The following is a 444672-nucleotide window of genomic DNA, read 5'->3' on the forward strand; positions in this document are numbered from 1 at the left end:
AATATAAGTAAACAGTGTATCTAAGTAGGCCAAATAAAATGACCTTTAGAGTCCAAAGAGGTGGTGTTTGTATCCCAGATCTGCCAACTCTTCGGTCTTAGGCAAGCAACTTAACCTCTCTATGCTTCAGTTTCTACCTCTGTGAAACAGATATAAGTAGTATCTACTTCAGAGGATTGAGTGGATAGTAAATAAAATAATGTATCTAAAGCACATAACAATCTACCTAGCATACGGAAAATGTTAATTCGTTAATAACAAGTGAAAATATGCTGTAAGTCTGAAAGTTACGTAGGCAAAGAATACGCATATATACACATACACACATAATTATACACACACACACACACTCACACACACACACACATTAAAGCCACACTTCAGCCTGTACTCTGGCACAGACCTGGCTTTTGTCAGATATACCTGGCCATTAAAGGCTACAAAGAGCACTTGAATGGGAATTTGGCAAAATTCCTTCCTTCTGCTTCTGTTATCCAAAGATCTTTCTTCTAAAAGGATCTCACAACACCAGTCCCAGATCATGCAGAGAGACTTCCTCTTTCCTAACACCTGATGTAGGAAGAAGGTGTTGAAAGAAAGTATCAAGGAAAACGGCTGCTACCGAGGAGATCCTTGCTTTGCTTCATGTCCCTCTGGCCCTGTCAAGTTGGCATCCATGCTAATGCTCAAGGTCTATGTCAAGACCCTGACCTTGACCACTTTGAAACTACAGCTACTTCTCAGTCCCCCACTCGCACTGGGATCTAAACCCTTAGAACTTTCCCGGTCCAAATTCTAATAATATGGCATTCTTTTCCTATAAATCTCTAGAAACAGAATTTTAGAGCAGGAAGGGATCTGAGACACCTTCATTTGTGAAACATTTGCTGAATACTTGCTATGTGCAGGCACCATGCTCAGAGCTGGTACATGAGGAGACCGCCCTAAGTGCTATATGGGTCCAGAGGCCCATGTTACCTTGTGAGTAGTTTTCCAGTATAAGTCACCTGCTCTAGTGAAAATAGCCTGCTGAACTGCCTACATTACCATTTTTTTAAGTGTATTTATTTTATTTTGAAAGAGAGAGAGAGTGAGTGTGAGTGGCAGAGGGGCAGAGAGAGAATCCCAAGCAGGCTCCATGCATGACTCCAGTACAGAGTCTGACTCAGGGCTCACTCTCATGTACTGTGAGATAATGACCTGAGCCAAAATCAAGAGTTGGACACTTAACCAACTGAGCCACCCAGGCGCCCCTACATTACCTTTTTGAGAGAAAAATCTCAAAAGTTAGTATAGTTTTACCCTCAAATGAAAAAACAACTGAAGAGCAGAGGCCCCACTGTGAAGATTTGGTAGCTCAATGATGCTAAACGTAAAAAAGTAATAATAAGATTCTAATGCCAGTGGTATTATTTAATTCCCTGTTTCTTTTTAATTTTTTAAAACAGTTATTTATTTTTGAAGACAGAGTGAGACAGAGCACGACTGGGGGAGGGGCAGAGAGAGTGAGGGAGACACAAAATCCGAAGCAGGCTCCAGGCTCCGAGCTGTCCGCACAGAGTCCGATGCGGGGCTCGAACCCCTGGACCACGAGATCATGACCTGAGCCGAAGCTGGACGATCAACTGACTGAGCCACCCAGGCGCCCCATTCCCTGTTTCTTTTTGAAGCAAAAGGGCTCACTTGTTTCTTTTCAAGGACTCCAAAATTCTGATGAGGGGTGAGGATCCCCTAGTTACTGAGCATCTTTGAAGAGGAGGAGATGCAACCCATGTCCCTTGGCCGTCTACAAGGAGGCTGCAGAGCACAGGGGGACCCAGCAGTGAGAGCACCTAAGTGGGCTGGGGGAAGAGACTGGAGGCTGCTCCGAGGAGGTGATGTCTCAGAACGGCTCAGGAGGACAAGAGGGCCATGGCTTCCAGTGCAGAGGGGCAGAGCAGTCAAAGACTTCAGTACACCATACCCTGAAATTCCATGCCTAAGGGCTCATCTCTAGGAAACAATCATAGATGTATTCTCTTAAACAGCTTGAATGATTTAGAGTGGCAAAAATTTTAAAACAATCTGAATGACCAAGATTAAGAGGATTCATTAAATAAACTATAATACACCTGTATTCTGGGTGAAGGTACAGCCATGTGTTCTGATAATATGTGATGATCTAAGGAAAATGTTCAGTGGGGGAAAAAAAAGAGGAAACAAAAGTAAATAGAGTGTAATCCCAAGTTGTGTGTGTATGTTGTAATTTTACTTTAAGAGGAAACAACGGAATGATAACCATAAACATCAGTGTTGGGGAGGCAGAGGGACTGGGTAGAGGAGGCACACATGGGCAGGGGTAAGCATTAGAAATGGCAAGTTCTGGAGCTGGTGATAGATTAATTATATTGTATATTACAAAATAAATGAGGGGCGCCTGGGTGGCTCAGTCAGTTAAGCGTCTGACTTTAGCTCAGGTCATGATCTCATGGTTTGTGAGTTCCAGCCTTGTATTGGGCTCTGTGCTGACAGCTCGGAGCCTGGAGCCTACTTCAGATTCTGTTTCCCTCTCTGTCTGCCCCTACCCCGCTCGCACTCTGTCTCTCTCTCTCCAAAATAAATAAACATTTAAAAAATTATAAAAAAATGCTACATGTATATGTGTATATGTACCTGCATAGAAAAAATTTGGGGGAATTCACCGAAATTTGATAGTGACTGTCTCTGCTGGGTCAGAGTATGTGTGACTTTTAATTTCTTCTTCACACTTTTATGTATTTTCCAAAATTTCTAAAATTTGAAAACATGTTTTTCTGTTAGAAAAGGGAAGGTCACTTTCATAAGGTGGGGAAGTACTTAGGTTTATGAGAAGGCGAGTGCTGTTCCATGGGGAATTTCCACCAAAAATTGAGAAATACCTCTGGAATGGAGTACCTGGAATTTACATTGGGCCTTCCGAGTGATCACTTCACTCTTGACCACAAGAGGGTGCAAGGAATCAAAGTAAATGCAAAGCTAAATGTGCTAGTGGGCACTGGGTTTGGGGTTTGCGTGTCAGGGTGATGAACTCTGTCCTCCTCTTGCTCTCCAGAGCTTTATCCAAATTCTTCACAAGGTTGTGAACACAGTTATGAATCCTATCAGATTGGATGGTGTGTCTGGGGGCTTCCCTACCAAAGTCAAAGCCTATGTTGAAGGTCAAAAGGGCACCATCAAATCTTTGCAAATTGTCTATATGAGGAAACCAGTGTTGCCAATGTACCACATGTAGATTAGGGTACAGCCTGGCTGACACAACCTGCAAGTTATTTCATCTTAACCACTATATCACATTTCCATAAAGGATAATATAGGGAAAAGGTGACATAGTCCTACAGCTGTATATAATCCAAATATGGCAACAGGCAGTGTTCCCTGTGATTTTATTTCTTAGTGAATATACACCTGTGTTTCATGTAATTTGCTATGTCTGGGAATGGACTTCAGCTAGCAAGCTGTGTAGTGTGGTATAGTGGAAAAAATAAACTTTGGAGCCAGAAAACTGATGTTCAAATCCTATATCTGCAACTCACTAGCCATGTGACCTAGGCAAATTACTTGACCTCTGTGAACTTCAGTGTCTTCACCCCCCTACACCCACCCAGTATTAAACTGGTCAAATGGGGCCCAACCAGAGGGCTCCAGCCACACAGACAGCTTACTTTGGCCAAAGTTATGAGGCAGCTTGGACCACATCCAGGGTATATACAGATTAGGAGCCTGGACAGAGAAGGCTAGATCACATTCAGTGACTCAGATACTTCACAACTGGAGATGGAGTAACCAGATGAAGACACCCTGGAAGAGTGACTCTAACGGGGAGGGATACCAGAACTGTGCGGGCCTCCTGGAGAATACCCTGGGGAAATTCACGGCAAGTAGCTTATCCCCTCCAGAAGGGGATTCCAGAGTTCATGTGTGCAGAGCTCATGGGTAGCCATTCTTTTTTACTAGTGTTACTAAGATATAATTGACATATAACATCATGTAACCTTAAGGAGTACAATGTGATTACTTGATTCACATATATGTAGCAAACATTTACCACAATAAGGCTAGTTAACCTATCCTTTATCTTACATAATTATCTTCTTGTTGTTGCTATGGTGGGAACATTAAAGCTCTACTTTCATAGCAACTTCTACATACACAGCACGGTATTGTTAGCTATAGCCACTATAGCCATACATTTTTAAAAATGTGCTTCTTCAGAATTGAGACTCCAGGAAGATTTGGGGTCTCCTAATGCAGTTGGACTGCCCCCTGCCCCCGAACCTTTGAGGGAAAAGAATCAGACCCAGTTTGGTCTAGATCAAAAGATGGCAGAACCCACTTTGTCATGGGAAGAGGCTGCGGGCAACCAAAAGTCTGAAAGGGCCTCAAGAAGTCAGTTGTAGACTCTCTAGAAATGGAAATATCATTCAGTTAAAAAAAAAAAAAAAAACCGACATCAAAATCTGACACACGTGGTCAATAGACCTCAGCTGGGGAACATGGCGGCATGGACAAAAGGACATTCTAGTCACAGAGCCACAGCAGCAGTGACACAGTTCACCCAAACATACACACGTCCTCTTCTCAGTTCGTTGCCTCCTCCACTGACCGATGACGGGAGGTGTTATGCTTTCCAGCTGATAAGTATTATCACAGGGGCAGCTTCTTTTTCATGTTTTCTTGCTTTTTCATAGTAGCATTTGTTGTCACACTCCCCCGCCCCCCACGTTTTGTGCAATGTGATATGTCGGTGACAACCTGGCATGGGGGAGGAAGAGTATTGCCATGGTCTGAATGCTTGCATCCTCTCCAAATTCTTACATAGAAATCTTAATGCCTGATGTGACAGGTTTAGGAGGTGGGGGCTTTTGGGGGAGTGCTTAGGGCATGAGGATGAAGTCTTCATGAGTGGGATTGTGTCCTTATAAGGGAGATCCCAGAGAACTTCCTCTCTCGTTCTACCACGTGAGGAGACAGCTGTTCATAAACCAGGACCCAGGCCTGAACCTGACATTGTGGGCACCCTGACTTTGGACTTCCAGACTCCAGAACTGTGAGAGATGAATTTCTGTTGTTTAGAAGCCCCCAGTCTGTGGTATTTTTGTTGTAGCAGCCTGAACGGACTAAGACAAGTACCTGGGAACAGGGCGGGACAGATAGGCATTATTTGGGTTTATGAAGTCACACACAGCCTCATCTAATTTTTTTAAGTAAAAAACAAATGAAGGCAGAGCATATCCTTGAAGAAGGAAGCTCGTGGATTCTTGGAGCTTCTTCTAGCTGGGTGCCTGGAACGAAGTTGGGAGAGTTCTGAGGCTGTTGCTGCAAGAAAAGGGAGTCCCCAGCACCTCCTTGGGGGTAGACTCCAAAGGGGGTGATTCACACAGACTAGCATCCAAACAATCTCCTGGAGCTGAGCAACATGGTGCCCAGGGACCCCCCCTGTAAACTCCCAGAACACTGGTCTGTAAGAGGCTCTCGGAAAGATGAGGAGGTTAGCTGGGAGATGATGTGACCAAGCCAAGGCCACACAGTCAGTGAAGAGGCCAGGACCCCATCTCCCTGGCTTCTGCCTTAATGCCTCCAGCGCTGCCCCCATGCTTAGCTGCAAGACATCTGACAGATGACTCCTCAGCTGTTACAAGTGTTTTGCTTTACCTTCTGACCTCAGGTAACTAAACCATAACGTTTACACCAACTCTTTGATTATATCCTGCAATCTCTGTCTCCTCTCAACATGCCCTTCTCATCTTTTATTTTATTGAACATTTCCTGTGAGATTCTGCCAAAGACCTGCTTGTTTCAGTTACTTTGATTTTCTTTTAAGGAAAGCAAAATTTATGGAAATCAAACTGGTTTTGACACAGGAGCCATAGCAAATAAAAATTTCCATTCCTAAGTGACTATAAATCACGGGTTCTGACACTCTGCCTTTGACTTGAACTAGAGCAGCTGTCATTCCGGAGGATACAGGTGTCTGCTCCCACACACCAGCCCACAGTGCTTCCCGGACAAACAACGTGAGTCACCCACGGAGCGGCAGGTGACCTACAGAGCCAAAGGGGGTTTCTCTGGGAATTTTCACTTCTTCTAAGCTCAGTCCCTCGTGCTCCATCTGAATGTTCTTTTGGCCCAGATGCTCATTGTGGAAGTAAGAGAATCAGCTTGAGATTTTCAGTGAACCCCTAATCCTTGTCAGAGGGTGTCAAGATGGCAGCATCTCGGCCAAAAGTGTGTGTGAGGGTTTCTTTGTTCTGCGGCTGACAGAGCTCCTGGTGTCTCTCTGAGAGGCAGCCACAGCCTCTGCAAGGTCCTTGCTGCCGCAGTCTGAGTGTGTGTGCTTTGGCACCCTGACCTAAGGGCAGGGAAAATGCCTTTTAAGCAGAAACGTTTGTAAAGCTGTCCCCTCCCTCCTTCCCTCTCCCTGCCATCCTCTTCCCGCTGCCCCATCATCTCTAATCTCCAGATGACTGAGATGAAGCCTTGCAGTAAACGCTGCCACAGGGGCATCTCCTTTCAGTTGCTGGCATCCCAACTGAGGCACGCTGTGATTATGAACGAGCCAGTGGCCTTGGCAGATTTGAAAATATGCCAAAAGCTACTTTCCAGGCAGATGTCACATACTTAATTTCCTCAAAATTGCTCTGGCTTTTTAGGAGACATAGAAATAGTGGCCCTGTTGCCAAATGAGGCCCGAGGTTAGGGGAGATTCTTCCCTGATGAATTGGTGGAACAAAGATCTGTGGAGAGCCTGCCACGGAAGAGCTGTGTGTCATGCTGGGTACTGAAGTTTATGTGACACTGGAAAGTTCTAGCCTGGAAAAGAGGTAAAAGACACGTATTTGGAGTGTTGAGTGCCAGTGACTGCCCCAGGCCCTTACACATGTTTTCACACATCGAACCCTCAAAATGTCATCATTATGGAGGAGGGCAGCCAGCTTCCAGCAGGGGATACTGCAGCCTGGAAAGATGAAGTAACTTGCCCAGCACCACAAAGTTACTCCACATTCATTTAAAAATTTTTTCATGTTTATTTTATTTTTGAGACAGAGAGAGAGAGTGAGTGGGGGAGGGACAGAGAGGGAGACACAGAATCTGAAGCAGCTCCAGGCTCTGAGCTGTCAGCACAGAGCCCGACGCGGGGCTCGAACTTGTGAACCATGAGATCATGGCCTGAGTCGAAGTCAGACACCCAACTGACTGCGCCACCCAGGCGCCCCACTATATATCCATTTATTTGTGCATTCATCTATCACATCAAAATTGTGTGGGGCTTCTCTTGAGTGCCAGGCACTCCAGGCATGAGGATATCAAGATGAATTAGCTGTGGGCCTGCCTTCACAGAGCTTATCATATGGCTGTAGACACAAATAAGTAGACAAAAGAGCTTTGTAAGTGCCATGATAGGTAGAGGGATGCACAGGGGAGGTGGGTGTGGTGGGGACACGGGAGACGCCAGCGTTGTGATTGATTCAGGCCAGTCTGACCCCAAATCTCGTATTCAGTGCAGAGAGACACAGACATGGACATATGTGCTTTTCCATCCTATTCCATGCCTATTTGTAACCCCCTCCCCCCCCCCCCCCCCCGGTGTCTGATGTCTGCATCCTTCCTCCCTCTGTCTGTGGGAGGCAGATGGAGAGCGTCACTCCTGGAAAACACCTCGATATTAGATATCCAGCAAAGACTTGATGACCTGGATAGCTTTTCCCATGACCAACTGTCACCCTGCCGCCCCTAACTTGCTTTTCACCCTGAATTCTCTGCTTTAGTGCTGCCACAGCCCACCCGGGGTGTGAGATTAGAACTGGCCGACTCTCTCAGCTCCTCCCTTCCCACTGGCTCCCTACCCCCCACATCTGATGACAGAGGTTCAACTTCAAAACCCCACCCTTTGCTTGGTCCTCATCACCACTGTGCCACTGCCTTACATTGGACTTCCTCCTCATCATGTGGGAATTGCAACTGAGACCTGAGTGATGGCCCAGTGTCCCCTTTCACCCACTACAACTACTGTTCCACGTGGCCACCACCAATGCCTTCTTAAAAAGGAATTTAGGTCATGCCATTTTCAAGCTTACATATCTCCGATGACTTCGCACATAAGTTAAATCCAGTTTTCTCTGCATGGTGTATCAGGTTCCTCATAGTGTAGCCTCATCGTGTCCTTTACCACCTGCCTCAGGCAGACACAATCTCTCCCTGGAACTGAGACACACCTCCCTGCCCCTCCACACACTTCACCCCCTGAGCCTGGGGTGAGACCATCCTCTGCTTCTCAGCCCAGGAAACTCCTACTCATCCCACAAAACCCAGCTCCACTATTACCTCCTCTGTAGATGCATTTCTTTATTTCTCTAGAGGGTCTAGTCATGCCATCCCCTGATCCTCCAGCCACACATTTATGCCTTTATCTTAGCACTTGTTACAATATATTGGAATCATCCCTAGATATATATGTATCTTCTGACTGGACACTGGTTCCTCAGGGCCAAGGATTGTGTTTTATTTATTCCCAACATCTAACCACAGGGTCTGCTACATACGAAGTGCTCAATGAATATTTCTGCTGTGTTACAAGATTTCCCATCAGCCCTTTTGTCTGTGTTTATTGCCAGAGGCCTTTGGTACCCTGATATTCTCTCTTCAGTTAGGTAACAGGAAGCAGAGATCCCCAGCAGAGAGGGAACCCTGAGGCTCTCTCCTTTATCCTTGGTCATAATTGTCCAACTTCAAAATAAATCCTGTAACACACCTAGTCATCAGGCTTATCATAACTATCAAAGGGTGTTTGATGTTTTCAGTTGAAGCAAAAAAAAAAAAAAAGGCATCCTTGCAGAAGAAGTAGCTCCTTCTTGTACTACATGAGTGGTAGACAAGCAGCCCCAACACAAGGGAGAGAGCTGAGGAAAGGAAGCCTCAGCTCACCTGCTGCTAAATGGTACCAAGCCATTACTCGGGACTGGAAATGTTCCCATTGTACAGCGTGTTGAGATACATTTCAGTGGGCTGGGGTTCTGGAGGAAGACCCAGCAATACCAAGACTGCCATTTATGGCTTAGAAACGATGCATTTTTAGATTTGTCGTTGTTGTTGTTACAGATTTTATTTTTAAGTAATCTCTACACCCAATGTGGGACTCGAACCCACAACCGGAAGATCAAGAGGCCCATGCTCCACTGGCCGAGCCAGCCAGGCATACCTGCATTTTTAGATTTTAAATGGCACCTCTCACCTGAGGTACCAGCATGAGTCTACACTGAGAACAACGAAACAAGGAGTGAGAAAAAAGAATGTTTTGGCCCAGATCTGGATTGTTCCACTGCTAAAATACTTAGGCAGTGATTACAGGTCTAAATGATTTGACTTCTCTAACAGTCTGGCTGAAAAAAGAAAAAATGAGACACCAAGGGATGAAGAAGATGTTTTCAAAAATTCAAACTAGGAAAAATTGAAAATGAATGACATTCCATCTGAAATGTCCTAGAGACCTGGAGACCTGTTCTGCTTGAGTCAATTTTTTTTAACTTAAAAATATATATATATTTATTTTGAGAGAGTGTGCACACATGCATGCATATGCATGGGGGGTGGGGCGGGAGTCAGAGAGAGAGAGAATTCCAAGATGTCAGCGCAGAGCCTGATGTGGGGTTTGATCTCACAAACTGTGAGATCATGATCTGAGCTGAAATCAACAGGCAGACACTTAACTGATCCACACAGGCACCCCGCTCAAGTCAGTTTAACCAATGCAATACAAAGTAAGTAAATACATTGCACATAAAATGCATCCAGAGCTTCCTATTGAATTGTATGAATCTGCATAAAATAGACTTTCTGTGGTTGCCCCCATCATCAAGTAATAGGAGAGGAGGGTTGTTATAAATCTCATTGTTTTCCTAATTAAATAACCGTAGCCTCAAACAGTTCAATTTTCAGTTTAAGGAGGATTATTTTCCAATTGACATTTAATTGGAACAGGTGCCATTATGCTCACAGCTTTTAAGCCATTGGGATTTTTACATCTGGATGCCAGAGCTAATCAGAAGGCATTTTCTCTCTTTTCTATCTGTCTTCACTATCTGAAGCAGAGTTTAAAGCTTCTCAGGATATTTTGTAACTCATTAGTTTTTGGCATCCTTGACGGCATATTGGCCAATATGATTCATTCTTTCTTTGAGCACAATTAGCCGTGAAAACAGATCTTAGAACAGACTCCCTCCACCCCCAAAGGATTATTGAAGGTAGGAAATGCAGGTGATTATCAGAGTTTGCCTTTGATACAGACATCCTGCTCTTCTGCTAACCCTTTGAACTAACTTTGATATGCAATAATTAAGAGGGATTCAACCCCTGGAGGAGAAGCCGCTCCTCTCCCTCTATTGAGTCCTTGTTTTGAACTATTGATCAAACAGATCTGAAGGGATTTGTTGAAGCCTGTGTGGGGTAAGGAGGAAGGAAATGAAGGAGGAGGGAGGGAGGTGGAGAGAGATGAGGGGGGCACATCTGGTATAAATCGTTTCAGAAGGAATCTGCTGGTTAGACCTCACTCATCCTATTTCACACACCTTTCTTAGACAAAGATTTGTTTTTCCTTCAGGAAAAGCAGTTACGGACGACTTGCAGGGTTTCCATTTTGGCAAAAGCTCTATTGTAGGTTTATTGCCGCCCAGTCTGGAGAACGCGGAGAGAGCTGAGAAGGTCAAGGTGATTGAAGGATGGCGGTGGTGTTCTTGCTGGGGCTCAGCTGGTTCTGTGCCCCCCTGAGTGCTCTGGTTTTGGACTTCAACAACATCAAGAGCTCTGCCAACGTGCACAGGGCTCAGAAGGTAAAGTTCAACTAGGGAGCAGGGGGCAGTTTACTTGGGTAAGACTCACCGAGGTGCTAGCTGGCAAATGGGTGCAGTGATTGATGGGACTCACTTGAGAAAAGAAATCAAATAGGAATGGCACAAATACCCACATTATATTTAATTAAACTGTAGCACAGCTTCTAGAGGTAACAGATATAAATCAAAAATCTCATAACCATCTATAAGACACACATGGGAAGACATTTTCTTCCACTTACAGAAAGAGCATAAGAAAATTAAATCCTGAGTTTTAAAAGTAGGACAACTTTTTAGGACAATTTTTCGAACACGAGTAACCTATGCAACACATAGATTTCTTCATTGGAAACTTGGTCTCTCCTTTGTGGGATAAAACCAATTATATTGAAAAATTAAGGTGCCACCTAAGATTTGTCCCTGCATTCAAAGTGCCACTGTGATTTGGCTTCCTCCATCTCCCACTTTGAATTAAAAGTCATCCTACATCTTGTTGGATTGCCCGGCCTGTGACAAATTTTTCCCTACAGGGTTCACAGTGCTTGTCTGACAAGGACTGCAGTTCCAGAAAATTCTGCCTCAAGCCTCAAGATGAGAGGCCATTATGTGCTACATGTCGCGGGTTACGAAGGAGGTGCCAACGTAATGCCATGTGCTGCCCTGGAATACTGTGCATGAATGGTAAGCTGTCATAAGCCCCTGTGGGACTGCTCTGCCCCAGTGAACAGTGGCTTTACACTGAAGACAGCATCTGAATCTCATGCACTAGAATATTCCAAGATAGGCACTCTCTAAAGATTTCCTGGATTTATACTTGAAGTAATTTATGCAGCTGCCTTTTCTTAATGCAACAAAAGTTTATTTCCTGGCAACAATTTTTGCCAACAACCTAGAGATAATGATTTTCAAGGAAAGGTTCAAGTTGGAACCTTACAAATTCTTTCATTTTCACTTGGATTCCACTTATTACTTAACCACTTTCTTTACCATATGCACATGTAAATATTTAGTGCATATGTCCCAGAAATCTTGAAAGTTATATATAAACTGAAGGCAGAGGTACTGCCAAACTATGTAACAGTATGATAATTAGCATGTCTGTGGTTCTAGTTCTTGAAGTTAATAACTCGAACTACATCTGGTTGTTGCTCAGATGTTTGTACTGCAATGGAAGATGCAACCCCAATATTGGAAAGACAGATGGATGACCAAGATGATATAGAAACAAAAGGAACAACTGAGCATCCAATTCAGGAAAACAAACCCAAAAGAAAGCCAAATATTAAGAAACCACAAGATGGGAAGGGTAAGAGAAGCATTCTGAGCACTCTTTTTTTTTTTTTAAATAAAAACATTTCCAGGGCGCCTGGGTGGCTCAGTTGATTAAGCATCCAACTTCAGTTCAAGTCATGATCTCGCAGTTCGTGAGTTTGAGCCCCGCATCTGGCTCTGTGCTGACAGCTCAGAGCCTGGAGCCTGCTTTGGATTCTGTCTCCCTCTCTCTCTGCCCCTCCCCCGCTTGTTCTCTCTCTCTCTCTCTCTCTCTCTCTCTCAAAACTAAATAAACATTAAAGAAAAACATTTACTCCCCCTAGTCCTTTAAGGATAGGCTGAAACTGACTTGATTCCTCTCCACTCCAGAAACACATAGGGAGTATGTCTTGTTTCTCATCTCTTTCTGTAAGCAGCTATGGAGATCATGCAGGGAGTAACATAAGGCAGTCAGCAAGAGGACAGGGGAATAGCCATAATAATGAACTGGTTAGCAAGAAGATTTTTAATTGAATTTTACACACGTATCTTTTTATAGTCTGTAATTTAACAAATGGCAGTTTCCCTTTCTAGATCCTCAGGATAAAAAATGAAGAGAAAAAAGAGAAATGAAAGTAAATGCATTAACTTTTTATTCTCAAACAAAATACAAACCACTAAAATGAAGCTTTTTACAAAATTGTAGTCTCAAATTCCAATCTGTGACAGAAATTAAGTAGAATGTTTGAAAGCAGTGAGTTGGCCATTCTTGTGTCTTCAGGTTAACAGGGCCTTTTATAAGTGATGGTCTTTATGCCAGGATAAATCCATTAAAAAAAAAAACAACAACACTGATAAGGGATGCTTATTTCATTCCTCAAGACTGGAAATCCCATCTTCCTTTGAAAATGTTTTAACTTTATAAAACAAATTCTATTAGGTAGGGCTGAAATTTCCATTTCATATACTTCTAGTAGATCTAGCTCTGGGAGACCTGCATGCTCTTTTTATTCTTCCTTTGTGGCCTTCAGTTCTATATCCTACACCTTTACCCCAGCGACAACCCCCTCACATGCCACTTTCCCCACTTTTGCTGCAGCCCTTACAAATCTTGTTACAGGACAAGAGGGAGAAAGATGCCTTAGAACTTTGGACTGTGGAGCTGGACTCTGCTGTGCTCGTCATTTCTGGACTAAAATTTGTAAGCCAGTTCTATTGGAGGGACAGGTCTGCTCTAGGAGAGGGCATAAAGATACCGCTCAGGCTCCAGAAATCTTCCAGCGCTGTGACTGTGGTCCTGGACTAATATGTCGAAATCAAGTGACCGGCAACCAACAACACACACGGTTAAGAGTATGCCAAAAAATCTAAAAAACTAAATACTTCAAAATAAAGACAACTCCTTATTGTATTCAAACAGAAATCTCAGACGTTAATTTAAAAAATCTTTCCCATACAAGGGTGCCTGGGTGGCTCAGTTGGTTAAGTCTCTGACTCTTGGTTTCGGCTCAGGTTGTGATCTCGCAATTAGCTGGATTGAGTCCCGCCTTGGGCTCTGTGCTGACGCTGCGGAGCTTGCCTGGGATTCTCTCTGCCCCTCTCTGCCCCTCCCCATTTCATGCTCTCTCAAAAGAAATAAACTTAAAATAAAAAACTTTCCATACATATATCCCTGAAAATCAAATCTTGTAGCAACTGAGATAGACTGAGTTAGAGCACTGCGATGTGCTGCCTTGTGATGAATGAAAACCAGCTTTGGCTTTTTGTCTATTTCTGCAGGAAAGAAATGTGATTCCACAACAGAAAAGTTTAATTTGATCTAGTGACTCAATTAGTTCAAATAAATCTTTATTTCATTTCCAGTGAAATTCTGGTACCCGACAGTAGCTTGGGGGACAAAAGTGAAGGTTTCTGCAGTTAATTCTTGTATCTTACTGGCAAAAAACTATCACAGTAAATTAAGGAAAAAAAATTATATTAAAATCCCTCATTTATTTTCTTTCATTTCTTGTCAGGGAAATATCACTTCACTACAAAATAATTTGGTTAATAAATAACTAAGATTCGGGCGCCTGGGTGGATCAGTCAGTTAAGCGTCAGACTTTGGCTCAGGTAATGATCTCGCAGTTCGTGATTCTGAGCCCTGTATCGGGCTCTGTGCTGACAGCTCAGAGCCTGGAACCTGCTTCAAAAGTCTGTGTCTCTCTTTCTCTCTCCCCCTCTCCCATTGATGCTCTGTCTTTCTATCAAAAATAAACATTAAAAAAAAACAGAAATAAGATTCAAAAGGTAATATTTTATGTGAATATAGTCCTTTGCAAGTTACAAAGCATTTGCATGCATTGTTTTCAATAGCTTTACTTAAACACTTGATAACTTTTTACATTTTATATTTATATAACTTTTAATTATATAAACTAATCTAATTTATATTACATTAACTTATATTATTTAATTATATTAATTTACTATATAGATTATATAATTTCAAAGCTAAGGTCTTCAAGGAGTGTTTTTACTTATGTTTGACCATTTGAACTTAAAAAGTTACCTTGAAGGAAAACTAGAGCAAATAAGTGAAATTTTTGTTTGTTTGAAGTTGAAGAGGCCATATTTTATACATACAGGTGCATATTGTGAGTGGTTTTGCTTAGGTAAGTTCTTTCTGATGAATTACAACCGATTTCAGATTTAAGAGATAAACCTATACTTAGGTCTTAAGTATATACGACAAAATTGAATGTGGGGGCCAAGCCAACCAAAGAAAATAATTACATTTATGAAGGTCCCTAATTTCTAAAAAACACTGAACCATCTTCCAGTGACCAGTCTCTGGTGTATCCTGAGTAATTGTAATTAGTAAATAGGAGGGAAAGGTGGTAGGGTAATGTGGCTTATACAGCATAAGGGCAAAAAAAATGGGAAAATAAAAATTCCCATTGAACACTGCTAACATCTTATCTCTTCATTCTTTCCACTAAATCCTTAGTAAAGTGTGATCGCACATGTTAACATGATATGCTATTTCCTAATAAAATCAGAATAAGATTCTCTGATAATAGTAAGAGAGGCTTTATTGACTACAGTGCAAGCTAAAGCATGAAGAAGAAATAATCACTTAAAAACACCAAAGACCCTTACATAGCAAAGGTTAAGAAATAAATTAAGACTCCTGTTGAGTTGAGCTGTGTCTGGGAAGAACAGGCCTCATTCACTTCGATCCTTGGGTTCTCGGTATTTCCACTGGATGTAGTCAAAGATGTCTTTCTCACTATCCACTGGCAGAGGCTCTCCAGCAACTCCTAAAAGTACAGAGAGAAAAGAAACTTACCTACAAGCCAGTTTTGGAATTTGGTTATGAGGGTGCAAGGAAGACAGCTGTATGGGGCTCACTTTCAGAAGAAAAAGAAAATGGTAACCAAGTCACCAAAAAATGATATTGACTGCCCCACCCCTCATCCTCCCACATGGCTTATGTTTGAGCTTTGTCACATATACTAATCGTCCTACAAAAGTAACCTGAGCATCCCAACTGGAGCCACTGAAATCCTAATTCATGATTTCCTTCTCTGCTGGATCTCCACTAGAGCTCCCATGTATCATATGAAATACTCTAGTTTCCTTTGCAGCTTAAAATGTGGTCTCTGGACTAGCAGTACGGGAATCACCTGGAAGCTTACTAGAAATGCAGAATCTTGGGCCCCCCTATTAGAGTCTTCATTTAATGAGGTCCCAATGTGGCTCATACACATGTTTACACGCGAGAAGCACTGCCCTTGTCTACCAGGGAAGAAAGTTCTATTTTATACTTTGAGGACAAAATGACAAAATCTTCATTTTCCTAGAGAGAATAGTAAACCATACAGTGGTGAGATATCAACAAGTACAGATTAAGCAATTCTTACTCTTTAAACTTTTCATTTATTAATTTTGTTTTTGATTACTCTCTATATCCAACATGTAGCTCGAACCCACAACTCTGAGTAAGAATTGCACACTCCACTGACTGAACCAGCCAGATGCACCTAAACTTCTTTTGTTATTTAAAAATCTTTCTTAAAGTAAGCTCTATGCCCAATGTGGGGTATGAACTCACGACCCTGACATCAAGAGTTGCATGCTCTACCGACTGAGCCAGCCAGGCGCCCCAACTCTTTAAACTTTAAAAGCAAGTGGCCAAAGCTACCAAGGTTGGCCTGATACTAAAAGCAATGATACCTGGGTACTTCAGAAGTCTCGGAGATACATTAAAAACAAACAAACCCACTTTAAACCAGTAAGATTTTTTTTTTTGCTGACCATGACATTAATACATTCTAATAGAGCTAGAAATAACTTTGGCCATCATGGGCTTCAAATGAGGGCTTGATAGCACGTATGGATTAAAGACCCTTTTGTTGCCTGAGGGACTCATAATACAAAGAAACTACAATTAACTGGCATAATTACTTAAAGGCTTTTTTGAGGAATCAAAGTTGCTAAACCAAAATATATCTGAAAATAACTTTCTCTCCAGATGACTGGGATTATCTTTAATGCACACACAAATACCCACCAGTGACTCCCAAGGGACGGATTGTGTATTCATTGATGGTGAAGCCCTTTTCTAGGGCATGAGCTCTCATATTCTTATTGAAAATATCACTCCCAGTGAAATAGAGAACACCACAGTAATACTGATCCTTGGGTATCAACCTAAAATAAATAAATAAACAAATCTTTGACCACACATTTCAAATCTAGCAAAAATAGGACTCTTATAATCAATAAAGCACAAAACACCTAAAATAAGTCTATGTGGTTTAATAACCTAAGGAGGAGACTATCATTAGGTAGACTGTTCAAATTCCTCCGACGTTGCAGTTAGTCTAGGTTTCAGTAAACTATGCTCTGGCAAGCGGTGTGGAGAAACGAAAAGCAGTATCACTTATTATAACCAACGTTCCTCCGGCAGGAAACTACTTTTGAGTTGTGGAAGGCATCATGGTGAGATGCAAATCTAGAGAAAATAGATTAGATTCTGTAGACAGTCGTTATTCTTTACATATTTTCAGGCTGCACACTGTCTATAGCAGGAACATACAGCCCTTCAGAATGAAAAGGGGTTCTAGACATTTATATGAATTCCAAGATATACAGAAGACAAAGGAAAGAGAAAAGAAGGGAAAATTTAATAGGTCAGCAATAAATTTTGAGTAATACCTTATATCAATTCTCCTGTGTGGATACTCCTTTTCATCATTTTTACTGGGAAGCTGGCAAACACCCTAAAACGGATATTTCAAAGAATGCTTAAAGACGTTTTCAAACTTCAGGCTTAATTTCAGTATTATGATGTTAAATGTGAGGTTTCTGCTTTAAGTGCAAGCAGTTTTAGAATTCTCAGCACTTTTAGGGATGCCTGGATGGCTCAGTTGGTTAAGCTACCGACTTCAGCTCAGGTCATGATCTCGTGGTCCCTGGGTTCGAGCCTCACGTCGGGCTCTGTGTTGACAGCTCAGAGCCTGGAGCCTGCTTCAGATTCTGTCTCTCTCTTTCTCTCTCTGCCCCTCCCCCACTCACACTCTGTCTCTCTCTCTCAAAAATAAATAAACCTTAAAAAAAAAAAAGAATTTTAAGCACTTTTAGTTGGATTTTCTATGTGCTGTCTATTGCTACTTTCCTATTATACTTTGTGGCAAACAAAGAAGTACATGGAACAGCAGGCAAGGATTCTAGGTATGAGGATTTGGCCTTCATAGGATTCTAAACGAGAAGCTAACCAGGGAAAGCATCAAACATGAAAGACACAGACCAAAACAGATAAAGGCAATTTGGAAGAAACAATCACTATTCGGGGAGAACACAAAGAGCTATGAGTAGTATTCTCAGATTACAGAAAATATTCCATCCATGAAGTAGGGGCAGAATACCATAGAAAACAGAACACTTAAGGAAAAGGTTTCAATAAAATTTAAAATATGATAGCAGAAGTAGAATTTAAAATTGAGGAAACCTCCCAGAAATTAGAAAAGACAGAGAGATGAAAAATAAGAAAAATTTAAAAGAAAGAGAATCATTTTCCTCCTCTACAGGTGAGTTTTCATTATACCTCTACAGTTTTTAGACAAACGTTATCAAAGTCTATTTAGTAATCTTTTCCTTTTCTAGAAAAATGGACCAAAATTCTGGACTGGGGAACAACCCATAAATATGTAAAAAGAGCTACAAACATCAGAAATTTCAAATTAAATGTTTCAAATGTCACATTCTAAGAAAAGTACACATGTGGCAGGCTTCTGGTCCTAAAGAACAGTTGACTAAGTATACATGTCACTAAAAGCTATATACTTTTTCACTCAGTAACACGGACAAATTACAATCTAGAATCTAAAATGGGTATTTTCTTTCGCTGTTCCTATGGCTGAAAGATTAAATGAAACCTGTTTATCTTCAAAATATGAAAGCTACCTTCTTAGACATTAACAAGTTCTAACTGAACCTTCAAATGGATCAGCAATGCTTTCCATCTGGAATTACCATGAGGTATTACCTTGCGGATATGGATGTTTGGGTGCCACAGGCAATGATCTTGCGGTTTGTCACATCAGTAATAGGATTTCATCTAATGGCTTTGTTCCTTTCCTCAAAGGCTCATTTTATTTCCTGCACTTTTTCTGAAGTGCTAATGTTAAAGAATTTCTCTGTATTACTGTAAATTCTTTATTAGATTGAGTGGATTAGTTTTGTTTGCATTTCAGTTGGGTAGCTTCATGCCTAGTCGTCTGAAATAAAGCCTCTTTCATTTCCCCAGGGGACTCAAGGGATCTTCTATTGTCCCTTGAATCCTTATAGTAGGTATTTCACAGGAAATCATCCCAGGCCAAACTTGCACAAAATGCTAAAATCTGAATGGTAGTCATTATATAAAGCAAACAGGCATCTAAATGCAGGAGAAATTGGTTTTTTTTTTTTTCTTCCAAATGTCATTTTATTCACAGGAAGAATAACTCAATTATCTAAAGATCATGGCTTTACAAGAAGATCTGGAATATTAACCCTGGCTTTCCTGAGGCTCGGTGACTATTAGTTTAAAGGAATTCATGCTTTGAAGAGAACTTGAAAAAGACATGAATGGTCATATCTTTAAAATTATTTAGTCAGTTGTTACAGAAACAAGAGATTTTGAAATCAACTGTATATGGAATGAGAATAGTTTATTTCACTTTGCTGTTGTTTTTATTTGTTTTGTTTTTTTTGGTTGTTTATTTATTTTTAATTTAATTTTTTTAAATTTACATCCAAATTAGTTAGCATATAGTACAACAATGATTTTAGGAGTAGATTCCTTAATGCTCCTTACCCATTTAGCCCATCCCCCCTCCCACAACCCCTCCAACAACCCTCAGTTTGTTCTCCATATTTGAGTCTCTTCTGTTTTGTCCCCCTCCCTGTTTTTATATTATTTTTGTTTCCCTTATGTTCATCTGTTTTGTCTCTTAAAGTCCTCATGTAAGTGAAGTCATATAATATTTGTCTTTCTCTGACTAATTTCATTTAGCATAATACCCTCTAGTTCCATCCATGTAGTTGTAAATGGCAAGATTTCATTCTTTTTGATTGCCAAATAATACTTCATTGTATATATATATATATATATACATGTATATATACACAATATATTATTCAATATATATTCATATATTATTGAATATATTATTGAATGTATAATTCATATATTCATGTTATATGAATATATGAATGTATATTCATATATTGAATAATATATTCATATATTATATACAATATATTATTCAATATATATACACATCTTCTTTATCCATTCATCCATCGATTGACATTAACTTTGGCTATTGTTGATAGTGCTGGTATAAACGTTCGACAACAGCACACCTGTATCCCTTGGATAAACACCTAGTAGTGCAATTGCTGGGTCGTAGGGTAGTTCTATTTTTAGTTTTTTTGAGGAACCTCCATACTGTTTTCCAGAGTGGCTGCACCAGCTTGCATTCCCATGTTGTTGTTTTTTTTTTAAAGTAAGCTCTACGCCCAACATAGGGCTTGAACTCATGACCCTGAGATCAAGAGTCACATGCTCTAAAGACTGTGCCAGCCAGGCACCCAGGTTTATTCCATTTTCTAAGGTGACTTTGTTTTTCAGCCAATTTCCTTTCAGAAACTTAAAAGATCTCAGCTTCTTTGACTATCTTTGCTGAAGCTCATGCACTCAGGGTAACTGCTCTGACTCCTGCCGAGCTCTCTGCTTGGCTGACTCCCTTACCTCAAGTCCTCTTTCAAGTCTCCTCTTCTCAAAGGGGCTGCTTCTGACCATCCTATTCAATGCTGTTTCCTACATGCCCATCTCCCCATACCCTCCTTTTCTTTTTTTTAAAATAGTACTTATTATCTTAACCTAACACGTGATTTACCTCTTTATTATGGTCATGGTGTGTTTTTTTTAATTTATTTTTTTAATGTTTATTTAGTTTTGAGAGAGAAAGAGACAGAGTGTGAGTGGTGGCAGGCAGACAGACAGGGAGACACAGAATCTGAAGCAGGCTCCAGCCTCTGAGTTGTCAGTACAGAGCCCGACATGGGGCTTGAATCCATGAACTGTGAGATCATGACCTGATGCTTAACCGAGACACCCAGGTGCCCCTATTATGGTCATGTAAACCATCACTCCCTTCCCACATCGTCCCAACTATAAATTCTCCTGAAATTCAGATACATCCCAGGAGATGTACTGAAAAGTGGTAGATGCTTAATGTGTATTTGTTGAACTGACTGAACACACCTTTCTCATCCTATTGGCACTCATTCTCCCTGTTTTGTTCTCTCATATCACCATCCTCTCTCACTTTCTGTCCCTCTTTTTGTTTCCCAATTTAATCCCTACCAGGTTGCTCTGCTCTACTGATCTGTTTCCAAACAGAGATACTGTATCTATATTATATCACATCATACTATATTAGTGTAACACTTTGTACTACTCTTTTGAAGATTCACTCTATGAAGATAGTTGTACAAACCCTTCAGTGTCCATGTATGTTACTTAATTTGATCTGTATAACTGTCATTTGACACAGCACAAGTGTATCATTTTATAGGTAAAAATATTAAGGCCTTACAGAGGTAAAGCAACTTGCCTAATGTCACACGATCCATTAGTCACGGAGCCAGAATAAGATTTTAGAGCTTCTGTATATTCCTCCACAATGCAACATACCAACACACACCCTTTTCTTTGCAATAAGGTACCAATTACCCCTTATTGCCTCCACAATAAGTTGACTTGAAAGCTAACCTGGATTGCTCCTCATCCTACCACATACCAATTATAAATGTCAAACAGCAGGCTCACACATGGCATTTTTTTTAAGCTTCAGAGAATATATGAGCCACATGTACAGAATCCAAACTTTATACACAACCATCCACTAAGATGGATTCCTATGTCACAACACAAAGACCTCAGTTTCTTGCTCAAACTATAAAAACAAACAAAAAACCCACTTTATTATTATGTTCACCTGTTTTCTTTTGGAAAATAGATTTGGGGAATTCTCTTTTTGACAATAACTATATACATGCTGTTAGGACTATGACTGAGAGAATGGGAAGGCAAGATGGAGTAAAGGTTTCCAGCCTTGTCCTAGGATTGGTGAGTGGCCCTAGTCTTTCAAGCATCACATGTGCAATAAGGTCTGAACCAGCCTGGTTTGTAGCAGTCACTGGAATTTGGCTGACAGACAAAGGTCTTATCTTGTATGACTGAGCACTTACTGGGGTAACCCAATTCCACCACTGCCAGCAATGCTTTATGTTTACATACACGTGGCTACCCACCTTTCCTTTTTAGGTTATACCCAGCCCACCAGTTTGTAATTTTTCTTTGTATTCTTGCTAGCTGGATTACTAGCCTCTGTTGGTGTTGCTTCTGGATGTCTGTTTGAGCACAGCAGAATATTGTTCAGACTGCAAAAAAAATGTTCCTGCTATTGCATTGCATAAACACCTTCCTGGTCGCTAACTCTGAAAAGAGCAGGTGTGCTTCCCCAGTAGAAGTCCTAGGGCCTTTCACAGAGATGACTAGAGGAGGTAGAGAGTTAGGCCAGAAGGGGTCCCCAGAATATCCCCAGGTATACCAGGACACTTTCCTACAATGAAAAAAAAAAAAAATTCAACTTGTCTACCACATGTTATTTTTAGGATTTTATCTGATTGAATGCTCTTTAAATGTAAGATTACTTTACACAGATTTATTTTTTACACAGATTCATTTTGGTGAATATAATCAATTTCAATTTAAAAGGGATGTTCCTAGAGCATATATAAACCCTATTTTTTTTTTTAATTTTTTTTTTCAACGTTTATTTATTTTTGGGACAGAGAGACAGAGCATGAACGGGGGAGGGGCAGAGAGAAAGGGAGACACAGAATCGGAAACAGGCTCCAGGCTCTGAGCCATCAGCCCAGAGCCTGACGCGGGGCTCGAACTCACGGACCGCGAGATCATGACCTGGCTGAAGTCGGACGCTTAACCAACTGCGCCACCCAGGCGCCCCTATAAACCCTATTTTTAATAACATCTCACATGTCTATATTTCTGGGCATAGAGTAAAAGCTCCAAATCAAACAGATTTGGGAGAACAGCTCATAGATTTAATTCCTAAAGATTTGACTAGAATTTTATTTTTACCTTTCCCAAAGTTCTTTTGAAACATTATAAAATGTGACCAACTTTGGCAATAGTTTCATAGCCCAATAAAATCATCCTGTTGAATTTAATGACATGATTTTCTGTGTGTCTGATTAAATATACACAACATAAAGTTTACCATTTTAACCATTTTTAAGTTTGAAGTTCTATAGCATTAAGTATATTCACACTGTTGTATAACTATCACCACCATCCGTCTCCAGAACTTCTTCACGTTCCCCAACTGAAACTCTGGGTCTGTTAAATACTAACTCCATATTCCCCTTCCCCACAGGTCCCTGGCGAGCACTGTTCTACTTTTTGAAGGATACGATGTTTCAATGATCTATCTCAACCATCTTATCCTACTTTTGGCTAAAACCACTGTCAAATTATGCAATGAGACTCTTTCTGGTATTAGCATTTCCGGTCCCCAAAAGCACAATCTCTTTCCATTTCAGGCATATGACTTGGGAAAAGGGGACACGGAAAAAAGGAGTTTCAAAGTATGTATTTAAGTGAGCAGCAGAACAAAGGTAACCCTTTATTACTTTAGTCCTAGATTTCTACTTGCGTTCCTGTCGGTTTTTTACACAGAGATATTTATTAACCTCTTCTTAATTCATTTGCCATTTGTCTTGAATCTTCAAAGTTTAATTGCCTGGAACTCTACAGGATTTTAACAATTCATCATGATGGGTTTCACCGTGAAAATCTCTATTAACTCCTCTGCTTATCATGCTGCATAACATGTTTGTATCACATGCCCTAATTTCTTCTCTTTCTTTGGTGTTGTAATAGATTAATACTCTTCAGACAATTCTAATCTCACTTACTGAAGAATTCCAAGTCTGAGAATATGAGAACATTTGCTATTTTAGAGAAAAACTTATGATGCATTGAAGTCATTATAGAAATTTTAATAAAAGCAGATTATGCCTAATTATGTATTCCAGTAGCTCAGATTAGTTACAAGTGGAGAATTTAAAACAAAAGTCTTTATTAAAATATTCTGAGATTAGCATCTTATTAATTCTTCTCTAAACTCTCATGGATATCCTATTTATTGACTCTAATACTAACAATACTGAGAGTCACACACTCAGAATGGTTACTGAACAGTTTCCAAGATTTTTGTTCAGAAGTGTTAACTCAAACAAGTACTTACCATGAACTTGGTTTCACCCTTTGACAGAGTATCTGTAATAAAATGGACCTTCTGTAACTGCTCCACAACACGATGTAACAGCTTTGGCTATAGAAACATAAATAGGAAAAAAGAAAAATAGTTACTCTTTTATAGCCAGAAAATATTTTTTAAGATGAGTTTTCTAATTATCTATGGAGAAATGCCTAGCTTTCCTTTAAGTACTTTCTTCTTCTAACACAAAACTCATTTATCAAATGAAACATATTTTTAGAAACCATCATTTTTCACCAATATCATTGATACTCCCAAACATCATTTGGGTTCGTCTGTTTCATTAAATCAAAAAGTTAGCTGCTTCGTCTTTAAAAGGTATATATTCCAAGGGCGCCTGGGTGGCTCAGTCAGTTAAGTGTCTGACTTCAACTCAGGTCATGATCTCACACTCTGTGAGTTCAAGCCCTGTGCTGACAGCTCAGAGCCTGGAGCCTGCTTTGGATTCTGTGTCTCCTTCTCTCTCTGCCCCTCTGCCTCTCATGCTCTGTCTTTCTCTCTCAAAAATCAACAAACATTAAATAATTTTTTTTAAAAAAAGAATATATTCCAAAAACAAAAATGTTTTGCCTTCATGGGTTTTTCTAACAGGGATAAAGTTTCTTAATATAACATTTTTTAGTAGAAAAATATTCTCTTAATGAAAACCTGAATATTATAGTGGATATTTCTAAAATATCCATGATAGGCAATAAATAATTCTGGAAATGTTGTACTAAGTTTCTTTTTTGAAAATTAGACTGTCCCCCCCACCCCCAGTTCCTTGCAGAAAAACACTATTGTGTATCCCTTTCAACCACTTACTTTGCCTTTCACAGATGTCAATCAGTACAGAGCACTTCAACTGACTTTTCAAAAAGATTAAAGCAAAAATTCACTCTGAAATATCCAACTATCATTTAGAAAATGATTATTTAGGAGTGCCTGTGGGGCTCAGTCGGTTAAGTGTCCGACTCTTCATTTCAGTTCAGGTCATGATCTCACAGGTGTGAGATCGACACCCATGCTGGGCTCTGCACTGGGTGTGGAGCCTGCTTGAGATTCTCTCTCTCCTCCCTCTGCCCCTCCCCTGCTTGCACACACACACATGCTCTCTCTCTCAAAAAAAAAAAGAAAATGATATTTACTGTTGTGTGAGACAGCATATTTGACTATAAATTCTGCAGTACCTGTTTAGTTGATTCAGAGGTAAAGCTTGGATGGGTGAGAAGGACATCCATGTCACCACTGGACTCTGCACCTACGATAACATAAAATATGTATGGAATTCCCTATGTGAATTTATAAATTAGCATGCAAAAACAAAACCAAAGTGATGTCACACTGAGGAGCTTTACTTCTTGTAGACTAACTATATTTCACTGCACTTCATATTCAGAATTAGTTAAAAGATTTCAATTTTCTGTCCAACTGTTCAGGTATACTAATATAAACTGCAGAATCTGGGATAACAACAGTGATTGGCATTAAATGTGCATTACATACAGCTGGTGAGTTTAATGTACTAAAAATGCACCTAGGGGCACCTGGGTAGCTCAGTCGGTTAAGCGTCTGACTTCAGCTCAGGTCATGATCTCACGGTTCATGAGTTCAAGCCCTGCGTCAGGCTCTGTGCTGACAGCTGGGAGCCTGGAGCCTGCTTCAGATTCTGTGTCTCCCTCCATCTCTGCCTCTCCCCCACCTGTGCTCTGTCTCTCTCTCAAAAATAAATAAATGTTAAAAACAAAAAATTAAAACAAAATGCACCTAAATACTCAATAATGAATAAAAACAATATTGAAAGACTTTTTTCCAAAAAAGATATACAGATGGCCAACAGACACATGAAAAGATGCTCATCATCACTCATCATCAGGGAAATGAAAATCAAAAGAACAATGAGATTATCACCTCACACCTGTCAGAATGGCTAAAATCAAAAACACAAAAAACAGTGTTGGCGAGGATGTGGAGAAAAAGGAACCCTCATGTACTGTTGGTAGGAATGTAAACTGGTGTAGCCACTGTGGAAGACAGTATAGATGTTTCTCAAAAAATTAAAAATCAAATTACCATATGATCCAGTAATTCCACTAATAGGTATTTACCCAAAGAAAATAAAGATACTACTTCAAAAACATACGTGCACCCCTATGTTTACTGCAACATTATTTACAATAGCTAAGACATGGAAGCAATGAAGTGTCCAGCAATAGATGACCCAAGTGTTCACTGATAGATGAATAGATAAAGAAGATGTGGTCTAGGGGCGCCCGGGTGGCTCAGTTGGTTAAGCGTCTGACTTTGGCTCAGGTCATGATCTCGCGGTTTGTGGGTTCGAGCCCCATATCAGGCTCTGTACTGACAGCTTAGAGCCTGGAACCTGCTTCAGATTCTGTGTCTTCCTCTCTCTCTGCCCCTCCTCCACTTGTGATCTGTCTCTCTCTGTCTCTCAAAAATGAATAAATGTAAAAAAAACAAAAAACAATTTAAATTTCTGGGGCACCTGGGTGGCTTAGTTGGTTAGGCGACTGACTTTTGACTCAGGTCATGATCTCACAGTTCGTGAGTTCGAGCCCTGCATCAGGCACTGTGCTGACAGCTCAGAGCCTGGAGCCTACTTCAGATTCTGTGTCTCCCCCTCTCTCTACCCTTCCCCTGCTCACACTCTGTGTCTCTGTCTCTCAATAATAAACGTTAAAAATTTTTTTTTAAAAAGAAGATGTGGTCGGGGCGCTTGGGTGGCTCAGTTGGTTAAGCATCTGACTTTGGCTCAGGTCATGATCTCGCGGTTTGTGGGTTGGAGCCCCGCATCAGGCTCTGTGCTGACAGCTCAGAGCCTGGAGCCTGTTTCGGATTCTGTGTCTCCTCCTCTCTGCCACCCCCTCCCCCATGCTCATGCTCTGTCTCTGTCTCTCAATAATAAATAAACGTTAAAAAAAATTTTATAAAGAAATAAAATAAAATAAAAATAAAAAGAAGATGTGGTCTATATATACAATGGAATATTATTCAGCATAAAAAAAAGAATGAATCTTGCCATTTGCGACAATATGGATGGATGTAGAGTGTATTATGCTAAGTGAAATAAGTCAGTCAGAGAAAGACAAATACCATACAATTTCACTCATGTGTGGAATTTAAGAAACCAAACACATGAACAAAGAAAAAATGAGACAAACCTAAAAACAGACTCTTAAATATAGAGAACAAACTGGTGGTTCCCAGAGGTGAGGTGAGGTGAGGTAGGTGAGGGGATGGGTGAAATAGGTGAAGGGGATTAAGAGTACTTATCATGATGAGCACTGAGTAATGCACAGAATAGTTGAACCATTATATTGTATACCTGATAACAACTATATATTAATTAGTAAATCCTCATTATGAAAAAAGCTTTAAAATACAACTATGAACACTATATATCTAAAAACCTCAAATTAAACAATATGTTCTAACTCTGTAAAGGCTAATCAGAAAATCCATTTCAACTCTTACGACTCAATTCATTTAATGAATATTAGTAAAAATTACTATTATGGTATCATGGATAAGAATATAGCACTTTATAATGACTTAGGTTTTTATTTTGACCCCCACTCTACAACCACATAACTTTAGAAAGGTTACATACAGTTATTTATACTTTCTTTTATTATAAAACTATAAAAGTTTGTGTTCATTTCAATGGATTTTCATTTTAAATGTCTTTTGTTTCAATATTACAAATGTGGACTGTATATTCCTTTAGACCTCAGTTTCTCTGTCTATAAACTACTAAAAACTACTCTATTGGCCATTGTACAACTAAGAATAATATGTAAAAGCATCTAGAATAGTGCCTGCCGCACAGTCGCATAAAATAATACTTTTTATCTCCTTTCTTTGCATTTTTGTAAGTACAATATATGCAAAACATACTTTTGGTCACTGAAGATATGGCAGTGTCTCTGGACCACCACTTTATGCATCAATAATCTTTAACCAGATATTTAAACATAAAGAAGACTAGATTCATTGTGTGCTGTTCCCAGGACATTCAAGGAAGCTATTTTAAGAAAGAAAATTTTGTCTTCTTTTCTTCTCATTTCTCTTAAAAGTTGTGTCTTTTACCATCAACCTACTACCCAAAATGCATTACTCTATCCATTTAAAAAACAAAACAATTACTTTAGCATAAAAAGGGAAATAACCCAAGAGTCTATTAACAAAGGACCAAATAAATAAAGTATGAAACACCGACATAACCAAATGTTATGAAGCTATAAAAAAGAACAGGGGTGCCTGGGTGGCTCAGTCAGTTGGTTAAGCGTCCAACTTCGGCTCAGGTCCTGATCTCGTGGGTTATGAGTTGGAGCCCCGCATCCAGGTCTCTGCTGATAGCTCAGAGCCTAGAGCCTGCTTTGGATTCTGTGTCTTCCCCTCTCTCTGACCCTCCCCCACTCACACACTGTGTCTGTCTCTCAATAATAAATAAATGTTAAAAAAAAAATAAAAAAGAATAAACATGATCTCTATATACTGATGTGGAAAAGATGTCCAAGATATGTTTTATTAAGAAGGTACATACTGTGCATATACTATGTTACTTTTGTGAAAGGGGGAGGAGGACAGCAAGAACGTGTATTCATTAGGTAAAGACAATGTGGTATGAATATACAATGGAATGTTACTCAGTCCTAAAAAAGAATGAGATCTTCTCATTTTTGACAGTATGGATGGACCTAGAGAGTATTATGCTAAGTGAAATAAGTCAGAGAAAGATAAATACCATATGATTCATTTATATGTGGAATCTAAAAACCAAAACAAACTACAAACAAAACAGAAACAGACTTATAAATACAGAGAACTGGTAGCTGCCAGAGGTAGGGCTAAGTGGGGGGATGGATAAAATAGGTGAAAGTGATTAGGAAGTAAAAATTTCCAGTCATAAATAAGTCATGGATATGAAAAGTACAGCATAGTTAACACAGTCAGTATTGTATTAACATTGTATGGTGAGAGATGGTAACTACACTTACTGTGGTGAGCACCGTGTAGTGTACAGAATTGTCACCACTATGTTGTACACCTGAAACTAATATAACATTGTATGTCAACTATACTTCAATAATAAAAAGATTTTAAATAAATAAAAAAAACAAAACGGGAAAAAAGAATATATATTCACATTCATTTATATTTACTTGTAAAACCACTGAAAGAACACACAGGAAAGTGGTCATTAATGGGACAGTGGTGGGAGGAAGTGGAAAGAGTGATCTAGGACAGGGTAGAAGGGAAACTTCTTAGTGTATACCTTTTTTATTTTTATTTTATTTTTATTTTTTTATTTTTGGGACAGAGAGAGACAGAGCATGAACGGGGGAGGGGCAGAGAGAGAGGGAGACAGAGAATTGGAAACAGGCTCCAGGCTCCGAGCCATCAGCCCAGAGCCTGACGCGGGGCTCGAACTCACGGACCGCGAGATCGTGACCTGGCTGAAGTCAGACGCTTAACCGACTGCGCCACCCAGGCGCCCCAGTGTATACCTTTTTTATACTAAAGCATGCAACCATATGATCTACTCAATAAAAGCAAAACTAAAATAGAAATACTGAAATCCAGAAAGGCTGTCATGTTCAACTAAGCATGCATTTGGCCTGCTGTGTATCCAAGTCTGTGTTCTGAAAATACAGATTCTAAGGCCCCACCTAAAAAGATTCTTATTTAGTAGGTTTGTAGCAGGGTACAGCAATGTGTACTTTTCTTTTTAAACTTTCTAGGTATTTCTGATGCACAGAAAAACTCAAACAACTGGTTAACTTTAATCCTCTCATTTTGCAAATATGGAAAAGGGGATGTGAAGAGACAGACTTACTTCAATCATGTAGTGACAGTAGATTTGGCCTCAGGGCCCAAGTCTTTTGGTCCCAGTCCCATGTTCTTTCTACTTATCAACAATTATTGATGTGGCACCTTCCCCTCCCAGCGCCAGATTCTTAAAGCAGCTACCCTGAGAATTTGTGGTAGCTCATTACCTACTGCTTAAGCAATACTCCAAAGGTAGCCAGGGATTCAGTCAGATAACTATTCCAAAAGTTTTAAATCAAGTTTTGGTATTACAATTTTTAAAGTTAATATTTTAAAATTTATATTACCCTTCCATATTCTGAGCCAGTAAGAAACCAGGATTCTCTTGGTTCCCACTTTGCTCACATTCACATAGAATGAGATCATCTGAAGGACCTGGTTGTTGTGAGAACTGGTTCAGAACTAGTGCTTCAGAGACAGTATTTTTAGATTCGTTACAGAAAACTTAGAAAATAAAAAAAGTTAAAAAAAAAAAACAAACACCACCACCTTCCCACAGCTTTACTAGCATGTAGTCAATTGCTCCTAGGCTCTTAATATATATAAAATTATTTTATAAAATTTGTTAAAGCTAGTCATTAAAATATCATCCTATAATAAAATAAGGATGAATTTTCTCTAATTTTTAATACATATTCCTATCTATAAACAAATAAACTTAGATAATACTCTACTGGATCTTAGTATATCTATAAAGTAACACAAATTACATCTCTTTGTTTCTTTTTTTTTTTTGGTATACATTAGGCAATTATAATATCAAGGCATGAATAACCTAAGATCAGGAAGTATGTTACCTCTTCTGAAACTGCCACAGACTGTAGCAATGTATTCAGAATCCACTTTTTTAACTTCATTTAGTACAATATCCTAATAGAAAAAAAATTAAGTCAGTATTCTAAAAATGGCTTTTCAACAAGTGACATTGTCAATTCTAATCAAAGAACACAATTCAGCACACGCTTACTTGCATTTGTAACATCTCTTCACGAGGAATTCTTTTCTCAAAGTCCTCAAAATATCTATAAAGACAGAATAAGTAGACAAATGATTTTTGTGAAATTTAAATCTTCTTAAAAAATAAACTGCCTACCATATCAAGTGTCCTTATCCCAGTACATCATTCAAAAATCAAGACTAGCACTTAGTAAGAAGATAACAATAAAAATGGGGGGTAAGGGTAAGTTTGTTTCTTAACTTAGACTAAAATCTTTAAGTGTCATTCTTTATGCTATTCCAGATACTCCATCTAAACTTCTTTTAAATAAACTTCACATTCCTATACCAAGAGTAAGTAAATATATTTAAATAAACTTCACATTTCCTATACCAAGAGTAAGTTAGTATATTTCCAAAGTGGACTGCTCCCTCCACTTTGTGTGTAAGTCACAGGGTTACAGTTTATTGCTCTTATATCTTGCAAAATTATCATATTTTAAAACATTATCCTATGAATCCAGATAACATTATGCTATGTGAAAGAAGACATTCACAAAAGATCACATATTGTATGATTTCATTTATATGAAATGACCAGAAAAGGCAAATCTATATTGACAGAAAGTATATTAATGGTTGTCAGAAGAGGGGGTGGGGGTGGAGTGGGGGGGGGGTGGAGAGAGAGGCAGGTAGAGAGAAATGGGGAGTAAATGCCAATAGGTATGGGTTCTTTTTGGGATATAACTAAGATGTTCTAAAATCAACTGTCGTTATGGTTGCACAATTCCATGGATATACTAAAAACCACTGAACTGTATACTTATAAAAGGATGAATTGTATGGTATCTGAATTATATTTCAATAAAGCTGTTACAAAAATATCTCAGTATGAAATAACATCTAAAACTGATAAAGCACCTGCTCAAAACCACCTCTCACAACAACCAAGTTCTTCAGAAGATCTCTGTTAAGTAAATGCAAGGAAAGGGAGGACTACACCATCCTGGTTTCTGACCGGCTCAGAGTCTTAGAAAAGCAGTGTGAGTTTAGAGGATTATGGTGAGGCATCAACAGGGCTAACCTGCCAACAACACTACGTAAGACAGGAAGTGATACCTGCTTATGTACTATGCATTACAAAAGGGATTCCAGATTGTATCCAGCACACAAAATAATTACTGATGCTGATATACAACATTCCTACTAGTTATTCCAACACCATTATTTAGGTCTTTGGGTTTTTATCTTTTTCTTTTTTTAATTTAGCATTCCATACTCACATCCTAGCTTCTTGGGCAGACTCTAAACTTCTTAAGAGCTACACTGATCCTGTTTATATCCTTACCCCAGACCTGACACAATGCTTTCTACAATAGTTAAGCACAAAATAAACACCTGCTAACTGACTGATGCATTCAGTCCTATGTATTTTAAGAGGAAGTTCCTCCCTGAAGTCAAGAGCATGAGGGAAATACTCAACACAAGAAAGCAAACTAGAAGGCAATAACAAGAGGTGTGAAAACAGGCATATTCTCTACAAAAGCTGCAACAAATCTTAGTATCCTGAAATAGAAAAATGATTGTGTTTAGCTAAGTGTGAAGAATTATTATGGTGTATGGAAAAAGAATGGCTATAAAAAAATTTTACTTTTACATCTTAAGTGTCAAAATAAAAGAAAATTTGCTATCTTACTTCAGCCCAATTCGCTGATGATGGTTCAACTTATCTTCATGTTTCCTGAGATCTGTATAGAAGACATATAAAGTTGAGGTGCTAATTTAAACATTCTTGGGAAAAAAGTCGCTAAATTTAGTGATCCTTTTTACAAAGAACTACCAGGAAAATACACTGAAATGACTTTGAAAAGATAAAAAAATTCTGATATTAAGAACTAGACAAAAGTTTCTTCAAATCAATGTAGTAAAATCTAACAGTTGATTTCATGACTTTTATTTACTGAATCAAAATTTCAATTATAGTTACACAGAATAATAGATTAAACATGCCAGGATCATACCACACTTCACTGACTATAGCAAAAAGCAGCCTTATAAGAACCTATATTGCTTAATTTATGGTTCATAGCAGCAGTAGTAGCCACAACTTCTGAATGTTTTAGGACTACGTTAGTTTATATTGTCCATTTGTTCATTTACTCCTTCATTCAACTAGTATTTATTGAGTAGTAACTTGTATAGGCACTGTGGTTGAAATCCTGTTGAAAGGAAAAGTGTTATCTTCATTATTTTGATTAAAAAGCTGTCATATCATATCTGAAATCTAGAAGTGATGTTCCTTTACTGGGCATAAGTACAGGAGTAAGCCTTGTTAAAGAAACAGCAAGATAAGTATGCTTCCAAAGCAATTTCTACAGTCACCCTTATATTCACAAACATAGATTCTCTCTGGAGATATAAAATGGAGAAAAATAAAAATCTTTATAATACATGGAGCACTTAATATCTGTCATAGTTCTGTGTACATAGTAAACACTGAAAATGCAATGGAACTAATGAATTTGTAATATGTAAGGATATAGATGTTGACAGTTATATTACATATCTGTGAATTGTGAAATACTGTAAAAACCATTATAGCTGATCTCTGACACTCCCAAGGGATGCAACTTCTGTTTAAAAACAAATTCTTGACCCCTTTAACCAATATTTCACTCAGATAAACCAAATATGCCACAGGCAGAAGAGCCCAAACCCTCTCTGAGATGCAGATATAGTAGAGTTCATTCTCTTGCTATGTGACTCACACAAATTCTTAACTTTGCAGTATTACTAATTAATCATGCCTCTTGAGAGTCAGTTACCACTTTTAAGTACTTACTATGTACCAAGAACTGTGCACTAAGTGCTTTTCATACATTACTGCTTTAAATCATATGAGGTAGAAGTTATGATAGCATTTTGCAGCTAAGAAACCAAAGCACCATGATCATCCATTCTAATAAAGTGGTGGAGAATGGATTCAAACCCAGGTTCATCTCTAGAACCTATCCACCTAACCATTTCGGTTGCTTGAAGATAGTTGAATCCACAAATATTAAACCACCCAAATGCTGTAATAAATCTATCTATACTGTATACTGTACATACATACTATAATAAATATACTGTAATAAATCTATCTATATATAGTATATACCCTTTAAAAAGTATGAAGAAATAAATTATATTCAAAGGATTACTATACTAGGTTTAAGGAATATGTTTATAATTACTTGATTTAGGCTCTATTTTTATCACTTCTTTGAAATCAAAAATTCCTTCAGTAAGTATTGCAAGCCTCTTACAGAATCTTTCTCCATGTATATCACTTTGCTTTTAAGGCTGAATGTGTAGGATTCTGTTGTCTAAAATTTCACTAGAGAAACAAAAGCAATTTAAATTGTTTCAAAATCTACAAATGAAATCACTGCATTTAAATAAAGAAGCCACTTCCTCTTCTTCTGAGTTATAAACCTGAACAAGTTTAATATAGGAATAAAAGCTCTACTTTACATCTACTCTCTGCTATAGAGTTAAAATGAAAGTCTTACCATTCCTATTTACTAGTTGAGAAAAGGTTTTTCAAGTTCTAGTTTGCTAGAGCATTAACCATCCTTCAGGAGCATATGTGACCTGGGACTGGTGACCTATTGTACATACTCACCTTCTAATGTTTTAATCCCTTCATCTACAAACTTCCTTGCAGCAGATGGACTACAAAAAAAGAAAAGCATTATCTAAATATCAAGTGAAACTCAGGACCCCTTAATAACAAATAACCAAGTATGTCTTCTCTTGTCAAACATGAAGAGTTACTGTGGAGCTAAACAAGACCTGTTAAAATGTGGTGTGATTTTATCCAAAGAGAATTCCTGAAGTCTCAATCTAGGAAGACAACCACGAACCTGGATATGAAACAGACATCTAAGCAGCTAGGCGCTATAGTACACATATACCTTATTCATCAGACAGACATACAAACAAGAAAACAGTTCTTTCATTCAAACGATTAACTGAGGGCCTATTATGTGCCAGATACTCTTCTAGGTGCTGAAAATATAGCAAGAATAAGACAAATAAGCACCTTGGTCTTACCTACCTACTTACATTCCAGTGGGGAGAGAGAGAAAATAAATAGGTATATAAACAAATTTTTAAAGTATCAGGTAAATGAATTAAAATACGGAAAAGTGACGAGTGGCTGGGTCCTACTTTAGATTGGGTAGCAAAGGAAGGTCTCTGAAATGGTATTTAAACTAAAATTTTAATGACAAAGAGTATTTGTAGAGACACAGAAACAGATATTCATAGCAGAAAGGCAATATGGCACATAACAAGTAGAACTAAATTGGGAGTCCGGAAACATGGGTTCTAATTCTGACTTTGCCAGTTACCCCACTTGCAATATTCAGTGTTTTTCCCTAGAAAAAGAAGATAATAATAACACAGATGCTCTTTAAAACAACTTCTAATACTTTAGAAAGGCCCGAAGTCCCTGAGGAGTCATGTTCATTTTCAGTACTAAGTTTAAGAATTTAATATATTTTACAATAACTTTCATCAAAATGTGGCTATTTAAAGGAACAATCACATATCTAAAAGAATGCCTCATTCCATAAAGATGCGGCTTAAGCAAAGCAGTATAGCCTTAGTGGTTTTTGTTGTTTTTTTAAATTTTTTTAACATTTATTCATTTTTGAAAGGCAGAGAGAGACAGAGCGCGAACAGGGGAGGGGCAGAGAGAGAGGGAGACACAGAAACAGTAGCAGGCTCCAGGCTCCAAGCTATCAGCACAGAGCCCGATGTGGGGCTTGAACTTACGGACTGTGAGATCATGACCTGAGCCAAAGTCGGCCACTTAACCGATTGAGCCACCCAGACGCCCCTGTTTGTTTGTTTTTAAGATTTTAGTTTTTAGGGGAGCCTGGGTGGCTCAGTTGGGTAAGCATCCAACTTCAGCTCAGGTCATGATCTCCCAGTTTGTGAGTTTGAGCCTTGCATCAGGTTCTGTGCTGACAGCTCAGAGCCTGGAGCCTGCTTTGGATTCTGTGTCTCCCTCTCTCTGCTCCTCCCCTACTCATGCTCTCTCTCTCTCTCAAAAATAAATGTTAAACAAAAATTAAAACAAACAAACAAAAAGATCTTAGATTTTAAAGACTGGCATATCTTGACATTTGCAAAAATGTGGCTGGAACTACAGTGTATTATGCTAAGTGAAATAACTCAGGCAGAGACAGACAAATACCATATGATTTCACTTGTGGAATTCAAGAAACACAATATTAACATAGGGGAAGGGAAGGAAAAGTAAGATAAAAACAAAAAGGGAAGCAAACCATAAGAAACTCTTAAAGACAGAGAACAAACTAAGGGTTGCTGGAGGTGGGTGGGGAATGGGCTAAATGGGTGATGGACATTAAGGAGGGCACTTGGGATGAGTGCTGGGTGTTATATGTACGTGATGAATCACTGAGTTCTACTCCTGAAACCAATACTACACTTTGTTAACTAACTTGGATTTAAATAAATAAATAATTTAAAAAAAATTTTTTTTAACGTTTATTTATTTTTGAGACAGAGAGAGGCAGAGCATGAACAGGGGATGGGCAGAGAGAGAGGGAGACACAGAATCTGAAACGGGCTCCAGGCTCTGAGCTGTCAGCACAGAGCCCGACGCGGGGCTCGAACTCACGGATCATGAGATCATGACCTGAGCTGAAGTCGGACACTTAACCGACTGAGCCACCCAGGCGCCCCAATATTTTATTTTTTAAGTAATCTCTACACCCAATGTGGGGCTCAAACTCACACCTTGAGATGAAGAGTCACATGCTCCACCAACTGAGCCAGCCAAGTGTCCCACAACCTTAATGTTTTAATGTTAATCTTTATGTTGTCAAGAAGTGTTAAAGAAGCCCCCTTTGGTGCTAACTCAAATTTTAAGATAGAGATTCCTTCATTAAAAAATGCTTGGATGCTTGTCCCAAATTTATAAGGTACTATGTTAGGTGCTATGGAAAAAAAGTTTAAATGCTTAAGATAAATATCATGCTCAGAGAGACAAAAGAGGCATAATCTGGAGGGAGTGATAAGATGTACACAGAGCAAGTGTAGGTGGAGGTTAGAAGAAGGAGATTATATCTGACTGGGGAATCAAACTGGTTTTATGAAGGAGGTAACACTTGCCTTGGATGGACTTTGAAAGCAGAAGTAGCACCTGAAGAACCAGCCTCAGACATATAAGATATGGAAGAGTGAACTATATGGACAAAGACACAGAGATGGCAAGGTACAGGCTTTGAAGGGAAACAGAATATGCTTATTCTGTCTCACATAAAAAATAAAACCAACCCTACTACTGTGTCTACTTAAAAAATACTTCTTACCCGATGCCACTAACTCGAGTCAGGAAATTGATAGATGAACTCGTATCATCCTGCCGAATCTTTAAGAAAAAAAAAAAAAAGTCTAATAATGATTTTGGAATGCTCTGAGGACTCAAATGATCTTATTGGAAATATACCAGTCTGCTAAGAGACCTGAGGAGCCATTTACATTTGTTTGTAAAACCATACAAAAGTATTCACAAATAACCTCAGTGGTTATAGATGAATAACAAAGCAAATGAAGATATTTCATCTCTCATTTATCCAATACTTTTAAAAGGCTTATTCATAAAAGACCATAAGTGGTATAGTTACTATCACCAGGGTGAAATAAAATCATAAAAATGCTTTAAAGAGCTTAAGAATAGAATAGAAATTCTAAAATATAACAATCTTTTATCAAAGTTTATAACCTACCTTCTGAATGATACGAGGAGCTAATTGTAATACAGCTGCTAACAGTCTCTTAAAGGACATATAGAAAGGGGCACCTGGGTGGCTCAGTTGGTTAAGTGTCCAACTTCGGCTCAGGTGATGATCTCACGAGTCATGATTTTGAGCCCTGCGTTGGGCTTTGTGCTGACAGCTCAGAGCCTGGAGCTTGCTTTGGATTCTGTGTCTTCCTCTCTCTCTGCCCCTCCCCTGCTTGTGCTCTGTTTCTCTGTCTCTCTCTCAAAAATAAGTAAATATTAAAAATAAAAACATTTTTGTGAGAAAGAGAGAAACAGAACATGAGTGGGGGAGAAGTGGGAGGGAGAAAGGGAGACACAGAATCCAAAGCAAGCTCCAGGCTGAGCTGTCAGCACAGATCCCAACGTGGGGCTCGAACTCACGAACTGCGAGGTCATGACCTGAGCCAAAGTCAGATGCCCAAAGACAGCCACCCAGGTGCCCCAAAAAACATATTTTTTAAAAATAAAGGGCACATAAAATAAGTGAACAATTATTATTTTAGGGGAACAATATTCAAATTAAAAAAATAGAACCCTTAAAGCCATAAACTCCACTCCTCTCTTTTTCTTCTCCATGTCACCAGGTGAATGACATCAGTCACCCTGCAATGATGCTACATGATAGTTGCCCTAAAGACAGACACTAGAGGGGCACCTGGTGGCTCAGTCCATTAAGTGTCCAAATCTTGATTTCAGCTCAGGTCATAATCTCACAAATAGTGAGACTGAGCCCTGCAATCGACTCTAATAGCATGGAGTGCTATTAGCACTAATATAGCACTAAATTAGCACTAATTAGCACTAAATATTAGTGCTAATATGCTAATAGCATGGAGTCTGCTTGGGATTTTCTCTCTCCCTCTCTCTCTGTCCCTCCCCCACTCGTGCTTGCTCTCCTTCTCTCGAAATAAAAAAACACTTAAAAAAAAAAAAAGCAGACTATAATCAAATAAGCAAACAAGTTAAAATTTTACCTTTTCCAGCTTACGCAATTTTCCAGTCGCTAAAAATTCATCAATCTTTTCAGCAATTTTTGTTCCTACACCAGGCTAATAGAAAATTAAAAATATAAAACTCATATAAATATAATGCTTACCAAATCACTCAAAGATAAAGTAAAAAATGGGAAATGAAAAAAATGATCATCACATGACCAGTTTTAAAACCAAGGACACAGAAAATTGAGTCATGGTGAAAATATATTCTCCCAACAAAATCTTTAAATGACTGACAAAAGAGAAGTCCTAATAAAACAATTCTAAATGACTTATTTTTTAAATTAATTTTTGTTGTAGAAAAGAGAAATAGAATTGCAAAAAGAAAAATGCTAAAATCACTTGCTAATTTCATCACCCTGAAAATTAAAATAAATTGTAATCTCATCACCTAACATCTGCTACATAGCTTTCTCTGCTTAATACATAAGCAGAGTTATATGTGCATATATGTATATATGCACTCACAGTTTTCTTACAAAAACAGAATCATACTGCTTTGTATTTTCTTAACTTAAAAACAGATCATGAACAAATCTCCATATCAATATATAAATACAACATCAGTATCTTTAATGGCTGCATAGTATATCACTGTACGAATGTATCATAATTTACTTAACAAATACCCTACAGGTAAACATTTAGATAGTTCAAAAACTTTGATATAACCATGTCATGAATTTCCTCTAGAGCAGAGGTTCTTAAGCTTTTACATACATTATCATCACCTTGGGGATGCGGTAAAACACAGAAAGTCAATCTCACCTTAGAGTTTCTGACTTAAAAGGTTGCATTTCTTTCTTCCCTTCCCTTCTCTCCCCTTCCCTTCTTTCTTTTTCTTTCTTCTTTCTTTTTCTTTCTTCTTCCTTCCTTCCTTCCTCCCTCCCTCCCTTTCTTTCTTTCTTTCTTTCTTTTTCTTTCTTTCTTTCTCTTTCTTTTCCTTCCTGCCTGCCTGCCTTCCTTCCTTCCTTCCTTCCTTCCTTCCTTCCTTCCTTCTTTCCTTCTTTTTAAAGTAAACTCTACATCTAACGTGGGGCTTGAACTCACAACCCTGACATGCTCTACCAACTAAGTCAGCCAGCTCCCCCAGTAGGTTGCATTTCTAACAAGTTCCCAGGTAGTGATGCTGCTGCTGGTCTACGTACCACACTGAGAACCACTGCTCTAGAACTGTATAGTTCAACATGGTAGCCACCAGCCACATGAGACGATCTAAGTTTACATGATTAAAATGAAAAAATGCAATCCCTGAGTCACATTAGCCACACTTCAAGAGCTCACTAGCCAAATGCAGCTCATGGTTATTGTGATGGACAGCACGGCTCTAGAACATAAGCCCCATGAGAGCAGAGATCCTGTCTTTTTACTGCTTCACCTGAAGCACCAGGAGAATACGTGGCATACAGGTGCAGAACGAATGATGCTTATATACATCTATCTCTACTGGTTTCCTCAGGATAAATTCCTCAAAGTAAAATTGTTGGGACAAAGGAGATAGGCATTTTGCCAACATTCTGCCAAATTATCCTTCAGAAAAGCTGTAAATAACCAAGATTTCCATCATTAGTAACTGTATGTCTTTTTCCACATCTTTATCCATACTGTATATTATATTTGATAGTTTGATAACACCATACAGCATCTTGTTTTAATTTGCAACTCTGATTATTGGTCAAGTTGAACACTTTTTTCATGTTTTTTTCCTTTTTTATTTTTTCCCTTTAAATAAGTTTTTACAGTAGCTACAGGTTCATGGCAAAATTGATCACTAAGTACGGAGTTCCCGCATACCCTCAGCCCCCACACACACATAGCCTCCACAACTATCAACATCCCCCACCACAACGCTACATTTATTATAACTGATGAACCTACATTGAAACATCATCATCAAAGCCCACAGTTTTGGGGCGCCTGGGTGGCTCAGTCGGTTAAGCGTCCGACTTCAGCTCAGGTCACGATCTCGCGGTCCGCGAGTTCGAGCCCCGCGTCGGGCTCTGGGCTGATGGCTCAGAGCCTGGAGCCTGCTTCTGATTCTGTGCCTCCCTCTCTCTCTGCCCATCCCCCGTTCATGCTCTGTCTCTCTCTGTCTCAAAAATAAATAAACATTAAAAAAAAAATTTTTTTTTTAAAAAAAGCCCACAGTTTACATTAGTGCTCACTCTTGGTGGTATTGGTCCTTTTAAGTTAAATGTTCAAGTGCACAACAACATGTGTGCCAGTTATTTCCTATTGTCTCTTAGCCCTACGTATACCCTTCCATATTCTTGATTTATTTAATGCTTAATAAGTGTTCCAGGACTACTGAACACATATTCAAGTTCTGAAAACAGCAATTACCAGATAGAAATGAACAAGATTTAGGAAGCAGAACAGACTAGAAAATGGAAACTGCTCAGGTTTCTCATTTTCTTTATCAGAAGACACATACTGACTTGAAGCAATTTAAGCCTAGGCTATTTCCTATACCTAACATTAACGATTAAGAGGCAAACACTCATTCTGGAAATATCAGACTTCTAGAATTATTGAGAAGCACTCATATGTGCCAAAGAGTAGGTTGGTGATTTTTAATATAATAGTGGAAAGGAATAATGATGTGATATTCATATTTTCTATCTAATGTTTATTTTTTTGAGAGAGCACGCATGCACACACGCATGAGTGGGGGAGGGAGAGGGAGACAGAATCTGAAGCAAGCTCCAGGCTCTGAGCTGTCAGCACAGAGCCTGACACAGGGCTTGAACTCACGAACCATGAGATCATGACCTGAGCTGAAGTCAGACACTTAACCAACTGAGCCACCCAGGCGCCCCTAAGTGATTTTCATATTAAGTCCAGTCTCATGTAAAAGGAATTTTGCATATTTTTGTGGGGTTTTTTTTTTTAGAGATATACCATAAGCTCAGATTTGGGATGAAGTGCATTAAAGCTTGTCAAAAGTTTGAATCTAATAAATGAGCAGGTAATTAACATAAAAAAGGAAAGTCAATAGTGATAAAAGGGGAACAGAATGGAAGCAGAAGTGGCTCCTGAGGTTAACACTGGGTCAGTTCACCAGGAAAGAAACTCAGAATTAAAGCCCAATGTATTTATAACTTCCTTGGCTAGTCTATTTGGGGAGGATATACTGAAGTTAAGAACTGTCTATTGGTACAAAAGCTTTAAAACCTATACACCAGGACATCATTAGTATTGAGTAATTAATTCAAGATGAAGATGTGGCACATGATTAATGTGGATAATCTGTCACTCAATCATAAGATGTACAAGATTTATGGTAATTTCACGACTCTGAAAGGTGAAAATACAGGACAATTATGGCTCATATTTTGAAGGCTCTCATGAGAAAATTAAGGACAATCAAATATTGATAACCTAAATTCTAGAGGACTTTTGGGAACACAAATGGGTAAAGAATAACAAAAGAAGGTGATAACTGTCAGGACTTAGACCAATCAAAAGCCACGTCAGTTTGACATCTTTAACAAAAGATGAATTAAGATATGGTCCTCAATTTTCAGGAACTTGGAATCTTTTAGTGAGATTTAGATGAAAGAGAACAACCTATCAGGGGCGCCTGGGTGGCTCAGTCAGTTAAACGGCTGACATCAGCTTAGGTCATGATCTCATGGTTTGTGGGTTCGAGCCCCGCGTCAGCTCTGTGCTGACAGCTCGAAGCCTGGAGCCTGCGTCAGATTCTGTGTGTGTGTCTCTCTCTCTCTGCTCTTCCCCCACTCCTGCTCTGTCACTTTCTCTCAAAAAAACTAAATAAACATTTAAAAAAAAAAAAGAAAGAGAACAACATGTAGACTTTCCTAGTATATTCTTGGCAATACTAATATAAATTAGCAAGAGCCATGACCCTCTAGAAATTGTGATACACACAGTGACAGAGCATATAGGGCTTCAAGAAAATTACAGACAAGAGGGCTAAATGCGGTAACATACTAAGGGGCTCAATTATGTGATTAGTAGGTAAGATCTCTTTGGGAACACCAACTCTCACTAACTCACATAAATTCTTATACCTGTTATCAGAAAAAGAGCTAGGGACCAGACATGCCAATATGTTCTGTCACCACATTCTTGAGGACTAACCCTCAAGCTGAAATTCAGTGTGAATACATATGTATATGGCAGGGTATAGAAAAAAATTATAATTACATATATTTAAAGCAGAATTTCAATTTACTTTGACAATGAAACAGTATGACTGATATAGCATTAATATTATTCCAAGAAATCAGGAGCAGTGAAATCTGCGTATGTGGATCAAGGAAGCTTTGGAGAGGCAAATTTAATTTTCCAGTGGAACCCATCAAATTTGTACATGTGTGAACTCTACAATCAGCTTGCTCACTAAACTTACCAACTTCTTAGCTTCTGCTCCACTCTTTATTTTGTGTGGATACTTTGCAATCACAGATGCTGCTTTTCTATAAGAGGAAAAAAAAAAAAAGAAAAGAAAATCAGTTAGTTACAAATCCAGGGAGGTCTTAATTTTTCTTAAACTGGAACACATATACAAGCAAGTATTTAGCTTAAACTTTATCATAATAACTAATTTTCCACATCTGTGTCAAACTTAAAAAACTCAGATGAAATGACAGACCACCTGCATATCTTTTAGAAGTATTTTGAAAATCCTCACATTTGAGGATAGCATAATTTTAACCGTATATGTGAAACTAGGGAGATTCAGCAGACAAGTAGCCTTTCCTTTTGGGGATAAGCTAGTTTTCAGAAATTGTTTGTAACTCTCATAAAAATGTGCCACCTGGTGGTATTTAGACTACTAGATACCAAAGGGGTTTATGGATGGTTATTTTTAAATTCATGGCCTATAATTCCAACTGCATTCCGCCATGTCCTTATAGTTATATTCTTTTTTTCATTACTCTCATCTCAGTTCTGCATAAAGCACTGACCTGTGATTCTTGCCCATCTCCACACACATCCAGCTCAATAATCTGGTGACACACTGGGCACACCCTGGGAGCTTACCGATGGTATCCTGTCTGTAATTTCAGTGCTAAATATAGTTTAGCAATGATGCTGATAAAAAAGCCAGAGTACATCTAAGTCTAAAGCATAAATACCAGGTAGTCTTTGCATCCTTGGTTTTTCATTCTGTTCTAATACATACAGACCTTTAGATTTGGATTTCAACCTCTATTAGCATGTAACTTATGATGAGTCTGGAAAGGTATGTTGAGGACTGTTGAGGGAACTGTTTCAGTAAAGACAAGTAGTAACAGACAACTGGCATTATGGAGCAAAGCCTGAAGGGAAAAAGAATTAATCCTGAAAGGCCTTCTGTATGCCACAATGCATTTGGGCTTTATCAAGGTGAAGAGAAAATATTAATTATCTGATATGGAAGAATGGCAGGATCAGACAACTATTTTCAAAAGAATATACTGGCCACAATCAAGAGAAATGTATATCTGGGTAGGGAAATACATGCAGGCATCACCTGATTTTCCAGACTGATTTCCTCATTCCGACCATATTCCATAAGCAAACTGAACTACTGACTTCCTGGAAAATGTCATACTCCTCAGTTCTCAATACCTTGACACATTTTGTTTCCTTTCTTAGACTATTCTTCCTTTCACTTATCCCTTGACAGGCTCCTTCAAAACTAAACATCTCTCTGAAGCCTGGTGTGACATAAAATATAGGGTTGAATATCTCTGATTTTTAGATCATCAAATGTGTGGATGATAGAACAATTATTTTTTTTTGATAGAACAATTACTTTAAACAGGAAGTTACAAAAGATAAGGTAAGAAGCATAATCAGTTTTGAATTTTTGAATGGGAAGGGAAGGAGAGAGCTGAGGTTAATTTTGAAAGGGTGGAGATAAAGGTAATAGCAGCCTAAAAATCTGAAGAAAAGTCAATGAGATACAGATTTGGAGTCAATGACATAACCAGTATCCAAAGCCAAGAATGTTAAGACTGCCAGGGAAAGTATGAAAATGAGAAAAAAGGACAAAGGGCAGACCTCTGGGAACTCCTAGCATTGGAATACAGGTGAAAGAACAGACAGGAGTGCCATCGCAGAATTCAAGGCTAAGACTTGAATGCAATGAGCTAATGGTGGATGCCAGTGAGAGTTCAATAAGGTGAGATGTAGGTGACAGCATTTTCAGAGGAATGGCAGGATGACAATTATACCACAATGAGATAAAGAATGACCAGGGCTGAGAAAATCCAGATAAGAAACAGATTATTCAAGAAGCTTAACTGTAAAGTGGAGGAAAGAGACAGGAGCTAGCTAGAGGGTAGAGGGAAGTTAAGAAGGCTGTTTTGTTTTTGCTTGTAAGAGCTGAGGGACTTAGGACATGTTTGTGAGCTAAGGGGCACAAGTAACTGGATGTGGGAATAATGGCTATGATAAGGGTCCTGGTGAGATGGACAGGATAGAATGGATCCAAGGATCGGCCAAACACCAACCAGATGAAGATCTGATTCCATGAATTTCATAGCACAGACCTCATACACTGTTTCATTATGGCTTAAAATCAAACTGCATTTTCAGCAATTCATATTTGATGATGGGAAAAACACACATCAGCTACACCTATTTTGCAATCAGATTGGGAACCGATTAGAAACGATCCTACAGAGCTCTGCCCAAATTATCCCAGAAATATTGTAGTAAGGTACAACCACAGAGTCAATACCCTCAGTTGTTGCTTTTTTCTCCTCTTGCATATGGTCCAAATATCCACTGGCCCCTCAGCCCTGTTAACTGCCACACATCCCAGGATGCATGCTACCAGAGAATGCTGCACCGTCCCACCTGTAAGCATTGTACTTGTGGATTGCCTGGTTCACGTTCTTCTCAAAGTTTGCGAGTTCTGCAAAGGCAACAAGAGGCTCGGGTCAACAAGAACCACGAGTAAACAAACGAAAACGGAGTTTTCCAGAAGGGGATGTGACAACTTCTTAAGGGACAGTGACCCTACGCTTCTACACGGGCCAGGCCCAAGACAGCCCAAACAGTGACACAGGAGTCCCCTGGAGGACTGACATTCAGCCACCAGCAATGGGCGCTGAAGGAAGATCCGTACGGAAGACTACCCGCTGCAAGGGGCCAGACCCATCCACAGGGCTGTGGGAACGGGAGAGAAGGAAGGGAAGGCAGTGAGGTAGGAAGAAAGGAGAAGAAAGCCAGCGGCGCCTGGCGTGGCGCTAACCTGTGAGCATGTCCGTGATTCCCCCGTTGAGCGTCTCCTGTGGTGCCTTCCGTTTGCTCATGGTGGCCTGGACCCGAGGACCGCAGAGTGCTCAAAGCGGCGGACTGGCCCCCTCTCCCAGCTTTAAGGAGGGGCCGGGACTTGGAGAGGGGGGCAGGACCAACCCAGCACTGGCAAGGCCAGCGCGACCTACTGAACAATGGCTGCCTCTGACAGGGGGCGCGGTGCGCGGCGCGCGTGGTGACGTCACGCGCTGGGGGCGGTGCCGGGGGCGGGGCTCTCGCGGCTCTTGCTGGGTGCGAGAGAGACTAGAACCACCCGGCGCAGGAGACCTGAAAGAGAAAGCTGGGCGAGATGGCTGGTTTCGTAACGGGGTTTCCGTAGGAAGACCTGGATTCTTAACAAGACAGTGTCTGTTTTCCCAGTACGTTTCTCTGGAATCCTCTCCCCAGAAGGGGAAAACTAAGGAGTCCGACTTTGTGAAGTCAACTCAGGTAGTCGGGTGGGAGATAGCATACCGAGGATACTTTTGTGCACATATTGTATGTGCAAATAATAGTTACTGAATGCCCGAGGATAAGAGGCAAACACCGGCATCATACTTACTTGTGAAAACTTTCAGTAAGAATATGGTACCAGTGCACTGCAGTGGAGTTCCGTACTAGAGAGCAGGCAGGAACCTAGAATAAAATACGCCGTATTATAGGGAAGCCTCCTATAGGAAACTTTTAACAGATATGCCCGCCAATGTCAGAGTGTTTTATTTCTTATTCCCCTGCCTTTTGCGGTAGGGGCTAAAGAGAAAACAGTAGGATGCGGAGAAGTGCTTAACCTAGATAATGAGCAATGAAAATGTCATTAAAACATAATGACCTGGACACCTGGCTCAGTCGGTGGAGCATGCAACTCTTGATCTTGGGGTTGTGGGTTGCCACTCTTGATCTTGAGATGGTGGGTTGGAGCACCAAGTTGGGTGTAGAGAGTACTTAAAAATAAAATCTTAATGGGAGCCTGGGAGGCTCTTAAGCGCCAGACTTTGGTTCAGGACATAATCTCATGGTTTGTGAGTTAGAGCCCCACATAGGGCTCTCTGCTGTCATCAAGGAGCCCGCTTTGGTTCCTCTGTCCCTTCCCCGCTTGCATTGTCTCTTCCTCTCCCTCTCTCTCTCAAAAATGAACATTAAAAAAAATAAATAAAATCTTAAAAAAAAAAACCAACCATGATGACCCGTATCTGAGAAATTTACAGTTCTGCTTGAAAAACGGATATGTGACATCAATATTTTCACAGGTGTTTCTCTTGGGTTCATACTGAACTGCCAATTCCAGGCAATTGCTTTGTATGTAAATAAAATGAAAAGCTTATTACAAAATAATACATGGGTGCTGTAGAAATATTTGAAAATGTATAAATGGAGAAAAGAAAATTAAACAATTATCTCACCATCCAGCTTAACCATGATTAATTTTTTAGAACATACTTCTAGTATTATAATCTAGTCCTTTAAAAATTACCATTATTGGGGCGCCTGGGTAGCGCAGTCGGTTAAGCGTCCGACTTCAGCCAGGTCACGATCTCGCGGTCCGGGAGTTCGAGCCCCGCGTCAGGCTCTGGGCTGATGGCTCAGAGCCTGGAGCCTGTTTCCAATTCTGTGTCTCCCTCTCTCTCTGCCCCTCCCCCGTTCATGCTCTGTCTTTCTCTGTCCCAAAAATAAATAAACGTTGAAAAAAAATTTTTTTTTAATTACCATTATTTCAGACACTCAGATCAATGGAATAGAATAGAGAACCCAGAAATGGACTCACAAACGTATGGCCAACTAATCTTTGACAAAGCAGGAAAGAATATCCAGTGGAATAAAGACAGTCTCTTCAGCAAGTGGTGCTGGGAAAACTGGACAGCAGCATGCAGAAGAATGAACCTGGACCACTTTCTTACACCATATACAAAAATAAACTCAAAATGGATGAAAGACCTCAATGTAAGACAGGAAGCCATCAAAATCCTGGAGGAGAAAGCAGGCAAAACCCTCTTTGATCTTGCCCCCAGCAACTTCTTACTCACATGTCTCTCTCTGGAGGCAAGGGAAACAAAAGCAAAAATGAACTATTGGGACTTCATCAAAATAAAAAGCTTCTGCACAGTGAAGGAAACAATCAGCAAAACTAAAAGGCAACCGATAGAATGGGAGAAGATATTTGCAAACGATATATCAGATAAAGGGTTAGTATCCAAAATCTATAAAGAACTTATCAAACTCAACACCCAAAAAACAAATAATCCAGTGAAGAAATGGGCAAAAGACATGAATAGACACTTCTCCAAAGAAGACATCCAGATGGCTAACTGACACATGAGAAAATGCTCAACATCACTCATCATCAGGGAAATACAAATTAAAAACACAATGAGGTACCACCTTACACCTGTCAGAATGGCTAACATTAACAACTCAGGCAACAACAGATGTTGGCAAGGATGCGGAGAAAGAGGATCTATTTTGCATTGTTGGTAGGAACGCAAGCTGGTGCAGCCACTCTGGAAAACAGTATGGAGGTTCCTCAAAAAACTAAAAATAGGGGCGCCTGGGTGGCTCAGTCGGTTAAGCATCCGACTTCAGCTCAGGTCACGATCTCACGGACTGTGAGTTTGAGCTCCGTGTCAGGCTCTGGGCTGATGGCTCAGAGCCTGGAGCCTGCTTCTGGTTCTGTGTCTCCCTCTGTCTCTGCCCCTCTCCCGTTCATGCTCTTTCTCTCTCTGTCTCAAAAATAAATAAACGTTAAAAAAAATTAAAAAAAAAACCCTAAAAATAGAACTACCCTACAACCCAGCAATTGCACTACTAGGCATTTATCCAAGGGATACAGGTGTGCTGTTTCAAAGGGACACATGCACCCCCATGTTATAGCAGCACTATCCACAATAGCCAAAGTATGGAAAGAGCCCAAATGTCCATCGATGGATGAGTGGATAAAGAAGATGTGGTATATATATATACAATGAAGTATTACTCAGCAATCAAAAAGAATGAAATCTTGCCATTTGCAACTACGTGGATGGAACTGGAGGGTATTATGCTAAGTGAAAATAGTCAGAGAAAGACAAAAATCATATGACTTCACTCATATGAGGACTTTAAGAGACAAAACAGATGAACATAAGGGAAGGGAAACAAAGATAATATAAAAACAGGGAGGGGGACAAAACAGAAGAGACTCATAAATATGGAGAACAAACTGAGGGTTGTTGGAGGGGTTGTGGGAGGGGGGAATGGGCTAAATGGGTAAGGGGCATTAAGGAATCTACTCCTGAAATCATTGCTTCACTATATGCTAACTAATTTGGATGTAAATTTTAAAAAATAAAAAATAAAGTTAAAAAAATGACCATTATTTTTTAATGTTTATTTTTGAGAGAGAGAGAGAGAGCAAGTGGGGTAGGAACACAGAGAGAGAGGGAGACACAGAATCCGAAGCAGGCTCCAGGCTCTGAGCCATCAGCACAGAGCCTGATATGGGACTCGAAATCACAAACCTCGAGATCATGACCTGAGCTGAAGTCAGAGGCTTACCCAACTGAACCACCCAGGTGCCCCACCATTATTTTTCAGTAATGGAATAATGCTTTAGATACAAGTAATTTCCTTGATTAGCAAGGTTGTGGTTGTTTGTTTCTTCATAATATTAGTGTATATCTTAAATTATCCTTATTGGATATTTGTGTTTCTTTTATGAATTTCCTATCTATATATCCTTTGTTCACTTTTCTATTGGGATAGTTGTCCATTATTAATTTGTTAGCTCTTTTATATATATAAGTATTAATCTTTTTGTATATTATATTTGTATGTTATTTGTAAATGTTTGTATTTTCCCAACTTGTCCCTTGCCTTTTTTTTTTAAGTTTATTTATTTATTTTGAGAGAGAGAGAGAGAGTGCATGAGTAGGGGAGAGGCAGAGAGAGAGGGAGAGAGAATTTCAAGCAGGCTCCACACTGTCAGTGCAGAGCCTGATTCAAGGCTCCAACTCCCAGACCGTGAGATCATGACCTAAGCCAAAATCAAGAGTGGATGCTTAACTGACTGAGCCACCCAGGTGCCCCTCTCTCTTCCCTTTATAACATAACTTCTTAACACCTTGATTACCACCTTCATTTAGATATATGAGTCATCTTAGTATTTTTCTCTGTTCAGCTTTTTTCCCATCCAGTTCCTATTCCAGGCTATATTCATATTATTTTGTTCTGAAAAATGATCATCCCTCATTAAATAAAAAAGTTTTTATTCGACTTTGAATAATGACAGTTGCAACTTTAGGGAACTGTGGGATCATTTTTTATGTAAGTATTATGAGCATTTTACAGGAGTATTATACCATTTTTATATGAGTATAAAATACTCATTTTATACGAGGATTATACTTTTTAAGAATCAATGCCAGAGAATCCAAGGAAAGTGGTCATCTCTGCTCATCTTCTTGGACCATTTGATCTACTTTGTAACATTTGATCTACTTTGACTACTCTCTTCTTGAAATGATTTGTTTTAGATTGGCTTCTGAGACAGCACATGCCTTGGGTGTTCCTTCTTTCCTCATAGCCACTCCTTCTCAAGTTTTTGTTCTGCTTTTTTGTTCTTATTCCCAGTTCCTCCTCCACTCTCCAGCCTTTATAGGAAAGTGCCTCAGGCCTTTCTCCTCTAACCAGCTTTTCCACTTTGTCCAGTCTCACCTTTTAAAATGCCATGCCAGCTCAAAGACTCCTAAATTTATATTTCTAGCCCTGACCTCTCTCTTGAGTTCCAGTCTCATATATCAAACTTCCAGCTGGATGTCTCTAGTTATTCATAATAAACATCTCACAAATACATGTCTTAAAGAACTCTTGAATTTTTGCTCCACTGACTTCTTAACTTTTCCCCAGTTTAGTTAATGACATTTTAATCCACCCTGCCATCAGGCAAAACCCTAGGAACCATTCTTAATGGCTCTTTTCATATCCCACATCCAATCTGTCAAGTCTTGCCTGTTCTGTCTCCAGAATATGTGCTCTGAATTGGATGGCCACTCACCACCTCTACTGCCACTACTCTAATCCAGTCTACCACGATCTGCCTCCCGGATTGCTGCCATAGTCTCCAGAGTGGGCTTCCTTGTTTTGCTCTTATCCCCTGAAGGCCATTCTCCAAATAGGACAAAGGTAGGGGCACCTGGGTGGCTCAGTTGGTTAAGCATCTAACTTCAACTCAGGTCATGATCTCACGGTTCCTGAGTTCAAGCCCTGTGCCAGGCTCTGAGCTGGAGCCTAGTTCAGATTCTGCATCTTGATCTCTCTCTGCCTCTTGCCCACTCGTGCTCTCTCTCTCTCAAAAATAAACATTAAAAAAATTGTTTAAAAAGGACAAAAGTAGTCTTTTGAGAATGTATATCAGTATATGTTATTCATTTGCTTAAATACCCTCTCATTGCACTTAGAATAAATTCCAAATTCCTTCCCAGGGCCTGCAAGGTCTAATGTGATCTACCTCCTTTCAACTCTTTTACTTCAGTTCTTGCCACTTTTCCCTTTGTTAGTGCACACATGTCGTTATGTAGCACACACATGTACCTGCTTCAGGGTTCTTTTCTCATTGTTCAGGGCTTTGCCTGGCTGCCTTCACATCGTTCCAGTCTCAGCCAGGTAGTCACATCGCTGTCACATTCCTGAGCAACAACACCCACGCCCTCTCTATTACTGCGGAATTACTCCACTCCATGAAAATGATTGGAAACTTACACATGTGTTATTTTCCTACTTCCTACTCCCTGCTCTATTTTTTCCTCCCCTAATGTGAATTGTAAGCTCCATCACAGTAGGACTTAATTTTTGTTTGCCGCAGAGTAGGTAATAAGTATGTACTGAATGAATATCCTAAATTGCAATTTTGTTTAAATGTCAAATATTTTAAATTACAGAAGAGATTGACACATCATGATGTAGGGGGACTGAGGGGTTTCCTGGGATGCAGAATTTTCAGGGCTCAAACCGAGAAAGTTCTGAACTAACTGAAACAAGTTGATTACACTGACATGTTACCCTTAGATATGTCACTAACAAAACCTAATTTGGAAAAAACACTGAGCACTGTTTAAGGGCTCCTAACTGGATAACTTTTTTTCTAAGTAAACTTTTATTGAATCAGATTCAGCATAGTAGGGGAAAAGGAGTAAGAGGGATTAAAAGATTAAAAGCCATATAACTTGTGAAAACTGCAAAGATTCACACAATTTCAAAGGAGTGAGCCAAAGTTGGTTGGGGGTGATAGAGTAAATCAAATGATAGAAGTCCTCAAATTTCCACACAGAAATAACGTTTTGGCTTTTACAAAAACAAACAAACAAACAAAAAAAACCAACTCAAAAAACCCCAACATTCTCTACCTTAGAAGTTACAAGCCTGGGAAAATGAGAACTCCCTTGAGTGATGGTATTTTGGAAATATGAACTGTCAGTTTTCTCTTCCCTTCTACCCATCCCAAGCAAATACTTTTACTTGTTTCATTTCCTCAGCATAAGGAAGAGACAGAACTGAAAGCCCCTAGTCTCTCATTTCAGGATTCCAAAAACCTAAACCCTTTAAAGAGATAATGCTAAGCACTTCTGACGAAATATGTATGAGCTAGAAAGTGCTCATTCATGCAACATACCTTTATTGAACACCTGTCAAGCGCCAAGCCCTGCTTTGGGTGCTGTGTATATAGCAATCAACAGACCAAGTCCCATCTTGTGGAGCTTTTTAATGGGGGTGTGGAGGGACAAATAAATACGTTAGGTGGTGATAGTGGCATAAAAACAGATTAAGTCAAGATAACAAAGTTACACAGGGAAGTCCTTGGGTGTTGGGATAGGAGATGGGTACCAGTATAGAGAGGATGTCCTATAAAGGCCTCTGATAAGGCTACATTATGAACAGAAATGTAAAGGAAAAGGAAAGGAGCCATGAGGGTATCTGGGAGAGAAAGTGATCCAGGCAGAGGGAAAAGCAGTTGTAGACTCTAAGGCTGAAACTAAAAAGTTCTAGGCAAGTTGATACAAAGTATGTGACCATTTTAACATATGCTGATACCAACAAAACCTAATTTGAAATGAAACCATTTTCTTTCATTAAGGATAAGCAATGAAGATAGTGTGGGTGGTACAGTGTGAGCAAAGATAAGAGTGACAGATGATGGTACCAGAGGAGCATGCAGCATGTGCAGGGGACAGAGAAGTGGCGAGAGTAGTGGTAGCAAAGTAAAAGTAGAAAGTGAGGTCAGAGTGGCAGCAGGGAGCAGGGGCCAGATCATGAGCCATTGTAAGAAATTTGGATTTTACTCCAAGTGAGGTGGGAAACTTTGGAGTTGGGTTTTAAGCACAGGAGTGATTTGATCTGGCATAGATTTTAAAAGACTTATCCTGGAAGATTAGGAGAGGAAGCACATGACACAAGCAGGGAGACTGATTAGGAAGCTAAGGCAATAATCCAGGCAAGAGGTGATGGCAGATTGGGCCGGAGTAATGCTGAAGGAAATGGTAAGTATTCAGGTTCTGGATATATTCCAAAAGTTGAACCAACAGGATTCATTGGATGAATTGGATGTAGGCTGTGAAAAAACAGAGAGTAGTTGGGGTGAATCCATGGTTATTCAACTGAGTAACTGGAAGAATGGGGCTGTCATTTAAGGAGATTAGGAAGACAGTGAAGAACAAGTCTGGGAGGGAAAAATCAGGAGTTGACTTTTGGAAGTGAGATGTATATCCAGCTGACAGTGCTGAAGAGGCAGTTGGATACATTATCTTGAGGTTCAGGAGAGGGGTCTGAGCTGGAGGTGTAATTTTGAAGCCATCAGCATCTGTATGATATTTAAAACCATGAAGCAGGATTCAATCACTTTGGGAATAAGAGATTAGAGAAGAGAACTGTTAATGTGTGTGTGTTGGTGGGAGGGGGGCGGGTACTAGTTTAGAGGTCAGGAAGATGTCACAGAATCAGTCAAGAAACAGGAGCCACCAGTGAGGATGAATGGGATTCGATTAGGTAAGGCATGTAAAAAACTTTTCCCAAAGGAGAAACAATGTGGTATACATCAGGAAAATAGAGTACTGCACAGAAGTTGGTGGACTGTGAGGTTAGAAATCAAGACAAGTGTCAATGTGTGCCAGCCTGTGGAGACTAGACATTCGTCTTTGGGTGCTGTAGAGTCACAGAAGGTTTCAAGTAGCATTTTCCAATTTTTATTCTAACAGCACTATAGAGGATGAATTTTTGATAAGTGGGAGATGTTAGAAAGCAGGGAGACTATTTAAGAACCTAAGGCAGGAGACAGAGAGGAAAATGTTTTTAAACTTAAGAGGTGAAAAACAGGTGGGTCCTGGATGAGAGGAGTGAGGAATAGTCTAGGACGATCACTAATCTCTGCCTTATAGGACTTAGTAGATGACAGTGTCATTACCTGAAATCAAAAATATACAAGTAACAGGTTTGGGGGTGGGGGGTGGGGGAGAATAAATTCTGTATTTTTGAAGTATTTAGATATGTTTACCACAGGTAAATGTACAAATGTGAAGTTTGGGGATAAAAATGTAGCCATCAACATAAAGATGATAGGTAAGACCATGAACATCAACCATTGAAAAAGTCAAGATTTACCTTCAAGTGCATAGAACACACATTCTGAGTGTCCATGAGAAAAGTATACACCCATTTCAAATATAAAAATAAATATAGAAATCTCAAAATATTAAGTAACTGAATTTAAATACAATTACAGAGCAGTGAAACTATTCTGTATGATACTATAATGGTGGATACATGTCATTATACATTTGTCCAAGCCCATAGAATGTACATCACCAAGGGTGAAGTCTAACGTAAACTATGGACTTTAGATGATAATGAAGTGTCAGTGTAGGTTTATCAATTGTAACAAATGTTATCACTCTGGTAGAGGATGTCCATGGTGGGGGAGGCAGTGCATGTGTGAGTGCAAAGGGTATATGAGACATTTCTGTACCTTCAACTCAATTTTGCTGTAAACCTAAAACTGGTTTAAAAAAATAAAGTCTATTGGGGTGCCTGGGTGGCTCAGTCGGTTGGGCATCCAACTTCGGCTGAGGTCATGATCTCACAGCTTGTGAGTTTGAGCTCTGCATTGGGTCTGTGCTGACAGCTCAGAGCCTGGAGCCTGCTTCGGATTCTGTGTCTCCCTCTCTCTCTGCCCCTTTCCTGCTAGTGATCTGTCTCTCTTTCTCTCAAAAATAAATAAACATTAAAAAAAAAAGTCTATTTAAAAAACTGTGGGCAAATAGAGTTTATCTACCAATGCAAGATCAGTTTAACATCAGAAAAATCGAACAATATTTTTTATTTTAACAGATTCCTCACAGTAACAAGTGAGAGGAAAAAGTACACCACATGATTTTCTCAATATACAGACAAAAAGCATTTGATAAAGTTCAAGCCAATTTGTGATTTTATTTTATTTATTTTGTTAAAGTAGTCTCTACACCCAACATGGGGCTTGAACTCATGACCCAGAGATCAAGAGTCACATGCTCTTCCGACTGACCCAGTCAGGTACCCCTCATTTTGTGATTTTAAAAGGACTCAGAAAACTGGAATAGTAGAAAATATCCTTAACTTGATAAAGATTCTGCCAGAAGCCCACAGTACACATAATTGTTGACAGAGAAACTTTAGTCTCAAAAGAGGGCAAGGATGTCCACTCTCATCACAATTGTGCAAACAGTAAAGGTATTAGTACTAGAAAAAACAAAACCATAATTATGTGCAGCTAAGCATAATTCTTATACAGAATAAAACAATAGAATTAAGATAAACTGTTGAAACTAATAAAAGTTCAGTAAGATTCCCAGATACATGGTTGACTTACAAACATTAATTCTCTGTTGGCAACAACAAAAAAGAAATTGTAGAAATAAAACATATTGAAAAATGACTTAAGTGACAATATATGAAATTCAAGGAGCCAAAACTAATCTATGGTGACAGAGGTCAAAATACTTGTCCTCTTTGATGATAAGGGTAATTGGCTGGGAGAGAAGATCCAAAAGGTATAAGTAAATGACATGAGCTGGTGTCTCAGACCCCTGAACACTGTCTGATGTTGCTTTGTTTCCTCTCTCTAAAGCCATGTCTGTGGCATGTTAAGGATATGCATTATGGCAGGTTGACTAAAGAAGAGAAACTGTCGCCTGGTTTACAGGTGGCTTTACATGACATGCTGGTGCCACCTGAAAGTAAATAGCTGCAGTAACACAGCTCCACTCAGGGGTAGCACTGAAGCACGGTAGTGAAGGAGAGTCCTCTTGGTGTGCAGAATTTTGAACCATACAGTGTTTGTCCACTTTGTCTGGAATAAGAGATGGCCAGATTCATGAACTGTTTCTGATGGATTGGCTGAATGCTCAAGGACTTGCAGAGGACAGTATTCAAAGATTGCTGGTTAGGAAGTCCAGAGAAGAGACATGTGGATAAACCTCTCAGAATGGACATAGACTGAAGATATTTGTGTCTCATGTGAATGCTTACCAAAGGACATCCACTGTACAGGAGGCTCCTGATAATAAGGCTGGCAAAATTACATGGTGAGTGGATGCCAGGCTTTTTGCCCCATCATCCCATTGTTTACTCAATAGGCCATGAACACAGTAGCCATGGTGACAGGGATGGAGGCTATGCATCCATTACAAGTTCAACAATGTATACTTCCTCTACCTGCCAACAGAGACTAACACTATCCCCCAATCTGACACAATTGCCCAGGAAACAAGGCAGCCAAATAAGGGTAGTTTGATTATATTGGAAGGAGCAGATGTTTATCCTTATCATTTCCTGCTGGAATACATACATATTTGGGACATGGATTTGCCTTTTCTGTCTGCTTCTGCTTGCACCACCGTCTGTGGGTTCACAGAACTGCAATCCCTAAAGCATTCTGATCAAAGAACTCATTTCATAGCAAAGGAAGTGCAGCCACATACCCTATCATCCAGAAGGGGCTGGGATAACTAAAATTGGAATAGCTTAATGAAGACATGGTTACAGTATCAGTTGGGACACAACATCCCAAAAAGATGGGGTTCTGTCTTACAGGATGCAGTCTCTACATTGAATCAGAAATCATTATATGATGCTATCTCCCCATAGTGATAATACATAGGTCTGGGATTCAAAGGGTAAAAGTAGGGGGGTGCCTAGGTGGCTCAGTTGGTTAAGCATCTGACTTCAGCTCAGGTCATGATCTTAGACTTCATGGGTTCGAGCCTCGCATCAGGCTCTGTGCTGACAGCTCAGAGTCTGGAGCCTGCTTCAGATTCTGTGTGTGTGTCTCTCTCTCTGCCCCTCCCTTACCCCCCTCCCCTGCTCTCTCTCAAAAAATAAACATTAAAAAAAGGGGGTGACAGTAGGAGTGACTTCTCTCACTACATATACAAACCCCACTTGCAAAATTTTGGCTTCCCACACTGGCAATCTTGAGCTTTGCTTGTCTAGAGGTCTTAGTGATCAAGGGATGCAGGGTGGAGGGTGGATACTTCAACCAGTAGCACCACAATGATTCCATTGAATTGGGACAGGAAGTTGCCACCTGGCCATTTTGGGTTCCTATGCCACTGAGCCAAAAGGCCAAAAAAGAGTTTACTACTGATTAGAAAGATTGACCTTGATTGCCAAGGAGAAACTGAGTTTCTGCTACACAATCAGGGCAATGAGGGCTACGCCTGAAACCAGGGGGTTTTCTGGGGCTTCACTTGGCATATTCATGTGCAATCGTTAAGATTAATGCAAAATTATAGCAAAAACAAAAAAAGTCTGTACAATTTTGGACTTGGATCCTTTAGGGATGAAAATTTATATCACTACACCTGAAAAAGAATCCTGACTAGCTGAGCCTGTGGCTGATGGCAGGGGACATATGAATGGGTAGTGGGAAGATAAACCTGTAGCTATCAGTTACAGGCTCATGGGAGACACAGATCACTTACAGAAACAAGGACGGCAGTGACTTTGTGTATTTTCTTTCCGTTTATTATATATGTGCTTATTTGCATATGCTATCCATTTTCTTCTCTCCCCTCCTTCCCAATGTTATTTCATATGCAGGTTGTTGAAGATAAACTTTACAACTTAGTGTGACTGAATCTAGGGAGTAATTCATATGGCTAGTGATGGATACAGTGGCTGTTGGGCTTGTGCACCTTTTGAGTGGGGGAGAAAAGGGGAGACATTTTCATTTCTATGAAGGGTAGCTGTATCTTGTTGGGTGGAAACAGAGTTGCTTAGTTGCTGCATGGAAGTTTAAATGTATGGAGAAGGATGCATACGGAAGCTGAGTAGTCACAGGGGTGGACTGTGCTGATTACCAATCTATTGCCTCTTAATTCCAAATCCATCCTTCATTGTCTTTTTTTTTTTTTTTTTTTTTTGATACTGGAACATCTCTCCCTTGCCACCTGGCACAATTTTAAACTTTGCCACAGGGAACACTGGAAGGACACTGGTGGGATCCTATGGGCAGCTCCTAAAGCGTGTGGAACCAGCAGGAAGATTCCCCTGGCACCCTACAGGTGCTGTGCCGCTCCCATTGGCAGTTTCTCAGTGAGTTGTGGGGTGCAGTTCCTCCCAATGGACAGCTGCTCCCCACCCTACGCTGTGCCAGAGAGCAGTTTCCTAAGTCTGCCAACTCGGGGCCTCTGGAAACTTCTCCATCATGCAGTGGCAGGCCACGGCCACACCCTCTCTGATGATGTCTGGCTTTCAGCCTCGGGGGTGGGGTGGGACTTCTGTAGCCATTGGGGTAGTGGCTATTCTTTTCTAGCTATTCCTGCATTCTTAGTTTTCTTTACCCTTTAGAAGCCAATTCCCTGTTAAATGAAACTTTCCTTGTTAAAATTGCTGTGTAGTTTCATTCCCTTGACTGGATCCTGAATGAAAGAATTATGAAAGTGGTATTGTAGTTATGTTGAAATCACAACAAGAAAAGGGCTAAGCTTTTAGAGGTACATATTGAAATCCATATGGGTGAAATGTTACGATGGCTGAGATTTTCTTCATTCATAAAACAGCTGGTGAGGAAATAATATGATTGACCATGCATGGACAAATTTGAATCTGGGCGATTAGAATATAGAACTTTACTACATGATTTTGTCTGTATTTGTATATTTGTCAAATCTTTATAATAAATAAGTTTTTAAAAACCTCTGAACATCCTGACGTTAGTGCACAGGAATTTGTGCAGGAGCACAACACCCCATGGGGGCCATCATTCCAACAAACCGGGAGGCAGTGAGACTTCTGCCCACTCCTACAGCCCCTCCAGGATGAAGAGTCACTTTTGGGAGACCTCTTGGCCCTCTCAAGAAGGTCAGATTTAATTTAACCTTATTAAACCGCTCCATGCCTCTGTTTCCTCATGGACGAAATGAGGATAATGATAGCACTTACTTCATTAGGATTGTGAGGACTATAGAAGACTATATATATATTTTTAACAATCTTAAACCCACTAAATTGTAAGAAAGGCCATAATTTTATGTACGGCTAAGAAAAAAATGCTATCAATTAAACTATGGCACAATGTCTTAACTATAATCCTGGATGAGAAATGGATTAGTCACACACAAAGCCTCTTGTTGCTTTGAATTTTTCCAGCTATTCTGAGGGATTTGGCAATTTCTCTTGCGTTCAGTGACATTGCTGGACACGTGATAAGCAGTCCTTTTCCTCGTATTTCAGTGACAAATAGACAGCCTCACCTACCCATAGGTATATTCTTGTCTTAGAACCCCTAAGAATGTGGCTGTCACTTTGAAATGAATTATGGTCATATCTCCTCAAGAAGTATTCATTTGACCATGTCAGATTTATGCTCACTGCTGTTTTTATGCCTTTCTGGGTACACGGTAAATTTCTCAAATCAAACCAAAAGGGAAATCTTTCTGAAGAGATTTTAAAAGGCAATTCAACTCCACATGGGTGATACCAAAGGGATACAGCTCTGCAGAGACAGCTAGGACCAAGTTCCCACAAGTAAATGACAACAGACACAACTGCCACCTGACCCCCTTTATCTGTGACACGCCACACATTCAGAGACATATCCCACTGAGAAAAAATGTGCTTTTTAGAGTTGATGAAACGTGTATTTCAAGTAAAGTTATTTCATTGCCTGGCAGATACTAGCCAATCCATAAATGCTGGTTCTGTTCCAAATGCAGCTTTTAAAGACCATGTTTTTCTTCTAAAACTGCTCTGTCCGATACAGGAGCCACTTGTCACATGTGGCCATGAACATTTAAAATGAAATCCAATAAAAAGTATAAAGTAAAAATTCAGTTCCTTAGTTGTGCTCACCACTCACGTGTCATTAGTAGCTACCTACCTACTGGCCGTTGCAGATGAGAACATTTTCATCATCACACAACGTTCTACTGAACAACACTTTTCTAGGAAATTCTATCAATGGGGACATCAAATTATATGCCATAATAGCTTTGTTTTCAAAATTTTTGAATTTCACGTAAATTGGAGTCAAGATGACATGAAGGGAAAAGGAGTTGCTACCTTATATTTATTAATTAGAATGGGTCCAGAAGCAAAGGATAGAGATAAAACCAACACTCCTCTGACTAGCAAATGGAGTATTGTCAATTTGTACTAAGCACTTATATACATAGAATATGTTACTAAATGTTCATATCACTCACATTCCCCACACTCTTTCCATTTCCACCAGTACCTTCTATTCGTCCTATTTACCTTTAATATAATTATTGATGTGTTAAGGCTTAAATATGCCATTTAATTTTTTGTTTCCTGCTTATTCTTGGTGCTTTGTCTGTTTTCTTTTTCCTGCTTTCCTTAACGTTATGTAAACATTTTTAAAACTTTCACTTTGAGGGGCGCCTGGGTGGCTTAATCAGTTAAGCATCTGACTCTTGATTTTGGTTCACATGATGATCTCAGGGTTCGTGAGTTTGAGTCCTGTGTTGGGCCTGCTTGGGATTTTTCTCTCTCCTTCTCTCTGCCCCTTCCCATCCAGCATGCATGCTCTTCTTCTCAAAACAAATCAACTTTTAAAAAGTTTTCATTTTGATTTATCTATAGTGTTTCCAAGTGTATATCTTTGTGTAGCTTTTTTTAGTGGTTGCTGTAGATATCATATTACATATGCAATCTTATCAGTTTACTTGATGCTTGAGTTTAAAGTGTCACTTTATGAATTCATTTTAAGTATAGAAAACTTGCCTCTCTTTATATCCCTTTACCCTCTTCTATTTATAATAAATTTGTCTTAAATATTTCCTCTCCATAGATTGGGAACCATATCAAATCATGTCATAATATTTGTTTCAACCATCAAACATAGTCTAGAAAACTCCAGAAAAGTAAAGTCTATTGTATTTATCCATATTTTTACTCCTTATTTTATTCTTCCTTCCTTTTTTTTTCCCCCAAAATATTTATTTATTATGAGAAAGAGAGAGAGCACAAGCTGGGGAGGGACAGAAAGACTGGGGGAGAAAGAATTCCAAGCAGGTTCCACACTGTCAGTTAGAGCCTGACACAGGGCTTAAACTCATGAACCATGAGATCATGATCTGAGCCGAAATCAAGAGTCAGATGCTCAACTGACTCAGCCACCCAGGCACCCCTCTTCCTTCTTTTCTGAAATTCCAAGAATCCTTCTTTTATCATGTTTTTTTGTATTTAAAGAACTTCAGTTAGTCATTCTTTCAGGGCATGTCTATTGTCTACAAATTCTCTTTTCTTTCATTTGAGAATTTCATGACTTGTCCTTCATTCAGATGACATTTTTGAGTGTACCTCTAGTATATTTTAGCTGGAAAAGGATTCGGGGTTGACCGTTCTTTTCTTTTAGCACTTGAAAAATATCATGTCATTTTTTCTGGCTTCCTTCGTTTCTGATAAGAAATCCACTGTCATTCAAATAATTTCTACCACCTTATTCCCTCAAAAGTAAAATACATGTCTTGGCGACTTACACATTTTTTCCTTTGTTTTTAATTTTTAGAGGCTTGACTATATGTGCTTGTGTGGATTTCTTTCTTTGTGTCAGTTCATCTTGTTTGGGGTTTGCTCAGCTTGTTGAATATATAAGGTGGTTTATTTTTGTTTTTTGCCAAATTTGGGGAAGTTGCAGCTACTACTTTGACTACTTTTCAACCACACCCTTTCTTCTCTCCTCGTGGGATTTGAATGATATCAATATTAGCTCTTTTAGTACACTCCCACAGGCCTTTGAGGCTCTGTTGTTATGTTTTCCAATTTGTTTTCTCTGTTGTTTTGATCGGGAAATTTCCGTTCTATCTTCAGGCTCACTGGTTTATTACTCTGCATTCTGCTGTTGACCCTACCCATTGACATTTTTACTTGTTACTGTCTTTTTCAGTTCTAAAATTTTCACTTTGTTCTTCCTCGCATCTTCTGTTTCTTTGCCGAGACTTTGTATTTTTTCATTTGTTTCAAGCAAGGTCATAAGTGTTTGAGGCATTTTTTTATGGTGGTTGCTTTAAAATCCTCTTAGATGCTTCTAAATTTTTGCCACCTCAGTGTCTTATCTTTTCTCAGTTGAGGTTTCCTGATTCTTGGTATGATGAGTGATTTTAGATTGAAATCTGGACATCAGAATTTCAGGTGATGAGACTCTGGATTTTATTTAATTCTTTTGTGTTAGCAGGTCTGCTCTGACATTATTCCAGCGGGGAAAGCAGAGTGCTGTCTCATTTCTACCAAGGGCGAGTGGAAGCCCAGGCTTCCCACTTGGCTCCTGCTGACACCTGAGTGGGAAGGGCTCTTCATTACTCCACCAATACCAACTTGGTTGGAAGGGGCAAGGTGCCTCCTTGCTGTTCCCCATTTGGTCTCCATTTAACCCAGCGGGATGTTGGAAATGGGTGGCGGGGGAGACGTTGTTACTGCTTAGCACCAGTGAAAGTCCCAGTTCCTCACCTGGTGAAGTTTAAGCTTCCTATCTGGTCTTTCTAGCAGAGGTAAGACATTTTTTTTCTTTCTGTAGTGTTAACTGAAATTGAGTGGTTATTGTTTAAAAATTTTCTGTGTTCCTAGGCTGCCCCTGTCCTAGCTCTTTGACTAGTGTAATGGGTTGAACAGTGACCTCCCCCCGCCACCAAAGTAGGTTCATGACCTAATTCCCAGAAACTGTATTACCTTATATGGCAAAATATGTGATTAAGGATTTTGAGAAGAGGAGCTATCCCAAAGTATTGGAATGGGTCCTAAATCCAATGGGTCCTGTCTCCAGAGACAGGAGAGATTTGATAAATGGAAAAGGAGGCAATATAACTACTTATGCAGAAACTGGTCAGATGTACCGATAAGCCAAAGATCAGAAGCTGGAAGAGGAAAGGAACATGTCTCCCCTAGAAACCTTGAAGGGAGTGTAGCCACGCCAGCATCTTAATTTCTGACTTCTGGCCTCTAGAACTTTAAGAGAATATATTTTTGTTGTTTAAAGCCACCCAGTTTGTGGTAATTTGCTCCAGTTTGGTACTGGGAAGTAGAATGCTACTATAACAAATACCTAAATATGTGCAAGTGGCTTTGGAATTAGATAATGGATGGAGACTAGAGGAAATCTGAGGTGTTATTATAGAAATAGTCCAGGTTATTTTAAACAGACTACTGGTGATAAAAACAGACATTAAAGACATTGATGAGGGCTCAGAAGGTGAGGTGCATGGTAGAAAATTCTTCTATCACCTTAGAGAACACATATATCATTGACAGAATGTTGGTAGAAATAGGAATGTTACTTGACTGAACTGTGTTCTGCCATTATGTGGAAAGCAAAACTTGTAGGCAATGAACCTGGATGTTTAGCTGCAGAGATTTCCAAGCAAAGTGTTGAGGGTGTAGCCTGATTTTTCCTTGCTGCTCATAGTAAAATGCCAAAGGAAGGAAATAAATTGAAGAAAGGACTGTAGGAAAAAAAAAGAACCAGCACTGGATGAGTTGCAAGGCTCTTAGCCTATCCAGATTGCAAAGGTGCTAAAATGAAGAAATTCACTGTTGGGAAAGCATCCTCTGCAGAGTAGGCCAAGGGTGCAGCTGGACAACTTTTGCTGAAGAGATTATGTGTGTGACTCAGAGACCCACTCAATCATTGCAGCAGAAGCCAGGACCAGAGATGGGGTTGCCCAAGAAAGATCTGTGGACCTTTTTTCTAATGGTATGGACCCACAGGACATACATCGGAGACCCACAAAAGTTTTGAGACTATCACAGAAACCAGCTTGGATGGAAAGGGGCAGAGAGGATGAAGAGAGATGTCTGTTGGACTTCTGAAACTCTGCGGGCAAGGAATGGTTGACAGAGTCACTCAGTTGTAAACATGTGCTAGCCTTCAAGAAAAAGAATGATTCAGAGAGCAGAGCCGTGGATACAAAGGCAGAAGCTGGAGGAATGGGCACAGAAGCAGAGGCTCATGTGTCATTGTGGGCACAAACTCGAGAGGCCTATGGAGCTGGCTTGGGCCCAGTGGGCAGAGTCTCAAGCAAAAGAGAATTACTCTCAAGACTTGAAACCTAATGGAATTTGCCAACTGGATTTCAAGCTAGCTTGAGACTGATAACTCCTTTACTCCTTTCAGTATCTTCCTTTTGGAATGGGAATGTCTATTATATGTGTATCTCACCATTCTATTTTGGAAGGGGCTACCTTGTTTTCTAGTTTCACAGGTCCACAGATAAGAGGACTTTGGAGCCAGGATGGACCATGCAAAGTCTCCTCAAAAGTGATGAAGATGATGAAATTCAGGATTTCTGAGCTGACGACATTTAGATTTTGGTTGTGCAGTTAGTTCTGTAATGGGTTGAGACTGGAGAATGTTGGGATGGGGTAAATGCATTTTACATGTGGGATGAGCATGAATTTTGAGGGGATAGATTGTAGTGGGTTAAATGGTGCCCCCCACTAGAAGAAATGTCCACACCCTAAACCCCTTACATGGTAAAACATATTAAATTAAGGGTCTTGAGAAGACGAGCTTACCCTGGATTATGCAGATCCTAAATTCAATCACAAGGGTTCTAATAAGAGGCACACAGGAGAGAGATGACAGACAGAAGATGAAGTGGCAATGTGACCATGGAGGCAGAAATGCAGCCACAAGTGGACTCACTAGAAGCTAGAGGAAGCAAGGAACAGAATCTCCCCTAGAGCCTTTGGAGGAAGCGCTGTCCTGTCAGCACCTTGATTCCAGACTTCTGGCCTCCAGAACTTTGAGAGAACAAATTTCTGGTGCTTTAAGCCCTGCAGTTTGTGGCCATCTGTTACAGCAGCCCTGGGAATCTAATACCGCTAGAGGGAGCCAGTCTCCTCAGTCGTGCCTCTGGGGTGGCTTCTCCAGCACCCGATTGGGGAGAGATGAGGCAAAAGCAAAGCCCACAGAACTCCCCACCACGTCCTTCCTCAGGTCCAAGGTCCCTAGATGGTCTGCTGGCTTCTACCTTTCAGAGTCTTCCTCTATTTGTTTATAGATAATGTTGACAGGTTTCAGCCATACTTAAAGGGAGGAATAGGGGAAAGTACATTTACCTTATCATTTTGGAAGGACAAGTCCTATCTCCTGGTTTTCACTTTTTTTAATCAATTAGCATATTCCAGTTAGTCTTTCCCTTTAATATTAAAAAAAAATGTTTTAAAGTTTATTTATTTATTTGGGGTGGGGGAAGACAGGTAAAGAGAGAATCCGAAGCAGGTTCTGCACTGTCAGTGTGGAGCTGATGTGGGCCTCGAACTCACGAACCCGTGAGATCATGACCTGAGCCAAAACCAAGAGTTGCTTAACCCACTGAGCCACCCCGGAGCCCCTATGTTAGCCTTTTTAAACCATTGCTTTGGTGATGTCATTTTCTTGCTAAAATTCTTCAGTGAAGCCCATAACCCTTAGTCTCGCATTCATTCCCTCCCCAGTCTGGCTCCATCGCAGCCTCCCGTTCTGGTCTTATTTCCCACTATGTTCCTCACCAGTGTTTCCAAAATCATGCTGTATCAAATGTTACACTCACATGGGGGAAAAACGGCTCTGCTGTCAAAGGCATTTGGCAAACAGTAGATTTACACAGTTAAGCCAGTTTATTATTGTAGGACTCTCAGAAACTTTACTATGCCAGTGTACAATGGGAATCTCCAAGAGGCAATTAAAGCATGAAGCATTTCCTAAATGTACTTGACCCTGAAACCCTTTGTACTGTTTCCATGGAAGCCAGTTTGTAAAATCCTCCTATTCCAACTTTCTTTTCTGACCAAACTCGCCTATTTGTGATCATCTAAACTCGTTTTGTTTTCCTGCTTTTAACATAAAGAACTTTTGTGAAATGTCAAAGAAGCAGTGCTGGTGCTAAGACAACATCAGATCCAGGCACTATTCAATTTTATAACATTTTCCATTAAGCTGGTTTTTGAGTTCCTAAGTCCTGACCATAAATATTGCCAAAAACAGGTTGTGGAACCCAGTATAAATGCTTGAGTCATGTTGCAAAATATGGAAACTATTTTTTAAATAAGTCAATTTAATAATACTGCTAGATGATATGAGAAACAGGCGCTCCCCCATCCCAGCACCACCGCACATAGATGTGTCTGAGCAGGGACACAGGTGTGGGCACAGGGGTCAGCAGACTTATGGTTGACAGATACCCTTTTCTTCTTCCGTTCTTCTGCACAAGAGCTCATTCGCAGGTAGTCTCCGGGACCCGAAGGAAGGAAGCTGCTCTCTGACCTGGTGCTGGCAGGTCACTCTGTGGCTGAAAGGGCTACAGATGGGGAGAGCTGGCATTCACCTACGACCTTGCCAATGGGGGCACGACCACCAAAGTAGTGGGTAAAAGGGAAATTTTAGCAGCAGTGAAATGAAAAGAGGAAGAGAAAGGATGGGGCCATGCCAACTCTACAATTTAAAAGTCTGTTTAGTTCCAAATCCAGATGAAACATTAGCTGTGAGGACAGGCGGATCAGGACCTCTGGAGATCAAGAGGGGTCAGGAGAGGGCAGGCTGACACCAAGCGTCCTCCACAGTTTGTCCTGAAAGAGTCATGTTAGACATTTGTCCAGTGATCTGTGGGGCAAAGTACTTTGAGAACTTTTTCCAGACCAGAGGAAGCAGCTGCAGTGGCTTGGTCTCCCTAAATGCTCATGCTTGGCAGCAGTGTTTGCTGAGCCTCCAAGACGCAGGACTTCCAGTGTGCAGACAAGTTGCTGGCGGTGCCTGCAGAGGACGCCAGCCCTGGCCCACGGTGAATGTCACAACTCCTAGGGAAGTGAGAAGATCTTTGCCTGGGTGCCGAAGACTGCTGGGACATCATGACAGCGGGGGCCACCATGGGAGGGCCTCAGGGCAGGCAGTCCCATCAGGTGGTCAAGGCCACCCACACAGTCAAGAGGCCTGTTCCAGGCCATTCTGCTCTTCTTCTTCCGTCTGTAACCAGCTCCAGTCTAGAGACTGAAAGTCAACAGGCATGTTAAAAATACAGTGGCCACCAATACACCTTGGATTGTTTGTCTTCCTCAGGAGGCGACCAGCACAATTTAGAAGGAAATTTAAATCCTCTCATTAGTAACAGTCTTGTTATTGCAGGGTACTCTCGAGCTAAAGCTACATTTTCACAACCGTAAGGGAACTTTCCTTTGGCCTAGCTTGAAGCCCCTCAGATTCCGGGACTATGGAAACTAGACAGGCAGTTTTAGTACCACCTGTGGCTCATAGCACTTCTGACCGTGGGTAGGTGGTACCAAGAGCTAACCTCAGCTACCAGTTTCCAACCCTACCAGATGAAACGGCCTGATAAGACTTCCTATTTCTCTGGTAGGAGTGCAAATAAGCAGTGAAATGATCAAAATACACGCTGTCAGAAGGAGGATGGGCAGAAATAAAAGATAGCAAAAGCCCTAAACCAGAGACGGACAGTTGAATAAATAAGAAGTGATTACAATTAGTAGTGGTATCCTCTCTGATTCTTCTGGAAACTGAGAAGTTAGGGGGAGGCTAGCAGGTCACCGTATTGGCAGGAAAGGGCCTTTTAAGATCTGAGGAATGGCTTAGCATCTCTGAACCTTTGCCATAAATGTACCTGTATCTTGACCAGTTTTTCATCAGGTTAGTTTCCCTATAAGTAGTACTACCTACTGCTAAGCTCTGAGTCCCTGAGAGGCGGGGCTGTGACAGGTCCTTGTTTTAGCCCCAGACCTCCATGCACACAGATGCTCAGCAGTGCTACAAAAACCACAGGGAGAGAAAGACCTTCTCAGAATGATGCTACCTCCCTTATCAAAATTAAGCGTTACAAGGATTAAATGAGATAATGCACATAGTGTACTCGTACCCATTCAATAATTGTTAGCGTTACTCTGAATAAGAAGTCTGTACTAGAAAAGCATAAGCATATACTGAGATGGAGGAAACGCTGGATTGCCTTTGCATTTTCTTTTTCTGGCTTGCCGTGGGGAGAAAGGACACGGAATATGTCGGATTCACACAGGCCATTACCCTTAAACTCTGGTCCTGCTCTTTGATGGTGTCTTGCATCGCATTTTCTAGTTGGGTGCAGAGCGTGTGTGCTTCAGCCACCAGTTCTTCACTAAGGAAAATGATCAGATTATTAGAAAATGGTCAATGTGAATTTTCAGAGATAATGCTACAGGGATTTTGACAAGATTTTAAAAATGAAGTTACAATTATTTTGATGCTGAGTGTCGTAAAGCACCGTGTCACTGACCAGTAATCTCCTTCATCTAGTTAAGCACTTTTCAGAAGCCCACGCTCAGCCATACGTGTTACCATTCACAATGTGAAAGAGCAAGCAGATCTCTTTTTACTTCAGATAATTGAATTTAATTCTCTCTAAACTGCCAAAATCTAAAGATACCTCACAAATCACCTGTTTTCCAGTTTTTGAAATAGAAAAAAAATATAGACCACGTAATTTCACCATTTCCATAGTTCCTTGAGATCTGTGAAAAAGCAAGTTCTGGGAACTGATTTCATTTAAACTGCTTTCTCTTTTTCCAGGATAAGAAATGTACCTGTCGTGAACGGCCATGGGGAGAAAGGGAAAGGTATAATAAGCCGCTTGTCCTATTTTAGCCTCAGCTCTAGGACATGGACGGACAGCCTGTGCTCCCAGGACGACTTTCCCAGGGCTTCCAGGATATCATTGGAGGGAAAATGCCAAATCCAGGAAGACAGTGCCTTGGAAATCCACTCACCTTACAAAGCATGACACTCTGATGGAAGGAACACAGGCCACATTTTTGCTCAGCCTCTTCCACGTAGCTACCAACTAGGTTGAAGGCTTAGGGCCAGCTCCAAAGGGCAATGTAAGAGGCACAGGACCTGGTTACTATCCTCAAGCTCACAGTAGGTTGGGGAGAGAATTAACAATCTAAGGTCACGTACAATTAAGTACCACAACGTATAGGCTATGAATTCCCCAAGCACAAGAACAGGATTTTTATTTTGTTTTGTTTTTAAAGTTTGTTCGAGAGAGAAAGAGAATGAGCGGAGGAGGGACAGAGAGAGAGATGGGGACAGAGGATCTGTTGAGAGCAGAGAACCTGATGCTGGGCTCAAACCCACGAACTGTGAGAGCCAAAAGTCAGACACTTAACTGACTGAGCCACCCAGGAGCCCCAGAACAGGATTTTTAAAATAGCTTTATTGATCTATCTATAATTTAGATACCATAAAGTTTACCCATTTAAAGTGTGTAATTCGGTAGTTTTAGTATATTTACAGAATTATACAATCTTGACCATAATCTAATTTTAGAACATTTTCATCATGCAAAAAGAAACCTTGTGCCCATTACCAGTCACTTCCCACCCTCCCCCTCACCTGCCCTAGGCAATCATTAATCTATTCTTTGGTCTATAGATTTGCCCACACAGACAATTTTAACCATTGCCAGTGCCTGAGACCCAACACATAGAGGATGTTGAAGAAACTGCATGGGACTAAACTAGAAACAAAAACACCCAAAGGCGGTCCAAGAAGAGAGAGCTGTGTGAGTGGTCAGGGCATTGGAGGAGAGGAAAGCAGATGTGTCCTGTAGGTGGAAGGACCTCCCAGGACCAGCCCACAGAGGTTCTGGAACTTCAGAGTGCATCAGAAACCAGCCAAGGCTTCTGAAAGGCTGACTGCTCTGCCCTGCCCCTGAGCAGCTGATTCAGCAACTGCATTTCTAACAAGTGCCCAGATGCTGCTGATGCTGCTGGTCTGGATCAGACTTTGAGAACCACTGGGCCAGGGCAAGGAGTCTGTATGGGAACTGGGGATCAGCCTAGACGGTGGCTGAGGTGGCTGTAAATGTCTAAAAAGGCTCAGGTTGAATCCTCCAGGGGAGTGGGAAGCCACTACTAGTCACTGGCCAAAAAATAACTTGATCAAGTGGTATTCTGTGAAGACTAATTTGACTAGGGAGGGCTTGGAGGCAGGACTGGATGGGAAGTAGGGAGGCCAAAGGCCTCGCAGAAAAGGCTGAAATGCTCTGTTCACCACCTTGGTGGCAGTGGCCCAGGCGACAGGAGGGGAAAGCAAGGCAGAAGTGGGGGGTGAGGAGAGGCAGTGGGTGGAAAACCCTAATATGGTAACTCAGAGTGGTGGGAGGTGAGAGGGAGGAGGCGAGATGACTGAGGCATGGCCAACAGGGCACTCCCTGCGGGCAGGCTGGTTCTGAATGACAGATGATGGCTGATGGGACTATATAATAGCATGTGACTGACTAGCATGTGACTGACTAGCACGTTCAATCTCCTCATTAAGCAATTAGTAATCCAATCCTTAGACAAGGCAACTACTTAGCAAGTTGCAAGGCACTAGAGAGCAAAATATCACATTTGCTTGGATATTAACAAACACAAACTCAATACATGCACAAAATTGCTAGACACATAAAATGATCAATGATAAACATGCATGTCTATTCCCATGACTTCCCAGTGCACTGGGCCATCACTGGCACCTTACAGTGACCTACCTTTTCTTGACAGACTCAGGCAAGCTGTTAGGGGCAGTGGAAGGCTGAGACATTAGCTGACCAGAGTGACTGAGGCGAGCAGCATTCATGCTATCTGGGCTTCCACTCACAGGACCACGAACTTTGCTCTAAAGGACAAAACCAAAAGAGAGTCAACACAATTTTGGAGCAAAGGGATGATTCCAATTTTGCATTCACACCATAGTATTTTCTCACAAAACAATAGGTCACAATACACTAGCTATTCCTACAAATTTTTAGTCAACATCTCTGCATATGGCCACAGTCTTCATCCAGGCTTAGAAAATCTTTCTGCATCTATAGGTGTGCTTTTAAAAAAATTTTTTAATGCTTATTTACTTTTGAGAGAGAGAGAGAGAGAGAGAGAACGCAAGGGGCAGAGAGAAGAAGACACAGAATCCGAAGCAGGCTGCAGGCTCTGAGTTGTCAGCACAGAGCATGACGAGGGGCTCGAACTCACAAACCGTGGGACCATGACCTCAGCTGAAGTAGGATGCTTAACTGACTAAGCCACCCAGGCATCCCTATAGGTGTACTTTTTGATAGAAGATTGTAAATATAGGGAGATTGGAGTACCTGCATTTGTAAGCTTCGTTCATTAGTCTGATTGCTTCAGAAACTCTCATAAGGAAACTAAGAGGGAGACATCTTTGCTGTCTCAAGTAGAAGCCTGAGACATACCAGAAGGTTGTAAGTGGCCTTCTGTGAATTGCACCATCTGTGGGACAGCCAACAAGAAAACCAAGACGTCCTGACCCCCTGGCTGCTGCAGCTACCCACCTCAGTCAAGAGGTTAAGCCAGTGGCTCCTGCTTCAGGGGCTCGCACCTCCTCACACCTGCAGCCCACAGATGACCTATGCCAACCTTCCCAGCACCTTGTGCTTTGCCCCACTTCAAGTTTCCAGCTGAACTCTCATCTGTTGGCCTCACGTCTTTTTACAGACCCGGCTCCTGCCCTTGCTGCAGCCCGTGGGTCTTCATCCTGCTCAGCCTCACGAGCTATGGGACCCATCCTGGTTCCACATCCTTCCTTCCAGCTGAACGTCAAGGTCTGGCTTCAACCAGTCAGTCAAGCACCCAATTTTGCTCTGCAGATGGTCACCCGTGGAAAGACCCAAACATCCACCTCCTCCACTTAGCCCGGGCCTGCAGGAGAGCAGTCCTTCCACTGTCTTGTCCTGTGCACCCTAAGGGCTGTGCAACTCCAGTCCCCAGAGCGGGCGCCCCCCCCTCAGTGGTGACGTTTGCCAAAGTCTCAAATCCATTCTCCAGCTGCCATGAAGGATTTCTCTGAAACCCAAATGTGATCATACCATTCCCATACTTCCTTCGACATGAGAGAGAAAAACAAATTCCCTAGTGTTTGCTATGCCTGCGAAAGCATGTGTGGCCTGCATGAGCTCGTCCTCGCCTGCCTCTCCAGTTTCATTCCAAACGATACCCTTTTGCCCCACACTACGCCACTCTGCATGTAGCACCTGGAACACACACACTCTTTCAGGCCTCCGTGCCTCTCTGATAGAACAATGTCTTCGTTTTGGAATGTCGTCTCCACCTGTCCACCTCGTTCTTCAGTTGAAACAACCCTTCCTTGTGAATGTTTCCTGTGGTTCCCTCACCTCCAGGCCTGAAGCTCACGTTGCTCCTTCACACTCATGCTATGGCTCATGCTCATGGCACCACAGCTGCTGCTGCTGAACACTTCCTGCCCCACGTTTGAATTCACTTCCCTGTGTGTGCCCCCCTGATTATGAGCTCCTGGGCCGGGTGCCATGCTTCTTTCCCCCTTTACCTCCAGTTTTCATCTCGCTCCTGGGCACGTGGTCGGCGCTCAGTAAACGTCACATGAATGCAGATGGCGTATCAGGCCGTCACTGGAAATACCTCAATTTCCCTCTCCTTCCTAAAGCTTCTCTCCTTGTCATCTCTCCTTTTTTAATTTGCTTCCTTTCTTACAGGAGGAAATGTCACTCATCCCTTCCCCAGGCCAATCCTTTCATGCATGCCCATGAAGCTGACACCCTGCTGTTCTCAGGACCTGGACACTCAACTGTCTCCCACCTCTTTGATACTGTGACTCTCCCAGTGCACTGTCTCCTGCCTGACCTACAAATACGCTCCAGTCCATGATCTTAAAAACACCATCCTTGCACCCTGCCTCCACCTTAAGCAACTATCTTCCCATTTTCCTCTTTGCTCTTAACTACCACCAGTGGCTAAATCACTCTTTCATCATAGTCAACCTCGCTGCAGCTGGCATAGTGTGGGTCTTTCTCCCATCAGCTCTGGTTTCCATGGCTTTTACCTGGTTCTTTTCCTTCTCTGTCCCGGGCTCTTTTTTGTGTCCCGTTTTCTCCCTGAGCAGCATGCAGTGGAATCTCAGCTACATTAAGACAGTGGGCACAGAAAGTGTGGTTGACAATACTAAGCAGCACAGGCTCAGATGAGGATCAACCAGGTCACACAGACATGCACTGTGGTGCGTGAAGGTCCCCCAAAAGATCTGTCCACATCCTAAGTCCAGCAACCTGTGAATGTGACCTTCTTGGAAAAAGGGTCTGCACAGATGAAGTTAAGGATCCTGAGAGAAGATCAACTTGGACTACTGAGGTGGGAACCACATTCAATGGCAAGTGTACTGATCTGAGACACCCAGAAGACAGACACGGAGAAGAAGGCCTTGTGAAGACAGGGACAGACAATAGAGTGATGCAGCCAAGGACTAGCCAAGGACTGCCCAGGGCCACCAGAAGCTGGAAGAAGCACGGAAGCATTCTCCCCTAGAGCTTGCAGTGGGAGCTCAGCCCTGCCAACACCTGGATTTCGGACTCCCGGCCTCCAGGACTGTAAGGGAATAACTCTGCGGTGCCGCTTTGTGACAGCAGCCACAGGAAATGCACACGTGCAGAATGAAACACACCTGGTGCGGCCCTGACTCGGCCCCTCCCTGCTCCCTCTAAGTCATGGAGAAGAGGAAGGAAAACTGAGCCGTGGCAATTGAGTGGTGTCTGTCAGTGGCTTTGTGGTCTCTCTTGGAGGGTGGTGACAGCAGCACGGAGGTGGAAAAGAGGCTGGCGGGCTGGGGGCCGAGGGCCTGGCCATGGGGCTCACTCACACAAGCGATCTTCAGGAGATTCCAGAGCTCCTTCTGCCGCTTCTCCTGAAGCCGGACGACAGTCTTCTCGTCTTCGTTCATTAAACTCACCACCTCTTCCACCTTGGGCAACAGTTCCAGAGCCTTCTGCTTGCAAACCACAGTTTTACTGTAAAGAATAAATGTGACAAATTCCAGTGGCATTTGGGTTGGAGAAAGGAGGAGAACATAATCCCTGGTAATTATGAATCCAACAACAGCTGCGGATAAATCTCCTTCAGGGTAAGCAAGTCAGAGGGCAGTGAGAAAATGGCCTCACATGGGTCCTTGCCGCTTCTCTGAATTCCACCCTGGAGAAGGGAAGTTGGGGCGGATACCTGAGCTGCGTATAAATCACTCGCACTTTCTTCTCAAAGCCTTGGATGGCCTGAAGAAGCAGCCGGACCATTTCAAGACTGTCACCATCAGTTCGTTGGTCTGGAAAGAGGCAAAGAGTCCCACAGTTCCTCCAGTGGCTGGCAGAGTGTCAACGCCATACACATGACAGAACCAGGCACGTGTGGCAGACAGAATGGCCCACTAACCTCTGGGTTTTTCCCGAAGTCTCCTGTAAAGCTCCCTCGCTTGCTCTTCTCTGAAATATACAAAGGAGAAACTCTGTCAAGATGTGAGGTCAAATAAGCACATGTGGGACACTGGTTAGTCAATTCCTGCCAGTAGAATCACTGACTTTTAGAAGCAAGACCAGCACTATGCTTTGACTGGAGGAAATTACTACTCCTGGTGATACTATAGGTGATGCCTATGATGAGGAACTGATGGCTCTCGTTATCAAACCTCGCCCTTCTCTCCAAGAGAATCTCTTTTCTCTTTTTTTTAAAGTTTATTTGTATTTACTTTGAGAGAGAGAGACAGAGAGAGCAAGCAAGGGAGGGGTAGAGAGACAGGGAGAGAGAGACTCATAAGCAGGCTCCATGCTGTCAGTGCAGAGCCCAACTTGGGGCTCAAACTCACAAACTGCGAGATGGTGACCTGAGCCGAAACCAAGAGTCAGATGCTTAAGCAACTAAGCCACCCAGGCATCCCTAATGAGAAAGAATCTTAAGAAAGGGAGGTTCTACTCTGTCCCTTGGAATTTCCTGTCCACGTGGCTTCTGCAATGGTGATTCCAGTGCCATCACTGGACCTAAGCCTGGAGAACACGGGCTCCCCGTGAGAACTCAAGCCCAAGGGTAGACACAAACTTCTATCCCTTTTCCACCTCAACACACTGAAACTACCTGACATTTCAGAGGTGACTCTCATTTGAAAACTAAAAGAGAACTGGGGCGCCTGGGTGGCGCAGTCGGTTAAGCGTCTGACTTCAGCCAGGTCACGATCTCGCGGTCTGTGAGTTCGAGCCCCGCGTCAGGCTCTGGGCTGATGGCTCACAGCCTGGAGCCTGTTTCCGATTCTGTGTCTCCCTCTCTCTCTGCCCCTCCCCCGTTCATGCTCTGTCTCTCTCTGTCCCAAAAATAAATAAAAAATGTTGAAAACTAAAGGAGAATAATGGGTTAAATAACTTGAGAAAATACAGAATACGAATCATCAGATTTCTTCTTTCTTTTTAAATGAATCATCAGATTTCTGATGTTCGAGATTCTGGTCCTGAGAATCCTGGTAAAGGCACTGGAGGACAGTGCTGAGCCCAAGTGGGAGCTCCCAAGAGTTTGAGGCAGCTCGCCTGCTCCCTCTCATCTGGCTTTCCTTCAGGTAGGACTGCTTTGCCTGGGCACCTTATCACCTCCCAGAGCCAAGGCCAGATTCCTGATAAAGACTCAAATGAACAGTTCCCGGGTTCAAAATCTTAAGACCTGCTGGTTTCCTTCTCTGTTCTACTTTCTGCTCTTTGAGCCACACCTGGATCAGGGTGGGCTGCATGAACAGTGACGTCTGGTGCCATGGTTAAAGCTCCTGCATCACAGACTTTAAAGATGATGAACTCCTGCTCTATCTGAATCATCTGAATTGATCTTCACAACTCCGTGAGGTCGGACAATTCTTCTCAACACTTGCTAGATATGGAAATGAAGGCTGACAGTGATGGTGACTGGCCCTTTGCTCATCTCTGCAACTCATCTGGAACATGCCAAGATGCTTTGCCAATGGATCACACTCTATAGAATGGTCTCACAGAGCTTCTGTGATAACCACACTTGAATCCTTAGAAGATCTCAACACATGTATGGAAGTTTGGCTGGGGCGTCTGTGGGTTTGGCCGGACACCGGGTCGGTACTCACAGGTCGTCCAGCGTTCCCCCCTGCTTCCGCCCCATGGGGCTCCTCTGCAGGTCCACAATGTCGGTCTGCAGCGCCATCATCCGCTCCACCAGGTGCTTCACTTCATTCTCCTGATGAAAAAGCTGTGCTAATGTCAACTGATGTAATAAGGGCGTTCTGAGATGCAAGATTTGGGGGGGGGGGGGGGGGGGGGACACGTTCCAAACTCACCGAAGACTCTCAGGTGACTGGCTAGAAGGGACAGAGACTCTGGAGTCAGAAGGCCTGGGTTTGGATCTCGGGTCTACCACTTTCTAGCTGTGTGACCCATGGGGAAAGCACCTAACTCCTGAGCTGCAGTTTCCTCTGCCATAAAATAGGCTTCTAATGGGGCCATTTTAAGGGTGAGATAAGATACAGTATGTAAAGTATCTGGCACGGTACCTGGCATAGAGAAGAGCCCAATGCATATTCCTTTCTCTTCCCTTAATTTGTCTACCCCAATGCCATCCCACATTGGGAGGCCTGGGCTCCTCTCTATCGGAGATTCTGGATGTGAGTGCCAGGATGGGCTGGAGCACTCACTGTCTCTCTGGTCAGAGAAGACATCTAAATATAGATATAGTAAATAGTATAGATAATAATAGTATAGATAATAATATAGATATAGATATAGTAAAAAGCCCAGAAAAGGTCTTGGAGGCTTCGGTCTTCAATTTGTGTGAAGATCACTAAGCCATACTTCCTTCCCTTGCCTCACAATTAACGTTTTTCAGTGGTGTTTGATTTATGCTGTCCTAAAACTTTATGCTTAGACTTTTTCTTCCCTATGGATTTAGTGTCCCAACAAAACTAGGCAAACCCCCCAGCCCGATGGAGTGTTGATCATTCATCTGAGGCCCTTTCTGATAGGAAGAGGCCTGGGCTTCCCGTAAGGACACTTCACATTTTGCGCCTTGTTCAAATGCACACCAGGTCTGCACAGCTCCTGCATCTGCCACCATGGGCCTCCTCTTTACTGGCTACCAGCCTGGCCTCTTCCCATCAAGTCCCAGTTAGGGTCAGAGAGCATGGCGAAGACCTCCTGATTTTGGACGTACAAGATGGATTTGGTGTTCGAGGAGAGAGTGAGAAAAGGTTGTATGAAGCCTCACCCCCCTCGGTAAGGATAGGAATCTAAAACAAGTCTCCTACCCGCCCACAGAGCTCCACAGCCTGTTCCATTTCCCTCCAGGCCAGCAGCAGTTTATCTGATGCTGGAAAAAAAAATGTAGGAAAAAAAAAAAAAAAGAAAAACAAAATGAAAACACCACAAAACCAAAATAGACACAAGCAACTAAATTATAAGAGGCAAAAGAAATCTTAGGAAGCGGGGGGGGGGGGGGGGGGGGAGACAGTAATGGTTTTTCCAAACTCATTACAGAGAGTACACTCACTGATCCCAAATTCTGTCTGCTCACTGTACTTCTCCAGGTCAATCTGGATGCTGGTTTTAAAGAAATCCAACTTGGCTTTGAGCTGCTGAGACATGGAAGCCATAGAATTCTTCATCTTGGAGAGGCAGCTATTATTCCGGAGGAGATTCATCCTGCAGGGACCACAAAAAACAGCCTTCAGGCATGTTTGGGATCCAAATACCATTTCCTGTACAACAGCAAAACCACCTCAAATGCCAAGGCAGATCCCTACTATAATTATTATTATTGTATCAAAAGTAGCCACTTATAATCATACAATTTCCTAGCCCTCCGCCAGCACTGGAATAAGGCAAAGTACCACACAAAGGGCCAATAACCCCAGTTAGTCATATCCCAGGGGAAAGAGTCAGGCAGACCCCAGCATGACAATCAGGGGAGCTTTGCTGACCCAGACTGCAATGAACTTTTCCACATTCCAAAATCTGCCCCTAGTTCTGCCAGCCCACCCCTCAGTTTACAGCTCCATGTGCTGACCTCACTCACCTCATAAAGTCTAAAAGGGCCTCCCTCAATCCTGCCCACCTGACCACTTCCTGCCTGTCCAAACCAGCGTCTCCCTCTTGTCTGTCCTAGCAGTTGCTTCTGGGCCCCTGCCTCTGCCACCTCCCTGTGGAAAAAGCCACCACGCGATTTTAAATTAAGTCCCAAACCGCCTGGCATAATACATGGCAGCTCGCTGTCCCTGCTGTAGCCGGTTACAGTCCTCCTTCAGGGTCTGGATGCTGTGCCAAACCTGGCCCCACACTTTCCTCAGCTGGAAGAAGGAGAGGTTCCTCTTGGGCTCTTGAACTGGAACAGAGACATATGCAACCGTCAGAGAAAAACTGCCCTGCGATTAACCACGTCATGCCTTGTGACATCACTGGCACTTTTACATTTTTCAGTTATATAACTAAACTACTATGCTATCACATAACCTTTTTGGGTGTTAAGCCTGGTTACTGTCACATACATTTTTTGTATCCCATTAATAGCACAAGCATGTACCAGTCAGTAAATACCTACTTATTTGAAGAAACACTTTGCGAACCACATGGAATCAATTACATGTACACAGACTCTTATGCTTTCAACAGAAACCTTTATGTTTACAAATATTTAAAGTCATATGAAGTTTTCTACAGATTCAGCTTCACCCAGTAGTACTGGAACATCATTAAATAAGCAGTAAGTCTGGAGCTAAGACTCTCGACCCTAGATCTGCTTATTCTAAGTGTGTGTGTGTGTGTGTGTGTGTGTGTGTGTGTGTGATAGCAGGAATGGTGGATGCATTAAAATGTCCATCTACCACCCATACAATGGAATATTACACAAGTATTAAAAATAGGCAGCTCCATATGCACCAGCAGGGGAAAAATTTTCTAAAATATATTATTAAGTGAAAAAGGCAGGTGCAGAACAGTACATGTTGTATGTTACCATATGTTGGGGGGGAAAAATACCTATACACTTTATAATGCATAGAATACCCCTGGAAGGTATACCCAAGAACTTGACAGGAGTGGTTTCCCTGGAAGAAACTGGGAAATTGGGAAGAGAGGCTGGCTTGTTACTGTATATTCTTTTGTACCTTTTGATTTTTTTCTATCATGTACAAAATATAAATAAAACTTCAAAAATAAGTAAAATGGCCATCTGATTCGATCAAGTTCAGAGGCATACAGGCAGTATTCTCTGTCCTAGGTTTAGAATTCTATTTGTGAGGTTGAAATTGAAGACTTCCTTTACTCTTTTTTGGCTGGGCTACCCCTAAGTCCCAAGTAAAGAAGGTTGCCCCAGGGACTGGATAAGCGCATCTCCTTGGTGTGGACCCCTCCGCTAGTCCATGTCTGTCCCTCCTACCCTGTTCCAAGCATTGTAAGTGATTATTTAAAAAAAGATTTTTTTTAATGTTTATTTTTGAGAGAGATCAAAAGCGAGTGGGGGAGGTGCAGAGAAAGATGGATACACAGAATCTGAAGTAGGCTCCAGGCTCCGAGCTGTCAGCACAGAGACCATTGTGGAGTTTGAACCCATGAACTGTGAGATCATGACCTGAGCCAAAGTCTGGCACTTAACTGACTGAGCCACCCAGGCACCCCATAAGTGATTAAAAAATAAAAACAAAAACAAAACCAATGATCTTCTTACGGATACAGCTGACACTTTCAGGTTGGGGCCGTGGTGAGATCTGAGTCTCATATGTGATTTTACTGTTGTCAAAGAGAAAGACGAGATCCATGTCCAATGTGCGGCCCTCATTCAGCTGCAAAAGGATAAGAGGAAGATGAGATCTTGTGGATGCCACCCCTTCCTTTTCCAAGTAATAACAGAGATTTCAGGGCGTTCCCCACTATTTCCCAATGGCATCATCTTCAGCCAGCAAGTACTGAGCACCCATAAAGCCTTTCTTAATGACTCCAGCCTACACGTCCCTTTCCTGGTCCTTTTACACTTTTTTTTTTAGATGTTTATTTTATTATTTATTTTTGAGGGAGGGGAGGGGAAGAGATAGAGGGACATAGAGAGAATCCCAAGCAGGCTCCATGCTGTCAGCACAGAGCCCAAAGCAGGGCTCAAAACCACAAACCATGAGATCCTGAACTGAGCTGAAACCAAGAGTCAGACTCTTAACTGACTGACCCACCCAAGGAGCCCCCTTGTACGTTTATTATCCAAACACATCCCTCAATCACAACTTATTACGGTCTTATTCTCTATTATCTTTACTGTGCAATTTAAATGTTCGGTCTCTCCGTCCTATCCCATGGTTGTTTCTCACACATTAACTTTATCAGTTCTTTGGGGGCAGGGACCACATCTTGCATTGCTGTGGTCATCAGCACTGTTCTATACACAACAGTTTTGGTTGACTCGGAGGAATGAAGCACTGCTTTGGCAACAGAGCCCACAGAAAGGCGCTCTGAGTGGTCTGAAAGTACCAAGTCAAGTGTGCAGGGATTCATGTCTCCTATTACACCATGCAGAGGATCTCACATTCCAACTAAAAAACCAGGCAGTTATCTGCATTATGTGACAAAGTAGAGCTGAGATCTGAATGCGCAGTTAGTTCCCCTGGAAGCAAAGCCAGGAAAAGCAGGGCATCCTTAGGGAACAGGGCTTCACCTTGCCCTCTGAAATACACTGAGTAGCCGGCTTGTCAGGGATCAATGCCAGACCAGCTTCTTGCAGCAGCTCCTGGTCCTCCTCGGGGATCCCTGTGTCATTCTGGATTCTGGCCTTTAAGCTCTGCAGACTCTCATCCTCTGTCACTGGATACGTGTGAATGATGCCTGTGACCATGTTCAAGATATGAACCAGCTGCAACACAACCCAGATGTTATTGGAAACAAAAACCCATCTTTACAGAGAGGCCCACCTACTTGCCTGGATCGTCTGCTCCTCCCAACATTTCCCAGCCACACGAAGAAAGGGGCTAGTCGGAAGGAAGGGAGCCTCGGTGCCCAGAGTTCACACATTCTGGTCTTTAATGCTGCTGTTTGTTCACAGTGTGACCTTACAGCCGATGTCAACTAGCATGGGGGCAGATGCTCTCACAGGGGCCTCCCTTTCCACAGCTCAGATGGCCCATGACTTGCTTTTGAAGGAGCTCTTCTTTTTTCCCCAGCCCTGCCACAGCCCACTGGGGACCTACTGCCTTCAGGCTAACCTGGCTCCACACTCACCTTTAGGTTTAAGATGTCATCCAGGGCCTTGAAACAGCCATTGGGACCATACACAGGATCGGTGCCCCTCTGTCGTGGGTGCCACATCAGCATCAGCTGCAGCCACTTCTCAAGTCGCTGTGCCAGGACGCTGAGAAGAGCACAGCGTAGGAGGGGACAGCTCCAACACCATCCTCAGGTGGCCTTACCATGCACACCCCACATACATTCACCATACTCACACCCATGGCAACCAACATGTGATGACTGAAGATGAATTAATCTGACGGAAAGCCAAACTAATGATTCAGGTGCTTATCCCCTCTCTGATCTGCTACAACACCCCCTGAAATTCAGGATTTCTCAATAGACTGAACTTCCACCTGGCTGCATGAGAATGATCTGTGAAGTTCTTTAAATACACTTTACAGGCATGTCCCACCTCTAGGCAATGCCCCCACACAATCTAGACCCCATACTGCCAGATTTATTTTGTTAATCCACCCCTACCTGCAAAGGCACTCGTGGTTCCCACAACACAGTTCATGCCCCTTCCTGGATACAGACCTACCTCATGGAGGCACTCTCAGCCTCCACAGAGGCCAACTCCCTACTCACTGCCTCCTGAAACATGCCTTTGCTCCCCTCACTCCTTCCCCTTGAATTTCCTTCCTCTTCATCCATCCATCCATGTCCTGCACATCTTTCCAGATCCTTCCAGAAAGTTCTAGCTCATCCAAAGTCATTCCATACAACTCTAATCCACACAGTACCTCTCTCCCCATCCTCTAAATATTTATGGTGATTATTTTCCGTGCTACTCAGTTGTTTGTGACTGCCTTGCCACTTGCTTTTGTACTATTACTCAACGCTGGTATTGCTGCTGTTATTTTGGCTCTAAGACGAGATTGCAATGCTGTTCAAACTACAAAGGTTTATTTGTTGACTATGACACAGTATGAGGCTACACAGGAGTGCAAAGAGAAGTAAAGTAGAAATCCCCTACCCTGAAAAGGCTTACAGTTGACTAGGAGACAAACGCTATGCAAAACCAAATGTAGTACAAGGTAGAAACTACTAAGGGTGGTAAGAGGTACAGATAAATTACTGTGTGAATTTAGAAAAGAGATGATTTCTAGACAGGGTGAGGGGTGGGAATCCATTCTAAGTTGATGACTGAGACGATTATGTCAAATTCCTAGTCACAGGATACCTTGATAATCTATTTAAAAGCTATCAGATGTCACCGCAGACATCTATTTCTGAAAAAGGAAGAAAACCGCATAGAGGAGAAGTGCCACTGGGCCTTACCTGTTCAGATTATTGGGATAGGGTAAGGAGCTGGAAAACTTCACCGCTCCATTCAAGTCTTCACTGACAACAATGTCCATCTCACTCTTCTGCCGGACTTTGGAATGCCTGCAATACAGCCCTTAAGTCACTTAGCAGGCAGGAGACATTGTACTTTGGTAACATACCGCTTTACAACTGTACAGGATACCCCCAGGTCGTGATTCTATCTTTGGGTAACAGTGCATTTGCTTCCTGCTAGGATGGCTTCCTTCCGAGCGCAATAGTCTGTACTGCCTGAAGTAGAGTCATCAACCATCCTGTGCCTAGAGTTCCACAGCCAGTACTACTGACTCCTTATCTCATCCTTCGCTTATCCTTATCATTTTCTCTACTTTTCATCTTATCTAATCCAACATTTATGTTTTGAAAGAGGATAAAATTAGAACTTCCAAACCAGGATCACTGCGTGCAGATCACATTTACAGGAAATAACGCACAATACATGCGTGCACAGTGTACTTCCCTCTAAATGCACATGGCTAGATATGATCTCTAATGGTGAATGAACTGTTACATTTCCCAATTTAGAGCACTTATTGATGCATCTGAAATAGTATTTGAAGGGAAAAAAAATTTAAACCCAACTAGTTTCAAATCTTTTTGGTGATGAGGAAGATAACTTAAATTTGAATAATGCTTCATAGATAACCAAGTACTTGGACACTGAACACATACTTCTTTGCCATGATAACCCCAGGTGGTAGACACTGTTTTTAGTTCCCCATTCAGTGGTAAGGAAATACAGATCAGGTGACTTGCCCAAGGCCACACAACTAAAGAGTGGCAGAACTAGGGACTCAAATCCAAAGTCTGCTGTTCTTTCTACACTGTGTGAATGTCCAAGTCTTTCCTTTCCAAAAACACCTGGGAAATTCAGATAAAAATGTCTTAGTCCTGAACACTTCTCGTTGGCAAGGGGTAAGCTGGCCTAGCTGGAACTGGCATGTGGCAGAGGCTGGTGGATCACAGCTCTGGCTGGAACAGTGACTACTGTAAGGCAGGTGTACCAAGACTGTCGTCACATACAAATGACACAGATGATCCTCTAATGGAATAGTCTGTCCATGGGAAATTGTAAAAATAAAAGCTGTAGTAAATAAAATGCTTATTGCTTAGGTCCTGTAATGTATTTCAAAGTAGGATTGTAATAGAATTATAAAGCTCAAATCACATCTGTCCGGAAATTACTATCCATCTGCCATCTGAGAGGAGAGACTGAATTTTTTAAAAGGTTCTCTAAGGCATTACAAAGCAGGTGAGACAGCCACTTTTCACAAACTTGTCCACTGAACAGCTCCTGACTGGGCATCCAAGTAGCCTACTTGAAAGCATCAGCTGGTCTCCCAGCACCGGGGAAGGGAGTTCTAAGAAGCTGATTCTGCAGACAACAGACTTACAATAAAGATGCCAAGACATCAGGGATACATTTTCAAATAGTACTTGTTCTTCTGGTTCTAATGGATTTTAACTCATCTTATTAAAAATAATGGAAAAGCTCAACATTGGAACTAAAGAAATGCAACAATTTCTTGGTTAGTTAAAAACACTATTGATGTATAGATATACAGTATATGGTATGATTATAAATTAATGAGCTAATTCCTCAATATTCCAGAACCTGTGCAGGTCAAGTATTGCTTGTTTTATTTTTTTATTTTCTAAAAAACTTTTTTTTCATGTTTATTTTTATTTTTGAGAGAGAGAGCACGGTAGGGCAGGGGCAGAGAGAGGGAGATACAGAATCTGAAGCAGGCTCCAGGCTCCGAGCTGTCAGCACAGAACCCAATGTGGGGCTCGAACCCACAAACAGTGAGATCATGACCTGAGCTGAAGTTGGACGCTTGACTGAGCCACCCAGGCGCCCCAATTATTGCTTGTTTTAAAATAAATCACCACAGGAGGGCGTACTTTGCCACTTCACCAGACTCTTGAAGAGCAGGGACCTGGCCTCTTTCACCTCTGCTGAAATTTTCAGTGTTTGGCTTATACGTGCTGACTGAACTGGATTGCCAACACATAAAAACACTCTTCTAGAATTGATTTCCAAGGTTATATCTTAGAAATAAATAATTCATGATGTAAATACCTATCCTTTTAAAAACTTAATGTTTTCACTACTTCCAGAAAAGCATTCAGAAAAATGATAGTAGCCAGTGTTAACAACAGTGTGGTGAAAAGGGCAGCTTTGTATGTTCCTGGTAAAAACATTATTTATACAACCTTTCTGTTGAGCAAATGCTCAATACATATCAAAAACCTCTAAAATGTGTATAATCTTTGATCAGTAAATTCCACTCCTAGGAATTATCCTAGGGAAATAATCATGGATATACAAGGATTTCCTTATAAGGATGTTATTCTTGGTTTTATTTTAAGAAGTAAAAATTATAAACTACCCATGCTTCCAATAACGGTGCATAAGTTAAATAAATTCCAGTATAGCCACTCATTTGAATACCAAACAGAAATTATTACAAATAACGGAAAAACATAAAGCATTTTCAATAGTAAGACTGAAAAGTAGGTTATATGAGAGTATGTACAATAATTTATTTGTGTATTTTTTTTTTTTTTGAAGTATAACACATATACTGAGGAACCCGGAGATGCACAAAAATGTTCATAGTGGTTGTTTCTGGATTTTGTGAAGCTAATTTTCATGGTGTAAAAATGCTCTGAGAGCACATGCAGCATAGTTCCTACTGTGCCATCAACTGATGTAGGAAAGGGGTGAAACATAAACGAGCCAACAGAGAAACAGGTCAATTCGTACCCGTATGGAACACCCTTGGAAGCATACTGACAACCAGTGGTATCAGGTGCCTGTCAGAAAGGAAGCCAGGTGGCTGGGAGGCCAGTAAGAGATGACTTTTCAGTGCATACTCTTTTTATACCTTTGGAAGCTTGAACCATGTGAACTTATTACTGCTCCAAAAAGACACACAAAAACTGGAAATAAAAACAAAATTTGAAACAACAGTAGCATCATTCACATCAGGGTGTGGCCTCCCAAGGAACACTCTGAATGAAACCTGATTTAGGGGCATGTTAATTTTTAAACTATGTATTTTGATAATGATTAACCTTCACATATACAATGAACACTTATTTTTGTAATAAAAAATGTTAAGATACAGAGTAATTCTTTTAAAACTTAAGTATGTCCTTTGGTTTTTTTATTAATAAATTTTTTTTTTTGGTAACTTATTTGTGTACACATTGGTTTACATTTTAAGGCACTTTCTTATGCTTTTTTTTTTTAATTTTTTTTCTTAATGTTTTTATTTATTTTTGAGACAGAGAGAGACAGAGCATGAGCAGGGAAGGGGCAGAGAGAGAGGGAGACACAGAATCAGAAGCAGGCTCCAGGCTCTGAGCCATCAGCACAGAGCCCAATATGGGGCTCGAACTCACAGACTGTGAGATCATGACCTGAGGCGAAATCGGACGCTCAACCGACTGAGCCACCCAGGCGCCCCTAATGCTTTTAAAACAAAAATTTAGGGGTGCCTGAGTGGCTCAGTTGGTTAAGTGTCTGACTCTTGGTTTCAGTCAAGTCATGATCACATTGTTTGTGCATTCGAGCCCCGTGTCGGGCTCTGCAGTGACAGCATGGAGCCTGCTTGGGATTCTCTCTCTCCCTCTCTCTCTGCCCCTCCCAGTCACTCTCTCTCTCAAAAATAATAAATGAATGAATGAATGAATAAATAAGTAAATAAATAAATAAATATTTAAGCATAATAAAATTTGCAGACAATACATTTCCATGTAAATACTTCTCCTTTGTCATGTGTACATCTCCTTTATTTGTCTACTAATCCACAGCATCCTCAGTGAAAGTGCACACATGTATGCAACAGTCTATAAATGTACTGGCATGTTGCTACTAAACACAGGGCAAACATCCTTTATACGGTATCATACTTAACAATTGTTCTACTTCTCTAGGTTTTTGGAGCCTGGACTGCCCACATGCTGGGCCCTAACAGGACTTCCTCTTTGGGAGACAGATCACTGAAGTTTCGGGCCCAGGCTGGAGTGTCCCATGAGATGGAAACAGGTGAAGGACATGTCTAAGGTAGAGGGACACCCTCTTCCCTTCAGGTGGCACTCCTGGCCCCACCCACAGGCCCCGGTCCCTCACTTACCACTGCACGGGCTGCCAGTTAGGGAGGAAAGGTCGGAAGCCTGTGATGCACTCAAAAGCCAAGGTGCCGAAGCTCCAGTAGTCCACAGTCACTGTGTACTTCTGCTGCTCCAGGAGTTCCGGGGCCTGTAGAAGAACATGAGGTGGGGAAACACCTGAGCTGCTTCCTTTTCCGAGGAGCCACCACAGGAGGGGGCAACCAGCCCTTCTAATTGTGTGTCCACACCTGCCCGACTCCATCCAGAGGGTACTGGCATGTCCACTCAAGGGTGAGGGGGTGACCACCTGTGTAGCCAGTGGTATCTAGAATTTTTCTCTACCTCATTCACTCCCGATGCTAACACAAGGGTCCCTAGAGGTATTTTTAGGTAGACCAGAGTACATTATATACCTCTTGAGGGCAGTGTCCAGGTGGGAAGTTACATACAACAAGGAAAATGATACCAGGCTGTATACACCAAATGCATAATACATATATTTAGGACATGTGGTCGTACAATGGGACAGGATGTTTATAATCAGGTAGGAAAAAAGCCAGATGCATGACTGCTGCCCAAGCAGAGACAGCTGGAGTAACTAGGTGGGCATGGAACTTGGTTCTGAAAAAGGCTCCTCACATGAGTGTCTGCGAGGAGACGTTCTAGAAAGGACCATCACAAGCAAAGGCGTGGAGACAGGACTGTGCGCAGTCTGGCTAGAAGTGTCACACTTCTGCAGGGGCCAAGGAGTGCAAACCAAGAGGAAAAAGTGGGGGGATGATCAGATCAAGCTCTGGATCTGGTTACGTGGGCAGAAGTTTTAGTTCCTGAAGGTGAAGGATTTGACTGAGCCTCCTGGTCAGAGCATGGGGTGCCCCGACTTAACCTCTGCTGAGCCCATGAGGATTCCAGAGGACGCTCAGCAGGACCTACATAATTACATGATAGGGACACAAGGGCCTGAATCACAGCTCCGCATGAGTCATCACTCTGAAAACTCTACTCCATCGAGCAGGTCATAAGTCAGTGGAGCCCATTATAAATCAATGGAGCCCACGGGAGTATAAATGCACTCAAAGAGACTTCAAAGAATTTCTTCTTCTTTTTCAAGAACTTGATAAAATGCTTAAGCTCATTTAGCCCGGTGGCTTTCAACCTTTTGTTTGTTTATTACAACTGCAGAACCCTTTATTCAATCAAAATTTTATTGGTTGTTACCATCCACAAGCAATCTATTACCAGGTCTTACTGGGTCTCTTGCTAGGCATTTCTTGACTAGTTTTCTATTTCCCCCCTGCTACCACCAGCTCTGAGCTGCCGATCAGAGCCTCCTTACCATTCGCCCACTCTTTACTCTTATTCAATGCAATTCATTCTCCACTCTGTATCAAGAGTGGTCTTTTCAAAGCGTAAACCTGATCCTTCTCCAACTTAAAACCCTTCAATGTCTTTTAGTCCTCCAATGGACTACATCCTTTGCTTCAATTTCCTCTCCTTTCCCCTACCTCCAGCCCCTTTCTTCTACTCATCCTTCAGGTCCCAGACAAGATAAGGTCCTCCTAATATGTATTCTTATAACACCCTGCACTTTCTCTTTGTAACACTTAATGACAATTTTAATTTCTTAGTTATTTGTGTAAGTTTGGGGGTAATGCCTGCTTTCTCACTAAACCCTAGGCTTCTTTTAAAGACCAGGGAAATGCTTGTCTTCTTTCCCATCACATCGCCAGCTTCTAGCACAGTGCCTGGCACGCAGACATAGACTACACTCAATCAGCATTTTCCTGAATTGAATGAGTGACTCAAACAGAACCCCAAAATAGACCAAATAATGTAAAGAAAGAGTGGGAGCTCAGAGCTCAGCTCCTTCTTGGTGGCCTGAGACACCTCATGGAAACTGTGGCTTCTACAGACCAGCACACATCTAGTTTAAACTATTTTCAGATAAAATACTGAAGCCCAAGATGTTATGGGATGTGTTCAAGGGCACGCACTAGCAAAGACAATGTCAGAGAAGATGCCCATATCCTTACACTGGGCCTCTGTTGGGAAAAAGTGCTGACTTGAACAGATTATGTCTCTGTCATACAACAATTCCTATACATCTGGGAACATCTGAAGAGCTGGCAAGACTTAGACGCTTGAAAGCAGGACAGAGAGGAGCCGCACAAGTCCAGTCAGCAGGGAAAAGCTGATAAGCAAACATGTAAATCCCATTTCTTACCAGGTATTGCAGGGTCCCCACAAAGGAAGTACAGAGACTGCCCTGATCCAGTTCCTTGGCATATCCTAGGTCAATAATTTTGTGTATTAACTGGAAAAAAAAAAAAAAGAAAGAAAGAAAAAGGAGAAATCTGAGGGTTATGAGAATACTGGTGACAGAGCAGAGGATATTTCTGAATTCCCAGGTGGTATTAGATTCTGAGTTCCTAATAACCACCAAATATTTACACAGGAGACTGCCTCCAACATGGTAGATGTAGGGCAAGAGAAGACATAACTGTAAAAATGCTGAAAAAAAGGCACATGTTCTCCTTGCTCTGTAACTAATCACCAGAGGGAGGTCAAAATGAACAGACTATGCACCAGCCCTCAAGACTGCTACACTGGATTTATGATGTGAAAGACCTTCTCAGTAAATGCCTTCAGTTCTCAAATCTTAGAACCACTTACAAGAATAAGTGTGAACTAGAGCAAAGGTGAGCACTGTGATAGTTATGGGCCAAGCCCAGAATGCTGACGTCTCTATCAGAAGAGAGTGAGTGGCCCACAAGTTGGGTTACTACATTCCACTCAGCTGAGTCCTTGCTTGCCACCCCCAGCTAAGCAGAAGGCTGTGAAAGGGCACGGGCGCCAAGCCCCATGGGGAGGTTACTGCCACACACAAGCGGGAGGGCCCCCTGAGGAGGGTCCCCAGGAGCTCTGGGAAAGCTGCAGGCCGGACCAGGCTCTATATGTAGGTACCAGCTCCAAATGCCTCCTCTCTGCCATAGCTCGCTCTGCCTTCCCTCAGCTCTCTTAGAGCTGGTTTCCAGCTTAGCATCAAAAGTTACACTCTCAAACACATGGGAAACAAAAAGCCTACTTCCCAGAGGTGCTGGTCCCAAAGGCTGGGGTGGAAGTGGGAGGAGAAACATTTTCCTTATCAGATTCCTGCAACTCCGGCAACTAACAATGTGATCCATTCAAACTTGCCTCAATCTGCGAGCAGGAGTTTTTGCTAATTCTGTTTCAAATCAAACTGTTCCCAGAGAATCAAAACAAATATAAAGTCAAGGAAATGCAAATATAAACAAAGATACAAAGTGTGTTCCTTCATCACCAGAGCAGCTCCCCTGAGGCACTGCCCAGGACTTTCCAGGAGGGTCACTCACTCTTTGTTCTCCTTGCTGCAGGACGATGTTTTCTGGTTTCAGATCCCGATGGATGATTCTGTTTTCATGAAGGTATCTAAGTGCAGAGGCTGAGAGGGTGGAAAGGGGAGTCAATTTTCATTAAACCTAAAAAATGTGTTTCATTTCAAAATCGCCTATACCATGAAAGATGAATACTGTGTGCCCCTAACATGCACTCTTTCAGTTCACAGACTCACATGGAGGGACAAGGCCCGGGGCAGAAGCTCGTGGGGTGAAGTGAAGGGGACCTGGTTACTTGAGCAGAATGTGGACCACCACAAGAATCTGGCTTCTGCAGGCAAAGAACTCTTAGCTTTCCATCCACGAGGTCACCAATTAGTCTAGAGAGCGGTTCTCAAACTGCACTGCACTGCACTGCAGTTTGACCAGCAGCATCTGAGCTTTGAGAAATGCAAAATTCTTACATCCCACCCCAGACCTACTGAGTCAGAAACATTAGGGGTGACCACCCCCACCCCCCATCAGTGTTTTAACAAGATCTCCAGGTGATGCTGATGCTGAGAAAAGTTTGAGAAGGGGAATGTCTCTGGTGTCTTTAGGCTCAAAACTCTAAATTCTACAGGGTGGGTAAGGGGGAAGGGCTCTCTGGGCAAAGAGTACTTTGGTCATCCGATCTAAAGTCCAGTGATGTCAGAGCAAGCTTCAAGGAAGAAGTGGAGAGCCCTGGAAGAAGAGATTAGAAGCATATTTCATGCATCTGACAGTTCAACATGTGTTAATTATGTGCTCAGTCTCTGGTAGGCTCTAGGAAGGACATAAGAGATATGATGTCCAACTTTATTTTTTTTTCCCAACGTTTATTTATTTTTGAGACAGAGAGAGACAGAGCATGAACAGGGGAGGGGCAGAGAGAGAGGGAGACACAGAATCTGAAACAGGCTGCAGGCTCTGAGCGGTCAGCACAGAGCCCGATGCGGGGCTCGAACTCACGAGCCGCAAGATCATGACCTGAGCCGAAGGAAGTCGGACGCTTAACCGACCAAGCCACCCAGGCGCCCCCCAACTTTATTTTTTTTAAAAAAGCTTATTTGTCCATTTGGAGAAAGAAAGAGAAAGAATGAATAGGGGAGGGGCAGAAAGAGAGAAGGGGACAGAGGATCTGAAGCAGGTTCTGTGTTGACAGCAGAGAGCCCAATGTGGGGTCGAACTCACAAACTGTAAGATCATGATCTGAGCCAAAGCCAGACACTTAACCGACTGAGCCACCCAGGTGCTCCTATGATGCCCAACTTTGAAGAATCCAATTGGGAAGGAAGAAGCCTGCACAACACTGGCTATGAGGAGGAAATATGAGGACATCATACAGGAGGCACAGAGCAACAGGGCTCCAGCTGCAGCCTAGGCTCCAAGCAGGGTGTGATTTTCACCCATAAGAGGTTTAATAACTTTAACAGAAGTCCTAGCTCATTGTACTACAAAAGAGAAAAACAGAATAACCACTGGAAGGTGATAACATTATCTTTATTTGAAGATGATATGACTCTATGCTTATAAACTCAATAGACTAAAAACTGGCAAGAATTTAGTAATCTGGAAACAACACAACTATATTCAAATCAATAGCTTTTCTCTATGTCAGCTACATGCAGTTGAAATGGAAAAAGAAAAAAAAATCCTATCTGTGTTAGAAACAAAAACTCTAAAATACTATGGGAGAAATTTAGGGGGGAAAAAGTAGCATAAGGTGAGGAAAAGTAGGTGGCATGAAGAAGAGCAATACAAACAACACAAAAAGGTCTTAAAAGTTTATGGCAACATGACACCATTCACAAAGTCAAAAGACAAAAAGTCTAGGGAAAAAGTATCTGCAACATATATGCCAAAGAGTAAATATGCCTAATGGACAACAAGTTCTTACAAATCAGTAAGAAAGCAACTCCAGTAGAAAAGGGGGTAATTTACATAAGAAATGCAAATGGCAAACAACACTGCAAAAAGTTGCTCGAGCTCCCGAGTAGTCCACAAAGTGTAAATTAAAGCAAAATGAAATGTCTTTCACTCCCTCTTCAACTGGCAAGGATTTTAGATGGAAAATAAAAGGCACTTCCCTACATTGCTAGAAGGAGTAAAAATTGCTATGCCTTTTTTTGGGAATGAGATATGGCAATATCTATTAATTCTTACAATGTACATATTGTTTGACCCATTATTTTCACCTCTACCTTGTAAAAAAATAAAAGCCTCATAACATACAAATAAGGATGCTTATTGCATAGCTTGGAGTGAAATACTTAGAAAGGAACTGCAAATCGCATATAAAATCAATGTGCAGAAATCTGTTGCATTTCTATATACCAATAACAAAGAAGCAGAAAAAGAAACCAAGGAATTGATACCATTTGCAATTGCACCAAAAACAATAATATATCTAACTAAAGAGGTAAAAGATCTGTACTCTGAAAATTATAGACCACTTAATAAAAGAAAATTGAAGAGGAAACAAAGAAATGGGAAAGCATTCCATGTTCAACGATTAGAAGAATAAACATTGTTAAAATGTCCATACTACCCAAAGCAATCTACGCATTCAATGCAATCTCTATCAAAATACCACCAGCATTTTTCACAGAGCTAGAACAAACAATCCTAAAATTTGTATGGAACTACAAAAGACCTCAAATAGCCAAAGCAATCCTGAAAAAAAAGAAAAAAAAATCAAAACTGGAGGCATCATGATTCTGGATTTCAAGCTATATTATGAAGCTATACTCAAGACAGTATGGTACTGGCACAAAACAGACACATGGATCAACGGAACAGCACAGACATCTCAGAAATGGACCCACAACTATATGGTCAACTCATCTTCAACAAAGCAGTAAAGAATATCCAATGGAAAAAAGATAGTCTTTTCAACAAATCGTGTTGGGAAAACTGGACAGCTACAGGCAGAAGAATGAAACTGGACCACCTTCTCACACCACACACAAAAATAAATTCAAAATGGATGAAAGACCTAAATGTGATACAGGAATCCATCAAAATCCTAGAGAAGAACACAGGCAGAAACCTCTGACCTTGGCCAGAGCAACTTCTTACTAGACATGTCACCGAAGGCAAGGGAAATGAAGAAAATATGAACTATTGGGACCTCACCAAGATAAAAAGCTTCTGCCCAGCAAAGGAAACTAATCAACAAAACTAAAAGGCAACCTATGGAATGGGAGAAGATATTGCATGTGACATATTTGATAAAGGGTTAGTATCCAAAATCCATAAAGAACTTCTCAAACACCCCAAAAATAAATAATCCAGTTAAGAAATGGACAGAAGACATGAATAGACATTTTCCAAAGAAGACATCCAGATGGCCAACAGACACATGAAAAGATGTTCAACATCACTCATCATCAGGAAATATAAATCAAAACTGTGATGAGATACCACCTCACACCTGTCAGAATGACTAAAATTAACACAAGAAACAACAGGTGTGGAGGATGTGGACAAAGGGAAACCCTCTTGCACTGTTGGTGGGAACGCAAACTGGTGGAGCCACTCTGGAGAACAGTAGGGAGGTTCCTCAAGAAACAAAAAATATTTGGTGTATGTGCTTGGCTGAGGAGCCAACGGGGCAAGGCTACCATCTGTGGTATTATGACTGAACGCCTCTAAGTCAGAATCCAGCCCAGGTGGAACTATATGGCAGCACCGTGGAGACTCAGTTGGCCTTGGATAATTGGGCCCCCCACCATCCCACCGCCTGGCATTGGGACCAGGGTCTGGTGCAGAGAGCCCTTCCTCCCAAGAAACGGGGTGCAGCCAGAAAGGTGGCCACCCCCTCGCCCCTCAAGCAACACTTGTTCCTGGGGAACCTGGTGCTAAACCGTTCTTAGATGACCTGCTTCTGGGTCGGGGTTTCAAACACAGCAGAGCAGCTCCCTCACTGCGATCTATTCAAAGTCAGCCTTTGACACAGTGGTTTGTAAACAAACAGAAAAAAACGAAACTAAATGTAGAACTGCCCTACGATCCAGCAATTGCACTATTAGGTATTTACCCAAAGGATACAAAAATACAGACTCAAAGGGGTACATGTACCCCAATGTTTATAGCAGCATTATCAACAATAGCCAAACTATGGAGAGAGTTCATATGTCCATCGACAGATGAACGGATAGAGATACAGTGTGTGTATGTATACACACACACACACACACACACACACACACACACACACACACACAGGAATATTATTCAGGCATCAAAAAGAATGAAATCTTGCCATTTGCAATAATGTGGATGGAGCTAGAATGTATTATGCTAAGCAAAATAAATCAGAGAAAGACAAACACCGTATGATTTCACTCATATGTGGAGTTTAAGAAACAAAACAGATGAACATATGGGGGAGGGAAGAAAAGAGAGGGAAATTAACCACAAGAGTGTCTTAACAATACAGAATAAATTAAGGGTTGATGGAGAGAGGTGGATGGGAGATGAACTAGATGGGTGACGGGTACTTGTGATGAGCACCAGGTGTTGTATGTAAGGGATGAATTACCGAATTCTACGCCTGAAACCAGTATTGCACTGTATGTTAACTACAATTTAAATTAAAAAAAAAAAAAAGGAAAAAAGGTAGAATGAAAAAAAATGAACTACAAATCATCAAATGGGGAGTGGCTGGACAAATTATGACAGATCCATGTTATAGCAGGCAACTGTCTTAAAATCATTTAAGTTTGCAGAGAATATAACTCCGATATAGACAATATAACTCAGGAGGATGTCAAAGATAGGTATGTTTTGTTTAAAAAGATAATAAGCAATGACAACACTAAGAGGTTCAACAATGAGGCTTCCCTGTGCCCCACCATGCCCGTACATGCATGCTCTCCCTCTCAGCACACCAGACAGAGCGCAGGCAAACCAGGGAGGTGGGCGGCCTTTCCTGTCTGCTCTGCAGAGGAGGAGGAGAAGGCCTTCCACAGAAACCAAGTAGTCAGACACGCTGTATAAAAAGACTTTCATGCCGAAAGTTTCCTAAAAATGCATCGGAAGGTCAAACCCAGATAAACAACTGACTTCCATCTTAGTAGGGGAGTTCCAGATCACAATATAAGTTAATTACGAAACCTCCAACGACATCTACCCTTTTAACAGCCTTTGACCAGTGTTTCATACTTGTTCCTTATTTTTCTTTTCTTTCATAATTGAATACAGTAGATTGGCTTAGGTCCAATGACTGTCCCAATGAAATGAAAGACATGCTGCTTTCAATGCGTGCCCCAAACATTCCACTCTATCTTGTTCCCAATTGTATTAACTTTTAAATAATTTTTTGAAATGTTTGTTCATTTTTGAGAGAGACAGAGCGCGAGTGGGAGAGGGAGACACAGAATCTGAAGCAGTCTCAAGGCTCTGAGCTGTCGGCACAGAGCCCGATGAGGGGCTCGAACCCACAAACTGTGAGATCATGACCTGAGCCAAAGTCAGACACTCCACTGACTGAGCCACCTAGGCGCCCCTTTTTTTTAATAATTTTTTTAATGTTTATTTATTTTTGAGAGAGACAGACAATTGCATTAACTTTTAAAGACTGATGCTTCTGACCAGCACTTTCATTTGTGTTTTACTAATTTTTCGTTAAAGAATCAAGGCAAAGTACAGGAAGACATTCGAGAAACTGCACAAACACAGCCTTGCGTGCAGGCATGGTGCAGCTGAACCTGAACTTGTGGCTGGCAGGGAGCCCTGCGTACAGTAACTCAACATGTTCACTGACGGACTCACAAAAGGCCCATTTTGGTACATGATAAGAGTGTCAGAGCACAATATATAAAAGCAGAATACATGAAAGTTGAGATTCATTGTATTTTGAGCAAGAACACATGCCCAGGCTGAGACAACCCCTCTCAAGTCAGATATGGACATCTCCATGCATATAACATAGGCCACAAGCTAGAGAGACATGCCAAGAAGCCCCCCAGTGCTGGAGAAAAACATTTGGACCAGACCAAAAGCACTATCTTCTACACCAGGCTGATGAGGAATAGTCATCTGATCTTTAGTGAGGAGGCACTCAAGCTGGTAACTAATCCACGGATTACTATTAATAGCGGTCTATTTACATTGAAGCAACTGTACATGAAACAAACTTGAATCCTCATTTCAGGGCAGGCATTTACTCTCAAACACTTTTGTCCACTTAAGATTGACTGTGGAATTAAAGAATTCTTCAGGTATCATTACATGCAGTTTGCTGGACTGAGTAACACAGAATTTTGACAGGCAACAACTCTGAAACAACTCCCCTTGCAGAGTCAGTCTTTAAAAAGCATAGCCTGACTGTGCTACATTTTACAAAACAGTACTTGAACAGCAGTGCCACGAAATGAATCAAAATTGTCTCAAGCAAAGAGAACCTAATTGGATGGAAAATGAGAATTTGAGATTAAGAAAAATACATTTACATCTGAAAGTTTATTAAAAATCTAAACCTTTAGTGATAGTGAAAATACATGTATATAAAAATTGAAAACCATACCACAAGCATAAAGCCTAAAAGTTAATTTCTCACATTCCAACTGTAGAAAGGAGTTGTAAGAAGCACCCACCGTATGTGAACTTTTAAGCTACACAATGGCATTTCCTAGGACAGCTGATGCTGAGAGGGTCCAGATTAAGACTTGCCACAGGAAAACAACAGCCTCCTTCTGTTATTCCTATCAGGAATGGCATCCGGGTAGTTACCCTAGCTTCCCCTTATCCCAGGAGGAGACACAAATATATGACTGAACAATGTGACACTCCTGGAGTTCTTATTGATGAACCAGAATTTCAAGTCACAGTTCCTATATATTTTCTTCAGATTACAAACCACAAATTAGGGACCAGCTAGGGCCGGCTAGATTTCCATGTAGAAAAGCAGTTTTGTAAGAGCTGTATCCATGAATCCCTACTTACCACACTCCAGATTTAAAGGGATTACTAAACTCCCTTAAGAACATTCTTGTTTTGGGGCGCCTGGGTGGCGCAGTCGGTTAAACGTCCGACTTCAGCCAGGTCACGATCTCGCGGTCCGTGAGTTCGAGCCCCGCGTCGGGCTCTGGGCTGATGGCTCAGAGCCTGGAGCCTGTTTCCGATTCTGTGTCTCCCTCTCTCTCTGCCCCTCGCCCGTTCATGCTCTGTCTCTCTCTGTCCCAAAAATAAATAAACGTTGAAAAGATATTAAAAAAAAAAAAAAAAAAAAAGAACATTCTTGTTTTGGATACATTCCATAGAAAAGAAACGGGAAGGTAAATGTACCGAAATGCTGAAACAGAGATTAGAGAGAAAAGAAAGACAGTCACCAACTGCTTTAAGTCACCAATGGGTAAGAAGTACAACAGGATGTCTGTTCACTCAATAAAAATTGACTATGTGCCTACTGTTAAAAAAGAGACAACCGGTCCAAAATGGAGTCACTTGTGCTAAGGCCACATCACCAACAGGGACTTAATTCCTAACCTAACTGCATTTTCAGCCTCTCCTAGAAATGTAATCTTAACTAGTCAGTCTGGAACTAGCTGGTCAGCACTAGTGGGGTAATGTGCCTGACAGATTCCTGCTAGTCCCCAAAGGAAGGTGACTTTGCCTGAAACATTCTACTCTTTGCTAGTGACTTCCATGTCCCTTCTCATTCTGCCTATAAAAGTCTTTCATTTTGGGGGTGCCTGGGTGGCTCAGTGGGTTAAGCCAGCAACTTCGGCTCAGGTCATGATCTCACGGTTCATAGGTTTGAGCCCCGTGTCCTGCTCTGTGTTGACAGCTCGCAGCCTGGAGCCTGCTTTGGATTCTGTGTCTCCCTCTCTCTCTGCCCGCCCCACCCCCCACCCCCAACCCACACATGCTCTGTCTCTCTCTCTCAAAAATAAACGTTAAAAAAAAAAAAAAAAAGTCTTTCATTTTGTATAGCTCTTTGGAGCTCCTTTCTATTTTCTAGATGGGATGCTACCACCACCCAATTCATGAATGGTTGAAAAAGCCAACAAGATCTTTAAAATTTACTCAGTTGAATTTTGTTTTTCAACACATTTGGTGACAGCTGTGAGAGCCAAAGGAAACTTCTGACAGCTTCAGGGACTACAAGAAACACAAGCATGTTACCCGGGAACCCTTCCAGTTCTCTTTCTTCCTGTTTTCCAGGGGCCATCGGTGAGTTCTTCTTGGTTCTGAGCTCAGCTCTTTGCACAAATTGACAATTAGATGGCTCCCCATCTAACTGGCTTTCTATAGTTCCCCATTTGATTAGAATCCCCAATCCTTGGTTTAGTCCTCAGATTCCACCTTGGGAACTGCTGGTGGTTCAGTCCACAGTTTCCCATTTGTTTAGAATCCCGGCCCACAGTCCCCATTCTTTGGAATCTGCTGCATTAGTTCTTTCCCCAGTCCCCAGTTCCATGTTAGTAATTGTTGGTGGTTACTGACCAGGGTCAGACTAGGTTCAATGTGATTTGTGTTGATGAAGGCTATTGTTAATCTCAGAAGCCAAAATCCACAAAACTAGTGAGCATACCTGAACACTTAAAAGTTGTTAGAATATATGCTAGCTAACTCTTAAGACTCCTGTGTCTTAAGCTGGTCATCCAACTTAAGAATAGATTGGTTACCAAAAAATAAATAAATAATAAAAATTTTTTACAAAGGGGTGCCTGGGTGGCTCAGTCGGTTGAGCATCCAACTCTTGCTCTCCGCTCAGGTCTTGATCTCACAGTCGGAAGTTCAAGCCCCGTGTTGCACTCTGTGCTGGGCATGAAGCCTACTTAAAAATAAATGGATGAATGAATGACTCAATGAGTGAATGAATTGGTCACAGAATAGCCTAGATTGACACTAGGTCACCTGCAACCTCAAGAAAATTTCCATGTGATGAAGTACACCATAAAACACCTTATAATCATTAAACCAGCAACACATTTCCCTTAGGTTATTAGGTTGTCTCCAAGAGAATCAAAGCCTTAGCTTAAAAAAAAAAAAAAAAAATCCTTAAATTCCAAACGGTTGAGTATGTCATCTTCCAGCCACCTGCTTATTTATTGACTAAAAACTATGGTTTAGGAAGCTATAAATATCTCCAAAAATCTTACTAAAGACAACCTAGAATTACAATGGCCAATATGGGAACATTCCAATTAAACAAGATCCTTTATTTAAGAAGTACACTTAAAAGCAAGCGCCTGGGTGGCTCAGTTGGTTGAGTGGCCAACTCTTGATTTCAGCTCAGGTCATGATCAGGGTCGTGGGATCAAACTCCATGTCAGGCCCTGTGCTAAGTGTGGAGCCTGCTTAAGATTCTCTCTCTCTTCCTTTGCCCCTCTCCCCAGCTTGCACTCTCTTTCTCTCTCTAAAAAAAAAAAAAAAAAAGCTAAAAATTAAAAACAGCAAGGGTTTCCAAATCAAATAAACAGAATGGGATGGATACCTATTTTTATTGATGTATAGAAGCTTCCAAAAGTCTTCAAGATACCAAAAGAGCTTCATTGAAAGTTTCATTGCAAAAAGGTAATGAAAAATTAAACAAACAAAAGGTATATAAAACAACACCTAGGTCTCCCACATCGCACCCTCTCAGGGGTCCCTCATCAAAAAACTGGCCCTGAAATCAATGTTTCATTTGCAATCAACTGGGACACTGGAAAAATGGTTTTCTCAAAGGTCCCATGCACATCCTTCAGCACCAACTCAAATGCTCCATATCTGCCTCTGAAGGAAGGACCCCACAGATGAAACTGAAGGATTTTCTGATAAAGTGCTACATTATTCCCTTAAACAGCCAAGGGGAAACTGAAATTAAAACTAATGAAAAAACCCTTACCAAATCCTGGCTGACACTGGAGCTACACTCTCTACTTTAAACCCCACTCAGAGTTGACCCATGGGATCCTGAAAGACTAGCAGAAGCTGGCTAAGGTGAGAATTCTTACCTGAGTCAGCTCTTCCTGGTATCTGTCTGTCGTAGTCAGTAGAGAGAGGAAAAGAAAATATCTTTTGCATCTTCTTTGGGGATGCCTCTTGAGTCCAAGGGGTTGTTCAATACTGCCAGGAATATTTACTGTTTGTCCCAGCTTGAACTTGACAAAATATTTGAAAGGCTTTGTGTGTGTGTGTGTGTGTGTGTGTGTGTGTGTGTGTGTGTATGAGAGAGAGAGAGAGAGATTTTATTTTTAAGTAATCTCTACACTCAACATGGGGCTTGAACTCACAACCCCAAGATCAAGAGTCACACACTCTACCAACAGAGCCAGTCAGGTACCCCTGAAAGGACTTTTTAAAGTAACACAGTGGTCAGAAGTTGACCACACTGGATCAGAGCCTGATAGGAATTTCTTTTTAGCCCTTCTCCCCTAAGCTAAAATTATGTATCCAGAAAGAAAAAAACTTCTGAAGACTTTGTGGAAGGATTTGCTAAAACACTGAAAAGGCAAACAGCTCTAAACTCAGAACACAGAGATCTTTGATCTTCATCTTAGTTGGAAATCTTACTGATATAAAGAAAAAAAAAAGCAAATTAATGTGCTTTAAATGGGTGGATCAACCAACATATGCTATCATTTAAGTTACAACCCAATTCCTTGAGAAATTAAAAGCAACTGTCCTTATCTTACAAATCTTTGCAAAACCAGAAATGCAGCTCCAGAAACAATTCAAAGTCCACCTATCCTTTTCACCAATCCCCAAACCTGCCTTACTTTTCTCAAAAGGTTTGTAAGGACTGTAAAAATTCTGACCTTAGGGAACAAAAGTACTTCTTAGAGGAACTAGCACTCTTTCCCTGTGCTTTTGAGAGGTAAATGCTCTACCTGGTTGTCTCCAGGAACTCTTATCTAGACCATCCCTAATTCCTAGGAATGAAGAAAAAAGTGGGGAGAGGCTTTCTACAAATACGAATTGCTACAGAAGGTCCCTTGTCCCAAATCTGGTTCACGGCTTCTATAAGATTACTTTTAAGGACAACTGTAAATCTTAAGTGCCTTCCCCACAAATATTAGTAGAAAAAGCTTTCAACATCTTTGTAGATAACCTCACTTCATCTACCAGAAACTTGATTTGGATCCAAATGCTTTTACAAACTAGTAAGTTTTGCATTATCATACCCTAATATTTTTTTTAAGTTTATTTATTTATTTATTTAGAGAAAAAACATGAGTGGGGGAGGGACAGAGACAGAGGGAGGGAAGGAGGGAGGGAGAGACAAAGAGAGAGAGAGAGAGAGAGAGAGAGAGAGAGAGAGAGAGAGAGAGAGAGAGAATATCAAGCAGGTTTTGCACTGTCAGTGCAGAGCCCGATGTGGAGCTCAACCTCATGAACCATGAGATCATGACCTGAGCCGAAGTTGGAAGCTTAACTGACTAAGCTACCCAGGTGCTCCTTTGTTGCTAAAATTTTCAATGAAAGCTATAAGGTCTCTCTTTGCGTATGTCTGCATGTTTACATGTATCTTTACATAAATGCATTATAGATGTGTGGTATTTTCTTCCTCTGAACGGTATTGACAAAATTAATGTGTTTGTATTTAATTGGCTTAAAAACAAGCAAGCATTTATATGAATTAAGTATTCCTAACACTCAGAAATATGATAGGAACTAACCCAAATGGTCTTCAAGTTCACATGATCTGGGAAAATATTTGGTATTAAAGTTAATTTAAATTTGTTGGTTAAATTAAAATAGACATGTCTTAGGGTGCCTCGGTGGCTCAGTCAGTTAAGCATCAGACTTCAGCTCAGGTCATGATCTCACGGTTTGTGAATTCGAGCCCTGTTTTGGGCTCTGGGCCGACAGCTTGGAGCCCGGGGACTCTGTGTCTCCCTCTCTCTCTCTCTGTCCCTTCCCTGCTCACATGCTGTCTGTCTGTCTGTCTGTCTCTCTCTCTCAAAAATAAACATAAAAAAATAGACATGTCCTAGACAAGGAAGTTGAGGAGGAGGGAGCAATTGGAAGCGGGGGGAGGCTAGCTTGGCGTGCACTCCAGACCTCGGGAACGTTATTGTGCGTAGATCCGCTGATTTTGGAAGACTGTTGCCCAGAAGAAAAGATATTTGGTTTTCACAACCCAAGGATGTAACCAAGTATAGAGGGCTGCTGTATTTGCAGAGCTAAGTCCTCCAGTTCTTGATTCACTGACAGTAAATGCTATGAAAAAGACTTCCAGAGCTGTCCTGGGTTGCATGAGACTCACTGAGGAGACATCTGGGATGCCTGTGTCCTGTTTGTGAAAAGATGGAAGAAACTGCCAGCAGTATAAACAAACAAACAAACAAACAAACAAACAAACAACTGGAATCATATAGCAGATGCAAGGACAGGACCCAGTCTGAAGACAACACTGAAACCAAAGACAGTGAAAACTCTATCTGGAAACAGGATAAAAAGCAACCAGATCAGTAAACTACAGAAGGAATTTAAACGTCACAATTCTGATGCTCACAGTACCACCTCAAGTGCCTCCCCAGCTCAGTCTCCTTGTTATGGTAACCAGTCAGATGATGGCTCAGATACAGAGATGGCTCCTGGCTCCAACAGAACGCCCATTTTCCTTTTTAGACCTTACATACTGGAAAAGACAGAAAATATGTTGTGGGATTATCTATAAAGGCCATTTTGGAGAAGTCCTCATTGTCACACACCTATTGTCACACACCTAAGCCTTGCTGCAACAATAAGAAAGCAGCTGCTGAGAAGCCGGAGGAGTGGGGGCCAGGGCCTCTGCCCATCTCCACTCAGGAGTGGTGACTGAGGTTTAGGTAGAAAGGGAACAACAACAACAACAACAACAAAAACGATTTAAATTTTGGAAAGAAAACAAAGCAACAAAACCCTCCTATTTTTAACTTTGGATACCTGCTATTCTGCCAAAAGACACTTTCTAGAATAGCTTTGAATGGGTTGTTATTTCTCCTCCAATTCCACAAAGTCTGAAGCCAGTGTCCAGCTTACTAAAAGAAAAAAAGTATACATAATATTTAAGATGTTGAGTATTTCATAGGAAAGCTGGATGCTGCTATAAAGTGCTCTTTAAGACTTTTTTTTTTTTAAATCCCCTTCTAATGAATGAAACTAGGGGAATTTCAGGGGACAGAGATGGGATTTGTTGTATGATAAACGTATGTAGTTTTACTCTTTCTATATTAAGAAGCAGTGGTTGGGGCATTTTTAAGATGGCTGGCTGTCCTTGTTTTCCTTCATGATGATAAATTTGTCATAACTCAGTAACATGGACTTGCCCCAAGAGGTAGTTGTTAATAATTTAAGGTCTTGCCAAGGTTCTGATGATTCAAACCTGTACTACTGAATATTAAGCAGGACAGACTAAGTTCTCTGGTGCAAACACCTTGAAGGAGTAATTTCTAAACATACAGAGAGGTAACTTGAGTGTGTATGTTGCATCCTCTGTCACCTCCCTCCATACTGATTTTTGATAAAGATTTTAATCTATATTGAAACTGCTAAAACAGAATCAAAGCTCCTCTGGGGAAATGTAAAGTTTTAGGATGAGCAATCCTAAATGAAGAGTACCAAAGCATTACCGCATGGTAGAGATCACAGTCTATTAAAAATGTTAAATTACCTAAAAAATTGTGCAAGTCTTCAGAATGGCATACACACAAAAACAAAGGTTAATGTTTCTTTGGGCACATTTCTTAGACGGTCTGCCTAGTGTGTAAATAATTGACTTTTGTTTGTGTTACATGACTGGTGACTTCATTGAAAATCTGCACAATTCAGTTTTAGCTCTGGATTACTTCAGTTGACCTTTGCAAAGGTTTTGTCTGTGTAGAGTGGTTGTTTGATTGGTTTTACTCTATTAGGGCTTGGGTGTTTTTTTTTTCCCCCCCACTCTATATTGAAGTAAAATTATACTAAAAGAAAAGAGAGGTGTGTGTTAATGCTGAGTGGGCTGGTTTAGGTTTGACTTCTTTGTTAACAGGCTTTGTTAACATTGAAATGTTAGATGATGCATCCTGAACACGAAGCTCTTCAATTCTAAAATCTTCATTTGAAGGCTTTTTACTTAAAAAAAAAAAAAAAAAAGGCTTTTTACTTGAACCCAAACCAAAGTACTCTCATTGCCTCTTTTCTAAATGTTCAGGAATAACCTATCACTGGTTCAGACTTTTCATAATTAGGGAGGATCATTTGCCTACCTTATAATAACATGACATTGTGTTTATTTTTAAAATTGGATTTTAAAAATTAGACAGTATAAGTAACAGTAAGGAGTGAGCCACTTTTTATGGGTACCCTATAGTTTTATAGTTCTTAATCTAAATTTAAAATTTTATATTTCTTCCTTATGGCAAAAACAAGCCACCATATGCACAGAATACACCGTGGGTTGGGTTGGCTCTCCCACAGCCTCTGCGGTGAATTCCAAGAGCATCAGCCACTATCATCTTCCTCCTGTTGTTTCAAAAAAAATTTTTTTTGTACATTTTGGCTACAGTATTGGTGGTAGAATATATTATAATATGGATCATCTATACTTCTGATTTATTACTAGACCTCAATCACAGCCTTCTTTTTCCTCTTCCACCTCTTTGCCTGTAGGATGTACTGTATGTAGTCATGCACTTTGTATTAATATATTAGAAATCTACAAATGTGTTTTGTACTTTTTACACTGTTGGAGATTTACAATCAAAAGTTTTACTAGGATATTGAATAAATTTAGTCTTACTAGAAAATAAAAAAAATAGACATGTCTTCAGCATTATCAGCATTAAATATAATGCAGACATACAACATTTATTCTACATGGGTTTACTAATCAAATAAACTCATATTATCTATATGATAATATGATATGAATATATGTTATCTATATTATATCATCAATAGGAAAAATAATCGGATGATGGCTGTCTTTGTCTAATGTCTCATAAAGTCTCTGCGGGTAGTCTAAACAGAAGTGTATGCTTCTAAAAATTATTAAATATATTCATTCATACATTTGCCAACATGAAGAATGCTGGTTTAACATGCAGTTCACAACAGCTTACATCTCAGTTTTCACTAGAAATTAGTTTCTAAGGGTTAAAAATTCTAAATAATATGCAGTAAAAGCTACTGGAAATAATAAGAGAAACATCTCTGTACACAAGGAAAGGAGCATGTGTGTTTTCGGTAAGAGAAGCTATGAGGAACAGAGAGGCATTTTTGTTAAGGGAAAAGAAATTTTGTCCTTAAGTGAGGCTACTTCAGAATGGGAAAGTGGGAAAAACACAGGACAAAATATGAATGTAAAAAAGACCTAGAATGTTTGTAAAAAAGGAATATTGGGAAAGGAATTTTATGTGTGGTCAAGTTGGCTAAGATTAAAATTAATTTATCTGAGGGGCGTCTGGGTGGCTCAGTCAGTTGAGCGTCCATCTCTCTTGCTTTAGGCTCAGGTCATGATCTCACCATTGTGGGATTGAACCCCGTGTGTGCTAGGTGTGGAACCTGCTTAGGGTTTTCTCTCTCCCTCTCTCTCTCTCAAAAAAAAATTATTTGAATAAAAAAGGAGTTTCAATATCAAAAATAAGATGGTACAAAATTTGAATTTGGTTTCTCTCTTTTAAAATGGCAAAGCTTTCTTGGACTACTGATCTAAATAAAGTCTTTCTGACCCTGAACTAACTAGAATTTTGCAGAGGGCTCCTGGAAGATCTCAAAAGATTTATTCTCTCTCTTTATACAAAAGGGTATGTAAAACTAATTGGGCTTATTTGCTATGTTAAATTATATGGGAAGCATTGTTATATGAGGCGTAATACTAAGCTTTCTTTATATTATATTTGTGTTGGTATGTAAGTGTTCCAGAAACTGTATGAAATTCCTGGATCTCTATGTTTCCTATAATAATGTTATCAATAATAATTCCAGTTATTATACTAAAATGTTGTATATCACAGAAATTACTCAATTCCCTTATCAAATAAACTCTCATCATTTTTAAGTCTTCATCATTTGCAGAAAGTTACTGTTCTATTCTCCTACTCTGATGCTCTTATGGAAGTGTTTCTGCAGAAGTACTTCAAAGAGAATAGGTTTGTACTTGGGAAAGAACTTTGCCAAGTACAGGTTTCTGATAACTTTAAGATCATAAAATTGTCCTCAGTAAAAATTTCCCGAATTAATGGGAGAACTGGATTCAAGCAGAACAAACATTAATTAAATGGGATTGAATGACTTGAGGAGGAGGATTATGCCTTTTGGTTTGAAATACTGCTGGTTCCTCGATGTTTTGTTTTCCTTTCCAGATTTAAGCAAACCTTCTTTTTATTTTTTAAAAAATTTTAAATGTTTATTTATTTTTGAGAGAGAGAGAGAGAGAGAGAGAGAGAGAGAGAGAGAGAGAGAGAGAGTGAGCGGGGGAGGGGCAGGGAAAGGGGCGACACAGAATCTGAAGCAGTCTCCAGGCTCTGAACTGTCAGCACAGAGCCCGACGCAGGGCTCAAACTCATGGACCACGAGATCATGACCTGAGCTGAAGTCAGACGCTTAACAGACTGAGCCACCCAGGCACCCCTAAGGAAACCTTCTAAGCTACGCCTGACTTACAGCAATTTTATAAAGCATAACTTTGTAACAAAGGTATGAATGAAACATCTACTTTTTCTCCTTACCTGGTCCCTCCAGAATCCAGAAACTCTTGAGTATTCTTTTCATGGTAATACAGCTAGGTATTTGATAAGTCCAATAAGACACTGTTGTCCTTGTAACAAGACACAGTTAAAAACTTGGGCTATATTATCGAGACCTTGACTGAAATGTTACATTTAAGAGAGATGTGTGTAGACTCAGATATGGCCAGACAACTTCAAGGAACTGCTTGGAAAAATCACTGGGTACCTTGCTTATAAAAGGTTCCTAGCAGTCTTACCAGATGACTAAGAAAGGTCACTTACTGGCAGCCCCAGAAACCCCAGGATATTTAGGGGAAACTTGATAAGAGAAAATTCACCTAAATTATAGGTACTGCAGGTAAAATCTGATGATAAATCCTTGGCTTGGCTTCCTGGCCTCAGAGATTGAAGAGTTCAATCTCATTCTTTATGAAGAGGTCCACAAAGCAGTCTTAAAAGGAGCTTATATGGCTAATCACTATTCTTGCTGCATTGACATAAGTAATCAGGCCAAGTTTAATGCAAACACATTAGTTTCACTGTGATCATTTTTAATTTAAAAAATGGGGATAACTGTAGAGAGAAAAACTGTTCACACTTTTGTAGATAGATTCTAGTTCTGTTAATTTTCTTTGAGGTTTTGTTATATCCCCATAAATTAGATTGGATCCTAAATTCTTCTAGTTTCTTCAAATATTTGGCTATGATTCTCCAAACTAACATTTCTAATTTTCTTCCACCCTTCTAATTTGGAATCAATAAAGACAAAGACTGCCCTTCAGTTTCCTTGGAAGAGACTACACCAGGTCCTCCTCTCCCAGATGGCAGCCAGGCTCTCTGGCCAGGAAGAGAAATAGCTAACACCAAGGTAGACTACTCCCACCCAAGTCACTAGAGCAAGACTTCATACTTTAAACATGAAATCCTTTCTTCCTCCTTTTCTGTCCTTTACTCTGGCATTGGCCTGGAAAGATAACACCATCATCTGTATGTCCCAGGCCATTGCTAAGGGGGTAATCTAACCTCCAAACAACTATTGGATGTACCACAATGCTGGTGATTCTGTAACTCTGTCACAAACTTCTGATTTCCAATGTCCCAGTTTCTCTGAACAAACTCTGCTCCATCTCTATTGCATCAGACTCTCTAACCCTGGGGGTCCATTTCCCATTCTCTGGTTAACAATCGCAGGGTACCCAGGGAAACTTGCATCCAGGCTCTACACAAAGAAAGGGACACAAGGCAAAGGTAACCAGAATAAAACCACCTGTGTGGTATACAGACCCTTAAATTTTACTGGCCTTCATTCCAGTCCTGTGCCAAGGATCCAAATGGGAATTACCAGGAAGCATTCACGATTCAGTATTAGCTCCCTTTGGCAGGTCCTTGCTTTCCTGGCTAGGAGTACATATGAGGCTATTATCAAGAAACTCTCCTTAACTCTTAAAGCAATAGCTGCCCAACAAAAATCCTTAGACTCTCTGGGCAAAGTTGTTCCTGATAATAGGACAGTCCTTGATTATCTTTAAGCTGAGCAAGGTGTCTGTGCTACGGCCAACACTACTTACTGTGCCTGGATTAACACTTCAGGGAAGTTGATACTCAGCTACATAAAATCACTGAACTAAGCCACTTGACTTAAGAAAGTGACTCAACACGGTCTGTCTTTATTTGATTTTGATTGGGTTAGGTCTTGGGGGCCATGGTTTTGAAGCGCACTCCAGACGTTGGGAATTACCCTGTGTGTAAAAATCATAGCAATCTCCCTAGCGTGCTGTATTTCCTCAAAAAGTTGTAAATGCATGTTCACAGCCACTAATCATCAAGTGATTGCCCTAAGACTGGAATGTCAAAAAAGGAATGAGGAGAATTACTGACTGAAAAAAATGTGAACCTGAAGCCATGACCTGTGCATTCCACATAGACTCAGCAAAAAGAAGTCATGACCTATGAATAATCACAGAGCATCAGCAAAACCTGTTAAAACTTCAGAGCAATAGCTGGGAGTGACACTGATGCCTTAAATTTTGATCACATCTCTCAGTTAAGCTCAAAGTCTGATCAAAAGGGAGGAACTGTAAAAAAGAGACAGCAGGCCTAAAATGGAGTCAGTCACTTGTGCTAAGCCCATGTCACAAAACTGAAATTTAAGGGGGCATCTAACCTAACTGTAGCTTCAGCCTCTGCCAGGAATGTAATCTTAGTCTGGAATTACCTGGTCTGCACTAATGAAGTAATCTGCCTGATGGGGCCCCTGCCATCCTCCAAAGAAAGGTGACCTTACCTGAAACAATCCACTCTTTGCTAGTGACTTCCTTGTCCTGCCCCCTTCTGCCTATCAAAGTCTTTCATTTTGTGCAGCTCCTCAGAGAGCCTTTCTGTTTGCTAGATGGGGCGCTGCCCAATTCATGAATTGTTGAATAAAGCCAGTAAGATCCTTAAAATTTACTCAGTTGAGATTTCTTTTTTTAACATTTAACACTACTATGTACCAGTCACTCTGGTGTACTGGACTTTCCAAGCAAAACAGATTAGAAAGCCAAGTGTGAACATGTAGAAAAAGATTTAATCTGGCTGAAGGTTTCTCAGCTAAAATAGCCCCCCAGGAAGGTAGCGAGGCAGTCACACCAACTGCTGAGAGAAAAGTGCACAATTGTTCTCATTTGTTCGACAAGTGCTAATGAAGTGTCTTGTGCTTCCTAGGTATTGTGGGAAATTTGACACCGAATCAAGGCATTTTCTTCACTCATTGCAGAGCCTGGTCAGCAGCCCCCAAAGCCAGAAGTCAGTCCTCAAGGTCAGCCACAGGCAGAGATCCAATAACAACAGCAGAGACACCAAGTATCAAGTGAGCGCAGGAGGCAGCAGGGGAGAGGAACGCCATGAGGAGAGCCACTGTGAGTGACGGGTCACGGTGGGTCTAAAGCTGTGTCCCGAAAGACAGGAAGGCTTCGGGTCATTGGGCAGGTGCAGGAGCAGCGTTCTTTAGAATGCCCCCCTTTCAGAAGTGCCACCTGCAAAGGCTAGCAGGAGGGTTGAAAAGGGGGTTTTGAGAGCCACATACCTGCTAAGCTGGTGACAGTGGATTGAGAGAAATGTGAAGCAAAGAGGTTTAGCCTTGAAGGATTATGATGAAAGTGTCCTTTCAAAAGCATGAAAGATGGACGAGTAAGATGGGGCTAAGGAGGTCAGGTGAGGGATCATTGCAGTGATTTGTTATGACACTGAATTAGTATGGGCAGTGGGAACAGAGAGGGAAAACAGGATATGTGGCATGAAGGAGGGCTGAAAGGCTCTGGAGCCTTTAAATGGGAGGGTATGGAGCAGGAAGAGGGCAGGTTCTAAGAGACGAGATTCAGAATTGGCACTCATGGCTAGGTTACTGACGGGAAGATGGGCTGGTGACACAGGAAAGGGATGCCAGGAAGGGATCTGGCTTAGGGAAGAAGTCTAGGATTTCCATTTGGTAATGATTTGCGGAGAAGTAAATAGACATGGGTATGGAGCTGAGGATAAGGCTCAGGGTTGGATACACAGACTTTGGAGAGAATATCGTTGATAAAGATGTGATGAGAACAGCCTGGCAAACAGAATATTAAAAAGCAGTAGGCAATCAGTTCAGGTGCAGAGAGAGACAGAGGGGATGGAGCAGGAATGAACAGAAAGCATCAAGACAAAGCTCTGGGGAAAGGAAATGCACTAGGGGAGAAGTGAGAGAAACCGGGCCATGAGGGATGGAATGTCAAAGACATTCTGGGATGCCCATTCTGAAAACCTGCCCTCTGAATAATGAAAATAGAATATTTAGTTAGAAGGGAACTTAGAGATCACCAAGCCCAAACCCTTCATTTTAAGTTTGAGAAAACGTAAGCCCCGAAAGTTACCCAGTTTTCCACAGAGAAGAAATGAAAAGATAAATGGACCATAAGGTACTTGCCTGAGGTAACAGCTCTGAGAAAATGGAGAAGCCAGGACTAAAAGCCAGTTGTCTTCTCTTCTATTATTATTATGTTCATTTATGCTTCCCAACATACTTTATATACAAATGGTCTCAATTTCTGACATCGAGTAGTCCCCTTGTGTTATAAATCCACACAATCAGAGAAACACTAAATTTTGATTCCTAGGATAAGTTCTCTTCCCTAAAGCCCTGTATTCTCTTTGAAATCCTCTCTGCTTTTTATTGTTGAGGTACTGATGCCTATAAGGAGCAGCTCAAACAGGGACAGAGATGGTGACTCAGAGAATGAAGCACAGATGAAAATGGGGAGTGGGGTTCCTGAAGGTTCAGAGGACAAGATGGTCAGTCCCCACAGTAAACTGGCCATCTGGAAAATCAAGGAAGATCTACTCAGACTTAAGATCTGATGAGGCCATGGCGATCACACAACTGGCCCACCCAACTGGCCAGGGCACGGGCAGGTCCCCGCCTGACAGTGGAGACACGGGCGTCCAGAAAGGGTCAGTCTTTCCCTCAACCTTGAGCGCTCAGCAGTTTGCGCCTCTGCTGGCAGAAGGAAATACACTCCAATGTTTTCCAAAGGCTAATGAGCAAGAGTGTTTAAATAGACTCCACTTAGATATAACTTCCTTGAGCTATTTTAGGGTTACATTATGCGGAAATCCAGATCATTTCCAGCTGCCTCTGCACCTGTCCCCAGATCACTTACCAGCATAGGAGAAACTGTCTAATAGGTCTGTCTGGCCTTTGTGCTCACCAGGAAACTGCTCATTTTCTCCTATGTATTCTGCAGTATCTTCTGGGCCAACTTAAAGTTCACTGGAAAAATCCTTTCTATGTCTATCTATTACCATGATACAGCTCTGAGTGGGCATCTCTGTAAGGTTAGTGGCTCAGAAGAAGCTTGGTTAAAACAGGTTTAATCCAGAAAAGAAGGCCATGAATTCTGGACCCAGTGGTCAAGGGTGTGGCTCTACCACTTATCTAAAGTCAACCTGGCAGAGAACAGCAGTGGCAACTCCAACAAAGGGAACATGGGGCCAGCACTTGGAACAAACTGGAACAAAATATGCTCAGGAAATGTTTCAGAATACAAAAGAGTTATGTTATATGAGCTCCGGGAGATGCTTCTGAACTCTGGCTCAGTGACGAGATCCTTGCAAAAGAAATAAACTTGATGAATCTTGTACACAAATCAGAAACGGAAATGAAAGTAAAATACAAGCTTATCAACAACCACAACCACAACACAACCACAACATCAGGGGATGGGATTGCTCCAAAAGGTGACGGACACAGGAATAGGTCTGAAGATGAACCATGTCCAGGAAGGGAAGTCTCACAAGGCAACCCCCTGCCCGGCTCACCGGATCCCAAATAAGGGTAACTGAGGTTTTTCAAAAGGGATGCTATTAATCCAAATCCAGAGGGGGAAGGAAATGAGAAGGAAATGAATATTTGCTGACCATACATTACGCGAGGAGCAGAAAACACTGTGCTGGCAGCTTCTTGTATATCATCTCATTTCGTCCTCATAACCATTCTAATGAAGTGAGTGACAGTCTCATTTTACAGCTAATAAAACAGATGTTCTTAAAAATTAGGTAACATGACTAAGGTCACAATGCCAATAAGTGTAAAGGCAGGTATTTGACCTGGGACTGTTAATAAAATGTGGACATCATCTTTTGTTTTGTTTTTTAAATAGGTCCTTACTCTTAAAAACTGAGAACAAACTGAGGGTTGATGGGGGGTGGGAGGGAGGGGAGGGTGGGTGTTGGGTATTGAGGAGGGCACCTTTTGGGAGGAGCACTGGGTGTTGTATGGAAACCAATTTGACAATAAACTTCATATATTGAAAAAAAACCCAGAAAATTATACATAAAATAAATAAATAAATAAATAAATAAATAAATAGGTCCTTAGTTATTTTAATTTCCTTTCCGATTTATTTCATTCATTTGACAAATATTTACAGAGAGGCTACTATATAGGATACCACTATTCTAGATGCTGGAGACACAGCAATGACTAAAATCTCTGCTTTCAAGAATTTCATCCTAGAGTATTAGTACTTCATAGCCTCATTATTTCCAATTTTGGGTCACAGAGAGGAAAGATAGGGAACCAGTGACCTAAAGAATTTTAATATACATCCACCTATAGGAGGGCTGAATTGCATGCACACTTGGGAGTTTACCAATCTTCATTATTCTGACTTATGTATAACTTAAACACACACCCACAACTTCAATAGATAATATGAAAGCTATCACACAAGCCAATGGTAACGGCATACAAAATGTGCCCAGACCAAAGAATATGCAATCAGTAGATGCTTTATTAACATCACTACAGAATCACTTAAGGAAGTAAAAGTTTTAGGAGGAAGTAGAAAGTTCTGTGTACTCTAGCCAAGAAATTAAAGACTTTCTTCATAACTATTTGCTAATATAATCAGTGAAAGAAAAATATTTGAGAGGATAACACTTAAAAAAAAATGACTTAAAGCTTGGGGCACTCGGGTGGTTCAGTGGTTAAGCACTGGTCTCTTTTTTCTGCTCAGGTCACTATCCCAGGGTTGTGGGATCAAGCTCTGTGTCAAGCTCCACATGAAGCATGGAGCCTGCTTAAGATTCTCTCTCTCTCCCTCTGTCTCCCCTGCTCATGTGCTCTCTCTCCCTCTAAAAGAAATAAATTAATTTTAAAAAATGACTTAAAGCTCTAACCAGAGAGAATAAAATAAGTTTCCCATTAAGAGCAAAAGAATATTCCTCAAACTACTAACCAGCCTTTAGCCCAACTCAACAGAATAAATTAATAATTTGGCCACTGGGGTAACAAGACAATCAAGTGTTGTCTAAGCAAAATGTCAAGAAAACAGGTGGGATTCTCAACTGATAGACTAGACCCTCTAGATAGACAGAGAGGGCCCTTCCAGTAGACTCACACAGGCCAACTCATGAAGGAATCAGTCTGGCTAGTGGTGGACGCCCACTCAAGTCAGATAAAACTGGTGCAATGTCAACTTGTCCCCACTGTGAACTCCATCCAAAGGACAAACACAGGATTCAGAGGGAGATGGAATTTTCGATGTCAGACTGTTTGGATCCTAACTTTATGTCATTGCTGGACTCTCCCCGCCTTCATTTCCTTCTTGCCCACCCTCTATGAAGAGTGACAGAGGGTAAGGGAGAGGTGGACCCACACTAGGAAGGCAGAGTGTTTCAGAGACTAGAGGCTCACCTACCCTTCCACAGCTTTACAGATGTGGCAAAATCGTAGCAACAGGTGAATCCAGATGAAAGGTATGTGGGTTTCACCGTACTACTCTTTCAACTTTTCTATATATTTGATATTTTTCTAAAAAAAAAAAAAAAAAGTTTGAGTAAACGAAAAGATAAAAGCATGTAGCTTCAGAGAGGCTGAGATGAAGAGGGTTGAAAAGTGGTATCAATGCCCGTATCTAGGGGCAACTAGTCACTCAGTGACAAACTCTGGATAACTCTAAACTTTATAAATTATCAATCTGTACCAACAATCTTGGAAATTAAAAAAATAAAGAAAGAAAAAAAGGAGGCTTAGGGCCTGCCTGCCTTTCTTTCTTCTTTTCTTCTTTCTTTCTTTTCTTTCTTTCTTTCTTTCTTTCTTTCTTTCTTTCTTTCTTTCTTTCTTTCTTTCTCTCTCTCTCTCTCTCTTTCCTTTCTTTCTTTCTTTCTTTCTTTCTTTCTTTCTTTCTTTCTTTCTTTCTTTCTTTCTTTTTTAATGTTTATTTTGAGAGAGAGAGAGCAGGGGAGGGGCAGAGAGAAAGGGAGAGAGAATCCCAAGCAGCCTCCACGCATCAGTGCAGAGCCTGATGTGGGGCTTGAATTCACAAACCGCGAGATCATGACCTGAGCCGAAAACAAGAGTCAGACACTTAACCAACTGAGCCACCCAGGCATCCCTGATGTCTGTTTCCATAGGCTGGAACCATGTGCTGACCTAGAATGGGCACCAGGGTCCAGGAGATAGTATCTGACCTCTGCGGTCTGAGGTCACTCTTCTCCCTGATCTACACTCTACACTCCCTCAGAGTGTAGCAGACACCCTCATCTGAGGACACTAACAATACCAAAGGATTGAACAAGAGCAGTTTTTCCTATGCTGTCAACATGGAAGTGGAAAAATTAGTTGCCAAGGGATGAAATTCATTCAAATGACAACTTATTCTATTGCTGCCCTTTCCAGGAAAGCAGGGAGTGGAGCTTTTCAATGAGAAAGGAAATCTGTTATTCTATATACATCATCATTCACTTCATGACTTAGTCCGGAAGGAAGGGAAATCTATTTGAGTTCAGCGCCTGCCTGACTAGCCCCTTGGTGACAACCCCACCCTCTGTAAAGAACAGAGGACCAAAATATCTCCCCTCTGTGCTCCGCAAGAACTCACAGGGGCACCACACACCCTCCGTGGAGACCATGACCTGACTTCCAGGGCTGGGATTTACCAATGTCACTCAGCAAGGTGAGGATGGCTCCTTCCCGCAGGCCACAGCAGTTCTCAAACTGGTTCAGGTACTGTCAAGAAGTTGAAAAGAAGCATCAGAGTGAGCGGTCCCCTACCACCACCAAGTCCACAGTGTGTCTTCCCAGCTGAAGTCATGTGAGTGCTAACCCCAGCCCTGGGCTTTGAGGACCTAAGGCTGTCAAGACAGCCTGGGCAGCAGGTGGAGGAAGGAGGAAGCAGCAGTGCAACTCCCAGAAGTACTCCCATACTCATCGGTGAGGTGTCTGAGTCATTCTAAGATGAGAGATTTTTCTCACCTGAGCTGCAGTTCTGAAGGAGGCAGGCCAGAGGCCACACTCGGCGACAATGGGACCACTACTCCCCATAGTCCCACAGAGGACAGGGTGGAGGCACTCACTGAAAACCACCCTCTGACCATTTCCTCCAACGTGGCCTTGCCAGCGGGATGATGGTGGTGGTGGGGAATATTTAATGAGCACTTACGACATGCCCAGGACCTGGCTAACCTCTGCACAGATTAGCTCAGTAAAGCTTTACCTACACGGTCTCATTTCATCCTCCCACTGCCACTGAGGTGAGTACCTCACAGGTGAGGAGCCTGAGACTGGAGGGGTTCAGTGATCTGTCTGTTCACATAGCCATTCCAGGGCAGTGCTAGAATATAAAGCCATGTCTATCTGAGGCCCAAGCCCAAACACTTGTCCTCTCTGCCCTCCTGGCCCTGGCTCAATATGCTGCTGACAGCTGGCCTCGATTGAAGACAGCGGAGAAAATAACTTCCCACTCGAGGATCAAAGTTATTAACTAGCATTTATATCCAAGAACATCCAAGAGTCTGTTGCCTGAGCTGGGCATACACACTTCAGTCTTCTAATCAGTTCCTGCTTCCACATTTGCTCATGTGCTGGCCAAGCTTGCCTTTCTGTGCCCAGGGCAGTATGTTTTGAACTCTTGAGAGGAAGGAAAGATAGGCTACCTCATTTGGAGAACAGAGAGAACAGAGATCCCAGGCCCTTTGGGCAGCAGCGCCCTCCCTGCGCATCCCCCTAGGAGGGAGCAGCATGGACAAAGGCCCCTCAGAGTGCAAGGGCTTCCTGCCTCCCACAGATCATCTCGTGCCCCACGCCAGGTCATTTACACTGAAGTGCGTCATCTTCTTCCATGGCTAACTGGCTCTTTGCTGCCTACACGATCAAGTCTCAAGTTCTCTGCTGGGCTTCAGAGCCCTCCATAATCTGGTCACATCTCACCAACCCCCCTCCCCCTGCCCTCTAAGGACCATCCACTCAACTGTAACAACATGACTCTATCCCTATTTTAAATAACTCATTTAGTAATCGGATGATTGTCAAAGGTTACGAAAATAAAGAGGAAAATCGAAGCATTGTCAAATTCCCCATTTCTCATCCGTTATCAGTTCCCTGCTTGTAGGTCATGCCAATGACTGTTCACATCCTGCTCTCACACTCCCAGGATCTGTCTACCTCCCATGGCAGGAGAAAGCCACTTGAGCAGATCAACACTCATGGAAAGTTTCCTTCACAAAAAGAAGGCAGAAGGGGTCAGAAAAGTAATGAGAACAGTCCATGATGCTGGGTCCAGGAAACTGCCATGTCAAGATAGAAGAAATGCCTGGGTATCCTGCCTACCCCACCCCCCCCACCCCCCCGCAACCTGTTACAATATAATGGCCCTTCTTCTAGAGTGAAAAGTTAGGGGAGAAGTACACTAATAGAGCGATCTCTTTTTTTGCACAAAAACAACTCTGTTGTCCAGAGCTTTTATTTTTCCTCACACTATGTAGCATCATTTGGTTTCACAGATGGAGAGGTGGCCCACAGTGGGGCTCCCGCAGACTGTGACCAAAGAAGTTCTGCCACTGCAGCCATGTGAGGCCTGGTCATCGGCCTCAACATTCTGGGCCATGACATCCATCCTTCACATGGGAATCATAGTTTTACCAACATCACAGGGCTGTTGAAAATCAAACGAGGCAACATATAAAAGCAGGTGGTGTTTCAGACAATGCTGGGGCGGTGGGCAGACATGACCGTCCCTGAGACAAGGGGCTGCCGTCAGGCACCCTGAAGTGTACGTCCTAGCAAAGAGAAGTTAATGTGCTAGAGGGACAAATGCCCAGAAGATGAGTCAGTGGTGGCTCTGGGGTTTCATCCCAGTCCCCTGATTACTAAGCCAGCCCCTTCCTGTTCTACTCTGTGACCCCGTGTGCAGTGCCACCACATCAGTAGGAGAAAATCCCTCCTAATAAGGACAGTGGTGACACTGACACTAAAGGACTGCAGTGGCTCTGACATGCCTAGGGAAGAAAAGTTTGTTTTGGAACTTGTCCAGTCCTTCCCCATCCTCAAAACCTGGTGATCTTTTCCTTGTCATTTTAGTAATCACTGTGCAGGACATACAGCAAGCCCTTCCCTGCCTTTCTCGTAAGAGCTTCTGATTCAGTCTCTTGATTCACATCACACACTTGTCACCCCACCCTGAGCATGGATGAGGGGGATCTGAGAAGGGAAAGCAAGCCAGAGTCACCGTGGCTGCCTGAGCTTCCTGGTGATAAAAGGGGTGAAAGGCCTCTCCACCACTCCCTGCCCAGACAGGCTGTGTCCCGCCACCCTGAAGTCTCACCTTTCGGAGATCTCCTCCTTGGCAGTACTCCATGGCCAGCAGAGGCAAGTCATTGGGAGCCAAGTTCTGCATCCCCTCGGGGACATCCCGGGCAGCTACCACATTGGGGTGGTTCAGCCTAGGAAGGAGAAACCAGTGAGGGAGACACCCAGACTTCGGGCTCAAACCCATTCCCCGCTCTGCCCATGTATCAGCAAAGCTTTACAACAAAGGCCTGGACTGGCTGAGGGCCCTCAGGAATTAGCAGGAGGATAGAGGTCAGGAACTGGCTATTCACCTTGGTGCCCGGTCAGTTAGCAACTACCCAGCTCTACTTTCAGCACCACGAGCGCAAGGACTGTGAGTGCAACATGTGCAACTGAATTTTCTTTAGAGTGCCCCATATCAAGTTCTCACTGTACTTCAAAACTGCTTCTAAAAGCAGAGAAGGTAGAGGGACTTCCAATCTCATGCCATTCCAGTGGGGATGGTGTGTGTGTGTGTAAACAAGGTGATGCCTCCCCTTTTTAAGAGGTTCATGGAGGGAGCACCTGTTTGAGGTCTTGCAAAATGACTGGGTTGCGAGTATACCTCAACGCTTACCTAAACCCCTCACTACCTGGGAGGACAGCAATCATCCCGGGACTGACAGACAGCCCCTGTCTCCACACTAGAGGAAGAAGTATTGGTGACTGTTTTACAACGGTGGAGAGTCACACACCATCTTGGAATTGGAAATATAAGGGGGAAAAAGCATCTTTGCTGACAAAGGAAAATTCACTGTAACTGCTATTTTAAATTATTTAATATAAAAAATAAAACTGACCAGGGGCGCCTGGGTGGCTCAATCAGATAAGTGTCCAACTCAGCTCAGGTCATGATCTTGCAGTTTGTGAGTTCAAGCCCCACATCAGGCTCTGCACTGACAGCTCAGAACCTGGAGTGTGCTTCTCATTCTCTGTCTGTCTCCCTCCCTCCCTCTCTCTCTGCCCCTCCCCTGCTTGGGCTCTCTCAAAACTGAATATTAAAAAAAATAAATAAATAAAAGCACCTAGCAGCCACTCCTCTAGAAGTCAATTGTTATCCTAACTGAGGGACTGAGATTTATGACTCTTTTCCAGAGGCAGCAGGTGCGGCTGTTGCTCCAGAGGGCTCTCTCCAGATGTCACTTCAATGCCCCAGGGCTCCTCAGCTCCTGCAGTCTCTTGGTCCCCCTACAATGATGGCCCTACCTTGGCTTGGTGCACTAGGCCCTCACCTTCTCATGATCTGGATCTCCAGGCACCACCGCTCTCGATTCCGGGGGCTGAGCTCCTGCCGGCACTGCTTGATAGCAATCTGCTCACCTGTTTCCTGCAGAGAGAATGTGTACAGGGACAAGATTAGCAGCCCTAACATCCAAGCTCACCCACAAAGCCATGAGTCAAATCTAAATTTGTCTCCTTAGGGCCCAAAGCATGGATCACATCACCTCTGGGATCCCGAGGCCCACTTTGAGTATCCACTGATAGATGTCCCCAAGTCACTTGCCAGCCTGTTAGGCTGGCCTCCATACTTCCACCTCTCCCATGTTTCTCTCTCATTTCTACCCATCCAGAGTCTAAACCAAGGCCTTGTTTGGTTCCCAACTCCTCCATGAAACCTCTGCTGGCCATTCCTGCCGAAGAGATTTCTTTCTCACTCCTCTGAGCCCCAAATGCTAGATGGAACCATATGAAATTGCTAGTATTGACCATTTTGACCTACACAAATGGCATTTCCACATGATTCAACCTAACAGTTAATGCCACACTGCCGTCCTATTTCATGCAAGACTTTTGTGTCTCCAGGGGTGCCTAGGTGGCTCAGCGGGTTAAGCGCCAACTTTGGCTCAGGTCATGATCTCATGGTTTGTGAGTTCAAGCCCCCACGTCGGGCTCTGTGCTGACAGTTCAGAGCCTGGAGCCTGCTTTGGATTCTGTGTCTCCCTCTCTCTCTGCCCCTCCCTTGCTTGAGCTCTGTCTCTATCTCTCTCTCTCAAAAATAAAATAAACATTAAAAAAAATTAAAAAATAAAAAAGTCTTGTCTCTCCAGAGAAAAGGCAAGCCTAGCATAGTAGCTGGAACGCAGGATGATTCAATTCAGCATTTACTAACTCTGTGACCTTGGGCAGAGTACCTGGTCTGACTCAGTTTCTTCATCTGTAAAATGACAATACATATGTCCACCTTTCAGGGCTATCATGAAGCTGAGCACCCAGCAGTGCCCAGCCCTTAGTAGGTGTTCAATAACACGAGGAGCAGACCTGTGTCTCTTATAAGTGCTCCTGGCATTTAAAATCCTCTGAACCTTGGCTCTACCCTGCCCTTCCCAGCCACTCTCCCAAGAGTGCTCCACCCGAGGCATCTGACACTGTAGCTGGATTAGACCACCTATCCAATTCTGTGCTTTTCTAGTCTATGTTCTTGCTCATGTGGGTGCCCAGGCACGATACAAGCCCACCTCAAGGGGCTCTTACCCGGCTCTCCAAACACGCAATTCCTTCACTGCACATACCAACCAAAGGCTTATTTTCTGTAGAGTCATAGGGTTATTTTCTCTTTGTTAATTTATAGGCTTCTCCATCTTCATGCACTTCATGCACTTTAACCTCTTCCAGGGAACTGCCCTCAGCTGGGGGGTTGTGAATGGAAAGAAGGCAATCAATAAAATGTTTTTGAATAATTAACTGACTGCCAGAGTCCTGAGGATTAACTCATTCCTTTTCCTTGGTGCTCTAGGCAGCACCAAGGAGCCCCAGGGGACAACCTGAAAGGGAAGGCTAACCGGCTGACAGCAGCAGGGACAGCGGCTCTGGCCTCGGGTGCTCTCACCACCACAGGGGTGTCACCACTATACTGCTGTCACCTCCTCAGGCTGATATGGAGGCCTCCAGGATAGCTGAGGGACAGCAGGTGCCTCTGGCTATGCCTTTGGTGGCACCAGCCTGAAAGCTGGTCCCGATGTCAGTGAGCAAGCTGACTTACACCAGTATCCTGTGTGTTCTGTGTACCTGCAGGGAGAACCTCCCCAACAGCCTTAAGTACTGGGGGAGAGCCACAGCCTGCATGATGGCTACAGGAAATCCCTCAACAAGAAAGATTTTAGAACGGTAGCAAAATTTGCCCAACTGAAGGATATTCTAGAGGCCCTGACAGTCCATTTTGTCAGTTTTGCCATTTTATGAAAATGCATATTGAAAAGAACCATAATTCTTGTAAGTGCAGCGATTCATATGACACTGAATGGGACTTAAGACACATGGAAAACTGTAGCAAGATCTCCTGGTGTGCACGTGGCTGTCCTTAGGGCAGCAGAACTGCATCGTGGCCACACATTTACCAAACTGGCAATGACCCTGGTGGGAACACAGGTCCACCCAGTAAGAAAACGAAAAATGGAAGTCTCCAAACATGAGCAGAAATTGTTTAACCAAACCATGAATCACTGATCATTAGATTAATCCCTAAAAGGGATTCAGAAATAAGGTTGAAGCGTCTTCTGACTACAACACCTCCACAATACTCTCTGAAGTTGCTTCTGTCAAATGCCACTACTGCTGTGGTTAAGCTGTGTGTTGTGCAGTTACCTCACCTGCCTAGTTTTTTTTTTTTTTAACAGCGCTATTGAAATATAATTGACATACCACACAATTCATCCATTTAAAGTATGCAGTGTAACAGTTTGTGGTATGGTCAGAGTAGTACAACTAAAACCACAATCAATTTCATCCCCCAAGGAAATCTTATACCCATGAGCAGTCACTCTCCATTTTCCCCCAGCCCTTTGAGCAAGTACAACCACGAATCTACCTTTTATCTCTATAGATTTGCTTGCTCTGAACATTTCATATAAATGGTATCACACAATACATGGTCTTTTGTGATGGCTTCTTTCACTTTGCAACAACAAACACTCCTTGGTGCCGCCCATGGTAGCAGACATGGATAACCAGATTCTGCCGTATTATTCACACGTTGCTATTAGACCCTGATCTTTGGTCTAGATCCCGAGGTACTCTGAAGAAGAGCTCACCTCTTTGAAAACTCGTAAATCCTATTGTTACTGAACAAATTAGTACAGTTGTACAAGTGCACTTGGGTAGAAATCCATCTAATACTTTTCATTAGTTAGGGAACATGTGAAAATTCCATTTCTTCAATCAATGTACAGACTGTATTATATCTCACAAAATGTTATACTCTCTACATCATGAACTTCCCGGTTTCTCTGTCTGTTCTCAAACTGATTTCAATTTATTTTCAAGTGTCACTTCCCCTTAGCATGGAGACTCAAACATTTTTGCCCAGTTCTACAGTAACTTCATCAACAGAAGTGCTGACATGCCATTAGAGATGCTTGATTCTGGTGACGTGGGATCCCCACGGAAACTGAGAGTGGAATGCACCCCAGTTCTACAAATGATGGGCCAAATGTAAAACAAGGGAATAATGCTGAGGGAGTCCATTTAGCATGTAATGTTTTGATGGACAGTCTGATAAGTAACAGTTTAGTAGAAGATTTGCAATTCATGGTTTGTTACCACAGAATGACTCAGAGTTTAAATCAAGATATTTAAGGGAAGGGGCCAACATGGTGGAGAAGTAGGGGGATCCGAAGTTCCCTTGTCTGTCAAAAAAAGCAGTGTTGAGGCCAAAGGACTTTGAACTTCAAGAGTCCGGGTGGTGAAGTGACAGAGACGCTTCCAGGGACCCACTGGGACAACCTACCGGGCCATACGTGCGTGATTGTGAACTGGGAGAGATAAAATGAACAGAGGAGAGGGATCTCCTCCTGCAGAGAGACAAAGGGAAAAGAAAGAGAGGCTGGGGAAGCATAGGACTATATCTGGACAAGAGAAAACCATGGACCGGGACAGAGAGAGCCCTAACTGCAGGGCTTTCACTGGATGGGATGGGCTGCCCTGTTCGTGCGCCTAGGGGAGGAGGGGAGCCAGCCCCAGGCTTGGTAACTAGTTCAGAGTGCAGTCCGCAGTGAGAGAAAGCAATCCCCTCCCTAGAGTGCTGTGGGAAGTATATATCCGCTCAAAGGAGCAGCACTTCCCCAAAACTGGGGTGGATGGAATGGGAACCTTAAAGACATTGGGGTTTAAGTCCCAGCTGGGAGCCAGGGAGTCATGGAGGTCGGTGGAGCAGGACAAACTGCCTCGTTTGCACGCCTGGCACGGTGAGGACGGCTCGAACAGAGTGCTTTGGGATACCAAGTCCGGGTAGGAGACATTGGGGTATCCCATTTTTCTCTCCACCACCACCACCACCAAGGCAGGGCTTCAGGGATTGGACAGCGGGACGGCAGTGGAGGCAGGATTCACCTACACCAAACCACACCCCTCCACAATGGGTAACTGCGTATCTACTGGAGATAGATGCTGTGGAACCAGATGGACCCCTCCAGGCCAGCGCTGTTGCATTGCCTAGTTTAATTCTTGCACAATTCTTATTATATAGATATATTCTTCTTTCCTTTTCTCCTTCTTATCTCTTCCCTCCTCTAGTCTGGTTACTTTGGTTGTTGGTTTGTTTAAGCAGACATACTTAATCCATTCTCTTGATACATGTTCTACACCTCCTTCTTTATTTTCCTTTCTCTCACTCTGGATTAAGCCGTATAGTTTCTGTCTGGTCAATTTTTATTTTATTTTCTTTTTCCCCTGCCCCTGTCATTTCTCTTTGTACAGAATAAGACCTCTTTCATCAGCAACACCTCCACCCTGCTGTTTACTTGTAGCTGGTGTTTCTGTGTTTTTGTTTGTTTGTGTGTTTGCTTGTTTTTGTTCTGTTTTTGTTTATTTGTTTTCCTTTCCAGGGCTACTTCAATGAACAAATCAAAGCACACCTGGTGGAGGGTCCAAAACATCACTACGAGTAGGGTGATAAAGTAACCAAAGTCACAACAACAGAGGGCAAGTAACACTTTCCAAAAAACACCTCCTGAAGGGCCAGGCCCTGGACAGTGTATGACCCCTCTTTAATAAAGTAGTGCTCACAGGTGCAGGACACATAACAAGCTTTTAAAACTTATAAGGGACAGAAAACTAGTCAAAATGACGAAATGGAAGAATTCTCCTCAAAAGAAATTCCAGGAAGAAATGACAGCTAAAGAACTGATCAAAACAGATATAAACAATACAACTGAACAAGAATTTAGAATAATAGTCATAAGATTAATCGCTGGGCTTGAAAAAAGCATAGAAGACAGCAAAAATCTATTGCTGCAGAGATCGAGGAACTAAAAAATAGTCATGATGAATTTGAAAATGCTATAAATGAGGTGCAAAATAAACTAGAGGTGGTGACAGTGAGGACTGAAGAGGCAGAGGGGAGATTAAGTGTAACAGAAGATAAAATTATGTAAAAAGATGAAGCTGAGAAAAAGAGAGATAAAAAATTCTGGACCACAAGGAGAGAATTAGAGAACTGAGTGATTCAATGAAATGGAACAATATCCATATCATGGGAGTGCCAGAAGAAGTGAGAGAAAAGGGACGAAGGTGTACTTGAACAAATCATAGATGAGAACTCCCCCAATTTGGGGAAGGAAACAGACATTGATATCCAGGAGGCACAGAGAACTCTCTTCAAACGTAACTGAATTGATCTTCTACATGACATATCATGGTGAAACTGACAAAATACAAAGAGAAAGAGAGAATTCTGAAAGTAGCTAGGGATAAACAGACCTTAACCTACAAGGGTAGACACATAAGGGGAGTAGCAGACCTATCTACTGAAAATTGACAGGCCAGGAGAGGCAGGAAATTTTCAATGTGCTGAATAGGAAAAACATGCAGCCAAAAATCCTTTATCCAGCAAGCCTGTCATTGAGAATACAAGGAAGGATGAAGGTTTCCCAGACAGACAAAAATTGAAGGAATTCATCACCACTAAATCAGCCCTACAAGAGATCCTAAGGGGGACTCTATGAATGGAATGTTGCAAAGATCACAAAGGACCAGGGACATCACTACAAACATAAAACCTACAGATAACACAATGACTCTTAATCCATATCTTTCAATAATAACACTGAATGTAAATGGACTAGATGCTCTAATCAAAAGACAGAGGGTATCAGAATAAATTAAAAAACAAAACAAAACAAAACAAAACCAAGACCCATCTATTTGCTGTCTACAAGAGACCCATTTTAGACCTGAGGACACCTTCAGATTGAAAGTGAGGGGATGGAAAACCAACTATCATGCTACTGGAAGTCAAAAGAAAGGTGGAATAGCCATACTTATATCAGACAAACTAGATTTTAAACTAAAGATTTTAAACAAGAGATGAAGAAGGACATTATATCATAATTACAGGGTCTATCCATCAAGAAAAGCTAACAATTATAAATGTTTATACACCATATTTGGAAGCACCAAAATATATAAAACAATCACAAACATAAGCAATCTTATTGGTAAGAATGTGGTAATTGCAGGAAAATTTAATACTCCATGTACAACAAAGGACAGATCATCTAGACAGAAAGTAAATAAAGAAACAATGGCCCTGAATGATACACTGGACCAGATGGACTTGACAGATATATTTAGAACTTTGCATCTCAAAGCAGCAGAATACACATTCTTCTCGAGTGCACATGGAACATTCTCCAAGATAGATCACATACATACTGGGTCACAAAACAGCCCTCAATAAATATAAAAGAATTGAGATCATACCATGCACACTTTCAGATCACAATGCTATGAAACCTGAAATCAACCAAAGGAAAAAGTTTGGAAAACCTCCCAATGCATGGAAGGTAAAGAACTCTTACTAAAGAACAACTGGGTCAACCAGGCAATTAAAGAAGAAATTAAAAAATATATGGAAACAAATGAAAATGAAAACACAATAGTCCAAACCCTTGGGGATGCAACAAAGGCAGTCCTAAGAGTAAAATATATTGCAATCCAGGCCTATCCAGGACTACCTCAAGAAACAAACAAAAAATCCCAAATACAAAATCTAATAGCACACCTAAAGGAACTAAGAAGCAGAACAACAAAGAAACCCCAAAGCCAGCAGAAGAAGAGAAATAATAAAGATCAGAGCAGAAATAAACAATATAAAATACAAAAAAAAAAAAAAAAACCCACAACCCAAAAAAACCCCCAAACCCAATAGAACAGATTAATGAAACTAAGAGTTGGTTTTTTGAAAAAATAAACAAAATTGATAAACCCCTAGCCAGACTTCTCAAAAAGAAGAGAGGACCCAAATAGATAAAATCATGAATGAAAATGGATTTATTACAACCAATCCCTCAGAAATACAAGCAATTATCAGAGAATACTATGAAAAGTTATATGCCAACAAACTGGACAACCTGAAAGAAATGGACAAATTCCCAGACACCCACACACTACCAAAAGTCAAACAGGAAGAAATAGAAAATTTGAACAGACCCGTAACTAGTGAAGAAATGGAATCAGTTATCAAAAATCTCCCAACAAATAAGAGTTCTGGGTCAGATGGCTTCCCAGGGGAATTCTACCAGGCATTTAAAGCAGAGTTAATACCTGTCTTTCTCAAGCTGTTCCAAAAAATAGAAATGGAAAGAAAACTTCCAGACTCATTATATGAAGCCAGCATTACCTTGATTCCCAAACCAGACAGAGACCCCACAAAAAAAGGAGAACTATAGGCCAATATCCCTGATGAATATGGATGTAAAAGTTCTCAACAAGATATTAGCAAATAAAATTCAACAGCATATAAAAAGAATTATCCACCATGATCAAGTGGGATCCATTTCTGGGCTGCAGGGCAATATTCACAAATCAATCAATGTGATACATCACATTAATACAAGAAAGAATAAGAACCATATGATCCTGTCAACAGATGAAGAAAACACATTTGACAAAATACAACATCCTTTTTTAATAAAAACCCTCAAGAAAGTCAGGATAGAAGGAACATACTTAAATATCATAAAACCCATATATGAAAAGCTCACAGCTAATATCATCCTCAATGGGGAAAAACTGAGAGCTTTCCCCCTGAGATCAGGAACACGACAGGGATGTCCAGTTTCACCACTGTTGTTTAACATAGTATTGGAAGTCCTAGACTCAGCAGTCAGACAACAAATGAAATAAAAGACATCAAAATTGGCAAAGAAGAAATCAAACTTTCACTTTTCGCAGACGACATGATACTCTACATGAAAAACCCAAAAGACTCCACCAAAAGACCACTAGAACTGATATACGAATTCAGCAAAGTCACAGGGTACAAAATCAATGTACAGAAATCAGTTGCATTTTTATACACCAATAATGAAGCAAAAGAAAGAGAAATAAATTGATCCCATTTACAACTGCACCAAGGAACCATAAAATACCTAGGAATAAACCTAACCAAATATGTAAAAAATCTGTATGCTGAAAACAATGGAAAATTTATGAAGGAAATTGAAGAAGACACAAAGAAATGGAAAAACATTCCATGCTCATGGATTGGAAGAATAAATATTGTTAAAATGTCAATACTACTCAAAGCAATCTATACATTCAATGCAATCCCAATCAAAATTGCACCAGCATTCTTCTCAAAGCTAGAACAAACCTAAAATTTCTATGGAACCACAAAAGACCCCGAATAGCTAAAGTAATATTGAAGAAAACCAAAGCTGTAGGCATCACAATCCCAGACTTTAGCCTCTACAACAAAGCTGTAATCATCAAGACAGTATGGTACTGGCACAAAACCAGACACATAGACCAATGGAATAGAATAGAGAACCCAGAATTGAACCTACAAATGTATGGCCAACTAATTTTTGACAAAGCAGGAAAGAGTATCCAATGGAAAAAAGACAGTCTCTTTAGCAAATGGTGCTGGAAGAACTGGACAGCAACATGCAGAAGAATGAAACTAGACCAGTTTCTTACACCATACACAAAAATAAACTCAAAACGGATGAAAAACCTAAATGTGAGACAGGAAACCATCAAAACCCTAGAGGAGAAATCAGGCAACAACCTCTTTGACCTCAGTCACAGGAATTTCTTGCTCAACACATCTCCAAAGGCAAGAGAATTAAAAGCAAAAATGAACTATTGGGACCTCATCAATATAAAAAGTTTCTGCACTGCAAAGGGAACAATCAGCAAAACTAAAAGGCAACCGATGGAATGGGAAAAGACATTTATTTGCAAATGACATATCAGATAAAGGGTTAGTATCCAAAATCTACAAAGAACTTATCAAACTCAACACACAAAAAACAAACAATCCAGTGAAGAAATGGGCAGAAGACATGAATAGACACTTCTCCAAAGAAGACATCCAGATGGCCAACAGACACATGAATAGATACTCAATGTCACTCATCATCAGGAAAATACAAATCAAAACCACGCTGAGATACCACCTCACACCAGTCAGAGTGGCTAAAATGAACAACTCAGGAAACAACAGATGCTGGTGAGGGTGTGGAAAAATGGGAACCCTCTTGCACTGTTGGTGGGAATGCAAACTTGTGCAACCGCTCTGGAAAACAGTGTGGAGGTTCCTCAAAAAATTAAAAATATATCTACCCTATGACCCAGCAATAACACTGCTAGCAATTCACCCAAGGGATACAGGAGTGCTGATTCATTAGGATACATGTACCCCAATGTTTATAGCAGCGTTTTCAACAATAGCCAAATTATGGAAAGAGCCTAAGTGTCCATCAACTGATGAATGGATAAAGAAGATGTGGTTTACGTATACAATGGAATACTATGTAGCAATGAGAAAGAATGAAATCATGCCATTTGCAGTAACATGGATGGAAATGGAAGATATTATGCTGAGTGAAATAAGTCAGTTAGAGAAGGGCAGATATCACATGTCTTCACTCATATGTGGATCTTGAGAAACTTAACAGAAGACCATGGGGGAAGGGAAGGGGAAAAAATAGTTACAAACAGAGGGAGGCAAACCATAAGAGACTCTTAAATACAGAGAACAAACTGAGAATGGATGGCGGGGGTGGGGAGGGAAAATGGGTGATGGGCATTGAGGAGGGCACTTGTTGGGATGAGCACTGGGTGTTGTATGTAAGCAATGAACCATGGCAATCTACCCCAAAAACCAAGAACACACTTTACATACTGTATATTAGCCAATTTGATAATAAATTATGTTAAAAATAAATAAATAATTCAAGATATTTAAAGATCTGCACCTATATTAACTTCAACATACAGAGCAACATGTTAGTTTTTTAAAAAAATTTTTTAACGTTTATTTATTTTTGAGAGACAGAGACAGAGTGTGAGTGGGGGAGGGGCAGAGAGAGAGGGAGACACAGAATCCGACACACAGAGCCCGATGCAGGGCTCAAACTCACAAACTATGAGATCATGACCTGAGCCGAAGTTGGACACTTAACTGACTGAGCCACCCAGGCACTACTATTAACAAATTGCCACGAACTTAGTTTTTTTACTGCTACTATCAACAAAATGCCATGGACTTAGCAGCTTAAAACAACATAGATTTATTTCCTTACACTTCTGGAGGTCACAAGTCTGGCACACATCTCACTGGGCTGAAATCAAGATGTCATCAGGCTTGTGCTCTTTTCTGGAAGCTTTAGGGGAGAATACATTTCCTTGACCTTTCTAGCTTCTAGAAGTTGCCTGCATTCCTTGGCTCCTGGCCCCTCCCTCCATCCTCAAAGCCAGCAAGGACCAGTTGACTCTGTCACATTGCATCACTTTGCCACTGACTCTCCTGCCTCTCTCTTCCACTTTTAACCCCCTGTGATTACACTGGGATGACCTAGATAATCCAGGATAATTTTCCCATATCACATCAGCCCATCAGCAACCTTAATTCCCCTTTGCCATGGTAACTTACCATATTCACAGGTCCAGGGGATTAGGATACAGACATCTTCGGGAGGGGTTATTCTGCCTACCACAAACAGTATGCTTCCTTCATAAAACTGATAAATACATCAAACCCCAAAGGCAGATTCATTAAGTGATTTAGAAAACATTTCAGGTAACCTATCTATACATTGGATAATTGTACATAACTGCAGTCTTCTGTTCAACACAAACATTGGAACTAACACACAACTGTCACCGGGCCCGACCCAGAGTCCAGAAATAGATTTTGATATTGAAGACTGATATTAAAGATTGAAGATTTGATTTGACATTGGCCTCAACATCCTAATTCAAACTAGACAGTGAACTTAGCAATACGAATACTGAACACATTGTGGAATAATTGGGCATAGAGAGCAGAATGCAGTTTCTATTTGTGGACAGCTCAGTTTAGTCCTATGGTGACAGGGGAAATCCTAAATTCCTAGGCTTGGGAATGTCCCATACAGACACAGACACACTTAAACTTTCTTACACAGTGGCCCTCTAAGCAGTATTCTAAAACATTCCAGTTTTCTATGCGTTATACTTCATTTGAGACAAAAAAACAGACTGACTTTCTGTTGCTAAGAACATACCTGTTCTAGAAAGCAAAATTCAACTCAACAGTTTAGAAACAGACTAAAAATACTATTTTTGAAACCCTGGGAAGCTTGTTCTTCACTAGCAATGGAACTCAAAGAGCAGTGGATGACTATCTTTATTTGGGTTGGAGCTTTCTAGTCTTAGCTCAGTCCTGTGGAAAACTAGACTTGGCCCAAACCATGTCAGCATCCACCTTCTGGTAAATGGATTCCTCAGGGCAAAATTTAAAATTGATTCGTATTTTGAGAAAATGGAGAAAGGTGTCAACAGTGTTACCCATGTTGAATGCAGTTTATCATGAAGGTCCCTCAAGTCTGTGAATCTTGTGCACATGGAAACATAAAATGTGGCAGAATGGGGTGTAGGATGAAGTGAAGGGGAGGAAAGCACTTCCTCAGATGGCTGAGAGCTACCAAAAGGTGTGACAGTACAAGTGAGCTGAAGGCCAGTCTATACAGGAGCTGGCCCAGCTTCCCAAAGTTAGCCTTTTCCTCATGACTAGGGGAACTCACAGGAAGCCAAAGGGTACATTCAAACCCTTAACTCAGAAAGGTGCCTCTTGTTACCATGGCAACCATCCAACAGGCCATTGTGGTAAGAGGGGGTAATCAGTAATAACCAACTCATTCCTTCTCAGGCCCTGCCCTCCAAGATGAATGCTTCAGAAAGAAAGTACAAAGCTAGGCCTAGAGAGATCCTAGGGACAGAACCCAGGCCTGAGAGTTAAAAGGTCTGGCTGCAGCTTCAGCCCTGACTCAACCATGCTGACCCATCTATGCTGAGAAGGTTCTGAGTTCAACCAATTCCCTTTGGTGTAAACACCCAACAGACATAGTGGCCTCCAAACTCACCCACAGGGGCTTGAGGGGTGAGACAAGTCAAGGTGTAATTCCCTCATCCTTCACCTGGTAAATGTGTGACACTGAGTCCATTACTTAAGCTTCTAGGTCTTTATCCATAAGAAGAGGACTCTATCCCTCAGTCAAAACAAGATGGAGTGTCTGATACAGACTGAGCCTTAAGTCAATTAAGTAGCATGATTTCCTTTCTCTGGTCCCATGTAGATGTTACTCTACCTATTTGATTTGTCTTCTTTTCAGACTATTCCAGTCTATCTCCTTCAAGATTCTGCTCAAGTTCCATTTCCTCAAGAAGCCTTCCCTCTTCCCTGAGCATTCAAGAGATAATATGGATAAAGCATCCAGCACAGCTGGCACAGGGCACTCTCAATAAATAGCAGCCACTTTTTCTACACAACTTGGTGCTTATGTTTAGACTCCTTTAGTATATTGCTAAGTATTCACTTTACCTCCTCCATAAGAGCATAAGCACACTGAAGACAAGGTCATTTCTTTTTTCCCCTGATGGAGCTTAGGTCACTGCTCCATAAATTCTTAGTGAACTCACTGAAGTCTTTAAGACTTCAATACACACACATAGGGGCACCTGGGTGGCTCAGGTGGTTGAGCCTCCAACTTCAGCTCGGGTCATGATCTCGCTGTTTGTGGGTTTGAGCCCTGAGTTGGGCTGCCTACTGTCAGTGCAGAGCCCACTTCCAATCCTCTGTCCTCTCTCTGTGCCCCTCCACCACGCTCTGTCTCTCTCTCAAAAATAAACTTAAAAAAACAAAAACACACACATAAGCTGAAGTGAGTTTAATCTTGTCCAGTGAGGAGACAAGTAAAAGGCAGTACTACTTCATAAACGTGGTAATAACACCTTACCTTTTATATCTTTATAACAGCCAGTGCGTACATTACCTCATGTCATCTTCACAGGCATCCTTTGGGACCCCAGGTAGCACTTCCCAGTCTCTTTCCCAGCAACGTGCACAGATAATATATTTACAAGGCACCCTGGGACATTCCCAGATGCTTCCAGAGAGCAGCTGCCCTATTTCATGCCCAGACACACTGAGAGCCAAGGAGCTCAATATCTTAGCATCCTCAAAAATCCATGGGGGGAAGTTGTGGCCCAAAGTCATGAAGCCAGCAAGTAACAGAGCCAGGACTGGAACCCAGGTATGTGTGACTGGGAGTCATGTGGCTTTTCCCCTTTAGTCCCATAAGTGCTACAGGCTCAGGTCATTCCAGTCATCTCTTTTTCTTCTTCCTCTGTATTTAACAAAGGTCTTATTGAAAATATCAGCCTCTCTAGACTACTGATAAATGGTTTGTGCTGACCCTCGAGCTGAGGCTCAAGGAGTATAGACACAGCAAGGACTGCCAACGCCCATGCTTGGTGACAAAATCCAAAAACTCAGGGAAACAAGGGTAGGAATATTTGATATACTGCGCTTCCTCACTAAGAAGTAATTCATCTTAGAGTTCTCTGTTAAACAAGAAAGTTTTATGCATGTTGTCCTCCAAAGGAGGGTTTTTTCCTGTAGTATTTCAAAATGGTTTAGACTGATTGTAGAGAACTGACAATGTCCCTAGGCTTGGATCACCCACCATGGCAACACCACAAGCCACAGTGGAGAAGGCAGGAGGCTGGGAACTGAATAGATGTAGGTTCAGATTCAGCTCCTTCACTTACTAGCTTAGGCTCTTTAGCTGAATGACCTAACCTCTTTGTGCTTCAATTTTCTCAGTAATAAACAGGAATAAAGACAACAGTTCTTGGGGCACCTGCTGGCTCAGTCACAGGAGCATGCAACTCTTGATCTCGGGGTCATGAATTCAAGACCCACGTTGTATGTAGAGATTACTTAAATAAATAAACTTTAGGAAAAAAAAGCAACAGTTCTACCTTTAGGGCTATTGTGTGGACAGGAGATAAAGCATGTAAAATGCCTAGCCCAATGCTGCCACAGGGTAAGTTCTCGATAAATGATGGGTCTGAGTATTAGGCATCACATATGTGACTAGGGATACCAACAGACTCTTTTATGCAATTTCTCTTGTGATAAACTAAAAAGTCTCTCTTTTATACACAAGATAAAGTATACAGAGTATGCGGAAACGTACATGGCTGCAAAGTGTAATCACTATACCAGACTGGAGTTAAATATCAAAACCACCCTACCCAGAGGCTTTCTTCAAGAGGCTCTGAACACAGGGGCAGCCACCAGAGAACACACTATTCATGGTCATCAACTAAAGAGCCTCCTGAGCGCCCACAGCAGCCTTAAGGATTTCGCCACCCGAGGATCCACGCAGGAGGGTAATGGAGAACTTCCAGGATGGAGCCAGGCTCACTACGTATTTGTGAGAGTGGACTCCTCCTACCCCCTCGGCCCTCGCTTGCTATTCCACCGATAAGTCCTGCCGACTTTACCCATGACACAGCTCTCAGATCTGCCCACTTCTCTCCATCTCCACCATCATCAGCCCAGTCCACTCTCTCACCTGGACTCCTCCAAAAGCCCCCTAACTGGTGTCCCCACGTGACAGGGTAGTGCCGGTAGTGTCCTGGGACCAGCTCTTCTGAGGGCGGATTGTTAAATATTAAGGAATTCAGTGAGACCTGCTTATTAAGTTGTCAGTGGCTTGAAACAAGTCACAGCAGGGGTAGTTACCCTGTGGAAACTGGTAAACACTACGAACTGGGACGTTTTTCTCAGAGAGCTGATGTCCCAGCACACCACTGCCTGGGCCCCTTCCAGTCAGAGTGGAGCCCCCTCCAACAGCTTCCTGGTGCCCTTCAGATAAAAACAAAAGCACATCTCACTGTCACCATCTACACCCCAGCCTCCCTTGCACCTGGCTCCCCTTGTCCTCCCTTCTGGTCATGCTGGTCTTTCAGTCCCACCTGCTAGCCTAGATCTGCCCCCTTCACAGGGGTTCTGAATAGGCTGCTCCCTCTGCCTGGGTCCCTCCTCCCACTTTCTCAGCCCAGCTAACTTCTACCAATAACTCAGGTCTCTGCTTAAGCGCCACTTCCTTGAAGAAGCCTACCCCAACCTCCTGACGGATCCCACCCCCTGGTATAAGGTATCACTGCTCTGGGCCCCTCTCCCATGTCACACCTATGAGAGGCAGGAGTTTACATTTATAATTATTGATCAATGGCTCTTTCCCTTTTCCAAAAAGATCTTTACAGAAAGTGAATTATTTTATGCACCCCAAACATGTATAATGTAAAGAAATTGCTATGGGGGAACTGAAAGAAAGCCACAGCAAGACAGGGCCCTGGCTGACCAGGAACTTAGAGCCTTGACAAGACACATTCCTACACACAGACGAAAAGGCAGTGTATGAAGCATGCCAAGTGGAGCTGAAGGCATTCAATGGAAGAACTAATTTCCACTGCATGAATAAATCTGCGGCAAGTTTATGGAGGAGGTGGTCTGGAGCTGATCCTGGAGGAATGGCCAGAATTATGTACAACTGTCCAGGAGACAGAGGCCTATTCCAGAGAGGGCTCAGCCAACCATCTTGTTGGGAGCCAATAAGAGGAGGTGATGCTACAAAGACAGGGTAAGGCCAGACTGTGAAGAGGCCTCAAACAGCAGACTGGGGAGTTTGGCTTTGGCTTTTATAAAACAAAGAACAATAAAAATAAATTTAAAAAGAACAACCATCAACAAAATGAAAAGGCAACCTAGGGAGAAGATATTTACCAATGATATATTCAATAAGGGGCGAATATCCAAAATGTAAAAAGAACTTACACAAGTCAACATGAAAAAGCTTAATAATCCCGTTAAAAAATGGGCAGAAGACAGGTGAAAACATTTTTCCGAAGAAGACATACAGATGACCCACAGAAGCATGAAAAGATGTTCAACATCACTCATCATCAGGGAAATGCAAATCAAAACCACAATGAGATAGCATCTTACACCTGTCAGAATGGCTAACATCAAAAAGACAATAAATAACAGGTGCTGACAAAGACATGGAAAAAGGGAACCCTCATGCACTGTTGGTAGGAATGTAAATTGGTACAGCCACAGTGGAAACCAGTAGGAAGGTTCCTCAAAAACTTAAAAATAGAAATACTATTATGATCCAGTAATTTTACTGCTATGTATTTAATCAAAGGAAACAAAACACTAATTTGAAAACACTAAAAATGCACCCCTGTGTTTACTGCAGAATTATTTACAACAGCCAACACAGTGAAGCAACCCAAGTTTCCATCAATAGAGGAATGGATAAAGAATATTACTCAGCCATAAAAAGAATGAAATCTTGCCATTCATGACAAGGTGGATGGATGTAAAGGGTATTATGCTAAGTGAAATAAGTTAGAAGAAAGAAAGGTCGTACGATTTCACTTCATGTGGAATCTAAACAAAACGAATAAACAAAAAAAGGAGAAACAGACTCATAAACACAGAAAACTGGTGGGTGCCAGAGGGGAAGGAGTTGGGGGATGGGTGAAATAGGTGAAGGGGAGTAAGAGATACAAACTTTCAGTTGTACAATAAATCTTGAGGATGAAAAGTACAGCATTGTATATATATATATATATATATATATATAGTCAATAATACTGTGATAACATTGTTTGGTGACAGATGGGAACTATATTTATCATGGTGAGCACTGTATAATGTACAGAATCACCAAATCACTATGTCGTACACCTAAAACTATTATAACAATGTATGCCAACTATACTTCAATTAAACATTAAGTAAAAATGAAAAACAAATTAATTTTTTGAACAGGGGAAGGAACTTGAAAGTAGTAATCTTAGAAGACTAATCCATACACATACACACACATTTACACATTTTCAGGCCCATATCTATAAAGCCAGGAACAAATTCCAACTGACAATAGCTTTCCAAACTCATGGAGCAGATGGAGGCCATTTTGAGCTAGAGATGACAGACACATGGCGCATCTGGACAGAACTCCTTTCGAGGGAAACCAAACGTCTCTAGGTCAGCTGCTGCGAGATACTTGCTGTAGTCAAGAATCCAAAAGCCTTGGCCTGTCTAGAGCAGCCCAGCCCAGGTATCTGTGGGCCACAGAACAGTCTGAGTCTTCTGTTGTAATGTTAAATCCGTAGCTATACTCAGACCAGAATATATTTGAGCCAGTTGTGATTCTTTTTTTTTTATTCTTTTTTTTAAATTTATTTTTGAGAGAGAAAGAGTACAAGCGGGGGAGGGGCAGCGAGGGAGAGGGAGACACAGAATCCAAAGCAGGCCCCAGGCTCTGAGCTGTCAGCACAGAGCCCAATGCAGATCTCATGAACCATGAGATCATGACCTGAGCTGAAGGTGGATGCTTAACCAGACTGAGCCATGCAGGCGCCCCAAGCCAGTTGTGTTTCTAAGGCCCCCTCAGCCAGAGGGTTTGCTGGAATTCTGATTTCCTAGTTGAATGTGGAAATTACCACCTACAGAACTGTACTCTGCCCTCCAGCTCCGACCCCCCACATTCCTCCACGGGTCGTTTCATCCACTCAGAGCTGATAGGACTCAGGCAGGGTTTAGAATGTCTTTCAACTACTGATAAAGGAGGGTGGCTGTCTGGAATGATGCTCTGACATGGCTGGCCAGTAGCCTTGAGGACCCCCACTCCCACCCCCCCGCACTGGCTGCCACAGCAGGCTCCTGGGAAGTGGTGCACAATTTGCCATTCCTTTGGTCCAAAAAAGTGCTCCGCAGCCCCTGATCAAAAAGCAGGTGCCCTCCTTCAAGGACTTCAGAGGTCTGATTTTGGGATCAGGAAGCTAATTGTAGCTACTTGGTTAAGCTTTTGGTTAAGCTTTGGTTAAGCTTTTCTGATATTAACTTTATAGCACTCTCAGATAATTTTTCAGGAGGTCACGCACATATCACGCATGGTACAGACAGGGGCCTATGGAGGCATGCTGCAGGTTCCAAATGCCCTGCTTAGGTAGATTATGGATTATATTATCCAATTTCAATAAAATGACTCTCATAAAATGGACAAATGGCTAAAGAAATTCCTGTAGTGAACTTTATTTAGTACATGTAACATCAGCATAAGCAAACAGGAATATGGAAGAACTAACACTTCTATGAGAAACTAATTTCAGACACATAAGGAGTAAAAACGATAAGGACAGAATCAGATCTAAAAAGAAATTAGTCCAGGGGCGCCTGGGTGGCTCAGTTGGTTAGGTGTCCGACTTCGGCTCAGGTCATGATCTCACAGTTCATGAGTTTGAGCCCCGCGTCAGGCTCTGTGCTGACAGCTCAGAGCCTGGAGCCTGCTTCAGATTCTGTGTCTCCCTCTCTGCCCCTCCCCTGCTCATGCTCTGTCTCTCTGTGTCTCAAAAATAAATAAAACATTTAAAAAAAATTTTTTTAAGAAATTAGTCCAAATAATTCAAAATTATAAAAGTTGTTTGAATTATGGATTTTCCTCCACTATCTCTAATGGTAATTCTTTCATATGGATCGGTATACTGTGTGCTGTGCAGTACTGCAAATACTGGGAAGATGTTATAATTGATACATATTTAAAATGTTTTTAAATTAATTTTTTAGGGGCGCCTGGGTGGCTCAGTCAGTTAAGCGTCTGACTTCGGCTCAGGTCATAATTTCACGGTTCGTGGGTTCGAGCCCCGCGTAGGGCTCTGTCCTGACAGCTCAGAGCCCGGAGCCTGTTTCAGATTCTGTGTCTCCCTCTCTCTCTCTGCCCCTCCCCCACTCATGCTCTGTCTCCCTGTGTCTCAAAAATAAAATAAAAACATTAAAAAAATTTTTCTAATTAATTTTTTAAACACTTAAGTATATTTCACTATGCTCATCCTTTAAATTTTTCTATTTTTTTCTATTTTTGTATGTTTTAGAACACGTAATATATTAGTATACAACATATCAGTACATGACAGTATAATGGCAACACAGATCCTAATTTAAAATATATATAATTGAGGGGCGCCTGGGTGGCTCAGTCGGTTAAGCATCCCACTTCAGGGGTTCCAACCTCACCTCCAGCTCTGTGCTGACAGCTCAGAGCTCAGAGCCTGCTTGGGATTCTGTCTCTCTCTCTCTCTGCCCCTCCCCCACTGGTGCTGTCTCTCTCTCTCTCTCTCTCTCTCAAAAACAAATATTAAAAAACAATAATAATAAAATAAAATATATATAATTGGAGGTGAAAACTTAAAATGTTTACTATTTATTTCGGGGGCATAGCCAGTAAAGCTTGGAGACCACTTAGAGTCAGCTCAGCAGCCCTGAAGCCCCTTCACAGTTCCCCTTTCTCACTCAACAAGTCTATAACCAAAGGTGAGCCCCATTCTCCCACCCAGCACAGTGTTGGGGAGAGGCAATTTGAGGGGAGCCTGTCTTCCCCAGCTCCTACCCCTGGTCGCCCTTGGTTCTTCCCAGCTCCAGAGCCCCTACCTGATTGTGCCATCGAATGACGTTTCCAAATCCCCCTGTCCCAAGTCGTTCTTTCATCTCCCAGGCCCCACATGTCTGGGTTGGCAGCGAAGGTGACCAGCTCATACTGAGGATGTGCTAACTCTGTAAGCAATTTGGTGTGGGGGATAAAAGATTAAAGTTAAGAAAAAATGTAACTCAAAGAGAGAGAGAAGGTAAGAGATACCCTTGCCCTTCAATAAGAGAGAAGAAAAAAACGAGCTGGTTTTCATTTATAAATAAACCATGTTGTCTAGCTTATTTCGGGGTTTTGGTGGCAAACTTGTTTTTCTCACCTTTCTCCCTCCCCCCACCTGGGCTGTTGTAGAAGGAGACAGGCAGGAAAGTCACTGGAAAGAGAGAATACTCCGCCCCCCCACCCCCACCCCCACCTCGAAAGGGCATCCCAGCCTGGACTCCAGCAAGGGGCGCCCTGCCCCGCGCGCATTCTGTTTAGGGTGGCTGGGACAGAATCTGTTGCTGATTTTCCCCCATGGTCATGGTCACGTGTTGTCTTCACTCAGTCCAAATGAATCACGGCTCTCTCCCAAAGCCACCCACCTCGAAGCGGCCACCTGTACCCACCCCGCCCAGGGCTGCTCTGGACCTCCCAAGTCCAACCCGCACAAGAGAAAGGCTTCTACGACCGGAAAACCCCGACTTTTAAACTCGACAGAAGTTTCTTCAGCAGCCTCAAGTGAAGAGGTGCCAGTTCGCCGTTGCAGAGGAGACGCAGGGTCTGCAGGGGGCACCAGGGGGTCCCCGCGGCCGCCCAAGGGACTCACCTGTCGTCAGGGACGCAGGGCAGGGGAGCCGTTCCCCGGGGCGGGGGAGGCGGGGCTGAGGTGAAAAAACCGGGGGCTATGGCACCTCCCCAAAGACATTAAAATGCGGGAATCTTAAACCTCCCAGCCCAGCGCGACTTCCTCAAACACTTCCTGCTCTGACGTCACAGAGCACGTGGGCCGCGGCCCGCCCTTAAAGGCGCCGCGGGGGGCGCCAGCCTAGGCCACGCCCCTTGCCCGCGGTCCTAGGCCACGCCACCGGGGAGGACCCTGGGTCCCTTACCCAGGTGATTCAAGGGGGGCAGCATATGGCTTCTAGACGGCCCCGGTCGGACTTAGACAGGCATTGCTCCTTGAGATAAAAGCGGCCCTGAGATGAACCCGAATACGCCCGCGCCCGTTTTAGACAGTGACTTTAACCTGAAGCGGTTTCTGGGACTGGGGAGATGGGGATTTCCTCACTGGAGCCCTCCTGGGGTGAACTTGTCACGCTTCCTAGACTTCTAACTAGGTGGAATTTCCCGCGCCCCCGCCAGGATTGATTTAGAGAGTGTTTACAAGAATTGCCACGGGCCTCCTCTCCTCAGGCTGCATCCCCCTTATCTGGAGGATTTTTGGCTCAGTATCGAGAATGATAAATCGCAGCTGTACTCCCTGGAAATGACAGCCCCCCCCCCCCACCCGCTTGAGAAAAAAATAAAGAAAAAGGGGGGAAAATCTAGTAGTGTTCACACGAAACTGCAGTTTCAGCCGCAGTGATGTAGGGAAATTGCGAGAGAAACTCGCAGCGCTGAGGTTTATGGTTCAACTCCTACCTACTTGACATAAAATAAGGTCTTTGCTATTGAGTTTCTTGGTTCTGTGGAATTATATTATCACACAAAGGTGTGTGTGTGTTTGTTTACTCAAGCAGGAAAAAAATTATTAAAGGAAACATGAAGATAATAGCTCACATTTATAGAGTGCTTACCAAGGGCCAGGCACTGTCTAAACTGTACCTAGAATTCGTCGTTCAGTCCTCAAGGCAATCCTACAAATTGGACAGTAACTGCATTATTGTTAACCCCATTACACAGAAGAGAAAACTGATGCAGGGAGAGGAAAATATGTCAAAGTCACAGGCCAGTAAGTGGATGAACTGATATTCCAACCCAAGCAGCTAGTTCTTGGGTCCAAGCTTTTACTATTTGGTTAAAAGGGGCATACTAAGAAATTCAAAAGGAGGTAAACTGGATTTTGAATCCTAATACGCTGTTATTGACTACTTTGAGGTTTTAGGGCCAATTACTGAACCACTCCAAGCATGGGGTGGTAACCACTCTTCTTTAAAACGTGGACAACATTAGGTTGAATCACATGAAATTGTCGTTTTCTTTAATGAAACAAAAACAGTTGTGGGGCGCCTGGATTGCTCAGTTGGTTAAGTGCCTGACTCTGGTTTCAGCTCAGGTCCTGATCTTGGAGTTTGTGAGTTTGAGCGTGGTGTTGGGCTCCATGGCTGCTTGGGATTCTCTCTCTCCCTTTCTCTCTGCCCCTCCCCAACTCTTTGTCTCTCTCAAAATAACTTTATATTTTTAAATTTTTTAATGTTTATTTATTTTTGAGAGAGAGAGAGACAGAGTGCAAACAAGGGAGGGACACAGAGAGAGGGAGACACAGAATCCGAAGCAGGTTCCAGGCTCCAAGCTGTCAGCACAGAGCCCCATGCAGGGCTCAAACTCACCATGAGATTATGACCTGAGGGCAAGTCGGACACTCAACTGACTGAGCCACCCATGCCCCCCTCAAAATAAACTATACATTTTTTAAAATTTATTTTTGAGAGAGACAGAGACAGAGCACAAGTGGGGGCAGGGAGGGCGGGCAGAGAGAGAGGAAGACACAGACTCCAAAGCAGGCTCTAGGCTCTGAGCTGTCAGCACAGAGCCGACCTGGGGCCGGAACTCACAAGCCGCGAGATGATGACCTGAGCTGAAGTCGGATGCTTAACCGACTGAGCCACCCAGGCGCCCCAAAATAAATAAACTTTAAAACAAACAAACAAACAGGGATGCCTGGGTGGCTCAGCTGGTTTAGTGTCTGACTTCGGCTCAGATAGTGATCTCACTGTCCAGTCTGTGAGTTCGAGCACTGCATTGGGCTCTGTGCTGACAGCTCCGAGCCTGGAGTCTACTTTGGATTCTCTGTCTCACTGCCTCTCTCTGCCCTTCCCCCACTCACGTTCTGTCTTTCTCTCTCAAAAATAAACATAAAAAATTCAAACAAACAGCCAAACAAAAAACAAAAACAGTTGAAACAGCAACAAGCATAAGTGGTTTCATCCAGTTCAGCCTAAGAGTCACTGGAGGACAAGAGGGCACACAAGTCAGAGAAAGGAATCAGCAGGGTTATTGTAGACAGAGGAGTTCATAGCCATAGTTATGCCTGACACAGAGGACACTCGTGTCTGCACATACATCAACCCAAACAGATGAGATGGGTCATCGGTACCCAGGGCCACCTGGTATTTCTCAATTTACCCTATCCTCACTGCTAATTAGCACATTCAGTTTCAAAGCAAGAAGAGAAATAGACATAAGTAAATAGCTGTAAAGCATTCTAAGTGCAATATAAGTTTTTATTTAATACATAAAACATTTATTGAACACCTATATATGCTGGCTGTATGTAAAGTCTATTTCCTATATGACATCATAAAATAATTTCTCTTCTGTCCTGTCACTTCTGCAAATCACTGTCTATGAGAAACTTTGCAGATCCACAGATCTGCAAAAATTTATTCTGCATCATTATAATTTAAGAGTTCTGGGGGTCCCTGGCTGGCTCAGTCAGTGGAGCATGTGACTCTTGATCTCAGGGCTGTGAGTTTGGGCCCCACATTGGGTATAGAGATTGCATAATAACAAAATCCTTAAAAAAAAAAAAAAAAAAAGAGTTCTCAGTTGCTAAGCTCAAAATAACTTGGTTTTCAACTGAACATATATCCCTCTGGTAAGATCACATATATTTAGATTTTTAAAAATTTGATGATGGCCCAGAAAGGGCCTCCAGATTTTATCATATCCCATGATATTTATCATCTTAAGCCCCATTTTCCGTCCAGATAAGACATGTCCACTGCCTACGTCTGTTTTCTATCCTGCTCTAGAGAGACGTGAGCAAACTGTTTAAAAAAATATTTTCAGATGCAGCAAAAAAAAAAAAAAATACTCCTTTTTCTTCCTGCTTTGGGGCTTAATGCTGTTTTAGCAGTGACTATAGGGTAATCAGGAAACACTGAGCAGCCTGAGTGCTTCACACAGTCCCCGGGCACCACCAACACAGGGGATATAAGCAACGTAACTCTCATCAGAGGCACCCAGAATCTTATTAAGGACATAAGACCCACGGAGACCCATCAAGTGATGAGTAATTAGGACCAGGCAATAAAAAAAATCTGTGCTAATTTGTTCTGCTGTGGAGGCAGTACACAGTACTAGTGATAAGGATAAATTTTCTAAGGGGTTTATTTTAAAATAAATTCTTCTTCCGAGGGTAAGTCAGAGATAACTATCTTCTTACGCAGTCTTTTTGTGTCATCAGATGAGAAAACTCTGCTCTCTCACCTGATAGCAGCCAGGCAAAGCAGTACTGAGCTCTTTTGAATGAGGAAAGAATTGTTCTCTGAACAATCTGGAAGCTGAGTCATAATAAGAGAAGCCAGCTTAACAGATAGGAAGGTGACAAAACAGACCACTCGGAATAAGAAGGATTTCCCTCACACCCCAGAGAGTCAGCTGTGGTTCAGTGATTTCAGCAACTCTCATTATCTTTCCAAGTTTGTTTTACCCCAGCCCTGCAGAGAGAAGACTGCAAGTCAGGACTTGCTCCTTCAACAAACAAAAATTCTGCCAGAAAAGTTGGAAAACTCGTTAGTTGGAAGACATGAAGGAACAGCTTTTCTTCCAGGGGAGTTGGGAGATGGGGATGGGCTGATGGAGACTGAGGGTGAATAGGATCATCAGCCAGGACCCCTCAGGGATCAGCGCTGAGCTAGCTGCAGAAGAAAGAAAAAGAAAACGTGGCTAACTTCCATCTCTGTGAATGAGATCTGGGCCAATAGTGAAACTTTAGAGAAGCAGACCCTGCGGGGCCACTGTGCCTCAAATCTTGCATGAAGCACTGAAAGCTGAGGATTTAGGGCACTGAATCACCCTTTCTGGAGAAAGATAGCTTGAGGGAGGAAAACACTTTGCATGTTCCCCTCATTTTTACACACACATATGTTTATTCCAGTAAATCAAACTAAAGAGAAAGAAGTAACTAAAGGACAGCTGCCCACCCCTTGGCAATGATGGCAGGGAGACCGTGAATATGGGCTGGGTGTATATGTTTCCTGGCAGATATGTTTCTTCTTTCACTTTTGTTCTGAGCTTTTACTCCATGGAAACAGAGATTTTGTTCACTGCTACATTCCCAACTCCTGTACATGGTAGAGATGTGACTCAATGTAAATTTACTGGCTGACTGACTGACTGAATGAAAGAATCAGCCAATGTGAAGATACTGTATACTTTAGTACTTGGTTATACATGGCATCTGGAGTCTGAGACACGGGTTCTTTTTTTTGTTTTTAATGTTTATTTATTTTTGAGAGAGAGAGAGCACGTGTGAGATGGAGGAGGGGCAGAAAGAAGAAGACAGAGGATCCAAAGCGGGCTCCACAATGACAGCGGAGAGCCCGATATGGGGCTCTAACTCATGAACTGTGAGATCGTGACCTGAGCCGAAGTCAAGACACTTAACCGACTGAGCCACCTAGGTGCCCCTGAGAGACATAGGTTCTAATGGTAGCTCTGCATTTTCTTGGCTTTGAAGACTCAGGCAGTTTATTAAACCTTACTGCACCTCCGTTTTCTCATCTGTAAAATGGGGGCAGATAAAATTTACTCCCCATGGTTCTAAGGTATAAATGAGATTATACAAAGTGTCTAATATAGAGCTTGGTGCTTATTAAGCCCTCTGAGTCGTAGTTATTAATGCTATTATTTTTTAAATGCAATAATCCCAAAGTCAGCTGAGGTCCCTGTGTTCTGTGGTTCAAAATGAAAGGGTTTCAAACCCCCCTCTGCCCCTTACAGTGAAAGCTTTCCAGTCCTTGCACCTTTCGCATCTCTCCATAAATTTGATATAAGAGGTGGTGGTGTGTGATGGTGGGTGAGGTGGGTGGCATGTTTCTTAGTTAACCTCAGATTCTGAGCTCCTACTTTTGCAAAATTCTTAATCACCCTTTTAAAATAGGTCCTCAGGACGCCTGGGTGGCTCAGTCAGTTAAGTGTCTGACTTTGGCTCAGGTCATGATCTCATGGTTAGTGAATTCAAGCCCTGCATTGGGCTCTGCAAGGACAGTGTGGAGCTTGCTTTGGATTCTCTCTCCACTCCTTCCCCAGCTCTCAAAATAAATAAACTTTAACCTGGGTGGCTCAGTCAGTTAAGCATCTGACTTTGTTCAGGTCATGATCTTGTGGTTCCTGGTTTCCAGCTGAGTGTTGGGCTCTGTGCAGATAGCTCAGAGCCTGGAGCCTGCTTCAGATTCTGTCTCCTTCTCTTTCTGCCCCTCTCCCACTTGTACTGTGTGTCTCTCTCTCAAAAATAAATAAGCATTAAAAAAATTTTTTAAATAAATAAATAAATAAAAATAAAATAAGTCCTTCTCTCTACTGTAACTCCCTATTTCATCCCTACACCTCTAGTCTAGTCCTTCAGAGCACTACTAATCTTTTTTAGAGAGTTAAGCTTTTTTTTAATGTTTATTTTTGAGAGAGAGAGACAGACAGAGCATGAGCAGGGGAGGGTCAGATAGAGAGGGAGACACAGAATCTGAAGCAGGCTCCAGGCTCTGAGCCATCAGCACACAGCCTGATGCAGGACTCGAACCCACTAACTGTAAGATCATGACCTGAACCAGTCGTACTTTTAACCGACTGAGCCACCCAGGAGCCCCTAGAGAGTTCAGCTTTTAATGGAACATGTTACGAAAGAGATCTAATTGTAAAGACCAAAGTCATCATTGGACCCTTCCTTGCTTCTTTCTTTGCATCCAGTCTCTTCTGTGCTGAGGCAGCAGCCTTGGAGGTGGTTGGACCTCCTGCTGGGGCAGGGCACCGGCTCCTACATTGCAGCTCAAGTTCCCAATATTGACATTGGCCAGGATGAGTCACAGGACAATAAGAAGAGCAAGTATTTGGTAATAAGAGGTTTACCCTGCCATCCAGATAGGTCATTCAGATAAAATTGTCTCTGGTACTAGCACTCTCTCTGAGCCATACTTCCCATCTAAATTCTTTTAGGTGGTTAAGAAGGAGGTAAAAGTTTTTCTTGAGTCTGCTGGGTCTTGATGGCCTTCAGCTGCAAATAATCCACAAGCCAAAGTGGCATACTTTGGGGTTACATATTCCAATCCCCTTCAAGGGCTGAATAGACAGAGGCGAACTCTGATTGAGGCCATGGTGCCAGTGAGTGCCAGGCTAGCGCGTGCCTGCCGTGATGCTAGTTAGTTGCCATGTGAAGTAAGGGTCTACTCCAGCTCAGCCTTCCTTGGAAGGACTGAGCACGTTAGCACAACTACAGAAATACTTAACACAATATTAGTTTACTGTTTACTGCCCACCTCCTGGTGGCAGCTTCCTGCCTGCCTATTCTGTCCCCCACATCACCTACTAGGGGCTACAATAACAACAACATCATCATAATAGCAAACATTTATGACTGTGTGGTGGGTGCTCTATGATTCTTTCTGTATTGGAAGAATGTCATCAGGGGTGCCTGGGTGGCTCAGTCTGTTAAGCATCCCACTTTGGCTCAGGTCATGATCTCGTGGTCCGTGAGTTCGAGCCCCATGTCAGGCTCTGTGCTGATAGCTGGGAGCCCAGACCCTGCTTCCGATTCTGTGTCTCCCTCTCTCTCTGCCCCTCCCTCGTTCATGCTCTGTTTCTCTCTGTCTCAAAAATAAATAAACGTTAAAAAAATAAAAAATAAAAAGAAAGTCATCAGTTTCTGGATCATTTTGCCATCCTGGGCTTGTGAATCCTGTTCTTTGCCCAGGCATGGAAGTCAACCATTTTCTTCAAATTCCTCTCAATGATCATTCACAGAAGGACTTGGTGTTTCACAGATTTCACCAAAGGTCTGGCAAGATGGAAAGGTGTACATCACAGTGCCACAACAATTTGAAATTAAACATCAGACAATTTCTCTTTAGAAGTTCCCATTTCCACCACCTGGATTTTAGCCCCTCCCAATTCTCCCCACCCCCAGCTTCCCAGACCTTCTGCTCTTGAACAAAGAACAGATCCCTCCTGGTTTTTCACGAAAAGCAAGCAGTTCTCCTCAGCCACAACCCCCAACCTCAGCGAGGTCCTAAATAGAAGCTTGCAACCAGGGGCTGTGAGATGCCCAGCACAGCCTCTGCTTTCCATTATGGTTCCCACTGCCTTGGGCTGCAGCCCAAAGCCTGCCCGGAGTTCCTGCTGATGCCACATCCACCAGCTCACAAGCTGCAGCTTCTCAGGCTGACATGACCCATTCTAGACCCTCTGCCACCCCTTGAAAGCCTCCCCTTGGCGTGAGCAAGTTCTGAGCTCAACAGGTCATCTATGCTATGTCTAATTTCTTTCTGTGTCCCTGCCCAGCACTACTTTCTGTAAGAAAAAAGGGATCTGGGCGCCTGGTGGCTCAGTTGGTTAGGCGTCCAGCTTTGGCTCAGGTCATGATCTTGTGGTCACGAGTTCGAGCCCCGCGTCAGGCTCTGTGCTGACCACCTGGAGCCTGTTTTGGATTCTGTGTCTCCCTCTCTCTGACCCTCCCCCCGTCAGGGGAGGGTCTGTTTCTCTCTGTTTCTGTTTCTCTCTGCTCTGTTTCTCTCTGTCTGAAAAATAAATAAACATTAAAAAAAAAAAACGTAAAAAAAAAAAAAGAAAAAAGGGATCTGTAGTGATTTCCTAGGAATCATGCCTGCCCTTAGAAGACAGAAACGCCAAACCGAATCAGTTCACACTGGTCCACTGGGCAGGTTGCAAAGTGGGCAAAAATGGCATGACTCCCAAGGTCGATTCCTTGGGGAGAAAGAACTATAGACTCCTACTCATTTTGTTATCAGAGGATGTCATATAATTTAAATACACGGACAATTTCTTTACTTCATTTTGGTCCTTTTAAAAAAATCGGGTTTATAAAGATGCAATTTACATATAATGAAATTTACCAATTTTAAGTGTACAACTTAATGGGTTATTTTACAATTGTATGTAGCCTAGTAACTATCGTACGAAACACCCTATAGAACATATCTATCACCCCATACTCCCTCACCATAAACCCCCTCCCACAGCCCCTGGCAACCACTGATACAGTCACTGTAGTTTTACAGTTTGTTCCATTTTAATTTAACTTTTTAGTAACCATTTCTAGAGAACTGCTAAGCTGTGGCCAGACTGCTGGGTTGGGCTGGATTTCTCATGTCGAAGAGTCAGAGGCCAAAGATGACCAAACAACTGACCCAGCAGGGAAGGGCTTCAGAATAACGCAAGGCTGAGCTAGCCTAGGCGGGAAGGACTGCTAATCACCGAGGCTGCCATGTTTATGCCAAGAATGAGGAACAGAGAGGAAAGGGAAAAGACAGTGCACAGTCTGGGTGGGGAAGAAGGCCACACAGCCAGTCAAGATGGGAACTTTAATTACAGGCCAAGGGCTGTGTTGCAATTCAACAGTCAGACCCAAATCCATTGAGTGCTCAGGCTGCCCTCAGCACTTCCCCTTGTCAGGGCTCTGTCCCACCTACCTGCCAGTCCCAACTTCCCCTTTCTGAGGGAGGCTGCAGGCCACTCAGGGCTGCCAAATCCCCAAATAGGTAAACTGTGTCTCGGGCCGCTGGTCACCACCCCTTCCCAGCTCTGGTGTTGGGGGCTCTAACTCAGTGCATCTAGCTCCTTTCTCCTCTGGGCCTGTCTCCAAGTTCAGGACCTTTTCTATGAGTGGGGCCCTTTGTTGGAGCATTTGATTTTTAGTTGGAAGAAGGAAAAGAAGGAAGTAAATTCATATGTATTGAACATCTTTTACCAGAGGCAGGAAAAATTCAAACAATAAGAAAGATGCAAAATGAAAAGTAAAAACTTCTCTCTCCAGGTCTTGATTCCTAGACTGTCCCCCAAGAGCTGACATTGTCAAACATTTATTGTATGTCCTTTGCAGGGGGGGAAGGGGGGAGATTGTTTAAAAGCAACATAATATAGACTTGGCTTTGCAACTTCCTTTTATCGCCATATAATTCATCTTGGAGTGTTTTCCATGCCAGCATATATATTAACTTTGATATAATTTTAAACTTAAAGAAAACCTGCAAGAATAATAGAAAGAATTCATGACACAGATTCACTAATTATTTACACTTCACTCCTTTCACCGACTCATTTTTTCTGTATCTATCTATCTATCTACATATTATTTTTCCTGAACCATTTTCAGGTATGTTGGAGACATTGTACCCCTACCCCATAATTTCCTCAGTGTGTATTTGCTAAGAACAGGATTTTTCTTTTACATAACCACAGTTCAATTATTACAATTAGGAGACTTAACACTGATACAAAACTGATTCGCAGTGCGTACTTAAATTCTGTCAGTTGTTCCAGTAATATTCTTTTTAGCTGTTTTCCCTCAGTCCAGGATCCAGTCCAGGATCAAATACTGCATTTGATTTCCTATCCTTTACTGTCCTTTATTCTGGAAAGTTTCCCCAGCCTTTCTTTGTATTCCTTCATTTTAGCATTTTTTAAGGAGCACATGACAGTTATTTTGTAGAATATGGGTTCCTCTGACATGATGCTGGGTCTTTCTCACAGTAGCATCTCAGGGGGCACACGATGTCATTGCATCGCACCCATTTCTGGTGCCCTTGATTTTGATCGTTTGGTTAAGGCGAGGTCTGCCAGATTTCTACCTTGTAAAGTTACTATTTGCCCTTTGTAATTAAGGTGATTTGTGGAAATGTCCAATTCTTCATCAAACTTTCGTCCATTCAATTCAGCATCCATGGATGGTTTTCTACCATCATTCTTATAGTTGGAATTTTACAGTAAAGAAGCTGATTTTTTTAGCTGGCATTGTACTATAAAAAAAAAAGAGGTTTCCTTTCTCTGCCATTTATTTATTTATGTGTTTGTTTATATTAGTGTAAACTCATAAATTCTTATGTGATTCAATGAGTTATAATCCAATGCCATTATTTTTACTTATTTTGAGAATCACACTGTCCCAGCTGGTCAGGGAAAGCCACTTGAAATTTAAAGGTCCTTTTGGTATGTCCCCATCATTCTTTGAGCTCTTCCTTACATTCTGGTGCAACAGGATGTTTTAGGGTCATCTTACGCTTTCTATGCGGACAGCCCTGGAATCAGCCTTTTCTCCCAGGAGTCCTGGCTCCTTTTAGTGGAGAATGATGTTTGGAAACCAAAAGCAGGCAGCTAGCAGCTCATACATTTTCACCTAATTGATTTATCAGCTGGGTATTATTCTATGGTATGTATGTAACATGATTTATATAACTAGTCACCTTCAATGGACTTTTGGAGTGCTACCAGTTGTTTGCTGCTGTGAATATTCTTGCACATATATCTTGGCTTACATTTGGGAATATGTCTGTAGAGCAAATTTCTTTTTTTTTAATGTTTATTCATTTGTTTAGTGTTTATTTATTTTTGAGAGAGAGATAGAGTGCCAGTAGGGGAGGGGCAGAGAGAGAGAGCTACAGAATCCAAAGCAGGCTCCAGGCTCTGAGCTTTCAGCACAGAGCCCGACACGCGGCTTGAACTCACGAACTGTGAGATCATGACCTGGGCTGAAGTTGGATGTTTAACCTACTGAGCCACCCAGGCGCCCCAATGTTTATTCATTTTTGAGAGAGAGACAGAGAGAGAGAGAGACAGAGTGTGAATGGGGGAGGGACAGCAAGAGAGGGAGACACAGAATCTGAAGCAGGTTCCAGGCTCTGAGCTGTCAGCACAGACCCCAACAAGGGGCTCGAACCCACGAACTGTGAGATCATGACCTGACCCGAAGTCAGAGGCTTAACTGACTGAGCCACCCAGGCACCCCTGTAGAGCAAATTTCTAGCAGTGAAGTGCTAGATCAAGTTTATACACTCAAAAATATGATATGTTTCCAATTTTTACTTAAAAATATTATAAAGTTATACTGATTCACATATATTCCCAACAAGGGGGTATGGGAATGTCCATTAATCCAAATCTTACTAACTGTAAATACTATCAAAATTTTTAAATTTTGTCAATTTGACTTTGGTTTCTTGTGTTTCAAGTGATGTTGAATGTCTTTTATTGGTTTATAGGTTATATGTATTTCATACCTCCTGGTCACATTTTTTCTCACAAGTATATATTTTCTTTATTCTTATTGATATATATGTCTTCCCTACAAACTGAGAAAATTAGCCTTTCGACAAAATTTTTCCCAACTTCTTTTCTGAAACTACTTAGTATGGTTTTTTGTTGTTGTGAAAAACTTTAAAACATTTGCTATAGCCAATTTCCTGATGTTTTGTGGTTTCTGGGCTTTATGTTCTGATTAGACAACACCTTCCTACTACAAAATTATAAAAAAATCAAATTTTCTATTTGTATTTTGTAGTTTCTTTCTTTCTTTCTTTTTTAGGGTTAACAATCCGTTTTTTAAAGTTTATTTATTTATTTTGAAAGAGAGACAAGGGGAGGAGCGGGGAGAGAAGAAGAGAGCAAGACTTCCAGGCAGGCTCTTCACTGTCAAGCGTGGAGCCCAACGCAGGGCTCAAATCCACAAACTGTGAGATTATGACCTGAGTCAGACGCTCAACTGACTGAGCCACCCAGGGGCCCTTGGGGTTAAGGATCCATTTAGAAGTTCTTTTGGTATGAAGAATAAGGTAGGGTTTCTGCACTATTTTTCTCCCCCAAGGAGCTAGTTTATTGTTCCAGCCATTTATTTAAAAATCCATCTTATTTCTCACTGCCCTGAAATGCTACCTTTATCATTTTCATTTGTTTTGAGTCTATTTCTGAACTCTATTTTGTTTAGTTCAGTCCTCTCTTATTCTCCAGGGGGGAGAAAACTATTGCAATTATTGTAGCTTCATAATATGTTTTAATACATGGAAAGATAATATATGAAAGATAATAAGTGGAAAAGATAATACGTGGAAGATAATACATGAAAATATTTCTCCCGTCATTGCTAATGAGGAAATGGAACAGGGATGAAGCAGCTCACCCCAGACTACAGAGAAGTAGGAGAATGCCTGCATTCTCCCCACACCAGCCTCTCCTTTCCTCTTCAGGACTTGTTTGGAACGCACTGCCTAACAGCAGGGCCTAGTAGGTCCTGACATCTCACTAGGATTTCAGAGGAGTTGTCAGAGCTGCTCCCTGCACCCTGACTGTCCCCCCCCAACAGTAAAAGTCTTGCAGTTAATCTTAGCCCCAGTTAATGGAGATATTCCTCACTCTATGTAACAGATGTTTATGAAAGGTTGAATTAACCAATTTTTATAAAGTGAATCCTTTTTCATAGGAACCAGAAAGAGTCTCTGTTGAAGAGAACTCTTTAAAGATCTTCTCTTAGGGCAGAGTCTTTTTGTAATTGTAAAATTTGCTCCTTCATGGGCCGGGGCAGGGGTCTTCCGATCAGATGGGGGTTACCAAATGTGGGGTGACCCGACTGGGTAGAGGCTGGTGGCATGGACAGTGAAAGGATTGACCCAAAGCAGAACAAAGGAGATAGAAATTTACTGAATACATTGCAAGAAGTGGCGGGCAGGACAGTGTGGGAGAGACTGTCATGAGGCAGTGATGGGGGTCTATAGTTGGAGGGGGATGGTGAGGAGGTATGGGAACATAAGGCATTTTCCTTTCTTGATACCTGTGTCCGGGTGTAAGTAACCCATGGGTCAGCTAGGGCTTATGGATATTTTGAAGTGGGTCACCTCATGGGCCTGACTGTACTCAGCCTGGGGGTTTGAGGTCACTGTGGGCCCTTCTATCTGAACTCAGATTTCCGTTGTTCAAGTTGGTTGCCTAAAAGTGGCCTCTACACTTATCTGTTTTGTGATTCATATTTGGAGAGGATATCTAGGTCTCTTAAAAAGAGGCATACCTACCCCACACATGATGGCCAGTGTGCAGTAAGACCAAAGACATCTGTGAAAGAAGCAATAAGGTATAGATCAGGGTTTCTGGGGAGCATCCTCTCTATTTCACCAGCACCTGATAGTCACTGAACACTTGTCTGGCAAAAATGGCCAGTGGGACAAATGATGGTATCAGTGGTCTAAAGAACCAGTTTATCTTCCTTAGGAAACTTGCAATTGCTGTTATAGGGACAGCCAAAGGGCAGAAAACTGCTGGAGAAACTGTTTTCCACTGGCTCTCCTCACTGAGATGCTGTGGTTTTCTGCAACAAGATCAAAAAAGTGTCTATTGCACAGAGAGGTTTACTGATATTGCAGAGCTTGGATTTAGTGAGCATCACTCCATGGCTGATCTGTGCTAGGGGCTTTATATAAATCTATACTTTTATAAATTGGATCCTTATACATACTTTTCATTACATACATTTTTCCCATTTAAATGCATTTTTAAATGTATTACAATATATCTCAGGGGGGGAAATCAGAACAATACAGCAATGTATAGTACAGAAAGTGAAACGCCCACGGGACCACGCACAGAGATACTCCCTTGCAATCTTTTTCTACATAATACCATGTCTTGAAAATATATCTCTGTCCATTCTTGTTCTTTTTAATAGCAGCTTAATATCCTATCGGATGGACATATCACTTCTTAACCATTTACCCACTAATGGCTGTTCTAAATATCTGCCATTATACACACTGCAGTAAACATCCCTGTGTGTGTATCTTTGCACACATGTCAAGAGTTTCATAAAATCCCTAGAAGTGGAATTGTGAGTTCAAGAAGTATGCAGACATAAATGTTGTTATAGTTATTGCCAAATTGCTTTCTAAAATGTTTACGCTTTCAGGCATTTTCTGTGGGAGGGCTCTTGTGTCTGGTAAACTAAGGGATGTCTTTCCCCTTTCAGCCTGAGTCTTTGATTCTCTTGTGATCACAGTAAGATGAAACTACAGGATCCTGGAGACATGGTATCACTCTTTATTTTTTTTTTTAATTTTTTTTTCAACGTTTATTTATTTTTGGGACCGAGAGAGACAGAGCATGAATGTGGGAGGGGCAGAGAGAGAGGGAGACACAGAATCGGAAACAGGCTCCAGGCTCTGAGCCATCAGCCCAGAGCCTGACGCGGGGCTTGAACTCACAGACCGCGAGATCGTGACCTGGCTGAAGTCGGACGCTTAACCGACTGCGCCACCCAGGCGCCCCAGGGAATCACTCTTTATTTTCTGTCAGACTCTTAGCAAGTTGTGTGCACATAAAGCCCACACTGCTCTCTGCCCGCCTGTGTGATTGTCAACCACCCAATAGCTTCTCCGCCCCAGAGCCAGGTGGCCCCTGGGCACTGCTGACAGGTGGCCAGCGACCTGACCTGCTGCTGAGCCTTTGTGCGCCCAGTCAATTGGAGGTTCTGAGGGGATGAGGTTTCTTGACCTGTTTTACTGCTTTCCTCAGATCAGAAGCTGCAGACCTCTGGTGACATCCAATCACAATGCTCTCACTTCTTTGGGGGGAGGAGAGGAAAATGGAGAGCTATTTCTCATGTGCAGGGAATTGTAAAAAGTGTGATTTTTAAACAAATGCTTAAGAGACCCTTTAGGCCAGGGCTTTCTTGATGTCCTTTAATCATCCCCTAAATTGCAGATGTGCCCTCTGTCTGGGAAAAGGCTCACAGACCTTAGTAGGGCTGGTTTAGGAAAACAGACAGACACCAGCCTGTGTATCCGACTGACTTCCATTTAAGAGGGCAAGTTCGTTTGTAGGAGATTTTCTTGAGGACTTCCTATGTATTGTTGGAGTGGACAGTATCTGAGCAATCAGTATCTGAACCCAGGTCTTACTGATTCCAAAGCCTATACTAGGGAATGGGCAGCCTTTTCAACAAATGGTCTTGGAAAAATTGGATATCCACACATAAAAAATGAAATTGGGCCCTTACCTTATACCACATATAAAAATTAACTGAAGGTGGATCATATACAACTCAATAGCAAAAAAATCCCAAATAATCAAATTTTAAAATGGGCAAAGGACCTGAGCTGAGATTTTTCCAAAGAAAACACACAAATGATCAATAAGTACATGAAAAGGTGCTCAGCATCACTAATCATTAGGGAAATGCAAATCAAAACCACAATGAGATCCCACCTTACATCTATTAGGACGGTTACTATATAAAAAAAAAAAAACAAAAAAAAACACTACAGAAAAACACCAGGAAATAACAAGTGTTGGTGAGGATGTGGAGAAATCAGAACCTTTGTACACCATTGGTGAGAATGTAAAACAGTGAAGTATATGTGGAAAACAGTATGGCAGTTCCTCAAAAAATTAAAAATAGAATTACCATATGATCCAGCAATCCAGCTTCTGGATACATACCCCAAGCAACTGAAAGCAGAGACTTGAAGAGTATTTGTACATCTATGTTCATAGCAGCATTATTTGCAATATGCAAAAGATCGAAGCAACCCAAGTGTGCATTGACAAATGAACGGATGAGTAAAAGTGCTACATGAACACAATGGGATATTACTCACCCTTAAAAAGGAGGGAAAGTCTGACACGTGCTACAACATGGACAAACCTTGAGAACATTATGCTAAGTGAGATAAGCCAGTCACAAAAAAACAAAACTGCATGATTCCACTTATATGAGGTACCTAGAGTAGCTAAAGTCACACAGAGTAGAATGGTGGTTGCCAAGGGGCTAAGGAAAGGGGAAGTGGGGAGTTATTGTTTAATGAATGCAGGGTTTTTGTTTTGCATGTTGAAAAGAGTCCTGGAGATGTGTGTTGGTGACAGTTGCCCAGCATTGTGAATATATTTAATCCCACTGAACGTACACTTCAAAAACGGCTGAGATGGCAAATTTAATGTTATGTGTATTTTACCACAATTAAACATTTTTTTCAAAGTCCATGCTAGTTCTCCTCCAATGTAGAGCCTATGTTGTTTCTCGAAAGTGTGCCCAGCAGACCATTCGCTTCCTAAGAGTTCAGGTTCCTGGGCCTCACCCCCAGCCTATGGAATCGGACTCCAGGAAGAGGGGCCCAGGAATCTGCCATGAGGCAAATTCAGAAGATTCCTTAGCCCACTGTTAGGAGAACCACTGTCTTACAACCAAGTGACCAGCTTGGGGAATACAGACAGCTTTCTTTTTTCTTGCTTTTTTTTTTTTTTCAATTTTTTAAAAAAAATGTTTATTTTTGAGAGAGAGAGAGAAAGATAACACAAGCAAGAAAGGGGCAGAGAGAGGAGACAGAGAATCTGAAGCAGGCTCCAGGCTCTGAGCTGTCAGTACAGAGTGGGACACAGGCCTTGAGCTCACAAATGGTGAGATCATGACCTGAGCTGAAGTTGGACGCTTCACCGACTGAGCCACCCAGGTGCCCCTATACAGACAGCTTTCTTATACACACTTCTCTGCACGGGACAGAGTAACAGCTGGGACTTTGAAAATCCAAGTGAACCACAAGGGATGCCTGGCTGGCTCAGGCAGTGGAGCACGCGACTCTCGACCTTGGGGTGGTGAGTTTGAGCCCCGTGTTGGGCATAGAGATTACTTAAAAATAAAAAATCTTTAAAAAGAATAAAAGCAAAACGAACCACAAAGTCATCTTGTGTTTGCAGCATGGGCCTGGTCAGTCAGCAGCGGGCTCCCTGTCTTCACCACCTTCACCTGGAGGTTGAGGATGCTGCCTTCCAGCAGAGCCCTGTGCATGGCTGACCTGGGGCCAGCCTGGTTCTGACCTGTGGTCAACCTCTTTAACCTGCTAAGGTGGGGTGATAGTAACTGTCCCACTAGGTTGGCATGAGGATGAAATGAAGAACACACATAAACTCGGCTTTAAATTAGTTAATAAATATAAATTATTATTATTGAGGAACGCTGAAAATAAATCATTTTGGCAACAACACACGCTCGGATCATTCTCTGTTGCATGTCAGATCATGCAACAAAAGACCTTCCTCAACAGGGTATAAAATAGAATACAGGGATAGACCTGATGCACAGTCCAGCCTGGTACAGTTTAGGGAATAATCCTCACTGCATTTCCTTAGTCTGGATACTGCCTTCCAGTCCCTGGCCCAGTTACAGAGAGCAGCCCTGTGTGGCTGGATAATCCATTCATAGGTGACAATTTAATACATATACTTAATTATAAGTTCCTTTTTTGAATAATTGTTATTCCAACACAGTAGTACAGTAAAGAGGATTAAAAGAAGCAAAAGGGGAGCACCCGGGTGGTTCAGTCGGTTAAGTGTCTGACTCTTGGTTTTAGCTCAGGTCACAACCTCTCGGTTTCATGAGTTCGAGCCCCACATGGGGCTCTGCTGCTAGCAAGGAGCCTGCTTGGGCTTCTCTCTTTCCCTCTCTCTCTGCCCCTCCCCCATTCACATTGTCTCTCTTAAATAAATAAAAACTTTTAAAATTATAAAATAAAATCTTTTTTTTTTCAGTTTGAAAGGAGAGAGAGAACATGAGCAGGGGAAGGTCAGAGAGAGAGGGGGGAACAGAAAATCTGAAGGAGGCTCTGACAGCAGAGGGCTTGAATTCCCAAAATGTGCATATGACCTGAGCTGAAGTCAGATGCTCAACCTACTGAGCCACCCAGGCACTCCTTAAAAATAAAATCTTAAAAAATAAAAATAAAAATAAAATAAAAGAGGGGCACCTGGATGGCTCTGTCTGTTGAGTGTCCAACTTGGGCTCAGGACATGATTTTGTGGTTCATGAGTTTGAGCCCCACATCAGGTTTGCTGCTGTCAGCACAGAGCCTGCTTCAGATCCTCTGTCCCCGCCTTCTCTCTGCCCCTCCCATGCTTGCACTCTGTCAAAAATAAATATACCTTTTTAAAAAATGAAAAACTGGGATGCCTGGGTGGCTCAGTCAGTTAAACGTCCGACTTCGGCTCAGGTCATGATCTCACAGTTTGGGAGTTCAAGTCCCATGTTGGGCTCTACACTGGCGTCATGGAGCCTACTTGGAATTCTGTCTCTGCCCCTCCTCAGCTCTCTCATGAAAGACATTTAGGTCTTTCATGCATTTTGAGTTTATTTTTGTGTGTGGTGTAAGAAAGTGGTTCAGGTTCATTTTTTTGCATGTCACTGTCCAGTTTTCCCAGCACCATTTGCTGAAAAGACTGTTTTTGGCACAAAAACAGACACTCAGATCAATAGAACAGAATAGAGAACCCAGAAATGGACTCACAAACTAATGGTCAACTAATCTTTGACAAAGCAGGAAAGAATATCCAATGGAATAAAGACAGTCTCTTCAGCAAGTGGTGCTGGGAAAACTGGACAACAACATGCAGAAGAATGAACCTGGGCCACTTTCTTACACCATACACAAAAATAAACTCAAAACTCTAAATGTAAGACAGGAAGCCATCAAAATCCTCAAGGAGAAAGCAGGCAAAAACTTCTTTGACTTCGGCCACAGCAACTTCTTACTCAACACATCTCTGGAGGCAAGCAGAACAAAAGCAAAAATGAACTATTGGGACCTCATCAATATAAAAACTTCTGCACGGCAAAGGAAACAATCAGCAAAACTAAAAGGCCACCGACGGAATGGGAGAAGATATTTGCAAATGACATATCAGATAAAGGGTTAGTATCCAAACTCTATAAAGAACTTATCAAACTCAACACCCAAAAAACAAATAATCTGGTGAAGACATGGGCAAAAGACATGAATAGACACTTCTCCAAAGAAGACATCCAGATGGCCAACCGACACATGAAAAAATGCTCAACATCACTCGTCATCAGGGAAATACAAATAAAAAACCACAATGAGATACCACCATACACCTGTCAGAATGGCTAAAATTAACAACTCAGGCAACAACAGATGTTGGCAAGGATGTGGAAAAGAGGATTTTGCATTGCTGGTGGGAATGCAAACTGGTACAGCCACTCTGGAAAACAGTATGGAGGTTATTCAAAAAATTAAAAATAGAACTACCCTATGACCCAGCAATTGCACTACTAGGTATTTATCCAAGGGATACAGGTGTGCTGTTTCGAAGGGGCACATGTGCCCCAATGTTTATAGCAGTGCTATCGACAATAGCCAGAGTATGGAAAGAACCCAAATGTCCACCAATGAATGAATGGATAAGGATATATATATATACATATATATATATATATATATATATATATACACATATATATATGTATATATATATATATGTATATATACACACACACACACACAAAAGAATGAAATCTTGCCATTTCCAACTATGTGGATGGAACTAGAGTGTATTATGGTAAGTGAAATTAGTCAGAGAAAGACAAATATCATGTGACTTCACTCATATGTGGAATTTAAGATACAAAACAGATGAACATAAGGGAAGGGAAGCAAAAATAATATAAAAACAGAAAAGGGGACAAAACATAAAAGACTTAAATATGGAGAAAAAACAGAGGGTTGCTAGTGGGGTTGTGGGTGGGGGGATGGGCTAAATGGGTAAGGGGCATTAAGGAATTTACTCCTGAAATCATTGTTGCACTATATACTAACTAACTTGGATGTAAATTTATAAATAAATAAATCAATTAATTAATTAATTAAATAAAATCACCTTTTTTGCACCCCCCCCCCAAAAAGACTGTCTTACTGTCTTTATTCCATTGGATATTTTTTCCTGCTTTGTCAAAAATTAGTTGGCCATACATTTGTGGACCCATTTCTGGGTTCTCTATTCTGTTCCATTGATCTGAGTGTCTGTTTTTGTGCCAATACCATACTGTCTTGATGATTACAGCTTTATAATACATGAAGTCTGGAATTGTGATGCCTATAGTTTTGGTTTTCTTTTTCAGGATTGCTTTGGCTATTTGACTTCTTTTGTTGTTCCATACAAATTTTAGGATTGCTTGTTCTAGCTCTGTAAAGAATGCTGGTGTTATTTTGATAGGGATTGCATTGAATATATAGATTGCTTTGGGTAGTATCGACATTTTAACAATATTTGTTCTTCCAATCCATGAGTGTGGAATATTTTTCCTTTTTGTGTGTGTGTGTCTTCTTCAATTTCTTTCATAAGCCTTCTATACTTTGCAGTGTATAGATTTTTCACCTCTTTGGTTAGGTTTATTCCTAGATATTTTATGGTTTTTGGTGCAATTGTAAATGGGATTGATTTCTTTTTCTTTATCTTTTTAATTTTTTTTAATGTTTTTATTTATTTTTGAGACAGAGAGAGACTGAGCATGAACAGGGGAAGGGCAGAAAGAGAGGGAAACACAGAATCCGAAGCAGGCTCCAGGCTCTGAGCTGTCAGCACAGAGCCTGATGCCGGGCTCGAACTCACGAACCGTGAGATCATGACCTGAGCGGAAGTCGGATGCTTAACCGACTGAGCCACCCAGGCGCCCCAAGGGATTGATTTCTTGATTTCTCTTTCTGGTGCTTCACTGTTGGTGTATAGAAATGTAACTGATTTCTGTGCATTGATTTTATATCCTGTGACTTTGTTGAATTCATGGCTCAGTTCTGGCAGTTTTTTGGTGGAATCTTTGGGTTTTCCACATAGAGTATAATGTCATCTGCGAAGAGTGAAAGTTTGAATTTCTCCTTGCCACTTTGGATGCCTTTTATTTCTTTGTGTTGTCTGGTTGCTGAATCTAAGACTTTTAACACTATGTTGAATAACAGTGGTAAGAGTGTTCCTTGTTGTGTTCCTGACCTTAGGGGGAAAGCTCTTAATTTTTCCCCATTGAGGATGATATTTGCGGTGGGTCTTTAGTATATGGCTTTTATGATCTTGGGGTATGATCCTTCCATCCCTACTTTATTGAGGGTTTTTAAAAAATGTTTATTTTTGAGAGAGAGAGAGACAGAGAGCAAGCAAGGGAGGGGCAGAGAGAGAGAGAGGGAGACACAGAATCTGAAACAGGCTCCAGGCTCTGCGATGTCAGCGCAGAGCCTGATGTGGGGCTAGAACTCATGAACCACGAGATCATGACCTGAGCCAAAGTTGGGCACTCAACCAAATGAGCCACTCAGGTGCCCCCCTATTGAGGGTTTTTATGAAGAAAGGATGCTTTATTTTGTCAAATTCTTTCTCTGCATCTATTGAGAGGATCACGTGGTTCTTATTTTTTCTTTTGTTAATACAATGTATCACATTGATTGATTGCAGATATTGAACCAGCTGTGCGTTCCAGGTATAAATCCCACTTATCATGGCAAATAATTCTTTTAATGTATTGTTGGATCTGGTTGGCTATATCTTGTTGAGAATTTTTGCATCCATGTTCATCAGGGAAATTGTTCTGTAGTTCTTCTTTTTAGCGGGGTCTTTTTCTGGTTTTGGAATCAAGGTAATGCTGGCTACATGTGGATTTTTAAAAATAAATTCACTCCAGTACTGTAAATGTGTTGTCTTCTTATGATTTTCTAAATCACATTTTCTTTTTTCTAGCTTACTTTGTAGCTTACTAGCTTTTCTAGCTTTACCTTAAGAATACAGTATGCAATATGTATGACATACAAAATATGCGTTAAGTGACTATGTTATTGGTAAGTCTTCTGTCCAACATTAGGCTATTAGTAGTTAAATTTGGGGGGGTGTCAAAAGTTATACATGGATTTTTGGCTGTGTGGGGGTCAGCGTCCCTAACCTAGTGTTGTTCAAGGGTCAAATCTAGTTAACATTCATCCTCACACGTAGTTATAATTTTTTCCCACTGAGCCAATGTTGATATGGGGTGGGGGCTCCTCTTTACTGAAGAGCCCTGTAGGAGTTCCAGCCCCCCATCTTGTCTCCACTGACATCCAGTGTGTGGGGGGGAACCTTGTTACTGCTAGTGGTGGAGAAAGTCCTTGTTCTTCACTAGGCTCCAAGGAGGACAGATGGCAGGAACACTTCATTCCAGCTGGGAGAGAGTGATGGTCTAGGCTCCCTGCTCAGTCTCTCTGGTGTGGGTGAGTGTGGTCCAGTTTTTCTGCAATGTTTGGAGAGGGTAGAGCTATTGTCTACAAGTTTTCTGTTTTGCTAGGCTGCCCCTTCCTTGATCCTTTGGCTACAGAAAGCAGGCTTTTCTTAAGGACTTTGTGTGTGTGTCTGCACCCCACTGGCATTTCTAAGTGGCTCACTTCTTCAGCTCCACGTGTGGGATATGTGAGGCACAAAGAAAGCCCAGGAAAAATACCACCATGTTGTTTCTTGGGTCTTACGGCTCCTGACAATCTGTCTTCTCTCCACCTTTCAGAGTCTTAAGGTTTTTTTCAGTTTATTTATTTATTTTGAGAGAGACCGAGACTTTGTGAGTGGGGGGGAAACAGAGAGCTAGGAGACAGAGAATCCCAAGCAGGCTTCATGCTGCCAGCACAGAGACCAACACAGGGCTCAATCTCACGAACCATGAGATCATGACCCAAGTTGACCACTTAACCAACTTAGCCACCCAGGCACCATCTTAAGTTTATTTTATATGTAACGTCCACAGTTTCTAGTTGTACTTAGCAGGAGGAATAGAGAAGAGCATATCTACACCATCTTCCCAGAAGCAGAAGAACTTACCCATTTTTACTATTTCCTGTAAGGGATGTATTTATAACAAGATTTAAAATCACAAATGGCTTTTTCATCAGTAATACTAGCTGCAGCACTAATTCAAGCATATGAAAGTTTATAGGCTCAAAAACTCTTATACTCTCTCATGGTTGAACTTCTATATTACTTATTTGGTAATTGAAATCATGAGAAAACTCATTGGAGTACTATGTATTTATTTGAGGACTATGAACATTACAATCAGCTGAATTAACAAGCTAGCTTCTTTCCTCCTGTTAATCTAACTGGAGCAAATTTGTAACTAATGCTTCTTCTTTTTTTTTTTTTTTAAACTAAACATTACTGCTTTACTGATAGGTCCAAATTTAGTTATTAGAACTCTTTACAATTGTACAGCGTCATTATAATAGAATGTAGCAGGGGCGCCTGCGTGGCGCAGTCGGTTAAGCGTCCGACTTCAGCCAGGTCACGATCTCGCGGTCCGTGAGTTCGAGCCCCGCGTCAGGCTCTGGGCTGATGGCTCAGACCCTGGAGCCTGCTTCGGATTCTGTGTCTTCCTCTCTCTCTGCCCCTCCCCCGTTCATGCTCTGTCTCTCTCTGTCCCAAAAATAAATAAACATTGAAAAAAAAATAGAATGTAGCACATCTATATACCATTTTAATTGTACTAACCCATCTTTTATATATAAACATACATAAATTTACCTGTAATCTCTCTTGTACTCCTGTAACTTAATCCTAAAACTATTCTCGGGTTCAAGTACTACAAATACAATTTAAATTAAACCTTGGATTATGATTCACTAAGAGAAGTTTATTACTTCTAAGAAAGATTTTTAAGAATTTCCAATTCCTTTTACTTGTATAACTGTGGTGGGGTTGGGGGGGTCCTTCAGATTTTAGATAATGGTAGTTATTTTTTGATTTTAGGTGCTACTCCAAATTAAAAAGTATTATTATATTTACCATCTTAATTGTAATAACCTGATGACTGCTTTTTCTACATTATCCACACATTTGAATAAGTTATATTAATATTCACATTACCTTTAAATATATATTCCCCCATGCCTTTATAACCAGTCTTGTCCCTGGTCTTATATTTAGTAATGCAGAACAGATGACTTCTATTTCAAACCTGTATCAATCAATAATCCAAGTATTTAAGCTAATCATAAGTGTTAAGTTTAATTCTATTTCAGTAACCTTTATTCCTTCCCCTTTAATAACATGGTCAATTCTGAAATTTTCAAAAATTAGTACATACTTATTTAAGTATTAATCAATTACTTTAAACATTTACCCTTATTTATAATCACTATATATAATTGTTCTTAACAATATTATCAGACTTTTTATGGACTAAGAAGGCATAGAAATTATGTCATGTTATTAATTGGTTAATGATTATGGTCAAACAGATGCAAACACAGCATCTCCTCCAAGAAGTTCTCTGTAACTATGTTGAAGAAGTCAGCTATGAATGTTTTGAAAAATTTATAACCAACTCTACTTCATAAGCTTTTAGCTAATTTTTTTTAACGTTTATTTTTTGAGAGAGAGACAGACACATCATGAGTGGGGGAGGGGCAGAGAGAGCAGAAGACAGAATCCAAAGCAGGCTCTGAGCTCCAAGCTCCAAGCTGCCAGCACACAGCCTGACACTCACAGACCTCGAGACCATGACCTGAGCCAAAGTCGGACCCTTGACCGAATGAGCCACCCAGGCGCCCCTAGCTAATTTTTAGAATCAACACTATTTGGGGACCCATTTCGGGATTACTTGAAGCACCTAAGAAATCACCCCAGTATGGCCTCTGGTCATGACTGCCTTCTACTGTAGAATTCTCCACTCTTAACAACCTTACCTCATTCCCAGAAAAAAGTAGGAACAGGGTTTATTTACACTATCTGAATCTAATATCCCCTAAGGAAAGTAAAACAAAAGGAAACAAATCAAAACAAAACATTAAACAATAATCCTCTGTTTATGAGCCCAGACAATACTACTTACAGCAATCTATTAAAAAACTGTATTTTAAAAATAGTTCCTTTTTCAACTTTTGACCTATTAGGAGTAACAATGATGCCAACTGGAATTAATCAAACCTACTTAGAAAGAAGATATACAGATGGTAAATAAGCATATGAAAAGGTGCTCCTCATCATATGTCATTAAGGAATTACAAATCAAAACAACGGGGTACCACTACACACCTATTAGAATGGCCAAAATCCAGAATACTGACCATATCAAATGTTGGCAAAGATGTGGGGCAACAAGAAATCTCTCATTCACTGCTAGTGGGAATGCAAAGGCACAGCCATTTTAGAAGACAGTTTATTTCATCTATTACAAAAGGAAACATACTCTACATATGATCCCACAATCCTGCTCCTTGGTATTTACCCAGATGAGTTGAAAACATATGTCTACGCAAAAATCCACACCCAGATGTTTATAGCAGCTTTATTTATAATTGCCAGAACTTGGAAGCAACCAAGATGTCCTTCAGTAGATGAAGGGACAAATAACCTGTGGTACATCCAAACAATGGAAATGTATTCAGCTGTTGGTTTGCAGCCCTCCTGGGAGCTTTCTGGGTACAACCTGAGACTGGCCCCTCTAGTCAGAGGGCAGGGAGAGAACGAGGAAAGAGGCAGGCCTCTCCAGGTTGGGAGGTAGGAGTTTTAATAAGAGAGGGAACTTACACACAAGGCTTGGGTGGCAGCAAGACAGAAGGATCCCTGTACCACTCCCCACTACTGCCCCGCTGAATCTTAAAAGTTCATATATTTTTATAACTGGGTTCAGCCATATACACTGTGCAGGTATTTTCAACACCACATCACTATCTCAATGCTCTGTCCTTGGAGCAGGCTCTGAGATCAATAAAGGCGAGAGGAACTCACATTTCTAGGACAGGGAAGGGGGTAAGGAAACTCTGATAACCACCTGCAGCTCATAGGTCAACTGGCAGTCATGCCTTTTTGATGACCTTCCCTAACATCAGCACTAAAAAGATATGAGCTATCAAGCCATGATAAGACATGGAGAAAATTAAAATGCATATTACTAAATGAAAGAAGGCAACCTGAAAATGCTATAGACTATATGATTCCAACTACGTAAAATTCTGGAAAAGGCAAAACTATGGAGACAATAAAAAGATCAGTGGTTGCCAGGAGTTAGGGGGCAGGGAGTGATGAAAAGGTGGAGCACATAGGATTTTTAGAGAAGTGAAACTATTTTGTATGTGAATAATGTTGGATACATTTGTCCAAATCCATAGAATGTATAACGTCAAGAGTGAACCCTAATGAAAACAATAGACTTTGGGCAATAATGGCATGTCAATGTACTTTTGTCAATTGTAACAAAAGTACCACTCTGGTAGGGGATGTTGATGGTAGAGGGAGACTGTACTAGCTGGGGGAGCAGGGGGTGTGTGGGACCTTTCTGTATCTTCCTTTAAATTTTGCTATGAACCTAAAAGTAAAGTCTATTTTTAAAACATTTTTCTTAAATTGTTCCTATTTCAACTTTCTACCTGCTAGAAGTAATAATAATACCAACTGGAATTAAGCAAAGTACTTAAAAATCTTTTACATCTAAACAATGCTTATGTTAAAGCAATTTTATTCATGTACCTGAGCTCTATTAATCACAGCTTTTAATGATCAACAAGACGTTTGTAAGACGGGAAGCCTAATCTCATCCTTCCTCTTTATTGCTCATCTTTAGTACCTCACTTTAGTGGAATGCTTTTTCTAGTATAATTTTTAAACGATAAATTGTAACATATATTAACCTTCAGAAAGTAGAGAAAATAATATGACAGCTGTATATCCACTACTAATTTAAACACAAATGTTAACATTTTGCCATATTTGTTGCATTAGCATTTTTAATTATTTTTTTAATTATATATTTTTTAATGCTTATTTATTTTGGTGGAGAGGTAGAGGCAGAGAGAGAGGGGACAGAGAATCTGAAGTGGGCTCTGTGCTGACAGCAGAGAGCCCGATGTAGGGGTCAAACTCACGAACCGTGAGATCATGGCTCAAGAACTGTGAGATCATGACCTGAGCCAAAGTTGGATGCTTAACCTACTGAGCCACCCAGGCACCCCTGCATTAGCTTTTTTTTAAAGGCAAAGTATGATTACTCTTTTGATGGGTCCTATCGCATACTATCACCATGCATATCATCTCTACATTCTTTCTGTAATCAGTAAACTCATAAAAAAAAAACAAAAACAAAAACAAAAAAACAAAAAAAAACCCAGCAACCCTGTTGGAGAAGATCTTTCTTCTTGGTCCTGGCCCATTGTTCAGAGCAGTTTCTTCCTTCTCCCTCTTCCCCCTTTCCCCCTTTCTCCCTCCTCCTCCTCCTCCTCTTCTTCTTCTTCTTCTTCTTCTTCTTCTTCTTCTTCTTCTAGTAATCTCTACACCCAACATGGGGATCCAACTCGTAACCCCAAGATCAAGAGTTGCATGCTCCAGCGACTGAGCTAGCCAGGCACCTTTCAACACCATAGACTTTTTTCTTTAATTGTATCAAATCCAATTAATTTCCTTTTTTAAAGTTAGCTCTCTACTCAACATGGGGCTTGAACTCAAAACCCCATAATCAAGAGTCACATGCTCTACCTACTGACTGAACCAGCAGGGATCCCTTCAAAGCAGTTTCTAAGCTGAGCTATGCATAGCTTTTTTTCAAGATCATACAACTTAAGACTGCCCTTAATTCCTCTTAAATAAAACATCATGACAATGAATTCATGACTAATTGGTTCATAGTCACACATAACAGTGTTTTCATCTTTTGTTTTATTTTGTTTTAAGGTAACCTTAATACACATATAGAAAAGCACATAAATTATAAGAGGACAGCTTGACATCACTCAGATCACATGGGATCTTATTAAATGAGGGAGATGCTATAATCCAGCTATGTTCATAAAAACCTAAATAGAATCTAAGAACTTGCAACATGTAATCTATAAATGCTATTTACTGAATGCTTGTGAGAAGTAAAATAAATCCTTATTTTGTGAAAATTAATGTGTAATGAAGATATGCCCATGGGCATAAATGCATATGAGTTAGTTAAATATAAACTAGAAATAGTTTATACTTAGAAGTAAGTTTAAAATTGAGGCACCCATATATACCCAAGTATAAAATTGGGGCACCTGAGTGGCTCAGTCAGTTAAGCATCCGACTTCAGCTCAGGTCATGACCTTACGGTTTGTGAGTTCAAGCCCCACATTGGGCTCTCTACTGTCAGCGCAGAGCCTGCTTGGGATCCTCTGTCCCCCTTTCTCTCTGCCCCTCTCAAAAATAAATAAATATTTAAAAAATGCAGAATCTCAATATTGGGGTGAAACCTCAGATTCTGCATTTAAAAAAAATGGGGCACCTGTATGACTCAGTCAGTTGAGTGTCTGAATCTTGATTTCAGCTCAGGTCATGTCCCCAGGGTCATGGGATTTGGCCCCTGCATAGGGCTCCACGCTGAGAGTGGAGCCTCTTAAGTTTCTCTCTCTCCCTCTGCCCCTTTCTCCTACTCTCATGCTCTCTCTCTCTCTCTCTCAAAAAAACAGAAGTAAGTAGAAAATTAAAACATTGTTTTGACATTTATGTAAATCACCTGATTTTATGCTTCACTGTGGGCACGGAAGGCAAAAGCCCCCTGAGTTAATTTAGCTTATATTAAAGCTGGGCAAGGGAAATGCACAGATGGGCTTTCATAGGCTCATAAACATAGAGGGCACGCCTGGCTTCATTGTCAGTTGTTTACCATTAGGACTGCGCGTGCAAACACCAGCATGCCAATGCGAAGCGCATCTAGTTCACTGGTCACTGAGAGTCCGTAGCACCCAGAACACCACAAGGCAGCTCACCACACCGTGCTTGACCATGTCCCCAGGGAACCAGCAGTGCATTTTAAAAAGAAAACAAACAGTAAATGAGAGTTTGACTAAGCTGTCATTAAAATGACCAATTTTATGGGGCGCCTGGGTGGCTCGGTCGGTTAAGCATCCAACTTGAGCTCAGGTCATGATCTCACAGTCTGTGAGTTCAAGCCCTACATCCGGCTTTGTGTGGACAGCGCAGAGCCTGGAGCCTGCTTCAGATTCTGTCTCCCTCTCTCTCTCTGCCCCTCCCCTGCTCACGCTCTGTCTCTCTCTCTCTCTCTCTCAAGAATAAATAAACATTAAAAAAAATGATCGATTTTATGCTAGCAATTGGGTTCCTGTAATTAAACTAAACCCATACTTCCTTGTGTGAAGCGTGTCTAAGATTTAAAAGTGAAGTTAAAATTGAACTACTGTGGATAGTTCCAGCTAAAATATAAAAGAAGATACTTCATTTTCTCCCTTTTTTTTTTAGGGGAGAAGGGGGTGGATTTCAAACACTCAGAAAAGTTGAAAGCGCGGTGCAGTGAAAATCCTCATCCCTTCCACCCAGATCAAACAACTGCTACCATTTTGCCTGCCACATTTGTGTGCCCTCTGTTTCTCTCTCAATCTCTGCCTCTGCCTCTCTAGATAGAGGGGTAGATCAACTGATAGATCCAAAGACAGATAGGTAGATTGATCAGTACATCCATAGATAGATGTACAGTTACATAACGTATGTTTATATTTTGCTATGTCATTTGAAAGTAAGTTGTAGACATTATGGCAGGATGACAGGTCAACCCTAAATATTCCAAGATGAGTCTTCTAAGAATAAAGACAATCTCCTACATAACTACAAGTACTTTTATCACACCTGAAAAACTAGAAATCATTCCATAATGGCATCTCTATACAATCCATATTCGAATTTCCAAATTGTCCCAAGAATATTTTTATAGCTTTTGTTGCCTTGTACTTACTTGTCACATGTTCTGTGATCTCTTTCAACCCAGCAGCTCTCCCACCCCCTTTTTTTTTTTGCCTCAGCGGCCTTGACCTTTTGATGAGTCCAGGACAATTGTCTTGTGGAATGTTCCATAGTCAGGATTTGCCTGGATTTGTCTAATTGACTTCTGGATGTTTTTTAACCTTTCCCCCTCCCCTGTACTTCCTGTGAACTGGAAGTTAGGCTCACAGCCTTGATTAGGCTCAGGATGAATATTCTAGGCAATACTTTGTGTTGATTTTGTGTGTTTTTTGCATTATGTTAGGAGACACATACCCGGATTGTCACACAATTTGTGAGGCTGATTTTGATCACTTGATTAAAGTGGTGGTCACCAGGGGTGCCTGGGTCAGTTAAGTTTCCAACTTTGGCTCAGGTCATGATCATGTGGTTCTTGAGTTCAAGCCCCACATCAGGCCTGGAGCCTGCTTCAGATTCCGTGTCTCCCTCTATGTCCGCCCCTCCCCCACTCTCACTCTGTCTCTCTCTTTCTCAAAAATAAATAAACATTAAAAAAATAATAAGAGAAAAAAAAGAATAAAATGGTAATCACCAGGGGCGCCTGGCTGACTCAGTCTGTAGAGCACGTGGCTCTTGATCTTGGGGTTGTAAGTTCACACCCCACATTGGGTGTAGAGATTACTTAAAGAAAATAAAATCTTTTAAGAAAAACAAAGTGGTGACCACCAGATCTCTCCATAAGAAAGCTACATTTTCTCTTTGCAATTCATAACTATTCTGGGGATGGGATTTTGGGATGATGAAAGTATTCTGTTCATTAATAATCTTCCACCTAATGGTTTCAGAGTCTATTGATGATCATTGACTGAATAAATTATTACATTTGGGGGTATAAATTGGTGATTTAAGAAAATGACTTTAGTATTAGAGAATACATAAGCCAAGGCCCTGATTAGAATTAGATACTTTACCATGCTTTATCCTAAACTAACACAAAGCATTTTTTGCTAAAGAACTGCTAGTAATGGCTTAAAACTCAAATAATGTGTGCTTCTTATAGGTCTGTGAGAGTCTGTTCTGTAACTGGTAGTGTCCTTCACCTCGGCTTTTCTTACCCCTATATCAGCAAAGCCTTTGTTCAGTAGAAGAGTAAGCAGGCTGTACTTATGCAGAGTCATAAAACCAGCAGGAAAAGGTGCAGCATTTGGGTTAAGTCCCCTCGTTTTTTTGGGAAGGAGGTCAACTATAAAATTAATGTGTTCTTTAAAAATCAAATGCTACTGCAACACCTGAGTGGATCAGTTGGTTAAGCATCGACTCTTGATTTCAGCTCAGGTCATTAACTCCGGCGTCATGGGATCGAGCCCCGCATCAGGCTGTGCACTGAATGTGGAGCCTGCTTAAGATTCTCTCTCTTTCCCTCTGCCCCTCTCCCCCACTGGTGCTCTCTCTCTCTCAAATATTAAAAACTAAAAAAAGAATAAATAAACTACATTCTCTAGAGCACAGTACTTATGAAAGTCTCCATGGTTAAACAGTCCAAAGGAGGATATAATAATTAATAAAAACTGTATAATGCACTCACACACCACTTCACTCTGTCCTCAATGAAAAATGTATAATTTATAATATCATGTATTTGATTGGGACTTGGAGAGGAGTTGAGTCAGAGCATGGTAAGCAGACTGAAAGTACCTTTAAATGAATCCAATTGTGAGCTCAATCCAAAAACCTTATTTATCTAGGGGACCCCTAATTACTCTGAACTCACCCTAGTCCTCTCCTAAGTAAATGAAAGTGTGCTTAACACTTCCTCGAACATTCATGTTTGCTTATACAAATGAAAAAAATCAAGGATTTTAAGAAGAGCTGTAAGAAAATGATAAGCAAAGGGATTGTGAAAGTTAGAAAAAGCTAAAACTTACATCTTCGGCATAAAACATTAACCAGAACCATACACCCCAAATCTCACCGGTTTGAAATCCCGTAACTAAATGAACAACTCATTAACAATTAATACAGTGAAGTAATCTATGTTGCAATATAGTGAGAGGGGTTATTAGTAAGGGGGAGAGGCCAACTCTGCCTGGAGATAGTCAACTGTCCAAAATGGTATTCAGGTTAAACTTTAAATGCACTTTCAGCAATAATAACGTCAAGTCTAAATTGATAGAAAAAGAAGGTATAGGTCTTTTGAAATAGGAAATATTATTTTTAAATAAATAAAACTGCCCCAAACTCCTGGTAGACCTAACAGCAGGCATCAATGAAGTGGCTTAATTCTGATAATCAACCAGCCCTCTTTAACAAACTACTGGACACATTTGTAGAAGAAATAATACTAGGGGTGCCTGGGTGGCTCAGGCAGTTAAGCATTTGACTTCGGCTCAGGCCGTGAACTCATGGTTCATGGGTTTGAGCCCTGCATCCAGCTCTCTGCTGTCAGCACAGAGCTTTCTTGGGATCCTCTGTCTGCCCCCCCTTCTCTCTGCCCCTCCCCTGCTTGTGTTCTCTCTGTCTCTCTCAAAATAAAGAAATAAACTTAAAAAAAAATTTTTAAAGAAGAAATAATACTTATATAAGTTAGAAATAAGAAAATCGGATTTTTAAGCAACCTTCATTTAAAGGAGTGGGATAGAGACGTGTGGGGGGTCAGTTGGTTGAGTGTCTGACTCTTGATTTCAGCTCAGGTGATTATCTTGAAATTTGTGGGTTTGAGCCCCACATGGGGACACAGAGCCTGCTTGGGATTCTCTCTCTCCCTCTCTTTCTGCCCCTCCCCTGATCATGCTCTCTCATTCTCAAAGTAAATAAATAAACAAAAAACCACAAAACTTTAAAGGAGAAGTAGAATAGAAGGCTGGAAAGGTGAGGTGGGGAGCAGACAGGGGGAGTGGGGGGCTTGAGTTGTAAAGAGTTTACACATTATTCCATAGGTAGCAGGGAGACAGTGAATGTTCTGGAGCATGGTGACAATCTGAAGAAGGCATCATTGGGAGATGAGTGGGAACAACTGTCTGAGGAAATGATAACAACTAATTTGGGGCATCCTACATGTGGCAGGCTCTCTGCAGGCCGGGTGCATGTTCTTTCTCTGAGCCTCACAGCTATTCTGTAAAGTGAACATCGTCCCTGTTTTACAAATGAGGAACAAGCTCAGAGAGCATGTATCTCACCAAAGGCTGCACTACTGGCAGATTGTGAAACTAAGTTCGAAACAAGCGTGTTGACTTTGAGATTGATATTCTTTCCTCTACCCCAGGCAATGGCCATGAAGAGACCCCGCCTTTTGTGCATAGAAGCCCGCCAGCTGAGTAGAGGCCCAAGGGCCATAGGATTTCTGCTGTCTTTCCAGGGACAGTGCTGTGACTAGAGGATTCTCTTCCTCCTGTCCAGCCTTTGTCACTTTATTAGCTGTGTGACATTGGAAAAGTCACCTCACTTTTCACTCTAAACCTTTAAAGGCTTGGCAAAGGAATGAAGAAACAGAACACAGGATATCCGTAGCTATGTAAGATGGGAATTTCAGAGGTGTGGTATTTGGCTCTGCCCCTCAAATGTGTCACTTAAAAATTTTTCTACTCTCACTTCCTTCTTACCTAGCCACCTATCACTGCCACCAGAAGCAGGGAGGGGGCAGATACATACAAGGGAAAAAATCATGAAGGGGGACAAATTTGTGGGGGTTAATATGTCTTCTGGACTCAGAGGACTCAGACTATAGCTGGATTCCGAATATACAAAGAATATTGCTTTTGAGGTCAAAGTATGGGTGAGAGACCATTTTTAGGTACAGTGGCAAAATCAAGTACTGTTGTTTCTTAAACTCAACTACACATATGAACCACCTGGGGATCTCATTAGGCTAAAGATTCTGATTTAGCCTCGGACCCTCCCAGCTGGTGTCCATGCTTCTTGGGGTAGCAAGAAGCCAGACTTCCATAAAGGACAACCCTCTGCAAAATGGCTTCAGAAGGTCTTGGTGTGGAGCAAGCGTGAAAAATTAAATAAAAGACATTTGTAGAAATGAAATACAAATATTTATTTTGTTGCTTGGCACGTATGGTAGGGAAAAAGGGATCTGTTCTGCTGAATTACACTAACTTTCAGAGGGTGGAATCAAAGAACCAAAATGTTCAGCAACTAAGCAACCAAGTAAACGGCAGGAGCAGGAGACTAGCCAGGGATGATGCCTCAGCAGGAATCTCTGGAATCCCTCTCACTTCATGACCTCAGGCGCTGAAGAGCCTTTGGAGCTGCGTCCCTACCAGGGCTCAGACACTCTGCATGAAGGCACTCCCTTCTCTCCCCAGGGACCCAGGCTTTCCTTGGCTCCCCGCCAGCCTTCAGTGCCAGGAGGAACCTGCTGCAGTCCCTGCCTGTCGGGATGACTGGCCAACGCCTCCCCTTCTCGAGATCCGTTTTATTTTCCACACCCAAGAGATTTCCTCCACCACCTAGGGTTTAACTTTTTTTCCCATAAAGTCCTGTCCCACTCTGAGACATCAGTGGCATTCTCTAAACCCTTCCTGCAGACAGGGGGAGGCCCCCGGCAGTGAGGCAAGGGAGGAAAGGCTCCTCCGTGCTTGGGTCCCCCAAGGGGCAGCGTGTGGAGACAGACAAGAGTGTGGCACCAAATCAATCTGGGTTTGAATCCTGACTCTGCTGCTTCAGGGGAGCAGTGAACTTGGGACAAATGTTCCTATCACAAATTAATAAGTAATACTGGATTATTAATAATTAATAATACCAGGCTGATAATATAGTACAGACCTCACTGTGTTTTGTGAGGATGAAACGAAATCATTTATGTAAACTATCTAGAAGAGCAGTTGAAAGAAGCTTCCCACACGTTTGCTCTTCTTCTACCTCTGCCCTGAAGACAGAGACCAAAGTCCCCAGTGTGGCTCAGGAGCCTCTCCAAGCTGGCCCCAACTCCTTCTCTAGCCTCATCGCTGGCTCCCCATTTCCCCCCAGTCACACTAATTGGTTGTGGCTGCCTAAACTCTTTGCTTTACTGTGTGCTACCCTTTCCACCAACGCTGCCCCTCGCCCCAGCCCATATGGCAAACGCATACTCCTCCTGTGCAACGCCTCTCTCACGAGGCCTTGTTCAATGCTGATGTCTCCTCAGTGAAAGTGACAACTCCCTCCTGTGAGCCACGCTGTGCCAGGGGCTTCCTTCTATCCTGTACAACGTTGTTTTTGCCCAGCCATCGGCAGACCACAGCCCTCAGGCCAAATCCAGCCCACCGCCTGATTTTGTAAATAAAGTCTTACCAGAACACAGCTAACTCTGTGCTTACCTATTGTCTCTGGCCGCTCTCATGCTGTAGTGACAACATTGTGTATTATGACAGAGATTGTTTGGCCTGTAATGCCTACAGTATTTACCACCTGGCCCTTTACAGAAAAATTCTGCCGACTTCTCTAGCATACCATAAAATGATAATGGCATAGTATAGTTAGGGGCGCTGACCTCCCGTGCAACTGAAAATCTGAGCATAACTTTTGACTTCCCAAAAATGTAACACCCAATAGCCTACTGCTGACTAGAAGCCTTACCCATAACATGACGGTTGATTAACACATATCTTGCATGCTATATTATCACATGCTGTGTTCTTACAATAGAGTAAGCTAGAAAAAAAATGTTGTTAAGAAAGTCAGAAGATTGGGCATCTGGCTGGTCTGTCGGTGGAGCATGCGACTCTTGATCTCAGGGTTGTGACTTTGAGCCCCATGTTGGGTGTGGAGATTACTTAAAAATTGGGGAGCCTGGGTGGCTCAGTTGGCTGAGGGCCCAACTTCAGCTCGGGTCATGATCTCAAGGTTTGTGGGCTTGAGTCGCATGTCAGGCTCTGTGTTGATGGCTCAAAGCCTGGAACCTGCTTCAGATTCTGTGTCTCCCTTTCTCTGTACCCCTCCCTGACTAGTGCTCTGTCTCTCTCTCTTGCTGTCTCTCAACAATAAACATTTAAAAATGTTTTTAATTAAAAAAAACATTTAAAACATTGTTCAATACATAAATAAGTAAATTGTAAGAAGGAGAAAATACATTTACAGTCCTGTACTGTTATTTATCAAAACAAAAAAACAAAAATCCTGAGTCTAAGTAGACCCACACAGTTCAAACCAGTGTTGTGCAAGAGTCAACCATACAAACTCGTCTCCTGTCCCTAGACTGGTAGCTCCCTGACGGCAGAGTGAGTGTCACTCACCTCTATAACCCCAGCATGCAGCACACCGCCTGGCACAGAGCAAAGAATCCAGTAAATGTTCGAGAGGTGAAAGACTGAACACTTAAAATAATGAATGCACAGGGACGCCTGGGTGGCTCAGTTGGTTAAGCGTCCAACTCGATTTTGGCTCAGGTCATGATCTCGCGATTCATGGATTTGGGCCCCGCATCGGGCTCTGTGCTGACAGCTCAGAACCTGGAGCCTGCTTTGGATTCTGTGTCTCCCTCTCTCTCTGTTCCTTCCCTGCTCATGCTTTGTCTCTATCTGTCTCTCAAAAATAAATAAATGTTAAAAAAAAAAAAAAAAGAATGCACAGGACTTCTTCTGTCTTCCTGATCCCTAGGTTTAGTGAGGACCCACTGCATGGCTTGAATTTAGAGTCACAGGGCTTGTTTGATTGACCTGAGGTTTCCCGGATTCAGTATGTATATCAGAATGAAATGATGAAATAAAATAGCTTTGTTTATCTGGATCACAGAAAGCTCAAGCACATAAAAGAGATTCACTCTCTGCAAAGTGCTCCTGAAGATAGCTCCTAGGATACCCCAGAAGTGTAAAACAGACTCTACAGACAGAAGGACAGGAGGGTGACCAGCACTTGTGGGCACCTTCTCCTGTCTCTTCTGTCTGAGGAAGAGTTATATCATCAGATTTTATAAAGAGAGAAAGCAAATGATCAAATCAGGTGCTCATGAAGTGATAGTGGCTTCATGTATTAAACTGGGCCTTTTTCTACCTATTTTTGTGGAGGGTCATAACTGAGCCTTTGCTCAGATAGACAGCAGCTCTTAGCCTGTGGCCATATTTAACTTCATCTAATTTCATTTCTTTGGGGCAGTGAGGTTTAGTTCATGGTGTTCTGGAGAGAGGGGCTGGGTCAAGGCAACTGACATCCCTCTTCTACCTCCAACTGGTTGAGCACCGACGGTCTCAAGCGGTAGTATGTTGTGTCTACTGTCTTAGTCTTCTCCCACCCCATTCTGCTTCTTCTGGTTACAGACCCCACTCCCTGAGCAGACACAGACATAGGACCCAGGCTGAGCCAGTCCCCAGAATCTTTCTTAGGTAATGGATTGTAAGAATTTGAGTTAGCTGTCACATCTGTGTCCCCTGGAGCTGGCCCGAGAGGAGCTGTCATGCAGAGAGAGGAGAGATGGTGAGCAAAAACCCAGGGTGTGTTGCCCATCAAGCCCGCTTACTGGTTGCCCCTGAGGGTAAATTCCCTGTGCTGCTCAAGATAGCTCAGGGGAACCAGACCTCACCAGCACCTGGCAGAGTCCTGGCCTTCCCACAGCCCGCCAGGCATCTGTCTACCGTAGGCGCAAAGTGCTTGGTGCTTGCTGCCTTTTTAGTGGCCTTTCCCTTCTCTCTGGGCAGGTCTCAACTGGGAGCTCCTGTCTTTACTGGGCTATGTTGCATTGCGGTTGCACAGGCAGATTCTGGAGTCAGGCTGGATTAAATCCTGGTTCTGTCGCTTACTAGTTAACATTGGACAAGAGACTACAGCTCTCAGTGCTTTGGTTTTCTTGTCTGCAAAATGGGGGCAATCCGGCACCAATCTCACAGAATTAAATACCTGTGAAGTGCCTGAAGATGGAAAGTGTTATATAAGAGGTAGTGATTAATATTCTCCATAGTAACCCGATCCTCCTTTTGCAAAAAATATTTTTTAATGTTTATTTACTTTTGAGAGAGGGAGACAGACACACAGAAAGTCAGACACTCCAAAGCAGGCAGAGATAGCAGAGAGCCCGACACGGGGCTTGAACTCACAAACCACGAAATCATGACCTGAGCTGAAGTCGACGCTTTAACCAACTGAGCCACCCAGGCAGCCCCCGATCCTCCTTTTAATAAACCTGTAAAAACAGTTTTTAAAGTTATGGTCAGATCAAAGGAGCCAGAGGTGGCAAAATGTTTGAAACTTTGACAGCAGGAACATCAGTAGTCACTCTGTTGGGTCTAGCAAGCGGCAGGACCCCAGAGGCAGTCTTTCCTCATCACATCATCAAGCGGGGACACAACAGATCATACAGAATCACAGAGCTGTGCATTTGCGAATGGCAGAGTCGTGCCATGGTCTAAAACCACTGGAACATAAAAATGCAGGTTCCTGGGTTTCTGAAGCGTCCTCTCCAGCGAGGTGTGCTGATGGGTGCTGCTGGGGGTCATGAGCCCTTGCTGCCTCTGCCACAGCTGAGAAAAGTTAGACCATCGACTGATACATGGTCTCCCTTCAGCATGGAGGGCGTGAGTACGTTAGTAAACAATTGTGTTTAACTTTTTGTCCAGCTCCCAGCCGGATAGAACCACTTCAGATGTATTTTTGCTTATAGTTTCACCTTGAATTATTTATATGAACTCAGCATTCAGGCATCATTTCCTGTTTAGGACAAGCAGAGTGCTTAAAGGAAATGGTGCCAGGTGGCCTTTCTAATCCTCTGCTCCCTGTACTGTTGCCCCCCAGGACAGACAACCCCACCTACATAGCTACCAGGGTGACAGGGTGGCCTGAAGCGGGTCCCATGCACCTGGGTTGGCAGGTGGAGTGTGCAAAGGTAGCTGAACTTCCTTCCCCACCTTCCCTGCCCCCTACCATCCTTTTTGGTCTGTACCCTTTATGAAAGTACTTCGTAGGGAATAATAATTTGACTTATTGGGGCACCTGGCTGACTCAATTGGTAGAGCATGCAGCTCTTGATCTCAGGGTCATGAGTTCAAGTCACATGTTGACGATAGAGCTTACTTAAGAAAAAAAAATTGACTTGTGTTTACGCAGCAATGTCTCACCAATTATCATTTGATCTTCCAAAAATTCTCTAAAAAGTAGGCAGTGTTGGATTTTGTTCCCATTTTACAGATGAGGAAACTGGCTCTGAGAACTCAGGCGCTTGTCCTCTGCACCGTGTTGGTGCTATTACAGGCTGTCCGAGCCGTTGGGCGGATATGTTCCAGATGTGAGCCCGTTCATCCCACTCGTTTCCTGTTGCCTCGCTCAGCTAGAGAGCAGCTTCCCCGGCCTGGCCCCAAGGCAGCAGGCAGACAGAACACAGCATCCTCTGGCTCCCGCATTCTGGCTGCTCGCTGAGTACAGGCCAGGAGGAGCCTCACCACCATGGTGAGGCTTGTGCCCAATGGGAGGTCACATCTTCAGGGACAACTTTAATGACTCTGGCAAGGGCATGGCTTTGGCTTCTCTAGGGATGGAAAAAGAGTGATCTGTCCCAGGCTCGACAGGGCGGAGGCAGGTGGGAAGGGCAAAGCGCCCCTGCGGTGCTTCTGGGTGTTGATGCCCTCCCCCTGACCAGGAGGCTGTGGCAGGTTCAGATCAGTGGTTTCCCGGGGGTACCCGACTAGGGGTTGGGATCTGAGATACCCAGGGGAGATGTGGAGCAGTCATACCCATTAGTGAGGGAGACAAGCAGGAGGAAATGGAACAGGCAGTCTCTGGGACATTCTGTGGAGACAAGAGCCTGCTAGAAGGCTCTGCCTCGAGGACATGAAGAGCTTAGGGGTGGTGTGTGCTACAGGAAGCCACTTGGCATGCAAACCTACCACAACAGGATCCCTCTGGCCAACATGCCATGAGAGCCTGTTTCTGATGTGGCGTGGGTTCTCCTGGTTGCAGGACAGACAAAAACATCAACAAACTCAGTGGTCACTTGAGTTGCCTCCTATGGGAGGCTGATGTTAGGTTCCCTATTTGGCCACTGACAGGTGACTGAAAGGATGACAGCAGCTCTGCTACATGGGGTCAGGGATGGAGCTCTGGTTTTATGTTGGTTGAACTTGTCGGGCCCCTTCATTATGAGTGAGCCGTTCTGTGGCCAGAGGGAAGTCCTCTCTGGGCTCAGTTTCTTGCCTGTGAATTGGGTAGAACACCTTCTCTGTCCCTCTCATAGGACATCGCATTTGTGAAGAAAAGATGTGAGGGATATATGAAAGAGCTTCGTAAAGGACCAAGCACTATGAAAAATCAGCTATTAGCCACAGCCACATGGCGGGTCAAGGCAGGCTCACTTGGAAGATTCTGGCTTCTCCTTGTTTGAAGTATCCGTCCTCTCTCTATCTTCTCTCCAAATAGACACCATCCATGGGTACCATAGCTGTGCCATGGTAACAAGGAGGGCCACGTGATCGACATCACTCTTCAGAAATAATTTCTACTTTCCTTTATGACTCAGATTGCCTTTCACTTCCCCAATGACTGCCTTCCTTCTCAGTTTCGTGTTACCTGCCCCCATAGCCTTGCGGTTGCCCACCTCCTGGTCCTCGGATCCCCACTGCTCTTCAGCACCAGCACCCTACTCCCTGTCCCCGACCCTCCTTGCCGTCACCAGCCTGGACATAGGGACCATTATGTGCTAGAAATTCTCATGCTAGAAAATTTTATTCTGAATCCAAGGTTCAGACGTTGGCTGTCTCTCCTGAGAGGCTCACCTACTTCCTTGGTTTCAAATATGATTTCAGAGCAATTGCTTCTCAAATCTTTAGCTACAACCTCTCCTATGCTGTTAACGCTTTGGGGAGCATGTTTTGTTATAAGTCAGCATCACAGTGTTTTGTAACCTGATGTAGCTCTTCACATTCTAAGGTAATTTCTATATTAGCCCCAAAATAGCAACTTGACTTGAGACGAGTGGGTCTGTGACCTTGACCTGTTACAATTGTGATGATCACGTCAGGTAGGTAAGTAGGGTTCACAAAGACTTTTTTTAAAATTGGAGATCATGTCAGCATATTCAAATCAAGAAGAGCTTGTTCAGTGCTCTGAGGTCTGGCAACTTCTCTCAATTCCTTTTTTTTTTTAATTTTTTATTTGAGAGAGAGGGGGGGCATGCAAGTGGGGGAGAGGGGCAGAGGGACAGAGACAGAGAATCCCAAGCAGTCTCTGTGTTAAGCTCAGAGCCCAACAGCCTGGGATCAGCCTGGGATCATGACCTGAGCTAAAATCAAGAGCCAGATGCTCAGCAGACTGAGCCAGCCAGGTGCCCCTCCCTTAATTTCTAATAAAAGCTGTGGACAGAGCCACCCCACCCCTGAACCAACACAGTGAGATAGGACGAGTGACATTTGGAATGTGATTACAGCTATCAATCTAAAATCAAACAGGAAACACTGTGCCCCATAGATAAAGGAAGGATAGGGAAAAATTTTTGATCTCAGAGTGGCTCAGACTGGTGCAAACCCCTCACGGGAAAAAAAAAAAGTACATTTCAGTCAGGAAGAGTTAAAAGGGCATCTCGTAAAATATGCATCATTTCCCCGGGGTGGAGTTTGGAGGAGCAGGGAACTGTGAAAAGCTACATCAGAACTGTATTCACTGGGCAAAAATGCTTGACTCAGGAAGAAGGGCCACCAGAGCACAGTCCGGTGATGTCGCAGTGGGAAGGTGGATCCAGTGTAAACAGTATGTTCCTGTCGCCCCGAACACGTGCCAATCCCCAGCTGGTGACCAGAACTGATGCAGGACCTACCTTGCGCAAGTCAGCACACCTCCCCGATCAGCGATGATGCAGAGGTGAAGAGGTCTCGGTGGCTGTCTCCAAGGAGCCTGCCCCCGACCCGGCAAGGACCTAACTAACACTTTGGGGTCAGCACGAGGTCAGAACTGATTGAGTGTTCTGTGCCCATTTGGTTTTGGTTATTGCTGCTGTCGCTGTTTTAAAACAAAAAGAAATGACCAGAAAGGCTGAAAGGAGACAAATTAAATACTTGAAGGAGGCTACCAGGTTTGGTGGCACCAGATACAGTAGGACAAGGACATAGGACGCGGAGGAAACCAGCGTTCCGTCACTGACCTGGACGCACCCACACTGTGACCGGGGCAGTCACTTCTCAGTGTCCTCAAGTGCAAAGTAAGGGATTTGAACAGCCCAATTCACCTAAATGTAACTGATCACAGACACCTTTGAAATCATAGGATGTTGGTAGACTACTTAATAGATATTGATTAAGTAAGATATGCCTACATGTAAGCAAATGGCAGGGGATGGTGTCACAGACCAACTGATCTCTGCAAAATAAGCCCCAGGAAAACTAGATTCTTATGTATACATAAATGTAATATTAATACAACTTTATAATATCGGAAATGCCTGTATTTTGCATGTTCAAGTAAATCTTTTTTAAATTAATAAACACTGTTTTTTAGAGAAGTTTTAGGTTTACAGAAAAATTGAGCGGGAAGTATGGAATTTCCCCATATACCCCTCTCTTCCCCCGCCCGGCCCCAGTTTCCCCCATCATGAATTTGTGTTTAGTGCGGTAAAATTGTTTTTCACAGAAAAAAGATTATTAGCATTGACTTTTTTTTTCACAAGTGTGACACTAATATTGCTTAGAAGACAGTTTGAGAAAATTTGAGGTGGATGCTCTTTAAGGTCCCTTTTGGCATCTCCAAACAGAGTGAGAAGTTTTGTCCCACAAAGGGCTTTCCAGTTGACCAGAGACATGGGAACGGCACAGAGCTGCAAAATACGTTTACAAGACGGTTTATTAACTCTCCAGTGGTATGTCATCTGCCTGAAAGTGTTTTCTTTCCTGTGTTATCCTATTTGGGCCAAATAATAATCCTGTGGGTTTATTGCTCTCATCTGAAGCACAAGGAAGCTAACAGCACAAAGTAAACTGGCCCAGAGTCCTCCAACGAATTTCGGGGAAAAAAGACAAACTTCCTGATTTAGAGCCGCAGGCTCTCTCCAGCAGCCTCTAGGCTCGCCAGGGAGCGAGCACAGGTGGACAAGGTTGTGTTTACCCGTTCTAGAAGATTGAAACCATAGGTCACGCCTCAGAGGTCAAAGGGGTAGCTTAGAACCAAGGACAGGAAGTTGTTTTAGAGAATCGGGAGGGAGAAACTCGATTCCCTCCAAGAAGGAGTTGATTGAAAGTGAGATGTATTCAAGAAGAGTTTGAATAAACACATGGATAATTTTATAACAGGTTAAGGAAAATTTCTAATCTTCCAACACATTGTCATAGACAAGCCTGCCCTTCTGGTGCCTGTGTCAGAGACAAACTGCTGGACATACTCACACAAGCCTGGATCCGCAGTGGAGTCAGTAAGTCTCTTTTTATGAAAACAATTTAAAAGTATTGCAAAAGCAATTGAAAAAAATTTCACCAAAAAGTACAGCACTCCAACACTTGATTTCCCCTTCCAATCTTTATCCATACACACATGTGGTGCTTACACATATACATATTTGTTTTCTGTGTCTTTTGGGTAAGGTAATTTATGATCAGTTTTGATATTTTATGTAATTATATTATCAATCATCATAATGGTTATGTAATATTGCATTATACTAACATGCTTTATAATACTATCCCCCTATTTTTGGACATATGTTATTTTCAGGTTTTAGACAGCCAAAATAATGTTTTACACCTGTGTTTTCTTGTATGGCAATTAAAAAAATTCATTTCATTGCTCTAAATACAGCTGACTCTTGAACAACACATTAAAAAGGTTTTTTTTAATGTTTATTCATTTTGTGAGAGAGAGAGATGGAGACAGAGTGCGATTGGGGCGTTGGGGGTGGGGCGCAGGCAGAGAGAGATGGGAACACAGAATCTGAAGCAGCTCCAGGTTCTAACCTATCAGCACAGAGCCGGACACAGGGCTCAGACCCATGAACCTTGAGATCATGAGCTGAGCCGAAGTTGGATGCTTAACTGACTGAGCCACCCAGGCGCCCCTTGAATAACACATTTCTGAACTGCATGAGTCCACTTACATGTGGATTTTTTTTATAAATACAGTACTGTAAATGTTTTTTCTCTTCCTTATGATTTTCTTAATAACATTTCTTTAGCTTACTTTATTGTACAAATACAGTATATAATACATATAACATGCACCATATGTGTTAATCAACTGTCTATGTTATCCATAAGGCTTTCAGTCAGCCGTAGGCTATTAGTAGTTAAGTTTGGTGGGGGGAGGGGGGAGAGTCAAAAAGTATACATGGATTTTCAACAGCGTGGGGATTGGCACCCCTATTCAGAAGTAAAATTACTTCTCGAATAGAATAACCTAGTTTTTACCTTTTTATTTTGAAGTAATTTCAAACTTACAGAAGAGTTGCCAACACAGTACAAAGAACTCCTGTGCCGCCTGGTGAATGATTCTTAACAAAAGCAGCCACATTTAAGGGGACTTCCCAGGTATTCAGCCTGACCATGTGATGTTTTGCGGTGTCTGTGTGGAATTCAGGCTCCTGATACAGCTGAGCGATATGAGAGTCTCTAGTTGAGATGAAGGCCTCCACCATGAGTGCCACCTAACATCCATTATGGTATTTAGCCCACTCCCTACAAAGTCCGACAGCTAACAGAACCAAACCTCCTTCGACTACACAACATCTCTGTCTTCTGGCCCCAGACCATCTCATCCTCCGGCTCTTGTCCATCCCTCTCTTCTTGGAGTTTCCACAGATACCACGTCATTTCTTAGTCAGCCGATTGGGGTCTCGGTGGGGTCCTTGTTCTCCTAGGCCATCCCTGCGCCCACTCCAGCGATAAGGGGTCCCTGCTGGTGACTCACCCATTCTGCAGGGGAGGGTGCCACGCTGCAGAAATAGCGCCAGACTGGGAAAGCGCTCTATGAATACTTCCTTCCAGCTTCTCTGTGCCCACTGTGTCTCCATGTTATCTGGGACTGCATTTTATTCTCTTCCTTGGAAGCAGAGGGTTTTGATACAATTTTCCCAGGAAGTGATTTCACCAAGAGTTTTCTTTACTGCCTGCCTCCCTGCTCCCTACAAGTCTGCAGCAGTCCTTTCATTAAAATCAAAGCCCTCCTTGTTGCTGTATCAGCTTCCCTACACCCACCTCCTCCTTAGGCTTCCCGAGAGTCTGTGAAAAGGAAAACAGTCTCATATTTAATAGGAACACAAAGGCCCCTGTTCCTAGGTTATTAGCAGGGTATTATCAGGTCTAAGTCATTTGGGTATATTTCAGCAAAGCTCAGGGGCACCTGTTGGTGACCAGAAACCCTCTCCTCTCAATTTCCTGCTCTTGGTCTACCCCTCCCTCCCTCAAGACCCCAGGTCTGCAGCACCCTAGGGGCCAAGAGACAACTCCTCCCACCAGAGACTACCTTGAAGATTGTAATTAAATTTGCATTTTAACTGGGGGCTAAAAATCTAAAAGAATGCATTTCTAAAGGTGGAATTGTAGATGTCCTGATGTGTGGTGGGAAAGGACTCTCCCTCCCCACTGCCAGATCACACCCTGGTATATAGATCCTGGCACATATATCCTGCCCCACCGCTCAGGCTTAAGGACCCAATACCCAGACCGCAGACTGTATGTGAGCTAAGGATTTAAATGTAATCATTTGGGAGCAAATCATCCTCTACAGGAGTTCAGATTAAAGATTCTTTATACCACCCCTCCATCCCTGCTGAACCAAAATGCCAGAAAAAGCCTCCGATCCTTATCAAGGTTTCCCATGTTACAGGGAAGTAGACACATCTCCATGGGACAGGGCCACGCTTTGCTACAGCTTAGCTGATGTCCTAGTTCCATTCCTTTGTAGCTAACCTGGCCCTCGTATTTCCCCTTTCCTATAATGGCCATTGGCAGAGCTACGGCCTGATAAAAATATGGAAAAACAGCTTGACTTTGAGCACAACTGCCTTATTTTCCAACCTCAAAATCAGCTCTCATCGCTTGACAAATGTGAGCACATTTAGGATCAGAATATATGCAATCTGGCCTCTCCCAGAAGAATTGGTCATCCTTCAATTTCCTCTGCCAACCTCAGCCTTCTGGTCCCTCTCCTGGCATCCCTCTTCCTTCTCTTTCTTCCACACTGCCTTGTCTAGCCAGATACCAGCCAATAATACAGATACTACGCATCGAGCCCTGTGCCGTGCCAGGGATCTTATGTACACTGTCGCTCTCTAATCTGCGCACGTGACCTCTGATGGGAGAGCTCAGCATAATTGCAAACCCTGACTGAGGTCACATCCCTCATTACTGGTACAACTGATTCAAGCCTAAGCGTTTCCCTTACACCTGCTGCTTTTCTTTATCAGTCATCTGCAGGTGTTAACAATCAAACAGGCTGTCTATTTCCAGGAGCATTCACATTTAAGAGCAAACTCCAGAACATGGGAAAGCTTCCCTTCGTTTAAGAGATGGATGGCTAGTGATAGAATTTCAAGGCAAGGCTGTGCAGAAAAAGCGTTTAGACAGACCATTGGCTCAGGCCCACCCCACCCCCCACCCCCCACCCCCTGCCTTTATTCCACAGCCCCACTCAGGGAATGCTGGAGCTGAAAAGACCTCAGCCATCTCTTTGCAGAGAAGAGAAATGAGGGGCAGGACAGGTACCTGACGCATATTCCAGGCTGGGAATTACTTTCCACTGTAGAGGAGCCCTGCCCGCCTTTGTTTACTGCCCCGTTTTTCCCAAGTGCTCCAATTTTGGCACTTCTGTGCCTGGAGGCAACTGGTCCACCTGTCCAGTCCTTCCAATGTCTTGTGTCCAGAGGGGCAGAGTCATTGCTGGACATTCCTGAAGAACCAGTCAGCCTCGGCAGTGTATATTTTCTAAGAATAGCAAACTCCTCTTTCCATTATAGGTTTGCAGCCAGCTGACCCCGAGGGTCTCTTTTAGGTCATAGACTAGCCCTTTAAAGGAAGATGATCGTCAAGGTTCTGTCCAACTCCCAAATTCCTGTGATTCGGTGACATCAGGATTGTGAATAATCAGGCTGGCCCAAAGCCAGGCTGGGCTGTGCTGCTTCCATCATAAACTTCCTCCCCCTCTTTATAAAAAGAGGCCCGCCCCGTTTGGCTCCCTCGTGGCCCTGTCCACTGGGCATCCTGCTGCTGCAGAGAAACCCGCCCACCCAGGGCCACCGACCCCACCCCCTGCCTTGAAATTTAAAGGAGGCCGGAGCTGTGCAGGGAGATTGGAGCTGAGGTCCTGCAGGAGCCCAGGGCTGAAGAGAAAGCCTCTCCCAGGGAGGGAAGGAAGACAAGCAGTGACGGTAGGTCGAATTCTGTGACTCTCTGTCTGCCCATCTCCTCTTCTCTCTCTTAAAAGTCTTTCTGGCAAGCCGAGCCACTAGAGGAATACCTTAATGAGGGACTGACTTTGTAATGCAGGCAAAAAGAGGATTAGTTAGAATCAGTGCCCAAACAGAGCCTTCGTTCTGTATCTGCATTTCATTGGGATAGGCTGAAGCTGTTTTGAAGGGCGAGGTGGTCAGGGGAAGAGAGAATAGGAGGGATTGTGTCTTGGAGAAGAAATCTCTGCTTGCAGAGTAAAGGGGAAAGTGAAAAGAATTGTAGAGAAATGTTCTGAATAGACAATGGGAGCACCTCATGACTAACGGGCAAGAAATGTGAATGAACTGAGCTACCTCCGGGATTTGGGGCTATCTGAGCCTGGAGGGTCCCTGGCCATGTCGGGCTGCCCTCCCTACTTCCCCCCCCCCCCCCGCACCCAACAGAGCCCATCAAGAACTTTAAGGAATCGGGGCTAGGGATGCGGGATGGTCAACTTGCCTCGGAGCATGATTAATTAGGTGGGAAGTGCTGGGAAAGAGAAGGACGCGTCAGAGAAAGGCCTCTGATCTCCCCCCCACGACCCCTCCCCATCTCCACTGGTCAGTTTGTCCTCTGGCGTTTTGCCCAGTGTGCAAGTGTGAGGTCCTCTTTAAGGATTCTCAATTACAGGGGGGGATAACATCAATGGCTTTTCTTTCAAGAGCATTCTGCAGGAAGCATATCAAAGCTTTCTAGATTTTCACTGTTATTATCTTTATTTTCTTAACCTCACTGGGAGGGAGGACAGGAGGGAGCCAGGAAAGCAGAAAAACATGCTGAGCTCCCAGGTAACTAGTGACAAACTCAAATGCAAAGAACTGTGGTACCAATGATTGAGCTGAGCCGGTGACCAAGCTGGAATAATAATGGTTGTCTCCTGCAGTGGATTGACGACAGAAAAAAATTGTGTGTGTGTCTCTGTGTGTGTATGTTTGCAATTCCATGAAGATATTCTGCAAATACAACTATTATGGGGAGTCCCCTCAAAAGTAACTTCCTAGCAATTCTTGCCTGTGGGGGCAGGAGGACTCATCCTGGGATCTCAACACTGACTTGTCCGGAATCAATATATGACAGTCAGTGTGAGTGCTTCCTGTAAGCACAGAGCCAGACTCGAGGCACCAGCAGGGATTTGTAAATATTGAAACAGAAATAGCTCCATTCCACCCATCAATTTATTCTACCTAGAATATTCTCAGAGACACCAGTCTCAAAGCTCTGGATCTCATCAAGAGCAAAAGTAGCTCCCCACTGCCCAATAGCTCAGTCTCTGTCCAGACTCCCTAAGACCAACTCAGTGTATTTTGTGATGCCTCTTATCAGATACTCCTGGCATCTGTGCTACTCCTCAGTAGCTTCACTGGAACAGCTCCTGCAGCCAGGGAGTAGCTGAGGGACAGCAGTGTTGCTGTTTTTTGTCCTCATTGAGGATGGGCTCTGGGACTTGGCTTTTATTTCCTTGGGTCCTAACATGTTGAGCAGACTATGCTCAGTACCTTTCCAACTATTGCAGCCAACATCCCAGCCACACCTAGTGACCATACCCATCTAAGGCTTTTGTAAATGAGTGGCTGGGACCACAGAACATTTGGGGAAACTTACTTTCCGAGGGAGGCCTATTACTAAATCTGCAAGCAACAGCTTTTCTGGTTATGGGGTTTTATAGCAACTGAAGGGGCCCTCTGGCTAAGATCTAGCTTCAGGACTTCCAAAGCTTCTAGTATGTATGCAGGTTATTTTCTATCAGCCAGATGAGGGGGCAACATGGTTCGTAGCAATGGTAGTAAATTTACCTCTAGTCAAAATACAAAGTCCATACACTTCTCAGAGATACTGAGTATCTGGTGGTGAGGAAAAATTGGGGTTTTGGGTTGAAATGTTCAATTTCACTTGATTATCTGGCATTGTGCACCTGCAGCCTCAGAATAATATTTTTATTCTCTGTGAGTGAATTGCAGAACTGCTCTGGTAAGATGGTTAGGATGGACAACGGGTGACCAGAATATTCCATTCATTCCTTCTTTGGGTCATTAGCTTTGCATGGACAAAAATTCTGTCTGTAGCTTCAGGCTATGAACCTTGGGCAGGTTCTGGTACTTATCATGATTACCCAGAAGATGCTAACTAGATGGTCTTTCTCTAAAGCTAATGCAACGGAGTGTCCTTAGCAGCTGCCTAGCACTATCTGTGCAAACAACCATGACCCAGAGGGCGACTCTTGGCTAGCACACCCAGCTGAGTTGCAAAGGACGGTTTGGCTATTTGGTGCTCCAGATGCATGCATCAGTGGCTTGGAGAGGTCGGTTGGGGATTGATCTATAAGATCTGATTCCAACTTGAGCCTCTGAAGTAACCACTTCAAGGTCAGGCTGAACCCAGATACTGGGATACCTTTGTATTCAAAGCCTTTTCTGTCTTATTATATGGTCCCAAATATTCCATTAATTTACAATTAGACTAGGGAATTGAAACTGAACATGCCCCAAAGGCTTTTATGTCCTTGGAACTCTTGGGCTTTCCAAACCACACTTCCTCCTAGGGATGCCCTTGAAGGCAGAGGCTGGGGTTTGTGAATCAACTTCCTTTACCCAATGAAGGTATTTGTGCTGAAGAGTAAGCAACTCTGGCTGCTTGCTGCTGTTATCCTGGACCCCGCACAGTGGTGTCATCTTGGGGATATGCTGTGTCAGGAACGCCCCTTGATTTTGTTCAACAAACAGCTTCTATAGTGTCAATTCCAGGAGCCTACCTTGACCAGCCCCCTACCTCAATGAGATTGAACTAGATCTCCTTCCTCCACATTCCAGCAAGACCCTTTCTTCCTCTGCATTTCCACCTTCTATCCCTACATCCCTGCGTATCACAGTGCTGATCACACTGTACTGTGATTACCTAATTACTTGTCTGTCCCGTTCCTAAACTATGAGTTTCTGAGGATACAGTATATATGTCTTTATACCATGGAGCCTGTGCCTGGTACATGGTTGGTGCTCAAGAAATGTATGATGGTAAATACATACAATTGGTAAATCTTCACCTGTGAATTCAAGAAAGGAGGAAATGAGACTGAGCTGGGGCTTGAGGGAGAGATGGGTGGGTGGGGGATCTGACAGATGGCATTCGAGGGTGACACTCAAAGAGGTTCTCAAGTCCCTTTGTTAGAGATCTTTGCATGAACAGTTTGATGTCAGCTGAATTTTTTGCAGGTTGGGGACAGGACGTAGGGAAACTAAACCTAGTAGCCTACCATGAATAATCTAAAAGAGAAAGACTACTGGTCAACTAGATCTTTTGTCACATTCATAGAAAAGAGAAACTGGTTTTATTTTGCCTTCTTGTAGCAAGAGCTGGTGTCTGCCACCTGGGATGCAGAGAAAAAGGGAAGGTTTTGTTTTGTTTTGTTTTCCTTTTTCTGGGAAGCTCCAGTTTCCTTATTTTTATCACATAATGTCTCTGGTTTTTGAACATCTCATGTGGTCGGCATCAGACAGCCCTTATCAGGAGCAACAGCCCAGATCTTCCAGCTGTCTTGGGCACCAGTTCCTGCTTCCTCTGAGAGTCCACAGCAGTCCTGGCTTGTGTGGTGTAAATAGGTCTGGGAAAGGCAAATTAAAAAACAGATTAAAAATAGCATAAAAGATACCACCTCATATGCAGGAAATAAGGGCTCCCGTTAATACTGTTCTGTGCACACGTACATGAAAGGTGTGAACTTTTCTTCCAGTCGTAAGGAATCTGGTTGCAGCTTATCACAAGATGCCCACATGATCCAGGGAACAGGATTTCGGTATTAATGCTTGACCACACTGGGAACCCCACAGAGGGTGGCATCTTTCCTGCCTTGGTAGTTTTCAGTTGTTTTTCCAGGAAGAAGTTGTAGACTTTGGTGCTCCCATTGTTGAAGGACACTTGTGACAGTAAGCATAGCTGACTTTACTGCCCACTGGCCATTCAGAGGGCCTCTGCCTGCTTCTTCTCTAATTGCTGTAACAATTCAGCAAGGCAGGAACGATTCGCCCGTTAGAAAATCCAGGAAACCACACACAACCTGTAAGTGGTAGTAGGAATCTGAAGTCAAGACTCCAGTCTTGCAGGGCGCCTGGGTGGCTTAGTTGGTTAAGCGGCTGACTTCGGCTCAGGTCATGATTTCGCGGTCCGTGAGTTCGAGCCCCACGTCGGGCTCTGTGCTGACAGCTCAGAGCCTGGAGCCTGTTTCAGATTCTGTGTCTCCCTCTCTTTGACCCTCCCCCGTTCATGCTCTGTCTCAAAAATAAATACATTAAAAAAAAAATTAAAAAAAAAAAAGACTCCAGTCTTGCTCCAGTAAATGCTACGCTCCTTGCATTTACATGCTACCCTTCTCGTATATAAACTCTGAGCACATTAAAAACATTACAGTCCAGGGGCTCCTGGGTGGCTCGGTCCATTGAGTGTCCGAGTTTGGCTCAGGCCATGATCTCACAGTTTGTGAGTTCAAACCCCGCATCGGGCTCACTGCTGTCAGTGCAGAACCCGTTTTGGATCCTCTGTGCCCCCTTCTCTCTACTCCTTCCCCGCTCGCTCTTACACACACTCTCCTCTCTCTTCCTCTCAAAAATAAATAAACTTTTTTTTTTTTTAAGGTTTAAAAAACATTACAGTCCAGCATCAGGACACAGTAAGGAGTGGTGGAAAGCATGTCGAATTTGAGTCCTGACACCACTTCTCACAAAGTGTCTCACCTTAGGGCCAAGGCTTTTGTACCTTTTTTATTAACTTTTAAACGTTATTATTTATTTTTGAGAGAGAGAGAGACAGTGCAAGCAGGGGAGGGGCCGAGAGAGATGGGGACAGAGGATCCCAAGCAGACTCTGCGCTGACAGCGGTGAGCCCGACGCGGGGCTCTAACCCACAAACCGAGAGATCATGACCTGAGCCGAAGTTGTATGCTCAACTAACTGAGCCACCCCGGTGCCCCAGCCCTTGTACCTTTTTGAAGTCAGATTCTCTTGCCTGTAAAAACAAGACAATAATATTGCCTTAAATGATTCAATGGTTATAAAAGGGTTGTAAAGTTTGTAAACCCTATGCCTGGCAAGTGGGAGATACTCAAGTGCCTGTGGAGCAAGTGGCATGAATCCACATGCAGTTCTCAAAAATATACTAGAAGATCCCTTTCAGGTGAGCCCAGTGAAATGTGGACAAACTCAGTAATGATACAGTGAAAGCTTCCGATCATTTTTCTCATTCATGTGTGTTGAATTCTGGAGGTAAAATGAAGAATTATCAAGGTATTGCATATTTAATTGCCTTGCAGTGATGATGGCTTTAGGGAGTGGAAGGGATACGAGGAATTACCTTCGTGCTTAAAATGAGATACTGTTTTAGATTAACATCAGATTGTTTAGATTCAGACTTCGAGGTTAACATTTTATTGCACTGACTAATGGAGTCAGCTTTTGCCAGCAGAAGCTTGTTTTTTCTTCACAAGATTATAAGTTTATTAGGGAAGGGTTTCTTGTATTTTTATGGTAAAAGGAGGCAGGATGGACTTCTGTTTTCCAAGACCCACATCCAACACGTCCTCATTCCTTCCAAATATCTAGAATTACCTGGCAAAGCATGGGACGCGAAGCAGATGACAGTGCTCAGTGTAGATTTTCCTGAGTTGCCAGGTTAACTTAGACCCAGGTCATATGCCTATATTTTGAAGATGCCTTGGAAAGAATGCTGCTCTTGAGTGACTAGTGAGATGGGTGAGAGATAGGAGAGGATTCTATTCTATCACCTCATTGGAATGGATCAAGGTGATAAGAAACAAACCCTTCCTCTCTTGTCCCCCAGTTGTAAAAGAGCTCTATTCAAGAAGAGAGAAAAACTTGGACACACAGAAAATGAAGAATTGAAAAGTTAAGAATTGTTTACATGTTGTCAGTTTTTGAAAATGGCTTTTATTCTGAGAGCAGGGCCTTTGTAAAAAGCAGGACCTGTATACGCGGGACCAGGGTTACCAGGCTACTTGCCCCCTGTTCTGTGCTCCCTCTGGAACTTGCAAAGGTGAGCTTTTGTGGGGGCCCCACCACCTTTCCTGTGTCCGGGTCCTCCTGCCATCGCACCCCCTCTCTTGCCCTGACCCTACAGACGTGCCTTTGCTGTTCCAAGGAGTTCTTCCTTGGACTACTTTTTTTTCTAATTTTTTGGCATCCATTCTGGGCCATGATGGTTGGGGGGTGGAGGGAGGGTGTTATTTGTTTTAAAGCCATGAGTCATTTTAGAGTATTGGTATTCTTGGAGACTGACTCTCTCTTACTAAGGTTTCCAGAGAGAAGCTTTGCAAAGCAATAATAACCCAGGAATCTCCTCTACCAAAGATTAAGGTAGCAAACCTTGCACACAGTGTAAAATTTGATCATAGTGTCAACTTACTTTTGTCTTTCCCTTGCAATTTCCATCTTCTGTCTAGCTTGCTCATATTTCTGCCTTTTTCTTGCAAGAGTAGCAACTACAAGTCCCCCAGTTCTATACCTGCTGGAGCAATTGCATTGTTTGCTCCTAGAACTCCAGAACTTGATCGACTGTATTTATGCAGCTCTTTTATTGCCGGTCACCTCCAAGCATGTGGTTGTGTTTAAATGAAATACTTATACTCACTTATAAGTGTGTTAGTTTACACCCATTACGTCATTTGTTCTCACAACAGTGAAGACCACAGAGTGTTAGCCCTGGAGGAAAACTCCAGAGTCCAGACCACTTGGATTTGCATCCCAGGGAGCAGATTTTATGTCTCAAAATATAGATGCTTTTGCGAAGGGCAGCGTATCAATTTTTATTCAGTCACTCTAACCTTCTGTGAATGAGGATAGCGGTTCCTTTCCGGAGGACAGATTTTTCAGAGGTTAGCATGGAGAAGGTAGGACAGTGGAGGAGAGTGCAAAGGGAAATGCAAAGGCACTGAGGACAACAGGTCACCCTCAGGAATGACCCCCAGGCCCTTCCTCTGGCTGGGTGCCTATCAGTCAGCACTCTGCCATGTTACCACTGCAGAAATGAACACTTGAGTTTCTGGCTGGCAGGATCATTGATTTCTCAGCCACAATGGCACACTTCCTTGCCTCTAGGAGAGTAACCCCCTCCCTGGTTACCAGTCCACTGTTCCCATTTTTCCCCTGGAACAGTCATCATTCACTGTTGTTCAGAAGGGCCAGTGAACAGAGTTAACTCTGTTGTAGCCGGCAGGACCCACTGCAGCTTTGAGGCAGGGAGGTCAGAGATGCTCTAGGAGCAGATGAGGCTGCCGCACACAGATGTGCAGGCTGAGTCCCACACAAGGGTGCCCGTCCACACATCCTTGAAATGCAGGCCATGCTTTATTTGCCAGGCCATGGGTCCTGTTTTTTTGTGTGCTTGTTTTTTAGTTTGCACAGATTCTTTGTCAACTTGCCAAGCTCCATGTCTATTGAAGTCCATCCACCGGGGTGCCTTTTGCAAATCTGCCAAACTCAACTTTGTATGCTAGGGTGGACCTGCAGGGGCTGGGTCCTTAGGACCCCGGGGACCACGGGCCTTATGGCCATTCTACCATTACTCTCATACAGTGATGCTTTCAGGGATTCAGGGATTCCAGTCCAACCAAAGTGAGACATCCTAGTGGTTTGTCTTTTTTCTTTTTCCTTCTCCTTCCTTCCTTTCTTCCATCCCTTTCTCCCTCTTCCTTCCTTCCTTCCTTCCTTCCTTCCTTCCTTCCTTCCTCTTACTTCCTTGCTTTTTTAGTTTTCTGACTCTGGGAAACTTAAATATAGCAAAAGGAAGAGAACACAGGAAAAAAAATGACAAGTCTTTGTATTTATAAAATGAACCCCAAAGGACTTCTTACCTTTACACCTCGCATCTGACTGCCACATGGTGCTTCTGCCTTTGGTGGCAGCCTGTGGTTCATGTTGCTGAAGTCTGCCCTGGCAGAGGCCCCATACACCCAGAGTCTGAGCCCCTGTTTCTGGTATTCACTTGGTTCTTTGTCCAGGCACTGCCCCCAGATCGCTACAGCCACCTCTTTAATGAAGGCAAAACAAGGACACATTTTTTCCTCCTCTCCTCTTTCTCCCTTGTCTTTGGACTACACTACTGGTCTGCTTGCAGGATGACTCACTTCTTTGTCATCCTCTTACCCCGTTCAGCCTGTCCAGCTGCTCTCATTGCCTCTGTGCAGCGAGATGGAGCTGTTGCCTTGTTGGAGACTGTCACTGGGTCAGCTCAAGGCCCGGCAAGGCCCAAAAAAGTGGAGGAAGATAAGGACAGATAGAACAGAGATGGTCTCGAACTCTCCCAGGAACGGAAGACAAAAGTAGACCCCTTTGCCCCTTATGCCCCTTAGTCACCAAAAGGGTTTTAACATGATGCAGCTGTGGGAGCCGCCACTCCAGCCCTAAGTCACGCTGTGCCTCCCTGATCTGGTCCCCCTCTCCCATTTGTCCAGAGAATGCAAATGTGTTAATATTCCATTTCTCACTTCGCAACTTTCTGACATCTAGAATGGTGTTCCATTTAGGAGGACCCAGAGTTTGTGGTTGTTGTTAGGCCCCTGAGTTCTTGAAGTAAAACGGTATCCCTGTATCCCGGTGGGCATCCAACCCCCTGGGCTTAGGCTAATGAGTTTATTCAAAGGGCTGGTTGGTTTGACATGCAACACTAAGAAGGGTTAAGTTCTTTGTTGATTGGTGACTCATTTACTAATTCATTCATTGTTTCATTCAACGGTTCTTCATAAAGTCCCAAGAGCTTAGAGGTCCCCCTAACCTCAAGGCCTGGCCCAGATAATAAAGTATGGGACAATCTATACACTACAAGAATCAGGACTAACATCAGGAAGAAAGAGGGGGGATGCATGTAAGAAGATCCATTTTAACTTTTTTTTTTTAACGTTTATTTATTCTTGAGACAGGGAGAGACAGCCTGAACGGGGGGAGGGTCAGAGAGAGAGGGAGACACAGCATCTGAAACAGGCTCCAGGCTCTGAGCTGTCAGCACAGAGCCCGAAGCGGGGATCGAACTCACGGAGCGCGAGAACATGCCCTGAGCCGAAGTCGGCCGCTTAACCGACTGAGCCACCCAGGCGCCCCAAGAAGATCCATTTTAAAAGGTTATAAAGAAATGGGATGAAATGAAGAAGGGAAATTTAAGAGGGGTTTCGGGCCATTTTAAGAAAGGGGAAAGGTAAGGAAAGCTGAGAAGGAAAGTCCGGAGCAGATCCCTGTGGTCAGAAGATTATACTGAGTGTTCTTGTTTCTGATGGCCTCAACTCCCTAACTGCTCTCTTCCGAAACTTCGGGAAACCTATGAACAGTAGAGAGCTTCCTCCTCAGAGTGAGAAAGCCGCCCCTCTCCTCCAAGAGCACACCCTACCCTGCCCTACCCTGCCCTACCCTGCCCTACCCTGCCCGGGAGGGGGGCCTTGCTTGACACACCAGATTAGAACAAAGGCCCAGATCCTGCCTTCTTTTGGCTTCCTTCCCAGTGGGGGAGGGGCTGGGGAAGGACCGTGCTGGTTGGCAGACGCCCTCTGAGCCTGGGTGTGGGAATCTCGTTGACCAGCCCCCGCTGCCCTCTCACTCCCTCTCCCTCCTCTGCCTGTCCCTGGCAGCCCCAGAAGAAGCAGTGGGGCAGAAAGAGTCCTCCCACCGCCCCACTCGCTCTTTCTTTGTCATCCTTGCTCTGAAGGGGGCCTGTGGCCAGTGAGGGGAAGAGCACTTCCAACAGGGAAGCTTTTTGCAAAGAAACAAAGAAGGAGCCAGAGCCAGCCCAGGATGAAAGTCCTGGAAGCCCCTGATCTGACAGGGCCCTGAGGACCCTGGGGATGGGGGGGGAGGGGTGGGACCAAAAGTTGTTGTGACTGAAAGGAAATGAGTCAAGGGAAGAAATGCCCTGATTTAATTCTTGTGGACAAAGGAGCGAGTGGGTCTGCCAGACCACAAAATAACACCCCGACCAACTAACCTACTTTAAGCTGCTGAGGGCAAGATCACTGGGGAACAGCACATGGAAACTGGGAATTTTGGGTCCAGGAAGATCTGAGTGTAATAACCAAAAAGCAGATGCTTCTGTTCCTTTCTGCCAACCTACACTTTGCCGGGCCCGTCTGTAAAATCAGAGGGAGCGGTGGGGAGGGTGCGAGCTGGTGCAGGGGAGCATTTCCTGTGCTGGACCAGGAGGCGTGCCAGTTAAGAACCCAGGTAATATGAGGTAGGCTGGCTCTGTAACGTGCCTGCAATAGAATCCCTACGGTGTCCTCCAAGAAAGTCAGAGAGGGGACATTTCTGTGGTTCCATCTCCCAGGGCAGGAATTCACTTCTAGGAAAATCAAGCCAGGGCCTGGGGTACCCAGGCTACCAAGAAGTGCCAGGGATGGCCTACGCTATTCAGCCCACAGACATCCCTGGGCAACATGATCTTCTAGCAACCCATGTCCATTGATGGACTAAAGGATAAACAAGATGTGGTCTATACACACAATGGAATTTTCTTCAGCTTTAAAAAGGGAGGAGAATCTGACACATGGCCACCACATGGATGAACCTTGAGAACATTATGCTAATGAAATAAGCCAGTCACAAACGGACGTGTGTCGTAGGATTCTACTTATGTGAGGAAACTTGAGAGTCGTCATATTCATAAAGACAGAGAGTACAATGGTGGTTGCTGGGGGAGTGGGGAGTTAGTGGGTCGTGGGTGCAGAGATTCAGTTTGGGAAGATGCTAAAGTTCTGCAGATGGGTGGTGGGGATGAATGTGCTTAATGCCACTGAACTATACACATATATCAATGGTTAAGATGGTAAATATGCACAATTAAAGGAATCTTCCAGATATTTGTGGCATTTCCCTCTGTGGGAGCGGATGCTGGAGGGGGAGACGCCATGATAAAGTCATGGGTTCTTGAGTTTTGTCATATTCCTTCATCTTTCAATCACACGATTGAGCTTTTTTCCCTTCTTCTTCCAGAATTTAAGGGACGCTCCAAAGGAACGATGAATAACCTGAGGAAAGAGCTGGTGTTCACCCTGCTGTTTTGTGGGGCAGCCCTCACCTTGCCCAGCCAGGTGGGTGTGCGGGTCAGGTCTGTGCCCTCCTCCACGGGCCTATGGACCCTCAAGACCCTCGGGAGCCCAGGGTGGGCTAACGTCAGAGTGGAGAGGCAGAGGCCAGCATTCGCAGAGTATAGTGCACATACTCCTCTCTGTGCGGGATGCTTGGGATTCAGGGTTCCGGGGGGCAGAACTCTAGGCAGTTCTGCTGACCTCAGTAAACAGACCCCACTGCCTCTGACTGCCTTCTTTGGAGCTGTTTTTAAAGAATGTGCTTGAATTAATCCATAAAGTATTTGGGAAAGATAGTGCCTACGCAGTGAGCCGTGGAAGCTGGGAAGCCACCAGTGCCACTTGCCATCTAACTGGGATGGGAGCTGTCCTGAAGACATACTGTCTAAAAATGCCCAGCAAACAAGAGCACCATCATGGAAGGCCCAGCGAGATTTTAGAGGAGAGAGAGTTGGGGATGGCTACATGGAGGGAATCGGCGGGTGTGTGTGTGTGTATGTGTGTGTGTGACTACAATTCCACTCGCCCCTTGTGGCTATTTAAATTCAGAATTAAATAAAATTTAAAAATCCGGTTCAGGCTATGGTATTGGACAGCACAGGTATTAAAGATTTTCATCATTCAGAAAGTTATTCTGGCGACACTGGTCTAGAAGGGGAGGAAGAATTAGAAAAGAAGGCAAGAAGTGGACACTGCACCTGGGGCCAGTTACCTTGAGGGGGGCTCCTGGGGCAGGTGGCATCTGATTGGCAGGTGCGCCGGTGGTCTCTGAATCAACCACCATTGTTCTTAAGATGCCCAATCAATATGTGCTGACCCTTCCTCCACCTCTGGTGGCTTTGCAGGAAATCCACCCACGATTCAGAAGAGGAGCCAGATCTTACAGAGGTAAGATGACGCTGAGATCAGTGGAGGGGGTCAGTGGAGGCGGGAGGCAGAGTCAGGGCTTAGGAGCTCCGGGCGCTCTGTCGGGGAATTTATCTGCCACCACACCCAGCTTACCTGAGCTGTGTGAAGGTGAGATTTCGCAGGGTGATTCTGCAAAGGCGCCTGTGTTCCCCACCCCCCCACCCCCCCCCCCGCCCCCCACCCATCACTCAGCCATCCACCCAGTTAGCCGAGGCCCGGTTTGAGAGGCCAGAGCAGGTGGCCCTCAGGGAGTCACAAAGCTGGTGGGAACCTGCCAGCTCAGTGGCCTGAAACCCTGTGACACATGTGAAAAAACCGAGCTGGAGATGGAGCGGTGACCTGCCTAAGATCACCCCGTGGCCAGCTGCAGCTGTGCTGGTCCTCCAGGGTCTTTTTCCTGGGCTGCAATCCCCTTCCCACCTGAGTCCATGTGGCATCTTTGTCAACTGCCATCTCTGTGCTTCCATTTCTTCTGTCTGGTAAAAATGGGGTAACTAAGCTGGGTGGTCTCACAGGAGTTCCACAGCTGTGGAAAGACTCTCTCTATAAGACCGAGTCTAGAGTCGACTCTAGAAACCTGAGGAACATCCCCATGAGCATTAGGTAGGATTCCAAAAATAAAATATGCCAGCAGCCGGATTGTCTTGACTCTTGTTGGAAGAACTCTGGGCCCAGCTTCAAGTCTGAAGCCACCAACCTGGGGCCTTCATCTCTGTCCTTCATGACCTACTTCCTTCGGGTCTGGGAGGCTTTGCAACACCTCTTTTGAAGTGGAAGTTTCCTCGGAGTGAGTCATGGCAGTTACTCTTAATGCCTTTGCTGTTGGATAAGCATTTCTGACAAGGGTGTCCTAGCCCCAGGGGACCCTCCAAAGAAACAACAGAAAAATTATGTACAATGAGTGCTTGTCACGTCTTTAATTAATGAAAAGTTAAAGATTTGTGAAGTTGGCTTTCTGGTTTGCAAACAGAGACAAAGGGTGAGAATATCAATGCGAGCACTTAGACTGTTTTCATTTATACAAAAAATACTGGCAGGAGTAGCACATTTCCCACACAGACTAAAATGTGGATTTTCTTTCTCTTGGGCTAGCAATGCATCATTTCAGTGTGGTAATACTCATGTGGATCAAAAACTCTGGCTGGCAATTTATATGTATACATGTGCATATTTTAGATGAATTAATATGAAAAATTAGAGTCTTACTTTGTAAATGTATTTTGATCAATAAATTCTTCCAAGATGAAGGCCCATCAGAAGAAAAGTAATTAAAGTGGTCTTTGGTGACAAATTCTTAGGTATCTGCTATCTTCCGGCCGAGGGCAAAAAAGGCATGAAGGATGGGTTGTATTAAAAGTGAATGAGGTTCATATGTGGAATTTAAGAAACAAAACAGATAAACACAGGGGAAGGGAAGGAAAAATAAGATAAAAAGAGAGAGGGAGGCAAACCAGAAGAGGCTCTTAAAAGACAGAGGACAAACTGAGGGCTGCTGGAGGGGAGGGGAGTGGGGGATGGGCTAAATGGGTGATGGGGATTAAGGAGGGCACCTGTTGGGTTGATCACTGTGTTATGTAAGAGATGAATCACTGGGTTCTACTCCTGAAACCAATACTACACTGTACGTTAACCAGCTTGAATTTAAATTAAAAAAACAAAAAACAAAAAACAAAACAAAACTGAGGGATTTTCTCAGTGGAACCAGGGGCGGGATGTCAGTGTTTGGTGAGTTGTGCCCTCAAGAGGCCAGCCTGTCTTTCGTTACAGTGACCTGCAGGGATGAAAAAACACAGATGCTGTACCTGCAGAATGAGTCGTGGCTGCGCCCCGTACTCAGAAGCAACCGGCTGGAATACTGCTGGTGCAACAGCGGTCGCTCGCTGTGCCACTCGGTGCCCGTCAGAAGTACGTACGGGGGCCCCTGGGTGGCTCAGTCAGCTAGCCTCTGACTCTCGATCCTGACTCCGTCATGATCTTGTGGTTTCTGGGTTCGAGGGCTGACAGTGCAGAGCCTGCTTGGGATTCTCACTCTCCCTCTCTCCTCTGCTGCTCTTCCACTCCCACACACACACTCTCTCCCTCTCTCAAAATAAATAAATAAACTTTAAAAGTATATTTTTAAAAAATGTACATATGGACTGCCAGTGGAAGCTTTGAGCTTTGGGTCCAATTTCCTGGGCCCAAATCCTGTATTTCACGTCCCTGGCTTGTCCAGACCTCCTCTTGCCTTGGGCAAATGTGAACGTGCTGAGCAAACAAGCAAGCCTGGGGCCTGGGGCTCTGCCTTCACTCACCCGGCCTCAGCTTCCTTGTCTGTCAAATGCGGAGAAAGTAGTACCTACTTCATGGGGCGCAGTGAGGATTAAATGAGTTATTTTTGTAAACTGCCTAGAACAGTGTCTGGCAGGTAGAGCGCATTCTTAAAATTTTAACTCCTTTATCCTTGGAACTGCTTTGAAGTAATTCCTTGTTTGTACTTGGCAGGTTGCAGCGAACCGAGGTGCTTCAATGGGGGGACGTGCCGGCAGGCTCTATATTTCTCAGATTTTGTCTGCGAGTGTCCTGAAGGGTTTTCAGGGAAACGCTGTGAAATAGGTGAGTGGTGGGTAGGTGGTGCGAGAGAGGGACAGAATCCCAAATCTTCCCAGGAAGGGGAGGAAGAGTGTGGTGATGGGGGCAGGGTGGGGACAGGGAAGGTCGTCCAAGGGTCGGTTAGGCAATCAAAGCTCTGGGCCCAGTGGGTGCCATCTTGGGTGCCGGGCTGGAGTCTGGCTCTGCCGCCGGTCAGCTGGGTGAACTGGCCGCCCCGTTTACCTCCTTTGCTCGGCAGCTTCCGCAGCCAGCCCGCCACACTGGCTTGGGGGTGATGCCAGAGCAGGTGCAAAACCCCTTTGGAAATCTAAAGGAAAGAAGGGGACTCACATGTGAGATGTCACCTGTCCTGTTTCGATCAGATGCCAGTGCCACATGCTACAAGGACCAGGGTATCACCTACAGGGGCATGTGGAGCACAGCGGAAAGCGGGGCCGAGTGTATCAACTGGAACAGCAGCGTACTGGCCCTGAAGCCCTACAACGGACGCAGGCCAAACGCCATCATGCTGGGCCTTGGGAACCACAATTACTGCAGGTGAGAGGGCCGTCCTCCCTACCGGGTGGGCTTTCCTCCAGTGAGGAGCTACTAGAGTCAGGGAAAAGGCCTCGTTCAGATCAGCCATGGTTCCCCAGAGACAGAGAACCAATACACATACAGGAATTTATTATAAGGAATTGGCTCACCCAATTGTGGGGGGTGGCAAGTCTCACATCTGTAGGCAGGCCAGCGAGCTGGGCACTCAGACAGGCTTTGGCAGCACAGTCTTGAGGCAGAATTTCTTCTCAGCTTTTGCTCATAAGGCCTCCCGCAGATTGGATGAGGCTGCCCACAGATGGAGGATGATCTCTACTCAGAGTCGACTGATTGCAGCTGTTAACCGTAGCGATCTCTTCACCACAGCACCTAGGTTCATGTTTGATTAATAACTGGGCGTTCTAGCCAAGGTAATACATAAAACTAACCGTCACAGGCCACCCCTTGTCAACATGGCTCCTGGGCCTCCTTCAACCATACTTACTCTCCACATGAAGACAATGACCAGGTCATACTTCCACCTAACGCGATACAACTGTCCTGTGTATGACCAGAAATGCACTAACCTTTTCTCCAGAAGAGGATGCAAAGGCCTTGGGTCTGAGAGGGAGACTTCCCTTTTCACCTCCTCTGGCCTTCCCTGGCTGCTTTTTCAGGAACCCAGACAGAGACTCAAGGCCCTGGTGCTACGTCTTCAAGGCAGGGCAGTACAGCACTGAGTTCTGCAGCACGCCGGCCTGCCCCAAGGGTAAGCGCAGCCTCCCCGCCTTCCCTGGTGGTGTCTGGGGAAGAAGAGTCTCGAAAGACAGATCTGATAGTGTTTCTACAACTGAGGAGACGAAGGAGTGGGCTAGTGGTTGACCATTTTGTTCACAGAGGGAAGAAAGTCAGGAGACTCAGGTCTTCACCCAGGCCTGGCTTCTAACTAGCTGTTTGACCTTGAGCTGGTCTCTTTACCCGCCCCCCCCTCTGACCCTCAGGTTCCTCATTTACAGAGGAGAAGGTGGGCTGCATGGGTGGTTTCCAGTCCTCTCGAGGATGAACGGAGATTCTCCCTTTTGTGATTGATGGGCCTAATTCTCAATCTCTGTCTCTCTCTTTAAAAATGTTTAATAAGAGAAAATTTCCCAAATTTAAAAACCCTAAGGTACAAAAAAGCACCCTGAGTTCTGTGGTCCTTCCACAAACAATGATGTCACAATAGTATGAAAAATAAGTTTTAAAGTTCTAACCACTCATATACGATAATAATGTGCATTCTTTCTACAGGTAGGTCTGACATACCTGTCTGTGAATTTGAGGGCTCTTTACACTAATTCTTTTTTTTTTAATTTTTTAAAATCTTTATTTATTTTTGAGACAGAGAGATACAGTGTGTGAGCAGGGAAGGAGCAGAGAGACACACACACACACACACACACACACACACAGAATCTGAAGCAGGCTCCAGGCCCTGAGCTGTCAGCACAGAGCCTGACATGGGGCTCGAACTCATGAACTGTGAGATCATGACCCGAGCCGAAGTCGGACACTCAACTGACTGAGCCACCCAGGCACCTCCTCTTTACACTAATTCTAAAGCATCCTCCCCACTCCCAGGATTGGTAAAATTGGGACTCACTGGTCTAGGTGGCCCTTTAATTATACTGTTTATAGTGGTACACTTTGCCAGTTTCAAATTGGGAGAAAGGAGGGTAAAACGGGGGCAAATAGGTGAAAATAGGCAGCATTCCTGGGTCCATGTCCTCTCTCCTGCTCGAGCCCAACAAATCCTTCAGATCACTGGCAGACAAAATCTGGGAACTTAGGGGCTGCGGACATGTCCGTCCATTGAAGATCCTGGTTCGCCACAACCTGTCAAGTACAAACCAGGAAACCCCCTGTTACTTTCAAAGCAGCTCTGGCAATAATCACCTATAATTGAACACAGCATCCCTTTCTGCTGAATGCGAATCAACCCTCAGCATCACTCGACACAGCAATCTAGGAAGCCACATCCGATCATGAAAGTTGGCCCAGCAGACAGAAGCCACTTCGCATCCCTCTGTAAAAGGGCTGGAAGAATGAGGAAAGAGGGGAGGTGGGATGCTATCACATCCTTCTTATGGCAAGCCTGGCTGCCTACAGCCTCTCGGGCCAGCGGCTCCGGCTGCAAACCCTGATGTGCCTGCTGTAGCATTTAATTGGCTATGTGTCAATGTGAGACTTTCTTTTGTTCCAGAAAAAAACGGAGACTGCTACTTTGGAAAAGGGTTAGCATACCGTGGCACCTACAGCCTCACCACGTCTGGTGCCTCCTGCCTCCAGTGGAGTTCCAGGGCCCTGATAGGCAAGGTCTACACAGCGTGGAAGAACAACGCCCAGGCACTGGGCCTGGGCAAACACAACTACTGCCGGTACGTAGCACAGGGGCCATGGGTTCCTATCTGGGCAGGGGGCAGGAGTGGGCGGTGGGATGAGACATTTCATGCCTAAAGTTGTATGAAAGACTCAGTGGGTGGGAAGGAACCATGGACATTATCTGGCCGCACGTATTCATTTGCTGGAATAACACCTGTTATGAAGAGTGAAGTTCACCAGTGTTTCAGCCCACGTCCCAGACTAGAGGTGCCGTCCCACAGCCACTCTGTCCTCATTGTTCTGTTCCTCTGTGGCACCTTTCTCCCAGTGAGTCATAAGAGTGTTCTCATAGCATTGCTCACGGTAACTTCCAACACACCTGCGAGATGACGATGTTATATTGCTGATAGAAAAACAAAGTTAAGATTGTTTTCCTACCGTGAGATCTCTGATGGAGCCAAGTTCAGAACTCAGGACCTCCTGCCCAGCTCAGTGTTTTTGCCATCGGTTTACTGAGCCTCCTTCCTCGCTCACGTGGCCTGCGATGGGATTGAAAATGTGATTGAGAACCTTGACCTCTCTCACCATCTAGGAACCCAGATGGAGATGCCAAGCCCTGGTGCCACGTGTTGAAGGACCACAAGTTGACGTGGGAATACTGTGATGTGCCCCAGTGCTGTAAGGGCTGGCCCTTGGCCACCTCCCTCTGCCCAGTCTCACCTCCTGGCCATTTCCTCTACCATTCTCTGTGTCTTCACAGCTGTCTGCTTCAGACCCAGATTTTTAGGAGGGCCTTGGTGGGGAGGGGCCTCCCATGACTGGAGCCACGGTAGAATGACAACACTCTGGGCAGGTGCTCACTTCCCACGCACGACCAGGATGGGAGGGGCAGAAAGAAAGAGAAGAACTTGCCAGTTGCTCTTAGCATTTATTAGGCTCTAAACTTCTCTCTCCAGTTGCCTTCATTAATGATTGACCATGAGGTCATAGTGAGCATAGAGGAGGATAGCTCTCATATGTGGCTCCCTAGATAGCAAAGTGCTCTCACTGTGTGCTCCCGACAACGTGGTGACAGGCAGTCCTCCTACGTCCAGCTTACTGATGAGGAAAGCAGCTCAGAAGTCATGTGGCCTGCCCAAGCTCACTGGGCTCTGAGCCACACAGCTGGGGTCTGACGCCGCATCCTCGGACCCCACAGCTCGTACTTCTGCTGTGAGCTTTTCCACCTTTCCCACAGAGCCCATTTAACACAGGGGGACTCTGGAGGGGGTTAACACTGGGCTAGTGGAGGGGGTGGAAGACAGAGAAAATTTAAGGTGGCGCATTTTGCTAAAAAAAGACACTGAGAATAGATTATTATAAACTTTTTTAAAGTTTATTTATTTATTTTGAAAGAGAGAAAGAGTATAAGTGTGAGAGGAATGGGGACAGAGAGAGAGAGAGAGTTTGGAAGAGCATCCAAGCAGACTCCATGCTGTTAGCGAAGAGCCCAATGTGGGGCTCCGAACTCACAAACCGTGATACCATGATCTGAGATGAAGTTGGACACTTAACCAACTAAGCCACCCAGATGCCCCTCTGTGAATAGATTATTATTACTCAGTTCCTGTGAATGCACGTACCTGCCAGAATGTTTCTCAAGGAACATATTATTTAACTGGGCAAGTAAGACACAAACCACCAATGAACTCACAGCCAAAGTCCTACATGGTAGGTCCTCAGTGGGCAGGATCAGCAAGCTCATTCAGAGCCTGGTGGGCTGAGAGTGTTAAGAAAGCCTCAAGAGGAGTTGGGATTTCACCTAAGCCTTGAAAAGTGGGCAAAGTTAGTAGATGGAAAAGAAATGGGGAACCATTGCCCATTGGAGGAAGTTGCACTGCTGTGTTATTTCTGCAGCCAGGAAGCAGGTGCAGGAAAAAGCCAGGAGTAATGAAGCACGGCAGAAAGACCCCCAGTTTGGAGTCAGGCAGGTCTGGGTTCTAATCCAGGTGCCCCTGTGACTTTGGGCAAAAATTTCCCAGGCTCTCTGAAGTTCCATGTCATGAGGGTTAAAGGAAGTGTACCTACGATGGTTGGCATGTACCATGTACTCGACAAATGAAAGCTGTGGTTTTTATTACCATGCAGACTGTCCTCTCACTCTGTGCTAACCTGGAGAAGTGCAGTAAGCCTGTAGAAACTTGGGGTTCCAAGAGAAGAAACCAGGATAGGTGCTCAGGGAACCCCCCACCAGGGACCGCAGGTCTGACGTCCCTTCTCTTTCCTTTCCTCTCCCAGCCACCTGTGGGCTGAGACAGTACAAGCAGCCTCAGTTCCGCATTAAAGGAGGACTCTACGCAGACATCACCTCTCATCCGTGGCAGGCTGCCATCTTTGTCAAGAACAGGAGGTCACCAGGGGAGAGGTTTTTGTGTGGCGGAATACTGATCAGTTCCTGCTGGGTCCTGTCTGCTGCGCACTGCTTGCAGGAGAGGTAGGCACTTCAGAAAAACCCAGTAGGTCTCCCTAGACTCTAAGGCCTTGAACCCAGGCCTGTTAGAAGAAGCCTCACAGTGAGCAGAGCATAAGGCTGTCTCTCCGTTAGGTATCCTCCCCACCACCTTAAGGTGGTCCTGGGCAGAACGTACCGAGTGGTCCCTGGAGAGGAGGAGCAGAAATTTGAAGTAGAAAAATACATCATCCATAAGGAATTTGATGACGACACTTATGACAACGATATTGGTAAGATGTCACATTCTCCCCGCTGCGGACGGCACCATACACAGCCACACACGTGCACTCACACCTCTTCCTCCCCCACCCTCGCCTCCTCCTTCGTCTTCCTCCCCTCAAGTCAGAAGCAGCCCTTCCCACGCGGCTTATTGCCTTCTTGCTCTTCTCCCAGCACTGCTGAAACTGCAGTCAGACTCGCTACAGTGTGCCCAGGAGAGCGACACTGTCCGCACCGTCTGTCTCCCTGAAGCTGACCTGCGCCTGCCTGACTGGACAGAATGCGAGCTGTCTGGCTACGGCAAGCACGAGGCGTGTAAGTGGAAGGAAGTCTCGGCCCCATCCTGTCTGTCTGCAGGACAGAAGGGCATGCACTTTCTGGCGGAAGAAAAAGCAGTGACGAGAACGTTCTAGCCCTGGTTCAGGCACTGATGTAAATGTAGGCAAGTTCCCTGCGGACCGAGAACCCCTCACCTGCCTTCCCTACTTCGCATGGTCACTGTGCAGGCCACGAAGGGTCTGAGTAATACAAGTGCTTTGAAGAGCTTCAGACTTCAGGAAGGTTCTGATAAGAAGTGGAGTACAGTGATTAGGGGGTGTGGTTCTTGGACTCTCTGGTTGCGTAGTCCGGAGATCAAATCTGAGATCTGCACCTTGTAGCAGTGTGGCCCAGGACGGGGATTTTTGTTTTACACTGTCCCAATCCCCTGTGTTCTCACCGGTAACATGGGGGTAGACTTAGCTGCCTCCTTAGATGGTGAGAATGAAATGACAGTAGGTGAAGGCAGTAGTTTTCAACTGGGGTGATTTTGCCGCCCCCCCCCCCGGCCCCCCCGCCCCAGCCAGCAGACCCCAGCAATGTCTGGAGGCATCTTTGATCGTCACAACTCAGGATGGAGGTTTATACTAGCATTTAGGGAACAGAAGCCAAGGATGCTACAGACATCTGCAGTGCCCAGGACAGCCCCCCTCACATTATCTGGCCCCAACGTCACCAGTGCTACTACTGAGAAACCATGGGCTAAACTCTGTAAGATTTCTGGCTTTGTCAGTCAAAACAATCTTGACGATTTTGTAGGCGTCCACCTAACATGTGTGAAAGCTCGAGACAAGTTAGCCATTATTAGAAAATTTGGCTTCCTCCCTCCAAAAGGTTTACAAATAACTTTCCCTAAAACCATCGGACATTTTCCCTTCTCTCTTGCAGCTTCTCCTTTCTATTCTGAGCGGCTGAAGGAGGCTCATGTCAGGCTGTACCCAGCCGGCCGCTGCACGTCACAACACTTGTTTAACAGAACCGTGACGAACAATATGCTGTGTGCTGGAGACACACGAAGTGGTGGGAACCAGGCAAACCTCCATGATGCCTGCCAGGTAAACACAAGAGTCTCGCCAGAGCCTGAACCCACCCAAGGGTAAAAGTGTCCCTTGGCCAACAGGCTCCGAACCAAGAAAAAAGTTACAGCCAGAACCAGGGGATCTCATCTTGAGGAGGCACTGGAAGTTCAAGATGAGGGCCTCAAAGAATAAGAGAAAGATCAAAGTTATGAAATCTAAACTGCAGGAAATTTCCCCAATGTCTCTACCGGAAACTCCACCTGGTTCAGGGTTTCCTGTAGGCCCAGGCAATTGATTGACTATTGAAGTGATGGATAAAGCAACACAAATTAAGCAGTTCTTTTTTTTTTTTTAATGTTTATTTAATTTTGAGAGAGACAGAGACAGAGCACAAGCAGGGGAGGGATGGAGAAAGAGGGAGACACAGAATCTGAAGCAGGCTCCAGGCTCTGAGTTGTCAGCACAGAACCCGGCACAGGGGTCAAACTCATGAACCACGAGATTGTGACCTGAGCCGAAGTCGGATGCTTAACTGACTCAGCCACCCAGGCGCCCCCAAATAAAGCAAATCTTAACTTCTGGGGGTGCTGGAGAACTGGGGTCTGCCACGTAGAAGGGGGAGGAGGGGCTGCAGCTTACTAGGAAGGGGGACATGGATGATTTGTGAGAAATAAGTTTTAAAAACTCTTATTCAGCCCTAATATGAGGTTTTTAGCCTGGGAAAGCAAACTATTTCAGGTTGTCTGTGTTGGCATCCTTATCAGAGTTAGTACTTCTCTTTCGTGATAATGAGGGACTGGGTATGGGACACAGACCAACCTGTGGCATTAGGACCTAAATATAACCAAGGCACAGTTATTGATGAGACATTTTCAAACCTACAGTGTGTCAGGCTCTCCATCGAGGGCCTGGGGGTTGGAGGGGAAACAAAAAGAAGGAAGCAGGGCTCTTGCATCAAAGACTTTGTGGGCTTTGTTCTTATAAGGTAATCATATCAGCCTCTGCCCTCAGTTCCTTGACAACCTTTGTCTCTTTCTGAATGATTTCTTCAGAAACCTCAGCTGTACCCCTGGCTCAACAGTCATAAAAAGTTGTATGCAAAGTGAAAATATGATCTGCAAGCTTCAAGTTAAAAACAAAAACAAGAAATTATTTTGGTTCAATAAGACGGTAACAGCCAATTACCCAGAGTCTTACAAAATGTCACATGTCGTTCTCAGAGTTCTTCATGCTCTCTCCCAATTAATTCCTATAATAACCTCATATGGTAGATAGCATGAAGTCTATTTTACAGAATATTGAATATTGAATACAGAATAATATTGAAGCACAGTGAGTCTAAGCCCACATAGCTAGTAAGTGGGAGAGTTAAAACCAGGGTTGTGGCCTGAAATGTCTGAGCAATTATCTCAATTCTACTTTGCAATGTAGAACCTAATCCCCTACAGGATCAAGATCTTTGAGATAACAATTTCCCTCTCTGAGCTAAGTACTTTGAAGAATACGATATTAGCACTACAATATTAACCCTAACTTCCCCCTAAAGAGTCTGTGTGTTGTGCAAGCTGACCTGTTCTCTCTTTTGCAGGGTGACTCAGGTGGCCCCTTGGTGTGTATGAAGGACAACCACATGACTCTAGTTGGCATCATCAGTTGGGGCCTTGGCTGTGGGCAGAAAGATGTTCCAGGTGTATATACCAAGATTACTAATTACCTAGACTGGATTCAAGACACTATGCGACCATGACCAAGGACTCCCAGTTCCCTGACATCACGGGAGGAAGCCCCAGCTTCCTCCACTTCAGAAGACACACCAAGGCGGGGTGCTTCTTCACAGAGATGAGCCATAACACAGTACAAGTGGGTGGCGGGTGGGGGGAACCAATAGGAGAGGGGAGAGGAGAGGTTTTCACAGGTACTTCCCATTTTAGAAGTTTCCAGGGGCTAAGATTGGATTTCAGACTGGAGTCTGTCAGCCGAGAAGACAGATAAAAGCCAACCCCTCCTGGAATACGACCATCTAGGGCAGAAGAGAGGTAGACCAAAAGCCCCACCTCCTGCTCTGTCAACATGCGGAGTGCTGGAAATGGGACCACAAAGATGAAAGCATGTCTCAGTAGTAAAAAAACAAAAACAAAAACAAAAAGCAACCCATCATCTAGATCCTTCAGGAAGGAAGGATTGCTTTAGAAATGGAATGTCTATTTATACCCACAAGGAAGCCCAACACAGGCCTGCTAATACGGGATGGGCTGGCTGGCCAGATCATGTCCTCAACATCTTTTAAATCCAGTGTTTGGCTTTTCCCTTTCTCCACTCTACAGCTCTTGGAAGGAAATCCTTTTGTGGATAGTGTAAATCTTTTTTCTGTATAAACTTTATAATAAAACAGGAGACTTGTATCATTTTAATACCTGACAAACTAGGCTTTAGTATATTTATATCAATCCATTTTCATTTTTACTTTGTTGCCACACCCCTGTATTATACTGTGCTGAGATAATAAATTCAGATATATTTTTCACATATTTTCCCAAATCAGAGTGGAGTAATATTGTTACGTTGGCAGTATCTCACAGCTTATTTATTCTTGTCATTCATGGTCACATCTTTAAAATCATTTCAAATATTTCCTTTCATTCATCCGACATATACAGAATACTTTATAATGTACTAGTGATGGGCTCTTGGAATGGTGGTGGGGTCTGGAGCTGATGGCCAAGAAAGAAATCTTGAGACATCTTGGATGCACAAAGGTGATTAAAGCACAGGGACAGGACCCCATGGGCAGGAAGAGCTGCCCTGGGACCCTGAGGAGAGACTGATTACCTACTTGGGAGTTGGGGGAGGTAAAGTCAAGGGGAAGTTTCCAAAGGGATTTTCATATGCTAAAGAAGACTCCCAGGCTACTGAAGGCCTAGCTATTGTCAAGCTAAGGTTGTTTTTCCCTCTAGCAAAGCATTTAGACAGTAGGGGGTTCCTGAAGAAATGTTCTAGTCTGCCTGCCTCAAGTATTTGTCAATGGGCTGCAGGTTATAAGGAAATTTAATTTATCTACCATTTCCTTCTGCCTTTGTTTCCCACATCACTAGGTGCTATGGACAATAAAAAGGGGGAAGAAGGCAGTTCTTGGTTTGACAGGGAAATAAGGTACTTAAAGAAATACCAAGGATAGGGGCACCTGGATGGCTCAGTTGGTTGGGCATCTGACACTTGATTTCTGTTCAGGTCTTGATCCCAGGGTTGTTGAGATCAAGCCTCTTTCTCCCTCTGCTCCTCTCCCTGGCTCACACATGCTCGCTCGCTCTCTAAATTAAAATAAAAAAGAAATACCAAGGTAGAACAGAGTTGGGTCACAAACCGGCAGAGAGAAACTTACTGGCATTCAGTTGCATTAAGGAATCTTAAGGAAAAAACAGGTAGGGCTTTTAAAAGTTGGCCAAGATTTGGGGCGCCTGGGTGGCTCAGTCAGTTAAGTTTCCGACTTCAGCTCAGGTCATGATCTCGCTGCTAGTGGGTTGGAGCCCCACATTGGGCTCTGTGCTGACAGCTCAGAGCCTGGAGCCTGTTTCAGATTCTGTGTCTCCCTCTCTCTCTCTGTACCTCCCCTGCTCGCACTCTGTCGCTCTCAGAAATAAACAAACAAAATCTTTTAAAAAAATTGGGTAAGGCTTAGACTCGTGGAGAGGGGTGGGCAAGGGACTCTTGCAGCAAGGAATGTCACTGCATGAAAATATAAAGATCTGGAGAGCAAAAAGAGCAGTGGGAGTAGGGAGAGGATTTTGTACAGGTTGCCAGAAGTGAAGTTCATGAAGAACACAGGTAGGAATTTAGATGACGGTGCTTTGAATGCCAGGCACTTTTGGACTTCATTCTGTAGGCAGCACAGAGCCACCGGGGCTTACGTGTAACAGGAATGATGAACTGAACAGAGCCGGGGAAAATGAACCACGAGGTGGATGGAATGATAGCAGACTGGGCAGGGAGGCTCTGTGGCCAGCAAGCACAGCAGTAGGAAGGAGAAGCGAGGGGAACCAAAGCACGACCTCCCTAGCATAGCGACATCCCACTGTTGGGCAGACAAGAGAGGCTAGTACTTGGACCATTTTCTTCCCATCCCATTTAGCTTTCCCCGTCATCAGAGAGAATGGACTCCCAGACCAGTCCATGTGACTTAAGTAATGCTGTTTTCTGTTTCTCTTATTTTCTTAACTAGAGATGCGACTCCTATTCCTGGCTGCAGCCTGCCAGATTTTATCACCACTGACATCCCAGATCCCAGAATAAATCTGAGATGCCTGCCCTTGGGTATGTGCCGACAGCTTCCTGGAGAGGAGAAAAAAAGGTCTCTTGAAAGGCTGTTAGAACTGCTCAGTTTAGACGTTCTTAGAAGCACATAGTTTCAGCTCACAAAAGCAACCCTCTAAAGCCCAGAACTTAATTTAGAGAAGGAGAAAAACAGACAAACAAAAAACCACCACTTCCCTGAAATGTTGAAGTCCCTGGAGCAGTTGAATAAATGCAGATCACAGAGACTGAAGTCACAGATTTCTCAACTTTTAGACTGCCCGCTACTTCCCTGTATAAGGGGCAGGTTTTGTTTTAGATCAAAGTGTACCTCAGCCATTTTAGAGAAATACTGCTTGAGGACAGCAATAGGAGACTCCCAGCTCCCACATCTCTGCCAGGAATCCAGGTGGTTTCAGGCCCTCCCCTTTGCATGACAAGCTTCTTTGCAGAGGGTGAATGAAATATGAACTGAAGCAGTAAGGCCTTGATGGGGTGGGCCAAGTTAAAGGCCCCAACATTCCTTTGGATGAAGTCCTAGCAACGGCCAACTTGGATGAAGACAATTGCTCACAAGGGGCCACTGACTGAGCTACAGGGCAGAGTACCAGCCCTGCAAAGAGACCCCTTTGAATTATACTAAAATACATTCAAAGAACAACAACACATCATTCCCCAGCGTAGGTTAGGAAATTCAGGGTAAAATGTCTGGAACTTCTTAGGCCATGGAACAACATATAAGGGGAAATTAAATAGTTCCTTATCCCCAGCTGGCTAATAAAGCAAATAGACGCTAACAGACCTGAAGAACAAAATTAAGAACAAAGATTATCAGGTAGCTGTGCAATACATTTAAGTGGGCAGAGACTTAGAGGAACTCAGATGACAGAAATAGCCACCCTTCTAGAGCCCAGATCTTAAGTCTGGTGATCACAGAGTGTCGTAAACTTCTGGTTCCACGTCTAACTTCGAAAGCCAAAAACTCACACAATCCAGTACTTGGTATCTCGGGGGAAGGCTTAAGAGTTTCAAATTCAATTCCCCTTTTAAAATGCTAACAATTAAAAAAATTAATCCCATCCTGGCATGGCATCGCCACCTACTGGCCACAGAGGAAAGTACAAGTTTTACAAAATTCACCATGGTGCAAACAGGAGGGCAAAAGATATATCAACGACTAAGACAGATGGGATGGAGTATTAATAAACACCAACCACTGTGGTTTGCGAACAGAAATAAGTCCTCTTCATGGCCAGGAGGGATTTACAAAAGGGTATCAGTACAGATATGGGATAACAACCAGTATCCATACTTTACAAAGACTGCCAATGACTTATCTTCCAAGAAATCCCTATCACAATTAAGATGTCTAGGACCTGGGGTGCCTAGATGGCTGGCCAAGTGAGCATCTGACTCTTGATTTCAGCTCGGGTCATGAGTTCCCCTAGTGTGGTGAGACTGAGCCCTGCATCAGGCTCTGCTTTCGGTGTGGAGCCTGCTTAAGATTCTCTCTCCCCCTCTACCACTCTCCCCAACTCACTCTCTAAAATGTAAAAAAAAAAAAAAAAAAAGATGCTTAGGACCTTGAAGCCCTGTTTCATGCCTGAACTGACCAACATAAGGTCAAGAGAGCAGAGAAAGCACTAGAATAGCCATCAGCAGCTTGAATGGTTTTGTCTTTTCCACACTGGGGAAAACATGATCTCAACCTTTGCTTTTACAACCTTAAAAATGACATTATATCAACATCTCCTATTTCCAGAGGTAACTAGAAAATCACACTATAACATATGGCTTTAGGCCTGCTGGTTGAAGAGACAAAAATCATAAGATCCTCCCTAAATTGATTTATTTCTTACTGCTTCTACTGAGGCCTACCAGGCATAGCACCACTGTTAGTCCTGGTAACAAAAACACTTAGGACATAGAGGACTGGTAAAACTGAACTTTATTAAGACTTAAGCATAGGAGATACTTCCACGTAAGACACATATGGAATTGAACAGCTCGATCACAACACCCTGCACTAGTTAATGTTAACACACTGCTGGATGGTAGCAGTAATGTTCTCCACTGGGCTCCAGAGGTCTGCTACACAGGTGACATGTTACTTCATATGCCAAGGCCCGCAGGTCCCATACCCTAGATACTCTACTTTTCCTCAAGTTCTTCTCTTGAAATTAGGGTGAGCTGTCCACAAGGAAATTTAGCAGCTGGATTTATAAAGCTAAAAATATCCAGGAACCAAGACTGGTTGTTTCCTATGACCTAGGAAACCTTAAAATCCTTCAGAGCCCTCAGGAGAAGTAATTCCAAGTATTCTGGGATCACAGAGGCAGAGATGTTTCCCCTACCTTGCCAGGGGTGTATATAGGACATAGTAGTTCAGGAAAATTCTGGAGTGATGGACTATGAACACATCTGTTTGTATACAACATGATTTATCCCAGAGGAAAACCACAAAGCAACATTACTCTGCAGCAAAAACAAGTCCAGGAAGTAGGGAGATAAAACTAGCAAAACAAAATTACTTAAATATTTAGAAACACGACTTTAGAGAAAAATTATATGGTTTGAAGAGTATAGGTCTTCATTTTTCCCCACGCATGAAGCAGAGCACAGTATCACTCCTTAAGCTATAGCAGTAAGAATTTAAAAACCTGTCTTTTATATAAATATTTAAATGGTTAATATATATATCGAACTAGAGCAAAAATTACCCACTGGGAAAGTCTGAGTTACTTCCTCAGTTGCCATGTTCCTTAAACTGGGTTACACATGATCAGCATGGCCCATCTTCCTTCAACATCAGTTTTATTCAAAGGTTTAGGGAATTTCTTTTTGCCTTGAAACAAAGATGGATAGGTAGGTATATATATTGTTGATAAATCTATTACAGTCCAGCACAGAAGACTCTAGGGAAATCAACTTTACTGAACAGCTTCCAGGATGAACCATACCCCTTGATGGTAAGCTTTCTTTTTTTACTTAGGGTTACTGCTGGAAAAGTTTCAGACAGCAAGGCTTAGACTCCAGCACCAGTCTAGCACTGACAAGAGTAAATAGGGAGTCACCACTGGGTTACAGCTGTGATGTACTTCATGAGGAATGAGTTGGCCACCTACACTTCAATACTGTGACACACAGAATCTGGCTGCCCTGGGGATTATGGGATTGGCTTTTCTGAAACTGTCCTTGTGGAACAGGAAAAAGGCTGGTGAATTCTGTGACATGAGTAGAATTCTTCTGGGTTAGGGAAAGGGGCATTTCAGGCAACTCCCACCAGGAAGAGGGCAGGTCACTTTCTCACTGCAGACGACAGGCCAGGTGCTAAAGGCTAACAGTCGTTAGTATCTGAAAACTGGTCAGATAGTGGCAGTCTTCAAAGGAAAATCTGATTCTAATGGAGTCTTCCATGTCATTAGCGGACCCGAATTTAAGAAGTTTCCAGTTCACTTCTAGAAGTACTAGTAATTTTTTTATATGTATATCAAAGTAGAGGGATCAGAAAGAAACCAACTCAACTCTATTCTTTCCAACCGTCCTCCCAGTGGGGCTTGACTGCTCTTCCCCCTGCCTCTCGTCTGAGCACGTGTACTCACACGTCTTTACTACCACTTCCTTTCTTCTCCCTCGAAGGTCAGACCCTTTGCTGGCCTTCCCTTGACTAGCATTCATTTTATTCCAAGCTTTCTTTCCTTCTTTCTTATCTTTCTCTCCACCTTAAACAACAAACAGAAGTCGTTCATTGACTTTAGAGAAGTAAAGCCAAGCAAGTAACAAATGCTAGTCCTTTTCTATGGTAACCATGTTCAAAATAGTTCAATATGGCATTAGGTATCTCTACCCTCTGTCACACAGCTCTTCTCTCAGAACTGAGTTGGTGCTGATTGTGTTTGACTTCGGTCCGGTTCTCCCTGGCAACCCTTCTCTCCCTTGATTAGCTCCACGGCACTGCAGGCTAAGGAAAAAAGGGAGTGGGTGGGTCCAAAAGGGGATACTGACCTAGGAGACAGGCTGATTACTTTTTACTTTTAGACAAGTAAGAAACAAAAAAGCATTCGTGAATGTTCTTTTTGCAAAACTCTCCCTTCAGGTTCGAACTTGGAATTTTCCAGCTTTGGTCATGTATTTTATGCCCTTAAAGGGTTTGTACTTTTCCCCATACATATCCAGACGATTCACCTTGAGTCCTGGAAGGAAAACATAAGCATTATTCAAAAGAAGCATGTAGCGTATCTGTCTAAATTCATTTCGATTCAGAGATCAGTGGGATAGAGATAGCTATAACAGTGAACCAGAAAAATAATAATAATTTTCCCTTATTTATTTCACTTTTCTGAGGCTCACAGATTTGTCACTCTTGGCCCACACACTGATAATAAAAAATTGCTCCAACAAGAAGCTATCCTATTAGAAGACCTGTTTCTAAAGTGGGAAGGGCAGAAAGTTATATGCAGATGAAAGGAGGATAAGGAAAAAATAAGACCACTCTATGTTTTTGTCCAGCTATTGGACAGAATACATGAATTAATGAAATTAATGAATAATGAAATAAAGCATAACTCAGTGAATGCATTAATAAATGAGTGTTTCCTATAAGTATTCTCACTGCATTAAGCAGAACACATTTTATACTGTATAGGTCTCTAACATTTATGATGAGTTTCTAATTTAAGTGAATGCTAATCACTTAAATTAGATAAGTTTTGTTGGTAAAGAAAAATAGGAACTTCATATAAAGCTGAAGTCATCTCCTATCTATCTTACTTACATGGTTGTTCTAAGGATTAAATAATAAAACAGATGACAAAGGCTTAAAACACTGCCTGGCACATAGTAAATGCCCAGTACATGGTAACTATTACTATCATCATCATCCTAAGACAGGTGTAGACTACAGTGGGCTGACTTGGGTTCCACATGTTCATAAAAGCAAATACGAAAGTCTTCTGAAACTGGGGGGATGGAGGGGAAATTATTCTTTTGAGTGACCAGCTGAGAATGCAGAAGCCTTCCCATGCTAAAAACCTTTGAACCCCAAACTGACAACCCTAGGATGACTCAAAACCTGCTGGGGAATGCCCCGTCCACCTACACTGTTTCCTTCTCAACTGCATCTTAGACGTTTTTGGTCAGGTCCCTTAATCCAACTTCAGAAAGTAAGGATTATAGATTTCCCCCAGAAATGCTAGAAAGATTTTACTCCAGATTACCTATCAGGTAATGAAACCAAACTCTGTAAACAGGGAGTCAGCAGAAGGTTTTCTGATGTCTGCGTCCTAGTGGAGAAAGCCACTTCTGTTCTCATCAAGCCACTGAAGCCGAGAATCACTTACCAGAAATGGCCAGCTGCTGGATCTTAAATTGCAGGTTAATTGTGGGGTTCTCATCTGGTTTGGAAGCTCCAGCCTGAAGACTCATGGTCCCCTTCAAACTTGGTAGCTTTTGGGGATTTATCTTTCCTACATCCCAAGACAGCATCTTCAAAGAAAAAGAAAGAAGTTACAGTGGAAGCCGTCATTTGAGGTGGCCGATCTCTAATCTCAGGGTATCTGTTCACAGTATCACAAGCAGCCTCTAAACTGGCTTTCAGTAGAGAAAACTATTTGTCACCATAAATTATCTCAAGGAAAAAACGATGTCCCTCTGATCAAGCTCCCCTTTCAACAAGCTGGAAAGTCTATTGGAGAGCTCCTGCATAATGACTTCTATTTAACATCAGCAATTCAAAACTTCCTGCTTATTCTCCTCCTACCTTGGTAACTGGGTCAAATGTATGTGTCCCCTGAGATGGAGTGAGGCTCATATTCAGGACCCCTTTGGGCATCTGGCTGGTGACAATCACTCCCTCTATGGTCTTCCCCATAGTCTGCTTCGGTCCCACCGTTATTTCAAAGCGTCCAAGTGAACTACTATCCCGGAAACTGATGTTATGTTTGACATACACTGGAATTGCCACCAGACTGGAAAAGGGAGAGACGAAAAACCAATTTCATTACTATACTGGAAACAATGGCAACATTTTCTCATTTTATCCTAAGTGCTTTTTTTGCCTCATTGAGGATTAAATAAAGCAATCTAGCGCTTAAGAGAAAGTTAGTGCTCATTAAGTTTGCGGCTGCTATTTTTGTTGTTGTTATATATCTAAACAAGAACTTTTTTTTCTCAAATTGGAATCTGAGTACACCCGTATTCAATCCCCCTAACCCAAAAGAGCGTTAAATTATGCTATGAGAAACCATAAAAGGCAGTCATTTTTGGTCGTGAACATTCTCTTTAATATCTTGTCTAAGGACTTTTAAGTATTATTACCTACTTCTTTACTCCTTATATTAAAAAATAAACACAGGAAAAAAAAAACAGTAATCTTTAATTTTTTTTTCTTTTTATAAAGCTACGACGCTGTCTAGTAAATAAACTAAGTCTTCCAATGACTGAATAAGATAACAAAAATCAAAGAGTATACTAAGCCTACTATGAGAAAGGCATTACAGATCAAAATTAGGAGTCACCATATTTCTGTGTTTTACTTTACGACATGTGACCAATAATTATCTGTACTTGGGAGAGTAACATGCATACCTCATGGACCTTTGATAGTATCTCGGGAGTGCCTTTACCTGACTTTCTCTGATCCTCACAAAAACCCTATGAGGTATGGTAGGTTGTCACGATAGGACAGAACAGGAAACAGAAATCACAGATTAATACCAAAGCAATAACAGTTTTTAACATCTATTAAACACTCCTGTGTGCCAATACTATGCTAAGTGTTTTAGTTCCATTACCTTGTTTAATAAGTATGAAGTACGTACTGCTATTGTCCTGTTTTTCTAGATAAATAATGATGTCCTTATACTTCACTAAGATTAAGTAATTTGCCCAAGGTCATGTATCATAAGTACTAAAGATGGGATTTAAGTGCAGACAGACTGAGTCCAGAGTCTTTGCTCTCAAGCACGCAGATATTTTCCTAAGTTATTTATTCCAAATCACATAGGAAAGTATTGGTGGCTCTGAGGTGTCATAGCTCTTTTCAGTGTGTGTATCTTCTACTACACACCTTCTAAAAGTCCTTAGACAAGACAGGGGCACCTGGGTGGCTCATTCAGTTGAGCATCCAACTTTAGCACAGGTCATGATCTCACGGTTTGAGTTCAAGCCCCGCATCGGGCTCTCTGCTGTCAGCTTGTCAGCACTGAGCCTGCTTCAGATCCTCTGTCCCACCCCTCCCCTGCTTGTATGCTCTCTCTCAAAAAAATAATAAAACATTAAAAAAAATAAAAATAAAAGTCCTTAGACAAGATATTAAAGAGAATGTTCACGACCAAAAATGACTGCCTTTTATAGTTTCTCATAGCATAATTTAATGTTCTTTTGGGTTAGGGGGATTGAATATAGGTGTACTCAGATTCCAATTTGAGAAAAAAAGTTCTTGTTTAGGCATATAATAACAACAACAAAAATAGCAGCAGCAAACTATAAGCACTAACTTCCTCTTAAGCACTATTTAGATTGCTTTATTTAATCCTCAAACAAGGTACTTTTTTCATTTTCCAGTTACAGATAAGAAAACAGACACAGAAAGGTTAAGCAACTCACCTGAGGTTACCCGATTAGTTAAGTACAGAAGCTGGAATTTGAATCCAGCTGGAATTTGAATCCATAACCTGAGTCCTTAATCACTAGATACTGTTTCCACATATCTGGAACAGAATATACACAGATTCTGTTCTTAATTATAAGGGCTGCTTACTTCTGTGCACTGACATGGTAAGAGAGCAGGCGGAAGTTTCCATCAGGAGGAATGAAGGAGAGGATACGCTCAGATTCCCAGCGCTTGAAACGGACACAAGGATGGAAGCTGACATCATCCAACAACCTGGGATTCTGTAGTTACCGGGCAAGGAAAAGCAAGAAGTAGGAATTAAACACCCATATTTCTTTCAGGAAAGTCATTCAGATGTTGTTTTTATTTAAACACATGCACACAGAAATTCCGTAGCTACTTATAGAAAATTCAAGCCTGATATAAACTTTGTAGCTGTCCTTATTTCTTATTGTTCCATTCCATTCTCACCACTGTCTTTCCAGAAACAGTTAATTTCCCATCCCAAGATGTGAACCTGTGGTTCAGGATTTTACCATGAAGGAAAGCGTAAGGTCTGGCATTCCAGTCAGCTTGACACAGGCATCAATCACCCCCTGGATCTCAGCAGTAATTGTGGAACCTGAGATAGGAACAAAACAAAGAGAAAGTAAGAAGCTATTCGACGCTTCTCCGTCCTTCCCAACCAACTTACTTCCTCCCTACCACCTTCTTTAACTTTCTCTTTTCCTTCCCAACTTTTTTCTTCTCCCTCCCTCCCTTTCTCCTTTCCTTCTGTCCATCTATCCAGTTCATCTACCTAATCCATTGATCCATCCTTCCAAACATTTATCAGCTGCATATCAAGTATGAGACACTAGGATGAAGCAATGGGGATAAAAGATTAAAGAGACAATTAGCTTAAAGAAGTTTTCATTCTAGCCCCAGAATCAAAAAGGGTGTCATCATAACCAATGGTTCAGAAAACGTCATAGCAGAACCTGCTCTCCCTAAGGTCCCCAATGAGCTCTGCTGCTCAATCAAGTGGGCACTTTTGGTCTTTATCCCACAGGACCTGTCTGCAACATGCCATTTTTGACCACTTCTTCCTTTGTAAAACACTCCTTTCTCCTAACCTCGCCTAGTTTTCTGTTTTTCTAGCTCCTCTTCCTCTGTGCTTTCTGCAGGCTTCTCTTTCTTTGCACATCTTTTGAATGCTGATGTGTTTTCACAATTCTGAACATCTCTTTTCTTTCACTCAACATGGTCTCCTTGAGTTACTTCACCTACTTCCCAAGGCTTCGATTGTCATTAATGGCCAAATATAGCCTAGTCTTTTTTCAGGTTCACAGTCTCACTCTTGCCAAACTAGACAGCTCTACCTGCATGTCATGGAGGCACTTCAGACTCTATACACCAAAAAGTGAGCACATCAGCTCCATTCCTCCATCTGCTCTCCTATTTTCCTTCTTTTTAAAAAAAATTTTTTTAATGCTTATTTATCTTTGAGAGAGAGAGACAGAGCGCAAGTGGGGGAGGGGCAGAGAGAGGGAGACACAGACTCTGAAGCAGGCTCCAGGCTCTGAGCTGTCACCACAGAACCTGATGTGGGGCTTGAACTCACAAACCGCAAAATCATGACCTGAGCTGAAGTCAGACACTCAACAGACTGAGCCACCCAGGTGCCCCCTATTTTCTTTCTTTATGATGGTACCATCTAACCTGCTGCTTAAGTCAGAAACATACATGCATCCTTGACTAACTATACTTCTTCAGTGCTCATATCCAATCAATTATCAATTCCTCTCTTTTCTGACTTCTGTCTCTTACATCTATTCATTCCTTTCCTTCCTGACCACCATTATGGAATCTATATTTTGTGCCTGGACTCCAGCTGTCAGCCTCCTGGTTTTCCTGCCTTCAGTTGAAGCCACTCTTCACACTGCAACTAGACTGATAGTTTTCAACTACAAATCTGAATCAAGTCACTCCCCAACTTAAAACTCTTCAATTGCGGGGCACCTGGGTGACTCAGTCGAAATCATGACTCTTGATTTCAGCTCAGGTCATGATCTCACAGTTCGTGGGTTCGAGCCCCACATTGGGCTCTGTGCTGACAGTGTGGAGCCTGCTTGGGATTCTCTCTTTCTCTCTTTCTCTCTCTGCCCCTCCCCTGCTCGTTCTCTCTCTCTCAAAATAAATAAATACACAAACCTTTAAAAAAAAAAAAAAAACAAACCTCTTCAATCACTCCCAATGGTTCTCCTTAAAATGGCATGCAAGGCATGCTAACTATCTACCCAGTTGTTGTGTACTTTTTTTTTATTGTGGGAAAACTTCTACTTAAATGCAAAAATCTTAAATGTATGACTCAGTAATTTTTAAATATGTATACACCCCGTGAAAATACCACCCACATCAAGATACAGAACCTTTTTTTCCCCGTTTTTAGTTGTGCCTTTATTCACCTTTGTTATATTTGTTAACAATATACTTGTTTTAAAGATCCTACAGACTGACCACCCATTAATGTAGAATATATGTCACCCCTCTCCACCTGGCAATCTTTTTTTTTTTAAAGCAGAATTTCTTCTAGGAATCTTACTGATCACACAGTAGTTACAAGAATGTCAGATATAAGAATGTATACAGTCTAAACAAGACAGGCTGATTCAGAATTTACAGGTTGTAAAAATATACGTGTCAAGGGGCGCCTGAGTGGCTCAATTGGTTAAGCGTCCATCTTTGGCTCAGATCATGATCTTGCGCTTTGTGGTTCGAGCCCCATGTCGGGCTCTGTGCTGACAGCTCAGAGTCTGGAGCCTGCTTCAGATTCTGTGTCTCTCCATCTCTTGGCCCCTCCCCTGCTCATGCTCTGTGTCTGTCTCTCAATAATAAATAAACATTAAAAAAAAAACAACGAAAAAAATATACATGTCAAAAGTTAGCCACATGGACAGATGCATACAGGGGAAGAGATGATGGGAGGTTGGGGATCGAGGGCCCTGTGCAGTAACACTGCCTTTTCCTCCTCCACAGTAAATAACTTTAGACACAGAACCTTCTTTAGCATCTCAGCATGCTCCTCTTGCATCCCCATGCTAGTTCTGACTTCTGTTACCTTTGATGAAGTTGTACCTGTTTTCAAACTTCATATAAATGTATATAACTGTATATAATCTTATGCATCTATCTTTTTTACTCAACAATGTAAGATTCATTCATGTGCTGGATATATGGATTATTCATTCTTTTTCATTACTACACAGTACTCTCTTATGGGACCATATTGAAATTTGTGTCCTGTTACTGGTGGACATTTGGGTTATTTCCAGTTTTGGGCTAATATGAAAAGTTGCTGCCTACTTAGTTTTAAAGCCTCATTACTTTTTTTTTTTTTTAATGCCTCTCAATGCATTCATGCTGAACTACTTTATTTCCCAAAAATATTTTACTCACCTTAAAGTGTTTGCACCTACTTTGTTCCCAAATCCCTGAGGGTCTTAATAACTTCCATTCATTCTACTGATAGAGCACAAACACTATCAGCTCTCTTTACACTTTGCTCTGGATGGGTGGGATACATCGCTTATATTCTTTTTACCTCCCTCTTCCTCACTAGACTCTAAATAAGCTTCTGCAGCCATAAACTCTCACTTTCTTTCTTTCTGGCCTCTTTTGTCTCCTTTGTTTGTAGAACCTCATCATTGTCAACAACAAAATCACATCATAATCACGATCACTGACAATAACAATAGCTACAATAAAGTCAGGTCATAAAGAGGTCCAGAACTTTGTGTATTGAACACAATTCAGGATTAAGGTTTTGAAAAGACTTTGCTGCAGAATTTAGAAATTATTAGTCAAAAAATGTTGAAATCGTTATTGAACCAAAAGCCAGTGGCCACCACCCACATTTACATAACAAGAATCTCCAAAGGCTTGTCATGGGAAAGATGTAGACCCCCCTCTATTTTGACAGACTACCAATTGTCCCTGTAAATGACATATCTTTATTCATTATTAACAAAGAATTGCTGTTTTCCTATATGTGTGGGAAGGGGATATTATAGGTTGCTATTCAATAACTTAATTACTGGGTTTCCTTTCCTTTTTGAGAATTTCTATATTTCATCTTCAAATATGTATTTGTTGTCTTTTCACTTGCAATTCATTTCTTCTTCCCTTGCTCATTTCCAGGAATCCTTAGCCTTTTCTTTCTCCACATAATTCTCATGTATGACATCCTTACAGTAGTGATACCTCCCATTACACACCACTGTCATTATTATTATTACACTATTATCAGCAAAGATTCTCAATGAGGAGGGGACTGTGTGACCTGGAATACTCCTTCACTGTATCTTGTTCATGATCAAATATCCATTAGTCAGCACTGTGCTACAACACAACAGGTTTTCGATAAGCATTTGTTGAATGAATGAGTTCACTAATGTGAAAAGAACTTTCTACAAATTTCTAAGCTCTAGAACAGATTGCTGTAATTCAGAACAGATAGAAAAGAAGGCTCCCTGAATTTTAGTGATTACAATGTCAGTTCTGCCATCAGATTTGGGAGTCAAATACATTCAAAAGGAAATCTAAAAGAGATTCATTTGCTACTTTTTTTACTTAAGAGGACAAGATCTAGAACACCATTAAAGAACAATTTTTTTATTTAAGAGGATAAGATCTGTAACACCAACAAGCATTGGTCTGCATCATATTATTTTGAATTGCCATTTTCAGCCTTATTGAGGTATAATTAACAAAAACTGTATATAATCAAGGTATACAACTTGATATTTTGGTATATATACATTGCGAAATGATCACCACAAACAAGTTAACTAACATATTAATTAGCAAATTTCAAGTATACAATACATATTATGATGAGGTGATGGATGTGTTAATTTAACTAGATGGGGGAATCCTTTGAAATGAATACATACAGCAAATCACTACAATATACATTTTAAATATCTTACAATTTTATTTGTCCATAATACCTCAATAAAGCTGAGAAAAAGTATAAAATTCAGTATTAACTATCGTCACTGTGCTGTACATTTCCAGAATTTACTCATCTTGCATAACTGAAACTCTGTACCCTTTGACCAAATATCTCCCCACTTCCCCCACCCACTAGCCCTTAGTAACACCATTCTACCCTCTGCTTCCATGAATTTGACTATTTTAGATTGTACAGATAAGTGAGACTATGCAGTGTTTGTCTTTCTTTCTCTGGCTTATTTCATTTAGCATACTGTCCTCCAGGTTTATCCATGTTGCAAATGGCAGAATTTCCTTCTTTTCTTGTGACTGAATAACATGCCTGTGTGCATGTCTATCTCACATTTTCATTATCCATTCATCCATCAAAAGACATTTAGGTTGGCTATTGTGAATAATGCTGCAATGAACATGGGAGTGCAGATACCTCTTCGAGCTAATTCTTTCATTTCCTTTGGATACATCCAGAAGTGGAAAAACTGGATCACGAAGTAGTTCTATTTTTTATTTTTTTGATAGTTTTCCATGAATGTACCAATATACATTCCCACCAACAGTGTACTAGGGTTTTCTTTTCCCCACAACACTACTAACACTTATTGTCTGCCGTTTTGATACTAGCCATTATAACTACTGTGAGGTGATATCTCATTGTAGTTTTGATTTCCCTAATAATTAGTGACGTTGAGCACCTTTTTATACATCTATTGGCCATCTGTATGTCTTTGTTTGATAAATGTCTAGTCAGATCCTTTGCCCACTTTTTAATCAAGTTATTTGGGTTTTTTTGCTATTGAGTTCTGTGTGTTCTTTGTATATTTTGGTTCTAACCCCTAATCTGATATATGGTTTCCAAATATTTTCTCTAACAGGTTGTTTTTTCACTCTGTTGACTGTTTTTGTTGTGCAGAAACTTTTTAGTTTTTGTCTATTTTTGCTTTTTGTTGCCTTTGTGTTTGGTGTCAAATCCAAAAAAAGTCATTGCCCATACAAGTGTCAAGAAGTTTTCCCCTACCCCACCCCCCAAAAAAGAAGTTTTTTCCCTATGTTTTCTTCTAGTAGTTCTATGATTTCACATCTCACATTTAAGTCTTTAATCCATTTTGAGTTGATTTTTTTTTTTTTTTTTTTTTTTTGGTGTGAGGTAAGGGTCCAATTTTATTCTTCCACATATGGATATTCAGTTTTCCCTGCATCATTTAATGAAGAGACTATCCTTTCCCCATGGTACAATCTTGGCTCTCCTGTTGAAGATCAGTTGACTGTAAATGTTTAAAAATCAGTTTTTTAGAAGATTTTTTTTAAAAACTGTCCCTCACAAGGACTAACCAATTCTGTTTTTTTAATTAAAAAAATATTTTTTTAATGTTTATGTATATTTTGAGAGAGATAGAGCATGAATGTGGGAGGGGCAGAGAGAGAGACACACACAGAATCCGAAGCAGGCTCCAGGCTCTGAGCTGTCAGCACAGAGCACAACGCAGGGCTCAACCTCATGAACTGTGAGATCATGACCTGAGCTGAAGTTGGGCGTTCAACCAACTGAGCCAACAGGAGCCCCTAAAAGATATTTTTTGAATGTTTATTTATTTTGAGAGAGAGCACGAGTGGGGGATGGGCAGACAGAGAGAGAGAGAGAGAGAGAGAGCATCCCAGGCTCCATGCTCAGTGTGGAGCCTGATGCGGGCTCAGTCTTATGAACCATGAGATCATGACCTGAGCCAAAATCAAGAGTGGACGCTTAACCAACTGAGCCACCCAGATGCCCCATTTATTTCTGAGCACTCTATTCTGTTTCACTGGTCTATGTGTCTACTTCTATGTCAGTATAATACTATTTCAATTACATAGTTTTGCAATATATTTTGAAATCATGAAGTATGAAGTCTCCAGCTTTGTTCTTCTTGCTCAAGATTGCTTTGGCTATTTGGAATCTTTTGTGGTTCCATATGAATTTTAGGACTGTTTTTCTATTCCTGTAAAGAATGCTATTGAGATTTTGACAGTGATTACACTGAATCTGTAGATCACTTTGGGTAGTATGAACATTTTAATAATATTAATTCTACCAATCCATGAACACAGGATGTCTTTCCACTTATTTGTGTCTTCTTTAATTTTCTTCATCAATGTTTTGTAATTTTCAGAGTACAAGTTTGGTTAAGTTTATTCCTAACTATTTTGTTCTTTTTGTTGCTATTGTAAATGGGACTGTTTTCTTAATTTTCTTTTAGAATAGTTCATTATATTTAGAAATGTTTTATATGTTGATTATGTACCCTGCAACTTTACAGAATTTGTTTACTAGTTCTAAGAGTTTTTGTCGAGTATTTAGGGGTTTCTATATATATGATTGTGTCATCTGCATTATAATATTTAAGTCTATTCCTAGTACCCAGCACAGCGCCTGACACAAAGTAGGCGCTAAGTTAAAATGAATGATCTTGAAAGGGGGATAATTCTGATACTAGCAAGCATTATATGAAGGAGACTATTTCCACTTTCAAAACATTTTTTTAACATTTATTTTTGAGAGACAGAGAGAGAGAGAGAAAAAGCGAGTAAGCGGGGTAGGGGCAGAGAGAAAGGGAGACACAGACTCAAGCAGGCTCCAGGCTCTGAGCTGTCGGCACAGAGCCTGACATAGGGCTCGAACTCACAAACCATGAGATCATGACCTGAGCTGAAGTCAGACACTTAACTGACTGAGCTACCCAGGCACCCCATCTTTATACTTTCCAGTTCTGAAAACAGATTAAAAACACCTACCTGATTTATCAATGATGGCATCAATCTCTTCGATCACATCAAAATAGGCCTCGTTGTTAGTGTATTTCACCCCAGTCCGTCGCCAGGGCACCACTGACAGCTGCCCAGTAGGAAGCTGGTCACCCACATTGGTGCTTCCTAAGATAATGAATATTACTGTAATTTAATTCCATTGTGGTTAGATGTAACCAGTTATCTAATAATCATAGAACACTTCCCTAGGAGTTTCTATGCTCCCACTCTTCATGCACTCAATTGAAGAATTAAAAAAAAAAAAAAAAAGATAAGAGTTTCCCAACTTATATATGGGTAACCTAGTCTATTTTAAAAAGTTGTTGCCATCTGGTCTGCTTCCTCGACCAGAATAAAGGTTAAAAAAGTTACTTGAGAAACAGATATCATATTTTGGTTTTGAAAGAAACCTGAAGTTGGTCTCTCAAATTTCACAATAGCTTGTAGCTTAAATAATGTATTGGCTTTCAGTAGGGATGGTAATCTACATAAATATAAAATTTTCATGGGTAAAAACAGTATTCTAGTTTAAGGTACGTTCTTAGGTACATTTATGCTAGGCGTTCTTAGGTACATTTATGCTAGGTATTAAATGTATACATTTTACTACAACTAATGTACACTGAATGTTAGGAAAATAATACAAATTAGATCTTTCCCTAAGAGTTGCAAATCAATTCCTTGTTTTTTCCTCCCACAAGCATCAAAAATATTTTTTTAATTCAAAAGTGCTATAGTGAAATTCTGAAATATTATAACTAATTAAAAATCTATTTCCTTCTTTTGTAACCTGGACCTTTTAATCTAAAGAAAGAAACATTAAATACACGCATATATTCAGCATATTTACACAACATTTCAGCTTTTCAAAAGGTACTTTCAGCTCAGGTATCTTTTTCTAGATTTAAGAGAAGTTCAGAAAAATGACTCCATAGTATTTATAAATGATCCAGGCACTAACAAACAGTTTAAGAGTTAAATGAATCCAGATTATTGAAAAACCCAACAAATGTGTTTTTCTTAAAAGAGGCACCGTATGTTAAAACATGTCATTAGGCTGTAATAATTAAAGCAGTATAGGGCGCCTGGGTGGCTCAGTCAGTTAAGCAGCTGACTTCAGCTCAGGTCCACCGTTCATGAGATGAGTCCCGTGTCGGGCTCTGTGCTGACAGCTCAGAGCCTGGAGCTGCTTCGGATTCTGTGTCTCCCTCTCTTTCTGCCCCTCCCCTGCTCATGCTCTGTCTCTCTTTCAAAATAAACATAAAAAAAAAAAAAAGTAATAATAATTAAAGCAGTATGATAAGGCAGGAAAGCCTAAAAACAGACCAAGAATCCATAACGACTTAGTACAAGATAAAAATATCATTTTAAAACAGGAGAAAAGGATAAGTTATGGTGCTAGGAAAACTGGTAGAAATTTTGGAGAAATAAACAGAGCCTTACTTGATATTGTATACCAAGATAATAGACTAAAGAATTAAATCCAAAAGTAAAACCATAAAAGAACCAGAAGAAAATACACTTTTTAAAAAAGACCTTCCCTTCTCTGAGATCAAAAAGACATTCCCCTATGTTTTCTTCTAACAATTATAAGGTTTGTGTTTAACTCTTTGCTGGAATTTAGTGTACAGAATGAGTAGGGAAGGACTTCATTTTGTTCTATATCAAAGCTGACTGTCCTAATATAGTTTATTTAACAATTGGCCCCCGATTCATTGATTTGATATATATGACATCTATCTATACCAAATTCCTACAAAAGAAAGGGTCTGTTTCTGAACATTCTACCTTATCTTAGTCACCTATCTGTCTATTACTGGGCCAATACTATGTTTTTAAAATTATCAAAACTTTATATCTTGTATTTGATAGAACACATTTTGAGAGACAGAGGGAGAGAGTGAGTGCGTAAGTGCAGTGACTGCACAAGCTGGGAAGGGGCAAGAGAGAGAAGGGAGAGAAAATCCAAAGTAGGCCCACACCATCAGCAGGAGCGCTACACTGGGCTTGAACCCATGAACCAGGAGATCATAACCTGAGCCAAAACTAAGAGTCAGACGCTAACTGACTGAGCCAACCAAGTGCCCCTCTCTTACTCTTTTTAAAAAATATTTATTTTCAAAACTGTCTTGCTCTTTAATAGCTTATCTATCTATGTATGAGTTTCTGTCTCCTGTCCTATATGAACTTAATATAGCTTGATATTTGTTGACAAGGAAAATCCACCTTTGCAGTACTTTTTCAAAATTGTCCCGGTATTCTTGCAAATTTATACTTAAAAAAAAATATATTTTTCAGGGTAGGGAGCGCCTGGGTGGCTCAGTCAGTTAAGCAACCAGCTCTTGATTTCAGATCAGGTCACAATCTCACAGTTGTGAGATCGGGCTCCATGTCTACACCCTGGCTCAGCGTTGAGCGTGGAGACTGCTTGAGATTCTCTCCCTCTGCCCCTCCCCAGCTTGCATGCAGGCACATGCACCCATGCTCTCTTTCTCTCTCAAAAAATAAAAACATAAAAAATATATATATATTTTTTTTCAATCAGTTTGTCAAATGTCATGCAAACCCTTGTTTATATATGAAGCAAGACCCACAATGTAAAACCTGAATGAAGCAGAATGACTAATATGACTAAGTCAGAAAATTTTAAATGTGGCTAAACAAAAACACCATAGACAATGTTAAAAGGCAGATTGTGAGAAAATATCTGTGACATAGGATTCAAAAAATATACAAAACTACAAATGATCATGTATACTGGAAATATACATGATGGTTTAATGTGCTTAAATGAAAGGACTTCTTTTAAACTAGTATGAGGGGTGCCTGGGTGGCTCAGTTGGTTGAGCGTCAGACTTTGGCTCAGGGTCATCCTCTCGCAGTTCATGAGTTCGAGCCCTACATTGGGCTCTGTGCTGCCAGTTTGGAGTCTGGAGCCTGCTTCAGATTCTGTGTCTCCCTCTCTCTCTGCCCCTCCCCTACTCACGCTCTCTTTCTCAAAAATGAATAAACATTAACAAAATTTATGTTAGTATAAAAAAAGAAAAATATTTCAATAAAAGAAAAGCTGGGCAAAGGACACAAGTAGGTAATTCACTATAGAAGAAAAACAGTCAATAAATACTCGAATGGGTTTTAACTTCCTTAGTAATAAAAAATGAGTGTGTAGGGTGCCTGGGTGGCTCAGTCAGTTAAGGGTCTGACTCTTGGTTTCGGCTCAGGTCATGATCTCATGGTTTACAAGTTCGAGCCCCATACAGGGTTCTGTGTTGACAGTGTGGAGACTGCCTGGGATTCTCTCTCTCTCCCTCTCTCAAAATATATAAATAAACTTAAAAAAAATGAGTGTGTAAATATGACATGACTAAGCTATTAAATGCCAAAGATTTGAAAAAATTAATAATAGGATTGGCTAGGATGCACAGAAACAGCTACAGAAACTATAAATTTTCTAGAAGACAATTTGGCACAATGCATTAAAGTCCTTAAAATGTGCATGCCCTTTGATTTAGCACTTCCATTTCTATTACTGAAAATAAATCAAAGAAGATGTACACAAAGATTTAGGTATAAGAGAGTTAATTCCCTGTTATTTAAAAGAACAAAAAATCAGAACCATCATAAATATGGATTGAACAAATCACTTAGGGTCTATTCCATATGGTAGAAAATTATAAAGTCACTAAAAATTATGTAGAAGAAAATGTATCATAATGGGATAATGTTCACAAAATATTGATGAAAGTTTTAAAAAATAGACAAGAGTTGTTTTTAAAAAATCTATGCATCTATTCATTATTCATCTGTCTAGAAGAAACAGAAAATATGTCAAAATTATGGTGTGATTAAGTTATTTTCAAGGTCTTTGTGCTTTTCTGTATCTCTGACATTTCTTTAATAATCATGTGCTTCTTCTGTAATCAGAAATGCTTTTTAAAGAAGCATACTTTATTGTCACTGAAATCAAGGCCTTTTCTACATAACAAAAACATATTTCAGGTCATAATCAAAGATTATAACAAACAAAATTAAAGCACCTGGACATCTGAGAGCCCCAAAGACAAGCACTCAAAACAGTGCACCACACCGGAGAAAGCCACACCCAGGATGGCAGCAGCTTGGTTTCCTCTTTCTCCATACCTGTTATGGTGTTGACAACCGTTCGAAGGATAGTGGGAGGCTTTATCAGTTCTTTGAGGATGTTTGACTCGGTAGCCAATGGAAACCCATTGTCAAGCATCTCTTCCAGTACCTCATAAACCACAACCACATTGTCTTTGATCACTGGCTCTGAACAGACTCCAAAATAATCCTGAAGAAAATACAATATGTAGAATATACAGCATTCAGAGATTGTAACAAAAAGAATCTTCCTAAAAAATAAGGACCTAGTCCTGTCCATGTGTTTACTCAGTGTTTCTGGAATATTCTTCTGCAATGAAGGAATGAAGCATAACCTTAGTTCTCTTAAGCAACCCGGTTTGGTAGATAGAACAATGGACTGGCTTATAGTACTAGTATCATCACTAACTTCTTTTATAAATTAAGAGTAAGTCATTTAACCTTTTGGGGTTAGTTTCTTCAACTAGACAAAACATGACGAATACAAAACTGAACCTAAACTATTACATGTGCTTAGGAACAAGAATTTGAAAGAACTATGCAAAATAATAATACTTGATATGACCCAGATTGGACCTAAAAATTTTCTTAATGCTTTCTGTTGTGCTATCTCTTAACACTGATACAGCAAATAAGAATTGAGAAGGAAATAAAATGAAATGAGAGAGATGAACTAGCACACCAGAAAGTCTCTAAGATGCTAGGATGATTCTAAGGCTTTGTCTTTTTACTAACACAGGCTAAACTTAGATACTAAATTATCTGGGTTGTGGAAAAAGCACTGGATTCCAAATCAGAAGACCTGGGTGGTAACCTTATTGTCACTTACCAGAGTAAGTCATGCTAACTGATACAGGTCTTGAGTTCTTTACTAGTATAATCAGGATAATACCACTGGACACACAAGGAGGTTATAAGAACTAAGCATGATTGATTAAATGATAATACATGTGGAAATGCTTTATAAATTATAAAACACTTTGTAAAACGTGATGCATGATGACAAAAAAGAAATGCTAGTAGTCATTTAGCGAGGCCCTTCTAGAGGCCCTTCTAGGAACGTCAGTCGCATCTTTTACAGGACCTCTGAGATGGTCATACAATCCTTCTTGAATTCATCCATTTGCCTTTTGAGAAAGCCCATTCTATTCATGGAAAGCTCTGATTATTCAAAAGTTCTTTCTTTTGCTAAACAGAAATTTGCTTTCTAGATCTGCCTTACAGAACAAATTTACATAACAGCCCCACAGCTATTTGAAGACAGCTAACTTTCACTTCATTTTTTTTTTTTCTCCCAGCCAAACCCTGTTTGATCCTTCTACTATTCACGCTATGGTATGGTTTCTAGATCATTTCACCATCTTGCTATTTCTTTGGATATGCTCTAGTTTTCCAACATGCTCCTAAAATCATGACATCCAAAACTGGACTGTACACGTGATCTAAATTAAAATTACATCAGATAATAAAAATTGTCAGAGACACTGCAATATCCAAGAACAAGAGTCAGGAATGTGTTTCTAAAACAAGACTTCTTTAAAAATGAGGATTTAAGAAGGGGGGGAGGGGACACCTGGGTGGCTCAGTCGGTTAACCAGCTGACTTCAGCTCAGGTCATGATTTTGTGGTCTGTGAGTTCGAGCCCCGCGTCGGGCTCTGTACTGACAGCTCACCGCCTGGAGCCTGTCTCAGATTCTGTGTCTCCCTCTCTCTGACCCTCCCCCGTTCATGCTCTGTCTCTCTCTGTCTCAAAAATAAATAAACGTTAAAAAAAATGTTTAAAAAGACGGGGGGGGAGGTAACACATTTCCTCCCAAGAGTGTTTTTATTTTGAAAAATAAATAAAACACCTCACCAGATTTTGTCAATCAGACATGACGTGAACTAAGCAGTTGGAAAGAAGACAAGTTGGAAAGTGTGACAAATTGCTATAGCAAAATTATGTGCAATTCTAGCGCTGGAACTCTTCCATCATATTCTAGTACTAAACAAATAATGCAGCCAGAGAGAAAAGACATTAAAATCAGGGTATGTCCATTTACTTTTAACAAATCCTTCAAAAATGACAAGCTCTGAAGTCCCAGACTTCCAAACTAGGAACTTTACTGTTATCCCAAAGTCCTCTGTGTTTTCAACGAGATTAAACAACTTTTCTCACTTCCTGTCTCGTAATAGATTACAAAATATTGCTATGGAGGGATGAAGCAAATGCTGGGTTTCACCAATGGGACTGTTAATCTTAGAATGGGGTAAAATATCATATGTGGAAATCATAATAAGGCTCAATTAGAGTAGTTTAAGGTCATAACTACTGGGTTCTTCTACTTTTAGTTACTCCACATACTGGGGTTTATAATTCTCAGGTTTTCACTGTGGGAAAGAACTGGTATGCCACATGAGAACTGGAAACCCAGAATAGTACTACCAGAAAGTATTTGTGGGAAAAAAATTATAAAATATATTTTCATTTTCCAGACATGTGATACAGATATGACTGGAAATGAAAGGACTCTTTGACTTATTTTTTAATTTTACCATAATATCTGAGTCATCATTCTCTTCTTCTTCTCTTATTCCTCAATTTCTGTATTCATATGACCAATTCCAGACCACACATGACACAGAAATTAAATCAAAGGGCCCTTGCTTCTCACTTATTGTATGATGACAATAATAAGAGGCAAATGACCGGGGAGCCTGAGTAGTTCAGTCAGTTAAGTGTCCGACTTCAGCTCAGGTCATGATCTCATGGTTTGTGAGTGTGAGCCCCACGTTGGCTGTGCTGACAGCTCAGAGCCTGGAGCCTGCTTCAGATTCTGCGTCTCCCTCTCTCTCTCTCTGCCCCTCCCCCACTCGTGCTCTGTCTCTCTCTTAAAAATAAATAAACATTACAAAAAAAAATAAAATAAAATAAAAGGCAAGTGACCATAAGAGGTAGCATTTGAGCAATTCTTTTAGAGGGAGGATCCCATATTTGAATCCAGGGTCTGGGAAGCCTAAAATCCTGAGCTAATAATAGTGCTGACATTTTGATATAACTTACTTTCACCTCCCCCGTACCCTGCTCCCCAAGATCTTCAAATCTATTCCTGAAAGAAAAACTCAAAGTGAAAACTGTGTCTTGTAAAATGTGTCACTTAAATTCTTACAGGAACAGAAGATTTTCCAATCTTAGTTTGCAATGAAAGCTCATCACTAGTACTCAGACGCTTTGGATAAGCACTCCAAACCCAAGATGAAGTTTGGCTTCACAAATTACTCTTGCCAAGGAGAGTGAAACAAGCATTACTTAGTTTTTTCTAACACTTGAAAATATACGTATCTTTACACACTCATTACTTTTTGATGCAACTCATAGCAATGTACTTAACAATGGCTAGCATCAAGTCCACTAAAAAAAAGAAAAAAAAAACCCAAACTAAATTCCTCTGATTTATGAATAAAAAGTGGGGCGATTCCAATCTCCAGAACTAAAATGACTGTATATAATCATACCAAGTAGAGTGGCTTCCTCATGCAACAGGTTCAGAAGTATTCAATGTGCCATTTCAGGTGCAGCCAGTTCCATAAACAGAAACAAGGATCTTATCAGATGGGAGAGGAAGTGAGCAAAGTCAGTTTTGATTTTTTAAAAAGTTCCTTAATTGAAGCTGAATACAATGGAAACAGAACTATACAGACACTTTATAATTTACACGCATGAGCCTCCTCACATTCACGCACCTGAAACGTGTCCACTACTCGGTGAAGGAACTCAATGACAAACAGCGGTGGGACCTCTGTCTGGATCACAGCCACAAAAAAGATCTTGTGACGGTAAACACTTAAGAGATAGTGGTGAGGAGTCGGAATAACTGGAGGTACATTTTCTGCCTCGGTAGCTCTCTCTTGTGCCTCAAAAAAGTAATCACAGACAGAACGGCTGACCACACTTTTCCAATGTTTTTCCAGGAAAATATCTCCAGAGGAGTTGATCAAGAAAAGGCTATGAATCATGATGGAGACTGTCAGTGAGAGAGAGAAGTCTTTTTCAGTCTGAAAGTCTCAGGACTGCCAATTTTCAACCCTAAAAATAAAAGAAGCTATGGTCAGTTCCACTCAACCAAAACACCTACCTATCTTTCAAGAGTAGATTCATGTCTTCCTCTTCTTTAAGAGCCTGAAGTATTCCTGCCTACAATTCCTAAGGATAATTCATCAGCCATCTTGTTTGCCAATTATATACTGCCTGGTTATCTTTACTATTGCCTTAATTACTACCACTTAAAACTCATTAATTTTTGGATGTCTGATATATCAACTGGTCTGGAAGCTCCTTGACAAAGAAGACCATGCCATGGGGCGCCTGAGTGGCTCAGTCGGTTGAGCATACAACTTTGGCTCAGGTCATGATCTCCTGGTCTATGGGTTGGAGCCCCGGATCAGGCTCTGTGCTGACAGCTCAGAGCCTGGAGCCTGCTTCGGATTCTGTGCCTCCCTCTCTCTCTGCCCCTCCCACGCTGATTCTCTGTCGGTCTCTGTCTCAAAAATAAACATTAAAAAAAAAAAAAAGACCATGCCTCATGTTTTTTGTTGCCTCATTGCAGTGCTCCCTGCACAGAAGAGAGTTTCAAAGAGTATTGAGGAGTTTTATGTATTCAGCCACATGAAATGAGAAATGCTTATGGTTGCACAGTCTTATATGGCAGCCATCAGCTAAATGCAGCCAGTGAGCACTTGAAATGTGCCTGGTCTGAACTGAGATGTGAGGTAAGTATAAGTTCCCACCAGATTTTGAAGGTCTTGTATTTAAAAAGGAATTTTAGATACCAGTAATTTAATATTAATTCGTGAATATTCAGTTAATATTGATATTCTGATACGTCAGGTTAAGTAAAATATATTAAAATTAACCTAACCTTTTTTAAAAACGTGGTTAGCAGAAAAGGTAAAATTACGTATCTGGTTCGCTTTATAGATCTATTGGACAGCGCTGGTCCATAGGTGGAAAGCTATCATTGTGGTCTTTATTCATGGAGTCAGACCGCATTCTCTGAGTACTTGTTATGCACAAGGCTCTGCACTGGATGCCTTAAAGAAATCTGAGGGATACCCCAGGTCGCTCAGGCGGCAGCATCTCTACGGTGCAGTCCCCAGGAAGAGACAGCCGCGCTGTACCCCAGCTGTGGCCATTCCTCAAGCTGGCTGCGAACTGGACCAGGTGGTCAAACCGCAAAGGCCTGTTGTACCAAGGGCCCCAGGGCGAGCTTAATCCCTCTGTCTGGGGACGAGACAGCAGGAGGGAGGGGAGGAGGGGAGTAACCAGGCTGGGGAGGAGGAGAGGCGGCTGCTAAACAGGGTTATTTTTGGTCTCAGCCCAGCTGCCTGCGAGCAAAGGATGATGGAGGCCCTTTAGGGTGGGGGTGATCAGGAGGCGGATTTAAGGTGTGCGCACATTCAGGCGGTGAAAAAGGTCGCCACACAGCACACGTGCGTTGCCATGGCAACAGTGTCCCCTCCTCCTTCAGCCACCTGGTCGGAGCGGGCCACCTCCCCAGCCCGGTAGTTGGTCCCTCACCTCTCTCCCCGCCATATCCCGTAGCTCTGAGGGTCAATCCCGCCGCATCTCCTAACTCTGACCCTGCCACCCGCGCCCCGCTGGGACCCCTGCGTGCCCCCGCCCGCACCCTCGTGTGCCCCAGCCTCCAGCCCCCGCCCTGGCCCGGTGCGTGCCCGCGCTGCCCCTAACCCCAACCGGGTCTTCAGCCCTTCTCACCCAGCCTCGCTCTTCGCAGCGCCCACAGTTCCGACGCTCGGGCAAGCCCCACCCCCGGCCGCCCCCCACACTCGCGCCGACGGCCGCTCGTCTGCTGATTGGCTGGCCGGCGGGCCTCACGGCAGCACCGCCCACGACCGGGACCTAAGAGCCGCTGATTGGACGTCAGTTAACCGCTCCTCCCCTCTGATTGATCGCTGTCCGCCGGTCACATTCTTGTTGGCTTCGAGCTCTCAGTTGGCCCGTGTTGAGGCTTCGGCAACCTCCGGTTGGTGCAGCTCTGTGGCTCTGAGCCCTGATTGGCTGTCGAGATCGGTCTGAGGGCCGCCTGGCCTTTAGTCAACCAGTCACAAAGGGGCAGCTGCTGCTGCCACCTTCGTAAACGTGGAAGGCACCTCGAAGGGGATGCTAAAAAGTGTGACTTCCAGGGCATGAATTGTGAAATAGCATCATGAATAATAAGCCATGGGTAGTAACAACTATTTAAAAAGAGCCACGATGCCTTTTCATTTATGTACATTGGGTAAAGATGATTGGCTGTATATAGCATCAAGAGCTCTGGACCGGATGCAGGAGGCCTCTTCCAGCCCCAGCTAGACAACTTAACATTGGACAAGGCACTTAACCTTTCAGAATCTCAGTTCCCAGATCTGAAAATGAGAGAGTTGGGCAGGTCTCTCTAAATTGCATTGGAGTTCCAATGACTTTGATAATACATTTTAAGTGATTTAAATCATTGTGATCCAGAGAGCCATGAAGTAGAAGTCAGAAAACAAGGTTTCACCTTCAGTTAAACTAAAAATTAGTTATCAAATGAGATGACATATGGCAAGGTGCCTGCCACATAGTATGTGTTCAATAAAACAGCAACTGGTGTTAATGGTAATAATGTTGATCTAGACCACAAGGCTGCCACCCTGCTTGGGCTTTAGTTTTCACTTTGGTGAAAGGAAGCATGAGTGGCAGCTCCTCCATAAAGAAGACCATGATAAATGTATATTGAAGGTGGTAGGGATTGTTCTCTTACATACTTGCTAAGGACAGATAGTTGACTAATTTTTTAAGTAAAAGAGAAAATCCAAAATCAAAATGGCTGAATGATGTGGCATCATACGAGTTCTGGTGACAGACTGCCTGGGTTTTAATCCTGATCCAATACTTGCCAGCTCTGTTACGTTGAGAAAGTACCTTTACTTCTGTAAATTTCAAGTTCCTACCTTCTCAAATAAGGGCACTAGTAGTGCCTACTTCGCAGAGTTGTGAGGACTGAGTTAGAAAAGTGTTAGCGATGGTTATTACCTAAGAAGCAGCACAAGAAGCTATCGCATATGGTTACTAAGCAAGTGTGTCAAAGATGCAGAAATGCAATCACTGCTGTGGGCCTTTCTCATTCATTGCAGTAATGTTTACTGAGAGCCTCCCATGTATCAAGCCCTGTGCTGGGTGCTGGGGATGCTGCAATGACTACCATCACAGGCATAGTGTCTGTTGTCACAGAGACTAGCTGAGAAGACAAGTGAGAAGCAAGTAATTACAAAGCAGAGTGATAGGCAAGGAGCACATGGTGGCAGGAGGAGGATTGCTGGCAGAGGGGGCTGACCTAGAATCAGGGAAGTCCTTCCAAACTGACACCTGAAAGATGAACATATATTCCTCAAATAAAAGGGTGGATGGACAGAGAGAAGATTATATGTGGAAAGCTCTAGAGATGAGAGAACTAAGTACAGCTGAACTAGAATTGGACAAAGAGTGAAGGGAGATGAGATTAGGAAGATACAGAGAGCCAAGTGGTTGTGACCTTAATAATTGTCTGCACGTTTTGTTTATAAAATAATATATAAAATAATATATAATAATATTTATTGTAATTATAAGTACATATATATATATGTCCAGAACTGTGTGCCATGCACTACCCATTCATTCTATAGATATCTAGTGGGCCCTACTATGTACTAGCACCGTTCCAGTGTTTGGATACATAACACCAGTGAATATAAAACAAAGATCCTTGCTCCAGTGGAGCTTACATTCTAGTAGGAGAAGACAAATAATAATCAATAAACATAATAAGTAAAGTGTATAGTATGTCAGAGGGTGGTAAGTATAATGGAAAAAAACAGAAGGGAGATCAGGAGTGCCATAGGACTTCAGGAAAAGTTAAGGTTTTTAAAAGGGTAGTGAGAGTACATCTCATTGAGAAGAGACATTTGAGCAAAGACTTAAAGGAGGAGATGAGTTAGCCGTAGGGATATCTGGGGGAAGAGCACTCCAGTAAACAGAATAGGCAGTACCAAATCCTTACGACCAGAGCATCCTGGAGGAGTCCCAGGAAAAGTAAGGATGGCACTGTAGCTGGAGTAGAATGAACAAGGAGTAAAGTAGGAGATGAGGTTACAAAGTGGAGGGTGAAGACTTCACTACATAGGATCTTATAAAGATTTTGGCGTGTAGTAGTTGTGGAATGAGAAGCCAATGGAAGGTTTGAGCAAAGGAGTGACCGGGTCTGATTTTCCAATCTGCTGGGTGGAGAAGAGACTGTGGACAGAACAGAGTGGAAGGAGACCAGTCAGGAGGCCACTGTAGTAATCCAGGTAAGAGACGGTGGGGGGCTTGGACTAGGGTGCAGCCACGGACATTGTAAGGAGTCAGTTTCTGCCTGCAGCTTGAAGGAGCCAGCTGGATTTCCAGATGGGTGGGATGTGAGAAGTGAGAACAAGAGAAAAGTGAGGAGCTACTGAGCCTGAGTATCTGGAAGGACGGTTCCATCAACTGAGATTAAAAGGAGGGGGAGGGGCTCCCGGGTGGCTCAGTAGATTAAGCATCAGACTTCGGCTCAGGTCATGATCTCACGGTTCATTGGTTCGAGAGTCCTGCATCAGGCTCTGTGCTGACAGCTCAGAGCCTGGAGCCTGCTTCAGATTCTGTGTCTCCCTGTCTCTCTGCCCCACTCATGCTCTGTCTCTGTCTCTCTCAAGAATAAATAAACATTTAAAAAGTAATAAATAGATAAATAAAACATTAAAAATTTTCACAAAGACTTTGGGCACAGAAGGTTTGAATGAAAAAAATTCAGAGTTCAGCCTTGGACATAGTAAGTTTAATGTATCTATTAGCCATCAAGTGGTGATGTTGAGAAGCTGCTGGATATATATGAATCTAGGGTTCAGGAGAGAGGTCTGAGCTAGAGATGTACCATTGGGAGTTATCAGGATATGGATATTAAAGCTAAGAGTCCAGTTGAGATGACTAAGGAAATGAGTATGGAGAAGAGGATCAGAGTCCGGGGGCACTCCGAATTTAAGGGTTCACATAGGAGAGGAAGATCCAGATTCATTTAGTCTTCCCAACTACTCTAAAATGAATTATTGTCATGATCCCCTTTTTATAGACGAGCAAACTGCAGTGGGTGCAGAAGTAATCTGCCAGAGGTCAAGTAAATAGGTAAGTAGCCAAGCTGGAGTTCAAGCACACAGGAAGATCTAAGCAGTCTGGCCCAGACTGCACACCTTTGGCCTCTCTCATAAGCCTGGGGCCCCAGTGAAGAAATGTTAAGCGGGAAAGGGAAGTGCTTTCACATGGACATTTCAGGGAGACAAGGGATGTGGTATGGGTTAGAGAAGGCCCAGCTTGAGGGTAGGGAGATCATTTAGACTATTGCAGCAATCCATGTGACAGATGCTAGTGACTTCAGCCAGCATGGGGGACTGGAGGGCACTGGACAAATTCTAGAGGTATTTTTGAGGTAGAATGATGGGGGGTTAATTAGAAATTGAGTAGTAAGGAGGAATGGGGCATCAAGGATCATTCACAGATTTCTGATTTGGGCAGCTGTATGGATGCAAGTGTCATTTGTTGAGATGGGAATCATTGGAAGAGAGCCACATTGACGGGAGGGACAGGGGGCATGAATGCATCCATAGCCATGCCAAGGGTCATGTCCAAAATCAACACCCAAGTATTTTTTTTAGTTTAATCAAACATCATAGATTGGGGAGCTCATATAGTACCATGTCATGGTATTAAGAGGGACCACAGGAAACCATTGACAAATAGCAAGTCTATTTTATGCATAAAAATCTCTGGGAAAAGATTTTCTAAATGTGCCACTGACGCACTATCACAGTGTTTAACAGCTCTCACTACTGAGTTGTTTGTCTACTGTGAGAAGGCAATCTCAGCTCTCAGCTAATAATATTATTACTAATATTTTGGTCTGAGACAAGAGAGGCTTTGCTCACTGAGAAGACATTTTTAAGGGCTCAGTAGTGGGGCCCCAAAACCCCTCTCTGGCTTTGACACATCTCAGTGAGCAAAGCCTCTCTTGTCTCAGATCAAAGCCAGAGAGGGGTTTTGGGGCCCCACTACTGAGCCCTAAAAATGTCATCTCGCTGAGCAAGGCCTCTCTTGTCTCAGACCTCATTCCTGGCCGTGCACTGAAGAAACAGAATGCCTTCCCTCAATGTCTGTATTTTCACTGATCCCTCTACTTGGCATGTATTTGTCTCTTACTCACCCTATTTGTGGAAATTCTTTCCAGCCCTCAAGGCCCAGCCATATGTTTTCTCCTCCACAAAATCTGTCCCAAGCTGGATGCCCCCACATTGGAAGTAATTTCTCCCTCTTCTGTGATTAAGTAGCATTTCACAGCTCCTTCATATAACCTACAGTGCTTTTGACACTGTGCCACACCTTTGGGTATGCAATCTGATCACCACAACTGGATTGTAAATCAGTTGAGAACCACAGTGTGCATATCTCAATGCCTAATATACATTCATTCATCTATTAAACTAATATTTATGGAGTGCCTACTGCCGCCTGGACACTGAGGGTACAAAGACAATTAAAGCATTCCTTCGAGTTTACAATCTAATGTGGAAAAAAAGACTCTAAAGAAAGGACCTGGTGTCTTTAAAAACTCAAAAGCAGCTCCTTAAAGGCTGGTCATGGAAGGAGCCTGTCCTTCCAGAGAGGAGAGCCTAAACCTAACATCCCTACCCTCCAACAAGAGACCCATCTTCCTCTTAGGGACCTCCTGCTACTCCCCACCATGCTGGACTTGGGAGATTAGTATTCCTTTAACTCTTCAACACCAATACAGACACACTAGTTTTTAATTTCCCACAGCAGAGCAAGGACCAGGATGGATGCTTATACAAAGCTTGTCTAAAGACTTGGGGATCATAAAGGGGAAATGAACAGAAAAAGGAACATACACCTGACAATGTAGATCACAAGAGGTGATGTGATCAGGATATGCTGGGATGCACACCTGCTTCCAGGTGGCAGAAGTGCTCTCTAACCCTCCTACTCAGGAACCCCAGCAAAGCCAGCTCAAGTTCCTGAAATCCAAACCCTGCCTGACAAGAAGACAGCAGCCTCAGGCTGGCCTCCTGGTTCTAGTCTCCTGAGGAAAGTAGTCATGGAATCAAATGGCTCCTTCCCTAGACGCTATCCCCAGAAATACCCAACTGTGGATATCCCTGGACTTTATAACAGGTCCACCTAGGGCACAGCACTATTCTGTGTCTTCTTGCTAGATGTTCCTTCATTCTCTCTCTACACTCCTTGCATAGATTACCTCATGAGTGTAAGTACTCTTTTCATTATTGAATTTTGATTTAATACCTCCAACCTCAACCTCTTCATAAACCTCCAGATCTACATATCCAATTACCCACTTGGCATCTCCACTTACGTGCCTCACAGACATCTTAACGGGGCAAAAAGGAACTCTTGAATTTTCTTCCCAAATCTGTTCCTTCTTCCAGCCCTGCGTCACCTCCAGTTTTGCCCATCTTGGTAAACAACATCATCATCCATTCAGCTACTCAGACCAATACCCACGAATCATCCTGAAGTCCTCCATTACCCTTGTGCCCACATCTAATCTAGAAACAAACCCTGATGTTTCCATCGCCAAAGTATATCAGGAATCCATCCTCTCTTCAACTCCACTGTCACAACCCCCATCCAGGCCACCGTCGCCTCTTGCCTGAAACACCTACAGACTGGTCTCCCCATTGCACTCTAACCCCTTTCAATTCATTTTCTGTACAGCAGCAAAAGTGAGTTTAAAAGAACTATGAATGGTTATGTGCAGCATAGACCCTTCAATGCTTTCCCACAGCATAAATTTAAATGCCTTTACCACCTTGCTATAGACTGTGTCCCCTCAAAATTCATATGTTAAATCCTAAAGTCCAATAGGATGGTATTTGGAAATGGGGCCCGTGGGGTGTGATTAGTTCATGAGAGTGAAGTCCTCATTAGTGCTCATGAATCCGTCTCTTATAGGAGACCCCAAGGAAGAACGTTGCACTTACCACCATGTAGGGACACAGAGAAAAGATGGCTGTCTATGAAACATGAAGCAGGTCCTCACCAGACACCAAATCTGCTGGTGCCTTGACCCTGCACTTCTCCACCTCCAGAATTGTGAGAAATAACAGTTTGTGGGGCGCCTGAGTGGCTCAGTTGGTTAAGCGTCCGACTTCGGGTCAGTTTGTGATCTCGCAGTTTGTGATTTCAAGCCCTGTGTCAGGTTCTATGCTGACAGCTTGCTTGGAGCCCAGAGGCTGCTTCAGATTCTGTCTCCCTTTCTCTCTGCCCCTCCCCCACTCACACTCTGTCTCTGTCTCTCTCAAAAATAAACATTAAAAAAAATTAAAAAAAAAAGAAATAACAGTTTGTTGTTTAAGCCACCCAGTCTATGTACTTGTGTTGCAGCAGCTTGAACAGACTAAGGCACATCTATCTATCTCCTCCCCTCTCTCCAATGGAGTCTCTTGTCCCTCCTCCAACCCACCCTCCCCACTCCCCATTTCTAGGCCCTGGAATATGTTGTTCTCTCTGCTTGAAAGGTTTTCCCCCTGGTCTTCATATAGCTAGCCCCTTTTCTTTACCTTTAGGCAGTGGAGGAAGAAATTGTTTCATTATATGACTAGGTGAATGAATTATCATTATGTTATATGTCCTGCGATGGTGTATATACAGACTATTATGTAAGCAACTAGTAAGTGTTCAAGAAAAAAAAAGCTCATTCAATAAAACTGAATTACTAGCCTACTCTGTTCTTATCCTAAATTGGAGCCATCAGGGATTACATTCAGGGGCATGTAACAGAAAACCTAAACTTAAATAATACTGGCTCCAACAAGATAGGGGTTTATGTTTCTCATATTATGAGAAGTCGAGAGGCAAGAAACCCAGGGCTGGAACATCAGCTTCGCATCAAGGATTCAGGCTTCTCTTAGGTTGGCATTCCACCTTTCCTAGGGTGGAACTTGCACCTTCATGCTCACAACATTGCCGTCGTGGCTCCAGGCCTCAAGCTGTATTCCACACACACAAAAAAGGAGGAAAGACAAAAAGCAAATGAACATGAGCCAAAGGGGAGTCAGTTCTCTTTGATGAGCTTTTCATGAGGTCCCACTTTTGCTCTGTTGTTGAGTATTGAGCTAAAAGAGGTCCTGGGAATATTTTTAGCTGGGCACAATACTACCCCCACCTCCCAAACAGGACTCTGTTAATAAGGAAGACAGGAGAATGGAAATTGGATAGACAACTAACAGGATGTCCCCAGCCAGTGGGAGTGAATAGAGCAGTCCATGAATAGATTGGATATTTTATTTTATCAAGTTTATTTATTTTGAGAAAGAGAGAGCAGGGGAGGGGCAGAGAGAGAGGAAGAGAGAAAGAAATCCCAAGTAGGCACCACACCAACAGTGCAGAGCCTGACACAGAGCTCAAACGGTGAAATTGTGACCTGAGCCAAAATCCAGAGTCAGATGCCCAACTGAGTGAGACACCCAGGTGCCACTAGCTTGGATGTTTTAAATAAAGTCTAGAATTGAAAGACTTAGGGAAGACTGCCTGGAAAACAGAGAAGTTCCACAAGATAACTTTTATGTAATTTCCACAAGATAAATTAAAATAAGAAAAAACAATAAAAACATGTCCATAGAACAAGAATGTCTGGTAAGTGATGGCCAGGAAAAGGGTAATGTGGTCAGCTCTGGTCTGAAAGGGCTGTAGGATGGCAACTGGTCTCAGGGTCCTAAATAGCCACAAACTGACCATGTGATCTGGGGCAGGTTAGCTAGATAAATTCTTTGGATCAAAATGTTATCTGTGAAATGAGAGGATTGGATCAAACTATCTCTGAGATCTTTCCCAACTCTAAATTTCTATTAACAATGATCTTTCTTTCTTTTCTAGCAGTGAAATATTTTAGACAAATGAAAGCTTACATAGAAAACAGATAAAGCAGAATGATATGGGGATCAGAATCCTGAAGTTCTGTCTACTTGGTTTCAGTCTTTACCCCCATGGTGACCCCTGAGCTCTATAGAGTGTACCTCTTTATATTTTCATGTGTAACTGTAATAAAATAAAACGATGTCTTTACTGGTATAAGTCAGGCTACAGATACAGCGGTATTCTTTTCAGAGAGGGAAAGTTGGTTTTATTTGTTAAAAACAATCTTAAACACTTTAAAAAAAAGTCAAGTTAAATCATTAGCGTTTCAAATTGTGACACTCTGTTGTGACTTTCAGGTGAAAATCACTGCGGAAATATTAACCAAATCTCATAGGAAAATTGACAATCTCCTCCAAAATGTGTTCAGTAACATTGGGAAAGAAAGCAGCTTGGATTATAAAGAAAAGTTTTCAGAGTAACATACTTATTATTTTCTAGGTAGTTATTTAGATAAAAATTATTCTCAGAGGAAAAAAAAAAAACCAAACCTTCACTTTGCAAATACTTGTTTCCTGTGTGCCAGACTTGGCTGCTTCCTGTTTACCAAAAGTAATTGTTGGTAATTCAAAGCAAAGACCAGAAAAAAGTACCTCTTGTCAGTCACCTGCTGAACTTCCTTCCCTTTCACTTGTTACACTTTTAACATTCCCAAAGTTTTTTAAAAACTCTTTTAAAACTTTAATTTATTCGAAAAAGTAATACTGGAAAGACTCAATGGATTCTGAAATAGTTATCTTCAAGTTTCTTCCTCTAGTATCTACACTCTTGAGGATAAGATTTTATGACTACTGCTTATTTTTCTGACCCATACAGAAACCTAAGCTTACCTTTATCTCCAAAATAGTCCATTATACCCAGTTTTCCTCTCTTTCTCCCCACCATAAGCTTCTGCATTTTTCTCTCCACTGCTTTCCTTCCTCCTTCTTGATCCTGCTTTTTCTCTCACTAAACGTAACCTCTTTAATTTCCAGATAGGTCTGGAAAACACCATCTGTTCCAAGGATCCCTGGTGCAGATTATACGTTCAGGGGCACTATTCCTTGAACCCAAAATCCCAGACACATGGCCAGCCAGACTTTTTCTCATTTTTTAGTTTAATTTTTGCAAATCTCCTCCCCAGACAAAATAAAGTAAATCGTATTCAGGTATTCATTAAAAGCAATGCAAAACTCAAAAAGTATATATTTTAATGATACATTTCAATTAGATGCTTGAGAAAAATACAGGTTATTGTTTACATATTTGTGTCGCCTTGTCCTCAGCCAGAAGGTGCCTAGCTGTCTGAGTCCGACATCCCTCAGACCGAAGCCTCAGTCTAATGAACCAACTAGTCTTTATTCTAGCGAACGGGCCGAATTTCTAAACGAGCGTGGCAGAGCGTTTGCGCCAACAACGGGGCAGACTCGGTAATAAGCTCCTCGCTACAGAAGGTGGTGCTATAGGGTCTGAGGGGCGCAGGGGCTGGCCGGGGAACTCCCAGAGCAGAGTTGCAAAAAGAAACCCGGGGTTTCTAAAGCGAGTCCCCCTGCTTGGAACACTCGAGAGTGAGACTTCTAGGGACTCAAAGAGTTGGAGGTAAAGGCAGAAATGCTCCGGCAGGAGAGAATCCGGGAGGAAACAGACCCCAGAGCTAAGGGTGGCGTCTCGGGGCTGGGCTCTAGCGTCCAGGGGCGCCTTCTGGGGACGGGGTGCAGCGCGCGGAGAAAAGTTGTCGGGCGGAGAGAAAGGGGGGCGATGAAAACCAAATGTCTTTCATCCCCTGGAGACAAAGAGGTGCCTTCTTCTGACAACAGCTGCCAGTGCCACACACACCATACGGCGGGGCCGGAGGGGGAGGGGAGCCGGCGAGGGGAGAGTCTGAGACGGGGACCGGCTCCGACTTTCAATAATGGGGTGGTTGTCATGGCGACGAGCCCTCCATCTAAAGGGGGTGGCTGAAAGGACCCATTGTTCTGGAGCGGGGCTGCCCGGGTTGCGCCTGTTTCTAAGAGACACCTTTGAACACCTCCCCGCGTTCCGGGGAGGGCTGCGGACGGGAGCCGGAGAGCGTCCCCGGGAATTGCGCGCCAGGACCGCATACCACAGATGGCGACGCCACCGCGGCTCGACGAGGGGAGCAAGCCGCCGCTTGCGCCCGGGCTCGCCGCCTCCCACGCAGGCATGCGCCAGGGACCAGCGTGGGACTCGCGCGCTTGCCGCCGCTCTGGCGCTCGGTTCGTCACGCCCCCGGCTCCCGCCGCGCGCGAGGCTGACCGATGGCGCGGGGGACCAACCGGCGACTCCGCGAACGCCTGCCCGGGGGTGGGGCCAGGGCGGCGCGGGAAAGCCCCACGGAGTAGCTCTCCCGTCGTCCTGGGAGAAAAACCAGATCACCGTGTCAAGATGAAGTTACAGGGCAGCATTGCAATTTCCCCATACGAGCAAACAGTTCAAAACAACCTGAAAGTCCGTCGCTGGGGGCCGGTTAAATAATGTGGGGCACGTCCCTCTGATGAAATATTAAGCTGTCATTAAAAAATACAAGGCAGAGGGGCTCCTGGGTGGCTCAGTGGGTTATGCCACCGACTTTGGCTGGGGTCTTGATCTCGCAGTTCACGAGTTGGAGCCCTGCGAGTTCCAGCCCTGCGTCAGGCTGTGTTGACAGCTGCGAACCTGGAACCTGCTTCGGATTCTGGGTCTCCCTCTCAGCCCCTCCTCTGCACGTGCTGTCTCTCAAAATTAAATAAACACCAAAAAGTTTTTTTAAAAAAATACAAGGCAACTCCGTATGTGGAGATACGGGAATTTTCTGGTATAGTCTAAGTAAGCAAGGTGCAAAACAGTGTGAGCTGCCTGTGTACGCGCATAGACACATAGACTGGTGTGTTTGCGTCTCTCTGAGCGGTTGCGTCTTAGTGGGCCGACTGTGGGACTAGAGTATGTAGTGGGGAGACGAAGAAAACTCTCTTTTCAGAAAACCATATTGTTTTCTGTACTTTATGAATTTTATCCTATATACCACGTATTTATTACCTCTTTAAAAAACTTTTAAGAGTTCAAAAATTGTATTTGCTTGAACACGAATGAGATTTGGAACTCTCCATATGGCATCTAAACACCTTTTTAAAAATGCTTTAATACTAGTTTTAAAAGTATATATGTACAAGCAAATGCCATTAACTCACAGATATGTAAAGGTAGTCACAGTGGCCAGTCGCATATGGAAACATACATTGAGGGCCATCTGATATTGGAGGATTCCACTGTATAATCCATCTATTATTATATCAAATTAACCACAGGGCTCCCAAATTAAATTAATGGCATTGCATTAGGGTGATTTTCCTAACTACAAAATGATTTATAATCAGTGAACTGGACTACTGAAACCCAAAGACATTGATGAATTTTCTACACATAAAAATAAAAATTGTTGGGGCACCCGGGTGGCTCAGTGGGTTAAACATCCAACTCTTGATTTCAGCTCAGGTCATAATCTCACAATTTGTGACATCGAGCCCCGCATCAGGCTCTATGCTGACAGCGCAGAGGCTGCTTGAGAGTCCCTCTCTCCCTCTCTCTCTCTCTCTGTCCCTCCCCTGCTCATGCATGCTCTCTTTCTCTTTCTCTTAAAAAAAAATAAATAAAAGCTTTAGTGACTCTGAAAAACAGGGACAAGGTTGTGTGAATTTCTAGGAGAAAGCACATAGGAAAAGAGCACTCTGCCATTCATGGGGACAGTTGCCACTGATCTTAAAGTAGAACTTTGAAGAAAATTGATTTGGGGGGCTATGAATCCCAGTTACCCCTTCCTCTCCATCGCTGTGCCTGTCACCTTCTAGCTCAGAGCAGTGGCGGTTTCTCCCTTGTTGCACAACCAGAAAGTCCTAGGTTTATGCCTATGGACAACACCTGCTTATAAGAGCCAAAAGCTGTAGGTGTATTTAGGCAGCAAGCCAGAGAACTTTTTGAGTTTGAAATTTTGTTTCTTTAAGCTGGGAAGAACTGTCTAGAAGCTCCTCCACCCAGCTAACAGCTGACTTGTGTTGGCTTGTTTAAAGCACTCATGAAATTGGCCACAGTACAGAATTCTTATGAAGCACTGGACTTACTAGTAGGAACAGAATACTTCCTATGTAATTATGGTAGAGCTCACTCTACTCAATATCACTTAGATGCAGGCAAACACTAATTCCAGCTAATAAGAATTAAGTTCTGACTATAGAGTCTAGGCTCTGGATATATGGGTGTTCACTGTACATTTCCTTCAAATTTTCTGTTATGTTTGAAATATTTTCTAATAAATTTTCAGATAATTTTCTGATCTGAAAGCTCCATTTTCTCAACATTTCTGAAGAACAAAGCAAGACCAATATTTGGGAAAATACTAGAACTTTTCATTTAAAATCATATTTCCCACTCCATAAAACAAAAACAAAAAACACCCTAAGATCATAAGGATACCATGAATAATAACACAGAATGAGATTCAGAGTCTAAATAATTTCAATGGTTTTCTTAAGCTTGAAAACACTTTGGGGAAAATATTTGGAATTTCCTAATAAAATAATTCCCAGTATTCTTAAAAAAAAATTTTTTTTAAATGTTTATATTTGAGACAGAGCAAGAGACAGAGTGGAGGCAGAGGAGGGGCAGAGAGAGAGGGAGACAGAATCTGAAGCAGGCTCCAGGCTCTGAGCTGTCCTCACAGAGCCCGATGCCGGACTCGAACCCGCGAACCGTGGGATCATGACCTAAGCTGAAGTCAGGCGCTTAACCAACTGAGCCACTCAGGCGCCCCTAATTCCCAGTATTCTTAAATTTTAGAGATAACACAAATTTTTTTAAATTTTTTTTAACGTTTATTTATTTTTGAGACAGAGAGAGACAGAGCATGAATGGGGGAGCGTCAGAGAGAGAGGGAGACACAGAATCCGAAACAGTCTCCAGGCTCTGAGCTGTCAGCACAGAGCCCGACACAGGGTTCCAACTCACATACTGCAAGGTCATGACCTGAGCCGAAGTTGGAAGCTCAACCAACTTGAGCCACCCAGGTGCCCCGAGATGATAACACAAATTGTGTGTGTGAATGGGATGTTCTTTTTTTCCCCTTTGTATTCAATTTTAAATTGCTATTACTTGTTTCTCACTCCCAGATTGCCCTCTTTGTAGGCTTCCATCTTCCAGAAGTTCCTAAAGGGCCTCAACCCAGTGTAGATGTCAAAGTCTCAAAGTTTTCTTCTTCCTTTTTAAGCACCCATGGGCATCTCTTCCCACAGCTGCCAAACTACCCACCAACTAATATTCAATCTGTCCTTAGCCCTTTCAGCATACTACGAATAAATAGAAAAGAATCTGAACTATGAAGTGTACAACTAGTGAACATTTTATAGTCAATTAAACTTGATGAGTTTTCTTAGCTTACTATCTAATATTTTTGTATATTAAAATACAAATATAGCACCCTAACTCCAATCCCCCACTCCCTTGATTAAGTGCACAAGAGGTTAAGTACTTATTTTACCAAATTAGAAAAAAGGAAAAAAAATATGAAGAGAAAATGAAAAGAACAGTAATTATAGAAATTAATGAAGTTGAAAACTGATCAAGAAAAGAGAAAGTAAAAATGGAAAAGAAGATTTAATCATGGATATAGAAAAGATTTATTTTACTTTATTTTATTTTATTTTATGTTTATTTTTGAGAGAGAGAAAGAAGGGGAAAGGAGGGGAGGGGCAGAGAGAGAGGGAAAGAGAGAATCTAATTGAAAGCAGCCTTCACACTGTCAACATGGAGCCCGATGTGGGGCTTGATGCGAGGCTCAAACCCAGGAACTGTGAGATCATGACCAGAGCCAAAGTCGGAAGCCCAACCAACTGAGCCACCGAGGTGCCCCTAGAAGATATTTCTTAAAAAAGTTTTCTTCATAGGGGTGCCTGGACAGCTCAGTTGGGTAAGCATCTGACTTTTGATCTCAGCTCAGGTCTTGATTTCAGGGTCATTAGTTCAAGCCCTTAGCATGGGGCCTACTTTATTTATTAAAAAAAATTTTTTTTAATGTTTATTTATTTTTGAGAGAGAGAGATTGAGATAGAGCATGAGTGGGGGAGGGGCAGAGAGAGAGGGAGGCACAGAATCCTAAGCAGGCTCCAGGCTCTGAGCTATCAGCACAGAGCCCTTCATGGGGCTCAAACTCAGGAACCGTGAGATCATGACCTGAGCCGAAGACGGGTGCTCAACCGACTGAGCCACCCAGGCACCCTGCGTGGATGCTACTTAAAACAAAAACAAAAACAAAAACAAGTGTTCTTCATAAAATTATGAATTATGTGACAACATATTTGAAGCTTTAGATAAAATGTAAAATTTCCTGGTAGAATGTAAATGACAAAAAGTGACCCAAGAAAAGGTGGAAAATCTGAATGGCCCATTATCATAGAAGAAATGGAAAAATAATTAAACATTTTTCCATGAGAATAAGAGGCTAACAAAAACTATTATTAATATCTTCAGAGAGATAAGAGGGATCTATGGGAATGAGAACAGAACAATATGAGGAAGGAGCAATAGAGAACAAAGACCAAGAAAGAACTCCTAGAAATTTGATATATGGCTATCTTAACTTGAAAATTCAAAAAAACATTCAGGAGAGTAAGTCTGGAAATCTCCCAGAAAGTATAGAAAAAAGACAGAAGTAGAGAAAACAGAGGAAAGATATAAGAAAAACAGTAGACTAATGCAAAAAGTTTAATATCTTACTAAAAGGAATGCTATAGAGCATAGAGGAAATGGAAAGAAGGAAACTTTTTTTTTTAATCTAGTAAACTTCCCCATACTGAAGGGCCTGAGTATCTAAACTGAAAAGACTCAGTGAGTACCTAGGTCAAAGAATGAAAACTACCCACAGTAGGAAGAAGAAATACCTAAAACCTACATGGATTTAAAGAAGAAGAAGGAGAAAGAGAATATGGAGGAAAAGGAGAAGAAGAAGAAAAGAAAAAGAAGAAGGAGGAGTTGAAAGAAGAGAAGTGATAGGTTATCTGGTGCATTTGACCAGGGGGAAATAAAGGAGAAGCACTACATAGTTCTATTGGAGAGTGAAAGAAGAATAATTTGAGTACAAGTAAACAAACACATGAAAAGTAATTAACTTCAGGAAAAACAGAATGCTGTATGAGAAAAGAAATGTCATCACAATATATTACTCAGCATATCAGTGATAAAGCATTAATATCCAGATATATAAAAAACTTCTGTGATTCAACAACAACAAAAGACTTAATTTCAAAATGGGCAAAAGACATGAATAGACATTTCTCCAAAGATGAGATACAAGTGGCCAACAAGTACATGAAAGATGCTAAATGTTATGAATCATTTGGGAAATGCAAATTGAAACTACAGTGAGGTACCCTCTCACATCCCTGAAGCTGGCTAGTGTAAAAAATAACAGGGGTGCCTGGGTGGCTCAGTCAGTTGAGCGTCCAACTTAACCTCAGGTCATGATCTTGAGGTTTGTGAGTTTGAGCCCCACATTGGGCTTGCTGCTATCAGCACAGAGTCTTCTTTAGATCCTCTCTCTCTCTCTCTCTCTCTTTCTTTCTCTGCCCGTTCCCCACTCACATTTTCCCTCTATCAAAAATAAATGAACATTTAAAAACAGCAACAACAACAACATAAAATAACAAGTGTTGGTAAGGATATAGGGAAATTTGAACACTTTTGGACAATTGGTGGGAATGTAAAATGGTGTGGCCTCTATGGAAATCAGTATAGTAATTCATTAAAAAATTAAAAATATAGAAATATGATCAGGAATTTCACCTCTTGGTATATATTAAAAAGAATTGGAGGGGCGCCTGGGTGGCTCAATCAGTTAAGCATCTGACTCTTGTTTTCAGCTCGGGTCATGATCTTGTGGTTTTTGGGTTTGAGCCCTGCATTGGGCTCTGCCCTGACAATGCGGAGCCTGCTTGGGATTCTCACTCTCCCTCACTCTCTGCCGCATCCCCACTTGTGCTCTCTCTCTCTCTGTCTCTCAAAATAAATAAATAAACTTAAAAAAGAAAAAAATAATTGGAATCAGGAACTTAAAGAGATATTTGCACACCCATGATCATAGCAGTGCTACTCACACAACAGCAAAATGGTGGAAGCAATCTAAGTGTCCACGAACAGATAAATGGATAAACAAAATGTAATATATACATATAATGGACTATTATTCAGCCTTAAAAAGGAAGGATTTTCTGACATATGTGACAACATGCGTAAACCTGGATGACATTATGCTAAGAGAAATAAATCAGTCACAGAAAGACAAATACGATATGATTCCACTTAAGCAGGTATCTAGAGTAGTCAAATTCATAGAGGCAGAAAGTTGAATGGCAATTTCCAGGGGCTAGGGGGGAAATGAAGAGCTATTGCTTAATGGGTACAGAGTTTCAGTTTTGCAAGAGGAAAAAGTTTTGGAGACTGATAACACAACAATGTGAATATACATAACACTATTGAACTGTACACTTAAGAAAGGTTAAGATGGTAAATTTCATGTTATGTGTATTTTACTACAATTAAAAAATGTTTAATTAATTCAAAATAGATCAAAGACCTTAATATAAGAGCTAAAACCATCAAACTCTTAGAAGGAAACAGGTGTAAATCTGCATGACCTTGGATTATACAATAGTTTCTTAGGTATGACACCTAAAGTACAAACAATCAAAGAAAAAAAATAGATAAATTGGACTTCATCCAAATTAAACAGACACTAGCAAGAAAGTGAAAAGACAACTGACAAAATGAGAGAAAATATTTCAAATCTTATATCAGATGAGGGTCTAATATCTAGAATATATAAAGAGCACTCACAATTCAGTAAGAAAAAGATAACCAATTTTAAAATATGCAAAGGATTTGAATAGACATTTCTCCAAAGAAAATATACAAATGGCCAAGAAACAGTTGAGAAGATGTTCAAGATCTTTAGTCAACAGGGGAATGCCAATCAAAACCACAATGAGATATCATTTCATACTCACTAGGGAGGCTATAAAGAACAAGCAAACAGACATCCAAAAAATAACAAGAGTTGTGACAAATGTGTAGAAATGAGAAGTTTCACATATTGATGGTGGTAATGTAAAATGATAGGACTGCTGTGGGAAACAATTGGGTGCTTCCTCAATAAGTTAAAAATAGAATTATCCTGTGACCCAGCCATTTTACTCCTAGTTATATACCTGAGAGAATTGGAAACTTACGTTCACACAAAAAGTCATAAATGAATGTTCATAGCAGCATTGTTCATAATTGCCATAAAGTGAGAATAACTCAAATGTCCCATCGACTGATGAACAGATACACAAAATGTAGTATATACACACAGTGACATAAAAAGATAAGTAATGATAGATGCTACAACAGGATGAACCCTGAAAGCATATGTTAAGTCAAAGAAGAACCCAGTGACAAAAATCACATATTATATGATTCAATTTATGTGAAGTATCCAGAATAGGTAAGGTAAATCATACAGACAGAAAGTAGATTAGCCTGGGATTTGGGGTAAAGGAGAGTGGGAATGAGGAGTGACAGCTAATGTGTATAGAGTTTCTTTTTGGGGTGATGAAAAAGATTTAATATTAGATTGTGCTGATGCTTGCACAACTTTGTGAATATATTAATATCCATTGAACTGTATACTTTATATGAGTGAATTTTATGATATGTGAAGTAGATCTCAATAAAGCTATAAAAAAAGAATCTCAAAAAAAAAAAAAGGAGCTATTATCTCTCCCCCCATCCTCCCTCTTTTCATTGTTATCATGATATTTGCATTTCTTTTCATCTTCCATGTTCTTGGATTACTTTCTGTATACATTATTTTCTCCAATACAGGGTGAGTGTCTTTTTGCCTTTCTACTCTCTCCCTTCAACCTCCATGTGTGAGAACTGGTCACTTGTTGTTTTCTCCTCTCTTATCACTTGGGAGTGGCAGAAGGACAAGGAGACTGGAAAGAGGCAAGGGATAAAGCAAGAATACCAGGAAAAAAATCCACTCTAATAAGTAAGGTGAGAAACGACCTGGGTAGCCTCGGGAGAGATAGTGGAAGTAGTTAGATTCTTCATAAAATTGAAGGTGGGGCAACGAGATTTGCCAACAGATTGGTTGTGAGGTGTGAGAGATAGAGGAGTCAAGAATGACATTAAAGTTATTGGCCCAAGTACCGGGAAAGAATGAGATTACAATCTTTACTAACATGAAGAGTCTAGAGAAGCAGGTTTGGGTTGAAATATCAAGAGGTCTCTTTAGACAGTTTGAGGTGTTTAAATCTAAGATGTCTCCAAGTAGAGCTGTTGGGTAGTGTGATATAATAAAGAACATCTCTAGTCTTGGGTGCCTGGGTGGCTCAGTGGGTTAAGTACCTGACTTCGGCTCAGGTCATGATCTCATGGTTGGTGAGGTTGGTGAGATTGGTGAGTTGGAGTCCCGCTTGGGGTGAGCATGAGCCCTGCATCGGGTGAGCCCTGCTTCTCTCTCCCTCCCCACTTCCTCTCTCTTTGCCCTTTCTCTCTGCCTCTCACTCACTTATGCCCTCTCTTTCTCTCTCTCTCTCTCTCTCTCTCTCTCTCTCTCTCTCTCTCTCTCTCAAGAAAAGAAAGAATAGATCTAGTGTTTGTCCCAGGTTCCTGACATGCAGCTTCAAATATCCTGAGAATTTTCTAAGTGATAGGAGTGTCTTGTTATGCTAATGAGGTGGTTCCTGGTGTGCCCCTAGGTAACTTCAGGATAGGGACTGATCGCCAGAAAAACCAATCTTGTAATTAGAGGGTTGGAACTTTGGGCCAGCCTGACTTGAAGGAAGGAGAGGTAGACTGGAGATTGATTTTAGTCTACTGGCCAATGTGATTTAATCAATCATGCTTTCATAATAAATCCCTAAAGAAAACTCTGGACATTGAGGCTTGGAGGAGTTTCCTTGTTGGTGAACACGGTGATGTGCCCAGAGGGTGATGTGCCCTGACTGTGTAAGGAGAGGACATAGAAACTCTGCACTCTTCCCAAGATCATACCCTATGTGTATCCTTTAGAATAAAACAATTGTAAGCATAGCACTTTCAGTGGATTCTGTGAGTCATTCTAGTGAATTATTGAACCTATGGGGATTATACGAATCCCCCAATTATAGCCAGAAGTGTGGTGACCTGGAGACACTGGTGGTTAGCATCAGAATTGAATTGTATTACAATACACTCAATTGATGTCAGACCAGGTAGGGTGGAAACAGAGGAAGTTGGTAGCTTGATACTCAGTTCTGAGGATTCAGAGAGAGAGTCAGGGCTAGAAGGAAAACACTGTGAGCTTTGAGCATATAGATAGTGTTTAAAGGCCCAAGACTGGAAGAAGTTATCTAAAGAGTGAGAGTACATAGAAAAGACACCTGACGCCATGCCAACATAGAAGTGAGGAAGATGAGGAAGAACCAGTAAAGCAGACTGAGAAGTGGCCAGAGAGGAAAGCCAGACAAGTGTGATCCTGAAGGCAGTAAACTGTATCTAACAGTGCTGATAAGTTGAGTAAGACAGAGACAGAGAATTTTTCATTAGATTTAACAATGTGGAGGTTACGGGAGACCAAGTTCAGAGAAGTTTCAGTGGAGTGATGGGGTTCAAGAAGGAATGGAAGGTGAGCAATCAGGGCAACACATTTAACTTTTTTATTTTAAAGAGAGGAAGAGAAATGAGGCAATAGCTGGAGGAGGTAGTGGAATCAAGGAGGCATTGATTTGTCTTTATAAATGAGTGAAGTAGCAGTAGGTTTACATGTTGATGGAAAGGATCCAATAGAAAAGGAAAAATTTACAGAGAAGAACAGTCACTGGATGGGGCAAGCTGGGTGAGTAGCAGGTGAGCTGGGTCAGAACTTAGTATACAAATGAAGATTATCCATAGTAATCAAATGTGCAGTTCACCTATAGCAATAGGAGAAAAAGTACAGTGCACAGATGGAAATAAGTATGTAGGTTTGATATTAAGAGCTTATGGAAACTTCTCTAACTGCTGTTGTCCCAGGTTGGATTCTCTAGAAACAGACACTAAGACAAAGATGTTCATTAGGGATCAACACCTATGAACAGAAGTGGAGGAAGTGGGATCAGGCAGAGGAAGAGTGTGAATGGAGAAGGAAGCCCAACAAAACCTTGGCTAACTCAGTGGGGTGTTATGCAGGAAGTATTGCCCTCCATAGTTGTTTTACTGGGCTGTCCTCTAGATACCAACTTCTCCCAACCCACTCGACAGCCTAGGTAGAGTAGGATTCTCCTGGTTCTCCCGGTAAAAGTCAGTCATACAGGTGGGGGCATGTTTAGTGGGGCTCTGAGCCCCAAAGTGTGCTCTGAGACTGTGCCTCTTCCAGTCTACTTGATATTAGGGACCTGGCAACTTGTAATGTATATACTGGTTCAGTATCTCTTGTCTGTGGGAAGGGAGAGGGATATGTGGTATGCAGGGTGGGGTTGTGGCAGCCTATGTAGGGGAAGAGCCAAAGGAAGATTGAGAAGATAAATGGGATGTAGACCAAACTGAGTTGATTGGCTCAGATGTTGAGAATGGGCTCAAGAATCCATGTTCTGGTCAAGATTAGGTCATTCCCAGTTCTCCATTGAAATGATCCTCTCTCATGTGAATCTGGCTTCCTGTTCATAGCCATGAACTACTCATTAGGTCATCTGGGGGCCCTTTGATGTGGGGAATAACTCCTCTGTACTGTGTATCTTCTGTTTGGCCCTACAGATCCACTTCCCATCCCTGCTTTCTCCTCTGGGAGGCTGACCTGTGTAATTTAGTCTTGTCCCTCCTTTTTCTGGTTTGGGTAGAGTCAGTAGGGAACATCATCAAAAAAACAGAAGCAGCGAGGAGAATGAGGCTACAGTATTTGTTTCCCTCATTCCCTGTCATGGTGCCTTGGGCTGGCTGTCCTTTAACAGAAAGTCACTGGTGCTCTCAAGATAGCTAAATCTACATGACTTTTCTTCAGATTACAGGCAAACTCTTCATCCTCCCTCCCATCCCTTCAGGCTACATGCTCCAGATTCCTGTTTAGTTTCTCATGTGGGTCCCCTATACTCTACCACATTTAGGAAATTAATTCCTTTGTAAATAAACCCTTTAAATATTTAAGGATTAAGTATTTCTTATCCCTAGCTGACACACCCTCTCAATCCTGATCTGCTGCTGGAACAGCTGGGAGTGTAGAATGAAGAAAACTGGGGACAGAATCTACAGTCAGAGGAAGAGTATGCAGTAGTGAGGACTCTTTTAGGGGCAGTGGTCAAACCAGCAAAACTAACTAAGGTGGAAAGGGATACCATTGGCTTATATAATTAAAAAATGCAGAGGCAATCTCTCTTGAGACATGACTCATGTAAGGATTTAAACATGTCCTCAAGACTCTGTCTCTTGCTTTAACTGCTGCTTTTGCTTTCTTTAGTGTTGGTTTCCATCATGACCACACTCATTTGTGGAGGCAAAGATGGCTAAAGGCAATATTGTGCTTATTTAATCCTTTAGCTGGAGATTCCATGGAAAAGAAAGCATCTCTTCCCTGATAGCACCAGCAAAAGTCTCCAAGTCTTCTGCTGGTTGGCCTAGTTTTGGTCACATGTTTATTCTGGAACCAATCAAAATGGCCAGGGGATAGTGTGATAGAATTGTCCAGACCCGGTTCATCTTCCCAGTTCTGTGGTGGGAGTTGGTGAAGGGCTAACCCCACTTGAAACATACAGTATGAAATCCCCATAAGAAATAAGAGCTCTATAACTAGCAGTGGGGGAAGGGAGATGGTTGGGAAGCAGAAGTTAAAGTTACTACAGTTCAGCACAAGGGAATTCAGCGTGGAGGTATGAATGGCAGCTTTTCATGATCTGCTGTGAGAAACTGCTGAGCCCATCTACTCTGAGGGTAGTGCTAGAGCATCATCACAGCACTCTTTCCAAACTTGATGGTCGACCTCACAGGCAGTCATGTTTGGGGGGGGGGGGCAGAGTGTGGGTGGCAGTAGAGAGATGTGGATTCTTTGAGGTTTGGCCATATCTCCTGGGGTGGGAAATGACTTGGAACGTCCGAGTCTGTTTGGATAGCTCACAAGCAATGCTGTGAACAGTATGGGATTCAGAGAGCCATGGCTGGGGAGAGCCAAGTACATCTTTAGCCAACCAAGACAAAGCCTCAGCCTGGGAACCATAGGAGCTTGTGGGCAGATGCGTGTGGGTGCTCATTCACTACCAGCCTTCATCAGAGTGCCCTCTTTGGGGTCTAAGCACTTTCATCATGCATGCAGTTTCCTAATGCATCATGCATTAGGCCTTTTTAGAGCTGTGTGCCTCAACTTTTGGCTCTCTGTCAAGGATTTGTCTTGGACTCAACTCATTGGTTTAATTTTTTTTTTTTTTTGTAGCAGTTTGAGTAAGAAACCCTGCTCAGTTAAGAAACTCCAAGCCCTAGTTAAGAAACACCAAGCTCATCTCTTCTAACCCCACCATGCTGGCCCCACTATGGAGAGGGGTGTCCATATTATGTGAGGCTGGCTCTATTAGGGCAGGACCAGCATTTCTGGTTATTACAGCCACCTTATGAAAAAGAGAGGGTTTTTTATGGCTCTAAGGTGGTTCACTCTGCCAATATATTCTCAAGTTGTCCTGCTAAATATGCATTGTTGCAGACCTGTGAAGGATATTGTTTTCCCAATTGTCTCTCACTTGCTCCATCAAATTCTCAGTTTCCTCTCACAGGGTAGCTATGAAGTGAAAGTGTGCCAGGGTCTGTAGGTCAAGAGTTAATGGGCCATCTAACACTCCAGGAACAAGAGTATCTAGTGTCCAGAGGCCAGGAAAAGACATGACCTGGGCTCACTTGGTCTGCACATAGGGTCTATTGGCAGGAAAATGGCCCTGGGCAAGCAGAAAGTCATCTCTTTGGTCAGTAAGACCTGTTGAGCCAGAAGGTGATAAACAGTGAGCCAAGCACTAGCTATGAGACTAGAGACTGGAGACACAGATACAGAGAAATGAATGGGCAAATTTGGTGTCAGTCACAGAGAAGGCAAAGATATGATAAAGTGTAGACATGGACTAAGGTCAGGCAATTAGAAATACTATAGACACCAGGCTTTTAAGAAAACAAAGTCTTGTTTATGTTTAGCTGTCATATCCCCATCAGGTAGGGGGTAGGTCTTAAAGAAGTAGGCTCCACCATATACAAGATTGTCTGTGGGTGCCTAAAAGTGACAACCTTATCTGACCAGCTTAGGCTGGAGCCAAAAGTTCTAGGGCCTCGTCAATTACCTTTGGGGCCAAATTGCAGAGCCCAGAAGGGTCAGATGCACACAGTCTGTTGGCCTCCATCAGAAGAGTCAACAAACAATCAGGAAGTGAGTGTTTAGGAGGAGGCAGGTAGGTAACAAGTAAATTTGGACACCAGTGAATTGGTTAAGGTGAACTCCTGAAGTTTGAAAGGTCCCTGGAAGCACACGAAGCTAGGAGGATAGAGGTAGAAATAATTATCAATAGGTGGCAGAATTCATAGTTCCCAGCTAAGGCGCTAGTCCAGGATAGGATATGACAGACTTAAATGGCTGGTCCTAGCCTCAGCACTTTTTCTGCTTGAGGCCTTTAGGTGCTTCCAGGGCCAAAAGCATGGTTTTGGAGCTGCAGACATTTTCCAGATGCTCAAAGACTATAAAATTATGTGAGGGTTGGGGTAGAAGGGGTGGGGTGTGAGGGGGGCCCTCTAGGGAGAGAGCTAAGCTTAAAACAGGACTTTAGCAATTAGAAATACTGCATATAGATCAGTTGAATTCTGCAGGACTTAGTTTTCCTTCCCTCCCCTCCAAAAAAAAAAAAAAAAAAAAAAAAAAAAAGGAATAGCAGGAATAGCAGGTAGAGCAAATGGAGCTAACGAAACCAATTTCTAAGACCAGGAATGAGAATCCGTGTAGCTAAGACAAGGATCATTCCCAGTCTTCCATGGAAATGGCCTCCTCTGGTATGCATTTGGTTTGTTGGCCATTGCCACAAACCACTCCTGGGCCAGCCATGGTCATCTGGAGACACTCTGGAATGACTCAAAAGGCCAGTTTTTGGAGGGCCAGGGTAATGGTAGTCTGTCAGTCCTTCTCCAAACTTCCATATGCCACGTAGATGTGGTCACCCACTGCTCACCAGCTCAGCTTTGCTCAAGCCTTGTGTTGATTCTTTTCTAAAGAGGACTATCGTAATAACTCCCATTTATTGAGATGTAATTCAATATTATATAATCCACCTATTTAAAGTGTACAGTAGTTTTAATATATTCAGAGTTGTGCAACCATCAGCACAATCAATTCTAGAACATTTATTACACCCTCCCTCCAAAACCCCTCTTATCCAGGAATCATCTCTCCCCACCACCCACCCCTAAGCAACCTCTAATCTAATTTCTGTCTCTATAGATTTGCCTACTCGACATTTCATATAAGTGGAATCACAATATGTGTTTTTTTTAATGACTGGCTTCTTTCACTCTGCATGATATTTCTTCTTTCTTTCTTTCTTTCTTTCTTTCTTTCTTTCTTTCTTTGAGAGAAAGAAGGTGCAAAGTGAGTGAGGGGCAGAGAGAGAGGGAGAGAGAGAGAATCCTTTAGGGGGAGAGAGAGAGAGAGGGAGAAAGGGAGAAAGAGAGAAGCAGGGCTCACCCAATGCAGGGCTCGTGCTCACCTGAAGCGGGGCTCAAACTCACCCAACGTGGGGCTTGAACTCAAGAACTGTGAGATCATGACCTGAAGTAAAGTCCAACGCTTAACCAACTGAACCACCCAGGAGTCTTTCTGCATGATATTGTCAAGGTTCATCCATGTTGTGGCAAGTATTAGAACTTCATCTCTTTTTATGGCCAAATAATATTCCATTGTATGAATGTACTACATTTTACTCATCCATTCATCAGTTGATGGGCATTTTAGTTGTTTCCATGTTTTTGCCGTTATGAATAATGCTGCTGTAAACATTCTTGTATAAGTTTTTGTGTAAACAACCTTTTCATTTTCTTGGTTATATACCAAAGAGTAGAATTGCTGAGTCATATGGTTACTATATGTTTAACCTTTTGAGGAAATGCCAGACTGTTTTCCAAAGCAGATGTACCATTTACATTCCCACCAGCACTGTATAAGGGTTCCAGTTTCTTCACATCCTCATCAACATTTTTTATTACCTGTGTTTTCTATTATAGTCATCCAACTAGGTGCAAAGTGGTATCTTATTAGGTTTTGATTTGTATTTCTCTGATAACTAATGATTCTGAACATTCATATTGGTTATTTTTTTTAATTTATTTAAGAGAGAGAGAGTGCATGAGCAAGCAGGGGAGAGGAGCAGAGGAGGGAGGGAGGGAGAGAGAGACAGAGAGAATCCCAAGCAGGCCCCACAGTCGGTGTGGAGCCTGACCGGGGCTCAATCCCACGACCCTGGGATCAGGGCCTGAGCTGAAACCAACAGTCGGATGCTCAACCAACTGAGCCACCCAGGCACCCCCATATTGATTATTTGTGTATTTCTATGGAGAAATGTCTATTCAGATCCTTTGCCCATTTTTAATTGGTTGGTTGTTTATTATTGTGTTGTAAGTGTTCTTTATATATTCTAGATACAAATCCCATTTCAGATATGTGATTTGCAAATATTTTGTCCTATTCAGTCACTTGTCTTTTCACTTTCTTAATGGTGTCCTTTTCAGCACAATAGTTTTTCATTTTGATGAAGTCTAATTTATTTTTTCTTTTGTTGTTTGTGCTTCTTTTGAGGTTCTGTTGTTCTGTGTTTCTTTTGAGGTTGTATTTAAGAAATCATTGCCTAATACAAGGCCATGAAGATTTATGCCTATATTTGCTTCTAAGAGTGTTTAATTTTAACTCTGACATTTAGGTTTTGACCCATTTTGAATTAATTTTTATATATGGTGTGATGTATGGGTCCAACTTTATTTTTTTACACTTAGATATTTTGTTTTCCTAGTATCATTTGTTGTAAAGACTTCTATTTTTCCCACATTGGATTGATACCCTTGACAAAAGTCAATTGACCAAAAACGTATGGGTTTATTTCTAGACTCTCAACTTTATTCCATTGAAAGTTTATTCTTATGCCAGTACCACACTGTCTTGATTACTGTACCTTTATATTAAGTTTTAAAAACAGGAAGCATGAGTCTTCCAACTTTGTTCTTCCTTTTCAAGATTATCTTGGCTATTCTGGGTCCCTTGCAATTCCATATGAATTTTAGGGTTAGTTTGTCAATTTCTGCAGAGAAGTCAGCTGAAATTTTTAGAGAGATTACATGGGATCTGTAGATCAATTTGGGAAGTATTGCTGTTTAAAAAATATTCAGTCTTCTGACCCATAAGCATGGATTTTTTTTCCATTTATTTAGGTCTTTGATTTCTTTCAACAATGTTTTATTGTTTTCAGAATGTTAAGTTTCACACTTCTTTTGCTAAATCTATTTCTAAGTATTTTTTTTCAAATTGTTCATTGCAAGTGTATAGAAGTACAATTGATTTTTGAATATACTCATTTTGTATCTAGCAAACTTGTTGAACTCTTTATTAGTTCTAATCATTTTTTAAGGTATTCTTTAGGATTTTTTATATTCAAGATAATTTCATCTGAAAGTAGAGATAGTTTTACTTCTTTCTTTCCAAACTGCACATGTTTTATTTCATTTTATTGCCTAATTGTCAACTTCCAGTACAATACTGAATAGAAGTGGTGAGAGGGGAGATTGTTGTCTTATTCCTGTTCCTGTAGGGGAAATATTAATTCTTTCATCCTTAAGTATAAAGTTAGTTGTGGGTTTTTTGTAGAGGTACTTTATTTGCTTGAGGGCCTGTATGCTTTTCTGCAATGTAATAATGTGTCACTATCCCATTGAGAGAAGTAGAGTCATCTGGGTTGACTTCCTTGACTCACTTGTGGCTAGTAGAATGAGGTAGAGTGAAACCACTTGACTTTGGTAGCAAGGTCAGCAAAGGCCAAGCAGCTTCTGGCTTTCTAGACTCCTAGCTCTCCAGATTTGCCCCTCTCAGCATACTCACTTTTGGAACTAAGCCCTCATGCTGTGATAAGCCCAAGTGACATGGAGAGGCTCCAGTTGACAGTACCAGCTAAGCCCAGCCTTTGAGTATTCCCAGCACAGGCACCAGACATGTAAGTGAATGATTCTAGCCTTTAGCCGTGTAAGTTGCTACCAATCATTTAAATCCTCCCACTGAGGTCCCAGACATGGTGGAGCACCATGGTGGAGACAAGACACATCTTGTCCAAATACCTGGCCTGCACAATCTACAAGCATGATAAAATGGTTGTTATTTCACACCATAAATTAGGGGTTTGTTACTCAACCACAGATTTCTAGAATAGGTCTCAAGCCTTCCAAAGCAATCATGTTCCGAGTGTTCTTTGCATCAGTGGATGGTGGTTGCGTGTCTAAACCTGTGGTACAGTGGGCTGGGAGCTGTGGATGGGGGAGGGGAGGAAATTGCAAGTTTCTCAGAACTTTTCTATAAGCAACCCATCTGCAGCACCAGCCTCTGGTCCAGGTAGCCTCCTGGGGGTGAAGCCCACCCAGCCTTGAACTTCAGCCTATTTGACTGCTCTTGCTAGTCTCTAGTTACCAAGACTACACTGTTATCCCTCAAGTTCTAGTAGATTCCTGCATTATTATGGACTGTCCTCAATTGGAGCTACTCCCCAGGGCTTTGTCTTGGCCCTGCATCATTTCAGACATTTATTACATCTTTTATAAATGAATGAATGAGCTGTGACTCTGAGGCTGAGGATAGCTATAGCCTTTCTGTCCAAGAACCTTCTGGATCAGATTTGAGTTTGCCACTCCTTGAACTTGGTGATTTGAATAGCTGTTTTTATAGAATTTCTTCCCTGGCAAACCTCAGTTTTTATTCTTAAGGCCTTCAGTTGATTGGATGAAGCTCACCCACATTATGGAGGGTAATCTCCTTTACATCAAATCAATTGATTGTAGATAATAACCACATCTGCCAAATACCCTTACAGTAAAACCTAGTTCAGTGTTTGATTAAATAACTAGGTACTATAGGTTAGCTAAGTCAATACATAAAACTAACCATCACAGACATAAACATCTTTGGGGGGCCATTATTCTGCCTATTTCCAGTGAGAATAGTGAAAATGATAGAAGTGGCCATCCTTTCTTCTGATAACTGGAGGCGGGCCCTTAGGAAAGGAGGGCATTGCACAAAATGTTGATAATATTTGATATGAGAAAATACTAGAGATGAAAATTCCCCATGTGGGCAAAGCAATATGTTCAGCTTACATTTTGGGGTTGGAAAAGGGGTTTCTAAAATGCACTATAGGAGGCTTCCAAAAGAGGCTGTCAAATGGAAGAGAGTAGTAAGATAACAGGTCCCAGCCTTAGAGAGAAAAGCAGTGAGGTGAGCCCTTAGCCATCCCAAAAGTTCTCAGGTGTGCTAGATGAGGAGTCACTAATAAACAAATTTCCAACTTTCTTGGCATCTCCATGTTTCCTCTACAGTAAATAGAAACTAAGCCCCAAAGTCTTATGTGCTCATTTGTGGAGAGTAGCTTTGAAGGTAAGAGTAAGTGACATTGTGGCCCACTGGTAAGCAGGCTTAAGGAGGTGGAGAGGATGGGGGGAAATGCCCTTAAAATACAGCAGAAGTGGCAGCTTCTGAAAAAAAGGAAGAAGACGGAGTTTTAGGGTCTGTGACAAAAAGAAAATAAACAGATTCCTGCTTTGGGCTTAAGTAAAAGGCTTCATGCGGAGCAGTTGACAGGCACACGCATAATCCCCTAACATTTGGTGAGCTCTGGGAAGCATGAGACCATCTTGAGTCCCCCTACCGATCTTGCTTAGCACCCTTGATTTCATGTCCAATCCACACGTATCCCAGCACAGAACCCAGGATGGTGAAACACAGATATTTTAAGCTTTTCAGGTAAAGGGGAGACTGGATCGGTGGCTCTGGAACTGTCTGAATAGACTGGTTATAGACATGCATTTGGATACCGTTCCCTAAATATGGTCTGGTAATCCAGTGTTCCATTCATCATGTAATGAAGCTTCACCAGATTGAAAGTCTTCAGCAGCCAGCCTCTCTACAAGCCCAGGCTCCCTAAAGCAGGTCTAAGAGATTGGGGAGCACCAGTAGCAGAAAGCAAAGCCTGACATAGCTTTATAATAACATAAACAGATGTCCCAGGACATTTATCAGTAAGATGGCAGCCCTGGCAGGTGAGGTACATAAGCAGACAGACCCATGTTGTAGAGTTTCTCTTCAAGAAGAACTTGTAAGGTTTGTGCCCTTGGTTCTCATAAAGAGATCTGTGCCCCAGGAATTAGGGGGTAACAGGGCTCAGAATGAGCAAATTAAAGTTATTATAAGCAGGTCTGGATTGGGGGAGATTCCTAAAGGTAGGAGCCAAAAAGTTCACAGCCAAACCATGCTAGAATATGGGAGGGGAGAAGACTTTTGGTAGAATAAAAAGAATTCCCAGCAGCTTCCGAAAGTAACACACACACTGGAATCCTGGAAACACCTAGAGGTTTGAACAAAGAAGTGAAAGCAGCTCAAGGTTTCACATACTCATTTAGGAAAAGAATCAATGAACTTTTTTCAACCTGGGGCTGTCTAATGTTCAAATCTAGCCACTTAACATCAGGTATTTGTGTCATAAAGTACTTTCCATTAATTAAAGCTATTTATGGCCACTTGTTTCCATAATTATATGTGGGATTTGGTGAAAGATCACATGGAGTAAGGTGCTACTTAAGGGCTGAAATAAATGCACCTGAGGGGCAGCTCAGGGTCTTCAAAATGGCCTTGCAGGTGGTAGTTTGACAAGACTGAAGGTAAACCATGGAGGTGGCAATTAGTGGATAGAAAGGCATGTGGCCACAGTCACCATGCACCACTCAGTGGAGCTGCAAAATGCATCCCTATCTGTGAATGTTGGCTTTCTATGGAGGAGGAACCACACCTCTTGGAACATGGTTGCACAGGTTGAGTTGTTTTGCAGAGTCTCTTGAAGCTCGCTGTGTGTCACTATGCAACATCTTCTACTGAGCCCACAGCATATCTGGCCTGCATGTGCTTGCAGATCCACCCATCTCCCTACCTTGTGTACCATCAGGTGCTAAGGAACATGACCTGATTCACATCTGAAGGTATTCATCCTTTATGAAGATTATGAGTTTCATATGAAGTTTCATATGAGTTTCATATGAAGATTATGAATTTCATGAGATCCCCAACCATCATGATGGAAATCCAAGTAGGCAGCATGGGAACAAGATTAAAATGGGGGAGATCATTTGTTGGGTTCTTACAGAGCCTAATTTTCTGTCACACAGAGGAATTATCTGCCAGCAGAATGGGGAGAGTCGTAGCAAACTCATCTGTGACCTTGCTCACAAATGGGTGCAGTTCAGTAGGACATTTGGTGTCAAATGATGGAATTTGCAGGTCTATCAGTGAGAGTCAATCATATCTGCAATCCAGAAGGCAACAGAGGGGTAGAAGGGGAGGGCTACCAGAAGGCCAGAGAAAATGTTACGCAGGGTTTGTTCCTGCCTTTTCTTTGGTCTACTGTCCCCACATCACATGACCCTAACAGGCTAACTAACTCCTAAATGTTTCTCTGTCTTTATTCTCTACTCTTGCCACCAAGCATCAGTCATTTCTCTCCTGCTATTGCAAATATTGCCTTAATGGATCTCTTGGTCTCCATTCACACCCCTCTCTAATTCATTATCCACAATCCTCTCACCATTGATCAATTCACTCTCCTGAAATCCTTCAATGAAACCCCACTGGGTATCTACAATGAAATCTAAACTTTTCTTTTTAGCCAAAAAAATGTTTAATCAAGAAATTTTTCCTGGTTATATGGTTGTTATAAAAACTAGAAGGGAAAAAAGCCTAGGGAATAACAGTAGAGCATGCAAGTCTTGATCTTGGGGTTGTGAGTTCGAGCCCATATTTGGTGTAGAGATTACTTCAAAATAAAATATTTTAAAAACACACCTAGGGAATATAGATAAGCACAAAGAAAAGGTGGAACATCATCCAAAGATAGCAACTGCAAATATTTTGTCATATAATATGAATGTCTCTGGAAACCCTTTAGACCACTTTAACATGAATGTCAAAATTACAATGACTTTTAGATTCCATCTCACGACAGTAGAGTATCAATTTCAGCCCTTCCTTGAAGGCTCCCTCAGTTATTTCTGAGGAGTCTGAGATGTGTCTCAGATGGGCTCAGAAACAGGTCAGCATGTGATCTTCCTCCTCATGGAGATTCTGAAGCATTCCAGCCCTTAAGGAGGGGGCTTCTTCTTCAGGTGTCCACCATGAGAACACTCTCCCCCAATCCTTCCACTGGACAGTCCTGCACTGCCCTTGTGCGCTGACCCAGAGCAGAAAGAATACTCTTCCCCCATCCCCTGGGGTGACTGCTCACTGGGTTCTGAAGCGCATTGCTTGTGTTCAGAGTCTCAAAGTCTAGCAAGAAGAGACAGACACCACACCATTCCCTCATTTCCTTCATTCTCTAAGCTCCTCCCATAAAAACAAACAGGAGGAGAAACCCCAATAACTACAACAAAAACCTCTTCCTCTCTCAGGGGAAGAAACAACACAAAACGTCCCCAGTATGTAACAGCAAACACCTACACTGTGCCAGGCACTATTCTAAGTTTTCTCCATACTAGTTCCTTTACTCCACAGCAATTCTCTAAGATCAGTATTATGTGTGGTACTTTCATTTTACAAATGAAAAAATTGAGGCATAGAAAGGTTAAGTAACTTGCCTGAGGGCTCACAGCTAGGAAGCCTCAAAGCTGGGACTTGAGCCCAGGCAGGTTGTCTTGAGCATCTGTGATCTTAGGGGTCACGCCTACTAGTTCTGAAAACAGCAATCCAGTTTGACATTTACTAGGGTTCCATGTTACAGGTATATATTCTTCTAGCTTTTTTGCAGTGCATGTATACATATCCATAAGTACAAACTTCTCAACATTGCACCGAAGGCTGAGATGACTCCAACTCCCTGCACAGCCTTTTTAGCCCCGTTCTCCATCACCCATCCCATGAGGCAGCCACTCTGAACCATGGAGCCCTCCCAAAGCTCTCACAGGCCCTTCTGCCTTTGCATATAGCTACTTTGCCTTCCACATTGCTGGTGGATCCTGCCTCATTTTCCCAGTGCTTGTCCAGGTGTGGTGAGGTCTTAGGACTTACTGACTGCTCCAGGCAGTTGGATGTTCCTTCCTCCCCAGTTCTATGCCCCAGGCCTCTGCTAGAGACCCTACCCATGGTATTAGTGTTCTTAGTGTGTGTGTCTGACTTACTGGGGAGCTGAGAGCTCCCAGAGGGCAGCTACTTGTTTTATTACCATATCCCTAGTGCCTAGGTTAGCATTCATTAACTCATTTTTAATAAACTCATTAGCTTTTACAAATAAACATTTTTTGTTTTTCAACAGTTTCTAGGAAAGGTGATTTCATTGCTTTTCTCATCTGTTGATTCCAATCACCAACCTTCCACTACTTTTTTTTTCCTGTTTAAATCTGTACACTCACCTTTCTCTCTCCACAATAGTTACAACCTCTGCTTCTTCCCCCGTGTGGAATTTTGCAAAATGGAGTTTACAGACCCAAATGATAGGACATCATAAATAGCCCTAAAAACACAAGCACAAGGACACATTGATTAAGAAACTGTGTGCAAAATAATATAAAAACAGGGAAGGAGACAAAACATAAGAGACTCCTAAATATGGAGAACAAACAGAGAGTTGCTGGAGGGGTTGTGGGAGGGGGGATGGGCTAAATGGGTAAGGGGCATTAAGGAATCTTCTCCTGAAATCATTGTTGCACTATATGCTAACTAACTTGGATGTAAATTTAAAAAAATAAAACTGTGCACAACTCCACCACACCCTTCTGGAAGGAGGAACAAATTCCACCTTTTATGGAACGTTAAAGTTAATTGTAATTTTCATTGTTTTGAGGGTGGGGCCTTTGGACTTGCGGTATCTTTTAACTGCACAAACAATATCATGGAAACACTTCTAGTTAGAGTCAAAGAAGTATTATGTCAAAATCGCAAATGTCTGTGATTTTGGTCAAGAGATGTGCATTCTTCTTACAGTATTCTCTTATTTGCTTTGTTGTTTGAGTAGGAGAAAAGTTATTGCCTTACATATTTTTATCATTCAATAATTCCAGTTCACTTAACATTTCAGAACCATACATGTTTCCGAACACATGTTGTTTCCCCTGGTCTGCATTCCTCTCGGATGCCTTAGATGTATATGTGTCAGCTCATATGGGAGCTTCCCAGAAGGATCTTTCTTACTGGTAAATGCAGGGGAGACACCCCCAGAGGGTTTATATGTCCCAGACTTTATTCATGTTAGCAATAGCTCCTCACTCTTAAATACTCCTCATCAAGCAACAATAAAAAGCAGGGTTTACTTGCGAAATCAAGAGCCACTGGAGGCCTCCTGGCTTGGTCATAGTAACTCCTCTAAATGAGAGGTTACTTGTGATTAAGAGATATCTAGACATAGAATTGTCTAGTGGGCTATAGATCTTAAATACAAGATTCCCTGCTACACAATAATGACCAGAATTCTTTGGCTTAGTTTACCTTTGTATTGAAAGTCTACACAAACTAGAATAAATCATCCTGATGTCCTTCCCTCCCACACACTCCTTCTCACATCTACCTTCAGCCAGACCCAGGTGATGATGTTGCCTATACATCTGCTGTCCCCCATCCTCTGTTCCCATCCTCCCTGCTCTCTGGAATGTCTTTCTAGCCCGGGCATCCAGTTCCTACTTAAAAGTTATTGTCTGAATTAATTGGTACTTTGTGCTCTGACATCTTTGCCACCCCTTGTCTTTCCCTGTTAAACCAAAATAATAGAAACCTGTCCAGTTTTTACCACACACAAATGTGCGAATGGCTACCATTTGCTGAGCATTTGTTTTATGCCAAGCATCGTAGGAATATACACAATCTATTTAATGACACAAAACCCTAAAAAGTAAGTATATTCATTTTACATCTGAGACAAATGAGGCTCAGAGGGAATCAAATGATTCTCCAAGGTCACAAAATTAGTAAATGTTAGAGCTGAAACTGGATCCCAGGGCTAACCCAAAGCCCACACTCTATTTTTCTATCATTTTTATGTGTGATAAATAGTTCATGTCTGTAAAATCAATTTTTGAATGTGGAAATGTAATGTTTATTGACATTCTTTTTTTATTTGAGAGAGAGAGAGAGAGAGAGAGAGCATGAGCAGGAGAGAGAATCTTAAGTAGACTCCATGCTCAGTGTGGAGCACTATGGGGGACTCGATCTCACAACCCTGGGATCGTGACCTGAGCTGAAATCAAGAGTTGGATGTTCAACCAACGGAGTCATCCAGGAACTCCTGCTTATTGACATTCTCGATTTGTCTTTATGACTTGTAAAGATTAAAGACATTCTTTGAAGAAAAGTTGTTCAAATGACCAAGCTAAAACTAGGTGAGTTTTCTCCCTGTGAACGTATCTATCCTTTGACTTCCTATTAGAAGTATTCCCATGATACCGGGGGGAGGCTGCTTCCAGACTCTCTTGGTGGACAGAGCTAGGGAGAGTATGTATGTACGTGTGTATGTATATGTAGGTATGTATGTATGAGTGTACATATGTATGTATGTACATAATGCCTGTGTATGTACATATGAATGTATGTAAGAATACACATGAGGGGCGCCTGGGTGGCTCAGTCGGTTGGGCGTCCGACTTCGGCTCAGGTCACGATCTCACGGTCCTTCAGTTCGAGCCCCGCATCAGGCTCTGGGCTGATGGCTCAGAGCCTGGAGCCTGCTTCTGATTCTGTGTCTCCCTCTCTCTCTGCCCCTCCCCCGTTCATGCTCTGTCTCTCTCTGTCTCAAAAATAAATAAAACGCTAAAAAAAATTAAAAAAAGAATACACGTGAATATATTCCATATTCACACTCATTTTATTATCCATTGATACATTTATGAAGTTCTTACCCATACCTCTAATTGATCTAATTTTTTCCCTCCCCATTTTGTAATTCCCTTTTTTGATCGTGAGAAAGCTAATTCCCATTTTCCTCAGTATATTTACTTCCTGCATGAACCCCTCCGTGTTCATCCATCTACTGTTACAAGTGCCCCAGCACACACGTGTCTTCCTCAGCCAGACAGGGCTCTGGAACCGCGCGTGCCCCAGCCCCAGCGCCAGCTCCTACACAGGTACCTACTTTGCATGGTCTCACTAACCGTTTTTGCACTGAATTATTCAAAAGGAAAGAAGGAAAAAAGGCCAGTAAATGTCTCTACTTTGCTTTCTGAACATCTGGAATACAGTTGTAATACCCATTTTCATGTCCTTGTCTGATGATTCTGGCATCGATGTCAGTCCTGCATCAGTTTTGATTGATTTAGCTCCTTATTATGGGTCATATTTTCCTTCTTCTTTGCATGATTGGTAATTTTTTTTTTTTTTATTGAATGTCAGACATGGTAAATTTTACCTTACTAGTTGCCAGATATTTTTGCATTACTGTAAATATTCTTGACTTTCATTCTGGGACATAGTTTGTTGGACACAGTTCTATCCTTTTAGGTTTTGCTTTTATGATTTGTTAGGAGGGTCTGGAGCACTCAGTCTAGAGATAATTATTCCCCCCCAACCCCACCCCCACCCCCACTGAGGCCACACCCTTCTGATTACTCTACCCCAAGCCTATGACTCAGCAGGCTTCTGCTCTGGCTGGTGGAAACAGGCGCCAGTCCGGCTCCTGTGTGAGCACCTGGCACTGTTACTGTTCAATTCTTTCGGAGGGTTCTTCTCCAGACCTCAGATAGTTTCCTCCTACACACGTGCTGCTCAGCAGTCCGCTCAGGACCCAGGGAGGGCGCTCAGCACATCTCTGGCCATCTCTCTGTTCAGCTCTCTCCCCTTTGGTGACTCTCAGCACCTCCACCTGCCCAGAAGGAATCTCCTGGGCTCTCTCAGTTCCGCCTCCCTATGCCGTGCCTAGGAACTCTCTCAAAGCAGTGACCTGAAGCAATTGCAGTGTTCACCTCATTTGTTCCCTTTCACAGGGATCACTGTCTGTTGTCTAGAGCCCAGGGTCCTGAAATCCATTGCTGCATATATTTTGTCTGTTTGGATTGCTGCTCTTATTTCACACAGAAAGGTAAGTCTGGTCCCTATTACCCCATGGTGGATAGGAATAGTGATAGTGGTACATACTTTAGGTGAAAAAAAAAAAATGTTTTTAATTCTTAAACTCTTAACCCACAATATATTTCTCGATTCAGATTCAACACCAACCACTGGTACGTGAAAGGTCTCCTAATGTGTCAAAGTTATGAGATTAAGAAATGAACCTAAGAGATAACAAAAGAATCTTGGGTCCTGGCTAAATAGTAGTGGTTAGGAATACTACTGACTCTATTTCTGAGAATTAGTTAAACTTACTTTTAAAAATGCTTAGTAATTCTTACTGAATGTCCATAACATACCTATAATTATGCTCAAGCATTTGGGGAATACCAAGTCCTACCCTTGAAGAAGAACTTGCAGCTTCTCAGGGAGAAAAGACATTTATACATGTGAAATGAAATCACAGGGCAGTATCATTCATGTTGAGATGACTAAGACAATGAGTGATAAAATACCATGTGCCAGAATTTATCTTCTTCCTAATAATGGACATTTTTAGAGTGTTTTGGTCCCGCCTCCCCATTATTATTATTTTTTTTAATGTAGAACAACTATAAAACACTTCCGCTCAGATTAACATTCTCATCTTGGGGCGCCTGGGTGGCTCAGTCGGTTAAGCGTCCAACTTCAGCTCAGGTCACGATCTCGCGGTCCTTGAGTTCGAGCCCCGCATCGGGCTCTGGGCTGATGGCTCAGAGCCTGGAGCCTGCTTCCGATTCTGTGTCTCCCTTTCTCTCTGCCACTCCCCCGTTCATGCTCTGTCTCTCTCTGTCTCAAAAATAAATAAACGTTAAAAAAAAAAATTAAAAAAAAAACACAAAAACATTCTCATCTTATCTGATTCATTTGCCAAGAACAAAAAACGTCCATGCTGTGGCAGATACAGTAGACTGAAACTCCCAATACTTATTTCAGCCTCCTTCTAGGGAGCCTCCTAGTATTGCAAAAAGAGAAAGGCTAGGGGCACCTGGGTGGCTCAGTCGGTTAAGCGTCCAACTTCGGCTCAAGTTCATGAGTTCAAGCCCTGCAACAGGCTCTGTGCTGACAGCTCAGAGACTGGAACCTGCTTGGGATTCTGTGTCTCCCTGTCTCAAAATAAATAATAAACATTAAAAAAAAGAAAGAGAGAGAAAGACTAAAATGGCATTCCCCAGACTCCCTTGCAGCTTGGGATCTGGAGTGATTTGGGTTCCACCAATCAGATTCCTTCATGCAAGAACTGACTCTGAAACTGAGGCAAGGAGGCAGAGGCATTCATTTTGCTGATATGGATCGCAGGGGGTGGATGTGCTTTGGAGCAGACTGTTCCAGGGGTGCTGATGATCCACAGACTACAGCTAAGACAGATGTGCCTGGAAATAGCAACATGACAGCAGCTTCCTGAACTCCTGACTGAAGCTAAGATTATGATACTTTAAAGCAGTGGTTCTCAATCGGGGGCTGTTCTGTGTCCAGGTGCCATTTAACAACATCTGGAGACATTTCTTTTTTTTTTTTTTAATTTTTTTAAATGTTTATTTATTATTGAGAGACTGAGAGAGACAGAGCATGAGCATGGGAGGGCCAGAGAAAGGAGGAGACACAGAATACAAAGCAGGCTCCAGGCTCTGAGCTGTCAGCACAGAACCCAATGTGGGGCTCAAACTCACAAACCGTGAGAGCATGACCTGAGCTGAAGTCAGACACTTAACCGACTGAGCCACCCAGGCGCCCCTGGAGACATTTCTTAACAGCTACTTTTTAAAGTTTATTTATTTATCTTGAGAGAGAGAGAGAGAGAGAGAGAGAGAGAGAGAGAATCACAAGCAGGCTCCATGCTTCCACGCTTTAGCACAGAGCCCGACTTGGGGCTGGAGATCACGAACTGCTAGATCACCATCTGAGCTGAAATCAAGAGTCCCACACTTAACTGACTGAGCCACCCAGGTGCCCCTGGAGAAATTTTCTGATTGTCACGACAGAAAGCATCCATCAGCATCTAAGTGGGTAGAAGCCAGCGATGCTGTCTTACATTCTGCAATACATAGTACAGCCTCCTCAACAAAGATTTATCCTGCCCAAAATGCCAACAATGTCTGTCCTAGAGCCTGAGTTCTAGATGGTTGTGTCCTGATTCCCAAAGCTCTCGATCAAGGCAAAGTAGTCGTTCGCTCGGAGGATAACTTTGGTTTTGTGCTTCTACTTTTACACTGAATTTATTCCCAAGTCATAAGTTTTTGTTTCTGCAGTTTCTTCTGGGATCTTTTCCTTCTGTGAAACCTCATCTTCTGGTTTAGGAACAATCTGCTCCTTTCCAGTAAGATTCATCCCAAGGTGGCAGGAGGAGCTCATGGAGGGGTTAATCCAACCGGGAGCTCTGTAAATCCAGTGGTGTGTCTTGGGGGTTTTGTTCACCTGGATGAACTAAATGACCAGAGAATCTACCATCGAAATCCTTAAGTTCCATGTTACTGTCTGCATTTTTACGTATGTGCAACAAAAATTCAACATTCTTTTTGGGCCACTGACCCTGTGCTCAGCCCCCCACTATTTGGTTTTGGCACACCTACCAGCTCTGTCATCGTAACCATGTAATGGCATACATGTCTTCTGTAAAGTGACACCTTTTGGAGCTTTGGGGAGTTTTCAGGTATGTATGTATATCTCTGATGGCCTGGGCAGTTTCACAGACGTTCTTGAAGTGAACACGAAGATCTGTATCTTAGATCTGCACAGTTTTGTGGGGGTTTCTGGGTTAAGTAAGCAGTGAAGCATTTTCAGACATCACCTCAGGCCACTTTCGGGAAGAACAGAGGGTCACTTCTGTAGAGTCATTCTGAATTAATCCCAAAGGTCCAACCTAGAGCCTGCTTTTCTAACCTCTCAAACAATCTTGTAAACACCTAATTCCTTGAATTAGGTTCATTACCTGTTTAAGATACCCGGAGCAGCTTCTAATGTGCTATTGACCATGGCTCGCACACCATTGCGTGAACTGACCCCCATATGGTACCTCCATTGAAAATATGCATAAAGTGTAATTTGTGCTAACCAACTATGAAATTGTTAAGCTCTTGCATATTTGTTTGTCTCTCTCCTTTTCTTTTACCAAAGATGTCTGTTGATCTGTCTGTAGAATCATGTGTAATGTGCTTAGATTTTAAGATTTTAAGACACAACATGGGGCATCTGCATGGCTCAGTCAGTTAAGTGTCCGACTCTTGATTTCAGCTCAGGTCATGATCTCACAGTTCATGGGTTTGAGCCCTGTGTTGAGTGACATGCTATCAGCACAGAGCCTGCTTGAGATTCTCTCTCTCCTTCTCTCTCTGCCCCTCCCATGCTTGTGTGCATGCCCTCCCACCTCAAAGTAAATAAATAAACTTAAAAAAAAAGACACACAAAAATGAAGATGTACCAAAAGTAAGAAGAAAATGGAAGGGGTCTTTTGTGATTTTTCAGGATGTAAATACCAGCAAATCATTTTAAAATATAAGCAAACAGGGCGCCTGGGTGGCTCCATCAGTTAGGCATCCAACATCAGCTCAGGTCATGATCTCATGGTTCATGAGTTTGAGCCCCCATCGACCTCGCAGCTGTCAGCACAGAGCCCACTTGGGATCTTCTGTCCTCCTCTCTCTCTGCCCCTCCCCCTGCTTGCACACACACACACACACACACACACACACACACACAGTCTCTCTCTCTCTCACAAGAAATAAATAAATAAAATATAAGCAAACAAACAAGAATTCACTATGGGCTGGAGAGGGCATTAAAGGCCTAATGCGGGCAGCATGGCATGGGGTGACAGCAAGGACTCTGGTCTGGAGCAGGTGTTTGGGCTCAAATTCTGGCTCTGTGCCCTTGGGAAAGGTTAACTTCTTCTATAAGCTGTAAATGGTTAATAGTCCTTCCGTCACAGTGATGTTGTGCAGATTGAAGTAATAAATATATGGGTAGCAGTTAAATAATGTTTATGCATAGCAATGGTGTTTGTGTTAAATGCAATAAAAGTGAAGGTAGAAATCCAGTTGGATAATATGAGTATTGTTAAATGAAGACATTTCTGAGGTAGATGCAAGAGTGGCAATGCTAGATGACAGGAGGGAAGTGGGCTCAACTGCTGTGCAAGCTGGGTGCTGAGGACCAATGACACGAAGTGGGAGCAATAAGGTAAGAGCCTGAGTGGAGAGTCCTGAAATTCTTCCCAAACCGGCTGGGCTTTCACCTGTGAAACTTTGGGGCACTACTGAAGGATATCTGACAGGTGATGTAGAGAAAGTGATGTTTTAGGAAGAGCATTCTGAGGGAGAGTTTTTTGCTGCCATCCTACAGCTTTATGCCAACCTGACACACCCATGAATCACTTGCCAACTGGCCCATAAAAGGATGCTTTGAACACCTACAGCCATCATGGCAACCATGTTGCCTTTCTCTACTCTGAAATTTCTGTCCTGCCCTACACAGCTTCAGGGGTCCCTCCGAGGGGGAAGGGTGTTTGGGGCATCATTAATAAACGCTGGTCTTTAAAAAATCATTCTATCAAGTTCTATTTTAGTTTAAAAAGTATTGGTGTCCCTGGACTGATTTCTTTTCTTTTCTTCTTTTTTTTTAATTTTTAAAAATGTTTATTTATTTTTGAGACAGAGAAAGAGAGAGACAGAGCACAGCGAGGGAGGGGCAGGGAGAGAGGGAGACACAGAATCCGAAGCAGGGTCCAGGCTCTGAGCTGTCAGCACAGAGCCCGACATGGGGCTCAAACCCACCAACCGTGAGATCATGACCTGAGCCGAAGTCAGACGCTTAACCAACTGAGCCACCTAGGCGCCCCTATTTTCTTTTCTTCTTTAAATGCCTCAGCTATATCTTTATAGGTCCTGGATGCCCCCTGATCACTGTTGGTCTTTTAGACATTCATTAAGGTTCCTAGAAAATACCTTTCACTGTTACCCATCTCCTATCATGCCCACTACAATAGGTACTCCAGACGATGAACTAAGTATGAACTATTGTATCTTTCATTCTGATGGGAAGAAAGTATCTTGAGCTTAATTAAAAACAGGATCATTTAGGGGCGACTTGGTGGCTCAGTTGATTAAGCATCTGACTCTTGATTTTGGCTCAGTTCATGATCTCAGGGTCGTGAGATTAAGCCCCATGTCAGGCCCTGTGATCAGCATGGAGCCTGCTTAAGATAGTCTCTCCTTCTGGCCCCCCCCCCTCAACTTGTGTGTGCTCTCTCTCTTAAAAAAAAAACACCAGGATCGTTTAAAATTTTTTTTACTTATCTGAACTAGTCAGTGGCATTTAAAAATAAAGATGCTAGAAAGATCTAGAAAATAAACAATTGAGTTCTTTGTAAGGGGACAAGAGAGAAGGAAAAGTCAAGGATAATTCCAGGATTTCTGGCCTGGGTGACTGGATTGATGGCACCATTGATTGAGACAAGGGAAAAAGAGGAGTAGTCAGGGCCAGCTACATAATTTACAGGGTTCAGTCCAAAATGAAATTGCTGGGCCTCTAAATGTCAAAATGTCAAAATTTTAATTTATATTTGAAAACCCAGTGAATAAAATTATTGATTTAAAATACAAGTTTATAATACTCTGTACAAAAATTGAATAGTGTGTGTGGTGTGGTGTGTGTGCGTGTGTGTGTGTGAACATTAATACCAGCAGCCAATAATGCCATAAGTAGGTCTGAGAGTCAAGGTGGTGGTTAACTTCTGAGCCAACTACCAGGCTATATGTCAATGGATTTACTATCCTGTACTGTGTTGGACCAAATAGACTTTATGATAGTAACACTAGTAGTGACCTTCAGTTTCTTTTTTCTTTTTATTAATTTTAAGGACTTTGCTTCTTGGGTATGTGATTGCTGTCATCTTTTTTTTTTTTTAAGTTTATTTATTGATTTGGAGAAGAGAGAGAGAGTGTGAGAGGGGAGGGGCAGAGAGAGAGGGAGAGAGAGAATCTCATGCAGGCTCCGGACTGTTATCGCGGGCCCAATGCGGAGCTCAATCCCACAAACAGCAAGTTCATGACCTGAGCTGAAACCAAGAGATGGACATGTAACCAACTGAGCCACCCAGACACCCAGTGATTGCTGTCATCTTGACAAACAGGAGGCGGGCGGATGTTGACCTGATATCCTACTCAAATGTTATTATTTTGAGAATGTAAATTCATATAACTCTCTACTTAGTGTCTTAGTGTCAAAATGCAGGAAAACTCTTTCCTTTCTTTCACTCTCAACTTGTCATGGTGGTCTTCATTTCCCACATGATGTCACACTCTCTTAGGTACAGGGACACACACAGGGTAGATGCAGGCCTTCCCAGACTCCTGGGGCCCCACTTCAAGACTGGGCACAAAGCTACCAGGTTAGGTCGTGTGCCAACCATGGATAAACACCCCTGGAACTCAAGCCAGGGGTGTTTTTTTCATGAGGCCACAGTCCCAACCAACGGCAGATGGGTGACTCCCAAGAATATTTTTACTTCTGTGCCAGTGTGCACTAGGTACCTGGATAGGATGGGCAAGAGGTTAGCCCGCCTAGTTCCCCCCTGAATGTGCCACTGCACTGCCAACCTGGAGCTGAGACAGCCATTGCTACACCCTGTCACAAGAGGTGCCAATGTGAACGTGAATGTGCTGATCCTCCCTGCACCCAGGCCAAGGATCCCACCAGTGGGGACATAAGGTGGCAGCAGTCACAGGGGATAAGGAAGAGAGGCCCTTGGTGCTGAGAGCAGGAGCAGTTGTCTGAGAACCTACCCAAGGGATGCAGGGAGGTAGTGGGAGGCAGGATGCTGTGTGAGCCAACACACACGCTCCACTGTCTCATAGGACTCTATTCACAAAACATAAGTGAAAAGATAAAGTTATTAAAATTTTCTTTTTAAAAAATGTTTATTTATTTTTGAGAGTGAGGGAGTATGAGTCGGGGAGGAGCAGAGAAAAAGGCAAACACAGGATCCGAAGCAGGCTTCAGGCTCTGTGCTGACAGCAGAGAGCCTGATGTGGGGCTCCAACTCGAACCGTTGTGATCATGACTTGAGCCAAAATTGGACACTTAACCAACTGAGCCACCTAGGTGCCCCTTAAAAATTTCAAAACAACCAATGCAGAGCATTAAACTTCAAGCACAGTGTCCTTCTGAGCTTGAGGCCCTGTGGGACTGTGCTAGTTGCAGGTCTGTTGCTAGGGACTGAATGTTTTTGTCCCCCACCCCCACCCCCAAATTCATATACTGAAGCTCTAACCCTCAATGTAACTGTATTTGGAGACAGGGCTTTTAGGAGATACTTAAGATTAAGTGGGGTCATAAGGGTGGGGCCCGAATCCAGACCTCATAAGAAGAAGGACACACTCACACACCGAGGAAAGGCCATGTGAGCCCACAGTGAGAAGGCAGCCATCTGCCAGCCGGGTAGAGAGCTCGCCAGAACCCAACATTGGCACCCTGGTCTCAGACTTCCAGCCTCCAGAACTGTGACAAAATAAGTTTCTGTTGTTTAAGCCACCCAGTCTGTGGTGTTTTGTTATGGCAGTCTGGGCTGACTAAGACACCTGCCAAGCCAGACCTGAGAGCAGGTTGTTTGAGAAAGATCATGAATTCTGCTATGGACCTGTTGAGTTCTGAGGGACCAAAGTGATATTCGACTGGCAATTTCTCATTTATGGACGTGCAGATCCAGCAGCCAACAGCAGGACTGGAAATACCAGTTTGGAAGTCATTAATCCATAAACAGCAATTAGATCCATGGGAGTGGCTGAGATCACCCAAACACAGTGTTTAGGGTGAGAAAAGGGTGAGGTTAAAACCAAGGTGGGTGTGCCAACAGGTGGCCAGAGGTGGAAAGATCACAGAAAAGACAGTGAAGGAGAAGAAAAGATCAGAAAGAAGGAAGGAAATCCAAGAGGAGAGTATGGTATTTTGGAAGCTAAAGAAAGCTTAGAAATTGGTCAGCTTGTCAGATGCTATTAAGAATTCAAGAAAGAAGAAGATTGGAAAGTGGACAGTGGATCTAGCCACAAGGAGGTCTCTGGGAGCAGTTGGACTTGAGGATTGAAATGAGAAGCCAAAGTGGGAGGAGCTAAGGATAATGGGCAAAGTATGGAAGACCTGAGTCAAATTGGCTGTATCAGATCCACCCGAGGAGTTTAGAACATACAGATTCCTGGGCTCTTCATTAGATTATGATTTGGTAGATGAGGGCTGGGACAAAAGAACCTATATTATTTAAGAACCTGCCCTGCCAGGTTTGGGAACTACTGATGGGATGCAAAAACATGACTTGCATTCCCATACACCTGGGTTCCGATCCAGATTATGTCACATTTTAGTTGTTTGAGCCAGAATAGATACTTAAATCTCCTTAAGTCTTAGGTACCTCATTCATAAAAAATGAGAGTGAGAGTCCCACTTTGTGACAGCCAGTGCTATTTAGCAGTAAATACAATGAATGTAAACTATTCTCTTAATGAATAGCTTGGCTCCGAGGGGCAGGAGAAAGGGTCCATAGCTATAATATTTAGAGAGGGATAGTGTTTTGTTTTGTCTTGACTTTTTGTGAGATGGTTTTTTTTTTTTTTTTTGAGCATATCTGTAGACTGAAAGGCAAGAGAGGAAGATGGGGTGTGATAAGCCCAGATCTCTGAATTGATGAGAGGAACTGTCTCCAAATTCTGGGTGGAAGGGTCAGTTTCTGAAAGAATAAACTCCCTGGAAAGAAGTTGGTATGGGGGCAGGACATTCAGGGTTTCACTCTTTTTTTGCCTTTTTTTTTTTTTTTTCATTTTGAGAGAGACAGAGACAGCATGAGTGGGGAGGGGCAGAGAGAGAGGGAGAGAGAGAATCCCAAGCAGGCTCCACACTGTCAGAGCAGAGCCCTATGTGGGGCTCAAACCCACCAAGACATCATGACCTGAGCAGAAACTGAGAGTCGGACACTTAACTGACTGAGCTACCTGGGTGTCTCATGGGGTTTCACTCTTAACCATCCCAATTTCCTTACAGAGTAAGAGGCAATATCATATGCTGAGAGTGGTAGGGTTCTCGAGAAGAGGCACAGGTTTGGAAAGAGTATGTTGGAATTTTGAGGAATGGGAGAGCTAGATGAAAGATACATAGAAGTTTTCCAAAATATATAAAGAAATTTTACAAAACAACCAAACAAAACAAATAATCCAATTAAAAAGTGGGAAGAGGACCAAAATAGACATGTTTCCAAATTAGACATACAGACACACATGAAAAGATGCTCAACATCACTAATCATTAGGGAAATGCAAATTAAAACCACAATGAAATGTCACTTCAAACCTGTCAGAGTGGCTAAAATCAAAAACACAAAAAGTAACAAGTGCTGGCATGGATATGGAGAAAAAGGAGCTCTTGTGTAGTGTTGATGGGAATGCAAACTGGTGCAACCACTGAAGAAAACAGTATGGAGGTTCCTCAAAAAGCTAAAAATAGAATTACCATATAATCCAGTAATTTCACTATTTTCCCAAAGAAAACACAAGCACTAATTCAAAAACATTAGTGCATCCCTGTGTTTATTGCAGTATTATTTGCAACAGCAGCCCAAGTATCCATTGATAGATGAAAGAATAAAAGATGTGATATAAATATATATATGTATATGTATATCTATAGATACAGATATAGATATTGATATATATAATATTCATTTTATATATACTGGTGTGTATAATATATACATGTATATATTATATATACTGGAATATTATTCAACCATAAAAAAGAATGAAATCTTTCTATTTGCAACAACATGGATGGATCTATAGAGTATAATGCTAAGTGAAATAAGCCAGAGAAGGGCAAATACCGTATGGTTTCACTCATACATGAAATTTAAGAAAAAACAAATGAGGAGTGCCTGGGTGGCTCAGTTGGTTAAGTATCTGACCTGGGCTCAGGTCATGATCTCACAGTTTGTGAGTTCAATCTCTGCATTGGGCTCTGTGCTAACAGCTTGGAGCCTGGAGCCTGTTTCAGATTCTGTGTCTCCCTCTCTCTCTCTGCCCCTCGCCTGCTCATGCTCTGTCTCTCTGTTTCTCAAAAATGAATAAACATTAAAAAAAATTTGTTTTAAAAGAACAAATGAAAGAATAAAGAAAAAAAAAAGGAGCTAAAAAAACCAGACCCTTAAATGCAGAGAACTGATTATTGCCAGAACAGAGGTAGGTGGGGGATGGATGAAATAGATAAAGTGGATTAAAAGTACATTTATTTTGATGAGCACTGAGAAATGTATAGAATTGTTGAATCATTATATTATACACCTGAAACTAATTTAACACTGTAAACTCATTATATCTCATTAATAAAAATCTTAAAAATAAAAAGGTACATGGAAGGATCAAAAAATGCCCAGTCTTAGCTTAGGTTGGAGACCACTGATTTCTTCTTTGCCTTCTCTGTAATATATGTGGCTTGTTTTAGCCTCTATTGTTATTTAGAAATAGTAGATTATACTAGTGGCATTTGCAGAATAGTTAATCCATGCTGGCATTGTATTCGGAATTTTACATTATTATCTCACTTAATCTTCACAACAACTCTGTGATGTAGGTACTTCCCATCCATTAACCCCACTTTGTAGATGATGAACTGAGACTTACAGAGGTTTAACTAAGTGCCAAGGTCACTCAGTTAATTCTCGGCCTTAGGTTTGTCAGATTTTAGAACCTCTGTTCTTAACGGTGGTATACCATGCAATAATTAGCATTTGGTGCTGGTAGCATATACAACAGAATGGTGAGCTGGGGAGGAAGGAACTGGGCAGATATATCCAGGCTGGAAATCATTAATTATTATCTGTATTATACAATCTATTTATATATATTATTGCTGATATCTTTGGATATCCTTTATCTGTAAAAAAAATCAAGTTAAGAAGTCTGTTTTTCACTCTTTACTGGTTTTAAAGATATGAATTAAAATTCTTTTCTTACAGACGTGGGGCTTGGACTCATGAACCATGAGGTCATGACCTGAGCCAAAATCAAGAATCGGATGCTTAACCAACTGAGCCACCCAGGGGCCCTGACTACCTACTTTTTAAAAAGCTATAGATAGGGGTACCTGGCTGGTTCAGTTGATGGAGCATGCCACTCTTGATCTCTGGGTTGTAAGTTTGAGCCCCAGGCTGGGTGCAGAGATTACTTAAAAATAAAATCTTAAAAATAAATAAATAAAAATCTAAAGATAATTGATATCTTTAAACTTCAAGTAATGTTTTAACTCCAACAACTCTTCCAAGCTTCAAGCTTACAGTGTTACTGTGGGCCAACCAGTTTGTTCTATCTTGCTGGGATTTTTTTTTAACCTCACACATTATATATCATTATATGTCATTATTTTCTAGAAACCAATGTTTGTTTGGAATTACCTGCATCTCAGATCTTCTTTCTACGATTGCTTTCAGTTTTTGTGAGGCATGTCCTTTGGAAATTCCTTTAGTGCAAAATAAATTTCTTTTTATTCTTCTTGGAACTTACTGGAATTCCTGAATATGTGGATTAATGTCTCTCATCAGTTATGAAAAATTCTCAGCCACTATTACTTTGAATGTTGGCTGTCCCTCTTTCCATAATCTACTTCTAGAACTCTGTTAGGACAGATGGCAATTTCTCATTTTACCAACACCTACCTCAGTGAGCCTTTAAGAGTCTCTATCATTTTTATTTCTGGGCTGTGTTCTTTGAAATTCCTCCAGATTTATCCTCTAGTTCCATATTTAAATTCTGTCCATTATGCTGCTTAACATTCCAGATTTTCCCCAAATATTTTACTACGATAATTTTCAAAGTGCAGGTACATTGAAAGGATTTTACACTAAACTCCCATATGCTCACCACCTATATTCTACAGTTAACATTTTACTGTACTTGCTTTATCACATATGTATCATCTATCCCCTTATGCATTCATCAGTCCAACTTTCTTATGTGCATATCAAAGTAAGTTGTTACCCTAAATCCTTCCATTTAGTTTTTATTTTTGATTCTTTTATTTTCCATTTCTCAAAGGTCCATTTGTTCCTTTTTCATATCTATCTGGTCATTTCTGGTGTTTCCTAACATCACTCACCTTTCCACTTCCTTCTTTTGTTTCTCAAACATATTAGACTTATTTACTTTATAGTCCATAAGGCTGTATTTTAACAATTAAGGGGCACCTGGATGGCTCAGTTGGTTAAGCATCTGACTTCGGCTCGGGTCATGATCTCACTGTTGGTGAGTTCGAGCCCCACATCAGGCTCTGTGCTGTTAGTGCAGGGCCTGTTTGGGATTCTGTCTCTCCCTCTCTCTGCCCCTCCTTTGCTCATGCGCTCTCTTCTCTCTCTCTCTCAAAATAAATAAATCAACTTAACAAAAAACAATTGAGAATATAGAATGCCTAGTTAAATTTGAATTTCAGGTAAACAACACATTTTTTGTGTATGTATGTCCCAAATATTGCATGGGACATATTTATGCTTAAAATGTATTCATTACTTACCTGAAGTTTGAATTTAATTGGGTGCCCTGTATCTTATCTGGCCATCATCTGTTAATTCCCATATCTGAAGTCTTTATAGGACTGGTTCATTTGTTTTGTTGAATCTTCCCATGGTGGCTTGTTTCCTTGAGTGTTTTGTGTTTTGGGGTTGTTGGCTCATCTTCAAGTTTCTCTGTCAGATTTCTTCTAGGCTTCAGCTGAGGGTAAATTCCTTCAGGGTATATTGCATTTGCTCTTGCCAGGTGTCTGGGGCACTGCAGATCTGGTCTACTTTAAACTAAAATTTTCAGCCGATGCTTTTCTGGATCATGCAATGAGTGAAAATTTGGGCCAGGAAACCTCAAAAAAAGCTAGTACTACAAAATGTCAACAAGAGGCTTTTTCTTTCTTTTTAAGAAAACTTCTTTACAAAGAAAATGTGGAAACAATTTTTGTTGCCATCTGCCTTTTCTAAATGTGTATTCTCCCAGCTCCAAGTCTTGTCATTGCTGAGTCAGGGCTTTATTTTCTCAGGTGTGGGGAACTTACCATCCTGCACAGACCCAATGCCTAGTAGCAGGTGCCCCAGGGCAGTAGTTCTGAGTTATTATGCAGCATCATCAGTGTTTAGTTCCTTTCTTTCTTTCATGGACTTCTGTGCTGGTTTGTTGCCGGCATCAAAGAAATTCCACCTGAACTCTTCAGATGCACCCATTAATTTAAATGAGTAATTTTAATATTTTGGTTGGCTTTTTAGATATTTTATAGACCCTACAGTTAGCCTTATTCCTGAAAACCTGTGCTCTTTAGTCATCAAACCATTGTTGGATTTTATAAAGAGTTGCTTCAAGTGTTGTTAAATATAGAGATCTAAACCAGAGAGACCCTATCTGATTATAAACAGGTATACAGCAAAATAAGCAGAATTCCATCTTAGGAAGCTGATCTTTTTCTAGGTACGTCACATGATATAAAAATAAATCTATTAACATAGTCACATTAAAAGAAAAAAACAAAAGCAGTGCAACTGGAATGACCAGCTTTCGCCAGTTCAGTGCACAAATAATGTCACATTCCTTTATTATTCAAAATCCACCTTATTGGAGGGAGAGCTAGAGCCTCTGATTGTGATCAGTGATTCTCATTTCCATTATTGTAGGGCTCTCTCTCTGTGCCTAGGGTTCCCCAGGGACAGACTCTTTATTTCATGTTCACACACTCTGCCTAAATTTCTTAAACTCATCCACAGGCCTCAATGGCTGGGTCAGAAGGAGTGTCCAGCCTCCCTCATGTGATAGTGTTCCTAGTTACACTGCCTCCCTGATAATCTAGCCTGGGTTTTGTTTCAGATTCCCCTTCCCTCATAATAAATGAGGGATGCTTGGTATCTTTTTCCTGATGGAGGATGTCAGTTAGGCCTGACTCATTACAGCTGAAATGTTCTGACAGTGTAGCTCGAGAAGGGAGGAATGAAGGTCTCAATTCTATAACACCTTGGAGGAATCTTGGTCTTTATGCAGAATTTCCTTTCCCCTTGGCATCACAGCAAGGAATATTGGGAGGAGTAGTCTTTGTTACTTTATTAACAAATGCTCATGCTGCATCCTTATCCTGGGGCATTAAGTGCTTAATTAAGAAGATGCACATAAATGATATGGAGGTGACTTATGATCTCTAATATTAGACAGCAAAGCAGACTGAACCTTTTAATTGCCACCTTATGCCTTAAAAAAATGTGCGACTGGGGGCACCTGGCTGACTCAGTCATAAAGCATGTGACTCTTGGTCTCAGGGTTGTGAGTCTGAGCCCCACATTGGGTGTAGAGATTACTTAAAAATAAAATATTTTTTAAAATGTAAAAGTGTTTACTCCATGAGAAAACCTCTACCGAAAGGTGTATAGTTTCCCCATAGATGGATCATTCACTGCAAGGAGAAATATAGTAACTCTACAGTAGTAAAACTAGACAGTAACTAGACTTAACTTTGCAAACTAAACATCTATATTTTTAAAAAAGAAAGATCTCAAATCAATACCTTGACCTTTCAACTTAAGAAATTAGATAAAGGAGCGAAAACCCAAGGCAAACTGGAGGAGGAAAATAACAAAGACCTGAGTGGAAATAAATGAAATCAAGAATGGAAAAACAATAGAGGAAATCAACCAGACCAAAATTTGTTTCTTAAAACAGATCTACAAAAGTGATAAACTTTTAGCTAGAATGCAGAATGAAAAAGAGAGAAAACTCAAATCTCTAAAATCAGAAATGAAAAAGAGGATATCACTCCACCTTTACAGGGGGAAAAAAGGATCAAAAAGGAATACTATGAACAACACTGTATATCTAAATTAGGCAACTAGACAAAAGGGACAAACTCCTAGAAAGACAAAAGCACCAAAACTGACTCAAGAAAAAACAAAACAAAAAAGACAGAAAATCTGAGTAGACCTACAGGAAGTTAAAGATTAAATTAGTAATTTAAAAACTTCCCACAGGGGTGCCTGGGTGACTCAGTCTGTTGAGCGTCTGACTCTTGATTTCAGCTTAGGTCATGATCCCGGGGTCATGAGATCAGAGCCCTGTATCGAGCCTCCCATCAGGTTCAGCACTGAGCATGGAGACTGTTCAAGACTCTCTTTTTCTCTGCCCATCTCCCCCAGTTGCCTTTGCTCTTTCTAAAATAAAATAAAAGCAGGGGCACCTGGGTGGCTCAGACGGTTAAGTGTCTGACTTCAGCTCAGGTCATGATCTTACAGTTCATGAATTCAAGCCCCATGTGGGGCTCTGCTCTGACAGCTCAGAACCTGGAGCCTGCTTTGGATTCTGCCCCTCACTGCATCGGTGAATTCTACCAAACATTTAAAGAAGAATTATATCAATCCTTTACAAACTCATGTCTTTCCTCTGTAAGACCAGGAATAAGACAAGGATATCTGCTTTCACCACCCTTATTTAACATTGTACTGGAGGTTCTAGCCAGGGCATAGACAAGAAAGATAGGCAAAAAAGTAAAAAAGTGACATGATTTTGTATATAGAAAATCCTAAGGAATCAAACTATTAGAGCTAATAAGTGTGTTCAACAGGTTTGCAAGATATAAGATCAAAATATAAAAGCCAGTTGTATTTTTATACATTAGCAATGAACATTGCAAACATGAAAATGGGAAAGCAATTACACTTACAATGGCATCAAAAATAATAAAATACTAGGTATAAATTTAATGAGAGGTGCAAGATGTATGCTGCAAACCATAAAATACTATTGAAAGAAATTTAATAAAATCTCAATAAATGAAAAGACCTCTCATGTTCACAGATGGAAAGACTTAATACTGTTAAGGTGGCAATACTCCCCAAATTGCTCTGCAGATTCAACCCAATCCCTACCAAAATTCCAGCTGGCTTCTTTGCAGAAATTGGTAAACTGATCATAAAATTCCCATGGAAATCAAGAGACCCAGAAGGGCCAAAATAATTAAAACAAACAAAGAAACAAACAAAGTTGGAGGACTCATAATTTCTAACTTCAAAAGTTATTATGAAATTCAGTAATCAATATGTAGATACAGAGATCTATAGACTAGAAGCGAGGGTCCAGAGATAAACCCTTAACATTTGTGGCCAATTGAGGCTGGATAAAGATAACAAAATAACTTAAGGAAGAAAGAATAGTCTTCAACAAATGCTGGGAAAATTGAATATCCACATGCAAAACAATGAACCTGGACCCTTATTTCACACTATACAAAAGAAATAGCTCAAAATGGATCAAAGACCTAAATGTAAAAGCCAAAACTATAAAACTCTTAGGTTGAAACATAGGAGTACATCTTCATGACCTTGGGCTTAGCAATGGTTTCTTTAGAGACAAATCAAAGGCACAAGCAATAAAAGAAAAAATGATAATTTGGATTACATGAGAATAAAAACTTTTGTGCTGCAAACAATACCATAAAGAAAGTGAAAAGGCAACTTGAAAGTTGCTAAAAGAGATCTTCAGTATTCTCACCACACACACACACACACACACACACACACACACACGATGTAATGGCTAGGTTAATGTGGTAATCATGCCACACTATATATCAGTATCAAACTATATTATATACCTTAAACTTATACAATGTTATATGTCCCTTATAACTTAATAAAGCTGTGGCAGGGGGAAGGGGAAGAAAGTGAAAAGACAATCCACAAAATGGCAGAAAATATTTGCAAATTATATTATCTGATAATGGGCTTGTAATTAGAATACAAAAAAAAAAAAAACACACCAAAAAACAAAAAACAAAACCTTTTATATCTCAATCATGGAAAGGCAACCCAATTTTAAAATGGGCAAAGGATTTGAATAGACATTTCTCCAAGGAAGATATACAAATGACTCTTAAGTACAGAAAAGATGCTCAACATCATTACTCATTAGGGAAATCAAAACCACAATAAGATTCTGCTTTATACCCACTAGGATGAATATAATTTTAAAAATGGACAATAACAAGTTTTGATGAGGAGGTGGAGACATTGTAAGCCTCACAGGCTGCTGGTGAGGATGTAAAATGGTGTAGTCACTTTGAAAAACAGTTTGGCAGTTACTAAAAAACTTAAACGTAGAGTTACCATATGACCTAGTAATTTCACTCTTAGGTATACATACCCAGGAGAAATGAAAATATATGTCCACATAAAAACTTGTACACACATGTTCTTAGAAGCATTATTCGTAATAGCCCCCAAATAGAAACAATCCAAATGTCCATCAACTTATGAATGGATAAATAAAATGTGATATATCTATGCAATGAGATATTACTCAGCCATAAAAAGAAATAAAGTACTGATATATTCTACAGCATGAATGAACCTTGAAAACATTATGCTAAGTGAAAGAAGCGAGTCACAAAAGACCACATATTGTATGATTCCATTTATATGAATGTCAAAAATAAGCAAATGTATAGACACAGAAAATAGATTAGTAGCTATTTAGGGCTAATAGTAAAATAGAGGCAGGTTGGGGGGGGCGGTTAGGGAGGTGGGGAATCACAGCTAATGGTATGGTTTTTTTAGGGGGAATGAAAATGTTCTAAAATTAGATTGTGGTGGTAGTTGCATAACTCTATGGATATAGTAAAAACCAATGAATTATACACTTTAAGTGGGTGAATTTTATAGTATGTGAACCGTGTCTCCACAAAGTTGTTTTTCAAATTAACTTCATCAGTGAGGGACAAGTGGAATTAATATATCTCCAGAGATGATACCCTGAATGGGATATTTCACTTTTGTGGTATTCTGGCTAGGGATGAGTAATGGAAATCTAATCCTAAGAAAACAGAACATAAAGTGCAGACCATTTCATACATTAATTTGTGTGTATTCTTCATATATATATATGTATATATATATAATTTTTTTAAGGTTTATTCATTTTTCAGAGACAGAGAGAGTGTGAGCGGGGGAGGGGCAGAGAGACAGGGAGACGCAGAATCTGAAGCAGGCTCCAGGCTCTGAGCTGTCAGCACAGAGCCCCACGTAGGCCCGAACTCACGGATGGTGAGATCAAGACCTGAGCTAAAGTGGGACGCCTAACCATCTGAGCCACCCAGGCACCCCTTCCTATATATATATATATATTTTAAATAGGCTGCACACCCAACGTGGGGCTCGAACTCACGGATACTCTACTGACTGAGCCAGCCAGGTACCCCCAATTTGTCTGTATTCTTAAAAAAATATCAGTGTCATGAAGGACAAAATGAAGGCTGAGGAATTTACCACATTAGAGACTAATGAGACATTCAATATGTGATCATGAACTGGATCCTGGCCTACAGGGGGAAAAAATGCCTTAAAGAACATATTCAGGACAATTAACACAATTGTAACTGGATTGTAGGTTAAAATATCAAATCAAGGTTAATTTCCTGAACTCCATAAGTACACTATGGTTAGGCAAGAAAACATCTTTGCTATAAGGGGAAAAACCTAACAGTAAGAGGCATGGTACATACAATCTACTCTCCCACAGAGAGATTAGAAATCAACATAAAGGAATACAGTAAAGCCTTGGTTTGCGAGCATAACTCATTCTGGAAACATACTTGTGATCCAAAGCACTTGTATATCAAAGTGAATTTCCCCATAAGAAATAATGGAAACTCAGATGATTCGTTCCACAACCCAAAAATATTCATATAAAAAGATTACAATACTGTAATATACAAAATGATAAAGAAAATACAAAATACAAAGAAAAAGAAATAAACCTGAACTTACCTTTGAAAGCCTTCATGGCTGGTGTGAGGGAGACAAGAGAGAGGGTTATTGTGTAGGATGACTTTCACTATCACTAACAGAATCACTGGTATCTACTGGTTCAATGGAATCTTTTTCTTTTCGTACATCTTTAACAAGGAACCTATCCAACGACACTTGCTTTTCCTCCTTTTGAGAATTTCATGGAAATGTGACGATGTTTAACGACAGTTAAACAGATTCATCACTCGCGCTGCCACAGCCTTTATTCAGGTGGTGATTTTCTACCAAATTTTGCACTATTTCCCACATTTTACACATCTTCCTAATCTCATTTGAAGTGAGGGATTCCTCCGCCTTTTTCTCCTCCTCATCTGCAGACGAAATGCAGACGTAGACTTATAAAATCTTGCAATTTCAGCCATTCACATGCCTTGTTCGTACTTCTCTACGATTTCCTTCTTAACTTCCACCAAAATCATCTTCTTATTGCCTTTCTTTTCAACCTTTTTCTGCTTGGGGGCCATTGTATACAGTCACAAGGATGTTGACTACAGTACAGTATTAATAAACTCTTGTTATATACTGTATTTAATGTAACTGGCAATAAGGCAGCAGAGGAAAGGGCAGCCTGACCTAGAATGGAGCAAAGCTTTCCTAAGCTTACTCTTGGATGGAAAAGCAAAGGACTGTCCATAGGTGCTCTGAAGTGACAAAAAATACACTAGTGTCAGTTGTGGGCACCTTCCAACGTTCTGAAAAATCACTGATTTCTGCCAAACACCATGGCCTGAGACCAAGCATCCAGGCAGAGGAGATGATCACCCACAATCCTGGAGAGAGAGAGAGAGAGAGAGAGAGAGAGAGAGCGCCATTGGCTCAGTTTGTGATCATGTGACATTTGGTGTCATGTACTACTCGTATTGTGAGACATTGCTCATTTAACAAGTTAAAATTTATTAGAAATGTTTGCTCATCTTGCAGAACACTTGTAAAACAAAACTTGTGATAGAACACAAGTATTTAGCAGAAGACATGAATAGACACTTTTCCAAAGCAGACATCCAGATGGCCAATAGACACATGAAACAATGCTCAACATCACTCATCATTAGGGAAATACAAATCAAAGCCACACTGAGATATCACCTCACACGGATCAGAGTGGCTAAAATGAACAAATCAGGGAACTATAAATGCTGGCGAGGATGTGGAGAAACGGAAACCCTCTTGCGCTGTTGGTGGGAATACAAACTGGTGCAGCTGCTCTGGAAAACAGTGTGGAGGTTCCTCAAAAAATTAAAAATAGATCTACCCTATGACCCAGCAATAGCACTACTAGGAATTTACCCAAAGGATACAGGAGTGCTGATATAAACCCCAATGTTTATAGCAGTGCTTTCAACAATAGCCAAATTATGGAAAGAGCCTAAATGTCCATCAAATGATGAATGGATAAAGAAGATGTAGTTTATATATACAATGGAATACTACTTGGCAATGAGAAAGAATGAAATCATGCCATTTGTAGCAACGTGGATGGAACTGGAGGGTATTATGCTAAGTGAAATAAGTCAGAGAAAGACAGATATATGTTTTCACTCATATGTGGATCTTGAGAAACTTAACAGAAGACCATGGGGGAAGGGAAGGGGAAAAAAAATATTTACAAACAGAGAGGGAGGGAGGCAAACCATAAGAGACTCTTAAATACAGAGAACAAACTGAGAATTGATGGGGGTTAGGAAGAGGGGGAAAATGGGTGATGGGCATGGAAGAGGGCACTTGTTGGGATGAGCACTGGGCGTTGTATGTAAGCTAATTTGACAATAAATTATATTAAAAATTTTTTTCTTAATGTTTGTACTTATTTTTGAGACAGAGAGAGACAGAGCATGAGCAGGGGAGGGGCAGAGAGAGGGGGAGACACAGAATCTGAAGGGGACTCCAGGCTCTGAGCTGTGTCAACACAGAGCCCGACATTGGGCTTGAACTCACAGAGTGTGAGATCATGACCTGAGCTGAAGTCAGACGCTCAACCGACTGAGCCACCCGGGCACCCCTACAATAAATTATACTAAAAAAAAAGAACACAAGTATTTATATTACTGTTGTCCTTGAAAATAAGCATATCCTTTTTTTTTTTTTTTTTTTTAAAGTAGGCTCCATGCCCAATGCAGGGCCTCAACTCATGACCTTGAGATCAAGAGTTAGATGCTCTACTGGGGCACCTGGGTGGCTCAGTCAGTTAAGTGTCCAACTCTTGATTTTGGCTCAGGTCATGATCTCATGGTTCTTCAGTTTGGGCCCTGTGCTGGGCTCTGTGCTATGAGCATAGAGCCTGCCTGCTTGGGATTCAATCTCTCCTTCTGTCTCTGCCCCTCCCAGATTGTGCTCTCTCTTTCTCTCTCTCAAAAATAAACATTTAAAAAATATTTCTAAAAAAAAAAAAAAATAGAGTTGGATGCTCTACCAAATGAGCCACCCAAGCATATCCTTTTATATGCTCTTTTGTGTATCTGTTACATTTTACAATTAAAAAATAATTTAAAAGGAATAAATCTAAATTTCTATACCACAATCTAAAAAAGAAAAGCCAAAACCAGAATATTCTAATCCACCTGATGTTTCCTATGACTTGCTTCTGTCACTCAATATTACGATTTTGATACATTTTCCCTGTTAAAGACACCTTGCTGAGGTCTACCTATTAAATAAAAAAATAAGTGTTAATTCCAGATAGTGGGTAATAGATTAATAGTTAATAGTCAAATTCTCTAAATTTCTCAGTTTTTTTTTCTGACAAACTAAAATAAATTTAAAGTGCATGCCTGGGGCACTTGGGTGGCTTGGTTGCACTGACAGCACAGAGCCTGCTTGGGGTTCTCTCTCTGCCGCTCCCCTGGTCACTCATGTGCATGTGTACACATTCTGTCTCTCAAAGTAAATACATAAACTTAAAAAAGAAATATACTATGTGAGACTACTTTTGTTCTCAGGAAATACACACTGAAGTATTAGGAGGTAAATGAGCATGAATCTCTATTCTCAGATGGTTCAGAAAAATAAATAATAATGTTTATGTGTGTGGGGGTTAAAAAAATGTTAAATGTAGCAAATACTAATAATTGGTAAATCTGGATAAAATGTATATGGAAATTTTCGGTACTATTTTTGCAACTTTTATGTAAATTTGAAATTACTTCAAAATCATAAGGTGTTTTTTTGTTTTGTTTTGTTTTGTTTTTCTTTTGAAGAGAGACAATGCAAAGAACACCAGGCCCTTTCTACCACTAGCCCTTGGCTATCAAAATGCCTGTCACCAGATCTTTACCCTACAGAAAGGGGATTTGCATATCCCTCTCTAGGGAGTTTGAGCAGCTCAAGAGGAAAGACCTAAAGATATATGGAGTCTTCTCTCCCCAACAGCCCACTGAGACTGTTTTCATGAAGGTAAAGGTCTGTGAACCCAAACCACATGGTCAGACTTTCTAATCACCTTTTTAGTTCTCCACACTTATTTATGCACAGAGAGCTAAAAAGGCAAGATACAAAAACAAACAGGAAAATGTTTCTATAATTCTCTGATCCTTTCTTCTCTTGCTCTCTTTCAAGGTTTGTTGGCTTTCTTTAGTGATATACATGGATTCCTTTCTCTTTATTTTTTGCATATCTATTACAGGTTTTTGATTTGTGATTGTGATTAGGTTTGTATATAACATCTTCTGCATATAACAGTCTATATTAAGTTGACAGTCACTTAAGTTTAAACCCATTCTTTACTCTCTCCCCTGTTTTAGGTATATGGTATCATATTTTACATCCTTTAATTTTATGAATCCCTTGACTGTTTTTTACAGAAATACTTATTTCTTCTGTTTTTATATTTTTTACTTTTCATACTCTCATTTTTGGTCTTCTTTTCCACTCAGAGAGTACCTTTAAATATTTCTTGCATGGCTGAGTTAGTGCTCATGCACTCTTTTAGCTTTTGTTTAAGAAACTCTTTATCTCTCCTATTCTGGATGATAGCCTTGCTAGATAGAGTATTCTTGGCTGCAGGTATTTCCCTTTTAACACGTTGAATATATGAAGCCACTCCCTTCTGGCTGAAAAGTTTCTGGTTTTAAAAGTTTCTGCTAAAAAAATCCACAGATAGCCTTATGTGGTTTCCCTTGTATATAACTGCCTTCTTTTCTCTTGGTACTTTTAAAAAATTTTTATTTATTTATTTTGAGGGAGGAGGGGCAGAGACAGAGGGAGAGAGAATCCTGAGCAGGTTACATGCTGTCAGCAAGGAGACCGACCTGGGGTTTGATCCCACAAACCAGGACATCATGACCTGAGCTGAAACCAAGAGTTGGATACTTAATCGACTGAGCCACCTAGGCACCCATCTTTTGCTACTTTAATGTTTATTTATTTTTAAGAGACAGAGAGAGACAGAGCACAAGTGGGGAAGGGGCAGAGAGAGAAGGAGACACAGAATCCAAACCAGGCTTCAGGCTCTGAGCTGTCAGCACAGAGTCTAATGCGGGCTAGAACCCACAAACCATGAGATCATGACCTGAGCTAAAGTTGGATGCTCAATTGACTGAGCCACCCAGGCGCCCCTTCTCTTGCTACTTTAATAATTTTTTTCTTTATCACTACATTTTGACATTTTAATTACTATGGGTCTTGGCATGGACCTCCTTGGATTGAATTTTGGTGGGGGTACTTCTATGCTTCCTAGATCTGGATATCTGTTTTCTTCCCCAGATTAGGGAAATTTTCAGCTATTATTTCTTCAAATAAATTTTCTGCCCCCTTATCTCTCTCTTCTTCTGAGATTCTTATAATGTGGATGTTATTATGCTTGATAGAGTCACTGAGTTCCCTAAAACTATTCCCCAATTTGCATAATTTTCTTTCCTCTCCTTTACCTTGCTTGGTTACTTTTTATTATTCTGTCTTCCAGGTCATTAATTCATTCTTCTGCTTCATCTAGCCTACTATCTATTCTATCAAGTGTATTTTTAATCTCATTTATTGTGTTCTTGATATGATTGATTCTTTTTTATCTCTTTGTTAAGGGTCTTACTGATATCCCTTCACTCTTTTCTCCAATCCAGTGAGTATTTTTTTTTTTATCATTTCTTTGAATTCTGTATCAAGCATATATTACTTATATCCATTTTGCTTTGGTCTCTTGCTGTGGTTTCATCCTGTTCTTTCATTTGGGAGATGCTTCTCTGTCTCCCCTTTGGTCTGACTTTATGTGTCTGTTTCTGTGTGTTAGGAAAGAGAGCTACTTCTCTTGCTTTTCACAATAATAGTCTTATGAAGCAGAGGACCTATAGTGCGCTGCAGTGCAGTGTTCTCTGTTTCCCAGGGCCTGAAATTCCAGGAACTGTCTCCTATGTGTGTTATGTGTTCTTCTATTGAGCCTTGGCCACTTTCTCCTTCAGACCAGGTGTCTGCAGAGACTCTCTTTGTCTTGTTGGCAGCAAGTTGCGTGGTGGTGTGCTTGTGAAATGAGACCTGCCCCATCTGCCACTGGAACTGAGGTCTGGCAAATGTGCAGGTCAGGAGATATGGTGTTGGCTGAGTTTGCACCAGTCTTCTAGGGTAGAGGCCACAGTGCGAGGACTTAGATGAGCATGACTGGGAAGGGCAGATCTGCCCAAGTGCAGGGGTGGACCTTTGGTGCAAGTAAGTTAGGTAAGAAGTGTCAGTGTGTGCTGGTTCCCACAGGTGGCCATTGTTTATGTGGGGGTTGGGAGGGAAATGGCACCTACAAACTCCTTTATTTCTGGAGGGGTCTCCCCATGATCCCTTTATTATTATTTAAATATTTTATTTATTTATGTATTATTTAAAATTTTTTTTCAATATTTTTGAATTTATTTATTTATTTATTTTTTAAATGTTTATTTTTGAGACAGAGAGAGACAGAGCATGAACGGGGGAGGGTCAGAGAGAGAGGGAGACACAGAATCTGAAGCAGGCTCCAGGCTCTGAGCTGTCAGCACAGAGCCTGACGTGGGGCTCAAACTCACAAACCATGAGATCATGACCTGAGCCGAAGTCGGACGCTTAACCGACTGAGCCACCCAGGCGCCCCTGAATTTATTTTTTAATGTTTATTTATTTTTGAAAGAGACAGAGCGCAGGTGGGGGAGGGGCAGAGATAGAGACACACACACACAGAATCTGAAGCAGGCTCCAGGCTCTGAGCTGTTAGTGCAGAGCCTGGTGTGGGGCTCGAACCTACAAATTGTGAGGTCATGACCTGAGCCGAAGTCAGGTGCTTAACCGACTCAGCCACCAAAGTGCCCCTCTCTGACATATTTTTGGCATGCATCCTAACAGTGGCCCTTTCTTTACACAACTAGATTTCTACTTGTTATACAGTTTTCCAAAAGAATGTATTGTTTAGTTTAGAAATACACTGATGGAAAACTGTAGAAGAGTAAGGAAATTATAAACAAAGCATAATGGTTACTTGGAAGTTAGGGAGGGAGAAATTAAGGGAAAACATTAAAAGTACCAGCAATATTCTATTTATTAACCTGAACATAATTGTTTTTTTTAAGGTGGTTTTTTTAAAAATTATTTTTGAGAGAGAGAGAGGGAGACAGGATCTGAAGTGGACTCTGCACTGATGGCAGACCGTCCAATGCAGGGCTCAATCTCACGAACTGAGATCATGATCTGAGGCAAAGTCAGATGATTAGCCAACTGAGCCACCCAGGTGCCCCTTTAAGGTGGTTTTATTAAAGCATGGGGACAAGAACTGTGGGCAGAAAGAGCTGCCTAATCTGAACATGTTTAGCGGTGTGTGTGTGTGTGTGTGTGTGTGTGTGTGTGTGTGACATAGAGAAAGAGACACAGAGAGATGTAGATGTTGATTGTATTATTATTCTGCAAGTTATATATATTTTATATTATATATATGGTATCTGCATGTTTGCTATATTTACAACAAAAATTTCTTTTAAAGGAGTGCAAGCAAAATTACTGGCACTTTGCTCAAAGTTCTTTTTCATGAATCGAGAATTTATAGATACTGGCAGATAATTTAAAGCAGTTTCTTCCACAAGGAATTTTAAGGGTCCTTCTAAAATCCATTTTTAAATGCTCAAGTAGTTCCATATGGTTGGAGGAAGGATGAATGTAACAGAGTGCAGGAGATGAATTTCTAGAGGCAGACAATGCCCAAGCTAGAAGGGCCTTGTATGCTAAAATAATCCTGACCTGCAGGGAGGTCTCTAACTAACTTAGATAAGGCTTACATATGTATGGCTAGTGACTTCCCAATCCCCTAGCCTTTCTTCAACAATGTGTCTGGGGAAGATCAGGAGGTACCTTGGACCCCTCCTGTAGTAGTAACATGTAACGAGCAAACACATGGGAAATGTGCCAAGTTCTTAGAGTCGGTAAGTATTTTTTTGAGAAACAGCTTTTGGCTTGCCACTGGGCTTTGGTAGAGTTTGAACACCTGGTCATTAAACACCAAGATACCATGTAACCTAAGCTGCCTTACATGGACCAGATGTTACCTGGTCCAATTAGCTGTTATACTGCGCCTGCCCAGAGGTGCTACATCAAAAAAGGGAATTAGTATGTATAATAAGGACGATGCCTGAACAGGTCCTGAAAGACATTTGTTTCAAGAGTAGATGGATCATATTTGCTGTATGTCTACTTATGCTACATTCTGGCTTCTGCTTGACTGTGGACATTACTGTGTCATCATGGGGAATTCCCTGAATCCAACTGACTGAGGCTGAGCTATTTTGAGCCTGGTTTATTGATGGTGCTTGTCGTGTAGCCCCTCTCAGAAGTTGCCCTAAAGGACAGCAAAACAGAACATTAGGCAGTGTATCTCCTTGTCCACAGAATCTAGAAGGAGAGATTAGCCTGAATTAGGAACCGCAGTCAATTCATGGACAGAGGCTTGAGTCTTGAATGGATGATCAGTGACTTGAAATGACCATGATGCCGAGAACTGATGTCTGTTGACAAAGAGCTTTGGGGAAGAGGTTTAAGGACAGACCTCTCAGAACAATTTGTGCCCCGGTAAATGTTCACAAAAGCCCTCCACTATGGAGAAGGATCATAATAATAGTTTGGCAAGATGACTCACTTTGTGGATGCCAGTCAACCTCTAATCATTCAGCTTGCTCATGAATAAAGTGGTAGTCATGTCAAGACAGAAGCTATGCAGTCTCATCAACATGGACTTACTCTCACCAGACTTGTATATCATGCGCTGATTGCTGTTGCTGAGTGCCTAACCTGCCAGCAGCAACGGCAGCAACGATGCTCAGCTCACAGTGCGGGGACTTTCCAGGGGAATCAGTTGTCACATGGCAGTGGGCTGATTGCATACCATTGGACCTCAGTTATGAAAGGGGCAGGAATACAGCCTCACAAGGATACTTCTTCTGAATTTGGATTCATTTTCTCTGTTTGCTATCCTTCTGGCACTCCATCCAGGGACTTAGGGAACACCACACTGTCATGGTATTCCCAAATGTTACTTCTAACTAAGAAAATCAGTCTGTACTATATAAAAGAAGAAAGTCTTCTCTCGTTGGGATTCACTCATCTTGTATTCCGTCACACAACAGCCGTTGGGTAGCTGCCCTTATAGAGTAGTGGAATGGCCTCTTACTGACAGGTGGGAATGGAATTGGAATTGCCTGTGGCCTCAGACAAAGAAAAAAGCTTTCTAGTCTGAATAGAACTGTATATGCAGACACATGTAGATATGAGAAAACACAGCCTATCTGAGGTGTTGCAGGTAATTCAGGAAGGCAGAGAACATGGAGGGCAAGAAAATGGGTTCAGCAGGTAAACTTGATAGGGCTTATGGAGAAGCACAAGCTTTCTCCCATGGATGATAGGGAGCCAAGCAAGGTTGCCAACAAGAGTGACAAGGACCAGCTCAAATTCCAGTAACATTTACGGTTTGGGGGGAAATTCTCATAACCTCTTCCCCTCCACAAGCTTTGCCGCTCTCCCCTCCTCCTCTGGAGGATAATTCATTGCATGCGTGCTTGGTGGTTTCAGCATGTTCCTAAATCCTTTAATACGCTTCTCTTTGAGAGGTAGAATTTCACCTTCCCCCTGAGTGCAGGTTGAAATGAGTGACTGGCTTCTAACACTATAATACACAATGGAACAATAGTTAACTTTACAGTAGGGAAGTCCCCTTATCTAAGCCATTGAGGTTAACATCATTAGAAATGTACCATAGTGAGGGGTGCCTGGGTGGCTCGGTCGGTTAAGCGTCCGACTTCGGCTCAGGTCATGATCTCATGGTCCGTGAGTTCGAGCCCCGCGTCGGGCTCTGTGCTGACAGCTCAGAGCCTGGAGCCTGTTTCAGATTCTGTGTCTCCCTCTCTCTCTGCCCCTCCCCTGTTCATGCTCTGTCTCAAAAATAAGTAAACGTTAAAAAAAAAAAGAAAAGAAACGTACCATAGTGATATTACATATCCCCTGATACGATGCAGTGCACATCATCTCTGTGTTTTTCCCCAAAGCTGGATGAAGGACAGGTAGGAGCTTTCTGTAGTATCTTTGCAATTTTTTTATAAATCAAAAATTGCTTCAAAATAAAAAGTTTTTAAACTTATTTCAAAGTTAGAAGTAAAAAATAAAAGATAATACCTTTGCTTCCAAAATTTTCTCACTAAGGAAAATTTTAAAGGACCTATTCAAGCAGGTACGAAATGATAATATGTGGAAGATCTGAGATTTAGGAAGGAATGATGAGCAAAGAAAGCCACTATATAAACAATTAATAATGTTTTGAGGGCTTAAAAACAGAGACAATATGTATAAAAACAATACCAAGTTTTTAAAAAGGGAAGTATCACAGTTTAAATGTTCTAGAATTCTTGTACCATTCAAGAAGATGACAAGGATATTAACTTAGACATTGACATCAATACATATTAAAATTTCTGGCAATCCCACTAAAAGAAGGAAATCCAAATCAGTAAAGTTTTGTAAAAATCTAAAAAAATAAATAAATCCAAAAGAAGACAAGAAAGTAACTACAAATAATTATAGAAATATAGGATACATAGAAACCACAAAATAAAATAATAAAATTAAATACAAATAAAAATAAACAGATTAAAGCTCTAGTTAAAGAAAAAAAATCTTTAAAAATATTTTTAAAAGTTAAGATGTGGGGTGCCTGGGTGGCTCAGTCGGTTAAGCGTCCGACTTCAGCTCAGGTAACAATCTCGCAATCCGTGAGTTCGAGCCCCACGTCGGGCTCTGGGCTGATGGCTCAGAGCCTGGAGCCTGCTTCGGATTCTATGTCTCCCTCTCTCTGCCCCTCCCCCGTTCATGCTCTGTCTCTCTTTGTCTCAAAAATAAATAAACATTAAAAAAAAATTAAAAAAAAAAAGGTTTAAAAAAAAAAAAGTTAAGATGTACCGTGGCTTACAAGAAACATTTCCACCACACGGATATAGAAAGTTTAAGGAAAAGAGTGGGGAAACATATAACAGGAAAATACTAACCAAAAGAAAGCTAGCAGTAGATCAATTAAGCTTTAAGGCAAAAAGTGCTACTGGACCTTACATATCAGGGTATATTGGGTTTAATTCCCCGGAATGATGTCACAATTCTAAATGTTTATGCACCTAATACCATAGGCTCAAAATAACTTAGCCTCAAAATATATTTGTATTTTTAAACTTGGAGAGAGTTTTAAGAGAAAATAGACAAACCCTCATCATAGTAGATTTTACAACATTATTCTCAATAATGGATAAGTCAAGCAGGAGAAAAACATCATAAGGAAACAAGATTTAAACAACAAAATTAAGGGGTGTCTGGGTGGCTCAGTCAATTGAGCATCTAACTCTTGGTATTGGCTCGGGTCATGATCTCATGGTTTTGTGAGTTTGAGCCCTGAGTCAGGCTCGGTGCTGACAGTGCAGATTCTGCTTGGGATTCTCTGTCCCCTTTGCTCTTTGCCCCTCCCCTACTCTTGCTATTTCTGTCTCTCTCAAAATAAATAAACTTAAAAATAAACATTAAGACGCCTGATCCAATAGTCATAGATAGAGTATTGGTTTCCAAAATTACTTTTTCCCAGGCATGGTGAAATTTTTGTGAAATTGATCATGCACTCACTGGGCAATAAAGCAATTCACAACAAACTTTAAAAGGATCAATATTATGCAAGTTATGTTCTGTTATTATAGCTCAATTAAGTCAGGAATGAATAATTAAAAGATAACCAGAAAAATTCCATGTATTTGAAAATTAACAAATAGAATTATTTTAATGTTTATTTCTTTTTGAAAGAGAGAGACAGAGCATGAGCAGGGGAGGGGCAGAGAGAAAGGGAGACAGAATCCGAAGCAGGCTTTAGGCTCTGAGCTGTCAGCACAGAGCCAGACTTGGGGCTCGAACCCCCAAGGTGTGAGATCATGACCGGAGCCGAAGTCAGACGCCTAACCGACTGAGCCATCCAGGCACCCTCTATGTGATAGTATTTTAGCTTTACTGCTAGTAATTGGTATGCCCTGCATGAGAAAACTCAGGAAGTCTTAAAGCCAGGCAGTATAACTCCTACAACTTTGTTCTTTCCAAAGTTGTACGACAATTCTACGTATGTTGTATTTCCATTAAGAATTTTAGAATCTGTTCATCAGTCTCTACTAACAAATCCTGCCAGGATTATGATTGTGATTGCATTGAATCTATAAATCAATTTGGGAAATATTGACATCTTTTTTAAAAGTTTATTTATTTAGAGAGAGAAAGAGCATGCACGTGCGAGCAGGGGAGGGGCGGGGGGGGGGGGAGGGGAGGAGAGAGAATCCCAAGCAGGCTCAATGTGGAGATTGATCTCATGACTATGAGATCATGACCTGAGCCAAAATCAAGAGTAGGACACTTAGGTGACTGAACCACTCAGGTGCCCCTATCCTGCACATCTTTTGTCAGATTTACCCCTAAAAATTTCATATTTTTTAAAAGTTTTATTTTTATTTATGTAATGATCAAGAGTTGCTCACTCTTCTGACTGAGCCAGCCAGGTACCCCTAAATATTTCATATTTTTGATGCTCTTGTAAAATATGTTGTTGTTTAGATTTTCAACCCCAATTGTTTGTTGCTGGTATATAGAAATACAGTTTATTTTTTTTAATTGTGGTAAATACACATAACATAAAATTTATCATCTTAACCATTTTTAGGTGTAAAGTTCAGTGGTGTTAAGTACATTCACACTGGCAACCTCCATTCTACTTTCTGTCTCTATGACTCTGACTATTCTAGGTATCTCGTATAAGTAGTGTCATACAGTTTTTGCCTTTGTGGCTGGCTTATTTCACTTAGCATGATGTTTCAAGGTTTGTCTATATTGTAGTATATGTCAAAATTTCCTTCCTTTTTAAGGGTAAATAATATTCCCCCCTTTTTAAGTGTTTATTTATTTTTGAGGAGAGGGGCAGAGAGAGAGAGGGAGACAGAATTTGAACAGGCTCGAGGCTCTGAGCTGTCAGCACAGAGCCCTAAGCGGGGCTCAAACTTTCAAATTGCGAGATCTTGACCTGAGCCAAAGTCGGACCCTTAACTAACTGAGTCACCAGGCGCCCCAATAGTATTCCTTTAATAATATGAATATACTACATTTGGTTTATTCATTCATCCATCAGTGGACATTTAGGTTGCTTCCACTTCTTGGCTATTGTAAATATTGCTCTGCATATGGATATGCAATTAGCTCTTCAAGACTCTGCTTTCAATTTGTTTGGATATATCCCCAGAAGTGTGATTGCTGGATCAAATGATATTTTTATTTGTAACTTTTTGAGGAACCACCAGACTATTTTTACAGTGGTAGCAACATCTTACATTTCCACCAACAATGCACAAGTATTCCATTTTCTCCACATCCTCATCAACACTTGTGCCTTCATAGAGGCATCCTAACGCATGTGAAGTGGTATCTCGTGGTTTTGATTTTGATCTCGTGGATTTGATCAATTTTAATCATTGATCCCTAATGATTAGTGATGTTGAGCATCTTTTTATGTGCTTATTGGCTATTTGTATATCTTCTTTAGAAAAAATGTCAATTCAAATCCTTTATCCATGTTTTATTCAGTTTTTACACTTGAATTTTGTATATTGCCCTGCAACCCTGATAAATATTAATTCTAGTAATTATAGATTCTGTAGGATTTTCCAGATAGATAACTTGCTTTCTATGAATAAAGACAGTTTTATTTCTTTCTTTCCAATCTGATGTCTTTTTATGTTCTAGCCTTGTTGATCTAACTAGAATCTAGAGCACAGTGTTGAACAGAAGTGGTGACAACAGACAACTTTGCTTTGACAGTGTCTCAAAGAAAAAGTATTGGTCTTTATTCACTGAGTATCCTGTTAGTTGTAGATTTTTCATGAATGCCCTTTATTGGTATGAGAAGGTTTCCTCCTGTTCTATTTTATTTTATTTTATTTTATTTTATTTTATTTTATTTTATTTTATTTATTTTTTATTTTTTAAAATTTATATCCAAATTAGTTAGCATATAGTGAAACAATGATTTCAGGAGTAGATTCCTTAATGTCCCTTACCCATTTAGCCCATCCCCCCTCCCACAACCCCTCCAACAACCCTCAGTTTGTTCTCCATATTTATGAGTCTCCTCTGTTTTGTCCCCCTCCCTGTTTTTATATTATTTTTGTTTCCCTTCCCTTATGTTCATCTGTTTTGTCTCTTAAAGTCCTCATATGAGTGAAGTCATATGATTTTTATCTTTCTCTGACTGACTAATTTCACTTAGCATAATACCCTCCAGTTCCATCCACATAGTTGCAAACGGCAAGATTTCATTCTTTTTGATTGCCAAGTAATATACATTATATTGTGTGTATATATATATATATATATACATATATATACACATATATATGTATATATATGTGTATATATATACATATATATGTGTATATATATGTATATATATATATATATATACCACATTTTCTTTATCCATTCATTCATCGATGGACATTTGGGCTCTCTCCATACTTTGGCTATTGTTGATAGTGCTGCTATCAGCACTATCAGTGCCTGTGTCCCTTTGAAACAGCACACCTGTATCCCGTGGATAAATGCCTAGTAGTGCAATTGCTGGGTCGTAGGGTAGTTCTATTTTTAGTTTTTTTGAGCAACCTCCATACTGTTTTCCAGAGTGGTTACACCAGCTTGCATTGCCACCAACAATGCAAAAGAGATCCTCTTTCTCCGCATCCTTGCCAACATCTGTTTTTGCCTGAGTTGTTAATGGTAGCTATTCTGACAGGTGTCAGGTGGTATGTCATTGTGGTTTTGATTTGTATTTTCCTGATGATGAGTGATGTGGCGCATTTTTTCATGTGTCGGTTGGCCATCTGGATGTCTTCCTTGGAGAAATGTCTATTCATGTCTTTTGCCCATTTCTTCGCTGGATTATTTGTTTTTTGGGTGTTGAGTTTGATAAGTTCTTTATAGATATTAGATACTAACCCTTTATCTGATATGTCATTTGCAAATATCTTCTCCCATTCTGTCGGTTGCCTTTTAGTTTTGCTGATTGTTTCCTTCATTGTGCAGAAGCTTTTTATTTTGATGAGGTTCCAGTAGTTCATTTTTGCTTTTGTTTCCCTTGCCTCCAGAGACGTGCTGAGTAAGAAATTGCTGTGGGCAAGATCAAAGAGGTTTTTGCCTGCTTTCCCCTCGAGGATTTTGATGGCTTCCTGTCTTACATCATTTTTGTGTATGGTGTAAGAAAGTGGTCCAGGTTCATTCTTCTGCATGTTGCTGTCCAGTTTTCCCAGCACTACTTGCTGAAGAGACTGTCTTTATTCCATTGGATATTCTTTCCTGCTTTGTCAAAGATTAGTTGGCCATATGTTTGTGGGTCTATTTCTGGTTTGTCTATTCTGTTCCATTGATCTGAGTGTCTGTTCTTGTGCCAGTACCATACTGTCTTGATGATTACAGCTTTGTAGTATAGCTTGAAGTCTGGGATTGTGATGCCTCCTGCTTTGGTTTTCTTTTTCAAGATTGCTTTGGCTATTCGGGGTCTTTTCTGGTTCCATACAAATTTTAGGATTATTTGTTCTAGCTCTGTGAAGAATGCTGGTGTTACTTTTATAGGGATTGCGTTGAATATGTAGATTGCCTTGGGTAGTATTAACATTTTAACAATATTTGTTCTTCCTATCCAGGAGCATGGAATCTTTTTCCATTTTTTTGTGCCTTCTTCAACTTCTTTCATAAGCTTTCTATAGTTTTCAGTGTATAGATTTTTTCACCTCTTTGGTTAGATTTATTCCTAGGTATTTTATGTTTTTTTGTGCAACTGTAAATGGGATCGATTCCTTGATTTCTCTTTCTGTTGCTGCATTGCTGGTGTATAGGAATGCAACCGATTTCTGTGCATTGATTTTATATCCCTCAACTTTGCTGAATTTATGAATCAATTCTAGCAGTTTTTTGGTGGAATCTTTTGGGTTTTCCATATAGATTATCATGTCATCTGTGAAGAGTGGAAGTTTGACTTCCTCCTGGCCGATTTGGATGCCTTTTATTTCTTTGTGTTGTCTGATTGCAGAGGCTAAGACCTCCAATATTATGTTGAATAACAGTGGCCAAAGTGGACATCCCTGTCTTCTTCCTGACCTTAGGGGGAAAGCTCTCAGTTTTTCCCCATTGAGGATGATATTAGCATTGGGTCATTCATATATGGCTTTAATGATCTTGAGGTATGCTCCTTCTATCCCTACTTTCTTGAGGGTTTTTATCAAGAAAGGACGCTGTATTTTGTCAAATGCTTTCTCTGCATCTATCGAGAGGGTCATATGGTTCTTGTCCTTTCTTTTAGAGATGTGATGAGACACGTTAATTGTTTTGCAGATATTGAACCAGCCCTGCATCCCAGGTATAAATTCCACTTGGTTGTGGTGAATAATTTTTTTAATGTTGGAGCCAGTTGGCTAATATCTTGTTGAGGATTTTTGCATCCATGTTCATCAGGGAAATTGGTCTATAGTTCTTTTTAGTGTGGTCTCTGTCTGGTTTTGGAATTTTTTCTCCTGTTCTTAATTAGCTGAGAGATTTTTATCAGGAAGAGATGCTGGACTTTGTGAAATACTTTTTCTGTATCTATTGAGATGATCATATAATTTTTCTTTTTTAGTCTGCTACTGAGGTGAATTACATTGATTGATTTTTAAATGTTAAACTGGCCTTACATTCCTGGGATAAACCCAATTGGTCACGATACATTATCTATTTTATATACAGTCAGATTCAATTCACTAAAAATTTTAAGAGAGTTTTGGATCTATGCATCTATGTCCATGAAGGAAATTCCTTTTCTAGTAATGTCTTTTGTGTTGGAATTAGAGTAATCTGACCTCAGAAAATGAGTTTGGAAATATTCTCATCCCTTCAGTTTTCTGGAAAAACTCATGTGGAGTTGGTTTTATTTATTGTTTGTTTGTTTGTTTGTTTGTAGAATTTACCAGTGAGACCATATATGCCTGAAATATCTTTGCAGGTTTTTAAACTATTAATTCCATTCCTTTAATAGATATAGGGTTATTCAAATTATCTGTTCCTTCTTGTGTGACCTGTAGTAGATAATGTCTTTCAATCCAACTTGTCGAATGTATTAGCCTACAGTTGTTCATAATATTCCTTATTGTTCTTTTGTTGTATGGAGGATCTGTGGTTATGTCTCCCCTTTCATTTTTTTATATTGTTCATTCAAGTCTTCTCTCTTTGTTTTTCTAGTCAATCTTCTTAAAATATAATGGTTTTCTAAATATTTTCAACATGCCCTTAGTTTCATTTATTTTATTTTTCCATTGCTTTTCTGCTTTCCATTCTGTCAATTGCACCTTTTATTATTTCCTCCTTTCTGCTTACAATGGGGGGGGGGAGGGTATTTGCTCTTTTGCTCTTCTTTTTCTAATTTCCTAACGTAGATGACTTGCTAATTGATTTGAGACAATTCTTCTCTTCTAATATAACCATTTAATGCTCTAAATTGCCTTCTAAGCACTGACTTTAGCTGGACTCCACACATTTTGATATGTTTCTTTTCATTTTAATTCAATAAAACATTTTCTAATTTCTTTTGTGGTTTCTTCTTTGATCCATATGTTGGTTAATTGGCAAATATTTACTGCTTTTCAAGATAAATTTCTGTAGTTAATATCCAGTTTAATTTTATTTTTATCAGAGGTAATACTTTATATAGTTTTAATCCTCTTAGATTTACTGAAACTTGTTTTATGACCCAGAATACAGTCCATCTTGGTGATATTTTGTGTGCACTAGCAGAGAACATGGATTGTTCTTTTGTTGAGTATGATGTTCTATAAGTCTCAATTAGTTGACAATGTTTTCCAAGGATTCCATATCATTACTCATTTTCTTTCACTGATTTTTATCAGTTACTGATATAGGATGTTGAAAGGTTTAACTATAATTGTAGATCCGTCTATTTCTCTTTTCATTTCTTTCATGTTTTGCTTCAGCATTTTGAATGTCTGTTGAAACTAATTTCAAATATTGTTGACCCTCTAACAGCACAGTTTGAACTACATGAGTCCACTTATATGTTAATTTTTTAAATATTTATTTATTTATCTATTTATTTATTAATGTTTTATTTATTTTTGAGACAGAGAGAGACAGAGCATGAGCAGGGGAGGGGCAGAGAGAGAGGAAGACACAGAATCTGAAGCCGACTCCAGGCTCTGAGCTGTCAGCAAAGAGCCCGACACGGGGCTGGAACTTACCAACCACGAGATCATGACCTGAGCCGAAGTTGGACGCTCAACTGACTGAGCCACCCAGACACCCCCTTATGTGAATTTTTTTTAAACAAATATGTTGGACAATTTTTTGGAAATTTGAGGTTTGTAAAGCTTAGAAATATCAAAACAATTAAGAAAAAGTTAGGTATGTCATGAATACAAAAAATGTATGTAGATACTAGTCTATTTTATCATTTACTGCCATAAAATATGTCCAAATTATAAAAAGTTAAAATTCATCTAAATTTATGCACACCAACACTTAACAGACCTAACAAGGTGCCATTTGGTTGAGAGAAATGTAAACAAACATGAAGATGCCATACTAAATCATAGCTGCATACAATTAACTGCAGTATATACTGTTCACCGTAATAATTTTGTAGTCACCTCCTGTTGCTATTGTGAGCTCAAGTGTTGCAAGTATTCCCTTAAAACACCATGTGATGCTAATCATCTCCGTGTGAACAGTTTGACTCTCCAGTAAATTTTGTATCACAGTAAAAAGTGATTTCTTATAGTTCTCATGTATTTTTCATTGTGTTTAGTGCAATACTGTAAACTGAATAACACCATAGGACCCATACAAAGCCCCACTTGGTGATGTCAGAAGTGCTCCCAAGAAGCAGAGATAAGTCATGACATTACAAGAAAAAGTTGAATTGCTTGATACATGTGGTAGATTGAGGTCTGCAGCTGCAATTGCTCACCATTTCAAGATAAATGAATCCAATGTAAGGACCATTGTAAAAAAAAAAAGAAAAGGAAATTCCTGAAGCCATTGCTGCAGCTATTCCAGAAGGCATGAAATGCCTTTTCCTCCTGTATTGAAAATGCAACTTTTATGTGAGTACTGAATTGCTATAAGGCATACCCACAGACTCTAATAGGTTTGGGGAAAAACTGAAGTTATTATATGACAACTCAAAGCAAAAGGAAGGTGAAGGATCTAAAGCTGGGGAATTTAATGCCAGCAAAGGATGGTTTGATATTTCAGAAAGAGGTTTGGCAAAAAATGTCAAACCCTAAGCCTTGGAGAGCAAAGATAAATACCAGCTGCCAATCTTTTGGATGTACAACAAGAAGTCTGGGACAATAAGAATCCCTTTTCTTGATTGGTTCCATTGATGCTTTGTCCCTGAAGTTAGAAAGTACTTTGCCGGTAGAGACTGCCTTTTAAGGTTCTTCTGCTATTGGATAATGCCCCTGCCCACTCAGAACCTAATGAATTCAATGCCAAAGGTATAGAAGTGGTCTACTTGCTCCAAAACAGAACATCTCTAATTCGGTCTCTAGATTGGGGGGCATAAGGACCATTAAGGCACGGTACTCTATGAAAAGGATTGTCAATGTTATGGAAGAGAACTTTGACAGAGAACATCATGGAAGTCTGAAAGGATTACATGACTGAAGATGCCATTGCTGTTATAGAAAAAGCTGTGAAAGCCATTAAGCCTGAAACAGTTAAGTTCCTGCTGGAGAAAACTGACTGAGTCCAGATGCTCTGCATAACTTCACAGGATTTACAACAGAGCCAATCAAGGAAATCAAGGGCTGTGGATATGGCCAATAATGGGGGGTGGGGTGGGGTAGGTGGGGGGGTGGGTTTGGTGAAGTGTCTCAAGATCCGGATCTTGGAGAAATTCAAGAGCTAATAGATACCATCCCAGAGGAATTAACAGAAGATGATTTGATGGAGATGAGTGTTTCTGAACCAGTGCCAGACAATGAGAAAAGAGAGGAAGAACAAGCAGTGCCAGAAAACAAATTGACATTAGACAATTTGGCACAAGCCTTCTGATTATTTAGGACTACTTTTTACTTCGTTTACAACATGGACCCTTTTATGGGAAGAAGGATTGGTGGAAGAAGGATTGGTATCATATAGCAACTTTTTAGAGAAATAAAAGAGCAAAACAGTCAGAAATTATGATGCATTTCTATAAGGTACACTGAGCATGTCTTTCTCTCCTGCCTCCTTCCGAATCTTCCACCTCTTCTCCCTCTGCCACACCTGACACAGCAAGACCAAACTCTTCTCTTCCTCCTCCTCCTCAGCCCTCCCAACAAAAGACGATGATGATGAAAGCCTTCATGATGATCCACCTTCACTTAATAGAAAATAAATAAATAATAATAATCATGCCATACAGCTAATAAACCTATCTGTTGTATATGTGTGTGTATCTTTGTGTGAAAATCTAATAACTGTACAGTGAGAATTGCAAGAGACCTTTTTTGTGTTATCATCACTGTCATCACCTAAGTATTCATGGTGTAAAATATCAGGTGCAGGGGTTCTGGCTGGCTCAGTTGGAACAAAATGTGAGTCTTGATCTCAGGGTTATGAGTTCAAGTGCCATAGTGAGTGAGGAGTCTACTTAATAAAAAAAAAAATCACGTGTAAGGCTCATATGGAAGAGTGAATAGCCTATCCTCACATAGGCACAAGGTGATATTTAGTATAAAATTAATAATGTGCTAGTTTTCTTTTTTATAATTTTGCTTTCAAAGAATTACATCACTATATAGTACACCTCTCTCGTAGTTGAAGAAACTATAAGCATATCATCACCAATAAGTGGTTTTTAAAAAGTATAACAATGTTTCCAATACTGCATTATAAATATGATGGTAATACTATATGCCATAAATATTGTATAATAATTCATTCATTAATGTATAGGCTAGGGTACTGTGAAGCAATTGTTATTGATTGATTGATTATAGTAGCATATTGTATTGATTATGGCAATCATATTGCTACTTCTGTTATCAATGCATGAATCATTATACCTGTAAATAAATATGAATTTCTTTTTCACATTATCATTTTATTTTTGACATCTACTGTTAATAATATGTATAACATCCACAGTGTTTTGTATCATATAAGACAATATTGATGTAGGTACTGAGAGACATAATCAGAAGATGTAAATTTACAGTACCAATAAATACAGTACAGTATTATAAATATATCTTCTCGGGGTACCTGGGTGGCTCAATCAGTTAAGTGTCTGACTTACGATTTCAGCTCAGGTCATGATCTCATGGTTTGTGAGTTCGACCCCCACATTGGACTCTCTGCTGATGCATGGAGCCTGCTTGGGATTCTCTTTCTCCCTCTCTCTCTGCCTCTCCCCTGCTTGAGCTCTCTCTCTCTCTCTCTCAAAATAAAAATATTAAAAAAATATTTTAAAATGTACTTTCTCTTCTTTATGATTTTCTTTTTTTTAAATGTTTATTTATTTTTGAGAGAGAGAGAGAGAGAGAGACAGAGCACAAGCGGGGGAGGGGCAGAGAGAGAGGGAGACACAATCTGAAGCAGGCTCCACGCTCTGAGCTGTGGGGCTTGAACTCAAGAACCGTGAGTGAGATCATGACCTAAGCCGGAGTTGGACAATTAATGGACTGAGCCACCCAGGTGCCTCCTTTATGATTTTCTCAATAATGTTTTCTTTTCCTTGGCTTACTTTATTTTTACATTTAAAAACAATTTTTTTATCCTTATTTATTTTTGAGAGAGAGAAAGACAGAGTGTGAGTGGGAGAGGGGCGGAGAGAGAGAGGAAGACACAGAATCTGAAGCAGACTTCAGGCTCTGAGCTGTCAGCACAGAGCCTGATGTGGGGCTCAAACTCACAAACTGCAAGATCATTACCTGGGCTGAAGTCAGAGGCTTAACCAACTGAGCCACTCAGGCACCCTATCCTAGCTTAGTTTATTGTAAAAATACAGTATATAAGGGTGCCTGGGTAGCTCACTCTGTTAATTGTCTGACTTTAACTCAAGTCATGATCTCATGGTTCATGGGTTTGAGCCCCGTGTTGGACTCTGGGCTGACAGCCAGGAGACTGGAGGCTGCTTCAGATTCTGTGTCTCCTTCTCTTGCTGCCCCTCCCCCATTTGCACTCTGTCTTGCTCTCTCAAAAATAAACATTAAAAAAAAGAATACAGTATATAATACATATAACATACAAAATATGTGTTATTTGAGGGTTCATGACTGTTCATGTTGTTAGGAAGGCTTCCAGTCAGGCTGTTAGTAGTTAAGTTTTTGGAGAGTCAAAAGTTATACACAGAGTTTTGAGTTTGCATGGGTTGGCACCCCTAAACCCAGTATTGCTCAGGACTCAACTGTACGTTTAGATTGTTAATGTCCTCTTGATGAATGAACTCTTTTGTCATTCTAAAATATCTTTTTTTATTCCTGATAATATTCCCTGTTCCAAAATATACCTTTTTTTAATATTATATGTAGCAATTTTAGCATTCTTTTCACTAGCATTTGCTTTGCATATCTTTCCCCATTCTTTTAATCCAAGCTACTTGTGTATTTTTACTTAAAATTTATTCCTTACAGGGACGTCTGGGTGGCTCATTTGGTTGAGCCTCTTACTTTTGATTTTAGCTCAGGGTCATGGGATCAAGCCCCATGGCCTCTGTCTGCATAGAGCTTGCTTAGGATTCTCTCTCTCCCTCTACCTCTCACCCCTGCTAATGTTCTCTCTCTAAACTTAAAAATAAATTGTTTGTTATAGACATCATATATTTGGTTCATGCTTTTATCCAATCTAATAATCTGTACCTTATAAATTTCTTTTTTTAAAAGTAATCTCTGTCCCCAATATGTGGCTCAAACTCACGACTCCGAGATTGGATGTTTTACCAACTGAGCCAGCCAGGTGCCCCAATAATCTGTACCTTTTAATTGGATATTTTATACCATTTATATCTAATATAACTGCTAATATGGTTGAGTTTAAAATCTATCATTTTGCTATAGTTTTCTATTTGTCTCATCTGTACTTTTCTCCTTTTTTCTTAGAATCTTTTAGATTCTGTAATTTTGTGACTCTATTTCTAGTATTGGCCTATTAGGTATATCTTACTTTTATTATTGTTATTATTATTATTACTTTAGGGGTTGCTCTGGAGTTAGCAGTATGCATCTTTGTCTTACCTCACTCTACCTTCAAATAGTATACCATTGCATGTACATGGTAAAACCTTGCAACCACTTCCCCCAGACAACTGCATCTCAACCTCACTTCTACTGAGTTTTAAACTCCACAGACATTATTATTAATTTGCCTTAAAAATCAATCTTATAAACAGATTTAAATTTTAAAAATATATAGATATATACTTATCCACACATTTCTCATTTCCAGGACACTTAATACTTTTCCATAAATCCAAATTTCCATCTAATAAAAGATATATTCTTTTCTCTTCTTTCTGAAGAAAATTTTCCAACATTTCTGGCAGTTGAAGTCAGCTAGTGATAAGCTGTCTTAGCGGTTTTTTTGGTCTGAAAATCTCTATTTTCCCTTCATTTCTGAAAGATATTTTTACTGAATAAAGAATTATAGTTTGTTCTTTTTTATCTTTCTGAAACATAAAGGTATTAAAAAAATTTAAAAAAAATTTTTTTTTTTAACGTTTATTTATTTTTGAGACAGAGAGAGACAGAGCATGAATGGGGGAGGGTCAGAGAGAGGGAGACACAGAATCTGAAACAGGCTCCAGGCTCTGAGCGGTCAGCACAGAGCCCGACGCGGGGCTCGAACTCACGGACTGTGAGATCGTGACCTGAGCCGAAGTCGGCCGCTTAACCGACTGAGCCACCCAGGTGCCCCTAAAAAAATTTTTTTTTAATGTTTATTCATCTTTGAGAGACAGAGCATGAGTGGGGAAAGGGCAGAGAGAGGAAGACACAGAATCCAAAGCAGGCTCCAGGCTCTGAGCTGTCAGCACAGAGCCTGACATGGGGCTTGAACCCTCGAACTGCGAGATCATGACCTGAGCCGAAGTCGGGTACTCTACCGACTGAGCCACCCAGGTGCCCCAAGATATTTTAAAAATTTTCTTCTTGGTTGTATAGTTTCTAATGAGAAGCTGGGTATAATTCTTTGTTGCTTTATATATATCATGTCTTTTTTTTTTTCCCCTGGCAATTGTTAAGATTTTTCTCTTTATGATTGGTTTTCAGCAATTTTACTAAAATATGCCTTGGAGTGGTTGTGACTTTGTTTATTCTGTTTGGTGTTCATTGAACTCCTTGGATTTGTGGGTTGATAGTTTTTATTCAATTTGGGAATATTACAGCCATTATTTCTTCAAATCTCTCCACCAGCTCTTAATATAGGAAAAATTCATACTGAGGGATAATATTAAGTCCTCCTGAGGCCTGTACCTAAGGCCATAAATGTTTAAAGGTTTTTCTATCCTGGCTTTTGGAAACAGGTATTCTTTCCATCCATATGGGTATTCTGGGAATTGTTTTACCTTTTTTGGTGATTCTTTTGGTAATTCACCACCCTTTTTTGGTGATTCTTTTCCTCAATTAGTTTCTCCTCGAAAAGGTACAAATCAGTGTTCATCCACAGAATCAAAAGGACTCCTCTGTAGATACTGAATTCTGTATCCATGCATCTTCTTCCTTTCTGTTTGTCTGTCTTGCAAATGTTAGCTGTCTTGGTTTCCCTCAGTTCTGATATTAGCCTCCTCAACTCAGCACTGTTGTGAGCTCTTGGGTCCCCACTCTCTGTGCTATGGCCTAGAAACCTTCTCAAAGGAGTTGGCTGGAACAATTATATGGCTCAATTGTTTACTTCTCTATGTTTTAGTGATCACTGTCTTATGCTGTTATCCAATATCTGAAAACCATTGTTTCATTTATTTTGCCAGGTTTTCTAGTTGTTTTTGAGGGGAGGATGAATCCAGTCCCCATTATTCAATCATGGTTAGAACAGAAGTTCTTACCTGGAGAGTTTTTAAAAATAGAGGGCCAAATTCATCTCACTCTCAAAAACTCTAATTCAGTAGGTCTGGTATGGAATTCTGGAATCTTTACTTATTAAAAAGTACTCACATGATTCTGATATACACACAGTTGGAAACTGTATCTTGATACTTTAGGAAAGGCTTGTTCAGACATTCTTCTAATTAAAAGGAAGGACAGACGTTTTTCATTTTTAAAACTTTTCCTCATTCTGAGTATGATGGAGTAATTACAGCCAACCAATAATGATACAACTTAAAATAATTAAGTGAGCAGATATAATATAAAACATCTATTTGGAGGCATCAGCAAGCAGCTGAGGCAACCAGGACTCAAGAGGACACAATCTTAAAGAAGGGAATCTAAATCTAGAGGTGATATGATATTCTTTAGCACCTTTGTCCCTCAGGAAAATTCTGGGCATCAGATCACCTGAGTTTTGGAACAGAGCAAAGAAAAAGGCCCCAAGAGGCAAAGACACAGGCAGGGATTTGGGCCATTAAGCAAGGATGGAGAGACAAAACTTAAAGACCAGAAGGGCCAGATTCCCAGGGAGAAAGGAGAGTGAACGAGCCTAATACTCTGCTAGTTTCCCACAGGGGACTTGCCAAATTCTGAAGATGCATGAGAAAGAAAGCTAAGCTACCAGGCAGAAAACCTCTGAAAAGCAGAGTGGAGTTTTTTGTTCTGAGAAAACAAGGATTAGACTTGAGTATTCACTGGGGCCAAGGACCCCAGGGAACACACAGGACTCTCAGTTGAACACCTGCAGAGTTGTGCGACAGGAAAAGCAGCAAAACAGAGGTGGACTAAGCCTTGCCAAAACCCAACCTCAAGTTAGTTCAGTTTCTGATTAAGGTGTTCAGGTCTCACTCCAACTACTTTGTAAGGGACAGAGTGAACCCTCTCTAAATGAAGGTAATACTATCCAGAGCTTCTGTGATTTTTCATACTTAATGTGTGGCATTCTATTAAAAAGTACCAGGCAGGCCAAGAGCCAGTAAAAACAAAATGACCAAAAACAAATGGAAAGTATATACAATAGAAATAGACCCACAGAAGATCTAGTTATTGTAATGATCAGAATGAGGTTTAAAATTGCTAGGATTGATATATCAAGAAAGTATAGGCAAAAGTAGAGAACATAAATAAAAAGATGGAGAATTTCTCCAAATGCATTGATTTTATTAAAAAAAATATGAAAATTCTAGAACTTAAAAATACAATGACCAATATTAAGAACTCAACAGATTGAAGAGAAAATTTAGATAGATAGGTACATCATATACAGACTCATGCAAAAAGAGGCAAAAAAGATGAGAGGCAATACAGATGGTAAAGAGTGAAAAATTCTGACATATGTACAACTGAAATCCTAAAAGGAAAAGAGAGATGGGAAGATAGTGACCAAGAATTTTCCAAAACAGGTAAAAGATATTATGCCATAGATTCAAGGAATGCCATGAGAGGTACTCATCCCACTCAAGAACCCAAGTGAGATACATACAAAGAAAACCACATCTAGACATATCACAGGAAAACTGTTGAAAACTGAAGAAAAAAAATACTAAAAGGAGCTAGAGGGAAAAAGACATTTCTTTCTTTCTTTCTTCCTTTCTTTTTGAGAGAAAAAGGGGGTGCAAGTGAGGGAGGGGCAGAGAGAGAGAGAATCCCACAGGGGACAGAGAGGGAGACAGAGGGAGGGAGAGACAGAGAGAGAGAAGTGGGGTTTACCTGAAGTGGGGCTGGAGCTCACCCAATGCAGGGCTCAGTGTTGTGACTGTGAGATCATGACCTGAACCAAAGTCTGATGCTTAACCAAGGAGCCACTCAGGCACCCCAAAAGATGTTATTTTTCAAAGGAGTGACAAAGGAATGATGGAAATCAGAGGACATCTTCAAAGTGCTGGGGGAAAAAACTTGCTAAATCAGAATGCTAAACTAGAATTACTATACTCAGTAAATATATTAAGGATAAAATGAAGTTTGTAGGCAAACAAAAATGGAGAGAACTTGTCACCAGCAGACCTGCTCTGAACACAAGAATTATTCAAACACAAGGCAAAAATTCCATTCAGAAGCACATAAATGCATATTGGAACAAGGTGTAAATAATGGGTAAATGTGTAGGTAAACATAATGAGTACTGACTGTACAGAACACTGATTATAAAATCTTGCATGGCTTAAAATATATGTGCAATTAAAATCCATAACAACAATAAACAAAAAAGAGGAAGGGGTAAGTGGGAGCACAGTATTCTAAGGTTTTAGCATTCTTGGGGAAGTGGTAAAAGTAGTCATTTATAATATAGTGTAATAAGTAAAACAGGCATGTTGTAATGTAATTCTCTTCTAAGAGAATGTGTAATTAAGGGACATCTGGATGACTCAGTCTGTTAAATGTTCTACTTCAGCTCAGGTCATGATGTAACAGTTTGTGAGTTCGAGCCCTGCATCAGGCTCTCGGCTGTCAGTGCAGAGCCTGCCCTGGATCCTCTGTCTCCCTCTCTCCCTGCCCCTGCCCTCCCCTGCCAAAATAAATAAACATTAAAAAAAATAGTTATTTAAAAAAAATAGGAGAATGTGTAATTAAGAAGTTAATAGAGGAGATTAATGGCATATCGAAAATATTTTAATTCAAAAGAAGGCAAGAAAGAACAGAATAAGGGATGTAAATAAGTGGGCAAAAGGAAATACCTAGTAAGATGGCATGTATAAATCCAAATACAGCAGTAATTATATTAAATATAAATGGACTAAAGCTTTTCCTGTTGAAACAAGGATAGAACAGCTCTCCAATTTTAGGTTTGGCTTAACTCTGCGTAAAATGTAGTTAACAAATACAACTGAAAAGTCAGAACTCCTAGAGCAAAATGTGGAAGAGGTAAGTAACTTTCAGCTGCCAATGCCACAAGGCTGAATTCTGCATAAAGTTTAACCAAGAAAAACTGGGGGCACTTGGGTGGCACAGTCAGTTAAGCATCTGACTTAAGCTCAGGTCATGATCTCACGGTTCGTGGGTTCGAGCCCCATGTCCGGCTCCGTGGGACAGTTCAGAGGCTGGAGCCTGCTTTGGAATCTGTGTCTCCTTCTCTCTGCCCTTTCCCCACTAGTGCTCTGTCTCTCTCTCTTTCAAAAATAAATAAATGTTAAAAAAAAAAAAAAGCAAAAGAGACAAACTGTCCTTTCAAGTCTGGGGTTGTTTTTTAACATGCAAAAGATAAGGACTTTAGTCTTTGTTGCAAAACTTTTATTTTGAGAAGACCTGAATGCACCATTACATTATGCAAATGTAAAAGCAAAGATTCTCTATGGAAGCTTTTTGAAATGCTAAACTGTGTTTTGTTGTTGCAAATGGTTTTACATTTTTGCTACTGTGTGCCTAAACTCCAGTTTGGTCTTTTCACAGGATTGGCTATGAGTTAGTTTTCTTTCAAATTGTTCAAAGCAAACACAACTCATCTCTGTATTGTTTTTCTTGTGAAGACCACATACAAGTCTCAAATGAAGAACTCATTTTTCCCCTCCACCCAACACTACTTTTTTTTTTTTTTCCTGGATGTATTTCCTTTATAATGGCTCCCATTTTACCTGAGAGTACATCTGTCTGATTCATCCAAGATGGAAAATATCCTTTCTATAGATTATCTTGTGTCCCCAAATTTCTCTCCTCATTTGGGGACATGGCTTGGATATAAGTGATGAATGGTGATTCAGTAAATCTCACCACACCACACTTAGTTATCAGTGTCAGTATTGGATATTGAGTTGGCTCGGCTATCATCTGAAGATATATGTTATGTTATTACTGAATGATCTAGACAGTCTGTAGTGTAGAACAATAAGGCTAAGGATTGGAATGGAGAAAAGCTATAGAGAAAGGAAAGTAGAGGTCCAGGAATAAACAAGGCAGGGCTTGTGTTGGGGGTAAAAATTCCATCTTTTTTTAGTGGCTGAAAAAATGTTCATTCACTAGCAACATTTTTTTAAATGTGTATTTATTTTGAGACAGCTAGTGAGTGCGGGGTAGGGAGGAAGAGAGAGAGAGAGAGAATAGAATCCCAAGCAGTTTCCGTGGTGTCAGTGCAGAGCCCCATCCCAGGAACGTGAGATCATGACCTGAGCCAAAATCAAAAGTTGGAGGCTTAACTGAGCCACCCAGGCGCCTCTAATTTTTTTTTTTTTTTTTGAGTCTGTACTGCTTGTACAAGACTATGCTGCTGGAGATGCAAAGAGGCATTGCAGAAGAGCATATGTTTGGGAATAGAGTCATTAAATGTACGCAAGAGCAATGTATCAAGTGCCAAAGGAATAGGGCAAATGGTGAATACTATAAGAGTTCAGAAAGGAGATACACATTAAAATTAAGGCAGTGAGTGAAAGGGTGGTTTTACAAGGGAACGCTGAGATAACATGAGGTATGGGGAGGACAGTTTATACAGAGGGGTACACAGCAGTTAAAAGTCCAGTAGCAGGAATACACTTCCACTAAGAATTATTAAGCATTTAGTATGTCTTTTTGTCATTTACTGCAGAAACAAAACAAAATAAAACAAAACAAAACGTATGACTCAATCTCTGCCTCAAGGAGTTTACTAGATGAGAGATAAGACAAAGAAACATACATGCCACCAGAAGACAGGCCATGAAAAGTGCCAGTTCGTGGTTCAGCTTTCAATTTGGAAAAGAGCAATTCTGCATAGGGAATGGGTAGAAGACAAGCACTGGAACAAAAGAGATAAAGCCTTGAAACTCAGATGTGTGCCACAAAAGAGCTGTGTGACCTTGTGTAAGTCACTGGACCTGAGTCTTTGCTGTTTCTTTTAAAAACGGCTTGGTAAGGTCCAACAAGCCTCTCGGATGTGGGGAGGATGAAGTCATTGTGGTGAAAGGGCTTCACACGGGTGTCTAAGTTTCCACCCTCTCCTCCCTCCTCATTGCACCTACTCTTTTTCCTACAGTAGGGTGATATGTGTGGGGTGCGATGGGAGCCAAAAGGGAATGATAAAGGGAGGCAACTTCCTCCCCGCTCTTTGTCCCCTCCCCACTCCCCCAGCTCTTGACCTCGGGTTCCGGGAGAGTTACTGTGGAAGTGGGGTGTGAGCACAGAAGTGGGGAGGGAGGATCTGCTAACTGTAAACAGACATCATCAGGAGTTCAGATAGTCTGGCTACCGGATTTCCGTGCCATACTGAAGCCACCCCACCCATGCGCCTGCCCTCAGTTTCCCCAGCTGTGTAATGGGGATATACCATTTCCTTTTCCCGCTATCTGCCTGACCTAACCGCGTGAGAAAGACAAGAAGGAACCCCCAGTTCTTGGCCTCCAGCCCCATCAGGTCCTCCTCCCACTTTGGCTTTGGCCTTTTGTACCGGCCCCACGTGACCTGCCCGGCCGGCTCTTCCCTCCTGTCCCGCCCCGCCCTCCGGCCTTTCCCGGCTCTCGGCGCAGCTCTTCCCGCTCCTCGCCCGCCCCCCTCTCGTGCTCCCCCTTCTCCTTCCCCCACGCCTCCCTCCCAGGCTGTTACCGCTCCCTCCCCCAGGCAGCCGTTCCCTCGCGACGCTTCCCCTCCCCCCGCGGCTGTTCCGCCGCCTCGCCTCCCCTCCCCCCGGCCGGAGCTCACTGTCTCCAAGATGGCGGCCGTGTCAGTTTGGGGCATCTCCGCGGTCCGGCCCGGGGCTCCGGGATCCCGGCTCTCTTCTCCCCCGGTAAGTAGCCGAGGAGCCTCCGGCGACTGCCCCTGGCCGTCGAGCCCGAGGCTGAGCCGCTCCGGAGCCGGCTCCGCCGCCTCGCGGGGTCGGCGGGCCGCTGCAGGCCCCGCCGCGGCCTGCGCCGCCTCCCGCTGCTCTGCGCCAGGCCTCTGGCTGGGGCGCCGAGGCCGCCCCCTCGCGCCCGGCCGGCGCCCGGCTCCCCCCGCCTTGCGGCCCGCGCGCCGCCCGCCGGCCCGGCGCTCGCGGGCCCAACGCCCCCGCCGCCCGCCCGCCGGCCGGGCCCAGCCCCGGGGAGCCGGCGGGTGGGCGGGCGGAGAGCGGCCCAGGCCGCGGAGCCTCGGGCTGGGCTGTGCCGGCGAGCCCGCTCTCCCTCGGGGGCGCGCCCACCGCCCCGGCCCCACCTGCGCCCGGCCGCTCGCTGCCCCAGGCCGGGCGCGGCCCCTGCTGCCCGCGCTCCCGGGTGCTCGCTCTCCGGCTCCGGCGGGGTGCGCGGAGATCCGAGCGGGGCTGAGGCTGCAAGTGGGGGTGACAGGCTGGCGGGTGTTGTGGTGCGGAGGAGGCAGCACGTGTGGTGTTGTGTCTGTCGGGCTGTCAGCCCCTGCGCTGGGAGGGGAGGCGGCGGGCTGCCTGTCAACCTTCGGCCGGTTTGGACGGGAGCTGCCGGACCTGTCAGGCTTCTTGGGCAGCCTGCGTGCCCCAAACGCCTCCTTTGAACCGGCCTCTGTGGGGCTTAGGATTTGGAGGAACCGGGAATGGGAGATACATTGCTCTTAACTCTTTCACGTGATTTCATTGTTAACTTAGTCTTTGGGTTCTGTTTCCATCTGATGGGTACGGCGAAGCTACCCGTTGGCAAGCTGCAGGGTTGTGCAGTTTGAAGTTTTTAAAGTTTCTCGCTCTTTAAAAAGAGAGCGCGAAGATGTGTTTGGGGGTGGGGAATCCAGGCCGGGGAAGGACTGTCGGAAGCAAGGAGTAGTTTTTCTCTAGCCGCTGGTGTACTTTCAGAGAGTTAAAGTTCAAGTCTGCAGGCGCTTTACTGTCTGAAGACCTGGAGACTGGTGAAAACCCTGGCCTGAGAGACCATGACTAGCTGTCATTCATTCTTTCACCTGCGAGCATAATCAATTAGGACGTTCCCGGCTTCTTAAACTCAGATTGTAGCTTCTCCTTCAGCTTAGCGTTAATGCCTACGTAATGAACGTTCTTGGAGTAATAATACTATGATTTCTATCCTCTCGAGACTCTCACCAGAATGAAGCATAGCTCTCTCAGGGGGCTTCTTTTTAGCCAGCTAATTTAAAAATAAATCTTGGCTCAAGTTTGAGTGTTTACTTCAGCCTTTTTCTTTCCTATCAGAGTTTATAGCACTGTAGCTTTTCTAATATCTGTTAGTTTTGCTTTTGGTTTTAATATTAATTTTAAGAATAATTGCTGCGGGAGCCATTTTTCATATAATTTTTTAGGTTGTAATGTAAATGCTTCTCAGAATAAGAGCAGGCGTCCTAAAAATCACCTAAGTTACATTTATTTTTGGAAGCAAAGAAGTTAATTGGTTTCAGAATTCGTTATTTTGGTAATTTTTAAAAAGATCTGTATCTGCCAGATTCTTTTGTCTGAAAGAAGAATATTGACTTTGATCCTGGAGAGGCAATGTATTTATGTGTTTGTGTTTTACTCTTTCATGTTCATTTCAGGACAGAACTCTTGAATCTATGAGATCTTCTCTTTAGACCTGCCGACAGGCAATATTGTGCATTTGACATGTAGTGTGTGCATTTGAACCCTGTGATTCTGGGCCTTTCTCATTTCTAGTTGCTATTATCTGTAGCTCAGTTATGAACATTTTGACAGTTATTCCTGCTGTTATATTGAATATTAGTGTTTTAGTTTGGTTTAGGAGAAGCTATCAGCATGTTATTCTTGAAATTTGAATGAAATTGGATTATTTTAAAATTCTTTAAGCACTTCTGACACTTGATGATTTTCAATATTTTTGTTTCCATTTGCAGTGTTTACTTAAAATACGAACTTGATCTGTGTAAATAGTATTTTTTTTATATAAAATAGTTAAAATTTTCTCAACAGTTTTCTTCCTTATTTTATTGACTGTTTTTATGCAGTCTGAATGTCTGGAATTTTGAAAGATGAAAGATTCACTCTTACTTTCATTGCAGGATTCTTTCTACTAATCCAGATACTTGTTGAAGTACTGAATAGTTTCTTGGGGAAAGATGACAAGGAAGAGTTTGAATTCATAGACTGGTGAGCAGAGATTGTGGAGTACAGAATAGTCAGCACCCCTCTGGTTAGTTGTAGCCTAAGGTCATTCATAGTATATCTCATCTTGTATACCTGTTGTATCCTAATTATTCATCTTTTTTTCATTTTTATTCCAATCCTTTACATACATACATGATGGTTTCAGAATGTTGATAGAAACTTGTTAAAACTCTACAGGTGCTCAATAAACATTTGCTATTTGATTGTTTTTAAAGATTAGGATGTTTCATTTATAGCTTATTTACAAAGTGGGATTTGATAGGAAACTGATCTTGTTTTAATTGTTTTTCAGGCATAAGATGCACGTTTTTCTGCTGGGAATGGGATGTTCTTGAGTTCTTACAAGTTCATGAAGAGACCCATGTGTGGTGCTATTGAGAAATTTACTGGGAAATTTAAAGACATTTCAAATAACAGGTTGTTTTGGTTTCTGAAGTAAAAGTGAGGAGGCACTCTGTTTTGTGCAAGGAGGAAGGACTCAGGCCAGAAAACTTGTATGCTATGGTTAACTGGTTCCCAGCTTCCGAGAATGTTGTTTTCCATGGTATAAAACTTACTCAGCATCAGGATAAGGGATAACGACTCTATGGATATACAGAATCCTTCACCATGGTAAAACTCGCTAACCCGCTGTATACGGAGTGGATTTTGGAGGCCATCAAAAAAGTGAAGAAGCAAAAACAGCGTCCTTCAGAAGAAAGGATATGCAATGCAGTGTCTTCATCCCATGGCTTGGATCGTAAAACTGTTTTAGAACAATTGGAGTTGAGTGTTAAAGATGGAACAATTTTAAAAGTCTCAAATAAAGGACTCAATTCCTATAAAGATCCTGATAATCCTGGGCGAATAGCACTTCCTAAACCCCGAAACCATGGAAAATTGGATAATAAACAAAACGTAGATTGGAATAAACTGATCAAGCGGGCAGTTGAGGGCTTGGCAGAGTCCAGTGGCTCAACTTTGAAAAGCATTGAACGTTTTTTGAAAGGTCAGAAGGATGTGTCTGCATTATTTGGAGGCAGCGCTGCCTCTGGCTTTCACCAGCAGTTACGATTGGCTATTAAACGAGCCGTTGGCCACGGCAGACTCCTTAAAGATGGACCTCTTTATCGGCTCAACACTAAAGCAACCAGTGTGGATGGGAAAGAGAGTTGTGAGTCTCTTTCCTCTTTACCTCCAGTGTCACTCCTTCCACATGAAAAGGATAAGGTAAGAGTGGTATACGCATCAGTGTTCATAGAGCTGAAGATATAGCATGCTACAAAGTCATGTTTCTAGGAAGTTATGTTCAGGTTTTGTGTTTGGGGACTTAGGGAATGATCATCTTTGGTTTTTTATTGGTAAGTTGTTGGAATTCAGTAGATACCAGTTGCCCTGATACTTTGAAATATTTGACACCTGACATTCAGAGTGTATTGATGTACCAAAAAGAACAGATTTAGATTAGAGTTTAAAAGTAGCATTCAACTTTAAGGCTGTTATAAGTTCTTAGAATATCTTACTGCTGGAAGTTGATGAGCACTCCTAAATGTTCGAGGCTTGGATTTGAAACAAGCAGGTGACTCTAAGAACCTTTTTCCTTTTTTTCTTTTTTCTTGCACATTACCATTAGGAAGGAGTGAGACTGAGTCTCCTGACCCATCCGTAGTTGTAGCTAAGCAAATTTATCAATTCTTATTTTTGTCGTATTCTAACTTTTTGTCATGTATTCTTTGCATATGATGAAGTCCTAAGTGTTATTTATGAGCGGTGTAACTACATGGGTCAGGAAAAAGTATTCTGTATTCCTAAAGTTCTGTGGAGTTGGGAGTTTTGGTACACAGTGGTAATGTGCTGTGTTTTATGCTGTTATTTTGTGCAGTTAAAAAAATATGCTAAGAAACAGCAAATTTTGGCCTTTCAATAGATATTAGGAGATGAAGAGAATTTTGTCAGTAGCAGTTTTTTACATTGACCTAGTGTCTTAGCTGTGAATTTATTTCAAGTGTTCTGAATTGTAGTTGTGGGGAGAGTGGTAGTACTTAATGCACATTTTAGTATACAATAGTAAAATAATCTTTATTTTGCCTAAGATCATGGAAGCTACTTCTAGGATGAGAAGATTGTAAAGTTAACACTGCATGTGTTTAAAAATACTTGAGGTTCAGTCTAAATTTATTGCAGTTAGTAACCCAGCTATAGATTTTTGTTTAAATAGCAACTGAAAAATAACAGTATTTTTCTTTGATGAAGTTTTAGAGATCTATTTTAAGGTTCAATTTTCCCAATGAACTTTGAAATAGAAACATTATCTTAACCATTATTACTCTTGAAATTATTCTGTTAGAATGGTTGTGTGTCATTTGAGCATTTTATTTAAAAGTGTGGTATTAAAATTTCAAGGTGGACAAATAACTGAAATGCTTTACTCTGTAGTCCAGTGCTGTAAGAACTCTTACTGTAAGAGCTGTTTCTTGATCACATATGGCTGAAGTTAAGTGAAATATAACGATTGATTCCAAAAATTGTTACCAAATGATTTACAGGTTAACTGCATGGAAACAGGAAACAATTTATAGTTTAGAATGAATTCAGTGTTATATCAGTGAATTAGGTATTATAAATTTTTTGCCAGAACACCTGGGTGCTTGCTTTTACTATAATTTCCCTTGCTTGAATTAGATATTTTAATTTTTGAAAATATTAGCCATATATAAAGTATCAATTGTGTATGTATTTTTAAAAGGTAGCCAGTATAGTACACTATGGGACAAATCTAAGTTTTGTCACCCTGGGATTTTACTTTTGAAAGGGGACCTTGAGAACCATCTTATTTTGCAGTTGGGCTGAGACCTCTATATTAAAAAAAAAAAAAAAAAAGCTTAATCCAGTAGAGATTTGTTGGTTGACTTTAGTTAGAAATATCTTTTAGGTTACATAACTGTAATATATAGTGTTGTTAACCGAAGTAACTAAATTTGGAGTATACATTTAAGAATGTATTTTGAGTTTTGTTGAATAGACTTCTATATATGTGTATGGGTCTGAATTAAAAACTAATTTTATGATATCTGTGGAGTTAGAGTTGATGAGATCTGCTATATATTTTTAAATAGTCTTATTTTAAGTAGTGAATTTCCTGAGTGACTTCCCCCAAAGATAAGAAAAGCTCACATTCAAAATCATAATATGGTGAGGAATTACTCCTCTGAACAGATTATATGTTTGTTCTTTTTATTGTATTTTATATACTTTCCTTTCTCTTTTAAAAATTGATTGGTTTGCTGTTATGAACCTAGATATTCTCAAAAAAATTATACAGAGTGTATTTGACAGTGATGGAGAAAGGAAAAGATAGGCCAGAAGTACTTTCACATTTAGGCCTTAATTAATTCAGCAAATGGTTATTGAGTGAGTACCTATTGTGGGCCAGGCACTCTGGAACTGAATTGGCATTATCTCAAGTTCCTCTTTATTTTTTTCTGTATCAATTTTTAACTTTTATTGCTTGGAGATACCAGCCTTTGGAAGGAACCGTAGAACTGTAGGTTAGATTTTCAGCAACTGAGTAGTGTTTGCTGCTTTTTGTGGGATCAGCTGTGTAGAAATAGTTTTTTTTTTTTTTAAGAGTTTTTGTGAACACACTTGAACTTAAGTGTGTTTTCACACTGATAAATAGGAAAATCCATGGGATACTATGATCTAAAAGTTAAATCTATGTTGTAAGGGAAATTTCTGAGCTAGCTTTAGGGTTGTGGTAGTTTATGGTAAGTGTATTTAACTTGATGTGTTTACTACGTGCCACGCATTACTTTAAAGCTATACATCTATTAACTCATTTAATTCTCATACATATCCATGAAGTAGGTACTGTTATGTTACAAGTGAAGAAACTGAGGCATAAAAGAGGTTTACTAATTTCTCTAAGTCGCAGAGATATTAAGTGGCAAAGCCGGGATTTGAACTTGGGCAGTCTGGCTCCAATCTTTGTAACAGCTTTAGCTACCTGCTGCCTCTTGGGAGTTGTTACATACAGTGCCTGACACTGCACTCAGGTACACAGTTGTGAATATTTTTGGTGTTAATTCCATAGCACATTCTCTAATTATGAAAGGCCATATGTCCTTCTACCCCTACCCCTTCTTGGTTTGTGTCCCTTTTTTCTCTTTCTATCATAGAATGAATTCTAAAACTGACTTTGAATCAGTGATAAGAATGTATCAGAAACCAAAGATTATGAAAAATCTAGTTTTGTGTGCCTGCGATCTATAAAAAAATAATTTTGTTTACATGACATTTTATTTCTCTTAAAGATAATTTCTGTGCTTATTAATTTTCATTTTATTTATCACTGAAATTTTCTGATTTGCACTTTGGGATTTGTTGCATGGTTGTAAGTAGAGTGCTTTCATTTTGGACCAAATGTTGCTTTCCCTTGAATTGTGACATATAGGTGAGAGTGATAGTGTGACACTGGCTTAAATAACAACTTGCTTCTTGAAAATTTATTTGCTTTTGAAAGATTTTACTGTAAGATAATTTGTTCATTTATTTCATTTATTCATATAACAAACATTTAGATGCCTACGGTGAACAATGAATTTAGGATTTAGGTCTTGTTGAGGATTAAGGTAGAGAGATGTGAAATAAATATTTTTGGAATTATTTTTTAGTTTATGAAATACAGCTTTTAGTTTATACATTCTTTTTTTTCATATCAATTAAGCATTGTGAATCTCAGAAATAATGAGATGTTTCTTGGGTGGGGCTGTATTATTTGAGATTGTGATGGTCTATTTAAAAAATTATCTTTAGGGGAGCCTGGGTGGCTCAGTTGGTTAAACATCTGATTCTTGATTTTGGTTCAGGGCATGATCTCATGAGATCGAGTCCCCGAGTCCCCCTGCTTAGGATTCTTTCTCTTTCCCTCTTTTTCTGCCCCTCCACCCCTCTAAAACACTAAACACTAAAAAAAATTATCTTTAGACACTGAGTCTTGGAAGGAACCTTTTCAGGAATACTTTTCACCTTGATATCAAATTTCTGGGTTCATTTTACACACAGAAAAATCTAGCTTATGTTCCTTCTTACTAGTCCAGAAAACTGTATTCTTAATGATAACCACGGCATTGAAATGTTATTTTGTGGAGTAGTATTGTGGAACAGAGTTATAATTTGCGGAAGCATTACAATTGGAAAGGGAAGAGAAAGTATTGTCAACTAATGTTATTGTTTAGTTATTACCAAGGTAGGTAACTTAGAGTAGAAAGATCAAGCGATACATTTAAAACCTTCTAAAATAAGTTACGTCAGTACAGTAAACTCTTAGTATACTGAATCCAAATTATTTTTCTGAGTGGAATTTGACATTTTAAATTTGTAGAATAAATGGGACTTTGACAGGAACTTAGATTTTTGATGTAGGGATGCAAATATGTTTTCATATTTGAAAACACTGAGTTAAGAATAATAAAGCTTTGATTTAGCTATTTGGAAATGGCCTTTATAGTAAGATTGATGCTACATCAACTTTTGGTGACTCTAACTGGACTGTGAGGAAAAGCTGGCTAGAAATAAAAAATAAAAATTTGTTACTAACAATTTATCGAGGTAGATTAAATATAAATGGGGTTAGGAATTGACTTTGTCTCAGCAGACTTGTTCTTATTTAAAAAAAAAAAAAAAACAACCCAGAAATTTAAAAATAATTCAGGCAGAGATATACTTATAATGCAGTATTTATTTAAATTCAATCAACTGTACAGGTAATTTTTGGTCTTCTAGTTAGCTTGTGAGCTCTGTGTGTTTTGGTAATTTTCAGTCCATGACACACCCTGAAAGAAAATTTGAGCTACTAAAGCAACCTTTGGTTTAGCCATTGCTAATCAAAACTTCTATACCTAGCCAATGCACACAACCTAAACATTTTTCTTACACTTAACAGTTACTAGCATTCTACTCTTTTTTGGACTAATTTCTAATAAATTGATGAAATAAAGGGAAGAAATTAATGAAGACATCAGATACTACAAAGTGCTTCAGGAATAGGACCTAGAGGATCTAACCATTTTGACCTTTCTTTGCCCTGTATCAGTAGGCCAAGGGAATGTAAGCAGTTGCTTATAGAAACCTATTAATAGCTAACATTTGTTAAAGGGCTAACAATGCATTGAGTACTGTTCTGAGTGCTTTGACATGTTTTCTTATTGAAGGCTCAGAAGAATTTGACATGGTTAAATTTTATAGGTGTAATATATTTATATAATAGCCATTTAATAACATTTAATAATACAGGTTTTCATTATGGCTTCTCATAAAACACCAAATGGAAAATGTATGCAAAATACATTATCTTCTTGTCTTTGCTGCCTGTTTTTTATTTAGTTCATCCTGACACATGAGCCAGTGTTTTTTTATATTACACTTATCTTTAATACTATGAAAGCAAATAGATAATAGGATTTTTTTTCTTTCTATTTAGAGTATTGGAGAAAGTATATTTTCTATACTGACTTGGATCTTAGCTCTATAAGAGGACTGAATCTGGCTGCCATGTTGGCTGGTTAAAGTAGAATTAAGAAGATTTTTAAAAAGTGAACTGGGAAGTGTTAAAATTAGAATAATGAATACTTCTCATGTTCTGATTTAAACATTTTTAAAGAAACAAATGAATGTTACGCATAAGAATTATTAAGAGCCTCCTTCTGGTAAAGTTGTTTACCAATTGGCTACTCATGGGTGGAGTCAGTTCACAAAGGACCTGCAGCAGATGAATTAGACCTGTAGCGACTTCACCCTTCTGCTTTTCCCAGCTGGAGCAGGATTAGGACTCATTCAGCTGCAGCTGGTTCCCAGGAAAATCTAGACTGCTTCTTCTGGTGTTTTCCTTTGACAGGAAAGTCATAGTTCCCGACAGATGGCTTTCATCAGCACTGTACATAACTCTGTAAATTCAAGTCCAAAGAACTACTCTCAACTTCATTAGGGAACAGGCAAAGAAACTGTTTGTAATATGGTATTATTTGGTTAAGGGTTGAAATTAAGCATAGAGATTATAGTGGTGTAGTATTTCGATTTGCAGAATGCCATTCTGGGTCAAAATAGTTTTTAACTGCTGGCAATTAAAAAAAAAAAAAAGACCTAAGGAAAAATAAGTCTAGCTATGGTGTTAGGTATATTTTATACTTGGATTATATTATGCTTACAAAGTACAGATAAATTCTTTGAAAGAAAGAATCTTTTGCATTTTGTAGAATTTTGAGCCAGTAACAGTCTTGGATAACAGTATTTCTAATCTTATTTCATGAATAGAGAAATTGAGGGTCAAAGAGATTTAAGTGTCTAGCTCAGTGCCATGCAGCAGGTTAATCTGGGAGGAAGTGGTCAGACCCTTCTCAGTTCTTTGCTTTTTTTTTCATTAGGCTGTAGTAGTGCTTTAAAGTGTTAGCAATAAGTATAAAATAATGTATTTCTTTTTTTTTTAATTTTTTTTTAACATTTTATTTTATTTTTGAGACAGAGAGAGACAGAGCATGAACGGGGAAGGGGCAGAGAGAGAGGGAGACACAGAATTGGAAGCAGGCTCCAGGCTCTGAGCCATCAGCCCAGAGCCTGACACGGGGCTCGAACTCACGGACCGCGAGATTGTGACCTGAGCCGAAGTCGGACGCTTAACTGACTGAGCCACCCAGGCGCCCCTAAAATAATGTGTTTCTTAATGGAAACCATAGAATAAACTCTGGTCTAGAGAGTTTTGGTGGTTTTTACAAACCACAAATATGTAAATCAGCTTGTTTCAGTGTTTGAAGATAGCTGTACATTCTTGAAAGTTGAAGCAATATTTTATCGTTTTGTAAAAGACTGCTTTCTTATGGTCCACGTTAGAGGAATTAGAAAGTGGTCCTCTGTTTTTAGGTATGTATCAGAAGACATGTTGAGCTACCATAATGCTGGAAGAGAAAGTACTTGAATTTTGAAAGAAAAAAAAAAGGTCTGCTTATAGTTAAGTCTGATTTTCAGAAAGTCGACAACATAGATCTTTGGAGTGACTTGGATAATTGGTTAGAACTTAAAATGTTTAGGACTGAGATAGAAAGGTACAAGCTTTTCTATTAATGAAGTAATTCTTATTAAAGGCATTAAATATGGGGAAAACAGAAATGTAGAGTCTACCATGCATTGTTATGTATACATAGAATCTTAATTCTGGGTGATGATTTGTAATAGGAAACAAACCTTAAAAGAGAAGGCAGCAAATAGATTATGTTTGTCTTTTTTGGTCGTTTTGACTAACAGTTCATCTCTGCATTACTTTACTTCGTGGTAAAATTTTGCAGTGCGTTACAGTAATGGCAAATACAGATTGAGATTGGAGACAGTTATTTATACAATAACTGGGTGGTTTTAAGATTATTGGTAAAACTGATTAGGGAGAAAATGACGTAGAAAGAAAATCTGTCAGCTAAAAAACTTAAAATTTTTGTATGTGTGAAAGAAGACAGCTGATTCCTTTGCCATTTACCTTTCGTGCAGAAGGTAGAGATTCCATGTGTGTGTGGCGGGGGGGTGGGGGGGGGGCGGTGTTATCATGCTTATATTATAGGCTGCTTTTTCCTCCAGGGAATTGTGAACTGTAGTTGACCTGGAGAGGTGCTGTTAAGTTGGTTTTCAATTCTTTCTGCTTAGTAGAGTGCAGGTTTTTCTTTTTCTTTCATTGGCTACAGTGAAGCATTTAACTCCTGAGTTTTCTAGAACCTGTAACAGAACCCTTAGAAACATTATTAAATTTTTTTGTGTGTTGAGTGTGATGCTGTGCTTTAGGGTGGTTTCCCAACTTTTCTGTTGAGCACATCTTTAAATATCTGACTTAGGGTTTAGATCCTCTTTTACCATTTTCCTGCTTTAGTTATTTAATTTCTTCTCATGCCAGTAAATTCTTAAATTTGTAACTTAAATCTAAAGCAGTGATACTAAATCCACTTTTGACCCAAGGAGCCTCAAAAAATAAACACCAGGGCAGTTAAATTTAGCAGTGGGGCCCAGATATGAGATTTTTTAAATTTTGTTTTGTTTTGAGGTCGCCATGTGCATCTTCAGTACAGCCAGGGTTGAAAACCCTCTATTTGAACTTGCTGAGGGGGTTAGGACAGAAGCAGATGCTTTTTACCTAATCATCGAAATTCAGACAAATTCATGAAACAACATACTTCACCCCCACTCTCATGAACACACTTTGAACCAGGACAGTGTACTTATGGAAACCTAAATTTTGTTTTATCCTACTTCCTGACCATAAGTGCCCTAATGTTTCACCTTTCTCTCCTACGCACCTGCTCTTTTTTTTCTCGTCGGGGTCTCCTTTGGTGCATATTCTGGAGAAGGTTCCATGTGTGAGTTTGATGGGTGCCCCCCTCCCACCACTCTAATGCTTTTCTTCTAATTGCTTGGCCTTATGGTTTATCACCTCAGTTACTCGCTTTACTCCTCCAATTGGCAAACCCCAGACTTGACATTAAGCCAATCATTTTTCTCTCCCTGCTTCTTATGGGACTGTTTATCATTTTGAAGAAAATTACACGAACCATGTGGTGGGATGCCACTTACAAATTTGTAACATCTAATCAGTTCTGCTTTGGGATGTATGTCTGTGTCTTTAGTCTGTTCTCTCTGCAGCAGTTCAGTATTTCCTCCAGCCCTTTCACTTTTCTCATTGTCAGCTGACCCTCCTGTATTCTCCTTCACAGAATGGAATCTCTCTGGCCATATGAGCTCATTCAGTTTATACCCCTCCCACACAAACCTACATACGTCTGTAGGTATTTTACCCCCTTTGCTACCTTTTCAGAGGTTATAAAAGAAGTGTCTTGTCTAGAGCTCATCTCTCTGTGTATAGGAACCTGTTCTCTCCTGTCTCGGGGGCTTTGTTCCATCAATAATATTCCCAGTCTTCCCCTTAACATGGGGAAGTCTCTCCCATCAAATTAGAGTAAAAGCAAACAAAAACACTGCTCCAAATCCTTCTCTACATCCACACTCTATTGTCTTCCCTTCATTTTGAAACTCCTTGAGAAAAAGTCTGTATTCATTCCATATCTGTTGCAATCTGCCCTTTGGCCTAGAGCACCATTGGAAACAGCTCTTATGGACAGTTTTCAGTCTTTATGTTACCTGACTTCTCTGCAGCATTTATGGTTGTTAACCATTCTCTCCTCCCTTGACCTCTGGGATAATTTTTTGCTAGGGGTCTGTTTCTGCATCTTTGTGATTAATTTATTTTCAGTTTACTGGCTCCTTATCTTTTGCCTGAATCTTATATATTGGACTCCCTAAGGTCCTGATCTGTGCCTACTTGTTGTTTCAACCATCTGAGTTCTGTCTAGACTTAACCTTCACTATACTAATGACTAAATTCATAATCTAAACCTCTCTTTTGAGCTGTAGACTTGTATATCCCATAGTGTAGTGTCTTTCCTCAGCCATTTCAAATTCAGTGATGACCCAGATGGAATTTATCACCTTCAACTTGTTCTTTTGATTTCTTACTGTGGTACAAGACATTGACATTGACTCTGATTCCTAAAAGAAACTTTGGTATTATCTTCTACACTTCACTTGCACTTCTTTTGGATTCAGCTCTAGTCTGCCCCCAGTCTTTACTGCTGCTTTAACGTCTTTTAATTAACTGCTATTCCAGCTGCTACTCTCTCAGTGCAGGTCCTTGTCATTTCTCTCCTGATTTACCTCAGTAGTTTCCTCATTGGTGTTCCTTCCTCCAGTATCCTTTCCCTCCAGTCCACATTATTGCCAAGAATGATCTTGTTAAGAAGTGATTAAGAACACAGGCCCAAGAACCAGACCATCTGGGTTTGCATCCCATACTGGCAGCACTTGCTTTATGGCCTTGGGTAATTTGCTTAATTTTTCTTGGCCACATTTCTTTCTATAAAATGGAGATAATACAGTACCTATCTCAAAATGAAGTTTTGAAGATTTAATGAGTTAATATGTATCAGTGTTGTCTAATAGTGCTTTGTGTGATGATGGAATGAATGTTCTATATCTGTGCTCACTGCAGTAGCCACTGGCCATATGTGGCTCTTGAAATGTGGTTGTTTGACTAAAGAACTTTAATTTAATTTAACTGAAATAGCCATATATGTCTAATAGTTACTGGACAGTACAGAATACATAAAATCCAGTGCTCTATAAATACTAGCTATTATTACCATCTTTCTGAAGTTAAACTTACTTCTCTGGTTAAAATTCCTTAGTGCCAAATTCTTTGGTATAGTGTATATAATTTTTAACCCCCTTCACCCCATCGCATTGCTCTGAACTTGTCTACTGCTATTTCTTATGCCCTCTGTGTTCCACTATACTAGTGGTTTTCAAAGTGTTGTTCCAGGGGTTAGAAGTAGTAGTGTCACCTGAAAATGTTTGAAATGCAGATTCTTGGGCCATATTCCAGGCATACTGAATCACAAACTGGGGGGTGGGGTCTAGCAACTTGTGTGTTAATAAATCCTCCAGGTGATTATGATGCATGCTAAGGTTTGAGAACCACTGTACATCCCAAACTACTTGTAGTTCCTCAGATCCACCTTGTTTTCTATTGCTCTTGTTTTTCTCCTGTCTGGAATGATTATCCTTTCTCTTTTCTTCACTGATTAGCTCTTATTTAATCTTGCAGGCTTAATTTAGGCATATCCTCTTTCCATTTCTTTCTTCATTATTACTCATCCTGCTTCCAGGGTGACTTAGCGCTCTTTATGCCTCTGAGATCCTGTACATGCCTCCATCGTAGCCCATTTTATATTGTATTGTTGCTTTAGCTTGTCTCCTACTAGACAGGGAATTTAGGATCTTGTTTTTTTGTCTTTGTATCCCTATCTGGCACAATGTCTGGTATGCTTTGTAAGTATGTATGGAACATTTTCAGGTGCCAGCACAGTGATTAAGTCCTGGGTAAAGGACATACTGTCTGTGTAATTAACACAGTGATAAGGGCTCTGATGGGGTAAAACCGAGTGCTGTGGAAACACAGGAAGGGGTGGAGAAAACTAGGGAAGTCTTCTCAGAGGAAGTCACATGTGAGAGGTTAGTGAGGTGGGGAAGCAAATGGGTGGGGTGGGAAAGAGTGGTTCCTGCAGAGGGAACAGCATGTACAAAGGCTTAGAAGCAAAACATTGTAGGCTCTTTATAAATGTTTAATTGAATATGAATGAAGAACCAAATCACACATCTAACTTTTAGATCTTGGTTTTGGAGTCACTACCCTCCCCAGCCAACATTAGTTAGCATTTATTCTTGATATACTGCTTTCTTTGAGCTGATGGTAAGGTGTGATAGGGTAACCTCCAAGCCAGCAGGATACATTCGTGTGTGTGTGTGTGTGTGTGTGTGTGCGCTTGCTAGCCTTTTAGTGGTAGAAGATAGGATTTGTTTTATCTGAATCATGAGTATACATCAGTGGTGGCTGAGGTAAACGAATTGCTCTCATTGCTTAAGAATAGACCAGGATTTGGGGCGCCTGGGTGACTCAGTCAGTTAAGTGTCTGACTTGGCTCAGGTCATGATCTCACAGTTTGTGAGTTAGAGCCTGCGTCGGGCTCTGTGCTGACAGCTCAGAGCCTGGAGCCTGCTTCAGATTCTTTGTCTCCCCCTCTCTCTGCCCCTTCCCCACTTTTGCTCTGTCTCTCAAAACTAAATAAAAATTAAAACAAAACAAAACAAAAAAAGAATAGAGCAAGATTTTAAACAAGCAACTTGAAACTTAAGAGCACTGACAAAGCATATCATTAAGAAGGCTGAAAGGCTACCAGCATGACAGCCACAGCTGTTGGTACTTTTGTAGCTCCACTCTGTATTGGCCCTTTTTGCCCTTATTGCTGCCACCCTAGGTTTCCTGTTGGTCTCATTAACCTTCCATTGTAAGAGCATCAAGGCCTTGGTTAATGTGCTGTGTAAGCTCCAACTTTGAGTTGCAGATGAATACCTGCTTTCCTCTGTTTGGGATTTTACATATGTAACTTTGAGTAAAAATGTACCTTTTTCTTTGAATGCTTTACAAGTGGGTTGGCTTTGTCATCTATTAACTTTGAAAGAACAATAAAGTTTTGTTTCTAATAACTTCAGCTAAGCAGAGAACTCTTCAGCAAAGAAAGCTAGAGAAAGAAAAAGTGAAATAAAATATTTCTCCCTAAAACTTCATATGGGTGGTATAATTATGTTTCTGAAGTGTTTCACAGATGATAAAAGATTTTGGTTTCACATATATCTTCTTTTGCTCTAACACTTTCGTAGTACGGTAGGCCATCCAGGTGTTATGATTGCTAGATTTTGTGTATGCAGAGTTATATGGTTCATTAAGGGAAGAAATGGAACTATAGTCCTGGTCTCTTTCAATCCCAGTACTTCTCAGCAACATCAGGCTGCCTCTTGTTCATGAAAATGACAAGCGTTAAAAAAAAAAGTGGTGTCTTTTACCGTTTATTACATACATCTGTCAAACCATTTATCAGGTCATACATGTTATTAATCTTTGTATTCATTTTGTAAGATGCTCAGAAAATGTTGAATTGAAACTGTCAGGTTTAAACTGGAAGGAGGAATGATAGAAATCAGGTTGACTTAAAAAAAAAACAACTATTAACTCTCTTAGTAAACTTAGAAGCTAAACCATTTATCCTCTCAAAATTTATAGCCTCTGTAGATTTAAAAGGGGAGATAGAGTTTCAGATGTTTTTTGCAAATGTTTGATACATCAGCTGTAAAGTATCATTTGCTACTTCCTTCAAGATAATATTTGTTCTCTATTACCCATAAAGTATTTTAAAAAGTTTAAGAAATTGTGTTTCCCTAATAGGTAATAATAATTCATTAGTGCATAAAATTAAAAAAGTACAAAAGAGTTCCATTAAAAGTATTCTTTTAACTCCAGTTCCGCAAGCAACCAGTTCCCCTCCTGGGATGTAGTCAATGAGTTTGGTTTCTACCCTCCAAAGAGATTCTCTGTGTATTTAAGCAGTCACTTATATATATGTTTTTTCTCCCATATAGAGCATACCTTAGAGCATACCTTAATACACTTTTCTACATCTTGCTTTGTTTTTCTTCCCGCTTAACAATGTATCTTAAAAGTGTGTTCCATGTCATTATATAAGATTTGGTGGTATTCTGTTTTATGGATGTACCATAATTTACGTAACTAGTTCCTCACTGATGGACATTTCTTTCCAATTTTTTTTTTTATTACAAACAGTACTCAGTAACCTCCATTGTGCATTATTTTAGACTTGTAGGTTCCTAGAAATGGAACAATTGGGTCAAAGAATATGTATGCCTTTGTAAGTTTGGTATTTCTGAATTTCTCTCCATAGAGATTACCCAACAGTGTATCAGAGTACTTTTTGCCTACATCCTTCACAACACAGTGTTATCAAACTTTTTGATTTTTGGCAGTCTTATAATAAGTGAAAAATCATTATTTAAAAAAATTTTCTTTAATGTTTGTTTATTTTTGAGAGAGAGAGAGAGAGAGAAGGGAAGGGGCAGAGAGAGAGGGAGACACAAAATCCGCAGCAGGCTCCAGGCTCGAACCCACGAGCTGCAAGATCATGACCTGAGCTGAAGTCAGATGCTTAACTGACTGAGCCACCCAGGTGCCCCTATCCATTTTTTAATGTTTATTTTTGAGAAAGAGAGAGCGAGAGAGAGCGCGCAGGAGCAGGGGAGGGTGAGGGAGACAGGATCCAAAGCAGGCTCTGTGCTGACAGCAGTGAGCTGGATGTGGGGCTCAAACTCACAAACCATGAGATCAGCCACCCAGGCGCCCCAATCCATTTTTTACTGCATTCTTTGACTCTTATTGGAGTTTGTTCTTCCAACCTAGTGCCCAGAGACAGCCTCTGATCTGTATTTCTACTACTAGTGTGTCTTAAGCCTGATTACTTAAAAACATACAAACATACATACTTAGAGGTAATCAGAAATTTGTTTAGTTGCTTTTTTTTTTTTTTTATAACTGTTATATGGTGTTGCTTTGAGAAATATGTAGGTCGTTTTGCATGGTCTTTTGTAAGCCTGTAACAACTTCTCTCTTGTAGTGGCCTGTACTGTTAGATTTCTGTCCTGTAGAATCACCCTCCACACATCCACCCGCTCCCTTGCCCCACCATCTTAGCTTTGTTGCTTTTCTACTGATGGTGGGGAGACCTTGTTTGATTGATTATGTTCACGTTTGTCAGTCTTTTTAAGTGCATGTTATATAGTACTTGCATTTGAAAACTTACATAATTTTGAATAAATATTATGTACTAGATATTTAAGGAAGATTGTCTATTTTTAGATGAACTAAAGGCTCATAGAGGTCAAGTGATTTGCCCAAGATTATATAGCAAAATATACATGCTTAGAATGTAGAGGCTAGTGGAACGGTCAAAAGAAAAAAAACACTATGAATTCAGAGTTGAGATAAACTAAGATTCTGGTAAATTGGTCCAGTAGTTTAAAGTACTTTGCAAATTATTACAACTCTAATTCTGATTATTTTGAGGCTTATATAAGAGTATTTAAGGGCCATACATCTCAGCCTCATCACTTAACTTATTGTTTAATCTTTAAGTTAGTTTATCCTCAAGTGTCAGTTTCTTTTCTGCAAAAGGGATAGTAATAGTATCTAAATTACCAAACTCATCGAGCAACAGCCTTTTTGAAGATTATTTTTAGTCCAGGCAGGTCATAGCTGCTATGGTTTTTTAGCGTTTGTTTCCAGAAACAAATATCAGGAAGTAGTGCTGACTTCCCTTTCTTTTCTTCAGTGAAACAACAAAACAAATCAGTTTATTAACCTGCAAAATATTGCCATTGTATTTTGAAAACTATTTGAAGTCTTTATGAACACCTCTCAATTTTAAGAGGACATAGAAACAGACATCTTGATAGGTTAAAATTGTTCATATACTTTATAATCCATTTAAATTAGGATGGACATTCTCTGGTAATACTCCTTTGGAATAGGCAAAATATTTGAATAGTCCCCCCATTTGGACCTATTTTTTTAGTAACAGTGTTTCTTCCCCTACCCCCATAAAAGAACAAAATAACAAAGAACCCCCTTTGTCAAAGTCATCAAAATAAGTCTTTATTTTATGTCTTGAAGCTCAGGATTAGGGTAAGGATGAAGTCCTGGAGCTGCTGTTTTTCCCCATGCAAAGTGACCTAGCTCATATTAGGAATCAAACTAATGAGTTTAATATAATTAAGCACCACATTGTATAGTATGGTTTCTCAAATTTTCATCTGGGAATCTTGTTAAAATTCAATTTTAGGTCTTTGGTGAGGCCTGAGATTTTGCATTTCTAACAAGGTCCCAAGTATTCCATTGCTGAGCAGGATACACTTTGAGTAACAAGTTTCTGTAGGATTGAATCTCTCCTGTACTCTTGACTGATTGTGTTAAATCATATGCTTATTTTCAGACATGCATTCAGCAGATATCCACAGAATCTCTGTGTTCCAGCTGCTATGCTAGGTACTGGGATTATTATATAACAGGGATACTACATAGATACTCTGCCCTTAGTCAAATGAGGGAGCCAAGGAAATAACAATAAATTACATGAAGTGGTGATGCCTAAGTCCAGGGAGCTCTGAGAATCTAAGTACAAAAACTGCTTTAAAAAAAAAAAAAAAACAGGAAGAGAATGAAACTGATTTGTCTGATGTATTGACATGTAAGTTCCCAATACAGTGGAGCTTTGAATGATTGTCGGTCTGAGATAGATGTTGGCAGACTTTTTCTTTAAAGTGTCAGAGGATAAATATTTTAGGCTCTGTGGGTCATAGAGTCTCTCATCTCACTTCTTAACTCTGTGCAGAGCAACTGTAGACAATATGTAAACGAATGAGAGTGTGTTTCAATAGAGAATAGACTTTACTTACCTAACAGGTGGTGGCCTGAATTTGGTTGTAGGCCCACGGTTTGCCCACCCCTGCTCTAGAACAGCAGTGTTTTACATTCAGTTGTGAAACATGTTGAAAATAATTTAAAGTAAGAAGTGATTTATTTAAAAAATTAAGGTGGTTATCTCTATAATAACATCACTGATTTATTTGCATTCAAATATACTGTCTGGGAATATGAATTGTTTATACAGTCGTATGTTGGAGATATTGCGGGTTCAGTTGCAGACCAGACAGACCATTGCCGTAATTGCAATGAAATGGATCAAGTGAATTTTTTGGTTTCCCAGCGCATATAAAAGTTATGTTTATGCTATACTGTAGTCTATTAAGTGTGCGATTGTATTATGTCTAAAAAAACAATGTACTTATCTTAAAAGTAGTTTATTGGTAAAAAAAAAATGCTGTCATCTGAGCTGTCAGTGAGTTGTAATCATTATAACAGATCATTATAACAAATATAATAATGAAAGAATAAGTATGAAATATTGTGAGTTACCAAAATGTGATACAGAGAAATGAAGTGAGCAGATTCTATTGGAAAGATGGCACCAATAGACTTGCTTGATGCAGGGTTGCTACAGACTTTCAATTTGTAAAAAATGCAGTATCTGCAAAGCACACAAAGCAAAAGCCCAATAAAACAGTAATGCCGTATACTGGGGGAATATATTTTACCTGTGATTGTCATTTGTCTCATGTGTATATACTGGGGGAATATGTTGTACATGAGATTGTCATTTGTCATGTATATATACCGGGGAAATATATTGTACATGAGATTGTCATTTGTCATGTGTATATACTGGGGAATATATTGTACATGTGATTGTTATTTGTCATGTGTGTATACCGGGGGAATATATTGTACATGTGATTGTCATTTGTCATGTGTATCGCTGGGAAAAGAAGGGTAAAAAACTGCTCTAGGGGTGCCTTGGTGGATCAGGCGGTTAAGCATCCAACTTCAGCTCAGGTCATGATCTCACAGTTTGTGAGTTTGAGCCTCGTGTCAGGCTCTGTGCTGACAGCTCAGAGGAGCCTGCTTTGGATTCTGTGTCTCCCTCTCTCTGCACCTCCCTGGCTCATAGTCTGTCTCTCTCTGTCTCAAAAATAAATATACATTAAAAAAAATTAAAAAGTGTGGACAACTGAGTCCCACTTGACCTTTAAAAAAACTACTGCTCTAGAATTTTAGTTTGCACTCCTAAAGAGCAGCACAACTGACTTTTCTCCTTTTATTGTGTGGGGAAAGGAGCCATGACAGGTAGAAGAGTTAGGGAATCTCACATAGTTATGCAGTGAAGTATTTTTGTAAATTGCCTTTTCTGGTCAGTATTGAAAAATATATATAATACAGGACCAGAAGAGGAGAGACCTCCTTGGATACTGAAATCAGTTACCATCATTTAGGGTAATAAACAGAATTTGAGCTCTGTAGTTTGCTTTCTGGTTTCACCACTTAATTAGTTGTATTGTCTTGGGCAGATTATTTAACCTCTTTGCCCCTCTGTTTCTTCATGAGATCATGATCCTGCACACAGTTTTGGAGATGATAAGAAACTCTGTATTTGATAACACCTAGTACAGCACTGGTACATAGTAAGCCCACAGTAGATGTCACTTTCCTTCCCTTCTGACCTGCTTGCAGAGCAGTTTATTGTGTACACTTGGTAAATGTAGACTCAGGTTTCTGACCTCCACAGAGATAGTAACTATAGTCCTGACTGTAAATTAATTTTGATTTCCTTAAAATTGCCACTAGGAACAGTTTTCTATGACATTTTTGTAGCTCTGTAGTAAAGTTGGATTTTTTACAGAGCTTAGAATTTAAATTTACAACATTGTTAGTCTCTTTGAGCTGTATTAGTAGAAGGGAAAGGTGACATTTGCTACTGACAGGCTATGTATAGCTACAAAAAATACATATTTATATATGCATATAAAAAGTAGGGGTGCCTGGCTGGCTCAGTTGGTAGAGCATGTGATTCTTGATCTTGAGGTTGTGGATTTGAGCCTCACGTTCGGTGTAGAGATTACATAAAAAAGTAGTCTTTACATATATAGAGAGAGCAATGGCTGTTTAGCAGCTTTAGTTGTGCCACCTAAGTCTGTCTCCCATTTCCTTACTTATTAGTTCAGTTCTTTTTTTCGGCTACTGCATTTAGTTGTTTTTAGGCTGGTTTCCCTTCATTCATCCAATAAATATTTAAGGATACCTGACATGTGGTAGGTACCATTGTAAGTGCTGGGGATTTAGCAGTGAACCAAATGGATAAAAATCTCTGTCCTCATGGAGCTTAGATTATCTAGCTAACTGCAGTCTAGACTTCTCTATACTTTTGTCTTATTACTCTCTCTAAAATATCATGTCCTCCCTTTGTTTAGAATCCTCAAGTGTAGTGGAGCTCTGTTGCCTTTTGGGTGAAGTTCAGGTTCCTCAGCCGTTATGCATTGTCATCTGTTGCTACACTCTGCTTAACCCTCTGCCTTCCAACATATTGCAGTTCCTTGCAGGCACTACACTCTTGTGCCATTCAGTTTTTATATAAATGTATCTCTGCTTGGAGTGTCATTCTTTTAGACGCTCCTACAAACAAACAGAAAAATAGCTGATGCTCCTCTTTTAAGCCTCCACTACCATTACTGGCTTGGTGAGATGACTTTCTTTATGAACATAACAAACATTCTCGTGGCATGTTAGGCATGCTTGATGCTATGACATTTTTTTCCCTCTGTATTATGATAGTCTATTTATCTGCCTCTCCTAGTGGCATTAAAGGAAAGGGCTGCTTTATATTTCTTTCTCAGTGTCTGTCAAGGGGCCTGGCTCATAGTTTGAAATATTCATTGAAGAAATGAATGAAATGCCTGAGCTTCAGTCTCTCCACCTGACTGAAGAATATTGGGGGGTTCATTCAATAAACTTTTGAATTTGTGGAGTGTTTACTTTGTGCCAGATAATGGAGATAAATAGATAATTTGTTCTGGAATGAGTCAAAAGAAAGGCTGACAACTTCCTTATTTTCACAGCAGACTATCTTTTTTATTAGACACATACACACAAGTGTGTGCACACATGTTACTAATAAATAAGTCTCAGTCAAGTATCCAAACAGTGCTGATGTTATCTTTTTTTAATGTTTTTACTTATTTTTGAGAGAGGGAGAGAGAGAGACACAGAGCACGAGCGGAGAGGGGCAGAGAGAGAGGGAGACACAGAATCTGAAGCAGGCTCTAGGCTCTGAGCTATCACCATAGAGCCTGGCACAGGGCTTGAACTTGTGAACCATAAGATCATCACCTGAGATGAAGTCGGATGCTTAACTGACGGAGCCACCCAGGTGCCCCATTGTGTTATTTTTTTTTTTAAATGCTTTTATTTATTTTTGAGAGAAAGAGAAACAGTGAGTGGGGGAGGAGCAGAGAGACAGAGAGGGAAACACAGAATGTCAAGCAGATTTCAGGCTCTGAACTGTCAGCACAGAGCCTGATCGGGGCTTGAACTCCCGAGCCATGAGATCATGACCTGAGCCAAAGTCGGACGCTCAGCTGACTGAGCCACCCAGACGCCCCTGATGTTATCTTTTTAATGAAGTAGTGTTTTAAACTGTTGAAGAAAGGGGCGCCTGGGTGGTTCAGTCAGTTAAGGGTCTCAACTGAGGTCATGATCTCGCGGTTCGTGGGTTCGAGCCCGCGTCAGGCTCTGTGCTGACCGCTCAGGGCCTGGAGCCTTCTTCAGATTCTGTGTCTCCCTCTCTCTCTGCCTCTCCCCCACTCACGCTGTGTGTCTCTCTCAAAAATAAATAAATATTAAAAAAAAATAAACGGTTGAAAAGAGACCTAAAAATCTGGGGATCTGCAAACCATTTTAGGATCATATGAACAAGGAGTATGAGTCCTGGTTTGTCAGAAAACCTTCTGTAGATCTATCTTCTGGTAGATCAAGAAAGTGTCAGCATCTAACTTGCAGAATAGGGTCAGTAGCTTGGAAGAAAATTCTGGAGACCAGAGGGAAATAGTCTTTAAAAATTACCACATCACTGATACCGTGGGTGGTTCAAAGAATGACACTGTAAAAATAAGTAAGAACAACAACAAAAAATGAGCACTGACAACTTTGAATAAAAAGTGATTAGAAGAGATGAATTCTGAATTCAAAAAAGGTTTGTGGATACTTAATTTTATTTATATTTACATTTTTCTTTTTTGTATGCACAAGATTGATATATGATAAAAATATGTCCGCACTTTCAGTAAGTTTATTATTTTTTAAAACTAATTTTTTTAAGTTTATTTTGAGAGAGGGCATGAGCAGGGGAGGGGCAGAGAAAGAGGGGGACAGAACTCCAAGCAGGCTCCACACTGTTAGCATAGAGCCTGGTGCAGGGCTCAAAACCTGAGCCAAAACCAAGAGTGGGACACTTAACTGACTGAGCCACTCAGGTGCCCCTCGGTAAGTTTACTTTAAAATTTTAACTAATAAAAGAGTTGGGGGGAAAAGCTGGGGAAAATGGGAGTATAGGCAATGGTAATATTTTTTGCACATCCCAGAGGTCCATAGTCATTTGGATGGTTTAGTTACATACAAAATATATTTTAAACAACTGTTTGCTCATTATTGTATTGCTTGTCTTTAAAAATGTGAAGGCTTATATATGGAAGTGCTGAATTACTATATTGTACACTTGAAACTAATATTACACTGTATGTTAACTAACTGGAATTTAAATAAAAACTTAAAAAAATGTTCACACACAAAAAATGTGAAGGCTTGTAAATGTTTTCTTTTTTCCAGTTAATAGTAAAGTTTTGACCTTTTAATGCTACTCTTGGAGAAAATTTTTTGTCTCCCCACTCTCACTTTTATAGTAGAGCTATCTACTCGTAGACCTCCTATTTCACCATCATTCTTCTTTTTTGAAATAGTAGATAAGTCATTTTCATATTGCAGTTCTCTTTGAATCTTATTTTATGGATGTTATTCTTTAAAATTGTATTTGTAACCATTAATCTGTCAATCTGTTGTGTTTACAGGGATGTTAAAAGTGTTTTGTGTATTCATGCTGATGTTTTTTAAATTCAAGGATATGCATACGTAAAAAGGATTGTTAAACTATACCACGTTATGTATATTTGTTAAAAGGAAAAAAGTTTAATCTTTGACTAATGATCCTTGATGTTAATTTTTACTGCTCACTTTTAATATTGGTTTTAAGACAATAAGTAGGAGAGAGTTTCCTGAATTGCTTCTTTGGTACATCAGTTCCTGAGTATACATTCGAAGAACAGAGGGAATCCCTGTCACAGTAAATTAAGGAAACAGTGCATATTCATAGTTCACGTAAACATATTAAAAGAATTGTGGAGTCCCCAGCTCTATACCTCTTTAATTTTGCTAACCGAATTTATTTGTATAAGGGAAGACCCTAACCCCTTTGTCCCACCTCTTACCACCCTTAAGACCTGTTTAGGAAACACTGCTGTTTTGCTTTTTCTGGGGTTCTAATATTTTGGAACTTAGCTATTTGGTCACCAATGGCAGTTAGAATCTTTGTGCTTTTCTGCATTTGCAGTAAAATAATCTGTGGGAGTTACTTCAAGGGGGGAAAGGAGCCAGTCTATTTCAGTTGGAAAAGCCTGTCCTTAGGGTCTGTGTATATCCATGAGCGAACTTCTTTATTGTCTTTTAATTCCTATTTGAACCTCAGACTTGTTGGGCTGTTTGGATGGTTGGAGTAGGAATAAATACAGTGATGTTCACATCAATTGTTCATTGCGTTGGAAGGGACAAGATGGTTAAAACAAAATTATGATTAAATTAAAATGCCTTTTTTTTTTTTTTTTTTAAGAAAAACTTTCAAATGAAGTAAATTACCCTTGAGCATTGTTTTGTTCAGGTAATAAATTACCTGTTTCTCTGCTGAGAGGATAGGATAATAGATATTCTAGGAATTGAAATATGTCTATAAAACTGTGTAGGAAGTTGTGAATTGGCATTGGAGGCTTTCTAGATCTACTAATTTGTAAGCACCTTGAAGGTAAAGTGTTTGTCTTCTTATTACTGACAGGCAAATACCGTTTTACGAATGACAGTAATCTGTGTTTGAATTTAAGGCAGAATGACTTTATATTCACTTACAAAGTGCCTCCTATGTGTCTGACATTGTTAATCACCTGTAATTGGCCATTAAATGCTATTGTGGTATCTGGAAAGTTGTTTATATATTTGCCTTCTGATTCATCTGTCCTCTTTTGCTTCCCAGCTCTGCTTTCCCCCAGCACCTAGGGGCTGTGTATTACATTCCTGCTTACCATAGTGTAGGCTGCCAGCTTGAGAGTCAAGATTCTCATTGGTACAGCAGAGACACAGGCCATGGTCCTGACCTCGTTGGACAGATTGTTATGGATTTTGATAAGTCGGTGATGACTCAGTAGGTTTTGATATGTCTTTGTGGATGACATTGGTGGAGCACCTCTAACTTTGACTTGACATTTTCTAGCTTAGTCTCGTATGTTCTCATTGCCTTAATGTCTTCACTCATATAGTAGTTAAACCATTTGAAATAGAATCTTGAGACTTAAGGATGAGGAGTAGTGGAAGAATTATGAACAGTGATTCCTCAGCTAATTAAAGAGACCTGATCTTATAGTCTGACCTAATCCTGAACTGGTAAATACAAGTGAATCACTGAATGCACCAAAGTATGTTTGTATCTTATGTATGAAATTGCTCATCCTAAAATATCTCTAGATCGCTTAAAATTTTTTTTAATGTTTATTTTTGAGGTGGGGTGGGGGAGACACAGAATTCGAAGCAGGCTCCAGGCTCTGAGCTGTCAGCACAGAGCCTGATGTAGGGCTCAGACCCATGGGCCATGAGATCATGACCTGAGCCACAGTCAAAGCTGTATGCTTAAGTGACTGGGCCACTCAGGTGCCCCTAGATTGCTTTTTTAAAAAATGTGTATAGATAGCTAGATAAATCTGTTGTCTTCCCTGTCCCACTTTATCCTTTTCTTCTTTCTTTCTCTACTTCTCTTGTCCTCCCTTTTGTCTTTGTTTTATTGCTGTGATTTCTGCCCCACCCTAAATAAAAACAAAAATTAAAAACTGATCATGCTGTGGATTCGACGTATATTTGTTGATTTAACTTTGTATTTCTTTTTTTTTTAATTTTTTTTTTTAACGTTTATTTATTTTTGAGACAGAGACAGAGCATGAACGGGGGAGGGTCAGAGAGAGAGAGGGAGGGAGACACAGAATCTGAAACAGGCTCCAGGCTCTGAGCTGTCAGCACAGAGCCCGACGCGGGGCTTGAACTCATGAACTGCAAGATCATGACCTGAGCCGAAGTCGGACGCTCAACCGACTGAGCCACCCACGTGCCCCTAACTTTGTATTTCTTAAAAAAAAAAAACTGGTAGCTTGAGACTTCTCTCTGTATTTTAAGAAGGAGCATAGCCCCTGAATGTAGTTCTTTTACTGATGTATTGCCTTCAATTGATTTTTCTATGGGATTTGATAGCTATAGCCTGGGTATGCGTGATTGTGAATAGTTTGTATTAGCTGATTACCCAGTTAAAGTCCAGTATTGTATATGGGACAGTTAGGTAGGAAAACTAACGATAGCAAAGAGACTGTATTAGCATATCTGACATCTCCTCTTTGCACACCTTACATGCAGTCCGGTAGCAAATACTTCGGGCTCTGCCCTTAGAGCAGGGGTTGGCAATTTATGGCCACCAGCCAAATCTGGCCCCTCACCTTTTTTGGTACAGACTGTGAGCTAAGAATGTTTTTCACCTTTTTAAATGATTGAAAAAAATCAAAAGAAGAATATTTCATATGTGAAAATTATATGTAATTTAAATTTCAGTGTCCATGTGAAGTTTTATTGGCGTACAGCCACACTTGTTCATGGCTTCTTTCATACTTTACAGAGAGTTGAATAGTTGCAACAGAAGCTTTATGGCCTGTAAAGCCTAAAATATTTACTGCCTGACCCTCTGCAGAAAAAGTTTGCCAAATCCTGCTTTAGAGGAAATGCAGAATCCATCCACTTCTCATTTCCTCTGCTGCTGCTATCTGGTTTGGACTTCTTGGCTGAACTATTGCTATTGCCTTCTAATTATCTCCTTGCTTTTTGTCCCGCATTGTATGTAGTCAGCATTCCTTTGTGTGTTTATGAAAACAGTGAAAAAAATTAGCAAACATAAAAAAATAGAAGATACATTATTTTATGATATATGTGCAGTGGAAAAAATAGTGTGCTCAGAGAGACCTCATGGATAAAATAACATGTATGCAAAGACCTGGGGGTGGGGTATCTCCAAAGTAAATATTTGCATGGCGTTTTTACCTTAGTGTCTGACACGTAGTGTTCAGTAAGTATTTATGAAATGAATCAATCTAGGGGAACTGATAATCCCTAGATTTACTCCTAACCAGTGTATTTATAGCATGCTTATCATCACATGTGTTTATTGCTTCTTAATAAGAAATAGGTTACTGGGTAATAGATTTGGAAGCAAAGGAGGAATTTAGCATCACTAAGAACTCTTCAAGATGATTTTGTTTCTTTTCAGACCAAATGGATACTTAACCTTATATTGAGGAAGATAGCCATGAAGAAAAGTGATGTTGGGAAGTGATTGAATGGGAGAGAAAAGAAACATAGGCTGTACTCAAATACAAATTTAGTTAGTGACATGGATCTCCAACTTCTTTTGCTATAAGGGAGTCTACCCAAATGTTTCTTCCTTCATCTGTCACTGTTCTGTTTCCCAATTCAAAATATCCTTTAAACAATTGATTTAGAGCAGGGCTCAGCAAACCTGACCCATCCTGTGGTCCAAGTCACACCTGAGACCTATTTTTATATGGACCTTCAGCCAGTTTTATATTTCAAAAACAAAAACAAAATAGATAATATGCTCTGGATGATATGGATCTGATGTGGTCTGCAAAACCTAAAACATTTCCTTTTGACCTTCTACAGAAACGGTTTGTCAGTCTCTGACTTACAGGCACCTTCTTGGTCGCTTCCAGGGTAGAAAGATACTTTTCTGCTGTGGTCTTCCTAAATAATGGAACTTCACAATTGGAACATGCAATCCATCTCACTTATTTTATAGGTTGCATCAAGACTAGAAAGCTACATCAGCTTTTTGGGGTCACACAGCTTTCTAGGTATAGAGTCTCTAGCCCCTTATTATTATTTTTTAAGTTTATTTATTTTGAGAGAGAAGGCGGGAGGAGGGAGGGAAAAGATAGAGGTGGAATCCCAAGCAGGTTCTGTGCTTTCAGTGCAGCCCTGTGTGGGTTTTGATCTCATGAGCCATGAGATCATGACCTGAGCTGAAATCAAGAGTCCCACGCTTAACCACTGAGCCACCCGGGTGCCCTCTACTTCATTATTTTTATGTACCTTTTTTCATAGCAGTGATGAGTGGTATTCCCTCTTCTGTGACATCTTAGGCAAACTATCTTTTCTAAGCCTTATTTTTTTCATCTGTAAAACAAATCAATGGTATAGGGTTTTTGTAATGGCTAAATGAACTAATACATATAAGGTATGAGTTTATAGTTAAAAATACCTAACAGAACATAGCTCTGTTTTGTAAAGGTGTAGTTAACAGATTTCTGGTGCCTAGGAATCACTCCCTGCCCCAATATATTTTAAGGGATAGGGTCAGGGAAGGAATGTGTTTCTGTCATCTAGAATTTTAATTCAAACCTTCTTTGTGTCTTGAAAAGTAGTTAGAGATCTATTTCAGTAACATTGTACTTCATTGATTTTTTTTGGGCTTAACTAGTTTTTAGAGCATCGTTAAAGTGGGATATTTTGTTCCAAGTTGTAAACAATTGATTTACAAACAGACTTTTGAACAAAATTGGGTTGCAGATTGAAGATTACTTTCCTAAAAAGGTTAGGCAAAGGGATTTTTGGTCATGTTGTTCTATGTGTTTGTAGTGACTGAATTTGTGAGGAAGTTGAAAGGGAAAGATGGAGGGCAGGAAATGGGGCACCTCTGGGAATTCAGTATAGTATTCCAGGCCAGTCTTATTTCTAGGGCATGTTGACAAAAATGCTTGGCAGTTATTAAATTGTTCAGAATGTCATTTATGTATGGATTAGTGCTGTTTTCAATGTTTACCTAGTCTGTGAGGGGTAGGTATATTAGATTGGGAAGGCCATCATAGTGTTTCAACTGTCTCCCCTCTCAGCCTCTGTCTAGATGAAATAGGGTTAGTAAATTAATATCAAGGACAGTTTTGAAAGAAAGTCACAAAAAGACTAGCACCCTTGGTTAAGATAGGAGCAAAAGATCACATATCTGTTGTTTAAATGTTTATTAAATAAAAGAGTGATTACACGTGTGTATATGAGCATTAAAAAAACCCAGCAAATGGCAGTTTACTTCTCTTTATGATGTTATATTTATTTATTAAAATTTTTAAAATGTTTATTTAGACAGAATGGGAGAGGGGCAGAGAGAGGGAGAGTAAGAATCCTAAGCAGGCTCCATCCACACTGTCAGCACAGAGCCAATGCTGGGCTTGAACTGATGAACCATAAGATCATGACCTGAGCCAAAATCAAAGTCAGACACTTAACCCAGGCGCTCCTATATTTATTTATTTATAAATTTACGTACAGTGATGCATTCCATTTTGTTTTATTTAAGCAACTTCTGTACCTATCATGGGGCTCAGACTCAAGACCCCAAGATCAAGACCAAATGCTCTACTGACTAAGCCAGCCAGGTGTCCCAATGATGCATTCTTTTTGATGTATAGTATAATGAGTTTTGACAAGTGCATAGGGTTATATAACCACCACTGTTAAGGTACAGAAAGGTTCCATTATCTCTTCCCAAAAACTTCCCTCATGCTACCCTTTTGTAGTCAAATTCCACTCCCTGCTCTCCCCCCCCACCCCCCCGCGCAAGCTGGAAAACTGTTGAGCTGTTTTTGTCCGTATAGTTTTCCATTTTCCAGATTATCATATAAATAAAATCATATATAGCCTTTGAGTCTAATTTCTTTCATTTAGCATAATGCACTTGAGATTCATCCTTGTTGTGTATATCAATATTTTGTTCCTTTTTATTGCTGAGTAGTATTCCATTGTATGAATGAACCAGAATTTATCCGTTCCTCTATTGAAGGATATTTGGGTTGATTTCAGTTTTTGGCAGTTATGAATAAGGCTGCTTATTTATTCATGTGAATGCTTAAACATTCATTTCCAGGTTTTTGTGTGAACATAGTGTGTTACTTTTCTTGTGGCTGCTGTAATAAATTGCCAAACTAGGTGCCTTAAAATAACAGACGTTTATACTTCTGCTGAAGGCCAGAAGTCCGAAATCAGTATTCCTAAGCTGAAATCAAGGTGTTGGCAGGGACTCACTCTTCCAGGAGCTCTTCCAGCTTCTGGTGGCTCTTGGCATTCCTTGACTTGTTGCTGCATCATGTTAATCTCTGCCTCTATCTTCTCATCATGCCTTCTCCTCTGTGTCTGTGTCAAATCTCCCTTTGTCTTTGCCTTATATGGACACTGAAATGGCATTTAGGGCCCACCTGATAATAGAGGGTGATCTCTAGTCTCAAGATCCTTAATCAAATCTACAGAGGCCTTTTCCCAAATAAATTAATATGTACATGTTCCAAGGATAAGGAGCTGATACCTTTGAGGGCCATTATTTAGCCTACCACAACAGGCTTTCATTTCACTTGGTTAAACACCCAGGAGGGGGATTGCTGGGTTGCATATGGTAAGGGTATATTTAATTTTATAAGAAAGTGCCAAACAGTTTCCGTAGTGGCTATACTCTTTTGCATTCTTACCAGCAACGTATGTGAATTTCATTTGCACTACATCCTTACTAGCACTTGGTATTGTCATTTTTAAGTTATTCTAATGGGTATATAGTGGTATCTAATTATGATTCAATTTGCATTTCCCTAATGATTAGTCATGTTGAACATCTTTTCATGTGCTTATATCTTCTTTGGTGCAGTGTCTGTTCATGTATTTTTCTCATTTTAAAAATTGGGTTGTTTTCTCTGTTGAGTTTGCTTGTTTTTTTAACACCTCTGTTCTGCCCAAAGTTAGTCCAGGGCCTTAGGGAATTAGGAAGATGTTGGTTCTTTTGTAATACTTGCTGCTTCTCATATTTACTTGGTGCAAACTTGTTTCCTTTTGGAATTTCTAAAGCTAAATAAATTAGACTTGAATTCCTTTCTGGCTCTTAATAGATTTACTCAGTAAAGGAAATAGAATCTAAATCAGCATGTAGTGGGTTAGTCAGGTCTGGGGTTCAAGTGATTGAAACCCTTGAGTAAAAAGAGTGATTTATTTATATTGCATGATATCAAGCTGTAAGGAAGGATAGGGATGGAGTTGGCTTTAGGGACAGCTGGACAAAGGATAAGATTGTTGCTTGGTTTCTCCTCATTTCTCCTTCTCTCTTTGAATTGGTTACAGTGTCTCTTATTTCAGACAGGTTTTCTCCAAATGGTTGGGATTATGGTTGCAGGTGTCTTACGACTCAGATCCTTCCACCTTTGTGACCCTAGAGGAAAAAAAGGATCTTTTCAAATTTTGTTCAAAAGCCCCTGGAGTTTTGAGTTGAAGTCACATGCATGTCACCAAAGCAGTCACTCTGACCTACTTAACTCAGATTCATCGTGAACAAAACAAACTCTTGATTCCTTTTCCCTTTTTTCCCCCCACACCAGTAAATTCACACCTTATCAAAGCCAGAAAACAAGGGGTCCTTTTTGATTCTTCCTTGATACCATTTAAGGAATAGCCAGCCCTTTTCCATATCCAGACCATCACCCTTGCTTACTATATTGTAACCACAATGTTCTTCTCTGTTTCTTTTTTTTAAATGTTATATTGCCAAACCACACACACATGCGCGCGTGCGTGCGCGCGCGCATGTGTTTATATAAATATTTTTTTTTTTTTTGAGAGAGAGAGCGTGAGTAGGAGAGGGGCAGGGAGAGAGGGAGACCCAAAATCTGAAGCAGGCTCCAGGCTCTGAGCTGTCAGCACAGAGCCTGACGTGGGGCTTGAACCCACAAACTGTGAGATCATGACCTGGGCTGAAGTTGGCTGCTTAACTGGCTGAGTCACCCAGGTGCCCTCTTAGTTTCTTTTTCTTTCTTTCTTTCTTTCTTTCTTTCTTTCTTTCTTTCTTTCTTTCTTTCTTTCTTTCTTTGTTTCTTTTTAGTTTCTCAATATATATCAAGTTCTTTGTCTTCTCGATACCTTTTTTTTTTTTTTTTAAGTTTATTTATTTGGAGAGATAGAGAGCGAGCCTGCATGAACAGGGAAAGGGTAGAGAGAGAGGGAGAGAGAAAATCCCAAGCAGGCTCTTTGCTGTCAGCGTGGAGCCTGACATGGGGCTCGACCCCATGAACCTGACCCAAAATCAAGAGTCTGACACTCAACCAACTGAGCCACCCAGGCACCCTTCTTGAGACCTTTGCACATGCTGTTCCTTCTGCATGCAGTGATTTACCTTTCTAGGGGCAAAGCTTTTCTTTTGTTATGTCTCTGCTCCATTGTCACTTCCGAGAGGTTCTTTTTCTTATTTTATTTATTTTTTATTTTTTATTTTATTTTAAATGTTTATTTATTTTTGAGAGAGAGAGAGAGACAGAGTACAAGCAGGGGAGGGACAGAGAGAGAGGGAGACCCAGAATCTGAAGCAAGCTCCAGGCTCTGTGATGTTGACACAGAGCCCGACGCGGGACTTGACTTCACAGACCATGAGATTATGACCTGAGCTGAAGTCGGATGCTTAACTGACTGAGCCACCCAGGCGCCCCAGTTCTTTTTCTAAAACAGGTAGCTTCTTCTTCATTCCCGTCTTTTTACAAGCTTACTTATTTGCTTCACAATACTGCTTAAAACAACTAAGAGTCATTTTATCCATCTCTTTACTTGGATTTTGCCTTTTCATCACTAGACTATGTAAACTATTTTAATGTAGGGACATTGTCTTGTTTACTTTTGTATGTATAGTTCTAGTACAGTATGGGGCATATGGTAGGCCTGTAAAGGTTTTTGAATGAATAAATCAATGCGTTTTTACAATTGGCTCAATCTGGGTTTAGTGGCCTCGTAGGGTGGGGATTGGTGGATAGACAGAAACACAGTTGCCACTGTGTTTCCAAGTGAACCTACATTAAGATGTCACACTTAATGCCTTTTTTCTTTTTTTACTTTTTGGAAATAACAATTCTGGTATTAATCGTCATATGTGTTAATATTTTTATTTGAATAGAAATAATCTCTAAGTTACCTGTAGGCATAAGTCCAAACTAAGTTTAAGATCCTTATTTAAAACAATAATCAGTCGGGTGCCTGGATGGCCTAGTCAGTTAAGCGGCCGACTTCGGCTCAGGTCATGATCTCGCGGTTCGTGGGTTCGAGCCCCGCGTCGGCTCTGTGCTGATAGCTCAGAGCCTGGAGCCTGTTTCAGATTCTGTGTCTCCCTCTCTCTGACCCTCCCCTGTTTATACTCTGTCTCTCTCTGTCTCAAAAATAAATAAACATTAAAAAAAAAATTAAAAAAACCCCAATAATCAGTAGAGTCTGATTAGCGCTCTTTTTTCTAGTTACTTAAAGCAGTGGACTGAGTGATATGTATGGGCCAACCAGGTGTTTAAAACATCAGTAATGACATTCATTTTCATGTTGCTCTGTTATACTTACCCTTGGGGGCTTCTGTTCAGCTTCTTGTATTGTCCTTTTTTAGCACTTTCCTGTTGACTGTTTATGTGTTACTTCTGAAGCAGCTGTGGGAAATTCCAGACAGAGAGGGGTTTGGAGTCCAGAATGTTTGAATACATAGTAGAATATAAGAAGCTATAGGGTGGGTTTGACTGCTGAGTTAGTGAAGGTTGTTAGAGTGATTATGTAATTTGTCATCCAAACCAGGTCATTTTTGAAAGGGTGTGCCAGGTACAGGTGTAAACTTGGACTGTCTCACGAATCCCTTTGACGAGGTGATAATTGGTTTTTGCGGGATAGGATGCTCTGAGTGTGAGGGCTTTTGAATTGGGCAGACTTGCCTAAAAGTGTATATGAGGAAGCTAGGTACAGCTCTAGGCTTTCCTAAATCCTTTTGAGAACTGAATGTAAACAGAGCCAAAGGTTCTATAGATCTGTCCTAATCAGTAAATGTAATTGCTTTATGGATAAGGTTAAAATTCTAGAATCGGAACCTAATTCTCTTTTCCTTTCCATAGGAAACTAGTATTGTGCTTAGCTATCCTGTTCACTCAAAGAATATATGGGTTGTCTGATCTGCAGGCTTCTGGCCTACTGTCAATAGAAGGTTATTGAATGTTTCTTTGTACTAGTGTTGAAAGATTTTCCCAGATAAATTGACACTCTCTTGCCATTTTGTCCCATAGATAGTTGTAGTACACATTTGAGAGTAGGTTGGAAAGATGGGCTTTAAGATTAATTTCTAAGTCTTAAAGCACACTTGAATTCTTCAGTTAGGGAGATAGCAGAAGTTTTTAGTCAAGTACATATTGTAGAATTTTATCCTTGTTTTTAAAAGTCCTGTTTGGGGGTTGTTAATAGGAGCATTGTAATTGAGATTAATCGCTGTGACAGTATATAGCAAGACTGATTTCATAAAGGTAAACTTATTACTCCAGAATTGGGTTTATTATTTTTTTGGTTAGGTAAAGGTATGATTTTTCTTTAATGGGACTTTTGTGCTTTTGACAAAGGATGCTAATATCAAATATTTTGAGGAAAACCAGAAAAAAAACCTTAAAGGTTTTGCAAAGGATGTAAAACACATACACACATGTTAGTCATCTTAGGGCCACCTCATGTTACCTTTCTTATGAACACACTTTTGTTATGCCTTTTCTTTATTTTAATTCCCTTGCTAGGTTATATACACCTAGAATAATGCTATATATATGGTTGTTTAGTGAGAATCACAGTTACTGTGAAGTTTCCTGAGATTACAGCATTTAGAATAATATTTAAAAATTTTATTCCTATGTAAAGTATAGCAATGCTTTTTTATGTTTCAATTCAGAATATTGTTTTGGTTTTATTTTATTTAATCAAGTCAGACAGATGTAGTTACTATTATCTCCACTTTATGGAGGAGGAAAGAGAACCAGTATAGGTAACTAGCTATATTTTTAGCATCCAATTAAAATGAAGCCTGAGAACATTATATTAAAGGTGAGGGATGATCTACAATATGAAGCACTTGGTATAGAAAGCAGTCTTGCATGGGGTAGTGTGCATGCAGAGTCATACACTATAGAGTTCATGTTAAAAATTGTTTTTCAAGGTAAATTGCTATGTAGACATTGCTGTATTCACTTTTCATATTGCTTTGTTCATTAACTTTAAAATTTTAAAACCTTATTAATCAGCTTTAAACTGTCTTCCCTTTATTAAGTTTTCTAGAACTATACCAGGACAGTTGCCATGAGCCACATGTAGCTATTTAAGTTAATTACACTTTAAGAAAAATTAATAGTAGCCACATTTCAAGTACCCAGTAGCCCACGTGTAGCTAGTGGTTACCATATTATCATACCATACCATACCATTACATAATATCTGTATAGATACAGAATATTTTCATCACTGCAGAAAGTTCTGTTAAACAGTGCTGTTCTTAAGAACAGTGTTAAAGAAAATATCATTTGAGGACTTGTTTTATTTTTGTTTATTAGGCTTTAGGACTTTTGTAGTTAAAATGTTAGCTTTGGATTATATATCCTAATGAGAGGGGCTTTGTGATTTACTGTCTGTGGATCAAGCTTGTCATGTTCAAACTCAACCTAATATTTTATTAGTCTCTCTGGCCCTGTGTAAATCAGTCATACTGGGCCTGAGGAGTAATTTGGACTAATACAAAATTTGCAAATATGTGTTTTAGGTTGTTAGTGCTTAATATCTTTTAAGCCTTAATGTTTAATATTGTTTTCCTTATTCTGTTGGATGAAGATAATGAGATAATAACTACATGGAATTTGGATTAATTGATTGGGGTTAATGAAGTTAAAAAGTCAAATCCTAATGAATCTAGTCCCAGCAGAACTCTTTGCTCTGTTTTGAAGTTATCTCAACTTCAGCTCTCCTTCTTTAAACTCTAAGCCCTTAAAGTCAGGACTCTAAGTTTAGTGCCTGGAACAGTCTACACACTTGTTAAGTAACTACTCTAGACCTGTCAGTGTGTTACATTGTTTACTAATTCATTTAAGACTACCCTTAACTAGATTTATGAGCTCCTTGAAAGTAGGAAACCCTGTTTTGTACTTCAAATACCTGTAGTTGTATATATTAAGAACAAAAGAGACTTTAGAGAGAGTCATGGTATTTTACTGATAAAGAACCATGATAGGTTAAGTTCCTTGCCCTTCTTTGGAGAACTAGGACTAGAGAGCCTTCTATCAAGCCATCTCAATTAGTTGATTGTTCAGTTTAATCTCAGGGAAGTCCTAAGGACTACTGTTGTTTGAAGACTATATTTTGTGTGTATAAACAGTATCAGTGTAGAACAAAGTTATTTATAACTCCTGATTTCAACACACGATATTTCCTGTTTGTTTCTTATGACACATTCTTAGGGGCAGATTGTATGCTATTTTTGGAGATGCAGCATTTTGATCTTGAAAAGCATTTTTGGTTTTTAGACTAGAATAGATTGAGTGGTTTCTCAGGTTAAATAAATGCTCAGGATTTGTATTTTCATGTATTGCATTTGGTAATAGTAATTTATATAATATGTCATGGGATTGAAGTGTCCATTTATAGAAACTACTAGTCTTGACTGTTTCCCAGCTATGAATTTTAATCTCTATTTTTATATTCCAGTTTCAGTTTCAATATTACTATTGTGTATACACACTCATAGGACTGCTAAGAATAGCAAACTATCCTCCGTATAGTCGAGATTTACATTTCGGGGGTATCTTAACTGTTCCTTGAAATTCATTTTTATTCCCTATAGTTATTGACAGAGTGTCATCAGGTATTCATAAGGTAATTGTTACTTGACAGGATACTTTTGCTTCGTAGGAGTGTTACTGGTTTGTTTCTGCAGTAGCATATGTTTGTAGTTGGCATGGACCAGACCAACTCAGCCTTTTTTTTTCGCAGAATACTGGTTGTTTCCTCACAGGGTTAGAATACCTTCCCTCCTCCTCCTTTCTCCCAAGAACTGAAATCAGCTTCAGAAGGGAGTCTTTGGCTTGTGAATCAAGACTTTAATTATAGGCTTTCTTCTTTTGAAAGACAGTTTCCTTTTTCTGCAGTTGTTCTTTGGGTGGAGTGCATGCACGTGTGTGTGTGTGTGTGTGTGTGTGTGTGTGTGTGTGTGCGCGTGCGCACACACACACACAGGCGCGTGCGCAGGCACGCCTGCTTGTAGCATTTGGATCTGTGCAGCACGTTGGCTTTCTAGACATCCTTTGTATAGTAACAGCATGTGCAGAGGAGCTGGCAGCCTGTAAAACAGTTTTTTCTCCTCTTCCCCCTTCTCTCAACCTTACTCCCTCCCTAGATCTGGTGACATTACATAGATAAATGTGCTGGCTAGGAAAGCAGCAGAAGGAATTGAATGTCTGCCAAAAATTTGCAGCATGAAACCAAACTGGCTGCTTCAGCCTCGCTTTCCTGATCTCTTATTGTGTGTGTGCAGTCTACACTTGTCAGGGCTTTCCTTGTTGAGCGTTACGTCACTGTTCTCCACCCTGTCTTTTCTTTTGAAGAGCTACTGTCCTCAGGCTTCAAACTTGTTAAACACTTAAGGCTTTATTTATACTATTATGGTGGTGATATTGCAGATGAAACACATTTAAGTCTGAAAGAGAAATTTTAATTTGATGAATATCGACTTAGGTATGTATGTGTACATGTGCGCACATGTGTTTCTGGGCAATATTATGATAGTGTAGAGAAGATAAGGTACTGGTAACCACCTGAAATTATTACATTGCTTAACAAAAATTCTTCAGCAAGAGAGACATTTTCTTAAAGGACCTTGAAGACAGCTTAGAGAGGTATTGATTTTTAACTGTTGATCAGCATTGCAAGGAGACATTTCTAGAATAGAAGTGATTTAATTTATTTACTGTATGTTGAATTAAAGAATATGAGACCTTTAAATTTGGGGTTCTTAGTTTTAAGACTGCTCATAAAGTTGAGGATCTAGACTGTGCAAAATGTGTCTGTGATTTCAGAGAAAAAAATTAGTTTTTATTCTTTTCCACAGTTTGGTGAAACACTTAAATCCATGTCTAAAGAAAAGGTTTTGGCTATTAAAGCATTACATAGTCCTTAAAAAAATAAAGTAAGGTCCTACTTTTTTTCTAAATCCTTTAGTCTTATTATGATTTAGTAAACTATAATTTTGAATATACCTTTAACTATAGTATTTTCATTGCATTTGTTCCTTATCACATGCTATTCTGTATTGTAATGTATTTTTAATGCATGTTTTATTTTTACAATTAGATTGTAAGACCCAGCAGCAGGGAACCAGTTTTGTTATATCTTGTTTCTCTAGCATCTAACTCAGTGTCCTTATATATGAGAGATACTATGGATAATGGTATGTGGAAGTAACACTGAATATGAGAATAATGTGAGGCCGTTTCACAAGCTGACTTAGTCATCTAAGGCTCCCCAAACAGAATACCATAGACTGGATGGCTTAAAAAAATAAGAATTTATTTTCTCATAGTTCTGGAAGCTAGAAGTTTGAGATCAAGATGCTGGCATAGTTGGTTTCTCCTGAGCCATCTCTCCATGTCTGGCAGATGGCCACATTCTTGCTGCATTTCACATGACCTTTTCTCTGGGTACAGACATCTGCCCCCCACCCTCCATGTCTCTTCCACCTCTTATAATATACTAGGCTTTAGGATTAGGGCCCCACCCTTGTGACCTCTCTTAACCTTAATTACTCCTTAGAAGCGCTATCTCTTAAGGGTTTGGGCTTAAACATATGAATTCTGTGGGGAATACAGTCCAGTCCATAACACTTGAAGATAGACAGATATGCCAGGTTATTATGCTATTAGATAACATATCAGTAAAGTTACAGTAAGGGAAACAGAAACCATGAGTGACTGTAGTACAGGAGTTGATAAAGCAGATGTTGAAGTGACAAAGTGGGAACATTGAAGTGACACAGAGGTAATAACTTCCTTAAGCAGCCACCACTGCTAGGGCTGGAGGAACAAAAGAAAGAGATTTGGGTTCTTAGAACCTAGAGGTTTAGAGGAGGGGCCCCATGGAGCTGGGGTTCAGACCTTTGAAGAGGTCTCACTGCTTGGTTGCTTTTAAAACCTTAGAGAGGGCCTGCACAAAGGTTGGGACGCAAGACTCCCAAGAGGATATGTTGCTCTGCTGCTGCTGGTACTTCTGAGGGAACATGATGAAGCTAGTTTTATGAGAAATCAGTCTTCTGTAGGAAGCTGAAGACTGCCAGCAACTGTTGCTGCTGGGAAAAAGGACCCATGCTAGGGTGACACTGGCAGGAAGAGGAGTGTCTGGAAGGAGCAAGTCCATTCTTTTGTCATCTTCTTGTCTCCCTCTAGTGTTCCCTGTTGGTGGAGCCTAATGGAAGGCGGCTGACAGAGGAGAAATGACATATGCGTTCTGAGCCTAGCACCACAAAGCAGAGTAAGGGCGAGCTTGGAATTGAGAGACAACAAACAGCTTCATAGCTGGCACAGATATTATTGGTGGGAGTACAGCCTGTGTAAAATCCAATTTGGCAATATGTATCAAAAATCTTAGAAATGTGTAAATCTTTTGACCTAGCAATTGCAGTTCAAGAAATATATCCTAAGGAAAATAATCCAAAAAGTGCACAAAGATGTATGTATGTACAAGGATTTTTTTAAAAATTTAAAATGTCTATTCATTTGAGAGAGACAGAACATAAGCAGGGGAGGGACAGAGAAAGAGGGAGAATCTGAAGCAGGTTCCAGGGTCTGAGTTGTCAGCAACAAGCCCGTCGTGGGGCTCCAGCCCACAAACCTTGAGATCATGACCTGAGCCGAAGTCAGAAGCTTAACTGATTAAGCCACCCAGGCGCCCCTTTGGGTGTTTGATTACAGTATTGAACGTGATAAAAAACATTAGAAGTGTTAAATGTTTATCTATTTGGGATTGGTTAAATTATCTTACACATGTAGTGAAATGTTATATAGCCATTAGAAAGATGAGGCTTACTTGGATTGATTGATGTGGAAATAAATTAAAAAAAACAGATTATATGCTATATGTAGTATGGATTTCTCTTTCTCTTTTCTTTTCTTTTCTTTTCTTTTCTTTTCTTTTCTTTTCTTTTCTTTTCTTTTCTTTCCTTTTCTTTCCTTTCCTTTTCCTTTTCCTTTTCCTTTTCCTTTTCTTTTCTTTCTTTCAATATATAGGGAAAGTTGAGGAAAAAAGAGAGCACAATGCCAAGTTGAAGAGTGCAGGCTTTGGAGCCAGGCAGCTTGGGCTTTGTATGTGGACTCTGCCACTTTTTATGACCTTGGGTAAATTAGTCTTTCTGGATCTGTTTTCTTACCTGGAAGATGGTGGTAGTAGTACATACTCCATAGGGTAGTTGTTAAGTCTAAAAGTGTTAATATTTATAAAGCATATGTAGCTGCTTCAAGTGCTCATTAACATTAGGTATATATAATATATAGAGGAGGAAGAGAAAGATTAGAAGTTTACTGTTTTTTCTTTTTCATTTTTTTTAAAGTTTTTTTTCTTAATGTTTATTTTTGAGAGACAGGCTGTGAGTGGAGGAGAGGCAGAGAGAGAGGGAGACACAGAATCTGAAGCAGGCTCCAGGCTCTGAGCTGTCAGCACAGAGCCCGATGTGGGGCTTGAACTCACAAACTGCGAGATCATGACCTAAGCCGAAGTCAGACACTTAGCTGACTGAGCCACCCAGGTGCCCCTCTTTTTTATTTTATTTTTAAAATTTTATTTATTGGGGCGCCTGGGTGGCTCAGTCGGTTGAGCGGCCGACTTTGGCTCAGGTCATGATCTCGCAGTCCGTGAGTTTGAGCCCCGCGTCGGGCTCTGTGCTGATGGCTCAGAGCCTGGAGCTTGTTTCAGATTCTGTGTCTCCCTCTCTCTGACCCTCCCCCCGTTCATGCTCTGTCTCTCTCTGTCTCAAAAATAAATAAACGTTAAAAAAATTAAAAAAAAAAATTATTTATTTATTTATTTTGAGAGAGAGAGAATCCCAAGCAGGCTCCACCCTGTCAGCGCAGAGCGCAATGTGGAGCTCGATCTCATGAACCAGGGATCATGACCTGAGCCGAAATCAAGTTGGACACTTAACCGACTGAGCCACCCAGGTGCCCCTCTCCCTTTCTTTATTATCTAATTTTTAAGGTGAGAATATCACGATTTTGTAATTAGAATAAACAGTAAAGTTTTTCTGTTATAACTGAAAATGATGAAGCTGGCAAAGACACATTCAGTATTTCATTACTTTTGGAAGTCCTGATACTAACTCCAGCATGCTTTATGGGTAGAATAGCACTTCCCACTGCAGCCTAGATGCATCTGACAACTGAGGCTTGTCTTTTGACAAGATCCTTATTCCTCATGGGAAAACTTCATTCTTTTCTCAGGTCCCTACAAATGCTCAGGGACTTGCATTATTATGATGCTTCTGACTAGGTTCCTGAGGCCTCCGTCTTACTTTTGCCTTGGTTCCTTGGGTGAGTTCTCTTAGCTCTGCTTAGAACCAAACTTAGTGCTGTGAATAATGCTAGTCTTTGAAGAAGGCAGGAGAACCTCTGGTCAGTCATATGTATATGTATATGTATATGTATATGTATATGTATATGTATATGTATATGTATATGTATATGTATATGTATATGTATACGTATATGTATATACACAGACACAAGTTTAAATCCTGCCACACCATTTTGTTAAATAGTATCATTAATTGCCAGTAATGGAAACTCAACACTTACCATCTCTAAAGTCTCTTTTTCAAAAAATGAGTTTATCTGTAGGTTGTTTACTTGGGTGAGTGAGTTAAAACTGTTTTGTGAGTTAGACTTGGAGTACCTGACTTTGAATAACTTTATTTACTTTATTAGTCACGTATAGCCTTTGGCAATGATTTTTATCTTTGGTAAAATGAGTATACAGTTGACCCTTGAACAACACAGGTTTGAGCTGTCTGGGTCCACTTTTTTGCAGTTTTTTTTTATAAATACAGTATGGTAGTGTAAAGCATATTTTCTCTTCCTTATGATTTCCTCCCTCCCTCCCTCCCTTCCTTCCTTCCTTCCTTCCTTCCTTCCTTCCTTCCTTCCTTCCTTCCTTCCTGGTTTTATTTTATTTTTAAGTAATCTCTACATTCAACATGGGGCTTGAATTCACAACCCTGAGATCAAGAGTCATATGCTCTATTGACTGAGCCAGCCAGGCCCTCCGACCCCTTATAATTTCCTTAATAAGGTTTTCTTTTCTTTAGCTTTATTGTAAAAACTCAGTATGTAATACATATAACATACAAAGTATGTATTAAATGACTGTTTATGTTATTGGTGAGGCTTTCAGTCAGCAGTAGGCTTTTAGTAATTAAGTTTTGGGGAAGTCCAAAGTTATACATAGGTTTTTGTATAGGGTCCATGCCTCTAACCCCTGTATTCAAGGGTCAGCTGTATAATGTTTTTTGAAGTTCCCTTCCACTTCCACAGACCATGATTCTGATGGTAGCAGAATACTATTTATCAGTTATTATTTTTGGTAGGTCTTGAAGAAAATGATGCTATTTGCCAATTTATTCAAACCATTACTTCTTTTAGATGTCAGTTTGGCCAAAATAAATGCCTACAGTTTCAGTTTCTTAAAATTGCAATGAATAGGAAAGTCTTGTTGAACATCTTGTTCCTTCTAAACCATTATTTCATACATTTGTAGCATAAAAAATACTCCCATGCTAATACTCCTGAACTCAAGTACTACTAAAGACTTTTCTAAACGTGGGTAATGCACAGTATGGTAAATGTGTCTTAATGCAATCATGTAGATAAGTACCGTATATAGAAAATATATTAGTCCACACAAAATTTTCATCACCTTGGCTTTTTTGGGATGTTAAAACAAAACAAAATCTTGTTCTGACTTAAAAAGTGGCAACTGGTTACTTAACAAAGATGAGCTTTGAAGGATAGATACAGTTTTGAAAGGGATATAGGAAATCCGCATTTATTAGATACCTCTTATGTTTGAGTTACACTCCCATATCTTTATCCCATTTAATCTTTATGGTAACTTGAAAGGTAGGTATGTTGTACCATTTTACACCAAAGAGGCTAACTTACATAGGCAAAGTGATGCCGTAAGTGGCAGAACTCAGTCTTTCTCTAAGCTCTGCTGAGCTGATTCCTAGTGGGAGGAATACAAAGAACTTTGAGGGGGAATGGTAAGATAACCAGGAGAAAGAGCATAAAATGTGATCTCTGAAGACAAGTGAATAGATTGGGAGAAGAGAAAGATAGTATGAAAAAACTAGTTTGGTATATGGTGGAAGGAATTGAATACCAAACCATAGGAGTTAGCATTTGGGATATGTTTTATAAGTTTTGAGCCAGCATGGTAACTAGATTTTAAAAACAGTATTTTAGGGGTGCCTGCCTGGCTCAGCCAGTTAAGCTTCCTACTCTTGGTTTCAGCTCAGGTCATGATTTCGCAGTTTGTGAGATTGAGCCCTACATCAGGCTCTGTGCTGACAGTGTGGAGCCTGCTTGGGATTTTCTCTCTCCCCCCCTACTCTATGCTCCTCCCCCTCGCGCACATGTGTGCTTCTGTGCGCGTTCTCTCTCTCTCTCTCTCTCAAAATAAATAAACTTAAAAATCTATATGTATTTTAAAAAATAGTATTTAAGGGGCTTCATCTGGAAGCAGTGTGCAGAAGAAAAATCAAAGAAAGGCTAGAGTCAGTCCATGTAGAAGATTGCACATGGTGATGTGACTCTGAATTAGGGAAGAGCCATACTTACATAAAACAAACTAAAACAGAAAGTAAAGGACCACAAAGGGAAGGAGAAGCAGTAATAATTTGGCAGTATCTTATTTGGGTGAATGAAGAGAATGATTTATTACTGACAAACAAAGTGGAACTTTCAATTTAATTGATGAATATGGGAAAGATAACTCTTTACAGTTTCTTAGCATAGAATTTAAGTTCAGCAAATATGCACATTGTTATTTTTTAGTTTTTAAAAATGTTTTATTTATTTTGAGAGAGAGAGAGAGAGAGAAAGTGGGCGAGGGGCAGAGAGGGAGACACAGAATCCAAAGCAGTCTCTGGGCTTTGAGCTGTCAGCACAGAGCCTGACTTGGAGCTCAAACTCAAGAGCCATGAGATTATGACCTGAGCCGAAGTCAGACACTTAACTGACTGAAACCCAGGTGCCCGGCACATTGTTATTTTTGATGTCACCTCTGATTAGGAAAGAGAAAATTGTTATAGTATCTTGACAGATGATTGCTATCTCATCTAAATTTATGGTAATGTGTATATGTAGTAAAAGTGTAGGTTGAAGTTGATTATTACTATTCTAATTATATCATTAACTTATTTTACCAATAATCTTGTTGTGTCTAATTGTACAAGTCATTGAATGGACTCATCAAAATAAGAATGAATTCAATTTAGTACTCCTCTTAAAAGCTTTGTAATGGCTAATGGGTTATGTTGGAACTGATTACAATTATACAAGATTACCTTATTGTAGACTATTAATAATGAAAAATGGGCTCTTTTCCAGGCCTAGTTGTTTTATTATTATATGTATTTTGCAACTGTATACTTTGGAGGAAAATGTTTAATAAGCAGCCATGGAGTACTCTTTTTTTTTTTCTGTTTATGTATTTTTGACGAAGAGAGCACAAGCTGGGAAGGGACAGAGAGAGGGGGAGACAGAGGACATGAAGCGGGCTCTGGACTGAGAGCAGAGAGTCTGATGGGGGGCTTGAACCACGAACTGTGAGATCATGACCTGAGTTGAGGTCAGTTAGGACACTTAACTAACTGAGCCACCTAGGTATCCCTGCCATGGAGTGCTTGGTAGTATATGGGGTGCTGACAAATTTAAAGAGATTAAATCCTACCCAAGTACAGCTCCTCTGAAGATTACTGAATCTTAGAGGAGAGGCTTTGAGTAAGAATTGATAAACTTATTTGGAGCTAAGCATGATTTTGTTGTATTTTAATTTCATTGAATTCTTGAAATTTAGCACACAGAATTTAGTACATAACCGTGTGCAAGGTACTTAAGAGGTGAATTAAGATGTCTAGCATGATATCTGCTTAGCTAGTGCTGTCTTTCTGGAAAAGATCAAGGAAAGCTAAATTCTGAACTATCATAAAGGATTTGGGAGGAGCAGGAGTTCGTCTAAGGCCATTAGTAGTGAAGACATGAAGCACTGGGTAAAACCGAGAGGTAGGTTTGCCTGAGGAGAAGAGAACACTGTATTAGAATGTTCAGCTTTCTCAACAAAGTACCTTCCAACAAAGCATTAATTTCCTAACGTGAGCTTTGTGTGCTCTTACAGTATCGGAAATAAGTAATTGTGTAGATATCCTCTCAGAAGACTTACTTTTGAATTTTTTGGGATATAAGTGGATAATGGGAGTAGTATTTAACTGTTTTCTAATTACTTTGTGTGGATTTTGTTTTGTATTTATTGACATAAGTGCTTTGAATTAGGTGGGTGGATTTGAGAGGGGCTTATGATGTTTCATGCAGAGTAACCTGGCTGGATTAGATACATAGCAGTCAAAAAGAGGTTTTAGTTGGTAATTTAGCAGTGCATGATAGATTTTAATTCTTAAAAAAAAAATATTTTTTTTAGTGTTTGCTTATATTTGAGAGAGAGACAGAGAGACCATGTGTGGGGGAGAGAGGGAGACAGAATCTGAAGCAGGCACCAGGCTCTGAGCTGTCAGTACAGAGCCTAATGTGGAGCTTCAACTCATGAGCTGTGAGATCATGACCTAAGCTGAAGTCGGACACTTCACCGATGGAGTCACCCAGGTGCCCCTAGATAGATTTTAATTCTTAGACTTGTCTTGTAAGAAAAATATTAAGGTGTAAGGGTGACCTATTTTTATTTAATTGGATTAAAAGGTGAAACTAACTTTGATGTGCGTATAGTGAGAATAAAATGGCTGACCTTTAAATTCAGTAGCCAGAATTTACTATTAGTAATTAATTTTGGGGGGGGGATTAAAGTGGTATTTCTAAGTCTAATCACTGTAGTCAAGATGAACATAATAAGGGGTTCCATGGGAACAGTTAAAAGATAACAGGTTTTGAAAATGAAGACAGATTATAAGTAGTTGCCTCTCTGTGTGACAGGGTTTTTTGTTGTTTTGTTTTTGAGAGAGTAAGAGCACAGGAGCAGGGTGGTCAGGAGGAGAGGGGAGGAGAGGCGGAGGGAGAGGAAGAGGAATCTTAAGCAGGCTCCATGCTGCGTGTGGAGTCTCACACAGGGCTTGATCTCACCACCACGAGATCATGACCTGAGTCCAAATCAAGAATTGGACGCTTAACCAACCAAGCCACCCAGGCGTCCCTCACTGTGTGAGTTTTGACCTATTATTACTTAAATCATGTGACCTGTGAGACTGAAACATACCACTTAAGTTTTTAGTTCAATTTTTTATTGTAAAATTTACCATTTTAAACATTTTTAGTGTATAATTGAGGGGCATGAAGTATATTCACAGTTCTTTGAAACCATTAATACTGCCCATTTCTAGAACTTTTTTTATCATTTCAGTCTGTACTCATTAAACAGTAACTTCCCCATTTCTTCCTTTTTTCCAGCTTCTGATAACCTCTTTTCTGCTTTCAGCCTGTATGATTTTAACTATTCTAGGTTCCTCACATAAGTGGAATTAAACAGTATTTGTTCTTTTGGTATACCACTTGATTTTTTAAAAAACGAGTTGCAGTAATTATAGATGCATGTTAAGTTTTTAATGAGGTATTTATAATTTTTATAGACTTTTTTTTTATTTAAATGAATGATGTGACCATTATTGCTTTAGTGCATCTTTGGGTATTATAGCAAGTCCTATATGAATTATGTGCTTTCATATTCTTAATGTTAGCTATGTTAATTTGTCTCCGTAATTTCCAGTGTCCATAAAACCTGAGAAAATTTGTAGCTTTTAAGAAATCACACATCTTTATTGCCTGATAGCTTATGAAATGATCTCTTAGAGGTTTCTGAAGTCATAAGTCTAAATTTACATGTGCAGTCTTTTTACTTGAAAATTCTGGTGGTCATAAATTCTAGAACTTATCATTCAGTTCTGTCTTGAAAGAACTAGAAATAATTACATAGAACAGATTCTTGACTATTCTTTATGTCAGTGTTTAAGAACGAAGACAAGATGTTTTGAGTTCCTCAGAAGATATTAGAAAATGGAGACAATGACAAGTGGATAATGGCTTCAAAAAAATTAAAGACAAGTTTTTGGGGGGGAAATGAAAATTCGACTTTCAGATTGGAATATCTCATAATACAGAAATATTGAAGATATTCTAAATGATTATATCTAAAAATTCTTTTCTTTCATGGTATCAATCTCATGTAGCAGAGCTCATTGGGCAAAATTTTTGTTGTTTTTGTTTTTAAAAGTTATTTCCAAAAGCTCATGTCAGAATGCTGGCTGCTCAACCGGCTGTTTACGTATCAGAGCATCTACTTTGCCTCAATGCTGCCATCTGGCGATTATTATGGAGATCGCAGCATGTGCTTAAAGCACCCTAAGAGATGCAAGGTGCAATCTAAGTGCTTCCTGCCACAAATCTCCCCCTGTTTTTGAGAAATTGAATAAAAGTGGGTTGTGTGGCAGAAATCTTAATTTGGTTATTGAGGCCATGAGATTACTTTGTGAGATTACTTTGTAAACAGAACATTTATATATTATTAAGATGCACATATCTTTATCAGGCTCTTGCCAACTCATTGTTCTAAGATAGTATTTTTGTTATTTATTTTTATTTCCACAAGGTAATTTAAGGTATTGAATGCTTATTGGATGCATACTGTTTGTTAGACACTGTTCTTACTGGATCCTATAGTACTGTTGACAGTATTAGCAATACAGTCGTGAACAAACACATGGAAATCAGAACTTTCATAGAGTTTATATTTATTTATTTATTTAATTTATTTTAATCTTTAACGTTTATTTATTTTTGAGACAGAGAGAGACAGAGCATGAACAGGGGAGGGGCAGAGAGAGAGAGGGAGACACAGAATCTGAAACAGGCTCCAGGCTCTGAGCTGTCAGCACAGAGCCTGACGTGGGGCTTGAACTCACGGACCGTGAGATCATGACCTGAGCCGAAGTCGGATGCTTAACCGACCAAGCCACCCAGGCGCCCCCATAGAGTTTATATTTAGTGGGGGACAAATAATAAGATACACACGCACATGCATGTGCATAATATGTTAATTAATGAAAAGGGTTAAGGAGAAGAAGTAAAGCAAGAAAGGGGGATATAAATTATTGTGGTTGGTGAGTTGTTTTGAAATGTTAGATGCAGTGGTCAAAGAAAGCCTTACCAAGCAGGGGACTTTTGAGTAAAGATTGGAAAGATCTGGGGAAGAGCATGCAGATAGAAGGAAAGCAAATGCAAAGGCCCTGTGATTAGGACATCTGACTTGCAAGCTAGGAAGCTGGAGTAGAATGTAAGAGGAAGAGGGCAATAGAACATGAGGTCAGAGGGGTGTAATTGTGTATTTATATGTGGGGGTACAAGTCACATAAGGCCTTGTAGTTCATTTGGCATGTAATCTGAGATGGAAGGTTCTGGACTGGATGGAGGGTTTGGGGCAGCCGAGTGAGGTGCTCTGATTTACCTTTTAACAGGTTCACTCGGGCTGCTGTGTTTAATGGTATGTAAAGTCATTTGCTACAAACTTTTTTTCTTGTTTTATTAGCTGTAGGAACAGGTTCACTTTATATAGATATGAGAACAGGCTTTAAGACTTAGTGTGGACAGATTTGGGAACAGCGATTGTATGTCATGTTGCATATCTCTGCACAGGTTTTTATTTTTATTTTTATTTATTTATTAAAAAAATTTTTTTTAACGTTTATTTTGGGACAGAGAGAGACAGAGCATGAACAGGGGAGGGGCAGAGAGAGAGGGAGACACAGAATCGGAAACAGGCTCCAGGCTCCGAGCCGTCAGCCCAGAGCCTAACGCGGGGCTCAAACTCACAGACCGCGAGATCGTGACCTGGCTGAAGTCGGACGCTTAACCGACTGCGCCACCCAGGTGCCCCTCTGCACAGGTTTTTAAAAACTGTATTCATAGGTTATCAGTTATTCTTTGTGATACAGAATAATTGAAATCAGCTTGTAGAGTTTCACTTGGAAAATGGTATTAATATCTCTTCACTGTCCTAAAATCACCCCAGTACATTTTCAGATTCAAATCTTATAGTAAACCCAATGTAGTTTTAGCCCCTTTCTTATTTATTTTCATGCTTCTTAATATTTTAGGAATGAGAATGATCTGGAGTTGTAATTTTTTATGTTCTATTTAGGCATATTCTAAAACAAATCACACAATTACTGATCAGCAGTGCTGTTTGATCAAAGAAAAACTCAGATTTATGTTGTAACCGAGAATATGTTTAAACCACTTTTTTGGCTTGTATTCTTATCAGCTAAAATGACCAATCTTCAGAGTAGTAGTATGCTTTCCCAAATTGCACTTTAAAATCCTGAAATTACCAATTAAGATACAGTCATTGCCAGTAATAGTATTTCTCTGTGGATTTAGTTTTGTTTTGGTAGCTGAAAAATTTATCATATTTGTGCTTGGTTCTGTGATGCCAAAGAGTAAATATCTTCAATGTGAAATGTGTAGGTTAGGGAAATTATAGCTGTACCCTCTGTATTACTGACAACTCTCTTTGTAATTTGAGTCTGTTTGGACCAGTGTCTTTATTTGACTTAACAAATATCTTTTCAGCTTATGTCTTATTTTCACACTATGCATATCAATACTGAATAACTAAATTGTACACCTGAAACTAATATTACACAGTATGTTAATTGAAATTTAAATAAAAACTTTAAAAATATCAATATTGTTTAAACTTAGGTAAGATTTCATACTGAGAACAATCAGCAAATTGTTTTGTCTAGTAAGTAGGCAAGGTCTAAGACTGTGGTCATTTGATAAGAATCAAAATAATTGAGTTAAACTATGTACACAGCTCTAAGTAGCCAGGCAGCCAGTTTGTCTAAATCACTCCCCTTCTCCCCGCACCAACTTTAATGAACACTTAAATGACATCAGTTATTTTGTTTTGAGATAGATAAAATCTAGTAATACTAAGTGATTGATCATATATAAAAATATTAACAGCAGTAATATTACAGAGATTATACAGGAATATATAGGGATAGTTTTGCTAAGGATTTCTTAGGTATGATTTTAAATAACATTTTCTGTCATTGGGAACTTTATTTTCTAGATGATAAAGACACATATTTAAAAACACAAATTGCTATGTCAGTTTTAATTTTCGAACTGTTTTCCTGTGCTGAAGAATAACAATAATTTGTTTTTCAGACTTTCTCTTTTCTTCATCCGTGTATATTTGCTCCCTTAAGTATGATATAATCTCCCTTACATATAATGTAATCCTAAAAGTAGCAGCAGATTAACCAAGTACTTTGCTATTACTAATGTTATTAATTATGGTAACTGAGTTTGAATCATAATACTATTCCTACTCTGCCCTACAGCTTCTTATAATGTAGACTTCTTCTCCACTATGACTGTAGGTTACACAGGATTCTTTATCTGAACCCAAGTTGTTCTTTTTTTTAACCAGACTGCTGAAGTAATATAATATACTTTATATGTGAAAGTGGTACCGGTTTAGCACTAGTAGGTCATTGCGTTGAATTATAACCTTATGTCCATATGCCACTAGTAGAGCTACTTTTCATACTCTTACCGTATTGTAAAAGGAGGGTAGGGGTGGGGAGAGACCCAAGAAGAAGAGTTGACACATTGGTCACACATTGGTCTTCACAGCCTCTAAGATGATTTTTGTTCTTTTATTGAACAAATTCTTCTGACATGAAGTTCTTCCCATCTGCTTTTTAAAAAGTGTGTAGTGGGGGCACCTGGGTGGCTCAGTTAAGTATCTGACTTTGACCCAGGTTATGATTTTGTAGTTCCTGGGTTCGAGCGTGGCATTGGGCTCTGTGCTGACAGCTCAGAGCCTGGAGCCTTCTTTGGATTCTGTTGTCTCCCTCTCTCTTTGCCCCTCCCCCCACCTCGTGTGCACACGTGTGCGCGCGCGCTCTCTTTCTCTCTCTCTCAAAAATAAACATTAGGGGCACCTGAGTGGCTCAGTTGGTTAAGCGTCCGACTTCGACTCAGGTCATGATCTCACAGTTTGTGAGTTCGAGCCCCGTATCAGGCTCTGTGCTGACAGCTCAGAGCCTGGAACCTGCTTCAGATTCTGTGTCTCCCTCTCTCTCTGCCCTTCCCCTGCTCATGTTCTGTCTCTCTCTGTCTCTCAATAAATAAACGTTAAAAAAAAAAAGTTAAAAACATAAAAATAAAAAGTTTTCTCTAAAACTTCAGAAAAGTTTTTGCAAAACCTCCCTATTCTTGGGCGCAATCATCATTTTTGCTGACTTGAACACATTTATACGATTCTTCTAAAATCATGCATTCCCAGCTTCTTGACTTCTTAATTTTTTTTTAAATGTTTATTTTTGAGAGAGAAGGGGAGAGGGGCAGACAGAGAGAGAGAGAGGAACAGAGGATTTGAAGCAGGCCCTGTGTTGACTGCAGAGAGCCTAACTCATGGCTTGAACCCATGAACCATGAGATCATGACCTGAGCTGAAGTTGAACACTTAACTTACTGAACCATCCAGGCTCCCCTTGCCTTCTTAATTTCTTTGTCTTTAATTATACTTTTTTCTGTCATCAGCTAGAGTGTTAACTTTATGAAAGTTGAGACTTTGGCTGCCTTTTTCACCATTGTTCCCTCAAATGTCTGTAATAGTGCTTACTAAATATTTTTTTTTTAATTTTTTTTTTCAACGTTTATTTATTTTTGGGACAGAGAGAGACAGAGCATGAACGGGGGAGGGGCAGAGAGAGAGGGAGACACAGAATCGGAAACAGGCTCCAGGCTCTGAGCCATCAGCCCAGAGCCTGACGCGGGGCTCGAACTCACGGACCACGAGATCGTGACCTGGCTGAAGTCGGACGCTTAACCGACTGCGCCACCCAGGCGCCCCAGTGCTTACTAAATATTAAAGAATTCATGCACATTTGCCATTGGAGGTTTCCTTTATTAGTTAGGACTTTAGACTTAGAAATCACAAATTCTAAAGTTTCCCTGTGGACCCCAGTCTTCAATCCTTTTTTCTTCCTGTGGACCTTTGTTTTCATTTCATCAGATTTCCATGGTACTTTAACTCCAGACACTTTTTATCAACCCCCACCTGTTTATGATCCAGCCTCAACGTTGTGTCCCACCGTTTTAGTTGACCCTTCTTAACGCAGCACTCTGACCCCTGTGTAGTCAAAAATTCATATATAACTTTTGGCTCCACAAAACTAAATAAATAGCCTGCTGTTAACCTGAAGCTTTACCAATAATGTAAATAGTTAATTAGCACATATTTTGTATGTTATATAATTATATACTATATTCTTATAATAGAGTAAGTTAGAGAAAACAAAATCATGAAATAGAGGAGTCTGGGTGTTTCAGTAGGTTAAGCATCCAATTCTTGATTTCGACTTGGGTCATGATGTCATGGTTCGAGAGATCGATCCCCCTTTGCACTGACAGTGCGGAGCCTGCTTGGGATTTTCTCTCCTCTGTCCCTCCCACCAAGAAAAAAGTAAAAAGTAAAAATCATAAGGTAACAACATACACTTGTAAAAAACCCACTTATAAGTGGACCCAGATTGTTCAAACCATGTTGTTCAAAGGTCAGCTGTGTTTGCATTTGCATTCTAGTAGACTTTACCCTTTGGCTTATCTCATCAGTCTACTGCTCTCTGATTTTATCGGTCCAAGGCTGCAGAGGAGTTAAGGAAAGATGTAGAGCTATTCTGATTGGAAACACTACAAATTACACTTTCTGATCTTAGCTGTGTGGTTAGGGCTGATTGACAGTTTTATTTTCCATTACTAATTGATTCTCTGTCATCTTCCACACGGAGACTTCCAGCCTTTTTCTTTTCTTTTTTTTTTTTTTTTTTCGCTTTTTGTAAATGCCCAAACTCATACTGGTCTACTTCTGTTTAAGTAAGTGACATTGTCTTCTATTTTAGTGAAGAGATAGAGGCCATTTTGTAGGAACTCCATCAACTTTTCTCTCTTCTATTTTGAATTTATTCTCTATGTTAATAACATATTTTTCTGATTCTTTCTTGCCTGAAAAATGTGTGTCCACTTTCCATTTTGATAGGAGGGTTTTTTTTCTGCTGTCTTTGCTCTGAGACCCAGCCAATCTCACTTGTCAGTTTTCTCAGTCAGCTTTCACTTTCTCCTGCTCTATCCAGCCAATTCCTGTCCCACTTTTGGCAGGCAATTTTTATGTCCTATTTTCCAGAAATAATGAATCTGTCAGAAATGAGCACCCTCAACATTTCCCTTTTCCCACCATATCCCACCTACAAATAGTGTGCATTGATACCATCCTATACTATGAAGGGCAGTCCCTTTATCCCTGCTTTAAAATTCGTCCTTTTTTCAAAACCAGTATTAATTATCCAGTAGAACTTTCTGAAATGATGGAATTGTTCTATATTTGTATTGTCCAGTACCATAATCACTAGGCATATGTGAATGTTGAGCACTAGAAATGTAGCTAGTGTGACCGAGGAATTAAATTTATTTTATTTCAGATTTAAATAGCCACATGGTTTAGTGTCTACCATGTTGAATAGTATAGCTCTAAACCTTAACCATAAAATATGTTCCTGTTATTTCTTGTTTCTTGAATGTCTCTGACCATGTGTGTCGTCTTCTCCACATTTAAGTAGGTTTAGTCTTTTGCATCTTAAATACCTACAACACATCAAAACCTTTTGCCATTTTTTAAAGCCATCTCTTGTCTGTTTTCTGTCCCTTCATGGCAGTTTCTTGGTTCCTATGACTTTAGCTCTTATCCTGTCATAGGATAAGACAAATCCTATCCTGAAAAAGGCTCACTATTAGTGAGGTCTTCAACTATTTCTCAGTTGTGCAATCCAGTAGATATTTTATCTTCCCCAAATTGATTGTTGGTTGCTCTCTGCTTCTTGAAATTCTTGTGTTAGGACTTCCTCTTCGTTCGGTTTTCCCTCAGACTGGTCCTTTCTTGTCCCCCCTCTTCCCCTGCCCCCATACTCTTCTGCTTAGACTTTGTCTCACTTCTCCAATCCCCTCTCCTTGTTCATTTTTACTACAACTTCACTCCTCTTGCTCACCAGGTGCTGTCAGTTGTCACCTACATGTTGCTGCCTTTTAAATCTCTCTAGCCTATTCTAATTTCCAAACTCCAGTGTTGCCTTCATGAAGCCACCATCCAGGTCAAGAAAAAGAACATTATCAGCACCTCTCAGAGTCCCTTTCCAATTCACTGCCTCTTCTTTTCTCTCTAAAGGTAACTGCTGTCTCAACTTATAACTATATAGAACTGTTTTAGAACTTTATATAAATAAAATGATACAGTATGTATTCTTCTGTGTCTTTTCTCTCATTCAGCATTGTTTGTAATAGTCACCCACGTTGTTGACCCACGTTGTTGACTGTTATTTTCATTACTGTTTAATACTCTGTGGATATAGCACAGTTTATCTGTACTCCCATTGCTGGTTATTTGGGTAATTTTTGTTTGAGTAAATTTTGTTATGAATAATGCTGTTCTTACCATTTTTGTGTATGTTTTATTGTACATATGTGTGTGTACTTCATTTGGTGGGTATATTGCTAGGAATGGAAGTGCTGAGTCATATGATATGCCTTTAATTTTAGTGAATACTGTCAAATTGTCTTCAGAGTAGTTTTGTCAATTTATATTCCTATCAGCAGTGTTAAGAGTTCTGTTGTTCTAGTTTCTTATCAGCACTTAACTATTGCCAGTCTTTATAATTTTAGCCGTTCATGAAGCTCTACCTCCTTGATGGCTAATGGGTTGAGCATCTTTTCTTATGTTTATTGGCCATTTATTATTTACGTACCTGCTGTTGTCAAGTGCCTGGTGAAGACTTTTGCCTAGTTTTCTATTGAATTGTCTTTTACATACTACTGACAGGTAAGAGTTCTTAATATATTCTGGCTGTGAGCCATTTGTTAGTTAAATATGTTGTTAATATCTTCCATTCTGTGGCTGGTCTCCTCACTTAGTGTTTACTTCCAATTTCTACTCCTCAGTGAAGTCTTTCCTAACTTTACTCCCTGGTTCTTTTTTATATTCCTTTTTAAAGAAAGCATGTGGTAGTCTTTACCACAGCCACAATTATTAAGACAACTTCCAGCTTTTCATCTCTCATTTCATCTCTTGGCTGAGCAATACTGTTAATTTGCTTGTGTTGGACATTATTGATGTATCATCCAACTCTCTCACTAATCCACTTCCTTTTCAGGATTTTTCCTCTAACAGCCACTTGTATTTTGGTATTCTGACCTTAGGTCTCTTCTTTCTACCTGTTCTCCATGGGAGAACTCCTCAATTTTGAGAATCTTAATGCCATTTTATAGGTATATGATTTCTAGATTATTTCCAGACTAACCATTCTCCTGGACTTCCGATTCCTGTATCACAAAGCCCATGGGCATTGCTACATAGATGCTCCATAGGCATTTTAAGCTCCATGAGTCAGTCCCAAACTAAGCTCATCCCCCTCTTCTCAAGCTTGATTCTGTATTTCCTTTGAACACCTTCCCTGTCAAGTACCTCCAGAAGAACTTAAGTCTGGGAAACCTTTCCTTGCTACCCATTTCCCCCGCTTGATTCCTCTGTTGTTTCTCATTGTAACACTTCTGTAATAGCACTGACAGACATTTTATCTGTTTTCACCAGTTGTCTAAAAGAATCTTGAGGTCGTTATGCCTCTCTCCCATATAAGTGGTTGAGATTTGACTGAGATTGCCTCCAGCTAAACACATCTAAAATCAGACTCAGCATCTTTGGTTTTCTTCTGATTTTCTTCTTTAAAATGACTTACCTTTCACACCATCTTTTCATTAAGTCAGTCTTATTAAACTCATTTCCTTTTCTATTACCTTCCACAACTAGTTTATTTCTAAGTCCATAGCTGTTTTTTCTGTTCCATTTTTTTAGCTTTGGTTCAGGTTCTTGTCTTCACCAGACTATTGTGGTCATTGTTTAAATGTTCTTTCCATCTTTAGGTTTCTCCTCATTCATCTTTGATATTGCTACTGGATGTTTTGCTCAAATACAGGTGATTTTCTTTTGGTTCGGTAGCCTTCTATTGTTTTCTTCCTGCAGTGTAAAATCCAACTTTATAAGACATTCAATGGCAGTCTTCACAAACTGAAGTGATCTACCCACCCTCTCTACTACCACTTATGACAGAAACCATATCCTTTAAGCACTGGCTTTAGCAGACTGCACACCTAAATTTATCTTATTTATGTTACCTGCACTGCCTTTCTCTCCATCCTTTGGGCTGGAGGGGAAGGGGGTAGCGTTGTAGAGCCACATGTAAGCCTAGGTTTAAACCCAGTTTTAACAATTGTTTTGTCTATTGTCCTTGGACAAACTTCTCAAGATCCCATAGCCTAGTACTAGTACTTAATACATGTTATCTTCCTCTTTCAACCCTTCTCCTCCAAACCACAACTGAAATTTATCTTTTATACTTGTACAGAGTACTTATTGGTTGTCTCTTCTACCACTTAAGGTCTGCTGCCTTGTATGGTGTTTATTTCTGCACATTTTATCACTTCTCTGACACCACATACCTTTTAAGGTCTGATACTGTGATTTCTTATGCCTAATTCAGTTGAATTTTTTGTTTTAGGTGAAGGATTTGCTTTGTCCAATCCATATTGTGTCATTTAGTTTCTGAGTGAAAATGATGGTTGGTATGTGATTTTTTTGGACCAAAGTTGTCACTAGAAGGACTAGTTGTAAAGGCCCAGCCAAAGCAGGCTTTGTTAAAACTCCCTTACTTAGTTGGAAATTTAGGAGAGTGATACAGTTGTCTTGGTTACATGTAACTCTCATAGGAATTTAAAACTGTAATTTTAATGTCTTTGAATTAATACTGAAAATAAAGTACTCGTACCTGAGTGAATTGTTTTTTTCTTTATAGCCCGTTGCTGAACCAATCCCCATCTGTAGTTTCTGTCTTGGTACAAAAGAACAAAACCGAGAAAAGAAGCCAGAAGAACTCATCTCCTGTGCCGACTGTGGCAACAGTGGTATGTAATCTCCTTTATTCCTTCTGATGTATGCTCTCAAGCAGGAGGGAAGTGTATTTAACTGAGATGGTATCCTTGATCCTTATAAAACAATACTTTGATGCTGGTTTTAGGTAACTGAGATGAATCTTCTAGGTGAGGGAGGGATTTAAATGTATAGTTGACATGTTTTATTCAGTTAATTTCAATCAGGTCTTAGTTTCGGATTTTTGTTTTTTATAAAAATCTTTCCACAGACTTATTTTTTCTTGTTGATCTTTATATTTGACTATCAAACATCTGTTCAAATCACAGCAATCAGTTTGAAATTATTGCTAGCTTCTTTAATAATCACTACTTATCTTTCTTGATTTATGCATCAGGCTTTATGAATAGAACGGGGATGATAACACGTTTGTTCTTCTTGATAGAAACTTACATGTGTCACATTGGGAAATGGAATGTTGACACTGCAATTTAGTGAGCTGTGTGAGATCGTGAGGTCTAAAAAAGATTTTGCAAAGACTCTTCTAGTTTGTCAATTCTAGAGATATTCTTGGTCTATATTGTCAGAACTTAAAAGTTTTTGTAGGAAGGCCTTAGTAAATCAACATTATCTCTGATCATTGGCTTAATTTTCAGTGTTTTATATCTATAACAACCATGATTTAGTCAAGAAACCAGAAATCACTCTAGATACTTCAAGAGGAAAGAAATTTAATGAGAGAACAAAATATTTGTGAAATTATTAGAAATGCTGAAGGGGAGAGCTCTAGGCTGGGCTTTAGGGACTGATCTTAGAATATCGCAGAAGTGATCCACCAGGGGAGTCACTATATCTGTCTCCATCTGGAAGAGGTGGAAGCAGGGGGCTACTGGGCTGTAGCTGGATATTGAAAGGCTGAATTTGGCCATCGCCACATTTACCTCTGGATGGCCACGAAGGTGAAAAGTGGCTGGGTACTGGCAGTACCAGAAGAAAAGTGGTCTTTGTTTCATTTCTCCCTTTCAAAAAGTCACTCAAACATCCAGTTGGTAGGAGTTAATTCATATCTAGAGCCAAGCTGCAAAAGAGTCTAGGAAGTACAGTTTTTAGCTTTTTGGTTTTTGTTTATAGAAGGCTTTAAAAGAAGGTGGGAAGAGATCTTGAGTGGTAGGTGACCATATTCCAGCATAATAATCACAAACAGTAATGAACTTGGGATGGATTTTACAGTTAAATATAAACCATAAAATCATAAAATATTAGATAAAAATATAGTGACATGTCCTATAATGCATTGACTGCCAAACTATTTTAGTAGGAGCACCCTTAAGAAATTGTATGGGAGCCCAAATACATAAAACAGATAAAAATCTACTCAGGTGAGGTGGGAATAAAATGGGGGTGGAAGGAGAGTTGTGGTATACCCCTGTCTTCTAAGAAGCATTATATTTGGGGTGGTCTCTGAGTTCTTTGCAATTTGAAAACAGTAGAGGGAACTTTTAAAGAACTAGTAGAATAAATAACTATTGGTTATCTGTTGCTATAGAAGCAAACCACCCCAAAACATAGCAGCTAAAAGCAACAACAGTTTTTAATTCATGTTGTTCCTGTTAGGAATTTGGGAATGGCCTGCCTAAGTCATTTTTACTTGGAATCTTTCATGAGGTTGCAATCAAGATTTTAACTGGTACTCAGTTATCTGAAGGCTTCCATTCCATGATGACTCACTTGGCTGGCATGTTAATGCTGCCTGTTGACAGGAAGCCTCAGTTCTTTGCCATGTGGACCTCTTCATAGGGCTGTATGAATTGCCCACAGCACATTGAGGAGGGCACCTGTTGGGATGAGCACTAGGTGTTGTATGGAAACCAATTTGACAATAAACTTCATATTAAAAAAAAAAATGAATTGCCCGCAGCATCCCCTAAGCAGGTATCTGATAGAGGTAGCAAGGTGGAATTGGCAATATCTTTTGTTACCTAGCCGTAGCCTGTCATTGCAGCACACAAATCAGCCCTATTCTGTGTGGGAGGGAACTACACAGGTGTCAATTGGTATTCTTGCCAGAAGACAAAAACGTTTGGAGGGCAGCTTGGAGCCTGACTATTACAGTAGGCAAGGAAGAAAACTATGAACATAGTTAAGTATATGATATTTGATATTACCAAAGTGAGAACTAAAATACCCAAAATTTTAAAAAGCAAAAAAGTTTTGGGGAAAATAATTGCATTAAATATGATAAAGGGCCAAAAGCTATGAAGAGCATGCTTACATTTCTAGCATAAAGTCAAAGGGCAGAGCCTATGAACGAAAGTTAATTGTTGAATATATTAAAAAAACATTTTACCCAAGTAATTATAGGCATGCACACCAGTGCAGCAGTGAAAGCTGTTTTATAACTTTTATAATAATAAAATTTGAAAGATAAAAGAGCCCAAACCTAGAGTTGATGAAATTGTATTAAAACATTGGTACTTTGCTGGTATGTTTCTTTCATTTCACTTACCAACCCCACTTACAGAAATTTATTTTAAGGAATTAATTTAAAAGAAGGATGGGGCACCTGGGTGCCTCAATCGGTTAAGCATCTGACTCTTGAGTTCAGCTCAGGTTATGATCTCACGGTTCGTGAAATCGAGCCCCACATCTGGCTCCATGCTGACAGCTCAGAGCCTGCTTGGGATTCTCTCTCTCTCTCTCTCTCTCTCTCTCTCTCTCTCTCTCTCTGCCCCTCCCTTGCTCACATTTGCGTATTCTCTCCGTCTCTCTCAAAGTCAATAAATAAAAGAAGGGAAGAATCTGTAGATATAAAATAATTCATTGTAGTATTCTATTACAGGTAGTAGTTTAATTAGTTAACAATAGGGAAGTAGTGTCAGGTAGGTTATAGGGTATCAATCAGTTTAAAGAATATAAAGTTTACTTGACTAAAAGTATGAAGAAAAGCAAAACAAAACTGTATATACTCTATAATTAAGACCATGCAAGCACCTTTAGGAAGTCTACAAAGGAAAAGTAGAACAGGAAATGGCTAATCTAGGACAAGGAGATTATGAATGAGATTTTTACACTTTCTCTCCCATTTTCCTTTAATGTCAGTGATATTTTGATAATAAACTTCATATCATCTCAGAGAAATTTAGGAATAGAAGGGAGAGGAGAAAAAATAACCATCCTTTTCTTTCACCAAAGAAAAATAAACATAACCAACTTTTAGAGGAAAAGAACAAATCTTCCCAGAGTGAAGGCAGATTTACTTTCCTATAATTTTGAGAGTCAAACAGATACTAACTCTTTTGGAAGAGGAAAATTTTTTCTGTTGCTGTTAATTTTGATCACAATAGAAATATTGTTTAGGTATTAGTTTTTAGCTTGAGTGCCTTAAAATATGAGGAAGTAGCTCACTTTAAATGATGGGATTTAATAAAAATAGATTTTCAATTATAAAAGTAATACGTTATTGCTAAAAAATTGAGAGCACAGAAGGGTATAAAGTGAAAGGTAAAATCCTTATTCAAAATGTTTATAGTTTTGAGGCACCTGGGTGGCTGAGTCAGTTGAGCATCCGACTTTGGCTCAGTCATGATCTCATGGTTCGTGGGTTTGAGCCCTGAGTTGGGCTCTGCGCTGACTGTAAGGAGCCTGTTTGGGATTATCTCTCTCTCTCTCTCTCTCTGCCTCTCCCCGACTCAAGGGTCTCTCTCTCTCTCTCTCAAAATAAATAAATAAAATTTATAAAAAATATTTTAAAAATCAAAATGTTTATAGTTTCATATCTTAGGACATTATAGTTGCAAACAGTTTTTGTGTCCTTCCAGAAATGACCTGAGCATATTATGTATTGGTATACGTATAAGCATGTGTATACCCATGATGCTTTAATGCAGGCTTATTACAAGTTAGGAGTTTGTCAGGTGTTTTATAATCATATTGGGGAGGTGGTGTACTAAATTACACTTAGCATCAGTACAACTGAATTGGAATGCCAAATCCTGATGAGACACGTATGGCAAGCTTTCAAGGGCATCTCTTCTTTGATATGTATTTTGATTTAAGGTAATTGCCTTTTTCTTCATCATTCCTTTAATACAATTACAAAATGATTCTTGACTGTTTCATTTGAGAACTTTCCCCTCCTGTTAGGTCATCCATCCTGTTTAAAGTTTTCCCCTGAATTAACGGTTAGAGTGAAGGCCTTACGGTGGCAGTGCATTGAGTGTAAAACATGCAGCTCCTGTCGAGATCAAGGCAAGAATGCAGTGAGTATCCTTGCTTTCTGATGTGACTATTTCATTTAGAAGTAGAGTGTACACCTAATATTTTCCTCAAAGTTTTGTTGATTATTTTTCATTCCCTTGGTCCAGCAGAATTTGAAACACTGGTCCCATTCAATTATACATCATTAGTTTAGAATACTTGGTATTTGAGACTTGGATTCTTTCTATTCTAGGTAGTTTCTAAAACACTTTAATTCTATGTTTGCAGAAAGACTAAGCTACTTTAAAGAAATACTTCTGAAATTTGTTTGAGTATTATGGAGGCATTCATTTAGGAATGGTCAGTGTATTAACTACAAATCATCCTTTTCTCTTTTCCATTAGAACAAACTAAAGTTAGCTTATATCTGAAAGTTATGAAACTGTAGTTCTTTATTAAAGATTAGATGAAGCAAAACTTTTTGCTAACTTGGAGTGTCCATTTACTCAGTTTAATGCAAATTAAGGAAACTTTTACTACTATAGTAGCTCATCATCATTGTGAGATCATTGAAGCTTTCTAGGTTTTATGAAGCTGTGATCCTGATGTGTTTTTGTTTCATAAGGTTAAGCAGAACTGTCCCTTCTCTTTTTTAGGATAATATGCTCTTTTGTGATTCCTGTGACCGAGGTTTTCACATGGAGTGTTGTGATCCGCCACTCACCCGGATGCCAAAAGGTGAGAAGTACTTCCTGAAGTCAGACTGGCACTGTAATGGGCAAATCCGTGAAAGCACCTTTTGTCTACTTTGTTAAAATGAAAGAATAATTTCCGTCTTTCTATTTGGGGTTGTATAAGTAGGAAGAGAGCTGGCACCTTAAAGGTGGGGACAGTCTGTTTAGGCATCTTGACATTCTTATGTGTATGGATTCATTATTATCTTCCTCTATTTTCAATGTTTAAGTATCCATGGAGAGTGAAGTGGTTCATTTATGAGTATTTGCCAGTCCTATAGCTAGAGGACAAAATACATGCCTTATGTAATTTTGAAATATCTCTTTCTATAAAGGAAGAAATGGAATTGTATTAGATCATGTTGATTATATCAGTATTGGTTATTTCACTGTTCATCACTTTTGAAAGGCCTAGAGCCTTTTTTTTTTATAAAATAATTTGTAAACAGATAATTTTTGTGTGCTAAATCATAAGAATATAGCTTAATGTATTCTATTCTTTTGACTCCTATTCCTTGACAAGTATTTGGTTGGGATGTAACTGCCTGTTGGTTGAACTTCCATCCTATTATATGCTTATAGTTTCTTAAAAAAAAAAATCCAGTTAGTGTCTCCTGCTTTGCCTTATCATAAATTCCATTTTTAACTCTGTTTTTGTGACTTAACAGGTTTCTTAAGTAAAATGCTTATAGAGTATTTTATAATTTCTGCTCAGAAAAAATTTTCCTGTGGATGGAAAGGGACTCAACCTTAGGTATAGTTAAGTTATTCCACTTAGAATCTTAACTTGAGTCTCTTCTTATGTCACTCTGTGGGTTGTTAGCTTCTGGAAAATCTTAAATTGATATGTATTGGAAGAATAAATACCCCCTTTGCTACCTTTTCCATTTACTTGGAAGTTTGGGCAACAGGTCTTCTGAGAATCCTTCAAGATAAGAAAGATTTTCTTAGGACTTCATTTGTTTGTATTTAATGCCTACAAAAGAAGTTTTATAGCAGCTTAAAGCAGGAATCATTTTATTTTGAAATAATTGCAGACTGACAGACAAGTGGCAAAAATAGTACAGAGACTTCCTACTGTACCCATTACACAGCTTCTTCTAATGTCAACATCTTATAAAACTGTAGTACAATTACTGAAACCAGGAAACTAACATTGATATGATACGATTAGTAAATCTATACACCTTATTTGAATTTGTGGTCCAAAATCCAGTGCTGGATTTCATACTGCATTTAATCATCATGCTTCCTTAGTCTCTTCCAATCTGTTAATTCCCTAGACTATCTTTCCTGACCTTGACACTTTTGAAGAATACTCGTTAGCGATTTTGTAGAAAGTTCTTCAATTTGGGTCTGTCTCTTTCTTTATAATGATTAAATTAAGATTATGAAGTTTGACAAGAACACCACAGAATTGATACTGTGCCCTTCTTAGTGCATTGTAGTGTAGGTGTATAATACTAATATGTCTTATTACTGGTAATGTTAACTTTGATCACTTGATTACAGAAGAAACCTGACCTTAAAGTTATTCTTTTTCCTCTTTGCACTGACTTTAGCATCCATCAGTGATTCTTGTTTGTACCAGTTTTACTTTGGTGTTTGCATATTGGTGATTTTTCAGCTTCCATCATCCCTTCTCTATTTACTGATTGGAATTCTGCTGTAAAGAAGAGCTATCGCTTTTCCCATTTATTTATTCAATTACTTATATTCTTATGGACTGATGGGTATTTATTTTATTCAGTGGGTTATAATCCATTGACATGATTATTTCTTTTTTTTTGTTCAGAATGACCCAGATTTGACTATTGGGAGCTCCTTCAAGTTGGCTTGTAGGTCCTTTTGACATGCCTTCCTCATCTTTTGAATACTTTTCCATTTTCTGGCACCATGAGATACTTCAGGTTATCCAGTATTTTCCCTGCTTCAGTCCTGGAATCATCTATTACTTAAGGGAACCTGGCTTCTTTTCTTGTAGAATCTGGGTGCCAGGTATAGACCATGGTTTTTTTTTTTTTAACTGAGGATCAGTGGACTTCAACCATGTGTGGGCTTCAGAATACTTGTGCGTCTTTTCCAATCATTTGTAGAATTTTGTGTGTGTATGTTTTCGTGTTTATTTTTTTAGGGGGCTTTCATCAGTGTTTTAAAAGAGTTCTTGACCTAAAAGTGGTTAAGAACTACTGGCTTAGAGTATCTGAATTCTTTCAGTGTATCTGTGTCTATTGTGCTTTTATGTGGAATTTGATTTTTTTATAGGTATGTGGATATGTCAAATATGTCGACCTAGGAAAAAAGGACGAAAACTTCTACAGAAGAAGGCGGCACAGATAAAACGGCGCTATGCTAACCCAATAGGACGTCCAAAAAACAGGTTAAAGAAACAAAACACGGTGTAAGTTGTACTTGTGGCAAGGTGAGGGGAGAAAAGAATAGGGTTTGTCTATAGTGTAGGAGTCACTTGTTTGCTTTATGAAAAAAATTTTCAGTTGTTACAACTGGCACTTTCATGTAATAAAAAGGGCTAATACTTAATGAGCTCTTAATAAAGAGCTCTTTATTCAGTAGAATAAAGTTAGAACAAAGTTAAAGTTCTGAGTATCTTACAGTGTGTTAATCATTTAATTTTCCCAACAACCAAATGAAGTAGATACTGTTGTTACTCTTATTTTTCAAATAAGAAGGAAATAAGGAAACTACATTTTATAATAAGTGTTGAACTGGGATTAAAACCCAAGTAGCCTGGCACCAAAGTCTGACTCAACCACTGTCTTATATTGTTCCTCTTATGTAAACAAAGAAAAAATTATGTTGCTATAACATTTCACAGATTTCTCATGTAGTCTCAGTAGTTTATATTAGATGTACAAATCACTGCGTAGCTTTTTCTGTTGAGGTCATAGCTAAGTCGCATTTCTGTGTCCTGATGTAAAATAAAATAATGTGTTTTTCATCTATTAGCAGAAATCAGGTATATAATTATCCCTTGTGGACTAGGAAACTGGGCTATGTCTGGAGGAGGTGGGGCAAGATTCAGTAGTAGTTTTTTGTTTTTTTTTTATGGAGTATTTCTATAAGTAATTCCCCTTTGATAATATGCAAAATATCTTTAAGCCTATAAACCTCTATTAAAAATTTTACCCACCTTTTCTACACTTAAGAGTGTCTTAAAGATGACAGTCTTAATAACTGAAAGGAATGGGCACTAGCAGCTTGAAATACATAGCACCAGTATTGTAGTTCATATTTTAAATCTTAAATCTAAGCTTTAAAATATTCCTATGAGATAATCTTTTGATTCCTGACTTTCAGAGGGTAATACATCCTTGTGTTTAAAGGTAAAGTGTAACTCTGAGTTGGTGCAGAGATCATGAGACTTTATACTTGGAAGGGTCTTAGTTGTCATCTGGTCCAACTCTCATTTTACAGATGAAGACACTGGTGTTTAGACAATGTGATTTCTCCAAGAGGTATAGCTAGAAAGTGGCAGAATTATGAGTCAAACATGCCTTCTGACTCCCAACCTAGGATTCATTTTGCTATAAAATATTAGGCTTCCTGGAAGTAGATATTTCTAATAACTATTATTTCTCATTCCCTATAGTATTTATGATTTATGGAATATTCTTAACTGTGGTTTTTTTTTTTAATAAAGCCATAGGTTATTTACCAATTACAAGTTATATATTAAATAGAAACCTTTTAAAAATTTCTTTTTTAATAGTTACCCTTTTCCCTGTTTGATTCTTTAGATCAAAAGGTCCCTTCAGCAAAGTTCGAACTGGTCCTGGAAGGGGTCGTAAACGTAAAATCACTCTCTCCAGCCAATCAGCATCATCATCAGAAGAAGGATATTTAGAGCGAATAGATGGCTTGGACTTCTGCAGAGATAGCAGTCACCCCTTGAAGTTCAACAAGAAAACCAAAGGGCTCATTGATGGCCTTACCAAATTCTTCACCCCTTCCCCTGATGGGCGGAAACCTCGAGGGGAAGTGGTAGATTACTCTGAGCAATATAGAATCAGGAAAAAGGGCAACAGAAAATCAAGCACTTCAGATTGGCCCACAGGTAAAAGTTCACTTAGAAGCAAAATGTATTCCACAAGTGCATTATTTGAAATAACACTAGTTATCTGGAATAGGTTTATTTGATTATTAAACACTGGTTATGGAATAGAAGAAGATATTAAAGATATTTATTTAGATGAAAGTAAGGTGGTAATAACTATGGCAGAAATTGAGAGGCTGAAGATGAAGTTGCAAGAATGGACAAATAAGAGCTCGTAGGAAAAAGATGGTGTTTTTTTGGTAGAACCACAAAGAATCTTCCTATAGAAATTTAAGCCATAACCTTAAGTCAAGAATATCTTTACATTTCATAAATTACAAAATAAATCATGTGATGAGCATCATGATGCTTGCTTTATTTCCAGAAAGAAATTAGAAAGAATGTGGGTAGATAAAATACTGTTGATCAAGTAAGTATAGAGAAAAGAACAAAATTTTTCTACTTCAAATCTTGGCAAATAGATTTGTAATTTTTCATGAATTATACTTTAAAAGAGAGAAAGAGAGAGAACTACAGCTTCAGATAATTTACTTATGTATCAGGCTGTTTCCTACTTTTCATTTATTTACTTAAAATTCAATTTATTGAAACTGAAAAACAAAAAAATTCATCATTTCTCCTACCCTCTACCTTACCCCCTTCTTCTGGCAACCACCAATTTGTTCTGTTCTCTGTATCTAGGAGTTTGGTATTTAGTTAGTTAGTTAGTTAGTTAGTTAGTTAGTTTTAGATTCCACCTACAAACCGCATACATGGTGTTTGTTTTTCTCTGTCTGACTTACTTCACTTAACATAATGAGGTCTGTCTATGTTAGAAACGGCACGATTTATTTTTTTGGGGGGGTTAGTTTTGCAACATACCCACTTTATTTCATTTCAGCACAGCTGGTCGTTGGGTTAGGAATTGCTAGGTTTTTGTTTTTGTTTTGGCTGAATAAGATTATACACTTAGACACACACTGCAGTTTCTTTATTTATGGACACTTAGGTTGCTTATATATCTTGGCTATTGTAAGTAATGCTGCAGTGAACATGGAGATGTACATATCTTTTTAAATTGTTTTTGTTTTCTTTGGATACATACCCAGAAGTGGAATTGCTGGATTGTATGGTAGTTCTATTTTTAAGTTTTTGAGGAACCTCCATAATATTTTCCATAGTGGTTGCACCAATTTACATTCCTACCAGCAGTGCAGAAGTTCCCTTTTCTCCACATTTTCACCAACACTTGTAATTTCTACTCTTTTTGATGATAGCCATTCTGACAGGTGTGAGGTGATACCTTCTTGTGTTTTAGATTTGCATTTCACCGTTGATTATTGATGTAGAGCATCTTTTCATGTACCTGTGGCCCATCTTTATGTCTGTGGTGGTAAAAATGTCTGTTCAGATCTCCTCATTTTTAACTAGATTGTTTTTTGCTATTGAGTTGGATGAGTTCTTTATTATTTTGGATATTGACTCTTTTTTGGATATATGATTTGCAGATATCTTCTTACTCAGTGTGTTGCCTTTTTATTTTGTTGTGCAAAAGCTTTTCAGTTTGATAGAGTCCCACTTACTGATTTTTGCTTTTGTTTTTGCTTTTTGGTATCAGATGAAAAAAAAATTATTGTTAAGAACTGTTGAGGACTTTACCACCTATGTTTTCTTTTAGGAGTTTTACAGTTTCAGGTCTTAAATTCAAGTCTTTAATCCATTTTGAGTTACTTTTTGTGTGCGGTATAGTCGAGTTGTGTAGCTTCGTTCTTTCACATGTGGCTGTCCAGTTGTTCCAACATTATTGAAGAGGCTATCTTTTCCCCCATTGTATATTCTCGCCTTGTTTGTTGTAAATTAATTGACCATATATGCATGGGTTTATTTATGGGTCCTCTACTCTGTTGCATTGATCTCTGTTTTTCTGCCAATATTGTACTATTTTAATTACTATAGCTTTGTAATGTAGTTTGAAATCAGGGAGCTTTTTTTCCTCAAGATTGCTTTGGCTATTAGGGGTCTTTTGTTGTTCCATACAAATTTTAGGATTGTTTTTTCTGTTTTTGTGAAAAACCTCATTGGCGTTCTGATGGGAATTGCATTGAATCTATCAGATGGCTTTGCGTAATGTGGACATTTTAACAATATTCTTCCAGTCTGTTAGTATGGAATATCTTTCCATTTATTTGTTTTTTCATTAATTGCCTTCATTAATGTCTTATGTATATCTGTACAGTGTTTTGTCTTCAACATACAGGTCTTTCACCTGCTTGGTTAAATTTACTTCTAGGTGTTTTATTCTTTTTGATGCAGTTGTAAATGGAATTGTTTTCATAATTTCTTTTTCTGGTAGTTCATTATTAATGTATAGAAATACAGCAGATTTTATATTCTTCAACTTTACTGAATTCATTTATTCTACATTTTTTTTTATGGAATCTTTAGGGTTTTCTCTATATGTCATCTGCAAATAACAAGTTTTACTTCTTTTCCAAATTGGATACCTTTTATTTTTTTTCTTGCCTGATTGCTCTGCTAGGACTTTCAATCTGATATTGAATAAAAGTGGTGAGAATAGGCATCCTTGTCTTACTCCTGATCTTAGAGGAAAAGCTCTCAGCTTTTCACCATTGAGGTTGATGTTAATTGTGGGCTCATCATATATGGCCTTTATTATGTTGAGGTACATTCCCTCTATACCTGCTTTTTTTGAGCGTTTTTATCATAAATGAAGGTTGAATTTTGTCAAATGCCTTTTCTGCATCTGTTAAAATGATCACCTGATTTATATCCTTCATTTTGTTAATGTGGTGTATCGTATTGACTTATTTGGGGATATTGAACCATCCTTGAATCTCTAGAATAAATCCTACTTGATCATGGTGTGTGACCCTTTTATTGTATTGTTGAAATTGGTTTGCTAGTATTTTGTTGAGGATTTTTACATCTGTGTTCATCAGGGATATTGGCCTGTAATTTTCTTTTCTTGTGATCTCTTTGTCTGGTTAAGTTACATTGGTCTCATAAAATAGAGTTCCCCATTTTGTTTTTTGGAAGAGTTTGAGAAGGATTGGTATTAAGTATTTTTTGAATGGCGAAATTCACCAGTGAAGCATTTGTTTGTTGGAAGATTTTTGATTATTCATTCAAGTCTCCTTACTAGTAATCGGCCTGTTCAGATTTTCTATTTCATCATGATTCAGTCTTGGTAGGTCATATGTTTCTAGGAGTTAATCCATTTCTTCCAAATAGGCCCAGCATTTTGGCGTATAATTGTTCATAGTAGTCTCTTGTGATTTTTTTGTATTTCTCTGGTATCAGTTGTAACATCCCCTCTTTTATTCATTTCATACTTAAATATGAGGCTAAGGTCCCTAGTTTTCAAGGTAGAAAAGATCTGTAGAGAAGACTTAATAGTGTAGCAGGTAATTCAAATCAGAGGAGAAAAATTTTGATTATCTATCTTGATAATTAAAGCTTAAACTGGTCTCGCTATTTAGTGCCTTGAGTTTAGAGAATGTAACCCTCTGAAGTAAGTAGAAAAGTCTCTGAGGAAAGTAGAAGAATGAGAATGGATTCTTGGTTCACAACGGCCAAAGGTGTAGTGAGTGTCTAATATACTGCAAGAGAATTTCTTAGCTTTGATTTCTTTCCTCTGAATTTCCCATTGGTAGTTGTATTCACTGCTTCTTCATTCCTGCTTATATAAATGGTTGATTGGTCCAGCACAAGAGAGGAAATCCTCATCATTATCAGTTCCCTCTTTTTATGCTTGTATTGATTGGCTTTTCACCAGAGTGGCAATCAACTAATTACTCTTTGAGCATTCAGGTACTTTTCATGTCTTTATCAGCCATATACACTGTAGCTCCAGTCTGAGTATGTTTATTTAAGAAAATATACAAGTCCTTTAGAGCTTAGGAAGAAAGAATCTAAAGCAGATTCTAATGAAAGCCATTTTTGAATAAACTGTTTGATTGGAGATGGATTATTATAAGAATCTCCTGGAAAGTTTTAGAAATAGAAATAATTAGAGCAAATGTGTAAAGTATATGGAGAATCAATATTGACTTTTCTGCATTGGTGTGAGTTTTTGCTATAATTGGCTCTGTAAGTTTCTTATGAATTGTAGAGTTTAAGGAACAATCTGCATCATATATATGATAGAATGCTACTGAATGCCGTACTAGATTTGTGCCTGCATCCATCTGTGTCGTGCACTAGGGGGCATTAAAATCACAAAGGATCTTCAGATACATATTTTTCAATTTGGGAATATTTTCAGCAGTGAGTCCTTGTCCTTATTCTTCTTATACTAAGTGCACAGGTGTCTGTTGACAGTCTATATGTCTATTTAATTTGAAAAGAACTGTCTTTTCAGCCATACTACTACAAAGAGGAAATTCGTCCGTCAACAGTGTCATATTCAAATGCAGAGGATAACGATCTACATAATCCCTCCAGTACTCCTTTCATGAATTTCCTTGCCCATCTGAGGAAGATGCGTCATTTATGGATGTTTATTATAATTTCTCATACTTACCCCGAGGATTATCATCTGTGATCCTCAGATTTGTGGAGTTCTGCTTTATTTAAAACGGCACCCAGAATGTGTGGGGAGTTACGGTAGTTATTTCAAAGGTTATCTTCTTGCTGAGATAAGAATGTACTGGCCTTATATTGATTGTGGAATCATTGAGAATTATAAAAGGAACAAATTTTCCCTGTTTTGGTCCCATATGATGAAAATCATGTCCTGGTAAAACATAAACAACTTCCATACTACTGAAGTATGAAAAAGCAATATTTGAATGTTGATATGTTAAATTCATAGTAAAACTTTTATATTCAGATTATTTCAAAGTAGGTTTCATATTCCTTAGACCTTTATTGTGATTTTGTATTATTATTAAGTTTTTATTTAAATTCTAGTTAGTTAACATACACAGTATAAAATTGTGTAATACTAGTTTCAGATGTACAATATAGTATTTCAGCACTTCCATACATCACCACTTGGTGCTCATCAAACTTTTATATGTATTATACTAAAATCTAATGTCTTGATGAAGTTCAGATTTAGTTATGTGATAATTTTAAGAAGTTTTAGGACAGTTCAGATTTTCCATCATAAAGCAGATAGAATATGTACATATTATTTACTGATACATCTTTCTAGGTGTCCATTTACTCGTATCCTCTTCTTTTATAATATTAAGGTCTTCAAACTGAAATCAACACTTTTGAAATGTTTCCTAATTCATGTATTAAACTAAGGATAAAGTTAATAACATGTGAGCCCTTTCTTTATGTGCAGACAATCAGGATGGCTGGGATGGCAAACAAGAAAGTGAGGAACGGCTTTTTGGGAGCCAGGAAATCATGACTGAGAAAGATATGGAATTATTTCGTGATATCCAAGAACAAGCACTGCAGGTAAAGTTGGATATGCAGAGTGGACAATTAAATACTTTGGTCGTGAATGAGAAACAGGATTAATTGTATTGGGATAGAGCAGTAAGCAAAACAGCAAATTATTCATCCATCTGATCTGCAGATAGATGTGGTTTGTGCATATATGTAGTTCTGCTTGTTAAGGTATTTCTTTTAAACATTGTGACTTCTTTGGTTTTGCAGATAAACAGGTTGCTTCTGACTACCAGTATTAAATGAGTTTGGTGTATTTATTTTCTGTCTTATGTATGAAGAAGAGTTTGGGATTTGACCAACAAACAAAAACCAAGCTCCTTTCAAGTGATAAAACACCCATTTTCATTACTTCAGTAAATATTTATTAACTGCTTTTGCCTTGATCCTTTGGGACATGTAGCAAAATATAAATGTATAGACAAAGAACCTGATTAGTCTTCAGATGCTGAAGAAGCCAATGTGAATGACAAGATTCCTTCTCTCAAGTATAGTCCTGGAGAGACTAAATGAATAATTTCATTCATGTAAACAGTTTAATTATAGGGTACATGGTGTTTTGGAAGAATAGGGAGCAAGCATTTGTCTAAGCCTGGGGAGGTCAGAGGATTCGTTGATGGGAAATACTATTTGAGCTGGTCTTACAAAGAATATATAGGAATTGATCCAGATGACAAGGAATGGGGTCCTTTATAATCAGAAGGAACAAAAATGCAAAGACTTGAAAATGGGGGGAAACAAAGCATGTTTTCACTAACTTGTGGGAATAAATTTCCACATAGGATAAAGAATACTGGGTGTAGATAATGACAAGAGATGAGATTGGAAAAGCACAGGGCTAGATCATAAAGGCTCTTCTATATTAAGTTCATTTATCTTGTGTTTTTTCTTTCTTTGCCACCAACTCACTATGTTAGCCAAGTTGAGTTCTATCTCTTGTCTTGAAAGTAAGAGTTTATAGTTTTATAAGCATGATACTGGGGATTCCTGTTGTGCAGGTGAAATTCTTGGGATTAAGAAACCTATTTGTGCATAGATTGTTTATGTAGATCATTCTGTGAGTATTTTTTTAAAATAACAATATGAATAGTCAGCAAACATTTACTGAGCATTCTACCATCTTATGATTTCACAGAGTGTTAACTTTGAGTCAGATAGATCTTCATTCAATTTGTGTTTTGTCATTTACTAACTTCTACTTTGGGAAGGTTGTTTAACCCTTGAAAGCACATTTCTTTTCCTACCAATAAGTAAAACAAAGTGCTATAGGTACTATAGTAGAAATTCACATGGAGTTCAGTGGGAATTCAAAGAAGGAATTAGTAGTTCCTTTGAAGAACTTTTTTTACTGATTAAGTTGCAGACATAATGCTAATGTCCTTTTACTCTTACTTATTTGTGTGTATTTCCTAAAAACAAGGACGTGCTTGTACATGACCACAGTACAATCATCAAATCAGGAATTTAACACAGATAAAGTATATTATCCAACCTGGAGGTTTTATTCAAATTTTAGCAGTTATACCACTAATGTTCTTTTATAGCAAAAGGTGGAAAAGAAAACAACTTGCCCTGGTTCGTTTTATCTAGTCTAGGATCATGTGTTTCACTTAGTTGTCATGTCTCCTTAGTCTCCTTTAACCTGGAACAGCTCTTCAGTCTTTATCTTTCATGATCTGGACAGTTTTGAAGTGCGCAAATCATGTATTTTGTAGACTATCCATTAGTTTGTGCTTGTTTTATGATTCATCATGATTAGATTCAGGTGATCTACTTTTGGCAGAAATACTATAGAGACGATGTGTCCTCCTCTCTGCATGATATCAGAAGGTATGTAGTATTAATTTGTCTTATTACGAATGATGTTAACTCTGATCACTTGGTTAAGGTAGTATTCTGCCTTGTTGCTTCCCTGTAAAATTATTTTCCTTCTATAAATATCTTGCAGCAATACACTTTGAAACCACGTAAATGTACCCTATTTCTTATCAAACTTTTATCCACTAGATTTAGCATCCAGTGGTGATTTTTGCCTGAAACTGTTGTTTTGTTGGTTATTAAACAGATGATATTCTAATTTCATCATTCCTTTTATGTCTATTAATTGGCATTCTAGTGTTAGGAAGGTTCTTTTTTTCTTTCCATTTATTCATTTCATTTAGACTTGAAGATTCTTATGACTTATAATTTGTTGCTATTAATATTTGTTTTGATGCTTAAAATTGTTCCACATTTGGGTAGGGGAGCTTTTTCAAGCCTGCTCCTGTGTCCTTTTGACATGGCTCTGTCATTTTTTTTTTTTTTTTACTTTGTCCGGTTTATTCAACTCTTTTTTTTTAATTGAGATAACTGATATATAACATTATACTAGTTTCAGATGTACACCATAATGATTTGATTTTTTTTTTTTTTAATGTTTATTTTTGAGAGAGAGAGAGAATATGTGTGCACAAGTGGGGCAGGGGCAGGGGCAGAGGGCGAGGAGGACAGAGGATCTGAAGCTGTCTCTGTGCTGACAGCAGAAAGCCCAATGCAGGGCTCGAACTCCCAAACCATGAGATCATGACCTGAGTTGGACACTTAACCAACTGAGCCACGCAGGTGCCCCAACATAATGATTCGATGTTTGTATATATAATCATTCTTACTTACCTTTGACCGCAGCAATATGTTCCAGGGTCTTACTGTTCTGGCTGTCGATTTAGCCATTTCTCTAAGAATCCTTGGTTTCTTTTACTGGAGAATGTGAGTAAATGGCAGTTTTGCCCTTTCACTTGCTCAGGTCCAGTGAGGTATTATTCTTGATTTTTTTCTCTCTCTTTTTCTATCTCATACTCCATATTTAATTCATCAGGAAGTCCTGATAGTTTCCACCTTCAAAATATATACAGCTTATGACTACTTCTTACCACTTCCACGTCTACTACCTTAGTCAAAGCCACCATTATCTCTTGATTGGGCTATTGTAATATCTCTATACTAATTTCCTTGCTTCTACTTTTGTCCCTCACCCCAGTCTGTAGTCCATATTCTTTATACAGGGCCGAGAGTAAATATTTTCAAACTTCAGTTGGATCATACCACTCCTCTGCACAGAAATTCTTTAATGTCTTTCAGTCTTGCTTAGAATTTTTAAAACCAAAGTCTTTATCCTTTTTTTTTTTTTTTTTCCTTTTTCTTTAGACCCAGTATCATCTTGTGCCTGCCTGTTTCTTTAGCTACTCCCCTTGTTCTGGCCTTTGTTCACTCTACTCCAGCAACAGGCCTCCTGTTTCTTAGACACACCAAGCACTGTCCTGCCTGGGAGCCTTTTGTATTTACTGTTCCCTCTGCCTGGATTGCTGTTCCTCTAGTCTAGATGTCTGGTTGGCAGGGGTTGGAATAATACGGTTGCAGAAAGAAAGATTGATAGAGTTAAAAGGGATGCTGAGGCCAAGTGGAGACAGTATAAATTTGTATCAACAGTAATCTAACTGTGTGTTTCTTGCACATTTTATTAAACTTGTGATTGTCCATGTGTATATCGGCACCATGGAAATAAACAGCTAGATATTTAAATTCTAATTGGTCCTTATTTTCATTGGCAGTGCACTAAAATTCTTAGGATGTGGTATTTGTCTGTGAGGTTCATTCATTTAGTATTCATGTGCCTGGCATGCTATGCGAGCTGTAGGGTGAACAAAAAGACATAGACTGCTTTCACAAAGCTTTCAGTTGCATGAGTAAGACAATAGACAATCATATAAATAAATCTGTAATTACAAACTGATAGCTAATAGGAAAAAAATAAAAATGCAGCAAGAGATTATAACAGGAGCTTCCTGATCTAGATTGCTGGAGATTGGGATTCCTCTTTTAGGGAAGTAATAATTTACACAGAGACTGAAACTTAAAAGATGAGTAGAAGGTCAGCAAGGCAAAGAGCTAGAAAGAAGAAATGTTCCGGACATAAGGGTACTGCTTGTGTAAATGTTCTGAGGTACCTAAGCACTTGGTAAGTTTGAGGAACTGTAAGAAGGCCAGTATAGCTTGAGTACGATGAATAAAAAAGCCATATAAAATGAAGCTGGAGAGAGAGATTGAAGAGGTAATTAGGATTTGAGTTTTTATTGTAATTGTGGTAGGAAACCATTGAATGATTTCTAGCAAGGAAATAGCAGGATCATATTTACATTAAAATTTGTTTTTTCCTGGGGTGCCTGGGTGGCTCAGTCAGTTGAGCATCAGACTCTTGATTTCAGCTCAGGTTATCATCTCACGGTTTGTCAGTTTGAGCCCTGCATCGGTCTCTGTGCTGTTAGTAGGGAGCCTGCTTGGGATTCTCTCTCTCCCTCTTTCTCTGCCCTTACCCTGCTCATGTTCTTGTTCTCTCTCTCTCTCTCTCAAAATAAATAAATAAATTTTTTTAAAAAATGTTTTTTCCTGGCCACTATATGAAGAATGGAGTGGAATTAGGCAAGAGAAGGCACAGAAATCAATTTAGAAATCAATTTATTGGCTTTTTCAATGGTTCAACTGAAAGAAGACAGTAGCTTAGACTAGAGAGATGGCAGTGGAAATGGGAGAGAAGTGGATGGATTTAGAATATATTCTGGAGATGGAATCAGTAGAACTTGGTGATAGATTTGCCGTGTTGTTTGAGGGAGCAAGAGAACACTAGGGTTGACTCCCATGTTCTCTGACTTCATGGAATAGAGAAAGTGGGTTGAAACCAATTTTATTTTATATATTTTTTATTTTCATAGAGCTTACCATCTCGTAGGAAATGTGCCCAAAAAAGCAAATCCAGTATTTGCTTTTGAGTGATTTTATTGCGTAATTGGGTTTTGTATGGTGCATTACCTGAGTCAGTCAAGAATTATTGAAATGTTTATAAAAAGGGGGCCCTATTAATTGGTTTTGATTGTTTTTTGTTTTGTTTTGTTTTAGTTTCAGGAGAAGTAAGAATATCATTTACCTGGTACTGTGTGTCATTAGCTATACAATGAATATGTTCATAAAAAGAAAAAAAAAGAGCCACCTCTGAAAATAAAAGCATGAAAAATTAGCAGTATAAGCTTTTGTTCTGGAATTTTTTTTACAGTAATCTTATGGACTTGGAGTAAATGGTTTTTTTAAGAGTTCCACCACCAAAAAGAAGCATTTGTGTTTGGCTCATCTCATTGGAGCATAGCAACCTTTCTGAAATATATACAATGATTTTTACGTAAAATGTCACCAAAGAACATGTTGTATTTCCATGTTAATTTTAATGCTAATTTTAAAGAATTTGTGTGTGTGTGTGGTTGTAGAAAGTTAACAGAGCAATTTTGAAATCTATGTGGGCTATTAAAGTATTTTTTTTCTTTGCATAAAGAATTGAACATTTATTAGAAATGGAATAAACTAGGTTCACCAAATCTCCTAACCTCATAAGGATTGTTATTACCATTTTACATATGAGGAAACCAAGACTTTTAGTTGAGTGACTTTCCTGAAGTTATGTAACTAGTAATGGCAGAAGTGGAATTTGAACCCAGGCCTGTATGGCTTCATGTTTTATGCCCTTAATCATAATAATATCCATATTACCCTGTTAAAAAATGTTATGGAGGCATCAAAATCATAAGGCATGTGCATTTATGCAAGTAGGGCAAAGTACATAGGAAGACAAATAGCAAACAGTGACATAAGATTACCAGTTAATGTAAGTCATTGCTGTATTGAATGATACAGATTGTTCCATGTGGCAACAGTATATACTAAGATGAGTAAGAGCTGGTGTGATCTGAGATGATTACAGAAGAAACAGGCTTAAAGGATGATTCAGATTTAGGTAAATGGAGAGAATGAGGGCTTCCCAGATAGAGTAACCAGCATTAAGTTGAGCTTTGAGGAATTAATGACAACTGTAAATGCAAGAGACGTTGTGATTATTGGTCCCATGAGATCAACAAATACTTGTGGGCCTAATATGTGCAACTCACATTGTAGAGTTGATGTAGAAAACACAATAGCTGCTCATAAAGGTGTCACAATACAGGCAGTCCTTGCTTTGCACGTCACTGTGTTAATGGAAACATGTGCCTGTTAGAATCGTGTCCATTCTTTATACATTGCTGTGGTGACTGATATTTGATCTCAGTTTAGGTATTCTTATGTTTCAGTTAACATGGCACCATGTAAAGTAAGAACTGCTTGTGGTTTAGTTTAATACGTAAAACAGTGAACTTTTGTTGGGCATTGGTAAGAAATATATTGAATTAGTAGTATAGGGCTGAAATTTGGAGGGCTTTAAAAGCTAGAAAGAGGACATTTGTCTTGGCATGCCAGGATTTTAAGGTAACCCCATGACTGCTTTTTTGTTGTTGAAATGATTTCTCTTTGGTACTGGTGAAATTAGAGATGAGGAGTGGGAGATTGTTTTAGTGTCTTAAGCCATTTGTTAAGTTACATATTAAAGGCTAGTTAATTGTATTTTGAGTTCATTCATTTGACAGTTTAGCACGGTTTTATTGAGTATTTATTAAGATCCTGGTTAAGAGCCTAGGTATTAGAAATAGCCTGAACAGATCCAAATCCTACCTCTGCTAAGTGACCTTGGTCAAACAAGTTACTTAATAGGTTTGTTGAAAGGATTAAATAAGTTGATATTTGCAAAGTGCTTAGCATGCCATTCACGTAGTGAGCACTAAATAAATGTGAGCTTCTGCTAGTTATCTTAGTGGTAAGTGCTAGAAATACTTAGATAAATAGGAAATGTGTCCCTGTTCTCCAGTTGAAGAGTCATTTATAAATAAATAAAGCCATGTGGTTAGTAATAGTATCCTTTTACTGTGTGTCAGGTACTGCATTCAACGTCATATATAAATTTTGTCATTTAGTTCAACCTTGTTACTTGTTCCTGTTTTACAGATGAAGGAACTGAAGCTTTAGAAGAATTGTCTTACCTAGAATTATATAGTTGTTGGTATCAGAGTCAATATTTGAACCCACAGTCTGACTTCTGATCCTTAACTCTTAATTTCTAGTTCATGGTCTGCTACCATAGAGATAGGCATAAGATGATATGAGAATGAACAGGAAGGCATCTGTCTAGGGATGTTAGGGGAGCCTTCATAGAAGAGGTGCTATTTGAGCAGGCTGTTGAGGGAATGAGTAAGAATTTACTATTGGGCAAAAGGAGGAAAGCATTTCAAAAAGAACAATTTGAGTGTGAGAAAGCATATTGAACCCTTGGAGCTGCATGTAGCTTGTTTGGCTGAAGTTCAAGTAAGAGATGAGATTGAAATGGTAAGGACAGACCAGATCGCAAAGTTCCCATGGTCCTTGTGAAAAAGTTTGCACTCTTTTTTAGTTAACAGTAGCTCTTTAAAGTAGTTAAATAGCTCTTGAGTTGAAGACTTTTTAAAAAGAGTGACATGATTGTATTTGCTTTTAGAAACTCAACTTCAGTGATTCGGTAAGCATTGGATTGATGAAGACCTGGACAAGGACATCTACCAGTCTGATGATTACAGTAGTCAGAACGAGAAGTGACTAGGACTGAATGAAGGTGGAGGAGATACAGTAGCAGAGATTTTGAGAAAGATTTAGGATAGAATGGGAAAAATATGGTGTTGGGAGTTGGGGTTGAAGGAGAGGGCAGAACCAAGTAAGCCATTTTAAGGACTATCGCTTTTACTTTGAGTTAGGTAGGAACTCTTGGAGGACTTTGAGTAGAAGAGTGACATAGGTTTTAAAGGATTACTCTGGCTTCTGTGTAGAATGAGGGGAAAATACAGAAACTGTGAGAACTTAGGAGGCTATTAGAATTATCCAAGTAAGAGATACAGTGGTTTGTATCATAGTGGTAGTGGTAGAATTGGAATTCTGATTATGTTTTGAAGGTGGTAGACCATTAGATATGCTGATGGATTGGATGGTTATGAAAACCAGGAATCAAGGATGATGCTAGAGCACAGTTGGAGGAAGGAGTTGCTGTTTGCTGAGATGTAGAAGAATACCGGAGGAACAGGTTTGAGGGGGAAAAAAAGATCAGGAGTTTGATTTTGAGCGCATTAAACTTGAGATTCCTATAAAGCATTCAGGAGAGGAGATATCAAGTCGACAGTGGGATAGTATATGTCTGGAGCTCAAAGTGCAGGTCTGGACTGAAAATTTAAATCCAGGACTTGTTAGCAAGTTGGTGGTACTTAAAGAAATGAGGCTAGATGAGGTCACCAAAGAAAAGGAGAGACCTTTGAGAAGTCCCTTTTTAGAGATTGGAGAAACTGTGAATGGCTAGGGAAGGAGGAAAAAACTTGGAGATACTGGTTCCTTACAAGCCAATTGAAACAAAATGTTTCAAGAAGGAAGGAATGGAAAATTATGCGGATAGGTCTGAGGACTGAAAATTGACCATCAGATTTAGTAACATGGAGGTAATCTTGAGAAAGTTTCCATAGTGAGGGAGGGGGAAGATGAAAATATAATTGGAACTGGTTTGAGAAAGAAAAGAGAAATTGGTTATAGAAGTAATATGGGGCTACTATTTTGAGGTAGTTTGCAGTGGAGGGGAACAGAAGGAGAATATTTGGGTGAAGATGTGAGGGCAAAAGAAGGTATCCATTTTTTTTTTTTAATATGGGAGAAATAGCAGTAGTTTTTATGCTGATAGGAATGATCTAGTGTATAGAAATCTGATGATGCAAAAGAGGGAAGGGAAGATTGTTGGAATGTAAGAGAGGATATCATCTAATGCACAGGTGAAAGCGTTGGCTTTAGATGGGAGCATAGACCATCTAGACATAATATTAAGGAAAGGTAGGCTATGTGGGCACAGAGAGTAGACATACAGATGTGGCCTTGGAAAGCTTTGGAAGTTCTCTTGTGATTGCTTCTTAGTTTTCTAGTGTAGTAGAAAGCAAAGGCATTGATTGACAGTGAAAATGGGGTAAGAGGTGTGTTGGAGGCTTAAAGAGATAGGAGAAAGTATAAAAGAATTTTTTAGGAGAATTGAGAGAGTGAATGGAGTTAGAGAACCATCAAGGGCCCGTTTGAGGTCAGTAGTTAAGAATTACAAATTACAAGTTAAGGGGCGCCTGGGTGGCTCGGTCAGTTAAGCAACCGACTTCGGCTCAGGTCATGATCTCCCAGTTTGTGAGTTCGAGCCCTGAGTCAGGCTTTGTGCTGACAGCTCAGAGCGTGGAGCTTGCTTCGAATTCTTGTGTCTCCCTCTCTCTCTCAGCTCCTCCCCCACTCGTGCTCTCTCTCTCCTTCAAAAATAAACATTAAAAAAATAAAAAAAAAAAGAATTACAAATTGAGGGGTGCCTGGGTGGCTCAGTTGGTTAGACGTCCAGCTTAGGCTCACATCGTGATCTTGTGGTCCGTGGGTTCGAGCCCCGCATCAGGTTCTATGCTGATAGCTCAGAGCCTGGAGCCTGCTTCCTGTTCTTTGTCTTCCTCTCTCTCTCTGCCGCTTCCCCGCTCTCAGATTCTGTCTCTCTCTCTCTTTCATAAGTAAATAAACATTAAAAAAAATTTTTTTTTAAATTACAAATTGAGTCTAGTCAATTTGTTCTGTGTTTTTCTCTGACCATATCCAGATGTTGGATTATGTGGAGAACTGAATTTAACGAGAGTTGCGATTTTGTTCAATTGGGAGAATATCAGGGAAGTTAAGGATATATGTAGGCAAAGATGAAGTACAGTAAAAGACCTTGGAATTTAAGCTGGATAAAGAGAAGGAGGGCATATGGAGAGTGAAAAACTGGTAGATCATTGGATTATAGGTCCTGTGGAAAGAAGGGGTAAGAGGGTTAAAGACAAAATCCTAGATTTTAATCAGTATTTAACGGTAAAGCAAAGGAGATGTCTAAGTGTAGACGAACAAAAGAGACATAGGAGAAGAAAGAGACAGAAGTAGCCTGGAATCACATCTACAGTTCTGAGATCTGGAATCCTGAAAACTTAACAAAAAATTACTGTGGCAATACATTGTTGTACAACCATCACCATCATCAGTCTCCAGAATTTGTCTTCCCAGACTGAAACTCTGTACCCAATATACCATAATTTCCCATTCCTCCTTTGCCCATCCTCTGGCAATCAGTATTCTACTTTGTGATTTTGAATTTACTGTAGGTAGGTCTCAGTGGAATCATAAAATATTTGTCCCTTTCTGGCTTATTTTACTTCGCATAGCTTCTGTAAGGTTCATCCATGTTGTAGCATGTGTCAAAATTCCCTTACCAGAATTTATATATATATATCACTTGATATATGTATATACCATGAACGTTTATGCATTCATCTGATGGACACTTGAATTCCTTTTACCTTTTGGCTGTTGTGAATAATGCTGCTGTGAACATGGGTGGACAAATACCTGTTGAGTCTCTGCTTTCAATTCTTTTATATATTGTTGGTTCACACGAAAATTCTGTTTAATTTTTTTTGAGGAACTGCCATACTGTTTTCCACAGTGCCTGCATCATTTTACATTTCCACCAGCACTGCTCAAGAGTTCTAGTTTTTCCACATCCTCTCCAACATTTGTTATTTTGTTTTTGTTTTGTTTTTTTGATAATATCCATTGTAGTAGGTGTGAAGTGGTATATCTCAAATGCATTTGCATTTCTCTAATGGTAGTGATTTTGAGCATCTTTTCATGTGCTTACTGGCCATCTGTATATCTTCTTTGGAGAATGGAAAAAATTATAATTCATTTTGCAGTAAGATCTCATTTACCTAAACAGAACTGTTGGCAAAACATGGTGTTAACTGACATGAAACTATACATATTCTTTACTTACCCCATTTAATGTGAATATTTCCTATGCTTTGCTAAAGAAATACTAGTTTGTCTGATTATGGAGTGTTGCCCCAAATCCTACTGGGATTTCAGATACATATATAATACTTCTCTAACATTAGAAAAATTCAAGATTCCAAAGCACATTCCGTGTGAAGGGTTTTAGATAAGAGTCTGAACTTGTGGCTTCACTTCTTTGGATTTCAGATACATATGTAATACTTCTCTAACATTAGAAAAATTCAAGATTCCAAAGCACATTTTGTGCCAAGGGTTTTGGATAAGAGTCTGTGAACTTGTAGCTTCACTTCTTTGGAAAACTGAATTCCCGTTCTAAAAACCGTAAACAGAACTTTTGGAATTCAAAACATTAATTAATTGAGGGCAGTGCATCCTTTGTATCTCACCCCTCCCATTTTGTTCTTTTCTGTCTTTATTCTTTACTGTTCATGCTGCTTTCCTGAAGTTTTTTGCCTCTTAACTTCTCTGAGCCTTTTTCCCCATCTATGAAGTGGACATATTGTTTTCTACTTTGAGGAACAGATTGTGGGGATTAAATGAGATAAACAATATAAGGCATAGAGTCTGGCATAGTATCTGCTCCACAAATGCCGATTCTCTTTATTCTCTTTTTTCATGCTGTCTCCATTTGGGACCATGTGAACTCATCCTTATGTATCTCTTTCATCATGCAACTTCTGATCCCTAATGAACAGAATTATTTTTTATTACAGTGTTTCTATAAGAAAATGTTCAGATACTAGAAGACATCTCTTTTCTCTACACTTCACATTCTGATACTAATAATAAGGGTATAGTCCTACCCTCTATTCCCACTTCAAAATGCCATTTTCCCGTGAGGAATGGAAAGGGTAGGCCAAAGGGGAGCTATCTAATGGAAGGCAAGAGGAAGGGAGCAGAACTGTGTCAAGATCAGTTGTAGATCAGTTGTAATCTTCATGTTTGTACCAATCTGGACTTGGAGGGGACTCTGGAAGAGTTGCTTCTATACATTGGAAATTGGATTTAGATCAGCCATTTAGTGGAGGTGGAGTTTTTGCAGAACAGTAACTTTTCTTATAAACTCCTACTAATAAAAGTTTTATTATCTAGAATAGGCATATGTAAAGTTATCTTTTGGTTTAACCCAATTATTAGTGCATTTAGTGCCCCCCGCCTCTTGCTTTCTTATATTGAAAGCTCCATTCTGGCCAGGAATGTATGTCATCCTTTCAAGATGTTGGCATATTCAAATGAAAAGGAGGCACAGAGTGTGGCAGAATTCTAGTTAAAAGTTTTAAATATTATTTTTGTGCTCTACTGCTTTGGAAACCTTCGTGTTTAATGAGAGAGTATTTGGCTGAAATTTAAAAATAAAATGACCTAGGAGAAGTGATGTTGTAATTTAGATCGGGCAGTCTGATTTGGCAAGGACTGGGTTAACGAGTGGTTTGGATGCACCTGTTGCTTCCTCACCGCAGAGAGCCTTTGTTAACTTACCTTAGTGAATGGAAACACAGCAACACACTGGCTCTTGAGGCTTTCACAAGGGAGTTAGAGATGGTGGTGGAGGACAGAGGTGGATGAGCGCATGTGCCAGACATTTTGTAGTGCAAAAAGGTGAGGATAGGTGAAGGCAGTGGGGGAAATCTGCTGTGAATCTAGTTCTACACAGACTCTCTTAGTTGCGGTGATGTGCAAACAGTTATACTGGAACTGGATATCCACTTTCACATCGGGCATCCGCCTGGAGGAGCGACGGGCAGCTGATGGGAAAGCCCTCAAAGAACAGGCAGTGCTGTGGCAGGTGCATCTTCTTCAACTTTTGTGCTTTCTATTTGATCAGGAAGTTAGATTTGTTTTCTGATACTTGGTCATTCTGATATGTTCTATCCTATTCTTATTGTTTTGAGCCTTGAAGATAGGTTAAAAGTTGCTACTTTATGAATTATAATACTTGATTCTGGAATGTAGTTTAAAGAACAGTGTTTTTAAAGCCTTTTTACAAAGTTCTATTTTGGTTTTGAGAAATGAAAAAATCTAATTTTAACCCTGTTTTGTATTTGGTTTTAATGGTTTTTGCATTTGGGAGAGTCCCAGTATTCCTTGGCATCATAACACAATTGATCCAACTAATAGATGTTTGTCTTTGTTTTGAGATGTCTGAGGAAGAGGTTGAGGTTTCTCACCTGGCTGTACTCCAGTATGAAACCGGAGATAAGTCCCTTGGCCTTTTTATAAAAGGGAATGGTTAGAAAGGCCAGGGAGAGTTCCCATGAGTTGTAGTGAAGAGGCTTCGTCCTTAAATGAATTTACATAAATAGAAAATAACTGGTCTCTTTAATTTTGTTAGAAAGTGTGTGTGTGTGTGTGTGTGTGTGTGTGTATCTGTCTGTCTGTCTGTCTATGGTCTCCAGTGAGACTCTTAATATATTATCTCTGGTTTTTAAAGCATAAAATTGAAGGATAATATTGTTTATTCTTTTGATGAAGAGTTATTAATACTGGATTAGGCTAAATTCTAACTCTTTTTCTTAAGTCAGCGTTAATGTTAAATCTTAAAAATGAGTGTTCACAGAGTATTCATGATAAATGTGCATATGGTGCATATATATTATATACGTTATACACTCATCTATGTGTATATATATATGAATCTATTCCTGTATTGGTTGTAGAGCAAATCAAATTGCTCTTGAATTTAAGGTTTTAAAATTTGATCTTTGTGCTTGTCAGTAATGTCTTGTATTTAAATTGCTGGTGTGGACGTCATAAAGGCTTTACAAATTATTCTTCTTTTAGATAGTATAGTTCAGGTTATTGCAGGGATGGGGGGCATCGAGATTGTTTTCATTATAAACAGAAGGCAGATAAAAGGGATAACAGTATGTGTATAACAGTATTTTTTCCCTTTGGTTTAAATCTATAAAGAGCTACTAATGAAGGGAATTTTAGTGTAAAATGAATGGACTCTTTTGATACTTGTTTTGTCATATTCTTCTAATACTATCTACTTTCCCAAACCAGAAAGTCATTCTTTTCTCTGTGTACATACATGTTTAGTAGGTCGTTTCTGTTGTCAGGTGAGGGAGGCACTGTATGTATGACGTGGGCAAGTGTGCAGAGCTCCCTCTTTCTCCTTGTTAAAAATTATGCTTTATCTTCTGTCCCCAAATGCCAGCAGTTTCTCTTTAATAACTAAGTCATTAAGGAAGTAAATTTAAATGTGGAAAATATTAGCAGTATTACTAAATATGGAATATGCAATGAGACCAACTGCATTTGGTTCTAAAAGATTTATTAGCATTTTTGTTCTTCATTAAAGTACCCTGTTTACAAAGAATAAGACCGCTTATTTCAAAACTTGTTAGCTTATTTCTGGCTTTTTTTGTTCTTCTGTGGAATCCTAAGAAGATGTTTAGTTTCAGATTTTTTTTTTTTTTTTTATATCTATCTCAGTGTATTTAATTTAGCTAACTTTTGTGATGTATTTTTTGACTGCACAGAAAGTTGGAGTGACTGGTCCCCCTGATCCACAAGTTCGCTGTCCCTCTGTCATTGAGTTTGGGAAGTATGAAATTCACACCTGGTACTCCTCCCCATATCCTCAAGAATACTCAAGGTATGTTTTGAGAGACCCTTTACCTTCTGTTTTTAGATTCATAGAACTCCCAACACTAGATCTTGAGGACATTTTAGTCTGGCTCATCTTTATATATTTGAGGAAACTGGTGGCTTTTAAATGTCCATAGTAACAGGATATTTTGGCAGCCACTTAAACCCAGTTGGCTTTAGATTTTCTTTTTTCTTTTCTGTAACCTGTCCAAAGCTTTTATTTAAAGTTGGAAACCTGATGCGTGGTCACAATGACAAGGGGAACATTTTTTCTTTAAGAGAAATTTGCCTTCATACTTCACACTAAGAATTGGAGAGAGATTCTTACAAGTTTTACTGGGTAGCCATTTATCTAAATTTTTATGATTTAACAAACCTAGTGAATGGTTTGTTTTCCCAGAAATACTTGGATAAATGGTATACAGTTATGTTACATGTAAATAGCTTGGGTTTCCTGACATTAAAAAGTCATCAGTCACCAGCTTTTTGGGATGAGGCAGCATGTTTAGTGAAGCCAAATTGGTTTCATGACTCAGTTCTGACATTCATAAGCTGTATAACCTTAGAAGTTACCCAACTAGTCTGTACCTCAGTTTCCTCATCTGCAGAATGGGGATAAAAATAGTATTTACCTCATAGGGTTTATTTTGAGCACTGAGTTAAAACATGTAAATTGCTTAGAAAATGATTAAGTGCTCAAAAATGTCAGGTATTTTTTTTTCCTTTAGGGTTGAAATTAAAAGAGTTGGAAAGTAAGATTTGGTCAAAAAATTAAACTTTGACATGTGACAGCTTACATTAATGTTCTCTTTAATCTGTAAACTACTTATATCTCAAGTTTCTCATTTGGCAGAGTGTTGTGAGGAATAATAAGTGCTCTGTGAGTTAAACATATGTTCAGAGTACTCTCGTTATTTGGCTTTTTACCTGTCTAGTAACACTGCTAGTCTAAGACATTAGCAAAAATAATTATAATGACATTAATTTATTTAGTACTTTACAGTATACAGAGATCTTTAACATGGGTTATTACCAGAAGCTGGGAATAAGCCAGTATATTTGTTAAAAAACTAAAACTCAGTATTGTTTTTACTTTTTCTGTCCGTGTAATTTGATAGTTGGTTTCCAAACCTAAGCAGAAGTAGAAAAAAAATGAGTGAGAATGTTGCTATAGACATAGACCTCAGTGACCAAAAAAAAAAAAAAAAGAGAAAGCAAAACTTCAGGAAACTAACACACAAGTTTATAAAACAGCAACTGAGAGCCAATTATCGTAAGGTCAGTTAACCCCGAACACTATGTTAGATCTTTAAGGCAGCATTCTATTTATATCCTGGGATAACGACAATTAATATGAGTTTGTTAAAAGAACATTAAATTATATTTATTGGTGATTATGTATTTATATTTATATATGTTAAAAGAGGGCAGGAAATTCCTCAACTACCTACAGAGCTCAGGTACTCAAGGCAGTTCCTCAGGAGTTCTGGATAGCCAGAGAATTACAGGATCAATAAGAAATATGCTGAAGAATTAATTTCTTCATCAGGTTTAAAGTAAATTATTATTATAATTTATTTAGTGAGCTCTTTGCAAGCTATTCAAATCAAAAAAGCATGCTCAACTTAGGCAACAAAGTTTGTTCAACATGTGCATGTATCAACTGTTGCACTGATTGTGGTACAGATAGACTGAAACCGTTGGCACCTTGACTCTTGTACTCAAGGGGAGGAGAGGAAATTGACTTAGAAATGGAACTAGAGGGCCAGCCTCAGCATGCACTTTTAAGAGAATAATGAGAATGTAACCATGAGGTTGTTGTCTTCTGAGATATGAAAAGGTTTCATTAAAAATGTTGCTTTTTATTCTGATTAGATTGTCACTAGAACCTGATTTCTTAATAAGATTTGAGGGAATTGGTTATCAGCTTATTCTTAATAAGCATTGCAGGCAGAAAAATAAATAACCACTAAGTAGGAATCATAGCAGATGGCAGCAGTGTGATAAGAACTGTAAAATTTATCAACTTTCTGAAATAAAATTTTAGACATTTTCTGTACATTTCCTTATTCTTTGTGCCGTGTTCCAAGAAAATATTCTGTAGTTTAATAGGTTCTTTAGTAATTATGACTTTTTCTCTATTCATAATTATCTTAGTTACATTGAAAAAATTCATATATTGGGGTGCCTGGGTGGCTCAGTCGGTTAAGCGTCTGACTTCAGCTCAGGTCATGATCTCGTGGTTTGTGAGATTGAGCCCTGCGTCGGGCTCTGTGCTGACAGCTCAGAGCCTGGAGCCTGCTTCGGATTCTGTGTCTCCCTCTCTTTCTGCCCCTCCCCTGCTCATGCTCTTTCTGTCTCAAAAATAAATAAAACATTAAAAAAAAAGAAAAAACCATATGTCTAATTTAAACGAGTTTAGGCTTGTTTTACTTCTGAGTTCTATTAAAATTGAGTTGGCTAAAATGTTTAGAACTCTTAATGTTTTCCAAATAATAAACTTATATCCTTACTTTGTTAATGACTATTTACTATTCTTTGCCAAATTCTGTTATTTTTTTGTTGTTAAAGGTTTTAAGGACTTTTTTAAAAATTCAAAATCCCAAAGCATGCAAAAACAGAACAATTGGGGCAAATGAAAAAGAAAAGATCTCAGTGTACTTGTGTGGGTCAGTCGGTTAAGCGTCTGACTCTTGGTTTCAGCTCAGGTCATGCTTTCACAGTTTGTGAGTTTGAGCCCCACGTCAGGCTCTGTGCTTATGGTGTGGAACCTGCTTGGGGTTCTCTCTCTCTCTTGCTCTCTCTCTTTCTCTCCCAAAATAAGTAAATAAACTTAAAAAAAAAAAAAAAAAGAATCCCAAAAGGATATTCTTTTGGGAAGTGGGATTATGCGTTATTTCCCATAATATCCAGATATTTGTGTGTGCATTGTATATGAAGTAATCTTGCATCCCTGACTTAAAAAAAGCAAAACAAAACAAAACAAAATCAACAACAGTGAAGCAGTAATGCTACTTTATGTGGAGCAGTATGATTAAGTCTTAGACATTGAATAGTATAAACCAGAGTTTTAACCCTAAGTTTCTCCAACAGGGCTGTGTGATGCTCATACATGGCAGACAGGTTCATAGAGAGCCCCACTCTGCCAATAAAACATGACATGGATGGGCTGAAGGCAAGAGTAACTGTGATCATGGGATATCCTCTACTCCCGAGTTGTTTAGAACTTAACTTTATAATAACGTTTTTACAGTAAGATCATTAAAATCCTAAAGGATGGGTTCTATATAACTGAGTAGCTTAGGAAGTTTCCTCTCCCTTTTGATCCTGTTCCTGACTTGATTTGATGTATAGATTATGTACAGCCTCAGTTACTAAAGACCAACATCCTTAAGGTCTTTGGATGACTGTTAAATGATGAAGTAAAATGAATGAAAGGAGAATAAAATTATTCATAGTCTTAATCATAAATTAATAGTATCTTTAGTTATCATCATTGAGCGTGGTACTGGACTAAATATCTCTGGAATAATTCTGTATAGAGGTGGATATTACTCTCTTCATTTTCCAGACCAGGGCCCAGTAAACATACTCAAGACCATGCAGTTTCCAAGTAGCAGGACCAGGATTTAATCTCACTTTTCTCTTACCACATTGCCATAGCTTTTAACCACTGAGCTTGTGCTGCTCCATATAGCATCTGCGTGTCTACCTTGATCTCACATAGCTTGTACCATAATCTTTTATTTAAGTAATATTTGATAGAATTTTTATTAAAATTTTACTGCAGGTGGACCTCTTATAAAGGCCACACAAATTGCTACTATCTTGGGCAATGTTCAGAAGCTAAGAAGATACTGTAGGAATTCCTGGGAAGAGTATTTGTATCATCTTAGAAGTAAGGGAAGCAATGCTTCTAAAGCACACATAGCTGCAGCCTAGTCCTGACTTCACAGGTGAGGGTGTCAGCAGAGTGGCTGATTTAGAATAAACTTTAGGTATGGAGGCTACATCCCATGATGCAGTTGATCTAGGCAACCATACACCTATTTGATAGTCAAGGACTAGGGCTATCAGGAAGACAGTGACAAAAAGCAGCAGCCATCTTTAGGGCTAAGAGTATTCATACTCTATGACTATACTTCATTTGATGTGATCTCATGTTCTTCCTATATAATATATTTTTTCAACAAGGAAACTAAAGCCATTTGTACCGTTAAAACTCCTGGAAAAACAAAATGTTTTATTATCAGATGATTCCCTTTAGACTAATAGTGTCATTCCAGTGGGCTTGGTTATAATAAAGTAAGAGGCTTTTAAAATGTTTTCAGCAAGAGCTGAATTGGAGTATAGTAGATTATGATATTTGCTTTTACTTTGTTATTTTTCAAATACTAAGATTTGCTAAAGTTTTTTTTTTTTTAATCAAGAAAATGTCATACATCTTGCTATTCCAAGGAAATAGCATGAACTTAAAATTCACCAGATAAGACTTGGCAGTAATTTTCTTATAGGTTTCGTTGCTTCCTGTGTTTTCTTGAACAACTTGCTTACTACAAGAACTTTAAAAATTAGACCTTCTTTCATAGGCCTTAGGAAATAAGCTGTACTTTATTTTCATGTCTTTGTACCAAGACGTAAAAGTTAAATTGGATGCTTTTAAAGTTGGCATTTATCTTTAGCATAATCTAGAAATTTTAGTTGTCTGTCACTCCTCTTTCCCTTCCTTTTTTCCCAGGATTTTATCTATGTTTCTCAGATTCACATTGTAGGGAATATTTAGTTGTAATATTTAGGTCTCAAAGTGAAACTGTGTTCATGGATTCTTCTATGTCTTCATGTTGCAGCAAGTTAAAATTGCTCATTGAAAATTTAGCACAGGTAAATAAAGGTAAGCAGTAGAGTAGTTGGAGGGAGGAGGATGCCTTTAATTACATAGGGAGAATTACCTTCCACCTTCCTTTTTAAGAAGAAATTATTCAAAATCCACATATTCAGTAAAACAATCTGGCAGTTGTGGGTCAGCTCTGAGACTCAGGATATCTAGTGCCCACATTAATGATGAAGTTTATAATTGCGGCCATTTCCTTTTGTGATTTTTTTTTTTTTTTTTTTTTTTTTTAGTTCTGGTTGGTAAGGAAAAAGCTCAGGGCGCCGGGGTTCCTCAGTCTGTTAAGCAACGACTCTTGATGATCTCATGGTCATGATCTCATGGTTTGTGAGATCGAGTCCTGCATTGGGCTCTGTGCTGACAACATGAAGCCTGCTTGGGATTCTATCACTCCCTCTCTCTCTGCCCTTCCCCTCTCTTGCTCTTTCTCTCAAAATAAACCTTAAAAAAGGGGGGGAGGGGGAAGCCATCTATCTCACTGCCCTTCCTTCTCTGAGTAGTGGAATTTGAAGCAACATGCAAAGGAAATAAGCACAGTTGCCTAGGAAACCTTTCTTTTTCATGCCCTTGGTTCCTGTTTCTTGACTTCAGTTTATGATGTCATTTATTATTTGTTTTACTCAGTACCTTATTTTGGAATGACTTTTGTATTAATGATATAATTTCGAGTTGTATTGGTCTGTCTAATATGAGAGATGTTGGAAAACAGTATTAGATATTGTAGAGACTTAGAAATATTATACTGAAATAGTTCCCTCGAAGCTTTTAGTGCACTGAATGGCAGTTTTCACCCTTATTTGAGCATGAAACACTTATTACATACAGGACTAGTGTTTCCATAAATACACCTTGGCAAAGGCCTTGGTTGAATGTTAGATGTTTTCAGATAAAGTATAATTAAGTTTTAAAAGTGGCCTCCTGGGGCACCTGGGTGGCTCAGTCCATTAAGCGGCCAACTTCAGCTCAGGTCATGATGTCACAGTTAGTGGGTTCAAGCCCCTCATCGGGCTCTGTGCTGACAGTGCAGAGCCTGGAGCCTGCTTTAGATACTGTGTCTCCCTCCCTAGACACTGCCCCTCCCTAACTCGTGCTCTCTCTGTCTCTCAAAAAATGAATGAAAAAAAAAGTCTGTCTCTCAAAAAAATGAATGAAAAAAAAACGTTAAAAAATGTGGCTTCCAAAGTGGTACTTGAAAAAATAGTGTGGTCTTGACACTTTAACAAGTTAGACCTTTTGTGTGTTAATCTTTTCTTTAATTCCATTGTAATCTTTTTAAAGCATAGCTGTCCAAACTGATACCAACTAAATTAATGAGGTTTATTAAAATTTCCTTCAGCCTCAATACTTATTTGAGAGACAAATTTATTTGGATTATATATTTTGTCATCATATCCAGTATTTTTGTGTATGTACTTTTTAAAGATAGTATCAGATCTCCGATTACCAAGGCATGACCAGTTCTGGACACACACAGTTCAGGATGCAGGGAAGTCTGTGTGCTGAGGATAAATGAAGTGTGTATTTTATAATAGAAGAGCCATGTGGTCTTCTGGATTAGACTAAAACCAGGTATAAATTTTAATTAGGTTATATTCCTTCTTACGAACTAATCCAGTCACTTTCTTGCCTAGCTCCTCATAAAAGGAACATTGTAAAGAAGAAGTCCTGTTAAATTATTGCTAAAATAGCAATACTGTTGTATAAATACAAATTAATACTAGAATATCTGAAAGATTAATTTGAACTTTTATTTCATTTGTTGAATAATAGACTTTTAAGTTACAGGATGTAATGTGATATTTAACCAGAGGAAAAGCCAGAATTTCAGGGGTTTCATAAGGAAGGAGGTAGTGCAGTATGTCCTAACTTGAAAAAACATAATCATTACAATTTTATACTTAAAAAGATAATATAAAATCTGCTTTTATAGTACCCACCCTATATCCGTTTTACTCAGCACTCTGTCCCTAGTGCATTTAGCACAAGGCCTAACACACTGTAGTATAGTTGACCCTTGAACAGCACTACAGTTAGGGGCCCCAACCTGTGCAGTCAGAAATTCATGTATAACCTTTGTCTCCCCAAAAACTTAACTAGTACTAATAGCTTCCTGTTGACCGGAAGCCTTACCAATAGTATAAACAGTCAATTGACACATAATTTGTATTAAATGCCCCATATATTATATTCTTACAATAAAAATAAAGTAAGCTAGACAGAAGAAAATGTTAAGAAAATCATAAAATACATTTACTGTACTGTAAATGTATTTACTGTACTGTATTTACCAAGAAAAATCCACTTATAAGTGGACCCATGCAGTTCAAACCCATGTTGTTCAGAGATCAGTGGTATTTAACAAATGTGTATTTTCTTAAAAAAAAAAAAAAAAAAAAAGATCAAATAAAGAACCAAAGAAAATATATAGCTTGACAAAATCTTCTTAGTGGTGTGTTTTGAAGGTAGACTTTATTTTCTACTTATTAGAGATTATCAAGGAGGGGAGAATATGAGATTTTCATTGTCTGCCAGGTGGGTAGCTTTTAAGAAGACTAGGAATTACTAGTCTGATAGGAAGAGCACTGAATCTCGGGTATCTTCTCACCCTTGTCCTCCTGCTATTAATTAGTTGGATGCTATTAACCAAATTAATTTTGTCTTTAGTTTGTTTTCTTTCATTTGGTTAATGGGGATGATAATACAGTCTCCACCTTTTTACTTGAGTAGTAATGAGAGTCAAAAAAGAATAGCTGTGAAAGTTTACAGTCTTATAAAAAGTCCTGTCTTTCTTTGTTTAATTATTATTTACAGGCTGCCTAAATTATATCTTTGTGAATTCTGTCTAAAATACATGAAAAGTAGAACTATTCTCCAGCAGCACATGAAGAAATGTGGTTGGTTCCATCCTCCTGCCAATGAGATTTACAGAAAAAATAATATTTCTGTCTTTGAGGTAAAGTAGATGTTTTATAGTTGTCTTCCTATCATTTCAAATGCAGTACCACCTATACTGTATCTAATTGTAGTTGTCTTTTTTGCAATGTTATTTTACTGTTGTACTCACTCTTGAGTCTGATAATCCAGTTTATAGGAGAAGCAGAATTAGGCCAATCCAGATTGTACCGAGGTCACAATCTTGATCTCAGAATAAATTATTCTGTATTTCAGGATTCCATTTGATTGTAAAATACCAAATGATTTTTTATGTTTAGATGTGATAAAATTGTGTCTTAGAATCCATGAAATAATGGTATTTAAATGAAAAAATTTCTGTTGCCCCACTTAAAGGAATATTTGGTAGAGATATTTAATAACTGTAGTAAGTTGTATTTTGTAAAGTTATAAAAATATATATTTCTTCATCATGATGATATGACTTAGGCTATGTCCGTGATTTTGTGTTGTTGGTCATGGGGTTTTAGTTTCTAGATCCTCAGTTCATGGTTTTACTGCCAGGTATTAATTGAACACCTGCCATGTGCTCAGTTCTGTTAATTACTGTGATGATAGAATTTCAGATTGTGGGGATCACTCAGTCTCTAACTTTCTTGATTTTCCCTGCACCTTCATTTTAGGTGAGAAGTAGTGGATCTCTTCACCCTCGGGGGGGGGGGGGGGGGTGGGGAGGAAGAAGGGTGTGGTCTACAATACCCAAGAGCAAAGTGCTTCTCGCCTTAAGCATATATTGGTGTATATTTTAAAAGAAGTAATATTAAATTACTTAAATTGTTGAGGTTTCTATCCTGAAATATTGATGTCTTAGGGTTTAATGTGGGTATCTGTTGGCATTTGTGTAAAAGAGCAAGCTCTCGAAGCTCCAGCAACCCAGGGGTGTGTCAGGAGAAATACACAGTGGTGCTCCTGATCTTGGCCATCCTGATTCCAAGAAATCTCTCATTTGCCAGGTTGCTACCTAGGGAACCTGCTTGGTTGATGCCTCTGGCAATAGTTAATACTCCTGAAAATAGCTTTATTTCGGGGGCAAATCTGATTGTGGCAGCCAGACTGCATTGCTTTTGGATGCTGGCATAGAGTGGACTATAGTTATACCTTGTTTTACTTAACAAATGTATTTTAGAAGAGGCTGCTTTTAGATCTTTTGTTGAATTACTTTAAAAAATGAATCAAATCAGCTTGCTGTCTGAAGGATTACTGCAACCAATCTTGTTATAAAAGCAAAAAGTGCTCTTTTTTAAGGGTCATCATCTCCTTGTCTAGCTATTCGTACTTTGTTGAAGTGCAGTATTTTATATATTTAGTTGTCTTACAACAGCAGGTACCATAATTCTGCTGTTTCAGAGGATAGCTTCCAGGTTCTGATCACTGACAGCTCTCTTAGGCTGGACTGTGGATACTCACAGGTATTTGTAAGTGATGTGTATTATTGTTCTAGAACTAAAGAGCGACTTTACTGACCATTTTGTTCTATTATTTTCTAGGTTGATGGGAATGTGAGTACCATTTATTGTCAGAACCTGTGTCTCTTGGCAAAGTTGTTTCTTGACCACAAAACACTCTATTATGACGTGGAGCCATTTCTTTTTTATGTACTAACACAGAATGATGTCAAGGGCTGCCACCTTGTTGGCTACTTTTCTAAAGTAAGTATATCAGCTTAAAATATGTTTGAATTCACACGGAAATCTGAAGCAATCTTTGTCAGTTCTCACTAGAATACTACAAAGTGCAGCACCTTCTGGGCACCATCTAGCTTTTGGAAAGGAAAATAGAAGGAATATTCAGAAACTTACCAAGGGCTAGAAGGTATCTAGTAACATTCAACAGACTGTAGTTTCCTAGGAACATGAGCTGCCGATTATACTCAAGAGGAAGAGTTTTAAAATGACTTCTATTCCCATGGTAATGATAGATAGAACTTGTGAAATAAACAGTCATTACCTCTTTGAGCTCTTTCTCAGTTTAAGTCTGCTCTTCCTACTTTAAATTTGAAGCACAGAAATAAGAATAAGCCCTTTTTATTAACGGATGTTTTCTTCCCTTCCTATAGTCTTTCATTCTTTTGGGGTGAACAAAAGGTTTTTTTTTGTAGTCAACGTAAAAGATGTACTTTTATTTAAGCTGGCCTATGGTAAAATCTAAGTATATGAAATGGCTAAGTGGAAAGTACCAGCTTTCTGTTGGCTATTTCAGAAGTTAAATATAATTTTATATATATTGCCTTATTTTTAAAAGTGTACACAACATTTTGGGGTTATTTTTGTAAAGGGAGGTACAACTAATGGGGAGATGGGACTGCCCTATGTAGCACCAGAGCAGGAAACAAAAGAATCCCTGAAATAGTTGAAATAGTTGTTCCCCTGAATTTTCCCATTTCTGGAGTGTCACATCGACTCATCATCTATAGCTTTGCAGATTGATTGGGAGTGAGATTCCTCTGTTCATATTAGGCAATGACATACTGTTTTTGAGTTGCAGATGGTGTTGGATGGCATAATTTTATTTTATATTTTTATTCTCCTGGGATGGTTGCTTTGTGGGTAGTGACAATGACTTAACGTGGTCCTGTCTCCTCCCACTGGGGTATTTTTTCCTTGATGCATATGGTATTCTCAGAGGACTAGGGCTGTGGTTTTGACTGTTAGTCTTTGTTTCTTAATAATTAGCATTACTATTCAGTCTTACTAGCGTGTTGTTTTAAAACTTTCTTTACCAGGAAAAGCACTGCCAGCAGAAGTACAACGTTTCCTGCATAATGATTCTTCCCCAGTACCAGCGTAAGGGCTATGGCAGGTTTCTCATCGATTTCAGTAAGGATTGTAATAATATCATTTCTCATTATCTCTTTTTGTGGGCCTTCCGTATATATTTTTAAAGATTTGCAGATGATTTATTGGTTGCTAGTATCTTCTGTCATACTGCTGTATGGGACTTTAAAACCTAAAGTCATGAATTTTTTCTTTTTTCTTTTTTTTGGATTGGACATGAAATATTTTTAAATAGCCTATACCGGCGGTGCCTGGGTGGCTCAGTCAGTTAAGCGTCCTACTTCAGCTCAAGTCATGATCTCATGGTTTGTGAGTTCAAGCCCCGTGCCAGGCTCTGTGCTGACAGCTCGGAGCCTGGAACCTACTTCGGGTTCTGTGTCATCCTTTCTCTCTGCTTCTCCCCTGCTCATGCTCTTTCTCTCTCTCCTACAAAAATAAATAAACATTCAAAAAAATAAAATAAAATAGCTTATACTGAATATTAACTTCTGTGTGATCTTTTGCAAATAGTTTTAATTTTCAACTGCTAACTTACAGTGGAACTTAGTTTTATGCTAATTCTAACTCACAACAATACTAAACACGTATAACTACTTAAATTAACACAGTAAAGTACAGGACTTGCCTTATTTTTGTTATTCAATTATCTGGGAAAGTGTATACATCATTTCTTACTTACAGACTCTACCTAGTGGTTAAAATATGCAGTGCACCTTTAAAAATCTTAAAAATAAATGTCTAGGAAATAATTTATAGGAAATACAGGAAATAATTTAATCTGACTTAAAAATGGAAAGGAACAGTTCTGAAAAAAGTCATCATGGAACATGTTGATAGTCTTGCTTAGAAAGTAAATATATGTTTACAATAAATTTTATATTGATTAATAAAATAGTGATTTTTCAGGGAATATTTTGATACGGTTTTTCTTCTAAGTATCAGATGGTTATATCACCAGTGGTAAGAAGTTAATTCTCAAGATAGACCAGCACAGCTTATTCCACTTGGCCTTAGACTGCACTTCTGACCATATTTTATTGGAAATATGCCACTGATTATTTTGTACATTTCCTTGGCCTTTTTGGATTAGTAGTAGAGAGAGCAGCTTAGGTTATTTAATATCAATATATTGTGTTGAAATAGAACTCATGTTTGGATGTGTTATTCCATTACACAGCAAAGTTAGGGGAAAATTTGTTATATATTTGAGATAAACAATAGTCTAGGATTATTATACTAATTGTTTTCATTTGCTTTTCCTAATGTAACCTAATTTCCCACATTACCATTTATAGATTGCCTTTAATAAAGTTTCCTTTGATGACAAAAAAACTGTATTTCTTCTGCCATCTCCATTTTTGATACTTAGAACTTATTCCTTTCTTTTCCTGATCTTGAGAATCATGCTCTAGACAGGAGGACAAATGCCACCATACACTCAGTGTGACAGCCCCACCCTGACATCCTTACTTATCAAGAATTAGGGTGACGGGTAATTGCAAAGAGAGCTTTGACTGAAGTGAGAAATTGTCATCTAATTCACTTGCAGAAGAATCATAATCTTAATAGATAGAATTATTTAAAAACTAAGGCATCCTTTTGTACTGTTCTACAGTTCAGGTATAGCTGTTGCCATCTGGTGGTCCAGATAAAACATGTAAGAGTGGTTCCCCTATAAAATAAAAAAGCATTATTGCCTTAATCTTATGTAGCCTGTTAATATGAGGTTGTATGATTTTTTTTTTAAGTTTGAATATTTTAACAATGTGGTTTATAGCAAGTATAGACAAAGTAATGCTAACCTCATGTTCTCTCAGTATATACAAATTACATAATCTTCTGCAAATTTGTGTTGAAGTAATTTTTTAATTTGTTTTTTTTCTTGGAGGAATTTGCTTTTGAAATTATTATTTCCTGTACTACTTAGATTGGTTGTGGAAGAGGGGATTGTTATTTTGGTGAATTAGCCTATTTTAGGCTCGCTGACATATTTGTGATTTGGTGGTTTCTTTAGGTTATTTGTTATCAAAGCGTGAAGGCCAAGCAGGGTCTCCAGAGAAACCATTATCCGATCTAGGTCGTCTTTCCTACATGGCTTATTGGAAAAGTGTAATATTGGAGTGCCTTTATCACCAAAATGACAAGCAAATCAGCATTAAGAAGTTAAGCAAGTTGACAGGTATCTGTCCTCAAGACATTACTTCCACACTCCACCACCTACGAATGCTGGACTTCCGTAGTGATCAGTGAGTATCACATCCCTTTGTTACACTTTCAAAAGATAATCAGGTGGAAGTTTTTGGATCAGGCAGCCAGATATCAATGAAAGGGTATAAACTAATATAATAAACTAATACATTTGGTAATCCTGAGACGACATTTTCTTTTCTATGATCCTTGATACTGTTGACCTTAACTTTTTTTAAATTGTTTTTTCTGGTCTTTCTTCTAACTTTTGGACATAAGCTACTGAATCTTTTCTAATGTTGGGAGCTTCTTCACAATATGAGAACAACTCTAGAAATAATGCCTAATAAAATATATGTCCATGATTTATTTCCATTATATGTGGTGTAAAATAAAATATAGGTTAAGGGAAAGTCAGCTCACTCTTATCTGGAGTGATTGGGAAAAGATCACAGAGAAAGGAAGGAAGCATTGGGTTAGAAAGATGGAGAATAGGAGATAGTGTACAGGAGAGTAGCAGAAATTCCAGAGCTGGAAAGTATGAGACAGTGAATGGTTAAAATAACCAAATCCATTGCTGTTGTTGAGTATGAAGTATGTGTCCAACTTTGTATTTGTTAGTTATCTTGTATGGTGGCATATTTCTGTATTTCATCTTCCCAGGCAGGCTATTTTTGAAGCATTTATCATCATCTCCAGGTTTTCTAGGGGTTATAGCTCCATATTCATTGTTAGGTACTCTTATATGTTGTTGATTGCTATAAACTTTGCTCTGGTTCCAGATTTGTGATAATCCGCCGGGAGAAACTTATCCAGGATCACATGGCAAAGCTTCAGCTGAATTTGCGGCCTGTAGATGTAGATCCAGAATGTTTGCGCTGGACCCCTGTCATAGTCTCCAATTCTGTGGTCTCAGAGGAGGAAGAAGAGGAGGCTGAGGAAGGAGAAAACGAAGAGCCGCAGTGCCAGGAAAGAGAATTAGAGACAAGTGTAAGGGCATGAGTAGTCTCTATTTTTGATAACAGAAGGCTCTATTTTTGGTTTTCATGATTATTTGTGATATGTGTTACAATATCTTAAACCAACACAGTCAATTCACAGTAGATTTTCAGAGATGATTACAGTGATAGAGATTTCAAGAAAACTGGGTTTTGTTTACTTAAATTGTGTATTTTTAAGCCTTAGGTCATTAGGAGACCTTCAAATTTGTAATAATGTGTTATGTAGAACTAAATATTTCTTACCAGAGTGCTGATAAACAGCTAAATCTTAAGCTGTGTAGTAACTGACAAATCTGAATTTAATTCTGACCATTGTTAAAACAAATTAAGATACCTTTTCCTTAAAGTAAAACATTAAGGAAATAATGTAAACATGTATTTTCTAATAGAGCACTAAACAGTTCAGTGGGTACACAGATGTCTTTAGCCATTAAAGGGTTAATGAGGGACTGTATGACATTGTATAGTTTTCAGTATTTTTTGTCATGTGAAGCATACCTTTCTCTGTTTTTTTTTTAAAGCCGTGCTTTCTTCCTTTAAAAATCTATGTCCTCCTTTGATAAACGTAAACAATCTCATGCCCCTGTTTAATGTAATTTAATTTTCAAAATGAAATTAAATATTCAGAATAAAAATAAATCAAAATAATTACAGAAATTTTCTTTCATTTTTTTCAAACACCCCTTTTCTCTTGCCCATGCCCCAGAGTCCATCTTCTCTCCGTTTATAAATTTTTATTTCTGATAGATTTTAAAATTGTATCATTTAACATTTATAAGAACAATGCTGTTCATTTTGTTTATTGAAGGTGGGATTACATAGTGGTTAAGAGCACCAACTCTTGGGTCCGACTGCCTGGGTTTATATCCCAGCTTCTATATTTGCTGTTGCATGTCCTAAGGCGAGTTATATTTTTTTGTGCCTCGGTTACCGCGTTTGTAAAATGAGGATGTAATAATAACACTTCATACAATTGTTGTGAGGATTAATGTATCCTATAAAGCATTTAAAGCAATGTCAAACACAGAAATATTCATGATAGCTACTAAATTATGCTTTTCTTTTTTAAAGCTTTGTTTTCTTATCTCTGTATTTAGGAGGTCAAATAGGAGATATAACTGAATAAGGCTGAAAGATTAACCAGCATGGTTTTATTTTCTAAAATCAGGTGGGAAAGTCTGCATCTCGGGAGAACAAAGAACAAGATTCTTACTCTTCGGTAGAAAGTGAAAAGAAACCAGAAGTTATGGCACCAGCTAGTTCTACGCGTCTGAACAAGCAAGTCCTTCCCCGTGATAGTCTTCCTGCAAACAATCAGCCATCTCGGAGAGGCCGCTGGGGAAGGAAGAACAGAAAAACCCAGGAACGTTTTGGTGATAAAGATTCTAAACTGCTCTTGGAAGAGACATCAGCTCCTCAGGAACAATATGGAGAATGTGAGGAAAAATCAGAAACCTCCCAAGAACAATACACTGAAAGTGAGGACCAGTCAGCAGCCTCTCAGGAGCAGCCCAGCCAGGATGGGAAGCCAGACATTCCCAAAAGAAGACTAAGTGAGGGGGTTGAGCTCTGGCGAGGACAGCTAAAGAAGAGCCCGGAGGCACTGAAGTGTAGATTACCAGAAGGCACTGAGAGGCTGCCCCGTCGCTATAGTGACGGTGACAGGGCTCTCCTCAGAGGCTTCAGTGAGAGTAGTGAGGAAGAAGAAGAGCCAGAAAGTCCTCGGTCCAGCTCCCCACCAATTCTTACAAAGCCCACACTGAAGAGAAAGGTAAGGCTTTTCTTGTGATTCGTTTCTTCGACTTGTCTGTTCTTTCCCCAGTTGCAGCTTACTATATACATTTGTCTATCCCAGAGTTCTGAGAAAGTAAATGTAGAAATTCTTAGTGTGTTATTTTTTAGACTTTATACCTTGGTGTATTGTAGCTTATGATCCAGTGAACATTTGAAATGTGTATAGGACTTCTTTGGTTCATGGAAATGAACATAGACACCATGAGCTTATTTAAGAGCCAACAAACTTTTTTAGCTTGCTGGTTTGATGTTCTGATCATGACTTTTAGGGATTTGTAAAATATTTTAAAAGCATATATAGATCGGAAATGTTTATGTTAGAAAAGGAGAGAAGTATTTGACAGTTTGATGGACAGTGGTGCCCTGTGTCGGGGGTGCTCTGAGTGAGGCCATTCGTCTTGAGTGGGACTTACCCCCTGTGGTCTCTTCTCCCATTTCTGTCTCCCCGCCCCACCCCCCTCCTTTCTTCCAGTGGTTTGACTTAACCTGGTTGTGAAAATATTTTCTCAGTTCTATTTGTCATCTTGCAAAGTTTGAATGAAACCAGTTTATAAATGCGATGAGAGGATGAAAACAAGTTCTGGTAAACTGTATACCAGAACTTCCCCAGGCTGTGGAGTGAACTTTAAGCATTTCCACAAGCCAGCCACACTGAGCTCAGCAACCTGGATGAACCACCGTGTAGTAGCAGGGTGACAGCTTCCACCCAAAGCAGTGAAATTGTTCCTTTCCTTAAGCAGAGCCTTATGAAAAAAAAAGGGGGGGGGCTATATATAAAAATACAGGGTTTTAATTTTAGAACAGTTTGAGATTTATGCAATTATTGCGAAGAAAGTACAGAGAGTTCCTGTATTCCTTACACCCAGTTTCCCCTATTATTAACCTCTTAGGTTGGTATAGTACATTTGTCACAAATAGCCAATATTTTGTTAACTAGAGCCCATATTTATTTAGATTTCCTCAGTTTTCCCTTATGTTCTTCTCTTCCAGGATCTCATCTAGCATACCACATTACATTTAGTAGCCATGTCTCTTTGGGCCCCCTTGGGTGTGACAGTTTCTCAGACTCCTTGTTTTTGACAACCTTGACAGTTTGACGAGTACTGGCTAGGTATTTCAGAATGTACCTCATGATATTAGAATGGGCTAATAGGTTTGGGGGAAGAAGACCACAGAGGTAAAGTGTCATTCTTATCATATAAAGGGTGTGTGATACGTGTGTACATGTATACACATGCACACACCAAACACAAGAGTATTACTGTCAATATGACTTATCACTGTTGAGGTTAGTCTCGATCACCGGGTTTGAGGTTGTGTTTGTCGGTTTCTCCACTGTAAAGTTACTCCTTTGTTCCCCTCTCCCATACTGTACTTTTTGGAAGGCAGCACTGCCCACAGGCCACGCTTAAGATGTGGAGAGTTGCACTGTATTCCATAGGAGTTCTGCTTGGAGATTTACCATTTTTCCCCATCTGCTTATTTATTCAAGCATTTCTTTATGTCAGCATGGACCCAGATATTTACTTTACACTTTGAGTTATAAACCAGTAGTACTACTTTATTTAATTTGTTCCTTAGATTCTTTCAGCTTTGGCCATAGGAGTCTTCACTTCTGTGTCCCTTTAACTTAATATGTACCCCCATTGTTGTGAAGGTGTTTGGGTTTTTTTTTGTTTTTGTTTTTGTTTTTGTTTTTGTTTTTTTGAGCACTTCCTTACTTTCTAGTACTGTGAGATGATCTAAGCTTATCTTGTATATTTTATGTCCCAGTCCTAGGGTCAGCCATTTTTCCAAAGAGCAGAGCCAGACATGTTTAACCTACTTTGAAAATTGTACTTCAACTAAACAGACTAGTAAATTTGAAGTGGAGAGAAATTGAACCCTGGCTCACTCTGCCATTCATTATGTGATCAGGAAGACTGTATCTTTGCCATTCCAGGCTTCTATTGCCTATTTTTAAAACTGTGCTATTTCCCTGTGTAAAAAAGAGAATATCGTAACAGGCAGTGAGATCATGTACACAATACCTGAAGTTCTTACAGAAATGCGCCAGACTGGGAGTCAGAGACTGTCTTTTACAACCGTTTCCATACTGACTGGGTATGTGACCTTACACAGGTCCTGTAACCTGTCTCACCTCTGTGGAGTAAGGAGATTGGATTAGATTATTTCTGGTGCATCGTCCCTATCATTTTGTTTTATCTGTTGTGTAATTTAAGGTATTATTAGATCAACCCTAGTACAAAATTGTACCCAGTGTGCCACTTTCCAGTAACAGATTTATTACTTTTGAAATACTTCGTATCAGGTAATTACACATCAGCTCCATGTTTTTACATTTCACCATAACTCCTTATGGGTAGCTCATGAAGATGGCATACAGCTTTACTAATAGTTCTGTTGATCTTCAGAGAGCTATGAGAGCAACAAAAAGTGTTTTAGTCCTTTTTTTCCCCCTCTTGAAGTAAGAGATGTTAAAGGACTAGCTTCTGTGTCATTTCAGTATTGAAATAGGCAATTCCCTAGGGTGTTAAATTTAACTGAACTATTAAAGGGAATTATAATATCTGCTCTCTGTGCCTTTTATAAAGTTCTATTCAGTTATCCAACATCTTTCTGTGATACTTTATGGTACCTTATTATAGTATTTTGAAATAATATTCAAAATGTCTGTTGGCTGATTCGAGTAGGTTTAAAAACTATTAATCGTGTTATTAATAGAAATGATAGTATTAATTCCTGTAAATGCTTTCTTTCTCTTCTAAATAGAAACCAATTCTTCACCGAAGAAGGAGAATCCGAAAGCGCAAACACCACAACAGCAGCGTGGTCACAGAAACGATTTCTGAGACTACAGAGGTATTGGATGAACCTTTTGAAGACTCTGACTCTGAGAGGCCGATGCCACGATTAGAACCCACGTTTGAGATTGATGAGGAAGAAGAGGAAGAGGATGAAAATGAACTCTTTTCTAGAGGATACTTCCATCGTTTGTCCTCACAGGATGTGCTCAGGTGTCGATCCTCTTCTAAGAGGAAGTCTAAAGATGAAGATGACGAAGAAGAGTCCGATGACGCTGATGGTATGTTTTACAGAACCCACTGTTTATGGTAGTTTTAGTGTCTCTGAAGAAACACACTTCAAGTGATAACTGCAAACCCTTCAACAAAAAAGCTGAAAAATGACACACCCCACTAAGCAAGTAAAGGACGGCTTGATAATCTCTAAAAATTTGTGTCAAGCACATTCATCCCCATTTTCTCCTTTAGTCCTCTGTCCTTTTAAAAAGTTTTTTTTCTAGTCTTCCCTTCAACTGAGGACCTAGTTTTTCCACTGGAGAAAATATCTTGCTGTTAGGAAATTGTTCTTTTTTGCCTAATATTTTCTCAGCCATTATCTGAATCTTCAGTTAGTTGGTGGATTGGAGTTAGCCTCAGGAAGATCTTGAAGTAATAACCCTTTACTAGAAAGTACACTCTTGTGGACTTACCTGTTTTGCTAATTGTTGTATGCTGAGTGCTTAAAATGGACACTCAGTAAATATTGTTAAGTGAATACATGCTAAGATGGTTCTAAGATCCGACTCATGTAAATTGGACTTGCCTCACATCTGTTCAGGATGTGAATCATATCTGAATCATATCTCTAATGTGCCTTTCTCTACGAGTAGTAAATTTCTAATAAAAATGGTGACAGTGCCTCAAAATAGGCTCAATATTTATGGCATAGCTAAAAATCCAATGGTTTACTTTTGAAATAGCCTTGTCATTTAGAGATAAAGAAATGGGCTCAGAAATGTGCTAGGTCACAGACTAGTTCATCCTCCCCTAAAGTTTCTGCCAGTGCCTCATGCTGCCTGCAGCTGCAATGTTTGCCTCACCATAAGGTCAGACTGAGGTTTTTTTTTACTTTGGTGGGTGAATTTGAAGAAATCTAGTTGTCCTCTCTTGGTGGATGTATAGCTTTTATTAACTGAGTTTTTTTATTCTTCTCTTAAAAATAAATCCACTCAATTTCGTATCTAGTGGAAACTTGTGTTTTCTCCATTCTCCTGTTTTTATATAATAAATAGTTTTAAATAGTGATAAGATGACTGAGTTCTTTTATTGTGATGTATATATTAAACTAAATATTTATTGTATAAATTTGGCACTTCAGTAAAATTTCTGTCTTGGATCATTGTAGCTCAAATAGTATCCGCCGTTTAAGTTCTTATTGACTTGGACAAATTTTCTCTGATGCAACCATTTCCAGTCTTTATTTTCAAGTTATTGCTAACTGTACCTTCTTAGTTCTCCTCTCCAGATCCTGTTTTTGCTTGGTGTTCTTCCTTTTAGAAATTAATAGGAAATGTGAAGGTACTTAATGCTGCACCACACCTAAATATGGTTAAAATGGTACATTTTATGCTATGCGTAGTTTACTACAATCTTTAAAAATAGAAAAAAATTAACGGGGAGAAAATAATACCAATATCAAATTTATTTCTGATAAATCATTGTCATTAACTTGTTTTTTTTCAGGTCAGTATTTATTTGGGACTAAATGCCTTGCAGCTGTTCCCATACAAACACAACATTGACTGAGCACGTCAGATTGCTTAGTCATGGCCTGGAGTAATTAACTCATGATATTACCTGAAGTCATGATTTTATGGAAACTAAAAAAAAAGCCAGAGAGATAATATAAATTGCAAACAGGGGTAAAACAAAAAAGAAGAAATGAGTTGATTTGTAACTTACATAGTAAAGACAGCTTGTCTAAAGTAGTTGTGATAACTATTGAGTATTTGCATCTTTACACAGCTTATCTCCGTTTTCTAGATGATAAAACTGAGTATTTTAGACTAACTTACAAAACCATGCAGTTGGTGATGATAAACCTGAACTGGCTTTAACTGGTGGTTGGTAACAGAATGTTGACCCGGATTCTTTCATTGTTCTGCCAGCTCACTGCGTGACTTTAGAAGATGTCATTAATTAGATTTCTCCTTTAGATTCTTAGCTTGTAAGAGAAGGTAATCAGGAGTTTGTGATGATTAATAAAATCATTCCCGTTGCACATGTAGTCTCAGAAAAAAGTACTAGAAAATATACAAAATCTTTTAACTTTTTTAACGTGTGTGTGTGTGTGTTTTTTGTCCCTCTGTGTAGACACTCCTGTTCTAAAGCCAGTATCTCTCTTGAGAAAATGTGATGTGAAGGATTCTCAGCTTGAGCCAGATACATCCACACCTATGAAAAAGAAAAAGGGATGGCCCAAAGGCAAGAGCCGCAAACCAATCCACTGGAAGAAAAGACCTGGTCGCAAACCAGGATTTAAGTTGAATCGGGAAATCCTACCCGTTTCTACCCAAGAATGCATTGTTGAGCCCACCGTTCCCATTCCTAAACCGGGACGGAAACCCAAACTTCAAGAGAATGAAGAGACTGTTGAACCAAAAGAAGACTTGCCTTTAACGGAAGAAAGGAAGGATGAGGAGGAGATGCACGTGGAAGCAGAAGAGGTTGAAGAGGGAGAAGAAGAAGATACAACCAGCAGTGAAGTTAGAGTGGCGTCTCCAGTGGATAGCAACAGTCCCGAGACTGAAACGAAAGAACCCGAAATAGAAGAGGAGGAAGAGAAGCCCCGTGTCTCAGAAGAGCAGCGGCAGTCAGAGGAGGAGCAGCAAGAGCTGGAAGAACAGGAGCAAGAGGAAGAGGATGAGGTGGCTGTAGAGACAAACCAGAATGAAGACCATGATGCAGATGATGAAGACGACGGCCATCTGGAATCTACCAAGAAAAAAGAGCTAGAGGAGCAGCCCGTTAGAGAAGATGTCAAAGAGGAGCCTGGTGGCCAGGAGTCTTTTTTAGATACTAATATGCAGAGCAGTAGGGAGAATATAAAGGATAAAGATGAAACAGAACCAGATTCTGAAGAGGAACAGACTTCCCACGAAACATCCATGGTATCAGAGCACATGCCAGGGTCTGAGGACGATCATGAAGAAGATTCAAACTCTAAAGAAGAATTAATTGAGCTAAAAGAGGAGGAAGAGATTCCTCACAGTGAACTGGATCTGGAAACCGTGCAAGCAGTGCAGTCTTTGACTCAAGAAGAAAGCAACGAGCATGAGGGAGCCTACCAGGACTGCGAAGAAACTCTGGCCGCGTGTCAGACGCTGCAGAGCTACACGCAGGCCGATGAAGACCCTCAGATGTCGATGGTGGAAGACTGCCACGCTTCAGAACATAATAGCCCGATATCTTCTGTTCAGTCTCATCCCAGCCAATCGGTCCGTTCAGTCAGTAGTCCCAACGTGCCTGCCCTTGAAAGCGGTTACACCCAGATCAGCCCGGAGCAAGGATCCCTGTCCGCACCCTCTATGCAGAACATGGAGACCAGCCCCATGATGGATGTGCCTTCCGTATCAGACCACTCTCAGCAGGTGGTGGACAGTGGCTTCAGTGACCTGGGCAGCATTGAGAGCACCACAGAAAACTATGAGAACCCCAGCAGTTACGATTCTACGATGGGTGGCAGCATTTGTGGGACTAACTCTTCCCAGAGCAGCTGCTCCTATGGTGGGTTGTCCTCCTCCAGCAGCCTCACCCAGAACAGTTGTGTTGTCACTCAGCAAATGGCAAACATGGGCAACAGCTGCAGCATGATGCAGCAGAACAACGTCCAGCCTGCTGCTGCCAACTGCAACATCAAGTCACCTCAGAGTTGTGTGGTGGAGAGGCCTCCCAGTAACCAGCAGCCGCCACCCCCACCACCGCAGCAGCAACAGCAGCAGCAGCAGCAGCAGCAGCAGCAGCAGCAGCAGCAACCAGCACCACAGCCTCCGCCGCCCCAGCAGCAGCAGCAGCAACAGCCACCGGCGCCACCACCACCTCAGCCCCAGCAGCCTCAGCCCCCGCCCCCGCCCCAGCAGCAGCCCCCCCTGTCACAGTGTAGTATGAATAACAGTTTCACTCCAGCGCCTATGATCATGGAGATACCGGAATCTGGAAGCACTGGGAACATAAGTATTTATGAGAGGATTCCAGGGGACTTTGGTGCCGGCAGCTACTCTCAACCGTCAGCCACCTTCAGTCTAGCCAAGTTGCAGCAGCTGACTAACACCATTATGGACCCTCATGCCATGCCTTATAGCCATTCTCCTGCTGTGACTTCCTATGCAACCAGTGTTTCTTTGTCTAATACAGGACTGGCTCAGCTAGCTCCGTCTCATCCATTAGCTGGGACCCCTCAAGCACAAGCCACCATGACGCCGCCCCCAAACTTGGCATCCACCACCATGAACCTCACGTCACCTCTGCTACAGTGCAACATGTCTGCCACCAACATCGGCATTCCTCACACTCAGAGGTTGCAAGGGCAGATGCCAGTGAAGGGGCACATTTCCATCCGCTCCAAGTCCGCGCCACTGCCCTCTGCAGCTGCCCACCAGCAGCAGCTGTATGGCCGCAGCCCACCAGCGGTTGCCATGCAGGCTGGCCCTCGTGCATTGGCTGTTCAGCGTGGCATGAACATGGGGGTTAATTTGATGCCGACCCCTGCCTATAATGTCAATTCCATGAATATGAACACCTTGAATGCCATGAACAGCTATCGAATGACGCAGCCCATGATGAACAGCAGTTACCATAGTAACCCTGCCTACATGAACCAGACAGCACAGTATCCTATGCAGATGCAGATGGGGATGATGGGGAGCCAGGCCTATACCCAGCAGCCTATGCAGCCAAACCCTCATGGAAACATGATGTACACTGGCCCCTCCCATCACAGCTACATGAACGCTGCTGGTGTGCCCAAGCAGTCACTCAATGGACCTTACATGAGAAGATGAGCAAGATGAACTTGCAATTAAAAACTTAAATATATATAAATAAAGGAACCTTTTATACTGACAAACCAGAGAAAAATGGACCTTTTTCCAGTTAAAATATTGCTGTAGATTTAGAGGAATTTTTCTTTGGTTTATTTTATTTTTTAGAAAACCTGGTCTTCTCTTTTTTTTTTTTTTTTTGGGTTCATTTTGTTCTGGGTTTTGGTTTTCTTCATGATCTTGAACATTTTACAATAGAACTCATCTAAAAATGGATTTGGGGATAGGGGAAACATGCACAAAAATCTTTTCATAATTAAAAAGAGCCTTACTTTCTTTACATACCACATGGACAGAATTTGTGTAAAAGTGAATTATCTTTATTTTATTTTAAAATGTATGTTTCCCCTCACTGTTTGCAGCTCCCAATGTTGTCATTTTTAAATGTTATATATACATCTCGGGGGTTAACAAGACCCCTTCCTCCAAACCCAACCTTTCATTTCCTACTTCATTCCAGCAGGAGGCACTTAGGGGAGACTCGGATGGGGACATGGAGAACAACCCAAGCTCCTTAAACTTATTATTATTGTTAATATTATTATTATTATTATTAATAAAGTGAGGCAGGAAAATGCTTCTCCTTTTAAAATCCCCTCCACTCCCTACACACACACACACACACACACACACACACACACACACAGACACACACACCCCTCTTGACCTCTTGAAACCTTTCCCCAAGAACGTTTCTTTATAGATGGACTTCATTGAAATGTTTGTTTTTCTTAAATCAAGTGTAATATAATTTGGGGGGGGGTTGTTTTTTACTATTCCCACTCAGCACTCAGAGACACAAAAATACTGTAAGTCTCAATTAACAGCAGAATCTCAGAGGAAAGCTGTTTGCAATCCTAATCCAGCCTTGGAGGAATAGAGATGGTCAGTTAACAATCAAAAAGAGGAAATTAACCTCTTGTTTTTTACCACCTGGTGAATCAGCCATAACACACATATTCCACGCAGCCTCTTGTTTTTAGTATGTACTTTGAGATGCTAAGGGTCTTGATTCTTGAGCCTTTGACTTTGACTAAACTCAAACAGCAGTCCCCAGTGCTTAGCCTCTTACATTCTTATACAAAGTGTTGATGGATGACTGTACATTTCAGTGATTTGAAAAATACCTGACAGACATTTGACACTGTTTATTTTATGTTGGAAGAGATGATTTAAGGGAGATCATGGTGTGAGTTTTATAGCTACTTAAATGATACATACCTCTAGTTTTCATTTTCTTGAGATCCTGAGTTCATTCCCTGTGAATCAGAGTGCACCAGCCCCTCTCCTGTGAGTGGTTAAAAGAGAAGAGGGATAAACCAACCACCAGCATAGTAGGGCAAATCTGGACAGCAGGGTTTTAGCAGGTTCCTTTGTTGCTCCCAACTCCATTATCTTTTCTCTTGTGCAGCCAGTTCGCCCATTCTCTTCCTGTTACTTGCTCCAGGGATAGGTAAAAAAAAAAAAAAATATATATATATATCTATATATATGTTCCATCATTAGAAGATGGAAAATATTATACCACTCGGTATGTGCAGTCAAATATCCAAAAGGGGGAAGTACTGCTTAAAGAAATACCTGTAAGCATTAAATTCTCTCCTTTATTTGTACATTTTATATAGATAAATTTTTGAAGTACTAATTAGGCATTAAATTTTTTCAAATGCACAGGTTTGTTGTTTTTTTTTTTTTTTTAAATACACTTTAATTGACTTTCTCAATTAAATGTGTTAGGTAGAAAAAGGCAGAATTCCACATCTTAACCGCTATCAATTCTGAGCATGTGCAAGGCTGTGTAGGACCCAGTTTCTCTGTATATACTCTTCCAGTTCCCAATCATCTATGTAGAAAGTGCACTGTGCTGCCCTCTCCCTACATCTTCAGCTATGTCATTGCTTCCTGGTTGGGGTGGGGATGGGGTGGGTCGGGAGGGAGGTATATTGGGAGGAGGGTGGGTCAAGGCAGAAGGAGAAGCTGTTGAAATGAGGGCCGTGAATTCAGTTTCTGTTGGTTTGCGGTTGTGTTTGGTTTTATTTGTTTCTTTAAAAAAAAAAAATTCAATCGGGCAGCTCCCTTTTCCACAAGCCTTTTTGTGACTGTAGAACTATTGTAGAGAAAATGTTCTTTTCTATATTATAAAAGAAATTATCCAACACAGTAATATTGGTACCTGTCATTTTTTCACTTCTGTTTAAAAAAAAATGTATTTTTAGCAAGATAACTTGGGTAATCTTCTAAAAAAGAAATTTAAAAAACTCACTGTTAGTGACTTTGATGCCTTTTAAAATAAGAGCTTTTTCATTTCATTCCATCTTTAAAATTTTTTATCTTTGTTGTAGAATATTAAAAACTATTTTAAGAAAGATAAAAATTCTCTTTAAAGAGATCTCTAGAGTGTGTGAATAGAGCTCCAGATGCCTCTAAAAGCCGCATGTACAAATGAAGCTAAGTCTATTCCTGTCTGTTTATATTTGCTTTTCCTGTTTTGTAACCTCTTTGTACTTTGTTCATGGTGACTTGTAAGCTACGGGGAAGGGGTGCCTAGATGCCTTTGTATTTCTCCATGTCATGCGCTCCTGGGCCAGTCGGTCTCCCTTCCTCTTCTTGTATGTAATATCACTTTTTTTTCCCCTTTCTAGCAAGTACTTTCAAAAGAACTCTGTACATTTTAACATAAAAAAAAATAAATTATGTTGAGCCATTTTGGATGTCTGTCTTGCGTGTGGAATTTTTCTCCCAAATATTTCAAACTCTCAGGTTCCTTTTCTACACACCGAGACTTAGAAATATTAGCTTTTTCACATTCCTCTTTATGTAGCAAGTATAAGTTCATGGCCTTTACTTTGAAATGCCAGTCTTCGTTCCTATGTGTGTTTAAATGCAGACAGTATAGATGGTTTTTCCTCTTCCGGTGAAAATGGTATTATAATCTCCCTTTGGAGTTTTTAGGGGAAATTCCATTGAAACCTATAGGGACTGTAATTCATTTAAGCAAAGAGGAAATATGGTCGCAATAACAAGTAGCTCCTAGAACTGGAACAAAGCTGTTTTTTCTCAGCTTACCTGATTATGATATAATTGAGGAAGATTTTGCCAGAAGCCAGGGTGTTGAACATTTATGATCTTCTCTGATGTTTTCCAAGCTGTTTTACTTGCCTCTCTTCATTTAGAATTTTGGATAGAAGGCAGACTCCAGAAACTTGGATTTGGCTTTGAGAAACTGATAGCTGGGGGTAGGGAGGTAAGGCAGGTGCAAGTTTTAGCTGCGACTCTTTGCTGAGTGAGGAATTCATGAAGTGTCCATGAACAGTACCTATAGCAGACATTTGTTCTTGATCTTAATGCCATTTAAGTTTATAGTTCTGTCATCTCCAGAAAAGAAATGATTTGTTTCCCTTGATTTCTTTGCCTGCTGAAGTAACTATAATTTGGACCCATTGCTGGCACTTGTACTATGCAATCATTAGTGGATTGTCTCCAAAACAAGCTTCTTTGTTCCTGCAGACTACCTGTTGTAAGTGAATTCAATAATACAGCGAGTCTGATTTTTTTACAAAGGAGATGTGACCACAGAATGTATTCTAGATTTTTTAAAGTGCTAACACTCCCACTATATTTAAATTACATTTAAATTATAATTTGAATAATATTACATTTATAGCCAACCCATGAATGATCTCACTAGAAGGAGGTACTCTGGTTTCTTTATGGTCCACCTTCTGGCCTTTTCACTCTACATCAAAAGGTAGATGTGGGAGGAAAATGTTAATGCACTTAATTCATGTATATTGCTGAGAGCCTTGGCCTACCAGTGTTAGACTCTATGGCCTTGCATTCAGTAGCTAGGGTTCCAGGAAATCTATTCCTTTTGGGCCTTTCTGAGCATCTCAGGTAGTGCCTAGCTTCCTTTGTAGCATAGTGACAACTGTGGGTATTCCCTGAACTCCAGGGCCTGTCAGGTAGACAAGTCTAGCTCTTTAGGTGACCATTATTGTTTCAGATTCTTCATGTTACAACTGGAGCAGTGTATAGTGGGGTTTTGTCCTTCCTCTTAATGTGCAAGACGTACGTCCATGATGATGGAAAGGGAAAGGCATAGTGAAAAGAAATAAGGAAGAACTGTCCTTGGCAGAACAGAAGAAGCAAGATCATTATGACAGGTGGTGGGGAAACAAACTCCATATTCTCGGTGTGACTTTAAAGAAATCTAAAAATTCAAGTGGCCCATTTCTGTAAATGAACTCAGAAGACCACATAGAGTTAACATTTCTTAGGTTGGCAAATGTCTGGAATTCTTGAACGCAGTCATCCCAACAAAGCTGACAATCCCTAGAGTAAAACTCAACTCGTTTGTTAATAAATTTCTGGTAAGGGACAAGGGTGGGTTTGTTACGTAAGCTGGTGTGGTCACCTAATGCAGTACAGACCAATGGATTTTTTTCCCAAAGTGACAGCTACAAATTGGGCTTAATGAGATTCCTTGCTGTATTAATAAGGAGACTAAATATTAGTATTGGTACCAACTACATAAATCCTCAAAAAGGTGGCAGATGTAATTTCTGCCCGGAATAAGGAAAACCCTGGGGCATGATGGGCTTTGGCGTTTTGAGATCTTTTAAAACACTAGGCAGAGACGTTCTCAGTGAATTGTTTTCTGGTGATTTTTCATGAATAAACTTCTAAGTGTGAGATAATATATTCTTGTCATCAAGAAAAAAACATTCCAACATTTAACTCTACTACACAGACATCTCTGAAAGCCACATTTAAGCAACATTCAAAAAAAAATGTTTAACATTCTCTGAGATGACATTTTTTTAACCAACCATTTTTAGTTTATATGTGTACAGAGATGAGCAAACAAAGACAAGTGGATGAACTGACATCAACTGGTCACCTGTACTTTAAAGCATGGAATGAGGGCCTGCTCATTGGCATTTCTGTGAATACACATTGAAAAACTGACATCTGGTTCATGTTGAAAGACACAAGATGTTCAGATCACTTCTCAAGTTATTTAAGTTGGCCTTAGCTTTTTGAACCCCAGAATCTTCTTTTTTGGGAAATTTCATATAAAACCTTTAAATTGGTTTCCCAAGATTAAAGTCTCTTATGAACAAAGTAAAGAAAAACATTCATACATAGAACTTCTATGCTAGGACTCAGGCTCTGCCCATGTACAAGTTCAAACTGTTTAATTGGTGTATTACATTTAATAAAGTTGACTGACTCAATTTTCTTTAGAGGAAAATTAGAAAAGCAGTTGTAGTCAATTATGTCAAAATGATTGAATTTGATCCTAGTTTTCCAGAGAAAATGAAAACAGCAATATATTGAGTAGGAGGCAGCAAGGGCGGCTTTACTAAACGCAATGACCTCTTGGAAAATAGAATAATTACACCATTTTTAAAAAAGTTTGTCTAGCTCCTATTTAAGAAAAGTAACTAGAGTTGACCAGAACTGCTAACTTGACAGCCTCAAAGGACTCTTGATTGAAAGTTTTAAATCTGAAAACTGAGGAACGTGAAAACTGAGGAATATTGAAAGAACAACTTTATAGGGCCAAGGAAGTAATTCTGTTAAAGTTACAAAGGAAAACAAAGCAGACCCAAACCAGCCACTACAGTCTATCTTTGCTGAGTTACTTTGCTGGGGCTCCCAGGCTGTGGAATGGCGTTCATCAATTTGCTGCATCCTCCTTAGTGCAGCCACTTGGTCTTCAGCTGTCCTCCAGCTGCCTCCTGCACGGTTCCAGGCGTCCCATGAAAAGGTGAATATGCCCAGAGAAGAAGAGTGACTTGGTGGTTCTGTCTTCTTATGCCTGTTTTTATTGTGAAAATAGAGTCTACACAGAGTCCATTAAACACAGCTTCATGTATCTGTTTAAAGTGAATAGCTTTGTACAACTAAATCTGTTCGAAAAGTAGAACAGCCGCCCAGAAATGTGAGGGCCCTTGTCTAATTGTAATCTTCTCTCCCAACCAAAGATAAGCACCAGACATATGTGTAAATACGTCTTTAATTTTTAAAAAAATTTTTGCAACTTAGGTGTGCACTTTTTTTTAATGTTTATTTTGAGAGAGAGAGTGTGGGGGGGAAGGGCAGAGGCAGAGGGAGAGAGACAATCCCAAGCAGGCTCTGAGCTGTCAGCATAGAGCCAGATGCGCCACTCCATCTCACAAACTGTGAGATCATGACCTGAGATGAAATCAAGAGTTGGACGCTTAACTGAGCCACCCAGGTGCCCCTGGGTATGCATTCTGAAACACCGTAGTTTCATTTTGCCTGGTTTTGAACTTTATAAAAATGGAATCATGTAAAGCATAGGGAATATAGTCAATAATATTGGAACAATGTTGTTTGTATGGTGACCCATAGTGACTACACTCACGATGGTGAGCACTGCATAATGTATAGAATTGTCAAATCACTATGTTGTACATCTAAAACTAATGTAAAATTGTGTGTCAACTATACTTTGATAATGAATTTTTTAAAATGTTTATGTATTTTGAGAGAGAGAGGGTGCACATGAGCGGAGGAGAAGCAGAGAGAACCTCAAGCAGGCTCTGAGCTGTCAGTGCAGAGCCCGACCTGGGGCTCAGTTTCATGAACCATTGGATTGACCTGAGCCAAAGTCAAGAGTAGGATGTTTAACCAACTTGAGCCACTCAGGTGTTCCAAATTTTTTTTTTAAAAGAACGCATTTTCACTCTAAGTTTATGGTACCTAAAATTTTAATTAAGACATCATACCCATCTCCTGAAGTTCAAAAATCTGTTTCAGAAATAAAATTGGGGGCCCCTGGGTGGCTTAGTCAGTTAAGCCTCTGACTCTTGATTTCAGCTCAGGTCATGATCTGGGGGGTTGAGGACTTGAGTCTCATATCTGGCTCCACACACTGAGTGAGATTCTTCCTGTCCCTCTCTTTCTCCCCATCTCTTTCGCATGCACACAGCAATGCACTTTCTCAAAACTAAAAGTAAACATTAAAAAAAAAAAAGAAAATTGGATAATGAATTTTCAAAAAGCCTGTAACGCTGAAATGGAATAATTTACTAGAAGTTGAGATGGTTTAAAAATATTTGACAATTTTACAAACCTAAAAATGCATGTAATAAATCTTCAAAAAATGGAATTCTGCAGTTTGCATCTGGTTTCCCTCAAAATATTTGTGAGATTTGTTCCTGATGTTGCATGTCACTATAATTCTTTTATTTTCATGGCTGTATAATATTCTATTATAGAACTATACAAAATGTATTTATACATTTTAAGTTGACATAGATTTAGGTTGTTTCTGTTCTGGGTTATTACTGTGATATGGCTATGTTTAATCCTGTGTACGTCTCCTGCACACATTTGCAGACATTTCTCTTAGAATTCTCCTAGAAGGGGAATTGCTAGATGATAGGATGTAACTTCTGTACTAGACACTGCCAAAGAGTTTTCAAAAATAGCCATAATATTTCTTTTTGCTCCCATCAGCAGTATATGAGTGAGAGCTCCTGTTATACACATTCTCTCCAGTATTTGATATTTTCAATTATTTTATATTTTTGTCAACCCCCGAGATATGTAGTGGAATCTCTTTGTGGTTATATTTTGCATTTTACTGAATTATTAATTAGATTGAGTACCTTTTCATATGCTTATTGGCTATTTGAAAACCCTCTTTTGTGAAGTGTCTGTTCAAGTCTTTTCCTTGTAATACTATTGAGTTGTCTTTTTCTTATTGACTTGTAGGAGTAGTTTATGCATTGTTGATGTCTTTCCGCCAGGTACATGTATTACAAATATCTTCTCCCATTCTGTAACTTGCCTCTCACTTTCTTAATGGTGTCATTTGATGAACTGAGTTCTTAATGTGATCCAGTTCAATAATATCTTCCTTTATGGGTAATTACTTTTTCTGCCTGGATTAAGAAGTCTTTTCCTACCCTAAGATTATAATAGTATTCTCTGTAGAGTAACTTCTAATACCTTCACTGTTTTGCTTACAAAGTTAATTCTTTAATGTCTCTAGAGTGATTTTTGTTTTTTAGCATGAATTAGGGGAACAGTTTCACTTTCTTCCCATATATGTACAATTCCAGCACCACTTGCTTGTCCCTTCACCACCGCTTTACATCAAGTGTCTATATGCATAGGTCTATTTATTGTTTCATTGGTCCGTATATCCATCCTGTCTTAATTACTGTAGCTTTATGAGAAGTCTTGACAGTATGTAAAGCAAGTCCTCCTAAGTTGTTTTTCTTCTTCCAGAGTGATTAACCCCTTCTAGATTTTTTGTATGTCCATATATTTTTAGAATTTGTTTACCAGATTCCTAAAAAGTTCCTACTGACATTTGATTGTGATTTCACTGATCCTCAAAATCATTTTGGCAAAAATTGACATCTTAACAGTATTAATAGTCCCACTCATTGAACATGATACATTTGTGTAAGACTTTAATTTTTTCTTTCTTTCTTTCTTTCTTCCTTTCTTTCTCTCTCTCTCTCTTTCTTTCTTTCTTTCTTTCTTTCTTTCTTTCTTTCTTTCTCTCTTTCTTTCTCTCTCTCTCTCTCTCTTTCTTTCTTGTTAGGACTGCCACTTTTTTTCTCAGAAAAATACCAGGTTTTTTTTTTCTTTTTTTAAAAATTTTATTTATTGGGGCACCTGGGTGGTTCAGTTGGTTGAGTCCAACTTCGGCTCAGGTCATGATCTCATGATTTGTGAGTTCGAGCCCCGCATCGGGCTCCGTACTGATAGCTTAGAGCCTGGAGCCCACTTTGGATTCTGTGTCTCCCTCTGTCTCTGCTCCTCCCTTGCTTGCACTCTGTCTCTCTCTCAAAAATAAACAAACATTAAAAATTATTTATTTATTCTAATTTACATCCAAGTTAGTTTGCATATAGTGCAATAATGCTTTCAGGAGTAGATTCCAGTGATTCATCCCCTATGTAGAACACCCAGTGCTCATCCCAACAAGTGTCTTCCTTAATGCTCCTTACCCATTTAGCCCATGCCCTCACCCACAACCCCTCCAGCAACCCTCAGTTTGTTCTCTGTATTTAAGAGTCTCATGTTTTGTCCCCCTCATTTTTATATTATTTTTTCTTCCCTTGCCTTGTGCTCATCTCTTTTGTATCTTAAATTCCACATATGAGTGAAGTCATATGATATTTGTCTTTCTCTGACTAATTTCACTTAACATAAGACCCTCTAGTTCCATCCATGTAGTTCCAAATAGCAAGATTTCATTCTTTTTGATTGCTGAGTAATACACCATTGTATATATATACCACTTCTTTATCATCTGTCGACAGACTTTTGGGTTCTTTCCATACTTTAGCTATTGTCAATAGTGCTGCTATAAACATGGGGTGCATGTGCCCCCTTTGAAACAGCACACCTGTATCCCTTGGTTAAACACCTAGTAGTGCAATTTCTGGGTCATAGGGTAGTTGTGTTTTATTTTATTTTTTGAGGAATCTCCATACTGTTTTCCAGAGTGGCTGCACCAGTTTGCATCAGTGCAGAAGAGATCCTCTTTCTCCGCATCTTTGCCAACATCTGTTGTTGCCTGAATTGTTAATTTTAGCCATTCTGACTGGTGTGAGGTGGTATCTCATTGTAGTTTTAATCTGTATTTCCTGTATGATGAGTGATGGTGAGCATTTTTTCATGTGTTGATTTGCCACCTAGATGTCTTCTTTGGAAAAGTCTTTTTGCCCATTTCTTCACTGGATTATTTGTTCTTTGGGTGTTGAGTTGGTAAGTTCTTTATAGATTTTGGATACTGACCCTTTATCTGATATGTCATTTGCAAATATCTTCTCCCATTCCATTGGTTGCCTTTTAGTTTTTCTGATTTTTCCTTTGCTGTGCAGCAGCTTTTTATCTTGATGAGGTTCCAATAGTTCATTTTTGCTTCTGTTTCCCTTGCTTCTGGAGACATGTTCAGTAAGAAGCTGCTGTGGCCAAGGTCAAAGAGGTTTTTGCCTGCTTTCTCCTTGAGGATTTTGATGGCTTACTGTCTTATGTTTAGGTCTTTCATGCATTTTGAGTTTATTTTTGTGTATGGTGTAAAAATGCATTCTTCTGCATGTTGCTGTCCAGTTTTCCCACCACCATTTGTTGAAGAGACTGTCTTTATTTCATTGGATATTCTTTCCTGTTCTGTCATAGATTATTTCGCCATATGTTTGTGGGTCCATTTCTGGGTTCTCTATTCTGTTCCATTGATCTGAGTGTTTGTATTTGTGCCAGTGCCATACTGTTTTGATGATTAAATCTTTGTAATACATCTTGAAGTGTGGGATTGTGATGCCTCCAGCTTTGGTTTTCTTTTTCAGGATTGCTTTGACTATTCGGGGTCTTTTGTGGTTCCATACAAATTTTAGGATCATTTGTTCTAACTCTGTGAAGAATGCTGGTGTTATTTTGATAAGGATTGCAAGACTTTAATTCCTAACAAAATTTTTATTGATTTCTGCAGAGGTTCTGTGCTTTGTTACTTTATTCTTGGGTGTTTATTATTTTTGAAACTATTGAAAATATTGACTTTAAAAAATTTATTTTCTGGGGTGCCTGGGTAGCTCAGTCAGTTAAGCGTCCAACTCTTGGTTTTGGCTCAGGTCACAATCTCATGGTTTCATGAGTTTGAGCCCCTCATCGGGCTCCATGCTGATGGTGCAGAGCCTGCGTGGGATTTTCTGTCCCCTTCTCTCTCTGTCCCTCCCCTACTTGTGCTGTCTCTGTCTCTCTCAAAATAAATAAATTTATCAATTATTTCTTTCATGCTTTATGCCTTTAGGGTTGTATCTAAAAAGTCATAGCTATACCCACAGTCATGTAGATTTCTTTTATGGTATCTTCTAGGAGTTTTAGTTTTACATCTTACATTTAGGTTTATGATGCATTTTGAGTTAATCCTTGTGAAAAGTTTAAGATCTGTGCCCAGAGTCATCTTTTTGAAATGTGAATGTCCAATTGTTGGAACATCATTTACTGAAAAGATAATCTTTTCTTCATTATATTGCCTTTGCTTCTTTGTCAAAGATTAGTTGTCTATATTCATGTGGTACTATTTCTGGACTTTCTATTCTGTTCCATTACTCTATTTTTTTTACTTTTGTTTGTTTTTGGTTTTGTTTTTGCCAGTAGCACGCTGTCTTAAGTACTTTTTAGTTTTATAGTAAGTCTTGAAACTAGGTAGTGTCAGTCCTCTGATTTTGTTCTTCAGTATTGAGTTGACTTCTCTGAGTTGGTTTTTTTGTTTGTTTGTTTTTGTTTTTGTTTTGCTTCTCCATATAAACTTTAGAATTATTTTGTTGTAACTCACAAAATAACTTGCTGAGATTTTGATTTTTTTTGCACTGACTCTATGGATCAAGTTGGGAAGAACTGACACGTTAAAGTATTGAGACTTATCTATGA

General features: G+C 40.6%; 6 protein-coding genes, 2 long non-coding RNA genes and 1 pseudogene across 19 annotated transcripts; 5 read left to right on the top strand and 4 right to left on the bottom strand.

Moving 5' to 3' along the window:
* Positions 1–10054: 10054 nt before the first annotated feature.
* Positions 10055–13463, top strand: DKK4 (dickkopf WNT signaling pathway inhibitor 4). The gene is made up of 4 exons (XM_015088523.3): positions 10055–10841; positions 11372–11522; positions 11995–12147; positions 13213–13463. Exons 1-4 carry the CDS (start codon positions 10731–10733, stop codon positions 13461–13463), a joined length of 666 nt encoding a protein of 221 aa, XP_014944009.1. The 5' UTR covers positions 10055–10730.
* Positions 12729–46035, bottom strand: POLB (DNA polymerase beta). 4 transcript variants are annotated; one of them, XR_008295972.1, is made up of 15 exons: positions 45813–46033; positions 45416–45473; positions 42975–43041; positions 38579–38653; positions 37153–37211; positions 34431–34480; positions 32460–32511; positions 30795–30849; positions 30625–30697; positions 25165–25235; positions 23963–24049; positions 17295–17359; positions 16648–16787; positions 15234–15394; positions 14210–14335 (listed from the first exon to the last, which is right to left on the bottom strand). XR_008295972.1 is itself a non-coding variant. In XM_015088493.3 (14 exons), the coding sequence occupies exons 1-14, from the start codon at positions 45871–45873 to the stop codon at positions 15300–15302; spliced, it is 1008 nt and encodes a 335-aa protein (XP_014943979.1). In that variant the 5' UTR covers positions 45874–46033; the 3' UTR covers positions 15149–15299. The 4 variants fall into 4 exon arrangements, 3 of the variants coding, with proteins under 3 accessions (XP_053072506.1, XP_014943979.1, XP_053072507.1); XM_015088493.3 differs by lacking the exon at positions 14210–14335 and having other exon boundaries at positions 15149–15394; XM_053216531.1 differs by lacking the exons at positions 16648–16787; positions 17295–17359 and having other exon boundaries at positions 12729–14335; positions 45813–46035.
* Positions 46036–65494: 19459 nt separating this feature from the next.
* Positions 65495–139722, bottom strand: IKBKB (inhibitor of nuclear factor kappa B kinase subunit beta). 5 transcript variants are annotated; one of them, XM_015088489.3, is made up of 22 exons: positions 139551–139722; positions 138748–138870; positions 119204–119298; positions 117967–118084; positions 115304–115373; positions 90219–90307; positions 89069–89158; positions 86868–86992; positions 82678–82785; positions 81388–81517; positions 80828–81022; positions 79853–79967; positions 78388–78511; positions 77681–77832; positions 77439–77500; positions 76266–76375; positions 74570–74619; positions 74363–74462; positions 74007–74154; positions 70870–70997; positions 68382–68472; positions 65495–67337 (listed from the first exon to the last, which is right to left on the bottom strand). In XM_015088489.3, exons 2-22 carry the CDS (start codon positions 138850–138852, stop codon positions 67272–67274), a joined length of 2271 nt encoding a protein of 756 aa, XP_014943975.1. In that variant the 5' UTR covers positions 138853–138870; positions 139551–139722; the 3' UTR covers positions 65495–67271. The 5 variants fall into 5 exon arrangements, with proteins under 5 accessions (XP_014943975.1, XP_014943974.1, XP_014943977.1 ...); XM_015088488.3 differs by having other exon boundaries at positions 76266–76387; XM_015088491.3 differs by lacking the exons at positions 138748–138870; positions 139551–139722 and adding an exon at positions 120444–120559 and having other exon boundaries at positions 76266–76387.
* LOC106990024 (SIN3-HDAC complex-associated factor-like) lies at positions 100870–102977 on the top strand (annotated as a pseudogene).
* Positions 139723–186256: 46534 nt separating the features above from the next.
* PLAT (plasminogen activator, tissue type) lies at positions 186257–210522 on the top strand. Its single transcript, XM_015088487.3, has 14 exons — positions 186257–186440; positions 197475–197572; positions 198415–198457; positions 200246–200383; positions 200963–201073; positions 201433–201607; positions 202264–202355; positions 203829–204003; positions 204540–204625; positions 206225–206420; positions 206532–206668; positions 206832–206972; positions 207864–208030; positions 209583–210522. Exons 2-14 carry the CDS (start codon positions 197501–197503, stop codon positions 209739–209741), a joined length of 1692 nt encoding a protein of 563 aa, XP_014943973.2. The 5' UTR covers positions 186257–186440; positions 197475–197500; the 3' UTR covers positions 209742–210522.
* On the bottom strand, positions 202955–205023 carry LOC113602849 (uncharacterized). The gene is made up of 3 exons (XR_003424384.2): positions 204668–205023; positions 204386–204486; positions 202955–203461 (listed from the first exon to the last, which is right to left on the bottom strand). It is a non-coding gene; the product is annotated as an uncharacterized LOC113602849 (long non-coding RNA).
* A 3690-nt stretch (positions 210523–214212) lies between the features above and the next one.
* AP3M2 (adaptor related protein complex 3 subunit mu 2) lies at positions 214213–323398 on the bottom strand. 2 transcript variants are annotated; one of them, XM_027071424.2, is made up of 9 exons: positions 323171–323398; positions 235515–235857; positions 231810–231981; positions 227658–227795; positions 220430–220515; positions 220041–220174; positions 218040–218247; positions 217621–217765; positions 214213–216474 (listed from the first exon to the last, which is right to left on the bottom strand). In XM_027071424.2, the coding sequence occupies exons 2-9, from the start codon at positions 235785–235787 to the stop codon at positions 216374–216376; spliced, it is 1257 nt and encodes a 418-aa protein (XP_026927225.1). In that variant the 5' UTR covers positions 235788–235857; positions 323171–323398; the 3' UTR covers positions 214213–216373. The 2 variants fall into 2 exon arrangements, with proteins under 2 accessions (XP_026927225.1, XP_014943972.1); XM_015088486.3 differs by lacking the exon at positions 323171–323398 and adding an exon at positions 237547–237700.
* LOC128314386 (uncharacterized) lies at positions 239467–244158 on the top strand. Its single transcript, XR_008295973.1, has 3 exons — positions 239467–240140; positions 240938–240990; positions 243847–244158. It is a non-coding gene; the product is annotated as an uncharacterized LOC128314386 (long non-coding RNA).
* KAT6A (lysine acetyltransferase 6A) lies at positions 323124–435956 on the top strand. 4 transcript variants are annotated; one of them, XM_027071375.2, is made up of 17 exons: positions 323124–323255; positions 325831–326747; positions 380888–380996; positions 385105–385220; positions 385815–385896; positions 388158–388293; positions 389651–389967; positions 395264–395382; positions 409656–409771; positions 417467–417608; positions 419095–419256; positions 420330–420423; positions 422396–422627; positions 423351–423558; positions 424738–425340; positions 428136–428448; positions 430520–435956. In XM_027071375.2, the coding sequence occupies exons 2-17, from the start codon at positions 326148–326150 to the stop codon at positions 433204–433206; spliced, it is 6036 nt and encodes a 2011-aa protein (XP_026927176.2). In that variant the 5' UTR covers positions 323124–323255; positions 325831–326147; the 3' UTR covers positions 433207–435956. The 4 variants fall into 4 exon arrangements, with proteins under 4 accessions (XP_026927176.2, XP_026927196.2, XP_026927189.2 ...); XM_027071395.2 differs by having other exon boundaries at positions 388158–388272; XM_027071388.2 differs by lacking the exon at positions 323124–323255 and adding an exon at positions 323657–325563.
* Positions 435957–444672: the final 8716 nt, after the last annotated feature.

Source organism: Acinonyx jubatus, chromosome B1 (genome assembly GCF_027475565.1).
Source record: "Acinonyx jubatus isolate Ajub_Pintada_27869175 chromosome B1, VMU_Ajub_asm_v1.0, whole genome shotgun sequence".
In the NCBI taxonomy this organism is placed as follows: domain Eukaryota; kingdom Metazoa; phylum Chordata; class Mammalia; order Carnivora; family Felidae; genus Acinonyx; species Acinonyx jubatus.

Bases quoted from the DNA above. Each gene is read 5' to 3' on its own strand.
- PLAT (XM_015088487.3), top strand. From the start codon at position 197,501: ATGAATAACCTGAGGAAAGAGCTGGTGTTCACCCTGCTGTTTTGTGGG. The intron at 198,458-200,245 runs GTAAGATGACGC...CTTTCGTTACAG, and splicing joins AGGAGCCAGATCTTACAGAG to TGACCTGCAGGGATGAAAAA. The intron at 206,421-206,531 runs GTAGGCACTTCA...TCTCTCCGTTAG, and splicing joins GCGCACTGCTTGCAGGAGAG to GTATCCTCCCCACCACCTTA.
- AP3M2 (XM_027071424.2), bottom strand. From the start codon at position 235,787: ATGATTCATAGCCTTTTCTTGATCAACTCCTCTGGAGATATTTTCCTG. The intron at 227,796-231,809 runs GTATGGAGAAAG...TCATTATCTTAG, and splicing joins GGTTGTCAACACCATAACAG to GAAGCACCAATGTGGGTGAC. The intron at 216,475-217,620 runs GTAAGTGATTCT...TTTTCCTTCCAG, and splicing joins CCAGCAGCTGGCCATTTCTG to GACTCAAGGTGAATCGTCTG.
- POLB (XM_053216531.1), bottom strand. From the start codon at position 45,873: ATGAGCAAACGGAAGGCACCACAGGAGACGCTCAACGGGGGAATCACG. The intron at 45,474-45,812 runs GTTAGCGCCACG...TTGCCTTTGCAG, and splicing joins AATCACGGACATGCTCACAG to AACTCGCAAACTTTGAGAAG. The intron at 34,481-37,152 runs GTAAGAAGTATT...CTTTTTTTGTAG, and splicing joins ACTCGAGTTAGTGGCATCGG to TCCATCTGCTGCAAGGAAGT.
- KAT6A (XM_027071375.2), top strand. From the start codon at position 326,148: ATGGTAAAACTCGCTAACCCGCTGTATACGGAGTGGATTTTGGAGGCC. The intron at 389,968-395,263 runs GTAAAAGTTCAC...CTTTATGTGCAG, and splicing joins CACTTCAGATTGGCCCACAG to ACAATCAGGATGGCTGGGAT. The intron at 425,341-428,135 runs GTAAGGCTTTTC...TCTTCTAAATAG, and splicing joins AGCCCACACTGAAGAGAAAG to AAACCAATTCTTCACCGAAG.
- IKBKB (XM_015088488.3), bottom strand. From the start codon at position 138,852: ATGAGCTGGTCACCTTCGCTGCCAACCCAGACATGTGGGGCCTGGGAG. The intron at 115,374-117,966 runs GTGAGACTTCAG...ACTTCTTGACAG, and splicing joins AAGGAGGAGATCTCCGAAAG to TACCTGAACCAGTTTGAGAA. The intron at 79,968-80,827 runs GTGAAGCCCTGT...ATCCTTTTGCAG, and splicing joins AGTGTATTTCAGAGGGCAAG to CTGAATGAGGGCCGCACATT.
- DKK4 (XM_015088523.3), top strand. From the start codon at position 10,731: ATGGCGGTGGTGTTCTTGCTGGGGCTCAGCTGGTTCTGTGCCCCCCTG. The intron at 10,842-11,371 runs GTAAAGTTCAAC...TTTTCCCTACAG, and splicing joins ACGTGCACAGGGCTCAGAAG to GGTTCACAGTGCTTGTCTGA. The intron at 11,523-11,994 runs GTAAGCTGTCAT...GTTGTTGCTCAG, and splicing joins TGGAATACTGTGCATGAATG to ATGTTTGTACTGCAATGGAA.